The sequence below is a fragment of the Scyliorhinus torazame genome, chromosome 9 (assembly GCF_047496885.1).
Source record: "Scyliorhinus torazame isolate Kashiwa2021f chromosome 9, sScyTor2.1, whole genome shotgun sequence".
Lineage (NCBI taxonomy): Eukaryota > Metazoa > Chordata > Chondrichthyes > Carcharhiniformes > Scyliorhinidae > Scyliorhinus > Scyliorhinus torazame.
Window position 1 is genome coordinate 195,221,689 of NC_092715.1, and position 509,280 is coordinate 195,730,968.

At 50.0% G+C, this 509,280-nt stretch overlaps 1 protein-coding gene and 2 long non-coding RNA genes across 4 annotated transcripts; 2 read left to right on the forward strand and 1 right to left on the reverse strand.

Moving 5' to 3' along the window:
• Positions 1-77,472: 77,472 nt before the first annotated feature.
• LOC140429652 (uncharacterized) lies at positions 77,473-336,466 on the reverse strand. 2 transcript variants are annotated; one of them, XR_011949155.1, is made up of 3 exons: positions 336,275-336,466; positions 95,669-95,908; positions 77,473-77,768 (listed from the first exon to the last, which is right to left on the reverse strand). It is a non-coding gene; the product is annotated as an uncharacterized lncRNA (long non-coding RNA). The 2 variants fall into 2 exon arrangements; XR_011949156.1 differs by lacking the exon at positions 77,473-77,768 and adding an exon at positions 84,431-84,529.
• LOC140429651 (uncharacterized) lies at positions 307,415-353,153 on the forward strand. The gene is made up of 4 exons (XR_011949154.1): positions 307,415-307,510; positions 338,877-339,096; positions 341,936-342,083; positions 352,860-353,153. It is a non-coding gene; the product is annotated as an uncharacterized lncRNA (long non-coding RNA).
• A 3,318-nt stretch (positions 353,154-356,471) lies between these two features.
• Positions 356,472-360,902, forward strand: cdkn2a/b (cyclin-dependent kinase inhibitor 2A/B (p15, inhibits CDK4)). The gene is made up of 2 exons (XM_072516926.1): positions 356,472-356,916; positions 358,790-360,902. Exons 1-2 carry the CDS (start codon positions 356,794-356,796, stop codon positions 359,051-359,053), a joined length of 387 nt encoding a protein of 128 aa, XP_072373027.1. The 5' UTR covers positions 356,472-356,793; the 3' UTR covers positions 359,054-360,902.
• The last annotated feature ends 148,378 nt before the right edge of the window (positions 360,903-509,280 follow it).

Sequence of the window (509,280 nt, forward strand, 5' to 3'; positions counted from 1 at the left end):
GAGTCATAATGTGGCCAAACGCATCGATTATCAACTTGTAAATCCTTTCAACTAAGAGTGGAAGACATTCCTGGTCAACTACCTGATGAAAAGAAAATTGGAGCCTCTGCCTTCACAACAGCTCGAAATAAAAGTGCTCGTCATGACAGCAACTCAGACTCCTTGGGGGCTGCTGATTTGCTGGAAGGCTGTGTGGTCTGGATCAGATTCAACCTCAATAGTTTTTTGCACTTGTCGTTTTGGGCACAGACTCAATGGGCGGAATTCTCCGTTGCCTGACGGCGAAATCAGAAAACGCAATTGGGCGGAGAATAGTTTCCGTTGCTGAAATTGGGGCGGATGCAGATTTTACGCCAAATCACAATTCCCCAGGGGGGAGGGGGTGTGATCAGGAGATGGGCTGAGTGGCCGGGGTGACTCCACCACGGGACTGAGGTGGAGTCCAGGCATGGACACTATTGCCATAGCCTGCAAAGCAGCCATCATGCTGTGCACCCCACCGATCACTCACCTTGGCCCCTGGTTCCGCAGAATGACACTGGCCACATGGGTGCCCCCACCCCACCCTCCGCCATATCTACCCCCCACCCCCGCCGACGGTGCATCAGGCAGCCCACTCAAGGGCAGCACGCACTGTAGCCTCAGCAAGCCATGGAGGGGCAGAGCCCGCAATGCCAACTGGGGCCACCATGTAGCCTGGTGGACCTGGTTGGGCACGGGGGTATGCACCATGCTAACATGGTCGGTCTTTCACCCCCTGCAGACAATGGATATTGGAATTCAACCAGCAATGGTGGCCTTCCTCTTAGTCGCACCAGCCCTGGGGATGCTCTGCAGCTGTACAAGCTGGAGCTCCAGCGGAGCGTGCACCAGTGAAGGAACAGGAAGGCAGTCACCCAGTTTGAAGAGCCAGCCACCAAACAGGCCGAGGAAGAGGAGGTGCAAAGGAGCGCCGCATGAGGCCTTGCATGTACCAGCAGCGCCTGCCATTCGAGGACCTACCGGACCTGGCATGTCGTCGAAGACTCCGGCTAGCAGGGAGACAATGCGACATATCTACCAGATCATGACACACCTGGCACTGCAGGGGTATGGGGGAGGACACCTATTCCTGATGGCCATCAAGGTCATGGTCGCCCTAAACCTTTACATGACGGAGTCCTCCCAGGCGCGAGGGGGAACCTGTCTGGGATCTCACAGGCCTTGGTACACAGGTGCATCCGCGCAGTCACGGAGGATCTCTATGCCCAGGCGGCACAATACACCCATTTCAATGTAGACCAGGCCCACCAGGATGGCATCACTGAGATGCCCCGGGTCTAGGGCGTGATTGACGGGATGCATGTCTCCCTATGAGTACCTGCAGATGACAGGCCTTTCTACACCAACTGAAAGGCGTTCCACTCTATGAAAGTGCAGCTGATATGTGACCATCAGCTGTGCATCATGCACGTCTGCACCAAATACCCAGGCAGTGTGCATGACGTCTTCATCCTGGCACACTTGACAATTCCAAGCATGTTCGAGATGCGCTCCCCGCTCCCCCCCCCCCCCCCCCGCCCCACACCCCGCCTGCAACCCCCTCCATGATACATATCTGCTGTACTACTGGGTGCGGGCCCTGGGTTGGCAGTAGCACTGGATCCGGTCCATGGGATGAAGGATGGTGACAACGCTCTGCGATGAGCTCTGATGCTCCGCATCGTTTGACAATGTCTGACTCCTGCCCATGGGAGCACTTTCCACCGTCCACCTGGGTGATCCCTGCATGCAAGCTGCCCATTCCATCACACGGTCCCATTGAATCCCTGGGGTGGCAGTGGTGGGAATGGTCGGGGAAGTGGGGGGCCCAGGCCACACACAATGTCCGCCCATTCCACACACATCCCCGCACCCTCTCTGTGGCCAGCACAGACCAGACCACTCCTCAGACACATATGACAGAGCACCGAGGCAGGTTGTAACAGTGTGAGCAACATAAATACAGGTTTATGCCCTAGCCCCTGTCACTAAGCTGTGCCCTGCACCCGTGCCAACTTAACTGGTGCCTAACTTTCTGGTCTTATGGGCCTTAACGCTGTGTCTAGGTGGATCCAAAGAAGGCACATCAGGAGTAGACGCAACCTGCTGTGATTCCTGCCCTGCGACCTTAGTCGCCATTGGCGGCCGTCTTCTGGGGCGACAGGGCCTGGATGGGCCTGAATGCTGCTTGGGTGTCCCAGGTTGCGTGGCGCCACTCTATTCTGCCCACTGTCAGAGATGCGTCGGTGGGGGGGGTTGGAGTTCAAGGTGATTTATCCACTTTCAGACCTTTCAGTCTCCCCAGAACCTTCTCCTTAGTAATGGTCACTGCACTCACCTCTGCCCCCTGGTTCTCCTGGAGCTCTGGCATCCCACTGGTGTCTTACACCATGAAGACTGATGCAAAGTTACTATTCAGTTCATCTGCCATTTCTTTGTTTCCTATTAATACTTCTCCAGCCACATTTTCCAGTGACCCAATATCTATTTTAGCCTCTCTCTTACTTTTTATATATTGAAAAAAACTCTTCCTATCTTTCTTTATATTACTAGCAAGTGTGCACTCATACTTCATCTTCTCCCCACTTATTGCATTTTTAGTTGTCCTCTGCTCACTTTTTAAGGCTTCCCAATCTTCTGGCTTCCCACTAATCTTCACCACTTTGTATGCTTTTTTTTTTAGCTTTTATGCTGTCCTTGACTTCACTCATCAGCCATGGATGCCTTGTCCTGCCCTTAGTATGTTTCCTCCTCCTTGGGATGAATTTCTGTTGTGCCTCCCGAATAACCCCCCAAAACTCCTGCCATTGCTGTTCCACTATCTTCCCTGCTAGGCTCCTTTTCCAATCAACTCTAGTCAAGCTCCTCCCTCATATCTTTGTAGTTACCCGTATTTAATTGTAATACCGTTACATCTGATTGCAGCATTCCCTCTCAAACTGCAGGGTAAATTCTATTATATTATGGTCACTGCTCCCTAAGGGTTCCTTCACACTAAGTTCCCTAATCAAGTCTGCCTCATTACACATCACCAAATCTAGAATTGCCTGTTTATAGTAGGCTCTGTCACAAGCTGCTCCAAAAAAGCATCTCTTAGATTCCACAAATTCCTTTTCTTGGGATCTACTACCAACCTGATTTTCCCAGTCCACCTGCATATTGAAGTCGCCCATGATTATTGTTATATTGCATTTTTTACATGCCTTTTTTACTTGGTGCAGTAAGGGTTAAAAGCCTAAGTTAATATTTGACTGCTGTGGTCATGTTTTAAAAGAAATCCTGATTTGAATGACAGCAAAGATTTTGTGAGCCAGGGGTGCAATGAAGCCATCGTAAAAAGCTTGGGCTAATGCAGTTTTGTTTGGATTAAGAGGATTCCCCTGTGGAGTTAATTAGATTTCAGCTTGGTACGGTGATGTGGTTATTGTATGGAGCTAAGCTATCAAGCATTTTGCAGGAAAAGTAGGTCAGTAGTGAGTTAGATGAAACTGTGAACAGACATCAAGATTTTGCTCTCTATAGTTCACTTAAAAATATGGCTAGAGACATATTAGTAGTCTTTCCAAGCAATTCAGACATGTCTGATTGGAAGGTGAGCTGAGAAGCCTCTTCTGAAGAAATGCAGCCAGCGTTTCTGCATAGTTCTGTCAGAATTTAGGTCTTTGCATAAAGCAGTGTCAAAAAATCTCTTTCTCAAAGAACATCTATACACAGAAGGTATTCCTCTGTACTAATGGTATCTAAGTGGATTGAGAGCTTGTTGTTTGAGTGGGAATAAAGGTAGCAGTTAAGCATATTGAATTCTCTGTATTGAGTAGTATTGTTTAAGGGGTAACTGTAAGTTATTTTCTGGTGTGATGTTAAAGTTATTTTAATTCTGTGTTCGTAATAAAGTTTGATTTAATGTACCATATCCCCTTTCTTTATACACTTTCTCCTGGAGTGAAGTATCCTTTCCTGACAGTCTTACAAAATTAAAATAAAATATTGGGGTTTTTGTCCAATATCCTAGCCACTGTTGGGGTCTGGTCTGGGATCTTAATACTCTAAAATACTGTTATTGGAATAAAGTATGTTTCACACCAACTTTGTGTAAGGGAATGACCATCATTAATTCTCATTTCACGATACCAGATACTGCTACAGTCATATCAATGATAAAAATAAGATGTGAATCTCTGAATTTCATTTTTACTGTGGGTACTGGAATTATATTTTCAGCCTTTTTGCTCTGACCCTCAATGTGCTGTCTTCCTTGATCTCTAACTGTAAATGTAACTTGCTGCCTCATGGGCAGACATTATTCGGTGTACGGTTACAAAGTGAGAGAGGGCTTCAATGGATATGTGTGCTGGAGAACGTTATGGAGATACTGCTTGACACTTGCATGTTCCTCAGTTTGTCAGACACCAAGATCATTGAAACATCCCTTAAGTCTTCCACACCACACTCCGGCTTCTCACCTTCGCCCTGACCTTTCGTGTGGCTGGACGGCCACCTCCTGCCATTGTCCGGAAAGAGTACCAGCCTCCTTCCTCCCACAGCTTTTAGTATCACATGTGCTGTGTCCGTCAGTCATGGATATGGCCCTGACATTTCGGCAGCTTCTAAGTGAATAAGACTCTGCCCAGCTCTTTGGAGTGCCGTCCTCCTGAATCTGTACAGTAATGCCCACCGCCGAGTTCCATGAAACTGTGGCAGGATGTGTATCTGCATGAGTTTAAGATTTTCAAATATCTGCATTGTTGGCCCGAGAATGGACGAACTGAGAATAACCAGCCTGTGGCCACAGCAGGCGACAGCCCCAGCTTTAAATGTCACTGTTTCTATAGCTACTGCCATCCCGAGCAGTGAAAACCACCCGTTTGGATGGACCTCAGTTGGAGATATCACAAGCTGGTGGTAAAACAAATGGAGTGCAACGTTCACTTTCAAAATGCTAAATGTCAGCGACACTAAAACACACACAACACTGCCGGCCAGTTTTACCACAGTGTGCGGATTTGAAATTTGAGTCATCAGAATGGGTCTTTCAGCAATAACCACTATTCCCTGAGGGAGGTGGGGGAGAGGCAAGGCTGAAACCTCATCAGCTTCTGGTATTAAACTACCGAGCATCCACTAGGTGGGGCATGAAAACACTCCAGTAAAATTGCTCGTGGCTTTCAAGGGGCTCCTCCAGATTGTCAGGCTGCACCAAAGCTATTTGCTTACGGTGCTACTTGGGTTACGGGCTAATCTGAAATGTTTCCTTCGAAAATGAAAAATATTTGGGCCAATCACTGCCTTGCTTTTAGCTGTCAGTGGGACAGGAGTGGGGACACCGTTTTCATCTCTCCCATGGCCAGCAACATGGGGAGGCAAACATTTTAAACAATATTAGCAGCTGCTCTGAGGTAAAAGAATTTTCGGAGACATTTTGTTTCTATTATGCTATTTGGCTACTTAAATGATTTTAGAGTGTTTGTCTTGGCTTCATCGAATCACAGAGTCACGGAATAATACAGTGCAGAAGAGGCCCCATGGCCCATCGAATCTGCACGGAAACATGAAAAACACCTGACCTGCCTGCCAATCCCATTTTCCAGCACTTGGCTCTTAGCCTTGATTGTTATGACGTGCCAAGTGCTCATCCAGGTCTGCAACAAGACGTACAAATAGCTGCCAGGGCCAACAAGGCATTGTTTGTTGCAGTCAGGAACAGCTGTCCTCAACTTCTTTTCCTCCGACTCCTTCCAGGTTGCCACATTACCATCCATCAGTCTGCAATTTGGAAATGCGTTAAGTAGATGACTGACTCCTTACACCTTTCATGATGCAGAGAAAGGCCAGCAGCATGGGTTCAATTCCTGTGCAGGCTGAGGTTATTCATGAAGGCCCTGCTTTCTCAACCTTACCCCTCGCCTGAGATGTGGTAATCATCAGGTTTAATCACCACCAGTCAGCTCTCCCCTTTAAAGGGGAAAGCAGCCTATGGGCATCTGGGACTATGGTCATCTGGCACAACTTAAGTACGTACCAGATGGACACGAAGAAGCAGCAGGATGGGACTCTGCCGTTTGCTCAAATTTCAGTCTTCTGCCAAGTTCAAGGCCTCATAGACTGTACCCCCATCACCCCTCCATCTCCTCCAGATGAGTCTACTGCCCTCATGAGTTGCCAGGGCTCTGAATCCATTGATGTGCAACAGCTGCATAATCACTGCATAATCATGCAAATTGTCGGCAGGTTTTTCTGGGAATAGCCATAATGCTTCTCTATAATCCAGGATCCTCCATCCCCCACTCTTTGCCCCTGCAACAAGTGAGAGGCTGGCTAGTTAGGGCTGCCCGCTACACACTTGGGTCAAGCCTCCATTTAGAAACCAACAATCAGTGGCTGAACTGTCCTACAATTAGATCCATTTATTTGTTAGAGCCCTCTTTAAGCAGAACACTGGAGTCAATCAAGAAACAATTTCTCTGCGGCAGATCTACTTGCTTCCTGAAATCCCGCCCAAAATCTGTGTCCCATTTGGTGGCGGTTTGCTGTACTTTTCCTGGGCAGCATGATGGTACAATGGTTAGCACTGCTGCCCCACAGCACCGACGGACTGCTTTCGATTCCGGACTTGGATGACTGTCACACAATCACAGAATAATACAGCACAGAAGAGGCCCTTCAGCCCATTGAGTCTACACAGACACAAGAAAAACGCCTGACCTGCCTACCTAATCCCATTTGCAAGCACTTAACCCACAGACTTGAATGTTATGACGTGCCAAGTGCTCATCCAAGTACTTTTTAAAGGATGTGAAGCAACCCGCCTTTTCCACCCTCCCAGACAGTGCATTCCAGACCTTCAACACCATCTGGGTAAAAAAGCTTTTCTGTAAATCCCTAGTAAAACGCCCACCCCTCACCTTGAACTTGGATCCCCTTGTAACTGACCCTTCAACTAAGGGGAACACCTACTCCCTATCCACCCTGTTCATGCCCCTCATAATCTTGTACACCTCAATCAGGTCACCCCTCAATCTTCTCCGCTCCAGCGAAAACAGCCCAAGCCTATCCAACCTCTCTTCATGACTTAAATGTTCCATCCTAGGCAACATCCTGGTGAATCGCCTCTGCACCCCCTCCAGTGCAATCACATCCTTCCTATAATGTGGCGACCAGAATCGCACACAGTACGCCAGCTGTAGCCTCACCAAAGTTCTATACAACTCCAAGACGACCTTCCTGCTTTTGTTATCTAATGCCTCAATTGATAAAGGTAAGTGTCCCATATGCCTTTTTCACCACCCTATTAACCAGCCCTTCTGCCTTCAGAGATCTAGGGACAAACATGTCCCTTTGTTCCCTGGACCTTCCCAGTGTCATGCCATTCACTGGATACTTGTTTGTCATATTACTCCTTCCCAAGTGTATCACCTCACACTTTTCAGGGTTAAATTTCATCAGCCACCTTTCTGCTCATTTGACCATCCCGTCGAATATCGTCCTTTAACCCAAGGCACTCAACCTCATTGGGGTTTTTTTCTTTTCTTTTTTAAAATAAATTTAGTGTACCCAATTCATTTTTTTTCCAATTAAGGGGCAATTTAGCGTGGTCAATCCACCTACCTTGCACATCTTTAGCTTGTGGGGCCAAAACCCACGCAAACACGGGGATAATGTGCAAACTCCACGCGGACAGTGACCCAGAGCCGGGATCGAACCTGGGACCTCGGTGCCGTAAGGCAACAGGGCTAACCCACTGCGCCACTGTGCTGCCCCACTCAACCTCATTATTAACCACCCGGCCAATCTTTGTGTCATCCGTAAACTTATTGATCCTACTCCCCACATAGTCACCTATGTCATTTATAGAAATGACAAACAATAGGACCCAGCACAGATTCCTGAGGTACGCCACTGGACACTAGCTTCCAGTCACCAAAGCAGCCGCCTGTCATCACCCTCTGTCTTCTACGGCTAAGCCAATTTTGAATCCACCTTCTCAAGTTACCTTGTATCCCATGTGCATTTGCCTTCCTTACGGGCGGCACAGTAGTTAGCCCTGCTGCCTCATAGCGCCAAGACCTGGGTTTGATTCCGACCCGTCTTTGTGGAGTTTGCACTTTCTCTCCGTGTCTGCATGGGTTTCCTCTGGGAACTCTTCAGTTCCACAGACCATTTTTCTCACTGAATCTTGTGCTTCTTTCCAAAATAAAAGTGAATGTGCATGATTTATGACGTCATTCTGGTGAGGCAGGGACTCTCAGAGCCGGGAACCGGCTCCACACAGATCATATGCTGCCAGGTTGACACTGTTAAATTTGGCACTGCAAAGCGATGAGAGGGGTCATCGTTAGTGCATTCAACAGCGACGTATGTACTCAGCAATAGCCTGCCCATGGATGCTCAATTTGGGTTCCACTAGGGCCACTCAGCTCCTGACCTCATTACAGCATTTGTTCAATCATGCCCAAAAGAACTGAACTCAAGAAGTTGAGGTCGGAGTGACTACTCTTGATGTCAAGGCAACATTTGACTGAGTGTGACATCAAGGAACCCGAGCAAAACTGGAGTCAATGGAAATCAGAGCAAAAACTCGCCATACCTGGCACAAAGGAAGATGATTGTGGTTGTTGGAGGTGAATCATCTCAGCTCCAGGACATCACTGCGGGAGTTCCTCAGGGTAGTGTCCTAAGCCCAACCATCTTCAGCTGCTTCATCAATGACCTTTCTTCCATCATAAGGTCAGAGGTGGGGATGTTTGTTGATGATTGCACTATGTTCAGTGCCATTCACAAGACTTTAGATGCTGAGGCAAGCTGTGCCCATATGCAGCAAGACCTAGACATAATTTTGGCTTGGGCTAATAAGTGGCAAATAACATTCATGTCAGACAAGTACCAGGCAATTACCATATCCAAAAAGACATAATCTAATCATCCTTCCTCCACAATCAATGGCAGTACTACACTACTATCACTGAACCCACCACAGGGGTTACCACCGACCAAAAACTGAACTGGACCAGTCACACAAATACTGCGGCACAAGAGCAGGTTGCATAGCAGAGGTTAGGAACTATGCAGTGAACAACTCACCTCCTGAATCCCCAAAACCAGTTCACCATCTACAAGGTGCAATTCAGGAACATGATTGAATACTTTCCACTTGCTTGGATGAGTACAGCTCCAACAGTACTCAATGAGCTCAACACCATCTGGACAAAGCAGCTCACTTGATTGATGCTCCAGTCACCACCATACCTATTCACTTCCTCCACCATCAATGCAAAGTAGCAGCAGTGGATACCATCGACATGATGCAATACAGAAACTCACCCAAGACTCCTTCAACAGCATCGTCTAAACCCATGGGCCGGGATTTTCCGACCCAGTGCTGGGCCGTAGAATCCCGTGCGGGCGCGAGAATCGAGCCTCGCCGCCCCGATGCCGGCTCGCCGATTCTCCGGCGCCCGCTGGATCGCCGCTGCGATGGTCGGGGGCCATTGAAAGCGCCCCCCCCCCCCCCCCCCCCGGCGATTCTCTGGGCCTCGATGGGCCGAGTGCCCGCCGAGTTTGGCCAAGTCCTGCCGGCGTGGATTACTCAGGTCCCACACGACGGGACCTGGAAGGTGTATCTGCGGGGCTGTCCTGGAGGGGGGTCGGGGGGATCCGACCCCGGGGGAGCCTCCAGGGTGGCCTGGCCTGCGATCGGGGCCTACCGAACGGCAGGCGGGCTGGTTCCGTGGGGGCCTATGTCCCTCAGCGCCGGGCCCCACCATATTGCCCGGGGGCCGAAGCGGAGACAGGAAGCCATGCGCATGCGCGGAATCATGCCTGCTGTAGCGCGCATGCGCGAACTCGCGCCGGCCGTGCCACACCGGCTGGAAATGCGGGGACCACTCCAGCGCTGACCTAGCCCCCTAGGAAGGGGGACATACCGGACAATTGAGGACCGTTGACGCCGGAGTGGTTCATGCCGCTTTTCATGCCGGCGTCAGAACTTGGCCGCGGGATTGGGAAATCCTGACCATGACCTCTACACCTGGAAGGACAAGGATAGCAGATGCATGGCAACACCACCACCTGAAAGACCCATCCAAGCCATTAACCATCCTGACTTGGAACTTTCTTTCACTCTCCCCTGGGTCAAAATCCTGGAACTCCCTCCCTCACAGCTCCATGGTTGGACTTACACCACAGGGATTGCAACAGTTCAAGAGGCCGCTCACAATTCACTTCGCAAGGGCAATTAAAAGTGGGCAATAAATCCTGGCCTTGTCAATGATACCCTCATCCCATGAACATATAAATGAAACAAATTCTAACTTATCGGGGGTAGATTTGCATTTTAGATGCAAGGTGTTCCGAATGGCCAGCTGTTATGTGTCTTTCCCAAGTTCCCTTTCCATTAATAAAGGAAGGAGTCTATAAATCAGCCTATCTCCTATCTCCTGCTTTTACTCACTGTCAAAGGTGACAACCTATCTTACTCTATACCAATGGATCACTCTCTTTCTGCACAATCCAAATTGCATTTGAATATCATCCAGACGTCGACACGGTGGCGCAGTGGTTAGCACTGCTGCCTCACAGCGTGAGGACCCAGGTTCGATCCTGACACTGGGTCACTGTCCGTGTGGAGTTTGCACATTCTCCCCATGTCTGTGTGGGTCCCACCCCCACAACACTAAGATGTGCAGCGTAGTTGGTTTGGCCACACTAAATTGCCCCTTAATTGAAAAAAAGAAATCACCCATTTAAATGAAAATCTACTTTAATCTGTCTTTTGATCTTAATAAACCATGGCACATGAAGAAATGCATTATTACATTAATTTGCACATGTTTTCATAAAATAAAATCCTGAATCAATTGCACAGAACAAAGGAATACAGAAAAAAAGTCTTAATTCGCTGATCCATAGAAAAAATACAATGGGATTTAATGTAAATTATTGTTGAGTATGATGTTATTTTGACCTCTTCATGTCCTATTGCTTGTTAGACAGGACACAGTTTCTGTTCCTGCAGAAGGAAGTGTTCCAGTTTCTGCTTCAATCGAGTTTAAGATTAATATCCTGCTTTCTGACATGGGCGTGGCAGGTTTTAAAGACTGTACACGGATGAAGTAGATCATTTTGCATCCTACAAAAACTTCTCTCACTGCAGTGAATAATTATTCTCAACCACACCGTGGCAAACAACATTAAGTGGAAGTCACAAAATGTTTCATTGGGCATGCGGGTGAGGTGTGGATCCTGCACGTCCCTCACATGCCTCAAAGTGCTTGCGTCAGGTGAACATTGTTAGAATTCTGGAGTTAGTCACAGTCACCACCATGAGGAGAAAGAAGCTGCTTCTCCCATCTTCTTTGCATTACTGTGGGACTTTGTTGTCCTGTGCTAACCGCTATGCCCCTCCTGTTGTCACCCCCCCTTCTACCTGAGAGTTTATTAAAACAGGAAATGCTGTAAATGCTCAGCAGCAGGTCGGGTAGCATGTGTTGGAGAGAAAAACCGAGTTAACGGGTGGAATTTACTGGCTGTTCACACCGGTGGGATATTCCGGTCCCACCGACAGCGCAGCCCCACCTCGGGTTTCCCGGTGACGAGGGGTGCATTCAACAGGAAATCCTGTTGGAAACAGCGGGACCAGAAGATTCCGCTGGCAGGCCGTCTCCGGCATCAAAAAACAGGTTGCTTGGTAAATCCCGCCCAACATTTCAAGTCTGTGGGCGGGATTCTCCGACCCCGTGCCGGGTTGGAGAATCGGCGGGGGGGGGTCGCGCGAATCGCACCACGCCGTCCCGTCGCCGGGTCGCAGAGCGGAGAATCGGCACCATTGGGGCCAGCGAGGTTGCCGCGTCGTCGGTCGGGGCCGCTTTATGCGGCACCCCCCGCCCCCCCCCCCCCCCCCCCCCCCCCCGCCCCTGCGATTCTCCGGCCCAGATGGGCCGAGCGGCCATAAAAAAACCCGAATCCCACCGCCGCCGTTCTAACATGCTCTGAGCCGGCGGGCCCTCGGCGGTGAAGGGTCCGGGGGCGGCCTGTGGGGTGGAGGGGTGTCCGACCCCCGGGAGGCCTCCGATGTGCCCTGGCCCGCGATCGGGACCTACCGATTGGCGGGCCGGCCTCTCTGTCTCCCGGCCTCTTTTCTTCCGTGAAGGTGCCTGGCCTCCTGCGCCATGTTGGGTCGGGGCCGGCGCGGCAAGGGAGACACCACGCATGCACAGAAATCGCGCCGGTGGGACTGCGCATGCGCGAGTTTGGGCCGGACTCAGTGCGCATGCACGCAATCCCCGGCGCCATTCCGCAGCCGGATCAGCAGCTGGAGCAGCATGTACCGCTCCAGCGCCCTGCTGGCCCCCTGTAGGAGCCAGAATTGCTGATCCTGGGACTGTGTTGACGCCGTCGAGAAACGCGATGGCATTTCCGACGGCGTCAACACTTAGCCTCAGGATCAGAGAATCCCGCCCCCTTTATGTGTCTTCAGAGTCCACACTTGAGGATGCTCCCAGCAGGCTCAAATTGTACGCTAGTGTTGTACAGTAGTGAACTGTCTCCAGAGGCCAGAAATATGTTGGTGAGTTCCTATGTATAAATTAATAATAATCAGTGTCACAAGTATGCTTACATTAATACTGCAATGAAGTTGCTGTGAAAACCCCCTCGTAATGCCACACTCCGGCACCTGTTCGTGTACACTGAGGGAGAATTCAGAATGTCCAATTCACCTAACCGAGTACGTCTTTCAGGACTTGTGGGGGGGAACCTTCAGATGGGCCTCGGGTCTCTGAATTTTGTTCAGCACCTCCAGCTAACCATTTCAGACCTGAAAATAGGCCTAAACAAATATTTAGGCCAATGGCTCTCAGGTATATTGTGTGCATTCGGACACCCTTTAATTAACTGCACAAAAAAATGTATTTGTTGTTTGTTGATACAGTTTGGATTACAATATTCCACCTTCAGATAATTGTAGATCCTAGTTACTTTGACTGGAGTTGTTCTCTGGGATGCCTCCCCAGTGTCATGGCTGGCACGCCATGAATGGCGATGACACACACGCTGCAGACTGATTTAACTTTACTTCCTGATTTGGAACTAATCACAAGTCTGGAACATTTCAAACACGCAGATTTACAATGAGGAAAACTCTAATAAACTTCTAACACATCAAGGAAGGAAAACATCCACAGAGGGAAGTCTCTGAAATATATATTCCTTTTGGCCCGAGCAGCTGAATATATATTCCAGGCAACAAGCAGGGCACGAGCTTGCAGGCACCTACCATTTTAATTCTTCACCACTCCTACTCTGACCTCTCTGTCCTCAGCTTCCTGCAGTGTTCAAATGAAACTCTGTGTAAACTCAAGGAACAGCATTTTATCTTTCAACTGGGCACTGTGCAGCCTCCTGGACTCAACATTGAGTTTAATACTTTTAGCATAAACCCTGCCCCCATTTTGTTTCCTTTTTCTTTGCTTTTCTTCATTCTCTTAATTATTTCTATTTTCCTTTCCTTTGTTTTCAGTCCATTCATGGTCCCACCATTCGCACCTCCTTCAGACATAATGGGCGGGATTCTCCGATATCGGCGCGATGTCCGCTGACCGGCGCCAAAAACGGCGTGAATCAGTCCGGCATCGCGCCGCCCCAAAGGTGCGGAATTCTCAGCATCTTGAGGGGCCGAGCCCTTACCTTGAGGGGCTAGGCCCGCGTCGGACTGATTTCCGCCCCACCAGTTGGCGGGAAAGGCCTTTGGTGCCCCGCCAGCTGGCGCGAAACTGACTTTGCCGGGCGGCGCATGCGCGGGAGCGTTAGCGGCCGCTCACGGCATCCCCGCGCATGCGCATTGGAGGGGGTCTCTTCCGCCTCCGCCATAGTGGAGACCATGGCGAAAGCGGAAAAAAAAGAGTGCTCCCACGGCACAGGCCCGCCCACGGATCGGTGGGCCCCGATCGCGGGCCAGGCCACCATGGGGTCACCCCCGGGGCCAGATCGGCCCGCGCCCCCCCCCAGGACCCCAGAGCCCACCCGCGCCGCCGTGTCCCGCCGTCCCAAAGGTGGTTCAATCCACGCCGGCTGGCGTGGGTTGACAGCGGCGGGACTTCGGCCCATCGCGGGCCGGAGAATCGCCGGGGGGTAGCCCGCCAACCGGCACGGCGCAATTCCCGCCCCCGCCGAATATCCGGTGCCGGAGAATTCGGCAACCGGCGGGGGCGGCATTCACGCCAGCCCCCGGCGATTCTCCGACCCGGCGGGGGGTAGGAGAATCCCGCCCAATTTGTTTCTTTACGTCCCCCATTACCACTTTCCTTCGCCTTGCACTTTGAACCCTTTTGTTTATAAATTTCTCCTGCCCTCTCCCCAATTAATAATAATAATAATAATAATCTTTATTGTCACAAGTGGGCTTACATTGTTACAGCTTTTTGTTCCCTTTTGTTCTTCATTCCACCTTCCCATCTTTCACTTGCATAAACCTTATTCCATTTCTATCTTTTTCCAGTTTTGAACACTGGGCACGTTAACTCTGGCTGCGATTTTCCAGCCCCAGCCAAAGGCGAGCATCATTGCAGGAATAAAACAATTTGGAGAGCGGCCAGGCTGTCACAATGGCCACTGCCTGCAGGACTGGAGACTCCTGCCCTTTGTTTCTCCCTCCACAGAAGCTACCAGATCTGCTGAATATTTTCAGCATTTTTTGCTTTTATTTCAGATTTCCAGTATCCATTGTATGCTATCTTTGATGAATGGTTGAAACGATAATGTGTTTATAATGGAGTAATATAAAATCCCGATAGTGCAAAAGGAGACCATTCAGCCTTCGAGTCCGCACCGGCCCTTGGAAAGAGCACCCTACCTAGGTCCACGTCCCCACCAAATCCCAGTAGCCCAACCTAACCTTTTGGACACTAGGGGCAATTTATCATAGGCAATTCACCTAACCTGCACGTCTTTGGACTGTGGGAGGAAACCGGAGAACCTGGAGGAAACCCACACAGACAGAGGAAGAAAGTGCAAACTCCACACAGACACCCAATATCGGAATTGGACCCGGGACCCTGTGAGGCAGCAGTGATAACCACTGTGCCACCGTATAATGTGCTTTTGTCCCTACAATAAGCAAAATTCAGTTCCAAGCCTTTATCAAACTGACCATGAGTCCATAGTACTAAATACATCATCTTAAGAGGCTCTTACAGAAATAGAGAGGGGCATATGTTAGAATGAGACCTGTAACGAACAGCAACAAAATCAGTGCAGTGCTGTGCTGCTGACGAATAAGTGTACCAGCATTTTACGAACTGAGTGAAGGTCTTTAAAGAGGAAGTTAAAAAGAATACTTGCTTTGGTATGCTGCATAACGACTGCAGGTTTCCCCTCCCCTAACCCTCAATCGCTTCTTTCCAAACCATTTCCTGAATTACCTCGGGATGATCAGCACATTGTCATGGCAGACCAAGTTCGCCAGCACAGCTTCTCCCAGAGTGGCTGTGCCCAGCCTTCTCCTTTCTGGATTTACATTAAGTACAGGTGTGACTGATATTCATTCAGCTTGTGTGAATGGATAACTACACAGCTTCCAAACAGTTGGATGGATCAGTTGTGCATGATGTTCAAGGCCTTTCTTTTTAACAGTCAGTCAGCTATATGATGGAGCAGCTCAGATATGCAAGATATGGGGGATGGTGACATTGTGTATGATGCATCATGTCAGTGTTACGGTGCTCCCAGAATGCAATACTAGGCATCAATTTGTGTTGAGTCGATCTAGGAGATTGGTTCTCCCACACCAAATCGAAGATCTGGTCCTTCTTCCACCAAAACATTCAATAGCTCTTTATTAAAAGAAACAGTTTTACGATGTGCAACACGTGACACACTATGATACCTGTTGCAATCAAGCAAGCAAATAGCATACCGAGACATTGACCCCACTGTAGTATTAACTGCACTCAAGAAGAATATCAGGGAGCTTAGGTGAGTTATGTTAATTGACTGACAAAGCTAAATCCAACCTATAGTATGTAACTGTGTATTGGGATTGTAAGGCTGATTCTGGTGCTGTACAAACCACCTTGGAGATATTATGGAGCAGCATTTATCAACACACAGGTAGGAGATTAACATTTGAAATAGATGAATAATCGAGCAACAGAGTGAGCAGGGCACTGAGCTTAATTTACAAAGAGCTGGCACAGCCAAGAATAGCTTCTATCTGTGCTGTGAACTTTTAGCATTCTAAATTTCAATAACTAAGTCCACATAGCGGGAGGAGTGGGAGAGATATAGTGCTCTTTTGGAGGGTCAGTGCGGAATCGATGGGCCGAATGGCCTCCTTCTGCACTGTAGGGATTCTATGGATTATTCTGAATCATTAACGAAGATCCAGGCCAATGCCACGTCTTTTGGCACCCGCCACTCACATCGGCTTGATCACTTTACTGCCGATTTTAGAACAACCTCTGTTGTTAACCTCAATCTGATCCAACATAAAAGAGGGCTATCTCATTGCTGGTGTGTTACACTTTTTACACAAGGAACGAAAAACATGGGTTTCTTTTTGGAAGGGAAAGGAAGATTGGAGGGGAGTGTATGCACCATAAAGTACGTTTGGTACACCACCAAAATGTAAGTGATCCCTTCCCATATGCTAATTCAAATGTAGAAATGGAAATTCTTCAACAATTGCAACATCAGGAACAGCTGTTGAAGTTAATGTTTAACTTCCCTCCGCAAGTTTATATCCGATCGCAAGGACTTTAAAAAAATTCCCTGATCAGAATATAAGAACCTTTCTTCTACTAGGACACTAGAAACCACAGAATTCCGATGACTCACCCTGAAAGAGCTTATAAATATACTGGGCTCCGGATGAATTATCTTGTTTTGAACAGTCAGCTTCCTGACATAATAACAGAGGTTAAAACATACATTTTCACACAGAAAAACTAAATGCCAATAATTAAAACGGGTGATCATCGTTAGTGATGTGTTGCGGCTTCTAAAGGCAAAGGAGGTCAGCTCAGCGCCCAGGAACAGTGGCTCCAGAGGCAGCCTGGAAGTGGGACCTTCTTAAAAAGCAAACGGCATCCATCACTGGGCTTGCCGTTGCCTGGTGGAGTGGAGTAGGCAGAGGGCAGGGGGGCAGGGTGCCGCCAGCCTCACAATCCACACAAGTCTCCAAACACTCACACTTCAAGTGCTAAAGCTCGGGACGACGTATTCTTCTCAAACGATGGCAACCGCATGAGCACCTCAGTTTGATCGTTCCTTTTTAAAACATTTTTTACTCCATTCTTAAAGTTACCATGTCCACAAAGACAATGTGCAGAGTGGACAGGGCAAGCCCTTAATCCATCTAATTCTTGGGACCCGGCACAATGGCCACGCTGCGCTGGAAAAGCAGCTCATCGCGGTGCAGCGTGGCCGATGAAAGCCGGGAGACCCTGCTCCCTGGATCCACCCAGCCCGCCGTGCTTCAGCGAGATCCAAAGCGATTGGTGAGGCGTTGCGATGTAAATCATGCCTTTTTGGGAAATGTGCATATTCGAGCAAGACAGTTAGCCTCACTCTAATGTGCAGATTTCCAAAGTACCTGAGAAATTGGGATTCACCTCAGAGACCTTGGGCGAGCGCTGTTCAGCACTGTCCACACAAATGGGGACCAGACTGAATAATAATAATCTTTTATTGTCACAAGTACGAAGTTATTGTGAAAAGCCCCTAGTTGCCACATTCCGGGGCCTGTTTGGGTAAGCTGGTACGGGAATGGCACTCATCGGGGTCTCCTAGGGGATTGGAGACCCCCAGCTGCATGACCAAGGGCAGGGTGGTGCCCTGACATTGCTGGTGTCACCTGGACATCCTGATAGTGCCACCTGGCTGCCAGCCTGGCATTGCCAAGATGCCAAGGTGGCACTGCCAGCTGGCAAATACAGTGCCAGGTTGGCACTACGAAGTTGGCATTTTTGCAAGCATGCGATTGGGCCGGGGACGCCTTGCCGGGCCTCCCATAGTGCGTTTGGGTTGGGGATTTTTAAATGGCGTCCCCACTGTAAAAAACGGGGCACTAGACAGCCTCAGATGCACGTTCCCCATTCAGGTTTCTATGCACTGTGAGCGCCGTAAAACATGTGGCTAAATGCACTCGCTAGGGGGCTTTGTGCATTTTGAGAGAATCGCGCCCATGGTCTCCAAAGAGAGACATACAAGATCTAAGCTGACAAGAAAAGGAACCTCATCTTGGGCTTGATCTAATGCTTGATCTTAGTCAAAAGGCGTACATGATTTTTCATCAGCAGGACTTCCGCTTGTGACCATGGAGTGATTGGTCACATAAAGGGCTGTTCCTGTTCAAAGTCACAGAAAAGGACTCTTTACCCAGATCCGGGTGGAATTTTGATGAAAGGGCGTAGGTGAATGTTAGCGTAGTAGTTTACCCCTGGAATGGTATCGCTTCTGATCACCAGACCCGGCGGAAAACAGTGCGAGGTTTGGCTGGAAAATTGAAGCAGTCTTGTGCTTCACAGACAGTCTCTTCCAGCATGCAGGCGGGGGAGGGGCAAGCTGTAAGGCCCCAGATACAGGAACTGATGACTTTGATCAAGGAGGAATTCCATAAACAGAGGAAAGAAATGCATGAGGATCATGCAAAGCCCATTGCAGAAGCTGTGGCACTCCTGAAGAGTACTTTGGAGCGGATGGAGAGGTGTTTGGAGAAATGAAAATGAAAATCGCTTATTGTCACAAGTAGGCTTCAAATGAAGTTACTGTGAAAAGCCCCTAGTCGCCACATTCCGGTGCCTGTTCAGGGAGGCTGGTACGGGAGATGCAGGGGTCACAGATTCGGGAGATTGAAGGAGTGATCTTGGACCACAGCGAACGTGTGGTGGCTCTGGAGGCGGAGGTGGGGCTCCTAGGAGACCTTTGTAAAACGCTGAGGGCAAAGGTTGAGGAGCAGGAGAATACCTCGAGAAGACAGAACCTGCGAATAGTGGGCCTGCCTGAAGGAATGGAAGGTGTGAGTGCCACGAGGTACGTCTCGAGGATGCTGGCGGGACTGGTGGCAGAAGGGGTGCTAGATAAGGCACCTGAAGTGGACCGAGCGCATAGGTCTCTGAGGCAAAAGCCTAGAGCTGGGGTGCCGCCGCGGGCGGTGATCGTGAGACTCCATAAATTTGTGGAGAAAGAGAAAATTCCACGGTGGGCCAGGGAGAAGCGTAGCTGCGACTGGGAGAGAAATAACGTCGGGATTTATTAGGACATAGGAGCCGAGTTGGCAAAACAGCGGGCAGGTTTCAACAAGGCCAAGGCGGTGCTGTACTGGCGGCAGATCAGGTTTGGGGTGCTTTACCCGGCGAAATTATGGGTGACGTTCGGAGGCCGGGAGTATTATTTCGAGACCCCAGAAGCGGCCGAAGACTTAATTAAGGAGCATAAACTGGGGGAGAACTGAGTGGTCAATGCTTGGGAACCGGGGTGCTGGCACTATGTAATGGCCAGGAGCATGTTTGAAGTGGGTGTAGGGATTGGGGGATTTTCGCCTTTTTTTGTGTGGGGGGGGGGGGGGGGGGGAGGGGTGTTCTGTTCAATGTTGAGATTGGAAGGAGTTGTCGGGTGAAACGTTTATGTGGGGATGGATGTTCCCATCCCCCCCTCCTGTTTTATGGGACTGTTTGTGTTTAACATCTGTTTGTTTGGTTTTGGAGAAGGCTACCTGGAGTTCAGGAGAAGTCCTTGTTTGGGTGGGGGAGGGTAAGGCCAGCAGGAGGCCTTCTTCTTTGAGCTGTGGAGTGGGGGGGGTGGGGGGGGGGGGGTGGGGGGGGGGGGGGTGGGGGGAGAGGGAGGGTGAGGTCGTTAGGATGTGCCTTTGGGCAGGGGCAGCCGCGCTAGCAGGTTATGCTGGTGAACGGAAGTGAGGTGGTGGGGGAGAAGGCCAAGAGGGGTGGCCGGGGGGAGGGGGGAAAGGGGAAGTGGGGGGGGGGAAGAAGGGGAAGGGGAAAAGAGGGGGGGGGTGAGAGATGACATGGTCAAGGGCGAAGAAAGGGGCTATTTGGGATGGGCTAGGTGCAGAGTGGAATTAAAGGGGCAGGAGTTAAGTGGGGAAGATGGCGGACGGTAGAGGGGATTGGAGGCGCAAGCCTCCGGTAAGGTTGGTAACGTAGAACGTCCGGGGACTGAATGAAATGAAAAGAAATGAAAATTGCTTATTGTCACAAGTAGGCTTCACATGAAGTTACTGTGAAAAGCCCCGAGTCGCCACATTCCGGCTCCTGTTCGGGGAGGCTGGAACGGGAATTGAACCGTGCTGCTGGCTTACTTTCAAAGCCAGCAATTTAGCCCTGTGCTAAACCAACCCCTTGGGCCGGTTAAAAGGTCGCGGGTGCTCACGCACCTCAGGAGCTTGAAAGCGGGGGTTGTCTTTTTGCAGGAGACACACCTCCGTGTGAAGGACCAGGTTAGGTTAAGGAAGTGGTGGGTCGGGCAGGTTTTTCACTCAGGATTTGATTTGAAATCGAGGGATGTGGCGATTTTAATGAGCAAAAAAATGGGATTCGTGAGTACAAAGGAGTTGAGGAATCCAGGTGGGAGATATATGATTGTGAGTGGGGTATTGGAAGGTGTGAGTGGGGTATTGGAAGGGGCACCGGTAGTGTTGGTAAATGTGTATGCCCCAAATTGGGATGATGTGGGTTTTATGAGGGGGTTGCTGGCAGCAATCCCGTATTTGGCCACGTACCAGTTGATCATGGGAGGAGATTTTAACTGTCTCCTGGAGCCGAGGGTGGACAGATCGAGCCCCAGGTCGATGGGTAGGGTACAAATGGCAAGGGAGCTGGGGGGGTTTATGGAGAGGATGGGTATGGTGGGTCCATGGCGCTTTCAGAACCCAGGGGGAAGGGAGTATTCCTTCCTTTCACACGTCTATAATGTGTAATCGAGGATTGATTACTTTGTAGTGAGTCGGGAGATTTTGGTTGGGGTGGAGGGGGCAGAGTATGCGGGGATAGTTATCTCGGACCATGCACCCACTGGCTGGATACTCTGTTCAGTATGGGATGAGAGCAGAGGCCGGGGTGGAGGTTTGACTTGGGGTTGTTGGCGGATGGAGGTTTTTGTGATAAGGTGCGGTTGGCGATTCGGGATTCTGTAGAGTTCAATCAGAATGGGGAGGTGTCGGCGGGCATTTTTTGGGAAGCACTGAAGGCAGTGGTCCGGGGAGAAATTATCTCATTTACGGTTCGTGCGAATAAGGAAAGGAGGGCGGAACGTGACCGTCTAGTGAGCGAGATAGTGGAGGTGGACAGGGAATATTCGAGGGTGCCCACTGTGGAGGGATTGGCGAGGACGAAAGGGTTGCGGGGCAATTTGACAGGCTGAGAACGGGGAGGGTGGTAGGGCAACTGCGTAGGGCAAGAGGGGTGCAATACGAGTATGGGGAGAAGGCGAGCCGCATGCTGGCGCACCAGCTGCAGAGGCAGGCTGCGTCCAGGGAAATATTGAAGATCCGGACTGGGGCTGGGGATGTGGTGTCAGAGCCAGGGAAGATAAATGAGGCATTTAGAGAGTATTACCAGAGACTTTATGAGGAAGACCTAGGAGGAGAGGAGGGGGACATGGGGTGGTTTCTGGACGAGCTGGAATTTCCCCAGGTGGAGGAAGCAAAGAGGCAGGCGTTGGAGGAGCCCCTGGAGCTGAGGGAGGTCCTGGATAGTATCAGGGGTATGAAGTCGGGGAAGGCCCCTGGGCCGGATGGGTACCCGGCAGAATTTTATAAGGAATTTACGGCGGACCTGGCACCACATCTGTTGGTGGTGGATAATGAAGCACTGGAGAAGGGGGAGTTGCCGGAGACGATGAAGCAGGCAGTAATCACACTAATCCCCCCAAAACGGGAAGGATCCGGTGGAATGTGGGTCGTATAGACCCATATCACTATTGAACATGGATGTGAAAGTATTGGCTAAGTTGTTGGCGGGGAGGATGGAGGATTGTGTCCTGGGTGTGGTTGCAGAAGATCAAACAGGCTTTGTGAAGGGCAGGCAGCTCGCGAGTAATAAATGACGGCTGTTTAATGTGGTGATGAATCCGTCGAGAGCTCATGGTGTCCATGGACACGGAGAAAGCAATTGATCTGGTGGAGTGACGGTACTTGTTCGAAGTGTTGGGCAGGTTTGTGTTTGGGTTTGGGCCGAGATTTGTGGCATGGGTGGGGTTGCTGTATGTGGCGCCAAGAGCGAGGGTGAGGACGAATGATATGAGCTCACGAAGCTTTGACTTACACGGGGTACGAGGCAGGGCTGCCCGCTGTCGCCGCTGCTGTTTGCGCTGGCCATAGAGCCATTGGCGATGGCTCTCAGGGGGTCGGCAGAGTGGCAGGGGATGATGAGGGGACAGAGGGAGTATCGGGTGTCGCTCTATGCCGATGACCTCTTGCTGTATGTTTCGAATCCGTTGGAGAGTATGGGGAGGATTATGGGATTGTTGGGGAGGTTTGGCGGGTTCTCGGGATACAAGCTGAATGTAGGGGAAAGCGAGGTATTCCCGGTGAATGAACTGGCACAGCGGGCTAATTTAGGGGGGATGCCATTTACGGTAGCGAGGGATAGGTTTAGGTACTTGGGGATTCAGGTAGCGAGGCAATGGACAGGGCTCCATAAGTGGAACTTAACGAAGCTGGTGGAGGAGGCCAGGGAGGATCTTAAGAGGTGGGATACACTGCACTTAACATTGGCGGGGAGGGTCCAACTGATGAAAATCAATATTCTGCCGAGGTTCTTGTTTATCTTTCAGCCTCTCCCGAGAAAAGGTGGAGGATGTTTGTGACCGTGTTTGAGGGGTTGTTCGTCGCAGGGGGGAGGGGGGGGGGGGTGGGGGGTGATGGGGAGGGGGGGGCAGGGGTGAAAAAGAAGAAAAATCTGTACAAACTGTATAGTTGATTGTTGGGAAGAATGTTTCCTGGGGTGTTTATTTGCTGTAACCTACTTTATTACAAGTTTGAATAAAATGCGTTTTAAAAAGAAAAAATAATGATTTTTCATCAGCAGCCATAGTGAATAATAACTCTTGGTTTTGTTCTTGTTTGTGCACTAACATGTCCCTGACCATTATTAACATGTCCCTCTCTAGCCTGTACTAGCTCCTTAACAAGCTGAATGGCAAGGCATGCAGGCTGCCAGTTCTCACCCCCACCCTCCACAGCTCTCCCTGGAAAAATCCCAACATGCCCCAGAGGCATTAGAAGACTAAAACACTATCCAAGTGTCTGCTTGTCAATGTGCACCCACACCCGAATTCACCTTCAGGGCAATTGACAATCCAGCCCATTAATTCAGATGTATCAGGAAAAGTTAAAAACAAAATTTCCTGCTTGAAAAAACAATTGGTTTGGAATTGCCTCTCCCAATCACCATCTGACAGAAGTGATTCTCACCGCAAGTTTGTCAACTTTCAATGTTAAACTCACTCGTGAAGGTTGGCCCCTTGTTTGAGAAGTACAGTTACAGTGCAATTGTACTCCAGCGGTTATCCATTCCTTTGAGAGAAGGAGGGAAAAAGTGGAGATGAATAAAGTACATAGAAATCTTTGTACCTTCATGCATTATCAAAGCCTTCAGATTCTGGAAGCCAAGATGACTTTAATGAGGAACTGCATGTTTTTGAACACTCACTGCCACTTCTAATCTCATGGTGTTGCCCTACCATTTGGTTTGTTTGATTTGTTCACAAGATGCAACTATCCCTGTCTATAGGCCAGCAATTGTTGCCAGTCCTAAATTACCCTAGAGAAGAAGATGGTGAGTGTGGTGGCTCGAGGCATTACAGGGTAGCCCGCAGTAATGAAGAACGAAGGCTTTATTGGCAACTAACCAGGGTAACTTACATACAGGCACAGAGTCTCTCTACATGTCTTCACACTCTGGCTCTTGGGTTCACTCTGACCAGACCCCCAGTCCCTGGGACCCTTGCTTTTTTCCCATTAGTTGGGGTTTGCATGCTCCCGTACAATAGGCCCTGAGCCAGTCACATGGACCATGAGAGTAGGCCCCTTAAAAGGGCCGCGCTACCACAGTGAGCCGCTTCCTTGATCCGCTGCAGTTATCTGGGGCGAAATTCTCCCGAAACGGCGCGATGTCCGCCGACTGGCGCCCAAAACGGCGCCAATCAGACGGGCATCACGCCGCCCCAAAGGTGCGGAATGCTCCGCATCTTTGGGGGCCGAGCCCCAACATTGAGGGGCTAGGCCGGCGCCGGAGGACTTTCCGCCCCGCCATTTGGCGGAAACGGCCTTTGTTGCCCCGCCAGCTGGCGCGGAAATGACATCTCCGGGCGGCGCATGCGCGGGAGCGTCAGCGGCCGCTGACAGTTTCCCACGCATGCGCAGTGGAGGGAGTCTCTTCCGCCTCCGCCATGGTGGAGACCGTGGCGGAGGCGGAAGGGAAAGAGTGCCCCCACGGCACAGGCCCGCCCGCGGATCGGTGGGCCCCGATCACGGGCCAGGCCACCGTGGGGGCACCCCCCGGGGCCAGATCGCCCCGCGCCCCCCCCAGGACCCCGGAGCCCGCCCACGCCGCCTTGTCCCGCCGTTCAAAAGGTGGTTTAATCCACGCCGGCGGGACAGGCAATTTATTGGCGGGACTTCGGCCCATCCGGACCGGAGAATCCAGCGGGGGTGCCCGCCAACCGGCACGGCCCGATTCCCGCCCCCGCCGAATATCCGGTGCCGGAGACTTCGGCAACCAGCGGGGGCGGGATTCACGCCAGCCCCCGACGATTCTCCGACCCGGCGGGGGGTCGGAGAATGACGCCCCTGGTGTCGTGACACATATAGTGCTGTCAGGAAGAGAGTTTCAGGATTCTGACACAGTGACTGTGAAGGAACAGCGATATACTTCCAAGGCAGGTTGATGTGTGACTTGGAGTGTAGTGGTGTCCCCATGCATCTGTTGCCCTCTTCCTTGTAGTTGCTGACTTACATGGACTCCTAGTTAAACAATGCCTTGACTTTAGAATTCTCATCCTTGGGCAGAATTCTCCCTTGCCCCTGCCAGCAAATTCAATGGTGGGCAGGGGTGGAGAATTCAGTGGGAGTCCCACAGTCAGTTTCACACTGGCATGAATTCCCCATGGAATCATCCACTGGTGCCTGACATAACAGGTCGGGAAACCTGCTGGAGGCTGGGATGCAGATGAAGGCCTAACTGGCATGATCCTCCAAATCCCGATTCTCCGTAACGCCAGTCAGAAAACATGCTGGTCCAGAATATGTCTGGAATAACATGGCGTGGCAAAGGAGAACTCATCTGAACAATGGCTGGAGCTGCCTCTGGTGTTTGGGTTGGAGGCTGCCAGTAACCATGGACTCCGGAACTACACAGCAGTGAATGGGAGCAGCATCCACAGTGAGATCTTCCAGATTCAGTGCCATCGAGGAAGTATATCTTCCAGCCTCAGTGTTCTTGGAAGTCCTTCTTTTTTAGGAGGTCTTTCTTCAACGGTGGGTCATTGATGTCGGGCGCCTTTTCAATATGGCATCCACTTATCATGACAGAACTCACGTCAACATGCCCACCCCACAATGAAAAATATGGTGCAAAACACCCAGTTGCATAATTAATGAGATCGGGGCTGGAAGATATGGCGTGGTTTCCCAACAGCCTCCGCAGCGGGAAACACCCCACGTCACCCACCATGCAACTTAGTGTTGGTTTCAGCGAGAAGACCAGAGAGAATCCTGTTGGTGCCGTTGGTGAGAAGAATTGTCATACCTTCAGCCACTTTTTCACAAGTTTCACAGCCTGTCTCTGATTCTCTCGCCTTGGCCTCACTTCATCTCAGCAATCAAGGGTTCCAAGTCCAGTCGGGGGGTTGGCAGCCAGGAAGACATCCCCACATTTCTCAGAGGGAGCCCTCACCAAGATGCTGAATGGGCTGGACAGAGGCGAGACATCCTGTACCCTCACACGGTCAGACGGCCTACCAGCTAGATCATTGGTCCCAAATGTGAGGCAGTGGCAGCGATAGTGAGCACCAGCTCACTGATTAAGAGGAAAGGGACCCAGTGCAGGAAGATGGAAGAACTTTTTCCAGCAGCCAGAGTAACTCACCCTTCGCATGTCTTCATCAGCAGCATTAACATACCCATCACAGTTCCACAATGATCTCACTCCAAGTCACTTCACAGGATCCCGATACCCAACCTGCCACCCTCCATACTCATCCCCGCCACCCTTATCCCCCTAGTGGCTCCTCTTCTCCTCATGTCCCGGCTTCCACTCACCTACCACGGAGGCAAGACATCATTACCATCGGACCTGGCACAAGTCCTGCCTACATTCTCCCCATCTGTCTCATTACAGGACAAACTCAAGCACAATAATCATGAGAGGGCACAGCCGGCCGGTGTGATGCCCAAGCTGAAGACTCTCACTGAGGATTCCTGCCAATGCCCTGACCCATTGCCTCATCAAGTCATGGGACATCCATCCCCGTTGTGAGCACCTTTCCTATGAGCTTCACTCACTTACTCTCTGGCAGAGTGGGCATTTCCCTGCACGAACCTCTGCCAACTCTGTGTGGCAGATGGATATCTATCTTGGATAGCCATAGTGGCCGGCTCACTGAACCCCCGCAAAGGGTGAGGACCAAGGGCACTTATGTTCAATGACTTAACCTTTGTGTTGACGTCCGTGGGGGCTGAAAGACTGCCACAACACATCTCTTTTCAGGACTGCCTGCTGAGCTCTGATACCTTTGCCCCTGTGTTGGGAGCTAAACCTGTCACCTCACTCTTATTGTGAAGTGAGTGCAAGCCATGGAGTTCAATGCTCGACGGGCTCAGCTCCCAAAGGGTTAATGAGTGTGCACTAATCAGTTGCACAATCATGCATTACAATGCTGACTTGATGGGCATAATTGACATGCCAATGCAGGGTCAGGGATGTTATTAGAGAAGTTGCTTCCTTCTATAGCAGACAAAGCTCCCATGATTAATTTCAAGACTCCAAATTGCACTCAACTTCATCCCTAACTTTAACCTTCATTCCTCAAGCTATCATGGGTTGTGGAACATCCATTCTGAACAGTCAGCCACCCATGACAACCTGCCTGATAGCCTGAACTCCAGGACCATTGGCAGTGACCTTCTACACTGCTCATGTCCGACAGCTGTTCTTGCAGCCTGAGGGTGGTAGGATGAATGTGACTGGCTTCTTCATCCCCTCTGTGCCTGGGTCCTCTTGCCCTCATAGAGCTAATCGCCACCTCATGTCCAAGTGCCCCACATTGTCCACCCAAGCTTGCGTTGCACTAAACCTCACTTTGAGATCTCACCTTCTGCGCTGATGCTGTGGATTTTCCCACTCCCACCAACTTCCAGCTGCCATTCCAGAAAGGATGTCCCTCTGAGGAACCATCGCTTAGACACCAGCAAGGGAGACCTGAGATGTACATAGTCCACACCCAGTGACAGACCCCGTGGACACCAAGAGCACCACGATAATGAAGGCAACCTTCCCACCCCCCACTGCCCAGACTCAACCATCCAACCACCCCCAACCCATTCCAAAGAATGACTTAGCACTGGTCCCCCCCCACGTCCATTCCGGTGCCCCTTATCCATTGGACTCCTCAGAGAGTAATGGTGACCTGTGCGCTCATCTCCGTTATCCCCTTCAGAGGTGAGATCGTCAGGGTGATATTTTTATAGAGCTGTTATAAACCACGCGGGCATGGCGTCATGCCTAAGTGGAATGGATATTCAAAGAGGGTAGAACGGATGGCAGGACAGCTCACTAATTATATTACAATATAATAAATAGAGCTTCTTGCTCGCGAGAATCTCTTTTCCCGACTCTTGTGAGACTATGGGCCCGTGTCCCCATTGATGCTGATGGCTAACATAGGCTCAAAAGTCTGCCCAATTACTCCAGTATTGACAATCATGCTTCTAACCACTGAGACCCTATGATCTGGAATCCCCTCCTCAGTCTCTCTGCCTCTCTCCTCCTGTAAGATACTCATCAAAACCTACTTCTTTGATTAAGGCCTTGGTCACTACCCTAATATTTTGTGTGGTTTGGTGTCAAAATGTAATTGACCACACTCCTGCGAAGGGCCTTGGGACACTTTACTACATTAAAGCTGCTACATAAATGCAAGATATTGTTATTGTTTTCAGTGCACCAGAACTAGTCGCAACAAGCAACAGACAGTGGCAAGAAGACAGAAACTCAGCTTTTATCTCAAAAATGTCAAGTTCTTCAAGGTGAATGATGGCAGGATGAGAACATTTTTAACACTCCAGCTTCCTTCATTCAAACCACTGCACAGCTCTGAGAAGCTGCGTCTTTACTTGGCATTCAATGAATAATACAATTGATTGAGAAAGCTGCCCAGAAATGAGCAACAAACTGAAAATTCAGCCATTTTCCACCATACTCTGGAGCATTTGTGATTAATTCTTTCTGCCAAAAACTCAAATACTAAACTCTCATTTTCTTCAGCTTTGACATAAAGTCAATTTTTTTCATGTTTGTTACACAAAGAGTCAAGGCTAGATTGTATTTTGTGGGGAATATCAGGCTCTTTTCAGTAGAATCAAGAGGGCACAACAGCCCAGAGAGGATAAATAGGAGTCAACTTATAACCATAACTCCTTCCACTACAAATTAATTTGAACATATGACTGGTGTCTGTCTCCATGGATACTGTGTTATATGGTCAGTCAAGACTCACAAATATTACTGTCCAACATAGTTATCTCCTGCAGCATAGGGCGTTGTGAATAGTGTTCTTCCAGGGAACAGATCAGTCCAAGGGAGAGTTGTTGAGGAGTCGAGTAGCTGTGGGGAAGAAGCTGTTTCTATGTCTGGATGTGTGGATTTTCAGACTTCTGTACCTTCTGCCTGATGGAAGGGTCTGGAAGAGGGCAAAACCTAGCAATGCTGTCTGCCTTCCTGAGGCAGCGGGAGGTGCAGACAGAATCAATGGGAGGATGGCAAGCTTGTGTGATGCGTTGGGCTGAGTTCACCACACTCTGCAGTTTCTTGCGATCTTAGGCCGAGCAGTTGACATACCAAGTTGTAATGCAGCCAGATAAGATGCTCTCTATGGCACATCTGTAGAAGTTTGTGAGAGTCGATGCAGACATGCTGAATTTCTTTAGCTTCCGTAGGAAGTAGAGACGTTGTTGGGCTTTCTTGACTGTTGCATCAACATGAGTAGACCAGGACAGATTGTTGGTGATGGTGGGTGACCCCCAGGAACTTAAAGCTATCGACCATCTCCGCTTCGGAGCCATTGATGTAGACCGGGGGGGGGGGGGGGGGGGTCATATTACGCTTCCTGAAGTCAATGAGTCAATGATCAATTCCTTGGCCTTTCCAACATTTAATGAGAGGTTGTTTTCGGTACACCGTGCAGCTAAGTGATCGATCTCCCTTCTATAGGCTGATTCATCATTGTTTGAGATACGACCCACCAGAGTCTTATCATCTGCAAACCTATAGATTGAATTGGAGTTAATCTTGCCACACAGTCATGTGTGTATAGGGAGTACAGTAGATGACTGAGCACACATCCTTGTGGGGCTCTGGCGTTGAGGACTATTGTGGAGGAGGTGCTGTTACCAATCCTGACAGATTGCGGTCTGTTGGTGAGGAAGTCGAGGATCCAGCTGCACAGGGAGGGGTCAAGTCCAAGGTTGCAGAGTTTGGTTGTTAGTCTTTTTGGGATAATGTTGTTGAAGTGGGAGCTGTAGCCTATGATCAGCAGTCTGACGTAGGTGCGCTTGCTGTCGAGGTGTTCGAATGTTGATTGTAGGGCCAGAGAGATAACACCTGCTGTGGATCGGTTGCCGCGATAGGCGAACTGCAATGGATCGAAACCATCTGGGAGGCTGGCATTGATTCGTCTCATGACTAGCCGCTCAAAGCATTTCATGATAACAGACATCAGAACCACTGGTCGGTAGTCGTTGAGGCTACTGATTGTACATTGTTTGTAGCTGTTATTATTAGCGATAATTCTACTGAATCCAAATAGTGAATTAGTATCCACAGGAAAATCTAGGCCTCTGGGCTCAACTTCCCCTCCTCATATACAGACAATACTTCATGTAAAGCATCATGTTTGCTATTTTCTCACATCAATTGCTTCATAAATTGTTCACCAATAGAACCCAATTAGATGTAAAAGAAATGAATTAAATGTAGGATAACTGTACAGAATATTTTCTTTATCACCTATATACAACTCACTGCAGTTATAAATAGTCCACAAGTATGTTGCAAATCCACCAGAGAGTATGCAATGAATTATGGACCATTTGGGGAAATTCGGGGCTTTTTCTGGCTCTAAACTGAATTTGTGAAAAAGTGAGGATTTTCCTGTTGAATGCCCAGGGAGAAAGTGTGAACCTTGGTGTCTTGGCATTCAAGGTGGCCAGGGTAAGGCTTCAGTATTTGGGGATTCAGGTGCCTCATGACTAGGCAATAATGCGTAAATGGAATCTGACCAGTCTACCGGGGGGGGGGGGGGGGGGGGTCAAAGGGGTTTGAAGAAGTGGGATGCCCTGCCGCTATCATTGGCAGAGAGGGTACAGACCGTGAAAATGAACGTTTTGCCAAGAGTTTTATTTATCTTTCCATCTCTTCCAATATTCCTACCCAAGGCATTTTTCTGGAAGGTGGATAAATTGATTTCTGAATTTGTTTGGGTAGGCAAGACGCCGAGGATTAGTAGGATACTGTTGCAGAGGGGGAGGTGGGTGGGGAGGTTGAGGCTCCCAAACCTGTTGCACTATTATTGGGCAAATGTCGAGAAGGTGCAACAATGATGGGGAGAGGGGAGATCAGAATGGGTGCAGCTGGAGGAGGTCTCTTGCAAGGGGATGGGTTTGAGAGCCCTGGCGCTGGCTCCGCTCCCATTTTCTTCGGGAACATATACTAGCAGTCCCGTTGTGGTGTCACCGATCAAAATTTGGATCCAGTTGAGGCATTTTAAGCGCGGACATATGTCAGTATTGGGCCCTATATGTGGGAACCATGGGCCGGATTCTCTCAGCCCAGGCCAGGCTGGAGAATCGCCGGGCCAGGCGCGAATCGCGCGACGCTGGTCCGCCGATTCTCCGGAGAGCGGAGAATCGGCGCCATTGGCGCCAGCGCGGCGCCGGTCCGGGGCCGCACTAAACGAACCCACCCCCCCGGCGATTATTTGCCTGGGATGGGTCGGGCGGCCGCACAAAAAATCCGAGTCCCGCCGACGCTGTCCGCATGTGGTCTTACCCGTGGCATGCATGCACCCAGGGGCGGCCTGGTGGGGGGGGGGGGGAGGTTGGAGGAAGAGGGATCCGACCCATGGGGAGGTCTCTGCTGTGGCCTGGCCCGCGATTGGGGCCTACCGATCGGTGGGCCGGCCTCTCGAGCTGGGGGCCTCTTTTGCCCCACACCGGCCCCTGTAGCCCTACGCCATGTTGCGTCGGGGCCGGCACGGAGGAGGGAGCCACTGCGCATGCGCGCATTGGCGCCAGTCGCAGTGCGCATGTGCAGACCCGCGGCGCCCATTTGACACCGGCATCGGCAGCTGGAGCAGCGTGGGCCGCTCCAGTGCCATACTGGTCCCCTGTAGGGGTTAGAATCGCTGCTCCCCAGGGCACGTTGACGCCGTCGTGAAACGTGATGGCATTTACGTCGGCGTCAACACTTAGCCTCAGGATCAGAGAATGCCGCCCCAAAGGTTTATTCCTGGAGGGATGGGTGCAATGTATTGGAGGTGGCGTGGAGAAGGGATAGAGCGGGTAAGGGACCTGTTTGTAGAGGGTGCGATTGCCAGGTGGGAGAAATTGCGGGAGAAGTTCGAGTTTAAATATTTGCAGGGGCAGACTTTGCACGGAAGGAGGTACCCTCGTTTCCTCAGTTACCGAAGGATACGCTGTTAGAAAAGTTGTTGGCTCCAGATGAGTGGGGGAGAGGGAGGACTGGGGATAATTATGGGTGGTTGTGGGGGGGGGGGGGGGGGGGGAGGAGAATAAAAGGGGGAAATTTAACAAGCTGTGTGCTTCATGTTTATTTTGAGGTGTTATGTGCTGTTTGTATTTGACTGTGTTTGGGATAAAATATATATATTGTTTTTAAATGGTCCGCAAGTATAAGGAGATGTAATATTAAGCCTGCAATGTTCACTCTGATGCATCAACTGCAGCTAATCACTGTCATCACAACAAATACTGAGCAAAGACTTGGTTCAATCACAATGTTAATATATTCAAAAATAATGTTTTGCAGTGGTACTCTGGATAGTGATCAGGACAATTATTCCCTAGTGTTAGAACAGCTTTATTGTGTTTGATAATGTAACCATTCAAGCTCCTTTAAAACATAGCTGGAGTCAGGAGGATGAAAGTAAAGCAGTCATTATTTATCGGTGAAGATTTCTTGTACAAATACAAAAATTTATAGTTTTAAAAATAAATTTAGAGTACCCAATTATTTTTTTAAATTAAGTGGCAATGTAACTGAGGAGGTTGTGGAGGCTCTTTAAACTGTGGCTCATACGGGGATGACTCAGCTGTGTGGGAATCAAACATTTCCGCTGGGGGGGGGCGGGACAATAATTATAATAATAATAACTTTATTGTCACAAGTAGGCGTACATTAACACTGCAATGAAGTTACTGTGAGAAGCCCCAAGTCGCCACATTCCGGCATCTGTTCAGGTACATAGAGGGAGAATTCAGAATGTCCAAATTACCCAACAGCACGTCTTTCGGGACTTGTGGGAGGAAACTGGAACACCCGGAGGAAACTCACGCAGACACGGGAAGAACGTGCAGACACCACACAGACAGTGACCCAAGCCGGGAATCAAACCTGGGACCCTGGAGCTGTGAAGCAACAGTGCTACCCACTGTGCTACCGTGCTGATGCGGGTCAGGGACATGTTTGTGGAGGGCAAGTTTGCTGGGCGAGAGGAGGTGGGGGTAAAGTTCGAGCTACCACGGGGGAGAGAGTTCAGATACTGGCAAGTGCGGGGTTTTGCACGCAAGGAGCTGCCCTTATTCCCTCAGGTATCGGAATATACGCTTTTGGGATAATGTTGCTCCTGGATGAAGGGGTTTTGTAGGATTGGAAACATATGTGGATGGTTGGGAGAACAACGCACAACTTAAATGAAAAGGAGCAAGCGGAAGTGGGAGGAGTTGAGGAGGGAGATAGGATGGGGACATTGGTGCGAAGTAATGCATCAAGTGAACTCAACCTCCTCCTGTGCAAGGATGAGTCTTATACAGTTTAAGGTGGTGCATAGGGTCTACATGACTCGGGCCTGAATGAAAGGATTTCCCCCGGAGGTAGTGGATGGATGCAAGAGGTGTAGGAGTGGGCCGGAAAACCATGCCCATATGTTCTGGGTGTGTGTGGAGTTGGAGAACTTTTGGGAGGCAGTGTTTAGGAACCTATCGAGGATTGTAGGGTTTGAGATGAAACCAGACCCTATGGTGGTGATGTTTGGGGTGTCGGCGGTGCCGCAGCTGTTGGACAGGAAGGGACCAATGTCTTGGCCATCGCCTCTCTGATTGCCCAGCGGCAGTTACTCCTGAATTGGAGATTGACTATGCCACTGGGGTTCGGAGTCTTGTACACGTTTCTCAGGTTGGAGAAAATCAAATTTACCCTAAGGGGGTCAGAGGAGGACTTTGAGGTTCGGTGGAGGCCGTTTATGACTATATTTGAGAAGCTGTTTGTCGCGGGGGGAGTAAATGGTGAAATGTACAAACTGTATACGCTGTTGGATGTTAGGTTGTGTTACCAAGTTGAACATATTTGGAATAAAATACTTTAAAAAAAAGTCTTGGGTGAAAAGGCCAAGTGGCAGGAAACGCCAAGTCACACAGGAAGGTTTCTGCTGCCATCATACTTAGAATTACATTATCATTTTATAATTCTGTTTTAGGTTTTGGACCATACTCCTTTGAACTTGCTCATGTGGTGACCTACTGGGGCCCAGCTTTTAGGCCTGATTAAAATTGGCCATTTTAAATTAAAGGATTGGGCACTTTAAAACAAGCCACAATTACTCCAGCACACAGTCCTATGGGAATTCAAACTGACCAAGTTTGAATACACTAAAGATCAGACAGGCTGCCAAGCCATGTCCGGACCTGCCCTGTCAATCGGCCATCAAGAGATAATTGTTCCGATTGATATGCACTAATCTATTGTTGAAAGCTCAGGCCGGACCAGACTCTCGGGTGCTTAGAGTTCCCGCTGTCACCTTATTTACGTTAAGGTGTACGTGCGAATACGCCACTGAAGATGGACACCTGGGGTGGTCCCAGATTACCTGTCTATAAGGCATTAATTGGATCATTGGACACTGAAACCCCCTCTTGATACCCCATTGGCAAAAGGCCACAGAAAGTGGGAAAACGCCATGAGGCCAAGGGGGGATAATCATAGGCACACCAGACCTCTTGGGAGGGAGGGAGGATGGAAGGGAGGGGGGAAGGAAGAAAGGATGGGGAAGGGAGAGGGGAAGGAAGGTGGGAAGGAAGGAAGGAGGGAAGAAAGGAAGGGGAAGGGAGGGAGGAAGGAAGAGGAACAGGGGAAGGAAAAGGAAAAGGAAAGGGAAAGTGATTGAGGGAGGAAGGAAGGACTGACCGACCAACTGACTTGAGTAACTAAACTGGTTGAAAGTATGTGAGGTTTTACAGATACAACACTTATCATTTTCATTCAAACTTCTCACACCGCCATTGTTTTGTGTTATTTTCTCACTACAAGATTTTACACCATCTTTGTGGTGTTGGGTGCTCTGGTGCACAGATGAGCCAACACAGTTGTATGTGGTACAACTCTATTTTATTTTAACTCTTATAATACAGTTCGTTCTGGATACTCTGCACGTGCTGTCTCCCTGAGTGTGTTTGGTGGCAGATGTGTCCTGGTTCTCCTCTGCAGCTAATACTGACCACCGGGGGTCGTGTCTGTGCTTTTATATCTTTCTGTCATTGGTTGTGGTGTTGTGTGTTCTGATTTGTCTGTTGGTGTGTCTATCATGATGTGTGTGTTTGAATATCATGACATCCCCCCTTTTTACAAAGATATGTGCCTACGTGGTTATAAATATAATTGTGTCGTGAGTGCATCTAAGAGTGTGTGTGTGTGTTGTGTACAGCGTGTGTATATGACGTAACTATTTACATGGGGCGATGTCGGGTGCGTCACACTAACAAGGTTGTACCATAACAAAACTTGGATACGAGAGAAAAAAAAACTTGAACATTGGTCTGGTCAGACGATATCTGGAACAATAAACAACAACAGGTTATAATACAGAAGTGTTTGACTTTTTGAACGTATGAACAGCGTTATAAGTCCAGTCTAATGGGTGACCGCCTCAAGAATGGGCTGGTCCTCAAGCCGGTTCAGCTGTGGAGATTTGGGGTCACACTGGTTCACCTTGGACTGTTGGAGGTGATGCTGTTGCCGAAGTCTCTACTTTACCATTTGTTGTACTTCGTGCAGTGCTTGGTTTTTTCATTCGTGCAAATATAACATTCAACATCTTTGTTAGTTTTGCCTTGGCTGTGGTTTGGTTCTGGTGGCGATGGAAGGGGCATGATCCGTGGCATCTCCACAAAGTCATCCTTGGGAACCAGTGGAGGATCCGGCGTGTGCGTACGGTTCAGTTGCGAGCGTGGAAGGCGGCGCAAAGCTCGCTGATTGCGCCTACGCACCAATCCATCCGCCCTGCATGCCAGGAACAAGGTGGAGTCTTTTTTCTTTTTATGTTTGTGATGGACGGCATCTTGTAGCCGATGGGTCGTTGCCATCGAAGTAGCACCATCACTAATATCATGCAAGGCGATGACTGTGCCAGATGTGGAAGTTGGCCGAGACCGTGCACGCTGGTTCCGGCCACCTGCTGTGCCGGAAGGGCGACTCCGCAGAGAAACGTCGAAGCATGTCGCCTTGGAGAGAGAATTGTTGCTCGCATCAACGTCTGGCGATGGCGCGAATTGGTGTGTCCATCTTGGACCGCCGGTGCTGGTTGCCACTGCCGACCCAGTGGGACTGCCACGCGATCCATTCCCTGTCGCCGTGGCATCCGCCGTCACCCTGAGCGTGCCATCACCGATGCCGCGACACCGCCCGTCCGGAGCAAGGTCTGGCGTGCGCAAATCAGAGTCGGCGCTTGGCTGCTCCCCATCTGGAGTCCGGTCTGCCTTCCGTCGATGCCCCCCGTCCGGAGTCCCAACAGGTTCACTGGAGGCAGCCGAGATTCCCTGAAGCTGCACTTCTGGAGTCGGAACATGCAGGAATGCACCAACCAGTGGAGAGGCTCGAGCCATCAAGGGTGGAAGCGGTGCGCCGCCACCGCAGTCGTCAGTGGTCCCACCGTGATCGTCGAGTGCCTCGGTACGCACTAGGCGAGGTCTGTCACCTTGCACCTTTTGCATGGGAAGTGGGATGCTGTCGTCACTCGTCTCACATCCCGTGGATAGATCCTCATTAGCAGCTTGCTGTTCACTAGGGTTGGATAAATTGTCAGAGTTTTCATCTGGTGGTGCACACCATGTCGGTGGACTGTCATTGTCTTGCCGTTGTCCTTCATTTGGGCTTTTCTTCTTTGGAATTTTAAATCTTCCCCCAGACATTGCAGAACCTTGTTTATTACCCCCAAATTCTCCGATATGTATGGTCTCGAATATAGGATCCAATGTTTCTATCGACATTGTACTATTTTCCAAAGAACATTCCGTTTCACTTTTCTTCTCAGGTACCTCATATGTATCTTTGTCTAATGTACATGCCTTCATGGTCTCTGGGTCTGATTTTGCTGGGACTGGCATGGTCACAGTCTCTCTTTTACTGTTCTCAATTGCCCACATTATACTCCCCATACATAACTGCTTAATCACTGGGGTTAGTGTGGTACAATGGATAATCGGGTCGACCTTATCTGCATCTTCACCATTAGTGGAAAGCACACTTGGTTCACTTGAAACTGCTGTGGGTTTTAAATTCGTTATCTGGCTACTCGATGTCGGTGTCCTCAGGATTCTTGCTCCAATGTTCTGCTCATTTATCAGTGGAGTGTGTATAGGTTCAATGCAATTAATGTTCCCCTCAAGGTTTGAAGAGTCATTACTGACTAACTGCTGGTCTCCGAAGTTGGGATTTTGCGGCGTTGTGTTGAAGGGAGACATTTGTCCCTGCTGTAGATATGATTCAGGTTGTGTTATTTCCATTACCTGAGGATCAATGTCTTGTCCATTTTTTCGATCCGTACTAAAACACTGGCAATTCTCAGTCTGCTCCTTGCAAGTTAAACATTCAATAAATTTCTTTAGCAAATCCTCAGCATCCTTCTGTGGCCGTGCAGCATTATTAATCTCTGTTTGGCTATAATGATCCTGAAGGTCAGCGCATAAACCTTTTTTCTTCGGGCTTGGACGAGGCGATTCCTTTGGCTTGTCTTCAGTTGGGCTTGAACAGTCATCAGCGCTGTGCCCTTCATTGTAGCATGAGAGACCTTCATGGTCATGCTGCTGTGTAGTGGAGCATGGTAGGCTGTTATAGCCTTCTTGCTGTTCACGTGAGCATGGCAGACTTGCATCATCTACCGCTGGTTGGTCAGGAGAGGTTGCTAGACCCTCATGGTCTTGTTCCTGCAAGGACTGCACATTGGAGTCTTGCGTTGCTTCTATCGTGGAGGCTGTCCACGAGCTCTCTGTGGAGGCTTGTGACACTGGAGTCACTTCTTGTTCGTGCAAGGACTGCGCTCTGGAGTCTTGCGTTGCTTCTATCGTGGAGGCTGTCCACGAGCTCTCTGTGGAGGCTTGTGACACTGGAGTCACTTCTTGTTCGTGCAAGGACTGCGCTCTGGAGTCTTGCATTTCTGCAATTGTGGAGTCTGTCCACGAGCTTGCTGTGGAGGCTTGTGACACTGGAGTCACTTCTGGTTCATGCGAGGACTGCGCTCTGGAGTCTTGCATGTCTTCTTTCATAGAGTCGGGAACGTTGAGGGGGACGTGGACCACGCTCTGTGTGGCAGCAGGGCGCTCTCCGTGTGCTTGCACCGCTCCCTGTCTGTTAATGTCAGGCTGCAGCATCATCCGGTACTGATAAGTTGGAACGTCATATCTGCTGGATTGAAAATCCTCAAATCCGAAAAATGAATCCGCATCTGCGTCGGATTCAATGTGGGGGCCGCCAATGTGCAACACGAAAGGTTCGTCCGAGTCATAGTCGTATAGGACCACGGAGCTATCATTGGGCTCGCGAGGTCCGGAAACACTGTAAAGATCGTCATCGAAGTATTCGAGGTCGGAATCATCGGCTTGTGCGTAGGTAACTGCTTGTCGGAGGGTTCTTCGGAGGTCAAATTCATCTCCTGGGTCAATTTGCGGCACTGTGCTGTCATTCCAGGTGAGGGAAGGTTGTTTTACAGCTTTAACAGATTTTTGTTTTTTTGATTTGGGACGTTTCCCTTTTAAATTGGATTTGGGACGTTTCCCCTTTAAATTGGTGCAGTCTGGGGCCTCTGACATCCTGACGCTCGGTATGTAGCACGTAGGAAGCGACTGCGCATGCTCAAATCGCTGTTCCTTTACCGATGGCCGTTTTCTTGACTGCGCATGCGCAGCGTCTCGCGCATGCGCAAACGATACTTCCGGTTCTGCGCACTGCTCGCGCAACTGTGCTAGCGTGATACCTTTAGCAAGATGGCCGCCGACCTCGACCCAGCCCTCTCTCAGGCCCGGGATTTCGGCCTCTGGGAATTCGGGCTCCGGGATCCCAGCCACGAGGTGAGTACTGCAGCTTTTCTTACCTTTCTTTGCCGATTGGATTGCGTTTTCTTCACAGTACTTGGAGAATTTGTCCAGGACTGCCTGGTAATCGTACCTTTGCTGCCTCCTGAAGAACCTGAACCTTGTGAATATTTCTCTTGCCCTTGCACCGGCGATGGTGAGGAGAAATTCAATTTTTTCGCTATCATCCAGGTCTTGGAGTTCAGCTGCCACCAGGAACAATTCGAACCATTGCCGGAATCGCCGCCAGTTTTCGCGGAGGTCGCCGTGGCACTGGAGCGGCTGCGGAACCGGGAGCTCTATCATTTTGCCTGGGCACTGCTGGTTGTCTGTGTACACTGAGGTATGCCGGCAGGTATCGATCCATTCCTGTACCATGTGGTGTTGGGTGCTCTGGTGCACAGATGAGCCAACACAGTTGTATGTGGTACAACTCTATTTTATTTTAACTCTTATAATACAGTTCGTTCTGGATACTCTGCACGTGCTGTCTCCCTGAGTGTGTTTGGTGGCAGATGTGTCCTGGTTCTCCTCTGCAGCTAATACTGACCACCGGGGGTCGTGTCTGTGCTTTTATATCTTTCTGTCATTGGTTGTGGTGTTGTGTGTTCTGATTTGTCTGTTGGTGTGTCTATCATGATGTGTGTGTTTGAATATCATGACAATCTTCTGAATGTTGGATTAGCTAAAGGGGATTTTATTTGTTGTGGTTAAAATGAATTCTCTACCAATGAATTAGACCAAGTCACAATTTGGATGTATGCTGAGAATATTGGTCACAATTCCATAATCAAAGTCTACACATCAAAACAAAAATACTGGTTTTGATACTCTTTGTATTGCTTTTTTAAATTGCATTGTAAATAGCTTTCTAAATTACTAATATTTGCATGTATTAGTTGCATCGATTGTCAGCAGCACTTGACTTCCCAACTGACGATCACAAACTCTGCTTCCAGAACTGTTAGCCACTCTGGCTCATCTATTATGATTGACTGAGTTTTATCACTTCTTGATCTTGACCATAAGATAACATTGTCTGCAGGTGAGATATCTGGTCCAGCTGGGTTTGAGAGAATGATTAAAGTAAAAATAGAAAGAAAAGAAAGAAAGGAGGGGAGGAGGAAGAAAACTTGTTCATAATGAAAATAAGAAAACGTACCTATAAGTCTTTTGTTTAAATAGAAACTACAGGGCCAGCTTTATAATTTCCCACTGAGATTCTTTGATTGATTGTCCACATCAGGAAACCACTGGTAGCATCCCCATCATTTCTTAACATGCAAAGTTGCTGTGCAATATTCCCCATTAGAACCACACATTCAGAAATTCAGCCTTATGCTGACAAAGCTACAGTCAACGTGGTTCCTAAGGCATTGCAATAGTTTTTATTTTGCTCTGGTTTTCTCTGCTGTGCCTCTGCTTTATCCTGAGGTCCTTCCATGGACATCGGCCATGTCAGATATCTTTCCCAAGTGGCCATTCACCACATGTGAGCCCAGTCAGTAGGAGGTGGAATTCTGGAGGTATTTGATGCTGGTAGAATCTGCACCACTAACCCCACTTGTCATTCCCGGATCAGGGAAAGGTTCCCTAATTTTACCACAGTAGCAAATTGCAGTTGCTCACCAATCAGAAGAGGCCATAAATGCAACAGAGGCAGCCCAGCCCACCTGGGGTTCTCTCGCCTTCTCCATCATGCCTCCTATCCCTTAGCTCTGAACACATGTCATAAACATCTGAATCAGCTACTTTTAGCAAGCTCTTCAGAGGTCCCATCCAAATCCCACGCCTAGGTGGGCCCTGCTTGCATCCTTGCTAAATCAGAAACTGCGAGCCGACAGGCTTGGGTCGAGAAAATTCCACTCGCTGCCTAGAAGTCCACTTCCCCAGCTAGGGAACGTTTTGGAATACTTAGTCTCACGAGATGGGTGTAGTGACAAGGGCAGATTTAATTGCCTATTTAGGTTTCCCTTAAGGAGAAATGTTTGCCCTTAGTCTGAAACTGTTGAATTAACAGTTACTGCAACTGAGCAGCCGAGGTATCTTCAGAGGGCAATTAAGTTGGTGTGGGACTGAAATCACATGTAAGTCAGACTGGAAAAGGACAGCGCTTTGCTGGGGCATTAACAAAGCTGTTGGGATATTGCAACAATATGCCAGATTCATGATGACTTCTACTTACAACAATTTATTTAATTTTCAGCTTTAAAATAAACTAAACTAAAAAAAAAATATAAACAAAACTTAAATGAATGTCTCAAACTGTGATTTGAATTCACATTGTCGATATTATTGGTCCGAGTGTCAGTCGCACAACAACTACATCATAATACCTTCTTGACACTGGGTCCTTATTAAGTTCTGCCCAAGCAATGCTCTAGAGAAATTAGCAGAGGAGGTTAAAACCATATCGAGGTCCCAAATAAATTCTCCATCCTTCTGCTTCACTCCTACTGGACATATAGCGGGATTACACTGGATCAACTGCAGATTTATAGCTTATGGATGTCAGCAAAGTACTTCACTACAGAGTATCAAAGTTCTGCATGTTCTCGACCAACAGCTGCAAGCAGACTCTTTTCAGTGGGGCGGGTCAGTGGGAGTATGCATCGGAAATCAATATGGGCCAGGAGCCTAGCCCAGGATACGGAAGTCAATTTTAGTGTCCCTATCACACATCCAGCTAACATAAGAGTACAGAATGGGAATCAAATATGAGACCTTTCTCTTCTGTACTGCTCGATCTCACACATGGCACTTAGCAGCAAATTAAATAATTGGGGCCTTACAAGCCACAATTCATCTGTTCTCCATTACGACACTACCTCTGTGAAATGTAAAAGCTATTTTGTTCCCCAAGAGCTGGATAAAGCAAAGTGGAGCCTTTATTCACAACGATAACTTAAGTAAGGCATTGACTCACTGAACTTTTCTCTCGACTGAGCTCACCCTGGGTCACCTTGTTGTATGTTGGCCACTATGCAATTTAACAATAAGAGAGAACCATAGTCGGTGGGTGAGAAAAGGTGCTGGTCAATCTTCAAAGTACGACATGAATATCTGTGTAAGTACATATGAACAAACATGTTGCACACTTATCTACTTTTCCCAACCCACATAATCAGATAACATTTGCCTCACTGTTACACAATGTTCTGTTCAGAAGATGAAATCGATGATAGCAGTTAATTGAAATTTATCACAAGTAATTTTCCATCTGTGTCTAATCCTTTGAAACAACATGCTCAGCATCTTTTTTTAATATATATACACGGGCTCACCCATGTGAAGTGTAACATCCGCAATGGCAACATAGTAATATGATTCAACAACCACCAGCACTTAGAAAAAAAACCTGGCCAGTCTATACTCAAGACTGTCTCTGTGATCTGGAGTGAGCCAGAGTAACATAATGTGTGATAGATGAGAAAGCGTTAATGTGCTTTGTGACTTCTTGTTACAGTAATCCCACCTCATTTTTAGTAAACATCAGAAAAAATTATTGTTACTTTGTTGAATAGCCATTGATGTCTTAATCTTGACCTTTTGCCTCAATGTTTTCTGAATTGCTTGTTACTTTGTACTGTTCTGTGATATAACCATATTTCTTGAGTATCAGCTCGAACGTGTGAGATCACCGAGACCAGTATTGGACTTTTAAACTAGCCTGAAAATCTGATGAGGGAGTGCAGTAGTACCAGAGGTATCTATTTGAAGAACAATGGCTGAAACCTTCCCAGAATTTGGCATAGCGTAATTTTCGGCAGGAAAACCGATGAATCCCACTGGTTCATTTAGCGCGATCTAGACAGGAATTGGAAGATCCATAAAAAAATGTTTTAAATAAACATTTCACGCAAATACGCGGCGGCCGTGGCACTCTGTGTCTGATTCACTCCCCCCCCCACCCCCACCCAATCCTGGGGTCATCTGAGCTGTTCAATCAAGAGGGTGCTGCATTTAAACAGCTCCACAGAACATGTTCACAGTCCAACGAAGAGGATGGCAGCAAGGAAGCCAGCTCCAAGGTTCACGGAGCGTGCCCTGACACTGATGTTGGATGCTGTGGAGGTGAGGAGGGCAACCATTTACGTGTAGGTGGGCAGGAGACCCTTCAGTAAGGTGACCAACCCCACATTGGAGACGATAGCCACGCTGGTGGGTGCCAACACTCTTCAAAGGACGACGGGGCTGCGATGCAGGGTAAAAAACAAATGACCTCCTTTGTACTTCCAGGGTAGGTGCTTCTCATCTTCTCTCATCACACTCCCGTTCATGTGCCCCTCACTATGCTGCCACCTCACTGGACCCCACCACTCTAACTGGTCGGCAAACGTTTTCCTTTTTCACCCTCTCCCCCCTCCTCGCAATGAACTATTCCTCAAACATTGTCATGAACAGTCCCCATCTTGTCTAAAGCCCTCCACTGACCCCCTCAACTCGAACTTGACAGAGAAAACCATGCAGGTCCCCCAGCCAGGCCGCCACCCCCAGTGGCGTTGACGATCGCCATTCCAACAATATCCTTCACCGGGCAATAAGAGAGGCGAAGGCCACAACATCGGCCCTCCTCCCTGCCATCAGTTCCGACATTTCCGATACCTCAAAAACCGCCACCATTGTGTCCGGCCCGACCTCGACCCCCACAATCTTCCATAGTGCCCGATTACCCCCTTCCCAGAAACTCTCTGACTTTTTGCAGCCCCAGAACATATGCACGCGATTTACTGGTCCTTGCCCACACTTCGCACACTCGTCTGCCACCCCCTGGAAGAACCCACTCATTCTCGCCTCAGTCATATGCACCACCTTAAACTGAATCAAACTCATCCTCGTATACGAGGAGGTTGAATTTACCCTGTGCATCGCCTCACTCCACACTCCCCATCCTATCCCAACCCCCCAGCTCCTCCTCCCTTTTATTCTTAATCCTCCCTTGCGCGCTACCCCGTGCTCCCCTAGCCACCCATATATATCATCAATCCTGCCCTTCCACATCCAGGAGTCGCAACAGGGTATACTCCAACACTTTCCATTCCTTCCGCGCAAATACCCTCACTTGCATATACCTAAATTTGCTTCCCTTCTGCAGCTCTACCCTCTCCCGCAGCTCTTCCAGACTTGCAAACCTCTCCTCCAAGTTCAAATCCCTCGCCGTCACCAGCCCCACCTCCCTCCACATCCTATACATGGCATCCGTCTCCCCCGGCTTAAACCCATGGTTCCCACACAACAGTATCAGCATCGACATTTCCTCTATCCTAAAGTGTCTTCTCAACTGGTTCCACACCCTAATCATGGACTGCACCACCGGCTCACCGTGTACCTCCCTGGCGCCAGGGGAAGCGATGCCGTTACCGTGGCCCTCAGGCTGGACCCGTTACAGGACTCCTCCTCCATCCATTTTTTAAAAATTTAGAATACCCAATTAATTTCTTCCAAGTAAGGGCCAATTTAGTGTGACCAATCTGACTAGCCTGCACATATTTTGGGTTGTGAGGATGAAACCCACAAAAACACTGGGAGAATGTGCAAACTCCACACGGACAGTGACCCAGAGCCGGGATCGAACCTGGGACCTCGGCGCCATGAGGCAGCAGTGCTAACCACTGCACCACCTAACCAACCCTAATCCCGCTCCTTCCTACCACCGTCTCACCTTATTCGCATTTGCCGCCCAGTAGTAAAGCAGCAGGTTTGGGAGCACCAACCCCCCTTTCTGCCTCTGCCTCTGTAACAGGGCCCTCTTTACCCTCGGTACCTTCCCCGCCCATATAAACTCCGAAATCGCTGGGTACAGTTTCTGGAAAAAGGTCTTCAGGATGAAGATTGGGGGGGTCTGGAATACAAACAGGAACTTCTTCAGAACTTTAATTTTAACCACCTGGTCTCTCCCAGCCAATTGCAGGTGTAACATATCCTATCTCCTAAAATCCCTCTAACCTCCTGCATGAACATTGTCAGGCTCCACTTGCCAATCACCGACCACTCCTCCATCACCTGGACCCCTAGATACATGAACCTGTCCCTGGCTACCCTAAATGGCTATACCCCCAGATTGGCTCCCCGACCGGTTGTATTCACCGGAAACACCTCACTCTTTCCGACTTTCAACTTATAACCCGAGAAGGCCCAGAAACTCTCCAGTATGTCCTTAATTCTCCCCATACTCTCCAAAGGGTCCAACATGAAGAGTAGCAGGTCTCTGCATATAGCGACACCCGGTGTTCCCTACTCGCCCTCACAATCCCCTGCCACTCTACTGGCCCCCTAAGGGCCATCGCCAAGGGCGCTATCGCCAATGCAAACAACAACGGTGACAATGGACACCCCTACCTCATTCCCCTGTGCAACCTGAAACACTGGGAACCCATCTCATTTGTCCATACACTCACCACCGGGGCCACATGCAACAGACGCACCCACGCCACAAACATCAGGTCAAACCCGAACTTCCCAGAATCTCAAACAGGTGCCACCACTTCACCCGCATCCATAGAGATCACCACTTCCGGTATCCATCCCTTCGACTGTGTCATGATCACGTTTAATAGCCTCCTGATGTTACTGGAAAGCTGCCTGCCCTTTACGAAACTCGTTTGTTCCTTTGCTACCACCCCCGGAACACATCCTTCCACTCTCCCACCAATAACTTGGCCAACACTTTCATGTCCATGTTTAACAGTGAAATGGGCCTATATGACCCACACTCCAGCAGGTCCTTCCCCTTTTCGAGATTAACATGCTCGAAACCTGGGTCAGTCTCTCTGGTAGCTCCTCCTTCTCAAATGCCTCATAAACATCCCCAGCAAATGTGGTGGCAACTCCATCACAAACTCTTTATAGAACTCCGTCGGGTAGCCACCCGTTCCCAGGGCCTCTCCTCACTTCATCACCTTATGCTGTCAATCATCTCTCTCAACCCTAGGGGCTCCTCCAGCGTCTGCCTCGTCTCTTCATCCAGCCTTGGGAATTCCAACTCATCCAAAAACTGCCCAAATCCCCTTCCTGACCACCCAGTTCGGCCCTATATAACTTCTCGTAATACTCTCTAAATGCCTCATTAATCTTCCCCGGCTCCGGCACAACCTCCCCCTTTCCTGTTCACACTCTCAGAATTTCCCTGGAAGCAGCCTGCCTCCTTAGCTGGTGGGCTAGCATACGGCTCGCCTTCTCTTCATATTCATATTGCACCCCCTTTCACTTTCCATAGCTGCCCCACTGCCTTCCCCGTCATCAGCCTGTCAAACTGCCCCATAAACCTTTTCTCTCCGCCAAACCCTTCTTGGTGGGAGCACTCAAATACTTCCTGTCCACCTCAACTATCTCATCCAACAACCGTCTATACTCCTCCCTCCTCCTCCTGTCCCTGTGTGCCTTGAATGAGATAACCTCCTCCCGAACCACCGGCTTCACCGCCTCCCACAACGTGACCGCCAACACCTCTCCAGTCCACATAATCTCTGATCACCGACCACACCTTCTCACAGAACCCCTTGCCCACCAAAAGCACCAAATCCAACCTCCATCCCGGCCTCGAGCTACGTCTAATCTCCAACCAGTGTGGGGCATGATCTGAGATCACGATTCCAGCGTACTCCACCTCCAACACCACTCGGCTCACTATGAAAAAGTCAGTTCTAGAGTTCTTGTACACATGTGAGAATACTCCCTCTCTCCCGGGTTCCTAAACCTCCATGGATCCACCATTCCCATCCATTCCATAAAACCTGCCAAGTCCTTTGCGATCTTCCCATTGACTTAAGGCTCGATCTATCCACCCAAAGCACAATTAAAATCACCCCCACAGTCAACAGATGCGTGTCTAAGTCCGGAATCGTTCCCAGCAGCCCCTTCACAAACCCCACATTGTCCCAATTCGGCATACAAACATTCACTAACACCAACAGTGTCCCCGCCAACATCCTGCTCGCTATTACATGCCGTCCAGCCCAATCCCACATTTCCTTAGCGCATGCAAACCTCGACCTTCAGCTCAGCAAAATGCCCCCTCATGACTTTGAATCAAACCCCGAATGGAATACCTGACCCACCCATCCCTTCTCAATCTAACCTGATCCTTCACCCAGAGCTGCGTCTCCTGCAGAAAGACCACCCCTGCCTTCAAACTCCTCAAGTGCGCGAAGAACCGAGACTTCTTCATCAGCCCCTTCAGTCCCCGTACATTCCATGGTACGAACCTTACTGGAGGCTTACTCCTCCACTCCCCTCTACCGTTCGCCATCATGCCCTTCCAATTCTATCGCCTTTGATTTCATCCTGAACCGGGCCCATCCAAGATGGCCCCCTTCTCCGCCCATGACCATGCTCAGTCTCCAACACTGCCACATCACATTCCCCCTCCCTCCTCCCCACCCTCCCCTCCCCTGACCCCTCCCCTCCCTCCCAGATCCCGCGGCCACCTCCTCCACCTCACTTCCGTTCACCAGCATTACTTGCCAGCATGGCAGCTCTTGCCTAAAGGTTCCTCCAACCTACCCCTCCACCCCTACTCCCGTCCTTCCCTCCTTGGACTGTGCAAATGGCATTGCCCCCTAACATACAACAACGACAAAATCACCCAACCCAAAAAAAGCCGCCACCCTCCAGCCCCCACAATACCCACATCTTCCGATCTCTGTTTGTCCAGCGCCTCCGTCTCCCATTAACTTTCAGTTCTCCCCCAATTTATGGTCTCTGATGAAATCATTGGCCTCCTCTGGGGGTTTCAAAATAGTACTCCCAGCCATCAAAAGTCACCCACAGTTTCACCGGGTACAGTACTCCAAACCGATCTGCCTTCGGTATAGCACCGCTTTGGCCTTGTGAAGCCCGGCAGGCCTCTTTGCCAGCTCCGCTCCAATGCCTTGATAATTTCGGACCTGGTTCCTCTCCCATTTGCAATTCCGCTTTTCCCTGGCCCACCGCAGGATCTTTTCCTTCGCCACAAACGTATGGAGCCTCACAATCACCACCCACGGCTTCTGCTTTAGAGACCTGTCCATCTCTGGGGCCTTCTCCAGGATCCCCTCCGCCCTCAGCCCCACCAGCATCCTTGAAACCTATCTTGTGGCACTTGTACCTTCATACCCTCAGGCAAGCCAACGAAATGCAGGATCTGTCTTCAGGAGCCCCACCTCCCCTTCCAACGCCACGACCCGATCACTGTGATCGGACATCACCTTCTTCATCTCCCGAATCTGAGACCCCTGTGCCTCCAGATATTTCTCAACTCGCTCCATCGATCCTCTCAGGGGTTTTACCGCTCCCTCGATGGCCTTCGATCGATCCTCGAGCATCTCCTTTCACTGTTGGTGGAACTCTTCTCTAATAAACGCCACTAACTGCTCCATCTGGGACTTCCCAACTTGCACCAACCCTTCCCCCTCCGCCATCTTCACAATTGCTATCATGCCACAGGTCTCCTCCAATTCCTTGGCCAGGTCCTTAACCTTTTTCTGCCAAGTCTGGTAACCAACCGACATGCCATTCACAGGGGGGAACTTCTCCTCCACACGTTCAGCTACACTTTCCTGTCAAAATTAACCCACTTTCATGTAAAAAGAGCTCAAACCAACGCCTTTGAGCCAGAGCTGCCCTTTGTGCGACTACTCTCTCCATGGTCGCCACCGGAGGACCAGCCCTCCTACTCATGGGCACACTTGTGCCTGCATGGTTGCCTTCTCTGGATGGTCATCTTCGTGCTATCCGAATCCAAGGAGACATTCCAGTCCACCATATCCTCCTGAGCAAGCTCCTCACCCCGTTGCAGCACCAGGTTGTGGATGCTGCAACTTGCAACCACAATGCAGGAGATTCTCTGGGGGCTATACTGGCGGCTTCCACCTGACCTATCCAGGCAGCAGAAATGCATCTTTAGCATGCCTATTGTCTGCTCGATCACTGCGCGAGTCGCAGTGTGAGCCTCATTGTAATGAGTCTCCGTGGCAGTCTGCGGCCTCCGCACTGGCGTCAGGTGCCATGCCCTCAAGGACATGGCAAAGGTGCCTCACCATCACCCTTGTCAACTGCAGTCTCCGGCATCACAGGGTCTCGGATCCCGAGGAAGGAGAGCGTACGGTAGACTCTTGTGATTCATCAGCAGCAACGAGCACCCACACCATTTGGTGCGACCTCCAGCCGCTGATCGGACTCTGTGGCCCTCTGGTCCTCAGGCTGATGCTCCAGACCAGTACAGCTGCACATTGATGATGGAGTCTTTTGTCCTTCATCACAGCTATCAGTATGACTGCCAGCTCCACAGATTCCATTGCAATATCTGAAATTAAACTGAGAGCGAATAGAGAGGTGAGATTAATTTACCAGTAACGACTCATAACAATGGCCGAACCCATTTGTCATCCTTACCCAAGAGCAGCCAGTCAAGGGACATCACCTGCTGCGCTCGCACGCTCACTGATATCTACTCCCATCCCATCTCCAACACTGAGACGTTCCGACAATGAGCCCTCAACCACTCAGCCTCGCACATGGGCAGCAGTCTAGGGATGTCTTCCACTGTGCATGGAACCACTGAAGGCTCTTTCAGGAGGGACTTGGGTTTTCTGGTCGCATCTGAATGCTGAAATTTGGTTGGTGAGGTGGGCATTGGGAAGAGAGATGGGGGGGGGGGGGGAGAATCCAATGGGACCGCTAATGCTGGGGAGCCTGGGGGGAGGTGAACCCGCTTGGCCCTTGTTTCCAAGGCGCTGGGTCTGCAATCCCTCTCACTGAAAGCTGAGGTACAGCCTTGGAGGTAGTGCTGTGGGGAGAAAATAGTGCAAAGGTTTTATTCCTGAGGGCCCATCAGTGTCACGAGCATAAATCTCTGCTTACTAACTGGGCAGAATTGATTCCTTCTTCAGTACTAAGTAGTGCTAATAGGCGGCCTAGTAACTCAAGCAGCAGCCATCCCTCCAAAGTAAAACTCACTGGATAGTGAATCCCCAGATGCAGCCAGTGGACCCCACCCCCACCCCACCGAACAAGTATCCTCTGTGGGAACCCACCCAGCCCAGCTAGCCAGGCTGCATGATACAGAACAAGACGCAAAGGCCGTCACAGATTTCTCCACCCTCACAGACCCCTGCACCCGACCTCTGAACCCCCCCTCCCGACCTAACAGACCCCTGTGAACAGACTGACAGACCCCCACATACAGACTAACAGACCCCACGAGCGAACGAACAGATCCCCCGTGGATGGGCTAACAGGTCTCCATGAGTCAATGTCAGACCTCCGTGAGGTCAATGATACATCCCCAAAAGCTATCCTCTTCTTGGTTACCACCATCACCCACCCCCGAGAGCTGTCCAGTTGCCCTCTCTCCCCTTGGACTCTCTGGTGGATAGTACTGACAGGTGCACTCACCTCCAACCTCCTCCTCACCCATCATTTCCCAGTTTTTTTACAATTTTGTCACCTGGTTTAAGTACCAAACTTTGTCAGTCAGGGTGCAAAAGGAGTTTGATAATCATGCGTGCCCACCAATAACAATTCCGAAGGTGGTCCTCAGAGCATCAACACCTAACTGCAACACTGAACCATTCCATCTCCTACACAAACTTTCAACCATAATTTTACATTGAGGGATCTTAAAACAGGAATGCGAATTCTAAAATCAAGGTGCAGTTGATACTCCAAGAACAAAAAAAAAAGCCCCAAAATAACCACAAGAATTCAGTCTTTCAATTGGGAAATTCCAGCAAGTTTAACAGTTTGATGATGTGAATACACAATATGTTTAACATTAGCTGACTGTCCACCGACTGAAGTCAGACCAATAGGAACAATTAGATGTTTTCTCAGTGACTGCGAATCCGCTGTTATGAATGTAGCAATGGGCTTTTTTTAAATTTTAAATCTTAATTTTTTAAAACAGATTTGTAACATTTACAGAGAAAAAAAAAGGCCATATACAAAAGCCTTAACATATTGAAAACAAACAGTGGGAAAGAATAAACATATTAATAAGGCACTTCCCCTATCAGCTCTGTTTGCCCATGCCCCACGTGTTCAACTCAACAAATGTGGCTCTTCTCATACTCTCCCTGGTGCCCCCTGACCTACGCTAGCTACGCTGACCCCTGCCCTTGGCGCCCAAGTGCTCGGGCCCTCCCCCCGCACAACAAGGACCCATTAACCTGATTGTATCTCCCCGTGCCCTTTCAAGTCCCTTAACCAGCCCCTAGCCCATCCCTCCATCAGAGGCCCCGATCTCCCGCCAAAAGATACCAAGTGCAGGGCCCCCTTGCAGGGCAACTCTCCCCCCCCCCACCTCGTTGCAATCTCCCAAAATCACCCTAAGCAGTGCGCCCTCCAGCCCCCGCTCTGTCCAGGCTGAAAACAATCTTAGCTAAAACATTACAGTACAGGATAATTTAACAGACCGCCGCCACACAAAAGTTCTGAGAGCCCAGAGTCCTTTAGTTCAAGTCCAGCTTCTTCTTTTAATAAAAGTCCATTCCTAGTCAAAGCTAGTTAGGTTAACAGACCGCCGCCACTGTAGAGCACTGAAAAAACTAAGTGCCCGTTAGTTCAAGTCCAGCTTCTTCTCTTTAATGAAGGCCCAAACCTGTTCTGGTGTCTCGAAGTAGTGATGGAGCTCCTCAAACGTAACCCAAAGCTTCGCAGGATACAGCATTCCAAACCTCACCTGCTTTTTGAAGAGGGCTGCCTTTACCTTGATGAATTCTGCACGCCTCTTGGCCAGCTCCCTTCCCTAGTCCTGGTAGATGCGCACCTCGCAGTTCTCCCATCTGCTGCTCCTCCGCCTTGGCCCATCGCAGCGCACGATCCCTGTCAGCAAGCCAGTGAAAGCGAACCACCAAGGCCCTCGGTCAGTCGCCCGTCCTGGTCTTCCTTGCGGGGGCTCTATGTGCCCCATCCAACTCCAGGGGTCGGGGGAAGGCCTCCGGTCCCATCAGCGCCCCGAGCATACCCATCACGTATGCACCCGCATCCGATCCCTCACAGCCCTCGGGGAGGCCAACGATCCTCAGGTTCTGCCTCCTGGCTCTATTCCCCAGCTCTTCAAGCTGCTCCTGCATCCTCCTCTGGCAGGCGTTCAGCTCCTCCACCTCGTGGTCCAGCTCCGTTACCGTGTCCGCCTGGCTGGAGAGCTTCACCTCGACCTCCCTTAGCGCCTTCTCTTGGACCGCCTGCGCCTCGACCATTCGGTCCATCACCGCCCTCATCGGGTCCAACGTGTCCCTCTTCAGTTCGGTGAAGCAATTCCTAAAAAACGCCATCTGTTGCTCCCTTTGCCAGTGAGCCTCCGCTCCCTGGTCCCTGCCGTCCGCCATCCGGTCTGGGGTCCCCGCTGCTCCCGCTTCGATCTTTGCCGCTCCACTCGACCACTTCTGGTCCAACTGTCCATACCCCGGGGGGAAAACCTCGAGTGATATTCTCCGGTATCGGCGCGATGCCCGCCGACTGGCGCCCAAAATGGCGCAAATCAGTCGGGCATTGCGCCGCCCCAAAGGTGCGGAATGCTCCGCATCTTTGGGGGCCGAGCCCCAACCTTAAGGGGCTAGGTCGGTGCCGGACGAATTTCTGCCCCGCCAGCTGGCGGAAAAGGCCTTTGGTGCCCCGCCAGCTGGCGCGGAAATGACATCTCCGGACGGCACATGCGCGGGAGTGTCAGCGGCCGCTGACGGCATTCCCGCGCATGCGCAGTGGAGGGAGTCTCTTCCGCCTCCGCCATGGTGGAGACCGTGGCGAAGGCGGAAGGGAAAGAGTGCCCCCACGGCACAGGCCCGCCCGCGGATCGGTGGGCCTCTATCGCAGGCCAGGCCACCGTGGGGGCACCCCCCGGGGCCAGATCGCTCCGCGCCCCCCACAGGACCCCGGAGCCCGCCAGCGCCGCCTTGTCCCGCCGGTAAGGTAGGTGGTTTAATTTACGCCGGCGGGACAGGCATTTTAGCGGCGGGACTTCGGCCCATCCGGGCAGGAGAATCGCGGGGAGGTGCCCGCCAACCAGCGCGATTCCCGCCCCCGCCGAATATCCGGTGGTGGATAATTCGGCAACCGGCGGGGGCGGGATTCACGCCAGCCCCTGGCGATTCTCCGACCCGGCGGGGGGTCGGAGAATCTCGCCCCTCTTCCCTTCGTCTCCTCCACCGATTCAGGTCGTCAGGTCCCGAAAAAATCCCGTGAAACAGATCCGTTTGCCCATCGCGGGCGGGAGCGATCCGACCTGCGAACTGCTTCCTCGAGGGCGCCACCGGAAGTCAGCAACGGGCTTTTTAAGAGAAAGAGAGTGAAATAGAGACAAGGCTCACAGTTCAAAGCGGATTTCCTTTTAAGAGTTGTTTCAGCAACCTAGTGAATAAATGTGAAGATTGGTGTAATACTGGGATGAAGAGATAAGTAAATACCAGGTTTGATTCACGTGTCTGTGCTGAACTATCTGAGCTTAAGGAGCGGGGTATGGTGAGGCTGCCACATAGGGGTGGGTGGTTAACTGTTTTCTGACCCAAATACTCCTCCAACCTGTCTATTTCCAGCCTTAACTGAAGCCGGAAGTTGGGTAGACAGCCAACACCCTCCAAGGTCGGAATTCTGAATCGATATCTATGAGACTCAATGTGATTCAAAGGTTTGAAATTTAACAGCTAGAAATCAGCTTCCTCATGGCAGTTCTGCACTCCCTCGTTGAAATACATTTCTGACCATTGAAATGTCCTATAGGAGGGCTTTAATCTCACACCTTTGAGCTGAGAGTGTGACCATAGAGATAAGCTGATACTTACAGGTGGGATTCTCCGGCCGCGTCCGCCCGGCGACCAGAGAATCCCGCCCGAGGTCAATGGAGTTCTCCATGTCCGCCTCTCGCCCGCCGCGTTCGTGCAGCGGACGGGGCGGAAGAAACCTGCACATATTGTTTTCCAGCAAATTCTTCAAGGCAAGGATTTGATGAATTCAGGTGGCAAGTGCCTTCATATTCACCTCCTAGATCCTGGCGTCCAGCTGAGGCGCCCCCACGATTGGGAAATACCCCCACAACCTTCTCCCTGAGGTCTGATTATCCACCGTGAGGTTCTGACCTCTTCCACTTCAAGTTTGGGCCATTTGTATCCCTAATATCGCAGGATTGCAGGACACACATTGGGGTGAATTCTTCGTTTGAGAGACTAGGGCACTATTCTCTGTCTGGGATGTCCAGAATGCATTGCCCAATGGGACGGAGAATTGGGTGTCGAGGTTAATCGGGATTTGTGCTGGGCGCCAATCCGAACGCGATGCTCCAACCCCCTGCTGGCAGCGTGAACGAGATCCACAATGCTCGCCGGCGGGATCTTAATGGCCCATTTGCATTTGTTTAGCGGGCCTGGCACCCTATGCTAAGGCATCCCATATTTCTCCGGTCCCCACGACAGGGAATCACATGGGCGTGGATCACTTGCAGACTCTATCAGTGTGGCCATGCGTGGTGGAGCTTGCGGTGGGCCACTGCAAGATCCACCTCACCAGGGCCATGCTGTTCGAGACCATCCAAGCCCACCAAGGGCCACCACCGCAACCAACAATGCACTGCCTGCCCATGCCTCCACTACCAGACCCCCTCCCCTATGACACCACACAGGGACTTCTCCCCACAGGGACCCCTGTAATAAGGGGACCCCCCACAGGAATCCCCTGTGTTGGGAGGGAGGGGGTCAGTTTGTAGTGAGGGGGGGAGAGGTCTGTGGAGGTGGTCCCTGTGGGGGTCTCCCTATTACAGAGGTTCTTGGGGGGTCCAGTATCAAAGAGGTCCCTGGAGGGGTCCCCTGTTACAGGGGTCCCTGAGTGGGATCCTCCTATTACAGAGAACCTGGGGGGTCCCCTATTACAGGGGTCCCTGAGTGGGATCCTCCTATTACAGAGGTCCTTGGGGGGTACCCTATTGCAGGGATCCCTGAGTGGGATCCTCCTATTACAGCAAACCTGGGGGGTCCCCTATTACAGGGGTCCCTGAGTGGGATCCTCCTATTACAGAGGTCCTTGGGGGGGTCCCCTATTACAGGGATCCCTGAGTGGGATCCTCCTATTACAGAGAACCAGGGGGGTCCCCTATTCCAGGGATCTCTGAGTGGGATCCTCCTATAACAGCAAACCTGGGGGGTCCCCTATTGCAGGGGTCCCTGAGTGGGATCCTCCAATTACAGAGAACCTGGAGGGTCCCCTATTACAGGGGTCCCTGAGTGGGATCCTCCTATTACAGAGGTCCTTGGGGGGTCCCCTATTACAGGGATCCCTAAGTGGGATCCTCCTATTACAGAGGTCCTGGGTGGTCCCCTATTGCAGGGGTCCCTGAGTGGGGTCTTCCTATTACAGGGGTCCCTGGGGAGGGCCCCAATTGCAGGGATCCCTGGGCAGGGGAGCTCAGGTCACGCACATACTTGGGGTAGGGGGGACACCCATTCAATCCGGAGGTAGGGCGCAGCTGTGTGCTGGGGGCAGGGCTGGGGGGGGTGGCTGTTGGCCAGACACGGGACCTTGCTTTTGGGTCATCCGCTCAAGATGGGAAGCTCTCGTATTCCACGCCATGCATAAATTTGCATGGCGTGGAACACTGAATTGCATCTTGCTTTTCGACCGCAAGGGGATTGTAAAACTGGTGCAATTCAGCTCTGGCAGGGGAACATAAGGCGGGTTTCTCTGACCCGCAGCACCCGTTTTCTGGTGCGGCATGCTCCCGATGGCAGTGGGATCCTCCATCCCGGCAGCCGTCCAATGGGGTGTCCCATTTTGCGCACCCTCACGTCGTCGGGAAATCTGCGGGTGTGAGTGCTCTGCCAGCGAAGCGGAGCATCCCGCCAATGGGAAATCAGCTCATAGTCTTCCAAACGGAGAAGCCAGCCCTAGGTGTTGATGCACGATCAATTGCAAAATTTGGGTACAACTGTGGCTTTATTACAGTCAGATGCGTAGCCTCCTGCTGCAGCTGGCGAAATGGCAGGGCACTGGAGGTCATGCATATTTATACAGTTCTCCGTGGGCAGAGCTAGCCGGCTGGAGCTGCCGACGAACCTGTAGTGCAGGTCCGACCTTACATCTCCTATTACAGTGGTTCACCACATTCACCCCCTGTTAAAAATGAGTCCGGCGGGGGTGACGTGAAACTATATACAATTAGTGCAATTATGTACAGTGGTAGGGAACGAAAAGTCCATGTTGACGGTCCGGAGTCTGTCAAAGATTCAGCCGGTTCAGTGCTTTGGTGCTTCGTTGGGAGCGCCGTAATGGTGGCGGCGCAGTCGGTGCTGGCGGTGGTGGAGGTGGCACCGATGGCGGTGGTGGCGGGGCTGATGCTGGCCAGTCATCGGGGAACTCCGGGAGCGTGCAGAAGTCCTCTTCATCCTCTTGTGCGGAAAAGGGGAGGGAGGGGGTGCTCTGGTGGGGTCAATATTGACGGCGCGGTGTGAGGTGGGGGCGCATTGGTGGGGGAGGGGTGTGTTGGGGTGGAACCTGACGGTGCCAGGTCCCTGAGTGAGACAGTATCTTGGCGGCCGTCAGGGAACTCAATGTACGCATATTGAGGGTTGGCATGGAGCAGGTGAACCCTGTCCACCAAGGGGTCCGCCTTGTGGAGTCGGACGTGCCTACGGAGAAGGACCGGTCCTGGCGCAGCGAGCCAAGTCGGGAGCGACACCCCGGATGTGGACTTCCTGGGGAAGGTAAAAACACGTTCATGGGGTGTGTCATTAGTGGCGGTGCACAATAGTGACCGGATGGAGTGTAGAGCGTCAGGGAGGACCTCCTGCCAGTGCGAGGCTGGGAGGTTCCTGGACCGTAGGTCCAGCTGGACGGCCCTCCAAACCGTCCCATTCTCCCGTTCTACTTGCCCGTTTCCCCGTAGCTGGTCGTCCTGCTGGAGGCTATACCCCTGCTGAGCAGGAACTGACGCAGCTCATCGCTCATGGATGAGGATCCCCTGTCTCTGTGGATGTAGGCGGGGAAACCGAACAGAGCGAAGGTGGTGATGAGGGCCTTGATGACGGTGGCAGACATCATATCGGGGCATGGAATGGCGAAGGGGAATCTGAAGTACTCATCGACCATACTGAGAATGTACGTGTTACGGTCGGTGGAGGGGAGGGGCCCTTTGAAATCCACGCCGAGGCATTCAAAAGGGCGGGAAGGCCTTCACCAGGCGCGCATGGTCTGGCCAGTAGAAGTGCGGCTTGCATTCCGCACAGACCTGGCAGTCCCTGGTGACTGTCCTTACTTCCTCAATGGAGTAGGGCAGATTGCGAGCTTTGACCAGATGGTACAATCGAGTGACACCCGGGGGACAAAGGCTGTCGTGTAGGGCCCGGAGTTGGTCCACTTGTGCGCTGGCACATGTACCTCGGGAGAGGGCGTCTGGGGGCTCGTTGAGTTTACCGGGGTGATGCAAGATCTCGTAATTATAGGTGGAGAGCTCGATTCTCCACCGCAAGATTTTATCATTTTTGATCTTGCCCCGCTGTGTGTTATTGAACATGAAGGCTACCGACCGTTGGTCCGTAAGTGAATCTCTTACTGGCCAGATAATGCCTCCAATGCCACACAGCTTCAACGATAGCTTGGGCCTCCTTTTCGACAGATGAGTGTCGTATTTCAGAGGCATGAAGGGTGCGGGAAAAGAATGCCACAGGTCTGCCTGCCTGGTTCAGAGTGGCGGCAAGGGCGACGTCTGAGGCGTCGCTTTCTACTTGGAAAGGCAGTGACTCGTCCACTGCGCGCATCCCGGCCTTGGCGATGTCTGCTCTGATGCGGGCGAAAGCGTGTTGTGCCTCAGCCGCGAGGGGGAATTGGGTGGACTGAATGAGTGGGCGGGCCTTGTCCGCATAGTTTGGGACCCACTGAGCGTAGTAGGAAAAGAACCCCAGGCAGTGTTTGAGGGCTTTGGGGCAGTGGGGGAGGGGAAGTTCCATGAGGGAGCGCATGCGGTCGGGGTCGGGCCCGAGAAGTCCGTTTTGGACTATATAGCCGAGAATGGCTAACCGGGTCGTGCTGAACACACACTTCTCTTTGTTGTAGGTCAGGTTGAGAAGAGTGGCTGTGCGGAGGAATCTATCGAGGTTGGCATCGTAGTCCTGCTGGTCATGGCCGCAGATGGTGACATTATCTAAGTACGGAAAGGTGGCCCGCAAACCTACTGGTCGACCATTCGGTCCATCTCTCTTTGGAAGACTGAGACCCCATTTGTGACACCGAAAGGGACCCCAAGGAAGTGGGAGAGGCGACCGTCCGCCTGGAAGGCAATGTATGGCCGATCCGACTTCCGGATGGGGAGCTGGTGGTAGGCGGATTTCAGGTCAATTGTTGAGAAGACCCGGTACTGCGCAATCTGATTGACCATATCAGATATGCATGGGAGGGGTACGATTGTACGTTACGGGATGCGACCGTCATGGAGAGCGCCAAGGTTTTCGTCTCCGCCAGTACGAGCGTGGCCCCTTCCAGTACTTGTTCTCGGATGCGGTCCGACGCAATCCCCGTCACGAAGGCATCGCGCATGAGGAGATTCGTGTGTTCGGCGGCCGTAACGGCCTGACAGTCACAGTCCGACGAGTGGAATTAGGGCCCGCCAGAAGACTTCGATGGACTCACCAGGTAGTTGCGAGCGGGTGGCGAGTACATGTCTGGCGAAGAGCGTGTTCGCCTTCTGCGCGTAGTGTTCCTTAAGGAGTTCCATTGCTTTTGTGTAATTCGTGGCGTCTTGGATCAACGGTAACACGCTGGAGCTCAGTCTGGAGTACAGGACGTTTACCTTCTGAGCCTCCGTTGGCTCGGGGTCCACAGCCTTGATGTAGGCCTCAAAACATGTTAGCCAGTGAGTGTAGTCTTTTCTGGCGGTGGGCGAGTGAGGATCCAGCTGCAGGCAATCGGGCTTAATTCTGATATCCATTCTGTGTAAAATCTGACTGTAATAAATTGATGCACGATCAATTGCACAAAGACTAAAGTTGGGTACAACTGTGGCTTTATTACAGTCAGATGTGCGGCCTCCTGCTGCAGCTGGCGAAATGGCAGGGCACTGGAGGTCATGCACATTTATACAGTTCTCCGTGGGCGGAGCCAGCCGGCAGGAGCTACTGGTGAACCTGTAGTGCAGGTCCTACCTTACATCCCCTAATATAGTGGATCACCACAGGTGTTGACGCCGCCGGGACTGAATTGCGAGTGCTCCACTGTCCCGATGGGGGTGCAACTGCCGGAGCCATTCAGGACATACTAGTGAACCAGCACTCTGGCCACGTGGAACTAGTGCAATTCCAACTCACGCCTGCATGTGATTCACTGCGGTCGGGATTGGCACGGGAGAGACTGACAATCTGGAACTGTATATAAGCACTCCACTCCTCACATGCTCTCATTCCAGGCACGAAGATGGCTTCAAGAAGAGCGACCCCGAGGATGGCAGACGCAGAGCAGGACACCATGCTGGATGCCGTGTAGGAGAGGGGTGGCACACTTTTCCCTGGGGTCGGAAATAGGCTGCTACCCGCAGTGGTCAACCAGGCCTGGGCGGAGGTGACAGAGGCAGTGAGCGCCAAGGGCGCCTCCTCAAGGACCGGCCAGCAATGCTGAAAGAAGCTGCACAACTTCCTCCAGGGCGGCCTGGACGAGTCACAAACTGCATGCCCTGGTACCACCCACGTCCCGCATAGCCCCACCCCACACGCCGCACATACCCCCCATGCGGCCCCCCCCGCTCCCTCTCCCAGTGGGCAACCGAACTCCAACCACCGGCAGCCCCCTTGCACCCCAGCCTGCACCACACACCAAACCTACACCATCTGCCAGCTGCCACTGTTCGCCATACCTGGACATTGGTGGCAGAGGCTGTAAACGCCGTGCGGGGGCGGACGGTTGTAGGGCAGGCCGACCCCAGAGGTCAGCTGCCGTCCGGACTGGTTTCGGGCTTCTGGAACAGACAGTTCCATTGATCGTTGAGATGCAGTTGCAGAGCCAGGGACTGCATGAGGGGATGTCAGCGACCATCGAGTGCCTGCAGGTGCGGCTGGAGCGTCCAACCGGCTGCAGGAGCAGGAGATATTGCCAACCATGTTTGCCACCCAGACCAACACCCCACGGTCTGTGATGGGGACCTTGGGCCGATGATTTTGGCTGTGGCTAATTAGCTGTCCCCCAGTCATCTGGGAGCTACCCGGTGGCCAGAGAGGAATTAAAAATTTGAGTCAGAGCCCCTGTAATTTCCTCCATTATCTCCCACAACAGCCTGGAATACAACTTATCTGGACCAGGGGATTTGTCCACTTTTAAGCCCGCTAAAACCCCCTGCACTTTCCATACTCCACGAAGGTCTCTATAGGACGGGGCGGTAGCACTGTGGTTAGCAATGTTGTTTCAAACGCTAGGGTCCCAGGTATGATTCCCGGCTTGTGGAGTCTGCACGTTCTGCCTGTGTCTGTGTGGGTTTCCTCCGGGTGCTCCGGTTTCCTCCCACAAGTCACGGAAGATGAGCTATTAGGTAATTTGAACCTTTTGAATTCTCCCTCAGTGTACCCGAACAGGTGCCAGAATGTGGCAGCTGGGGGCTATTCATTGCAGTGTTGATGTAAGCCTACTTGTGACACTAAAGATTCTTATTATTAATCTGGATGTGATTAGACCATCCTGTGCACGTCTGCCCAGGCGTACACATTGTATGGCCTCCCTTGCCTGCCTGGGCCCCGTGTCCGGCCCATCCCTGCCCTCCTCCACATCCTCCTTGTTGGACGAGTTTTGACATTCACCCTCCTTCTCTTCCAGCACTTCACCCCTCTTCTGCGTGATCTTGTGGAGGATGTAGCAGACCACCACGATGTGGGAGACCCTCCTAGCGCTATACTGGACGGCCCCTCCCATCTTCAGGATGCCGAAGCACCGCTCAATCACTCCCCTGATCGCTGCATGAGCGTCACTGTAGCAGGTCTCTGCGTCGGTAATGGCCTCCAGATAAGCGTCATCAGCCATGAAGCAGTGGATAACCCCTGTGTCCAAGAACCAACCCCATAGCCGGGAGGTATGCCTCAAATAGGCCAGGAATCATTGACTGTGCTCGGATGAAGGCACCGTGCACAATGTCCGGGTATGGGATGCAGACGTGCATGATGGGCAACTCATGGTCACACACCAGCTGCATGTTCATCGAGTGGAACCCATTTCGGTTTGTGAAGACCGATCTGTCATTTGCAGGTGCCCATTGGGGGACATGCATTCCGTTGATTATGCCTGGGCCCGGGGCATCTCGGTAATGGCAGCGAACTCCACTGCCCGAGCATTCTGGTGGGCTCGGTGCACATTAAGTTTGATGTATTACGCCGACAGGGCATGTATGGCTTCCATGGCGGCGCACTGAACTCTGAACTGAGCTATGTTGAGATCCCAGATAGGTCCCCACTCGGTGCCTGGAAGGACCCTGTGGTGTAAATGTTCAGGACGACCGTCACCTTGACAGCCACCGGGAGTTGGTGTCCTCCACCATTCCCCCGTGTTGCCAGGTACGCCATGATCTGGCACATATGCCGCACAGTCCCCCTGCTCAGCCAGAGTCTTCGACGGCATGCCCGGTCCGGCAGGTCCTCGAATGACAGGCGCTGCAGGTATACACGAGGCCTCATGTGGTGCCCCCTTCCCATCTCCTCCTGCTCAGCCTCTTGTGTGGCTGACTCTTCATCCTCACCGGCTACCTCCTGCTCCTCTATGGGAGGCTCCACTGCTACAGGGTCCTCCTTCTCGAGCAGCTCCAACTCGCTCAGCCTCAGTGCAGCCCCCAGGGCTGCGGCAACTAGGAGGAAGACCACCATTCTCGGTTAAATTCCAAAATCCATTGTCTGCAGTGGGTGAAAGGCTGACATGTTAGCATGGTGCGTACCCCCATGCCCAACCAGGTCTAATGGGCCACATGATGGCCCAGGTTTGCACTGCGGAGTGGGGTGAATGCAGGGGTGGTGGGGTGCAGCGTGGAGTAAAAGGGTGGTGGGTGGGGGGGGGGCTGGAATGCCTTTAAAGGGTCAAGAGGCTGGCGAACAAGGCCCACTGCAATGGCAAGCATTGGCATGAGCATCACCGACAGTGCTCTTGTCTAGATTTGAACAAAAGGCAATGCTGGAGGCACCTTTGTTTGTCCTTTGATATGGTTTCCCACATCTGCTAGCTTCTCCATTAGGAGCCTTGGCTGTAAGCACTCTGGAGGAGGAAGGCTGAGCCCCTGGTCTGCAGTGAATGAATGCCACAAGATTCGCTGAAACATAATTAATAAGCTGAAAAGCAAAATATTGCATGTGTTCACCCGTTCTGCCATCCAGCAGAAATCATGTCGACTTTCCTGTCTGCCCCAAGACTTCTGTCTCCAGAATAGAAAATTCCGGTCCAACTTGATCATAAATTTGACGTTCCTCACTCTCCGACTTGATTTTTTTGATGTGTTTAAGCCTCACTAGGGTGTGCGGGGTTTAGTGCATGTTTTCTGCTCTCAGCATCGTGGATACACAGGTGGAGCACCAAAAATAGTTACTGAATCTCCAAGAAAGGTCCATGACAGACTTTAGTGACTGCTGAACACTTACTGGCTCGGGATTTGGAATGTGCAGCCAGTGAGTCAATAAATAGTTTAAATGTAGCAGGATGCAAATCGAGTAGATCATCTTAAACGGTGAGGACATTCAGTCCCACCACATGATGGGTGATATAGTGGCCTTGGAAAAAGTACAAATGAAAGCTACAAAAAATGATTCCCAGCTTAAAGAGCCTTAGGTCCTCTGGCAAAAAGACGTTGGGCTATTTACTTTAGAACTGTCTAAATTCGGATGTGACCTGAAAGATGTTTTCGATAATAATAGGGTTGCATATTGCCCCATTTGAAAGATTATTCCAGCTTAACAAACTGGGGCGGATCTGCAGACAATAGTTAAACGATGCAAGAGTAGGAATAGACCGTGGGCGGGATTCTCTACTCCCACGCCGAAGTGGCCGCGCCGTCGTGAACGCCGTCGAGGTTCACGACGGCGCGGAACGGCCCGGGTCCCGACCGATTCAGGCCCTGACAATGGGCCAGGATCGGGGCCACGTCATCTACACGCGCCAGGCCTTGTCGCCCGCGTAAAAGCGCCGCCGCCGGGATGGCGCGGCCGGCGCCGCGTAACGGGCGTCATCCGCGCATGCGCGGGTTGGCCGGCGCCAACCCGCGCATGCGTGGTTGCCGTCCTCTCTAAGTCCGCCCCGCAAGAAGGTGGGGGACGGATCTTGCGGGGCCGCGGAAGGAAGGAGGTCCTCCTTCAGAGAGGACGGCCCGATGATCGGTGGGCACCGATCGCGGGCTACCCCCCATTCCAGGTAAAGCCCGGTGCAGGATCCCCCCTCGCCCCCCCACAGGCCTCCACCCCAGCGTTCACGCACCGCCCACAACGGCAGAGACCAGGTGTGGACGGTGCCGGGGGGAACCCGCCGTTTTGGCCTGGCCGCTCGGCCCATCCGGGCTTCAGAATAGCGGGGGTGCCGGAGAATCGCCATTTTCGGTATCTCCGGCGATTCTCCGGCCTGCGGCCCGCGAAACTCGACCGGGCCGTTCCCGCCGCTTGGGTGAATCGCAGGAGGGCGTCGGACCGGCGTCCCCGGAAATTTTGGCGGCCCGGGCGATTCTCCCAACCGGCGTGGGAGTGGAGAATCGCGCCCCGTATGTTAGGTAATTCTTCTTCTCCCATATAGTAAGCGTCTGGATTGCATTGCCAGTTGCTGTGCTGGATGTTGACTCTCTGTCTGCCACCAAGAAGGAGCTGGACTGGTTCCTAACTAGGACAAAGATTGGATCATGTTGAAGGGAAGTGTCTTTATAGGTGATATTTGATCCATATGATCTTGAAGTGGTCAGAAAGGAGTTTTTCAGAATATTTTTACTCTTATTGACCCAGACGTGTTTTTTTTGCCTCTCCTAGTTGAATACATGACAGGGGCATGCATTCTGCCGCCTGTGTCCTAACCTGCACCAAGTCCCATTCATTTCTTATGCCTGTGCTTGCTGACCACTGCACTGACTCCCGGTTAAGCAATGTCTGAATTTTAAAACTTTCATCCTTGTTTTCAAGGCTCTCCTTGCTCTTGAACCTCTCTATCTTTTCAATCTCCTCCAGTTCCACGACCCTCTGAGACATAGCCTCCAATTCCTACCTCTTGAACATCCTTGATTTTAACCACTACACTATTTGTGGCCATGCTTCCAGCCGTCAAGGTCCAAACTCTGGCATTCCCTTCCTAATCCTCCATACTGCTCTCTCTCTCTTTTCCTTTAAGACACTCCTTGAAACCCAAGTCTTTGGCCAAGCTTTTACTTATCTGCCGTGGCTTGGTGTCAAATTTTGTTTGGTAAGCTTCTGTGACGTGCTTAGGGAGCTCTTACTCCGTTAAAGATATATATAAATAGAAGTTGCCCTTGTTGCTGTTGTTTGTACATGATGACTATTCCACATTGCCCCCATTGTAACATGTTTTAGCCTACTCGACTGCAAAGAACACCATTTGTTGCTCCTTTCATGATGTGGAAAAGCAGTCAAGGATTGCACCTGAATTTGAGGCTCAAACTGATGTTAATCAGCCACAGAGATCAAGGTCACAATGAAGAGTGCTCGAGTCATGTTTCAGCTTGAGAAAGGGGCCACTTTGAACATTAAACCTTGTCTCCTGTGTGAAGAGCCCCACTGATGTTAAATGGCGAAAGTATCCCAAAACTCAGAAGGGTAACTTAGAACCTCAGTTCTTAGTGGCATATATATTCAATTTGGTATACTGTCAGAAAAGATGCAAACCAGGGAGGAATAGTCCAGTTGTTTTGTGATTAAAATTAATAAATATTATTTATCGTATTTATAATATTAAAATAATATTTATTAACTTAAAAGAGAAAGATACCAGGGGCGAAATTCTCCCCCAACGGCGGGATGTCCGCCGACTGGCGCAAAAGACGGCGCCAATCAGACGGGCATCGCGCCGGCCAAAGGTGCGGAATGCTCCGCATCTTTGGGGGCTGAGCCCCAACATTGAGGGGCTAGGCCGACGCCGGAGGGATTTCCGCCCTGCCAGCTGGCGGAAATGGCGTTTGTTGCCCCGCCAGCTGGCGCGGAAATGCGGCGCATGCGCGGGAGCGTCAGCGGCCGCTGTCAGTTTCCCGCGCATGCGCAGTGGGGAGAGTCTCTTCCGCCTCCGCCATGGTGGAGGCCGTAGCGGAGGCGGAAGGGAAAGAGTGCCTCCACGGCACAGGCCCGCCCGTGGATCGGTGGGCCCCGATCGCGGGCCAGGCCACCATGGGGGCACCCCCCGGGGTCAGATCGCCCCGTGCCCCCCCCCAGGACCCCGGAGCCCGCCCACGCCGCCTGGTCCCGCCGGTAAATACCAGGTTTGATTTACGTCGGCGGGACAGGCAATTCCTGGGCGGGACTTCAGCCCATCCGGGCCGGAGAATCCAGCGGGGGGTCCCGCCAACCGGCGCGGCCCGATTCCCGCCCCCGCCCGATCTCCGGTACCGGAGACTTCGGCGGGGGCGGGGGCGGGATTCACGGCGGCGAACGGCCATTCTCCGACCCGGCGGGGGGTCGGAGAATGACGCCCAAGATAGACAATAATGCACTATATGTCATGCACTTAACTACACTGATGGCTATACACACACATTATTACATGAAGATACTCATTTGTTCCCAACTACCTACATTTCCTGAACTCTGTGATGCCCCTTTTTCCCAAACAGCATTCATTATTATATAACTCTATGAGCTAAATCCAACAGATAATTACCACGCACGGGTTATTTGTCATCATTTGGAAAAACCGTCAGCAAGTTTCAACAAAGGTTCTGTTCGAGTTTGGATTTTAACCAGCCACCTTTTGCCAACAACATATTTTTGGGGGAGAGTGTTTTCTGCAGCTTGGTGTGGCTGTGATGGTAGCTGCCTCGACTATGTCCCTTCCTCCCGTTATTCTGCTATGGATAGATCATTCTTTCCCCTTGATGTTACCTACCCTGTGGACCTGGCTTTTAGCATACAAGTGCCAATTCCCTTATCTCTCCTTATGTGAAGTCATCTCTTCTATGCCCCATTGTTCTCCCCTAGTCACATATGTAAACATTTGGGGCGTGATTCTCCGACCCCCAGCCGGGTGGGAGAATCGCCGCGGTGCAGCGCGAATCGCGCCACACCGCCTCAATGCCGGGACGCAATTCTCCCACCCCTGTGAAAACGGGCTCGCGCGAATGGCGCCGGGCCGCACTGAGAATCGCCGCAAACGGCCGTAGCGGGCCAGCGATTCTCTGGACCGTTTGGGCCGAAGTCCCGCCGGCGCGACCGGATGTCACGCCGGCACCGTTCCAACAGGCTATAAAACAGTGTTAGCCAGTCGTGCTGGCTGGCGCTGCGGGAGGAGGTGGGTGACGGCCCCGTGGGGGGGGGGGGGGGCGGTTGGTGCGCAACGGCGTTGGGGGTGGGGACCCCAGGATGGGGAGCGGGACGGCCGTGTCTGAGGGCGGTGTGGGGGAGGCCCGGGGGGGGGGAGGTGGGGTGGCCCCACACATGTGCTGCCGGGGGTGGGAGTGAGGGTGGGAGTGGGGGGTGGCACCAATACATCCGCTGCCGGGGGTGGGAGTGAGGGTGGGAGTGGGGGGTAGCCCCACACATCTGCTGCCGGGGGTGGTGGTGGGGGAAGGTGGGGGTGTGGGTATATCCACACATCTGCTGCCAGGGGTGGGAGTGGGGGCGGCCCCACACATCCGCTGCCGGGGGTGGGAGTGAGGGTGGGAGTGGGGGGTGGCTCCATACATCCGCTGCCGGGGGTGGGAGTGAGGGTGGGAGTGGGGGGTGGCCCCACACATCCGCTGCCGGGGGTAGTGGTGGGGGAAGGTGCGGGTGGGGGTATATCCACACATCTGCTGCCGGGGGTGGGAGTGGGGGCGGCCCCACACATCCGCTGCCAAGGTTGGGTGTAGGGGTGGGGGGAGGTTGGGGTGGCGGTGAGGGTAGTGGAGGCGCGGAAGGCTGCGGGGGGCCATGGCCCACCATGATGGCGGACACGCGGTCGTCCGCCGTCGCGGCCCACGGGGCCCAGCTGTCCTGACGTGTGCCGGACCCCCCTCCCCCCACCAGACCGGCGGCACCCATCGGCGGGTGGCTCCAGGGCAGCACACATGGCAGCTCCCCCGTGAGGGCAGTGCCAGCGGACGGTGGCCCTGGCAGGGGGGACGGCCGACAGGTGCCAGGGCACCGAGGGGGCGGGAGTGGGGCGCATGCTGGCAACCGGGCCTGCCATGCTGCCCATGGCATCTAGTCGTGGAGGGGGGTATACCAATGCTGAAACCCTGTCTACTCCCACCCCCTACAGATCGTACAATGTTTAGCCATCTCCCAGCATTTTTGGCCGCTGTGGCGCGGGCTGCTGCCCTGCATGAGGCCCAGTGGGAGCTGGAGCACGGGCGTGAGAGGGAGGTGGTGGAGCCAGCAGTACAGCAGCGGGCCGCACTGTGGCACGTGCAAGGTGCCCAGGCTGCAGTGCCGCACGCGCGAGAGGCGCAAGAGGGGCACACGCCATGTGTGAGCCACAGCCTGGGGATGCCGAGGGGGAGGAGGAGGGTATGCCACGGCCACAGAGGCGTCCGATGCGACACCGTGTGTACCGGCCCCGCATGGCCTTCGAGGACCTCACGAACAGGGAGTGCAGGAGGAGACTGCGGATGAGCCGCGAGACCGTCGCCCACATCTGCCACATGATGGCACACCTGGCACCACATGGGACCGGGGGTGGACATGCCATCCCGGTGGCCGTCAAGGTGACGGTTGCCCTCAACTTCTTCGCGACGGGGTCGTTCCAGTTGCCGAGTGGGGACCTGTCTGGCATCACGGTGCATCCGGGCCGTCACCGACGCCCTGTACAACATCACGGACGGGTACATACAGTTCCCTGCAGACCGCGCCCACCAGGATGCCCGTGCAGCAGGGTTCGCCACTGTTGCCCGGATATCCATGGTGCAGGGGGCGATCGATGGAGTGCACATCGCCATGCGGCCCACCTCGGAGGAAAGGACCATGTGCCTAAACAAGAAGTCATGATGTGGAGATGCCGGCGTTGGACTGGGGTGAGCACAGTACAAAGTCTTACAACACCAGATTAAAGTCCAACAGGTTTGTTTCGATGTCACTAGCTTTCGGAGCGCTGCTCCTTCCTCAGGTGAACAGGAAGGGCACACATTCAATGAACGTGCAGGTTGTCTGCGACCGCAGGATGACAATCCTGCACTTCTGCGCCAGGTACCCTGGCAGTGTGCATGACTCCTTCATACTGGCCGAATCGTTCATCCCTGCCATGTTCGAGGGAAACCCCCCCGGCTGCGGGGCTGGTTGCTGGGCGACAGGAGTTACCTGTTGCGGTCGTGGCTGATGACGCCTATACGGAGGCCACAGACCGACATGGAGCAACGCTACAACGATGCCCATGCAGCGACCAGGGGTGTGGTCGAGAGGTGCTTTGGGCTGCTCAAGATGCGCTTCAGATGCCTGGACTGCTCTGGAGAGGCCCTCCAGGACCCATCGGAGAGTGTTGGCCGCATCATCGTGGTCTGCTGCATCCTGCACATCATAGCCCAGCAGAGGGGCAATATGCTGGAGGAGGAGGAGGACGGTCAGGATGAGAGGAACTCCTCCCAAGAGGAGGGGGATGGCGAGGGGGGAGCCGTTGCACGGGACTTTGGGGATGAACGTGAACACGAGGCTGCTGGCTGGGCCAGGAGGCACCGGAGGCATTGGTAGCTGCCCATTTCGGCGACCACGGTGGGCGCAGTAGTGATGGGTATGGGCACAGGAAGCGGGTTTGGCACCTCCCCAACGGATGACCACCTTCACCTCCCCACCCCCATCCCCACAACCTTCACAACACCCTCACCTCCCCCATCCCCAACGCCCCCACCGCCACAACACCCGCATGCACACCACCCCTCCATAACACATCCACCTGCGGCACAACGGGGTGGGGGCAAGGTCGATGGTGTACATCGCGGGTCTTGTACAAGGCATGGAGGATGATGGCAGCCTGCTCTGCGATGGGCTCCGAGCCATACATCGTTCGACAATGTCTGACTCATGGCCACACCACGACCCTCCGCCTGGGTGGACTCTGCACACAGCCCTGCACTGCATCTCATGGCCCTGTCGTATGGCCGGGGCGGGCTGGCGTGGCGTGTCCCTCTGTCCCCTGTGTGCTGGTGTCCTGTGTGGTCGTGTTGTCACTGGACTGGGCCGGGGGGCTGTTGTTGGAGCTGCCCTCCTCGTCGCTGCTAGAGTCTCTGTGGGCTGGGTGTCCAGGCGCTGGATGCGGGCGGCGTCTGCCAGGTGCACCCGGTTGGTCTGTGTCGGCTGGCCATCCAGGCGCTGGATGCGGGCGGCGTCTGCCAGGTGTGCCCAGTTGGTCTGTGTCGGCTGGCCGTCCAGGCGCTGGATGCGGGCGGTGTCTGCCAGGTGCACCCGGTTGGTCTGTGTCGGCTGGCCGTCCAGGCGCTGGATGCGGGCGGTGTCTGCCAGGTGTGCCCGGTTGGTCTGTGTCGGCTGGCCATCCAGGCGCTGGATGCGGGCGGCGTCTGCCAGGTGTGCCCAGTTGGTCTGTGTCGGCTGGCCGTCCAGGCGCTGGATGCGGGCGGTGTCTGCCAGGTGTGCCCGGTTGGTCTGTGTCGGCTGGCCATCCAGGCGCTGGATGCGGGCGGCGTCTGCCAGGTGTGCCCGGTTGGTCTGTGACGGCTGGCCATCCAGGCGCTGGATGCGGGCGGCGTCTGCCAGGTGTGCCCGGTTGGTCTGTGACGGCTGGCCGTCCAGTTGCTGGATGCGGGCGGTGTCCACCGGGAGCTCCGGGTCGGTCACCGCGTGGCCCTGCAACACACAATACACCATCATGGTTAGGCAGGTGGAGGGGTGTGTGGGTCACGGTATGGGGTGAGGGGGGAGTGCTGAGGGGAAATGCCTGAGGGGAGAGGCCTGAGGGGAGAGGCCTGAGGGGAAAGGGCTGAGGGAAGAGGCCTGAGGGGAGAGGCCTGAGGGGAGAGGGCTGAGGGGAGAGGGCTGAGGGGAGAGGCCTGAGGGGAGAGGCCTGAGGGGAAAGGGCTGAGGGGAGAGGCCTGAGGGGAGAGGCCTGAGGGGAAAGGGCTGAGGGGAGAGGGCTGAGGGGAGAGGCCTGAGGGGAAAGGGCTGAGGGGAGAGGGCTGAGGGGAAAGGGCTGAGGGGAGAGTGCCGAGGGGAAAGGGCTGAGGGGAGAGGGCTGAGGGGAGACTGCCGAGGGGAAAGGGCTGAGGGGAGAGTGCCGAGGGGAAAAGGCTGAAGGGAGAGTGCCGAGGGGAAAGGGCTGAGGGGAGAGGCCTGAGAGGAAAGGGCTGAGGGGAGAGGCCTGAGGGGAGAGGCCTGAGGGGAAAGGGCTGAGGGGAGAGGGCTGAGGGGAAAGGGCTGAGGGGAGAGTGCCGAGGGGAAAGGGCTGAGGGGAGAGGGCTGAGGGGAGAGGGCTGAGGGGAAAGGGCTGAGGGGAGGGGGCTAAGGGGAGGGGGTTGAAGGGAGAGTGCCGAGGGGAAAGGGATGAGGGGAGAGGGCTGAGGGGGAAGGGCTGAGGGGAAAGGGCTGAGGGGAGAGGGCTGAGGGGAGAGGGCCGAGGGGAGAGGGCTGAGGGGGGAGGGCTGAGGGGAGAGGGCTGAGGGGAAAGGGCTGCGGGGAGAGGGCTGAGGGGAACGGGCTGAGGGGGAGGGCTGAGGGGAAAGGGCTGAGGGGAGAGGGCTGAGGGGAAAGGGCTGAGGGGAAAGGGCTGAGGGGAGAGGGCTGAGGGGAGAGGGCTGAGGGGAGAGGGCTGAGGGGAAAGGGCTGAGGGGAAAGGGCTGAGGGGAGAGGGCTGAGGGGAGAGTGCTGAGGTGAAAGGGCTGAGGGGGAGGGCTGAGGGACAGGGGGCCGGGCAGGGTAGGGATCTCACTTGGTGGCATGCCCCCGACCTCGGCATGGGCAATCACCCGGTCCTTGTGTGCACCGGCAATGTCCAGTGCCCTCTGCTCGTGCACGGTGAGCTGGCGCAGGTCAGGTTCACCCCCTCTGGTTCGGGCTCGCTCCCGTTGGTTATGGCCGCTCTTTTCCTTGAGGGGGTGGGGGGGATAACAGCAATGTTAAGCGGTCCACTGCATGCAGTTGGGTTTATGTTGGCATGGGTGCACAGGGCACTGGGCCAACGCGGCTTGTATGGGTGGCTGCAGCCATGTGCCTCACGGCTGTGGTTGTACCATCCCCCTGGGGAGGGAGTGGGTGTCACACATGTGGGGGGTAGGGGGGTTGGTGCCATGGGCACACTGCTAGGTAGTCATCCTGGCTGCCCTCAGTAGGTCGTGGAGCATTTTGCAGCACTGCTCGCCAGTCCTGGGTGTCACCGCGGTGGCACTCACGGCCACGCCCACCTCCCTCCACAGACACCGGGCCATGTTGGCTGGCACCCTCCGGCCGGGTCTGGGGTACAGGCGCCCCCTCCTCTCCCCGAGGGCGTCCAGCAATGTCTCCAGGTCGTGGTGTGTGAATCTGGGCGCTGCTCGGTGTGGCACCATGGTCCCCCGTCGGCAGCCTGTGCGCTCGCGTCACCTCGTTGTGCGCCACGGCGCCGCTTCGTTTACGTGGCGCCGGGTCTCCAATGCCGCGCCCCTGCACTTCCCGCCATGCCCCTGCTAGTCCCCTTGTAGGCCGGAGAATGCCGTCTCTGAACGGGCGCCCGTTTTCCCGCCGGCGCCCGCACTCTGTCGCCGGAGAGGAGAATCACGGCCTTGATGTTCTCAACTCTCCTTCCGACAGCTGCACTTATCAGTTCCCCTTTTTTATTTTATTTTGTCCAAATTTTACTGTTTAGTCTTCATTTTCCACAACTCTCAGCAATTGATACCTTACTAACCCAAAAGCTGATGCACTCACATGTTTTTGTTTCTGAAAAGGTGGTTCAAAAGAGTCTTTGAATATTTTTAAAGCTGAGGTGGATCGATTCTTGAGACTGGATTCTCCGCTGCCTACCACCAGCAGCCGAGTTCAGGTGTGGCAGTGAATTCAGCATCAGAGGACGGCATCGATCTAATGCTCCGGACCCCCACTTCCTCTTTTCCACTGCAGAAAGTACGTTACTATATTTGATGTGGCCAAGAGCTGTCAATCATAGCTAGATGTTTGTGAACATTGCGTTAGTTACACTGTCATTTTTTTTTTCTCTTTATAAATTTAGAGTACCCAATTCAATTTTTCCAATTAAGGGGCAATTTATTGTGGCCAATCCACCTACCCTGCACATCTTTGGATTGTGGGGGCGAAACCCATGCAAACACAGGGAGAGTTACACAGTCATTTTGACCGGGTGGCCTGATAGCAGGATGCACAATGGAATCCCTTGCAAACCCAACCATGCATAAATTTGCATAACAGGGATAGTGAATCACCTCTGGGTGCCCACTGCCAGCGCGAGCACAAATCAGGGACGATTCATCTCCGGCGGAAGAACATAGGGCGGGATTCACCATTGCCCAATGCTGATATCCTAATCGGCGATCGGGCAGAGAATCCCTTCCGATGCCCAAACTGTGGCGGCGCCGGTTTAACGCCGGTTTTCTAACCTCCGCCCCCTCCGAAATGGTGTCATCGCGTTGCGCGCCGCACGCCTTTGGAACGCCGTTGGTGCGTCACCTGAAGGCCTTCCTTGATGCCCCGCCCCCGATTGGCCGAGTTCCCGACCGCTCAGTCGGCCGAGAGCCACGCTGCTGGCCCGGGGGGAGGGGGGGGGGAACGGGGACACTTCCATGAGGGCTGGGAGGACTGGTGGGGGGTGGCCAGGGAGTGGCCGGCGGGGCAGTATTTGGCAGGTCGCGAATGGCCAGCGCCATATTTTACCGCGCGACAGCTGCAGGTCATCACCGTGCGCATGCACGGCCGCGGACCCAGCCATTCTCCAGCTGCTTTTGTCATGGAGCCGGGAGTTTTGCCCGGCGCGGCTACCAGCCGCAGGATCGGTGAGGGTTCGCTGCCGATTGTGGTGTCATAAACGCCACAGTTCCCACGCCAGCGTCGGCACATGGCCTCAAAAATGGTGAATCCAGCCCATAGTCTCCCAAAAGGAGAATCCAGCCCTTGGAAAGCATGGGGCAGACAGGTGAGTGGGGCTAGGCGGGATGCAGATATGAGGTTACTGTCAAATCAGCCATAATTGTATTAATTGGAAGAGCTGGTTCGAGGGGCTGGATGACCTACCCCTGTTCCTTGTTCATATGTTCGGAACCTCTTTCATATCTCCCCTTCATGTCCATGAGACCCACCTACTGCACCGTTAATCCTGTTCCCAGTAAACTTGAAAATGTTGTGTTCTCCCATTTTCCTGAATTGCAAGTTAACGTTCCCCCCCCTCCCACCACCAAAACACGTTCCTGTCCCTGCCGCAGCACCAAAACTGCTCTTATTGTGATGAATGTAGGAATTTCAGCTATACTGTGTTGTAGGCATTTGGTGCAGTAAGGGTTAAAAGCCTGGATTTCCGTGTGTGTATGACTGCTGCAGTTATCTTTTTAAAAATCCGGGTTTGAAAGGTTTGGAGCTAGGGGTGCAATTAAGGCACTGTAAAAAGCTTGGGCTTATGCAGTTGTGTTTGGATGAAAGGGGGTTCCCTGTGGTGTTAATTAGGTTTCAGCTTGGTGAGACGATGTAGCTACTGGGCAGAGCTCACAGGTATCAGTTATTTTGCAGAAAAGCAGTTCAATTGAGTTTAAATTGAGTTGTGAGCAGAAGTCAAGCATTTTGTTCTCACGACAGTTCAGATGAAGATACATCTATAAACATGTTAGCAGTTTCTTGCCAAGCAGTTCAGAATTGTCTGGTCAGAAGGTAAGCTCCTTCTTCTGAAGGAGTCTCTGCATGGTTCTGACAGGAGTCATATCTTTCTTTAAGGCAGTGTAAAACGATTTCTCTTTCTCAAAGAACATCTCTGTAAAGCAGGTATTCCTGGCATTTAACAGTAAATTGAGAGTTGAGATGGGGTTTTCTGAGTAGGAATAAAGATAGCAGTTAAGGGCTAATGTATTCACTGTATTTGTTTTGAAAAATTTTATAAAGGCATTTATGATTTTATAACAACAATTTCAAATGCGAACATAACTCATTAAATAGCCTCCCCTCAACCAACAACCATACCCAGCCAACCTGGCTTATGCACACAGTTCCTCAGTCCCTCCTCCTCCTCCATTCGCTGGTATTTACTGTATTGATTAGCATTCTTTAAGGGGCGATTCTGAGCCATCCTTTGGTGTGACGTTAAAGATATTTTAATACTGTGTTAGTAATAAAGAATATTGAATATACCGGGGGCGATTCACCGCTCCGCGGACCAAGTGCCCGCGCCGTCGTGAACGCCATCGCGTTTCACGACGGAGCGAACAGGACCCGGGCACAACCTATTCTGGCCCCTACAGGGGGCCAGCACAGTGCTGGAGCGGTTCACGCGGCTTCAGCGTCCTTACGCAGCACCAAATGGGCGCCGCGCCAACCCACGCATGTGCAATTGGGGCAGCTTAATCCTGCGCATGCGCAGTTGGGCTGTGCTATCCTGCGCATGCGCGGGGACCTTCTTACGCGATCCGGCCTCGACGCAATATGGTGTGGGTGTTCAGAAGCCGGCCAAGGTGGAATGTAGGGCCGGGGGGGAGAGGCCGGCCCGCCAATCGGTGGGTCCCGATCGCAGGCCAGACCCCTTCGGAGGCCCCCCCCCCGGTGAAGGAGCCCCCTTTCCCCCCCACAGGCCGCCCCCCCGAGCGTTCCCGCAGAATTCCCACCGGCAGCGACCAGGGGTGGACAGCACTGGCGTGTCGGAGCGGACGCTTGGCCCATTTGGGCCGGAGAATCGCCGCTCGTCGTTTGCGGCGATTCTCCGAGCGACCCGGCCCGATTCGCGCGGCACTGGTTTCTGGGGGGTGGGAGAATCGTGTGTGGGGGTCGGGGTGGCGTGGCGCGATTCGCACAGCGCCCCGGCGATTCTCCCACCCGACGGGGGGAGGGGGAGAATACCGCCCACCATGTCTCTATTTCTTCGTAAAATAACACTTGGAGCGAGGTATCCTTTCCTCACAGTCTTACAAAAAGATATATTGGTGTTTCTGTCCAGTATCCCAGCCAGTGTTAGGATCTGGTTTGGGATCATAATAAAATTGGGGGCCTGTCCAGGATCTTAATGCATTATTTCTTGCTTGGTGTTGGATTATTGAATTTAAACACAGTGGGTGTGTGTGGAATGGTTGCTTTCTTCCAGGTTTGGAAGTTTAAATAGGGAGTGACTGGAGAAGACTCTTTCAGTTGCAAAACTTTTCCTGGGTGTGGAAGAGGACTTTACAAAGGCTAGTTTACAAAAGGTGATTAAAACAAAACTTTTGGTTTAGGCAGAAAAGCTGAACCTGCAGCTAATTGTATCTGAAGGGGTGAGGATGGGTGAAATAATACAAGCAATCGCTCAGCATTTAAATTTGCCAGAGACACAACCTGAATCATTAGAATTAGCTAGAATTCAGTTAAAAATTGAACAATTATAATGCAGGAAAAAGAGAAAAGCAGAGGAAAAACTGAGAGAACTTGAACTTTTGAAACTCGAACTGCAAAGAGAACTCAAATGGAAAATGTTGGAGTTAAAAGCAGAAGTTGAGAAGCATCTGGAGGAAGGAAAAACTCCTCCTCGTCAAAAGCTTAGTATGGATATGTTTAAATATATTCAAGCACTGCTGAGGTTTAACGAGAAAGATGTGGAAGCCATTTTTAAAATCTCATTTGAGGAAGTGACTAAGTAAGTGAATTGGCCAAAGACCAGGTGGATAGTGTTGGTACAAACCAAGTTGGTAGGTAGAGCGAGTGAAGTTTTTGCATCACTATCAGAGATGGTATCTAGGGATTGTAATGAGGTGAGGAAAAACATGTTAAGTGCATATGAACTAGTGCCAGAAGCCAATAGACAGAAATTTAGAAATCCGAAGAATCAGGTCAGACATATATAGAATTTGAAAGACTTCAACAAAATAAGTTTGATAGGTGGATAAGAGCATTAAAAATAGACAAAGCATAATGATGCTCGATAGGAAATCATTATTTTGGAAGAATTTAAAAATTCCCTTCCCGCAGCAGTAAGAACTCATGTGGAAGAGCAAAGGTTTAAAACTGCTAGACTGCCAACAGAAATGGCAGATGATTTTGAATTAGTTCACAAAGCAAAGTTTGGTTTTCAACATCAATTTCAATCTGTGAAGAATAGAAACTGGGGAAATGAGAAATTCACAGGTAGTCAAGGCAAAGCAGGTCTAGTTACTGATATTAAGGAGAGTTTGCCTGAGGTTAAAAAGGAAACCAATGCTAGTGGAAGAGAGATAGGAAAACTTAAGTGTTTCCATTGTAATGAAGTTAGAGACCTGGGGCGAGATTCTCCGACCCCCCGCCGGGTCGGAGAATCGCCGGGGGCTGGCGCGAATCCCGCCCCCGCCGGTTGCCGAAGTCCCCGGCACCGGATATTCAGCGGGGGCGGGAATCGCACCGCGCTAGTTGGCGGGCCCCCTCGCGCGATTCTCCGGCCCGGATGGGCCGAAGTCCCGCCGCTAAAATGCCTGTCCCGCCGGCGTAGATTAAACCACCTACCTTACCGGCGGGATAAGGCGGCGCACCAGCTGGCGGGGCACCAAAGGCCTTTTCCGCCAGCTGGCGGGGCGGAAATTCGTCCGGCGCCGACCTAGCCCCTTAAGGTTGGGGCTCGGCCCCCAAAGATGCGGAGCATTCCGCACCTTTGGGGCGGCGCGATGCCCGACTGATTTGCGCCGTTTTGGGCGCCAGTTGGCAGACATCGCGCCGTTTCCAGAGAATTTCGCCCCAGAAGTCGCAGTGTTGGTGACTTAAGAAAAGTACTGGGAAGACAGACTCATTAAAAAAAGATAAGCCAGTGGCATTTATTAAAATGGGAAGAAATCCCATTGTTCCAGTGGAAGAGGTACAACAGAAGCATATCCTGGGGTGCTTCCTGATCGTGTGGCGCTAAGATCACAAAGCCACAGGTTGAGACAGGAGGAAGAGAACTCGAGGAGAACCGATAAGTTCAGCTATCACAAACAATGTCTGATCAGATGGTTGATAAGGAACAACAGTAGGTGGTAAATGAATCGGATATCTTTAGTTCAAGAAAGTTGGCAGAATTACAGCAGAAAGGTCGTAGAGAAAAAACAGTTGTATCAGAAGGCACATACAGAAATAGAATCTGAGTGTATACAGAGTGTTATTACATTATTAATAATGTTTTAATGAGAAAATGGAGACCGTTACATATTCAGGCAGGTAGATGAGAAATGGAAAGGGGTCCCTCAAGTGGTGTTACCGACGGGTTATATAAAGGAGGTTTTGCGGGTAGCGCATGAGGTTCCAGTAGGGGGTCCAGTAGGAGTAAGGAAAACTCAAGCAAAAATACAAAAGCATTTTTATTGGCCTGGACTGTGTAAGGATGTAGTTGAATTTTGCCATACATGTCACACATGTCAAGTAATAGGGAAACCTCAAGCGGTAATCAAGCCAATCCCCCCCCCCCCCCTCCCACCTCCACCCCCACCCCCATTCCAGCATTTGAGGAACCTTTTACGCGGGTCCTAATTGATTGCAAGGGACCTCGGCCTAAAACAAAAAGTGGGAATCAGTATTTGCTGACCATACTGGATGTGGTTCCCCTTCTTTCAGAGAATTCTCCCTACATATGCCTCCGACAACTGCATGTCCGTTTGTGAAGTTCCCTCACCAAGTCTGTTTCTTACTTTGGTACTGCTGAGGTGGCAGTATCTGTGCTAGTGCAGGGAGATAATGTGACGCTGAGCCCTCCGAGGCTTCCTCTTCTTTCTTGGAGTGTGGGTCCCTCGTGGCTGGGAGTCACAGCAGCTGAGTACTCATCTGCTCTGGAGACAAAAAAAAAGGGTGTTATTTGGCCATTCCCAACCTTCATGGTGTGTGCAGGCCACAATCTTCAACCATGTTAGCAATATATGGAGAATGAGATATTACATTTTGTGAGCAATAAATAACTTCCATAATGTTCATATTGTTTCTCCCCGATCCATGAGAGCCTTTGAATACATGAAATATCCAAGGTGCCATTCATACCAGCATACCAGCCAACATGCTGCCTCCCCCAAACTTCTTTCAACTTTTAATAATTGCAAATTCACCTCTTATCAATTGACCAGCTCATTTCGCTCACTGACAGCTGTAGAACCTCCTCCTCCAATGGGGATGAGGATAGCCAGGATGGGCACACCGCTTCCAGTCCTGCTCCCCTCCCTGGCATTATTGGTCCACCTTTCCTGCAATGTGGTGTGACAGTGCAACTTCACAAATGGACGTGCAGTTGTCGGAGAATGTGTAGAGAGAATTCTCTGGAGGAAGAGCAGCCACATCCATTATGGTCAACAAATACTGATTCCCACTTTTTGTTTTAGGCAGGGGTCTCACGCAATCAATTAGGACCTTAGTAAAAGGTTCTTCAAATGCTGGGTATTTAGGGTGTTGCTTTGATTAGCAGTTGAGGTTTCCCTATTATCTGGCATGTGCAACATGTGTCAGAGCAGGCTGTGGAGGAGTTGGACTGCTTGATCTGATCCAGAGACTGAGCCCAGTCAGATGATAAGCCTCTGAAGTTGTCTGTCAGGTGGCAGATGCTCAACGTCCAGCATGAGGGACACACAGGTTTGGCGGATATACCAGAGGGGCTGTGTGTTCTGGCCTACATGTGGAAGTACCATCCAGGCCATGTGCACTGAGATCACTCTCTCTTCAGAATGTCAAGCTTTCTCTATGAACTGACTGCTGCCTTTCTTGGAGGGGCATACTGAGTGCATTGCAGAAGCAATCATCGGTATGTGCTCTGAGTTGAACGCCCTAGCCTTGGCTCTGAGCCCAGGGTCCCAGAACCAGGCAGGAGGGGGTCAGGAGCCTGGACATTTAGCCAATTCCTGGTATCCTTCAAGAAGGTAGGGAGGCACAAATTGGTACTCATGGTGGAGGTTGACCAGCAGCTGCCGCCAGGTGGGAGCACCGCTCAGGGCATCTCTGATGGAGGAAGCCTCTCCTCCACCCCTCCGCCGTTGGTAGAGTCCACCTCGATTGCCACAGCGACAGAAGGGCCTGCTGCCACTCTGCAGGAGACTTCAATGCAGTGGGGCCCTCAAGGCATGCCATCAAAGTCACCCACGGTCAGAGGGCAAAGAAATCGGCATCCTCCCTCCAGTGCAGTTGGATCTAGGGGGGTGGGGAGCACTCTGCTGCAGCACACATCGGTGATTTAGGAAGACTCCACATTCAACACAAACCAGTCCAAATGGGTGTAAGTAGATTATGTATCCTTCATTTGACCATTGTAAATAAACCATGTACTTCATTGCCATCATGCAGAGGTTGGGTAGATCCTATATGGTTTAAGGAAATGGTGGCAGATATGATGGATACAGATTCTCATGTGAAGGTGTGCCAAGATGCAGCAATGGTTAAGGGATGAAGATGGTAAGAATTTTGACGGGAATTTATAAAAGAGCTTGTTGTGCATGTGGGATGAACTAGAAATGCTGGACGTTTAGACAGCTCAGAGGCCTCGCCTATATGGCCTATTAAGGCCTCTCGTGTCTCATGACCATTCATGTGCTCCCAAGCAGGCCCGAGCACTTCTCCGTCGGGGAGCATCTCACCTTCTCATTGGGGGTGAGGGTAGTGTCGGGGTGAGGGTGGTGTGTAGGGGGGGTTGACACATCTGTCACGGGGAACCGCGACTAAGCGGGGTATCACTTACTCGCCGCCGAGTTCCACCTCGGCTAACTCCCCTTCCCCCGGACTTCCGACCAAGTCCAGGGCCCTCTGCTCTGCCACAGTGAAGGGCCGCAGGTCCAGTGGTCCCCCTCCTGTCTTCTCCCACTCCTGGTGGTTGTGTGCGGCCTTCTCCTGGGGGGAGGGAACAGAAAATGTCAGTGTTAGGCAGTCCGACACATGCGGCCCAGGGGGTGGGTATCTGGTGGCCACAGTGTCCAGGACACCCGGACATGGCGGCTGGTATGGGTGCCAGCATGTGGTGCGGGATGAAGTTTTGCCCGCCCTCCCGGTGGGTGGGTGGGTGGGGGGGGGGGGGGGGGGGGGGCGGGGGGGGGGGGGGGGGGGGAGTAGCGGGCATGTGGGACGGGGGTTGGTGCTGGGGGCACAGTGTTGCCTACTCACCCTGGTCACGCTGAGGGCGCCATGCAGTTCTTTCTGGCACTGCCGGCCGGCCCAGATGTTGTTGCCCACGACGCTCTGCCAGCTGCGCCCAGGCTCGGTGAACGGCAGCGGCTGGCAGCCTTCTTCCCGTGCCGGCGTACAGGGTCATCCTCCTCTCCTCCACCGCATCCAGGAGAGTCTCCAGCTCGGCATCCGTGAATTTTTTATGCCGGAATCGAGGGCGGCACAATCTTTCAGAGGCTCCGCCCCCTCATAAACGGCATACTCGATGAGTACACTACACGTCTTTGGGACGGCCTCAGGACGTCACCCGGGGCCCTCTTCCGACGCTCCGCCCCCAACAGCGCCGGTCGCGTAGCCTCTCAATTTTCAGGCACCTCGCGTGGCGGCTGCGGACTGTGTCCAGCACCACCACGGTCAGGGGGTGGGAAGGGGCTGCTGGCAAGGGGGGCTTCGGCGGGGCTGGGAGGACTGGTGGGAGGTGGTCCGGGAGTGGCGAGGGAGGTTACTGTGGGGCACTATCTGACAGGCTGGGTCCACGCGCGGCCAGTGACATGTTGTACGGCCCGGACGCTGCCATGCGCATGTGCAGCCATAGAACCCTACCAGTCTCTGTCTGCTGTATCTGCCGCAAAATAGGAGAATCCAGCGCTTAGTCTCAGAAACGGAGAATCCTCTTCTCCGAGGCAATGCCCAAGGTTGTGGGGGTGAGGGTGAAGCCATGCCCAATAGTGGCAATCTTCGAGGTATTGGAGCATCCAGAGTTACACATGGGGAAGGGGGCCAATGCCATTGTTTTCGCTTCCCTAATCGCACGCCGGAGAATCCTGCTCGGCTGGTGATCGGCAGCACCCACAGCTGCAGACTGGCTCGCTGACCTCTCGGAATTTCTCCACCTGGAGAAGATTAAGTACGCCACCCGAGGGTCAGAGGAAGGCTTCCTGGATACTTGGGGGCAGTTCATCAGCCTGTTCCAAAACCTGTTCGAGGCCAACAATGAGGAGTAACCTAATAAGAATTTTTTTGCGGGGGGGAAGAGGCGGAAGGAAGGCAGGGAAACCACGAGAGATGATTCCACTCTGTCCAGAAAGTAAAAGAAAGAGGGGGGGGGGGTGAATGGGTAAGGGGGAGGAACCATAGACCGACCAGAGGGCAATGAAAGGCACGTAGGGTCAGTTAAACGAAGGACAAACTAAACCTCTGTATAATAAAGGAACTTAGCGCAGGTGAGAAAAATGTGTTGTGTATATATACAACTGTTTATAAATATGAGAAATGCCAATAAAAAGATTATATTAAAAAAAAGAAACGGAGAATCCGACACTTGGTCTTCTCCCTCCCTTTCTCAATAATTTTCTCCTTCTCCTCCGGACTGGAAGATGTGTCTCCCATGGAGACCACTATCCCTATGTTACTTGAACCAAACAGGCTGGCATTTAGATGAGGCACTCAGTGCACAAGTCTGCAGGCTAATTCTAGCCCTAAAATACCAAAATAATCCATTCAAAACACACCTACTAATAATGACTGCTGACACCACTCAAGCAGCCTGCACTGCTGAAGTCAAAAAAACTGTCGTCTTTAAACCCACCCTGACATCCAATCACTGAAAAAAAAACAATTTCTCCACCTGGCATTCTCCCCAGTCTCTGGTTGTATTATTGCAGACAGCACATATTGTGGCAGTCAATTGAACTGTTAATAAGCTTATCTAACCAATAATTTACAATTAGAATATAGAGAGCAGGCTCCTCATTTCTGAGGCCTGTTTAGCATATTATCGCATTCCGATATGATGACATTGGGAATGCGACCCAACATCATTGCACCTGATAATACATTGGCCCCTAACTTCCTCTCAGGTCAGTGACTTAAGTCGCTGGTGTTCAGCACATATGTCGCGTGACGACCCGGAGGTGCGGGCGCACGAGTATGTGCGCTGGAAACGCACGCCGTTCAAACTCCTGGTTGATTTTTTTCCCCTGCTTGAAGTCATGCGTTGCGCTGGAGTGCTAATGTAAAATCCAGGGACAGCGCTAACTTGGACAATGTGCTCTGATGTTGTGTAAGTTTTTACTTATTTAAATAAATTTGGAGTACCCAATTCTTTTTCTCCAATTGAGGGACAATTTAGTGTGTTCAATTCATCTACCTGCACATCTTTGGCTTGTGGGGGTGAGACCCACGCAGACACTGGGGGAATGTGCAAACTCCACACGGACAGTGACCTGGGGCCGGGATCGAACACCTTTTTATTTGCACTTTTATTTTTTGGTCCAGGTTAATTGAGCAGAGGCAGGAGACATTGGGGGACATTTATTTGGTCGGTTATTATTAGTGTTTAGCATTTATAAATACGTATAAACCACAATTAAAGTGAAAGTAATATATATTTTAATTTTGTTAAAAAGGTACTTTACTGTATAAAGTGAGTTTGGAGTCACAGAAAATGAAAGGAAGACTTTTTTTACTTTGGTTTGTCATGAGGATATTAATTCGATTGAAGAAACTACAATGGATAGAATGCGGTGATCACTCATTAATGAGTATGATTGCCAACCAAAAATACTCCGTGTTACTGGTCATAGGTTCTGTAGGTGCTTCCGTGGCTGATGAGCTCGATCCTAGAGCCGCATCTTCAATCACCCACTTGGCATGAATTTCCAAAAGCTGTGGGTCCTCGGACACTACGTCGAGGGTATTCCTTTCTCAGGCTTCATTTCCGGGCCTCCTCTTGCCGTCGGGTGTTGTTGAAGAATCTTGTCCCTTCAATCAGGAAGTTCCTCCAAGTAGGTCTTTTCTGAGCAACGGTCTCCCAGACATTGATGACTAAGTTCAATTTTTGAGCTAAGCCTTCTAAGTGTCTTTGAAAAGCTTCCTTTGTCCTCCTCTTGTTCGAGATTCTTCCTTGAGCTGGGTGAAGAAGATTTGCTTTGGCAGTCAGGATTCTGACACCCTAAGCATATGGCCGGCCCAGAGGAGTTGGGTTTGGGTGATCATGGCCTTGATACTGGTGCTATTGATTCCTTCAAGGACACTAATGTTAGCACGCCTATCCTCCCAGCTGATTCACAGTTAAAGGTACATTTGAATTTTGCAATGTATTTTAAGCTGTGTAGTTTAAGAGTCTCCCTGATGTATTGTTCATCCTTACAAGCCTCAGTGATGACTTCAAATGCTTTAACAAAATGTAATGCCTTGGTTGACATATGCAAGCCTCGTGTAAGCTAATGTGAACTATCTCTCTGACAGGTATAGCAAAGAATCAATTACCCACCCCGAAGACTGTACTGCCAAAGGACATCCCAAAATGAAGTCAGAGGAGATGTGTGCCAGGACACTGTGCTTCCGCAGCTGCTGCTTTCAGACTTTGAACTTGTAAAATTAATAATTGATATATCAAAACCCTCCCATTCCCCCCTCTTCCCTTCCTCCCCTCTTCCATCCCTCCCCCTCCCCAGTTCCCTCCCCTTTACAAAGAGACAGAACCGTTATGTTTATGTGGAAAAATATATTTTATCGACCGTTGTTTTTAAATGAGAAAATATATTTTACTGCACGAAATTTGTAAAAGTTGAGTTTGTTTTATGTCATTGTACAGCTGAGAAAGTTAAACGTTAAGTTAAATATTAACTGGTCTCAAAGTTTTAAAATTATTTTTGTGAATATATGTTTTGTGTTAAACTTTAAAAGCTTCTACAAATGTCTTATTGAAGCAACAAAACACAACATTTAATTATGAAATAATTATAAATGAATAAGATAATTGAAGTCAACAAGGCAGAAACATAATAACACGGGTACCAAGGTGGCACACTGGTTAGCACTGCTACATCAGAACGCATGGGACGCGTGTTCAATTCAGACCTTGGGTGACGGTGTGGTGTTTGCACATTCTCACCGTGTCTTCAAGGGTTTCCGAGAACCATGGAAATCCTACAGTGCAGAAGGTGGCTATTTGGCCCATCAAGTCTGCACCGCCCCTCTGAAAGAGTACCGTATGTAGGCCCACTCCGCCGCCCTATCCCCGTAACCTAACCTGAAAATCCCTGGACTCGAAGGGGCAACTTAGCATGGCCAATCCACTAACCTGTACATCTTTGGACTGTGGGAGAAAAACAGAGCACCCGGAGGAAACCCATGCATGACATGGGGAGAACAAACTCCACACAGTTACCCAGGGCCAAAATTGAACCCAGCTCCCTGAAATTGTGAGGCAGCAGTGCTAACCACTTTGGCACCATGCTGCTGCAGTTTTCTTCGGGTGCTTTTGTTTCCTCCCATAGTCAAAAGGTGTGGAGGTTAGGTGGATTGACCTTGCAGAATTGCCCTTCGTGTCCAATTATTACCTGGGGTTACGGAGGTAGGACGGGGGCCTGAGTAGTGTGCTCTTTCGGAGCGTCGGTGCAGACTCAATGTGCTGAATGGCTTTCTTCTGCACTGTAGTGATTCTATGATTCTATAAACACAAATCGAAAAAAAAATCAGATGGTACAAGGACAGTGACAGCAAAAAGCCAGAGGGCGCTTTTAAAATCTTATGACCGTGATCGAAATTAAAACATACAAACACTCTTAAACATGCCACATGTACAGTTATGTAACAATATAGTGCAGATTTTAAAAGTTTCACAGATTTAAAACAAATAACCAAATTTATGTTCGCTTATAAATAATCACCTTTAATCATAAAAAATATTTAAAATTATTTTAAAAGAACCAATAACAACAGCAATCCCTGTACAAAAGGAAGAGCAAAAAGAAAACTGTTAATAACAACTTCAACATACCTTTAAAACACTTGTTAAATATGTTGCCTGTTGTGTTCAATATAAATCTGCAGTTTAAGTGCCTGGCCTACAGGGGCAGCACTGCTGCCTCATGGCGTCGAGGTCCCAGGTTCGATCCCGGGCCCGGGTCATTGTCCGTGTGGAGTTTACACATTCTCCCCGTGCCTGCTTGGGTCTCACCAATCACAAACCCAAAGATGTGTAGCATTGTTTAGATTGGCAGCTACAAAATGGAGGAATCTCTTCTCCATGATTTTGCATCCACAGCACGGACGTACAGGGTGCCTGGCATCAGTGTATATGCCGGGCGCATGACCTTCTCTCTGCCACTGCCTCTGGTAGAAAGGCTACATTGTTCATATTTAAAGGCCGGTGGATGCCACGTGTGTACAGTGACCAGCACATAGCCCAGCCTCATGCTACCCCCTCAAACGCTGAAACCAATTGGAGACTGCCCGCGGCCAGCATTCTTAAAAGCCGGTCGCGACCATTAGGGTCTTCTTCCCGCTATCAGAGACACCACAACCAATCACCCTGCGACACTCCCGACACCCAGCAGCTGGCCAAGATCCTGAGTTTGAAAACCCCTGTCTTAAATCGATACCCTTTTTTATCAACTTCTCTCCTAATGGAAAAAGTACCTTCCTATATCCACCCTTTCTATGCCCCTCATAATCTTATACACCTCTATCAGATCCCCTTTCAACCTTCGCTGATTATTTGAGATACACTTTGCATTTGTGTATTTGTAGATGCAAATGTAGGGGGTTAGAGTGGGACGAGTATTATGACCATGCTGACCCGCAGTATTGCAGAATAGTCAGAAAGCAAGCTTCCTGGTTCATAAGAACTAGGAGCAGGAGTAGGCCATCTGGCCCCTCGAGCCTGCTCCGCCATTCAATGAGATCATGGCTGATCTTTTGTGGACTCAGCTCCACTTTCCGGCCCGAACACCATAACCCTTAATCCCTTTATTCTTCAAAAAACTATCTATTTTTATCTTTAAAACATTTAATGAAGGAGCCTCAACTGCTTCACTGGGCAAGGAATTCCATAGATTCACAACCCTTTGGGTGAAGAAGTTCCTCTTAAACTAGGTCCTCAATCATGCTACAGCTTGCACTATGCACCCAGCCAACTGCTGTCCTGTTGTGTTCGTGACCACCCATCTTGGCTGATACAGCCCACACTGCCTGTTCGCTTGAAGGTTACAATAATTCTGCAGTTCTGAAGGGGTTATTTCATTTGCTTTTTCTCTGTATTGGTGTTACTTCGATATACAATTTCTTGTTTTTCTTTAATAGCCTTATTATTTCCTCAGTTTCCTGTTTTCATTTCTGCCAGTAATGAGCTGGCTCTGAAACAATGCCCAGCTAACATGTGTGCAGGAATTCAGAGCTTCTAAGATTAATGAGGTAAGCGGATGTTGTCCACCCACACTCTCATTTCTGATAGCCAATCTCATTTCAGTCTTGTCAAAAAAATGTTTGAGCCTCCACTTGTTACATGACTTTAATTGATTCATTCATAAATTGGTTCAATCTCGTGGTTATGACATAAGCGGAAATGCTGTGCCCTTCCCCCTCAACCATGCTACAGCTTGCACTACGCACCCAGCCAACTGCTGTCCTGTTGTGTTCAAATGAGCTGTGACATACAACTAACATTTGAGACTACTTTGAAAAATACAATAGACAGTAGGAAATAAATTGCATCAAGTGGCCTCCTGATTGTATGTAACATGTAGTCAGTAATGATTACATTAGAAATAGCAAACATGTATAGTTTCTTTTTAAACTTCAAACCTTTGAGGTTATCGTATAGATGCCATGCAAGCAATGCGTTTAAAATAACCAAGGCGCTCCAGTGGAAGAGCAAGAATTAGTCTCTGAAATAATGTCTTAAAAATGCATTTTATGGGTGTAGTTTTGACTTTTGCTGATAGTGTAAAATGTGCAATATTGATTTGGCCTGCTATTAATATCTTCCCAATCATCGTTTCCATTGACGCCATGGAAAACAAATCTCGGGAGAGGTGTGAAAGGGGCAACTGAGCTAATATCATAGGTTTTGCATTACTGGCAAAATATAAAATTACTCTCCTGCAATGTGAAGGATCCATGGTTTGCATGCTTCCCAATATCACGGCAAAGTTGATTGTTTTTGAATGAGTAAAAATTGCATCTATTTTTCTCAAGTCAATTATTTGATATCATGCATGAATGTGTGCAAAAGGCAAAACAAATCACGTTGCAGACTGTTCCTCCTCCCTAGCTCTCATTTTTCCCGAAGGTGCTGATTATGTGCTGGGTGCCCTCCTATCTTTCATCCAGGGTGGTGACAATTAGTTATGTATGAGTTTAAACAGGAAATCCACTTCTTTTTTTTATTTGAAATTTCTTATTTAAAACAAATTTGTAACATTTCCAGAGAAAAATCAGGCGCTATGCAAAGAGCCTTAACATAGTGAAAACAAACAGTGGGAAAGAATAAACATGTTAATAAAGCACTTCCCTGTCAACCCTGTTTGCCCTGCCCCACGTGTTCAACTAAACTAACGTGGCTCTAACCCTTCCCCCACCCCTCTCCCTCGGGTGCCGCTGCTGTCGGTTTCCTGCGCTGTTCCCTGAGAGTCTGCACGCTACCTTCTCCCCGGGGGATCCCTAGACACCGCCCCCCCCCCCCCCTTGCCCACTTAAGTCTTCTCTGCTCTCCTTCCCGGCTGCCCGCCCCCCGAGGCCTGACCTGCCAGGCCAGCCCTGTGCTTGGCCCTAGCCCGCCCCTCCTCCTACTCTCCCTGGGGCCTCCTGACCTACGCTAACTACGCTGGCCCCTGCCCTTGGCGCCTGTCTGTCTCCCACCCGAGTGCTCGGGCCCTCCCCCCACACACCAAGGACCCATTAACCTGATTGTATCTCACCATGCCTTCAAGTCCCTTAACCAGCCCCTAGCCCATCCCCCTCTCTGAGGCCCCGATCTCCCACCAAAATGTACTAAGTGCAGGGCCCCCCTTGCAGGGCCCCTTTCTCTACTACCCCCCCCCCCCCCCTCGATGCTTTCCCCCCAAAACACCCTACACAATGCGCCCTCCAGACCCTGCTCTCTGTCCTGGCTGAAAACAATCTTAGATAGAACATTACAGTACAGGATAATTTAACAAACCGCCGCCACACAAAAGCTCTGAGAGCCCAGAGTCCTTTAGTTCAAGTCCAGCTTCTTCTTTTAATAAAAGTCCACACCTAGTCAGAACAAATTAAGTTAACAGACCGCCGCCACTGTACAGCACTGAGAAAATTAAGTGCCCGTTAGTTCAAATCCAGCTTATTTTCTTTAATAAAAGTCCAAACCTGTTCTGGTGTCTCGAAGTAGTGATGGAGCTCCTCAGACGTAACCCAAAGCTTCGCAGGATACAGCATTCCAAACCTCACCTGCTTTTTGTAGAGGGCTGCCTTTACCTTGATGAATTCTGCACGCCTCTTGGCCAGCTCCCTTCCCTAGTCCTGGTAGATGCGCACCTCACAATTCTCCCATCTGCTGCTCCTCTCCGCCTTGGCCCATCGCAGCGCACGATCCCTGTCAGCAAGCCGGTGAAAGCGAACCACCAAGGCCCTCGGTCGGTCGCCCGTCCTGGGCTTCCTTGCGGGGGCTCTATGCGCCCCATCCAACTCCAGGGGTCGGGGGAAGGCCTCCGGCCCCATCAGCACCTCGAGCATACCTTTCACGTATGCACCCACATCCGACCCCTCGCAGCCCTCGGGGAGGCCAACGAAGCTCAAATTCTGCCTCCTGGCTCTGTTCCCAGCTCTTCAAGCTGCTCCTGCATCCTCCTCTGGCAGGAGTTCAGCTCCTCCACCTCATGCTCCAGCTCCGCCACTGTGTCCGCCTGGCTGGAGAGCTTCACCTCGACCTCCCTGAGCGCCTTCTCCTGGACCGCCTGCGCTTCGACCATTCGGTCCATTACTGCCCTCATCGGGTCCAACGTGTCCCTCTTCAATTCGGTGAAGCAGTTCTTAATAAACTCCATCTGCTGCTCCCTTGGCCAGTGAGCCTCCGCTCCCCGGTCCCTGCCGTCCGCCATGTTTCGCTGCCTGGCCTGGGGTCCCCGCTGCTCCCGCTTCGAGCCCTGCCGCTCCACCCGACCACTTCTGGTCCAGCTGCTCATACCCTGGGGGGGGGGGGAAGCCTCTTCCCTATCGTCCCCCCAACCTAACCAGGTCGCCAGGTCCCGCAAAAGTCCATTTAAAAGGTCCGTTTGCCCATCGCGGGCGGGAGCGATCCGACCTGCAACCTGCTTCCTCGAGGGCGCCAACAACCTAGGAAATCCACTTCTATCCTGATGCACACTACATTCTCGCTGGACAACATTCAGAAGCCAACATTCTCCTTCATATTTGAGAAGTACTGAGGTCAATTGGAACAAGTTGCGCCACCGGTAAGGGAGTCTGGTTAGGATCAGTGATTCCAGGGGACCAAGAACAAACATCCCTAGCCTGTTTTGAGCACAACTCAGAGGCGCTTAACTTGCAAAATCTGGGGCATCATAAGTGGGAGGTACCCCAAACATGCGCTGTGGGGACCCCATTCCCCCTCCAACATCCACAGGGTAGGATTGCATGGAAATTGCCCAGAAAGTTCAAACTTCCATTGGACAACTGCCCTGCAATGGGAGCCATCTGAAACTCCAATTTATTTATTTAAAAAAAATATTTTTATTCGGGTATTTGCAAGTTTTTATAATAATATCAATAACAGCGACATAAACATGGTACAATAAAAATTTCCACCCCCATCACAATCTTCACACACCCCAACCATAAAACAACAATCCGGCCCTCTCCCTCCACCTTTGGGATTCTGCTTCTGCTGACATTTTAATTGTTCCCGTGAAAGTCGACGAACGGCTGCCACCTGCGGGTGAACCCAACCATTGACCCTCTTAAGGCGAACTTTATTATCTCGAGGCTGAGAAGCCCAGCCATGTCAGTAGCCCAGGTCTCTACACTCGGGGGCTTCGAGTCACTCCACATTAATAAGATCTGTCTCCGGGCTATCAGGGAGGCAAAGGCCAAGACGTCGGCCTCTTTCGCCCCCTGAACTCCCGCTCTTGCGACACTCCAAAGATCGCCACCTCCGGACTCGTCACCACCCGTGTTTTGAGTACCGTGGGCATTGCCTTAACGAAACCCTGCCAAAACCCGCTGAGCTTTGGGCATGGCCAAAACATGTGGACATGATTTGCTGGGCTTCCTCCGCACCTCGCACACCTGTCCTCTACCCCAAAAAACTTGCTCATCCGGGCCACCGTCATGTGTGCCCAGTGGACTACCTTGAATTGTATCAGGCTAAGCCTGGCACACGATGAGGATGTATTAACCCTGCTTAGGGCATCCGCGCACAGACCCACCTCTATCTCTCCTCGTCTTCCCACTTGCTCTTAAGCTCCTCCACCGGAGTTTCCTCCGATTCCAAAAGTTCCTGGTAAATATCTGATACCTTCCCCTCTCCCACCCTGGTACTGGAGACCACTCTGTCCTGTATCCCCCGTGGCGGCAGCAGCAGGAAGGCCGGAATCTGCCTTCTCAAGAAGTCTCGCACTTGCAGATACCCAAACCCATCCCCTGCTGGCAATTCAAATTTATCCTCCAAGGCTTTCAAGCTGGGGAAGCTCCCGTCTGTAAATAGATCCCCCATCCTTCTAATTCCTGCCCTTTGCCATCTCCGGAACCCACCATCCAGCCTACCCGGTACAAACCAATGTTTATTACATATCGGGGTCCAAACCGATGCTCCCTCCACTCTCTTATATCTCCTGCACTGCCCCCAGATTCTCAGAGCCGCCACCACCACCGGACTTGTGGAGTATCGGGCCGGCGAGAACGGAAGAGGGGCCGCTATCAGTGCTCCCAAACTGGTGTCTTTACATGACGCCGCCTCCATCTGCTCCCACACCGAGCCTCCCCCACTACCCACTTCCTAACCATGGCTATATTAGCCGCCCAGTAGTAATTGCAAAGGTTCGGCAGCGCCAACCCACCCACCCGCCGACTACGCTCCAGCAACACTTTCTTCACTCGCGGGTTATTACAAAGCCCAAAATAACCTTATTCACCCGCTTGAAAAAGGTCCTCGGGACGAAGATGGGGAGGCACTGAAAGACAAACAGAAATCTGGGGAGGACCGTCATTTTCACGGTCTGTACTCTCCCCGCCAGTGATAGCGGGGGCATGTCCCAACTCTTAAAGTCCTCTTTCATTTGTTCTACGAGCCGGGTAGGTTTAACTTGTGCGGTGCCTCCCATTCCTGGGCCACCTGGATTCCCAGATATCGAAAGCTCCTTCCTACCATTCTAAACGGCAGCTCTCCCAGTCTCTTCTCCAGTCCTCTTGCCTGGATCGCAAACATCTCGCTTTTCCCCCATGTTCAATTTATACTCCGAAAAATGACCAAATTCCCCAAGGATCCGCATAACTTCCCCCATTCCCTCTAACGGGTCTGAAATATACAAGAGCATCTCCGTAAAACGAAACCCGGTGCTCCAAGCCCCCCGTGCCCCCCCCTCCCCCCCCCCCCAGTGCCCCCCCCCCCCCCCCCCCAGCGCCCCCCCCCCCCCCCCCGCCCCCCAAACCAGCCCTTCCCAGTTCCTAGAGGCACTTAACGCCATGGCCTATGACTTATGGACAGTAGCGGGGAGAGGGGGCACCCTTGCCTTGTCCCTCGGTGTAGTTTAAAATATCCCGACCTCAGTCGGTTCGTACGCACACTCGCTACTGGTGCCTGATTGGTTCAACTGCACCCAGTCAATGAAGCCCTCACCAAACTCAAACCTACCCCAGCATCTCCCACAGGTAATCCCACTCCACCCGATCCATCGTTACCATCTCCCCTCCTTCTGAGGGCATCATAATAACATTTAAAAGCCTTCGAACATTGGCCGTGAGTTGCCTGCCCTTTACAAATCCCATCTGGTCTTTCCCTATTACCTTCGGGACACAATGTCTATCCTTGTGGCCAGTATCTTAGCCAGCAGTTTGGCGTCCACAGACAGTAGAGAAATTGGCCTGTATGACCCGCATTGCTCTGGATCCTTCTCCCGTTTCAGGATCAATGAAATTGAGGCCTGCAACATTGTTGGGGGGAGAACCCCCATCTCTCTTGCTTCATTAAATGTCCTCACCATCAGTGGGCTCAATATCTCTGAAAACGTCTTATAGAATTCCACCGGGTAGCCGTCCGGCCCTGGGGCCTTGCCCGACTGCATGCCCTCCAGCCTCTCAATTATTTCCTCAGTCTCAATTGGGGCTCCCAGCCCTTCCACTAGATTCTCATCCACCCTCGGGAACCTCAACTGACCCAAAAACTGCCTCATCCCCTACACCCCAGCCGGGGATTCCGACTCATATAATTTGCTGTAAAAGTCCTTAAACACCTCATTCACCCCCACTCGGTCCAGGACTGTGATCCCACCTCTACTCTTTACTCTCCCTATCTCCCTGGCTGCCTCCCTTTTTCTGAGCTGGTGCGCTAACATTCTGCTTGCCTTTTCCCCTTACTCATAGACCGCTCCCCTTGCCTTCCTCAGCTGTTCCACCGCTTTCCCAGAGGCCAACAGCCCAAACTCCACCAGTAACCTCCGGCACTCCCTTAGCAGCCCCGCCTCCGGGGCCTCCGAGAATCTTCTCTTCCTCAGCTGTTCCACCGCTTTCCCAGTGGCCAACAGCCCAAACTCCACCAGTAACCTCCGCCACTCCCTTAGCAGCCCCGCCTCCGGGGCCTCCGAGAATCTCCTATCCACCTGGAGTATCTCCTCAGCTAACCTTTCCCTTTCAGCCCATTCCGTCTTATCTCTGTGGGCCCATATCGAGATTAATTCCCCTCTGACTACTGCCTTCAAAGCTTCCCAAATCATTGCTACAGAGACCTCCCCCGAATCATTTGTTTCCAGGTAGTTTTGGATGGCCTTGTTCACCCGCCCAAAGATCGCTTCGTCCGCTAACAACCCCACATCCAGCCTCCATATCGGGCGTTGTCCTCTTTCCAAACTAACCCGTAGATCCACCCAATGTGGGGCATGATTCGACACTGCGATTGCCGAGTACTCAGTATCCGCCACCCCCCGGTATTAGAGCCCTGCTCAGAACAAAAAGGTTGATGCGAGAGTATACCTTGTGGACATGGGAGAAAAAAGAAAGCTCCTTCACCCTTGGCCGTGCAAACCTCCATGGGCCTACTCCCCCCATCTATTCCATAAACCCCTTCAATTCCTTTGCCGTGGCTGGCACCCTCCCTGTCCTGGATTTTGACCGGTCCAATTCCGGATCAATGACTGTATTAAAATCTCACCCCATAATCAAGTTATGTGACTCTAAGTCTGGGAAATTACCTAACACTCGCCTCATAAATTCCACATCATCCCAATTCGGAGCATATTCATTCACGAGTGCGACCCGCATCCCCTCAAGCTTCCCACTCTCCATTATGTACCTACCCCCCAGTGTCTGACACGATTCTCCCTGCCTCGAATGCCACTCGTTTATTGATCAAGATCGCTACCTCCCTGGTCTTTTGAGTCCAGCCCTGAGTGGAATACTTGGCCAACCCACCCCTTTCTCAAACTAGTCTGGTCAACTAGCCATCACCCTTTTTAGGCCAGCCTCCAGCTCATGCCCCCGGCCTCCTCGAGCACCCCCCCCCCCCTCGGGCATTCGTCGTCCCCGCCCTCCCATTTGTCCCCAAGTAACAGTTCTTCCCCTGTCAGCAAAGCAGCTCCCCCAATCCCGCTCCCTTCGCCTGGCAACAGCACTAGAAACCCAACCCCTCATATCAAGCTCCAGCTTAACACCTGCTCGCCCCCCCACTGTGCTTCCGTGAGTCAGCTGACCTCGCTGACATGACAACTCCCACCCATGGCACCAAACAGTCTGTCTCCCCATTGTTCTCCCCCCGCTTGGACAAACAAATTCAAAGTATCACATTCCCCAGTAAACAAACATCAGAAAAAAGTGAAAAAACCCCAGAACAAACAACCACAGAAACTACCCCCCCTCCAACCAGCTCCCAGTAAGACAAAGTTTACTTCAGCCATCGAAACAGTCCCTTATTGCATATAACACTACTTACTCAAACCAGTGATTGTCAACAAATCGCCACTACAATACTCTCCAAGGATTCAGTGTCTTTAGTTCACATCCAGTCTTTTTTCCTTGATGAAAGTCCATACATCATCTCGTGTTTCGAAGTAAAAATCCCGTTCCTCATATGTGACCCAAAGGCGGACTGGGTACAACATCCGGAACTTCACCCCCTTCTTAAAGAGGGCCATTTTTGCCCGATTAAACCCAGCTTGCCTCTTGGCCAAATCCGCGCCCAGGTCTTGATAAATGCGCAGCTCACAATTCTCCCACCTGCTGCTCTGTACTTTTGTGGCCCACCGCAGAACTTGTTCCTTGACCAGGATTCGGTGCAAATGTACCACCATAGCCCTCGGCGGATCGGGGCTTCTTTGTGAGGGCTCTGTGCACTTTATCCACTTGCAGGGGCCGAGGGAATGACACAGCCCCCATCAACTTCTCCAGCATGTTCATCACATCGGCCCTCGCATCCGATCCCTCACTGTCTTAAGGATGGTCGACAATTCTCAGGTTCTGTCTCCTGGATATGTTCTCCAGGTCCTCCCGCTTCTCCTGCATTCTTTTCTGTCAGTCATTCATCATCTCCACCTTGGTCTCCAGCACGGTTTTGTATTCCTTGTGCTCGGACACCTTTTTCTCCACCTCTTGGATTGCACGTCCGTGGGTTTCTTGATTCTGCACCACCTGATCAATCGAAGCCTTGATCGGGTCCAGCGTGTCCTTCTTAAGCTTGGCGAAGCATTCTTCAAAAAACTTCACCAGCTGCTGCGTCGACCACTGTGCCATCTCCCCGCGGCCCTGCTTCTCCGCCATGCTTTCCCGCGTTGCCAGCTCTGCTCGGGTCTTCCTTGTAGAACTTTGTCTTCTCACACGGCCACTTCTGGCCCAATTCTCCATACACTGGAGGAGGATTTCTCCTCATTGTCTCACTCTTCACCGATTTATCCAATAAAATCCGGAAAAAAACAGGAGAAAAAGGTCCAAACGTCCGTCACAGGCGGGAGCTACTAAATGTGCGACCTACTCCTCCATGGCCATCACCGGAAGTCCTGAAACCCCAATTTAAAACTTCAGATGATTCTGACTGTCTTACTCCGATAGTTACCCAGGAAAAGTCAGAAGAATTAAAACAACATCTATCTACTGGATAACTATTGTACTGACTGGTGTCCAAAAGGCCACCCTTACGTCCGTCCCCTCCCATGGGATTCTCGCCACACTCCTGACCCCTCACAGGACACCCAACGAGCCGTCACCTCCCAAGGGACCCCCCCCCCCCACCACACTGACCCCTCACAGAACCCCCTGATCACCCTATGGGACTCATCCCACACCCATGACCCCCACAGAACTTCCCAACCCACCCACACTCTAACCCCCCCCCCCCCAACTATTCCCTCAATGACCTCACCTGAACCCTCACAGGATTCTTCCATCACGCCAAACCCTCCATGGGAACCCCGCTGACAGCTCCCCCATTCACCATGGCATTCTCCCAAACCACCCAGGATATTTCCAACTCCCTTCCCCTCGACTACTCTCCCCATCCCCCCACTGACCATCCAAACCCCCCCCCCACTGAGCAACTTCCCTCCCCACCATAACACCCACCCCCCTCCCCACCCAACTTGCTACCCACTTACAAACGTGTTCTCAAAGGTGGCTCGACCTTTAAACATACCTGCTTTACAGCAGTTAGTGCTGTAAAAAAGGGGCATGGCTTCCTTAGCATTGACTCTCCTTCCTTCAATACAAGGCCTTGGCCGTCTGTTTGACTGCACAGGTGTCACCCAGCCTGGGTCAGAGGTTGGGTGAGAAAGAAGCGGCTTCATTCTCATGGAAGTAAGTCAGCAGAGTGGCAATCCATGGAAGTTATGGTCAGTTTCTTTTCACGCCAATGCTGTCTATAGGATCCCTGGTGCTGCAAAAGTTAGGTTCAATCATAAATAACTGAAAATTAGAAAAAAAGGTTCAAATGTGATAGAAAGCAAACGTGAATAACAGTCTTTGAGAACATTGCGTCAATGTTTTAAAAGCAACCAAAGTGGTTAACTACATAAACAGTTTGTAGTTAGGTAGTTAGTTACTCAATGGCTTGCCCTCAAGGGAACAACACCGGAATCTGTCTTCCGTCACCCATCAAATTATATTGAAGAACAGTGATGTGCAGTATTTAATATTTTATTGAAGAACAGTGATGTGCAGTATTTAATATTTTGCAGTGCACGCTATCAGTATTGCAAATATTTCTTTTTGTTGGAAACTTAGGAACAATAATGTGGTTTCAATTTAAAAATAATTATCTAGATTGAGTACAGTGATTAAGCAGCCACAAAATATTTTATTGGTAAAGCATAATCAAGTGCTTTAACCCTCCTTTACTGTAATAGGCTGCAATCTTATTTTCTCTGGACTTCACAACTGATATTTATTTTATTTGACCATACAGTAAAGTCATGATTTCTGACATAAAAGTTGTAAGCTTACTACAAAGCTGCAATTCCCTTGATAGCTCCGAGGGTGAATGTGTGGCAAGGATTAATACAGCCTAGAAAATCCCAGGTTCAAGCCTGTAGAAGAAGGATCTGGCACATATAGGGTTAACATGGGACTGAGTTCAGTACCGCCCACACAGTGATGTAAGAAAACACATGACCTGTACCAAGAGGTCAACCTAGTATTGGACAGAGCCGTGTGCACAAGCCAGCATGAAAACAGCTGCCAGCTTGAATCCTTTATTGTATATAGGTACTGTTATAACCTGCCTACTTACCATTGGCTGGGGACTAATGACAATCCCACAATCCTGTGGGAGTATGAGCTTGCCCAATGAGGGGGGGCGGAGAAACCATTAGTGAACTCCTAGTATAAATAAAGCTGGCCAGTTTAGGAACCAGCAGGAAGGAGTGTGCAGCAAGGGAAGTTGCTGCTGCTGTTATATATATATATATATGTTATTGTAAATAAATGTTATTACTTTTGTATCCTTAAAACTCGTGCTGGATTCTTCGTGGCCCTCACAAAAGGTACATAGTTCTTGTGGTTAATAAAGCCAAACTACTGGAGACTACAAAGGTGTTGTTAAGTCCTAGTGAATGGCATCCAATGCCCTACAGAATGGTGATAGCAAATGGAAAAACCACGAACCTTGCAAAATTTGCAGAGAAAAACTAAAATCCTGCAAAACTAAATAAAAATTCTAAGAAGAATGCTGACCTGAAGAAAAGCTCGAGAAGCAGCAATGTGGAGGAACATTTCCAGCAACAAAAAAAAACTCCTTGGGTTCTGAAGGCTTAAAATTCCTTATTGCTGCAGAGGACTCCGTGGAGTCTCTAGAAAGTCCAGCTTCAATTCCCAGAGTGCTGAGTGAGTGGACCGAGCAGCAGTGAGCTAAAACTGGTAAATTCAAGGATACAGCAAATCCTAAGAAACCTTTAAATAGTCATTGGACAGAAATTGTCATTTGGGAGAGTTTGGCGGCAGAAGCAGGAAATCTCACGAGAACTCCAAAATCGGGTTTCAGGTCGGCATAAACGTGTGACGTAACTGTCCTCTCCTCCCTCAGTGACGTAGCGCGTTTCCCGAGTTTCAAATTCAGAAACATCATTTGATTAAAAATCATCCCCCTCCCTCCACCCTCACCCTGTCAGAAAGTCATCCACATGTGTGTGAGGGCAGAGCTGCGCGAATCCCAACTGGTCTCCCAAGGCATGCACCTGGCGAGCAGATCTTCGAGGACTGCTCAGGTGAGTGCTGTGCTCGTGGGGGGGAGAGGGTCATTACCCAGGCACTGCTTCTGCTCCTGGGAGTGCTATGGGCAATACCCAGGCAGCACTGGGGCAGCTTCCAAAAGTGACGCCCCAATTTTCAAGTGACTGAGTTGCTGGCAGGGTGGGTGAATCAGAGCCGCTCCGCCAGCAATACATCATGGAACCCACGCCTTGAGTTATTTTTCTATGTCCAGCACTATATGGCAGAGAAAGCTGCCACGGTAGTCGGTGGCATAAATGTTGCCTTTCCCACCCGCTATCGGCTTTTGCTAAATTCCGGGAAAATTCCGCCCATGGTGTCTGAGCTCACACCGGAAAGGGGGGAATAATTAATTAATTCTGAAGAATCGTGACTAATGAATTTGCTTTAAAGACCAGCAAAGACCAGGATTCAATGTTTTCGCGACCCTGAAGCATGACGCTGAAGCTGAGGTCTGGAGCCAGTCAATCCAAGTAGCATTGTTTAAAATTTGTTCAAAGCTGAGCATGTGGGAGCCCGCAAAAACGGACAAGCGCAGGTAAACGTTTTGTCTTCAAACAAATGGCAGCGCCAACTTCAATTTTAGTAACTTCTTAAAGCTGAACCTGCACTTTAAACATTTTTAACCATGGATCAGAAATCCACTCTTCCAGATCAAATTGGACTTGCCCAAGGCCCAGATCATACACATAAGAACATAAGACATAAGAACTAGGAACAGGAGTAGGCCATCTGGCCCCTCGGGCCTGCTCCGCCATTTAATGAGATCATGGCTGATCTTTGTGGACTCAGCTCCACTCTCCGGCCCGTACACCATATCCCCGAATCCCTTTATTCTTTAGAAAGGTATCTATCTTTTTCTTAACAACGTTTAAAGAAGGAGCCTCAACTGCTTCACTGGGCAAGGAATTCCAGAAATTCACAACCCTTTGGGTGAAGAACTTCCTCCTACACTCCGTCCTAAATCTACTTCCCCTTATTTTGAGGCTATGCCCCCTAGTTCTGCTTTCCCCGACCAGTGGAAACAACCTGCCCGTATCTATCCTATCTATTCCCTTCATAATTTTATATGTCTCAATAAGATCCCCCCGCATCCTTCTAAACTCCAATGAGTACAGTCCCAGTCTACTCAACCTCTCCTCATAATCTAATCCCTTCAACTCTGGGATCAACCTAGTGAATCTCCTCTGCACTCCCTCCAGTGCCAATATGTCCTTTCTCAGGTAAGGAGACCAAAACTGAACACAATACTCCAGATGCGACCTCACCAACACCCTATACAATTGCAGCATAACCTCCCTAGTCTTGAACTCCATCCCTCTAGCAACGAAAGACAAAACTCGATTAGCCTTCTTAATCACCTGTTGCACCTGCACACCAACTTTTTGCGACTCGTGCACCAGCACACCCAGGTCCCTCTGCACAGCAGCATGTTTTAACATCTTACCGTTTAAATAATAATCCATTCTGCTGTTATTCCTCCCAAAATGGATAGCCTCACACTTGGCAACATTGAATTCCATCTGCCAGACCCTAGCCCATTCACCTAACCTATCCAAATCCTTCTGCAGACTTCTGGTATCCTCTGCACTTTTTGCTTTACCACTCATCTTAGTGTCGTCTGCAAACTTTGACACATTGCACTTGGTCCCCAACTCCAAATCGTCTATGTAAATTGTGAACAACTGCGGGCCCAACACTGATCCTTGAGGGACCCCATTAGTTACAGGTTGCCAACCAGAGAAACACCCATTTATCCCCACTCTCTGCTTTCTGTTAGTTAACCAATCCTCTACCCATGCTACCACTTTACCCTCAATGCCATGCATCTTTAGTTTATGCAGCAACCTTTTGTGTGGCACCTTGTCAAAAGCTTTCTGGAAATCCAGATATACCACATCCATTGGCTCCCCGTATCTATTGCACTGGTAACGTCCTCAAAACATTCTACCAAATTAGTCAGACACGACCTACCCTTTGTGAACCCATGCTGCGTCTGCCCAATGGGACAATTTCCCTCCAGGTGCCCCGCTATTTCCGCCTTAATGATAGATTCCAGCATTTTCCCTACAACCAAAGTTAAGCTTACCGGCCTATAATTACCCGCTTTCTGCCGACCTCCTTTTTTAAACAGTGGTGTCACGTTTGCTACTTTCCAATCCTCTGGGACCACCCCAGAGTCTAGTGAATTTTGATAAATTATCACTAGTGCGTTTACAATTTCCCTAGCCATCTCTTTTAACACTCTGGGATGCATCCCATCAGGGCCAGGAGACTTGTCTACCTTTAGCCCCATTAGCTTGCCCAATACTGCCTCCTTAGTGATTACAATCATCTCAAGGTCCTCACCTATCATATCTTTATTTCCATCAGTCACTGGCATGTTATTTGTGTCCTCCACTGTGAAGACTGACCCAAAAAACCTGTTCAGCTCCTCAGCCATTTCCCCGTCTCCTATTATTAAATCTCCCTTCTCATCTTCCAAAGGACCAATATTTACCTTAGCCACTCTTTTTTTGTCTTATATATTTGTAGAAGCTTTTACTATCTGCTTTTATGTTCTGAGCCAGTTTACTTTCATAGTCTACCTTACTCTTCTTTATGGCTTTTTTAGTAGCTTTCTGTTGTCCCCTAAAGACTTCCCAGTCCTCTAGTCTCCCACTAATTTTTGCCACTTTGTATGTTTTTTCCTTCAATTTGATACTCTTCCTCACCTCCTTAGATATCCACGGTCGATTTTTCCCCTTTCTACTGTCTTTCTTTTTTGTCGGTATGAACCTTTTCTGAACACTGTGAAAGATCGCTCGGAAGGTTCTCCACTGTTCCTCAACTGCTTCACCATGAAGTCTTTGCTCCCAGTCTACCTTAGCTAGTTCTTCTCTCATCCCATTGTTATCGCCTTTGTTTAAGCACAAAACACTAGTGTTTGATTTTACCTTGTCATCCTCCAACTGTATTTTAAATTCCACCATATTGTGGTCGCTCCTTCCAAGAGGATCCCGAACTATGAGATCATTAATCAATCCTGCCTCATTACACAGGACCAGATCTAGGACCGCTTGTTCCCTTGTAGGTTCCATTACATACTGTTCCAGGAAATTATCCCGGGCACATTCTATAAACATAATTCATGACTGTAGAAAAATAACCCTTAGATAAATGATTGCTTCATGACTGGATAAAAACAAAACCTCAAAAAGCTAGCACATTGTTTTATTCAGTAGGCATGCTGGAGAAGACATTGTTGATAGGCAAGGAATCTCAAATCATCTGCTAAATTTGAAGTAATAAAACCATTTGATGTTTATTTTAACTGCAACAAAATCCTTGAAAGGGCTAAATTTGATAAGCATTTGAGGCAGCTAGAAGAACCTGTCGACTCATTGACTCATTCATTAACAATCTGTAAAGGATTGCTCAAGGCTGTGAATAAGGAGACCTAAAATCTGAACTGCTCAGGGATAGAATAGTTGTCAGAGCAGTGGACGACACACTCTCAAAAATGCTGCAAGCTATGGAAGAACTAACCTCAAGAAAGCTATCCATATTGTAAAGCAGTCTGAACTCTTCTGTGCAGCACATGCCCATTTTAAGAGGAGCAAATAAACAATGGTAGAAAGGAAACACCCCACCGTTTGCTTAGTTAGCTTTGACAAAGAGCCATCCAGACTCAAAACATTAGCTCTCTTTTCTCTCCACAGATGCTGTCAGACTTGCTGAAATTGTCCAGTATTTTCTGTTATAGTTTCAGATTCCAGCATTTGCAGTATTGCTTTTATCAGTAGAATGACTATGCCAGTGCTGTGGTGCAAAGGGCCCCTACAGGCGATATGAATGTCCTGCAATTTCAGCTCAAATATTCCAGTGGTACAGAATTGGACACTTGGGCAAACTGTGCAAAGCCAAAACATCTAAATGCACAGAAGACCCAAAGATGAATCATGAGATGGAGACTGCACATCAAGAGGGCACACAGGCATGCTTCTTAGGTGAAGCCAAAGTCCTAGATTTTCGTATTGGAATGCAAACACTTCATTAACAGCCATCTCACAAACTTTAAATTGAACACGGAAACCAGTGTTATGGTCCTATCAGATAAAGAACCGTATCTGAGAGACCCCTGGCCACAAACAACAGACACATCACTCCATGTGTCTGGAGGAATCTGACTTCCAGTCGTAGGCATAAATCTGGAACTATTCAGGTACAGCACCGAACAAATCTTCAACCTTATGTACATCATCCAAAACCAGTCTTTATCACTTTTAAGCTGAGATGCATGTGTAGCCCTGAACCTCCTCAAAATGGCAAAAAAATGTTAAGACAACCACTGTCATAAATTATACAGAACTGCAAGTTCCCGTGAGCTTAACAGGAAAGGATATTCTGGCTGGGACTTCAGCTCTGTACGGTCTTCTCTCTTCACAGAGCAGGTTTGTCCATTTTCACTACAGGTGCTGGAAAGCCCTCATTGGTCAGGGCAGGCAACCACTCAGATGGTTACCATGATGCCTCCAGAGGAGGATAGACAAGAGAGCAGCCATTAACCAGAAAACCCACAACCCCTGGTCCAACGACTGTTGTTGATGTCAACACTGCGACCACAGTGCAACAGTGCAACACTGCCAGGCAGCATGCCACATACGATGTTGGAACCATTTATTGCCGACAGCACATCATACAGCTAAAAGCAAAGACATACTACTATAAAAGCATATCCTCAGAGCAGGAAGGGCCATATTCCATCAAAGAGTACATCACAATGACCCACACAATGAAAGAAGAAGAGAAAAAAATGATACGGAGACAAGCTCAAATTTGTCCACCTTGCAAGAAACAGGTTGGAACAACAACCACCCATTACTGTAACTGCCAGATCGACAAAGGGACAAGAAAAGGAACAAGACAAGGAACAAGAAAAAGGAAGACACCCAGATGCCAGAATAACAACCAAATCAACAACGTTTACCTGCAACAACAGAACCTACCGAAGGGGGTAGTGTCAGCAGTTTACAGAGCTATTTTGGAAGAGGAGAAGGCACCACTGGAAGGGATCAAAGCAAAATGGTAGGAAGAGTTGGGAGAGGATATGGAGGGAGGGTTCTGGTGTGAGGTGCTCCAGAGAGTGAATGCCTCCACCTCGTGTGCGAGGTTGGGGCTGATACAGCTGAAGGTGGTATACAGAGTACACCTCACGAGGGCGAGGATGAGCCGATTCTTTGAAGGAGTAGAAGATGTGTGTGAGCGTTGCGGGGGAGGGAGCAGTTTTTGGAGACGAAGACCGTGCCCATTTGTCCCCAGACAACATGGCCAAATGGACCCGCACCCTTATCTCCCATGCCGCAGAAACAGGACAAAAAGCTTGTGCGAATTATGATCCCTCAGAGGAGGCTCATAATGAGAAATGGGCCGTAAAAAGATTGTCCCGCGCCTGGGAGCATTCTGTACAAAACAAACCCGCAGTTCAAAATCCCGAAGAACAGCAGGCAGAAGCAGACATACACGCAGTTAAAACACACCAAAACCCCGCATGGGTGAATGAAGGCAAGAATAGCCCCCCACCAAAGTCACAGGAGTGTTACAACTGTGGACAGTTGGGACACTTTGCAAGAGAGTGCAATGCCCCACGAAAGCCACAGAGAGCCCAGCAGACGGGCACTCTAAGTAAGAATAAGACAGAGCCCATACATAGTGTGAGCACCCGTTCAGATCAGACGGACCTGAACGGAACGGACTGACGGTGTTCGGGCTCCCCCAGTTGGGTCTACGACACCCTTTGGGATAGGCCCGGACGACCGGTAGTTGCAGCAAAAATATGGGGACAGCCCATCGAGTTTCTCAGAGACACAGGAGGGTCCCGCGCCACAATAAACTCCTCCACCATGTTCCAAAAGGACACGTGACCCACTTCAGCCACTTTCACCCTCAGCGGCTTTACAGGCCACTCACAGCAGGGACACATCACAGCCCCTGTACCCATTCAAATCGGTACCATCACCACCAAGCACCCCGTAGTTTTAGTTGATCTGCCCCACACAGCAGAACACATTTTGGGCATAGACTTTATGAATTCCCACAACCTGTCCTTCGATCCAGTCAACCAATATGTCTGGAAAATGGCAAAATCTGCAAGAGCCCCCGCAACGCTCACAATCGGTGAATACGCCAACAAAATTAGCGCAGTAGGCAAATTTTGGTTTAACCCGACCACGCTTAGCACGGACAAGCAGGTAAGGGCAGTGTTACAAAAGAACAGGGCAGCATTCGTGACCCACAAACACGACTGTGGCCGGATGACTGGTTCAGTACAAATCACAGGACCTGACCCGAGACCCCAAAAACAATATGGATTTCCCCAAGAGGCAGAGGGAGAAATCTCAAAGGTCTAAGACAGCTTATTAGAGCAGGACGTACTCAGATCAGTAGCCTCCACTAATAATGTCCCGATTTGGCCAGTGAGAAAGCCCGATGGATCATGGCGACTGACCATCGATTACCGGAAACTCAACAAAATCCCCCCCGCAGCAGACCCCACAGTAGCAACAAGTCCTGAGACCATGCTCAAGCAGGGTCTCAATTCCCGATACTTTACGGTTTTGGAAGTCAGTAATGGATTCTGGTCCATTCCATTGGCAAAGGCATGCCAGTACAAATTTGCCTTCACATTTAAAAATCAACAGTTCACGTGGACATGCCTTCCACAAGAATTCCACAACTCCCCCTCCATTTTCCACCGACAGTTGGCAAATGGTTTAGCCACATTTTCACGCCCCGAATGTCTGGTCCAGTACGTAGACGACTTACTACTGCAGACAGACACCAAGGAAGAGCACATTGAGCTTCTGTCCGAACTCCTGGAACTCCTACAAGCAATTGGATGTAAAGTAAACCCCTAAAAGGCCCAGAATTTGGAAAACAAGGTGATATATTTGGGAACAATTATCACGCACGGTAAACGCGAGATCGAGCATAAAAGGATTGACTCGATTGCTAAATTGCCCCTTCCTCTTCCCCAGAACGTTTCAGCCCTCCAGTAGTAGGACTGGTTGACTACTGCCGAAACCACATCGACGGTTTCGCCAGCAAGGCAGCATCCCTCTCAGACCTCCTAAGGAAAGGAGCCTCCTGGGAATGGCTTCCGCAGCATACGGATGCTATGGATGCGTTGAAAACAGCACTCATAGCAGCCCCCGCACTACAAGTTCCAGACCCGCTTTCCCCCTACGCGATAGAGGTAGCAAGCACAGACTGCACCCTTTCGGCCGTGCTCCTCCAGGAACGGCACCAACAGTTAAGGCCCGTGGCTTACGCCTCCAGAGTTTTAGATGCTGTGGAGCAGGGATTTTCAGCCTGTGAAAGGCACCTGCTCGCAGTTTTTTGGGCAGTACAGTATTTTTCTTACATAACCGGACTAAACTCCATCACAATCCTCACAGAACACACCCCCACCCAATTTTTACTGGGCGGACGACTCAAGGACGGTACAGTTAGTCAGATAAGAGCAGCTAGATGGACCCTTTTGCAGGGACGGGACATCACTGTTAAAAGGACAAAGACCCACACTTTTTTAGCCGACAACCTACAGTACCCCAGAACCCCCCATGAATGCGAAATTATCTCTCCACACCACAACACAGGCCCCTTTATTGCTAAAACGCCCCCCAGAAAGATAGGTAGTTCAACCCAGAGCCCCAAGCACACAGACACGTGCGAACCCATTAGAATATATGTGGATGGATCTTCCACAATATTAGAAGGGAAGCGCATAACAGGATGCGGCATTTACGTCGAGGACGCACAAGGACGCGCCCTAGAAGAAATAGCAATAAAACTTCCAGGACACTTAGGCGCACAGGCGGCAGAACTTGCGGCCATCGCATACATAGTGGAACACCCAGATTCCTTCACCAGCCCAGCAGACATATATTCAGACAGCCTCTATGTCTGCAACAGCCTTATGGAATTCCTACCCCTGTGGAAATCAAGAGGATTTGTTTCCGCAGACGGAAAACCCCTCCCCTCAGCCCCATTGCTCCGTCACATTTTAGAGCGAGCACAGAACAGAACTTTTGGGATAATCAAAGTTCGAAGTCACTATCGTTCCTCCCCCTCTGGAAATGTAAAAGCCGATGCACTGGCTAAAGCAGGTTCCAGGCATGGATATCTTTGCACATCCCCCGAAAGCGCACCAGTGAATGCAGTTCAGGTCTCGCAGACTAAGATCAAGGATTTAGTGCAGGCCCAGAAGCAGGACAGCAATCTCAGGGAGATTTTGAAAGGAAACTATCCAGCCCCCAAGAGAGGTTTAAAAATGCTCTGACCACACATGATGGTGTGGTGTTAAAAGACACCCTTTATGTGGTTCCTGAACAGGACAGGAATCAACTGGTTTGTTTATTCCATGACGGTCATGGGCATCAGGGAATCGATCCCACTACAACCCACCTCAGGCAGCTCTGCTGGTGGCCGAGTTTAAAGGACGATGTAAATCACTACATTGAGAATTGCCTTATCTGTGCCCAGAACAACCCGGACAGATACGCCAAAAAGGCTCAGCTCAGTCACACCCGACCTGTTAATGGCCCCTGGACTAACCTCCAGATTGATTATATAGGACCATTGCCCCCTTGCAGGAATGGTTATAAATATGTACTCGTGGTGATAGACACGTTTACAAAATGGTTGGAAGCATTCCCATCCAGAATGAACACTGCAAAGACCACAGCCAAGATTTTAACCCACCACATCTTCACGAGATGGGGACTCCCCCGCAGCATTGAATCCGACCAAGGTTCCCATTTTACGGGACGTGTCATGAAGAACGCCCTCACGATATTTGGCATTACCCCAAAATTCCACATTGCATACCACCCCCAGTCGAGTGGTATCGTGGAGCGCATGAATCGGACCCTAAAATCAACCCTCAGAAAAATGGTACAGTAAAATAACACCACTTGGGACTCAGTCCTCGCTTTTGCGCTGATATTTTTGCGAAACACGGTTTCCACATCCGCAGTTTACACTCCACACACCCTCATGACCGGACGCCCTATGAAAGGCACAGAATTTTTATTAGGCTTAGACTTGACCAGCCCCGAGGTGACGGCCCTCACACACGAGAAAGCAGTAGAACAATTAGTGGAGAATGTTAAAACGGCTCAGCTGGCAGCCGCAGTGAATTTGGGCACAAGAAAGAAACAGAGCAAGGCCTGTTTCGATAAGGCAGTGCATGCGACTGAGTTCAGTGTAGGACAGCAAGTCATGCTCTCCGTATACAACCCCAGCACATTCCTGTCACCAAAGTACTCGGGTCCGTACTCCATTGCGGACAAAGTAAGCCCTTCCGTCTACAAAATAAAGTACCCCACTGGAAAGACTGCGTGGTTCCATATCAACCAGCTGAAGGCATATGGAACACAGTCTGACCATGCACACCATATCATGCTCGACGCAGCAGACCACGCCCCGCCCACAGCCAACGTAACCCTACCCTCCCCCAACACGTCCAGCCCAGCCACGGATTCAACCTCGACTCCACCCCCGAAACATACACACCGCCCCGGAACGCCCACAGACTGCAGCAGCAGCGGCAGCGACTGTGACTCAGACAATACCACAGCACGCCACCCTACTTTCCCCATGCATCAGGCCCCACACCCATCAAATCTGACCACGATTCGAGTGATCCCTTCACGATCACTTTCCTAACCAAACCCCACCACCGACCACCGACCTACAATGACGACCCCGACTCCGTCCCCACAGAACTAGACACCACCTATTGGCACAGAGATAATTCGTACAGACTCGTCCGGAACGACGAGAGCGATCCAAAATCAAACCATGCAGCCCTATCAGCCCTGATACACTCGAGAGTTTGGCACCCAGGAGAAGATGATGACTTTGAGTCTGACTCCCAAAATGAGAACCCCTTTGCGACCCTGTTCGCAACCAATAACTGAGGTGTCCAGATGATGTTTTAAAAGGAACCGCTTGGGAGAAACGGTGTCCTTTCTGATGGAACCTGCAGCATGTTTTATGTTGTGTGTAGTGTTTTGTTAAATGTTGTATGTCAGACCGGAAAAAAAAAATGTCCACGGCCCCACGCCTTTTCGGCCAAAACCTCTGAGAATTTGTCCACAAAGACTTGTTAAGGTCCCAGACGCCAGTTCAGAGGAACTCGTCTGTCGACGGAAACACAGACCCCCGTTCGTAACAGCTCTTCTGGTTCGAGGAAGGAACCAATACGGCAGCCCCCCACGATGACTACATTCTTGTCGGTTGCTCAGGCAGTGGAGAAATGGCATTGGTACCCGCCCTGCCTGGGAACCCCCCGCTCTGGTCAGCTACGCTCGGGTAGGGGACACACGGCATTGGTCGCCGTCCTACCCGGGGACTCCATCCAAATCGTACCCGTCACGGCCCATACACACCTCATTTCGGAAATGTTTGGTTCAAAAAGTTTTGTTTTGATTCAGGTAACCCTTAGGTTGCCAACCTTATGCTATTTACATCCTCAAACATTTGGATGGTAAATCGCACAGTCTGCGAGACGGCTCGCACTGGTTCATTATTTGTGAGTGTGTCTGTCCTCAAAATCGGTTTTTGAAAAAAAAAATGAGGGAGTCACACATAGTGACCAATTATAAAGGGAGTAATTGGCACTATAGGACAGAGAGGCTATCATACAAGATATTAAACCAAGATAGTAACAGACACTATGCTTGATTCCACAGAACTCCAGAAGCTCCAGGACCAGAAGAGAAGAGAAGAGAAGAGAGAGAACTATGAGGACATCCTCCGATTGCTCATAACCCTAATGGGCATTTGGTTGCGCGCGAACGCGAACCCCCTGACCTCAACTCCCCCAGCCGTTAATGATTCACTTCCCCACAGTACCCAGAGCCCAGTCACAAGCGACACCACATCATCTTGGTGTGACAGGTTTATAACCAGGTACTCCCTGTCCTACGTGATAGAATTCCTAATGGTATTGGCGATACTCTGCTGCATCGTACAGACTATTCGTCTGAGAAAATGGAGAAGGAGAGCCTACCGCACTTGCACCCCGGTATATAGAATAAGATCCCCTATTTTCGGATACGACCAGACCCCCGACCCCCACGATCTATAATAAAGAGCATTCGTTTGCGATTTGTTGTAAATAAAGAAATGTCCATGAGCAATTGTACAATCCTGAGCTTGACTTCCAAGCCAGAAAATGTGTATAAAACTGCTATGATTTTGTTTGTATGGTTTAGGAAGTTAGTGTGATGAAATGTTTGAGTGAGTGTAGTGTATTCAGGATAGTTAGAGGTTCCCATTTTCTTGTTTTGTAATGCATGTCCCTGTTTGATATAGCGCCCCTCAGAATTGTCAGTTAAAAATATTTTGCATAGTTATGGTCAGTGTAGAGGCCATAGAAGAGTGCTCGCCAGGTTAGGGAATGAAAACCAACACAGTTATGTGATCCTTCACGCTTCGTGTTAGGATCACAAGGAGGGTGTGTAGCCACCTGGGTTGGCCAACTCCCGATGTAAAATCGAGAACAGCAAGGGCTGCCGGGAAATTCAACCAACACAGGCAGAAACCAGCAGGTGCAAGTTTACTGTGTATTAAACTCTGCAAAAGCCCAGATAGCATCGATACAAGCAGCCATCTACATAATAATGTAGCAGCCATCTACATACTAATAAGCAATCCCCAGGAACAATCACAACATTTGGGACAAACAAAGCTAAGCCAGACTCCCCGGCGCCATCAGGAGCCAACACAAAAGAGGTTAACGGACACCTCAAGACCGCCCATCGATCAGGGAACCGCTCCAGTATTGGAGAAATCGAACCAAGCGATTGGAACAAAGTCCAATCATCTGGAACCAGGTACAGGGTCCGCCCCGAAAGGCGGGAAGCCCCTGAGGACTATAAAGTTAAGCCCCCAAGCTCAAATCGTTCTTCTTGACCGGGTCACCCAGCAACGCGAACCAACCTTGACCGTGACCGGTTCAACTGCCGCCGAGATCCAGTAAGTCTTAAGTCAACGCACGCTACGAGATAGGCGCTCCTAGCTACCAATCCGTACCAACTTCGAATCCCGCAGACTCAGAACCCGAACGAAAGGCCATTTGTTCCCCTGACCTGGTGGGCCAGTCCGAAGCTAAGTATAGGCCTGTTAAAACTGGAAGTAGCTTAGACGTAGAATTTGTGCATGAGTAGCGATTACTGTGTATAATAAATGTGCTTTGATTTGAATCTTACTAATCGGTGTATTGAGTTATTGATCATTACTTGGACTTGAACCTCGTGGCGGTATCATAAAGATACCTGGCAACTCGATAGCAAAGGTTCTAAAACAGAGCCTATTGAACCAACCAAAAGTTAGCAACATCACGTTCATATGTTTTGGTCCTGTCCAAAGCTAGAGGATTACTGGAAGGAGATTTTTAGTGTAATTTCTAAAGTGGTGCACGTGAAACTGGACCCAGGCCCCCGGGAGGCCATATTCGGGGTGTCGGACCAGCCAGGGTTGGAAACGGGTGCGGAGGCAGATGTTGTAGCCTTCGCCTCGTTGATCGCCCGAAGACGGATCCTGATGGGTTGGAGAGCAACCTCTCCACCCTGTGCCCTGGCGTGGCGGGGGGGATCTGTTGGAATTCTTGACTCTTGAGAAGGTTAATTTTGAACTGAGGGGAAGGATAGAAGGGTTCTAAATTCATGGGCATTATTCATTATGTACTTTCAAGAACTGGATAACATCGAACATTAGTTGGGGGGGGGGGCGGGGTGGGAGGGTTGGGGGGAGGGGGGCGGTGTGTGTTAATGGTGGCTATGGGTGATTCCTGATTCCTTTTTATCACTTGTTTATGTGAACATGCGGGCTAATGTTTGGGGTTTGGTGGGAGGGTGGGATCGTTGTTATTGATTTGGGGATTGACATATTTGTTACTGATTATTGTTTATTATTGGTGGGTGTAAATTTGGGAGAAAATGTGAAAAAGGAGGAGAATAAAGAAATATTTTTTTAAAAAACAGAACCTACCAATCCTCCGACAGTAGTGTGAACAAGATAAAAGTTATAAGGCTTCCAGATTGTCTGAACCTATAAGCTCAGAGATTTAAAGGGGGAGATGGGGTAGTAATAACAATGTGAATACATGGGGTAAACTAGAACAATTTGAAATAGATGGATAAAGACATGGGGGAAGATGTAGTAAAGGGTCTGACACATATAGGATTAACATGGGACTGAGTACAGTGCCACTCACACATGTAGTGTTGGACAGAGCTATGTGCACAAGAAAGCATGGAGCCATCTTCTAGCTTGAACCCTTTACTGTAAATGTGCAAATAGTTCTGGTAGTTAATAAAGCTAACCCTACTAGACTTCCGTTGACGGCAGGCGGGAGGCAGCCGCACATTGGAGGGCTCCCGTTCGGGAACGGCATTTTCGGGGTTTAATGCCCGGTCCCAGGGGCAATGGAGGCGGCAAAAGCAGGGAAAAGGCACAGTGAAGGGAAATGTTGAAAATAAGTTAAAAAACGGCCGTGGAAAAAGCAGCTGAAAGTACGTCAGGGAGTGGAAAGGTCACCGCGGGGGCGGCAAGAAAAGTGGAGGCTGGGGCACCAGGGGAGGCCGCATTGCCCACGACTGAAGAAATGACTAAGGTGATGGCCACGGAACTCGAAAGGCAGTTCACAAAACACATGGAGGCGATGAGGAAGGAGATGGGGGCGGTAGTAAATGTGCTGGTGGAGGAGGCGATTGCCGCGGTGAGGGCGGCGGTATTGAGCGCAGTGGCGGAGGTGCGGGAGCAAGGTGAGCCGCTGAAGGAAGTGGAAGAGACATTATTGCAGCACAGTGATCAACTTACCTCGATGGGGAAGGAGAAGCGGAAGGTGATAGAGATCAACAAGGGTCTGCGAGCCAAAATGGATGACTTGGAAAACAGATCCAGGCGACAGAATCTGAGGATTGTGGGTCTGCCCGAAGGGGTGGAAGGCCCGAGGCCAACTGACTATTTTGCCACGATGTTGGCGAAGCTATTGGGGGAGGGTGATGATCCCTCCCGATATGAACTGGATCGGGCTCATCGGTCGTGGAGGCCTATACCAAAGGCGAGTGAGCCGCCAAGAGTAGTGACTGTTTTTTCGTAGGTACAGCGTGAAGGAGAAGGTCCTGTGCTGGGCAAAGCAGAAGCGGGTGGTGCAGTGGGCTGGAGTTGGTATACGCATATATCAGGACTTGCGGAGGAGCTGGCGAGGAGGCGGGCTGCCTTCAGCCGGGTGAAGAAGACGCTGTACATCAGCAAGGTGCAGTGCGGCATAGTATACCCAGCTAAGTTGTAGGTGACCTACAAATCCAAGGACTTTTATTTTGGGATGGCAGAAGGAGCGGAGGAGTTTGCGAAGGCAGAAGGACTGTGGCTGAATTGAGAAATGGTCATGTACCGATGTAGCCTCATGTAACTGTAATTTTTCACTGCGTGCTGGTGTATGTGCTAAATGAGCCAACGTTGTATATATTTTGACAAGGGAAGAGATGGGACTTTTACTTGAAATTATGGTTCTTTGGGGCTTGGGTGTGTATGTGGGGTTTGTGTGCTAAAGGAGATTTCTTGGTTTTCCTGGGACCGGGCATGGGGCAAAAAGATCCAGGCGAAGGCCTTCACGCTGGCCGAATGGGAGTGAGGTGGGGGGAGGGGCTGCGGCCATTGGAGCCTTGCAGAACAGTTTCCGATGAGTCTAGCCGAGGTGGAAAGTTGGGGGGAAGGAACAGAGGTTGGGGAGGAGTTTTATAAGAGGAAGTGGAGGGGAGGAGTTGGGGAGGGGTGTCATTTACGGTACTCTTTCAGGGATGGATGGCATTGAATGTTACGGGGAGGGGGGAGTGAACTCTGTAGGTCAATGGTGATCATAGGTGATTCCTGTTTCCTTTTTCTTTTTTTCCTTTGTTTTTCCCACCGTGGGAGGGTTTGGTTTATTTGATGCTTATATTGTCAGATGGGCCGTTGTTTGGGGTGGTGGGAGGATGGGATCGTTGTTGTTGTTTAGGGGATTGACTTTGTATTTGTTACCGTTTACTGCTTGTTGATGGGGTATAAATTCTGAAGAAAATGTGAAAATGGAGAACAAAAATATTTTACAAAAAAAAAGCTACTAAGGACTACAACTACTTAATTAAAACCAATCAAACTGCATCGAACACCCTACAACAAACTCTATGCTCAATTAGCTGGTCTTAGTCAAAAAAAATAGTGGGCATACAATTATTCACCTCAGCAATCCTGGCCTTGGGAATGAAAATTGTATTAAAATTACCCCTGCTGCAAATGGGCAAGTCGGAACATCAGGTAAAACAAGACTGGCATTTTAAAGTGGGTGTAACCAGTTTTGGATCACTCACCATTGACTTTGATGGAAATAAACATGGTGAGAGATGCAAAATTAGTTGCTGATTTGCTATCACACAAAACAATGGTCTGGTTTGCACATTCTTATCAGACGTGAATGGCGACAGGAGCAGAAAATACGATGAGAGGAACGTAAAGGTGTGACGCAATTGTCCCCACCTCCTGCCAGTGAAGTAACGGGATTCTCAATATTCAATGCCGGGGATCACATGATCATAAATTTGAATCTAATTTTCAGGCCACTATGCCTGATAATCTGTTCTAACCCAACTGGAGGCCATGGGGTCTGCAACATCAGAGTACCTGTGGCCTCACCTGAATATGATCTCCCCAGATGAGGGGGCGGAGCTACACCCGAAGCCAGGGTCCCATGGGGCATAAATAACCCGGCCCAAGTGTAGGCCAGGTGCGGGAGACCCTTCGGCGAGTAGAAGTTGTATTACAGTAACTAAAATAAATATTGAATTTTCTTAGTCATTGACCTGAAACTTAATAATAATACTCTTCATTAGTGTCACAAGTAGGCTTACATTAACACTGCAATGAAGGTACAGACATCTTGTGACAGAGCACGATATATATTGGGTGGTGTTTTGTCTTTTTAATGCCGAGTGTGGCAACAGGCGGGAAAAGGCGGCTTTCTCCACTGTATCGTTAGGAACTTATAGAAGAAAAATATCCAAGGGCGGGTCCCTTGACTTCACCACCGGCAACTTTATTTTTTGAAGGTTGGGGCTCCATTTTTAAATGGTACATTTGGTGCACAAAAGTAGAAACACCCCCTCCCCCAACGCAACATCCCCAGCTTAACCCTAACCCTAATGCCCTCGGAACTGTTAGGGAACTGCTGCCTGGGCAGTGCCAGGTGGCAGAAGCTGGGCTTCACCTTTCCCGAGTGGTGCACTCAACTCAGCTCATCAGGCGGGTCTGCTGGCCAGGTGCATGCCATGGGGGACCAGTCATAATTCACACCAACGTCAATGGATAATGTAACGGGGAAGGATTATGTAAAGCATGGTAGCACAGTGGTTAGCACTGTTGCTCCACAGCGTCAGAGGCCCAGGTCGATTTCCGGCTTGTCTGTGCAGAGTCTGCACATTCTCTCCATGTATGCGTGGATTTTCTCCGGGTGCTCCGGTTTTCTCCCACAAAGACGTGCTTTTTAGATGAATTGGACATTCTGAATTCACTCTCAGTGTACAGGTGCCGTAATGTCATGACTAGGGGATTCTCACAGTAACTTCATTCAGTGTTAATGAAAGCCTAATTGTGATACTGATAAAGATTATTGTATTATTATTATGGCTGATCCTCCGGGACCCTCGGGGAATAGGACATCCCTCCTGGCCTCCACTGCATCTAGCAGCCTCCCCAGATCTGCATCCCCGAATCTTGGGGCAAGTCTCCTCGGCGCCATTGTTGCGAGCTGGCTGGGGTTGGCTGAACAAGGGCTGTTTGCTGCTCAACCTTGTTAGCGGCGTGCTGGCAAGCGCAGTGCCGGCGAATCAGCTGGCGAGCCTTCATTTGTGGCGAGAAGCCCGTGGGACCTCATTAAGTGGACCAATTAACTTTGAATAGCGCTGCCGGACTCGCCAGGCCGAGCGCTGGGAAGCTCACGGCAATTCCCGCTCGCTACCACACTTAGAAATTTTTAGGGAGAATCGCGCCCAATATGTTAAGACCAACATGCATTGGCTTCAGAATACATCACTCCTCCACAGTGTTGAGGATGTTGATTTCACTCCAAGGGTTAGCAATGAAGGCAGAAACTGTGTCAAACATTCAAGATTAATTTGGATATGTCAATACATGCAAATTTGTTCAACGGATATGCGAACGGGGCGGGTAAATGTGTGTGGATGAAAACCATCAACATGGACTAGTGGAACACATAGCCTGTTTTTGTGTATGTACTCCACGCAAACGTTTCTGTAGACTGTATGCAGGCACATATGTGTATATTTATTTCAGATGGCATTGGAAAATTTTGCGAGATCTGAGAGTTGCAGCCTATTTTTCCAGTATATTTCAATAAACGTAACCAGGTCAGAATTTATACCGTCTCGTCCCCCTCCACATGGGGACATGTACAGAGGCGGGCAGGCCTGAAAATTAATGTTTTCTAGCTGACCTGTCAACTTACCAGCATTGTCCTGCCCTTGGCCATTTTCCCTATCAGAACATTTCCCAGATCCGATGAAAGGTCATTGATCTGGGAGGTTAACTCTCGTTCTATCGCCACAGGCCTGACCTGTGATGTATTCACATCGTTTTGATTTTGATTTCACACTTCCAGCATCCGTGGTATTTTGTTTTTTATATCACTACTCGGCTGCATTGCAACATAGAATTTACAGTAGAGAAGGAGGCCCTTCGAGTCTGCACTGGCCCTTGGAAAGAGCACCCTACTCAAGCCCATGCCTCCACCCTATCCCCGTAACCCAGTAACCGCACTTAACCTTTTTTTTGGACACTAAGGCCAATCCACCTAACCCGCACATCTTTGGGCTGTGGGAGGAAAGAGGAGCACCCAGAGGAAACCCATGCAGATACGGGGAGAACGTGCAGAGTCGACACAGACCGTGACCCAAGCCGGGAACCGAGCCTGGGACCCTGGAGCTGTGAAGCAACTGTGCTACCGTGCTGCCCTTGGTGAGGCACGCTTCAAAATCAGTTCCATTCTGTGTGAAGCACTTTCTGAAAAACTCCTGGGATGTTCGCGGCTCTACATAAATTAAAGTTATTTTCTCAACTTGCATTGAGAAAGGGGGGGGTGGGTCAGCGAGTCTGTATTTTTCAAAGCAAAAGTATTACCGAATGGGACCCCCCAAAACTCGGGTGCGAATCCTGAAATGTGATTATTCAGTCAACATTAACCAATGAGCCGAGCAACGGTCCGTGGATTTTTGTTTTAAGTGAGGTGCTGCAGAATTGCGGGGCAGTCTGCAGCCGGAGATAGCAGCAGCTTCGGGAAAGGACAACTAACTGTGAGGGCGAGGAGGGGAGTTTTAACAGCCGTCAAACCAAAACATAGTGGCCATATCGTTGGTGTAGCTATTCCTGATCTCTCAATTTGGTCCTGATGCTGGCGTCCCGTGACCCTCCTGCATTAAAAAAAAATGTTGACCCTGTGTAGTGCAAGAGAAGGTTAAGTGTCACTTACATGTTATCAAATTTACTCATTTAGTGGTGATGCAATTATGGGCAGCAACCTCCCCACCGGCGGAGGACTGAGTTTCCTGTTTTGCTCTTGGGCCAGCAGTGGGACTTGGCTCTCTCTCTCAGTGCATTGCAGAACGGGTGAGAGAGACCACAGAGGAAGGAACAAAATGAGTAACACGGCAGGGTCCGCGTTCCCCACGCACTTCGAATGGATACATTAATCTTTGCATGTATATCTGCCTGATGTTTGCCTCACCAAAGAAAAAGCACTCTAAAGACAGCATTTGGCAGTCACATCGTTCTGCTGAAATTACGACGGCAGGAAATACATCCGAATTATGTTGTGTCACAATTAAGGAGCGATCTTAAATCATTTTATGGAAAATAATACTTTTTTTTTTGTACTTCAGGAATATGGAGTCCGTTATGTCTTGCAGACGTTGGAGGCGATTCATTGTGGTAGCATGTTGATTTATTAGCACGGTCAACTGCGTTTCCGGCCCGTCATTTCTGTAAAAGATTTGGAGAACTTCAAAAGGTGTGATATCACGTCAGTGCTCCAAGATGAAAAACCACACAGTGATATTGACAATATTGCGTCCGGTTAACCACCCTTTAACATCGTATGTTCAGATGTAGGAACTTTTGCAAAGAGACGAATTCAAGCAACCCTTCCCGCATATTCATCACTAAAATCGAGTTTACTGTGAATGTCTGAGCCAACAGCCTTTCTTTCCTTCAATTAAATAGTAAATTACAGTGAAAGCAACTTTTGATCTCACTTGTGTAGTCTGCAAAGAAGCAAATCCGCGTGTTTCCCAACCGGAAACCTTGGATGAACAGGGATATCCACTGCTTGCTGAAGTCTAGATCTGAGGCATTCAAATCAGGCGACCCTGACCTATTCAAGAAAGCCAGATATGATCCAAAGAAATCCATCAAAGATGCCAAAAGACAGTACCGGACCAATCTCGAGTCCCAGGCTAGCCACACGGATCCCCGCCATCCACGGCAACGTCTGCAAGACATAACGGACTCCAACGCACCCCTCCCTGATGAGCTCAACGCATTCTATGCCCGCTTTAAGCAAGAGGTCAGCGAGAGCGAGCCCTCCACCCTAGAAGCCTCGGATGAACTTGTATCTGAGATCACCACTGCAGACGTCAGAGCAGCCTTCTCGAAGGTCAACCCACGGAAAGCCACTGGCCCGGATGGGCTACCCGGACGAGCACTCAGGTCTTGCGCGGATCAGCTGGCGGGGGTATTTGCAGACATCTTCAACCTCTCTTTACAACAATCTGAGGTCCCCATCTGCTTCAAGAAGACGACCATCATCCCTGTACCAAAAAAAAGTCAAGCAGCGTGCCTTAATGACTATCGTCCAGTGGCTCTGACATCCATCATCATGAAGTGCTTCGAAAAGTTAGTCATGGCACGAATCAACTCCAACCTCCCGGATTACCTTGATCCACAACAGTTCGCCTACCGCTGCAACAGGTCCACAGCAGACGCCATCTCCATGGCCCTGCACTCTACCCTGGAACAGCTAGATAACAAAGACACCTATGTCAGACTCCTATTTATCGACTACAGCTCAGCCTTCAACACATCATTCCTATGAAACTCATCTCCAAACTCCGTGGCCTTGGCCTTGGCTCCTCCCTATGCGACTGGATCCTGAACTTTAGCCCACAGGCTGCAATCAGTAAAGATAGGCAACAACACCTCATCCACGATCATCCTCAACACCAGTGCCCCACACGGCTGTGTCCTCAGCCCCCTACTATACTCCTTATACACCTATGACTATGACAAATTCCCCTCCAACTCGATTTTCAAGCTTGCTGATGACACCACCGTAGTGGGTCGGATTTCAAACAATGATGAGACAGAGTACAGGAATGAGGTAGAGAATCTGGTGAACTTGTGCGACGACAATAATCTCTCCCTCAATGTCAACAAAATGAAGGAGATTGTCATCGACTTCAGGAAGCGTAGTGGAGAACATGCCCCTGTCTACATCAATGGGAATGAAGTAGAAAGGGTTGAGAGCTTTCAGTTTTTAGGTGTACAGATCACCTACAGCCTGTCCTGGTCCCCTCATGCCGACAATATAGTTAAGAAAGCCCACCAATGACTCTACTTTCTCAGAAGACTAAGGAAATTTGGCATGTCAGCTACGACCCTCACCAACTTCTACAGATGCACCTAGAAAGCATTCTTTCTGGTTGTATCACAGCTTGGTATGGAGCCTGTTCTGCCCAAGACCGCAGGAAACTGCAAAAGGTTGTGAATGTAGCCCAGCCCATCACGCAAACCAACCTCCCATCCATTGACTCTATCTATAATTCCCGCTGTCTCAGAAAGGCAGCCAGCATAATTAAGGACCTCACGCAACCCGGACATACTCTCTTCCACCTTCTTCCGTCAAGAAAAAGATACCAAAGTGCAAGGTCACGTACCAACCGACTCAATAACAGCTTCTTCCCTACAGCCATCAGACTTTTGAATGGACCTACCTTGTATTAAGTTGATCTTTTCTCTACACCTTGCTATAACTGTAACATATGTACGGTATGCATTGTTTGTACAGCATGCAAGAAACACTTTATACTAATACATGTGACAATAATAAATCAAATTCAATGTATTGGCATGGTAGGTGGGGCGGGGGGGCGGGGCGGGGGGGGGCGGGGCGGGGGGGGGGCGGGGTGGGGGGTGGGGGTGTGGGGGGGGTAGGGGGGTGGGGCGTGGGGGGGTGGGGCGGGGGTGGGTGGGGGGGGTGGGGTGGGGTGGGGTGGGGGGGGCGGGGGGGTGGGGGGGGGTGGGTGCGGGGGGGGGGGCAGGGGGGGAGAGACTATCCAATCCGGGTGAGTCTCATGGTGCAGCAGACAAGGTCACATTGTTGCTGGATGCTGCTGCCTTGACCTGAATGTAAGTGAGAGCAAAACAAAGTATCTGAGATAAAGAGCTCCAGTCAGGTTAAACAAATCCGGACAAAACTTCAGAACAATGAATAATACACCGGAGTCTGTAAAATATTTTGAGCTGACCATTAAAACATGAAGGGCTGGATTCTCCGATTCTGAGACGAAGTGCTGACGCTGGCGTGGGAACGGTGGCGTTTTACGAACAAATAAATGGCGCAAAACGGCCACCGATCTTCCGTCTGGTGGGGGGTTAGGAGGCACACAGCATAGAGCTGCCAGCTCTAGCTGCGGATACGGCCGGAGAATTGCCGGGGCTGTGGCTGCACAAGTGCACGGCGGCAGCCTACAGTGGCCAGCCGCACACGGACCAGGCCAACCAAATAGTGACCTTTGGCCAGGCTAGCCACTCCAGGACCACCTCCCACCAGTACCCCCAGCCTCTGTCAATGCCCCCCTGCCCACAGATCACTTCCTCTTCCTCCCCCCCCACGTGACCGATGCCATCAGGGACTCAGCCCATTGGGGGTGGAGTATCGGGGGAGGGCCTCAGGTAACGTCCTGAGGCCGTTTGGAAGGGGCGGAGCATCACAAAAGCACCGCCGCCCTCGATTTCGGCGCTAACAGGGATTCTCCGGCCAATCAGCGTACGCGATTTCAGCATCAGAGACCGGAGAATCCTGCCCGAAGTCTGTGCTAAGTTTCCTGACAGTGTCTCCTAAAGTAAGACTAATTAATCCAATAGCCATTCTTCCAAAGGGATGTCATAGATAAAGTCATAGATGTTTACAGTTGTTCCGACCACTTTTCCACAGGAAAGATTTGAAAATAAATTATATTGGACTGTTTTAACCAAAATGCACTCTTACAAGTTTGAAAGCACAACATATTGGCAAAAGGTGGTTAAGCTATTAAATGGAAGTGCCTTCTCCAGAGATTAAAAGCAATAAAGCATTTGTTAAAGTTACTATGATTGCCTAAAGGTTTCCCAACCCCCCATCTTGTTTCATGGGCATGGCCTCCCTTGCCCCCAACCCTTGGCAGTGCCACCCTTGCACTCGGGCACCTTTGCATGGTCAGCCTGGCACCCAGGCTTGGCAGTACCATCTAGGCACCTTGGCAATGCCAGGTTGACAGTGCCAAGGTGCCCACGTTCCAGGGGGAGGGCCAGGAATCCACACTGAACCTACCCTGATCACCCAGGGCTTTCCGATGGCCTGGGAGGCCCCGCGGGTACCGTTCCGCCTGGCCCACGTTTATGGGGACCAGCACTGACAGGCAGCTGGCTGCAGCCTCCCTGGGGAGGCCGGAGAATCGAAGGAGGCTAGTGGTGTTGCTCTCTTTGGTTGGCTCTGAATATGGCGGTCAATATGATCGCCTTCCTTAATCCTAATTATGTTTACTCTAGAATCGCCAGGTATCTTTCGATACCGCCACAAGGTTCAAACCCGAATACTGATCAAAGAGCCAATACACCAGTTAGTTAGTTCAAAGTCAATACTATTTATTTACACACACAGTAATATCTACTCATGCACAAAATACAGCAGACTAAACTATCACTACTGCTAAAGCCTATACTTAACTTCGGGTGCCAACTCAGTCAGAGGAACAATGGCCGTTGTTTGGTTCTGAGGCTGCTGAGGTCAAAGTGGTGAAGGGGAAACAGCTAAGGTCGTCCATCTGGTAGCGAGCGTTGACCTTGGACTTACTTGCTTCTGGTGCAGCTGGTGGACGGGTCTCTCCGCTGTGAGAGCCGATTCTCTCTTGGGGCCTTCTTCTTATACCAAAAGGGGGCTTTGTGCACTTTTGGGCAGGCCTTGAACTTGGCCCCAATTAATTGGACCGCATCATGATCATTCACATTGATCCTGACCAATAAAGGGATGGGTGCCCTGATGGCTGAGCGTGTCCTAGGTGGCTGCTGGCCTGCTTTGTTTTCTGCTTTCGGTTTGCAGAACTGGCGCCGCAAGGTCTGGAGCCAGATCGGTTACTTACGTATCTCTCTTTGTTCCCGGAGATGGGCCATCCAAATGCTAATGGGCCTACAGTTGCGGTCTTGTCTGGGAACTGTGGTTCCAATATGCAAATAGGCTCTGTGCATGCTTGCTTTCTTAACATTGTCCATTTTTCCCTGCAATCTTTGCAAATGTCCATTTTGTATTCTGGAAGTGGCTATCTCAGATGGCTACACACCCTCCTTGTGATCCTCGATGCGAAGCATGAAGGATCAAATAACCGCATCGTCTTCATTCTCCTCCCAAGTTGGGCACCTGTAAGCACTTCATAGGCTCTACACTGCTCTGTCCTATGAATTGCAACTTTTACCTAAATTATTTATGTACATACATCATTATAAAATTCTACGGGACGCTATGACATTCAGGCATGCATTAGAAAATTTTAAAAACTGGAACCTCTAACTATCCTTAACTAAACTATCCTCACTCAAACAATCAAAAGAATTTACAACATTTTAAATTGTACAAATAGCAGCAACACAGGTCTCTCTGGTTTGGCAGTCAAGAACAGAGTTTTACATTTCTTTTTATTGGAATGAACAAAACACAAACAAAAAAACAGATGCACTTTAATTAATTAATTAATTAATTGGGGAGTTTGTTGACGTCCGAAAATAGGGGATTTGAGGGTGTATATCGGAGTGCGAGTGCGGGAGGCTTTCCTCCGCAATTTCCTCAGTCTTAGAGTCTGATCGACACTGCAGAGTATCGCAAGTACTAATAGTAATTCCACAACGTAGGATAGGGAATACCTGGTGATGAACTTGTCACACCAGGTTGTGTATCGTAACTATCTCAGGGTTTAGTGTATGGCAGGGGTGGGAAACATTAACGGCCTGCGTGGTAGGGTTCAGGGAGGTAGCGTCCGTGCGCAACTGGAGGGATCCCGCTAAGATCCAACTGTAGAGCATGATGGTTGTCTTCATCTTTCCTTCTTTCTGTCTTCTTTTCTTCTTCTGAGTTTCCTGAGGTTCCAAAGTTCTATGGACACAAGCATAATATCTGTTATTATCTTGCTTAAGATCTAGTATGTCTGTCTGTCTGTCCTCTTATTGCCAATTACCCATCATAATTGGTCACCATCTGTGACTCCCTCATTTTTTTTTTAAACCAAATATTTTGGACAAGTCATACCAGAAAAAACTGACAGAGTGCGAGCCGTCTCGCAGCATGTGCGATCTACCATCCCAGTGTTCGAGGATGTAAATAGCATTTGGAAGCAACCTAAGGGTTGCCATAAAACAAACAAAGTTTTGAACTAAAGTGCCGAAATGGGGTGCGTATGGGTAAGAATGGGTGGAATCCCCGGGTAGGACAGTGACCAGTGCCGTGTGTGCTCTACCCGAGCGTAGCTGACCAGAGGGGGGTCCTCAGGCAGGGCGGGGACCAGTGCCGTTTCTCCACTGCCTGAGCGACCGGCAAGAACGATAAGAATTTGTGGTCGTCGTGGGGGCTGCCTCTTATGATTACCTTCGAATCAGAAGAGTAGCTATGATTGGTTGTCTGCTGACAGCCTAGTTTCTCTGAACAGTTGTCTGTCGACAAACTTGTTCCATTAACTGCCAGTGGGCATTAAAAGAGTGGTGGCGTGGGACCATTAAAACCTTTAAATGAACAAACAACATTGAACATTCACAATAACAAACACACATACATTACAAACATGGTGCAGGTTCCATCAGAAAGGACACCGTGTCTCTCCATCGGTTCCTTTTTACCATCATCTGGACACCTCATTGCTCAGTAGCGATCAAAGTCGCAAAGGGATTCGTTTGGTGGGAGGCAGACTCTATGTCATCCTCTTCTCCCGGCTGCCATACTAAATTGGTTTGCTAAAGCTGCGTGGGGCGAATTGGGGTCCATCTCATCATTCCGGATGAGCCTGAACGAATTGTCTTGGTGCCAGAATCTTGTGTCGAGGTTGGAGCTGCTAAGTTTTAATCCATAATCTTCGGGAGGTGGGTCTGGGTCAGGGGCTTTAATGTACGTTATCTCGAAGGGGTCGCTGGAATCATGCTCGGAATCGCAGGGATGTAATCGTAGCGTGGTGTGCTGGGGCTGTCGCTATCGCTGTCACTGCTGGTTGAAGGAAGGGAGAGGCAGAGTAGTGCCTCTGGGGGTGGAGTCAAAGTCATTTCTGAGGACGGGCTGGACGGGTTGGGGGAGGGTACGAATAAGTCATTCGTGGGCGGGGCATGCTCATCTGCTGCTGCAAGCGAGATGTGGTGTGCATGGTTGTTCTGCGAGCCATTAGCCTTAAGCTGGTTTATGTGAAACCATGCAGACTTGCCATTGGGATATGTGATCTTGTATACAGAGGGGCTGACTTTGTCAGAGATGGAGTATGGTCCGGAAAATTTGAGGGAAAGGAATGAACTAGGGTTGTATAGGGATAGCATCACTTGCTGCCCGACTGCAAACTCCATGGCGTGTACTGTTTTATCAAAGCAAGCCTTGTTCTTCCGTGTCCCAAGTCTAACAGCTGCTGCGAGCTGGACTGCCTTTACATTATCAATAATCTGCTGTACTGCTTTTTCATGCATGACAGCGGTGACTGTGGGACTGGCCAAATCCAGTCCTAATAAATACTCTGTCCCTTTCATGGGGCGTCCGGTCATGAGGGTGTGGGGGGTGTATCCTGTGGACGTGGATACCGTGTTTCGTATGAACATTAAAGCAAATGGGAGAACGGTGTTCCAGGTGCTATTGTGCTGTTGTACCATTTTTCTGAGGGAGGCTTTTAGAGTTCTGTTCAACCTCTCTACAATGCCGCTTGATTGGGGGTGGTATGCAATATGGAACTTTTGCTTGATGCCGAAAATTGTGAGGATGTTTCTCATCCCTCGTCCTGTAAAATGGGAGCCTTGATCAGACTCTATACTGCGTGGGAATCCCCATCTTGTAAAGATGTGCTGTGTTAGGATTTTAGCTGTCGTTTTGGCCGTGTTTGTTCTGGATGGAAAAGCTTCCACGCATTTTGTGATGGTGTCGATGACCACCAACACATACTTAAAACCATTTCTGCAGGGGTGTAGGGGTCCTATGTAATCTATCTGCAAATTCGCCCAGGGGCCATTAACGGTGTGGGTGTGACTTAGCTGGGTTTTCTTGCAGATCTGTCCGGATTGTTCTGGGCACAGATTAAGCAATTCTCGATGTAATGAGTAACATTGGCTTTTAAGTCAGGCCACCAGCAGAGAGGTCTGAGGTGGGCTAGGGTGGTTCAATGCCCTGGTGTCCATGATTGTCATGGAACTGACAAATAATTTGGTTCCTGTCTTGGCTGGGGACTACATAAATGCTGTCTTTTAAAATCACACCGTGATGTGTGGTTATCACGTTTTTAAAATTATCATAAGGGGCTGGGAAGTTGCCTTTTAAAACCTTCCCGAGTCTCTCATTTTTTGAGCCTTTGCCAAATCTTGAATGTTGGTCTGTGAGACCTGAACCGCGTGTACTGGGGCGCTTTCGGGGGCTTCCAAAAGTGACCATGCCTGGAATCTGCCTTCGCTAGGCATCTGCTTTAACGTTACCGGGGGGGGAAGAACGATGATGACTACGAACTTTAATAATGCCATATTTCCTATCTTTATTTGTCTCTAGGATGTGCCGGAGTAATGGGGCTGAGGGTAGGGGCTTTCCGTCTGCGGAAACAAATCCTCTAGTTTCTCACAGGGGTAGGAATTTGGTTAAACTGTTGCAGACATATAAGCTGTCCGAATATATGTCGGCTGGGGTCGGAAACGAGTCGGGGTGATCTACAATGTACGCTATGGCTGCCAGTTCTGCTGCCTGCGAGCCTAAGTGTCCTGGCAATTTTAACAAATTCTCTTCTAGGGCGCGTCCCTGCGCGTCCTCTACATATATACCGCAACCGGTAATTCTTTTCCCATTTAAAACTGTGGAGGAGCCATCCACATAGATTCTAAGGGGTGCGTATGTGTCTGCAGGCTGGGGTCTCTGGGGTGTAGTACCTGCTTTCCTGGGGGCTGACCTAGGTATAAAGGGTCCTGTATTATGTTTAGTGGAGATGATCTCACACTCATGTGGGGTACCTGCATATTGTAAATTATCAGCTAGGAAGGTGTGGGTCTTGGTTCTCTTAACTGTGATGTCCCATCCCTGTAAAAGAAGGGTCCAACGGGCGGCGCGGATTTGGCTGACTGTGCCACCCTTAAGTCTACCATCTAGTAGTAGCTGTGTTGGGGTTGTGTTCAGTGAGAATGGTGATGGGGTTGAGTCCTGTAATGTAGGCAAAGTATTGTACTGCCCAAAAAACTGCGAGCAGGTATCTTTCTCAGGCAGAAAATCCTTGCTCGACAGGATCTAACACGCATGAGGTGTATGCCACGGGGCCTAATCGATCATGTCGTTCTTGGAGGAGCACGGCCGAAAGGGTTCGGTCAGTGCTTGCAACCTCAATTGCGTATGGGGAAAGTGGATCTTGGACCTGTAGTGCGGGGGCTGTGCTGAGGGCTCTTTTTAAAGCATCCACGGCATGCATGTGCTGTGGAAGCCATTCCCACGGTGCTTGTTTCTTGAGAAGTTCGGATAGAGGCGCTGCTTTTGTGGTGAAATCATCAATGTGGTTTCGGCAGTAGCCAACCAGTCCTAGAAATGACCGGAGAGCTGTGACATTATGGGGAAGGGGCAATTTGACGATCGAGTCAATTCACTTTTGCTCGATCTCGCGTTTACCATGTGTGATTACTGTACCCAAGTAAATCACTTTTTCCTGCAAAATCTGGGCCTTCTTGGAGTTCACTTTACATCCAATCTGTTGTAGGAGTCCTAAAAGTTCATCGAGAAGTGAAATGTGCTCTCCCTTTGTGTCCGTCTGTAGTAGCAGATCATCTACATATTGGACCAGACAATCAGATCGTGAAAATTTTGCTAATCCATTTGCCAGCTGTCGGTGGAAAATGGAGGGGGAGTTGTGGAAGCCTTGTGGAAGGCAGGTCCATGTATATTGTTGTCCCTGGAATGTGAATGCGAATTTATATTGGCACCCTTTATCCAATGGAATGGACCAAAAGCCGTTGCTAATGTCCAAAACCAACATTTTTTTTGACTGTAGTCCCTGTTTGAGCATGGTTTCGACTCGTGGCTACGGTGGGGGCTGCTACTGGGGTTATTTTGTTCAGTTCCCGGTAATCAATGGTCAGTCGCCATGATTCATTGGGTTTCCTGACGGGCCAAATTGGTGCGTAATTCGTGGAGGTTACTGATCAGAGTACGCCTTTATCAAGCAAATTCTGTATTACCTTTGAGATTTCTCCCTCTGTTTCTTGGGGAAAACAGTACTGCTTTTGTGGTCTGTGGTCGGGACCTGTAATATTCACTAAGCCAGCGATCTTGCCACAGTCGTGCTTGTGCTGGTCAAATGCTGCCTTGTGTAGCTGCAGGACTTCCCTAACTTCTTCGTCCTGACTAATGGCTCGAGGGTCGAACCAGAAGTCTCCTCCTGCGCTGGTTCTATTTTCATACTCTCCAACTGTGAGCATGGCGGGGGCTCGTGCTGCCTTTGCCATTATCCACACACATTTATTTACCGGATCAAATGATAGATTGTGGGAGCTCATGAAGTCAATTCCTAAGATGTGTTCGGCTGCTGTCTGGGGTAGATCGACCAGAACTACGGGGTGTTTAGTTTTAATGTTCCCTATCTGGATTGCTACAGGGGCTGTGATGTGTCCTCCCTGTAAATGACCTGTAAAACCGTTGAGTGTAATGGTGTCTGTCGTGGGCCACGTGTCTCGCTGAAACATTGTGGAGGAATTGAGCGTGGTGCGGGACCCTCCTGTGTCCCAAAGGAATTCTACGGGGTGTCCCTGGACTGTGCCTGCCACTACCGGTCTACTGGACTTGTCCCAAAGGGTGTCGCAGATCCAAGTTGGGGAGCCCGAACACCGTCAGTCGGTGCCGTTCATATCTGCATTCTCAGAACGGGGGCTAACGCTTTGCCCTATTCTTATTTAGGGTGCCTGACTGTTGGTTTCTCTGCTGCTCCTGGGGCACATTGCACTTTCGTGCGTAGTGTCCTAATTGTCCACAATTGGAACACTCCTGGGATTTGGGTTGCTGTGGGCTGTTCCTGCCCTCATTTACCCATGCGGGGTTCTGGTGCGTCCTAACTGGATGCATGTCTGCCTGTTCTTCCTCTGCTCTACCAAATACAGTTTTGCCTTGGATGGACTGTTCCCAAGCACGTGACAATCTCTTCAAAACCCATTTCTCATTGTGGGCATCGTCTGAGGGGTCATAATTTGCGCAAGCTCTGCCTACATTTGTTTCGGCCTTCTACGGGGTCTCCTTTGTTATAGCCGATCGCATCTAGGATCGCTGTGTGCATTTCTTGGAGTATGCCTCCTTCTACATCCTCTGGGTCGGGAAGGGCTGCCACGACTGAAGGGTCGAGGCTTAAAACTGTGAGCTTCATTTGCTCCTTTTCATCCAGGCCGTACATGGTCGCCTGCTGTTTTACTCGAGCAAAGAACTGGTGGGGGTCCAATGTGGGTAGGAACGGTGCAATTTTATCACACGCGTTCCGTAATTGGGTTATGGTTAACAGGGTTGTATATAGGAAATCTGGGTCTCCTTCTGTTGTGGCCCTGCGCTGTGAGGTTACAGGGTTCATAGGGGTGTGTTCTGCCTTTGCAGTCGGGGGTTGGGGTGCTTTTTGTTTCTGGGGTTTTTCCTGTGTACATGTCACATGCCCATAGCTGTGAGCAGTCTCATTTAACTCCTGCCAATCAGGGCCATTTTCCTGGTCTAACTGGGGTCCAAACGTGCTCTGAAACCCATACTGAACGGAAAGCAGAGATTGCAATTCTGCCATTTGCTTCCGGCACTTTACTTGATCTACCGAGCTCTGCCTTTGTTCCGTTGTGGAAGTGTGGAGCGCTCGTAGGGCTGTTTTTAAGTCGTTACACTGTTTCTGCAACTGCTCAACCTGTTGTTAAGTTTCCTGTCTTACCAAGACCGCATGTTGCGTGTCTTGGTAGGCCTTATCACATTGGGTCTGAAAACTACTCAATTGGGCGAGACAAGACTCGTGTGCCAGCTTGGCATCAGCCACCTCCTTGTCCCTCGCCATTAACTGCTCTCTCAATTCCCTGTTCTCCTTCTCAAATTCGCTCACATCGCCTTCATTATTCCTGTCTCTCTCTTCAATCTCTCTACGGAGTGTCCTAACGACCTCCTCTGTGCCTCGCAATTGTGCCAAGCAGGACACGATTGCCATCGGCTTGCGTGCTTTCCCTAAGCTCTTCTTATGGATCTCTGTCAGGTTCTCCCACCAAGTATGCCCTATACTTCCGGGACCTATTTCATCATTGGCACAGAATTCACTCCAAAGGGGCCATCCTTTCCCTTTGAGATATTTTCTGATCTCTTCTTCCCATATGGGACACTGTCCTACTCCTACTCTACTGGTCACTGCGACCTCGAATTCCTGGGGGGCTTTAAAGCATTCCATTGCCTTCATTGCCATTTTCTCTATCTCTGGGTTCTCTACTGAATTTGGAACAGGGGGTGATAAAGTGCTGATATAAACACGGGTACGGCTTACCCTAATTTCCGACATACAAAACTCCCGACAGTTTTACGCAACACAATTTCTCAGGTTTACCTTATATCCCTGTTAGTATGCATGCATTAACGCACTTCCGAATCTTGGAGGTTTGATCAGTATCATTCTTACACTTGTGATTTTTCTGTTTCCAATTGGATTCCAATTCCAATTTGGGTTCTCTCGGAGTGACTAGTCCACTTCTAGGTCGAGTCCCACCAGAGTCGCCATAAATGTTGCTCTCTTTGGTTGGCTCTGAATATGTCGGTCAATATGATCGCTTTCCTTAATCCTAATTATGTTTGCTCTAGATCCGCCAGGTATCTTTCGATACCGCCACAAGGTTCAAACCCGAATACTGATCAAAGAGCCAATACACCAGTTAGTTAGTTCAAAGTCAATACTATTTATTTACACACACAGTAATATCTACTCATGCACATAATACTACAGACTAAACTATCACTACTGCTAAGGCCTACACTTAGCTTCGGGCGCCCACTCAGTCAGAGGAACAATGGCCGTTGTTCGGATCTGAGGCTGCTGGGGTCGAAGTGATAGAGGGGGAAACAGCTAAAGTCGTCCGTCTGGTAGCGAGCGTTGACCTTGGACTTACTTGCTTCTGGTGCAGCTGGTGGATGGGTCTCTCCGCTGTGAGAGCCAAGTCCAAGAGAGCGATTCTCTCTTGGGGCCTTCTTCTTATACCTGAAGGGGGCTTCGCTCACTTTTGGGCGGGCCTTGAACTTTGTCCCAATTAATTGGGCCGCATCTTGATCATTCGCATTGATTCTGACCAATAAAGGGGTGGGTTTCCTGATGGCTGAGCGTGTCCTAGGGGGCCGCTGGCCTGCTTTGTTTTCTGCTTTCGGTTTGGGGAACTGGTGCCGCGAGGTCTGGAGCCAGATTGGTTACTTAAGTATCTCCCTTTGTTCCCGGAGATGGGCCATCCATATGCTAACTGGCCTACAGTTTCGGTCTTGTCTGGGAGCTGCGGCTCCAATATGCAGACAGGCTCTGTGCCTGCTTGCTTTCTTAACATTGTCCATTTTTCCCTGCAATCTTTGCAAATGCCCATTTTGTATTCTGGAAGTGGCCATCCCAGATGGCTACAGTGGATGGCAGGTAGGTCGTAAGTAGGTTTATGGCCTACTTCGGCAAGCGTCATACGGTCCTGCCCATTTGGGGTGGAGTTCTGACTCCAACGTCTCGAGAAGCTTAGATGAATCTTGCGAGGCACGGAGGCTGTCAGGCTCGCGAGAGGGCTCTACCAGGGGTTTCTGGCCACATTGTGCTCTTGCTTGAGCGCAACAAGGCTGGAGAACCGCACCCAAAAGGTTTGCCATGAAATCAAGCTACTTCATGATTTCTATGAAGCTTCTCCTTGCCAGGGTTTGCTCAGTCTGCCTTCAGATATATTGATGATATATACATCTGAAATATCTTCTTACCTCTAGATCTGATCATTTCAATGCATGCCTGGCCAATCTCCCACATTCCACCATCCGCAAAATATGAGATCATCCAAAAGCCTGCTGCCCATGATCAAACTCCTATTCACCATCCAGTGTGCTCTCTGACCAACCTACCTCCTTTCAAGCAATATTTTGATCTTATATTCTCATCCTTGTTTACAAATCCCTCCATGTGCCTTCCCCATCCCTGTCTCTTCAGGCCTACAACCTCAACCTCACCCCGCCCCCCCACCCCCCGCCCCCACCCCTTGCCCTCCGAGGTATCTGCATGCCTCTAATTCTGGCCTCTTGCACAACGTTAATTACATTGTTCAATGAATCGTGGCCAGGACTTCAATTGGCTAGGCCCGAAAATCTGAATTTCCCTCATGAAACCCTTCTGCTTCACTTTTTTCTTTAGGAAAACCAAGGCTCCTTGACCAAGCATTTGGTCACCTGCCCTAATATCTCTGTCAAATCTTTTTTCATAGTTCTCCTGTCAAGTGCTGAGGGATGTTTTATTATGCGTTCTGTAATACAGGTTATTGTTGCTGAAATACATGAACATTATCTAAACTACAGGGATATGCTAATTTTATATCATTAGGTTGCACTATCAAGTGAGTACATTGAGACATTAAACTAAGATGCTCAGCACACTTACGGAAGTGACTGAAACTGAGAGAGCTCAACAGCATTCATGACTACGTTATGACCAGCAGCACCATTCGAATTCAATAACTCAATGAAAGTGGAGATTAAGGCTTGGCACGATAAATTAACACTTCATCACATGAACATGCTAAAACCCAGTGGAAAGAATTAATGAAAGCCAAATTAGTCAGATCAGGTCCAGGGGGCAGCCTAAGAGTGCCACTCTCCCAAATTTATAATGTGGTGACTCTATCAGTCTTACCCTGAGCTGGTGGCAAAGTTCATTCTGGGGTTGCATGTGTGCAGAGCAGCAATGTCTAATTTGTCATGGTTACGCGCCCAACTAATTCCATTCTGATCTCATCATTGATGTTCTGCCACCTGAAGGGTGATTTTTGTGGTCAGTTAGACATTCAGACCAAATTGTCCTGGTGGTCAGTCTAACAAAATCTGTCAGCTTTACCTTCATCGCGCCATCACTTTGTTTCCCCAGCACAGTACGATGCAGACGGCCCCAAGACCATACATGGGCCCCACAAAGCAGACGACCTGTTGCTGTATGTGACGGATCCAGTGGAGGGGATGCAGATCCTATGGGAGTTTGGAGACTTTTCGGGCTATCAGCTCAATGTGGGAAAGAGTGAGCTCTTTGTGATCCATCCGGGGGACCAGCGAAGAGGGATAGAGGACCTGCCGTTGAGGAGGGCGGAAAGGAGCTTTCGATATTTGGGGATTCAGGTAGCTAGGAGTTGGGGGGCACTGCATGAACTCAATTTGACGCGATTGGTGAAACAGATGGAGGAGGATTTTAAAAGGTGGGACATGTTGCCACTCTCGCTGGCGGGTAGGGTACAGTCGGTTAAAATGGTGGTCCTCCCGAGATTTCTTTTTGCATTCCAATGCCTCCCAATTGTGATTACTAAGGCCTTTTTTAAGAGGGTAAGCAGGAGCATGATGGGTTTTGTGTGGGCGAGCAAGACCCCGCGGGTAAGGAACGTAGCAGAGATAGAGGAGGGTTGGCATTGCTGAATCTGGGTGGTTATTATTGGATAGCCAACGTGGCAATGATCCGTAAGTGGGTGATGGAGGGAGAGGGGGCAGCGTGGAAGAAGTTGGAGATGGCGTCCTGCAAAGGAACGAGCCTGGGGGCGCTGGTGACGGCACCGCTGCCGCTCTCGCCGACAAGGTATACCACGAGCCCGGTGGTGGCGGCAACGCTAAAGATCTGGGGCAGTGGAGACGGCACGGGGTGCGACGGGAGCCTCGGTGTGGTCCCCGATCAGAGACAACCATCGGTTTGTCCCACAAAGGATGGACGGGGGATTTCAGAGCTGGCATCGGGTAGGGATTAGAAGAATGGGGGACCTGTTCATTGACGTGACGTTTGCGAGCTTAGGGGCACTGTAGGAGAAGTTTGGGCTACCCCCGGGAAACGCTTTCAGGTACATGCAAGTTAGGGCGTTTGTGAGGCGGCAGGTGAGGGAATTTCCGCTACTCCCGGCACAGGGGATTCAAGACCGGGTGATCTCGGGCTTTTGGGTCGGGGAGGGCAAGGTGTCGGCGATATACCAGGAGATGAAAGAAGAGGGGGAGGCTTTGGTACAGGAGCTGAAGGGTAAATGGGAGGAGGAGTTGGGGGAGGAGATTGAGGAGGGGCTATGGGCTGATGCCCTAAGTAGGGTTAATTCCTCTTCCTCGTGTGCCAGGCTTAGCCTGATACAATTTAAGGTGGTTCATAGAGCACATATGACGGGGGCGAGGCTGAGTAGATTCTTTGGGGTGGAGGACAGATGTGGGAGGTGCTCAGGAAGTCCGGCGAACCATGTCCATATGTTTTGGTCATGCCCGGCACTGGAGGGGTTCTGGAGGGGAGTGGCGGGAACAATATCTAAGGTGGTGAAATTCCGGGTCAAGCCAAGCTGGGGGCTAGTACTATTTGGAGTAATGGACGAGCCGGGAGTGCAGGAGGCGAAAGAGGCCGGTATTCTGGCCTTTGCGTCCCTAGTAGCCCGGCGAAGGATCTTGCTAATGTGGAAGGAGGCGAAGTCCCCCAGCATGGAGGCCTGGATAAATGATATGGCTGGGGGTTTATCAAGTTGGAAAGGATAAAGTTTGCCTTGAGAGGGGTTCTACAGGCGGTGGCAACCGTTCCTAGATCATCTCGCGGAGCGTTAGATGAAGGTCAGTCAGCAGCAGCAGCAACCCAGAGGGGGGGGGGCATCGTTCGTGGGGGGTGGGGGGGGGAGGGGGGGAAGGGGGGTTCCTGTGGGGGGCATGTGAGCAAGAAAGCACATGAATGATCCGGAAACTGACATGTACGGGAATAATCCAATGTACAAAGTTCTGTATTTTATTGACTTGCCATGTTCATGTCTTGCCACGCGAGTTCTTTTTCTTTTCTTTGTTACGAGGTGGGGCGAGGGGAGGTTGTTTGTAAGGTGGAAAATATTGTTATTGAAAAATTCTTAATGAAGATATATTTTTTTAAAAAGAGAAAATATGAAATAAAACTAAAACTATTTACATATAGATCGGCTTCAACTATTCACATAAATAAATCACAGTTTCCCCTTTTTTTGTTCCCTCCTTCCAGTGTTTGCAGTGGTGATTGTGGTTCCCTACGTTTCGCTTCCCACTGGTTGTCCCTTAGCTTTTCTTCCGTTTGGTTCAGGTTGTTGCCCCCCCCTTGTGTCTCCTGCTTCTCTTGTTGGGCTTGGTTGTGTTCCATGTTCCCCCGACCACCCCCCCCGGAACAACCGAGTGAATGGCTCCTACCTTTTGTGGAAGCCTTCTTCTGACCCTCGGATGGTGAATTTAATTTTCTCCATTTGGAGAAATTCCGATAGGTCGGACAATCAATCTGCAGCTGTGGGTGGTGCTGCTGACCGCCAGCCGAGCAGGATTCTCCGGCGGGCGATTAGGTAGGCAAAGGCAAGAGCGTCGGCCCTCCTCTCCATGAGTAGATCTGGGTGTTCTGATACCACAATGACTGCCACTCTCGGGCATGGCTCCACCCTCATTCCCACCACTTTGGACATTGCCTTGAAGAAGGCTGTCCAGAACCCAGCGGGTCTCAAACAAGACCAGAACATGTGGGCGTAGTTGGCCAGGTCTACTTGACACCATTCGGACCTATCCTCACCTTCCGGGATGAACCTGCTCATAAGGGTTCTGGATAAGTGGACTCTTTCAAACCCCAAGTCCTCCTCCCACTTCTCCCTTATGTCGTCCAGTTGGGTGTTGGCCCCCCTTAGCAGTCGCCCGTACATGTTCCTTTCCCTAAGATGTCCGTGTCCAACAGGTCCTCTAGCAGAGATTGTTGTGCTGGTCGTGGGTACATCCTTGTTTCCCTTTGCAGGAAGTTTTTGATTTGCAGATACCTAAGATTGCTTCCCCCCATCAGCTGGAATCTTTCTGTCAACTCTTCGAGCGATGTTAACCTATTGTTGGTGTAGAAATCCCTAACTATAAGCGTCCCCCTGTCCTGTCTCCACCTTTTGAAGGTGGCGTCCATAGTCGCCGGTGTGAACCTGTGGTTGCAGCAGATGGGGGCTTTATCGGACATTTTGGTTAACCCAAAATGCTGTTGCAGTTGATTCCATGACCGGAGTGTTGCTACCACCACTGGGCTCGTTGAATACTTATTAGGTGGGGATGGGAGTGCCGCGTGGCTAGGGCCCAGAGGGAATTCCCTCTGCAGGAGCCCTCCTCCACAAGCACCCACTCGGCTTCTGGCTCCTTTATCCACCCCTTTACTCTCTCTGTGGCCGCTGCCCAGTGGTAATATTGCAGGTTTGGGAGGGCTAGGCCACCAATGGATCACGTTCACTGCAGTACTCTTTTTGGGATCCTTGCATTCTTCCCCTCCCATGCAAACACCATAATCAGTTTGTCCAGTGAGTTGAAAAAGGTCTTGGGGATGTAGATCAGGATGGATCTCAACAGGAAGAGGAACCTGGGCAGTACGTTCATTTTGATCATCTACACCCTCTCCCACAGGGAGAGTGGGAGTGTGTTCCATCTCTGCAGGTCCTTCTTAAAGATCCTCTGTCAGGCTGGTCAGGTTCCATTTGTTTCGATAGCAGCTCCTCCAGCTTGCGGGTTCACGGGAGGAGATCCACCTGATGTGCGACTTCTCAGCACACCCCCATCATCGGAAGTCCTTAACTTTTTTCAGTACTATGCATCAGCCACTATACTTGGGGAAATAGGAACATTATCGGGACTGGAAAAACCTTTTTACCACATTCAATCATGCATTTGTGTCAGATGGGTAACCCCAGCCTATCTCATGAAAATATGATGCCCTCCCACTGACTCCACAATTCTCAGAAGGGTTGGATTAGATTTGTTTACTGGCATGTGTACCGAGGTGCAGATCATTTAGTACATGAAAATAAAAGAAAAGGAAAAGAAAATACATAACAGGGCAACACAAGACACACTATGTAAATTTATAGACATCGGCATCGGGTGAAGCAGACAGAAGTGTCGTATTAATGAGGTCAGTCCATAAGAGGGTCATTTAGGAGTCTGGCACCAGCGGGGAAGAAGCTGTTTTTGAGTCTGTTTGTGCATGTTCTCAGATTTTTGTATCTCTTGCCCGATGGAAGACGTTGGAAGAGTGAGTAAGCTGGGTGGGAGGGGTCTTTGATTATGCTGCCCACTTTCCCAAGGCAGCAGGAAGTGTGCAGAGTCAATGGATAGGGGGCAAGTTTGTGTGATGGATGGGCTGTGTTCACGACTCTCTGAAGTTTCTTGCGGTCTTGGGCCGAACAGTTTCCATACCAGGCTGTGATGCAGCCAGAGAGGATGCTTTCTATGGTGCATCTGTGAAAGTTGGTAAGAGTCAGTGTCGACATGCCAAATTTCCCTTAGTTTCCTGAGGAAGTATAGGTGCTGTTGTGCTTTCTTGGTGGTAGCCTCAATGTGGGTGGACCAGGTCAGATTTTTGGTGATGCGCATGATGTGTTGGGTGTTCTGGATCACACACAGGTCACCAACACTTGAAGTAGTGCAACACTATTTTATTAAAAGGTTAACTATTTAAACATACTTGAACTGTGGGTAAATACGATACCAGCTTTAACTAAAGACCTTTGCCTTGTCCTAACCAGTTGATGCACTCAGCACATGGTGAATGTCTGTGTTGCAGGCTGTGAGCTCTGTGCTCCTAGCTAGCTGCTACTCGAATGAGCGGGAACTCTGATGCCCCCTGTCTTTATAGTGTGTGTGCTCTCACTGGTGATTGGCTGCGGTGTTGTGTATGTTGATTGGTCCCACTGTGTGTCCATCAGTGTGTGTCTGCACCATGATATACTGGTATATATTATGACATCCCCCCATTTATATTTTAAAAATGTGCCTGCGTGACAATAAATAGTGTGTGGTGAATGTTCCTGACTACGTGTGTGCGAAATATTTAAAGGACTATGTACATAAAACTAAGCTATTTACATGGGAAGGTGCCTGGTGCAGAAAAAACAGTGTGTCACACAAATAACGAGACAAACACTATATACAAACCACTTGAACGATTAAACGTAAGAACAGAACAGACCAGAGAGTCCATTGGTGCATAAAGTTCACAAATTAAGTCTCTGAGGTGAATTCTGGTTGACCGCCTAAAGGGTGGGTCAGGAGCCACCAGCTGAGGAGGGGGCTGGACTGCGTCAGATTGAGGAGGATGCAGAGTAACCAGAATCTCTGCATGAGCAGTTGGGCTGGCAACAGGCCAGTGGACAGTGGGGCCGAGCGATAGGCCAGCAGGGCGAGGTAGAAATTGGACCCAGCATCGGCAGCCTTGCAGAGGAGCCATTTGACTATGTGGACACCCTTCTCCGCTTTGCCATTAGATTGGGGGTACAGGGGACTGGATGTCACATGCACAAAGTTGTACCTCCTGGCAAAGTTGGACCATTCCTGGCTTGCGAAGCAGGGGCCATTGTCCGACATCACAGTGAGTGGGATGCCGTGACGAGCAAAGGTGTCTTTACAGGCACGGATGACTGCAGACGATGTGATGTTGTGCAAACGTACCACCTCTGGGTAGTTTAAAAAATAGTTTACAATCAGAACATAGTCCCTGCCCAGCGCGTGGAACAGGTTGATGCCGACCTTGGACCAAGGGGACATGACCAACTCATGGGGCATTAGGGTCTCACGTGGTTAGGCCGGCTGGAACCGCTGACAGGTGGGGCAGTTGAGCACTGTGTTGGCTATATCGTCATTGATACCGACCAGTACACTGCCTCTCGGGCCCATCGGCGGCACTTCTCCACGCCAAGATGGCCCTCATGTAGCTGTTCCAAGACAAGCTGGCGCATGCTGTGCGGGATAACAATGCAGTCCAGCTTCAGGAGGACACCATCGACTACCGCCAGATCATCTCTGATTTGTAGAACTGCGGGCATTGGCCCTTGAGCCACCCGTCTGTTAGGTGGCGCATGACATGCTGTAGCAGGTGGTCAGCCGCAGTCTCGCGGCGCATTTGGACGAGGCGTTCATCCCTGGCCGGTAGATTGGAGGCCACGAAGGCCACATGGGCATCAACCTGGCAGACGAATCTTGCTGGGTCACACGGGGTGTTGACTGCCCTGGACAGAGCGTCGGCTATGATCAGGTCTTTGCCTGGGTTGTATACCAGCTGGAAGCCGTATCGCCGGAGTTTGAGCAGAATGCACTGGAGGCGAGGCGTCATGTCGTTCAAGTCTTTTTGTATTATATTGACCAGCGGGCGATGGTCGGTCTCGACGGTGAATTGGGGAAGGCCGTACACATAATCATGAAATTTGACGACACCGTCAACAGGCCCAGGCACTCCTTTTCTATCTGCGCGTAGCGCTGTTCCGTGGGGGTCATGGCGCATGACGCATATGCAACGGGGGCCCATGATGAGGCCTCATCGCGTTGCAGGAGCACTGCCCCAATGCCAGATTGGCTGGCATCGGTCGAAATTTTTGTCTCTTTCGCTGCATCAAAAAAGGCCAATATCGGGGCCGTGGTAAGTTTGGTTTGAAGTGCTCTCCATTCGCGCTCGTGGGCAGGAAGCCATTGGAAGTCTGTCGTCTTCCTGACCAGATTCCTGAGAGCTGTGGTATGAGAGGCGAGGCTAGGGATGAACTTCTCTAGGAAGTTGACCATGCCCAGAAATCGGAGGACCGCCTTCTTGTCCTCTGGATTTTTCATGGCTGTGATGGCAGCCACCTTGTCCGCATCCGGCCGCACACCCAACTGGGAGATGTGGTTCCCCTAGGAACTTGAGTTCCGTCTGGCCGAAGGAGCATTTGGCTCTGTTGAGGCGTAGGCCCTTCTCCCGTACGCGTTTGAACACGCGCTGGAGGTGACTGATATGCTCCTGCTGGACCAAATGATTATGTCGTCAACATAGACGCAAACACCTTCAATGCCTTCCAATATTTGTTCCATGATCCTGTGAGATACTTCTGACGCCAATATGATCCCAAACGGCATCCTGTTGTAACAATATCTGCCAAAAGGGGTGTTAAAGGTACACAGTTTCCTGCTGGATCTGTCTAGTTGAATTTGCCAGAATCCTTTCGAGGCGTCAAGTTTGGTGAAGAGCTTGGCCCGAGCCATCTCGCATGTGATCTCTTCGCGCTTGGGGATTGGGTAATGCTCCTTCATTATGTTGCGATTCAGATCCTTTGGATCAATGCAGATTCTGAGCTCGCCGGAAGACTTCTTTACGCACACCATGGAACTGACCCAGTCGGTTGGTTCCGTAACTCTGGAGATCACTCCTTGGTCTTGGAGGTCCTGCAGCTGATGCTTGAGGCGGTCCTTGAGGGGTGCTGGGACTCTGCGAGCTGCATGCACCAGAGGCGTGTCGTTCTGTTTGAGTATGAACTTGTATGTATATGGGAGCGTGCCCGTGCCTTCGAAGACGTCGCGCTGCTGGTCGATGATGGCGTTGAGTTGCGCCCTGAAGTCAGCATCCTGGAAGGCAGACGTGTCATCAGGGGAGAGAGAGTGAACTCTTTGAACGAGGTTTAGCATTTTGCACGCCTGTGCGCCAAGCAGACAGTCCTTTGAGGGGCCCACGATCTCGAAAGGAAGGATGGCTTTTCGTGACTTGTGCATCACTTCGAGTTGGCATGAGCCGGTAGCAGGAATGATGTTGCCATTGTAGTCCAATAGCTGGCAGGCCGATGGGAGAATGGTTGGTTTGCCACGGAGGCTTTGGAAAGCAGACCACGCCATGAGATTGGCGGATGCACCAGTGTCCAGGCGGAATCGTATTTGGGACCGGTTGACCGTCAGGGTGGCACACCACTCATCGTCTGGATCAATGCTGTACACCGACAGCGGCTGGTATCTTTGCTTCGGGGACAGCCTGTTTCTCGTTACGACACCGACTCGAAAAGGCGCCTTCGGGTCCTCGGTGTCACTGCTGTGTGGGAGGTCGGAATCGGACTCGGTGACCGTGGGTTGAATTGCCCGAACATTCCTGCGAGGCTGGCTGAAGCGATATGAATTGGAAGGCTGAGCTGCTCGACAGCAGGCAGCATAGTGGCCAGGTTTTCCACATCGTAGGCATTGTCGAGATTTTGCGGGGCATTGCCGCTTTAAATGGGCGGAGCCACAGTTGCCGCACATCGTGACGTCAGCTCGTTCGCTGCGCCACCGCGCATGCGCGGTGCGGTCCTGCATGGTGCGCGCCTGCGTATTACATTCCTCCATGTCGCCGTCCCCTCGTTTGGTGCGTACAAGTGCGGGAGTCTGCAAAAAGCGCGCAAAATGGTCGCCCTCATCCAGGCTGAGGCCCTGGAGGTGTTCAATCACTTGGACCCGTTCTGCCTTGTGGGGACCTTGCCATGCCATTTCAGCCGCTTGTACATGGGAGTACCGACTGGTGGCATTTTCATGTAGGACACAGGTCCCGATGGCGGTCGCTAGGGTGAGTTGCTTTACTTTGAGGAGCTGCTGACGTAGGGGGTCCGACTGAACACCGAAAACGATCTGGTCGCGTATCATGGAGTCGGAGGTGGGCCTGTAGCTGCAAGATTGTGCAAGGATGCGGAGGTGCATTAAAAAGGATTGGAAAGGCTCGTCCTTACCCTGCAAACGCTGCTGGAACACGTAGCATTCAAAACTTTCATTTACCTCTACGCTGCAGTGAGTGTCAAATTTGAGGAGAACCGTCTTGCACTTCGTCTTGTCTTCGTCATCTGCAAAGGTGAGAGAGTTGAAAATATGGATGGCATGGTCCCCGGCCGTGGAGAGGAGAAGAGAAATCTTTCTGGTGTCCGAGGCGCCCTCCCTGTCTGTGGCTTCGAGATAGAGCTGGAAGCGCTGTTTGAAAATCTTCCAGTTGGCCCCGAGGTTGCCGGCGATGCGGAGCGGCGGCGGCGGGCTGATGTTGTCCATGTTGCAGAATGACGGAATGCTGGCGGAAGGCAGATCACTTGCAGGAAGGTCTAAGAAGTGCTAGTATGCAACCACTCCTGGTATCATGATGTGTTGGGTGTTCTGGATCACATACAGGTCACCAACACTTGAAGTAGTGCAACACTATTTTATTAAAAGGTTAACTATTTAAACATACTTGAACTGTGGGTAAATACAATACCAGCTTTAACTAAAGACCTTTGCCTTGTCCTAACCAGTCGATGCACTCAGCACATGGTGAATGTCTGTGTTGCAGGCTGTGAGCTCTGTGCTCCTAGCTAGCTGCTACTCGAATGAGCGGGAACTCTGATGTCCCCTGTCTTTATAGTGCGTGTGCTCTCACTGGTGATTGGCTGCGGTGTTGTGTATGTTGATTGGTCCCACTGTGTGTCCATCAGTGTGTGTCTGCACCATGATATACTGGTGTATATTATGACAGTGCACACCTAGGAATTTGAAACTGTCAACCATCTATCTCAATCTTGGCCCAGTTGGTGCTGACAGGGGTGTGTACAGTACTTTGCTTCCTGAAGTCAATGGCCAGCTCTTTAGTTTTGCTGGCATTATCTCTTTCCTGTATTCTGACTCATCGTTGTTCGAGATCCGATCCACAATGGTTGTGTCATCAGCAAACTTGTAGATGGGGTTGGAACCAAATTTTGCCATGCAGTCATGTGTGTATAGGGAGTATAGCAGGGGGCTAAGTATGCAGCCTTGCGGGGCCCCAATATTGAGGACCATCGTGGAGGAGGTGTTGTTGTTTATTCTTACTGATTGTGGTCTGTGGGTCAGAAAGTTGAGGCTCCAGTTGCAGAGTGATGAGCCAAGTCCTAGATTTTGGAGCTTTTACATGAGCTTGGCTGGGATTATGGTGTTGAAGGCGGAGCTGTAGTCAATAAATAGGAGTCTGATGTAGGAGTCCTTGTTGTCGTGATGTTCCAAGGATGAGTGTAGGGCCAGGGAGACGGCGTCTGCTGTGGGCCGGTTGCAGAGGTATGTGAATTGCAGTGGATCTAGGTATTTTGGGAGTGTGGAGTTGATGCACTTCATGACCAACTTCTCGAAGTCATTGAGGCAGTAATCATTGAGGCAGGTTGCCTGGTTCGTCTTTGGCATCAGTATGATGGTGGTCTTCTTGAAGCAAGTGGGGACCTCGGAGTGGAGTACGGACAGGTTGAAGACGTCCGCGAACACATCTGGCAGCTGGTCCGCACAGGCTCTGAGTGCATGACCAGGGATCCTGTCCGGACCCGTCGCCTTCCGAGGGTTCACTGTGAGTGGTTGAGGGCAGCAGTGTGCACAGGTCCGGCATATATAATGACATTTCCATTGATTTTCACGTTTTGGGGGGATTTTTTTCCTACCTTTCCTTTATTCTGAATTATTTCAACTCTTATATTTGATCACTCTCATGGGTGAAGTCCAAATTTCACATACGTTTGAGAATTTTTTATCTTATCCACATGACCCAGATAAAGCTGCTGTAATGTGCCCAGAAAAAATGAAACAGAAAAGGCCTGCCTGTTGATTGCCTTTCAATTACTTTCAAGGCATCTAGATCACCTTCGATCACAGAACTGAGTACAGGTACCACAACTTCAGAGCTTATTTTAAGTTTGAAAACATTAACTAAATGCACCTGACAAAAGCTGTGCAAGCAAAAAATGATAAAAAGTTCAAAACTTTGGTAAATCATTTTCAAACACATGTTTTGCTCTTTGTGTTTGAATTTCTTATCACTGTGATTGATCAGAAGATATAAATATTCTGCGAAATTTCAAACTGATTTTTTTCTCTTTCAAAAGTTTCCAGTTGAGTGTTTGTTTATTTTGATCCTCTGGTTCATTGAAGTTGAACACCCTTTTCTAATATCTCAGAGCTGCGTTTTCAATATTTCAAATTTAAAAAATGAACTGCTAGTGACATACAAACTAAAGCAGCTACACAGCAATGGCTATGTTTGTTTCGTCACTCTGGCTAGTAATGATAACATTTGCAATGTTCCAGTAACATAAGCTTGTTAACGGACCTGAACTGCAGTTGGCTATTAAACTGCTCATGACTCATGCTCATGAAGGGCAGCAAGGTGCCACCGTGGTTAGCACTTCTGCCCATAGTGCCAGGGACCCAGGTTCAATTCTGGCCTTAGGTCACTGTCTGTGTGGAATTTGCACTTGGGTTTTCTCCTGGTGCTCCAATTTCCTCCCACAGTCCAAAGATGTGCAGGTTAGGTTGATTGACCATGCTAAATTGCCCCTTAATGTTCAGGGATGTGTGGTTAGTTTATGGGGTTACAAGAATAGGGGGGAGTGAGCTTGAATGGAATGCTCATTCGAATGGTCGATGATGAGGCAAATGGCCTCCTTCTACACTGTAGAGATCCGATGATGTTCTATGACTGGATTTATAGGAATAGCCACTAAATCAAAATTAAACAAAACTACCTATTGTTTGTGACCATGATATTTTAGTAATCTCAGGCCAGCCAGAACATCACTTCCCCAAAAATCACACTTCCCAGTTCACATGGGCAAACTTCTCCTTCCAACCCTCCACTGCCTATTTTTTGCATATTGGCAAACACACAGGGCTGGATTTCAACTGTGTGACATGCTGATGATAGGGAGGGCCAGTCACATGGAGATAACCCAGAAGTAAATACAACATGTCTGGTAGTGGCCTTTTTAACCCAACCACTCCTTTAACCTATCATTTTTGGATTCCCGAAGCAATTAAAGTTAGCGAGTGTGACGATGACCAGTATGACCAGCAGCACGATAGCACAAGTGGATAGCACTGTGGCTTCATAGCGCCCGGGTCCCAGGTTTGATTCCCTGCTGGGTCACTGGTCTGTGAGGAGTCTACACGTTCTCCCCGTGTCTGCGTGGGTTTCCTCCGGGTGCTCCGGTTTCCTCCCACAGTCCAAAGACGTGCAGGTTAGGTGGATTGGCCGTGATAAATTGCCCTTAGTGACCAAAAAGGTTAGGAGGGGTTATTGGGTTTGTTGCTCTGTTTATCTGGTTATAAATATGGCGGTCAATATGGTCGCCTTTCTTAATCCTAATTATGTTTCTATTTTCAGAGTCGCCAGGTATCTCTCAATACTGCCACAAGGTTCAACCCGAATACCGATCAAAGAGCCAATACACCAGTTAGTTATTTCAAAGTCAATACTCTTTATTTACACACACAATAAGATCATGCACAACAGTACTACAAACTAAACAATCTCTAACGCTAACGCCTATACTTAACTTCGGGTGCCCACTTAGTCAGAGGAACAATGGCCGTTGTTCGGATCTGAGGCTGTTGGGTTCGAAGAGATACAGGAGAACAGCTAAGGTCGTCCGTCTGGTAGTGAGCGTTGACTTTGAACTGACTTGCTTCTGGTGATGCTGGTGGATGGGTCTCTCCGCCTGAGAGCCAAATCCAAGAGAGCGAATCTCTCGTGGGGGTTCCTTCTTATACTTGGAGGGGCTTCGCGTGCTTTTAGGTGGGTCTTAAACTTGGTCCCAATTAATTGGGCTGCTTCTCGATCATTGTTGTTGATCTTAACCAATAAAGGGGTGGGTGCCCTGATGGCTGGGCGTGTCCTAGGTGGCCGTTGGCCTTGCTTTGTTTGTGTCTTTCTGGTGCCGGGATGTCTGCGACAGTATCGGCTACCTGAGTCTTAGTCCTTTGTTCCTCGGAGATGGGCCATCAATATGCTAATCGACCCAGAGTTTCGATTCTGTCTGGTAACTGCTTCCCAAATATACATTCAAGCAATGTGCCTGCATGTTGTCTAGTATTGTCCACATTTCCCTACATTCTTTGTGAACGTCCATTTTGTATTCTGGGAGTGGCCATCCCAGATGGCTGCAGGTTACAGGGATAGGGTGGATGGGGAGGCTTAAGTGGGTCAGTGCACCCGATGGTCTGAATGGCCTCCTTCTGCCCTGTATATTCTATGTTCTATGATGTGATTTCAACTCCAGTATTTAAAGGAATACTCAAAAACATTGAATTTATTGGAGTTAGGCAATGGCCAGGTGCAGGCCGGCAAGGCACAGACACAGAGGGAGGTGATCTAGGCTGATGTGGCCCACACCCTGAGGGACGTGGCCCACTCACTGGCTGATGTGGCACAGACGCTCAGGGTGGTGGCACAGTCGCAGAGCAATGTGGTGCAGTTCCAGACGGAGATGGGCCATTCCCTGTGCTCCATGGCCGCGAATGTTTAGATCTTTGTCAATACCAGAGAAGGCCTCCAGGACTGGCAGCGCCAGGTGTCGGGGGGGGCCTCAGGAGATGGCTCCGCTTGCACCCCTGTCTCGTGGAGAAGCCCGGGGGCCATCGGGCACACCGAGGGAGGTGGTGATGCTGGGGCCCGTGCCAGTGGCTCCCGCAGGAGAGGTGCCGGAACACCGCAGCACCTCGGAGTCACAGGTGTCCGCCTCCACTGCTGCTGTACCGTCTGGGGAACCACAAAGACGTAGTGGTAGGGCCCATAAGGCCAGAAAGTTAGATACCAGTTAAATTGGCACGGGTACAGGGCACAGTTTTGTTATAGGGGCACAGGCACAGGCTGTATATATTTGTTCACAATAAACACCTTTTAACACTGTTGATACCTGCCTTGGTGCTCTGTCTGATGGGGGTGGGGATGGGGCGGTCAGTGCTGGCCAGTGGTAGTGGGGGACCAGTGAAGGCCCCGTGGCTTGTCTGTGCTCCTCACCCTCCCTCCCTCCCCTCTGCCCCGCCCTGCCCCGACCATCCCCAGCACCCCCACCCCAGGGATTCGATGGGACTGTGTGATGGACTGGCCAGCTTGCATGCAGGGATCACCCAGATGGAAGGTGCTACTGTAGGCATGAGTCAGACATTGTCAAACGATGTGGAGCACGGAGCTCATCACAGAGCGAGTTGTCATCATCCTCCATCCCATGGACCAGGTCTACTGTCACTGCCAACCCACTGTCCCCAGCTCGTATGGGGGCAGGTATGTTTAACGGAGGGGGGGTGTGTGGTAGTATGCATTAGGGGTCATGTGGGACTGTGAAGCCGTGATGTCATTGGCTGACAGATCCCGGGTCCTGGTTGGACGTTGACCTCTAGCTCCGCCCTGAAGGCGGAGTATAAGTACCAGGAGTCCTCCCCCGCAGGCAGTCTACGACTGAACTGCGGGGGAACAGTCACGCTTAATAAAGCCTCATCGACTTCACTCTATTCGTCCCTCGGAGTCTTTGTGCGCTACAATTTATTAAGCGTGACTAAAGGACTATGGAGCTCAGGATCATCCCGGAATGCCTGAGGATCAGCCCCCACGCAGTGAACGCAGCAGCAGCTTTCAAACACTGGCAGACTTGTTTTGAGGCCTACCTCAGAACGGCCACCGGCCGGGTCACAGAAGACCAAAAACTACAGGTCCTGCACTCGAGGTTAAGCACGGAGATTTTCTCCCTCATCAAAGACGCAGAGGATTTCCAGACGGCGTTCGCAGCACTAAAAAGTCTCTATGTTCGCCCAGTAAACCAGATCTACGCTCGCTATCAACTCGCAACGAGACGGCAAAGTCCCGGAGAATCGATAGATGAATTCTACGCCGCGCTACTAATTTTGGGACGGGCCTGTAGCTGCCCGCTGGTGAACGCAAACGAACACACGGACATGTTAATGCGCGATGCTTTTGTGGCAGGTATGAACTCCTCCCAAATCCGCCAAAGAATTCTAGAAAAAGAGTCGCTAGGACTCTCAGAGGCACGGGCCCTAGCAGCCTCCCTAGACGTGGCCGCGCGAAATACCCGCGCCTACGGCCCCGACCGCGCGGCAGCCCATTAGGCTCCGTACGCACCCGTCGCGACAAATCCACCTCCCCCCCCCCCCCCCGGACACCCCACAGGTTTGCGCGGTTCAAACGCCAAGCCGCTCCGGGGGAGCCCGCTGCTATTTCTGCGGCCAAGCGAAACACCCCCGGCAGCGCTGCCCGGCCCGCACAGCGATCTGTAAGAGCTGCGGGAAAAAGGGCCATTTCGCGGCTGTGTGCCGGTCCCGCGAGGTCGCCGCTGTCCCGGGAGAACAGGGAGCCCTGCACGCCGTTTACGCTCCCCAACCCCCCCAGCGCCCCATGTATGACCCGCCGGCGCTACCACTCTGGGTCCCGGCCACCGCTCTCCCCGGAGAACAGGGAGCCCTGCACGCCGTTTACGCTCCACAACCCCCCCCCCCCGCGCCCATGTATGACCCGCCGGCGCTACCACTTTGGGTCCTGACCACCGCTGTCCCCAGAGAAGAGGGAGCCCCGCGCGTTCCTAACACTCCCCAACCCCCCAGCGCCCCATGTGCGGCCCGCAGGCGCCGCCATTTTGGGTCCCGGCCACCACGAGGGGAAGAAGGGCGCCGCCATCTTGGACCACCCCAGACCTGTGCGACGCATGGGGCGGCCATTTTGTCCACCCCCGCCGCCATCTTGTGACCCCCCAGCCATGTGCGATGTATGGGGGCAGCCATCTTGTTCATCCCCGACGCAATCTTGGACGGCAACAACGGACCCCAGTGTCGACGGCTCCACGGGGTTCGAAGAAGACGCTCAACCATTACAACCACGTCTGGCTTCAATGACGCTGGACCAAGCACGGCCCCGGACGCTCCAGACGATGACGACAACGGTGCTGATAAACGGGCACGAGACACCATGCCTGGTCGACTCCGGGAGCACAGAGAGCTTTATCCACCCCGACACGGTAAGACGCTGTTCTTTGACCATCCATCCCAGCGCACAAAAGATTTCCCTAGCTGCAGGATCCCACTCCGTACAGATCAAAGGCTTCTGCATAGTTACCCTAACGGTGCAAGGGAGGGAGTTCAAAAACTACAGGCTCTACGTCCTTCCCCAACTCTGCGCCCCAACATTACTGGGATTAGACTTCCAGTGCAATCTACAGAGCCTAACCTTCAAATTCGGCGGCCCAATACCCCCACTCACTATCTGCGGCCTTGCAACCCTCAAGGTGCAACCCCCATCCTTGTTCGCAAACCTCACCCCGGATTGCAAACCCGTCGCCACTAGGAGCAGACGGTACAGCGCCCAGGACCGGACCTTCATTCGGCCCGAAGTCCAGCGGCTACTAAAGGAAGGCATAATCCAGGCCAGCAATAGTCCCTGGAGAGCACAGGTGGTAGTAGTAAAGACAGGGGAGAAGCAAAGGATGGTCATAGACTATAGCCAGATCATCAACAGGTACACACAACTAGACGCATACCCTCTCCCCGCATATCCGACATGGTCAATCGGATTGCCCAATATAAGGTCTTCTCCACCGTGGACCTCAAGTCCGCCTACCATCAGCTCCCCATCCGCCCAAGTGACCGCAAGTACACAGCCTTCGAGGCAGACGGGCGATTATACCATTTCCTAAGGGTCCCATTTGGCGTCACAAACGGGGTCTCGGTCTTCCAATGAGAGATGGACCGAATGGTTGATGAACACGGGTTACGGGCCACGTTCCCGTATCTCGACAATGTAACCACCTGCGGCCACGATCAGCAGGACCACGACGCCAACCTCCAAAAATTCCTCCAGACCGCTAAAGCCTTGAACCTCACGTACAACGAGGACAAGTGCGTTTTTAGCACAAACCGGCTAGCCATCCTGGGCTACGTAGTGCGCAATGGGATAATAGGCCCCGACCCCGAACGTATGCGTGCCCTCATGGAATTTCCCCTCCCGCACTGCTCAAAAGCCCTAAAACGCTGCCTGGGGTTCTTTTCATACTACGCCCACTGGGTCCCCCAGTACGCAGACAAGGCCCGCCCCCTAATACAGACCACGACCTTCCCTCTGTCGACAGAGGCTTGCCAGGCCTTCAGCCGCATCAAAGCGGATATCGCAAAGGCCACGATGCACGCCATCGATGAGTCCCTCCCCTTCCAGGTCGAGAGCGACGCCTCCGATGTTGCTCTAGCGGCCACCCTTAACCAAGCGGGCAGACCCGTGGCCTTTTTCTCCCGAACCCTCCACGCTTCAGAAATCCGCCACTCCTCAGTGGAAAAGGAAGCCCAAGCCATAGTGGAAGCGGTGCGACATTGGAGGCATTACCTGGCCGGCAGAAGATTCACTCTCCTCACGGACCAACGGTCAGTAGCCTTCATGTTCAATAATGCACAGCGGGGCAAAATCAAAAACGACAAGATCTTAAGGTGGAGGATCGAGCTCTCCACCTTCAACTACGAGATCTTGTATCGTCCCGGAAAGCTGAACGAGCCGTCCGATGCCCTATCCCGCGGCACATGTGCCAACGCACAAATTAACCGCCTCCAAACCCTCCACGAGGACCTCTGCCACCCGGGGGTCACTCGGTTCTACCACTTTATTAAGTCCCGCAACCTCCCATACTCTTTAGAGGAGGTCCATACAGTCACAAGGAACTGCCACATCTGCGCAGAGTGCAAACCGCATTTTTTCAGGCCGGATGGTGCGCACCTGATTAAGGCTTCCCGCCCTTTTGAACGCCTTAGTCTGGATTTCAAAGGACCCCTCCCCTCCACCGACCGCAACATATACTTCCTTAATGTGGTGGACGAGTACTCCCGCTTCCCATTCGCCATCCCCTGCTCTGACATGACCGCGGCCACAGTCATTAAAGCCCTGAACACCATATTCACACTGTTCGGTTGCCCCACATACGTCCACAGTGACAGGGGGTCCTCCTTCATGAGCGACGAGCTGCGCCAGTTCCTGCTCAGCAACGGTATAGCCTCGAGCAGGACGACCAGCTACAACCCCCGGGGGAACGGGCAAGTAGAGAGGGAGAACGGCACGGTCTGGAAGACCGTCCTACTGGCCCTACGGTCCAGGGACCTCCCAGTTTCACGGTGGCAGGAGATCCTCCCGGACGCCCTCCACTCCATCCGGTCACTACTCTGTACTAGCACTAACCAAACGCCTCATGAGCGCCTCCTTGTCTTCCCCAGGAAGTCCTCCTCTGGAACGTCTCTGCCGACCTGGCTGGCGGCCCCAGGACCCATCTTGCTCCGAAAACATGTGCGGGCGCACAAGTCGGACTCGTTGGTCGAAAGGGTTCACCTCCTTCACGCGAACGCAGTACGCTTACGTGGAGTACCCCGACGGCCGACAGGACACGGTCTCCCTGCGAGATCTGGCGCCCGCCGGCAACACACACACCCCCCCGACACCAATCACCCCGTTCCTGCCACCGCCGCACCCCGCGACCGCCCCCTTCCCAGGAGGATCGGTCCTCCTCCCAGGCCCGACCAGGAGTGAAGCCCAAGCTGAAACCGTAAGGCTCCCGGAGACGACAACACCGGAACAAGCACCACCACCACCACCGGGGACAACCAGACCGCCCGACCGACTCGTGGCGTCGATCTAACATTACAATATGTGGACTTTTAACGAGAACATTTTGTCTTTTTTCCTGACGATTACTGTAAATAGTTCGAAACAAAAAAAACCTTGTACATACTGTAATAATATGCGAAAGTTTTCCTCCCAGGACCAGCCTTGTAAACCCTTACCACGATGCGAAGCATCACCCCGCCGGGTTCATTTTTAACAATGGGTGAATGTGGTGGTATGCATTAGGGGTCATGTGGGACTGTGAAGCCGTGATGTCATTGGCTGACAGATCCCGGGTCCTGGTTGGACGTTGACCTCTAGCTCCGCCCTGAAGGCGGAGTATAAGTACCAGGAGTCCTCCCCCGCAGGCAGTCTACTACTGAACTGCGGGGGAACAGTCACGCTTAATAAAGCCTCATCGACTTCACTCTATTCGTCTCTCGGAGTCTTTGTTCGCTACAGGGTGCATGCGGGTGGTTTGGTGGTGTGGGAGATGAAGGTGTCCAGTGGTGTGGGAGGAGAAGGGGTGTGGGGTGGCGGTGGTCGTACCCCTGGCCAGCGACCCCCCTCCACTCCAGTCTGTGAAACATGTCTCGACAAGGGCGACCCCTGCGCACTGGCCCTGGCGATAGTGTTGTGCGGCCTCCCGTGCCTGGCCAGGCCCCATGTCCCACTCATTGTCCTCCTCTTTCCCGTCTGACGAGGCCTGCCCTTCCTCTTCATCCTCCTCCAGCACATCGCCCCTCTGCTGCGTGATGCTGTGGAGGATGCAGCAGAGCACAACGATGCAGGCGACCCTCCTGGCCTCGTACTGGAGGGCCCCTCCAAAGCGGCGCTTCAGGACCCCGAAGCACCTCTCGACCACACCCCTGGTCGCACAATGTGCATCATTGTAACAGTTCTCCACATCGTTCTGGGGCCTCCGTATAGGCGTCATCAGCCATGGCCACAACGGGTAACCCCTGTCGCCCAGCAACCAGCCCAGCAACCGGGGGTGGGGGCGGGGTCCCTTGAACATGTCGGGGATCACCGAGTGCGGCAAGATGAAGGCTCATGTACACTGCCCGGGAATCGGGCGCAGTTGATCCACATCTGATGGTCACAGACCACCTGAATGTTCATTGAGTGGTACCCCTTCCTGTTGGTGAACAGCGGCCTGTTATCTGCCGGTGGCCATAGGGCAACATGAACCCCATCGATGACCCTCTGCACCCCGGGTATCCCAGCGATGGCAGCGAACAGCTGTGCCCAGGCATCCTTGTGGGCGCAGTCCACAGGGTACTGGATGAACCGATCCACCTGGGCATACGGGGCATCAGTGACGGCACTGATGCATCTGTGCACCGATGCCTGGGAGATGCTGGAAAGGTCCCCACTCAGCGACTGGAAAGACCCCGTCGCGTAAAAGTTAAGCGCGACCATCACCTGGACAGCCACCGGTAGCGGGTGTCCTCCCCCATTCCCAGAGTGGCATCACGTGGCACATGTTCCGCACTGTCACCCTGCTCAACCGCTGTCTCCTTCTGCATGCCCGGTCCTCAAAAGGACATGCAATCTCGGTAAACGCGTGGCCTCATCCGACGCCTCCTTGGAACCTCCTCCTCCTCGGACTGCCGGGTGGGAGGCCCTCCATCCTGAGCGGCTGCCACCTGCCCCTCTGAAGCACGCTCCTCTGCTGCAGCCTCGGCCTTCTCTCTGAGCTGGCCCTGCCCACGCTGCCACAGGGCTGCATGCAGGGCAGCGGCCATCGCCACAGCGGCCAGCATCACGGGTTGATGTCCAAATGACATTATTTTCTGCAGGGGGTGAAAGGCAAACATGTTATCATGGCACATCACCCGTGCCCAATCAGGTACCATGGGCTACACGGTGGACCCGGTTGTCACTGCGCGCCCCAACCACGCATGCCCCCTGCACCCCGGTCCCATTGGTGCTCACGGTCCTGGCACCAATCCCTGCTGCCAGGGGCCCCGTTGGATGGCACGGCCCTCACTTGGGGCTGCTGTGGGTGTTGCCCTGGGTGGCCCCCCAGTCGATGGCTGCCAGTTAGGTGGGGTGATGGGGGGGTGGGGGGGTGATGGGTGGGGGGGGTGATGGGGAGGGGGGGTGAGCCCATCCATACGGCCGCTGTAACTGTGAGCACCCAGGGGCTGGGGTGGGTGGCAAGCAAGATGGCAGCCTGTGCCCGGCTGCTCGGCCTGCCCCCCCCCCCCTTCTTCCCCGACCCTGGCAGGCCGCCCCCCACCGCAGAAAGCACGGCCGGTGTCTAAGCCAGAAGCCCGCAGTCACCCCCCACCGCTTCCTACTTCCTCTCTCTGCCGCCACAGCCAGCACGCAGGTTCGTGAAATTTTATAGCACATTAAATAAATAAATAATCTTTATTGCCACAAGTAGGCTTACATTAACATTGCAATGAAGTTACTGTGAAAAGACCCTAGTCGCCACATTCCGGCCCCTGTTCAGGTACACAGAGGGAGAATTCAGTATTCTCAGCTGGCTTGGGAATTGAACCCGTGCTGCTGGCCTTGTTCTGCATCACAAACCAGCTGTCCAGGCCACTGAGCTAAACCAGCTCCCCGGCTAAACCACGCCATCGAGAATTCAAGCTGCCATCTGAACCTAATTTAAAATTGGTTCGAAGACCGTTTACCAGGATTGCGGCATTCTAAAATAAAGAACTGCATTCTCTGATATCCTCCAGGTAGAATGGCTGCGCATCTTCTGTGTCTTTGGTCTCAACCCCATGGATGACCTTTCAGTTGTCCATGCATTGCTAGGGTTTTCACTTGCACATTTTACCAAAGTGTCCCTGTCCAGTGCAAGCTTTGGGCTGTACTCGCAGGTCACTGGGTGAAAGCAAATTACTGCGGATGCTGGAATCTGAAACCAAAAAGAAAATGCTGGAAAATCTCAGCAGGTCTCGCAGCCTCTGTAAGGACAGAAAAGAGCTAACGTTTCGAGTCCGATGACTCTTTGTCAAAGGGTCACTCGCAGGTCACTGATCGTCCCTGGTGCTTCACATGCCAGCGCTGGCAAGGTCGCCCTGCTGAGCGGTTCAGGGGTTGCGTTCCCTGACTTGGGTGACTTCTACATTTCTGTGACCTAATATGGTGGACCGAGGGTTGGTCTGCCCCATTAAGTATTTTCTCCCCCTTAGGATGGTCCTGCGTTGTTCAGAGAGTGCAGACAGTCTAGCTAGCTGCGTAGCCTTTTCAAGGTTAAGATCATCTTTAACTTGTTGTAGGTCAAGGAGTGAATCACCTGCACCATCCATCACAATTCTGACTCAGATGAGTCAGACTTTAAATCGCATATTCACATCATTTTGCCATCTAATAGAGAAGGTTAATGAAATAATCAACAGATTACCCAAGGAGATGGACTCTCTTATTAAATTTAGCTCTCACCAGCATTTTCTTGGATATCAAGTTGAAATAAACTTCGAAAGATTTTGAAACATCATCAAATTTAACAGATTTCCCATCAATAGATTGTCCTGCAATGAAGTTGTCTGCTATTGGCCCAATTGAGTCTTTGTATCTCTGTATCTCTGGAGCTTTTCCTTTCTGGTAAGTTTTCTCATAATAATAATAATATTTATTAGTGCCACAAGTAGGCTTACGATCTAGATGACGGGACTGGGGGCATTCTGGCTAAGTTTGCCGATGATACAAAGATAGGTGGAGGGGCAGGTAGTATGGAGGAGGTGGGGAGGCTGCAGAAAGATTTAGACAGTTTAGGAGAGTGGTCCAAGAAATGGCTGATGAAATTCAACGTGGGCAAGTGCGAGGTCTTGCACTTTGGAAAAAAGTACGAAGTCTTACAACACCAGGTTAAAGTCCAACAGGTTTGTTTCGATGTCACTAGCTTTCGGAGCGCTGCTCCTTCCTCAGGTGAATGAAGAGGTCTGTTCCAGAAACACACATATAGACAAATTCAAAGATGCCAAACAATGCTAGGAATGCGAGCATTAGCAGGTGATTAAATCTTTACAGATCCAGAGATGGGGTAACCCCAGGTTAAAGAGGTGTGAATTGTCTCAAGCCAGGACAGTTGGTAGGATTTCGCAGGCCAGATGGTGGGGGATGAATGTAATGCGACATGAATCCCAGGTCCCGGTTGAGGCCGCACTCATGTGTGCGGAACTCACACTCTCCAGCTTCCACCCTAAACACATTAAAGAAGCCATCCCCTATGGACAAGCGCTCCGTATACACAGGATCTGCTCAGACGAGGAGGAGCGTAACAGACATCTACAGACGTTGAAAGATGCCCTCGTACGAACGGGATATGGCACGCGACTCATCGATCGACAGTTCCAACGTGCCACAGCGAAAAACCGGACCGACCTCCTCAGAAGACAAACATGGGACACAACCAACAGAATACCCTTCGTCGTCCAGTACTTCCCCGGAGCGGAGAAACTACGTCATCTTCTTCACAGCCTTCAACACGTCATTGATGACGATGAACATCTTGCCAAGGTCATCCCCACACCCCCACTACTTGCCTTCAAACAACCGCGCAACCTCAAACGAACCATTGTTTGCAGGAAACTACCCAGTCTTCAGAACAGTGACCACGACACCACACAACCCTGTCATGGTAATCTCTGCAAGACGTGCCAGATCATCGACATGGATACCACTATTACACGTGAGAACACCACGTGAGAACAACAATTTGCCGTATTTATCCTTCTTCCGCACAGGGACATGTCGGTACTGAATTCCTTTCACCTGACATTTGAAAGCCTCCCACATGTCAGATGTTGATTTACCCTCAAACATCCGCCCCCAATCTAGGTTCTTCAGTTCCTGCCTAATATTGTTATAATTAGCCTACCCCCAATTTAGCACATTCACCCTAGGACCACTCTTATCCTTGTCCACCAGCACTTTAAAACTTACTGAATTGTGGTCACTGTTCCCGAAATGCTCCCCTACTGAAACTTCTACCACCTGGCCGGGCTCATTCACCAATACCAGGTCCAGTATAGCCCCTTCCCTCGTTGGATTATCTACATATTGTTTTAAGAAGCCCTCCGGGATGCTCCTTACAAACTCTGTCCCGTCCAAACCCTAGCACTAAGTGAGTCCCAGTCAATATTGAGGTAGCCTGAACTGCTCCACTGGGCAGGGAATTTCACAGATGTACAACCCTTTGGGTGAAGAAGTTCCTCCTCAACTCAGTCCTAAATCTGCTCCCCAGTATTTTTTTTGCCATGTTTTCTCTGCCAGTTATGAACAAGTCCTGCCGAATAGCCCTGTGCGAGGTGGGCAATTCTGGGAAGTGGCAGCTCTAGAGCCGGTTGACAGAAGAGAAAGCTCAACCTTGCACTCGCTGCCCGAGCAATTTTAATTAGATAATTCTTTTCCTGAAGCTGAGATATCATAACCGGGAACACGGTGGGTGTGTTACAGTACTCCAATACAGCCTTAGCAATGCGACAGAGAAATTAAAGCGGAGGTTTCTGCTTTGGAAACAAACAGGGCACAAGATTTCTAAAATCAAAAGTTCACTTGCATGATCACACAACTTTCATGAACCAGCAGAATTGGCAGCTCAATACGGTAACCTGCACTCAAAAGCATCCTTGATATTTTTAAATGTGGTAAGCTGGTGTATTCTGTTCATATAGCAGAAAATGGTTTATCATAAAAAAGTAAGCATTTGTCTAGTCCACCACCTTTGTGTAATCTGATTTTAAGATCACTAAAAACAACTTTAAAAAACATATAGGGTGTAATTTAATTGCCGCGTTGCGCTTAAGCGAGAGTGCAGCGAGGCCTTTAAATCGAGGGAGATGCCAAAATCGAGAATCGCGCCGGGCATCAATCTCTTTACGATCTAACCGAGCCCGCTCCTGTTGGCGAAACAAGGACTTCAACTCAATCTTCATACAATGAATGGGAGTGACCCCCGATCTATCGGCCCCCATGATTTAACGCGGGCGCTGGTTAGTACTCCCTTTTAAAAACATGAAGCTGGCGGAATGGCTGCTGCGGGGGCCCGAGGAGGTGAGTAGACATCTTCGCTCCCAGGCAATGAGCATGGGGGCAATGGGGTTGCTGAAGGCTCTTGCTATTTGGGAATTGGCATTCGTAGTTCTCAATTCCTTTGGGTCAGTGTGCCATGTAGCATATGGTGGTTATTGCTCAGCATCCCAATCCGTGATGCCTGGACACTGTGCCTGAACACCGCAGGAGGTAACACCACGGACGCAGCGACCAACATCCGAACACCCAAGGGCTGGGCCCAGCACTGGGGACATGTCCGCAACCAGAGGGTGGGTATGTGCACCGGAAGGGGACCAGCGTCTGGTTCAGATAACGTTATGTGCGGGTATCTGGGTAACAGGGTTTGGGGTGTGGTGCGGCCAGTGGTGCGTGGGCAGGGCATGCCAGGTTGGGAAGGGAGCAATGGGAGGACTGGAGGGTCCGGGATGGACGAAACTGCTGGCTGTCAGTCCCTCATCCTCTCCAATTCCTTCCAGATATTATACAAGGTGGACAATATCTTGCACCTCACGGAGGCTGCCCTCGTGGTGCTGCTGGCAGGCCAGGCAGCAGATGCAAGAGGAGGTGGAGGCAGCAGTGCCAACAGAGACTCAAGGCGATGGCCCATGTGCAGGGCACAGTCCCACACCCTGAAGACCTGGCCATCCATCAGGCCAGGGAGGAACCCAGAGGGGGAGGCTAGCGAAGGCCCAAGCTGTACAGGCGTCGCTGGTCTTTCGAGGAGATGACTGACAGCGTGCGCCGCAGGAGGCTCTGCCTCAAAAAGGCGATTGTGTGGCACCTGTGGATTTGGCGGCACCACGTAGATGAGGAGAATACCTGCTCCCGGTGGCTGTCAAGGTCATCGCAGACCTGAGCTTCTATGCCTCAGGATCATTCCCGGGCTCGAGGGGGATCTTTGGAACATCTCACAAGCTACAGCACACGGATGCATCCTTGAGGTCATGGATGCCCTGTTTGCCCGGGCAGCGAACTATATAAATTTTGACATGGACTAATCCCAAAAGAATGCCCGGGCAGCTGGTTTCTCTGCCATCGATGGGATATCCCAGGTCCAGGGTGATAATAAATTTCACGCATGTCGCCTTGCACTCACTGGGCCGTCAGGGAGTGCCTTACATCAACAGGAAGGGGCTCCACTCTTGAACATCCAGTTCATGTGCGACCACCACATGAAGATCATGCACGTGTGTGCATGCTTCCCAGGGAATTGCTCATCCCCGGTGTCTTCGAGGACCACCCCAGAGAGGCTGGTTGGCTGTTGGGGATAAGGGGTAACTGCTGAGGACCTGGCTAATGACGCCAGTACAGAAGTCAGTGACCAATGTGGAGGCCCGATACAACGATGCCAGTGAGGCCACCCGCCCGGTCTGTCATTGAGCGGTTCATCGGCCTCCTCAAAATGCAGTTCCGATGCCTCGACTGCTCTGATGGTGCCCTGCTATACACTTCCCAGAGGGTCACCCACTTTGTGGTGGTCTGCTGTGTCATCCACAACCAGGCACAGCAGCGGGGCAACGTGCTGGAGGTGGAGGGGGAGGAATATGTGGCCATCTCCAAGGAGGAGGACAAGGGTGATGAGGTGCCAGACCAGCAGGGGCTAGAGGACAAGTCCAGGGAGGACCCACAGGACCAGCCACAGGGTGGAGGACAGGTTGCAGTGGCGAGGGTCCAGCAGGCCCGGAAGGCAAGGGAGGCCCTCATACTCGCCCGCTTCACATTGGACGTGGCCTCATCAGTCATTCTTCCTCTCTCCAACCCTCCTCTCTTCCTGCCCCCCTTCCCCCATCCCTCAGCCTCCCCCTCCCTCCCCCTTTACTTGTCCCACTCCCCCCCCACACCACCATTCCCCATTCTCCCAGGGTCTGTGTAACATCACTCCAGGGTGGTGGGACTGTGTGAGTACTGTCAGCGGGTCACTGTCGAAGGCATGGGGTGATGATAACCCACTGAGAGCTGAATGCCGGGACACCTCATTCCATGCCGTAGTCTGACCTCTACCTGTCCGCTGAGTGCTCGCCCACACCCATCACCAGTCCTGGCGGCTCCCCAATGTCTGCAGCATAGTGACAACGTCCTTGGCAATGGTCCTCAGTGACGGGGACATCCTGTGGACCGGCAATGCCCACCGCCGACTGGGACATCACCCCAGGTTCAGCATCTGGTTGGGACTCAGCTGGGTCCTGGGATCCAGCAGACCTCTGACTGCTGTCTCGCCTGTGCGAATCCTGCCTCCACCTGATGTACATCAGCAGCTGTGTGGTGCTCGCCAGAATTTGCGCTAGAAGCCTGATCACTAACGTTATGTTGCCCTCCGAGGTGTGCGTCTCTGCGCTGGTGGAGAGTGGGGATGACACTGTGATGCTGCGACGCTGGCATCCTCGATGCTCTCTGCCGAGCTGGTCTGATGGGAGGCGGGGATCGGGGGGTGAAACTACGCCAGATGGGCCGGCAGCATCGGATGGAGATCCTGCGGGAGAATGGACATGTGGTCATTGGGAGGAATATGTAAGTCTGTATGGCATTAACAATTCATATGTGGCAGGTCATCTGGGTAGGGCCAGTGGATCCTCATCTCTGTGCCTTACACTAACATCTACGTTGGTTACAGATCTGTCCTTGGCCACCCCCGCGACCTCCAGGGCCCGTTCCTCATACAGGATGAGGACTCTGACATCCGGCACCCCACTGCCCGCCTGGGCCCTCTCCCAACTGTTGTTGGCCAACTTCTCCTGTGGGGACACCTCGTTAGCCGTACACGATGTTCCTTGTGGGGGTGCAGAGGGGGAATCACGGAGGGGGGGGGGGAGATTCGGAGCATGGGGGGGTTTGGGAAGATGGCCCGAATGAGGGGATGGTGGAATGGGGAGTGTGCGGGGGAGGGGGATGGCGTGGTGGGCCGCACTGCTGGACATGGGTGGGCTGAGGCACAGAATGGTCCTGGGTGGGGGCGGTGCCAGGTGCATACTTGGGGGAAGGGGGGGGGGAGTTTGTAGTCGGGCGTCAGCTCACCCATGCACCTCGGTGGAGGTCGGTGATCTTCTTATGGCACTCGGTGCCACTCGTCCTGGTCACACTCCCTGACCTTCCGCAACCCGAGTCCAGCAATTTGCCCAGGTCGGCCCCCGAATCGTGGGGCTGGTCTTCTCGGTGGCATGGCTGTGAGCTGAGTGGGTTGACCATGCTGGAGCGGTTTAAATGCTGCTCTCCTTTGTTGTGGTTGTCGGTATTAGGGGTATTACGGTACCCTGAATAATGCTGTAAGACCATTGGTGTTGGGGGTACCTGAGACTGCTATTTTCATTGGTGAAGCCTGCCTGCTGGTTCTGCCCAGTAAGGCGGAGTATAAGAGCCTGTGTCTCCCCAGCAGCTGCATTCTGTACCTGCGCTGCTGGGGGAAACATCTAGTACAATATAGCCTTCAATTGTCTCCTGTCTCATCTCAGGAGTTATTGATCGAGCATCAATTTATTGCACTAGATTTTAAAGAATGGAGCTCCGAATCAAGCCGGAGTGTCTGCAACTCAGCCCCCACGCGGCAAACTCAGCGGCAATCTTCAAACACTGGCTGGCATGCTTCAAAGGGTACCTCGGGATGGCCACGGCTGAACCTACGGAGGACCAGATGATGCAAGTTCTCCACTCGAGGGTGAGCCCAGAAATTTACACCCTCATCAAGGATGTGGAGGATTTTGAGGCCGCAATGACCCTGCTGAAAGGACACTATATTCGCACTGTAAACCAGGTCTACGCCCGACATCTGCTAGCGATGAGGCGACAAATCCGCGGGGTATGGCTGGAGGAGTTCTACCGTGCGCTCCTGGTGTTAGGGAGGAACTGTGACTGCCCGCAAGTTTCGGCCAGCGACCACACAGAACTTTTGACCCGGGATGTTTTCGTTGCAGGTATGCTGTCCACCCAAATCCGCCAGCGATTGCTGGAGAAAGAGACACTAGGCCTCAAGGAGGCACGGGCTCTTCTTGCTCCCTGGATGTGGCCTCCCGAAACGCCCGCGCTTACGTCCCTGACCGCGCGGCGGCCCCTTGGGCAGCGTGGAATCCCCCCACGGCTGACTCCGATGCATCCCACATCCCCCCACAAGCTTGCGTTGCGAGACTGCCAGGCAACCCTGGGGGGGCCCGCTGCTATTTTTGCGGGCAAGCCAAGCACCCCCGGCAGCATTGCCCGGCCCTCTCATCTATCTGCAAAGCATGCGGCAAAAAGGGCCATTTCGTGGCAGTATGCCAGGTCCAGGCGGTCGCCGCAGTCTCTGGGGGCGAATCGGGACCGCCACCACAACTCTCTCCACGAGCCGCGTGCGGCCAGCGGGCGCCGCCATCTTCTCCAGGGCCACGCGCGGCCTCCGGGTGCCGCCATCTTGTCCCCAGGGGACCACGTGCGACGGATGGGTGCAGCCATCTTGTACACCTCCAGCCATGTGCGACTCGTGGCCGCCGCCACCTTGGCTGGTCTCTCAGGACCTCGACTCGGATGACCAAACACTGCCTGAGGAAAACTTCCAAATTTTGCCACGACTTGCCTCATTGACCCTGGACCAGTCTCGGCCCCGAACACTCTCGACTGCGACGATGACCATGCTCATCAACGGGCATAAAACATCCTGCCTGAAATCATAGACCCCAATATGGTAAGGCGCTGTTCTCTTCCCTTCCACCCAGTCAACCAAAAAATCTCCCTGGCCTCCGGGTCTCACTCAGTAGAGATCAAAGGGTTCTGCATAGCGAACCTCACGGTCCAGGAAAGGGAGTTTAAAAATTACCGGCTCTACGTCCTTCCTCACCTCTGTGCTGCCACGTTCCTAGGGTTGGACTCCCAATGTAACCTCCAGAGCTTAACTTTTAAATTCAGTGGCCCTATACCCCCCCTAACTGTCTGCAGCCTCGTGACCCTCAAAGTCGATCCGCCTTCCCTGTTTGCGAACCTCACCCTGGATTGCAAACCCGTCGCCACCAGGAGCAGACGGTACAGTGCCCAGGACCGGACCTTCATTAGGTCGGAAGTCCAGCGGCTACAGAAGGAAGGTATTATTGAGGCTAGCAACAGTCCCTGGAGAGCTCAAGTAGTGGTTGTAAAGACCGGGGAGAAGCACAGGATGGTCATCGATTATAGTCAGACCATCAACAGGTATACGCAGCTCAATGCGTACCCTCTCCCCCGCATATCTGATCTGGTCAATCAGATTGCACAATACAAGGTCTTTTCCACGGTGGACCTAAAATCCACCTACCACCAACTCCCCATCTGCCCGGGCAACCGCAAATACACTGCATTCGAAGCAGATGGGCGGCTCTACCACTTCCTAAGGGTTCCGTTCGGTGTCACAAATGGAGTCTCAGCCTTCCAACGGGAGATGGACCGAATGGTTGACCAGTACGGTTTGCGGGCCACATTTCCGTACCTCGATAACATCACCATCTGCGGCCATGACCAGCAGGACCACGACACCAACCTCCGAAGATTCCTCCATAACCCAAAAATCCTTAACCTGACATCTAACTAGGACAAATGTGTGTTCAGCACTGACCGTCTAGCCATCCTCGGCTACGTAGTGCATGATGGAGTTATAGGCCAAGATCCCGAATGCATGCGCCCCCTCAAGGAGTTTCCCCTCCCCAACTGCTCCAAGGCCCTGAAACGCTGCCTGGGATTTTTTTCATATTATGCCCAGTGGGTCCCCAACTATGCGGACAAGGCCCACCCACTCATCCAATCCACAGTTTCCCCCCTGTCGGCAGAGGCTCGCCAGGCCTTCAGCCGCATCAAAGCGGACATCGCAAAGGCCACGATGCACGCAATCGACGAATCCCTCCCCTTCCAGGTCGAGAGCGATGCATCCGACGTGGCCCTGGCGGCTACCCTCAACCAAACGGGCAGGCCCGTGGCTTTCTTCTCACGTACCCTCCATGCCTCAGAAATCCGCCATTCCTCAGTTGAAAAGGAGGCCCAGGCCATAGTAGAAGCTGTGTGGCACTGGAGGCATTATCTGGCCGGCAGGAGATTCACTCTCCTCACTGACCAACGGTCGGCAGCTTTCATGTTCGATAATGCACAGCGGGGCAAGATAAAGAACGATAAGATCTTACGGTGGAGGATCGAGCTCTCCACCTACAACTATGAGATCTTGTATCGCCCCGGGAAGCTAAATGAGCCTCCTGATGCCCTATCCCATGGCACATGTGCCAACGCACAAGTGGACCGCCTCCGGGCCCTCCACAAGGACCTCTGCCACGCGGAGGTCACTCGATTCTTCCATTTCATTAAGATCCAAAACCTGCTCTATTCCATCGAGGAGGTCAGGACCACCACCAGGAATTGCCAAATCTGCGCGGTGTGCAAGCCGCACTACTAGAGACCAGAGAAAGCGCACCTGATAAAGGCTTCCCGTCCCTTTGAACGTCTCAGTATGGACTTCAAAGGGCCCCTCCCCTCCACTGACCGCAACACGTACTTCCTGAACGTGATTGACGAGTACTCCCGGTTCCCATTCGCCATCCCCTGCCCCGACATGACCGCAGCCACCATCATAAAAGCCCTCCACAGTATCTTTACGCTGTTCGGTTTCCCCGCCTTCATACACAGCGATAGGGGGTCCGCCTTCATGAGCGACGAGCAAGGGCATCGTCTCGAGCAGGACGACCGGCTACAACCCCCGGGTAAACGGGCAGGTGAAGAGGGAGAACGGAACGGTCTGGAAGTCCGTCCTACTGGCCCTACTGTCCAGGAATCTCCCAGTCTCCCACTGGCAGGAAGTCCCCTCGGATGCTCTCCACTCCATCCGATCACTACTGTGTACCACAACCAACCAAACCCCTCAAGAACACCTCCTTGTCTTCCCTAGGAAGTCCTCCTCCGGGACCTCGCTCCCAACCTGGCTGACAGCTCCTGGACCCATCCTGCTCCACAAACACGTGCGGGCGCACAAGTCGGACCCATTGGTCGAGAGGGTCCACCTCCTGCATGCTAACCCTCAATACGCCTACGTGGCGTACCCCGACGGCCGACAGGATACCGTCTCCCTACATGACCTGGCGCCCGCTGGATCCCCACACACACTTCCACTACCGACCCCATCCTCCCTCCCACCGGCGCACCCCACAGCTGCCCCCTTCCCAGGTGGATCGGTCCTTCCACTGGTCTCATCTAGGGGTGATGAAGCTGCTGAAGAAGCTGAAGCCATGCTCCCGGAGCCACAGATGCCCGAGCCGGCGCCTGCATCATCGCTGAAGCTACAACGATCGCAGAGGACGACCAGGGCCCCCGATTGATTAATTGCTTCACTCTGACTGTAAAAATTATTGTAAATAGTTGCGACATGTAACAAGGCAAAACACTGTGCTAATGTATACCGGGTACCACCATAACCTACACTCTACCACTGTATAACGCAAGACCACCACCCCGCCGGACACTTTTTTTTAAACAGGGGGTGAATGTGGTAGTTGGTATTAGGGGTATTACGGTACCCTGAATAATGCTGTAAGACCATTGGTGTGGGAGGTACCTGAGACTGCTATTTTCATTGGTGAAGCCTGCCTGCTGGTTCTGCCCAGTAAGGTGGAGTATAAGAGCCTGAGTCTCCCCAGCAGCCGCGTTCTGTACCTGCGCTGCTGGGGGAAACATCTAGTGCAATAAAGCCTTCAATTGTCTCCAATCTCGTCTCATTATTGATCGAGCATCACTTGTTAGCGGGGGGCTGGCAAATGCGTCCCGGTGAATCAGCCGGCGGGACTATCATTTAAGGTATAAAGCCCGTGGGGCCTCATCAACTGGACTAATTCACATTTTATAGCGATGATGGCCGAGTGTCGGGAAATTTACGACAGTTCCCGCTCGCTACCACACTTGGAAACATTTCCATTAAACCGCGCTCACAGAATCATGTACTGTACTAGTTTCAATGGTGTACATTAATCAGTTTATTTGTAATTATTTTTATTATTTAAAGTGGCTTTGTTTAATGCGAAAAGCCTCCTCAAAAAGTTACAAAGAGTGCTGGGTGGGGGCAGCTGGGGGTGCGGCAGCGATGGGTGGTGAGGAAGGGATTAGTGGGCATATTTGTAGGGGGTGGTGGCAACCTTCAGAACAACACATTTTTTAAAATAAATTTAGAGTACCCCAATTATTTTTTTCCAATTAAGGGGCAATTTAATGTGGTCAATCCACCTAACCTGCATACCTTTGGGTTGCGGGGATGAAACCCACGCAGACACGGGGAGAGTGTGCAAACTCCAGACGCACAGTGACCCGGAGCCGGGATCAAGTCCGGGTCCCCAGTGCCGTAGACAGCAGTGCTAACCACTGCGCCACCGTGCCGCCCTATAGAACAACACATTTTTAAACAACATTAAAGATCATAGAAATTCAATTTGACGATTTTTATGCTGGATTGGACGATATTGTCAAATTGCGTTGATTAGCAGGCATTCACGGCCAAAGCTCTTAATAAAACCATGTGGACCCAATGCCATAAATCTAACCTTCGCCCCCTCCACAAGATCAGCAGGAATTGACTGTTAGCAATTAAGCTTTCTATTGTTATAATTACTTTCATTTACTTAAAGGCCAAAAGTAAAAATCAGCCACTTAATCATGAATCAACACAGTGGAAATCACGAGCACCGACATCTGAATGTGAAACAGTCCAAAGTAGACTCGACCAAATTTGAATGTTCGTGATGAGAGTCAAGGGCCAAATTGGAAATCACTTCAATGTTCCAAGTATTCATTCTCATTATAAATATCATATTAGTGCCAAAGTGACTTTTCAGGAAGATTAAATCTCACGAAGATGCCGATTCATTTCTTCAACTTTCTATGACCTTAGTCCTCATCTAACCGTCAGCACTGACCACATTCCTGTGGCTCCATCCCTTACTCCTCATTGCCCCTGTGAGACTATTTATGGAGGTTGTTTAACAATGCACCCCCAACATCGTTTAAACATTTAGGTCATATGCTATTTTAAGTTCTTTCTTCTCCATTCCTATTGTCCTAGACTTGAAAACATCAAAATTATTGAAATGTTTTAGATTCTCTAACAGTCTTGGTATGTAGACAGATCCTTTCACTTTTCTTTGATCCTTTCTACATGGTCTCATAGAAAAATAAACTAAAGGCAAAATGAGTATGAACTGGAAAGGAGATGCAATAGGAGCTCCTTGCGGCTGACAAATCTCAACTGTGTTTTAGCATCTCCTAATGCTGTGAAGACCTTGGCCGCTCAGTTTCATCAGGGTATAATGACCCAAAGTGCTTCACAACAGCGTGATCCAAGTTGACACCAAGCTATGTACAGATATCAAGACAGAAAATAGCCAGAGAGAGGGTCCTGAAATGGGCCAAGAAGGAGCGGAGCAGCAAGTGGGACAATGCGGAGATCAGAATATACCCGGACTGGAGCACGGAGGTCGCAAAGCGGAGAGCGGGTTTCAACCGGGCCAAAGCGGTGCTGCATCGGGAAGGAGTGAAATTTGGAATGTTGCAGCCAGCGCGACTGTGGGTTACACATAATGGCCAACACCACTACTTCGAAACGTCCGAAGAGGCGTGGACCTTTATATTAGCTGAAGAATTGGACTCTAATTGAGGGTTTGTGTGGGAGGGGGGTGTTTGAGGGTTGAAGTATGATGGTTGTTGTACATAGGGGGTCAACCACGCGCAGGAAATGCTATATGGGCTGGGGGAGAGGGACAAGGCCATGACAGGAGCGGCGCCATGGGGGGCGGGGCAGGCTTTGGAAAGCGCGGGGTTTTCTTTCCCGCGCGCGGCAAGAAAGGCGGGAAGGGGAACGAAGGAATGTACATTGATTGGGGGATTCACACACGGGGGGGGTCAAAGGGATGGCGGGGGAAGCCGGGGTCAGCAGGTGTCAGCTGACTTACAGGAGGGATATGGGGGGAGCAAAAAACTAGAGGGGGATCTAGCGGGGGGAGGGGGGGAGAGGGGGGAGGGGGGGAGAGGAGGGAGGGGGGGAAGGAGGGGGGAAAAGGGTTGCTGCTGCACTGGCCGAAAGAGAACGGGACACAGAAGAGGTGGCTGGGACGGGGGTCCCCCGGCTGGGGGACTGGAGAGTGAGGGAGACGCGGACAAGGGACTGGCCCAGAAAAGGAGATGGCTAGTCGGCGGGGGTGGGGGGTGAGATTCCCTCCAATCCGGCTGATAACGTGGAACGTGAGGGGCCTGAATGGGCCGGTGAAGCGGGCTCGAGTGTTCGCGCACTTGAAGGGACTGAAGGCAGACGTGGCCATGCTCCAAGAGACACACCTGAAGGTGGCAGACCAGGTCAGGTTAAGAAAGGGATGGGTAGGACAGGTATTTCATTCGGAATTGGATGTGAAAAATAGAGGGGTGGCAATTCTGGTGGGAAAGCATGTGTCATTTGAGGCCAAGACTATCGTAGTGGATAATGGAGGGAGATATGTGATGGTGAGTGGTAGGTTGCAAGGGACGTGGGTGGTGTTGGTAAATGTATACGCCCCGAACTGGGATGATGCTGGATTTATGAAGCGCATGTTGGGGCGCATTCCGGACCTGGAGATAGGAGGCCTGATAATGGGAGGGGACTTCAATACGGTGCTGGACCCAGCACTGGACCGCTCCAGATCAAGGACGGGAAGGAGGCCGGCGGCGGCCAAGGTGCTCAGGGGTTTTATGGATCAGATGGGGGGAGTGGACCCATGGAGGTTTGCAAGACCGCAGGCCAGGGAATTTTCTTTTTTCTCTCACGTACATAAGGCTTACTCCCGGATAGATTTCTTTGTTCTGGGCAGGGCGCTCATCCCGAGGGTGGAGGGGACGGAGTATTCGGCCAGAGCTATTTCGGACCATGCCCCGCACTGGGTGGAACTGGAGCTGGGAGAGGAGAGGGACCAATGCCCACTGTGGCGGCTGGATGTGGGACTGCTGGCTGATGAGGTGGTGTGTGGGAAGGTGAGGGAGTGTATTGAAAGGTACTTGGAGGCCAACGACAACTGGGAGGTGCGAGTGGGGGTGGTATGGGAGGCGTTGAAGGCGGTGATCAGGGGAGAGCTGATCTCCATCAGGGCTCATCGGGAGAAGACAGAGGGAATGGAAAGGGAGAGGTTAGTGGGGGAGATCTTGCGAGTGGACAGGAGATACGCAGAGGCCCCGGAGGAAAGATTACTTGGGGAAAGGCGACGGCTCCAGACGGAGTTTGACCTGCTGACCAAGGGCAAGGCGGAGGCACAGTGGAGGAAGGCGCAGGGGGCGACCTACGAGTACGGGGAAAAGGCTAGTCGGATGCTGGCGCACCAGCTCCGTAAGAGGGCGGCAGCGAGGGAAATAGGGGGAATCAAAGATGGAAGGGGAGCCACGGTTCGAAGTGCAACGAAAATAAATAAGGTATTCAAGGCCTTCTATGAAGAGCTGTACATATCCCAGCCCCCAGGGGGGGAAGGGGGGCTGAGGCAATTCCTGGACCAGCTGGGGCTCCCGAGGGTGGAGGAGCAGGAGGCGGTTGGTTTGGGGGCACCAATTGGGTTGGAGGAGTTGAGTAAGGGTTTGGGGAGCATGCAGGCGGGGAAGGCCCCGGGGCCGGACGGGTTCCCAGTGGAGTTCGATAGAAAATATGTGGACCTGCTGGCCCCGCTACTAGTGAGGACCTTTAACGAGGCAAGAGAGGAGGGAACCCTGCCCCAGACAATGTCGGAGGCGACAATCTCCTTGATTCTAAAGCGAGACAAGGATCCACTGCAATGTGGATCGTACAGGCCGATTTCGCTCCTCAATGTGGATGCTAAGCTATTGGCGAAGGTACTGGCCACTAGGATTGAGGACTGTGTCCCGGGGGTGATTCACGAGGACCAAACGGGATTCGTAAAGGGCAGGTAGTTAAATACCAATGTGCGGCGGCTCTTAAACGTGATAATGATGACATCGGAGGAGGGAGAGGCAGAGATAGTGGCAGCTATGGACGCGGAAAAAGCCTTTGACCGAGTAGAGTGGGAGTACCTCTGGGAGGTATTGCGCAGGTTTAGGTTCGGGGGAGGGTTTATTAGATGGGTTAAGCTCCTTTACAGCGCCCCGGTGGCGAGTGTAGTGACGAACCGGCGGAGGCCGGAGTACTTTCGGCTGTACCGAGGGACGAGGCAGTGGTGCCCCCTGTCCCCCCTGTTGTTTGCATTGGCGATCGAACCCTTGGCCATATCACTTAGGCAGTCTAAGAAATGGAGGGGGATAGTCCGCGGGGGAGAGGAGCATCGGGTATCGCTATATGCGGATGACCTGCTGCTATACATGGCGGACCCAATGGAGGGGATGGTGGAGGTCATGCAGACTCTGAAGGAGTTTGGAGAGTCCTCGGGCTACAAGCTTAATGTAGGGAAGAGTGAGTTTTTTGTATTACAGGCAGGGGACCAAGAAAGAGGGATAGGGGACCTACCGCTGAGGAGGGCGGAGAGGAGTTTTCGGTATCTGGGGATCCAGATAGCCAGAAGTTGGGGGGCCCTACATAAACTGAATTTGACGAGGGTGGTGGAGCAAATGGAGGAGTATTTTAAAAGATGGGACATGCTCCCGCTCTCGTTGGCGGGTAGGGTGCAGTCGGTCAAAATGTTGGTCCTTCCGAGGTTTTTGTTCGTGTTTCAGTGCCTCCCCATCGTGATCACCAAGGGCTTTTTCAAGAGAGTAGGTAGGAGTATTATGGGGTATGTGTGGGCAAATAAGACCCCGAGGGTTAGGAGAGGGTTCTTGGAACGCAATAGGGACCGAGGAGGGTTGGCTTTGCCAAACCTAGGGAGTTACTACTGGGCAGCAAACGTGGCGATGATCCGCAAGTGGGTCATGGATGGAGAGGGGGCGGCATGGAAGAGGATGGAGATGGCGTCCTGTAAAGGAACGAGCCTGGGGCGTTGGTAACGGCACCGCTGCCGCTCTCGCCGACAAAATACACCACAAGCCCGGTGGTGGCGGCAACACTAAGGATCTGGGGCCAGTGGATAAGGCATAGGGGTGCAATGGGAGCATCAGTGTGGTCCCCGATCAGGGGTAACCACCGGTTTGTCCCGGGGAAGTTGGACGGGGGGTTCCAAGGCTGGCATCGGGCGGGGATAAGAAGAATGGGGGACCTGTTCATTGATGGGACATTTGCGAGCCTAGGGGCACTGGAGGAGAAATTTGAGTTACCCCCGGGAAATGCATTTAGATATATGCAGGTGAGGGCTTTTGTGAGGCGACAGGTGAGGGAATTTCCATTGCTCCCGGCACAAGAAGTTCAAGATAGGGTGATCTCGGGGGTATGGGTCGGGGAGGGCAAGGTGTCGGAAATATACCAAGAGATGAAAGAAGAGGGGGAAGCGCTAGTAGAAGAATTGAAAGGTAAATGGGAGGAGGAGCTGGGGGAGGAGATTGAGGAAGGGCTATGGGCTGATGCCCTGGGTAGGGTTAATACCTCCTCCTCGTGTGCCAGGCTCAGTCTGATACAATTTAAGGTGGTTCACAGAGCGCATTTGACGAGGGCGAGGCTGAGTAGGTTCTTTGGGGTAGAGGATAGATATGAAAGATGTTCAGGGAGCCTGGCGAACCATGTCCATATGTTTTGGTCATGCCCGGCATTGGAGGGGTTCTGGAGAGGTGTGGCGGGAGTAATATCCCAGGTGGTGAAAGTCAGGGTCAAGCCAAGCTGGGGACTAGCAATATTTGGAGTAATGGATGAGCCGGAGTGCAGGAGGCGGAAGAGGCCGGAATTCTGGCCTTTGCGTCCCTAGTAGCCGGGCGAAGGGTCTTGCTATTGTGGAAGGAGGCGAAGCCCCCTAGCCTGGAGGCCTGGATTAATGACATGGCGGGGTTCATAAAATTGGAGAGAATTAAGTTTGCTTTGAGAGGGTCTGCGCAGGGGTTTTACAGGTGGTGGCAACCATTCCTAGAATATCTCGCGGAGCGTTAGAAGAAGGTCGGTCAGCAGCAGCAGCAACCCTGGTGGGGGGGGGATTAATAAAGGCACGGGTGAGGATTTCAACTTTATATGAGCTGTGGTATGTAAGGAGATGGGTGATGTTAAGGAGGTGGAAGTAAGCCATCTTCGCGATGGTACAAATCTGTGGTCAGATGCTCATGTCCGGATCAAATAGAGCGGCAAGCCTGTGAACAGTCTTGTTCAACCTCATAAAGTGACCGGGAATAAGGATGGAATCGGTGGACATGGAATGGATTTAAAAAAATATATTTTTATTCTCCTTTTTCACAATTTCGTCCAAATTTACACCCACCAACAAACAATCAACAGTAACAAATACAACCCTCAACATTTTAAATACAAACATCAAAGAAAATGAATCAGGAATCCACCATCACCCCATACATAATCACCATCAACATATACAATCCAAACACCCCCAACCCCCACCCCCCCCAATGTTCGATGCTATCCAATTCGTGAAAAAACATAATGAAGAAAACCCATGAATTGTAGAACCCTTCCATTCTTCCCCTCAACTCGAACTTCACTTTCTCGAATGTTAAGAACTCCAGCAGATCCCCCCGCCACGCCAGGGCACAGGGAGGAGAAGCTGACCTCCACCCCAACAGGACCCGCCTTTGGGCGATCAACAAGGCGAAGGCTAAGACATCTGACTCCGCACCCACTTCCAACCCCAGTCGTTCTGATACCTCGACTATGGCTTCCAAGAGACCCGGTTTATGCACCACCTTCGAGATTACCCTGAAGACTTCCCTCCCATACCCCTCCAGTTTTGGGCAGGACCAAAACATGAAAGTGATTTGCGGGGCTTCCCACGCATCGCTCACAAGCATCCTATACCCCTTCAAAGAGTCGGCCCATCCTCGCCTTTGTGAGGTGCGCCCTATTCACCACCTTCAGCTGTATCAGCTCCAACCTCCTGCACAAAATTGAAACATTCACCCTCCGGGTAACCTCACACCAGAGCCCCTCCTTCATGCCCTCCCCCAACTTTTCCTCCCACTTTGTCTTAATCCCCTCCAGTGATGCCTTCTATTCTCCCAGAATCACCCCATAAATCGCCGACACCACCCCCTCTCCACTCCCCCTGTCGTGAACACCTCTTCCAACAATGTGGGGGCCAACGCCACCGGAAAGCTCTGTATCTCCTTCCTAGCGAAATTTCGGACCTGCATATACCTAATCCTGAGATTATATTCATTGGAGTTTAGGAGGTTGAGGGGAGATCTAATAGAAACTTACAAGATAATGAATGGCTTAGGTAGGGTGGATGTAGGGAAGTTGTTTCCATTAGCAGGGGAGACTAGGACCTGGGGGCACAGCCTTAGAATAAAAGGGAGTCACTTTAGAACAGAGATGAGGAGAAATTTCTTCAGCCAGAGAGTGATGGGTCTGTGGAATTCATTGCCACAGAGGGCGGTGGAGGCCGGGACGTTGAGTGTCTTTAAGACAGAAGTTGATAAATTCTTGATTTCTCAAGGAATTAAGGGCTATGGAGAGAGAGCGGGTAAATGGAGTTGAAATCAGCCATGATTGAATGGTGGAGTGGACTCGATGGGGCGAATGGCCTTACTTCCACTCCTATGTCTTCTGGCCTTATGGTAAACATCTCCCCCTGCCCCAACCCATATTTCGTCCCTAGCTCCTTCAGTCCCGCAAACTGACCCCCCAAAAATAAATCCTTTAATGCCCTGACTCCCCTCTCCGCCCACCTCAGAAAACTCCCATCCCATTTCCCTGCCTCAAATCTATAATTCCCACGAATCGGCATTTCCCTTGACCCCGCCTCCAGCCTAAAGTGCTGGCGCAACTGCCTCCAGATTTTCAATGTCGCTACTACCACCGGAATCCCCAGATAATTCCCCGGGGACATCAGGAGCGGCACTGTTGCCATCGCCCTCAGCCCCGGCCCCGAGGGAACGGAACTTAATTGGAGGAAATTTCTACTAACCGCAGAGTGAATTGCAGGGGAATGGTGTATTGGGTCAGAGAGAGTGCAGAGGTACGGACAGGTAATGGTGAGATAAAGGGCGGGATCTTACCAGAATTTGGCTATGTGTCAGGTTCAGACTAAAAACTGACATGAAACTCTCAAGCTTCACGTTTCTCACCAGACCTTGAGCCTCTTGCAGAAAACAAAATGAGTGACGTGGTTTATGCCAGCACCCTGGCAGGACAAGGCCAGATAGAGTTGGCAATCGGCTCCACAGAGATTCAGGCGCCATCTTTAAAGGGCACCCCAATCAGCACTGCCACCTAATGGCCCTCAGCCCCTATCGCGGAGGAATCAGGGGCTCTCCTCTCCCCGTCCTCCCCTCTGACAATCCTCGCCAACATTCTACCCCCTCACATTCCTCTCCCCCCCCCCCCCCCCCCCCCCCCGCCCCCGAAAATCCTCGCAGGCATTCCACCACCCCCACACCAACATCTACGGAAGTATCACCAGCATTTCCTTCCCGCATCCCCATCAGTGTCCGCTCTCCCCCACCATGATACATAAATGCTTTGTTTGGGTTCTGCCGGCTTCTGACCTCATTACAGCCTTGGTTGAAACAGGGACTAAAGAGTTGAATGCCAGAGGTGAGGTGAGAGTGATTGCCCTTGACATTAAGGCAGCATTTGACCTAGTAAGGCATCAAGGAGCCCTAGCTAAACTGGAGTCAATGGGAAAACCCTCCGCTGGTTTGAGTCATACCTGGCACAAAGGAAGATGGTTGTGGTGGTTGGAAGTTAATCATCTCAACTCCAGGACATCACTGTAGAGTCCTAGGCCCAACCATCTTCACTTCCATCATTAAGTCAGAAGAGGGAAGATTTGCGGATGACTGCACAATGTTCAGCACCATTCGCGACTCCTCAGATAATGAAGCAGTCCATTACCAAATGCAGCAAGACATGAACAATATCCAGGCTTGGGCTGAGGAGGGGCAAGTTACATTTGCGCCACACAAGTGCCATGCAATGACTATCTCCTACAAGAGAGGACCTAACCACCGCCCCTTGCCATTCAATGGCGTTACCATCACTGAATCCCCCACAAACAAGGTCCTGGAGGTTACCATTGATCAGAAACTGATCAGAAACTGAACTGGACTAGCCACATCAATACTGTGGCTACCAGGGCAGGTCAAAGGCTAGGAAACCTACGGCGAGTAACTCACCTCCTGACCCCCCAAAGTCTGTCCACCATCTACAAGGCACAAGTCAGGGGTGTAATAGAATACCCTCCACTTGCCTGGACGGGTGCAGTTCCAACAACACTCTAGAAGCTCAACACCATCCAGGACAAAGCAGCCCGCTTGATTGCTCCCCCTTCCACAAACATTCAAACTCTCCACCCTCGATGAACAGTGGCAGCAATGTGTACCATCTACAGGATGCACTGCAGTAACTCACCAAGTTTCCTTCAACAGCACCTTCCAAACCCACGACCACTACCATCTGGAAGGACGAGAGCAGCAGATACCTGGGAACCCCACCACCTGGAGGTTCCCCTCCAAGTCACTCACCGCCCTGACTTGGAAATATATCGCCGCTCCTTCACTGTCACTGGGGCAACATCCTGGAGCTCCCTCCCTAACAGCACAGTGGGTGTACCTACCCCTCCGGGACTGCAGTGGTTCAAGAAGGCAACTCGCCACCACTTTCTGAAGGGCAGCTAGGGCTGGGCAATAAATGCTGGCTTAACCAGCGCCATACAGATCCGGTAAATGAATACATTTTTGAAAAAATACGTTTCTTAGATCTGCATTATTATTGGAATGGAATAGTGGAAAATGTGCTCTAAATTTAAACAGTGCTATTTACGGCTTGGGCCTGGGTACAAAATTCTAAAATTAAGTCAATTATACTTTTAGTCACTTGGTAGTCCAGAGCTTGAATCACAGAATCATAGAATTCCAGTAGTGCAGAAGGAGGCCATTTGGCCCATCAAGTCTGCACTGACCCTCTGAAAGAGCACACACCTAGGTCCAATCTCCTGCCCTATCCCATAACCCCACCTAATCTCTGGACACTAAGGGACAATTTAGCATGGCCAATCCACCAAGCCAGCACACCTTTGGACTTGAATATTGCTGAAAAAAAAGAGACACGCTATCAAGGTTTTTCATCTTGTACCAATCAGGACAGAATATGTAAGAATAATCGAAGGCTATCAATTCAAGAACAATTGAAGGATATCGATTCAAGCTGTACTTCAGGGCCTGAATCTTCAGGATGGCGGGTGCTCGGCATCCTGGGAAGTGCAACCTCGCAGACTCCAGCAAGGCCGACGCCATTTCAGACTCGAACCAGTGTTGATTGGCGAAGGCAGAACATCCGCCCGTCACGGAGAGAAAGTCCGACCTTGTAGAGCAGCAGGCCAATCAGATTGGTTGGCAGCTCTCCAGTAATTTGGAAAGGAGTGCTGCAGTGGCCGGAAGACTGTAGCTAGCTGCCTGGAACTAAGTGCTGATATGAAGATTCTCCCTCACAATCTATTATCGGTCCACCAGCCTAAAAATTGAAGCCGGGATGGAAATGATCCTTCCTTAATTGGGGCAAGCATGGGTTTCCTGTCTGAGGCCTACCTGCCTCGATGTAAAATTGTAGCCAGGTCAGGGCAGACCGGATCGTGGGGGAATCCCATCCATGCAATTTCATGGGGGTGGGAGCATAAAATTCTGGCCCAGGACTTGATCACATAATCTAGACTGACACCGCAGCATAATATTACAGCGTCAGTGTTGCTATCCTTTGAGTAACCCATTTTACCAAGACTGCATCTCCCTGTTCTGGTATTTAAGTCTTAAGGCACGATTCAAACATGAGTGTCATGTTTCTTTGCTGCCCTGACCAACATTTCTTCTTCAACCCTCAAAACAAGCCAATTGGCTATTAAATTCATTGATATTTTGGGGATTTTGTTCTGTACAAAGTGACTGCTCGGATTATCTACGTGACTGGATTGCAAAGAAAGTCATGGTATTGGAAGTTATGAAAGATGTGATTGAATATTATATGAATGCAAATCCTTCCTTCCCAATAAGGCAAGATGCAGAATGGGGAAAGCATATTAAACAATGTCACTTCAGTAACCCAGACAATATGATTGCATGTAATGGAATCCCACTCTGTTCCATAAATCAGAGAGTACCACTGAGTGTATATAAGTATGTACCTGTACTTACATGTCTGGTATTCCATATTTTTGGAGCAAATTGAAGTGCATTTTGAGTATGGCCCAATTTACCAACCATACGCGGAACATTGAAGTGAACTTACCAAATCAAAAGGCTCATTTCAGTTATTGATATGATGGGTTTTATAACTTGACAGGAGGCCCAGGAATCGGCAACATCAGAAGCCCTGTGGCCTCACCCGAGTACGATTTACCCAGGTGAGGGGGCGGAGCTCCCCCTTTTCCTAGGGACTGCTGGGATATAAATACCCTGACTCGGGTGTGGGCCGGATCCGGGAGACCCTTCGGGGAGTTGGAGCAGTGTATAGTGAGGAGAATAAAACCAAACTTTTCTACAGTCATTGCTTCCAAGTAGTCGCTTGCCTGAGACTTTTCACTGGCGACAAGGGTTAGTGAAGCTGCAGGAGGCACCATTTTCCTCCAGACCGGGCCTACCTTGATTAGGCCTCAGGAGGCCTCCGCTCAGGCAGCAGATATGCCACTTATCGATAAGCTTGATGTGTTTGACGCCGCGACTGGGGATTGGGCCCAATGCATAGAGCAAATTAAATTATGTTTTTGTCTGAAAAACATAGTCGGGACAACAGACAGGCGGTCATCTTCCTCGCAGTTTGCAGTGCGAAGACTTACATCATTATCAAAAGTTTAACTTTACCCGACTCACCTGACAACCGCCAGTTCACGGAACTCGTTATGCTGGTCGGCAATCATTTCAACCCAAAACCGCCACTAATCGTTTGCTGTTTACATGGCTTCCCAACACCAGGACAAACCCATAGCGGAATTCCTGGGTTGGTGCGCATACTCGTCGAGTTCTGAGAGTTCGAGCCAGCATTATCAGAAGCGCTCCAAGAGCAGTTGGTTTGTGGGATCAGAGACAGAGCAACACAGGAATACTTATTGAGTGAAACTGATCTGGACCTGAAAAAAGTGACCGTAGATAGCTTTATCCTGGGAGGGTGCAGAATGCAGGGTCCAGGAGCTCCAAAGGATGGCCATCCTGAACCTCGATCTCCCAGCAGAGCACCCCTCTCCCATGTGGCAATTCCGGACTCCTGCTCTCCAGGGGATCAGGACTGACGACACCATTTCCCAATCAACGGATGCCGTGTATCCCACACACCGGACATCCCTGGCAAGTTGAATGATCGCGCCGGCACCAGAGGAAGGTTGGTGGGGCAGGGGCCAGCAGGAAACCTCACCGGCACGGACCACCCATCATTCTCCCCGGCATGGACCCCCCATCCTCCTCCCCGGCACGGACCCCCCATCCTCCTCCCCGGCACGGGCCCCACCCCCCATCCTCCTTCCTGGCACGGACCCCCCCCATCCTCCTCCCCGGCACGGACCCCCCCACCCATCCTCCTCCCCGGCACGGACCCCACATCCCCCTCCCCGGCACGGGCCCCACCCCCCATCCTCCTTCCTGGCACGGACCCCCCCCCCCATCCTCCTCCCCGGCACGGACCCCCCCACCCATCCTCCTCCCCGGCACGGACCCCACACCCCCCTCCCCGGCACGGGCCCCCCCCCATCCTCCTCCCCGGCACGGACCCCCCCCATCCTCCTCCCCGGCACGGACCCCCCTCCCATCCTACTCCCCGGCACTCCATAGCCTTCAGCAAGGTCTCGAGCTCAGTGACTGCGAACCGAGTGCCGCTCTTCATACTGCCATCCTGTTGACTGGGATGAGTGTGTGTGGGGAATGGAGTGCTAATATGTGCCTGCAGCTTGTCCGCCTCTCGAGTGCCAATCCCAACCCTGTTGAATTGGACACCATTTTTCATTGGAATAACTCATGTCCCGCATGTTGTCAGTACTAGCCCATTAAAAGATCATGAATTGCTCCGGGACCAGCGCCACTTTAGAAGTCCACCGATTCAGTCCTGGCGACAAGACTTAGTCTATGAAACGGAAAATTCCGCCCAAGGTTTATTTCCTATAAGAGTGTGTTTACTAGTAGCAGCCCAGAACCAGTCAGGAGTGCTCTGCAGCTTGGTTCCTACCTGGGCCAGCTTTTATGGTACTGAGTTAATTAGCCCGCTAATGGGCCCCCACCCCTCAGCGGAGGTGCTCATTCCCATGTGGCCCGCGGGAAGATTAATGGGGTCATCCCCCTGGGTCCAGTGGGAGTTATAACACCGTTGGATAGGACAATAACCACAAGCGCTCTTCCTCACTTTGTGTTTTAAAGTTGACAGTTGACACCATCAATTGAGTAATTAATTTTCTGGTGTGTAACAAATGTATTGAAGGTTGTGGTCTCAGAGAGATAAAGTCATACAGAACCAACCAAAGAGAGAAATTAAGAAAAACAAGAATTGATAACCATTCAAAACCACATCCATTGGGCAAGTTGGATCTGGTTTACATCAGCACTATCTTTCATCGCTGTATTTGTTTCTCATTTTAAGCTTTGGAGTGTTAACATTTCCTGATAGAAAGGGGTTTGCATTTGAAGCATGGAAGTGGGACCTACCAGGTTGTTGAACATAAGGTTATGAGGTGGATGATATGTGCCTGGCCAGGATAATTGTTCTGACAATGGAAATGGGGAACCAAGGAGTAGCTGGTGTGAACTTTAATGAAGGTCGGGGGGTAGTGGCGGGGCGGGGGGGAGCGGGCAGCGGGTTATGATGACTGGGTCCCTTGACCAGTCCTCAAAAAGATGGCCAGCTGTTGAGATGCATGCATGATGGCACTAACACCTGCTGACCCTGCTGCAAATGAGGTGCCCTTCTACTGACCCCACCAACTAAGGTGGTGCCATCAAAAGAGCACATCCTAATTGCATCCTGTTTTGTATCATTTTAGCCTTACTTTAATCATGTCTTTTATGGTACATAAGTATGTTAATTGATTGATTCCATTCTCATTCCTGGGACATGTATTAGTTTCCCCACTGTTTACTCAAACATTTTTGGAATATTTTTCAAGGTCATGTTCTCTTCTCTGGAATGTATTTTTCCACTACAAACCTTCATGATTGTACTTCCATGCAATTTTAATCCCTATCTAAACTTTCCCTCCCTTCTGCCGAGCAGGTTACACTGTTTTACACTTAAATTCCCACTTGACCTAATGGTTCACTTGGCGAAGAATTTGGGTCACCTTGGAGAACTCACCCTTGAGCTAATCTGCTTATAACTTTTCAAATTTTCACTCCAGTCATTGCTTGATGCAACCTCAAATAAAAGACTCAGAATACAATACCATCTGATGCGGTTAAACCTCTGCCTTTAGTGTGAAATAAGTATAATGCCGTCATTCCCACTTAACATCCATATTGACTTCTAAATAAGAACTGATGACAGTAGGAATTGCGGCAATGAAACATCCTTGAAGGACTTTACACCTTCACGTCTGACAAGAGAATTCATAAGCAATGTTTAAGGGTGGCATAGCGCCAACAAAAACTGAAGATTCAATATATTGTGTCATATTTGGAACACCACCAGGGGAGTTCCCAACACAATATTTCATGTGGAGGTGCTGAGTGTAGGCCAGGTGCTTCCCTATAGAAGGGAAGAAAGTAGATGGAAACACATTCAGATCCACTTGTTAGTAGTAAATTATACACAAAATTCCAAGATGTGAATGCAAATCCCTAAACTATCACCTGATGTGAAAATGCTCCCTATTATAGGGAGCTGCCAATGTGAATAAAAATACATTAAAATGAATATTGATATAACATGAATAACTTGAAGGCGATATATAAATGCCACTCATTAAGAAGTTATTCTATAGACTTCTGGTGGGGCCATGAGTTGAGTGGTCATGCATAACGTGGCCCTGACGAATGTGATATAAAATAGTTACTTTAGAGATATTAGTTACTGTAATGTAGAGATAGGCCAGTCTCATCCTGGTGAGTTCACAGACAAAGGATTTCAGACCGCATGGCAAAGCAAGGAGGAGCTGTGTCCATATACGGAGGGGAAAAGGATGCTGGGTAATAGGGGGCCAGAGGAAGGGATTGGAAGTGAGCCAATTAGGATGGATGGCCAGGTCAGGAGGGGTATAGGATGACCTATGGGAATCGTGTATGTGAAACTTGATGCCATTTGTGTTATTAGTAGAGATCCCTTTGTCCTACAGACTCACTTGATTCCGGAGGTGTACAAAGCAAGATGTGCTTTGTACCGCTGTGAATTAAGAAAGACTTGCAAGTCAAATAAAATAACTAATGCTGTACCTGCAAATCCATCTCGACTTTTATTGAGGCCAGACTGACGGGTAAAGAAATTTGGGATTTGTCAGCACTTGATTTTTGGCCCTTTTTACCCAGAAAACGGGCATTGTGATGGAAAGAAAGTTGAAATAATTGAAGTTTGTTGGTTTCTCCTTCTCTGTGGAATCACCTACGACTCTCACCAATTTCTACAGATGCACCATAGAAAGCATTCTTTCTGGTTGTCTCACAGCTTGGTATGGATCCTGCTCTGCCCAAGACAGCAGGAAACTGCAAAAGGTTGTGAATGTAGCCCAGCCCATCATGCAAACCAGCCTCCCATCCAATGACTCTGTTCTACACTTCCCGTTGCCTCAGAAAGGCAGCCAGCATAATTAAGGACCCCACGCACCCCGGACATACTCTCTTCCACCTTCTTCCGTCAGGAAAAAGATACCAAAGTCTGAGGTCACGTACCAACCGACTCAAGAATAGCTTCTTCCCTACAGCCATCAGATTTTTCAATGGACCTACCTCGTATTAAGTTGATCTTTTCTCTACACCTTGCTATAACTGTAACATTATATTCTGCAGTCTCTCCTTCCTTCCCTATGTACGGTATGCATTGTTTGTACAGCATGCAAGAAACAATACTTTTCACTGTATACTAATACATGCGACAATAATAATTCAAATCAAAATATAGCATGAGGCAAAAATCAAATAAAACCCCTGCTGCAGATTCAGAGGAACCTCGTGGCGGAGTGAAAGAGAATATGGCGGACCTCGCCGTGCAGTCCCGCCCTCTCAATTGCTGACAGAGAAGTTAATGGAATTAATCGTGGGAGAATTCCAGAAGCATAGGCAGGCATGTGGGAAGACCTGCCTAAGGTGATTGATGTGGCAGTACCTCCCCTTCATGTGGCGATGGAAAGGGTAGAGCAGCGGTTGGAGTCAGAGGACGCGACGATTCGGGAGGTGGAGACGGCGGTCTCGGACCACAGCGACTGATTGTATCTTTAGAGCTAAAAGTATCAATGTTGGCTGAGGCCCACCAAGTCTTGAAGGTCAGGGTGGTCGATCAGGAGAACCAGTCCAGGCGTCAGAACCTGAGGATAGTCGGGTTACCAGAGGGAATTGAAGGTACGAGCACCACCGAGTAAATGGCGAAGATGTCTGGGAAGTTGGTCGGGGAGGGCGTCTTCGTGAAACCCCTGAGGTGGACCGGGCCCACCAGTCACTGCGCCAGAAGCCGAGGTCCGGGGATCTGCCGTGGGCGGTAATCGTCCGTCTACACAAGCATTTGGACAAGGAGCAAATTTTAAATTGATGAAGGCCACATGAGACTGTAGCTGGGAGGGACACTCCATTCGACTTTATCAGGATATTGGGGCTGATCTGGCTAAATTTCGAGCTTTGTTGAACAAAGACAAGACAGCACTCTTCAAGAGCAAAGAATGGTTTGGAATGCTGTACCTGATGAAATTGTGGGTCACATTTAAGGACAGAGACCATTATTTCAATACGCCAGAGGAGGTGAATGCCTCCATGAGGAAGAATGGTCTGGAGAGAGATCTGATTGTGGCTATGCGCAGTAATGGAGGTTTTTTTTAATGTTTGCAGGTTCAAATGTCTGTTTCTTACCAGGTTTGATGTTTTTGTTATTCTGAGTTTCATTTTTCTTTCTTATGGGGGTTTGGTCAGTTGTCTTGTCAAGGGGGGTTAGGGTTCATTCTTCCTAGTATGTATATGTTGGATGGGGAAGTGGGATAAGGGACTGCTTGGGCTTGTTCTGGGAGGGTTCTTTTCTTTGTTTTCCAAGTGGGGGTAACCATTTTTGCAGTTATGCTAGTTAATGGGAGCAATGTGAGAGGGGGGCTGTGGCTGGTAGCTGGGGGTGGGGGGGGTTCTGTCTGGTTGGTGGGGCAAGATAGCATGCTTAGGTTAACTGGGTTTTCTTTGTTTGGGGGGGTTAGGGGGAAAGGTGTTTTTTGGAGTTAGGTGGGTTGGCTGACCGATCGAAGGGGAGAGGGGTGGTGGATAGAAAGCCAAGGGAGAGTGGGGGTGGTGGGCAGAATGCTGGTGATGCAGGTTTCTTTACTGAGGGATTTGGGAGTGGGCAGTGATGGCAGCCATCTTGGGTGGGCCTGGAACCGAGACAGGCCTGGATCCGGCTTGATCTCCTCACGAGGTGAATGTGGCAGCTACTAATAGAGAGGGAGTTCAGAGGCCCCTTGTCAGGATGGTCACGTGGAATGTGAAGGGGTTAAATGGGCCGGTTAAAAGAGCCCGAGTGCTTGTTCACTTGAAGAGCTTGAAAGCCGATGTAATCTTTTGGAGGAGACGCATTTGAGAGTTAGGGTCCAGTCAAGACTAATAAGGGATAGGTGGGGCACGCGTTCCATTCAAATTTTGATACGAGGTTGAAGGGGGTGACGATTTTGTTTAACAGGAGGGCGGCCTTTATAGCTGCCAGTATTTTGACGGACCATGGGGGGGCGATATGTGATGGTGAGTGGGGTTTTCTCAGGTGTGCCGGTGGTTTTATTGGGATGACGCAGACTTTATTGAGGCAGTTGGTGGCCATTCCCGACCTTGACTCTCATCCGTTGATCATGGGGGGAAGACTTCAACTGTATACTGGATCGAGGATGGACAGATCAGGTCCCAAGTCTTTTGTAACTTCGGGGATGGCGAAAGAGTTGGCAGTGTTCATGGACCAGATGAGGGGAGGGTGGACCCCTGGAGGTTCAGTCACATGAGGGAGAAGGAGTTCCCATTCTTCTTGCACGTACATCGGGTGTGCTCCCGAATAGACTGTTTTGTGGTGGGGAAATCGGTTCTCCTGGGGTAGTGGGGATTGTAATATCAGACCATGCTCCACATTATGTGGATGTGAGGCTTGAGGTGGGTCGAGCCTCGTGTCTCCCCCCCCCCCCTCCCTTCCCCCAGAGGTTAGATACAGTGCTCCTTGTGGACAAGGGGTTCTGTGAGAAAGTGGCCTGAGTCATTGGGAACTATGTGGATTTCAATCAGGACGGGGAAGTTTAACCCTCCACGTTCTGGGAAGCATTGAATGTGGTGATCAGAGGGGAAGTAATCTCATACAAGACTGTCATGGATAAGGTTGGGAGGCTGGACAGGCAGAGATTGGTCAACTCAATTCTAGGGTACTCCACAGCCCCCACAACAGAACTGCCAGTGGAGAGAAAGAGCAGGAGCGCGCCGTGGCCGATAGATGCCGGTGAGGCCTCTCGCAGGCTTCCCGGCAGCCACGATGCCTTGCGGGATCTACCAAAGTCCTGCAAGGCGGCTCAACCAGAATCCCCCCCACAATGGGGATGACCAGGCCACAGGCGCTTAAGTAGTTGCAAGCATACCCAGGATCTACCGCACTCCCCAGGGAGGCCTCAGCCGGATGCTGTTCGGTACTGGTCTACACATGTGGACCAGGCGGAACGGCACCCAGGGGGTTTCCTGGGCCACCGGAGGCCTTTGGGCTATCAGGGATAGTGCAGGGTGGCCTCCTGGCCCACCCCTCCTCTTCTTAGAACATCTTGGCACTGCCCAGCTGGCACCTTGGCACTGCCACCCTGGCACTGTCAAGGTACCATGGTGGCACCGCAAAGCCATCTGGAGCACTCCCAGGGTGGCAGTGCCAGGGAGCCCAGATGTCAGGTGGCACTGCCAAGGGTCAGGACCTGAGGGGGCCATGTCCATGAAAGTAACGTGGACGGGGGTATGAGGAGTGGGGGTGGGGGGGCTGAGGGCAGGTATGTAGGGGCCTGTAAGGGAGTGTGTGGGGCATGAAGAGATGGGCTTCTATAATCCATATAGGAATTTTCCAAAAAATTGGATACTTTACATTGAAAGCCATCCATCAATTGCTCAGTTTCTTTGTCTGGATTTCTTTTTTTAAAAACACATCCATTCCTTACAAATCTCAAATTTGCCTGTAAGCAATTCAGGGCTGTAATCTACTTTTCATGACACCTTTTCTCAGAAACAGGGTTGGATCCTCCGTCGTTGGGATCCTCCGCTTCGCCAGCAGCGCACCCACGCCCACGGATTTCCGGATGGCGGCGAGGTGCCCAAAATGGGAAACCCCCGTTGGCTGGCTACCGGACGAAAGATCCCGCTGCCGGCGGGGGCGTGCCACACCCGAAAGCGGGTGCGGCGGGATAGAGAATCCCGTCCACAATCTCTGCCTCAGCTAAGAGCAACGTGAGGTGGAATCAGGTTACTTTCGGAAACCTCGGCCAGAGCAACTTTAGATATGTTTTGAAGAACAAAACTTGACATTTCCCTTTTAATTTTATTTATTTAATGCCCAACTTTAACTGTTACTGTTACCTTTTTTCCCTTTTCTGGCTCTCTTCTATTTTCGCCAGTCTCAACTGCTGATTTTTTTTCATCATTCCCCACTCAGAGAAGGTAATCACCGATGCAGCTCATCAAGCCACGGCATTGCCTGTGCCTGATCATCCAATGCACAAACTCCCAAAGATGGAAATTGTAATTCTTGTTGCTATGGCTTCTCTCTAGGTCAGAACCTTTATCTAAAATCGACAACAAGGTGGATTTTTTTTTTAAGCTACCCAACTTGGTGGTCAGATTCTTACTGTCCAAGAGAAGCTACTGACCTCCAGTCAATGCTGTTTGTACTTCACAAGGGGAGTGTCTTGCCAGTCTTGAGCACGATGCCAAAGAGTACTTGGACAAAATGGTGCAGCTTGAGAATGAAGTGGTCTTACTCTTATCTGTATTCAATGAATTGACGGCTAAAACCTTGAAGCAAGATTGGGGAGATCCAATCTGAGGATTTTGGGGGTGGGGACTCTCGTCCGACTGAATTTGTGGCACAGCTACTGAAAGACGTGTTGGACTTTCCCCGAGATGCCGTTGCCAGACAGAGCACGCCACAGCCTGAGGCCCAAGCTAAAAACCAGGCCGAGGCCAGGACCTTTCATTGTTAAATTCCATTCCTATCATGTCAAGGGGGAGATTCTGCGGCTGGCTAGACAAAAGATACCCTGTTCGATGGGGACAGAATTTTTGTTTTTCTGAGTTTCGCTGTGGCGGTAGCCAAGAAAAGAGCTGCCTTTGTGGACGTTAAGGGTCTCCTACGGCAATGTCCAGGGGCTAAATACAGTCTGTTCTACCCGGCCAGGTTAAGAGTCACAGATAGTAATGGCACTCAGAAAATATTCCTTGATCCAGAATCAGCGAAAGGCTATATCATGTGAAACATGGCTCCTGGTTGACTGTCTGCTCTGTTTGATAGGCTCTCATGATTATCGACATTCTGTCGGTTTTCAGCTGTAAGAAGTTTGTTCTCTTTTTGAGTATTTTGTTCTCTTTTCTATAGCCGCCCACAGCGTGTTGCTCATGTTGAACACTTTATGGTTTTACAACATTAACAGTAACCGCAAATACTGAAGAACTCTGGTTATGACGAAAGAGAAAATGCTGGAAAATCTCAGCAAGTCTGGCAGCATCTGTAGGGAGAGAAAAGAGCTAACGTTTCGAGTCCGATGACTCTTTGTCAGAGCTAACAGTCAGAGAAAGTGGGAAATATTTATACTGTGGAGTGAGAATGAAAGGTGAGTCACAGCCACAGAAACCCAGGGAAACCAGATGCTAATGGCCACAGAAACCAAGGAGAAAGAGTGCTAATGGCAGTCCCCAGAGAGAACAAAAGATGTGAAAGGTCAAACAGCAGGGAAACTAACATCAGAGGACGAACTGTAGATGTGGGGGGAGGGGAAGGGGGAAGCAAAGAGGAGAAAGATGAAGGAAAGGTGGATAAGCTTTGGGGGGGGGGGGGAATTAAATATATATTAAGAAAGAAAGAAATGGTAAAAGACCGTTAAAATGAAATGAAAATAAATGGGTCGAGGTGGGGAGAGCTGATCATCTGAAGTTGTTGAATTCGATGTTCAGGCCAGACGGCTGTAGCATGCCTAACCGGATGATGAGATGTTGTTCCTCCAGTTTGCGTCGCGCTTCACTGAAACATTGCAGCAGGCCAAGAACAGACATGTGGGCATGGGAGCAGGGTCTTTTGTTAAAATGGCAAGCAACAAGAAGGTCAGGGTCCTGAATGCGCACAGACCAAAGATGCTCCGCAAAGCGATCACCCAGTCTGCGTTTGGTCTCTCCGATATAGAGGAGACCACATCAGGAACAGCGAATGCAGTAGACCAAATTGACAGAGATGCAAGTTGAATGCTGCTTAACCTGGAATGAGTGTTTTGGGCCTGGGATGTTAAGCATGGAAGAGGTAAAGGGGCAGGTGTTACATCTTCTGCGATTGCATGGGAAGGTGCCATGGGTGATGGGAGAGGTACTGAGTATGGTGGAGGAGTGGACTAGATTGTCTCGGAGGGAATGGTCTCAGCGGAATGCTGACAGAGGGAGTGAAGGAAAGATGTGTTTGGTGGTGGCATCATGCTGGAGTTGGCGAAAATGGCGGAGGATTATGCTTTGCATACGGAGGCTGGTGGGATGAAATGTGAGAACAAGGGGGACTCTATCCTTGTTCTGGGAGGGAATGGAGGGGGCGAGGGTAGTGGCGTGGGAGATGGACCGCAAACTGTTGAGGGCCCTGTCCACAACTGTAGGTGGAAAATCACGGTTGAGGAAGAAGGAACATATTTTCTTTTTTTTTAAATATGTTTATTCAAGGTTTTCAATAAATTTTTACAAAACACTCCAAAAGGAAGAAGGAATGCATTTTCGAAGCACCATTTTGGAAAGCGGCATCATCGGAACAAATGCGATGAAGGTGAAGGAGTTGAGAGAAAGGGATGGAGTACTTACAGGGTGTAGGGTGCGAAGAGCTGTAGTCCAGATAGCTGTGGGAGTCAGAAGCTTGTAGTGGAAATTTCAATGCTCTTGTGGTTTATTTGCTATCAGTAGCCAGGGATGACACATGTTTTATTTTGCAATGGGTGGGGTTTTAGAGCTAAATTCACTTGGATTATCCTTAAGACGGCTATGTTTGCATCTAGCTTTGCAGGGGCGGGGGGTGGCGGGGAGAGTGGCAACATTTTGTTTTGTGGCAGGGCTGGCTTCCGAGTCTTTTAACTATTTATGTTCTTTTCCTCTTATCTCTCTGATCTTTTTAGCTATTTGCTTGCTCTTTACGTGGAAATTGTCAGCTTGGCATTTGTTTCAACTTCGTTGCCTCAATTTGGTCAGTTGAACATTTTCCTTTTTTGTGTACTGACACCTAAGAATGTTTTGTCTAGTATGTCCAAAGGTCCGACAAATTTTGTTAGTTGGGGTGTAAAATGGCTGAATCACCCTGTGAAATACAGTCAGGTATTTTCTCACTTGCAGAAGTTTAAGACTGATATAATGTTTCTTCAAGAGACCCATTTGCGCACTAAAAATAATTTTAGACTCAGAAAAGGGTGAGTGTGGCAGGTCTTTCACTCCCAATTTAACTCTAAATCACGGGCTGCTGCAGTTTTTGATTGATTAAAAATACTTTCTCTGAGGGTGTGTTTGCTTTCTTTGATTACTTAGTTGGGGAACATAGTTGTTGTACCATCAATTCACTGCAAGACGATGAGAACGAGTGAACAGAGGCTTTATTAACCAAGAACTTGCCTGCCTGTGAGTTCAGTAACAATGAGTGCCGCCCACAGACGGCCAGGTCTATAAAGCGCCCCAGGGGGGGGGGGGGGGGGGAGCCAGAGGTGGAGCCCACCGGGGCTCCTGTACAATACATGGTGGTACATCGTATTACCATTTCCTGGTCATAGGCCACAAAACGATACAGACAGGGCAGATCGTATTACCATTTCCTGGCCATAGGCCACAGTGCTAAACAGACAGTTTATACTATGGTGAATACATTCACCACAATAGTGTTCACAAATCTCATTTTTCAGGTACCTACAGGTTAGCAGTTTACTTCAGTTCTTCCTTTATTCCGTGGCAATTCCATTGATCTTTGTTTAGGTGTGAATCCCATTTTAAAGGGCTCACACATTTATAACATTGTTCAAAAATGCTTTTGATGCATCTTTAGCTAACATGAAGGCATCTTGGAGCAAGACTTGAATATCGAGCTTTCTGGCGGTCTATGGAATCGATTTTTTTCAGAGTGCATTTTTAATCACTGTGTATTAGACATGGTCTGTTTCAGTTTAATGTTCTTCATTGGCTCTATCTAGAGCTAGATTTTCGAGGATGTACTCTGGATTAGATCCTACCTTTGCAAGATGTCTAGCACAATTTAATAGAATAGGTTGTAAGTGTGGTAGCAAGCAGTAACTATAGAATCATAGAATTTACAGTTTAGAAGGAGGCAATTCGGCTCATCGAGTCTGCACCAGCCCTTGGAAAGAGCACCCCACCCAAGCCCACACCTCCACCCTATCCCCATAACCCAGTAACCCCACCCAACCTTTTTGGACACTAAGGGAAATTTAGCATGGCCAATCCACCTAACCTGCACATCTTTGGACTGTGGGAGGAAACCGGAGCACCCGGAGGAAACCCACGCAGACACGGGGAGAACGTGCAGACTCCGCACAGACAGTGACCCAAGCCGGGAATCGAACCTGGGACCCTGGAGCTGTGAAGCAACTGTGCTAATCACGAAGCATTTGGAGGGAAGGGGATCAAAGGATATGGGGGGAAAGCAGGATTAGGCTGTTGAGTTGGATGATCAGCCATGATCATAATGAATGGCGGAGCAGGCTTGACAGGCTGAATGGCCTCCTTCTGCTCCTATTTTCTACGTCGCTCCATCTTCTGCTTTTCCTAGTGCCTGAAAAGGTTACCAAGAGAAAAGGTTTATGGGCAGAAGCCTTTCCACAAGACCATAAGACATGGGTGCAGAATTAGACCACTCAGCCCATCGAGTCTGCTCCGCCATTCGCTTTTCTCTTGCCTTGTACACCTTTGGCTTATTTGATCAGATTTTCACTTCCTTTTCAACATGACCATGGTGAGGAGTTGTTCATGTGAGTGAGCTCAAACCTTTTTTTAAAACATTCAGAGTATACTAACAGTAGAAGATATTTGTGTGTGAGACAGTCCCACATGTGGCAGCAAAAGGATAGGATGGAATGCTGCCTCAGCAGAGACGGGCAGTCATGCCGTGCCAACCAACCAGATGTGCAGAGCCAAGTGGCTCAGCCAATTGAGCAGTGGGAGCAGCCATGAAGTCATCAGCCAAAACATTACCTCACAGCGAAGGTCCATGTGCCGCATTTAAATGGCACCCAGACAGGTATCCATTCCTTGCAAATCAGCACTATCTTTCTGCCTGTCTGTGAGGAGGGATTTGAACTGGAACTGCTGCCATCCCTTACCCCACCTGCCATATCTGATCTCTGATTTTTGGAGCTGCTGCCACCCCTTCTCCACCAGCTGATCTCGATCATCTGCAGTGACCACATTCAAAGGTGGATACACATCTCAGCGTGGAGAACGAGTGGCCCCATGGTTTAGCAAGGCCTCCCTGAAGGTTCTCCTCTCCACCACCCAGGAAAAGCGAAAAGTCCCGTTTCCCAGTGATGGCAGCTGGTGGTTCTCCAGCCTGATCCTGCCTGATCCAAGTGGCCTGGATGGAGATTGCAGCAAAGCTGAGCAATCATGGGGTCCACATGCGAAAATGGGTCCAGTGCTGCAAAAAAGGTCCATGACCATCTGTGCTCAGCAAAGGTAAGTGGCATGGTCACTGCAAAAATGTCACTCATGATGACATCAAGAAACATAAATGTCCAAGTGAACGGATATGCCAGGTTGAGCTCCACACCTCAACACAAACTGGAAAATGTGGACTGAGTGTATGAGGACATTGTGCCACTTGCAGGAGAGTACATGTGTGGAACATTTACTGGGGAGGTGAGATTAGCTAGACTCGTCCTAAAGGTCTCAAGGGGTTTTCTTTCCATTGAGATGATACTCAATCCTTCCGTCTGCCCATAGTCGAAAAAAAAAGAGTGCACAATGTCAGGGAGAGCTCGATGATTAGTGGCGGTAACACAGAATATTGACCCCTTTGGTGACGATATTTGGGGTTTCAGAGAAGCCAGAGCTCATGCAGAGGAGGAAGGGCGATGTCCTGGCATTCGCCTCTCCAATTGCACGGTGGCAAATTTTGTTGGAGTGGCAGTCGGTATCGCCACCGGGGGTAGCGGCTTGGTTGGGTGACATGTGCGACTTCCTGCAGTTAGAGAAGATACAGTATGAGTTTAAGTTCCACACATGTACTCTCCTGCAACTGGTACAACTTCCTCACACATTCAGTCCACAAGTATGTAACCTGTTTTGATACATGTTTTTGATCAAATATATTTTTTAAAAACATAGCATATTGACCTCTATGGTCACCCCGCAGCTAGGCCCCTTTTGATAGGGGACAGGATTTATGACACGTCAGATGTTGTGAACTAGTGAGGGAGCAGAGTTTGGAGTCAGGATATTTTGCCAAGTGAATTCAAAAGGTATTGACAACTTCATGGCTGGGATGCCCCAATATGGAGCCTAAGTGCTCCCGCCGGTGGAGAATCGGGACTAGTCTTCGCCTGCACTAGGAGCGGGATCCAGGATGTGAGTCTCTCCCCTTTACCATACAATGTTATGCATGGGGGAAGAGCCTGCCAGATTATGTCGGAATCCCAGTATCGGGCCATCATTTTGAGTGGGCAACCCAATCCAGAAGTCCGGCAGCAGGCTGTCTCCCCCCTCCCCACCATATCACAAATCCTGCCCCACCACCCGCCACCACGGGAATAACGGGTAACGGGTCACTCTGTACAGCTTGCATGTATGAGGGTGACCCATTCCCCGCCCAATTGACCCACATCAGTCACCCTCACCATCAGTCAGTCACACACCCCCAATCAGAGACTCGTGCCTGGAAGCTGAAGAGCAGTCCAGGAAAAAACAGTGAAAGATCACTGCATTTTCACCTACCCTTCCCTAACATCTGCTGCCTCAGACAAAAGCGATTAAAGCAGCAGCTATTACAGGTGTCACATGCTTCCTCGAAAGCCAAGTGCACTTCAAATGGCTTCAAATCCCCTGACAGCCTTTGAAATGCAAAACCCCCATTCAATTTCACACAGTAATACATTTCACTAGCCAGTGATTGACGATTTGATTAGTCCAGAGACAGGTACTTGATGAATTGTTTATCTATCTTTCCCTTCTTGCTTGAATGCCTCTTATGTACCCTGCTTTGACGCTAACCACAATGTTTATAAACACTCTTGTATTACCATCCAAAATTGGACCATAGCATTTGCAGATACCGGACAGGATCCCCAACCCCTTATTTTTATTTGTAAAACTATGAGGAAAGGGTACTTCGCTCCAGGAGTGAATCTACGTACAAATAGGGATATGGTATATTAAAATAAACTTTATTGTTAACACAGTATTAAACCACCTTTAATGGCACAGGAATGCAGCTTACACTTAACAGTTGAACAATGCTGAACAATAAAATGAAATATGTTAACTCTTAACCGCTGCGTTCTTTATCTCCAATCAAACAGAACCCATCACAGGTCAAAACCTGTGGTCAGCAGCTTTTAACTAGAGGTAGCAAATAGAAGACTACTTGCCAATCTTTGGATAGATAATTTGTTTTTTATAAAATACTGCTCAAATAGAAAGAAATCCTGTAAAGAAACAGCCTGCAGATTATTTTCTCTGTCAGACTACTGCTTAACCTCTGACAGCCTTCTGCAGAAGCTGTTCAGCTCACAGCCAAAACTAACTGACTGCTTCATCCCTGCTACAGACCCTGCATCTCCCATTAATGACATCATCTTCGTCCCACTCAAATCTCATGACCCAATTACTTCAGTTTAAACACAGTGGATGAGATTCTCTGCCGGCAGGATCCTTCGCTTCGCTGGCAGCACACTCACGCCCGCGGATGTCCCGACTGTATGGGTATGGCCACAATGGGAAACCCCATTGGCCGGCTGCCGGGACGGAGGATCTCGCTGCTGGTGGGGCGCACCGCGCTAGAAAATGGGTCCGGCAGGACGGAGAATCCCACCCAATGTCTCTAATTATCTACTCCCCATAAATCACCACAAAAAACTACCACAAAAAACCATTAGGCTTTCCTTTGTAAATGTAAGCATGGTATGAAATAATGACGATCTCACTTTTATGACATCTTAATTTCACCTTCTGCAGCCACAGTCTTGAGGAGTGTAGCCATCTGGCATGGCCACTTCCAGAATACAAAATGGATGCTCGCAATGAATGGAGGGAACTATGGACAATGTTAGGAAAGCAAGCAGGCACAGAGCCTATATGAATATTGGGACGGCAGCTCACCAGACGAGTCGGAAACTGTAGGTCAATGAACATATTGATGGCCCATCTCCGGGAACAAAGGAAAGACACTCAAGCAACCGATCCAGCTCCAGACACCCCGGCACCAGTTCCCCAAACCGAAAGCGCAAAAAAAAAAGGCCAACGGCCACCTAAGACATGCCCAGCCATCAGGGCACCCACCCCTTTATTGGTCAAGATCAATACCAGTGATCAAGATGCGGCCCAATTAATTGCGGCCAAGTTTAAGGCCCGCCCCAAAGCGCGTGGAGCCCCTCCGGGTATGAGAAACCCCCGAGAGAGAATCACTCTCTTGGACTTGGCTCTCAAAGCGGAGCGACCCGTCCACCAGCTGCACAGAATCAAGTAAGTCCAAGGTCAACGCTCGCTACCAGACGGACGACCTTAGCTGCTCTCCTGTGAACCCAACAGCCTCAGATCTGAACAACGGCCATTGTTCCTCTGACTGAGTGGGCACCCGAAGCTAAGTATAGGCGTTAGCATTAGAGGTTTGTAGTATTTTGTGCATGAGTAGATATTACTGTGTGTGTAAATAAATAGTATTGACTTCGAACTAACTAACTGGTGTATTGGCTCTTTGATCAGTATTCGGGATTGAACCTTGTGGCTGTATCAAAAGATACCTGGCAAGTCTAAAGCAAACATAATTAGGATTAAGGAAGGCGACCATATTGATCGCCATATTTAGAACCAGAGAAACAGAGCAACATTACTGGCGACCCAGATGGGACTTGACCTAGAAGTGGCCTAGTCACTCCGAGAGAACCCAAAATTTGAATTAGAATCCAATTGGAAACAGAAAAGAAAACCACAAGCGAAGAACAATACTGATCAAACCACCAAGATTCAGAAGTGTGTTATTGCATGCGTACTAACAGGGATATAAGGTAAACCTGAGAGATTTTGTTGCATAAAACTGTCGGGAGATTTGTAGGCCGGAAATTAGCGTAAGCTGTACCCGTGTTTACATCACCACTTTATCACCCCCTGTTCCAAATTCAGTAGAGACCCCAGAGATAGCGATAAAAATGGCAATGAAGGCAATGGAACGCCTTATGAACACCCAGGAATTTGAGGTCGCAGCGACCAGTAGAGTAGGACAGTGTCCCATATGGGAAGAGGAGATCGGAAAGTACCTCAAAGGGAAAGGATGGCCCCTTTGGAGCAAATTCTTCGCGAATGATGAAACAGGTCCCGGAAGTATAGGGCATACTTGGTGGGAGAACCTGACAGAGATCCATAGGAAGAGCTTAGGGAAAGCTCGCAAGCCGATGGCAATTGTGTCCTGCTTGGAACAATTGCGAGGCACAGAGGAGGTTGTTAGGATGCTCCGTGTAGAGTCTCCGTTTTGCCGGCGCCCGGGGGTTTCCCGACGGCGTGGGGCTGCCCCACAATGGGAAACCCCATTGACCGGCCGGTGTTACGGAGACTCCCGCCGGCCGGTCGGAGCAGAAATGTGGCGGGGCGGGTAGGAGAATTTCGCCCCAGAATAGTGACGGGGACGTGAGTGAATATGAGAAAAAGAACAGGGAACTGAGAGCAGTTAGCGTAAAAAATGGTGCGAATCACTCCGGCGTCAGGCCGACCGGAAGTTGCAGAATCTTCCGCAGTTCCGGGGTCTAGGCCGGCACCGGAGGGGTTGGCGCCGCGCCAGCCAGTGCTGAAGTGCCAGCGCGAGTTAGCGCATGCGCAGAACTGCCGCGCGGTTCCATTCATGCGCAGACCGGCCGGCGTATTCTGGCGCATGCGCAGGGGGTTGTCTTCTCCATGCCGGCCATGGTGGAGCCCTACAGGAGCCGGCGCAGAAGGAAGGAGTGCCCCCACGGCACATGCCTGCCCGTAGATCGGTGGGCCCCGATCGCCGGCCAGGCCACTGTGGCCCCCCCCCCCACCCCCCCGGGGGCCAGATCCCCCCGCATCCCCCCCACCACCCCCCCCCCACCCCCCCCCGAGGACCGCACCAGCCGGCCTACCAGCCAGGTCCCGGCATGTGAGACCACGTCCGTTCACGCCGGCGGGACTGGCCAGAAACCGACGGCCGCTCGGCCCATCGGGGCCCGGAGAATTGCTGGGGCGGCAACCGGCATTGGAGCGGCAGCCAGCGTTGGAGCAGCGGGGCAGGATTCACGCCACCCCTCAGGGATTCTCCGACCCGGCAGGGGGTCAGAGAATCCCGCCCTCGCTCTTTCTTTTAAAACCAGTATTTTTTTAAAATATTACTGCAGCAGATATATACACACTTTAATCCAGACTTCGGGGACATTACTGCACTAGATGCATGAATACATATACCAATTTCTTGCATTCTTCACACTTGCTATGATTGACAGCTGGCTGGCCACATTAAAAGGAGCCAAGTGGTTTTGCTTCCTCTTATTCACAGCAGAAAGCATTGATGGCAGTGACTAATGGGGGGGTCTGATGTGTGAGTCAATGGGGGAGGGGGCTAGGTCGCCCTCAACCGTGCAAGCTGTAGGGGGACCTGAATAACAGTGACCTGTTATTCCTTTGAGGGGTGGGGGGAGAGGATGCCCCTACTTGTCAATGGGGTGGCAGGATTAATATTATGGGATGGAGTGGTGTCTTCTGATGGACTTTGGGTGGCTCCTCAGTTATGCACCAACTCCCTTGATCCATCTCAGCGTCCATGTCAGGGCCATGCTTGGGCAAACTTGCACCAAAGCACATCCAGTCGATTTCCCATTGTGGGGATTGGTGTCTAACCGGGTTGTGAGATGGGGGGGGGGGGGGGGGGTGGAGAAAGAGCAAGCTGAGGCTACTGGCAGGCGATCAAAACATTGGTGGATGCTCTGTTCTGTGCCTGATGGGGGTTCCTTTAAAAAAAAATTTTTTTTTTAAGAGTACCCAACTCATTTTGTCCAATTAAGGGGCAGTTTAGCATGGCTAATCCACCTAGCGTGCACATCTTTGGGTTGTGGGGGCGAAACCCACAGAGAGGGGAGAATGTGCAAACTCCACACGGACAGTGACCCAGAGCCGAGATCGAACATGGGACCTCAGCGCCGTGAGGCAGCAATGCTAACCACTGTGTCACCGTGCTGCCCCTTTGATGGGGAATCCTGATCGTGGTATTCGGTAATGGAGAATCCACCGCCACATGTTATATGTGATGAGTTTAATAAAATTTAATAATGTTGTAATAATAAAGCCAAGTGATCACTAGCTTGAGCAAATATATTCAAACACTTTACCAGTAGATAACTTGCTCTTCTGCACTAAAAATCATTGACAGTTAGGTTTCAATATGTAAATTTGCCCCCGTGATTTAATCTTTTCTTTGATCGACAGGCAAGCCACGAGTTAAGTAAGCCTTTGAAATAGATGACTGACTTATTTGGTTGACAGTCCAGCTATATGTTGAGCCTTTGAAATAGACGAAAGGATAATGATCTGTTTCATTACTTCAAAGGTTTCAATGTGTTCAGTTCCAGGGGTATGGTAGTGCAGATATACAATGGAAATTTATTACGAATGCTTGGCTGTGCTCTAAACCACACTTTTGCATTCAACTCAGCAGTGGTTGTTGATGCAGCTGCCGATGAACTTTGCCTTGATAGTTCTGTTTTGAACGTTTTTTAAATGGCTGTTTGTTTACTTTGATGACTTAGAATTATTTCAAGTGGAATTTGAATGGCGCTGTGCTTAATAGTTTTATTAGTACTGAAGAGAATTAGCATACTTAAATAAACAAACCACCATTCAACTATTACAACAGTTTCACAAGCAACTCAAAGACTTTCCCATCTATTATAGGGCTTGAGTTCTTTCCATTGTTTATATTAGTTGAGTAGGCATGGGGGTATGTAGGGTAAATGTGGGCATACAAAGGTATTGGGGTAGGTAGAGGCAAGTGGGATCAGGGGTAAGGGCCAAAATGCCTAACAGTCATGTCTTGAGCTGGACCAATGTGCCAGTAAATTAAGGCTGTCTTTTTAAACTGTCCACCTCAACATCAACCCACCTCAGGCGTGCTTCAGCCAGTGCCTGCCAACTGCTGATGAAGAAAGTGCGAGTGGACAGGGCAGCACGGTAACATTGTGGTTAGCACAATTGCTTCACAGCTCCAGGGTCCCAGGTTCGATTCCCGGCTTGGGTCACTGTCTGTGCGGAGTCTGCACATCCTCCCCGTGTGTGCGTGGGTTTCCTCCGGGTGCTCCGGTTTCCTCCCACAGTCCAAAGATGTGCAGGTTAGGTGGATTGGCCATGCTAAATTGCCCTTAGTGTCCGAAATTGCCCTTAGTGTTGGGTGGGCTTACTGTGTAATGGGGATAGGTGGGGTTACTGGGTAATGGGGATAGGGTGGAGGTGTGGGCTGGGTAGGGTGCTCTTTCCAAGAGCAAGTGCAGACTTGATGGGCCGAATGGCCTCCTTCTGCACTGTAAATTCTATGATTCTAAAATCTATGAAGCGGAATCGCAATTTTGACAAGTGGGCGCACTTGTGATTCCCAACTCGAAGATGGAAATCTCGATCTCCTGCCATGGTAACATCATCAATTGCATATAGGGCCACAGATCAAATGGTGGAAACATGAGAAATTTGAGGTTGGAAGTCATATGATGAAATACCAGTGATTTTGCCAATCAAAGAACAAAGAACAAAGAACAAAGAAATGTACAGCACAGGAACAGGCCCTTCGGCCCTCCAAGCCCGTGCCGACCATGCTGCCCGACTAAACTACAATCTTCTACACTTCCTGGGTCCGTATACTTCTATTCCCATCCTATTCATATATTTGTCAAGATGCTCCTTAAATGTCCCTATCGTCCCTGCTTCCACTACCTCCTCCGGTAGCGAGTTCCAGGCACCCACTACCCTCTGCGTAAAAAACTTGCCTCGTACATCTACTCTAAACCTTGCCCCTCTCACCTTAAACCTATGCCCCCTAGTAATTGACCCCTCTACCCTGGGGAAAAGCCTCTGACTATCCACTCTGTCTATGCCCCTCATAATTTTGTATACCTCTATCAGGTCGCCCCTCAACCTCCTTCGTTCCAGTGAGAACAAACCGAGTTTATTCAATCGCTCCTCATAGCTAATGCCCTCCATACCAGGCAACATTCTGGTAAATCTCTTCTGCACCCTCTCTAAAGCCTCCACATCCTTCCGGTAGTGTGGCGACCAGAATTGAACACTATACTCCAAGTGTGGCCTAACTAAGGTTCTATACAGCTGCAACATGACTTGCCAATTCTTATACTCAATGCCCCGGCCAATGAAGGCAAGCATGCCATATGCCTTCTTGACTACCTTCTCCACCTGTGTTGCCCCTTTCAATGACCTGTGGACCTGTACTCCTAGATCTCTTTGACTTTCAATACTCTTGAGGGTTCTACCATTCACTGTATATTCCCTACCTGCATTAGACCTTCCAAAATGCATTACCTCACATTTGTCCGGATTAAACTCCATCTGCCATCTCTCCGCCCAAGTCTTCAGACAATCTAAATCCTGCTGTATCCTCCGACAGTCCTCATCGCTATCCGCAATTCCACCAACCTTTCTGTCGTCTGCAAACTTACTAATCAGACCAGTTACATTTTCCTCCAAATCATTTATATATACTACAAAGAGCAAAGGTCCCAGCACTGATCCCTGTAGAACACCACTGGTCACAGCCCTCCAATTAGAAAAGCATCCCTCCATTGCTACTCTCTGCCTTCTATGGCCTAGCCAGTTCTGTATCCACCTTGCCAGCTCACCCCTGATCCCGTGTGACTTCACCTTTTGTATTAGTCTGCCATGAGGGACCTTGTCAAACGCCTTACTGAAGTCAATATAGACAACATCTACTGCCCTACCTGCATCAATCAACTTAGTGACCTCCTCGAAAAACTCTATCAAGTTAGTGAGACACGACCTCCCCTTCACAAAACCGTGCTGCCTCTCACTAATACGTCCATTTGCTTCCAAATGGGAGTAGATCCTGTCTCGAAGAATTCTCTCCAGTAATTTCCCTACCACTGAAGTGAGGCTCACCGGCCTGTAGTTCCCGGGATTATCCTTGCTACCCTTCTTAAACAGAGGAACAACATTGGCTATCCTCCAGTCCTCCGGGACATCCCCTGAAGACAGCGAGGATCCAAAGATTTCTGTCAAGGCCTCAGCAATTTCCTCTCCAGCCTCCTTCAGTATTCTGGGGTAGATCCCATCAGGCCCTGGGGACTTATCTACCTTAATATTTTTTAAGACACCCAACACCTCGTCTTTTTGGATCACAATGTGACCCAGGCTATCTACACCCCCTTCTCCAGACTCAACATCTACCAATTCCTTCTCTTTGGTGAATACTGATGCAAAGTATTCATTTAGTACCTCACCCATTTCCTCTGGCTCCACACATAGATTCCCTTGCCTATCCTTCAGTGGGCCAACCCTTTCCCTGGCTACCCTCTTGCTTTTTATGTACGTGTAAAAAGCCTTGGGATTTTCCTTAACCCTATTTGCCAATGACTTTTCGTGACCCCTTCTAGCCCTCCTGACTCCTTGCTTAAGTTCCTTCCTACTTTCCTTATATTCCACGCAGGCTTCGTCTGTTCCCAGCCTTTTAGCCCTGACAAATGCCTCCTTTTTCTTTTTGACGAGGCCTACAATATCACTCGTCATCTAAGGTTCCCGAAAATTGCCGTATTTATCTTTCTTCCTCACAGGAACATGCCGGTCCTGTATTCCTTTCAACTGCCACTTGAAAGCCTCCCACATGTCAGATGTTGATTTGCCCTCAAACATCCGCCCCCAATCTATGTTCTTCAGTTCCCGCCTAATATTGTTATAATTAGCCTTCCCCCAATTTAGCACATTCATCCTCGGACCACTCTTATCCTTGTCCACCAGTACTTTAAAACTTACTGAATTGTGGTCACTGTTACCGAAATGCTCCCCTACTGAAACATCTACCACCTGGCCGGGCTCATTCCCCAATACCAGGTCCAGTACCGCCCCTTCCCTAGTTGGACTGTCTACATATTGTTTGAAGAAGCCCTCCTGGATGCTCCTTACAAACTCTGCCCCGTCTAAGCCCCTGGCACTAAGTGAGTCCCAGTCAATATTGGGGAAGTTGAAGTCTCCCATCACCACAACCCTGTTGCTTTTACTCTTTTCCAAAATCTGTCTACCTATCTGCTCCTCTATCTCCCGCTGGCTGTTGGGAGGCCTGTAGTATACCCCCAACATTGTGACTGCACCCTTCTTATTCCTGATCTCTACCCATATAGCCTCACTGCCCTCTGAGGTGTCCTCTCGCAGTACAGCTGTGATATTCTCCCGAACAAGTAGCGCAACTCCGCCTCCCCTTTTACATCCCCCTCTATCCCGCCTGAAACATCTAAACCCTGGAACGTTTAGCTGCCAATCCTGCCCTTCCCTCAACCAGGTCTCTGTAATGGCAACAACATCATAGTTCCAAGTACTAATCCAAGCTCTAAGTTCATCTGCCTTACCCGTAATGCTCCTTGCATTAAAACATATGCACTTCAGGCCACCAGACCCGCTGTGTTCAGCAACTTCTCCCCGTCTGCTCTGCCTCAGAGCCACACTGTCCCTATTCCCTAGTTCTCCCTCAATGCTCTCACCTTCTGACCTATTGCTCCCGTGCCCACCCCCCTGCCATACTAGTTTAAACCCTCCCGTGTGACACTAGCAAACCTCGCGGCCAGGATATTTATGCCTCTCCGGTTTAGATGCAACCCGTCCTTCTTATACAGGTCACACCTGCCCCAGAAGAGCTCCCAGTGGTCCAGATAATGGAAACCCTCCCTCCTACACCAGCTGTTTAGCCACGTGTTTATCTGCTCTATCTTCCTATTTCTAGCCTCACTGGCACGTGGCACAGGGAGTAATCCCGAGATTACAACCCTCGAGGTCCTGTCTTTTAACTTTCTGCCTAGCTCCCTGAACTCCTGCTGCAGGACCTCATGTCCCTTCCTGCCTATGTCGTTAGTACCAATATGTACAACGACCTCTGCCTGTTTGCCCTCCCCCTTCAGGATTCCCTCTACCCGTTTGGAGACATCCTGGACCCTGGCACCAGGGAGGCAACATACCATCCTGGAGTCTCTTTCACGTCCACAGAAGCGCCTATCTGTGCCCCTGACTATAGAGTCCCCTGTTACTATTACTCTTATGCGCTTTGACCCTCCCTTCTGAACATCAGAGCCAGTCGTGGTGCCACTGCTCTGGCTGCTGCTGTTTTCCCCTGATAGGCTATCCCCCCCCGACAGTATCCAAAGGGGTATATCTGTTCGAGAGGGGGACAACCACAGGGGATTCCTGCACTGACTGCCTGCCCTTTCTGGTGGTCACCCATTTCTCTGCCTGCACCTTGGGTGTGACCACATTTACATAACTGCGATCTATGACGCTTTCCGCCACCTGCATGCTCCTAAGTGCATCCAATTGCTGCTCCAAACGAACCATGCGGTCTGTGAGGAGCTCCAGTTGGGTGCACTTTCTGCAGATGAAGCCATCCGGGACGCTGGAAGCCTCCCGGACCTGCCACATCTCACAGTCAGAGCACAGCATCCCTCTAACTGACATTGCGTCAATTAATTAAAATTAAAATTAAAATTTGTCTTTTTTTTTAATCAAGTTGGAAACCCGAGGGTCAGACCAATACTACTACAATCATGGTATTATTCTCAGGATTATTCATTGGCTAAAATTGACAAAACATATCAAAGACATTAGAAATTAAATAAATGTCTCTTAAACAATGGCCAGAGTTGACATTCATATCCTGAATTTGAGGTTTTATGAGATGGTGATTACAGTTGCTGATGTTATTGATAAATACTTAACATGCCTGTGTGGCATTTCCATTTTACAAGATACTTTAAATGTTTAATTCAAAGTTTTGATCAAAGCAGAATATAAAGGAATGTCCGAGGAATGGAAGAGCTCATTTGCCAATTTTGTATTGTTCTTATTATTTAAACTGTAAAAACCAAACATTAACTCTCTCTAAACCAGACTAACCGCAGTTTTAAACCGGTGTTAATATTCATCCACTGAAGTCAATTAAAAGTTCCCAATCCTCAAATTATTATTTTTACCAATGTTAGCCATCTCCTTTCTCTCTCTATTGCACCCCTCTTTCAATAACACGGGGCACGATTTAGTGGGCCTGTTAGCTGTCGGCGCAAATCCTATCATGACCGCTAAATATCGAGAGAGGTCAAAATACGGGATTTGCGCCAGCTAGATATGCACCCGTTGGGCCAGTGAATGGACAGCCTGTGCAGTGTGAGTGGGCAGTGGAAAAATTGGAGGTGGGAGAGGGGCAGAGGTGGAGAGCTGGAGGAGAGGAGGCAAAAGGGTGGGATCACTTCAAACTGTGCATCCTATGTCCAGGAGTCTTTTAAATGTTATTAGAACTTTTCATTTTATACAATACAAAATAAACAAATCTGTGCAAAGCAAGTATCATTTATAGAAGCCAAACCTTAGAAATAAGCCCCCAAACCCAAACTCTCTTTCATTATTTTTGGAATTTTGCAGTTTTATACGGATTATCGTACATTTACTATGTATAGTTCTCTTCCCCTCCCCCCCCCCCCCCGTCCCGTCCCCCCCCCCGTCCCCCCGTCCCCCGTCGATTAGCCCAGCCTTCCCTCTCCTCCCACCCTTGATTCAGGTGTTCCCTTGGTATTTTGGACTATTTTGTCTTATAATAATAATCTTCTTTATTTTCACAAATAAGCTTACATTAACACTGCAATGAAGTTACCGTGAAAATATTTGCTTGTACCAGCCTCGGCAGGGCTTTGGGCCCTTTAATGATTGTTATTCTGCTGGTTGGTATGGACTTTTCTGCCCAGGGAGTGGGGGTTGGTGCCCCTCCTCATACTAGGCGGTTTGGCCTTGGCTTGCCCCGTTTTGTCCTGTTGACCTGTCTTTGTGGCCTCATTCTTGCCCCACCCCCCACCACCGTTGTCTATTCCAACTGTTCCTATTCCCCTGCTCTCCCACACCCACCCTGTTCTCTGGTGTCTTGTTGGCCCATGCGCGGCCCATGCGCAGCCCACCCCCCCCTTGCTCTATTGGCTTCAAACAAGTGCTAGAACAAATCGCGGGGTCGGTCCTTGCAGAGGAAGTTCTTTACCTGTAGGTGTCGCAGTTCGTTCCTATTGGGTAGTTGTAGTTTCAGTTTCTCCAAAGTCGCTAGCCTGTCCTCTGTATTGAAGTCCCTAACAGTCTCTAACCCCCCCCCCCCCACTTCCTGTGTCCGTCTCCACCATGGCTGGCTCGAACCTGTGGTTGCTGCAGATGGGGGCCATAGTGGACCTTTCAGATAGGTCGAAGTGCTGTATCATTTGATTCCAGGTTCGGAGTGTGGCTTGTTGAGCGTTTGGCTGGCAGATATGGTAGTGCCGCTATGGCGAGATCTCCGAGGGTTATCCCTGTACAGGAGCACTCCTCTATCCTCACCCATTCCATTTCCGGTTCTTTTACCATCCCCTCACACTTTCTGCTGTGGCTGCCCAGTGGTAGTATTGTAGGTTTGGGAGGGCCAGGTCCCCCATGTTTCTTTTTCTTTGTCGCACCTTTATGGGGATCATTGGGTTCCTCACACGAATGCCATAATCATTTTGTCGACTGAGGTTAAGAAGGCCTCGGGGTGTGGATCGTTCTGGATCTGAACAGGAAGAGGAGCGTGGGCAGAGTGATCAAGCCGTTCATCTTGATCGTCTGCACCCTCCCTGTGGAGTGAGCCCCATCTCTGTAGACTGGCCAGCTTCCACTTGTGGATCAGTGTCCAGTCGTGGGCAATCTGGATCCCTAGATAGAGGATTTACATTGGGCTTGCTTGAATGCTAGTCCTCCCAGCTCTGCCCCTCATCAACTACCTGCTGTTGTGGGCTTTTGGCCCCCAAAGGCCTTCAGCCCATCAATCAAGTGGACCGGAAACCCATTAGAAAAAAATAATTCAAGGAGCTCAGCAGTCAAAATTCACCTCACAATTGGCATCCCCAAAACCCTCGACCTGTTTCCCCCCATCTCACCTCAGGCCAAATTTAGGTTAAAATGTCAGCTAAAACATACAAGTGCAGTTCAAGTTTGTATACCACAGTCCATAAGTGCCAGTAGTCACCATCTATTACTTTTATCACTATCACGTACACATTATGAAAGTGTGGTTAACTTGTTGGATTCTGTTTTTATTCTCGTATGGTATTGTTTGCTACAAGTAAGCAGATGTACATTAGTCATGACATATTTGTGATGCTTTCCCTGCCAGCTAAACAAACAACAAACAGAATTTGAGCATGGAATGGGGGACATCTTATGTGCTTGTTTGCAGAATGCAGAAGACAGGTAATGTGTATTCTCTCTCCATAAAACAAACCCATCGAGACAGCAGGCCAGATATCAATCTTTGTGATGCTGCTTGTCCTTCTTATTATCAGACATCAAAGAATCCATGCATTAGTGAACTCTATTGCTTCAAAATGTATGCAGAACAGAAGACTGGCCCAGAATTTGTTGGAACAACACCACCGAGTTTAATATGCACATTGTTGTTGTGTAAATTAGCAGACATTTGTTGGAAGGATGCAGCGAATTGGGAATTGCTGGACAATTGGTGCTCTACTGATGATTATTGCATAAATGACAACATCCCAGTGGTTTTGTAATTTTAACTTGTCAGTGATAGGTTTGCTACTTAATCACATAAAGACCCTTTGAATGACAAGGTTATGTTTATGCAATTAAGTCACCCCTTCAAGTCTAGAAAAAGAACAGTTGAGGCAACAGAGTTTCATTCCAACACAAGGAAATGTTTAGAGATTAAGATTTATTTATTTTTCTAATTTTGCCTTTGTCTTTTTCTTTACTCTTAAATCTTCCTTTCCCTCTCTATATTCCTCTTTTTATACCCAATTTTACTGATTCATCCTCCCTCTCCATTTCTTTTCCAATCATTAAATCGCATTGGTAATGAGATAGGCTGTTGGGACCATCATCCACCAAGGTCCACAGATATCCAGTTATCATTGCCATCCCATTATCAACTCACATCCAGCGCAAACATTTTTTTGATGTGAAGGACGAGGGAACAGTCTGAGTAATAGAGCAAGCATTAACATGTCCCTGTCCAGTAAAATGTGGGTCAACGTGATGGACACATATCGCTCGGTAAAATACTTTTAAAGATGCTCCGCCAAGGTGGTATTGTTGCTCGCATGGTGAAGATTCTTGCATGCACATTTCCAGCAACAGATTAAGGACAGCTTCAACGACGTTCCTAACCATGATGGGATAAGTTTCCACAGGGATTTCCCCATAGTTTACTGTGCAATTCCCAGGGAAATCCCCCAGAAAGAAGATGTGAATGTCACTGGGCAGTTTCTTCAGGGCTATTCATGAGTCTTTGTCCCAAGATACAGCAGAATAAGCATGATTTAGGTGAAACCCCACCTGCAATGTGTCATTTCTTACCATCAAGATGGGAGGAGTGCACAGTTGGTCTAGCCCCACTGCTCCACAGATCGCATCATTCATTTGCGAGTTTATTTCACTCATTAAATTGGGCAATTATTTACCTTTGCTGATTTTAGTCCCAGAATAAACAGACTGCTTTCAATATACTCAGATGATTAATTTGTTATAAAACTGATCTACTCCTTTTAAAAATGCCCTAGCCCACATACATGTAGACAAACAGAGAGGATTTCTGCAGGTTCAGAGATGAGCTTTCTAACATAAAAGAAAGTTGGCAGGGTTTCAAAGTTGTCAATCTGGAGCTCTCTTGTGTGAAAATGGGCCGCTGGATCCGATAGATGCCTGAAGGTTCTCACCAATTGTTCTTCAGCACGGACAATAGAAACATATCAAATAGAAGCTGGAGGAGGCCATTTGGCCCTTTGAGCCAGCTCCACCATTCTACACCCCAGGGTTCTAAAGAGCTAGCTGAGGCAATTGTGGAGGCATTGGTGGTGATCTTTCAGGAATCACTGGAGGTAGGAAGGGTCCCAGAGGACTGGAAAGTAGCTAATGTAACACCGCTGTTTAAGAAGGGAGGGAGGCAGAAGAGAGGAAATTATAGGCCGGTTAGCCTGACTTCAGTCATTGGTAAGATTTCAGAGTCCATTATTAAAGATGAGATTGTGGGGTACTTGGAAGTATACGATAAAATAGGACTGAGTCAACACGGCTTTGTCAAAGGGAGGTCATGTCTGACAAATCTGTTAGAAGAAAAGGAGAACCAGTGGATGTGATTTATTTAGATTTCCAGAAGGCCTTTGACAAGGTGCTGCATGGGAGATTTAAATAAGTTAAGAGCCCATGGTGTTAAGGGCAAGTTCCTGGCATGGATAGAGGATTGGCTGCCTGGCAGGAGGCAGAGAGCGGGGATAAAGGGGACTTTTTCAGGATGGCTGCCGGTGACTAGTGGCCGGTGATTAATGGTGTGCCTCAGGGGTCTGTGCTGGGACCACAATGTTTTCACAATATACATTAATGATCTGGAAGAAGGAACGGAAGGCACTGTTGCTAAGTTTGCAGATGAAGTTTGTGGAGGGACAGGTAATATTGAGGAAGCAGGGGGGCTGCAGAAGGATTTGGTCAGGCTAGGAGAGTGGGCAAAGTGGCGGCTGATGGAATACAATCTGGAAAAGAGAGAGGTAATGCACTTTGGAAGGAGGAATGGAGGGATAGACTATTTTCTAAACAGGGATATGCTTAGGAAATCACAAGCACAAAGGGACTTGGCAGTCCTTGTTCACGATTCTCTTAAGGTTAACGTGCAGATTCAGTCGGCAGTTAGGAAGGCAAATGCAACGTTAGCATTCATGTTGAGGGGGCTGGAATACAAGAGCAGGGATGTACAAGACTTTGGTTAGATCCCATTTGGAGTATTGTGAGCAGTTTTGGACCTCCTCCCTAAGGGAGGATGTGCTGGCCTTGGTAAGGGTCCATGGGAGGTTCACAAGAATGATCCCTGGAGTGAAGAACTTGTCGTATGAGGAACAGTTTGCGTCTGTACTCGTTGGGGTTTAGAAGGACAAGGGGGGATCTTATTAAATCTTATAGGATACTGCAAGGCCTGGATAGAGTGGCTGTGGAGAGGATGTTTCCACTGGTTGGAAAAACTAGAACCAGAAGGCACAATTCAGTTTAAAGGGACGATCCTTTAAATCAGAGAGGAGAAGGAATTTCTTCAGCCAGAGAGTGATGAATCTGTGGAACTTGCCACAGAAGGCTGTGGAGACCCAATCACTGAGTGTCTTTAAGGCAGATAGGCTCGTGCTTAATAAGGAGATCAGGGGTTACATAGAACATAGAAAAATAAGCACAGAACAGGCCCTTCGGCCCACGATGTTGTGCCGAACCTTTGTCCTAGATTATCATAGAATTTACAGTGCAGAAGGTGGCCATTCGGCCCATTGAGTCTGCACTGGCTCTTGGCAAGAGCACCCTACCCAAGGTCAACACCTACACACTATCCCCATAACCCAGAACCCCACCTAACACTAAGGGCAATTTTGGACACTAAGGGCAATTTATCATGGCCAATCTACCTAACCTGTACATCTTTGGACTGTGGGAGGAAACCGAGGCACCCGGAGGAAACCCACGCACACACGGGAGGATGTGCAGACTCCGCACAGACAGTCACCCGAGCCGGAATCAAACCTGGGACCCTGGAGCTGTGAAGTAATTGTGCTATCCACAAGGCTATCGTGATGCCCTTAAGAACAAATTAATCTACACTATATCATTCTACCGTAAACCATGTACCTATCCAATAGCTGCTTGAAGGTCCCTAATGTTTCCGACTCAATTACTTCCACAGGCAGTGCATTCCATGACCCCACTACTCTCTGGGTAAAGAACCTACCTCTGACATCCCCCCTATATCTTCCACCATTCACCTTAAATTTATGTCCCCTTGTAATGGTTTGTTCCACCCGGGGAAAAAGTCTCTGACTGTCTTCTCTATCTATTCCCCTGATCATCTTATAAACCACTATCAAGTCGCCCTCATCTTTCTCCGTTCTAATGAGAAAAGGCCTAGCACCCTCAACCTTTCCTCGTAAGACCTACTCTCCATTCCAGGAAACATCCTGGTAAATCTCCTTTGCACCTTTTCCAAAGCTTCCACATCCTTCCTAAAATGAGGCAACCAGAACTGTACACAGTACTCCAAATATGGCCTTACCAAGGTTTTGTACAGCTGCATCATCACCTCGTGGCTCTTAAATTCAATCCCTCTGTTAATGAACGCTAGCACACCATAGGCCTTCTTCACAGCTCTATCCACTTGAGTGGCAACTTTCAAAGATGTATGAACATAGACCCCAAGATCTTTCTGCTCCTCCACATTGCCAAGAACCCTACCGTTAACCCTGTATTCCGCATTCATATTTGTCCTTCCAAAATGGACAACCTCACACTTTTCAGGGTTAAACTCCATCTGCCACTTCTCAGCCCAGCTCTGCATCCTATCTATGTCTCTTTGCAGTTGATAACAGCCTCACTATCCACAACTCCACCAATCTTCATATCGTCTGCAAATTTACTGACCCACCCTTCAACTCCCTCATCCAAGTCATTAATGAAAATCACAAACAGCAGAGGACCCAGAACTGATCCCTGTGGTACGCTACTGGTAACTGGGATCCAGGCTGAATATTTGCCATCCACCACCATTCTCTGACTTCTATCGGTTAGCCAGTTCGTTATCCAACTGGCCAGATTTCCCACTATCCCATGCCTCCTTACTTTCTGCATAAGCCTACCATGGGGAACCTTATCAAATGCCTTACTAAAATCCATATGCACTACATCCACTGCTTTACCTTCATCCACATGCTTGGCCACCTCCTCAAAGAATTTAATAAGACTTGTAAGGCAAGACCTACCCCTCACAAATCCGGCTGACTATCCCTAATCAAACAGTGTCTTTCCAGATGTTCAGAAATCCTATCCCTCAGTACCCTTTCCATTACTTTGCCTACCACCGAAGTAAGACTAACTGGCCTGTAATTCCCAGGGTTATCCCTATTTCCTTTTTTGAACAGGGGCATAACATTCGCCACTCCACAATCCCCTGGTAACACCCCTGTTGACAGTGAGGACGAAAAGATCATTGCCAATGGCTCTGCAATTTCATCTCTTGCTTCCCATAGAATCCTTGGATATATCCCGTCAGGCCCGGGGGACTTGTCTATCCTCAAGTTTTTCAAAATGCCCAACACATCTTCCTTCCTAACAAGTATTTCCTCGAGCTTACCAGTCTGTTTCACACTGTCCTCTCCAACAATATGGCCCCGCTCATTTGTAAATACTGAAGAAAAGTACTCATTCAAGACCTCTCCTATCTCTTTATACTCAATACACAATCTCCCGCTACTGTCCTTGATCGGACCTACCCTCGCTCTAGTCATTCTCATATTTCTCACATATGAATTTCGGCGGGAGCGATGCGCAGGGGCCTTCTGGGAGGTGAGTATTTACTTTAAAAACCCTTACCTTTGCAGGAGCAGCCCTTTGAATTTCGGCGGGAGCGGTGCGCTGGGGCCTTCTGGGAGGTGAGTATTTACTTTAAAAACCCTTACCCTTACAGGAGCAGCCCTTTGAATTTTGGCGGGAGCGGTGCGCAGGGGCCTTCTGGGAGGTGAGTATTTACTTTAAAAACCCTTACCTTTGCAGGAGCAGCCCTTTGAATTTCGGCAGGAGAGGTGCGCAGGGGCCTTCTGGGAGGTGAGTATTTACTTTAAAAACCCTTACCTGGTCCCGTGTCTGTTCTTCTTTTCTGTTTTATTTTGTATTTTTTTATATAAGGAGGGAACCGGAAGTTCGACCCGTGGACTTCTGGGAAGGCCCCCCCCCCCCCCTCCCCCCCATCCAATAAATTCTGGTGGAGAGGAAACCCGAAACACTACCCGCCCTCCTCCTCTAACCTCATAATAAGACCCATTGGTGTGAGGTAAGTGCCATATTATATTATAATTATATATATTTTTATTTTTTATTTATTTATTTATTAACCAGATCTTGGTTGGAGGTTAGAGGGATGGCAGGGAAGGGAGTGTAATGTTCCTCCTGCAGGATGTTTGAGGTGAGGGATGCCATTAGTGTCCCTGCTGATTTCACCTGCAGGAAGTGCAGCCATCTCCAGCTCCTTCAAGACCGAGTTAGGGAACTGGAGCTGGAGTTGGATGAACTTCGGATCATTCGGGAGGCAGAGGGGGTCATAGATAGCAGCTTCAGGGAATTAGTTACACCAAAGTTTGGAGATAGATGGGTAACTGTAAGAGGGACTGGGAAGAAGCAGTCAGTGCAGGGATCCCCTGCGGTCGTTCCCCTGAGTAACAAGTATACCGCTTTGGATACTTGTGGGGGGGACGACTTACCCAGGGGTAAGCCACGGGGTACGGGCCTCTGGCACGGAGTCTGTCCTTGTTGCTCAGAAGGGAAGGGGGGAGAGGAGCAGAGCATTAGTAATTGGGGACTCGATAGTCAGGGGCACAGATAGGAGATTTTGTGGGAGCGAGAGAGACTCACGTTTGGTATGTTGCCTCCCAGGTGCAAGGGTATGTGATGTCTCGGATCATGTTTTCCGGGTCCTTAAGGGGGAGGGGGAGCAGCCCCAAGTCGTGGTCCACATTGGCACGAACGACATAGGTAGGAAAGGGGACAAGGATGTCAGGCAGGCTTTCAGGGAGCTAGGATGAAAGCTCAGAACGAGAACAAACAGAGTTGTTATCTCTGGGTTGTTGCCCATGCCACATGATAATGAGATGAGAAATAGGGAGAGAGAGCAATTAAACACATGGCTACAGGGATGGTGCAGGCAGGAGGGATTCAGATTTCTGGATAACTGGAGCTCTTTCTGGGGACGGTGGGACCTCTACAGACAGGATGGTCTACATCTGAACCTGAGGGGCACAAATATCCTTGGGGGGGGGGGAGATTTGTTAGTGCTCTTTGGGGGGGTTTAAACTAATGCAGCAGGGGCATGGGAACCTGGATTGTAGTTTTAGGGTATGAGAGATTGAGCGTATTGAGGTCAGGAGCACAGATTTGACTTTGCAGGAGGGGGCCAGCGTTCAGGTAGGTGGTTTGAAGTGTGTCTACTTCAATGCCAGGAGTATACGAAATAAGGTAGGGGAACTGGCAGCATGGGTTGGTACCTGGGACTTCAATGCTGTGGCCATTTCGGAGACATGGATAGAGCAGGGACATTAATGGTTGTTGCAGGTTCCGGGGTTTAGGTGTTTTAGTAAGCTCAGAGAAGGAGGCAAAAGAGGGGGAGGTGTGGCACTGCTAGTCAAAAACAGTATTACGGTGGCGGAGAGGATGCTAGATGGGGACTCTTCTTCCGAGGTAGTATGGGCTGAGGTTAGAAACAGGAAAGGAGAGGTCACCCTGTTGGGAGTTTTCTATAGGCCTCCAAATAGTTCTAGGGATGTAGAGGAAAGGATGGCGAAGATGATTCTGGATAGGAGCGAAAGTAACAGGGTAGTTATTATGGGAGACTTTAACTTTCCAAATATTGACTGGAAAAGATATAGTTCGAGTACATTAGATGGGTCGTTTTTTGTACAATGTGTGCAGGAGGGTTTCCTGACACAATATGTTGACAGGCCAACAAGAGGAGAGGCCACATTGGATTTGGTTTTGGGTAATGAACCAGGCCAGGTGTTAGATTTGGAGGTAGGTGAGCACTTTGGGGACAGTGACCACAATTCGGTGATGTTTACGTTAGTGATGGAAAGGGATGAGTATACCCCGCAGGGCAAGTGTTATAGCTGGGGGAAGGGCAATTATGATGCCATTAGACATGACTTGGGGGGGATAGGTTGGAGAAGTAGGCTGCAAGTGTTGGGCACACTGGATATGTGGAGCTTGTTCAAGGAACAGCTACTGCGTGTTCTTGATAAGTACGTACCGGTCAGGCAGAGAGGAAGGCATCGAGCGAGGGAATCGTGGTTTACCAAACAAGTGGAATCGCTTGTTAAGAGGAAGAAGGAGGCTTCTGTGAAGATGAGGTGTGAAGTTTCAGTTGGGGCGCTTGATAGTTACAAGGTAGCGAGGAAGGATCTAAAGAGAGAGCTAAGACGAGCAAGGAGGGGACATGAGAAGTATTTGGCAGGTAGGATCAAGGAAAACCCAAAAGCTTTCTATAGGTATGTCAGGAATAAAAGAATGACTAGGGTAAGAGTAAGACCAGTCAAGGACAGGGATGGGAAGTTGTGTGTGGAGTCTGAAGAGATAGGCGAGATACTAAATGAATATTTTTCGTCAGTATTCACTCAGGAAAAAGAGAATGTTGTGGAGGAGAATGCTGAGACCCAGGCTATTAGAATAGATGGCATTGAGGTACGAAGGGAAGAGGTGTTGGCAATTCTGGACAGGCTGAAAATAGATAAGTCCCCGGGGCCTGATGGGATTTATCCTAGGATTCTCTGGGAAGCCAGGGAAGAGATTGCTGAGCCTTTGGCCTTGATTTTTATGTCATCATTGGCTAAAGGAATAGTGCCAGAGGACTGGAGGATAGCAAATGTGGTCCCTTTGTTCAAGAAGGGCAGTAGAGACAACCCCGGCAACTATAGACCGGTGAGCCTCACGTCTGTTGTGGGTAAAGTCTTGGAGGGGATTATAAGAGACAAGATTTATAATCATCTAGATAGGAATAATATGATTAGGGATAGTCAGCATGGCTTTGTGAAGGGTAGGCCATGCCTCACAAACCTTATCGAGTTCTTTGAGAAGGTGACTGAACAGGTAGACGAAGGTAGAGCAGTTGATGTGGTGTATATGGATTTCAGTAAAGCGTTTGATAAGGTTCCCCACGGTAGGCTATTGCAGAAAATACGGAGGCTGGGGATTGAGGGTGATTTAGAGATGTGGATCAGAAATTGGCTAGATGAAAGAAGACAGAGGGTGGTGGTTGATGGGAAATGTTCAGAATGGAGTTCAGTTACAAGTGGCGTACCACAAGGATCTGTTCTGGGGCCGTTGCTGTTTGTCATTTTTATAAATGACCTAGAGGAGGGCGCAGAAGGGTGGGTGAGTAAATTTGCAGACGACACTAAAGTCGGTGGTGTTGTCGACAGTGCGGAAGGATGTTGCAGGTTACAGAGGGACATAGATAAGCTGCAGAGCTGGGCTGAGAGGTGGCAAATGGAGTTTAATGTAGAGAAGTGTGAGGTGACTCACTGTGGAAGGAATAACAGGAATGCGGAATATTTGGCTAATGGTAAAATTCTTGGAAGTGTGGATGAGCAGAGGGATCTCGGTGTCCATGTACATAGATCCCTGAAAGTTGCCACCCAGGTTGATAGGGTTGTGAAGAAGGCCTATGGAGTGTTGGCCTTTATTGGTAGAGGGATTGAGTTTCGGAGTCATGAGGTCATGTTGCAGCTATACAAAACTCTGGTACGGCCGCATTTGGAGTATTGCGTACAGTTCTGGTCTCCTCATTATAGGAAGGACGTGGAAGCTTTGGAGCAGGTGCAGAGGAGATTTACCAGGATGTTGCCTGGTATGGAGCGAAAATCTTATGAGGAAAGGCTGATGGACTTGAGGTTGTTTTCGTTAGAGAGAAGAAGGTTAAGAGGAGACCTAATAGAGGCATACAAAATGATCAGGGGGTTAGATAGGGTGGACAGTGAGAGCCTTCTCCCGCAGATGGAAATGGCTAGCACGAGGGAACATAGCCTTAAACTGAGGGGTAATAGATATAGGACAGAGGTCAGAGGTAGGTTCTTTACGCAAAGAGTGGTGAGGCCGTGGAATGCCCTACCTGCAACAGTAGTGAACTCGCCAACATTGAGGGCATTTAAAAGTTTATTGGATAAGCATATGGATGCTAATGGCATAGTGTAGGTTAGATGGCTTTTGTTTTTTGACTTCCCATGTCGGTGCAACATCATGGGCCGAAGGGCCTGTACTGCGCTGCATCGTTCTATGTTCTATGTTCTATGTGTAAAAGGCCTTGGGGTTTTCCTTGATCCTACCCGCCAAAGATTTTTCATGCCCTCTCTTAGTTCTCCTAATCCCTTTCTTCAGTTCCCTCCTGACTATCTTGTATCCCTCCAGCGTCCTGTCTGAACCTTGTTTCCTCAACCTTACATAAGTCTACTTCTTCCTCTTAACAAAACATTCAACCTCTCTTGTCAACCATGGTTCCCTCACTCAACCATCTCTTCCCTGCCTGACAGGGACATACATATCAAGGACACGTATTACCTGTTCCTTGAACAAGTTCCACATTTCAATTGTGTCCTTCCCTGACAGCCTATGTTCCCAACTTATGCACTTCAATTCTTGTCTGACAACATCGTATTTACCCTTCCCCCAATTGTAAACCTTGCCCTGTTGCACGCACCTATCCCTCTCCATTACTAAAGTGAAAGCCACAGAATTGTGATCACTATCTCCAAAATGCTCCCCCACTAACAAATCTATCACTTGCCCTGGTTCATTACCAAGTACCAAATCCAATATGGCCTCCCCTCTGGTAGGACAATCTACATACTGTGTTAGAAAAGCTTCCTGGACACACTGCACAAACACCACCCCATCCAAACTATTTGATCTAAAGAGTTTTCACTCAGTGTTTGGGTAGTTGAAGTCATCCATGACTACTACCCTATGACTTCTGCACCTTTCCAAAATCTGTTTCCCAATCTGTTCCTCCACATCTCTGCTACTATTGGGGGACCGAAAGAAAACTTCCAACAAGGTGACTGGTCCTTTTCTATTTCTGACTTCAAACCATACTACCTCAGTAGGCAGATACTGTTCGAACTGCCTTTCTGTAGCTGTTATACTATCTCTAATTAACAATGCCAACCCCCCACCTCTTTTACCCCCCTCCCTAATCTTATTGAAACATCTATAACCAGGGACCTCCAACAACCATTTCTGCCCCTCTTCTATCCAAGTTTCCGTGATGGCCACCACATCGTAGTCCCAAGTACCGATCCATGCCTTAAGTTCACCCACCTTATTCCTGATGCTTCTTGCGTTGAAGTATACACACTTCAACCCATCTCCGTGCCTGCAAGTACTCTCCTTTGTCAGTGTTCCCTACCCCACTGCCTCACTACATGCTTTGGCATCCTGAATATCGGCTACCTTAGTTGCTGGACTACAAATCGAGTTCCCCATTCCCCTGCCAAATTAGTTTAAACCCTCCCAAAGAGTACTAGAAAACCTCCCTCCTAGGATATTGGCGCCCCTCTGGTTCAGGTGCAACCCATCCTGCTTATGGGGAGAAGACAGGAGAATGGGAATGAGAAAAATATAAGCTATGATTGAATGGCAGAGCAGACTCGGGTGGGCCAAGTGGCTAAATTCTGCTCCTATGTCTTCTGGTCTTATTCATTATGATCCTGCCTTCCCCCATAGCACTTTAGCCCCAAGAGCAGTATCTAATTCCTTCTTTACCCCTTACCCTCAAGGTATGATCTCTAGTTCTGTACTCTCCCACCATCAGCAACATTCTATAGAATTATACTGCTGGATGAATTCTTCTTGTCTCAATTTTGCATGTTTCTAAATGTAGACTCTGGAGGATTCTCTGGCAGGTGATGGTGAGAAGTTCAAGTCCAAAAACTTAAGAGCTTGCCTCAGTCACATGATTTCCAATAAATCACTAGCCTTTGCCAGTTTTTTCACCATCAAAACAAACAAACCGCTCTTCCCTCTCAAGTACTATATTAATCAGGTGGCTTCTTAGAAAAGGCGTGCTTGTTCGCAACCAAAGGTGAACTTGACCTACTTTTAAAAAGTGTCAAAATAATTCTGTATCCATCCATTTTTTAAATAAACATGGTTTTGAAAGATATAATTCCAAGTTTATATGGAAGGTATTATAAACTGCAAGGCCATGGCCTGAACGGTTACTCTTTTACTCCATTTGGAACTCAAACCTTCCCTAAGCACCATGTGGCATTGAGCAAATTTACACTGAAACCCCTGGACTGGAGGTTTGATGGTTTCAGTGGAAGTCAGCACCATTGTTTGTTCAAACAGGAGTGGCTCTTTATTTCAGCTGTATCTGTATCACCTCAGAATGAAAAACATATTGATGCAATCGCATTAAATAGACCCATTGGGAGGGCCCTCTGACTAGGCTTGTGCACAGTTTTCTGCCAAGAAATCCCGTTCTAATTCCAGCTTGGCAACATGAACATGGTTAGTATCTGAACTGTAGCTCGGACAAGTACCTTCTGCAGATTAGGCACTCAAAACAGCATAGAAATTAAGAGCTTTGTTTAGATGTTGCTAGTTGGAGGAGATCGTTCTATTTCATACAATGGCCAGATAACTGCCCTCCTATTCTGAACAGAACTAATGATCACACCCACTCCCACAGCTGCATTTCTTTCCCTATGGTGGCACGGTAGCACAGTGGTTAGCACTGTTGCTTCACAGCTCCAGGGACCCAGGTTCAATTCCCGGCTTGGGTCACTGTCTGTGCGGAGTCGACACGTTCTCCCAGTGCCTGCGTGGGTTTCCTGCGGGTGCTGCGGTTTCCTCCCACAGTCCAAAGATGTGCAGGTTAGGCAGATTGGCCATGATAAATTGCCCTGTGTCCAAAAAGGTTAGGTGGGGTTACTGGGATAGGGTGGACTTATGTCAGGTGCTCTTTCCAAGGGCCAGCGCTGACTCGATGGGCCGAATGGCCCCCCTTCTGCACTGTAAATTCTATGATTCTATGTTGCTGAGCAGTGTTTTTTCACTCCTTCCCCACTTAAGGTCTCAGGTCTCCCTCCTCTCGCATCAACAGAGACTTCAGGCTGGATTTTCCATTGAGTAAAGAGATGAGAGTTGGGCTCCTTTCTGATATTGCACTCCAAGCTTCTGAGACCATTTATCTAGAATGTGTGTCCCCTGGAGTCAGGGGTGGGCTGAGTCATGGCTGCTGCCTTCCAATGCAGGCCCAGGGTGGGAACAAAGGCAGGCAGATGCCCAAATTGTCAGGATATAAAACCTAATTCTCTACATTGTTAGACTCAGCCCCTTGCTCTCTCCCCACATATCCACCATCATGCGCCCTCCATGTCCTCTCATATGCATCCTCCATGCCCCCTTATATCTCTTATGCCCCTCCATGCCCATTCGGCTTGTATCCACTATGTTTAGAATCAGGAGCCATAGATGAATACCGGGAGTATTTTTTTTAAATTTCCAGTGCAGCATTTGAATCAACTCATCTTCCAAAAAAAAACACCAGCATTGAAACACCCCTAGATTAAACACTCATCTCAAAGTTCTCATTAGTGTTCAAAAACCTCTTCAAAACATTTAACCCTATGAAAGCAAATTACTGTGGATGCTGAAATCTGCAACAAAAACAAAAAATATTGGACAAACTCAGCAGGTCTGACAGCATCTATGGAGAGAGAAGGGGCTTTGACAAAATCATCCAGACTAGAAACATTAGTTCCCTCCCTTCTCTCTCCAAAGGTTTAATCCTACTATCTGCTCATAAAACAGTCAACGAAAACACACAGTCCCCATCCCATTCCCAAAACTACGCAACCAACTCCCTAGATCCATTATTGCCTCTTGGATCTCAAGTCATGTGTTTATAATGAGATTACATCACAGTCAAATAAACAGATCCCACAAAGAACTTCTTTGAAGGGCCCTGGCCAAACATTCAGCAATCTGTTCCATCCCCCCCCCCAAAAAAACGGAATTTCAACCAGAGAAGTCTGGCAACTGTCAGGGTTTCTGTGGTTTGAGAAACTTGCCAGTGAAAAGGAAATGTGGCTAAGGTGCACTTCGTGGGGATATGTCGACTTCCGATCACCTAAATTTAATAAAAGCTCAGCTGCTTTGTAAGTTCTCTCTCAGCAAATATTTAGCAGAGTTTTTCTTACCACACAGGTATTGGAGAACATTGGAGATTTTCAAGCAGACAGTCCACTGCACACAAGGCATATTTGCCAGAGTTATGTAAATTTCTCCTGTATTGGCAATCGCCAGAATGAGTGGGTTCCATCAAGTGCACACATATGATAGTTCAAGCATCGCCACAACCGGGAGCTTTTTATCATCTCCAAGGGATATTGTTCAATCAGTGCCCAGCTGGTGTGGAACTGTAAGAAGAGGTTCCTGATTCCTTGGGAGCTGTCACAATGCAGCAGATCCTTTTTCTTTCAGAAATCAGAGTAAATCAGGGGGAGACAGCCCCGGCTGGGGTTGGGCCGCCATTGGGGGAGGGCGGGGGGGAGCGTGCCCACACCTCCATTCTATCCCCACACCTCCACCCTATCCCCGTAACCTGAAGAGTGGCAGTCATTCCGCTGATGCGGAGCTCGAGACCCTGCTGGATGCCATGGGGTGGGAAGGAGGCTGCCACCCACCGCTGTGCACCAGGCCTGGGTGCAGATGGCAGTGGCCATGAGCGCCGTGCGCCCCTCAACCGGGACAGGCCAGCATTGCCGTAAAAAGCTGCGGCCAGGATGAGTAACCAGCACCGTGTCCCTGGCACAACCCCCGTCCCACACATCTGTACCTCCAGCCCACCCAGAGACCGAACCCCACCTGCCAGCAGTCTGCTCACACCACAACCTGCGCCACATGCCAACACCCATGCCGCCCACCATGGCCGGCTGCCCTGCACACACAGGCCACTACCTGCCCATCCGCTGTGCTGCCAGCATACGACTGCTTTACACTGTGCATTTTCTGACCCACCCCCGCCCCCACCAGTCCATTCTCAAACATCAGCTAATGGTTGGAAGATGCCATTGACAGTGCTTTTAAGCATTCAGTCACAAATAACCTGCTTACAGATCAGTTTGGATTCTGCTGGGAGTATTTAGCTCCAGAACTCATTATAACCTTGGTCTGAACCTGGATGAAAAGCTGAATTCCAGAGGTGAGGTAAGAGTGGCTTTGACATCAAGGCACTGTGTGACTGATGGAAATCAACGGGAATTGGGAGAACTCTCCAAAGGTTGAACTCATACCAGACACAAAAGAAGATGGCTGTGGTTTTTTTGAGGACAATCATCTCTGATCCTGCACATCACTGCAGCAGTTCCTCAGGGTAGTGCCTTAGGCCAACTACCTTCAACTGCTTCACAAGCTGCTTCACTTATCCTCCATCACCAGGTCAGAAATGGCAATGCTGGTTGACATATTCATGGTGTCCAGTCCTGTTCACAATTCCTCAGATCAGGAAGATATTCATTCCTGCATGCAAGACCTGGACAATATTCTGGCTTAGGCTGATAAGTCGCAAGTAACATTCATGCCAGACAAGTGCCAGGCAATGACCATCTCCTACAATAATGAGTCTAAATACCTCCCCCAACATTCAGTGGCATTACCAACATCAAAGACCCAACCACCAACATCCTGGGGGATACCACTGACCAGCAACTTAACTGGGCCAGCCACATAAATGGAGCGGGCACAAAAGCAGGTCAAAAGCTTTTCCCACATGAGTGACTCAGCTCAATATCTTTTCACCATCTGTAAGGAACAAGTCCGGAATGTGACAGAATGTTCTCCACTTGCCCAGATTAAGAAAACGCCAAGAATGACCAAGAAGCTTGCCACCATTCAGGACAAAGCAGTCGCTTGACAGGCATCCATGCGCCATCTTACATATTTACTCCTTCCACCATCAGCACACAGTGGTTGCAGTGTACACCATCAGCAAGTAACATTCAAGCAACACAAGTACCAGGCAATGACCATCTCCAACGTGAGGGAATTTGGTATTATTATGATCCTAGACCAGATCCCGAGCAGTTGCTAGGATACCAGACAGAACCTACAAGTCCCGAAAGACATGCTGTTCAGTAATTTGGACATTTTGAATTCTCCCTCAGTGTACCCAAACAGGTGCCAGAATGTGGTGACTAGGAGATTTTCATGTAAGCCTATTTGTGACGCTAATAAATATTATTATTATATTTATTTAATTTGTAAGACGATGAGGAAAGGATACTTCGCTCCAGGAGTGAATCCACACACAAATGGGGATATTGTATACAAAAACAAACTTTATACTAAGACAGTATTACTAACTTAACATCATAAAGAAAATAACTTACAAACCATGTTGACCAATGACAATAAAACACTAATTCAGAACTGCTATCTTTTACCTCCCCTGAAGAAAAATCCATCTCAGGTCAAAATCCATTTTTAAATACTGTGGAAGGGAAATTAATGAGTTGCCCACTTAGAAGCATGCTGGGAAATAGTTTAACATTGCTTTTGAACAAAAATAAGTAGGTCAGGTAACGTAAACAAAATACCGCTTAATATTTTGGACTCAGCCTTATTATGAGAACACATTGTCCTCCGAAAGATAACAAAATGCTCACTCGAGTTGTTTTTAGTCAAGGGTAAGAACATACGTACTACGTATTTAATCTTATGTACTTTCCAAGGTCTATTTAATATAAACATGGCTGTTTACTTCTAGCTGTTATTTCAGGCTATAAAGATACATTTTCTTCGGTCGAATCTCAGAGTGCTGTGGAATGGCTATGCAGCCAGACCACCCCTCTCTCCTCTAATATTTGTGTAAATAAATTTCCTTAAATTGAACCTCGAAGAATTTGGCTTTATTATAATTTCCACAACAAAAATACTTGCTATAAAGAGGTGTCTTGGACAAACCACTTTGAGGGAGACAGATCCTTCAGGAATCAGTTGCAGATTCTTGCCTATCTCAGCGACTGCTTAACATGCCCGCTTTTTCAGAAACCTCTGTTCCATTCAGAGGCAATTTTAAAAACTAAACTGCTTTGAAAGCAGCTGCTAGTCTGTTCACAGAGAGATCTTTAACTGAACTGAAACCCAAAACTGAAACTCAATACCTGCATGCTTCAACCCTTGCCTCTTCCTATTAAATACACCATCGAACTAAGGCCAAACGTCTCTAATTATCTACTTCCCAGGGAATCCTCCTTCTATCAACAAACTCCATTGGCCCAACTTTTACAATGCTTTAATTACACATCTTGCAGCTACAAAGCCTGGCTGCCTTGCAAACCACAATTTTTAAACACACCACTGCAGCAGTCACAACCTTGACTTTTAGCCCTTACTGCACCAAATACATATAATAGAATATATCTCTGAAATTCCTACATTCATCACAATATTCAATGGAATTACCATCGCTGAATTCCCCAGCCTCATCACCCTAGGAGTTACCATTGTCCAGAAACATAGCTGAACCAGCCACATAAATACTATGGTGACAAGAGTAGATCAGAGGCTGGGAATTCTGTGGCAAGTAACTCACCTCCTTACACCTCAAAGCCTGCGGCCATCTACACACATCAAGAGTTCAGTAGAATACTCTCCACTTGACTGGATGAATGCAACTCCAACACTGAAAACAACTGGACACTATCCAGTCCTCTTGATTGGCACCCCGTCCACCACATAAAAAATTCTCTCCCTCCACCACCCAAAGTTGTATACTATCTCCAAGACGCACTGCCGAAGCTCATCAAGTCTCCTTCAACAGCATTTTTCCCAACCTGTGACCACTGCCATCTAAAATGACATGGTGCATGGGAGCAGCACCGTCACTCGGTCAAAATCCTGAAACGCCCTTCCTAACACCGCTGTGGATGTACCAACACCACATGGACTGCAGCTGTTCAAGAAAGCAGCTTATGACCACCAACATCTTAAGGACGATTAGGGATGGGAAATAAATGTTGGCTTTGTTACCAATGCCCACACCAAAGAAAAAAAGTGACTGCACTTATGTAGCACTTTCCAGCGGGCATCTCAAAGCACTTTATTCAATGAAGTATTTTTGAAGTGTAATCCACAGCAGCCAGGATGAGCACAGTAGGATCCACAGCAGCCAGGATGAGCACAGTAAACACCTATAAACAGCATAGTGATAACGGACAGATAAATTGTTTTTATAATGTTGATTGACAGATAAATATTGACCAGGTCATGAGGAATTACTCCCCTACTCTTCTTCAAAATGGTGCCACGCCAAATAGGACCTTGCTTTAATATCACATCCGAAAGCCGGCACCCCCAACAGTGCTGCACTCCCTCACTGCTGTAAGCTCGTAAGTCCATAGGTTCAAAAGGTATAGGAGCAGAATTAGGCCATTCGGCCCATCGAGTCTGTTCCGCCATTTTATCATGGCTGATATGTTCCTCATCTGCTACCTACAATGTTACAGGCCAAGAGCTGGCTTGCAAAATCAGCCAGAGCATCTCCCCCCTAGAATATATGACCTAGGAGCAGGAGTAGGCAATTTAGCCTCCCGAGCCTAAACATCCTCAATGTGATCATTGGGGGAAGGCTAATTATAACAATATTAGGCGGGAACTGAAGAACATAGATTGGGGGCGGATGTTTGAGGGCAAATCAACATCTGACATGTGGGAGGCTTTCAAGTGGCAGTTGAAAGGAATACAGGACCGGCATGTTCCTGTGAGGAAGAAAGATAAATACGGCAATTTTCGGGAACCTTGGATGACGAGTGATATTGTAGGCCTCGTCAAAAAGAAAAAGGAGGCATTTGTCAGGGCTAAAAGGCTGGGAACAGACAAAGCCTGCGTGGAATATAAGGAAAGTAGGAAGGAACTTAAGCAATGAGTCAGGAGGGCTAGAAGGGGTCACGAAACGTCATTGGCAAATAGGGTTAAGGAAAATCCCAAGGCTTTTTACACGTACATAAAAAGCAAGAGGGTAGCCAGGGAAAGGGTTGGCCCACTGAAGGATAGGCAAGGGAATCTATGTGTGGAGCCAGAGGAAATGGGCGTGGTACTAAATGAATACTTTGCATCAGTATTCACCAAAGAGAAGGAATTGGTAGATGTTGAGTCTGGAGAAGGGGGTGTAGATAGCCTGGGTCACATTGTGATCCAAAAAGACGAGGTGTTGGGTGTCTTAAAAAATATTAAGGTAGATAAGTCCCCAGGGCCTGATGGGATCTACCCCAGAATACTGAAGGAGGCTGGAGAGGAAATTGCTGAGGCCTTGACAGAAATCTTTGGATCCTCGCTGTCTTCAGGGGATGTCCCGGAGGACTGGAGAATAGCCAATGTTGTTCCTCTGTTTAAGAAGGGTAGCAAGGATAATCCCGGGAACTACAGGCCGGTGAGCCTTACTTCAGTGGTAGGGAAATTACTGGAGAGAATTCTTCGAGACAGGATCTACTCCCATTTGGAAGCAAATGGACGTATTAGTGAGAGGCAGCACGGTTTTGTGAAGGGGAGGTCGTGTCTCACTAACTTGATAGAGTTTTTTGAGGAGGTCACTAAGATGATTGATGCAGGTAGGGCAGTAGATGTTGTCTATATGGACTTCAGTAAGGCCTTGGACAAGGTCCCTCATGGTAGACTAGTACAAAAGGTGAAGTCACACGGGATCAGGGGTGAGCTGGCAAGGTGGATACAGAACTGGCTAGGCCATAGAAGGCAGAGAGTAGCAATGGAGGGATGCTTTTCTAATTGGAGGGCTGTGACCAGTGGTGTTCCACAGGGATCAGTGCTGGGACCTTTGCTCTTTGTAGTATATATAAATGATTTGGAGGAAAATGTAACTGGTCTGATTAGTAAGTTTGCAGATGACACAAAGGTTGGTGGAATTGCGGATAGCGATGAGGACTGTCGGAGGATACAGCAGGATTTAGATTGTCTGGAGACTTGGGCGGAGAGATGGCAGATGGAGTTTAATCCGGACAAATGTGAGGTAATGCATTTTGGAAGGTCTAATGCAGGTAGGGATTATACAGTGAATGGTAGAACCCTCAAGAGTATTGAAAGTCAAAGAGATCTAGGAGTACAGGTCCACAGGTCATTGAAAGGGGCAACACAGGTGGAGAAGGTAGTCAAGAAGGCATATGGCATGCTTGCCTTCATTGGCCGGGGCATTGAGTATAAGAATTGGCAAGTCATGTTGCAGCTGTATAGAACCTTAGTTAGGCCACACTTGGAGTATAGTGTTCAATTCTGGTCGCCACACTACCAGAAGGATGTGGAGGCTTTAGAGAGGGTGCAGAAGAGATTTACCAGAATGTTGCCTGGTATGGAGGGCATTAGCTATGAGGTTGAATAAACTCGGTTTGTTCTCACTGGAATGAAAGAGGTTGAGGGGAGACCTGATAGAGATATACAAAATTATGAGGGGCATAGACAGAGTGGATAGTCAGAGGCTTTTCCCCAGGGTAGAGGGGTCAATTACTAGGGGGCATAGGTTTAAGGTGAGAGGGGCAAGGTTTAGAGTAGATGTACGAGGCAAGTTTTTTACGCAGAGGGTAGTGGGTGCCTGGAACTCGCTACCGGAGGAGGTAGTGGAAGCAGGGACGATAGGGACATTTAAGGGGCATCTTGACAAATATATGAATAGGATGGGAATAGAAGGATACGGACCCAGGAAGTGTAGAAGATTGTAGTTTAGTCGGGCAGCATGGTCGGCACGGGCTTGGAGGGCCGAAGGGCCTGTTCCTGTGCTGTACATTTCTTTGTTCTTTGTTCTTTGTTCTTTGGCCTCAACCCCACCATCCTGCCTGTTCACCATAACCCTTCAACCCATTACTAATTGAAAATCTGTCTAACTCCTCCTTAAATTTATTCACTGTCCCCGCATCCACTGCACTCTGGGATAGTGAATTCCACAGATTCACAACCCTTTGGGAGAAGTAATATTTCCTCAAATCTGTTTTAAATTTGCTACCTCTTATTCTAAGATTATGACCTCTCATTTTAGAATGCCCCACAAGTTGAAGAATCAGCTCTGCGCCTACTTTATCCGTACTGTACTGGAGAGGCAGGCTTCATTTTCTGCACTCCAGTCAAGACGCAGTGATTATGAAGTGAGAGTTCTATCCACTGAGTCACACTCTTGGGCTAACTTGAAAATATGTCATTGTTCCTGTATGAACTGCATCAGTTCAAAAAGGAGGCTCACCACCACCGTGTCAAGGGTAATAAATGCTGGCAGCAACGTCTGTATCCCATGAATGGATAAGTACATTTAAAAATCACGCGGATTTATCTCGTACTGACAGGACCCTGGATTTTCGTACATTTCTCCTGCCATAACTTTGATGGAGGATCGCAGAAACCATGTAAGTCGCTTGGTTTTAATCATTTGCATCACATCTTCTAGTCTGCCATTAATCTCCCACTCGGGAAACACCTGTAGCCATTCCAGCCACAGGTGATTTACAAAACTTTGTTCCAAAGGTAATTCATGCAATGACTCAACCAGATACCCCAACCATCACACAATCGTCTCCTATTGTGGATAATGACACACACGCTCAGCTTATCTTCATATTTCTGCAATACTTTTAATTAGCCTTGATTCTCAGACATGATCTCACCATCCTTGTTGTCTGCGGTCATCACCTGCACAGACTTCATGCAACTGATCAAAGAATTGCACACAGGCACCCAACTTTTATTGTATGTGTCAGCAATGATCCACCTGGACAGAATTGCATTGCAATGATTAGCTTTTCTTCAGTTTCCTACGACATCAACCATTTAAAAAGCTTCCAGGCATAAATAGGGTTAAATCCTCTTGTCAATTCCAACCCCCAACTGTACTTGCAACTGTGATGAGTGAATAATGTGGTAGAGTTTAGGAACTGATTTCTCTGTTCAACGAAACCAAATGAACTGGAAGGCTATGCTGAACTTCTGGGAATTTGTTTCTGCATGTTTTAATTGGAAAAACATGGGCTGGATTCTCCGGTCACCGATGCCGAAATCACGTTCGGCGAACGGCCGGAGAAGCCAAATTTTTGACCAAATCAGGGGCGGCGCCGCTTTCGCAATGCTTCGCCCCCTCCAAAGAGGTATACTTGCAGAGTACGCCGTGCCATGTATGACGGCCTCAGGATATTGCCTAAGGCCCGTCCCCCGATACTTCGCCCCCGACCGGCCGAGTTCCCGACGGCATAGGACACGTGTGGTCTCACCCGTCGGGAACTCGGCGTGGCGGCTGCGGACTCAGTCCAGCGCCGCCACAGTCGGGGGGAGGGACAATCCGCTGGCAGGGGAGGCATCATTCGGGGCTGGAGGCACTGTGGTGGCGTGGCCCGGGGCGCGCGAGACAGCCGAAGGGGGGACTATTTCACGGGCCGGGTCCACGGGCTGCGGCCACCATGAAGCATGGCGCGGCCACTGTAGGCCGCCGCTGTGAGCATGCACGGTCACGGATCCGGCAATTCTCCGGGCCGTATCGGCAGCTGGAGCCGGGCGCTCTCCGCTACCGGCATGCTATCCCCCAACAAAACGGGGAATCGGTGGCCGTTTTGCACCAGTTTTCCCGTTCCCACGCCTGTGAGGACATAGCCCCAGAATTGGAGCATCAAGCTATGTTTTGACGCTGAAAATCAATGGCGGTTCCTGTTCGTTCCTGACACAACCTGAGGGCAGTCAGGAAGGACCTGAACTGACGAGGTCACCGAGAGGATATTGGAAGGAATGGAGGTCCCACTTGCCTTTTATAAGGCTAATAGCATCAGACGATGTCCAGGACTGGACACTCCTGAAGATTTCGGATAAGGAATCACTTTTCAGAATTGTTAAAGTAGTCCCTTTATAAAAAAGTGACCAGAGACAGCAGGTATTTCTGATTTCCCAGAAGGGGCACTAACAGCACACCCTCCCCATTCCCCATCCCCACCCAATCCATTACAAAAACTCTGCATTATGTCATCTGGGGAAAAAGGCGTGCCTGAGATTCTCTCATGGAGCTACAGTTGTCCCCCATCCCAGAACGTCTTCCAAGGTCAGTGATAAACATTTCCACAGACATGATCCTCGCATAATCACCAAGATCGCAGGTCAATAGGTTTTCAGGGCCAGTGGTCTGAATTTTTGCTCCTTTTGTGAGTCCCAAACCCATTCAGAGGGGGAAACAGTCAAGCCTTTGTATTTTAACTGGGGTGCCCTTAATTGGCTTGGAGACAGGTTCCCCGGGGAAGCCTTTGAAGTTGGAATCAGAGGCCTTCAAGCTTGACAGGAGCAGCAGCCTCAGCCTGCAGTTGAGGCTAAGTAACTGAGAGAGTACTTCATGGTGGCGCAGAGGTTAGCACTGCTGCCTCACAGCACCAATGACCTGGGTTCAATTCCAGCCTTGGGTGACTGTCTGCACATTCTTCCTGTGTCTGCATGGTCTTGCCCCAGGTACTCCGGTTTCCTCCCATTGTCCAAAGATGTGCAAGCTAGGTGGATTGGCCATTCTAAATTGCCATTTAGTGTCCAAAAGGTTAGGTGGGGTGACTGGATTACAAGGATATGATGGGGGCATAGACCAAGGCATGGTGCTATTTCAGAAGGTTGATACAGACTCGATGGGCCGAAAGGCCTCCTTCTGAACTGTAGGGATTCTATGATCGTGCCCTCTTGTCAAAATCTTTTTTTTTTTAAATCTTTCTATTGGCATTCTCAAAATTATATACATTGCTGTTCGTTTTCATTTATTGTACAGTCACAAAGGTTCCTTCGTAGGTTTCTCTATTTACAGTCTGTTGCCGTCTGGCAGGCTCAGCCTACAATCCTCCCTATCCACCCCCCTCCAGCTCCTCTCTCCTTGACACCCCCCTGCCCTCCCTTCCCCTCTTTTTCACTGCTGTTCTCCATTTTTTCTTGCTGGGTTTTGCTACCTCGCCTTGCTTCCCCCCCCCCCCCCCACCCCCCGCCACTCCTCGGTCTTCCCTCGCTTTCCTCTTTCTATCTTGTCCTGGCTATTTCCCCCTGGCTCCCATGTTTTGTGGAAGCCATCTTTCGACCCACGGATGGTGAATTTGATTTTCTCCATTTGGAGATATTCTGATAGGTCGGACATCCAGTCTGCTGATGGTGGTGCTGCTGACCGCCAGCCGAGCAGGATTCTACAGCGGGCGACCAGGGAGGCAAAGGCAAGGGTGTCCGCCCTCCACCCCAATAAGAGATCTGGCTGGTCTGATACCCCGAAGACCGCCACTTTTGGGCATGGCTCCACCCTCAGCCCCATCACTTTGGACATTGCCTCGAAGAAGGCTGTCCAGTACCCAGCAAGTCTGGGGCAAGACCAGAACATGTGGGCATGGTTGGCCGGAACTCATTGGCACCGTTCGCATCTATCTTCCACCTCCGGGAAGAACCTGCTCATTCGGGTTCTGGTCAAGTGGGCCCTATTACCCACTTTTAGCTGCGTTAGGTTGAGCCTGGCTGCAGGTATCTGAGTTTGTTGCATTTAGCTAGTTGGAATCTCTGCATCAGCTCTTCCAGTGACCCTACCGTTGGTGTATAGGTCTCTGACTGTCAATGTCCCCCTGTCCTGTGTCCACCTTTTGAAGATGGCGTCGGTGAGCGCTGGTGTGAATCTGTGGTTATTGCAGATGGGGGTTTTATCGGACATTTCGGTCAGTCCGAATTGCTGCCATAGTTGGTTCCACGTCTGGAGGGTGGCTATCACCACAGGGCTACTGGAGTGTTTCTTGAGCGGGGATGGGAGTGCCACCGTGGCGAGGGCCCGGAGGGAGGTCCCCTTGCAGGATGCCTCCTCCGCACACACCCACTCGGCCTCTGGCTCTTTTATCCATCCCATCACTGTTTTCGACGTCGCTGCCCAGTTGTAGAATTATAAGCTTGGGAGAGCTAGCCCTCTCCTGGATTTTGTTTTCTGTAGGACCTTCTTTGTGATCCTTGCATTCTATCCCCCCACCCCCCACCCCAACCTCATGCAAACGCCATGCTTAATTTGCCCAGTGCATTGAAAAGGGCCTTGGGGATGTAGATCGGGATGGATCTGAGAAGAAATAGGTATCTGGGCAGTACATTCATTTTGACCATCTGTACTCTCCCTGCCAGGGAGAGTGGGAGTTTGTTCCACTTCTGCAGGTCCTTTTTGACTTCCTCTGTCAGACTGGTCAGGTTCCATATGTGGAACCCCGTCCAATCATAAGTGATTTGGATCCCCAGGTAGCGGAATTTGTGTCGGGCTTGTTTAAACGGCAGTCCCACCAGTGCTGCCCCTTCCCCTTGCGGGAAGACCTCACTTTTGCTCATATTGAGTTTGTAGCCCGAGAAGGCACCAAACTCTTCCAGGAGCTCTTGTCAACATTTTTAACAGTTTCAGTAAAAAACAGAAACAGCTTCCAGGCCACCACAATGCTGGGGTTCCACAGTGGGGTGCAGGGGCTGGAATCTCTTTACAGGGCAATCTTTGGCTGCCACAGTGACAAGAGAGAAGCATCGGTAGACCTGACTGAATTGCTGCCCATCCCATTCCCGCTAGGGGCGAGCCTCAAAGCAGTTACGTCAGGAGACTGGAGGTTGCTTGAAAAAATCTCTTTAACTCTGGTTAACAAGGAACTTAAAAAGCCTGATTGGCTCCATGTCTCATGGACCAAGAGGACACTGTGATGATCAGCAACAGAGGGACGATAAGGAGCATGGGACTGTTGATCAATGTGGAATGGGGTTGCAGTTATTGGCACTGAATTCAAATAAATTCCTTAAGTATGACCAAAATGGGGCTGTCTTCTAGATTGCTGGCGTGGCGGAGGCGGACGGGAAAGAGTGCCCCCACGGCACAGCCCCGTCCGCGGATCGGTGGGCCCCGATCGCGGGCCAGGCCACCGTGGGGGCACCCCCTGGGGCCAGATCGCCCCGCGGGCCCCCAGGACCCCGGAGCCCGCCCGCGCTGCCTTGTTCCGCCGGTAAGGTAGGTGGTTTAATTTACGCCGGCGGGACAGGCATTTTAGCGGCGGGATTTCGGCCCATCCAGGCCGGAGAATCGAGTGGGGGGGCTCGCCAACCGGCGCGGCGCGATTCCCGCCCCTGCCGAATATCCGGTGCCGGAGACTTCGGCAACCGGCAGGGGCGGGATTCACGCCAGCCCCCGGCGATTCTCCGACCCGGCGGGGGGTCGGAGAATCTCGCCCCAGGTTCCTGACTTTTGGCAGGGCTGGAGCTCTTGGAGGTAGTCGGTGTTCTGTTTTCATCCTTCGATGGATGTCGTGGGTCCTTGAACGTGGCTCGTGTTGATAGTTGTGCAGCAATCGAAGATCAGTCAGAAAAGATCAGTCGAAAGAGCAAGAGTGCAGGCCTGCGCTGCCTTTTAACTGGCTTGAGTTTTCCCTTTCCCTTTTGTGAGCTGTCTCTGGGTCGCTGTCAATCAATTGATCAGGGTACCACCCCCAGCCACCCCGGAGTGCTGCCGTGGCGAGGGCTTGGAGGGTCGTTCCCTTGCATGAGGACTGCTCCAGCCTTACGCATTCTGTGTTTGGCTCTCGTATCCATCCCCTCACCCTCTTGGCTGTGGCCTACCAGCGGTAACACTGTAGGTTCGGCAGGGCCAGACCGCCCAGAGAAAGTTGTTAGCTGCGCCAACATTGACTTTTCAACAGGCCATTCAAATAGTATTGTCCCGAGAGAGCGCAGAATGAGGAGTGCAGGAGCTACAGGGAATGGAAGTGCATGCCTTGGGGCACAACCCCTTCCGTCCGAAAACGTCCCTCCACACTCTTGCGGTACCTTGGGCGAGGCGACGTCCGGATCAACGTAAGTGACCGTCGGTCATTCCTCCCCGAAGGGAGCCTTCTCCAGAACCAATGGATGAGGAGCCATGTCCGTGTCAGACTTGTAGTAGCCGACCCCGTCACGGACGCCGGTCCTGGGGGCGCCAGAGGCGCCATCGTTCTGACCGAAACTGGGACCAGCCCAGGGGCCGTACCTTCCGTGTGGATAAACCTGCGGTGACTACTCCTGAGGACGTGGAGATGGAGGACGACTGCATGCAGCTGCATTGTGTGGCAACTCCCCGTGTGGCCCCCATTAAGGTGACACTACGGGTCAATGGTCACCTGCTTGAAATGGAGTTGGACACTGGCGCAGCGGTCTCTGTGATCGCCCAGAGGACATTCAACCGCATCAAGCAGGGTAGACAGACCCTTACATTAACCAACACACAGGCCAGGTTGGCCACCGACACGGGGGAACCATTGGACATTGCAGGAACTACGATGACCCCTGCTTTTATGGATGCCAGGAGGGGCGTTTCCCATTTATCGTGGTGCGCGGCCATGGGCCCAGCCTGTTGGGTCGGGTCTGGTTGCGCCATTTGCGGTTGCAGTGGCAGCACATCCTCCAAACAGTTTCTGGAAGGTTGACTGAGGTGCGAGGACGATACCCAGATGTATTCCAGCCCGGTTTGGGGAAAATAAAAGGGGCCGTAGCCCGTATCCAAGTCGAACCAGGAGCCACGCCGCGTTATTTCCGGGCGCGCCCGGTGCCTTACGCCTTGCTCGAGAAAGTAGAAGGGGAGCTCACTCGTTTGGAAACTTTGGGTATTATCAGGCCCATCCGTTTCGCTGACTGGGCAGCACCAATTGTACCTGTAATGAAGCCAGATGCCACAGTTCGCTTGTGCGGCGACTATAAGCTTACAGTGAATACGGCTTCCCGACTCGACCGATATCCAATGCCTCGCATAGAGGACCTCTACGCGAAGCTTGCAGGCGGACTCTCGTACACAAAATTAGATATGAGTCACGCCTACCTACAGTTGGAGCTGGACCCTGACTCCCGACCATATGTAATGATTAATACACACCGGGGCCTGTATGAATATACACGTTTGCCCTTTGGAGTATCCTCTGCCTGCGCTATTTTTCAACACATTATGGAGGGCATTTTGAGAGGTTGACTGCATTTCGCTGTCTACTTAGATGACGTTTTGATTACAGGGATGTCGGAGCAGGAACATTTGGAAAATCTGGAGGCTGTCCTTAGACGCTTTTTGGAGGCTGGAGTCCATTTACATCGCACAAAGTGCATCTTTCAGGCGAAGGAAGTACTCTACCTAGGTTATCGGGTGAACCGCGAAGGTTTGCATCCCATCGCAGAGAAGGTGCGCGCGATTCAACAGGCCCCGCCCCGACTGACACTTCGCATCTTTGTTCTTTTCTCGGCCTCGTAAACTAATACGGGAAGTTCCTCCCCAATCTGGCAACTACACTGGCCCCGTTGCACCTCCTGCTAAAGAAAAATCACACCTGGGTTTGGGGTCAGCCGCAAGAAATCACTTTCCGGCGGGTAAAACAACAATTGTCGTCGTCTAGGTTACTAACCCACTATGATCCTGGAAAGCCTTTGCTCGTCACATGTGATGCATTACCATATGGTATTGGGGCCGTCCTGTCCCACAAGATGGAGAATGGGCCAATAGCTTTCGCCTCCCGCACATTGACTGCAGCGGAAAAAAAGTACGCGCAGATCGAGAAGGAGGGCCTGGCAGTGGTCTTTGCGATTAAATGTTTCCACCAGTACATGTATGGCCGCCACTTCACTATCGTGACTGATCATAAGCCTCTACTGGGACTTTTCAGAGAGGATAAGCCAATACCGTCCATTGCTTCCGCACGGATCCAGCGCTGGGCTTTGTTACTCGCTGCTTACGAGTATTCTCTGGATCACAAACCAGGAACTCAGATAGCGAATGCCGATGCACTGAGCCGATTGCCTTTATCGACCGGCCCCATGTCGACCCCCACGACCGGTGAGGTGGTTGCAACCCTAAATTTTATGGACACCTTGCCTGTCACGGCATCACAGATCCGTGAGTGGACCCAGGCGGAGCCAGTCCTGTCAAAGGTTCGGCACATAGTCCTGTATGGTGGGCAGCATAGACAGCTCCCAGGCGAGTTGCGGGCATTTTCCTCCAAGCTCTCAGAATTCAGCGTGGAAGACAGCATCCTCTTGTGGGGGACGCGTGTGATTGTCCCGGAAAAAGGACAGGAGCTGATACTAAGAGACTTGCACAATGGACATCCAGGCGGGACCAAAATGAAAATGTTGGCCTGGAGTTATGTCTGGTGGCCAGGCCTCGACACCGACATTGAGTAGGTGGCCCAAAACTGCTCCATTTGACAGGAGCATCAGAAGCATCCACCGGCCGCGCCCCTACATTACTGGGAATGGCCAGGGCGGCCTTGGGCACGCTTGCATGCAGATTTCGCAGGCCCTTTTCAAGGATCCATGGGCGTCATTCTCCGACCCCCCGCCGGGTTGGAGAATGGCCGTTGGCCGCAGTGAATCCCGACCCCGCCCCCACCGAAGTCTCTGCTCCCGGAGATTGGGCGGGGGCGGGAATCCGGCCGCGCCGGTTGGCGGGACCCCCCGCTGGATTCTCTGGCCCGGATGGGCCGAAGTCCCGCCCAGGAATTGCCTGTCCCGCCGACGTAAATCAAACCTGGTATTTACCGGCGGGACCAGGCGGCATGGGCGGGCTCCGGGGTCCTGGGGGGGGGCGCGGGGCGATCTGACCCCGGGGGGTGCCCCCACGGTGGCCTGGCCCGCGATCAGGGCCCACCGATCTGCGGGCGGGCTTGTGCTGTGGGGGCACTCTTTCCCTTCCGCCTCCGCTGCGGCCTCCACCATGGCGGAGGCGGAAGAGACTCTCTCCACTGCACATGCGCGGGAAACTGACAGCGGCCGCTGACTCTCCCGCGCATGCGCTGGGAAACTGACAGCGGCTGCTGACGCTCCCGCGCATGCGCGCATTTCCGCGCCAGCTGGCGGGGAAACAAACGCCATTTCCGCCAGCTGGCGGGGCGGAAATCCCTCCGGCGTCGGCCTAGCCCCTCAATGTTGGGGCTAGGCCGCCAAAGATGCGGAGCCTTCCGCACCTTTGGGCCGGCGCGATGCCCGTCTGATTGGCGCCGGCTTTGGCGCCAGTCGGCGGACATCCCGCCGTTGGGGGAGAATTTCGCCCCATGTTCCTTCTACTAATTGACGCCCAGTCCAAGTGGCTAGAGGTGCATAAGATTCAGGGGACAACGTCCTGCGCAACAATTGAGAAGATGCGTTTGTCTTTTAGTACGCATAGCCTCCCTGAGGTGCTGGTCACGGATAACGGCACTCCATTCACAAGTGAGCAGTTTGCGAAGTTCATGAAGATGAACGGCATACGCCATATCCGCACCGCCCCTTACCACCCGGCTTCAAATGGGTTGGCAGAGCGCGCAATGCAGACATTCAAACGAGGCCTAAAGAAGCAGTCTTCCGGGTCAATGGACATGAGACTGGCTCACTTTTTGTTTTCGTATAGGACCACCCCGCATGCGGTGACTGGGGTAGCTCCCGCAGAACTCCTAATGGGCCGGAGACTTCGCACCCGCCTTAGCATGGTTTTCCCGGACATTGGCGCAAAGGTACGCCGCACACAAGAACGGCAGGGACATGGTTTTTCTCGGCATTGGCCGATTCAGCAGTTTGCACCCGGTGACCCAGTGTTCGTTCGGAATTTTGCTGGTGGTGCCCAGTGGGTCCCTGGCACAATCTTTCACCAAACGGGCCCAAATCTTACCAGGTGAAAACCCAGGGTCGTCTCCAGCGCAAACATGTAGACCACGTTTGGTCCAGAAGACTATTCCTTCCGAAGATTCCCCGTCCCCGGAGCTCATTTCTGCAACTACAGAGACCAGAGACAATGGAAAGTAGTCCTCACAATCTTCCTCTAGTACCTCACTCAAAGCTTGCGCAGGTCGTTACAGAACCGCGTGGAGATAGAGACGCTGAGATGACAGAGGCAGCAGACTCTGACTCCGAGATGGAGACACAGGACGCATTAGAGGGGGAATCCTCGGGTCCACGGGCCATGGATGTACAACCGTTACGCCGTTCATCACGGAAGCGCCGGTCTCCATCTCGTTACACCCCGCCCGATCCAGCGCCTCATGCAAATGGTGTCCGGCCTGCGGCAAAACGAGTCCGACGCCCTCCTTCGCCAGGGTCTTCTGTGAATTCCTTGGACTTTGGGGAGGAGGGATGTTATAATGTGCCTGCTTACCATTGGCTGGGGACGAATGACAATCCCACAATCCTATGGGAGTATGATCTTCCCCAATGAGGACGGTGGAGAAATCATTAGCAGACTCCCTGTCTAAATAAAGCTGGCCAGTTTTGAACCAGCAGGAAGGAGTGAGCAGCAAGCGAAGTTGCTGCTGTTGTATATATATGTTATTGTAAATAAATGTTATTTCTTTGTATCCTTAAAACTCATGCTGGATTCTTCGTGGCCCTCACAAAAGTTAGTGGCAGAACCAGAATGCTGCATCAAAACGTAATTATTTTATTTTAAATATATATATACCATACCAATGTATACAATATTTATAGCTTTGCACCTGCGCTCGCTTCCTGTTCATCACATTTCCTGTTATCATATTCTACAATCAGAATTGTTTTTTAAAATTTTATTGCAGGCATTTTCAATATGTACATAACCAAGAAATACAAAAGCCAATTGCACAGCAACAGGAAACAGACCACTGCCTCCCTGCATGCCCTCCAACAAACACCCCCACTCACCCCGCCGCCACCCCAGCACCCGCACCCCCTTTCCAGTTTTTCACCCTCCCCCAACCCAAACATAAAATAAAACAACCCCCCCCCCAACTCCCCCCACCCGATGGCTCAATACTCTTTAAAGAAGTCGATGAGCAGCTTCCACCTCGAGGGGACCCCTTCCTCCGCGCCTTGAATGATGAACTTGATCTTTTCCAAATGCAGGAACTCTGCCAGATCGATCACCCATACATTAGCCTTGGCGGCTCCGAGTCCCGGCAACACAACAAAATCCATCTCCAGGCTATCAGGGAGGCAAAGGCCAACACGTCGGCTCCTCTCTCCACCTGTGCTCCCGGATCCTCTGACACTCCAAATATCACCACCTCTGGACTTGGGGCGACTTCTACCCCACATTCTTTGACATTATGTCTGAAAATCCCTTCTAAAACCCCCTCAACCTCGGACAAACCTAAAACATATGCACATGTTTCACCGACACCCCCCCCCCCCCCCCCCCCCCCCACGCCCACACACCATTGCACCTATCCTCCACCTCTGGAAAGAACGGAGTCATCCAATACTTCCCACCTTAAAAGCCACCTTCTATTGATCAGCAGCACCACCCCCCTCATCTGCAAATCCAACCCCGAATAGAACACCTGCCCCACCCAATCCTTCCTCAGCCTCATCTGGTCCCCCAGCTTTAGGTGCATCTCCTGAAGAAACAAACCATCCGCCTTCAAACCACTTAAATGTGCAAAAGTACGAGACCTTTTAACCGGGCCATTCAAACCCCAAACATTCCACATAATCAATCGGGTCGGGGGGGATGGGGGGCTACTCCACTCCTCGCTGATCAGCTTTCGCCCCTACTTCACCAGCTCCCCCAGGTCCATGCCTCGCTCTCCCTCGGGCCCTCCCAAAGATATCCGCTGCCATCACCCCTTAACCAACTGCGCCACACCAACTCCACTCCACCCATGTCAGCATCGCCACTCCTCCAACCCTCTCCACCCATCAACAAAAAATAAATAAATCCAACCACCCCCTCCTCCCCCATCCCTCCACAGATTGACCCCACCCCACTTCACTCCCGTTAGCTAGCCAACCAGCTAGCATGGTGCCCCCCACTCGAGACCGTCACCTACCCCCTTTCACTTCCAGTTCCTTAAAAACAATAAAACACACTTACCCACCCGCACCCAGACATATTAAATACACCAAGGCACTGGGTATGGAGACCCAGATTCCCTACATTAAGATCACCAAAGCTCAATATCCTCACATACCTCTCAGTCCATAGTCTCTCATAAATTGACTCGCCTCCCCGGCATGTCGAAATAAAACTCTCGATTCGGGTGCGTGACCCTCAGACGAGCAAGATAAAACACCCCAAACTTCATTCCTCCCTTGTAGAGGCAGCCTTGATCCAATTGACACCGGCCCACCGCTTGGCCAACTCTGCACCCACGTCCTCGTAGACCCTCAGCAAGTTTCATTTCCAGGTGCACTTACTCATTTCCTTCACCCACTTTCGTATCTTCTCCTTGTCGAGGAAATGATGCAGCTGCACCACCATCACCCTCAGTGGTTCCCCCACCTTCGGCCTCCTCCTCCATGCCCTGTGCGCTCGATCCATCTCAGGGGGACTGTCAAATAGTCCCTCCCCACCAACCCTCTCAAACATATTCGCCACATACTTTGTGGCCTGTATTCCCTCAATCCCTTCTTTTTTAAAAAAAGTATTTTATTACAAACGTATATGAAAAGTTACAACACGTAAATAATTCGGGAAACAAGCTTCCTAACAAACAACAACTGTACAGTTTTACAAATTTTTCCCCTCTTCCCCACCCACACTTCTCGCACTCATCTGCAACCCCCTGAAAGAATCCACTCATTCTTGGCCGAGTCATATGTACCCTGTGTACGACCTTGAACTGCATCAGGCTCGTCCTTGCGCACAAGGAGATCACATTTACCCTTTGCAGAACCTCACTCCGTACTCCCCAGTTTAACTCCTCTCCCAGCTCCCTTTCCCACTTCTCCTTAATCTTCAACACCCGCTCACCTTCCTGTTCTCCCAGCCACCTGTACACGTCTCCGATCTTACCCTCCCCTTCCACATCCGGAAGCAACAGCCGCTCCAGCAAGGTGTATCTTGGCAACCTGGGTGTACCTTTCCAAACCTTCCGCATGAAGTCCCTGACTTGTAGGTACCTAAATTCACTTCCTCTCAGGAGCTCTGCCTTCTCCTTCAATTCATCGATACTGGAAAACTCTTCTTCCAGATACAAATCCCTCACCTTAACCAGCCCCACTTCTCTCCAATTCCCATACCTGCAATCTATCCCCTCCTAGCTCAAACCCAGGCTCATGTCCTCTATTCCAAAGTGCCTCCTCAACTGGTTCCAAATCTTCACTGTGGACTGCACCAGCGGGCTGCCTCAGTATCTGCTCAGCACCATTGGCACCGCTGCCGTCACTACAGCCCTTAAACTGGACCCCTTACAGGATGCCTCCTCCATCCTAACCCATTCTACCCCCTCAGCTTCCACCATCGCCTCACCTTCTCCTTTGCCACCTAATAATAATATAGCAGGTTTGGCAACGTCAACCCTCCCTGCTGCTTCTGCCTCTGTAACAGAGTCTCACCTTACCTGCCTATAATTGTGTCCAGTTTCCGAAAGAAGGCCTTCAGTATAAAAATCGGGAATGTCTGGAAAATGAACAGGGACCTCGGCAGAATGTTCATCTTCACCACTTGGACCTTTCCTGCCAGAGTCAAGTGCAGCATGTCCCACCTCTTCAGATCCTCACTAGCCTCCTCCACCAGTTTTGTTAATTCCATTTGTGCAGCATCTCCCATTCCCTCGCTACCTGCATCCCCAGGTATCTGAACCTGTCTCTAGCCACTTTAAATGGCATCACCCTAAATTGGCTTGCCGACCCAACTCATTCACTTTTCTCTGCATTTGACTTATATCCCGAGGGCGCCCCAAACTTCCCCAACAGGCCCATGATCCTCTCCATGCTTTCCAGCGGGTCTGAAACATACAATAGTAGGTCGTCAGCATAGAGCGACACCCGATGCTCCTTCCGCCCCCTCGTAATCCCTCGCCACTCTGCTGACCCTCTAAGAGCCATTGCCAGAGGCTCTGTAGCCAGTGTAAACAGTAGCGGTGACAGCAGGCACCCCTGCCTTGTTCCCCCGAGTAGTTCAAAGTTCGGTGAGCCCATGTCATTGGTCCGCAGACTTGCTCTTGATGCCACATATAACAGGCGCACCCATACCACAAACTTCGACCCAAATCCCAACCTTCCCAGGTCCTCAAACAGGTACCACCACTCCACCCAGTTGAATGCCTTCTCCGCATCCAAGGACGCCACTACCTCCGGTACCTGAGCTCCCGACGGGGTCATAATCACATTTAACAGCCTCCTTATTGCTAGAAAACTGCGTGCCCCTTACGAAGCCTGTTTGGTCCTCTGCAACCACCACCAGGACACAACCTTCCATCCTTCCCACCACCAACTTAACCAGCACTTTCACCTCTGTAGTTAACAGTGGTGTGGGCCTATATGACCCACAGTCCAACAGGTCCTTCCCCTTTTTTGGTATTAACGTGACCGTTGCCTGCGTCATCGTTTCCGGCAGCTCCCCCTTCTCCAATGCCTCATTAAACTCCCTGAAGAGATGTGGTCCCAGGTCCATCGCAATCTCCTTATAAAATTCCACCGGATAGCATCGGGCCCCTGTGCCTTCCCTGACGTCATACCCTTTATGCTGTCCAATACCTCCCTCAGTCCCAGGGACTCCTCTAGTGCCTGCCTCTTCTCTTCCTCTGATTTAGGAAACTCCACTCTGTCTAAAAACCCACCCCATGTGCCCCTCTTCATCCCCCGGGTCCGCCCTGTACAGCTTGTTATAATAATTCCTAAATGTCTCATTTATCTTCCCCGGCTCCAACACCACATCCCCTGCTCCAGTCCGTATCTTCAATATTTCCCTGGACGCGACCTGCCTCCCCAGCTGATGCGCTAACATTTGATTTTGATTTGATTTATTGTCACATGTACCGAAGTACAGTGAAAAGTATTTTTCTGCAGCCAAGGGAACGTACACAGTACATACATAGTAGACACAAGAATAATCAACATGGAACATTGACAAATGGTACATCGACAAAACAGTGATTGGTTACAGTGTAGAACAAGGGGCCAAACCAAGCAAATACATGAGCAAGAGCAGCATAGGGCGTCGTGAATAGTGTTCTTACAGGGAACAGATCAGTCCGAGGGGGCGTCGTTGAGGAGTCTTGTAGCTGTGGGGAAGAAGCTGTTCCTATGTCTGGATGTGCGAGTCTTCAGACTTCTGTACCTTCTGCCTGATGGAAGGGTCTGGAAGAAGGCAATGCCTAGGTGGGAGGGGTCTCTGATAATGCTGTCTGCCTTCCTGAGGCAGCGAGAAGTGTATACAGAATCAATATGGGGGTGGCAAGCTTGTGTGATGTGTTGGGCTGAGTACACCACAGTCTGCAATTTCTTGCGATCTTGGGCCAAGCAGTTGCCATACCAAACTGTGATGCAGCCGGATAGGATGCTCTCTATGGCACATCTGTAGAAGTTTGTGAGAGTCGATGCAGACATGCCAAATTTCTTTATCTTCCGCAGGAAGTAGAGACGTTGTTGGGCTTTCTTGACTGTTGCATCAACGTGAGTGGACCAGGACAGACTGTTGGTGATGGTGACCCCCAGGAACTTAAAGCTTTCTCCACTTCGGAGCCATTGATGCAGACGGGAGTGTCGTGCTGCGCTTCCTGAAGTCGATGATAAGTTCCTTGGTCTTTCCAACATTTAGAGAGAGGTTGTTTTCGGTACACCATGCAACCAAATGATTTATCTCCCTCCTGTAGTCCGATTCGTCGTTGTTTGAGATGTTGCCCACCACAGTCGTATCAGCCGCAAACTTATAGATTGAGTTGGAGTTAAATCTTGCCACACAGTCATGGGTGTATAGGGTGTACAGTAGAGGACTTAGCACACATCCTTGCGGGGCTCCGGTGTTGAGGAATATTCTGGAGGAGGTGCAGTTGCCTATCCTGACAGATTGCGCTCTGTAGGTGAGGAAGTCGAGGATCCAGCTGCACAGGGAGGGATCGAGTCCAAGATTGCAGAGTTTGGTTATTAGTCTTGTTGAGATAACGGTGTTGAAGGCGTAACTGTAGTCTATGAACAGCTGTCTTACATAGGTATCCTTGTTGTCGAGGTGTTCGAGTGTTGATTGCAGAGCCAGTGTGTGTCATAATATACACCAGTATATCATGGTGCAGACACACACTGATGGACACACAGTGGGACCAATCAACACACACAACACCGCAGCCAATCACCAGTTAGAGCACACGCACTATAAAGACAGGGGGCATCAGAGTTCCCGCTCATTCGAGCTGCAGCTAGCTAGGAGGACAGAGCTCACAGCCTGCAGCACAGATATTCACCATGTGCTGAGTGCATCGACTGGTTAGGACAAGGCAAAGGTCTTTAGTTAAAGCTAGTATCATGTTAACCCACAGTCAGAGTATGTTAAACAGTTAATGATTCAATAAAATAGTGTTGCACTATTTCAAGTGTTGGTGACCTGTATGTGTTCCACGGATCTTGAACACCCAACACATCAGTGAGATAGCATCTGCTGTGGACCGTTTGCGGTGATAGGCAAACTGCAGTGGATCGTGACCGTCTGGGAGGCTGGCAGTGATCCGTCTCATGACTAGCCGCTCAAAGCATTTCATAATAACATTCGACTTGCCTTCTACCTGTATTCATACTGCACCTCTCTTGCCCTATTAAGCTGTCCTACTGCCCTCCCTGTTGTCAGCCTATCAAATTGCCCCTGTAATGTTTTCCTCCTCGCCAATCGCTCTGTGGTGGGCACCCTCGAGTACTCCTTATTGTGGCCATCCAAAATGGCCACCCGCAAAGGATAAAGGGAATTGTGGTCATGTCAGGACACAGACAGTGCACAGCCTCTGTGTATTGAGCAAAGGAAAACCAGACCGAACTGAAACTTGCACCTGTTAAAGGTCAATCACCGATTTCCCCAGGACAATGGACTCAAATTAAGGAATAGCAACAGTAGCAGACTTCCCGGCGCCACCTCCCCTTATTTGGAAAGGCCTACACACTTGGAACAAGAATGCATCGGACCCGCCCAGCCATCAAGATCGATCAGAGTGATCGAGACCCTATTGATCCATTGGATCCTGAGTTAACCCCGCCCAAAAGGGAGGGAAAGAGAAGAAGGATAAGAAGGCTGGTGCACTGGGGATCGGCCGCTTTTGGGACCGGCCTGTGCCCACTCCAACTGCAGCATAACGACCAGCCAAGTTCAGGACCGCGATCGCTACCTGAGAGAGATGAGCCGCAGCCGAGACGAACCTGACGATTTCCAGCCAACACACGGGGGGACTCAGATAAAGGCCTTACCTACCCGCAGAGATCCAGTAATCCAGAAGTTAAGTAAAGGTCACCTTAGTTGATAGGTGTAGTTTAATACATAGCCGCATGTATCATTGCACATAGAGATAAGTCTTGTGTTTAATAATAAACTGTCTTTTGAACTAACATCCGGCCACCCGGATACTGAGATAACAAAAGTTAGATCTGGCAAGGCGAAAAGGTAACATTTCAGATCGGTTCCCCTTCCCAGGGTGTTAACCGGGAAATATTCGCTCTTATCCAAATTTAACATATACCCAGAGAAGTCGCTTCATTATCTGATCCGTAGTGGATACTGGGCCTGTAATATAAAGAAGCAGATCATCTAGTTACAAGGACACCCTATGCTCCCTCCCTCCCCGATTTATCCCCCTCTACTTGCTGGAAGACCTCAGCACTATAGCAAATGGGTCAATTGCTAAAGCAAATAGCAGAGGAGACAACAGACAATTCTGTCTCGTGCCCCTGTTCAGCAGAAAATAGCATCAGTTCAAAGTTTTGTGCGAACACTAGCAGTGGGCACCCTATACAGTAAACAAATCCAGGATATAAACTTTTGCCCAAACCCAAACATCCCAAGAATCTCTCTCCACCCTATCAAATGCTTTTTCAGTGTCCAGGGAAACAACCACCTCCAACGCAGGAACGAAAGAGGAGGAGAGGGCAACATTTAATAGCCGTCCCATATTGGCCGACAATTGCCAACACTTGACGAAGCCTGTCTAGTCTCCCGAGATTACCTCTGGGAGGAAGGATACAAACCTCATTGCCAGCAATTTTGCAAGAAACTTAGCCTCCCCATTTAGAAGTGTAATAGGTCGTCACGATCCACAGTCCATAGGGTCCTTATCCTTCTTAAGGATCAGGGAAATAGAGGACTGCACAAGTGTAACGGGCAATAAATTCCAGAACAAGGAATCATTAAATGTATCTAAGGTTAGAGGGATCAATAGTTCCGCAAACACCTTATAAAACTCAATGGGGAATCCATCAGGGGCAGGAGCTTTACCTAACTGCATCAACGCAATACAATTCTGAATTTCTTCTGGGCCCAATGGGGATTCCAATTCTTCCTGCCTCTCTCTCTACCACTGGGATGGATAATCCATCCAAAAATCCGTCATGGCCGCACGCTCCACCAGGGGCTCCGATCTATAGAGGTCTGGATAAAATGTTTCAAAAGTCGCATTGATCTTACGCGGGGCAGTAATCAGATTGCCTCATGAGTCCCTTAACTGCACAATCTCCCTGGAAGCTGTGGTGACTAGGGGGTTTTCACAGTGACTATAGTGGAGGTGGTGGATAATGGTATTGTCACTGGACTTGTAATCCAGAGACCCAGAGCAATGCTCTGGTGCCCCAAGTTTAAAACCCACCACTGCAGCTGGTGAAATTTGAATTCAATAAAAGTCTAATGATGACCATGAATCCATTGTGAATTGTCGTAAAAAACCATCTGTTTCACTAATGTCCTTTAGGGAAGGAAATCTGCCGTCCTTACCTGGTTTGGCATACATATGACTCCAGACCCACAGCAATAGTTGACTCTTAACTGCCCCCTCAAGGGTAATTAGGGATGGGCAATAAATGCTGGCACAGCCTGTGATGCCCACGGGAACGAATAAAAAAAAACTTCAAAAAAGATCCAACCGTTTTAATTTTAAAACAGTGTACTCTATTTCCTGATGAGCACACTGTTTCCTGTCACACTGCTATGTTCCACACACCATTCCCCATTTTAAATTAGCCACCAGTGATCCGAGAAAAAACATGTGGCATTTACCACTTTATAAAACTGTTTATTCATTTGAAATACAGGCAATGCTGAGCTCTGCAAACATAAAATGGCTCCACATATTACATTAACCGTGCGGATGTGTTGCTGTTTAAAAAACAACTTTGCATTACCCACTGCTGTCAAAAGATGGTGGATAATAAATTGGTGTAAAACCATGTGTTCAAATAACATTAGTATGTGGTTATTATGCTGACACGTAATAGCATTAAAATACCAAACTTGTGCCTAATTTTAGGACAAAATATCATGAACAATAAATTTTTTAATGTATCATAAAGTCTTACAGGAAATAAAAGCATTTTTAAAAATTTAAACAGGACTTGAAGAAGGGGATTTTTCTTTTTGCCAGGTGCTTGCGAAATGAGTCAGCACTGCGAGGCTGATTGTGTGACTGGACACGGTTGCCCTGGAAACAGGTGAACCTTCCAAAGGACACTGCACCAAGCTCGTATTTTCTTTCTACGCATAAACCTGCATTTATGTAACACCTTCAACAAAACAACTCAAAGTTCACAGGAATGAATAACAAACAAAACGTTGGCTCTCAGCCCGATAAGGAGATATTAGGAGAGGACAGAGGTAGATTTCAAGTAGCATCTTAAGGATGATTCAAAGGTAGAGAAATACAGAAGTTTTAAGGAGTACATTACAGAACTCCGGAGTTAGTCTCTTAAAGTCACTGTCACTGTCACTGCCAACAGTGCTGTGATTAAAATGAGGGGTGTGTTCGAAGCCAGAAGTGAAAGAGTGCAGAGAACACTGAGGATTGTGGGGCTGGAGGAGGTTACAGGGATAGGGGAGGCAAGGCCCTGGAGCGATTGTTAACAGGAATGAAAAGTCTTAAAATAAAGTTGGTGCTTAATCAGAAGCCAAAGTAGATCAGCATGCACAGGGGTGATGGCTGAACTAGACTTGTGAGTTATGATACATGTACCAGAGATTTCATGAGTTCAGGTTTATGGAGGATGCAAGGAGGATGGCTAACTAGTTGGGTCTAGAGGATAATAAAGGCATGGATAAGGATTTCAGCTTCTTATAAGCTAAGGCAGGTCGGGAGATGGACAATATTAAGGGGTTGACTTAATGATGGAAGGGATACATGGTCAGAAATGTAACTCTGACTGTGGCAAACTATTTCCCTTCATCCTTCTCAGTCTGTGAGCAGCCTTTGATATGGTATTCACACTATCAAATGTGTCACTGAAGTTGTAAACACTCTGATTCAGACACTTTCCAGGGAATGGGATGGAGTCGATGGCTGGGAAACAGAGCTTATGGGGACTGAAGAAAATGGCTTCAGTCTTCTGACTATTTAGGTGGAGGGAATCCCTGCTCATCCAGGATTGAATGTTGGACAAATCAGAGACAGCAGAGAGGTGGCAGTGAGGTAGAGCTGGGTGCCATTGGCATACATATGGATCCTGATGTTTTGGTTTCAAATGATCTTACCACAGAGCAGCACGCTGATTAAATTGGATAAGATCTTTGGGGTTGCCAGAGGTAACAATGCAGGAGCAGGAAAAGTGGTGATTACAGATGACTCTCTGGTATGGTTGATTAGGTAAGAATGGAAGCAGATAAATGCTGTCACACTCAGCTGGCCAACTAGAGGAGGAGGTGCAGTCTACCATATCAAAGGCTGCTCACAGATTGAGAAGGATGAAGAGAAATAGTTTGCCACAATCAGAGATACATTTGTGACTTTGATATGGGTCACTTCAGTATTGTGGTGGGGCAGAACCAGATTAGAGCAGTTCAAACATGGAGTTATGAGAAAAGATGGCATAGACATGGAAGGCGTGTGACTGATGGTCTGAGTGGTGTTATCTTCAACAGAATACCTTATCCAACTTAAACTGCATGACTTATTGTGCTTCTTAAATGTTACCATTTATCATTATAAAAATAACAATAATGACAAGCTTCATGACAATAACAAAAAACATGCCAATCTTTGCTTTTATGATCAATATTAGATTGTCATTATCCATGAAATTGGGGAGGATTGCTTTAAGTTGTAAAAATTGCGAAATAGAATAAGAAGGTCACCAGTCTATTATAGAACCTGTCTGAAATCCATTTCATTGGAGTTAATGGACTAATAACAATAAATAAATTTAGTAGTTGAATAAAGCCTTTAACCAATCAGAGCATAGGAAGGATAACATTTTAAGGAACCAACAGCTTTTAAAAATTAGTTTTTGTGATGGGGGCATCGCTGGCAAAGCCTTATTTGTGCTGCATTCTTCAACTGATCTAGTCTGTGTGATGAAGATATTCCTAAAGAGTTATTAAGGAGGGAGTTCCAGGATTTTCACCTCGAAGCAATTAAGTGATTTATTTCCAAATTTGTATAACATGCTGGGGAATTAGTAGGTTGCGATGTTCCCATGCAGCTGCTACACTTGTCCTTTGAGTGGTAGAGGTCATGGGTTTATAAGGTGCTGTAGAAGTAGCCTTGATGAGTTGCTGCATTGTACCTTGTATATAGTACACACTGCAGCCATGATGTACCAATGGTGGAGGGAATGAATATTTAAGATGGTGGTTGAGAAACCAGTCGAGGAAGCTGCTTTGTTCTGGATGATGTTGGGCCTCTTGAGTGTTGTTGGAGCTGCACTCATCCAGGCAGGGGGAGTGTATTACACCACAAGCCTGACTTGTGCCTTGTAATTGGTGCAGAACACATAAGGAGGTGAGTTATTTGCCACATAATACCCAGTCTCTTGCAACTACAGTTTTCATGTGGCTGGTCCAGTTGGTGCAATTACCAGCAAACATCCCCATTTCAGACTTAAAGGTGGAGGGAAGGTCATTGATCAACCAGCTGAATGGAATTGTGCACCTCTTGCGGCAATGCCCTGCAGAGATGATTAGCCTCCAACAGCCACAATTATTTTTGTGCTAGACATGGCTCCACCAAGTCCTCGACCGAGTGTTGCAGACTGGCACATTCCAAGGTCCAGGACTACGTGCTGAGGGACGCACTCAAGCTTGGGGCAGCTGCAGCCAAGGCGCAATGGGGAAAGACCACTGTGTAAGGTCATTCCAGCAAATTAACACCGAGGGGCAGGTAACAGTGTAAACCCCCCTCGGTCTGGGTCATTAACACTCCAATGTATAAAAGAAACATGACAATGTAAATATTTAAGAAGGAATTGTAACCTAAAGAGTGATATGTGTGCAATATTATCAAAATTGAATTGAATGGAAGAAAGTCACGGGAATGTGTAACTCTGATGGAAATGTACAGTCAAGACAATTCGAAATGTTCTGTAATGTTTATGATAGATTTTATGAATAAAGTATATTTTTTGGAAAAAAAAAAGTAGAACGTTTTTCCCAATTTCCTTCTCTTGGGTTGGGGCAGCACAATTGCACAGTCGTTAGCACTGTTGCTTCATAGCGCCAGGGACCCGGGTTCAATTTCCGGCTTGGGTCACTGTCTGTGCGGCGTCTGTACATACTCCCCATGTCTGTATGGTTTTCCGCCAGGTGCTCCGGTTTCCTCCCACAATAGCCAAAAAGACATGCTTGTTCGGTGAATTGGTCATTCTGAATTCTCCCTCAGTGTACCCAAACAGGTGCCGGAGTGTGGCGACTAGGGGATTTTCACAGTAACTTCATTGCAATGTTAATGTAAGCCTACTCGTGACACTAATGAGGATTATTCATCATTATAATCATTGACTTCAATTTTAACAGAGCTCCGTGATGCAACTCTAAGACAATTGCTCTCTTTATATCAAAGATGGCCACTCCTACCTCAGCAATTCAGCTCTTTGGACCAAGACTGTATTGATGTTTCGAATCAAGGGGCAAAATTCTCCATTATCGGCGGAAAGTCCGCCGATCGGCGCAAAAAACGGCGCAAATCCCACTTGCGTCACGTCATAAAAATGGGCCGATAGTCTGCGGCCCGAAATGGGCTAGCAGCGACGTAACGGGATCCGCGCTTGCGCAGTGGTTCACGCCGTGCAGCGTCATACGCGCTGCACGGCGTGACGGCTCATAAGGCCGCGCAGCTCCCCCCCACCCGACCGGAACAGCCGACCGCAACACCCGACTTGATGGCTGGCCGTCGCTCAGCCCCGAGGTTCGAGTCACGCGATGTGGAGGCGCTCCTGGACGCGGTGGAGCAGAGGAGGGACACCCTGTATCCCGGGCACGGCCGCAGAGTTGCCCCACGCCACAGCCGACGTCTGTGGAGGGAGGTGGCAGAGGCCGTCACCGCTGTGGCCCTAACACCACGGACAGGCACCCAGTGCCACAAGAAGGTGAACGACCTCGTCAGAGCAGGCAGGGTGAGCCTCCCCAAATCCCCCCTCCCCCAAATCCCCCCCTCCCCCAAATCCCCCCCTCCCCCATATCCCCCCTCCCCCATATCCCCCATATCCCCCCTCCCCCATATCCCCCATATCCCCCCTCCCCCATATCCCCCCTCCCCCATATTCCCCCCTCCCCCATCTCCCCCATATCCCCCATATCCCCCCTCCCCCATATCCCCCCTCCCCCATATTCCCCATATCCCCCCCTCCCCCATATCCCCCCTCCCCCATATCCCCCCTCCCCCATATCCCCCCTCCCCCATATCCCCCCTCCCCCATATCCCCCCCTCCCCCATATCCCCCCCTCCCCCATATCCCCCATATCCCCATATCCCCCATATCCCCCCCTCCCCCATATCCCCCATATCCCCAAGTGAATCCAGCCCTAACCTTAACCTCTGCAATGCACGCGCAACCGATGGCGTGCATTCATATACCTGCCTAACACTGTTGCCTTTTACCCCTGCCACCAGCCCCCCCCCCCCCCCCAGGAGAAGCGCGCACACAACAATAGGGAGCATGTGAGGACTGGAGGAGGGCCCGCTGATGAGAGGCCACTGACCGTACACGAGGAAAGGGCCCTGGAACTGGCTGGCGGACCTGAGGACCGGGAGGTTGCTGATGCAGAGGTCGGGGCCCCACGAGCAAGTGAGCCACCAACAGCCCGTCCCCATATCCCCCCTCCCCTATATCCCCCTCCCCCGTATCACCTGATCACTGCCTGATGTCTAACCATGCATGCTTCATTGTGTATCGCAGGACCAAACGTCCAGGCACCCATCCCCGCAGATGCAGACCGCCCGCAGGATGCCCCTCGGAGACCACAGGAGACGGAGAGACCCGCACCCTCCAGCATGCGACGCCCGCAGGATGCCCCTCGGAGACCACAGGAGACGGGGAGACCCGCACCCTCCAGCATGCGACGCCCGTAGGATGCCCCTCGGAGACCACGGGAGACGGAGAGACCCGAACCCTCCAGCATGCGACGTCCGCAGGATGCCCCTCGGAGACCACGGGAGACGGAGAGACCCGAACCCTCCAGCATGCGACGCCCGCAGGATGCCCCTCGGAGACCACGGGAGACGGAGAGACCCGCACCCTCCAGCATGCGACGCCCGCAGGATGCCCCTCGGAGACCACGGGAGACGGAGAGACCCGAACCCTTCAGCATGCGACGCCCGCAGGGTGCCCCTCGGAGACCACGGGAGACGGAGAGTCCCGGACCCTCCAGCATGCGACGCCCGCAGGATGCCCCTCGCACACCACGGGAGACGGAGAGACCTGGAGCAACAGGGAGACGACACCCCCGTCACGTGGGGGAGCGACCACCCAGCGATGAGGGGGGCAGCCACAGGCCCCCGTCACATCCGAGCCAGGACACCACTACCCGGGACAGCACTACCCGGGATAGCACTACCCGGGACAGCACTACCCGGGACAGCACTACCTGGGACAGCACTACCCAGGACACCCCTACCCGGGAAGACGAAATACCGGACAGTGACTCAGAGTGGATGGGTGGAGACGAACCCCCACCCCAAAGTGCCATGGACTCAGAGTGGGACGAAGAGCACGACACAACGCCACTGCTGTCACCAACACCCTCCACTATCGCAGAAACACTCACCACGGTTGGGCACTTTAGTGATGAGGCGTCTGGTACACTCACTGGTGCGCACAACACAGCCGTCCCGGTACAGCAGGTGGAGGTAGGAGCAGCAGAGGGACCGGGCGGTCGGAGGGCAGCCCAGGCCAAGCGAACATCTGCCGCCCAGATGGATCCCGGGTTCCTGCAGTTACCACACCCACACATAGATCCGATGCAACCACCGACACGGAGACGAGCGAATAGGGTGACGGGTGGCTTGCGGCGGCTGCGGTCGCAGGTGGAGGAGTCCACCCGCGTCCAGGAGCTGGGAGTGGTCCCGGTCATGCGTGCCACCCAGGCTGACACCGCACGGGTGGCGTCCGCGGTGGAGGCAATGGGTGCGACGGTGTCAGACATGGGGAACGGTTTGCGAGGCCTGGGGCCTTCCGTGCAGGCGGCGTCTGTGGCCCAGGAAATGGCTGCCCTCTCACAGGAGGCCATGAGCCAGTGCCAGCGCCAGATGGCAGAGGCGCTCAACGCCATAGCCCAGTCTCAGCAGGCCATGGCCCAGTCTCAGCAGGCCATGGCCCAGTCTCAGCAGGCCATGGCCCAGTCTCTGCAGGCCATGGCCCAGTCTCTGCAGGCCATGGCCCAGTCTCTGCAGGCCATGGCCCAGTCTCAGCAGGCCATCGCTGAGGGCATCGGCGCCAGTGGCCATGTGCGAGCTGGCGTCGCACTGTCGCAGACAGGGTTCGACAACCCCCTGGGCTCCATGGCTGCAAACCTGCAGACCCCTGTCGATACCAGCACGGGCCTCCAGGACTGGCAGCGCCAGATGTCGGGGGCGCGTCGGATGGCCAGTCCGTTCGCATCCCCCACCCATGTAGAGGCCTGGGGGCCATCGGGCACCCCGAGGGAGGAGGAGGTGGTGTGGTCCGTCCCGGCTCCCTCTGTAGGGGAGGTCCCGGTACACCGCGACACCTCGGACTCCACCCCCTTCCGTCCCAGGTGCATCGGGTGGGCAACGGGCAGGACAGGCTGGCAGCTCGCCATCCCAGTCGCCCGGGCCGCAGCCTGGCCCATCTAGGCCAGGACGCCCCAGGAAACGGCCGCCAAAGGGATCCAGTGTCAGAGGGCAGGAATCACAGGAGTCCACCTCCAGTTCTGCTGTACCGTCTGGGGAACCACGTAGACGTAGTCCAAGGGCCCGTAAGGCCAAACAATTAGACACTGAGTAAGTTGGCACGGGTGCAGGGCACAGATGAGTTTTAGGGGCTAGGGCACGTGCATGAACTCCTTTGGTTATTAAAGTCAATGTTACACCTACCGAAGCTGCCTTTGTGCTCTGTCCAAAGTGTGCGGGGGTGTCATGTACGTTGAGCGCAAGTGTGTGTGTGAGGGGTGGTCTTACCCAGGTGAGTCTGCCCCCTTCCCCCTGGGCCGCCATCAACATCCCCCGGGCAGAGGACGGGACCGTGCGCTGCAGTGTCACAGCCGCATGCAGGGATGGTCCGGGTGGATGGTGGTACTGTGGCCATGGGTCAGACATAGTCCAACGATGTAGAGCCAGGAGCTCCTCGGAGGCGGGTTGTCATCATTCTCCATGGCCTGCGATAGACACGCGTCCACCCGCAACTGGGTGAGCCCGGCCCGTTGTGCCGCCGGTGGATCGGCAATTGGGGGTGGGGGGGTGGTGTGCATGCGGGTGGGGTGTGTGGGGTTGGGGAGGGGGGTGAGGGTGCTGGGTGGGTGGATGGGTGGGGGGTGTGGGTGGTCGGCTGTTGTCATGGTGTGCGGTCTGTGGCCATACTACCCGATTCCCACGCCCATCTAGTCAGTGAAGCGGGCGTCTATCAGTCTGTCCCGTGCCCGCTGGGCCAGCCGGTAACGGTGGACAGCCACCCGCCTGTGTCTACCCCGTCTGCCCTGACCATTGCCCCCATCCCCCTCATTTGGGGAGGACTGGGCCTCTTCCTGCTGCTCCTCCACTCCGCCCTCCTCTGCCTGCGGCACATCGCCCCTCTGCTGGGCTATGTTGTGCAGGACGCAGCACACCACAATGATGCGGCCGACCCTATCTGACCGATACTGGAGGGCGCCCCCAGAGAGGTCCAGGCACCTGAAACGCATCTTCAGCACGCCAAAGCACCTCTCGATCACTCCCCTTGTCGCTACATGGGCATCATTGTAGCGGTTCTCCGCCTCATTGCGTGGCCTCCGTATAGGCGTCATCAGCCACGATCGCAATGGGTAGCCCCTGTCGCCCAGCAACCAGCCCCTCAGCCGGGGATGGCGTCCCTCGTACATGCCGGGGATGGATGACCGCGACAACACGAATGAGTCGTGTACACTGCCTGGGTGACGGGCGCAGACGTGCAGGATCATCATGCGGTGGTCGCAGACCACCTGTACGTTCATTGAATAGGTCCCCTTCCTATTAGTGAACACGGCCCTGTTCTCTGCAGGTGGCCGCACGGCGACGTGCATCCCATCGATCGCGCCCTGGACCATGGGGAACCCGGCAACGGCAGAGAAGCCCATGGCCCGGGCATCTTGGCTGGCCCGGTCCACGGGGAAGCGGATGTAGCGGTGCGCCATGGCATAAAGGGCATCTGTCACTGCCCGGATGCACCGATGCACCGATGTCTGCGATATGCCGGACAGGTCCCCACTCGGTGCCTGGAATGACCCCGTTGCATAAAAGTTCAGGGCCACCGTAACCTTGACGGACACGGGGAGAGGGTGTCCCCCGCCAGTGCCACGCGGTGACAGGTGTGCCAGCAAGTGGCAGATGTGTGCCACGGTTTCCCGGCTCATCCGGAGTCTCCTCCTGCATTCCCGGTCCGTGAGGTCCTGGTATGACTGCCGGGGCCGGTACACACGGGGCGCCCTCGGGTGCCTCCGTTGCCGTGGGGCCGCGACGTCCTCCTCCCCCTCCTCGTCCTGTCGGTCAGGTGTCCCTCCAGCCTGGGCGGCTGCCGCCTGCCCCTCTGCGGCAGCCTGCGCCGCCTCTCTGGCACGCTCCTCCTCCTCCTCCTCCTCCTCCTCCTCCTCCTCATCCAGGGCAACATAGACATGAGCGGCTGCCACCACGGCGGCCAACATCGCTGGATGGTCTGAAAACATGACGGCCTGGTGGGGGGGAGGGGAACGACGACATGTCATCATTGCCCATTCCCCTCCTCCCCCCAGCCAGGTGGCATGGACCGCATGGGTCCAACTGTTGGAGGCTGGCACCTGGCCAGGTGGACCAACTCATTTGCCCTCCCATCACCCACCCCGGCACGGACCCCCCCCCCCAACCTCCACCCCGGCACGGACCCCCCCCCCCCCCAACCTCCACCCCGGCACGGACCCCCCCCCCCCAACCTCCACCCCGGCACGGACCCCCCCCCAACCTCCACCCCGGCACGGACCCCCCCCCAACCTCCACCCCGGCACGGACCCCCCCCCAACCTCCACCCCGGCACGGACCGCCCCCCAACCTCCACCCCGGCACGGACCCCCTCCCCAACCCCCAACCTCCACCCCGGCACGGACCCCCTCCCCAACCCCCAACCTCCACCCCGGCACGGACCCCCCCCCAACCTCCACCCCGGCACGGACCCCCCCCCCCCAACCTCCACCCCGGCACGGACCCCCCCCCCCAACCTCCACCCCGGCACGGACCCCCTCCCGGCACTCCCCCGGAGCCCAGCCTACTCTAACCACCCCCCCCCCCCACCCCCGCCGCACACACACACACACAAGCCGAGACACATCTCTCCTCACGCAATCAGTCTGCGGCCACGCCATTTCCTGCCCAGAGCCAACCCCCCAGGCCGTCACTCACCTCCTCGCTGGTCGGCGTGAGCCTGGAGCACCGGGTCACGCCGATGAAAAGGAGGTTTGATTGACGTCGACGTGAACGGTCATCACGTCGACGGGACTTCGGCCCATCCGGAAGGGAGAATATCGGCAGGCCGAAAATCGGCTGCCTTGCGCAGACCCGTGACATTCTCCGCGGCAGCGGCGCCATTAACGCCCCGCCGACTTTTCTCCCTTCGGAGACTTCGGCGGGGGCGGGGGCGGGATTCACGGCGGCCAACGGCCATTCTCCGACCCGGCGGGGGGTCGGAGAATGACGCCCAAGTTCTCCTGACACAACCTTAACTGTGCATTGTGAGCATGTTAATAGTAAGAGTGCTTATAGTGCTACTGAAAACATCTTCTGTCATTTCACTGAGCATTGAGTTGACTAATGATGGGTGTAGTTTTGTAGTGACGACGGGGGTGAGCTGATGAGTACTTGGCCAGATTGGATTTGTTTTGTTACTATAAACAGGATAAAGTTGAGCAATTTTTCACTTTGTAGAATAGATGACAGTCTTGTAGCTGTGCTGAAACAGCCTGGCTGGAGCCATGTTTAGAGCGCACATCTTCAGCACTACAGCCATGATGTTGGTGGCCCTATATCATTTTTATAATATGACAACCAATACTCCAAACTTGGGGCGCTATTCTCCGCTCCCGCGCCGGTTGGGAGAATTGCCTGGGTCGCCAAATTTTCCCACGACGCGGGTCCCACGCCCTCCCGCGATTCTTCCAAGCGGCGAGAACGGCCCCGTCGAGTTCAGCGCGGCGCAGGCCGGAGAATCGAACGGGACACCCGAAATGGCGATTCTCCGGCACCCCTGCTATTCTCAGGCCTGGATGGGCCGAGCGGCCAGCCCAAAACGGCGGGTTCCCCCCGGCGCCGTCCACACCTGGGGCGAAATTCTCCCGAAACGGCGCGATGTCCGCCGACTGCCGCCCAAAACGGCGCCAATCGGACGGGCATCGCGCCGCCCCAAAGGCGCAGAATGCTCCGCATCTTTGGGGGCCGAGCCCCAACATTGAGGGGCGAGGCCGACGCCGGAGGAATTTCCGCCCCGCCAGCTGGCGGAAACGGCCTTTGTTGCCCCGCCAGCTGGCGCGGAAATGACATGTCGGGGCGGCGCATGCGCGGGAGCGTCAGCGGCCGCTGAAAGTTTCCCGCGCATGCGCAGTGGAGGGAGTCACTTCCGCCTCCGCCATGGTGGACCCCCCGGGGTCAGATCGCCCCGCGCCCCCCCCAGGACCCCGGAGCCCACCCACGCCGCCTTGTCCCACCGTTCAAAAGGTGGTTTAATCCGCGCCGGCGGGACAGGCAATTTATCGGCGGGACTTCGGTCCATCCGGGCCGGAGAATCCAGCAGGGGGGCCCGCCAACCGGCGCGGCCCGATTCCCGCCCCCGCCGAATATCCGGTACCGGAGACTTCGGCAACCGGCGGGGGCGGGGTTCACAGCAGCCCCCGGCGATTCTCCAACCCGGCGGGGGGGTCGGAGAATGACGCCCCTGGTCGCTGCCGGCGGGAACAGCGCGGGAACGCTGGGGGGGCCGCCTGCGGGGGGGGGATCCTGCACTGGGGGGGGGCTCAAATAGGGTGTGGCCCGCGATCATGCCCACCGGTCGTCGGGCCGTCCTCTCTGAAGGAGGGCCTCCTTTCTTCCGCAGCCCCGCAAGATCCGTCTGATATCTTCTTGCGGGGCGGACTCGGAGAGGACGGCAACCACGCATGCGCGGGTGATGCCAGTTATGCGGCGCCGGCCGCGTCATGTATGTGGCGCCGCCTTTACGCGGCGACAAGGCCTGGCGCATGGAAATGACGCGGCCCCACTCCCAGACCATTATCGGGCCCTGAATCGGTCGGGATAGGGGCCATTTCGGGCCGTCGTGAACCTCGACGGCGTTCACGACGGCGCGAACACTCTGCCTCCATTTCAGAGTACACCGCCCTTGATCTATACAAAGGTTGATATAAGTTTAGCATAATTTCCCTACTTTTCATTTCTGTTTCTCTCAAATCAAACTAGCGCTCCGTTTGCTTTTTTATAATGAACTTATTAACTTGCAATGCTACTATTAATCCCTTTGCACTTTTACCCCATTTAGATTCTTATTTTCCAAGGAATATGCGGCATCATTATTTTTCCTAGCAAAATACATTAGCTCTCAATTACCTGTGTTTATATTAATTTGATAATTATATGCTTATTCTACAAATTTATAAATTTGTTGCATCACTTCTCAATCTTGAGATACCCATCAATTTATGGTGTCATCCTCAAATTCAGAAAATGGTGTTTTTGTTCCAAAGTCTAAATCTTTAATATTATTATGAATGGGGGTTCCATCTTGATTGCTGTGGGACTCCACCTTCTGCAATCTGAGTAATGACCTTTTGCCCCTAATCTTTTCTTTCTTTCTTACAGTCAGCTGACTATCTCTTCCCCTGACTTCACACGTTATTTGTTAATCTATTACGTGGTACCTTATTGAAAATAATTTGGAAGTCTAAATATATTGCATCCACTACACTTCTTCAAAGAATTCAATGAGGGTTGGTCAAGCAAAATGTTGTCCTTTTAAAATCCATGCAGACCAATTCTTACTATATTCTAGGTTTTTGATGTTGTTCTATTTTCCCATTTAGTAGAGATTCAATTTTCTTTCCTGCCTTTCAAATTTGGACTGGCTGATCTGGAATTCCCTGGGCATGTTCTATCTCCCTCCTTTAACACTGGTAAACCTTACAACAGACAAACTTTAAGCAAGCTAGGAAGCTGCCCACCTCCTCATATAATAAGCATGCAACAACTCATTTATCAATAAATTGACGTGTAGGCGACTCGTCTATTTAGTTTGAAGTCTCCTGAGAAGAGGAAATCCATTCAATTTAAAGGGGAGAGGGGACAAAGAATATATGTGTTCACCTCCTATTTAGAACATCTATTATTTTTCTCCTTCAGCTCTTTACTTCATCAATATTATGCGATTCCTCCTGAAGTTTTGACAAATGTGTAAAAAGGAAGAGGGTAGCTCAAGAAAGCATTGGTTTCTAAGTGGGTGAGGCTGGGGAATCAGTAATGAAAAACAGGGAAATATCAGAGACTTTAAAAAAGTATTTTGTATCTGTCTTCACAGTAGATGGCACAGACAACATGCTAAGAATAATAGAAAATCAAAAGGCAAAAGGGAATGAAAAGAGCTTAAAACAATCACAATCACGAGAGGAAAAGTGCTAGGAAAATTAATGGGACTGAAGACGGACAAGTCCCCTGGATTTAGGATACTAGGGTCTTAGAGGAATCGGCTGCAGAGATAATAGGTGCATGAGTTGCAATCTTCTAAAAGACCCTGGGTTTGTAGAATCCTTACAGTACAGAAGGAGGCCATTCGGCCCATCAGGTCTTCACCACTATCCAATAGAGACCCCAACCAAGGTCCACTCCCCCACCCTATCCCCATAACTCCATATAACCTTTGGACACTAAGGGGTCATTTAGCATGGCCAATCCACCTAACCTGAACATGTTTGGACTGTGGGGGGAAACTGGAGCACCCAGAAAAAACTCATACAGATACAAGGAGAATGTGCAAACTCCACACAGTTACCCAAAGCCAGAATTGAACCCGGGTCCCCGGTGCTGTGAGGCAGCGGTGCTAACCACTGTACCACATGCTGCCTGTGAAACATTCTAGAAAGGTCCCCCCAGCAAATTGGAAAATCACAAATGTAACAACACTATTCAAGAAAGGAGGGAGACAGAAAGCAGGAAATAAAGGCCAGTTAGCCTACACCTCAGACTGGGAAAGTGCTAGATTCCATTATGAAGGAGGTTGTAGCAGGACATTTAAGATATTATAATACAATCAGGCAGAGTCAACATTGTTTTGTGAAAGGGAAATCAGATTTGACAAGTTTATTAGAATTCTTTGAGGATGTAATACATAAGGAGGATCAAGAGGGAATCAGTATATCTAGTATATTTTGGTTTTCCAAAATATACCACATAAAAGATTTACAACAGAAGATAAGAGCTCATGGTGATTTATTTGCATGGATAGAGGATTGGCTAACTAGCGGAAAACAGAGAGTTAGGATGGATGAGTTAATTTCAGGTTGGCAAACTGTAACTAGTGGAGTGCTGCAGGGATCAATGCTGGGCCCTCAACTGTTTATGATCCAAATTAATGGCTGGGAAGATGCAGCATTCTGTATTGATACAAAGATAGGTAGGAAAGCAAGTTGTGAGGAGGATACGAAGAGTCTGAAAAGGGATAAGTTAAATGAATGGGTAAAATATTTGCATATGCAGTACAATGTGAGAAAATGTGAGCTTGTTCCCTTTGGCAGGAAGAATAGAAAAGCAGATTATTTAAATGGAGAATGACTGCAGCACGCTGCAGTACAGTGAGATTGAGGTGTCCTTGAATCCCAAAATGTCAGCTTCCAGGTACAGGTAATTGAGAAGGCAAATGGAATGTTGCCTTTTATTGCAAGGGCAATGGAGTATAAAAGTAGGAAGTCTTGTTATAACTCTACAGGGCATTGTTGAAACTGCACCTGAAGTACTGTGCATAGTTTTGGTCTCCCTATTTAAGGAAACATATACTTACTTTGGAAGCAGTTCAGAAAAGAAATCATTACTCCAGGGTTTCTCAAACTTTTCGAGACACACAACCCCCGGTGACCTCACAAATTCATCAGGGAACTTCAAGCATTCTCATGATATCGACTACTCTTTTTGCCATTTAATAGATATGGGGCGTCATTCTCCGACCCCCCGCCGGGTCGGAGAATGGCCGTTGGCCGCCGTGAATCCCGCCCCCGCCCCCGCCGAAGTCTCCGCTCCCGGAGATTGGGCGGGGGCGGGAATCGGGCCGCGCCGGTTGGCGGGACCCCCCGCTGGATTCTCCGGCCCGGATGGGCCGAAGTCCTGCCCAGGAATTGCCTGTCCCGCCGACGTAAATCAAACCTGGTATTTACCGGCGGGACCAGGCAGCGTGGGCGGGCTCCGGGGTCCTGGGGGGGGGGGGCGCGGGGCGATCTGACCCCAGGGGGTGCCCCCACGGTGGCCTGGCCCGCGATCGGGGCCCACCGATCCGCGGGCGGGCCTGTGCCGTGGGGGCACTCTTTCCCTTCCGCCTCCGCTACGGCCTCCACCATGGCGGAGGCGGAAGAGACTCTCTCCACTGCGCATGCGCGGGAAACTGACAGCGGCCGCTGACGCTCCCGCGCATGCGCTGGGAAACTTTCAGCGGCCGCTGACGCTCCCGCGCATGCTCCGCATTTCCGCGCCAGCTGGCGGTGAAACAAACGCCATTTCCGCCAGCTGGCGGGGCGGAAATCCCTCCGGCGTCGGCCTAGCCCCTCAATGTTGGGGCTAGGCCGCCAAAGATGCGGAGCCTTCGGCACCTTTGGGCCGGCGCGATGCCCGTCTGATTGGCGCCGGCTTTGGCGCCAGTCGGCGGACATCCCGCCGTTGGGGGAGAATTTCGCCCATGAACACAGAAATCAAATGTAAACTCGTCTTTTCTAGCTGTATCTATGCATAGATTAGGAATTAGGAAGAGGCACAACGTCATAAAGACGTGCGCCAGCAATGTGGCCCCCTCACATTAAGCTGTAGCAAACCATACTCCCACTGCCCCTTAACATCAACCGCTGGAAGTTGTACCCCCTTCATGAATGCGTAATCTAGAATGTTCTCGTACTCTAAGATATTTAAATCTTATCTTTTCTCATTTTTAATGGGAGGGGTTTTGCAACCCACCAGATGTAGCTCCAATTATCGAAATGAAAATAAATGTGGATGGGTTCCTTTTTTTTGGAAAAATAATTTATCGGAGGTATTTTCAAATATATATGGACAAACATCAACAGCCACAATTAACCAAGCACAATAGCCCCTATTCCCCATACCACCCCATCCTACCCCACCCCCCTCCCCAGTGATGTGCTACTGTCCCTTAAAGAAGTCAATAAACAGCCTCCACCTCCTGGAGAACACCTCCTTTGCCGCTCTCATGGCAAACTTGATTTTTTTTTCTCAGTTGGGAAACTGCCAAGTCGCTCACCCATTCATTCCCCCACTTCTGGCAGCTCCAGTCGCACCAGAACAGCAAGATCCACCTCCAGGTTATCAGGGAGGCAAAGGCTACCATGTCAGCCTCTCTCCCCACTTGCAGTTCTGGAATCTTCCAAAACACCAAACATCGCCACCCACGGGCTTGGCGCCACCTCCACTCCCAATATCTTCGGCATTATGTTCACAAACTCTGTCCAGAACCCTTCCAACTTTGGACATGCCCAAAACATATGGACATGGTTCACCGGACTCCTGCACGCCGGCCACAGCTATCCTCCACCCCTGGAAAAAAATGACTTACCCTAGCCCCATCATAAGCCCTATGCACTGGGCAGCAGTGAACTTCCAAACCAAGCTTACAATTGCCCCATGACTAACATGATGGGGAAGTTATTACCCCAACAGATATTGAGCTCAATTGAACATTTCCTTCAACAGTTCTCCGGAAATATACATACTTGTGGCTGAGGATTAATTTGACTGATTAGAAAGTGGAAACAAAACTGACCACCAGGTACTTGAGAACACTGGCCCTGACACTTTCATATGGGCTTTGGATGGAAGTGAGTTCTCTATTCAACAAAAAGACCACAAAGACCTTGGCTACTGTGTTTATCACATATAAAGGGCAAATTATGTTAACATTGCTGGAAAACTGATACTCATATCAGACACACACACGTCTCTCCCTCACATACACACACATGCACACATCTCTCTCACACACATACACACACGTCTCTCTCTCTCTCTCTCTCTCACACACACACATCTCCCTCTCTCTCACACACACACCTCTTTCTCATACACATGCATTTCCCTCTCCAACACACATATCTCCCTTTCTCACAAACACATCTCTCTCTCATACACATGCACCTCCATCTTTCACACAAACACACACACATCTCCTTCTCTTACAGACGCACATCTCCCTCTCACACACACACACATCCTCCTCTCTCACATACACACTACCCTCCCTCTCTCACACACTTATCACCAGTCTCACACACTCACCACCTCTCTCACACACACTCTATCGCCTTCTCTCACACGTACTCTTCCCCTTCTTTCCTTATCTGGTCTGGCCTACAAGTGACTTCAGATGCAATGTGGTTAACTTACATGCCCTCAGGTTTGGGCTATAAATGCTGGCCCTAACCAAAGTGAAAAACAAGAATGCACCAGTCAATGCACGCTCAGGGCTACACTGGGGAGTACAGCAGAGGCAGATTGGCCATAGATGGACCATTGCCACAGAGGATGGGGAGACTAGTATATATAGATATAGATGATGACCTTTTTTTGTTCCTGTTGTCTATTTCTTTATGTGGTTTTTCTCCCTGACAGTGCCCATGCCGGCTGGCAATACTACATGGGCACCTTGGCCGTGCCAGGCTGGCACCCAGGTGGCACAGCCCAGGTGTCCAGGTGGCATCAGCAGTGCCAGGGCACCACCCCACCCAAAGGGCATGCAGCTGGGGGCATCCGATCCCCCCACGATCACTGTTTCTGGGGACCAGTGCTAAACGGCGCTCATCCGAGGTCTCCACGGCAAATGGGATGAATCCCAAAGCCTCAGGTGCCTCAGGAATTTGCACAATAGTGTGAGATTTGCTGTCTCACTCTAAAATGCAGATTTGCCAAAAAGTGATCCCGCCCTCAATGGGGGTGATTTACTTTGCAACGTCTCGCGAGACCGCGTTGGATCACGCGTGGCGTGGCGAGCCGGGTAGATCCCGGGAGCGGAGCTCTCGGCTTTTATTGGCCACGCTGCGCCACAGCGAGCTGTTTTTTGGATGCAGCGTGACTATTGGACCGCGCCCAAAATATGAAAACCAATAAAAACATTTTTAAAATAAATAAATAAATGCTGGCTCAGCCGGCAATGCCCACATCCCACAAACAAATACATTTTTTAAAAGGGTTGCAGAACCAGTTTTGGAGGAGGTGATGAACTGTGATAGCCACTTCTTGTAGTGATCATTTTTAATGCAGGAATTAATCTACTTCCCAATGTGCTTTCACACACCCTAAAAAGTCTTCAGTCATCAGACTCTAATCTGATTTGTACTCCAAACAAAAGCAGTAATGCTAACCAGACATTCTCATGATCATTTTTATTGAAGGGTTACACCTTGAAGGGTAAATGGTTCTTTCAAGCATTTGTTTTGAGATCTTTCATTGACACTTCAAAAGATTTGGCACAAGAATGACCAAATAAATACACAGGTGACGAACAAACAGATTAGATATACCATATGAGCAATGACACATTATTATTGGGAGCCATGTTAAAGGCCACATTGTTCCCTTGGTATCTCAGCTAACTGAGGCAGTGATGCGGATTTAAAGAAGGCAATAAAGTGCAAAGTCCTGCGTTAACTGATCTCAACCTAGTTGGCGGTAGAAGTGCCACAGTTCACCTGAGCCGAGGTGGTGATACGGACCAGGGTTCTGTTCACCTCTAATGAAACTCGGCGTTTCTGGTCTGAACAGCAGATGAGGATATTACGGTATGACACCTTTTAATTTTACTATTTGTTCTTGAGATGTGGGTACTGACACCAAAGCCACATTATTTCACAACCCTAGTGATGCTGAGAAGATGGTAATGGGGCTCACAGAATGATAAAATTGTTACGGTGCAGAAGGAGGTGTGTATCTGACAGGGGCACGCGGCTTCCATTCCGACAGGGAATCAGGTGCCGGGTCAACTCTTTTTATTGGCATTTTCAAAATTATATACATTGCCGTTCGTCTTCATTTATTGTACAGTACACAAAGGCTTCTTCTTAGGTTTCACTATTTACAGTCTGTCACCGTCTGGCTCAGTGTACAATCCTACTCCCCAACCCCCGCCTCCCCCACCCCCCTCCAGCACCCCACTACCTCCCTTCCCCCCTTCTTCACTGCTGCCCCCATTCGTTCTTGCTGGGTTTTGTTACCTCGCCTTGCAACCCCCCGTTCCCCCCCCCCCCCCCCCCCCCACACCCCGTCCCACACTGGCCCTCCCTCGCTTTCCTCTTTCTGTCTTGTCCTGGCTATTTCTCCCTGGCTACTGGCTATTTGCTTATTTATGTGTTGGCCACAAACAGGTCTCGGAACAGTTGGGTGAATGGCTCCCATGTTTTGTGGAAGCCCTCTTCCAACTCACGGATGGTGAATTTGATTTTCTCCATTTGGAGAAATTCCGATAGGTCGGACAACCAGTCTGCAGCTTTAGGTGTTCTGCTGATCGCCAACCAAGCAGGATTCTATGGTGGGCGATCAAGGAGGCAAAGGCAAGGGCGTCCGCCCTCTTCCCCATGAAGAGATCTGGCTGGCCTGATACCCCAAAGACCGCCTTTTTCGGGGATGGCTCCACCCTCATCCCCACTACTTTGGACATTGCCTCAACGAAGGCTGTCCACTGCCCAGCAAGTCTGGGGCAAGACCAGAACATGTGGGCGTGGTTAGCCTGGCCTCCTTGGCACCATTCACATCTATCCTCCACCTCCGGGAAGAGCCTGCTCATTCGGGTTCTGGTCAAGTGGGCTCTTTGTACCAATTTTAGCTGCATTAAGTTGAAAGGGTTCAACTCTTTTGGTGCATCGTTTCTGCACTGGCTCTCCAAATGAGCATTTTGACTTTGTGCCGTTCGTCTGCCTTTTCCTCGTACCCTTGCATATTTCTATTCAAATTATCATCTAGTGCCTTCTTGAATGCCTCGATTGAATCTGCCTCCACCACACTTCCAGACAGTGCATTCCACACCCGAACCACTTGTATGCAAACATTTTTTGCTTCTTTAGCAAATCACTTAAAATCTGTGCCCTCTCGTTCTTGATTCAGAGGGATGTACGAGTCCAGAAGGCAATCCGGTTTGAAGCAAGAAGACGCTGCGGGACCTGCTGCGTGACTTGATCCAAATGGGCCACCTGATAATGGCATTGAAGAAATGCTTTCGCAGATTGCTAATTTTTTTTGTTGGTACGGTGAGTGCTGCATGTTACTGGCACATCACCACTGGTGGTAAAGGATGTTCAACTGCACCTTGAGCGCCAGTGGACTATGTGGATGCCAGGATTTGGTTCCGGTCAGATTGGGTCATATGGGATGGCCTGCACAGCTGCGGTTCCTGGACAGTGAATATGTGTCTGATACGTGGAACAAGTCACATTGATGGACAGATTTCTACAACAACGTTCTGGATATGAGAACACATTCTCAGGCTTCTCCTCCATTACTGTTGAGGAATCTGCGAGGGGTAATAGCGTGTGTTTTTTTAATGAAAATTAGCTGATATAGCTTTGCATGGTACCAATATGGAATGGTGATGTTTTCTTGTTATTTCATGGTTAGTGCGATATATGGAATGTTACGTAGTTAATTTTCAAATCTACATTACTGTTCACCATTTAATAAACAACATATTCTCAAGTGGCTTCTTGTGGGTACACGTGCCATGTCTCAGATGATGATTATTGTATTGAATTTGAATCAAACTTTGAAGCCTCAACACTAGAAGTGTCAGCACCATAGAGGCAGCAGCCAACAATCAAACCTCAAGAGCTGGGCTTCAGCGCTGGGAATATCCTCATTACCATAGAGTGAGTGTGTGAATCAGGGGAGGGTCTCCCTAATGTTCCTGGCTGCAGTCTGGGGTCTAGGGGCTCCTGCTGTGGCTGGGGGTGAATTTGAAGAGGAAGGTTTGCCAGCACAACTGGCTCGGTGGATGGCACACTGAAAGAAGGTGGGACATGTAAGGGTGAGGGAGGCTTGGTGGATTTGAGGGTCCTGGGGTGGGAGCCTTAACTGATTGTCGGTCCCTCTCATTCTCATTCCTTGCAGATATAAAATTGTGGCTGAGAATGCCCTCACAGTGCTGGTGGCAGCCCCGGTAGCCAGATGGTGGAGAAGGCAACAGCATCCTCACAGGCTGGAGGTGACACCCCATGTGCTGGGGACCACCACACACCCTGAAGACCTGGCCCCCCATCAGGTTAAACAGGAACCCCGAGGGGGGGCACCAGTGACGGCCCAAGGTGTACAGGCATCGGTGGTCTTTCGAGGAGATGATATGGACAGCATGTGCCTCAGGAGACTCCATCTCAGCAAAGAGACAGTGGGCAGGACAAAGTTTTCATCAACCTGCCACATTTAACTGATAATAAAATTGATCAACTTTAGTGCTGTTCTTTTGCTCTGTCTGCTGCTTCGGTGGCCTCTCTCTTTTTCGCTCCCTTAAAGGCAGGTTATATCTCTTAAAGGTAAAATGTACCTAAATATTGCTGCAATGTAAATTATTGCTAAGTGAACATGGGCAGTCGGAGGGCTTTCGAATGATGAATGCGGTGCTGGAGACATTGGGCGTCATTCTCCGACCCCCCGCCGGGTCGGAGAATGGCCGTTGGCCGCCGTGAATCCCGCCCCCGCCGAAGTCTCCGCTCCCGGAGATTGGGCGGGGGCGGGAATCCGGCCGCGCCAGTTGGCGGGACCCCCCGCTGGATTCTCCGGCCCGGATGTGCCGAAGTCCCGCCCAGGAATTGCCTGTCCCGCCGACGTAAATCAAACCTGGTATTTACCGGCGGGACCAGGCGGCGTGGGCGGGCTCCGGGGTCCTGGGGGGGGGCGCGGGGCGATTTGACCTCGGGGGGTGCCCCCACGGTGGCCTGGCCCGCGATCGGGGCCCACCGATCCGCGGGCGGGCCTGTGCCGTGGGGGCACTCTTTCCCTTCCGCCTCCGCCACGGTCTCCACCATGGCGGAGGCGGAAGTGACTCTCCCCACTGCGCATGCGCTGGGAAACTGACAGCGGCCGCTGACGCTCCCGCGCATGCGCCGCATTTCCGCGCCAGCTGGCGGGGCAACAAACGCCATTTTCGCCAGCTGGCGGGGCGGAAATCCCCCGGCGTCGGCCTAGCCCCTCAATGTTGGGGCTAGGCCGCCAAAGATGCGGAGACTTCCGCACCTTTTTGCCGGCGCGATGCCCATCTGATTTGCGCCGGCTTTGGCGCCAGTCGGCGGGCATCCCGCCGTTGGGGGAGAATTTCGCCCATTAATAGTACAGATGTTCATGAGGAGAGGTGGCATCGTCCCCCAAGGGACCAGGCGGTCTTCAAGGGCCAGCCTCAGGAAGAAGGTAGAGCAGATAGCCAGCAGAAAGGTCAAGTCCTCGGGTGGAACTCTCCCATCCCGTCCAGGGCAGGTTCGGTGGCGCGCAGGAGTGGAGAATCTGGTGGGAGACACAAAGGCCGGGGCGTCATTCTCCGACCCCCCGCCGGGTCGGAGAATGGCCGTTGGCCGCCGTGAATCCCGCCCCCGCCCCCGCCGAAGTCTCCGGTACCGGAGATTGGGCGGGGGCGGGAATCGGGCCGCGCCGGTTGGCGGGACCCCCCGTTCAATTCTCCGGCCCGGATGGGCCGAAGTCCCGCCCAGAAATTGCCTGTTCCGCCGGCGTAAATCAAACCTGGTATTTACCGGCGGGACCAGGCAGCGTGGGCGGGCTCCGGGGTCCTGGGGGGGGCGCGGGGCGATCTGACCCCGGGGGGTGCCCCCAATGTGGCCTGGCCCGCGATCGGGGCCCACCGATCCGCGGGCGGGCCTGTGCCGTGGGGGCACTCTTTCCCTTCCGCCTCCGCCACGGCCTCCACCATGTCGGAGGCGGAAGAGACTCTCCCCACTGCGCATGCGCGGGAAACTGTCAGCGGCCGCTGACGCTCCCGCGCATGTGCCGCATTTCCGCGCCAGCTGGCAGGGCAACAAAGGCCATTTCCGCCAGCTGGCGGGGCGGAAGTCCCTCCGGCGTCGGCCTAGCCCCTCAATGTTGGGGCTAGGCTGCCAAAGATGCGGAGCATTCCGCACCTTTGGGCCGGCGCGATGCCCGTCTGATTGGCGCCGTCTTTTACGCCAGTCGGCGGACATCGCACCGTTGGGGGAGAATTTCGCCCCAGGATTCTCCGATCCCGCACCGGGTCGGAAAATCGCCAGGGGGGCATGTGAATCCCGCCATGCCGCTCCAACGTGGGCCGCCGATTCTCCGGTGACCGGAGAATCGGCACCAATCACGCCGGCACAGTCGCTGCGGCGCCGGTCGGGTGCCATTGAAATGCCCCGCCCCCCCGGCGATTCTCCGCGCTCAACGGGCCGAGTGCCCGCCGAGTTCCAAGTCCCGCCGGCGTCGTTTGCGTATGGTCCTACCCGGCAGGACCTCGGCGATCTGGCTGCGGGGACCGTCCTGGTAGGCTGCAGGGGGGAGTCGACTCCGGAGGGGGCCTCCATGGTGGCCAGGCCCGCGATCGGGGGCAACCGATCGGTGGGCGGGCTCAGTTCGGGAGGGACCTATGTTCCTCCGCGCCGGGCCCCTGTAGTGCTCTGCCATATTGCCCGCGGGCCGGTGCGGAGTCGGCCGAGGCACTCATGCGTGGACCCGCGCCGACCGTGGTGGGACGGCTTTCGGTGCCAGAGCAGCGGACGGCACACTGGCACCGTTCTAGCCCCCTAGGAAGGGGTGAATGCCTGGGCCTGGAGGCCCGTTGACGCCGGCATCGCTCACGCCGGTTTTGACGCCTGCATCAACATTTGGCCGGCATTTTGGAGAATCACTGCCAAAGTCATAAACCCATCAGCATAAAATCATGTCGCAATTCTCCCAGTGGTGGATTAAAAGCGGGTCGGTCTTCCCACTGGCTGGTGGCGTGAACGCCATTTGCCTTAATTTGCATCTCATGAAAGCTAATTAAAACAGCTGCCCATCGGGCCTTTCAATCTTGAGTCACACCAGTGGAAAACTACGTCGGTCTAAAACTAAATTGATAAAGAATGGCTTGCACAAGGTTTCACAAGAGACTTCGAAGTGAGTGCAAAAAAAGCCTTTTTGCCATGGGGCTGCGCTGCTCCTGATGCACTGTACACCATGTGGTAGTATGCATTAGGGGTCATGTGGGACTGTGAAGCTGTGATGGCATTGGCTGACAGATCCTGGGTCCTGGTTGGCTGTTGACCTCTAGCTCCGCCCTGAAGGCGGAGTATAAGAACCAGGAGTTCTCCCCCGCAGGCCAGTCTGCTACTGAACTGCGGGGAACAAGTCATGCTTAATAAAGCCTCATCGACTTCATCTCTATTCGTCTCTCGTGAGTCTTTGTGCGCTACAATTTATTAAGCGTGCTTAAAGGACTATGGAGCTCAGGATCATCCCGGAATGCCTGAGGATCAGCGCCAACGCAGTGAACTCAGCAGCAGTTTTCAAACACTGGCAGACTTGTTTCGAGGCCTACCTCAGAACGGCCCCCGGCCGGGTCACAGAAGACCAAAAACTACAGGTCCTGCACTCGAGGGTAAGCCCGGAAATTTTTCCTCTCATCGAAGACGCAGAGGATTTCCAGACGGCGTTCGCAGCACTAAAAAGCATCTATGTTCGCCCAGTGAACCAGATCTACGCACGCTACCAACTCGCAACGAGACGGCAAAGTCCCCGAGAATCGCTGGACGAATTCTACGCCGCACTGCTAATTTTGGGACAGGTGCCCGCCGGTAAACGCGATTGAACACATGGACATGTTGATGCGCGATGCTTTTGTCGCAGGTATGAACTCTCCCCAAATCCGCCAAAGACTTTTGGAAAAAGAGTCGCTGGGACTCTCAGAGGCACGGGCCCTTGCAGCCTCCCTGGATGTAGCCGCGCGAAACGCCCGTGCGTACGGCCCCGACCGCGCGGCAGCCCCTTGGGCTCCATGGACCCCCGTCACGACAAAACCCCCCCACCCCACAGGCTTGCGCGGTTCAGACTCCAAGTCGTCCCGGGGGAGCCCGCTGCTATTTCTGCGGCCAGGCGAAACACCCCCGGCAGCGCTGCCCGGCCCGCGCAGCGATTTGCAAAAGCTGCGGGAAAAAGGGCCATTTCGCGGCTGTGTGCCGGTCCCGGGAGGTCGCCGCTATCCCAGGAGAAGAAGCAGTCCTGCGCGTTTCTACCGCTCCCCAACCCCCCCAGTGCCCTATGTACGACCCGCAAGCGCAGCAATTTTGGGTCCCGGCCACCGCTGTCCCCGGAGAACAAGGAGTCCTGCGCATTTCAAACGCTCCCCAACCCCCCCAGCGCTCCATGTGCGACCCGCAGGCGCCGCCATTTTGGGTCCCGGCCACCACGAGGGGAGGATGGGCACCGCCATCTTGGGACCCCCCAGCCCTGTGCGACGCATGGGGGCGGCCATTTTGTCCACCCCCGCCGCCATCTTGGACGGCAACAACGGACCCCAGTGTCGACGCCTCCACGGGGTTCGAGGAAGACGCTCAAGCACTACGATCACGTCTGGCCTCAATGATGCTGGACCAAGCACGGCCCCGGACGCTCCAGACGACGACAACAACGGTGCTGATAAACGGCCACGAGACACCATGCCTGCTCGACTCCGGGAGCATAGAAAGCTTCATCCACCCCAACACGGTAAGACGCTGTTTTTTGACCATCCGTCCCAGTGCGCAAAAGATCTCCCTAGCTGCAGGATCCCACTCCGTACAGATTAAAGGCTTCTGCATAGTAACCCTAATGGTGCAAGGGAGGGAGTTTAAAAACTACAGGCTCTACGTCCTTCCCCAAATCTGCGCGCCCACATTACTGGGATTAGACTTCCAGTGCAATCTGCAGAGCCTAACCTTCCAATTCGGCGGCCCAATACCCCCACTCACTATCTGCGGCCTCGCAACCCTCAAGGTTGAGCCCCCATCCTTGTTTGCAAACCTCACCCCGGATTGCAAACCCGTCGCCACTAGGAGCAGACGGTACAGCGCCCAGGACCAGACATTCATTCGGTCCGAAGTCCAGCGGCTACTGAAGGAAGGCATAATCCAGGCCAGCAATAGTCCCTGGAGAGCACAGGTGGTAGTAGTAAAGACAGGGGAGAAACAAAGGATGGTCATAGACTATAGCCAGACCATCAACAGGTACACACAACTAGATGCGTACCCTCTCCCCCGCATATCCGACATGGTCAATCGGATTGCCCAATATAAGGTCTTCTCCACCGTGGACCTCAAGTCCGCCTACCATCAGCTCCCCATCCGCCCAAGTGACCGCAAGCACACAGCCTTCGAGGCAGACGGGCGATTATACCACTTCCTAAGGGTCCCATTTGGCGTCACAAACGGGGTCTCGGTCTTCCAACGAGAGATGGACCGAATGGTTGATCAACACGGTTTGCAGGCCACGTTCCCGTATCTAGACAACGTAACCATCTGCGGCCACGATCAGCAGGACCACGACGCCAACCTCCAAAAATTCCTCCAGACCGCTAAAGCCTTGAACGTCACATACAACGAGGACAAGTGCGTTTTCAGCACAAACCGGCTAGCCATCTTGGGATACGTAGTGCGCAATGGGATAATAGGCCCCGACCCGAACGCATGCGCCCCCTCATGAAATTTCCCCTCCCTCACTGCTCAAAAGCCCTAAAACACTGCCTGGGGTTCTTTTCATATTACGCCCAGTGGGTCCCCCAGTACGCTGACAAGGCCCGCCCCCTAATACAGACCACAACTTTCCCTCTGTCGACAGAGGCTTGCCAGGCCTTCAGCCGCATCAAAGCGGATATCGCAAAGGCCACGATGCGCGCCATCGATGAGTCCTTCCCCTTCCAGGTCGAGAGCGACGCCTCCGATGTAGCTCTAGCGGCCACCCTTAACCAAGCGGGCAGACCCGTGGCCTTTTTCTCCCGAACCCTCCATGCTTCAGAAATCCGCCACTCCTCAGTGGAAAAGGAAGCCCAAGCCATAGTGGAAGCTGTGCGACATTGGAGGCATTACCTGGCCGGCAGGAGATTCACTCTCCTCACGGACCAACGGTCGGTAGCCTTCATGTTCGATAATGCACAGCGGGGCAAAATTAAAAATGACAAGATCTTAAGGTGGAGGATCGAGCTCTCCACCTTCAACTGTGAGATCCTGTACCGTCCCGGAAAGCTAAACGAGCCGTCCGATGCCCTATCCCGCGGCACATGTGCCAACGCACAAATTAACCGCCTCCAAACCCTCCACGAGGACCTCTGCCACCCGGGGGTCACTCGGTTCTACCACTTTATAAAGTCCCGCAACCTCCCCTACTCCGTGGAGGAGGTCCGTACAGTCACAAGGAACTGCCACATCTGCGCAGAGTGCAAACCGCACTTTTTCAGGCCGGATGGTGCGCACCTGATCAAGGCTTCCCGTCCCTTTGAACGCCTTAGTCTGGATTTCAAAGGGCCACTCCCCTCCACCGACCGCAACACATACTTCCTGAATGTGGTGGACGAGTACTCCCGTTTCCCCTTCGCCATCCCCTGCCCTGACATGACAGCGGCCACAGTCATTAAAGCCCTTAACACCATATTCACACTGTTCGGTTGCCCCGCATACGTCCACAGCGACAGGGGGTCCTCCTTCATGAGTGACGAGCTGCGCCAGTTCCTGCTCAGCAATGGTATAGCCTCGAGCAGGACGACCAGCTACAACCCCCGGGGGAACGGGCAAGTAGAGAGGGAGAACGGCACGGTCTGGAAGACCGTCCTACTGGCCCTACGGTCCAGGGACCTCCCAGTTTCACGGTGGCAGGAGGTCCTCCCAGACGCTCTCCACTCCATCCGGTCGCTACTATGTACTAGCACTAACCAAACGCCTCATGAGCGCCTCCTTGTCTTCCCCAGGAAGTCCTCCTCTGGAACGTCGCTGCCGACCTGGCTGGCGGCCCCAGGACCCATCTTGCTCCGAAAACATGTGCGGGCGCACAAGTCGGACCCGTTTGTCGCGAGGGTTCACCTCCTCCACGCGAACCCGCAGTACGCTTATGTGGAGTACCCCGACGGCCGACAGGACACGGTCTCCCTGCAAGATCTGGCGCCCGCCGGCAACATGCACACACCCCCGACACCAATCACCCCCTCCCTGCCACCGGCGCACCCCGCCACCGCCCCCTTCCCGGGAGGATCGGTCCTCCTCCCAGGTCCGACCAGAAGTGAAGCTGAAGCAGAAACCGTAAGGCTCCCAGAGACGACAACACGGGAACAAGCACCACCACCGGGGCCGAGGCGATCGACAAGAACGACCATACCGCCCGACCGACTCGTGGCACGGATGTAACACTACAATGTTGTGGACTTTAACGAGAACTTTTTTCCCCCTTACGACCACTGTAAATAGTGCAAAACAAAAAAAAAATCCCTGTACATACTGTGATGACATGCAAAAGTTTTCCTCCCAGGACCAGCCTTGTGAACCCTTACCACCATGCGAAGCACCACCCCGCCGGGTTCATTTTTAACAAGGGGTGAATGTGGTAGTATGCATTAGGGGTCATGTGGGACTGTGAAGCCGTGATGTCATTGGCTGACAGATCCCGGGTCCTGGTTGGCTGTTGACCTCTAGCTCCGCCCTGAAGGCGGAGTATAAGAACCAGGAGTTCTCCCCCGCAGGCCAGTCTGCTACTGAACTGCGGGGAACAAGTCACGCTTAATAAAGCCTCATCGACTTCATCTCTATTCGTCTCTCGTGAGTCTTTGTGCGCTACACACCATTCTGCCAGGGAAGACTGGTTCCTGCTCTCCAGCTCTCCAGCTCCATGCCGAGCTGGTCCTTATCGGTAGCACCATGCTACTGGGCTCATAGACCCTCCTGTGTTACCAAGTCAGATCAGTACAGCGCCTGGGGTTCGGCAGTACAGGTGTCTCCTTCCTCCTGGTGTCACATACCAGTGTCTATGTGGACAGCACTGTGCTGCAGAACTCATGAAGCCACCCATTGCTGACATCCTGCACGGTCTGGTGAAGACAGGTGGGCTGGAGACAGTGATAGGAGTATGCAGGACTTGTATTTAAATATGGCACCAGGACCTTTGACCTGTCAGCTGATTGCAGGTGGACAAATCTTGTGGCATCAATGCTATAAAAAGGGTAATAAACTCACACTGGTGAGCGAGGTCAGTGAATTCAGCAGCAATGAGGAATCCCAGAGTGGTTATGAAATCAAGCCTGTGAGTTGTGACAAGATAGGCCTCTATGTGATTGGGGTTTGTTGGTAGCTATTGTTGACGCCTACTGGTCACGAGAGGAAAGGCACAACCCAGCTGGCCAATGTATTGGGCCCGTCAGGGAGAATTAAAATAACCGACGGAAATGATTGAATGCTGCACATCTGGATGAAAACAAACAGAAAATTCAAATCTTATAAATAGGGGGCTTGGATCAAAGGGAGCACCTTGTGTCTTAAAGGGTAGGCTCCAAGTGCACTTGTTATTGTGCTGTAAGCATGCTGAGGTTAACCAACATTAGCTGCTTTAGGGAAACCTTGTAGTACAGGCATAAGGCACTTTATTTGAAAATGCAAAAGAATGAATGCCTGCTTCAGGAAAAAGGGCTCTGGGCAACAATTCCTTTAGCTATAAAAATATGGCAAGTGGCTCATTTCAGCTCCCACTGAATGTGTGCATCCAGCACAGAATATGGGAGGTTTAGGAGGCCTTTTGACACCTAATTAGTTTCTTTTTAAAAAATATTTTTTATTCTCTGCCTTTTTCACATTTTCTTCCAAATTTACACCCAATAATAAACAATAATCAGGAACGAATTTGATGTCAATGCACATATCAATAACAACGATCCCATCCTCCCACCAAACCCCAGACATTAGCCCGCATGTTAACATAAACAAATGACAAGGAATCAGGAATCACCCATAGTCACCATTAACACACACAGTCCCTCTCCCCCAACCCTCCCGCCCTCCCCCCCACACTAATGTTCGATGTGATTCAAATCTCGAAAGTGCATAATGAATAACGCCCATGAATTGTAGAACCCCCTTCATCCTTCTCCTCAGTTCAAATTTGACCTTTTGAAGCGTCAAGAATTCCAGCAGGTCCCCCCGCACCGCCAGGGCAAAGGGTGGAGGAGTTGATCTCCATCCTAACAGGATCCGCCTTCGGGCGATCAACGAGGCGAAGGCTACAACATCTGCCTCCGCACCCGTTTCCAACCCCGGCTGATCCGGCACCCCGAATATGGCCTCACGAGGGCCCAGGTCCAGTTTCACGTGCACCACTTTAGAGATTACCCTAAACACTTCCTTCCAGCAATCCTCCAGCTTTGGACAGGACCAAAACATATGAACGCAACACTCATACACATCTTCCACCCCCTCAACAGCCGGCTCATCCTCGCCTTGTAAGGTGTGCTCTATACACCACCTTCAGCTGTATCAGCCCCAACCTCACACAGGAGGCGTTCACCCTCCAGAGCACCTCACACCAGAACCCCTCCTCCATACCGTCTCACAACTCTTCCTCCCACTTTGCCTTGATCCCTTCTAGCGGCACCTTCTCCTCCTCCAAAATAGCCCAGTAAACTGCCGATGCTACCCCTTTCTCAAGTCCCCCTGTCGTCAGCACCTCCTCCAGCAATGAGGCTCTACTGGGAAGCTCTGTATCTCCTTTCTGGCAAAGTCTTGAACCTGCATGTATCTAAATATTCCCACTGCTCCAGCCTATCATAATATACACCAGTATATCATGGTGCAGATACACACACACTGATGGACACACAGCAAGACCAATCAACACACACAACACCGCAGCCAATCACCAGTTAGAGCACACTCACTATAAAGACAGAGGGCATCAGAGTTCCCGTTCATTCGGGATGCAGCCTCCTACAAGAACAGAGCTTACAGCTTACAGCACAGATCCTCGCCATGTGCTGAGTGCATAGACTGGTTCGGACAGGCATAGGTCTTTAGTTTAAGCTAACATCGTGTTAACCCACAGTGAAAGTATGTTCAACAGTTTCTAACTTAACAAAATAGTGTTGTACTATTTTAAGTGTTGGTGGCCTGTATGTGTTCCACGGATCCAGAGCACCCAACACATCACAGCCCATACTTCGCTCCCAGCTCCTTCAATCCTGCATAACGACCCCCAAGAAACAAATCTTTTAGCGTACTAATTCCTTTCTCCTCCCATCTCCAAAAATTTCCATCCCACTTCCCTGGCTCAAATCTAAGGTTCGCCCGAATCGGCATTTCCCTTGACCCTGCCCCCAATCCGAAGTGCTGACGCAACTGCCTCCCAATTCTTAACAAAGCTATTACTACCAGACTCCCTGAGTATCTCCTCGGAGCCTTCGGGAGCGGCGCTGTCGCTAGCGCCTTCAATCCCGACCCCCTACCCAAACTCCCCTCCATTCTGACCCATTGGGAGTCAACCCCTCTGACCCAGCTCCGCACCTTCTCCACATTCGCTGCCCAGTACATAGAACATAGAACATAGAAAATACAGCACAGAACAGGCCCTTCGGCCCACGATGTTGTGCCGAACCTTTGTCCTAGATTAATCATAGATTATCATTGAATTTACAGTGCAGAAGGAGGCCATTCGGCCCTTTGAGTCTGCACCAGCTCTTGGAAAGAGCACCCTACCCAAACTCAACACCTCCACCCAACACCAAGGGCAATTTGGACATTAAGGGCAATTTATCATTGGCCAATTCACCTAACCCGCACATCTTTGGACTGTGGGAGGAAACCGGAGCACCCGGAGGAAACCCACGCAGACACGGGGAGGACGTGCAGACTCCGCACAGACAATGACCCAAGCCGGAATCGAACCTGGGACCATGGATCTGTGAAGCAATTGTGCTATCCACAATGCTACCGTGCTGCCCTTAAGAACAAATAAATCTACACTATATCATTTTCCCGTAATCCATGTACCTATCCAACAGCTGCTTGAAGGTCCCTAATGTTTCTGACTCAACTACTTCCACAGGCAGTGCATTCCATGCCCCCACTACTCTCTGGGTAAAGAACCTACCTCTGATATCCCTCCTATATCTTCCACCTTTCACCTTAAATTTATGTCCCCTTGTAATGGTGTGTTCCACCTGGGGAAAAAGTCTCTGTCTACTCTATCTATTCCCCTGATCATCTTATAAACCTCTATCAAGTTGCCCCTCATCCTTCTCCGCTCTAATGAGAAAAGGCCTAGCACCCTCAACCTTTCCTCGTAAGACCTACTCTCCATTCCAGGCAACATCCTGGTAAATCTTCTTTGCACTTTTTCCAGAGCTTCCACATCCTTCCTAAAATGAGGCGACCAGAACTGTACACAGTACTCCAAATGTGGCCTTACCAAAGTTTTGTACAGCTGCATCATCACCTCACGGCTCTTAAATTCAATCCCTCTGTTAATGAACGCGAGCACACCATAGGCCTTCTTCACAGCTCTATCCACTTGAGTGGCAACTTTCAAAGATGTATGAACATAGACCCCAAGGTCTCTCTGCTCCTCCACAATGCCAAGAACTCTACCGTTAACCCTGTATTCCGCATTCATATTTGTCCTTCCAAAATGGACAACCTCACACTTTTCAAGGTTAAACTCCATCTGCCACTTCTCAGCCCAGCTCTGCATCCTATCTATGTCTCTTTGCAGCCGACAACAGCCCTCCTTACTATCCACAACTCCACCAATCTTCGTATCGTCTGCAAATTTACTGACCCACCCTTCAACTCCCTCATCCAAGTCATTAATGAAAATCACAAACAGCAGAGGACCCAGAACTGATCCCTGCGGTACACCACTGGTAACGGGGATCCAGGCTGAATATTTGCCATCCACCACCACTCTCTGACTTCTATCGGTTAGCCAGTTCGTTATCCAACTGGCCAAATTTCCCACTATCCCATGCCTCCTTACTTTGTGCAGAAGCCTACCATGGGGAACTTTATCAAATGCCTTACTAAAATCCATGTACACTACATCCACTGCTTTACCTTCATCCACATGCTTGGTCACCTCCTCAAAGAATTCAATAAGATTTGTAAGGCAAGACCTACCCCTCACAAATCCGTGCTGACTATCCCTAATCAAGCAGTGTCTTTCCATGTAATAATACATTAGGGGCGAAATTCTCCGGTATCGGCGCGATGTCCGCCGATTGGCGCCAAAAACGGTGCAAATCAGTCCGGCATCGCACCGCCCCAAAGATGCGGAGTCCTCCGCATCTTGGAGGGCCGAGCCCTAACCTTGAGGGGCTAGGCCCGCGCCGGACTGATTTCCGCCCCACCAGCTGGCGGAAAAGGCCTTTGGTGCCCCGCCAGCTGGCGCAGAAATGACATTGCCATGCGGCGCATGCGTGGGAGCGTTAGCGGCCGCTCACGGCATTCCCGCGCATGCGCTGTGGAGGGAGTCTCTTCCGCCTCCGCCATGGTGGAGACCGTGGCGAAGGCGGAAGGAAAAGAGTGCCCCCACGGCACAGGCCCGCCCGCGGATCGGTGGGCCCCGATCGCGGGCCAGGCTACCGTGGGGGCACCCCCCGGGGGCAGATCGCCCCGCGCCCCGCCCAGGACCCCGGAGCTCGCCCACGCCGCCATGTCCCGCCGGTAAGAGAGGTGGTTTAATCCACGCCGGCGGGACAGGCATTCTAGCAGCGGGACTTCGGCCCATCCGGGCCTGAGAATCGCGGGGGGCGGCCCGCCAACCGGCGCGGCCCGATTCCCGCCCCCGCCGAATCGCGCCGGTGCCGGAGAATTCGGCAACCGGCGGGGGCGGGATTCACGCCAGCCCCCGGTGATTCTCCGACCTGGCGGGGGGTCGGAGAATCTCGCCCCAGGTTCTGAAGACCCAAACCCCCTGCCTGCCTTCCTCTCTGTAGTAGCACCTTTTTAATTCTGGCCACCTTCACTCCCCATATGAACGAGGTAATCATCCCTTCAATCTCTCTAAAAAATGCCTTTGGCAGGAAAATCAGCAGGCATTGAAAAATAACCAGGTATCGCGGCAGCACATTCATTTTAACCACCTGTATCTACTCCGCCAGTGACAGAGGGGGTCCATCCCACCTTGCCAAATCAGCTTTCACCCTCCCCACCAAACTAGAAATGTTGTACCTACAGAACCCCCCTCAATCTCGAGCAACCTGCATCCCCAGGTATCTAAACTGAGTCCCTGCCTTACGGAATGACAACCCCCTCACCCCTGCCCCCACCCCTGGCCGAGACAATACAAAATATTCACTCTTGTCTAGATTTAATTTGTACCCCGAAAAAGACCTAAACACCCGAAGCAGCTCCAGTTTTCCCCCTATTGACACACTTGGTTCTGACACGCATAATAACAAGTCAGCGGCATATAATGACGCTCTATTCCCCCCCCGCACACTATCCCTTTCCATACCCCCGAACTTCTTAATGCGATGGCCAATGGCTCAATCGTGAGTGCAAACAGCAGGGGGGACATAGGTTATCCCTGCCTAGTTCCACGGTGGAGAGGATAGTATTTTGAGCTGATGTTATTTGTGCGGACACTGGCCCTCGGCTCCTTACATAATAGCTTTGCCCAGTCCACAAATCTGGGTCCAATTCCAATTCTAGAACTGCCATCAAGTATCCCCATTCTACCCGGTCAAACGGTTTCTCAGCGTCCAATGCCACAACCACCTCTATTTCCTTCCCCTTCACTGGTACCATAACCACGTTCAATACCCTCCTAATGTTCGAAAAGAGCTGCCTCCCTCTCACAAGCCCCATCTGATCTTCACCTATCACCTTCGGGAGGCACTCCTCTAGCCTACCTGCCAGTACCGTCGCCAATATCTTTGCGTCCCCGTTTAAAAGTGATATGGGCCTATACGACCCACAGTCCGTCGGATCCTTATCCTTCTTAAGTAACAAGGAAATCGATGCCTGCCCCAACGTTTGTGGTAACACCCCCTTCCCTATCGCCTCCTCAAATTTCCCCACCATCAGCGGTACCAGCTTATTTTTGAATTTTGTTAAATATTCCACCGGAAACCCATCCAGCCTGCCACCTTCTCCGACTGCATCCTCCCAATTGCATCTTTTATCTCCTGCTCCATTATCGCCCCCTATAATGTAGCCCTGTCCCCCTCCCCTAACCTCAGGTACTCCAGCCTATCTAGAAATTCCTGCATCTCCCGGCCTCCCCCAGGTGGCTCTGACCTGTCCAATCTCTCATAGAATTCCTTAAAGACCTTGTTAATCTGATCTGGAGCTACCACCAACTTCCCTGCCCTGTCCCACACCTGGACAATTTCCCTTGCCGCAGCCTCCCTATGGAGCTGACCCACCAACATACGGCCCACCTTCTCTTCATGCTCGTTAACTTGCCCCCTTTACTCGCCTCAATTGGCGTACCGCCTTCCTGGTAGATTGTCGGTCAAAGCTCGTCTGGAGTTACCTGATTGGTTTCTGAAAAGTGTGCAGAGAAGATTTACCAGAATGGTTACAGGGATAAGGAACGTTGGCTATAAGATTAGGTTAAAGAAGTTGGGGTTGTTCTCCTTGGAGCAAAAGAAGGTTGTGGGCAGACGTTTTATTCTTCCATGGGATATGGACTTCACTGACAAGGCTAGGATTTGCTGCCCATCTGTAAGTGCCTTGAACTGACTGGCTTATTAGGCCATTTCAGAGGCAACCACATTGCTGGGGTCAGGAATCACATGACCTGGTAAAGATGACAAATTTCCTTCCCGAACTAGATGGGTTTTTACAACAATCAATTATAGTTTCTGAGACTAGCTTTAATAACTGAATTAAAATTCCACCAGCTGCCATGAACCTCTGTACCCAGAGCATTCTGGGCTTCTGGATTAACAGTCCAATAACATTACCACTGCACCACCATCTCCCTGCAATCTGATGGAGGTGCACAAGGTTATGACAGGTTTCCATAGGTAGGCAGAGGAAAGCTCTTCCCATTAGCGGATGGTCCAAGACTAGAGGACACAGATTTAGGGCTGGATTTTCCATTTCAGCGGCTAAGTACCGGCTCGAACGGAGAATCCGCGGGAGGTTTTTGAGGGAAAGATCGGCACCGACCCCTCACCGATTCTGGGACTGGTGAGGGGCTAGCAGCGGCGCCGGGTGAAACTCCCGGCTCCCGTGCCGAAAACGGCCGGAGAATGGCCGGATCCGTGGCCACGCATGCGCACGGCTGACGACCTGCAGCAGTCGTGCCGTATAACATGGCGCCGGCCAAGTGCGGACCCGACCCACCATCTGCGATCCTTCAAGCCACTCCCTGGCCATCCTGGCCACCCCCCACCAGTCCCCCCAGCCCTCGCGGAAGCCCCCCCCGGCCAGCGGCACGGATCCCGGATGAACGTGGCGGCGCTGGACACAGTCCGCAGCCACCACACTAGGTTCCCAACTGCTGAGACCACACGTGTCCAGCAGCGTCGGGAACTCAGCCCATCGGGGGTGGAGTATCACAGGAGGGCCGGCCGATGACGTGCCAACGCCATTGCAATGGCACACAGCGTGCAACGTGCAACGCGCAACGCGCTGATGCCATTTCCAAGGGGGCGGAGCATGGCTGACCAGCGTCAAACCGGCGCCGGCCCCAATTTGGGCGTCGCAGTCGATTCTACGCCCGATTGCCGATTATGATATCGGCGTCGGCAACAGACAATCCTGCCCATAACATTTTGGGCAAGAGATTCAGGGGGTAATGTGAGGAAGAATTTTATTACGCAGCGAGTTTCATTAAGCACCCGGAATTTGCTGTCCAAAATGGTTGTGGAATTGGAGACAATCAATTACTTCAAATGGAATTTGGATGGACACTTGTGGGAAATAAACCTGCATAGAACAGGGGACTGGGACTGACTGGATTGCGCTACAGAGAGCCAGCATGGACTCGATGGGAGGAATGGTCTCCTTCTGTGCACAATGATTCTATGATTCGGGAGCTGCCGATAATTTATTTTAGGTTAGTAAATCTGGACAATAACTTCAGAATCCCTTGATAACATATTTTAAAGACCCCCAAGCAATTTTGGTTCATGCAGCAATGTGTGGTATATATGTATTACCAGAGATAGCCAGGCAGGAAAAATTATTTTTTAAAGCAACTATAACAAGGCATGATCAACATTCAACATTACGGGATGTTAAAAGTTGAATTTCTCAATAGTTGATTAATCTTTGAATATGTACACTGAGCTTGAAATGACCCCATGTGTTCTTATGAAAAGAATTGCAAATTTGGAGAAACACTAAATCGTATACTTTATCCACTCTTGTTCACTAGCTTGCTTTAATGTTTGTTTCTGCAGGAAGTAAGTTAGGATTGTTATAATTTAAATTCATTAGATATTTTGGCAGTTGTTGGACCTGACTGGAACAGCAACGCTGCAGAGAAAACGATTATTGTTCTGAGTAAACTATGTGCCGTACTTCTTTGAAAATGAGCAAGGTTATTCATAGCCTTTCTTAATTGTAATGTTTATAAATGGAACGGAAACTCTACCGGTAGTAAGTCATAAAGTTATGAATTTGAAAACAATTCAGGCAAGTGTGACATCAAAAGCTAATATTGAAAATAAATGGGGAAGATCAATCGAGAACAGTTAGATAAAACCTGAACCTGGGGCGTCATTCTCCGCCGGCGGGAGTCTCCGTTCTGCCGGCGCCCGGGGGTTTCCCGACGGCGTGGGGGTGCCCCACAATGGGAAACCCCATTGACCGGCCGGTGTTACGGAGACTGCCGCCGGCCGGTCGGCGCAGGAATATGGCGGGGCGGGTAGGAGAATTTCGCCCCTGTTCTCGAAACAGTCTGACTCTGCCATGTTTACAATGAGGTTAGTCTGCTCCATTGCAAACTGTAACTGTATGTGAAGGGAGGAGCTTTAATATTTGTATTAAAGCAAAATACTGCGGATGTTGGTAATCTGAAATAACAACAGAAAATGCTGGATAAATTCAGCAAGGGAACCACATTCCAGGGGAAGGACAGGGAGCCACACTGCACTTACCCTGACTACCCAGGGGTCTCCTATGGCCCGCAAGACCCATCTCGTGTTCCATCTGGTCCACGTTTGTGTGGACCCGCACTGATCGGCGCTCAGCTGCAGCCTCCCTGGGGAGGCCGAAGAATCGAGGGAGGCTGGTATATCCCGGGTCAGTAGGTTGTCAGTAGGTTTCCGACCTACTTCCGGAGGCGCAGTTCGGTCACGCCCATTTGGGGTGGAGTTCAGACTCCGGAGCCTCGCAGGACATCGGAGAATCCCACGAGGCACGGAGCCTGTCGGGAGGCTCGCAGCAGGCCTTTCCTGGCATTCCCCAGCAGGATCATACTCCAGCTTGAGCGCAACACAGCCGGAGAATTGCACCCCTTTGCAGTTCTCGCCACATTCACGAAGTTTAGATTGTTTAAATTCGATTCGGAAGGACATAAAGAGGATCCTGCAATTATCCTACAGAATACCGAAGAAATATGATCCCCTCTTAAAAAAATAACTTTAGACCGCTACATTTTCCATTCTACTAATCGCACACTAAAGGACTTCACAGAAAAATGTGCATTTGGAGCGGTTACCGACGAATTCATAAGAGATCGGTTGGTGGGGGGATAGAAAATTATGTATTCCCAAACCAGCTACTGAAACAGGATGACGTGACTTTACAGCCTGTTTTAGAAAGGTGCAATTTAATCTATCAGTCCGAAGATTGAACAGAATTCAGGCAAGAAATAGCATGGTTTAGGAAGGAAATAGGGGGCTGGATTCTCCATTCTGGAGACTAAGTCCCCATGCCAGCGTGAAAACAGTGGCGTTTTACGCCAGAAAAACTGGAACAAAATGGTCACTGATTCCCCGTTTTGCTGGGGGATAGCAGGATGGCAGCGTAGAACACCTGACTCAAGCTGCCGATACGCACCGGAGAATTGGCAGGTTCGTGGCCGCGTATGCGCACGGTGGCAGCCTGCAGCGGCCAAGCCGTCCTTCATGGCGGACGCAGTCCACGGACCTGGCCCGGACGGCAAAATAGACCCCACTTCGGCCAGCCCGCGCGCCCTGGACCGCCCCACCACAGTTTCCCCAGGAATAATATCCACCCTACCCGCGGATCGGCCCTCCCCCGACTATGGTGGCGCTTGACTGAGTCCGCAGCCGCCACGCCGAGTTTCCGATGGGTGAGTCCATGAGAGACCCACGCCGTCGTGAACCCGGCCGGTCGGGGGCGGAGCATCGGGGGGTGGGCCTCAGACAATGTCCTGAGGCCGTCGATACATGGCGCGGCGTACTTTGGAGGGGGGCATGACATCGCGAAAGCGGCGGTGCCCCCGATTTCGTTGGGAATTTGGATTCTCCGGCTGTTCTCCGAATGTGACTTTGGCACCGCTGACCATGGCTGTGGAGATAAGGTTGATGAGAGATCAACAGAAGAGGCTGCAGGACAAGGTGGAGGACTTAGAGAATAGATCACGCAGGCAGAACTTGAGGATCGTGAGCCTGCCGGAGGACAATGAGGGAGCGGAACCCGGTGCAAATGTGGCACGGGATGTTCGAGAAGCTGCTGGGTGAAGGAGCGTTTGCTTGGCCTTTGGAGGTGGACCAGGCACACGGGGCACTTATGAGGAAGCCGCAGAGAAACGAACCGCCGAGGGTGATGGTTGTGCGATTGCACCGGTTCCTGGATAAGGAACGGATTTTGAGATGGGCCAGGCAGACGAGGCGCCGTACATACCAGGACCTGGGTACGGGGCTGGCCAAAGGAGGGCGAGCTTCAACAAGGTGAAGTTGGCCTCTTTAAGAAGGGGGTGAAGCTGGCATATTATACCCAGCGCGTCTGTGGGTAACGTACGAAGGCCAGGAACTCTACTTTGGGTCGCCAGAGGAGACGATGGAATTTATGAGAGACAATGGACTGGCAGGAGAATGAGGACATTGAATTCTGGAGGGGATGTTCCTATCCTATATTTTAGTTTTCTTCTGGTTTGTATGAACCACTTTTGCACTGTACTTGGGGTTTTAGCTCTGTTTTGAGCTTTGGGTCTCTTTGTTTGTTTTTGATGGGGGGTGGTGGGTTGCTTTTATCTTTCTGTTTGATGGAGATTGTAAAGTTTGCACTGAGAGGATGGGTGAGCGGCAGAGAGGGGAATCAGCAGGAGGTAGGATGCTGGGCGCCATGGGCAAGGGCTATCGGGCTAGCTGGGCGGGCTAGCTCACGTAAGCGCAGTGGGGCGCGGGCAGGTGGCAAGCGTGTTGATGGGGGTTGATGGGAGATGCGGGTTGATGGGGTTGGGATTGTTATTTTGTTATGGGGTGGGGGGGGTTAGGGAGGGGTTTAGAAGTCTGCTGACAGGGGAGGGACTGGTGAAAGGTGACATGATGAGGATCGATGACGGTGGGCGCCCGACAGCAGGCCTGAGGAGGTGCGGGACGCGGGCTGGAGGCTGGCCTAGAAAGGGCTATGGTTGATGGGCAGGGGTGGGGGGTGCCCCCCCCGACCAGGCTGATCACATGTAATGTGAGAGGGCTGAATGGGCCAGTCAAGAGGGCCTGTGTGTTCGCACATCTGAAAAGGTTAAAGGCGGACGTGGCAATGATACAGGAGACATACCTGAGGGTGGTAGATCAGACCAGGGACGAGTAGGGCAGGTATTCCATTCGGGACTTGATTCCAAAACAAGGGGAGTAGCGATTCTGATTAATAAGCGGGTGGCATTTGAAGTGGGAAGTATAGTGGCGGACTTGGGAGGCAGATACGTTATGGTGAGCGAGAAGTTGGATGGGATGCCGGTGGTACTGGTGAATATTTATGCGCTGAACTGGGATGACGTTGGGTTTATGAGGCGGGTATTGGGGGAGAATCCGGATCTGGATTCACATCGGCTGATTATGGGGGGGGGAGCTTTAATACGATTATGGATCTACGGTTGGAACAGTCGAGTTTGAAAACTGGGACGGTGCCAGCGGCTGCGAAGGAACTAAAGGGGTTTATGGAACAGATGGGAGGGGTAGATCCGTGGAGGTTTGGGCTGCCGAGAGCAAACAGTACTCATTTTTTTCCCATGTACACAAAGTGTACTCCCGAATTGACTTGTCATGGATAGGACGTTGTTGGCGGAGGTGGTACATGTTGAATACTCGGCGATAGGAGTGTCGGATCATGCCCCGAACTGGGTGGATTTAAGGTGAGCAAGGAGGGGGGCCCAGCACTCTCACTGGAGGTCAGGGGCGTCATTCTCCGACCCCCCGCCGGATCGGAGAATCGCCGGGGGCTGCCGTGAATCCCGCCCCCGCCGGTTGCCGAAGACTCCGGCACCGGAGATTCGGCGGGGGCGGGAATCGCGACGCGCCGGTTGGCAGGCCCCCCCGCTCGATTCTCCGGCCCGAATGGGCCGAAGTCCCGCCGATAAATTGCCTGTCCCGCCGGCGTAAATTAAAGCACCTATTTACCGGCGGGATAAGGCGGCGTGAGCGGGCTCCGGGGTCCTGGGGGGGGCGCGGGGCGATCTGAGGCTTCGGAGCGAGGGGTACTCCCTCCAACGATGTCACAGGCCTCGATCTCTCTTATCCTGAAGCGAGATGGGGACCTCGAACAATGTGGTTCGTACAGGCCAATCTCCTTTCTAAATGTAGACGCCAAGATGCTGGCCAAGACCTTGGCCTCGAGGATCGAGCATTGTGTGCCAGGGGTGATAGGGGTGGATCAGACGGGGTTTGTGAAAGGGAGGCAGTTAATGGGTAACATCAGAAGGCTGTTAAATGTGATTATGATGCCCTCCAAGGGAAGGGAGGTGGAGGTGGTGGTCATCATGGATGCGGAGAATGCCTTTGATTGGGTGAATGGGAGTACCTGTGGGAGGTCCTGGGTGGTTTGAGTTTGGCAGGGATTTGTGGACTGGGTCCGGCTGCTGTACCAGTCACCGGTGGTGAGCGTGCGGACAAACCAAGTGAGCTCGGATTATTTTAGGCTGCACCGGGGGTCGAGGCAGGGATGTCCACTCTCCCCACTTTTGTCTGCCTTGGCTATAGAGCCTCTGGCGATGGCGCTGAGAGCGTCAAATGACTGGCAGGAGATAGTACAGGGGGCATGGAGCACTGGTCTCGTTATATGCGAACAACCTACTTTTGTATATTTCTGACCCGCTGCCGGAGGACGGAATTGAAGAGGTTATGGGGATCCTAGGGGAATTCGGCCGGTTTTCGGGCTACAAATCGAATATGGGCAAAAGTGAGGTCTTTGCGATTCAGGCGAGGGGGCAGTGGAGGAGATTGGGGGAGATGCTGTTCAAGGTGAAGGGAGGGAGTTTTCAGTATTTGGGTATCCAGGTGGCGCGGGAGTGGGAGCAACTACACAAGCTGAATTTGGTTTGGTTAGTGGAGGAGATGAAGGAGGACTTTAGAAGGTGGGATATGCTCCTGTTGTCACTGGCGGAGGAGGGTTCAGGTGGTAAAGGTGACAGTTCTCCCAAGGTTTTTTTTTGTATTTGAGTGCTTCCTTTTTTTATCCCAAAGGCTTTTTTTAAGAGGGTGAACACGATGATCTCTGGGTTCATAGGGTGGGTAAAACCCCGCGGGCAAAAGAGGTGCTGCTGTTTGTGTCGAAAACGGGAGTGGGAGAGGGGAAGGCCTCAGAAATTTATAAAGAGCTCATGGAATGGGAGGGAGCCTCGATAGGGGAGGTAAAGCGAAAATGGGAGGAAGAGTTGGGCAAGAAATTAGAGGCGGGATTGTGGGAGGATGCCTTGAGTAGGGTTAACGCGTCCTCATCATATGCCAGGCTTAGCCTGATACAATTCAAGGTGGTCCAAAGGGTGCATATGACTGTGGCCTGTATGAGCAGGTTCTTTGAAGGGGTGGAGGATAGGTGTGGGCCGTGTGTGGGAAGGCTCACAAATCATGTGCACATGTTTTGGGCATGTCCGAAGTTTAGGGGATTCTGGCAAGAGTTTGCCGATGTCATGTCCACGGGTGGTTCCGGAGTCCAGGGGCGTCATTCTCCGACCCCCCAGAGGGTCGGAGAATGGCCGTTGGCCGCCGTGAATCCCGCCCCCGCCCCCGCCGAAGTCTCCGAAGGGAGAAAAGTCGGCGGGGCGTTAATGGCGCCGCTGCCACGGAGAATGTCACGGGTCTGCGCAAGGCAGCCGATTTTCGGCCTGCCGATATTCTCCCTTCCGGATGGGCCAAAGTCCCGTCGACGTGATGACCGTTCAAGTCGACGTGAATCAAACCTCCTTTTCATTGGCGTGACCCGGTGCTCCAGGCTCACGCCGACCAGCGTGGAGGTGAGTGACGGCCTGGGGGGTTGGCTCTGGGCAGGAAATGGCGTGGCCGCAGTCTGATTGCGTGAGGAGAGGTGTGTCTCGGGTTGTGTGTGTGTGTGTGCGGCGGGGGGGGGGTGGTTAGAGTAGGCTGGGCTCCGGGGAAGTGCCGGGAGGGGGGTCCGTGCCGGGGAGGGGGATGGGGGGGGGTCCGTGCCGGGGTGGAGGTTGGGGGGGGGTCCGTGCTGGGGTGGAGGTTGGGGGTTGGGGGGGTTCCGTGCTGGGGTGGAGGTTGGGGGGGGTCCGTGCCGGGGTGGAGGTTGGGGGGGGTCCGTGCCAGGGTGGAGGTTGGGGGGGGGTCCGTGCTGGGGTGGAGGTTGGGGGTTGGGGGGGGGGGTCCGTGCTGGGGTGGAGGTTGGGGGTTGGGGGGGGTCCGTGCTGGGGTGGAGGTTGGGGGGGGTCCGTGCTGGGGTGGAGGTTGGGGGGGGTCCGTGCCGGGGTGGAGGTTGGGGGGGGGTCCGTGCCGGGGTGGAGGTTGGGGGGGGTCCGTGCTGGGGTGGAGGTTGGGGGGGGTCCGTGCTGGGGTGGAGGTTGGGGGGGGTCCGTGCTGGGGTGGAGGTTGGGGGTTGGGGGGGGGTCCGTGCTGGGGTGGAGGTTGGGGGGGGTCCGTGCTGGGGTGGAGGTTGGGGGTTGGGGGGGGTCCGTGCTGAGGTGGAGGTTGGGGGGGGGGTCCGTGCCGAGGAGGGGGATGGGAGGGCAAGTGAGTTGGTCCACCTGGCCAGGTGCCAGCCTCCAACAGTTGGACCCATGCGGTCCATGCCACCTGGCTGGGGGGAGGAGGGGATATGGGCAATGATGACATGTCGTCGTTCCCCTCCCCCCCACCAGGCCGTCATGTTTTCAGATCATCCAGCGATGTTGGCCGCCGTGGTGGCAGCCGATCATTTCTATGTTGCCCTGGATGAGGAGGAGGAGGAGGAGCGTGCCAGAGAGGCGGCGCAGGCTGCCGCAGAGGGGCAGGCGGCAGCCGCCCAGGCTGGAGGGACACCTGACCGACAGGACGAGAAGGGGGAGGAGGACGTCGCGGCCCCACGGCAACGGAGGCACCCGAGGGCGCCCCGTGTGTACCGGCCCCGGCAGTCATACCAGGACCTCACGGACCGGGAATGCAGGAGGAGACTCCGGATGAGCCGGGAAACCGTGGCACACATCAGCCACCTGCTGGCACACCTGTCACCGCGTGGCACTGGCGGGGGACACCCTCTCCCCGTGTCCGTCAAGGTTACGGTGGCCCTGAACTTTTATGCAACGGGGTCATTCCAGGCACCGAGTGGGGACCTGTCCGGCATATCGCAGACATCGGTGCATCCGGGCAGTGACAGATGCCCCATATGCCATGGCGCACCGCTACATCCGCTTCCCCGTGGACCGGGCCAGCCAAGATGCCCGGGCCGTGGGCTTCTCTGCCGTGGCCGGGTTCCCCATGGTCCAGGGCGCGATCGATGGGATGCACGTCGCTGTGCGGCCACCTGCAGATAACAGGGCCGTGTTCACTAATAGGAAGGAGACCTATTCAATGAACGTACAGGTGGTCTGCGACCACCGCATGATGATCCTGCACGTCTGCGCCCGTCACCCAGGCAGTGTACACGACTCATTCGTGTTGTCGCGGTCATCCATCCCCGGCATGTACGAGGGACGCCATCCCCGGCTGAGGGGCTGGTTGCTGGGCGACAGGGACTACCCATTGCGATCATGGCTGATGACGCCTATACGGAGGCCACGCAATGAGGCGGAGAACCGTTACAATGATGCCCATGTAGCGACAAGGGGAGTGATCGAGAGGTGCTTTGGCGTGCTGAAGATGCGTTTCAGGTGCCTGGACCTCTCTGGGGGCGCCCTCCAGTATCGGTCAGATAGGGTCGGCCGCATCATTGTGGTGTGCTGCGTCCTGCACAACATAGCCCAGCAGAGGGGCGATGTGCCGCAGGCAGAGGAGGGCGGAGTGGAGGAGCAGCAGGAAGAGGCGCAATCCTCCCCAGATGAGGGGGATGGGGGCAATGGTCAGGGCAGACGGGGTAGACACAGGCGGGTGGCTGTCCACCGTTACCGGCTGGCCCAGCGGGCACGGGACAGACTGATAGACGCCCGCTTCACTGACTAGATGGGCGTGGGAATCGGGTAGTATGGCCACAGACCGCACACCATGGCAACAGCCGACCACCCACACCCCCCACCCATCCACCCACCCAGCACCCTCACCCCCCTCCCCAACCCCACCCACCCCACCCGCATGCACACCACCCCCCCCCCCCCCCATTGCCGATCCACCTGCGGCACAACGGGCCGGGCTCACACAGTTGCGGGTGGACGCGTGTCTATCGCAGGCCATGGAGGATGATGACAACCCGCCCTGCGATGAGCTCCTGGCTCTACATCGTTGTACTATGTCTGACCCATGGCCACAGTACCACCATCCACCCGGACCATCCCTGCATGCGGCTGTGACACTGCAGCGCACGGTCCCGTCCTCTGCCCGGGGGATGTTGATGGCGGCCCAGGGGGAAGAGGGCAGACTCACCTGGGGCTGAGGTAAGACCACCCCTCACACACACACTTGCGCTCAATGTACATGACACCCCCGCACACTTTGGACAGAGCACAAAGGCAGCTTCGGTAGGTGTAACATTGACTTTAATAATGAAAGGAGTTCATGCACGTGCCCTAGCCCCTAAAACTCATCTGTGCCCTGCACCCGTGCCAACTTACTCAGTGTCTAATTGTTTGGCCTTACGGGCCCTTTGACTACGTCTACGTGGTTCCCCAGACGGTACAGCAGAACTGGAGGCGGACTCCTGTGATTCCTGCCCTCTGACACTGGATCCCTTTGACGGCCGTTTCCTGGGGCGTCCTGGCCTAGATGGGCCAGGCTGCGGCCCGGGCAACTGGGATGGCGAGCTGCCAGAGCTGCCAGCCTGTCCTGCCCGTTGCCCACCCGATGCACCTGGGACGGAAGGGGGGGAGTCCGAGGTGTCGCGGTGTACCGGGACCTCCCCTACAGAGGGAGCCGGGACGGAACACACCACCTCCTCCTCCCTCGGGGTGCCCGATGGCCCCCAGGCCTCTACATGGGTGGGGGATGCGAACGGACTGGCCAACCGACGCCCCCCCGACATCTGGCGCTGCCAGTCCTGGAGGCCCGTGGTGGTATCGACAGGGGTCTGCAGGTTTGCAGCCATGGAGCCCAGGGGGTAGGCAAACCCTGTCTGTGACAGTGCGACGCCGGCTCGCACATGGCCACTGGCGCCGATGCCCTCAGCGATGGCCTGCAGAGACTGGGCCATGGCCTGCTGAGACTGGGCCATGGCCTGCTGAGACTGGGCCATGGCCTGCTGAGACTGGGCCATGGCCTGCAGAGACTGGGCTATGGCGTTGAGCGCCTCTGCCATCTGGCGCTGGCACTGGCTCATGGCCTCCTGTGAGAGGGCAGCCATTTCCTGGGCCACAGACGCCGCCTGCACGGAAGGCCCCAGGCCTCGCAAACCGTTCCCCATGTCTGACACCGTCGCACCCATTGCCTCCACCGCGGACGCCACCCGTGCGGTGTCAGCCTGTGTGGCACGCATGACCGGCACCACTCCCAGCTCCTGGACGCGGGTGGACTCCTCCACCTGCGACCGCAGCCGCCGCAAGCCGCCCGTCACCCTCTTCGCTCGTCTCCGGGTCGGTGGTTGCATCGGATCTATGTGTGGGTGTGGTAACTGCAGGAACCCGGGATCCATCTGGGCGGCAGATGTTCGCTTGGGCTGGGCTGCCCTCCGACCGCCCGGCTCCTCTGCTGCTCCTACCTCCACCTGCTGTACCGGGACGGCTGTGTTGTGCGCACCAGTGAGTGTACCAGACGCCTCATCACTAAAGTGCCCAACCGTGGTGAGTGTTTCTGCGATGGTGGAGGGTGTTGGTGACAGCAGTGGCGTTGTGTCGTGCTCTTCGTCCCACTCTGAGTCCATGGCACTTTGGGGTGGGGGTTCGTCTCCACCCATCCACTCTGACTCACTGTCCGGTATTTCGTCTTCCTGGGTAGTGCTGTCCCGGGTAGTGCTGTCCTGGGTAGTGGTGTCCTGGGTAGTGGTGTCCTGGGTAGTGGTGTCCTGGGTAGTGGTGTCCTGGGTAGTGGTGTCCTGGCTCGGATGTGACGGGGGCCTGTGGCTGCCCCCCTCATCGCTGGGTGGTCGCTCCCGCACGTGACGGGGGTGTCGTCTCCCTGTTGCTCCAGGTCTCTCCGTCTCCCGTGGTCTCCGAGGGGCATCCTGCGGGCGTCGCATGCTGGAGGGTCCGGGTCTCTCCGTCTCCCATGGTCTCCGAGGGGCATCCTGCGGGCGTCGCATGCTGGAGGGTTCGGGTATCTCCGTCTCCCGTGGTCTCCGAGGGGCATCCTGCGGGCGTCGCATGCTGGAGGGTGCGGGTCTCTCCGTCTCCTGTGGTCTCCGAGGGGCATCCTGCGGGCGGTCTGCATCTGCGGGGATGGGTGCCTGGACGTTTGGTCCTGCGATACACAATGAAGCATGCATGGTTAGACATCAGGCAGTGATCAGGTGATACGGGGGAGGGGGATATAGGGGAGGGGGGATATGGGGACGGGCTGTCGGTGGCTCACTTGCTACTAAGCCCCCGACCTCTGCATCAGCAACCTCCCGGTCCTCAGGTCCACCAGCCAGTTCCAGGGCCCTTTCCTCGTGTACGGTCAGTGGCCTCTCATCAACGGGGCCTACTCCAGTCCTCACATGCTCCCTATTGTTGTGTGCGCGCTTCTCCTGTGGGTGGGGGGGGGGCGTGGCAGGGGTAAAAGGCAACACTGTTAGGCAGGTATATGAATGCACGCCATCGGTTGCACGTGCATTGCAGAGGTTAAGGTTAGGGCTATATTCACTTGGGGATATGGGGGAGGGGGGATATGGGGGAGGGGGGGATATGGGGGAGGGGGGATATGGGGGAGGGGGGATATGGGGGATATGGGGGAGGGGGGATATGGGGGAGGGGGGATATGGGGGATATGATGGAGGGGGGATATGGGGGAGGAGGGGATATGGGGGAGGAGGGGGTATGGGGGAGGGGGGATATGGGGGAGGGGGGATATGGGGGAGGGGGGATATGGGGGAGGGGGAATATGGGGGAGGGGGGATATGGGGGAGGGGGGATATGGGGGAGGGGGATATGGGGGAGGGGGGATATGGGGGAGGGGGGATATGGGGAGGGGGGATATGGGGGAGGGGGGATATGGGGGAGGGGGGATATGGGGGAGGGGGGATATGGGGGAGGGGGGATATGGGAGAGGGGGGATATGGGGGAGGGGGGATATGGGGGAGGGGGGGATATGGGGAGGGGGAATATGGGGAGGGGGGATATGGGGAAGGGGGGGATATGGGGAGGGGGGGATATGGGGAGGCTCACCCTGCCTGCTCTGACGAGGTCGTTCACCTTCTTGTGGCACTGGGTGCCTGTCCGTGGTGTCAGGGCCACAGCGGTGACGGCCTCTGCCACTTCCCTCCACAGACGCCGGCTGTGGCGTGGGGCAACTCTGCGGCCGTGCCCGGGATACAGGGCGTCCCTCCTCTGCTCCACCGCGTCCAGGAGCGCCTCCACATCGCATGACTCGAACCTCGGGGCTGAGCGACGGCCAGCCATCCAGTCGGGTGTTGCGGTCGGGTGTTGCGGTCGGGTGGGGGGGAGCAGCGCGGCCTTATGAGCCGTCACGCCGTGCAGCGCGTATGACGCTGCACGGCGTGAACCACTGCGCAAGCGCGGATCCCGTTACGTCGCTGCTAGCCCATTTCGGGCCGGAGACTATCGACCCATTTTCCGACGTGACGTAAGTCGGATTTGCGCCGTTTTTTGCGCCGATCGGCGGACCTTCCGCCGATAACGGAGAATTTCGCCCCAGAGGTGGCGATTTTTGGGTGTGCCGGAAGACCCGGGAGTCCAATGGGCGAGAGAGGCTGATGTGTTGGCCTTTGCCTCCCTGGTCACCCGGAGATGGATCTTATTGGCGTGGAAGGACTCAAACCACTGAAATCGGGTCAGTGACATGGCTGGTTTCTCAGGCTTGAGAAGATCAAGTTCACCCTGAGGGGATCGATGTTAGCGTTCGCCCGGAGATGGCAGTCGTTCATTGACTTTTTTGGGGGAAAATTAAGCTGTCAGCAGACAAAAATAAGGGAGGGGCGGGTCAAGGGAAAGAGGGAGGTAGGGGGGTTGGTTGATGCAGGAAATATTAGTGGGAAAGCGGGACTGGAGAACTGTGTATGTAAGCCATGATGGCTGGGTCCGGTTGTTTGTTGGGTGGGTGTTATTTACTTTGTTGTTTTTCCTCTTGAAAATTGTTGTTAAAAATTATAAATGCTTTAATAAAATATTTTTTTTTAAGGAATAGATTTTTGAAATGGTAGCCTTGATGAAATAGAATGGTACAGTCAGAATATATATGGAGCCTGTACATTTAAATAAAGCACCATCCAGGCCACAGCACTCCATGAAGACAGTTGAACAGATTATCTCAGTCATGCCACAGCAAGAATGTTTAGCGTGTTGGGTGTAAATTCAGATTTTGGTAAATCCACTGGATCTGGCATCCTCGAGATTAACCACATTCATGGCTGCAGTAGGCAGACACCATTTTCCCCACTGCAATGTACTATCTCGACCAGCAAAGAGGTTTTTCAAGGCTGTATGGAACAGCTCTTTCTGATCAACCATGTGAAATCATAGTTGACGACATCCTGATCTGGGGTCGTACTGTAGCTGAACATTTTGAGCGTCTTCATCGAGCCCTTAATAAAGTCTGGATCTCAGTTTGAAACTCAACCTGTAAAGAGCCAATTCAGGGTCAGTCAGGTGCAGTATGTGGGCCACCTACTTACAGCTGGTGTAAAACCTGATCCAGAGAAGACTGTGGCCATACCCGATACGGACATTGCAGTCAATAAGCACACTTTACTGCATTTCTTGGATATGACACGCTATCTCTCAAAATGTATTCCATGCTACAGTAAAATCACTGGACCACTTTGTCAACTCCTACATCAGGAGGTCGAATGGTGTTGACAAGAACACTTGCGTCATTCAACAGACTGAAATGATCATTGGTGTCTCCACCAGTTTTGCAATACTTCAATGTCCACACTCCTGTCCTAATCACAGCAGATACGTCACAGCATGGACTTGGTGCAGCATGCATACAAAACGGCAGACCAATAACTTTCACCTTGAGGGCACTCACTAACACAGAAGCTTGGTATATGCGCAGATTGAAAAAGAGCTCCTTGCCCTGGGTTTTGCAGGTCAAACATTCCACGACTTCGCCTACAGGAGTCCAGCAACAGTGAAAACTGTCAATCAACTGCTCATAACCATCTTGAAGAAGCCACTTCACACTGCATCTGCACGACCTTGACGCATGATGTTAAAGCTCCAGCGTTACATCAGTGTGGTGTATAAGTGCGGCAAGGAACTCCACTGAGCTGATGCCCTTCCAGAGCCTTCCTACCCCCACAGACCAGGCTAATCGTCAGGCAGATATCGATATCATGGAATTAGATGTGTTTTCCGCCCACTGCATCCAGGAGTTGAAGCAGGCGCTTCAGCAAGGTGTCACGTACACTCGACTGCATGATGTCATTCTGAAAGTCTGGCCAAAGTCTTCCAGAGAGCTTCCTCATGACCTCCATGGGTTATTTACTTTTGAGAGGAACTAACCATTCAAGATGGCCTAATCCTGTGAGGTCAGCAATTCATCATTCCACCTGTTTTCCAGTTGTACACCTAACAAGTCCATCAAGGGCATCCTGAATTGGATACAACTGAGACCAGATCCAAAGTGTCATTGGACTGGCTTTCTATGCAAGCTGGCATTGAGAGTTCGAGGTCTCCACTTGCTCTCCCTGCAACGCACTGAAGCCACGCCAAGCAAAAGAGCCCCGACACTTGCATGAGGTCCCAGATCTACCATCGGTGTTCACGGCAGCAGATAGTTTGAATGGGACAGTAAGCAACACCTGGTAATGGTGGGTTCGTACTCTGGATGGTTCGAACTGGACTATTTGCCGAGTACAACCCGCAGATCGGTCATCATGAAACGAAAGAGACACTTTGCCACGCATAACATACCACAAAAGCTCATGACCGACAATGCCCGCCAGTATTTCTCTGCGAGTTCCATACTTTTCCTTACACTTGGGATTTTCATCACACAACAAGCAGCCCTTTATATCCACAGTCCAATGGGCTCGCTAAGAGTGCTGTACGCTCTGCCGAACATCTTCTGGAAAAGTGTGTGCAGTACAACACTGAATTCTATACTGCACTTCTAAGCCAGTGTCAACTTCCCCAACAGGGACTGCTCTGGTCAGCTCAACGGCTCTGCGCCAGATGCACCAGGGCCATGATTCCGACCGGCAGGCCATGTTGCAACCAGAACTTGTACGCAACCAGCATCAAGCACTGCTAGAAAGCAGACTAAACAACAAGGTGCACTATGACAAACATGACCACATCAATGTCCTCTCGCACTGGACCAATCAGTCCATTGCAGATCACACGCGGCCACGACCAGTGGTCAACAACAAGGCCCTGCAGCCCAATAGCTATGTGGTGGATGTCAATGGTGGCTAGTATATGTGCAATTGCCACCATCTGTTCCAGTAGCCAAGCCACCACTGGCAGCTGATTACTCAGATTGACCACTTTTCCTGGACCTCAGGCCCCACAAGCCTCCCTCAGCCCAGATGCAATTGGAGTCCTACTTTACAATTCCAAAGCCTTTACACTGCATGAACGATGTGCCTTGCATGTCCACCACATTGCACACAGCCAATAGGACAGTCCCACCTGCACCTGTTGGTGGATATACATATTTTGGATGCTTGAGCAGGCCGAGCACGGAATTTCAGGACTTTGTCATGTCTTAAACTGTTTGGACTGACTGGGGTCATTCTGTCCATTTTACTTTTGACATTCCTCCCAACTTATTCGGAGTGCACACTGTCATAATATACATACAAGTATATGATGGTGCACAGACAGACAGTGAGTGACACAAAGGATGACCAATGAACATACAGAACACAGCAGCCAATCACCAGACAGGACACGGCCACTATGTAACCAGGGGACACTAGTTTTCCCGCTCTCTTGGGATGCAGCCTCTGAGACAGTCAGAGCCTGTGAGCAACAACTAGAACATCCACCATGTGGTAGTAAGATAGTCTGGTCAGGTTAGCCTCAGGTCTCCAGTCAACTCAGCATAGTGTCAACCCACAGTTCAAGCATGTTTAATAGTTAAGAGTTTAATAAAATAGAGTTGCATTTCTTCAAGTGTTGGAAGCCTGCCTCTCTCTCTGCTACAGTAAACACAGTCCTTGCAGACCCAGCTTACCCAACACATCACACACAATGGGCACACAACAGACTATGCACCAAATGCAAGAGCCAAATTGGTGTTTCAATGTTTGCACAGACTGTTGTACCCGTCTGTAAATTAATTGTTCTGTTTGCACATACTTAGTTGTGCATAGTTATTTGCGTACACTGTTACATATCAGACAGACTGGGGCCCAAACTAAATGTGGGGGATGTAGACCGAGTCGTCATGTGATGACACATTCACATGGAGCATCACAGGGGTGGAGCTTGGCAGAATTACCAGGAACCTCAGGCAGAGTAGGCGTGTTAATAAGAGTTTGTATGCTTAGTTAATAAATCTTCAATCTGTGAAAATCCCTTGTGCAGTTGTTGATTTGACAGACCACGCAGAACTACACTGACCCTATATGGCGGAACCCCATTATGTCATTGGCGGGGAGGGATGGGGACTATCACAATGGGAAATTGTATGTGCGTAAATGCCATTTTGGGATTCCTGTTAGATTCTCCGCTTCCTCCAACTTTCCCGCCTGACGAAAATCCCCCCCCCCCCCCCCCCCCCCCCCCCCCCACTTTATACACACAAGGGCATCTTCCTGTGGTGAATCCTTGTGCATTCCTGAGCAGTGACTCCCAGGTGCCACTCTTGATGTGAAAGAGCTGCAGCGAGAGGCAACCTTGTTGCAGACCCTGATCAGTCCCTGGTAAAAGACTGGCAACTCCTGGAAGGAGACATGGAAACCCCTCAATCCCCTCAGGTCAATGTTATTTCCCAAATATGAAACATTAGATGGGAAGATAATATTAAGTGTTAGCCTCTTGTATACTCTTTCCTCTGATACACTACTGAAATGTTGTTAATGATTTGTCATGTTCTATTCAAATGTAACTGTTCTGCTTTCAAACCACCACAGCTGTTACTGCCTGGATACCCTGGGCAAAAGTGAGCTATCTCAGCACTGAATTATCATTGGCTGAAACAGCAGACCAATGGGACTTCAGTAGGTGGGGCTAATCTGGAACAGACATCATAGAGCAGCTCCGAAAATACAGAACAGAAAAGAAAGACATTTGGAAGTATTTGCATGGCCAAATTCAGGATCTACAATGTTAAATGAATTCAAGTCCAAATTCTCTGGCTCAATGGATTTTCTATTTGCAGATCCAATATACATTTGTTTCAGAAAATTGTATCAATCAGTTTGTGTGTTCTTCATTTACCTTCATTATTTAATTTTACAAAGGCACATGAGACCTTAATTTCCTTTGTGCGCTATTGTTAGTACATTTGTTATCTTGTTTCCTTTACTGCCCAGTCTGTACTATTTTAATCCAAGTCATTCAAAAGAATTATAATGACTATATTAAAATAGTGCGGACAGAAATTTACAATGAATACACCTATTTATCGTGAGTGAACTAAAACCACACAATTTGAAGTCTGTGGAGATTTTAACCTCTGCATTGAAAGCATCTTGAATACATTCTTCTGAGCATTGTGCAGCATTAAGACACACATCCAATGGACAACAGGGATCCAAGAATTGTTACTTTCAATATGGAGATAGGTACTTCCAAACTGCAGTGCATTTTTGTTTGTCTGTTTATGGAAGCTTCAGTAGGTCATGCATTGCATGGGCAAATGAACAGTAACATTCTCCTTGTGTCATCCCTTATTTCACGTGCTAATCATCCTTTTCTTTCACAAATGCATGAGACCAGTTTGATGCCAATTAGCTCAAGAGAATTCTGAACGATCAACTGGAGCAAAATGGATCGAGCCTGTGCAAAAGACCGAGGAATTGTAAATGTGAGTGAGTTATCACCAAAACCACCTACATGTGGCGTTTTCAGCAATTGTCCACATGGGCCCAAGTTTCAATTTGCCCAGACTCAGGTTCTGCCCACAGGACTGCCCTCAGGTTTCAAATTGTGACACTGCCATTTTGGGGCAAGTCTCGGCAAATTGCATTCATTTTATTAGGCACTCGCAGATGTGGCGATATGCGTATGGGCCATATCACAGTTAGTTGGTGTGAGACCTCCAACCAGCAGGTGGCGGTACAAACCACGGTCATGTGACCTGGGGACCTACATATAAAGAGAGGCTCATCTGGCCACCTCCAGAAGAACACGAGCTAGAGGGTAATAAGACATACATGTAACAGGTCAGCAGAAGTTGTAAGTTCCAGAGGAGTAGCAAGACTCCATGATAACATGCTCTTTATCAGATTGCCATTCTACAGCATGAGACACAATAAAAGGATCTTGGTTGGACAGATCAAAGTGTTTGGTGGGTTCATCTTAAAGTGCAAGGGACCAAACACAACATGGCACCAGATGTGCTGAAGATTTGAAGTTGGCAACGGCAGTGATAACATCAGGCATTTGGCTTGAAGACCAGTCTGGTCAACCTCAACCTGAGGCGACCCAACGTAATATGTTGAAGCTCGAGATGGATGGACTGAGGGCCCCCCATCAGTTTCAGATATCCAGGAACATAGGTGAGAACTGGTGGCTGTTCAAACAGCAGTTCGAACTTTATGTTTCAGCCATGGCCCTACAGGCCCAGCGAGATGAAAGGCAAATCGCATTGCTGCTAACATTAGCCGGTTCGTGATGTGGGGATGCCAGCATTGGACTGGGGTGGGCACAGTAAGACGTCTTACAACGCCAGGTTAAAGTCCAACAGGTTTGTTTCGAATCACTAGCTTTTGGAGTGCAGCTCCGAGGATTCACCTGAGGAAGTAGCTGTGCTCTGAAAGCTAGTGATTCAAAACAAACCTGTTGGACTTTAACCTGGTGTTGTAAGACTTCTTAGTATTGGCAGGTTCACAAGCGCTCAAATTATATAACTCATTTGTCTTTTAAAGTGAGGGGAATCAGAAGAATTTTGATGAAGTAATGAAACGCTTTGATAAGCACTGTTCCCCCGAGAAGAATGAAACATTTGAGCGCCTTATGTTTCGTACGCGTCCCCAGAGACCTGCCGAATCGTTTGATAGTTTTGTCACAGACCTGAGGCTGAAGGCCCAGTTGCGTAACAAGGTGAAATAAAATCCTCGTTAATTTGCGGCCAAATTGTCTATGGTGTGCTTGATGATCAGCTTTGGGCGATACTATTCCAGGAGGAAGATTTAGTACTGGAAAAGGCAGTAAAGATTTGTCAGGCAAGCGAGATTGCTGCGCAAAGAATAGGTGCACTCTGCTCAAAAGGTTTTGGCGTCAATGTGGATGAAGAAACCAGCGCCATTAGTGCTGTGATGCACGTAATGAAGAAACGTGGTCCCTGTGCGGGCAACCATTTTACACGACCAACAGGAGCTGCCACCGCCATGTTGTGCCAGAAATGTGGCACTAGACACCCTCCCCCCCCACAGCAATGTCCGGCCTACAACAAGGCCTGTTCCAAGTTGGGCACTTTGCAAAGCGATGCTTTGCGCGTTCCACAGATCATGCACCAACTGTGCTGCGATAGATAAAATCAATGTAGAACAACAATTTTACATCGATTTTATTGCGCCGAGAAACCATGCTGTGCACAGAAACAAAGATGGAAGCACAATCAGAATAAAGCATGAAGACGAGCAGACGGTTCTGTGCAATTTCCCGACCGTACTTAAGTCAAACGTAATGCTCAATATTACCTTCATTATGTGTGTCTTTGACCCTAAAGCGTCAGCGAACCCAGTAAATCGGCATATTTTGCAGCAGCTAAATGTGATACAAGACTCTTTGAATCAGTCAGGAATCATGATGGACTTCAGCAACAGAACGCTAGAGACTTTTGATGTTTGTGAATTAGTGCTCTCAGTAGCAGCTGTAAAACACATAATACTTTTTCATATAGTAGATTTGGATATGGACTCAGTAATTGGTTTCAAAATGTGTGAATTATTAAATCTAGTTGAGCAGTTAAATCTCCTAGGAGATAGCTGGTCACCTTAACGCAGTGGATCACTGCAAAGCATTATGGTATGCACGGTGTGTGAGGATTTAGAAGAAACATTTTTTTTAAAAATATTTTTATTAGGGTATTTGCAATTTTTATAATAATAATAACGACATAAACATGGCACAATAAACATTTCCACCCCCATCACAGTCATCACACCCCCAAACAATAAAACAACAGTCTGGCCCTCCTCCCCCCCCCACCTTTTGAATTCTGCTGCTGCTGACATTTTAATTTTCCCCGAGAAAGTCGCCGAACGGCTGCCACCTCCGGGTGAACCCTAACATTGACCCTCTTAAGGCAAACTGTATTTTCTCGAGACTGAGAAACCCAGCCATGTCACTAACCCAGGTCTGTACACTTGGGGGCTTCGAGTCCCTCCACATTAATAAGATTCGTCTCCGGGCTACCAGTGAGGCAAAGGCCAAGGTCTCTTTCGCCCCCTGAACTCCCGGCTCTTCTGACACTCCAAAGATCAACACCTCCGGACTCAGCACTACCGGTGTTTTGAGTACCGAGGACATAGCCTTAGCGAAACCCTCTAAGTTTCGGGCATGCCCAAATGATGTGGACATGATTTGCTAGACTACCCGCGCACCTCGCACACCTGTCCTCTACCCCGAAAAACTTGCTCATCTGGGCCACCGTCATGTGTGCCCAGTGGACTACCTTGAATTGTATCAGGCTAAGCCTGGCGCATGATGAGGATGTATTAACCCTGCTTAAGGGATCCGCCCACAGTCCCGCCTCTATCTCTTCCCCCAGCTCGTCTTCCCACTTGCTCTTTAGCTCCTCCACAGGAGTTTCCTCCGATTCCATAAGTTCTTGGCAGGTGCCTGATACCCTCCCCTCTCCCACTCATGTACTGCATACTACTCTGTCCTGTATCCCCCGTGGCAGCAGCAGTGGAAAGGCCGGAACCTGCCTTCTCAAGAAATCTCGTACCTGCAGATACCCAAACCCATTCCCTGCTGTCAATTCAAATTTATCTTCCAAGGTTTCAAGCTGGGGAAGCTCCCATCTGTAAATAGATCCCCCATCCTCCTAATTCCTGCCCTTTGCCATCTCCGGAACCCACCATCCAGCCTACCCGGTACAAACCAATGTTTATTACAAATCGGGGTCCAAACCGATGCTCCCTCCACTCTCTTATATCTCCTCCACTGCCCCCAGATCCTCAGAGCCGCCACCACCAGCGGACTTGTGGAGTATCGGGCCGGCGAGAACGGAAGAGGGGCCGCTATCAGTGCTCCCAATCTTGTGTCTTTACATGACGCCGCCTCCATCTGCTCCCACACCGAGCCTCCCCCACTACCCACTTCCTAACCATGGCTATATTTGCCACCCAGTAGCAATGACAAAAGTTCAGCAGCGCCAACCTACCCTCCCCCCGACTGCGCTCCAGCAACACTTTCTTCACTCACGGGGTTTTACCCACCCACACAAAGCCCAAAATAACCTTATTCACCCATTTATAAAAGGCCCTTGTGATGAAGATTGGGAGGTACTGAAAGACAAACAGAAATCTGGGGAGGACCGTCATTTTCACGGTCTGTACCCTCCCCGCCAGTGATAGCGGGAGTATGTCCCATCTCTTAAGTCCCCTTTCATTTGTTCCACGAGCCGGGATAGGTTTAACTTGTGGAGTGCCTCCCATTCCTGAGCCACCTGGATTCCCAGATATCGAAAGCTCCTTCCTACCATTCGAAAACGGCTGCTCTCCCAGTCTTTTCTCCTGCCCTCTCGTCTGGATCACGAACATCTCGCTTTTCCCCATGTTCAATTTATACCCCGAAAAATGACCAAATTCCCCAAGGATCCGCATAACTTCCCCCATCCCCTCCAACGGCTGTGAGATATACAAGAGCAACTCAATTGTGTAAAGCGAAACCCGATGCTCCACCCCACCCGCGAACCAGCCCCTTCCAGTATCTAGAGGCCATTAATGGCATGGCCAGTGGCTCTATGGCCAGAGCAAACAGTAGTGGGGAGAGGGGACACCATTGTCTCGTCCCTTGATGTAGTTTAAAATAACCCGACCTCAACCAGTTTGTAAGCACACTAGCTACTGGTGCCTGATAGAGCAACCACACCCAGTCAATGAAGACCTCACCAAACCCAAACCTTCCCATCACTTCCCACAGGTAATCCCACTCCACCCGATCAAAAGCCTTCTCCACATCCATCGCGACCACCACCTCCATCGCCCCTCTTCTGAGGGCATCATCATAACATTTAAGAGCCTTCGAGCATTGGCTGTGAGTTGCCTGCCTTTACAAATCCCGTCTGGTCTTCCCCTATCACCCCCGGGACACAGTCCTCTATTCTTCTGGCCAATATCTTTGCCAGCAGTTTGGCGTCCACAGACAGTCAAGAAATTGGCCTGTATGATCCGCATTGCTCCGGATCCTTCTCCCGTTTCAGGATCAATGAAATAGAGGCCTGCGACATCGTTGGTGGGAGGACTCCCTTCTCTCTTGCTTCATTAAATGCCCTCAACAGCAGTAGGCTCAATATCTCCGCAAACTTCTTATAGAATTCCACCGGGTAGCCGTCCAGCCCCGGGGCCTTGCCAGATTGCTTGCCCTCCAATCTCTCCATTATTTCTTCAATTTCAAGTGGGGCTCCCAGCCCTTCCACCAGATCCTCATCCACACTTGGGAACCTCAACTGACCCAAGAACTGCCTCATCCCCTCCACCCCAGCCGGGGATTCCGACTCATATAATGTGCTGTAAAAGTCCTGAAACACCTCATTCACCCCCACTGGGTCCAGGACCGTGATCACACCTCGACTCTTTTACTCTCCCTATTTCCCTGGCCACATCCCTTTTTCTGAGCTGGTGTGCTAACATTCTGCTTGCCTTTTCCCCATACTCATAGGCCGCTCCCCTTGCCTTCCTGAATTGTTCCACCGCCTTCCCTGTAGACAACAGCCCAAATTCCACCAGTAACCTCCGCCGTTCCTTCAGTAACCCCACGTCTGGGGCTTCTGGGTATCTCCTATCCACCTGGAATATCTCCCCAACTAGCCTATCCCTCTCAGCTCGTTCCATCTTTTCTCTGTGGGCCCATATCGAGATTAATTCCCCTCTAACCACTGCCTTCAAAGCTTCCCACACCGTTGCTCCATAAATCTCCCCCGTATCATTTGTTTCCAGGTAGTTCTATATGGACTTGTTCACCCGACCACAGACCGCTTCGTCTGCTAACAACCCCACATCCACCCTCCATAGTGGGCATTGTCTTCTCTCCAAACTAACCCGTAGATCCACCCAATGTGGGAAATGATCCGACACTGCGATTGCCGAGTACTCAGTATCCGCCACCCCCGGTAGTAGGGCCCTGCTCAGAACAAAAAAGTCGATCCGCGAGTATACTTTGTGGACATGCAAGAAAAAAAAAAACTCCCTTGTTCTTGGCCGTCCAAACCTCCATGGGTCTACTCCCCCCCCCCCCCCCCCCCATCTGTTCCATAAACCCCTTCAATTACTTTGACGCGGCTGGCGCCCTCCCTGTCCTGGATTTTGAGCGGTCCAATTCCGGATCAATGACTGTGTTAAAATCACCCCTCATGATCAAGTTATGTGACTCTAAGTCTGGGATCTTACCTAACACTCGCCTCATAAATTCCACATCGTCCCAATTCGGAGCATATACATTCATGAGTACTACCCGCACCCTCTCCAGCTTCCCACTCGCCATTATGTACCTGCCCCCCAGTGTCTGACACGATTCTCCCTGCCTCAAATGCTACCCGTTCATTCATTCAAAATCGCTACCCCCCTGGTCTTTGAGTCCAGCCCTGAGTGGAATACTTGGCCAACCCACCCCTTCCTCAATCAGCTTCCATCCCCTCAGATGCACGAACACGCAAGCCCTCTTGAGCGGCCCATTCAGCCCTCTAATGTTCCATGTAATCAGTCTGGTCGGGGGACTCGACACCCCCCGCCCCTTTGCCCCTGCGGATTAGCCAGCACCCTTTTTAGGCCAGCCTCCAGCTCACGTCCCCGGCCTCCTCGAGCCCGCTCTCGGGCATCCGCCGTCCCCAATCTCCCATTTGTCCCCTAGTAGCAGGTCCCCCCTGTCAGCAGAGCAGCACCCCCCGCCCCCCCCCCCCCCCCCCGGTACCAGCACCAGAAACTCAACACCCCATATCAAGCTCAAGCTTGTCACTTGCTCGCCCCCCACTGTGCTTCCATGAGCCAACTGACCTAGCTGACCTGATAGCTCCTGCCCATGGCACCAAACTGACTGTCTCCCCATTGTTCTCTCTCCTCCCCCCCCCCAACTTGGACATACATATTCAAAGCATCACATTCCCCAGGAAACAAAGAGTAGAAAAAACAGTGGAAAAATAACCACAGAAACAGCACCCCCTCCACCCAGCTCCCAGTAAAAACAAAGTTAACCTTAGACCTCGAAACAGCCCCCTATTGCACATGACACTACTTATTCAAACCAGCACAAAGTAAATATCAACAAATTGCTATTGCAATACTCTCCCCAAGGTTCCCGTGGCTTTAGTTCACATCCAACCTTTTTTCCTTTATGAAAGTCAACGCATCGTCCGGTGTTTCAAAGTAGAATTCCCGGTCCTCATATGTGACCCACAGGTGCGCTGAGTACAGCACCCCGAACTTCACCCTTTCTTAAAGAGGGCCGATTTTGCCCGATTAAACCTGGCTCGCCTCTTGGCCAAATCCGCGCCCAGGTCTTGATAAATACGCAGCTCACAATTCTCCTTCCTGCTGCTCCGTTCTTTCTTGGCCCACTGCAGAATATGTTCCGTGGCCAGGAACCGGTGCATATGTACCACCATCGCCCTCGGCGGCCCATTCGGTCGGCGCTGCTTTGCAAGGGCTCTATGCGCTCTATCCAGTTCCAGGGGCTGAGGGAACGCCTCAGCCCCCATCAATTTCTCCAACATGTTTGTCATATAGGCCCTCGCATCTGATCCCTCACTGCCCTCAGGGAGGCCGATGATTCTCAGGTTCTGCCTTCTGGACCTGTTCTCCAGGTCCTCCAGCTTCTCCTGCATTATTTTCTGGTGGTCATTCATCATGTCCACCTTGGTCTCCAACATGGTTATGTATTCCTCGTGCTTTTTCACCACCTCCTGTGTCGCACGTCCATGGATTTCTTGACTCTGCACCACCTGATCAATCGAAGCCTTGATCGGGTCCAGTGTGTCCTTCTTAAGCTTGGCGAAGCATTCTTCAAAACACTTCACCATCTGCTCCGTCGACCACTGTGCCATGTCCCCGCGGCCCTGCTTCTCTGCCATGCTTTCCCACGTTGCCTGCTCTGCTCGTGTCTTTCTTGTAAAACGTTGTCTTCTCACACGGCCACTTCTGGTCCAATTCTCCATGCAGTGGCAAGGGACTTCTCACCATCTCACCCTCCACCGCTTCATCCAATAAAATCCAGAAAGAAATGGGAGAAAAAGGTCCAAAAGTCCGTCACAGGCGGGAGCTATCAAATGTGCGACATACTCCTCCATGGCCGCCACCGGAAGTCCATTTGGAAGAAATTGTAGTGGAAGACAACAAACCAGACAAAGGGACGGAACTGCCGGCGAGCATTCCGCAATTCTGACTGATAGCCTTGAAGAATGTGCATCGACCCAATGGTCCATACGAGGATATGATGAGCCCGTATTACAGCATCTACGTGATGTGAGTGTTAAATGGACAGAGATTGAAAAGCCGCGGAGCTTCACGCTGGAGTTTACATTCGGGCCTAATGAGTATTTCACGAACGAGGAGATTACCAAAGTGTATCAGTTGGACTCACAGCCGCTGAAATCATGCGTAGATGAGCCGCAGATCATTGGCTCCACAGACTACACAATCAACTGGACAGAAAGCAAGAACGTCACAGATTAAGAAACTCGAATGAAACCAAACCACGGGGGTCGAAGCGATCCACAAACAGCGACATGAACGGCATCCAAGGGATCGTTCTTCAACTTTTTCAGTGACGCTCCAGTACCACGGAGTGGAATTTTAAGCCCAGCAATGGCGGCCAAACAAAAGGCTGATTTTGAAATTGGCGTCCTATTTCTAAAGTATGTAATTCCGTGTGCATTGTTATATTTTTCAGGTGAACAGACTGAGGATCATTCTGATTCCAAGGCCGAATACCATGAGAAGCTGTTTAAGGTTACAGACGATGATGAAGGTGAGACGGATGATGAGCACTATGAGCTGCTTGCACATCTCTTCTCCAGCAGCACAGATGAGGCTCAAAGACAAACCTCTGGTTGTCTTCAAGCAATCATGAGGTGGTCACGGGGGATGCCCGGACGACGCTGGACTCTGTGGAGACCAGGAGTTCAGAGAAGGTGCAGCCAGAATTGAAGGCTGCTGATACCACTGACGATCGTACATTGAGAGAACTAGAAGTACAAGAAATTGTACCGATTCTAGAAAAGCTGGCCTCCGAGATAGAAGATATCCTGTTGCAAGTTCTGGAAATGGCTCCAATGATGTACTCCCAAGCAGTCGGCGACACAGAGGACAAGTGGGAGGACATTGAGGAAGATGCTGAGTGCGATGATGTGGAGGTTGAATTATTCGATGACTCTGATACTGAGTCTGAAGGCGACCTAATGACCATGTCATTATGCAGCTCCACTGACCACAAATTTGATCTAGACAACCCAGGGCTTGGATCGACTCAACCACAAGTCATAATCATCTCCAGTGATGATGACCAAGCCACTGATGCTCCAACAAACCGAGATGAGGTGAGACAGCCAAACGTGGTTTCATCTTCCATGCCGGAACCAGAGCTCGAGGTGATCCAGCATGCTGATGAGGCTGCAGAAATGGACGTGCTCACACCAATCAGAGATGGAGATGCCTACACCTTTTTGGACACCTCACCACACAGCAACGACCAGCGCCAATAAAGAGGCCGCAAAAAGGAAAACAACCAAGGAACACACCTGACCACTCCACCGTGTCCAGAAAAAGAGAAAGAAAAGGGAGAAAAGGTAGGGAGAACCACTGCATCTCACCAGCCAACCAGTATCAAAAGCACGTAACAGATAACAAGCAACAACGTGCCAGGAAACAAAAGCGAAAACGACTGCTGACACAGATCCGGTGGTCTTGGACCAAATCCTTTCAATGACAAAGGGCAATGAACAAGACAAGCAACAGGCTGGCAAGTGAGCCAGACTCTGCAGAAGTAGACACCGGATGGAAACACTGATTTCTGCACAGAATACAAAAGGACACTTTTTGTAAAACATACATGCCATATCTGCATAAAATGGAATGTTACCTGTAACAAGCACTTTATATTGATGGTTTGCATGGAAGGGGGATGTGTGATGTGCCTATGGGCCATACCAAATTTGGATTTTGTGAGACCTCCAACCAGCAGGTGGCAGCACAGCCACACCATGTGGCCTCAAGACCACGGTCATGTGACCTGGGGACCTATATATAAAGAGAGGCTTATCCAGCCACCTCCAGAAGAACACGAGTTAGAGGGTAATAAGACGTACATGTAACAGGTCAGCAGAAGTTGTAAGCTCCAGAGGAGTAGCAAGACTCCACAATAACGTGCTCTGTATCAGATTGCCACCCTACTGTGCGAGACACAATAAAAGGATCTTGGTTGGACAGATTGAAGTGTTTGTAAAAGTCTTAAAGTACAAGGGACCAAACACACAATAGACACATTTTAAAGTTTTTACTTCTGAAAATATATAATTTATTAAGACACTGACTAATGCACACCGATGAAGCAATTATATGATTGAGCATAGTTTTTTTTCGTTTTTACCTACAGATGGGAGCTGGCCACGTTTTTCTGGTGATAAATTCATTTTCAGCTGTATTAATAAAAATGCACTACATAACATTCTTAAATACATAAAAGAATACTTTTTAATGGAAAAAAAAATAATTATGTTCTATTACACTGGCCCTTTTGGACTAGTTTGTAGAAAAGTTTATGTTCGGGATCATGCAAATCAATTTTAGTGGTAACTTGAGAGCTGTAATCCTAATCAGTTTCAATAGCATTTGATTTCAATTTCCTGATGACACCCAGAGTCTTTATTTCTGTGAATCATAGAATTCCGATAGTGCAGAAAGAGACCACTCAGCCCGTCAGGCCTGCACTGACCCTCTGAAAGAGCACCTACCTGAATCTCATGTCGCATTCCCGTAACCCTATCAAGGGGCAACTGACCACGGCCAATCCACCTAACATGCGCATCTTTGGACGGAGGGAGGAAACCGGAGCACCCGGAGGAAACCCACGCAGACATGAGGAGAACATGCAAACTCCACACAGACAGTCACCCGAGGCCGGAATTGAACCCGGGACCCTCGCGCTAAGAGGCAGCAGTGCTAACCACTGAGCCACTGTGCTGCCTTATAAATAAAGTGAAATGTTGTACATGTGTTACTGTTTTTTACTTTATGTTGCAAATATACCATCATTAATCCCAAAAGGTTAAGGAAGAATGATTTTCAATGATAAGCTTGAAGTACCCAGAGCTTGAAAAATGGGAACGTTTGATCAGAAGAATCTGGTGACCTGTGCAAATTTTTGGCTTCATGTTCCACATCACCTGCCTTTGACTCAAGCTGCTTGGCAGAACCTCACATTACCACCCTTGTGTTGACTTATTCTGTGTTCCACAGTGTGGATACCGAGTCACCTCATTCACCGAACACGTATATGTTGTTTCGACATTGTGTGCAATGGGAACTAATATTGCATTCTGAATCGAGGAGGAGATGACAGGAGAAAACGGGGTCGCCCACCTCCCACACAAACCCACAATGCAGACTCACACACACAAACATATTTAAATAGATACACGCACACGCACACAAATATTCCTTCTCTATGTGTTTTCTTTTAATGTGAAGAATTAAAGATGAAAGGAAAGGAACACTACATTGTCGGCAGAATGTAACCTAATCCAGTCCAGTGTTTCCCTGCATCCCAGTCAATTGCTTTTGAATTCTGTGCAGGTAGCGTATGATTTTATTTTCAGTTTGTGGACTGCTGCTGTCATTATTAAACCGTGCCTTATATTTATGTCAACTGGTTTGCATCTTGCTTGAACTTGGCAAGCGCTAATGGATTAATCAGCAAAAAAGAACGCTTGTTTCCTTTCAATTTGAACTGATCACATGGTCCCAACTGTCATTTCACTGGTTGTGCTGCTGCTGCTGCTGCTGCTGATTCACTGCTGCTGACTGGTGCCCAGTGCAAGCTCTCTCCTCTCGTGACTGAACATTTTTTTGTTGCGAAAAATGTCTTGAAGAGAAGCTGAGGTTTTGTGACCAAGATGCAAAGGTAGAGATACCACTATTTGAAATGTTGTAATCTTTTCAATGTTTCTAAACAGCTGAATAATGTTTCTACTGTTTTTACTGTGATCATTTATTCCAGTCTCTGTCAGAGGCTGAAAGTGGCAAACTGCTTCCTCTTCTAGCATCCGAATTTCATGCTGTCTAACCATCTGTGATACTAGGGAATTTTGGTAATGAAGTAAGGATTTCTATTTTTCTCAATACGTTGCTGAGAGAGGCGGATGTGGTTTCTAGCCAAGGTATCTCTCAGACATGTTGGCATTAAGTGTATGCAACCACGCAATCCAAATAAGCTGCAACTGGGCTAAAGAACTGAGAATACCAGATATAGACAACCTCAAGAAGCAATAAGCATCTTAGTTACATCAATTGATTTTAGTCCTGATGGTTATTGATGAGAGCCATTAAAGATGACTGCCAGATGGGCTTCATACCGAAACAGTCCAGTGTGTTTCTGGCAGTGTGTTGGTGTAGGCTCCTTAAGGATCAAAAGGGAAAAGATGATGAGAAGTATAAACTATCTTGAGGGTTGCTTTAGCGACCATTGTCATCTACAGTCCTAATAACAGTAAACATTAGCAGCAGCCAATGCGAGTCCCCTCTATTTCAACTGCTTTCCATGCAGCCACTGAGAGTGGCACAAAAGACAACCAATCGGCAAACATCGCTCAGGATGCTTTGGCATCTCTCTTTTGACATCTCTCAGGAGCGTTGACCATCATGAACAACAACATCAAAGAGGATGTTGGATCCTTGCAGTACCTTTGTGAATAGAAGTATTGGGCATTGAATTCACAGGAAAGCTCTGTCAGAGTTTGTGTACATGCTGCTAGATTGCTAGCAGGCAATTGCCTGAAAGCAAAAAATGCTGAATGCTGAAAATCTAAAACGAAAACCTGAAACTGCTAAAATAGTGGTCTGTCCCTGGATCATTACCAAGAGGGCCAGCAACTCAGGCAGCATCTGTAGAGAGAGAAAAACAGAGTACCTCAGATTCTATGCCTGATCTACATTTTCAGTGTTTATTCCAGAATTCCAGCACCAATACTGTTGGTAATTGCTGAGTTGGCAGGTCATGCAGTCATTCTGGCCACCCCAGACACTTTTACAGTAAAGTGGGTCTAATATGCTCTAGTGGGTGGCACAGTAGCACAACGGTTAGCACTGTTGCTTCACAGCACCAGGGTCCCAGGTTTGATTCCCGGCTTGGGTCACTGTCTGTCTGGAGTCTGCACATTCTCCCCGTGTCTGCGTGGGTATTCCACCGGGTGCTCCGGTTTCCTCCCATAAGTCCCGAAAGACAATAGGCGGGATTCTCCACTCACGTGTCAAAGTGCCCACGCCGTTGTGAACGCCGTCGAGGTTCACGATGGTGCGAAACGGCCCCTATCGCGACCGATTCAGGGTCCGATAATGGGCTAGGATCGGGGCCGTGTCATCTACACGCGCCAGGCCTTGTCGCCGCGTAAAGGCGGCGCCGCATAGATGACGCGGCCGGCGCCGCATAACTGCCATCACCCACGCATGCGCGGGTTGCCGTCCTCTCTGAGTCCGCCCCGCAAGAAGCTGGTGGACGGATCTTGCGGGGCCGCAGAAGGAAGAAGGTCCTCCTTCAGAGAGGACAGCCCGCCGATCGGTGGGTACCGATCGCGGGCCATGCCACATTTGAGGTACCCCTGGGTGCAGGATCCCCCCCCCCCGCAGGCCACCCCCCAGCGTTCCCGCGCTGTTCCCGATGGCAGCGACCAGGTGTGGACGGCGCCGGGGGGAACCCGCCGTTTTGGCCTGGCCGCTCGGCCCATCCGGGCCTGAGTATAGCGGGGTTGCCGGAGAATTGCCATTTTGGGTGTCTCCGGCGATTCTCCGGCCTGCGGCCCGCGGAACTCGACGGGGCCGTTCCCGCCACTTGGGAGGGCGTCGGACCGGCGTCCCGGGAAATTTTGGCGGCCCAGGCGATTCTCCCAACCGGTGCGGGAGTGGAGAATCTCGCCCATGCTGTTGGGTAATTTGGATATTCTGAATTCAACCACAGTGTACCCGAACAGGCTGCAATGTGGTGGCTAGGGAATTTTCACAGTAACACCATTGCAGTGTTAATGTAAGCCTACTTGTGACAATAATAAAAAAATATTATTATTATAACTAACAACAACAGCAAAATTGTTGTTTAAGACTTCATAATACAACTTAATGTATTTTGGCATGAGCTTCATTGTCATACTGTTCTTTCCTGTAGGTTGTCATGACAATATTTCACAAAGAAGATAGCCAATTTAGCCCGATAGCACCTCATCACACTTCTATTGCTGTGAATGAAGCCTCTCTTTGATTGCCATAGGATGCCAGTTTCCTTGGATACCGGGTCGCAATCTTCCTTAAAGGTAACAAAGTTCCAAGCGAGCACATTTAGCCGTGTGTTTCCCGGGACTCGCAGTGCCAAGAAACACATAGCTATTCAATGCAACTCGCTTTGACTTAGGGGCCTAAACAGGGAATGTGTGGTCGAGGCCGCACTTAGCCCAGTTGTAACGAGATTGGGATGCCATTTTTAAATGGTGTCCCGATCTCAGAGGCCCACAAAAAAAATCCCCAACCTCCTCCCCCCCCCAGCCTGAACACAACATGGGATCTCCCCCACAGCCCAAACGCAACCCCCCACCACTCCCAAGCCCCCAACACCCAAGCCAGGTAACCCCAGCCCAATAACGAGCATGCAAAAAATGCCAACTTTAAAAAGGCGTTCCAGTTTCTTGGGCACCTGACACAGGCCCCAACCCTTTCCCCCAGGCCACAACTCACTGTAAGGGAGTTCCCAGACATCCCTGCACCTCTCCCCCACCCACTCAGGGCATCTCCCAGCCTGAACACCGCCACACAAACAATGCCAGCTTGGTAGCCTGAAAGTGACCCTGGGTGCCAGCATGGCACTGTCACGTTGGCCAGATGGCATTGCCAGGGTGCCAGGCTGGCATTGCCAGGGTACCCAGGTGGCACCAGCAGTGCCAGGGCACCACACTACCCAAAGGGTATGCTGCCAGGGGCTCCGATCCCCTTGGAGATCCCCACAAGTGCCAGTCCATCAGGTCCCCATTTGTGGGGACCTGTACCAAATAGCACTTACCCGAGGTCCCTGAGGCAAAGGATTGAACTCCAAAGTCTCAGGTACCTTGGGAATCTGCACATTAGAGTGAGGCTTACTGCCTCGCTCTAAAATGCAGATATTCTAAAAGGTGATTCTACCTATTGTGGGCGGGATTGTCCTTGCAACATCTCACGAGATTGTGTTGAATCTCGCAAGGCATTGCGAGCCAGGTAGATTCCTGGAGCAGCGTCTCTCGGCTTTCACCAACCACACTGTGCCGTGGCGAGCTGCTTTTCTGGCGAAGTTAGGCTGGAAGATTGCGGCCCAGGTTATGCATTCAGTACACTGCAGTATTATTGAAATATTTTTTAACTAGACAGTAAATATGCTCAAATCATTGTTTCATGACCAGTCTTGTAAAGCTGTGTTGTTCACAGCCTATTGGGCTGATCTTTCTGACACTTCCCACCTTCAAGTACGCATTTTCCTCGGTCCAAAGATCAGGATAAAGGGGCAGAGTTTCTTGTTACTTGGAGTCTCCCCCTGTTACATTCTTCTGGGATTTTGTAAGGCTTTATGGAGGTGTGTGGGGGAATGGAGGTGGTGGCAAATGGAGCTGGCCCTACATCTAGAGAAGGCACAGGCCCAACAATGCCATGAGGTAAATGATACTTGACAGGAGCATTCCTGGCCCTCTGTCTCATTTTTCTGAAAGACTATTTACTGAGGACAGAAGGGCTGAGACATCCAAGGAAATGTAGCACCATTGTCTGTCCCCGAATCATTACCAAGAGAACCATAAGCCCAAGGAAAGGAAAGTGGTTATTTTAATTTCTAGCCCTGTGCAGGATTGTTGGAGGTAATTGGGATCTTCTGGAGAGTTTGCACCAATCTTGGATGGCCAACAATATATTTCCCCTCTTCCTGCAGGCACTAGACCTTAACATGTGATAGGTCGATACTAGGGTCCTTGGACAGGAAATCACATCTCTCCTATCCAGCACCAGGATGCAGGCAAAGGGAGAATCTACTCTCATATCACCTGCATATATGCGTTGAATTCAGAAAATATTTCATATATTGCTCACACTGAAAACTGTAGCTGTAAAAGCTTAGGTGCCCCAAGAAGGTAAACCCAAAATAAGTTTAATTCAACAACAAAAGCAAAGACAGCAAATGGCTTACAGTGGCAATCGGGACTCCCATTCTCGCTGGTCTAGTCCAGGCCAGCTTTTATGAGACAACGTTTAGGAGCCCCAGCTGATGGGCCTCTGCCCACTAACGGGGCAACTCGTATTCCATAAGTTCCACGGGGAGATCAATTTGGGTGACACCATGATTTACGTGAGGGTTATTACAAATTGTGTTTGCAGCATTGCTGTTTCTCCAGTCAAAACTGAGAGTAGGGATCCAATCAAGTAGTTTAGTACAGGAATCTGTATGGCAGGACTGCAAGAATGATTTGGCATTGAGTCTGCTGCAACAAATAGAACACCAAAGATTTGTGTTCCAAAGCACATCTGTTATAGGCAACCCATGCACAGTGGTAGGTGTTGTGGGTAAGCCAAAGCCCACTGTTCCCTGCTGTGCTTCATGCTAACAACAGTGGTTGGTGGACTGGCATTACAGACTCACTGGAAGTACTTTTAATTCCACTGCTGTGTCGTGCTTACCTATGTAATTATAGCTCACTGCACTTCAAAATGAAGCATTTGGATTGGACTTGGATTTGTTTTATTGTCACGCGTACCGAGGTACAGTGAAAAGTATTGTTCTGTTCACTTTGGGCATGATCATACCAATTGGGAACAATGTCCCACAGCCAACACATTTAGCCACGGTGTTTCCCGGTGTTCACAGCGTCAAGAAACACACTATCTAACGTGGCTCCGGTTAGTTTTGGGGCATCAGTGGAGAAGCGTGGCTCAGGCCGGACTTAGTCCCGTTGCCTGCACTGAGGAGACCCGAACGCCAAAACTCCTCAGTGCCATTTAAAAATGGCATTCCAATCTCTTGGGCACTTGACGCGAGCACCAAACCTTCCCCTCCAGGCCCCAACTCACTGCGAGGGAGACCCCGGGCCTCCCTGCACCTCTCCCTCACCCACTCGGGGCATCTCCCGGCCTGAACACCACCACACACAAAAAATGCCAGCTTGGCACCCTGACAATGACCATGGGTGCCAGCCTGGCACTGTCAAGTTGCCCAGGTGGCACTGTCAGGGTGTTAGGCTGAAATTGCCAGTGTGCCAGGATGGCACTGCCAAGGTGCCCAGGTAACACAGCAGTTTCAGAGCTCCACCCTGCCCAGAGACATGCACCTGGGGCTTCCAATTCCCTGGAAGATCTCCACAAGTGCCATTCCATCTGGTCCCTTTTTATGGAGACCAGTACTGATCGGCACTTGCCCGAGGTCTCCACGGTGAAGGGGATGGATCCCAATGCCTTCGTTACCTCAGGGAACTGAAATTGGACTGAGACTAGCTGCCTCGCTCTAATATGCAGATTTGCCAAAAAGTGATCCGCCTACAATGGGTGGCTTCACATTGCGACGTTTCGCGCGATCGCATTAGATCTCATGAGGCGTGGCGAGTCAGGTAGATCAAGGGAGCGGGGCCTCCTGGCAGTTACCGGCCACATTACATCACGGTGCGAGCGGGCCAGCAGATTGTGCCCTTTATATCCATTGACCTCTCTTTCTCTTCTTTTGAATAACGTCTGTAGAGGTTACAGTACATTGATACTACTTCATAGTTCGTGGAATAAAATTAGATGAACGTTACATACTGATCAATGAAAACATCACTTTCTGAGGTTACCCAGTGATTTAATTGATCAGTGGGCTGCATGGTATAAAACTGAACCTTGCAGACCTGCAAGATCCTGTACTGAATTCTTAGGCACTACCAGTATTGCTGGGCTTGAGAAGGGAAGTTCAGCCATGAAATGGGATTTTCCGGTACTGGCTGTGGTTTTTGCTCCTGACAATTATCTAGTTACCCATTCTAGGTGACAATCAGGTTTGACTTGGCTATAAGGCGAGCTATAGTCAAATACCGTGCCAGCATTCACTGGAGCAAATCGCGACACAGAGAAATGGTACACCTGTAATTATTCTCGGTTACATATTATATTAGTTACACCGCCCTCTAGTTTTCAGAACACCAAATTGAAACTGATTTTAATCTCTTGGCCTATACAAATCAGCCTACTGCAGGCCCCTCATCAAAGGTTGAGGTGTTTAAGGACATGTGATCAATTCTATCAGATGCAGAGCATATTAAAGGGAGTTCTACATGCTGCCACCAAAAATGTACATTAAAATACCTACCTGCATATGAAACCAGAAGACACAGGAGAGCCTCTCCAGGCTTCAAGTTACAACTGCAGGGTACTGCCAACCTCTGCTTGCCTTGTCCTGATCTCATCCCTTCTCCCTCCTCGCCTCACTAGTTTCTCTGTTGCAGTATCCATGATGGCTGACGATTACCTTCTTCTAGCTGATTCTTGCGGACAATTGTCGACTCGCGCAAGCCCATCGTGTCTTGGTGACACAAGCGGATCAATTTTGCCTGCTTCTCTTACTCAACAGTTTTGGCACAGCATTTCAACTTTGCCACTGGGTTTATGCTGGAAGCTTGACACAAACCAATTTCTAGGCAACTATCCAAGCTGGCATGTTGAATGGCACTCGGTGAGGGGCTGATATTGTCCATTAAACATCACGCAAGTAGAAGTCATTGGCTTCAGGAGAAAACTGGAGGTGAAATAAGCATCAAACTTAAAATATTAGTAAGCTAACTAATGCAAAGCGGCTATTTCCAATTCTCAAATCATTGGGTGGAATTTTCCACTCCAGAGATGGAACATTTGGTGCAGTTCCCACCGCCTGGTGTGGCTGGTTGCAGACCAGATCGTCCACTTTTCATTTCATTATGTATGAATGAATGGTGGGGCAGACTTGGATTAATTGGATCATTGGATTCATTACCTCACCAGATTGTATTTCCGGGTGCCATATTTAAACGGCACCCGTGCACACATTCACTCTCTGTACTCCAGGATTTGTCGTGACAAGCACCAGAATTGCCTCCAGAAGAGTCAACCCATGCATGCCACGATTCAGCGACAAGGGTCTCCACCAGTTGAGGACCTGGGGAAGATCCTTTACCCCCGTGATGGGAGCCGCTGGTCCACCAATCTTACGACCAAGGCTGGAAGAAGGTCCCCAGGGCGGTCAGCACCGCAGCTATCAGGAGAGAGCTGCTATCGGGGTGCCGAAAAAGGATGAATAATCTCATCCACTTCATCAGGATAAATCAACCTTCTCCTCACTCAACACATGAGGCAAAATCTTCCCTTAATTTCTCAGAGTGTCAGTTTCAGCAGGAAAACCAGCGTGTAGCTCACCAACAGGATTTTCTCTCCAGATTCTTGCAGAGAATCTGGGGTGTCAGAGTGTTTGAGCAGAACTCCCCTCGCCCCCCCCCCCCCATGGACATGGGGGACCCCCTCACAAGCATTAGGGCAATACCCCACCCCCACATAAGCATTTGGGCAACCACCCACCCCACCCTCACCCCCTCTACACAGTGCTGTGGGCAGTGCCAGTAGAACAGCGTAAAGTGCCAGCACAGTACCAGGGAACTACCTGGGCATGTGCTCCTCACCCCCCCTCCTCCCCCCACCCCCAGGACTATGCTTAGTTTTGCGCCCCTGACAGATTCCCCCCGAATGCTTCAAGTTCATAAATACCTGTTCTAAACATCATGTTGGCAAGATGTATGAATACTCGGTGAAGGGGGGGTGGGGGGGGGGGGGAACATATAACATCTACCAGCTGGATCTTCTAGCTTTTCAGTGTCTTTGAGGAGGTCTATCTTCCAGCCTTAGCATTGTCCTGAATGTCCATCTTCCTTTTCAGAAGGTCAGTCTTTCTTCAATGGTGGATCAGTCATGTTGGATGACTTCCAAATATGGCACCCGGATATGACAGTGGAATGTGTGCAATCAACCAACTTCTGCACAGAATACGGCGCTAAATCCCAGGTGCATAATTAACTTGGGCGGGGCCAGAAGATAAGGCACTGTTTCCCGTGAGCCTCCGCAGTGGGAAATATTCCCCAGTCACCACCCTGCCATGAGACTTAATCCCAAATGAGAAAATTCCGCCCATACTTTCATGAGGCCATCAGGCTTTCACAGGGCTATGGTCCAAAGAGATCTCATGCACTACCAGCACAAGGGACATCATCACTGATTCTCTCACTCACACTTTAACATCTTCATCTCTTGTCACATCCTGCACAGGTCACATCTTTAGGACTTGCATAAATCCACTCAGCACACACAAAAGATAGGCAAGCATATAATCTGCTTTGGCATCCATCCAGATCACAGTCTGTCCATCGGTCTTTATGCAAGACAAGGTCACCCGCATAACAGGGAGAGATTTCACACCAGAGTGGGAATGCCGGAGCTCAGGCTACTCATCCGCTTTGAGGAGCAGGCAGCAGAGCTAGCTGTGGAGGACAGGGACCGTTCCTGTACTGAACGCGAGATCAGCATCTCCCAACAAGCCGATGAGGCCCAACCCACTAGTCTTCGCCCACTCGCCAAAACAGTGAGTGCTCTTTCAGATAAGAGACTATCCAGCCAATCATTAATGATCTCTTCTTTCTATTACACCTGCCAACAAGAAAACAAGGCGGTACAACGCCAGTCAGCCAATCGGCCCCCCAGGTGACGTTGGATGATGCTCTTGAGGATCCACACGATGTAGAGTCGTCACTACATTCCCCTGTATTCCCCACCAGGGCAGACACACACACTTTGGTATGACCTAGTTTTAGCGCAAGCTCAGGGTTACCGTCCACAGTAGGTGGAGGTATTGACAGCCAAGATCATCAAAAGTAGGAGGACTACTGAAGACCAGGCTCCTGCTGAGTCTGAGGACGGCAACCACGCATGCGCGGGTTGGCGCCGGTCAACCTGCGCATGCGCGGATGACGTCATTTACGTGGCGCCAGCTGTGTCATTTATGCGGCGCCGCTTTTACGCGGCGCCAAGGCCCGGCATGCGTAAATGACGCAGCGCCGCTCCTAGCCCCCTGGGGGCGGGTGAATAGGGGGCTGGGAACGGCTTCCGACGCCAGAGTGAAACACTCCGGTTTTCACTCCGGCGTCGGCACTTAGTTTCCCGATGGGAGAATTCGCCCAGAGAATCCTGCCACCAGCGAACGGTGCACTGCCGAGAAACTCATGGCTGGGAGGTCACAGAATCCCGCCCAGGCAGGGGAATAGCAGGCAGAGTTGTCAGAGGCTGTCAGCAGATTAGAAGAGGATGAAGGAGTCTGCCCATGCTCTGTCTGATGCTGTGGCACCAACATCACCATTGGAAGGGTGGTGACTGCCATGGAGACTTTGGGCCAGCGTTTTGTGCTAGATATGCACTCGGACCTGCATACCATCGCTATCGCCATGAGTGGGATCCATCAATAGCTATGCAAGAAGGGGATGGGCAATTTGATCCGCCATGAAATTCTATTGCGGAAAATTGCAGCCTGTTTTTATGCCAACGGGAAGCTGACTTTTGGCCATACTCCAGTTTTCCAGTTCTGCCCCCCATGATGCTCGCCACTGGCAGGACTGGAAAATCCCACCCATTATGGGGAGTACCACTTCAAACTAGAGAGTTTGCTACCAGAATTTTAAATGACACTGAGATCAGACCTTCATTTAATGTTATGAGTGAAAAGTTAATGTAAAGAGAGGGGATTTACATTTTGCAGTGAGAAAGAGTGGCCACTAGCATGCATCAGCACAGATAATTGTTGAACACTGCTTTATATGCAATGCATTTAATTTTTGCATATTACAATAATGTATTGTTTGAATGTGCTCTCAGTGAAAGGTGTAATTATGCTCTTTGAATCGTCATCAGCACACCTCGCAGATAATTATCCGACCAACCCTGCAATGTTGTCCAGGCCATAATAGAACGATGGTGCAAATGAGACTGAATATTCAAACAGTCAGACCTCCACCCAGAGCCACTGTTCTGGAATGGATTCTAACTTGTCTGAAAACTTGGTTTGGAAGATAATCTAAGAGGAAGCAGAGAGGACTCTGAAAGTAAAGAACAATGAGCCCATTTTATATCACCATCTAGAAAAATGGTGCAGGTAAAACAATCTCATTGGGTACAAAAGTAATAAATAGTTAACGGCAGTTACCTCGAGTGTAATCTAAGATACTTTGTGCGACCGAATATGTATGTGCAAAAATGTGCAAAGGTCTCTCATTCAGTGTCTGATTAAACTTTAGGAAGATAAATTTAACTTTGGGTAATGTTGTGGAAAGGGTAATATTTGTTTCGCTGCCTGTTATATAACTAGATGGTCTTCCTCCCCATCGACTTTAGTGAAAAGGAACATCATTTATATGTTGTGTAATCAACAGCCCCATCATTTTAATCCCTTTCACATTGCAGCCCAACCAAATTTAAAAATAACTCCCAGATTTCTGTGCAAAGCTAAATAACAAAAGTCAAAACTATAGAACACAAATAAGACAATAAAATCCCTAAAGTATGGTTTCTCTTTTTATTTTAGATGAATATAAAATCTGACTATGGAACTTAATTAAGGACGCATTCATCAAATGGCATTTCACAGGTTGGGATAACCACAGGAGAAATGGTACTGCTGCATATTCCCCTGGAAAGGCCTTCAGATGCCTCTAAAGAGCTCTGAACAGCTACATCCTAAAGCAACATAAAGTAGGTTTGGCATAGGCATGTTGAGCAGATTGAGTCAATAGTCCATCTGCCCAGCTAACAACACCTAGTCCACGTGCATGATGTAATGCAGGCAACCTGCCCCAGCTCCTGCTCCAATTCATTCCCTCTAATCCTGTGCTTCTGGAATTTCCAATATATTGCCTTCACTTGGCTTTTGTTCATTGCTACTTCTGCTGGTACATAGGCTCTTCTGCAGGGTACTGGGATAGAAGAATATTTTGAGGGATTAGATAAAAAGGGGTGGGAGGAAACTCATTTGGAGCATAAATGCTGGCATTGACCAGTTGGACTGGATATTCTGTTTCTGTGGTGTGGACTCAGTGTGATTCTATGCAATATTGGAAGGATGATGAGTCTGAAAGGTTGTCACCTACCACTTGTGACCAAAATTGTTCTCAGCTGTCAATTTAGGATTTACCAAAAGCTTGAGGTACCTGGAGGCAGATCCTGTGAGGGATCCAGCAATATTGTTGGACCCTGAAGTCACTGGGATTCCTCCCCTATTTGCATGGATACAGGTTGCAAGCTGTAGATTTTCTGCTGTTTTATCCAAAATAATCAGGTTTCTTCAACTTATGTAATGGAACTAAAAGATAACAATTAATTTTAAGACCAAAAGTTAGGTGCAAATTGTTACTAATGAGCATACCTGCTTTACAATTGGAGACAGACAAATTCAGATACAATTTTGGAGATTCTAGGTACACAAGTGATATGTAGCTATGGATTTATTGTACAAAGGCATTTCAGTATGTCTATTTACTAACAGACTGCTAAGCTGCATTTACACGCTTTGTTTCTTGGCTAATTTACTGTGCCATAATAATATTTGCATTCCATACTACTGACTACATCAAAACTGCTGAAAGTAGATTCACACGGTTAAATATTTTTCTATGACCAAAATTGATATTGTGTACTTGAAAATTTTATGGAAGGACCAGATGTAACTTATTTTATCAGCAAACTGGGATTCTTGGATAGATATTTGCCTTCAAAATAATTTTCAAGGCCTTTACAATCTGGCCCACCAGCTGAGTTAGACGTTGCTTGCATGACAACTGCTTCAATAGTGCCTTTTTGATCTTTGGGCACTGAAATTCATTTTTGGCCATTGTTTTCACAACTTTAGATCTCAACCTGGAAGGTTCAACTAAATTTAGCAGCCTCATTTACTTTGTTTAGCCTGATTGTTCATGAATATGACAGTCCTTTAAACATTGGTAGTATTGTTGGCATTTCAGAAAATGAGCCCTGATATTTTCAAATGCGATTTACAGAATAGACAATCCGGCCTGAATTAAACTTGGATATTTTGATCTCTATCTTGTACATTGAGCACTGACAGTAAGTTATTTCCCACTCATTTGGATATACTAGCAATTTATACTGAGATTTGTTGAAGCCGTACCTTAAAAAATGCCCGCTAATAACTGACAAAGTGCCTTAGCTAGTCACCAATAATTTGTGTACTTATTTGCAAAAATCTAATGTGCAGGGAGCTGTCATATGTCTGTGACACTAAGGCCCTAATAACTACTGGAGCCGGATTTGTGAGCAGGGGAGAAGAGTTCTTTTCGACCATGTTAGGTTTTGCCTCCACAGCATTGGCTTTTAGTCTCTCTCAGGTTCACTGCCCAAAATCTACCAATTGATCCCCCCTCCCCCACACCCGGAATGCCTTGCCCATGCACCCCCAGCCGCAGCAGTCTCCTGAACAGACCCTATCCCCCAGACACCTGAACATAACTTCACCTGGTCCGCTCCCCATTGCTCTCACCCCTCCTCTGGCTGTGGACATGTCCCAGGAACAGTGTCCCATCTTCTGGGTGTTCGGATGTTGGCTGCTGCAAGTGTGGTGTTGCCTCCCGCTCAGGCACAGTGTCCAGACATCAAGATGTGATTGGGATGCTAGGCAATGACTCCCACATGCCACAAGACCCGCCCACCCCCAGGAATCCACTTGGGTTGTGCGAAGTGCTCACTTAAACCACGATTGCCAAATCCCTATTATCAATAGCCCCCGGGTAGGGCCGAGCGGCCACACAAAAAAAGCTGAGTCCCGCCGGCGGCGTTCACACCTGCTCTTCCCAGCGGGACCTCGGCGTGGATGCATCCGGGGGCGATTTGGTGGTGGGGGGGATGGGGGTCCGAGCCCGGGGGGGGCCTCCACTGTGGCCTGGCCCGCGATCGGGGCCTACCGATCGGCAGGCCGGCCTCTCGGGCTGGGGGCCTCTTTTGTTCCGCGCCGGCCCCTGTAGCCCTACGCCATGTTGCGTCGGGGCCAGTGCAGAGAAGGGAGCCACTGCACATGCACGTATTGGCGCCGGTCCCACTGCACATGCGCAGGCGCGCAGCACCCATCTGCGCCGGGTGCTGTTGACGACGTTTACGACGGCGTCAACAGTTAGCCTCAGGATCAGAGAATCCAGCCCATGGTACATGTCAAGGCATTGCCTAACAGACTGAATTCAGTCATTCATTGGGAGTTTGCAAGGCTACAGGTCAGATTTCCTTCTGTTGCTCTCGCCATATAAAGAAGTGCAGCATCCATTTATACATTAATTACTATTGGAAGGCAAAGTATACATTAATTCAGCAGAGGCTCTGCATAACTGACAGAAAGTGACAGCAAACAAAGGGCTGAAGATTTAGAGATTAAAATGGTGATGATGATGTTGGACCTGGACCTGTGCACCTGACACCCTGGGCCCCTCCTCTCTTTGGGACAATGCTCTGGAGAGTAAAGGGGAGACACCATCCCCACTTTAACATCCCCGACTGCTGCATCTGTAATTCTTCCTGAGCATTGCTCTATAATGTACAGCAGAATCATGGACCCAAATTTTCTCCGGACGTCCACCAAACTCCTGTTGTAACTCGGACAGGAATATAAATGAAAGGTGAAGACCAGTTTATGGCACATCCCATTAATTCCAGAATTTTCCAGTTGACCTTGTAAAGTGGGATCTCTGTCCATCCCTTACAAGCTTTATGACACCAAAGAGGAAGAGCCAGGACTGGAGACTTTCTATGGTGGAAGTTCCCACTTACCTAGCATAACACAATTTCCGCAAGGCAAGATTAGGTGAACTGGCCTCTAGATGGGGGTAACCAGGCCACACAAAGCAATGGGGAATCCAGATCTGGGAAGTAGATTAGATGGTTAAGGAAATTATAGGCTTTTAAAATCGACTGCCCCTTATATAGAGAACCAGGTGTTGCGTGCAGTAAACCTGTGCAACAAATGCCTCAGGTGACTCACAGACTCCATAGTCTCTTGTCTTTTCTGTAGCATTGAGGCGTCCATATTCCACATTTACATAGGTTGTGTGAGGTTGCAACCCCTTTTTGATTATTTAAAGGAGCTGCTACTCAAACTTTGATTGCACTTCAGCCCCATACTGCTGGATTCTCCGATTTTGGGACTATGTCCGGAGGATCCGTGGAGTTTTACATGGGAAAAATCGGTGAGGCCCCAGCACCGATCCTCCGACCGGTGAGGGGCTAGCAGCCGCGCCACATAAAACGCATGGGCTTCCCGATATAAATGCCTGGAGAATTGCTGGGTCCATGGCCGCGCATGCGCCCGGTGATGACCTGCAGCGGTCACGCCATACAACATGGTGCCTGCCGCGCACGGACCCAAACTGCCAAATAGTACCACTATGGTCACCCCCGAGCCACCCCCACCAGTCCCCAGCCCTCACCGAAGCCCCCCTGGCCAGCAGCACGGCTCCCACCTGACTGTAGAGGTGCTGGACACAATCTGCAGCCGCTGAAGTGTTGGGTGCTCTGAGATACAGACGAACCAACACGGTTGTGATTGGTACAACGCAGTTTTATTCCTTTAAACTATTTATACAACAAACTTGGTACTCAACACATGGTGACTGTGTGAGTGTCTGGCTTTGAGGTCCTTGCCCTGTGCCGTCTCCTGTTGGACTGCCCAGGAAGTGTCGTGTTTCTTGTTTTGTACTGTGTATGCTCTTGTCTGTGATTGGCTGTCGTGTTATGTGTGCTAATTGGTCCGTTGCTCTGTCTATCATTATGTATGTGTGTATGTGCTGTGATGTTCACTTGAATATCATGACAGAAGGAACCCAGCATTACAGCAGTGTAATGATACTGTCACTGGACTAGTAATCCAAAGATCCAGGGTAATGCTTTGGGGACATGGGTTCAAATCACACTATGGAAAGATTATTATTAAATGATAGAATTTGAATACAATAAAAATCTCAAACTAAAAATCAAATGAGTGTTAAAAAAAAAATTTGGTTCACTAATGTCCTTTAGGGGAGGAAATCTGTGCTCACCTGGCCTGGCCTACATGGGTTTCTAGACCAACAGCACATGCCCTCTGAACCGGCCTTGTAAGCCACTCAGTTCAAGGTCAATTAGGGACGGGCAACAAATTTTGTCTTTGCTAGCAATGCCCACATTCTGGAAATTTTTTTTTTAAATTAAACAATAGGCACTGCAGCAAAATTAGACTGCTTTCATCTTCAACAGTATGTACCAGTGTGTGAACTAATGAGTTTATATTACGCATAGAAGTGTGCTCAACAATATTTCAAGACAGTAAAATCATAGGAACTCGGATGATACTCTAAATGATGAATATTGACTGAGTTTGTAACCCTTATTTGACCTCCAAGGTTTGTATGACTATGGTTTTGGAATTGCTCCAATTCAGCTGTTTGTTTTTACATACGTTTCCTCTCCTCTGCTGTTGCCATTGGTTCATACTAGACTATGATTCCACAGACAGGAAATGTCCTTCAGCACTTCACTCAAATGGCCTTTCTTCATGGCTAAGCCCAGTCAGACTATTCCACCACAGGGGCATCACATTCAAATCTGAACCTGCTCTTGTCCAATGCTCACATAGTCGCACTTTCGAGCAAAGCTTATTGGACAGCAATCAGAAGTGGAAGCCCTGATTTTTTCTCTCTCTAACCTAGGATGCCTAGGCAAATAGCATCATCATTGCTGATGGCCTGATTGAGATCAGCTAACACCACACATACCAGGAAATACTTGTGATCTTTAACTCAGTTGTGCACTGTGCAGTCGATTCAACAGTTGAGCCATGGGGGAGGGAATTTTTAAAATCGTAATCTGTACAGTAAATTGAGTATTTTTTAATATGATCCTTTTTGTTTCACTGCCTGTTATAAGGTGAGCATGTCATTGATGTGGAATAATTTCATAGCTAATGAATTAACAACTGTGATATAATCATTGCAAATTTGTCAGAAAATAATTTGTAGTAAATTACTAGGAAGTTCAACATCAATAAAAATGTTTGAAACAAATTTAAAATGAATCCAAAGTTCAGCTTTGATCACTGGTAATGCATTAGGAGATTGTGTATTCAGGTACTCCTTCAGAGATTGTGCACTGTTGGAGGGGCCATCTCTTGGATAACATGTTAACTGAGACATGGGTCTTCCCTCTGTGATGGATGTGAAAAATCCTATGGCAAAAATGAAAGAGGAATTCTCCTGCTATATGGTTATACCCAAATTATTAAAGCAGGTTATCTGGTTATTCATTGGTATTTGAAGGACCTTGTGTACGCAAATTGGCTACATTTCAACAAGTACTTCATTGACTGTTATACACCTTGACATGTCCCACAAAGTGACATAGAAATATAAATGTGTGCTTTCTTGACACTGAAATTAATGGATGATGCTGTTATAAAATTGCCTATTCCTACTGCTCCAGAGGTGGCGCTGCAATCCTTTTTATTTGTTTGCCAGCCTTTCCTGCTGCTGTCTCCTGTCTCAATCCTCAATCACTACAGGATCTCTCATCCACTCTGCTGTTGTTGTCTGCTTTGCTCTGTATCCACTTGTTCCTCTGCTTGATTAACTGAAACCAACACCACGGGAAGTTCACTAATATAACATGTTTTAAACATCTCCAGGGAAATCGTTCAATGTAGTGCAGCACTTGCATCCATTTCCTAATGGATCTACACATCTTGCAAACTCTAGATATCCTACATGGATCCTGTACAATGTATAATCAAGTAGTCCCTGGTCTCTACAGTTTTCTATAAATTCTCAGTAAAGCTGATTCAAAATTATAAGCATAATTTGGAGGTTCCAGTGACAACTTCCAAATTCTGGATATGTATAATAATTATAAAGCACATGATCTATACCTGTAAAGCTATAAGTTGTAAAAAGAAAAATTGGGAAAGACATGAGATGTGTTTTTATTTATAGCCACTCTTAATCAATAGAAACATTGCAAACATGTCCCATTTTTATTCTTTCCATTAACCAGCCCTGCAGAGATGTTCACTTGTTTGAGTACTGTCAGATCAGACAGTGGTTGCTGCTGATGAGTACATCCTTGTTTGATGCACTTTGCTATATCTTATATTGATTTGGCCACAGTTGAAATGTGACCATATCAGTCATAGGATTTAAATCTTACATTTCTGTAGCTCCCCCATCCACGTAATGGAGCTGAAAAGATACGCTGTTAAGTAGGGATAAAAAAAATTATCTTATCTGTTCATGGGATGTGGATCTTTCTGCTAAAACCAGCATTTACTGGCCATTCCAATTTGTTTTTAAGTAAATGGTAGTGAGCTGCTGCCATGAACCCATACAGTATGTGGGGTTTCAAGATTTTAATTCAGCAAGCGTGAAGGAATGATGATTTTAGTTCCAAGTCAGGATGGTAAGTGACTTGGAGGGGAAAGTGGAGAATATTCCATCACATTCCTAACTTGTGCCTTGGAGATTTTGGACAGGATTTGGGGAATCAAGAGGTGAATTACTCACTGCAAAATCCCAAGTCTTGTAGCCACAGCATTTATAAGGCTGTTCCAGTTCAGTTTCTGGTCAATGGTAATCTCCAGAATTTTGATAGTGGGAGATTCAGTGAAGATAATGTCATTGAATGTCAAGGGAGCTAGTTGGAACTCCCTTGTTGGAGATTGGCATTACTGACACTTGTGTGGGGTGAAGATAATTTCCACTTACCAGTCCAAGCCCGAATATTGTCCAAATCTTGCTGCATATGGATATTGTCTACTAAAGTATCTGAGGGGTAGGAACAGTGCAGAGCATGGTGCAATCATCAGCAAACATCCACTTCTGGCATTATGATGGAGGGCAGGTCATTGATGTAGCAGCTGAAGACGGTTTAGCCTAGGACACTGTCCTGAGGATCTCACCCAATGATGTCCTGAGACTGACATGATTGACCTCCAACAACCACAACCATCTTCCTTTGTGCTAGGCATGACTCCAATTCATGGAAAATATGTCCTCTGATTCCCATTGACTCCAGTTTTTCCAGGGCTTCTTGATGCCACACTTGGTTAAATGCTGCCTTGATGTCAAAGGCTGTCACTTTCATCCCGCCACTTGAGATCGATCATTTTATCCATGATTGGGCCAAAGCTGTAATGTGGGCAGGAGCTAGGTGACCCTGGGAGAACCCAGACTGAGTGTAAATGAGCAGGTTTTTATGAGTAATTCCTGCTTGTAAGATTGGCAACAACAACTGCCATCACTTTGCCGATTGAGAGTAGGCTGATAGGCAGTAATTGATTGAAATAGATTTGTCCTGCTTTTTGTGGGCAGGATATACCAGGACAATTGTCCACAATATCAGGTAGTTGCTAGTGTTGGGTGTACTGGAACAACTTGGCTAGGTACAAGGTTACCTGGAGAGCAGGGTTACAGCTGGGGTATTATCAGGGCCTTTGCATGCTTCCAGTGCCTTTAGCACGTTTCTTGATATCACATGAAAGTGAATCAAATTTACCAAAGACTGGCACCTCTGATACTGGGGAGCTGTGGAGGAAATGGAAAGAGATCACCCACTTGCCGATCTCCTTTATCATTCAAGGTAGGGATATGGATGGAACCCCCTCCTCCCGTTGTTTAATCATCCTCCACCAATTGTAACATTATGTGGCAGGACTGCAGAGCTTTGATCGAGCTCATTGGCAGTGGGATTACTTAGCTCTGTCTAATGCATGCTGCTTCCACGGTTTAGCATGCACATTGTCCTGTGTTGTACCTTCAGCAGGTTGACACCTCATTTCTTTTTTTTTCTTTTGTTTAATGTAAATTTAGAGTAGCCAATTATTTTTTTCCAATTGAGGGGCAATTTAACTTGGCCAATCCACCTACCCTGCACATTTTTGTGTTGTGGGGGCGAAACACACGCAAACATGGGAGAATGTGCAAACTCCACACGGTCAGTGACACAGAGCCGGGATCGAACCTGGGACCTTCACGCCGTGAGGCAGCAGGGCTAACCCACTGCGCCACTGTGCTGCCCGACACCTCATTTCTACCTATGCTGCTCTTGTCATGCTCTCCTACACTTTCATTGAATCAGGATTGGACTCCTCAATTCATGGTAATGGGGGAGTGAGGAATGTGCTGCGCATTGAGGTTTCAGATGCATAATGGATGCGCAGCTTCAAGCAGCTTGATTTGTTCTGAATCCATCCGATATTGCATTTTGCACAGTTATACTGCCAAACAGCAAAGCAGAGGATATCTCAATGTGAACATGGGACATTGTCTACACAAGGACTGTGCAGTGATCACTCCTACCAACACTGGCATAGACAGATGCTTGTGCAACAGGTAAATTGGTAAGGATGAGGTCAAGTAGGCTTTTCACCGGTGTTGTTTTACCACCCGCTTTAAGCTCAGTCTGTCAGATATGTCCTTGAGGAGTCGGCCAGCTGGTTCAGCAGTGATGTGACCAAGCGTCTCTTAATGGTGGACATTGAAGACCCCAATCCAAAGCATATTTTGTATTTTTGCTTCCCTCGCTGCTTTTTCCAGATGCTTCTCAGCATGGAGAAGTACTGATTCATCAGGGTGGGCAGTAGGTAGTAATCAGCAGGAGGTTCCCTTGCCCATGTTTGGTCAGATGCCATGACACTTCATGAGGCCCTATGTTAATGTTGAGGTTCCCAGTGCCACTGTCTCCCAGCTGCACCACTATCTCCAGCTGGTCAGTCCTGCTTGGGGAACGATTTGCTGAGGGTTAGCTGACGAGGCAGCCTAGACTGTAGGTTATCAGGTATGAATTTGAGAGTGTGATTATGTCAGTCTGCTGGGAAAACTCTCCCAATTTTGACCTAAGTCTCCAGATGCTAATGCGGAGGACATCTAAGGGTTGACTGGCCAGGATATGCCATTATCCTATCCAAAACCGAGGTGGTCTGTCCTGCTTTATTCTTATCAGACTTATCCATAGTAGTTTGATACAACTGAGTTGCTTGCTGAGCCATTTCAAAGGGGAGTTGAGAGTCATCCATTTTGCTGTGGGTCTGGAGTCTCATTTCGTCCAGACTGAGTATAGACAGCAGATTTCCTTCTCTGAAAGGCGTGAGTGAATGAATGTTTCTAACACCAATCCGGTAGCTTCAGCCCCAGTTAGAGATACTCATTTTCTTAAATTCCAGATTTACTAAGCTAATTGAATTTAAACTCCCTTAGCTACCATGATGGGGTTTAATTAATATCTCCAGATCAATAGTTACAGTTAAAAGTATTAAGCTAAAAAGGTGGGACCTGTAAGGGAGGAAGACGGCTTTGCACTATGTTTATATATTCATGTATATTGTTTATTTTGTTGTCGCTGTAAAACCAAAAAATACCTCAATAAAATGTTTATTAAAAAAAATATTAAGTTAAGAAAGATTAGAATAGATTTAGTTTCAATCGAAAGAAAGAAAAAACAATATTAATGTTGAAATAATGAAAAAAGAAAATAGTGATATAGAAAGGTGAGCAAGCAGGTACATTAAATTTTGAATTGTGATTTAAAATTGCACTTGACAAGCTTTTTCTGCTTTAGAATTAATATGGCTCTAACAAAATGACTCTTAACATTTAAATAACTTTGTCCCTGCTGTAATGTTTGAGCATTACAGTGCATAAACTAAAAATTTCCAGAATACAATAATTTCTCCAGACCTTTGTATTAGGATTCTAGTTTAATTATACTCTGCCAGAATAATGCTACAAATCACAAGATTATAGCATATCTTCCTTGCAGGAACAGAATAAAATATTTATGAGTCACAACAAAGGAAACTGGTTGGATGCAACCAATGTCAGACCTAAATAATTTTGTCAACTATCCAATTTTCCCAGGAACAAAAGGATAATTCATCGAGTCATTTTTTTAACCCTTCAGAGTGTTTAATCCCAGCGTACTGAAATTCAGCTAAGTAACCTACACCTGCCCAGACACACAACAAAATGCAGATGAGGAATGTCAGTCTGCCCATCTAACTAATTACCACAGAAACCGACTGTCTTCCACTATTCATATCAGCACGGCAGTACAGTGGTTAGCACAGTTGCTTCACAGTTCCAGGGTTCCAGGTTCGATTCCTGGCTTGGGTCACTGTCTGTGCGGAGTCTGCACGTTCTCCCCGTGTCTGCATGGGTTTCCTCCGTGAGCTCTGGTTTCCTCCCACTGTTCAAAGATGTGCACGTTGGGTGGATTGGCCATGATAAATTGCCCTTAGTGTCCAAAAAGATTAGATGGGGTTACTCGGTTATGGGGATAGGGTGGAGGCGTAAGCTTAAGTAGGGTGCTCTTTCTAAGAGCCGGTGCAGACTCGTTGGGCTGAGTGCCTTCCTTCTGTAAATTCTATGATATCTCCCTCCCACTCTCACCCTAAACCCCATTCATTACTTTTGACTATGTCTTGAATTAGAGGATTTATAAAAGCATTCTTGCATTATTTGCTTTGTATTGAGGGGGAAAATGCTTCGCAGAATATTTGTGATCTGAATTGAGACACAGAGTGCGACCCACCGACGGCGTTGCACTCTCGCTTGAGGGCTGTGCGGCCGGTGAATGCTGGGAGAGCCCTCTCACGGGCTTCTGGGCAGTCTTCTAGCCTTATGGGATTCGGCTCGTGCCGAAGCCATTTTTAAACCGACTTCGGCAAACCTACCAGTATCCACCGGCATTGTGGGATCTACCGGCCTCCCCAGTGAGGCCACAGACGGGCGCCGTTCAGCACTGGTCCACACAAACCACGCGTAACGGCATCCAGGGTGTTTCCCGGGCTATTGGAGACCAGTGGGTGGTTAGGGTTAGTGCAGGGTGGCACCCTGGCCCACCCCCTGAAACGTGGGCACCTTGGTGCTGCCCAGCTCGCACCTTGGCACTTCCACCCTGGCCGTGCTATTGAAAGGAGGATGATGGGGAGTTTCAAGGGTGGGGGGTACAGGGCAGGTAAGTAGGGGCCTCTGGGAGGTTGGGGGTGATGGGTGGGGGTCCTACAAGTGAGGGGGTGCTGTAAGGCGGCTTGGGGGACCTGAAGAAGGGGGACCCCCAGGGACCGCATAGCGGGATGTCCTCACTTGGGGGGGCGTGGGGTAGTGCCCATGTGTGTGGGGTGGCATTGCCCATGGGTGGAGAGTGTGGGGGACCCACAAGCTCACTTAGAGATCAGGGCACCCTTTCAAAATGGCGGCCCTATCTCTGAGTTCAGCTCCCCAGTGCTAAAAATAATTCTAAGGGCGGGATTCTCCAGCCTCGTCCGCCTGCCGACCGGATATCCCACCGAGGTCAATGGACTTGACCATTGTCCGCATCTCGCCCATGGCATTCTTGCGGTGGGCGGGGCAGAGAATCATGCTCTCAGTGTGGGCTAAACTTGTGAAAAACTCCCCAGGGTCCAAAAAAGTGACTAAGGGCGCAATATTCGCAAAAGAGAACACATTCCGCAAGCAAACGCGTTTAGCCGCATGTTTGATGATAAGTAGCATGAGGACAATTGTCAATAGGTGCAGGTAGTACAAACAAATGTCAAATCAAATAGTGTATCTATACTAATGGCAAGGTACTGATGAAACCTAAGCTCCTGCCCTGCCCGCCACAGGAATGCCTGGGGCTGGTTTAGCACAGGGCTAAATCGCTGGCTTTGAAAGCAGACCAAGGCAGACCAGCAGCAGAGTTCAATTCCCATACTAGCCTCCCCGAACAGGTGCTGGAATGTGGCGACTAGGGGCTTTTCACAGTAACTTCATTTGAAGCCTACTTGTGACAATAAGTGAAAAGAAAGAAAAGATAGTCGAGCCGCGGGCAATGGAGAACTCCATTGACCTTGGGCAGGATTCTCCGGTTGCCGGGCAGACACGGCTGGAGAATCTCACCCCACATCTCTAAAGCATTACGGCTATTTGAGTGACTGGCTAGTGCATAATATTTCTTTAAAATAAAAGAATTGGGGCGTGATTCTCTGCCTTCATTTCGCTCGAGCAAAAGTGCAATGAGGCCAGTGAATAGCGGGAGAGACCAAAAAAGAGAGCCGCTCCTGGCACCAAACTATTTGCAATACAACCAGCCTACTCCCGTAGGCGAAATCAGGATCTCGCCGTAGCGTGGCGAGAAACCAATTATCCTTATTTCCATACAATTAATGGGAGCCACCATATACCCAACAGCTGCCCATGATCCAGCGGCCCCCCAGCAAGTGTTCACGCTGGCACCGATTGAAAAACGTGAACCTCGCGGAAGAGCTTCTGTGGGTAGCCGAGGAGGGGAGTGAGTAGCCATCTTTGCTCACAGGCAAAGAGCACTGGGGTGCTGGACTTGCCGCCCCAGTACTCGGTGGGGGGGGTGGGGGAACCTCGGCTGGGGGTGGGGAACCCTCCGCAGGGGTGGGCCACCATAGGAGTGTGCGGGGCGCTGGGGGGACAAACCTTGTCCCTGCCCGTCTGCCCCAATGACTGCCCATTACTCCTGCTGAGGCTTCAGGTTGTGAGGCTGAGGGCTATTGCTAATAGGGAATTGTCAATCGTGGTTAAGTGAGCACTTCACACATCCCAATTGGATTCCTGTGGGTGCGCGGGCCATGTAGCATGTGAGAGTCATTGCCTAGCATCCCAATCACATCTTGATGCCTGGACACTGTGCCTGAGCGGGAGGCAACACCACACACGCAGCAGCCAACATCCGAACACTCAGGGGATGGGACACAGCTCCGGGAACCTGTCCATGGCAGGAGGGTGGGTGAGTGCCACGAGGAGGGGGAGATGATTGGAGAGATGGACCAAGGGATCAGAGGTCAGTCCCCATTGCAGAGCCAAGTGACAGAGGCATCATAATGGTTGTGCTTATAATGGTGTTTAATGTGTAATACAAATCCCCACTCTCCCGATGGTGCCACCAGCCTCCCCCCCCCCCCCCCTCCCACCTTCGTCTGGTGCCCTCAGTGATTCTCAGTGTACTTGGCCCTCCTAGCTCTACCAGAATGCACATCAGAGGTGGAGGCAGCCAGCTGCTTACCACTTCCCATGGCCTTTGATCCCCTGGCAGGCATCCTCTGGGGCTCTGATGCCGGAGGGCCCCGTTGCACTTGTTGGCACCACATGCACAGCTGTGCCGCCCTGTCCCATGTGCTGACTTAGAGACGTGGCCTCATCAGACGGATAGAACTCAGGGGAGCTGATGGCCACCATCGCCATTCCATAGGACGGGTTGGCATCCAGCCCCAGCTCCTCCCGGTTGATGCCCATAGGGCCCTGGTGTTCACCTTGGGAAGGAGGGCAACTGGTTCAAGTCCCAGTTGCCCCTGCATCATCTGGCTCTGCCAGCCTTGGACCTGAGAGTGGGACATGTCCCGCAGAACCTCATCAAGGTCAGCCTGGTATTGGGTGACATTCCCCAGCAAGTCAGACATTCTGTAGAGACCCTCAGCTATGGCCATCACCGACTGCGCAACACCTTGGACACCTTTACTTATGGTGCCGACGCCATGCACCAGACTTTGTACCGCGGTCGCCACCCTAGCAGTGTTGGTCTCAGTGCCACATATTGCCAGCAACATCTCCTGCGCTCGTAGCCTCTGGGATTCTTCAAAGCAGCTATGAATCTGCTGGAGTGATGCTGACATCTCCCTCTGAATGTCCTGGCTGCTCCCTATCATCTCTATCATCTCTGGGTACCTCTGTCATACAGCTCAGCATCAGGCTGAGACCCAGCTGGGTTCTGGGATCCAGCAGCGCTCCGACTGCTATCGCGTCTGGGAGTTCCTGCGTTCACCTGAAGTGCACCAGCAGCAGTGTGGTGCTCACCAGATTGGAGGCCAGTGTATCCTGGGCAGGTAGGTCTTAAGTAGGTTTGAGAACTACTTCCAGGAGCGCTGTTTGGTTATGCCCCTTTGGGGCAGAGTTCCAACTCCAACGCCTTGCGGGACTTTGGTGAATCCCGCGAGGCACAGAGGCTGCCGCAAGGTCCATGAGAGCGCTCTCCCGAGATTCTCTTGCCATGTTGTGCTCTCGCTTGAGCGCAACGCAACCAGAGAATCGTGCCCTTAGACTTTTTTTCAACACTGTGGAGCTGAACTCAGAGATCGTGCCACCATTTTGAAAGGGTGCCTAATCTATAAGTGATCTTGCACCTCCACCCATGGGCAATGTCACCCTCCACACACATGGGCACTATCCCACATGCCCCCAAGTGAGGACACCGTGTTATGGAGTCCCTGGGGGTCCCTCTTCTTCAGATCCCCTTACAGGCCCCCCCTTCCAGGACCCCATCTATCACCCCCCAGCCTCCCAGACGCTACTACTTACCTGCCCTGCAACCCATTCACCCTTGAAACTCCACCTTCCTTTCATGGGCATGGCCTCCTCAACCCCTGACGCTTGACAGTGCCACCCTGGCACCCTTGCACTAGCACCTGGGCAGTGCCCCTGCCAGGGCATCAGTGCCAAGGTGCCAGCTGGGTACAGCCAAGGTGCATACATTCCGGTGGAGGGTGGGGTAGCCACTCTGCACAGTCCCTGACCACCCAGGGGTCTCTGATAGCCCAGGAGACCCGTTGGGTGCCTTACTGTCTGGTTCATGTTTGAGGGGAACAGTACTGAACGGCGCCAAGCTGCATTCTCACTGGGGAGGCCGATAGCTCCTCAGAGGATGGTAGGTCCCAGGTTAGCTCGCTGAACTCAATTTAAAACCGTCTTCTGCTAGCGCCATCTGATTCCAGCACCTTGTAGGACTTGGAGGTGAAAAGGCTGCCCGGAAACCAACGAGAGGCTTGTCCCGGCATCCACAGGCTGCACCGCACTCGAGCAAGAGCACAATGCAGCCAGTGGTTCTCACCCCAAATATACCAAAAGCAGGTCGGTGGGAGGGTTCTGCTCGAGTTCCCTTTTCAGGCAACTGATTACTGTCAGGGGGGCGGGCGGTTTGTGTTTTTATTTTTATTAATGTTTTACTTTCTTTATGAGGGTGAGGGAGAAGAGGCGAGGGGGACTGGTGGATTGGGTGGGTGTACTTTGGGTACACCCGGCACAGTGGCACAATGGTTAGCATCTGCCTCACAGCACCAGGGACCCCTGTTCAATTCCAGTCTTGGGTCGCTCTCTGTGTGAAGTTTACACTTTCTCCCCGTGGCTGCATGGGTTTTCTCCGGGTGCTCCTGTTTTCTCCCATAGTCTACAGATGTATGGGGTAGGTGAATTGGCCATGATAAATTGCCCTTTAGTGTCCAGGGATGTGCAGGTTAGGTTCTGGGGTTATAGGAATAGGGTGGAGTGGACGGGGGAGAGATTGGACATGGGCGGAGTGCTCATTTGGAGCATCGGTGCAGACTCAATGGCCTCCTTCTGCCCTGTAGGGATTCTATAATATAAGGCTGGGATTTGCTGTAATTGTTGCTTTTGTGATGATTAAAATCTTGAATATTTTATTTTAAGTATTTGGAGGAAACTTCAGTTTCGCAATGAACTGGCTGTGCAGGGCCTGTAACAGGGGCAGTGCTCAGAGTGACCATTTATCTGTTTTTTAAAGGAACACTCTCCCATTTAAGACCTGTCAAAGGTGTCCTAAATGCTTCTTAAAAAGGTAGCAAATTATCCCACATTTTCTGCTACCTGATGTCTATTGTATTTTGTTTCGCAATGAACTGGTTGTGCAGGGCCTGTAACAGGGGCAGTGCTCAGAGTGACCATTTATCTGTTTTCTAAAGGAACACTCTCCCATTTAAGACCTGTCAAAGGTGTCCTAAATGCTTCTTAAAAAGGTAGCAAATTATCCCACATTTTCTGCTACCTGATGTCTATTGTATTTTGTAACGTCTGATGTCACCAAAAGGCTTTGGTTCCTGAAAAAAGCCTGAGGGGGCAGTATTATATTTTTATATTATTCCAACTTAAAGAAAGAAAGACGACAAAATTGATGCACGGACTACAAAAGTGATGCATTATCAGTGGCAGGTCAATGATGAAATAGGATTGAAAGAAAAGGTGCACAATGCTGTGAAGATTAGCTGTAAGGTAGAATATTGGGGGCATTCTAGAAACCAGCAAAGGAGGGAGAATGAGAATAAACTAGCCAGAAATATAAAAGCAGACTGGAAAAGCTACTATAAAAAGGAAGAGGGTAGCTAAATTAGAGGTTGGTCCCTGAAATGAGGAGATGATGGAATTGATGATGGGAAATAAGGAGATTGCAAAGACTGAACAAATGGTCACCCTGACAGTGCAGCGAGTGGTTGCATGAATGCAATATACAAAGGTTTATTTTATCTTTTCGAATTGGTGTAAACGATTAGAACTGCGAGCTGTGAATATAAACATGCATTTTCCAGAAGCATTCATCATTGCATTTCGACATGTTTTTTCTTAACCTTAGACTATCGGCCTTTGACTGGATGATGAACGGTGACAGCCAACGTTGCAATATTCCGTTTCATGGCTCCCAAATAGTTTGACATGTGTACAAGATTGACTTTTGCAGCCAGTGCTGCAGGTAGTTTGTGCAGTAGGAGAGATGGCGAGACCATTTAGATAAGGTCGCATCCCCTTATGTGATTGTGGGGAGTCATGGTTGGGGCCGCCATGTAGAACAAGGCGTGTTTCAATCGCACTAATCTTCCGTTAGAAATTGGAATCAGTATGGAAGATATGTGATAACTGTCAGGCTTGGCTATTTGGCTCGCTTTTATACAGTTGACTGAAATAGATTCTTGAAAAACCCATCAACAAATAAAGAGAAATATAGAAATAAAATATTTTCTCAAATGTAAGAGAACGGCAACTTAAAACGTAGTAAATAGCTAGTTTTCATTACTCTGACATACTGCGATAATTTAGTCTGGAAACTTTAGTCAATGACTGACATAGAATCACAATAATTCAGCGCTGGAGACCCTTCGGCCCATCGGCTCTTTGATACTGGATCTCACTGATGGTCAGCACCCATCTGCCTAACCGCCTCGCTACCCCTATTTCCAGCACATGTTCACGACTGCTCCCATGCCGTGCTTCTGAAAACCTCATTTCAAAAATCTTGTCAACCTGCCCCGCTCAAAACATGAAACGGCCCGTGTGAGAGGAAGGATGAAGCTTCTTTCATCGAGACTGCAATCAAATCAAACGACCGTGTTATGAATCATATTACATTGTTACATGTCACAAGAGGCTGGCGGCAGGGGAGAGTTATGGGGTGAAGTGGTCGACTCGAAAGATTTTAAATTGAGAAAATGACACCTCGTCATAACTATTATTTAAAACCATTTCTTATTCAACCCCAAGTGGGAGGGGCCACAATGCGAGCTGTGTGGTCAACATTGATATTAAAATACTGCATTAACACTAAAAATTCAACCCATAAAATGCTGCATTGTTGGTTAATACAAATAATTAAATGTAATTCCTGCAAACAAAAAGCCATCGGAATATACTGCGTAACAATTTATATAAGAGAATTTGGAAACATCAATCTCTTTATAGTATGTTACCCATTGAGATTTGCATCAATTACTATAATCCCCCGCACAAACTCGCTGCATACATTCGATCTGTATTGCAATCAGTCGGGGGCTGCTTACCTCAGTTGGTTGGACGGCTGGTTTTAGGGACGCGTGGTTCAAGTCCCGCACTGCTGAGGTTATCCAGAAAGGACCCATCATCTTAACAGGTTACATTACCCCCTCTCTCTCAAATGGCTGAGGATTTATGTACCGAAATTAACTCCGCTGAATTGAAAATTGTGCTGCACAATATCGATGGCGTAGCAAAGGGATACGTCTACAAACCTGTGTGGACGAGATTATTGAGATAATAGGCAGTTTACCAGAATTATTTTTGAGCTGCAGGGGTTAAATTACACAAACTGGGATGATCTGACCAAAGTTTACGAGATATTAAGAGGAACAGATGGGGCGGATCGTGCGAAGTTGTTGGAAAGTCCCGGACGAGGGAGCAAAGTCAAAAATAAGCCAGAGCTTTGAGCAGTTGAAATTGGGAAGCAACTTCTCCAAGCCAAGGATATACATTTGGAACTCTAATCCATAAAGGAGGCACGACCAATTGTTGATGTTAAAACACGGTTTTAGTCGGTTGAGGTAATCAAAGGGAAATGCGAGAAAAGCCAGTGTGTGGAGCTAAAGTGCAGATCAACCATGATCTGGCTGAATGGCGGAACGGGCTGCAGGAGCTGAATGGCCTGGCACTGTGTCCATGTCCCCACTACCGTGCAAATGTGCGATTTTTAAAGCCTTTGGGGAGGAACAGATGGAGTCACTAATATTATCATGAAAGCGCTCATAGAGTCAGCCGTGCTTTATTACAATACTGTGCACTCAGAAAGGGAAAAGGACGGGGCAACCTTTACACATATTATAGTAACACTTCCAAGAAACTGACTTTGAAATTGCGCCTGACCGCAATGGAACGCTTGCTCAAACTGAGAGCTAGCCTCACCGGCGGACTGGCCTCCCCCCCTCCCCCCACCCTTCGATATTCGCCATCGTTTTTTTTCCTAAACATGGTGCGAAATTGTTAGTGAGCATTTCTTTTTTGTTTAAATGCAAGCACTATCGCATTGTTCTGTCAGTAAACATGACTGAATCCCCGAACTACCCAACAGGTGATTTTTGACAGGATTCTCAAAGTTAGGAGTTTTCTTTTCTTTAAGTCTGTACCCACGTTTACAGAGGTCATCCGGCCAGTTTTTTCAGAGGTGCAACTAAATATACGCGGGATTTAAGTCTTCCATCTTGTTGAACTCGCGCGGGAGTCATTTTGAAGAGGAAGTGTCAGGTCAAAAGGAAGGTCCGATCATATTTCAATCTTCCATCATTTTCTTCCAATATGATTTCACTGTATCGCATAAAATACACAGAATGAGAGGGAACCCGGTGTCTGCACTGACTGATGGATCGCCATTAAAACTACAAAAATAAGCAATAGGTTTCGCCTTTTAAATTCTTAAACTATGGATGGACAGTCAAAATACAATCAAACCAGGCAGTAAAATCTAGTTGATCACTCTCAGACTTTCTGACACTATTTTAAAATAGTTAAATTGCTGTGTTTTTTTCCCCTGGTTGGAAACGAAGTTCCGGTGAATTATTATTAAGAACGGAAAAAAGAACCTCTGCATAAAATGTATTTGTATTTTGCATCTTTGAATAAAACTATCAGAACATAGGCGTTACAGTAAGTGTGAACTGGGTACAGATAAAGAAAAACTCTGCAGGCGCCCCTTTGCCTCTAGATTCACCCTAGTTTCCTGTTGGGTGAACTGATACTGAACCGTCTGTGCCTTAGCCTGAGGAATAAATGTTACAGCTCATAGGCGGCCAGGGAGCGGGGATTTTTTTTTCTTCATTGTGTTGATTTTTTGTACTGCGAACACGCCCAATTCAGGCGTGTTTTTAATGGACCAGGATTTGTGAAAGATATTTGTATACCTGCCTGTTGGTTGGAAATGTAATGCGAAAGGGCAAATTAATGACTGCTTTTGGTTGGCCGCGTTTGATTGGAACAGTGAGGTGGATCTGAGCAGAAAGTTACCCCCTTTAACCAGGGGAGCCAGAAATGTTAGAAACAGTTAGCGACCACCCCAGACCCAGGGTGTGAATGTAATCGTTCTTTTCTCAATAAACATTTCCGTTGTAGTTTGAGCAACATTTTATTTCGGTTCATGACATATTAATTAGTTAAACTCGAGAAACGGTATTTAAGAGCGAATATGATTTTTTTTGGGAATCACGGTTAAGGCAACCATAATTTTAAAAAGGTTATTTGTTTAAATCTTCTATTTAAATCACCAAATTTGAATTCGATGACAAACTATGAAAGCGGCAGAGACTTTCGAAATGAACGTCTGCTGCTGATAATGTGGCGTTCCCTCTTGTTGGGTTAGTAGTGAGAGAAAGGTATTTGTGCATGGGTATTATTAAAGTCATTTTTTATTGCTGCGTCCATAGTCTCAATTGGAGAGCTTTCCAATTTCAACACCTTTTAGCACAGCAGAAAACCAGGAGCAAAAAGGAACCAGGATAAATCCGGAGAGTATCAGTAATATCAATTGGAATAGCAAGAAAGCTCAAAACCCTGTGGCGGGAAAGGGTTTCAGATCTGTGACCTTTCATCAGAATGTGTCTTTGAGTGTGTCCAGATTTTCTGTTTTGTTTTTAATTTCAGGTTTCTAGCCACCGCAGTCTTCTAGTTTCGAAACACAAAAGACTCATTCGGAAATAAAGTGCAGCCCACCTTAAATTGAATTTGGAGGGGATGGAAACAGTGATGGAGGTCGGACCAGTAAAGGATTGCCGGAAAAACCTGAGCAGATAGAGAGGAGAGAGAAACAGAATTCATCTTTCAAAGTCTGTGACCATTAACGGAAGTGGAGTTTTCATAAAAGGTGGCCCGACCTGGAACTTTGACTATATTTCTGTCTCCGCAGATACTGCCAGACCTGCCGAGTACTCCCAACATGTTCTGTTTGTTTAAATTCAGATTTCCGGCCTCAGCAGTAATTTGCTTTTGCAGTAATTAAGATTGTGTTCTTTCTCCCTGTATTTAGCTGGCTCCAGATCAGGCCGATTTACAGGTTTGCACACCCAAAAAATTCAGTAAAAATTCATTTTATTCTTTCTTTCGGACAACCACTTTCTGTTAAAGATTCTCTATCTTACATCACAGATTTTTCTTTTGTTTTTTTACAGCGAGATATAATGCCAGTTAAATTCAGAACACCCAGAGATTGAGCCCCAGTCCAGTCTGAGCTAGGAATGTGACTTAGCCAGTTGAGTATGTATCTATGATTTTGGCTGCTTACTCAATAAACTAGAAAGCCAGCCTCTGTGCATTGTGCAATGCACTCACATGCTGCAATGCACCTGCAGCTTTTGGCAAAAATATCGTGACAGTCGCACACACACACCTCTGCGCTTCTTTTAACCTTACATCGAAGACAATCATAACTTAGAAATCCAAGTCAATTTGAATAGCATTGTTCAGCAGGTATTCCTTGGGCTGCTGGGGGCCAGAGACATCTTCACTCAGACATGCATAAATGCGACATGTCAAACAGGTCGTTCATATGTTATAGGACCCATGAAGACGAAGGATAATTAAGCATTTTTTCAGGTCAGAATCGGAATCTCTCCAAACAAAATCAATTGAAAATGATTTCTTAAAACTTACTTAATTATCCCGATCCACGATTTTATAAAAGCACGTTAAAGTGTATAATTGCAATCAAATTATGGTGTCTTCGCTGTACTTCGCTACATGCGACATTAAATAACAATCAAATCATCAGCGTATTTTATGAAATTGAATCTATCAATTTATGTTAAAGTCTAACATGCATCTATCGGAACACTGACTGGGACTGAGGCATTTCTCCATGTATTCCGAGAAATAAACAACGACAAGGCAGAGAAATGTGGCACTTCACCCGAGGAGAGAGTGATAGGGCAATAACGAAACGCACAAAACCTAGGAAAGATGGAGGGAGAGATGCCAATTGCATTTATAATCCATCTGATGTGGGCAACTACAGATTAAATTTAAACCTGGTAGCAAATTAACAAGGCATTTCAAAAATAAACTTCCGCATACGCCTGCAATTGCTCAGGATAGATCATCCCCCTGGTGTAAATTACCTTTGGAAGGTCTTTCTGATATCAACTGAACTAGTTACTCGATACAGTAGCTGTCCTATAACATTTGAGAAAGTCTCTTTCAGAACAACATCAATTAGGAGGAAATGAGTCAAATATCATAACAGCAGCAAAATAATTCTGGGAACGAGAGGCAGAGAGAGAGAGATGAGTAGAATACAATCAGAAACAAAGGCACAGTTGGGAAGAAGCAATGAGCAGAGACATGGTTGCAGGAAAAGCGAGAGAGAGCGTGTTGGCCCAACAGAAATGCACCGCATAACATCAGCCTATATATTGACATGAAATGAAAATCGCTTATTGTCACAAGTAGGCTTCAAATGAAGTTACTGTGAAAAGCCCCTAGTCGCCACATTCTGGCGCTTGTTCAGGGAGGCTGATACGGGAATAGAACCATGCTGCTGGCCTGCCTTGGTCTGCTTTCAAAGCCAGCGATTAAGTCCTGTGCTAAACCAGCCCCTCATAATAATAAAAGCAACATACTGAGGGTTCTGGAAATCTGAAATTAAAACAAAAAATGTTGAATATGCTCAGCAGGTCTGGCATCATCTTTGGAGAGAGAAGCAGAGGTAACTTTCCAAGTCTGTTTGACCTTCCACAGAAATATATGTTGACATGTGTGTTATTTGGCATAACCAACACAGATAGCTCATATTAAAAAATAATATATTGTGCTGCAGAGGGGAAATCGAAATCCGTGTCTGCATGTAATACACGGTTAGGCAGGAGGATATTTGCATCAAGGCGGGAGAAAGGGAGAGAGGAAGAATAGGAGAAGGTAGAGGAAAGGAGATGGGAGGAAAGAGATAGAAAGAGGAGAGGAGCACAATGCGAATGAAACGGGAGAGGAGAAAATCTGGGTACGGGTGTGAGGTAGGATGGGTACAGACCCAAGAAAGGTGCGGGTGGGAGGGGGGAGGTACGAGGTAATCAAGTGGGAAATTTGGTAAAGTCCAGTGAGGGTTGGGGGAGGGCGGACTGCTTTGTACTCAGTGGGGAGAATCCACCAATACAAGAAAGTGACCTCAGTGGGAGAGAGGGCAGTGGTAAAGTGATACATTTGTTGTTGAGGACCCATGTTTTTCTGACACTGGAGAAGTTCTTGTACAGTTAAAGCTGCTTGCATCTTAATTGTATTACTTTCCGCAATGTCCTTTTGAAAACAAATTTTCAAATACCAAAGCAATTCCGAAATTTCAAATTTGAAGAAACCCTTCTTTAAATAAAAACATTCCCACTTGGTAGCAGCAACTCATTTCCGCAGATGAGTTCTGGAGATAAAACGTTATGGTATTTCTGTCTAGATGTATAAAGGGAATTTCAGATTAATCTGGACAATTTTAGAATGAGATATTTCCATAGGATCAGAATGGTTTAGGAAATTTCCATTCATGTTCAAATAAAATAGCTACCATCTGTAATATTCAAAACGTACCCCTATTGCACTGTGCATGGCATTGTGAAGTTCCATGGGAAATTTGTGTAAATATTAAATGGAAGCTTCCTTGCAACTAAAATCTGGAAATGTTGATGGGTTAATTTTTAAAGAGTTGTATTTTCTGTAACAAATAGAACAGAAGTTCAATATAGCGAAGACATGAAAAGGCTTCTTTCTCATCTCTCTCTCTCTGCTGAAAGTATGAAGGAACCAAACTGCACACTGATGGTGGCAAACTTCCCCTCAGGAAAATGATAGCAATACTCTACTCACAATGAAACGGTAAGACCCGCCACAGAGATTTAAAATATAGTTGCACTATCTTTCATAATATCACACAAATTAATACAGGTTCAAATGTATGTACCAGAGGACATTAACAAATTTGCAGAGTGGACATATAATTGGCAAACCAATTTCAATACAGGTAAGTGTGAGGTTTTACATGTTTGCAAGAGGGTGAAGGAGCTCCCCATTACTTGGGAAATAAGAACTTGAGAAGGGGCCATTAATACGAGATAGCCACTGAAAAATCAAATTGAGAATTCAGAAGAAATGTCTTGGCCCAGGGACACCTGGGAAAGTTGAATGCGCTACCACAGGGAAATCCTCACTCATATATACCATGTCGGGGGAAGCTAGATAAACAGAGAAGGTGAGAGAGAAGGGAATACAAAGTTAGGCTATTGGAAGAGATGAGAAAGGGTGAGACCAGATTGAACTGGAATGTAAGTGCTGGCAGTGTTTGGTTGGGCCCTGAGGCCTGTTTCTGTGCTTTATTTGTATGTAATTCTGTTTCAGCGATTCAAATATCTCATGACTCAAATTATCTTAGAACTTTTGAAGCCATTTGAACGGCCCACGTGTTATTTCTTGGCAATGCACTCTAGCATGTGTCATATCCTATCTGTTACACATCCCAACATCTGTGTTACAAACATTTGGAATGAGAAGGCGACAACTGGTGAATCAATACTGTTCTTCCATAACATGGTGTTAAATCCCACAATTAATGTACATTCCCCCCTCCCTCAAAGTTATACTTTCAGTCCCCAGCTTCATGTGATCTATTACAGCTGAGCAAACTCTCTCGGGTCATCTTCTCTCAACTGGTAGCCCTTACAGTTTTGAATCAGAGGGTGTGCCTCAAATTTCCTTCTAAGACATTTTCTCTTACTCATCCATATGGTGCATCTTGACAATCTTTTTCATTGCATGTAACAAGGTAATAGTTTTACATTCCAATGCATCAATTTGAAAATGGTTGCTCTCCTCTATTAGTCCCTTCGTAGGCATCCTGCTCCTTAGCTCTGCAGGCTCCTACAGTTGTACATGGGCTTACTCTCTGCATTCTCCACTTCAGAGTCAGGCATTTTGTCAGTCACACGCCTTTCCTGATGGCAGAAGTATGTACCACTTCTGCTGTCTTGCATTTTTCCCATTTTCCATGCAATTACAATTAAAATGTAAAGTTCCAGCAGTGTGCACAAAAGACACGTGTGCTTTTGCTGAGAGGATGCTTTTCAGTAGAGACCCTTGCCATCAGCTGTCAATGCTGCAGCTACAGCTGGGCTAGAAAAGAGCCTCCCAGTCATACAAGGAAGCTCTGATTCACAACCAAAATTTTCATGCCCAACTCCATTGCCATGAACATATGGGTTGAGTCCACAAAAGCAGCATGGGTATTTTTCAAAATAAAATTTCATATTATATTGGTTTTACTTTATTCATGTGTGCATCACTATTATTTGTTTTGATGAGCTTTGTCAGAGAGCTAAATGTACTGGCATGCCTCATGGTTAGCACACATTGATGGTTACAGAGTAGTTGGGGACATTTCCTTTATTGCAGAAGAAACATGTTTTTTGCTCAGCTTAGTGTCCAATACTCGCCACTCTGTGGGACATGGCTGAACTTGCAGGCTCAGATGGCTCTCCCTCCTATGCTTTGTCAAGGACATTCTCACTCTCAGTGGGGATAATTGAAATGTTGTGAACTCAATACTCTGTAAGGACTCTGCCAGCCACATGCTAAGATGGGCAAGCACGTGGACAGTGCTGACATCGCCTTTTATGCCCCTCATTTTCTTACCATGAATGACTGTCTCCACTAACTGACACACCACACCAAGGATGCCCTTCCCATTTCATTCCTGTATGCCCCCAACTACACTCTCTGTCCTCCCTTAGATCTATCTTTCACTCTTCCATGTTCAGGACCCCATGCCACACCCTCCCTCACCACTAACTCACCTTTGCCAGTCCCGAGCCTCCATGCAAGCTTCCATTCTACTTCCCTCTCCTTGTGCATTAAAGTTAAACAAGGAAAATCATTACACACAACTGCACAAAGCCAACTGGTGCACGGCACCTTTAAACAAATGTGGACTGGTGCCATGAGATGTGGCATTGACTTCATCTTGAAGATAGGACGTCATTTTAAGAAGGTTTTATGCCAATGAATGTTCATGGAATACAAATATTACCCAGTCACCAACTGGTGTGAGGCCCGACACATGCCGTTGGCTTTATCTCTGCATCTCAACCCACCATTGGAAAATCAAGATGTTTCCCCCCCTCCTAATTAAGTCACCCACACACCACATTTGCCACTCTTGCAGGCTCCATTAAATTCCTTTGCTTGTCTTCACTCCATCATCGGTCACAGAACTTTAAGCTGTCGTAGCTTCACACTGTCGAATGCTTTCCTAAACCACCCATATTGCCACCCCTTTTCCCTTCTACAAAATCTTTCTGAAACCCTCTCACCTTCCTACATGTCACACTCCAATAAAAGCCTTTGAAACATCTCTTTGACTGTACTTTTGTTAAAGGTAACATCCTGGCATGGATAGAGGATTGGCTGACTGGCAGAAGGCAGAGAGTCTTTTTCAAAGGGGTCTTTTTCAGGATGGCAGCCGGTGACTAATGGTGTACCACAGAGGTTTGTGCTGGGACCACAACTTTTCACAATATACATCAATGATCTGGAAGAAGGAACTGAAGGCACTGTTGCTAAGTTTGCAGATGATATCGGGCAGCACGGTGGCACAGTGGTTAGCATTGCTGCCTCACGGCGCCGAGGTCCCAGGTTCGATCCTGGCTCTGGGTCACTGTCCGTGTGGTGTTTGCACATTCTACACGTGTTTGCGTGGGTTTCGCCCCCACAACCCAAAAGATGTGCAGGGTAGGTGGATTGGCCACACTAAATTGCCCCTTAATTGGAAAAAACGAATTGGGTTCTCTAAATTTAAAAAAGAAAAAAAAAGTTTGCAGATGATACAAAGATCTGTGGAGGGACAGGTAATATTGAGGAAGCAGGTGGGCTGCAGAAGGACTTGCACAGACTAGGAGAGTGGGTGAAAAATTGGCAGATGCAATACAATGTGAAAAAGTGTGAGGTTATGCACTTTGGAAGGCGAAATGGAGGGATAGACTATTTACTAAATGGGAAGATGCTTAGGAAATCAGGAGCACAAAGGGATTTGGGAGTCCTTATTCATGATACGCTTAAGGTTAACGTGCAGGTTCAGTCGGCAGTTAAGAATGCAAATGCAATGTTTGCATTCATGTCAAGAAGGCTAGAATACAAGACCAGGGATGTACTTCTGAGGCTGTATAAGGCTCTGGTCAGACCCCATTTGGAGTACTATGAACAGTTTTGGGCCCCGTATCTAAGGAAGGAAGTGCTGGCCTTGGAAAGGGTCCAGAGGAGGTTCACAAGAATGATCCCTGGAATGAAGAACTTGTCGTATGAGGAACGGTTGAGGTCTCTGGGTCTGTATTCATTGGAGTTTAGAAGGATATGGGGGGATCTTATTGAAACTTACAGGATACTGCGAAGCCTGGGTAGAATGGACGTGGAGGGGACGTTTCCACTTGTAGGAAAAACTAGAACCAGAGGACACCATCTCAGACTAAAGGGACGATCCTTTAAAACAGAGATGAGGAGAAATTTCTTCAGCCAGAGGGTGGTGAATCTGTGGAACTCTTTGCCGCAGAAGGCTGTGGAGGCCAAATCACTGAGTGTCTTTAAGACAGAGATAGATAGGTTCTTGATTAATAAGGGGATCAGGGGTTATGGGGAGAAGGCAGGAGAATGGGGATGAGACAATATCAGCCATGATTGAATGGCGGAGCAGACTCGATAGGCCGGGTGGCCTAATTCTGCTCCTCTGTCTCATGGTCTTATGGTCTAACTCCCTCTTTAAAGTTCTTCAAAGTCCTTTGCTTTGTTTGATGGTTCTGTGAAGGATTGAGATGTCTTATTACTTTGATGCTCTGTTGCTAAATGTATTGTTATTATTGTGCATGTGTGGTCAAAGATGTCATGTTCCAATAGGGTCTAGTGTAGTCTCTGTCTCTGGTGCAATTTCTGGGCTGTACCTGAGGCAGAGGCGACCAGAAATTATCGCAATTGATCAACTGAGCATTAAAGAATGCACAATTGTTTTATAATTAATACTCACAGTGTGGCCCCGGGTCATTGTCTGTGTGGAGTTTACACATTCTCCCCGTGTCTGGGAGTCACCCCCACAACTCAAAGTTGTGCAGGTTAGGTGGATTGGCCATGCTAAATTGCCCCTTAATTGGAAAAACATAATTGGGTACTCTAAATTAAAAAATAATAATAATATTCACAATTTTTTATTTGCTTCATGAAAAGTAGGGGAGAGCAATGCAGACACTGGATTGTAAAATCATTCATTTGTTCTGACATGGAAACAAGTAGAAACAGTTCAGCTGCTCAACACAATAGAAAGTATATTTTTCATTGCCTCCACTTGCTCTGTCTTCTGCAAAACACACAACAAACTGATTGATTTGATGAGCAAAGTGTGAACAGGAAATTCCAAATGGCAGGACCTCCAACATAAAAATGCTTCACTCTAACAAAATTGAAACAAATAGACAAATTGCCTTTAGCAATTTCATACTACATTTAAGTTCCCAGAAAAGCTTTACTGAAAAGGATACCCCACCTCTGTGCACCCATCCAATTTACTTTTTGAATTGCTGCTGCTCTTTACTCACTCCCATCTCAATTGTTTCCCCCACAAATTTGTCACTTTCATTTCCTTAAGTAATCCAAAGGCCCGGGCTAGCGTTCAGAGGCATTATGCCACCATGGCAGCTGGTGTAATTTAAATTCAATTCTAGTCTCAATAATGGTGACCGCCAGCCATTGTTGATTGTTGTAAATAATGCGGGGGAGGGAGGGGGGGGGGGGGCTGCAGTTGACTCCAGATCCACAGCAATGTGGTTGACATTTAACTGCCGTCTGAAATGACTGAGTAAGTCACTCAGTTCAAGGGCAATTAGGGACAGGCTATGAATGCTGGCCTTGCCAAAGATGTTCACAGCCCCCAAAATAATAAATAAATAAAGTCCAAAAGATAAAGGCCTGAATGTCTGGTGCACAGCTAGCTTAGCCATCCATCACCTCAGCTGCCTCCAACATAACAAGGACTGTTGGGTTTCACCCTACTCTGCAATAATTACCCAATACGGTAGATGAAACCATAAGACATAGGAGCAGAATTCGGCCACTCAGCCCATCGAGTCTGCTCCGTCATTCAATCATGGCTGATATTTTTCTCATCCCCATTCTCCTGCCTTCTCCCCATAACCCCTGATCCACTTACTAATCAAGAACCTATCTATCTCTGTCTATATTGCCTAGATTGTCCTAGAAAACAAATGTGACCTCCAGCTTATTTTCTGTGATATTCGTTATGTCCTTGAAACCTTTACCTCTGTTCCCTCCGTCCCCACCTCTAACAAGTGCAAGACGTTCATTGTCATCTTTGTCATCAAGTTGAAACCTTCTAATTAGTTGGGTTCAGCTGCCTCTACTGCTTCCTCTTGACCACGAAGCTAATTCTCACCCATAAGTGATTCATCATGTGCTAACGAAGGAAAAAAATATAGTAACCCAACACTACACTAACACATGCCTTACATGCAGGCATAATGAAAACAGATATGGTTTAATGCACTTCATTCCAAAACAGTGTTTTGCTTTAAAAAAAATCCAAATTAACATGTGAGCGTGGTTCTACTTTTAGCATGTACAGTGAAGGTTAGATGTGATAAGCAGTCCTTTCTATTTTTAAGGTAGCCTGTGGAGGTATAGATTTACAACAATTCACAGGATTTACAATATGTGGGTCTCTAATGTTGTTAACCTGGCGGTCAAGCCCATTTTACTTGATGAGTGTTATCAATGGTAGGGTATCATGGCTTGCTGTTATGATACTCATTTGATGGGAAAAATGACTTTTAAACAAACATAATTTTCAGGCATAAGGATCCTAATAGTTTACTGGTGCAAATGAACAGTGCACAGAAAGCTATTTCTTCCACCCTGTCCTTACATGTGGCCTTGGATTTGCAGATTTATTTAGTAAGCAGTTCATTTTTCAGAAAACTGACACCTTCACTAATTAGTTTGCCTGTGCAATTTTTTCCTGCATCAAGTGAAATTTGGTTAGCATACTGCTCTTACTCAAGGCCTTACACATGGGCTTCCTAGCACAGAACTCAAAATGAATAAGGTATGAAATTTACTAAGTTTTTTATATTTAATTAGAAAGAGCGTGCATGAATGAATTAGAGAAAGTCATTCTGTGTCTGTACCAATATTACCATATTTTCCTCAAAGAAGTACAAAGAATATTACAGCATAGGAACAGGCCCTTCGGCCTACCAAGCCTGCGACAATCCAGATTCCTTATTTAGACCTACTACTTATTGCTAAAAATATCTGTATCCCTCCATTCCCCGCCCATTCATGTACCTATCAAGTAACATCTTAAGCGCAATACAAATGCAAATCATTTCTCCCTCGAAACATACACCCGTTGTAATTGTTTCATAAAAAGTCAGATCAGAGTAGCTGTCTCTTCCAAATGCATTTTATACAAACAGCTAAAAGTTTACTGCAACATTATAACACTTAGTATTCACTACAAAACAATACGAGGTCAATGTTTACACAAAGTCTTCAGCTGATGATCAAGTTTTAAGGAATTTTAGATACTGACTAATATCCTCACCAATATACACATTATATTTTTGTTACAGTGTGTACCATGAGGATAACATGCCATTTTTAAAAATTCATTTGTGGGATGTGGGTGTCGCTGATTAAGCCAGCATTTATTGCCCATCCCTGGTTGCCCTTCAGAAGGTGGTGGTGAGCTGCCTTCTTGAACCGCTGCAGTCCTTGAGTTGTAGGGACACCCATTGTGCTATTAGGGAGGGGGTTCCAGGATGTTGCCCCAGCGACAGTGAAGGAGCAGCAATATATTTCCAAGCCAGGATGGTGAGTGACTTGGAGGGGAACCTCCAGGTGGTGGGCTTCCCAGGTATCTGCTGCTCTTGTCCTTCTAGATGGTAGTGGGTGTGGGTTTGGAAGATGCTGACTAAGGAACATTGGTGAGTTACTGCAGTCCATCTTGTAGATGGTACACATGGCTGTCACTGTTTGACGGTGGTGGAGGGTATGAATGTTTCTGGAATGGGGGAGCAATCTATCGGCTGCTTTGTCCTGGATGGTGCTGAGTTTCTAGTGTGTTGTTGGAACTGCACTCATCCAGGCAAGTGGAGAGTATTCCATTACACTCATGACTTATGCCTTGTAGATGGAGGACAGGCATTGGGGGGGTCAGGAGGTGAGTTACTTGCCCTAGGATTCCTAGCCTTTCACTTGCCCTGGTAGCCACAGTGTTAATGTGGCTAGTCCAGTTCAGTTTCTGATCAGTGGCAACCCCCCGGGATGTTGATTGTGGGGGATTCAGCAATGGTAACGCCATTGAATGTCAGGGAGTGGTGGTTAGATCCTCTCTTGTAGGAGATGGTCATTGCCTGTCACTTGTGTGGCGCAAATGTAACTTGCCATTTGTCAGCCCAAGCCTGGATATTGTCCAGGTCTTGCTACATTTGGACATGGACTGCTTCATGATCTGAGGAGTCGAGTGGTACTGAACATAGTCAATCATCCGCAAACACCCCACTTCTGATCAATGAGGTACTTGAAGCAACTGAAGATAGTTGTGCGGAGGACACTACCCTGAGGAACTCCTGCAGTGAAGTCCTGGAGCTAAGATGATTGATCTCCAACCACCACAACCATCTTCCTTTGTGCCAGGTATGACTCCAACCAGTGGAATGTTTTCCCTCTGATTCCCATTGACTCCAGTTTAGCTGGGGCTCCTTGATGCCATACTCGGTCAAAGCTGCCCTGATGCTGAATCATAATTGACGTCTGTGGTTTAACATATTGAACGTTGGTGTCACAGTGCGTTCCAGTTTCACGTGTCGTTGCAAATAAAACAAAATCACTCAGTGACAGTCATTTATAGGAATGAGATATAAACTGCCGTCGATCGTCCCAAAGTGATTCACAACGCGCATACATGGTCGTCATTTCTGTGCTAATTCGAAGGAAAGACGAAGATTATGTGTATATGTTTCCGGAATAGTAAATACATTTGTAATGATTTCCTCTTTGGTATTTATCACACAATCAGCACACAAGAGACCATTCAGCCCATCATGCATGTGCTAGATCTTTCAATGAGCTGTCTAACTAATCCTAATCCTCCTGATTTTAGTTGCACAAATGTTTCCTTTAAAAGTATTTTTTCCAATTTCCTTTGGCAGTTACTGTTCAATCTGCTTCCATCACCGTTCTCCACAGTTCAAAGCAGATCACAACTCCTGCAACAAACAACCCTCTTCATCCATCCCCCCACCCCCGTTCTTTCTAGCTGAATGGAATTAAACAAGTTCGAAAATAAATATCGAACGAAAGATCCCCCACGGTCCCTACGTAAAGCGACGAAAGAAATCCTTCGTTTGCCAATTTTGTTAAACTTAGTCAAGACCACACCTCCAGCATTTTACTCCCTTAATTTATCGGGTTATATATAATTCGATAGTGCAGTGTATGCAAGAGCTCAAGTTTAACGTATCAGATGTAGATCCTGCAAAGCTTCATGACAGGAATTCAACCTAACTACTTATTTATGCAATACTGCCGAAGATTATGCTCGCTATATTTTAGAAATATATATTTAAGAGCAGAATATGCATAAAACCTAGACGAAACATTTTAAATTAGACGTCAATTAATACCCTCTAAGATATCGAAGCTCTGTACTTCAGCCACGCATTACTGAATTTGTTGTTCGTAAAGTCTCTGACAATGGTGTGAATTATTTCTAATTCTTGCACTAGTCTATTGAACCCCACGTGTATTTATTCGTCTGATATATAAGCATGTCTCTTTTCAGTATTTAAACAACCTCATATTTTGTACTAGTTCCTAAATCAGCTCGAAGCACCAGAACGTCATATATTTTACTTAAGCGAGTTTATGGTTTAAAGAAACTGGCAGCAAGGTCTCAGACAAACAACAGAGCCCACTCACAAACAACGCTCAAAGCAGGTTGGTGGTAGGAGTCGGATGGTGTCGCAGAAAAGAGGAATCAAAGAGGCAAAGGACCACAGATTCACCATATGCATTTATTTCCACGTGTGACCAGACAGGCTTCCCAATCATTATTCTACATTAATGCACAAAACCATAAAATACTACCTTTTATGACTTAAAATTACATACATTTATATAACTCGTGTCCATTTGGGAGAGGCCTGCTGGTTTAATTAAATTAATTAGTTATTAACTGTAAGCACTCAGAATAACTCGCCAGGCGTCCCATTATAATAGTTCTACAATAGTTGAGTGGATAGTAATATATAGCAATCAAAGGCTTCAGATTATAAACTACTTTACTGGAGATTCTTGGACATCAGGCTGCTCAGATGCAGGCAATACAGAGATATGATTTAGGAACAGGAGTAGGCCACTCGACCCCTCCAGCCCCCTCTGCCATTCAGTAAGATCACGGCTGATCCGATCACGGCTCAGCCCCTCCTACCCCCATAACCTTCCACCGCCCCCACTCCATCAAAAATCTATCTAGTCTGCCTTAAAAACACTCAAAACTCTTCTTCCACTGCCTTTTGAGGGAGAGAGTTCCAAAGACCAGCCACCCTCGGAGAGATAAATAAATCTCCTTGCCCCCGTCTTAAACGGGGGAATCCTTTATTTTTAAACACTGAACTTTCTCCCACAGGAGGAAACATTCTTCCCACATCCACCCCATTAAGACTTCCCAGGAACTTATAAGTTTCAATCAAGTCGTCTCTTTCTGGGCTAATTCTCAGCGGATGCAGGCTAGCTTGTCCACTTGTCCAAGCTTTCCTCATAAGACAACCCGCACATTTCAATGTTTTGTTATGAATTGGCGAATCCCCACATAGTTAAGAAATTAAAAATAAATATAGGGGAAAATTATACTGAAAGTCCAAAAGTATGAGTGTGTGTGTATATGTGAGTGAGAGATAAACTAGAAAATGCGAATTATTCACCCATACTGTGTAGATGATCATTCTATTAGAAATTCCAGCATTCAGACTTGGGACATGGCTCTATGTTGTTCCCTTCATATAATCTCACCGTGAATATGCCAAAATATACTTCAAAATAATTTAGTTGTGTATCTGCTTGTAGAAATTTGTACTAGAACGGTGGCGTAAATACTACAAATGTGATTTTAATTCCCATCCAATGTTAAAAGTTGTTTCAACAATCTTACTAGAGATCACGCAATCAAGCATGTATAGGATAATTTGAACGACCTGATTTCAGGGAACCTGTGGAACAGAATTGTATTTTAGTGTAATATAAACATTTGGCTCCAAATCTCGTAAAGGGAACTAAATGTTAAACAACTAAGGGAATATAACTCGAAATGTGACTTCATAGTTAGGCCATGTTTACATTCTATGTGTCTATTATTGTGACAGATATCACTGAGACAACTGTTGAAACATATGTATCATAAAACCAACTGATGTTCATGGTGTAGTAGCTATTAAGGAATACTGTATTTATTGATATATGCACAACTGTCACATGATGATGCCATTCTAGAAGCATAAAGTGTACGTGCATTCATCTCAATAGCTTGAATATGATTATTTACAGCTCTCCATAACGTACGAATCTATAAAGGAAAAACATCCAAACTACAGAGGGAAATCTGAACACTAGTTACCTTTCTAAAAGTACTGCCTCACAGTTCCAGGAACCCAGGTTCGATTCCGGCCTTGAGTGGCTGTGTGGAGTTTGCACTTTCTCTTCCTGTCTGTGTGAATTTCCTCTGGGTGCTCCAGTTTCCTCCCAGTCCAAAGATGTGCAGGTTAGGTGGATTGGCCATGATAAATTGCCCCTTAGTGTCAGCAGATGTGCAGGTTAGGTAGGGTTCTAGGGTTATGGGGATAGGGCGGGGGAGAGGGCCTTGGTAGGGTCCTTTTTCGGAAGATCGGTGCAGACTCGATGGGTTGAATGAGTCTAATGTCTAAAAATACTTGTACTAATTCTAACTCAGTACATAACAACAGGGTCGAACAACCTCCTGCCTTGCCAAAATATCATATTTAAGAGAGCTTTTTATTTTCAAGTGACTTCTAGACATTACTTATGTCTATTATACAAATCATGTATGATGATTAATTTCATCTATAACAACTTGCACATATACAGCATAATCAATTGAGAAAAACCTTGACAGGCTTTTCTCAGAGACAACATGGTCGCCATGTGTATTCACATTCGGCAAGTGTCGATTTATTTATTTCCTAAAACAACTTTCAAATGTCTTCCCCGAGTCTATAATTTCCTATCTAATGTAGCCAAGCGATCTCACAGCGATTGGCCTGTGATAGCTGATTACGAGCCCGTACTGTCTTTTAACTTGTTTATTGAGCTGATGCCGCTGACAATTATTCCTCAGATCTTCGATGAGAAACGTGATCGGATGAGCAATACATAGTTTCTATCGTTGATCTTAGTCCGATTTGCAAAATATAAAGCGTAAGGATAAAATCATATCTACCACAAGCCGAGATCGAGACCAAAGGCCTTTTGGTCTCGCTTTTTTGGGGGCTGTGCAATAAATCATAGAATCTCTACATTGCAGAAGGAGGCCATTCGGCCCATCAAGTCTGCACCGGCCCTCTGAAAGAGCAACCCACTTCGCCCCTATCCCTATAACTCCATCGAGGGGCAATTTACCATGGCCAATCCGCCTAACCTGCACATCTTTGGGATGAAACCCGAGCATCCAGAGGAAACCCACGCAGACACGGGGTAATGAAAAGGTAAATAAAGCTAGCATGTTACTAAATCAGACCACAGCCTGAAACTAGTGAAAGAAAACATTGTTCTTAATTATTCATACAACTGTTGCCTCTTTGCAAAGTTTGCGTTCATATCAATGTAATTTTAAATATATATGTGTGTATTGAAAGTAATCGCAAAGAGGGAAGTTGCGATCCAAAAACGAATTTGCTTGGAATAATATGGTCCCACTTTTGCCATAAATATGTTTGTTTAAAATATTCAGCTAGAAATAATTACATTTGGCAGCTATCACTGTTCAATTATCAATGAACAGACTATCACGTGTGACGGTGGGAATTGAGATAAAGTCAATATAGGTGCTCATCCTTATTATTAAACGATTTAAAATATACCAGAGAAGGGAGCCATTTTGAAAACAAATGTAGGGAATGGTGCAGTGCCAGTGAAAAAACAAAGCTAACAGTGGCAGTCAATCATTGCACACATCATTGGATATATATTCTCTTTGAACATTAAAAGAGATATCTAATTTCCATATTCGATTCGGGACCCCGATAATTTCTTATATTAGGAGAAATCATCTCCATTGGATAAAACAGCATCAATTCAATAGAAAGTCTCATTTTATGCTGAGGGGGAAGGAGATATTCACTTTGGATTGCAGAGTGATGGTGGGTGGTGATCGCGTACTTTCAAAGGAAATGCCTTTATGTATGATGATTAACGGGCAGGGACTATAGGTGGGATTCACACCAGCCCTGCGGATGGCAGGTAAAGTGGTGATCGTGAAAGCCCCGCAGAGGGTGGGTTTGGGAACCCGGAATTAAGAAACCAGCAGAATATCCACATACACAAGTCAGTGGAACGGACACCTCACCAGAGGAACAAATTCCTTGCGGCAACCAAGCTGAAAAGGTAAAATGCTCGCTCACACTAAGACCATGTAGCAATAATGTGAATGATACATTCTCTCAGTATCAATGCATTGATGTTATGAGCCACATAGAATATTTCAGGTTTATTTCAACCACCGCTTTTTAAACAAAAAACAACAACAACAAAAATCCCCACTTGGTGATTGTCGATTATCGCGAGTTTAAAAAAAATTAATGTTCTTCCTGGAATGGCACAGACCAACAGAAACTGTACGGCCTCAGTAAACTCACAGCAATGGGGATTTGATCTTTTTTGTTCAAATCTGCGAGGAACGTTTGCCTCGGCGGCGGTTGCAATATATGTGTTTGTTCTGATTATTGCATTAAATGATTGTATCACGCCACCGGCAGTTTACACCATCACTTATAATTCATAGATATACACATGCAGGCGTTATAACATCTGCACAGTATTACTATTAAAACGAAATACTCTACGTGGTCCCAGTTATCGGATGAGTTCCAAATGATAAACCTTCTGACACCCCTTCCTTCCACTTTGGCACTTTTTCAGTGAATATTTATATTTTTTCACTGCGGCAGGATTTATGTGTGACGGGTCTAAACCTTTCTCTAATTTATTCGTATTATACTTATCTTTCTGGCCTATATTTTCCGGTTATTGAAACATTCTTATATGATCCTGGCATTTATTGAGCGATTTTCGGGACCTCCAGACATCTAAACGTGCTTCATAGAGCCGAAAGGGTGCTGAACTGGAGGAAACGTTACTTTATACAGTAACAATGGGAGCACGTGTTAACATTTCACAACCTAACCGACATGATAGTTTATTCAGAAGGTATGGGTTCCGGGTTTTCCAATAAATGTACGGTCATTATTCCAGATTGCGAACTTGACAGAAAAGCTAATGTCAGCCCGAGCCTGGCCTCGCCGTTATCTCTAATAATAAACGCAACAGCACAAGAACACCAATTTAAACAAAAACCAGTTAGATTATCCGTATGCATTTAAATTACATCAGTGCAAAAATGATCAAACTGCTCTGTGCTTGCAAAAGGCGCTGACCGGAAGCTGCTGCAGACGGCGGCAGTGATGCCCTTCCAGCGGGCGCAGAGTTGAGCCCGGGGTCCTCGGCGGAATCTGGACTCGAACTCAGGACGAAGATGTTCCCTTTCTTAACTCTCGCGCCCTCCACCGCGCACGCGCCCCCAAGGTTGCCTCTCCGCAGGGAACCTGTTGGGGTTGCAGGCAGTGAGGCCAGTCTATCTGTGAATCCTGTTAAATCTGGGGGAGGGGAGGGGGTCGGCTTCTTTTTGTGTTGAACTTGATCATTAGTCAACACTCTTGCTCCCCCCCATCCCCCACAAAATCCGGCACCCATTCCTGACCGGCTGATCTGCTCAGCGCAGGCGCGGTGGGCGGCTGCCGACCTGCGCATGCGCATAATTGTCGCTATCAGTTGGGTGGCTTCCTTCTGTCGCGCCTGCGCATTGTGGCGCCGTAACGTCAGACCTCCGCCCCCTACCCTCCTCCCAGTCATGCGCACAGGCAAGTCTGGACATATCTCAGCAAGCGGCTTGTCCGCCAAGGAGCAGCGCCCCTCGCCGGGCCCCCCGCTGTCGTCGATGCGCAGAGTGAGCCTGCCAGCAGTTACTCCCACCTCATCTATGTATCTTTGTCACTCAAAAAAAAAACGGCCAGAGAATGGTTTTCTGAAATCACTCCACCTTCTGAAACTATTTAAATACTCTCACACAAAGGGACCTGTCACTCAGTGCGATAACAGGTTGGAGGCTGAAAAAGTAGCCAGCTTGAATTCATTATTGTTACTGTTATTTTCTGAACAGTGCAGAAGGAAAACAAATTAACCGGGCACCATGGCCCATAACGACGAACTTGCAAATGCAGCAGCTCAAGGGAACATTGGCACGGTAGAACAATTGTTGAATAATGGAGCAGACCCAAATGGTATCAATAGTTTTGGCAGGACTCCTATACAGGTACATATTTTTATTTAATATTCTATTATTGCGTTTCGCTCATCATAAAAATGCATTTCCTCCTTTTGATTTACGCAACTTGACTGTTAATCTTTGCACGGCTAAGCAATTGCCAACCGATATCTCTGTGTCGAGCACTTTCCTCAGTCTCTATTACCTGTTCAATTAATTCGCTGATTCAAATTTTCGGATTATTTTGGAGATGGGAATATAATTTTGCGGCAGGAGATGTTCCAATTTTAAAGCATTGGCAGTTTTAAATACCGGAAGTATTTTAAACCGACCCGCACTTTTATAGAGGAATCCAAAACACACGAAGAAGATCTAACTGTAAAATTATTTTTAATAGATTACAAAAGAAACGTTATTTTTGGTGTCATTTGATGCCTACATTACAAGGAAACTATCAATATCGATCAATTTAAATTGAGTATGTATTTAATGGAGTGTGTATGTATTTTATTAATATCAACGGCAGATAAAACTAACGAAATGGGTATGTATCCAGAACTGAAAATGCTACCAATATGAAACAAAACAAGGAACAAGAATCGCTCAATAAACTGTAGATAAATTAACGACTCCGAGGCAGTCCAAATAGGAGAACTTAATCTTCCACTCCTGATCAAGGATATTAATCCGTACTGATTGATGTCGCATAATTCGCAATAAATTATTTTAACGGTGGACTCCGGGCATTGAACTAATTGAGATTTGTCATTTTAAAATTTAACTGGGAAACGACGTCAACCCAAATGAATCGCACTAAAAGCGGGCCTTAAAAGTAAAGACCGAGCCCAAGGAGTTTTTGTGACGAAAATTGAATGTGCAGCCAGAAATAGAAGCTAGAAAAGGAAATAAAGGCTTAACCATGTGTTGTAGAAGATTTTTCTGCATTTTAAAAATCTTAAGCTATTATCATTTATTTTAATCCTTATCGTATGCAAATTGACTGTAAATAAATGCCAAAAAGCGTCATTGTAAATATTTTATTTGCTTTTTATATATCCATGTCTAAAATATCTTTGTACATTTGTAGTATTTTTATTTGGAATTTGCAGATATAAAAGCTTCATCTAATTATATTTTCTAATATTTATATTTGAAATGTGTTGTCCAAACCTCTACCAGAGGTTTTTGAAGAAACGTTAAATTTTGTTGTCGATTTCTCCCTTTCAATTTGACAGACAATCCAGGCACCCCGGGAAATGCAATTTCAACTGGGTTTAGACATTATGTTAAAAATTGAAAGTTTTAACCTTTGTTCTGTTCCTCCAGTGCCATAACTATCTGAGGCTAGCTGTAATTGTTGCCTTTTTTTACATATAGCGTTAATTCTTCTTGAGGAATTGAATCATTTTAGAACAACATTAAATCCCAGAACTAACAACGATGGGGAGCGGAGAATTCAATTATGCGAACATTTAAATCAAGGCAGGAAATAGAATTAAGAAAACAATACATTTGCTGACAGATTTATCTACACGCCAGCATTTATCCACCTAGTCCATTGATATAGACGAATATTAAAACGTTGTGAACAAGGGCCATCGGGATGGTCCAAAGGTGTGCAGGTTAGGTGGATTGGCCACGCTAAATTGTCCCTTAGTGTCCGCAAGTTTAGGTGGGCTGACAAGGATAAGGATGGGGCCTGGGTAGGGTGCTCCTTTGGAAGGTCGGTGCAGACTCGACGGGCCCAATGGCTTTCTTCTGTGCTGTAGGGATACTATGGCTATTAACTGGAAGGAAGAAAACGAATGCAAATTTAGGTGTGGTAAGTTCAGCCCCGTGTCCTGCTATACACGGAATCTTAATTATTTAGCAGCAATTTTGAGGCACATGTCTTTCATTCTCCATCTCCCTCCTGTTTCAGGTGATGAAAATGGGCTGTCCGTCACTCTGTCAGCTCCTCTTGAGACACGGAGCAGATCCCAACCGGCAGGATAATCAACAAATCGCAATCATCCACGATGTAGCCAGAGAGGGTTTCTTGGACACGCTGCAAGTTCTGGTAGAAATTGGGATGGCTGACACTAATCTCCGGGACAGAAACAATCGTCTACCCATCGATCTGGCAATGCAAAATAACCACGGGGATGTGGTGACATATCTAAGTAATTTAGCACAAGGCGATTGAGTGGCTGTCTTTTTCCAGAGAGACACCCCGCCTCCCTTTTCCCTTTTGGTACTAAAAGATATAGTGGATGGCAGGGATATTAAAAAAGAAGTTTGATATTGCTGTTAAATGTACAGATTTCAAATAAAATATACTGTAAATACAACAAAGATGTCGTAGGAATTAATATGTAAAGGCTCAAATGAAATATTTAGCCGAACATCTTTCGACACTTAATTTATAGAAAAATCACTACATTAACAGCAATTACATGCTTACAGTTCATGATTTCTAAAAAAAAAAAGAAAAATTCTCCACATGACTCAACCCAACTCAGGTCACTTTCTGCCCATTTACTAATACCGGGCCTATTGTGTCTTTTTAAAAAACTTTTAAGGCACGCTTTTATGTTGTTTAATCCAAAATCTAGTAATTCCAAATAAACCTGTTGGACTTTAGCCTGGTGTTAATGACTGCAGTAACCAGTCTAGAACAGGCGGACTGTTCGGCTGTCTATGTTTTTATTCATTTCCATTTTAGAAATAATTCATTTCTGTAATTTATTTACATTGTCTTTTGGGGGCTCAGTTAAAATTCAGATCGTTGTTTGATTTATTCCGCACTTAATGGCATCTTTAGAAATAATTGAAGACAGAATTGGAAGAGTTTAAGTAAATTAATTCTGTAAACCATGTAGCTTATGTAGAAGGATCCGGAGCACAATGTTATTGTTTCATTGGGGGGGGGGGGTGCATACTCCAACAGTATCGCTCATCTTCCGATGTCCTCCCAGTAGTACGGCTTAACTTCCTTCAGTAGATTTGCCTCCTAACTCATTCGACCTGATGTGTCCGCTGACTCTGACCGTGGGCCAAACAGCGGGCTACCTAGCCGGGTTTATTCGCTGCATGTCTGTCGATCGCCTCAACTCACTGCTGATCTTCCCCGTCCATACACCGCTTTTTCAGACACTTTACATGGAGGTGCTGGTTTTAAATATATATTCAACGCACCGTGGACAAATCTCCGTCCAGCAAGCTGCCGTCTGATCCATTTGCAATTGCGAGATCCATTTCGTCTTGTCGCCTTGAAACAGAAAAATATGCTGGATTCGCAAAAAGGCAATACAATCTCAGCGGTCCCAGAGCATCTGGATGACTCGTCCAGGCACAATACCACTACGCCACTGCCTCCCCGTATACACTGATTTTAATGCGAGTTCTCTCATCATGGGGAAGAACATGGGGTGTTCTTTCTGTTTGATTCGGTCACTCGGGGTATATGTTTCCTGAAGGCTATCATCATTGATCTGAGAAGCTGTCGTTGAGCCTTATCACTTTATTTTATTTTTAAAATAATTCTTTAAGAAAGCCCGAGTAAAGAATTATCTTTTAACTTTGCGATCCAGGCTGTTTCGTTGAGTATTTAGAAGCGTTTTTAATGTGTGGAAAGTATCGGGTGGAATCATTTCCTAAGGGAATGATGGGGTCCGTTTTCTTCTATAGTAACACGCTAGACATTAAATATGACTCACGAAGTCTAAATGTCACAAATCCAGGCCCAAATCTCAATGACTGTCCTCTAGAATGAAGAGCGATGCCAATGTGCACCCCCCCCCCAAAAAAAAGCATTTGAATAAAATTCTGAAATATGTCTTATCGACGAAAAGTATATAATTTAGACTATTATTAATTCATTTTTATGTAATTGCAATACTTATTTGTAAATGCCACTGGTTTATAATGTGCCCGATTCTGCATATATTCTATCATAAACTGTATATTTCCATCCTTAATATATCTTAATGCCTGTCGCTAATATAAACAAAGGAAAACTGCAAATATTGGAATCGAAATAAAAACAGAAAGCACTAGAAGTATATTTATTAAGAGAAAATCTAGTTCGTGTCATTTAGAGAAAAGGCGGGTTCTGTAATTACTAATTAATCTCACTATACTGGGCGAGTTATGAGAGGGTTTCTGTATTGCCGAGAATGACTGAGCCGTCATATTCTCCATTTATTTATGCCTTGTGACTTTAACTAACACTTCATAAGTTTTGCCTTGTTAGACCTCCGTTTTGAACTATTTTTACAACACAGTCACAATCAAACTTTTCTTTCACAAACACTTTTATGTAGATAAAACCTCCCCATGTTTCGCACCGTCTAATACCACATTCAACATGCATGTTCCTCATATCTTTTGTTTTGAAAATGAAAGGTTCCCATTCCCTGTTCTATTTAACTGAACAACCCTTCCGGATTTCTTATCAACAGTTCACAAGTGAATGATATCGGCGGCCGTAGCAAAGAGGCTCCCGCATGTCCACGAAATCGCGCCTTTTTCGGGGTGTTTCCCGGCGGGTTTGAGAGACTGGTCCTGGTGGACTGCACGTGGAGGAAGAGTGGGGATCGCGACCAAGAAGCAGCCTGAAAGTCCGAGGGCTAGGAGAGCACGGAGAGGATAAGACAATTTTTTTATTTTCCCCCTCTCCTGAAAAGATTTTAAAACTTTTTTTAAAAATTCCCTTTTTTTAATAGGGGAATTTAAAAAAAACCTTTGGGCTTTGAGAATTTCTTTTCGCACCGAAACCCAGCAAAAAGAGAAAGGCACATAACTGAAATATGCCTGCAAATAATAATAAATCGGGGGGATGGCGAGATGCAAGAAGGAGTAGCGGTGAAGGCGAAGGAAAAAGGCATGAGCTGCGGCCGCGCAGGCAGACGACCCCACGAGGCAAGGCCGAGGTTCGGGCGAACCAGGAAGCGGAAAAGCTGGTGAGCCGAGCCGAGCGGCAACCTCCCCCCCCCCCCCCGCCAGAGGAATGGAGAAGCGTGCTGAAAACGGACATAAACGCCATAAAGGAGGAGATAAAAACGAAGATAAATGCCGTGAAGGAGACACTTAGGATGGAGCTCCACACAATAATGAAGGAGATGCTGGCGGAGACAATGGGCAAAATGCAGAGAACCATCGATGGCCTGGGAAGGAAGGTGGAGGCGTTGGAGGAAACGATTCTGGAGTTGGTGAGGGCCGCCTCAGACCAGAGCGACAGGATGGTAACCCAGGAAACCGCGGTGAAAAGGCTGGTAATGACCCAGGGGAGCCTAAGTGGGAAAGTGGAGGATCAAGATACAGGTCCAGATGGCAGAATGTTAAAATAGTGGGTCTGCCAGAGGGGATGGAGGGCAAAGACCCAGCAGGCTACATCTCCCAAATGCTGGGCAGACTAATGGGAAGGGTGAAATTTCCAAACCCCCCCAGAAATAGACAGGGCGCTCAGGTCACTTCTACCCAGGCCCAAAGCCGGGGAGCAACCCAGAGCGATTATCGTGAAGCTGCACAGGTTCCAAGACAGGGAAAAAATCCTAAAGTGGGCCCGGCAGACGAGATTGAACACTTGGGAAGGGAAGATCATGATGGTGTACCAGGGCATTGGGGCGGACCTGGCCAAAAGTGGGCAGCACGGTAGCACAAGTGGCTAGCACTGTGGCTTCACAGTGCCAGGATCCCAAGTTCGATTTCCCCACTGGGTCACTGTCTGTGCGGAATCTGCACGTTCTCCCCGTGTCTGCGTGGGTTTCCTCCGGGTGCTCCGGTTTCCTCCCACAGTCAAAAGACGTGCAGGTTTGATGGATTGGCCATGATCAATTGCTCAGTGTGGCCAAAAAGGTTAGGAGGGGTTATTGGGTTATGGGTATAGGGTGAAAGTGAGGTCTTAAGTGGTTCAGTGCAGACTCGATGGGCTGAAAGGAGCTGTATTTTGACACCCCAGCAGAGGCTGAGGAGTTCGTTAGATCAAACAAACTGGGGGAAAATAGCTGCAACAGCCATCATGAAAGCGACGGGGATGAAAAAGGAAGGAAAAATCGGAACAAAGAGCAGAGGACAGACCGCAAACAGAGACAATAAGATCATGAACTACACTCGTGTTTGGTATATTGCCCGGGACTGTGCTGACTCTTTTCCGGGCTCATTTCTTCTCTCAATGCAAGGGAAATGAGGGTGAGAAAAGCGGAAAGGAGGGCTAGCAAGAGGAAGGAGGGCTAGCAAGAGGAAGGTAAAACAGGGCCAGAGCAAGGCAAGTACTGAGAGGGGGGCCACCGTGCTAGCGAGGAGGGCCAACACGGGAGGGGAGGAAGAAAGGAGGGCTGTGGCGTGCCTCTCAGGGGAGAGGGAGCGCCTGGCACAAAGAAGGGGGGGGGACAGGGCAGAAGGGGGGGAGGGGAAGAACACGGGGGGGGGGGGGTGGGGAGAAGAGTGACAGGGACTATGGGGGGAGGAGAGGAATCGGGGGGGGGGAGCACAGAACAAAAGAGAAGCAAAGAGATGGGTGAGGTAGATAAGCAGCACAAACACAAGACTCGGCGGGCATGGAGCAGGGCGAGGAACCAAGATGGCGCCACAAACAGCCACTTGGGAGGGCGAAGGGAGATCCCATAGTGCAGGAGCGCAGCCACGTGGTGTACACATAGCTGGCGGCCATGTTGGGTGCCCCTGGACAAAGGGAGACCCTGGAGCGCTGGGACCCGACTTAAGGTGAGAGCGGCGACTGTGGCCATTTTGGACAGCTCCCTAACAAAGGGAAATCCCGGAGTGCAGGGGCGCGTCCACCAGGTAAGTATGGGTGATCCCGCAGCACCGGGGGGGGGGGGGGGGGGGGGGGGTCGATAACCTCCCACCAGGATTGTTACCTGGAACGTAAGGGGACTCAACGGCCCAGTGAAAATTCTTCGCCCACCTAAGAAGTCTAAAAATAGACACAATCTTCCTACAAGAGATGCACCTGAGGGAGAAGGACTGACTGCTGGTAAGGAAGGGCTGGGTGGGACAGACTTACAATTCATGCTATGGGACCAGGGCTAGGGGGGGTAGCAATATTAATTAGCAAGCGGATGAGGTTTACGGAAATCAAGACAGTTACGGACCCACGGGGGGCGGTACGTCATGGTCAGCGGTGACCTGGAAGGGGCACCGGTCATACTGGGAAATGTGTACGCTCCTAACTGGGACGACTCAGAATTCATAAAGAAGACCATGGCAGAAATCCCCAACCTGGATACACACCAACTGATCGTGGGGGACGACTGTGTACAGTACCCACTGACCGACCGATCAAACCCCAGAGCAGGGAAAAAGACTGGCATGGCTAGCGAATGAGGAGCATTTATGGAGCAGATGGGGGCGGTGGACCCATGGAGGTTTCTGCACCCGGAGGAGAAGGAATTCTCACACTTTTCACAAGTACACACTGTATACACCCGTATCGACTTCTTTGCTGTGGGGAAATTGGTGCTTCCAGGGATCACGGGAACGGAGTATTCCGCGATCGTTATCTCTGACCACACTATATGGCTGCAGGCTGGAGACAGGCTGGGACCAATGCCCCACATGGAGGCTGGACACGGACCTCCTGGCCGACAAGGCTTTCTGCCAAAAAACATCACGGGCCATAGTGACAACCAAAACGGGGAGGTCACATGCTCCACATTCTGGGAGGCACTGAAGGCCATGATTAGAGGAGCGATCATAGCCTACAAGGCAAGCAGAGATAGGGAAGAGAGAGTGGCCAGGCAACAACTGGTGAACCCCATCCTGGAAGTCGATAGAAAATGCACCGAGGCCCCGACCGTAGAGGTGCTGGTGGAGAGGAAAAAGCTGCAAATGGACTTTAACCTGCTACCCACAAGGAAAGCAGTGTACCAACTCTGCCAAACATGGGGGACCTTCTACGAACAAGGAGATGAGGCTGGCCGCCTATTGGCTCACCAGCTGAGAAAGCAGGTAGCCACGAGGGAAATAGCGCAGGTAAAGGATAGCAGAGGTAGACTGGTAATAGAACCAAAGGAGGTCAATTGGGCATTTGAGACCTTCTACCGGGGACTGTACACCTCCGAGCCCCCCAACGGGGGAGCGGGGATGAAACAGACTAGATAGACTGGAACTACCAGTTGTGGGGGGGAGACAGAAGGGGGGAGCTGGAAGCATCAATAGATCTGGGAGAAACCATGGAGAGCATCAGCTCCATGCAGGCGGGGAAGGCACCGGGACCCGACAGGTTCCCGGCGGACTTCTACAAAAACCTTGCACCAGTCCTGGCCACACACCTAAGGGACATGTTTGCAGACTCACTGCCAGGGGGCACCCTGCCCCCCATGCTAGCACAGGCCACAATTTTGCTGATACCCCAAAAAGATAAAGACTTGACGGAATGTGGATCATACCGACCCATTTCACTGCTGAATGTGGATGCAAAAATACTCACAAAGGTCCTGGCCAAAAGGCTGGAGGGCTGTGTACCAGAGGTGGTCGCAGAGGACCAAACGGGCTTTGTCAAGGGTAGGCAGCTCACAGCAAACATCAGGCTGCTGCTGAACGTGATAATGACCCCCTCCGGACCAGAGGAAGGCTTCCTGGATTCTTGGGGGCAGTTCACCGGCCTGTTCCAAAACCTGTTGGAGGCCAGCAACAAGGAGTAAGCTAGGAAAAAAAAAAATGAGGAACCAAAGGGCTGTGCAACGGGGGTGGTGGTGCGCGGAAGGAAGGTGGGGAAATCACAAGAGAAGAGGAAGGGTGCTGAAGCCAATGGGGGGGGGGGGGAGGAAGGGGGGGGGAACATAAACCAATCCAGAGGGCAACAAAATTGTACATAGAGCTAGTTAAATGAAGGACAAAACAAACCACTCTGTAAAATAAAGTACATTTGCATGGGCAAGAAAAATGTAATGTATATGCACAACTGTTTATAAATATGAGAAAAGCCAATAAAAAAAAATTTCCCAAAAAAACCAAGTGATTGATATCCCTGTGAATATTGTTAGTCTTACTACATTGTTCGTATGGTAGCACAGTGGTTAGCACAGTTGCTTCACAGCTCCAGGGTCCCAGATTCTATTCCGTCTTGGGTCACTGTCGGTGCAGAGTCTGCATGCTCTCATTGTGTCTGTGTGGGTTTCCTCCGGGTGCTCCGGTTTCCTCCCACAGTCCAAAGATGGGCAGGTTAGGTGGATTGGCCATGCTAAATTGCCCTTAGTGTCCAAAAAAGTTTAGATGGGATTATGGGGATAGGGTGAAGGTGTGGGAATAGGGTGGCTTGGGCAAGATGCTCTTTACAAAGGCCGGTGCAGACACGATGGGCCAAATGGCCTCCTTCTGCACTGTAAATTAAATGACCTATGATCTGGTATCCCAGAAGCATTGTTGAAGACATTAGAATATTTACAGAATTTTCAGTTTTAAATGGATATTATCTTCTAAGACAAATGCTAGCCAATATATTGAAAGACTGTAGGGTTGAATTTGGAGAAAATTGGTGTATTTGTGTATGGCTTTGAAATATTGCGGAACATTACATTTGAGTTGAAGGGCCGCCTTAAATGTGTGTTCTCTAAACCTATTTCTTATATTTTCAATTTTAATGCACTGTCTGAATTCTTCACTGACAGGAATGATGGGCATTCTGACATAATGTAAAAAACACACATGAACGCATTTCATTTGGATTGAACGAAGTTATCTTCCAGGAAATGTGATTTTCTTTGGCATAGATGTGAGGAAGTTCTATCAGTCAATAGCCCAGCTTTTCAATTGTAGCACTGATATTTTGATTTGATTTATTATTGTCACATGTATTAGGTATACAGTGAAAAGTATTGTTTCTTGCATGCTACACAGGCAGCGCATACCGTGCATAGGGAAGGAAGGAGAGACTGCAGAATGTAATGTTAATGAGAGTAAAAAATAGAGTTAGAGGGTATGCTAGGCACAGTTTGCAAGATGTCGCCTCGCTCCGGCGCCATCTTGGATTTGTAATCAATTAAAACAAAATGGGTCAGTGTTGCGATCAGATAATCTTGCTCAACGACTCAAAATCTTATTGATACGGCCATGACTCGTTAATTTAGCGGAAAAACTAAGATTTTTATTTGTAAAGATTTCCAAAACACGCATCAAGCGATAAGCTGTCGAGGGTTAGTGATCTGAAAACCTATGGGAGCATTGCCAATGGCAGGTTCATCCAATGTTTAGGAAATTTTCAGAACAGCTGAAAAAAAAGTATTATTTGAAAAAGTATTTTCATCAAACATTAATTCACGTTGGAATTACTAAAAGATTTTGAATGGATTTAAACAAACCTATGCGTTGAAACAACAAAGAGATGAATGCTAGAACCCTACTTTCAAACTGAAGCTAATCAGGATTAGCCTGTTCATTTTGCCGTGAGATTGTGAAACGGGCAGCTAACAGTGATTAGCACAGTTGCTTCACAGCTCCAGGGTCCCAGGTTCGATTCCAGGCTTGGGTCACTGTCTGTGTGGAGTCTGTACGTTCTCCCCGTGTGTGCGGGGGATTCCTCCGGGTGCTCCGGTTTCCTCCCACAGTCCAAAGATGTGCAGGTTAGATGGATTGGCCATGATAAATTGCCCTTCGTGTCCAAAAAGGTTGGGTGGGGGTTACTGGGAAGTGTGGGCTTAAATGGGGTGCTCTTTCCAAGGGCCGGTGCAGACTCGATGGACCAAATGGCCTCCTTCTGCACTGTAAATTCTATGATTCTATGAGAGACCCAGGCTAATTCTCTGGGGGCTGTGGTTCAAATCCCAACACCGGTTTAAATTTAGTGAATAAATCTGGGATTATAAAATTAGTCTCAGCAATGGTGATGATGAAACTATCATTGATTGTTGTTAAAAAAAACACATCTCGTTCACCCATGTTCTTCAGGGAAGGAAATCTGCCGTCCTTATCTGGTCGGCATGTGACAGCAATGTGGTTGACTCTAAAATGCTCTCAGTTCAAGGGCAATTCGAAATGGACATGCATTGTTGTGACGTCCACACACCTCATGTAAGAATTTATTTTAAATGCTCGTTAGGGAAGAAAGGGTAAACAGTAAAAAAAAAGTTGCATTTCAGACGCTAGATTACAAATAATTGTAATGACGTAACTGACATCAGGGATGCAAATACATTTTCAAATCTCTCCTGGGAAGGAGATAGTGACAGCAACCAGTACAAAATGGGTTCTTTACACAAGTCGAATATTTTCGACTGCTGAAAACGGTTTCGTTCTCCGCTGTTAGCAAGTTCGAATGGCATATACAGTTACAGAATAGTTGACCTGAACACACACAAAAAAAGTGCAAAGGGAAAAGAAACCGGGGCAACAGTTTGTTCAAAAAATGTCCATCCCCCGTTAAAGAAATGAAGTCAGCGAGTCTCTGAGGAGAGAACGATGTTTGACAGGTTGGATTTTTAAAAATGCCTCACTGACCTCGTGGTGAAGGCGGCTTCAGTCGCACCTAATGTTGCCTTTGCTGTTAGGAAACATTTGTAAACCTCGTCTTGATTAAATGTAGTGAATAGTTTTGCAAGAGGAGCCAATCCAGGTTTCTGGCGCGCTTTTAAAATTATATTTATTTAATGTTTTAATGCTGAGCAAACGTTTCTTTATTTCACAGGTACTAGCTTCACCCCCCCCAAACAAATTATCAAAGAGAGCCCCATATCGGTTTGAAATCTACCATTTCCCGCGTTTGCTTTTTTCAACCATGTATCTGCGATTGTTAATAGTAGCAAGGGGTTACTGATGCTGTCATTTCAGTGTTCGGCTGCTTGTAACCGCTTCCAGGTCGCCACACACAACTTGTGACTGTTTCCAAATTTATGCCAAATTCACTGCCAGACACCACAATCTGGAACCTTTCCAAACTGCTGCTTTGCCGCTAATGGTTCGGAAAGGGTAAAACGATCTGAGCAACCCTTCAATTTTTAAAGCATGGACATGCTTCTGATAATTATGTCCTGAGGAATGAGCTCGGTGTGCGAGTAAGAACAATTGATGCTATTCCTGTTCTCGGCTGTAATATCTTACACCACTTGCGATTGGTTTTAATTCAGCAACACCCCAATTCAAAATGACTCATTTCAATTCCTTTGGCTTTTTTGGGGTTAATTTTCAGTAATTTCTAACATTGTGGCCGCCAGTTGTATTTTCAAATCATCCCAGAGCGAATATCACCACTGTCCCCATTTAAAATTTCGATCAGACGCGATCGACGGCCTTCCTTCCATCAGAACTGCCAGGCCTGCAGGGTATTTCCCAACGTTCCCAGTTTTTATTTCGGGTTTCCCGCATCCACGGCGTTTTTGATCCTGTTGCCAATCACCTACTCATTGATACAGATGCAAGCGGATTAGATCGAGTGGTTACAAAAACAGATTGAAATTCCAACCTTAAGAGACGTTGTAATATATTTATTAAAAGAACAAGGGGACCCTTTCATCAAACTGTAACAGGAAAATAGGAAAGAACGCAGAAAAAAATGGAAGTACTGGAGCAGGTCGGGCTGGGTCTGTGGAGGAACTGTTAATGTTTCAGGCCAATGAACTCCACAAGATATCATTAAAACAAGGGAGATGTTTTGGACATAACCCAACTAATATTTGCAAATAGCTCCAATTGTTTAAAAAAAAATAACATTCTCATCCTGTATTCTCTTACAGCACTTCCTTTTTTTTTTAGAAAATATTTTATTAAGGCATTTATAATTTTAACATGTTCAACCACCAGGTAGCAAAAGGAACAGAACAAGATAAACAACAAACCCATCCAATACCAAACCCCAGCCAACATAGCTTACACAAACAGGACCTCCTTCCCCAGCGCCCCTTTCCACTGGACTACCTAGCCTGACTCAATGCCCCATGCCCCCCCCACCACTCCCGAGAGCTTAATTTTTCTCGAAGACATTGCTGAACGGCTTCCACCTCCGAGTAAACCCCTGCAGTGATCCCCTCAAGGCAAATTTGATTTTCACAAGTCTGAGAAACCCCACCATGTCGCCAATCCATACCCTCGACTTCAGGGGTCCGAGTCCCTCCATCCTAGTCGGATCCATCTCCGGGCCACCAGAGAGGTAAAGGACAGGACATCGACCTCTCTCACCACTTAGGCTCCCGGTCTTCCGACACGCCAAAGATCGCCACCTCTGGACTCGGTGCCAAACTCACCTTTAATACTTCCGACACGACGTCAGCAAACCCCTGCCAGAAACCCCTCAGCCTCGGACATGTCCAAAACATATGGTCATGGCTCGCAGGACACCCCGCACAGCACCTACACCTATCTCCCCCCGCCAAAGAACCTGTTCATCTGGGCCACAGTCATGTGTGCCCTGTGGACGACCTTGAATTGTATCAGGCTGAGCCTGGCACACAACGAGGATGCATTTATTCATCTCAGGGCCTCCTCCCATAATCCAGCCTCCAACTCCTCACCCAGCTCTTCTTCCCACTTTCGCTTCACCTCCCCTCCCCCTCCCATTCCATGAGGCCCTTGTAGATCTCTGAAACCTTCCCCTCCCCTACTCCTCTCCACACCACCTTATCCTGCAGCCCCTGGGGTGGCAGCTGGGGGAAGGTCGAAACCTGCCTCCGCACAAAGTCCCTCACCTGTAGATACCGGAACCCATTCCCACCTGGCAGTTCAAACTCCTCCTCCAACTCCTCCAAGCTCAAGAAGCCCTCATCGATAAAGAGATCTCCAAATCTTTCAATCCCTGCCCACTGCCACCTCTGGAACCCCCCATCCAGCCCCCACCGGAGTGAACTGTCCCCACACCCTCAAGGCAACTACTACTGCCGGGTTTGTGGTGTACCTGGCCGGCAGAAATGGCAGAGGTGCCGTTTGGTGCTACCAAACCCGTGCCACTACATGAGGCTGCCTCCACCCACCCCCAAACTGACCCCTCCCCCACTACCCACTTCCTGACCATCGCTACGTTTGTCACCCAATAATAATTTATAAAGTTCGGAAGGGCCAGCCCTTCCCCCCTTGACCCCGCACCAGCAGCACCTTCTTTACCCGCCCACACAAACGGTAAGATCACTGCATTCATTTTTTTAAAGAATGCCTTGGGGATAAAAATTGGAAAGCTCTGAAAGACGAACAGGACCCTCGGAAGCACCGTCATCTTCACTGTCTGCACCCTCCCCGCCAATGACAGCAGGAGCGCATCCCACCTCCAAAAGTCCCCCTTCATCTGTTCTACCAACCGACCCAGATTCAGTTTATGCAGCTGCTCGCACTCCCACACCACCTGGATACCCAAGTACCGAAAGCTCCCCCTATAACATTGAATGGCGCCTCACCCAGTCTCTTCTCCTGCCCCCTTGCCTGAATTGCGAAGACCTCGCTCTTGCCCATATTCAATGTATACCCAAAAACCGATCAAATTCCTCTAATATCCCCATAATCTCTGCAATCCCCCCCAGCGGGTCTGAAATACACAGAACTAGATCATCCGCGTATAGCGAGACCCTGTGCTCCACCACCCACGCGCACTATCCCCTGCCAGACCCCCTACGCTCTCAGTGCTATCGCCAACGACTCTATAGCTAGGGCAACAGCAGTGGGGAAAGTTGCCACCACTGCCTCGTCCCCCGGTGCAGCCTGAAATAATCTGAACTCACCCGGTTCGTCTGTACACTCCACTCGCTACTGGTGCCTGGTCTAACAATCGGACCCATTCCACAAATCCCTGTCCGAACCCAAACCGCCCCAGGACCTCCCATCAATATTCTCATTCCACCTGACCAAAGGCCTTCTCTGCATCCATGGCCACCACCTCCTCTACCTCTTGTCCCTCTGGAGGCAACATGATCACATTGAGTAGCCACCTGATATTGGCAGCCAGATGCCACCCCTTCATGAACCCCGTCTGGTCCTCCCCTATCTCCCTTGGCACGCAATCCTCTCTTCTCGAGGCCAAGATCTTAGCCAATAGTTTGGCATCTACATTTATCAGGGAGATCGGTCTGTATGACCCACATTGTTCCGGGTCCTTTTCCCACTTCAAAATGAAGGAGTCTAAAGCCTACGACAACGTTGGGGGGAGCACTCCCAGCTCCCTTGCCTCATTAAAAGCCCTTACCAGCAACAGCCCCAATACCCCCACAAACTTCTTATAGAATTCCACCGGGTACCCATCCTGACCCAGGGCCTTACCCGATTGCATCGCCTCCAGCCCCTCTAACACTTCTATCAGCCCAATTGGGGCCCCCAGACACTCCACCTTCCATTGCTACTCTCTGTCTTCTATGACCTAGCCAGTTCTGTATCCACCTTGCCAGCTCACCCCTGATCCCGTGTGACTTCACCTTTTGTACCAGTCTACCATGAGGGACCTTGTCAAAGGTCTTACTGAAGTCCATATAGACAACATCCACTGCCCTACCTGCATCAATCATCTTTGTGACCTCTTCGAAAAACTCTATCAAGTTAGTGAGACACGACCTCCCCTTCACAAAACCATGCTGCCTCTCGCTAATACGTCCATTTGCTTCCAAATGGGAGTAGATCCTGTCTCAAAGAATTCACATTAGGAATATTAGGAGCCTAACGTCTGTAGTAGGTAAGTTGCTAGAAGGTATTCTGAGAGACAGGATCTACAAGCATTTAGAGAGGCAAGGACTGATTCGGGGCAGTCAGCATGGCTTTGTGCGTGGAAAATCATGTCTCACAAATTTGATTGAGTTTTTTGAGGGGGTGACCAAGAAGGTAGATGAGGGCAGTGCAGTAGACGTTGTCTACATGGACTTTAGCAAAGCCTTTGACAAGGTACCGGATGGTAGGTTGTTGCAGAAGGTTAAAGCTCACGGGATCCAGGGTGAGGTTGCCAATTGGATTCAAAATTGGCTGGACGACAGAAGACAGAGGGTGGTTGTCGAGGGTTGTTTTTCAAACTGGAGGCCTGTGACCAGTGGTGTGCCTCAGGGATCGGTGCTGGGTCCACTGTTACTTGTGATTTATATTAATGATTTGGATGAGAATTTAGGAGGCATAGTTAGTAAGTTTGCAGATGACACCAAGATTGGTGGCACAGTGGATAGTGAAGAAGGTTATCTAGGATTGCAACGGGATCTTGATCAATTAGGCCAGTGGGCCGACGAATGGCAGATGGAGTTTAATTTAGATAAATGTGAGGTGATGCATTTTGGCAGATTGAATCAGGCCAGGACCTACTCAGTTAATGGTATGGCGTTGGGGAGAGTTATAGAACAAAGAGATCTAGGAGTACAGGTTCATAGCTCCTTGAAGGTGGAGTCGCAGGTGGACAGGGTGGTGAAGAAGGCATTCGGCATGCTTGGTTTCATTGGTCAGAACATTGAATACAGGAGTTGGGACGTCTTGTTGAAGTTGTACAAGACATTGGTACGGCCACATTTGGAATACTGTGTGCAGTTCTGTTCACCCTATTATAGAAAGGATATTATTAAACTAGAAAGAGGGCAGAAAAGATTTACTAGGATGTTACCGGGACTTGATGGTTTGAGTTATAAGGAGAGGCTGGATAGACTGGGACTTTTTTCCCTGGAGCGTAGGAGGCTTAGGGGTGATCTTATAGAGGTCTATAAAATAATGAGGGGCATAGATAAGGTAGATAGTCAACATCTTTTCCCAAAGGTAGGGGAGTCTAAAACTAGAGGGCATAGGTTTAAGGTGAGAGGGGAGAGATTCAGAAGGGCCCAGAGGGGCAATTTCTTCACTCAGAGGGTAGTGAGTGTCTGGAATGTGCTGCCAGAGGTAGTAGTAGAGGCGGGTACAATTGTGTCTTTTAAAAAACATTTAGATAGTTACATGGGTAAGATGGGTATAGAGGGTTATGGGCCAAGTGCGGGCAACTGGGACTAGCTTAATGGTAAAAACTGGGCGGCATGGACTGATTGGGCCGAAGAGCCTGTTTCCATGCTGTAAACCTCTATGATTCTATGATTCTAATATCATTCCCAAGGCTTGACCCTGAGCAGAACAGATCTGTATTAAGCAAGGCAGATTATACAAGTAAACATGTTCAACTTGTTAGAATGCATTAAATTTCACATTCCCATTCTAGTGTCCCAAGTACTCCATGGTCTTTTTATCTCTGTAACATCCTTCTCTGAGATCCGTCTTCCTCTAATTGTGGCTTCTTTCAGTTTCCCATTTCCATCTTCTCACCAATGATGGCCATGGTAGCTAACTAAGCGCTAAGCTTTGAAATTTCCTCCCTAACCTTCTCTGTCTCTCGACTGCTTTCTTCTCCTTTAAGTATTAATTGAAACCAAACTTTTGATCACCTGACTAATACCTCTTTCAAATGGCCGTGTTTGACACTTGTGGTAAAGCACTGTGTTCTGATATTAGAGGTTGTACAGTAGAACCTGCACTACAGGTTAACCTGTGGCCCCTGCATGCTAGCTCCGCCCAGGAGGCGGGTTATAAATATGCGTGGCCTCCAGCTCGCAGCCATTTCTTCAGCTGCTGTGGGAGACCACACATCTGATACTAATAAAGCCTCAGTTTGAATTCAACTTTGTCTCCAGTCAAATTGATCGTGCCTCAATTTATTAGTATCAGATTCAGAAGATGGACCTCGGATTAAACCAGATCGCCTGCAGCTGGATCCACAGAAAGGACTTCCAGCACTGGCTAGCTTGTTTTGAAGCGTATATCAATGTGGCGCCGACCCCTGTCCATGAGGCTCAGAAGATCCAAATATTGTACTCCAGACTCAGCTCCAAAGTCTTCCCACTGATCCAGGATGCACCCAATTACGCTGATGCCATGACTCAAATTATGAACAGCAGACGAACACGCTCTTCACCAGACACGCACTCGCAACGCGTACTCAACTACCTGGTGAGTCAATCGAGGACGTCTGAAGGGCCCTGATCCCACTAGTTTGGGACTGTGACTGCCAGGACGTTACAGCTAAGGAGCGCTCGGATATCCTTATGCGGGATGCTTTTGAAACTGGGATTGTTTCTGATGTTATCAGGCAGCGGTTCTTAGAAGGGGCCATGCGCGACTTTGCAGAGACTAAAACACTAGCGCTCTCCATGATGGTCGCCCTGCGCAATGTCCAGTCCTACGCCCCCAACCGCGCGGCCACTCCTCCTACGCTTCATGGACCCCACATGCAGCCGCCCCAGCGTGGGCGCTACCCACCCAATACGCCGGCTCTACGCGCCAGCCAGTGATCTCCGGGGGGCCCCGATGCTATTTTTGCGGCCAGCAAGAACACCCCCGCCAACGCTGCCCGGACCGCGCTGCCCTTTGTAAGGCCTGCGGGAAGAAGGGCCACTTCACTGCGGTGTGCCAGGCCCGCTCAGCGGCCGTGGTCGCCCCCCCCCCCGCGGTCAAGGACAATGGGCGCCGCCATCCTCCTCTCCTCCCCAGGCCATGTGCAACCAACGGGTGCCGCCATCTACTCCCCTCATTACACGTGCGTTTCATGGGCGCCGCCATCTTGCTCCATTCCCGCAACGTGCTTTCCATGGGTGCCGCCATTTTGTAATCCCCAGGATGTCCGGGCGCCGCCATCTTGTCCACCCCGCAGCACATGACACCATCGGCGTCCCAGGACCTCAACTCAATGGCTGCCTTACTACCCGACGATCAACCTCGGCTCGCCACCATGGCAATCGACCAGTCCCGACCACATAATCTGACCAACGCATCCACCAGCATGAAAGTCAATGACCATGTGACCTCCTGTCTACTGGACTCCGGGAGCACCGAGAGCTTTGTACACCCGAATACGGTAAGGCGCTGCTCCCTTAAGGGACACCCTACCAATCAAAGTATCTCCTGGCCTCAGGATCCCATCGCGTAGTAATCCGGGGGTACTGCACGGTCACGCTCACAGTCCAAGGTGTAGAGTTCCACGGCTTTCGCCTCTACGTCCTCCCTAACCTCTGCGCTGCACTTATCCTTGGCCTGGACTTCCAGTGCAACCTCCAGTGCCTGACCCTTAAATTCGGCGGACCCTTACCACCCCTCACTGTGTGCGGCCTCGCGACCTTAAAGATCGCTCCTCCTTCCCTCTTTGCCAATTTAACTCTAGATTGCAAACCCGTCGCCACCAGAAGCAGACGGTACAGCACCCAGGATAAGGCCTTCATCAGGTCCGAGGTCCAGCGGTTGCTTTGGGAGAGCTCAAATGGTAGTGGTTAAGTCTGGTGAGAAAAGCCGAATGGTCGTGGACTACAGCCATACCATCAACAGGTACACACAGCTTGATGCGTACCCCCTCCCACGCATATCTGACATGGTTAACCAGATTGCACAGTACCGGGTCTTCTCAACGGTGGACCTGAAATCCGCTGACCACCAGCTCCCCATCCGTAAATCGGACCGGCCATACACCGTCTTCGAGGCAGACAGCCGGCTATATCACTTCCTTATGGTCCCCTTCGGCGTCACCAATGGGGTTTCGGTCTTCCAAAGGGAGATGGACCGAATGGTCGACCGGTACGGCTTGCGGGCCACGTTTCCGTACCTAGACAATTTGACCATCTGCGGCCATGATCAGCAGGACCACAATGCCAACCTCGCTAAATTTCTCCGCACCGCCATCTTCTCAACCTCACGTATAACAAGGAGAAGCATGTGTTCCGTACAAACCGCTTAGCCATCCTCAGCTACGTGGTCCAGAATGGAGTTCTGGGGCCCGATCCCGACCGCATGCACCCCCTCATGGAGCTCCCCTCCCCCACTGCCCCAAGGCCCTCAAACGCTGCCTGGCGTTCTTCTCATATTACGCGCAGTGGGTCCCAAACTATGCGGACAAGGCCCGCCCACTCATACAGTCCACTCATTTCCCCCTGACGGCCGAGGCCCAACAGGCTTTCGCCCGGATTAGAGCTGATATTGCCAAAGCTGGAATGCACGCTGTAGACGAAACCAAGTAGAAACCGACGCATCGGACGCGCCTTGCCGCTACCCTCAACCAGGCAGGCAGGCCCGTGGCATTCTTTTCCGGCACCCTCCATGCCTCCGAAATTTGGCACTCCTCCGTCGAAAAAGAGGCCCAGGCTATCGTTGAGGCTGTGCGACATTGGGGGCATTACCTGGCCGGCAGGAGATTCATTCTCCTCACTGACCAACGGTCGGTAGCCTTCATGTTCAACAACACACAACGGGGCAAGATCAATAATGATAAAATCTTGCGGTGGGGAATCGAGCTCTCCACCTATAATTACGAGATTAAGTATCGCCCTGGCGAATTCAACGAGCCACCAGATGCCCTATCCAGAGGTACTTGTGTCAGCGCACAAGTAGACCGACTTCGGGCCCTGCACGACAGCCTTTGTCACCCAGGGATCATTCGGTTGTACCATTTCATTAAGGCACGAAATTTGCCCGACTCCGTCGAGGAAGTGAGGACAATCACCAAGGACTACCAGGTCTGTGCGGAGTGCAAGCCGCACTTCTAACGACCGGACCGCGCGCACCTGGTGAAGGCCTCCCGCCCCTTTGAATGCCTCAGCGTAGATTTCAAAGGCCCCCTCCCCTCCTCCGATCGACACACATATTTCCTCAGTGTGATCGATGAATACTCCCGGTTTCCCTTCGCCCATGCTGCGACATGACGTCTGCCACCGTCATTAAAACCCTTAATTCTAACTTCACTCTGTCCCCGCTTACATCCACAGTGACAGGGGATCCTCATTCATGAGTGATGAACTACGTCAGTTCCTGCTCAGCAGGAGTATCGCCTCCAGCAGAACGATGAGCTACAACCCCCGGGGAAACGGACAGGTAGAAAGGGAGAATGGGACGGTATGGAGGGCCGTCCAACTGGCCTTGCGGTCCAGAAATCTCCCGGCCTCCTGCTGGCAAGAGGTGCTCCCTGATGCACTACATTTCATTCGCTCATTACTCTGCACTGCTACTAACAGTACACCACACAAATGACTTTTAGCCTTCCCCAGGAAGTCCACATCGCTTCCAACTTGGCACACAGCTCCGGGAACCGTGCTTCTCCGTAAACATGTGCGGCTCCACAAGGCGGATCCGTTGGTGGAAAGGGTGCACCGACTCCACGCAAACCCACAGTACGCCTATGTGGCATTCCCTAACGGCTGCCAGGATACCGTCTCCCTCAGGAACCTGGCACCAGCAGGTACCACCCCCATACCACTCCTGTTGCCCCTGGTGCCACCCTCCCCTCTCCCGCCACCCCCATCATCCCCCCTAGGACCGTCCGTCTTCCCCCTGCCCACCCCGTTGATGAAGAGGATTTTGGCACGCTCCCGGAGTCAACTTCGACCACGACAGCGCCAACATCGCTGTCACCACTTCGTCGATCTCAAAGGACCATCAAGGCGCCGGACTGGCTGAACCTCTGACCGGCCCACCGGATGACCAGAGACATTTTTTTACTGCTCTGTAAATATTAAAAATTGCTAATTGTATGTAGTTATCCACCACCCCCGCCGGACTCAATTTTAACAGGTGGTGAATGTGGTAAACCACTGTCTTCTGATATTAGAGGTTATACGGTAGAACCTGCACTATAGGTTCACCTGGGCCCCTGCATGCTAGCTCCGCCCAGGAGGCAGGTTATAAATATGCGTGGCCTCCAGCTCACAGCCATTTCGTCAGCTGCTGTGGGAGGCCACACATCTGATACTAATAAAGCCTCAGTTTGGATTCAACTTCGTCTCCAGCCAAATTGATCGTGCCTCAAACTGCTCCAGTGAAGCCTTTGGGTTTCATGCTATGTGAAAAGTGCTCTAAAAATGCAAGTTGTTGTGCGTAATCAGTTAGTTGATCCCCGCTGCAGAAGCAGTCAGAGAATGATGTCTGAACTCAATGCCCCTTGGCTGACAAGGGGAAACAAATCAGCCATGTGTGACACTCCTCACAAATATCCAGTAACAACTGCTCGAAACTATACATGTGCAGAAAACAGGAAGCCTTAATACAGCCCAAGTACTGCATGTGCCTATGTGCAGAGAGGTGGAATTTGCCAATATTATCTAATTTGTTGGTTAGGATGCACCTCCCATAACGCAGTGGTAGGCCGCAACTCTCCCAATCCAGGGCTAAGTGCTCCCGCCAGCAGGAAAACCAGAGTGATTCACGCTGGCGCTTGGAGTGACCCCGAAGTGCCATGCAATGACACTTTCCCCCTCAAACGTTTTTTCAGTGCGATTCCATGGCACACCGAGGTCCGCGCTGGAACTGAGTGGGGCGGGACCCAAAACTGAGTGGGGCGGGACCCAATCCCTCTGACAGGTTCTGAGCACCCTTCCAATCTCAAATAGCTGCTGCAAACCCGCCCCCTCTAACTGCAGTTTTGTTTTACAAGGCTGTCTCTTTGGTCTCCAGTGCTTTGTAGAAAGAGCAGGGGTTCCCCCACAGCAATCATGCAGCGACTGCAACTCTGATGAAAGCTCATGGACCTGAAAGTCAGATACTGCTGCTGAGTACTTTCAGCATTTTCTGTTTTTGTTTCAAACAGCGGTGCATTATTTGCACTGCAACGATTTGGTGCTTGTTTCGCCACTTTGGTCAAAATAAGTCCTCCTGATGTATTTTGAAAAACACTTATCTAATTCTGGGGAGGAAAAATCTGGAAATTCCCATCCAATCCCTAAAGACAATGAAAATGACTAACATTTCACGTAGCTTCTGAATGGAGTGATATTAGCCATAGCAAGGAAATCATTCAGTTCCTTTCTGAACGCCAGGGAAGCCCCTGTATTATAACATAAATACTTCTTTGATGTCAAAATTTGTTACACAATTAAACATTTTGATTTATTACTAGTTCTACTTTACGTACCAAATGTGAAACTTGTAGCTGACGCTGAGCAACAATTCTTTCAAGGTGTGAGGTATCTTTGAGCACACATGCACATGTAATGGCCATTGTTAATCCTGGCTCAGTACTTGGTCTTCATTGATGTAAATGTTGAAAATCCAGCTTTGCATAAGTAGGTTGCACCTAATTGGTGCAATATTCAGTGCTGTAGAAGAAACAGTGCTGAATTCATCAGAATATTCATACCAAAATATCTCACCTGGCATTTCAGTGAATATGGTTCTGTTGGAGTTGTCTGAGGAAATGTCAATGAACTCTTCTGATAGCTTTTCTGGGTCGAAGGGTAAATTAGCTTTAATATTTCTGTGATGGGATTTGGAGGCCACAGGTATGCAGCAAATTGTTCCACCAAGATCTGAAGAATAAGTACTAAATTTATTGTGCAGACCAGAAATGTATCGCTATCTGCGGGTTTGGTTACGCCAACATTTTCAAAGAGCTCGGCTGCACGGTGGCACAATGGTTAGCACTGCTGTTTACCATTGTGTTCAATGCTGACCTTGGGTGACTGTGTGGAGGTGCACCATGTCCCCCTGCCTGCGTGGGTTTCCTCCGGGTGCTCCGGTTTCCTCCCACAGTCCAAAGATGTGCAGGTTAGGTGGATTGGCCATTATCAATTGACCCTTAGTGTCCAGGGATGTGCATGTTAGTTGGCCATGGTTAGGTGTCCAAAGGTTAGGTGGAATTATAGCGGGGGAATGAGTCTGGTCGGGATGCTCTTTCAGAGGGGAGGTGCAGAGCTCATGGGCCAAATGGCCTCCTTCTTCACTGCAGGGATTCTATGATTCCATTACTGTAGATCCCCCACAAACAAGAACTTCCCAGTTTCCCTTTGAATGCCTCAATATGTTCACGCTGAACCAAAAAAAGAGTTCTCATTCCTTGAATAGATTTATTTAACATATTCATTTCACAGCTAAGTTAGTGTGCACCTCTTCTCTCAAATGAAATGTCCAGGTAAGCATCCTCCCTCAAGATAGTCTTCTCACCTCTGTACGCATGAGCGTGGAATTTTTCTCTCCATCATGGTGAAAATAACAGAACTGCCTGTTATTGCCCAAATGGGACAGCACAGTAGCACAAGTGACTGGCAATGTGACTTCACAGCGCCAGGGTCCCAGGTTCGATTCCCTGCTGGGTCACTGTCTGTGAGGAGTCTGCACATTCTCCCCGTGGCTGTGCGGTTTTCCTCTGGGTGCTCCGGTTTCCTCCCAATCCAAAGACGTGCAGGTTAGATGGATTGGCCATGCTAAATTGCTCTTAGTGTCCAAAAAGGTTAGGAGGGGTTATTGGGTTACAGGAATAGCGTGGAAGTGAGGCTTAAGTGGGTCGATGCAGACTCGATAGGCCGAATGGACTCCTTCCGCACTGTATGTTCTATGTTCTAATACCTGAAAACAATAAGTCCTGTCCCTAAATATGGCACTTCCCATATTCACCGGAGAGGGAATGGGGGTGTTTCACATATGCATGTTTCATGGATGTAGCTAGATATTTCAATCTGCAGTTGCTTCCACTAGGATCTTGGTAGCCTAGCAGTGCGAAATTCAAAGCATGTAAAGTAGATGTGGTAACAGCAGGTCTGAATTTGGGTATTCCTTTCAATAGCCAGGGGGCCCATATGGGTACACCTGTAGGATTTGCCTTAAAATGTTATTCACAGTCCCAGAAGTGGCACAAAACAAATTCCAACATAGAACATTACAGCGCAGTACAGGCCCTTCGGCCCTCGATGTTGCGCTGACCTGTGAAACCACTCTAAAGCCCATCGTCACTATTCCCTTATCGTCCATATGTCTGTCCAATGACCATTTGAATGCCCTTCGTGTTGGCGAGTCCATGACTGTTGCAGGCAGGGCATTCCATGCCCTTACTACTCTTTGAGTAAAGAATCTACCTCTGACATCTGTCTTACATCTATCTCCCCTCAATTTAAAGCTATGTCCCCTCATGCGTGACATCACCATCTGAAGAAAAAGGCTCTCACTGTCCAGCCTATTCAATCCTCTGATCATCTTGTATGCCTCAATTAAGTCACCTCTTAACCTTCTTCTCTCTAACGAAAACAGGCTCAAGTCACTCAGCCTTTCCTCATAAGATCTTCCCTCCATACCAGGCAACATTCTGGTAAATCTCCTCTGCACCCTTTCCAATGCTTCCACATCCTTCCTATAATGCGGCGACCAGAATTGCATGCAACATGACCTCATGGCTCCGAAACTCAATCCCTCTACCAATAAAAGCTAACACACCGTACGCCTTCTTAACAACCCTCTCAACCCGAGTGGCAACTTTCAGGGATCTATGTACATGGACACCGAGATCTCTCTGCTCATCCACACTGCCAAGAATCTTACCATTAGCCCAGTACTCTGTCTTCCTGTTATTCCTTCTAAAATGAATCACCTCACACTTTTCTGCATTAAACTCCACTTGCCACCTCTCAGCCCAGCGCTGCAGCTTATCTATGTCCCTCTGTAACTTGTAACATCCTTCCACACTTTCCCCAACGCCACCGACTTTAGTGTCATCTGCAAATTTACTCACCCATCCTTCTACGCCCTCATTTATAAAAATGACAAACAGCAATGGCCACAAAACAGATCCTTGTGGCACACCACTAGTAACTGGACTCCAGTCTGAACACTTCCCATCAACCACCGCCCTTTGTCTTCTTCCAGCTAGCCAATTTCTGATCCAAACTGCTAAATCTCCCTGAATCCCATGCTTCCGTATATTCTGCAGTAGCCTACTGTGGGGAACCTTATCAAACGCTTTACTGAAATCCATATACACCACATCAACTGCTTTACCCTCATCCACCTGTTTGGTCACCTTCTCAAAGAACTCAATAAGGTTTGTGAGGCACAACCTACCCTTCACAAAACCGTGTTGACTATCTCTAATCAAATTATTCCTTTCCAGATGATTATACACCCTATCTCTTATAAACCTTTCTTCAATTAACCCAATGGAGTGAAAGGGTGGGGCTCCAGGTTTTGCAGATCAATTCCTTTCGCCCCTATTGACTCGTGCACCCTGGTACCAGGAAGTATTTTGTGTTAGAGAAGGGCGCATCCTACTTTGTGTGAAAAAAGACCTAGGGCGAATGTCTCCGGAAACGGCGCGATGTCCGCCGACTGGCGCCCAAAACGGCGCAAATCAGTCGGGCATCGCGCCGCCCCAAAGGTGCGGAATGCTCCGCATCTTTGGGGGCCGAGCCCCAACCTTAAGGGGCTAGGTCGGCGTCGGACGAATTTCCGCCCCGCCAGCTGGCGGAAAAGGCCTTTGGTGCCCCGTCAGCTGGCGCGGAAATGACATCTCCGGGCGGCGCATGCGCGGGAGCATTAGCGGCCGCTGACGGCATTCCCGCGCATGCGCAGTGGAGTGAGTCTCTTCCGCCTCAGCCATGGTGGAGACCGTGGCGAAGGCGGAAGGGAAAGAGTGCCCCCACGGCACAGGCCCGCCAGCGGATCGGTGGGCCCCGATCGCGGGCCAGGCCATCGTGGGTGTACCCCCCAGGGCCAGATCGCCCCGCGCCCCACCCCAGGACCGCGGAGCCCGCCCGCGCCGCCATGTCCTGCCGACTGAGGTTAAGCCATGAGATGATGACAGTCACATGTCACATGGTCCAGTAGCAACTCTAGCCACATTCCACCGACCCCCATGCCCTGCCTCTGCCTATAGCCAATCTCAATACCTCAGGATCTTTCCAGGGATCATCAGGAGACCTGTCTGATATGTCCCAGTCAGCAGCACACAGCTACATTAAGGTTGTAAGTAATATCCTGTTTGCTCATTGGGGGTAAGGGGGTTACATTAATTTCCTTGTAGATTTGACATCTCAGACACAGAGAGCCATGGCATTTGCCCAATGAGAAGGCTTCCCTCAGGGTATTATTGATTGATTTGATGGAAAATTTGGTGACATAATCAAATAATGACCCCAGTCCTAAGAGTGACACAATATCAGAATTCAAACCCTATACATTATGATAGGATTGTATGTTGTAGTATACATGAAGCTAAGGCATCGCATACATGAGGAACACATAACTGTGCAACAACAATTCTTTGAAAGAATTTGCAGAACATCCATTCTGCGTAATGGTCCAATATCTGAAGTAGGTGTGACATGAAACTTTCCTGACTTCCATATACCTCTGCTTACTGATCAGAGCACATCCTGTGACACCTGGAATGCAAATGTATTCCGCGGATGTCAGCGCTCATACTCTGAGCAGACTGATCCAGGTTACTAAGGGAGGCTTGCACCCTTTCCTCACCAAGAAGCTGCTCTTGCATCCACTCCAAAGGTTGCTGCATATGTCTCTCAATGAGATTGGACAATCTCTCATGGTCAGAGCTCACACGATTAAGCCCCTGGAACAATGTGGAACTCATGATGGTGATGGATTCCTCCATTCGTCGTCCTGGAGCTCCCATTACCTCGAGGGAACTTTGCCAGATGTCCACAAATCTGCTGCTGATTATCTAAATACTGTTCCCCAAAAGGTTGTTCCTGATGTTCCACATTCTTGCCCACTGGAGCATCGTCATAACTTTCCTCCCTTCTCCAAGTGGGACTGTGCACAAATGTCTCTGACTCTGACACCCCCCACCCCACGCTTCTCCCTGTAGTTCCCCTGAGTTTCCTCCTCTCTTCTCCCCCCTTCCCATTGTACCTCCTACACTCTGGTCCAATGACTTTCACCCTGTGCCAATGGCTCTACACTTGTGCTGCATCCCTCTGATGTACTTGTATCGGAGTTGGCAGAGTGTGGGTTAGTATGATGTGACACTGTCTCCTTGGATATCTCTCTCTCTCCTCTTTCTGCCTGAAGGATGATCTGGCCTGTTTGGGTGAGGGACCTGTGTGGAAGGAGTCATTTAGATATAGCCCTTCTCATTGTGTAATCACACTCTGATGCACGTCATTGCCATAACCATACTCATAGTGTATTTATGATGTAACCCCATCATTGCACTCTTATGCTAATGTCTCATTGGGCTCAGTGAACTGAAGTCATGACCTCCACCATTACCACCATTTGCCAAGGTGGTTTCAATGGCACAGAGAAGGTGGATTGGCCACGCTAAATTGTCTCTTAATTGGAAAAAAATAATTGGCTACACTAAACTTAAAAAACAAAAACAAAAGGTGGTTTCAATGGCACCTTTATCAATGGCTAATGGTAATGCACCACCACCAACAGACAACCTCTCAGGCAGCCTGGCAACCTCCTTGGCCATCTGTTCTATGAGACACCTGAGTCTCAGACAGGCTGACTCATTCCTAGTCGACAATCGCCATGGCATTCTTCACCATTTTTGACTGCAGCAACAACATCAGTTTATGTCAGCCTGATAATTCAGGATATTTCTGTTCACAATGACGTGCATCACGTTGCCCATTCGCATCTATTGTGTGTGCATCTACATGAGCTCTGCACACATACAAACCTCAATGCTGAAGCAGGGCTATGTGCCAGAGCTCCTTAGCTGCATGCAGATATGACCCTTCCCTTGGAGATTGTGTGGATGAACCATTCACAATGTCAAAATGCAGCAAGTCATTGAACCTTTCCCTGTACTGAATCCATAAACGTTCATGGTCTCTTGCTGCGCTCACCATAGCGGGTATTTGAATCCAGGTCAACTCATTTGCTGAAGGGTATTACCCCAGCCAGCAGGGTAGAGGGCTGGTCTCGTCTTCTGGATCTCTTCCACCAAAACCTGAAGGCCCTGGTTAGAAGGCCCTGGCAGCTTTCTCCCCATTACCTCTGTATAAGATTTTATAATAAAATGTGAGGTTAAAAGGGTCATGAGCCATTCAGATTACAATGTTCTCGTTCACTTTTGTGCTTACATGCACTGATAATTTGCATCTTACCATCAATGATTATTAGTAAAATTTCCTCCTTAGTCACACTGTTATGCCTTGACATGGGTTAATGGTGTGGGTGCATCATCATTGTTGTGTGGGAAGAGGGACAATGAGCATGGCACTGGTCATCATTCATTACCCACTGAGTCTTGGCAGCTAACTACATGACTGCACGGTATCTGTACCAGGTACTGACTGCAGGATAATGGCATCTCCATGGCTGTGTTGTGAGAATCCACTCCATGCTTTCAGTCAGTTCAGTAGAGTACACTGTGATTAAACAGCAACAATGACAATTCTACCACAGGGAAAGCCTATGATCGGCCATCTGTTCCAGGGTCAGCTAACAGTTGGACAACATTTAGAGCTTTGACACTCACCTAACAATGCAACAACATCTCCTCGGAGGCGCAGGGCCTTTACTATTTATTTTTTTTAAATCTTTTTATTGGCATTATCAATTTTACATAATAAGACTTTGCATCCAATATTTACAGTTCATGTAGTTTTTATGTACATACAATTGTTTTTGATGTTTCCTCTAACTCACCCCCACTTCCTCTCTGTCTCTCATTTTCCCTACTCGCCGTTGGCCTTGAACAGTTCTTGGAGCAGGCCGACGGATTGTCCCCATGCTTTAAGGAAGCTTTCTTCCGACCTTCGGATGGTGAACTTGATCTTCTCCAGATGGAGAAATTCTGCCAGGTCTGCCAGCCAACCTGCAGCTGTGGGTGGTGCTGCTGATCGCCAGCCAAGCAGGATTCTCTCATGTACGATTAGGGAAGCGAAAGCAAGGGCGTCGGCCCTCTTTCCCATGTGTAGTTCTGGCTGTTCTTATACCCCGAAGATTGCCACTCTCGGGCACGGCTCCATTCTCACCCCTACAACCTTGGACATTGCCTCAAAGAAGGTTGTTCAGAACCCTACAAGTCTGGGGCAAACCCAGAACATGTAGGTGTGGTTGGCCAGGCCTCCCTGGCACCATTCACATTTATCTTACACCTCTGGGAAGAACCTGTTCATTTGGGTTCTGGTTAGGTGCGCTCTGTGCACCACTTTAAACTGCATGAGGCTGAGCCTTGCGCAGGAGGAGATGGAGTTGACTCTGCTCAGTGCTTCGCTCCAGATTTCCCAGCCCACTTGTGTACCCAGTTTGTTTCCCCATTTTCATCTGGCTTTGTCCAGTGGCAGTCTCGCTCTACCCAGTAGCTGTCGGTAGATTTTCCCACAGTGCCCCATTCCTTACTGTCCGTGTTTATCAGGTCCTCTAGTAATGTGGTCCTTGGGGCCCTGGGCTATCCTACCGTCTCCTTGCGGAGGAAGTGCTTTACCTGGAGGTGCCTCAGTTCCTGCCCTGTTAGTAGTTCCAGATCCTGTGTCAGTATGCTCAGTGTCATTAGTCTGTCTCCCATATAAAAGTCCCTGACTGTTAGCGGCCCCCCCATCCTGTCTCCATTTTTTGAAAGTGGTGTCGAGCATGGCTGGTGGGAACTTATGGTTTCCGCAGATGGGGGCCATGGGGGACATCTTGGTCAAACCTCATCTGGTCCCATGTCTTTAGTGTAGCTACTACCACTGGGCAGGATGTGGGTTTCGCCGGGAGGGATGTACTTGTGCACAATCAGACCCTGCAGTGGAGGAAGTTCTGTATCTCACCCTGTAGCTTTATTTCTTTTGAGGCTGGTAGTTGCATTCAAAAACGGATATTAACTGTGCGGTGTCAACAATTTCTCCAGTTCTTTCTAATTTTTCTTGCTCCTGCTGAAATATTTATATTGCACCTTAGATAAAGAAGAATTTATTAAGTCCTACAGTTACATTAAAGCCTTTTGCAGTATGAGATCCACTCCACATCATTAACCATTTGCTTAAAATGAAATAAATCGGACGGATTCATTTTGTATACTCTAGGTTGGACTGAACTAAAGTTCTGGGACCACACTCTCCACTTTGGAAACAGAAATTCCTTCTTATTTAGATATCAAATCCCAAAATGGCCATGAAAGTCTCGAACTCATATTAACCATACCAGTAATGGTCGGTGGTGAATGGCAAATGAGAGATCTAGAAATATAAATGGGATACTGAGTGATTTTACTCACATAACCTCATCGCCATGAATTCTTGTGAAAAAGGCAACTTTTGCGATCTGGGAATCTGTAAACCAAAATAATCAAATTTACCAATCAACCTCCAATTTCAAGAAATTACCAGGCAAGAATTCACTTTTTCTAACATTTACTTTAATGTGAGTCAGGAAAACATGCAAATTAAACCTGAATTAACACACAAATGATAGTGCTTCACTTGAAAAGATGAATTCCACGTTAAACCGTTGATACTACAAAGATATACCTAACACAATTACAAGCACTTGCATCATTCTCCACACATATATGGTACCATGTGCAATCTCACAGTCTTTCGAACTTGACCACTGACACATAGGGGGCTGGATTCTGCGATCGCTGATGCCGAAATTGCACCTGCCGATCGGCCGGAGAATCTACTTTTACGCTGGAATCGGGGGTGGCGCAGTTTTTGCGATGCTCCGCCCCCTCAAAAACAGCATACTTGAGGAGTATGCTGCACACTGTCGGGGTGGCCTCAGGACCTCACTTGAGGCCCACACCCGATGCTCTGCCCCCAATGGGCCGAGTCCCCGACGCCGCGGGGTGCGTGTCCTCACAACTTTCGGGGACCTCGCATGGCGGCTGCGGACTGTGTCCAGTGCCGCCACAGTCGGGGGGGGGGCAGTTTTTGCAGGCCGGGTCCGCGCACGGCTGACGCCATGTAGAACGGTGCCGCCGTGCGCATGCGCGGCCATTCCATGGCCGTATCCACTGGGGGCTTTACGCAGCACGGCTGCTAGCCCCCCATTCGGGTTGAGGATCGATGTGGGGGCGGCGCCGACAATCTGGTCGTAAGACCAGACGGATCCTCGGGCATAGCCGCAGAATCGGAGAATCCAGCCCAGGATCTCTCACTTTTCCCAGTCAATGGATTTGGCATTTGAGTCATTTTCACCAGCAGCCCTATTCCACCCGAGTTCCCGGGATATGATTAATACTGACAATGCGCAGTTCTACAAATTCTTTTCCACTCGGTCATGACTGTCTTGATGGCATAGCTTTCCAGAGCTTTTTATCTAGCCGACCAACAATACCTGTGTCATGATATTCAGGTGAACATCACAGCACATACATACACACATGATGATGGACAGATCAACGGACCAATCAACACACAAAACACGACAGCCAATCACAGACAAGAGCATACACAGTACAAAGCAGGGAACACAACACTTCCTGGGCACTCGAGCAGGAGAGGGCTCAGGGCACAGACCTCATTGTCAGCCACTCAGAGGTTCACCATGTGCTGAATACCAGAGTTTAATATGTTAATAGTTGATTGAAATAAAACTGCGTTGTACCATTCGCAACCGTGTTGGTTCGTCTGTGTATCAGAGTACCCAACACTTCATGGTACCAGTAGTAATTTGACACCTACCCACAAATCTGCCATCCTGCGCCATGGACACCGACAACACACCGCAGCCGCTGCAAGTTGCTGGGAACCTTGGCGTAAATTGGAAGCTGTTCAAGCAGCGCGCACCTCGGACACCAGAAAGATCACCATCCTCCTCACCACCGCAGTGCAGCACGCCATCCATGTCTACAACTCCCTGGTGTTCGCGGAAGGCGAGGACAAATCCAAATACAAGACGGTCCTTCTCAAGCTCGACCAACACTTCAACGTCGAGGTCAACGGAAGCTTTGAGAGATATGTCTTCCAGCAGCGCCTGCAAGGTTAGGATGAGCTCTTTCAGTCATTCCTTACCCATCTCCGCATCCTCGCGCAGTCCTGCGGTTACTACACCACCTCAGATTCCATGGTTCGGGACCAGATCGTTTTTGGGGTCGCCTCGGGCACCCTACGCCAGCAGCTTTTAAAAATAAAAGGCCTCACCTTAGCCTCCGCAATCGAAGCCTGTGCCCTGCACGAAAACGCGACTAGTCACTATGCACAATTTCAGGTGACCAAATTGGCGCGGTGGGGGTCCTACGCGGCCGGATCGGCGAGCCAGGTGCCCCACGAGGCCGAACGGGTATTGGCGATCGAGTTCCTCCCGGCCCACGGCCCGGACGTCGTTGGCCATTTTGTGCGCTTTTCGGGGCCTTGTGCGCGCCAAAACCTACGGCAACACTGAGGGACATGATGCGCAGGCGCGCCCGACGCAAGACCGAACTGCTTGCAGTGGCGCAACGAACGTCATGACGTCACGACGTGCGGCAACTGTGGAGCTGCACATTTAAAGCGGCAATGTCCCGCAAGAACCCGACAATGCCTACGCTGTGGCAAGGTGGGCCACTACGCTGCTTACTGTCGAGCAGCTCAACCTGTCAATCTTCCACAACTCCGACAACCTCGCAGGGACGTGCGGACCATTCAGCCTCCCCATTACGAATCTTGCCCAGACGACATCCAGACCGGCGACACAGATGACCGAGACGCTTTCCGTGTTGCGGTCATTGATGGGAACCGAGTTAACATGATCAATCCGGGTGATGAATGGTGTGCCACCCTGACGGTCAACCAATCGCCGATAACTTTCCGCCTGGACACTGGCGCCTCCGCCAACCTCATAGCATGGTCAGCCTTCTACGCCATTAAGGTCAGACCACCAATTTGGCCATCCCGGTGCAGGATGGTCGACTACAACGGGAACGTTATCCCGGCTATGGGATCCTGCCAGCTCCAGGTGACACACAACACACACACAGCCACACTCTCATTCGAGATAGTCGGCTCATCGAAGGACTCCCTGCTAGGCGCACAGGCATGCAAGGCTCTCCACCTCGTGCAACGAGTCCACTCTCTCCAGACGGAACATCTGACTTCCCGGATGCAGAGTTTAACGCACAGCTCCAATCGCTCCTCGCCCACAACCAGGAGGCATTCGAGGGCATGGGAACACTGCCATACACCTATAAAATTCGGCTCAAACCAGACGCCACCCCGGTCATTCACGCACCTCTCAGGGTCCCTGCGCCACTCAAAAACCGCCTCAAGCAGCAGCTGCAGGATCTCCAGGACCAAGGGATCCTATCCAGGGTCACGGACCCCACGCCGTGGGTCAGCTCCGTGGTGTGTGTCAAGAAACCCTCCGGCGAGCTCCGGATCTGTATTGATCCGAAAGACCTCAATAACAATATTATGAGGGAACATTACCCCATACCCAAATGAGAAGAGATCACGAGTGAAATGGCCCAGGCAAAAATATTTACCAAGCTGGATGCCTCTAAAGGCTTTTGGCAGATCCAACTGGATCCGTCCAGTCGAAAGCTGTGCACTTTCAACACCCCTTTCGGCAGGTTCTGCTACAACCGAATGCCACTTGGCATCATCTCGGCATCCGAGGTCTTTCATAGGATCATGGAGCAGATGATGGAAGGCATCAAAGGAGTGCGCGTCTACGTGGACGACATCATCATCTTGTCCACCACACCACAGGAGCACATCTATCGTCTCCAACGCGTCTTTGCGCAGATACGGGAACACGGCCTGCGCCTCAACTGAGCCAAGTGTTCTTTCGGCCAAACCGAGCTGAAGTTCCTGGGGGACCACATTTCCTGGTCAGGGGTCCGTCCGGATGCAGACAAGGTGAGCGCCATCACAGCCATGCCGCAGCCAGCAGACAGGAAAGCAGTACTACGCTTCCTAGGCATGGTCAACTTCCTGGGGAAGTTCATTCCCAACCTTGCCTCCCACACGACAGCTCTGCGCCACCTCGTCAAAAAGTCCACGGAGTTCCAGTGGCAGCACACACACCAGCAGGAATGGGAGGAGCTCAAACTCAAGCTCACCACTGCACCGGTACTGGCGTTTTTCGACACGTCTCGTGCCACTAAAATCTTGACTGATGCCAGCCAGTCCGGCATTGGGGCAGTGCTCCTGCAGCGGGATGACACTGTGTCATGGGCCCCGATCGCCTATGCCTCGCGGGCCATGACCCCCACAGAGCAGCGCTACGCGCAGATCAAAAAGGAGTGCCTGGGCTTGCTAACCGGTTTAGACAAGTTCCATGATTACGTGTATGGTCTTCCCCGGTTCACTGTTGAAACTGACCACCGCCCCCTGGTCAGCATCATAAACAAGGACCTGAACGAGATGACCCCTCGCCTCCAGCGCATCCTACTTAAACCTACTCAGGAGGTATGACTTCCAACTGGTCTACACCCCAGGGAAGGACCTTATTGCAGATGCCCTATCCAGAGCAGTGAGCACGCCGTCAGATTCGGAGGGGTTCGTCTGTCAGGTCGAGGCGCAGGTGGCCTTCACATCGGCAAATCTGCCAGCTGACGACTCCAGTCTGTCCCGTATTCGCCGAGAGACTGCGGCCGACCCCCTTCTACAACGTGTGATGCGCCACATGACGGGAGGGTGCCTCAAAGGGCAGTGCCCGCAGTTCTACAATGTCCGAGACGACTTGGCCGTCATTGATGGTGTCCTTCTGAAGCTGGACCAGATTGTGATTCCGCACAGCATGCACAAACTGGTTCTCGACCAACTACACGAAGGCCACCTGGGGGTCGAGAAGTGCAGAAGCAGGGTCCGAGAGGCGGTATACTGGCCGGGCATCAGTGATGATATTGCCAATATGGTGCTCAACTGCCCAACCTGCCAAAGGTTTCAGCCGGCGCAACCTCCTGAAACGTTCCTGCCCCATGAGCTGGTGATGTCCCCCTGGCCGAAGGTGGGTGTGGACCTCTTTCACATGCTCGGCAGGGACTATGTCATCGTCGTTGACTACTTCTCCAACTACCCAGAGGTCATACGCCTGCACGATTTGACATCGTCCGCTGTCATAAGGGCCTGCAAAGACACCTTCGCTCGCCACGGCATTCCGATGAGGGTCATGTCGGACAATGGGCCCTGTTTCGCCAGCCAGGAATGGTCATCGTTTGCTGCCTTGTATGGCTTCACACACGTGACGTCTAGCCCTCTGCACCCACAGTCCAATGGAAAGGCGGAAAAGGGCGTTCACATTGTCAAGCGGCTCCTCTGTAAGGCTGCTGCTGCCGGATCGGATTTCTGCCTCGCCCTGCTGGCCTATCGCTCGGCCCCACTAGCCACTGGTCTCTCACCAGCCCAGCTGTTGATGGGTTGCGCCATCAGGACTACTGTGCCTTCCATTCTGGCGCCCACAATCGACCATGCTCCGGTACTGCACAGGATAAAACTGCAGCGCGGTCGCCAGAAGAGGTCATATGACACACGGGCAACTGATCTTCCCGCCCTGGCCCCTGGAGATGAAGTCCGCATCCACGTACCAGCAGGTGGCTGGTCAGCACCTGCCGAAGTTCTCCGATGCGTGGCTCCCCGCTCGTTCCTGGTTCGCATGTCTGATGGATCCGTTCATAGGCGGGCTCTTCGTCTGCTTCCAGGCTCGCTACGAGACCTTACACCGACACCGTGCCCTCCTGTTGTTCCTGATTTCGACTTCATGGAGCTGCCTGCTACCATGCCCCTTCCGTCGTCGCCCATGGCCAGGCCCGTTCCTCAGCCGGTGGTTCCAGACCTACCCTTGAGGCGGTCAACCCGAATTCGTCACCCACCTACTAGACTGGACTTATGAGACTGTTTATACATTGAACTCATGCAACCACTTTGTTAATATGTTTATGTTCTTATCGTTACAGGAATTCATTTTATCGTTCAACATTTCCCCGTTCTTTGTTATGGTACAACCTCGTATTGTCACACCCGACATCGCCCCTTGTATATAGTTAAGCCCCATGTACATGCTGTAAATATTGCACACACACACATTCAGCTGCACTCAGTACACATCTCTATTTATAAACACGTAGGCACATAATCCTGTAAAAAAGAGGGATATCATGATATTCAGATGAACATCACAGCACATACGTACACACATAATGATGGACAGATCAACGGACCAATCAACACACACAACACGGCAGCCAATCACGGACAAGAGCATACACAGTACAAAGCAGGGAACACAACACTTCCTGGGCACTCGAGCAGGAGAGGGCTCAGGGCACAGACCTCATTGCCAGCCACTCAGAGGTTCACCATGTGCTGAATACCAGAGCTTAATATGTTAATAGTTCATTGAAATAAAACTGCGTTGTACCATTCGCAACCGTGTTGGTTCGTCTGTGTCTCAGAGTACCCAACACTTCAACCTGGTTAACAATCTGGTCACTTCTGATACGCTAAGCTCTTTATCATGTCTTAGATATTCACACTTTAAGATTAAGTCCCTTTTAGCTCACATGTAAGTCCCCTCTGTTACTGCCAAAGAGAAAAATGACCGTTTTGTAGAGAGCTCTACTTACTCCTAAACACATCAGGAATCCTATAACGGTGTCCTAGCTCCATTGATCTTGGTTAAACTGGATGCTTATGTCTTTTGAAGCATCTGTTGTGCATTCGGCAGCATTTAATGCTGATTGTCCACCTGTCATGTGCCTTATTTCATTGAATTTATTTGAAAACATTTATAACAGCATCCTACTGCAACACTGAACGACTCTAGCTCCATATTTTAACTTCCTTCCTGTTAGTACTGCTTACAGGTCAAGGGTCATCAAGTCACACATCAATTTTCGTATTATCCAACAAAATAACATTTGATTCTTGTACAATTGATACAAATGCTCAAAACTCCTTTAAAAATACTTTTTTTGAAAGAATTACAGATTTTACAGGCATTTTAAAACAATTATAAATTATCTAACTGTTTCTGCTTCTGCGAGGTCAAAGGCCTTCACAACAGCTGGTCTCAGATATTCCTGTCCATCGATTGGAAAAGCACCTGGCCACATTAAGCTCCATGTCAGATCTTTCAGAAAAATCATGGTATCGCCTTCAGCTACTATATTAACTCAAGGTGAAGACATTTAAGGAGAGAGTCACATTGGATCCACAGCCACAGACCCCATAAACTAGAAAATGTGTTTCTTTCCACTTCACCACCCCTTTCCTCTCCTTCAAGGCCTTATGGCACATGCACTCTCTCCAGTGACAGCATCCCTCTCTGTCTCTAATGGATAATGAATGCCAAGCTTGTCAGTTGTAGAGGGAAGGGAAGACTAAAGGACTTAAGGGGCGTCATTCTCCGACCCCCCGCCGGGTCGGAGAATGGCCGTTGGCCACCGTGAATCCCGCCCCCGACCCCGCCAAAGTCTCCGGTACCGGAGATTGGGCGGGGGCGGGAACCGGGCCGCGCCGGTTGGCGGGACCCCCCGCTCAATTCTCCGGCCCGGATGGGCCGAAGTCCCGCCCAGAAATTGCCTGTCCCACCGGCGTAAATCAAAGCTGGTATTTACCGGCGGGACCAGGTGGCGTGGGCAGGCTCCGGGGTCCTGGGGGGGGCACGGGGCGATCTGACCCCGGGGGGTGCCCCCACGGTGGCCTGGCCCGCGATCGGGGCCCACCGATCCGCGGGCGGGCCTGTGCCGTGGGGGCACTCTTTCCCTTCCGCCTCCGCCACGGCCTCCACCATGGCGGAGGCGGAAGAGACTATCCCCACTGCGTATGTGCGGGAAACTGTCGGCGGCCGCTGACGCTCCCGCGCATGCGCCGCATTTCCGCGCCAGCTGGCGGGGCAACAAACGCCATTTCCGCCAGCTGGCGGGGCGGAAATCCCTCCGGCGTCGGCCTAGCCCCTCAATGTTGGGGCTCGGCCCCCAAAGATGCGGAGCATTCCGCACCTTTGGGCCAGGGCGATGCCCGTCTGATTGGCGCCGTTTTTGGTGCCAGTCGGCGGACATCGCGCCGTTGGGGGAGAATTTCACCCAACGAGTCATATACTTTTTAACCCCCGAGTAAATGCGAGTTAGATTAAGAAGCAGTATGATGTGAGTGCAAAGAACAAAGAACAATACAGCACAGGAACAGGCCCTTCGGCTCTCTAAGACTGCGTCGACCATGGTACCTGCCTAAACTAAAACTGTCTGCACTTCCGGAGTCCGTATCCTTCCATTCCCATCCTATTCTTATAAATGCCGCTATCGTACCTGCTCCCACCACCTCCCCAGGCAGCATGTTCCATACATTTACCACCCTGTGTAAAAAGCTTGCCTCGCATATCTGTTCTAAACTTCTCCCCATGCACTTTAAATCTATGTCCCCTACTCCTTGACTCTCCTGCCCTGGGAAAGAACATCTGACTATCCACTCTGCCCATGCCACTCATAATCTTGTAGACCTCTATCAGGTCGCCTCTCAACCTCCGTCGTTCCAGTGAGAACAGACCGAGTTTATCTATGTTCTCAGCGCATTAGTTTGAGAATGTTAAAAATACAGTTACCGAAAAATGGTGTTTTACATTTGTAGCGCACAAAGACTCCGTGAGACGAATAGAGTGAAGTCGATGAGGCTTTATTCAGCGTGTCTGTTCCCCAGCAGCCCGATAGTAAACTGGCCTGCGGGGGAAGGCACCGGCTTCTTATACTCCGCCTTCAGGGCGGAGCATGAGGTCAACGGCCAACCAAGACCCGGGATCTGTCAGCCAATGACATTAGGGCTTCCAATCCCACATGACCCCCAATACATACTACCACATTCACCCCTTGTCAAAAATGAACCCGGCGGGGTGATGCTTCGTATGGTGGTAAGGGTTTACAGGGCTGGGCCTGGGAGGATAGAACAGTTACATGGTAGTACAGTATTGGACAGTATCGTCCTGTTACAACTATTTACAGAGGGTATAGGAAAAACAAAATGTTCATTGGACAGTCCATCTTTGTTTTACATCGACGCCACGAGTCGGTCGGGCGGTCTGGTCGTCCGTGTCGATCGCCTCGGCCCTGGCGGTGGTGGTGGTGCTTGTACCAGTGTTGTCGCCTCCGGGAGCCGCACGGTTTCAGCTGTCGGTGCAAAGGGGAGGGGGACTGATCCTCCTGGGAAGGGGGCGGTCGCGGGGTGCGGCGGTGGCAGGAAGGGGGGCGGTTGGGTTGATCGTGTCGGGGGGGTGTGCGTGGTGCCGGCGGGCGCCAGATCCCGCAGGGAGACCGTGTCCTGTCGGCCGTCGGGGTACTCCACGTAGGCGTACTGGGGGTTTGCGTGGAGGAGGTGAACCCTTTCGACCAACGGGTCCGCCTTATGTGCCCGCACGTGCTTTTGGAGCAGGATGGGTCCTGGGGCCGCCAGCCAGGTCGGCAGCGACGTTCCAGAGGAGGACCTCCTAGGGAAGACCAGGAGACGCTCGTGAGGCGTTTGATTAGTGCTTGTACATAATAACGACCGGATGGAATGGAGAGCGTCCGGGAGGACCTCCTGCCACCGTGAAACTGGGAGATCCCTGGACCGTAGGGCCAGTAGGACGGCCTTCCAGACCGTGCCGTTCTCCCTTTCTACTTGCCCGTTCCCCCGGGGGTTGTAGCTGGTCGTCCTGCTTGAAGCTATGCCCTTGCTGAGCAGGAACTGGCGCAGCTCGTCACTCATGAAAGAGGACCCCCTGTCGCTGTGGACGTATGCGGGGTAACCGAACAGCGTGAAGATGCTGTTCAGGGCTTTAATGACTGTGGCCGCGGTCATGTCGGAGCAGGGAATGGCAAAAGGGAAGCGGGAGTATTCGTCCACTACATTAAGGAAATACGCGTTGCGGTCGGTGGAGTGGAGGGGCCCTTTGAAATCGAGACTGAGGCGTTCAAAGGGGCGGGAAGCCTTAATCAGGTGCGCTCCACCTGGCCTGAAAAAATGCGGTTTGCATTCTGCGCAGATGTGGCAGTCCCTTGTGACTGTACGGACCTCCTCTAAAGAGTATGGGAGATTGCGGGACTTGATGAAGTGGTAAAACCGAGTGACCCGCGGGTGGCAGAGGTCCTCGTGGAGGGCTTGGAGGCGGTCAATTTGTGCGTTGGCACATGTGCCGCGGGATATGGCATCGGACGGCTCGTTCAGCTTTCCGGGCCGGTACAAGATCTCATAGTTGAAGGTGGAGAGCTCGATCCTCCACCTTAAGATCGTGTCATTTTTAATCTTGCCCCGCTGTGCATTATCGAACATGAAGGCTACCGACCGTTGGTCAGTGAGGAGAGTGAATCTCCTGCCGGCCAGGTAATGCCTCCAATGTCGCACAGCTTCCACTATGGCTTGGGCTTCCTTTTCCACTGAGGAGTGGCGGATTTCTGAGGCGTGGAGGGTTCGGGAGAAGAAGGCCACGGGTCTGCCCGCTTGGTTAAGGGTAGCCGCTAGAGCTACGTCAGAGGCGTCGCTCTCGACCTGGAAGGGGAGGGACTCGTCGATGGTGCGCATCGTGGCCTTTGCGATGTCCGCTTTGATGCGGCTGAAGGCCTGGCAAGCCTCTGTCGACAGAGGGAAAGTCGTGGTCTGTATTAGGGGGCGGGCCTTGTCTGCGTACTGGGGGACCCACTGGGCGTAGTACGAAAAGAACCCCAGGCAGCGTTTCAGGGCTTTTGGGCAGTGCGGGAGGGGAAATTCCATGAGTGCGCGCATACGTTCGGGGTCGGGGCCTATTATCCCATTGCGCACTATGTAGCCCAGAATGGCTAGCCGATCGGTGCTAAAAACGCACTTGTCCTCGTTGTACATGAGGTTCAAGGCTTTGGCGGTCTGGAGGAATTTTTGGAGGTTGGCGTCGTGGTCCTGCTGATCGTGGCCGCAGATGGTTACATTGTCGAGGTACGGGAACGTGGCCCGTAACCCATGTTGATCAACCATTCGGTCCATCTCCCGTTGGAAGACCGAGACCCCGTTTGTGACGGCAAAAGGGACCCGTAGGAAATGGTATAATCGCCCGTCTGCCTCGAAGGCTGTGTACTTGCGGTCACTTGGGCGGATGGGGAGCTGATGGTAGGCAGACTTGAGGTCCACGGTGGAGAAGACTTTATACTGGGCAATCCGATTGACCATGTCGGATATGCGGGGGAGAGGGTACGCGTGTGGTTGTGTGTACCTGTTGATGGTCTGGCTATAGTCAATGACCATCCTTTGTTTCTCCCCTGTCTTCACTACTACCACCTGCGCTCTCCAGGGACTATTGCTGGCCTGGATTATGCCCTCCTTTAGTAGCCGCTGGACTTCGGAGCGAATGAAGGTCCGGTCCTGGGCGCTGTACCGTCTGCTCCTAGTGGCGACGGGTTTGCAATCCGGGGTGAGGTTCGCAAACAAGGACGGGGGTTGCACCTTGAGGGTGGCGAGGCCGCAGATAGTGAGTGGCGGTATGGGGCCGCCGAATTTAAACGTAAGGCTCTGTAGGTTACATTGAAAATCTAAGCCCAGCAAGGTGGGGGCACAGAGTTGGGGAAGGACGTTAAGTTTGTAGTTTTTGAATTCCCTCCCCTGTACCGTTAGGGTAACTATGCAGAATCCCTGGATCTGTACGGAGTGGGATCCTGCAGCTAGGCAAATCTTTTGTGCGCTGGGGTAGGTAGTTAAGGAACAGCGTCTTACCGTGTTGGGATGTATAAAACTTTCCGTGCTCCCGGAGTCGACTAGGCATGGCGTCTCGTGGCCGTTAATTAGGACCGTTGTCGTCGTCGTCTGGAGAGTCCGGGGCCGAGCCTGATCGAGCGTAACCGAAGCGAGCTGTGGTTGTAGTAGTGGGGTGGGGTCCGTTGTTGCCATCCAAGATGGCGTCGGGGATGGACAAAATGGCCGCCCCCACACATCGCACGTGGCTGAGGGGTCACAAGATGGCGTCGGGGGTGGACAAAATGGCCGCCCCCATGCGTCGTACAGGTCGGGGGCGGTCCAAGATGGTGGCGCGCCTCCTCCCCTCGTGGTGGTCGGGACCCAAAATGGCGGCGTCTGCGGGTCGTACATGGTGTGCTCGGGGGTCTGGGGAGCGCTAGGACCGCGCAGAGTTCCTGCACTGCGAGCGCCAGGGCCGCGGGCGCTAGGACCGCGCGGAGTTCCTTCACTGCGAGCGCCAGGGCCGCGGGCGCTAGGACCGCGCGGAGCTCCCTCGCCGGGGACAGCGGTGGTCGGGGCCCAGGTCGGCGGTGCCGGCGGGTCAGTCATGGGGCCGCGAGCGCTGGGACCGTGCGGAGCTCCCTCGCCGGGGACAGCGGTGGTCGGGGTCCAGGTAGGTTGCGCCGGCGGGTCAGCCATGGGGCCGCGAGCGCTGGGACCGCGCGGAGCTCCCTCGCCGGGGACAGCGGTGGTCGGGGCCCAGGTCGGCGGCGCCGGCGGGTCAGTCGTGGGGCCGCGAGCGCTGGGACCGTGCGGAGCTCCCTCGCCGGGGACAGCGGTGGTCGGGGTCCAGGTAGGTTGCGCCGGCGGGTCAGGCGTGGGGCGCGGGACGGGGGTGAGGGTGGCGTTCGGGACGCGAAAAACCCCTTCCTCTCTGTGGAGAGTGTTGGCCGGCACCCAAATCGTGAGCGCCGGCGGCGGGTTGTACATGGACTGCGGGGAGGGGGGTTGGGGAGCGTAGGCGGCGTGCAGGGCTCCCAGTTCTCCCGGGACCGCGGTGGTCGGGACCCAAAATGGCGGCGTCTGCGGGTCGCACATGGCGTGCTGGGGGTTTGGGAGGCATAGACTGCCTGTAGGGCTCCCTGTGGCCCCGGGACGGCGGCGACCTCGCGGGATTGGCACACCACCGCATAGTGGCCCTTTTTCCCGCAGCTTTTGCAGATGGCTGCGCGGGCCGGACAGCGTTGTCGGGGGTGCTTCGCCTGGCCGCAGAAATAACAGCGGGCGCCCCCGGTGCGACTCGGCGTTTGGACTGCGCAAGCCTGTGGGGTGTCCGGGGGGGGGGGGGGTAGGGGGTTTGCCACGACGGGTACGTACGGGGCCCAATGGCCTGCCGCGCGGTCGGGGCCGTAGGCGCGGGTATTACGCGCGGCTACGTCCAGGGAGGCTGCCAGGGCCCGTGCCTCTGAGAGTCCTAGCGACTCTTTTTCTTGAAGTCTTTGGCGGATTTGGGAGGATTGCATACCTGCCACAAAAGCGTCGCGCATTAACATGTCCGTATGTTCGTTTGCATTCACCGACGGGCAGCTGCAGGCTCGTCCCAAAATCAGCAGCGCGGCGTAGAACTCGTCCATCGATTCTCCGGGAGCTTGCCGTCTTGTCGCGAGCTGGTAGCGAGCGTAGATTTGGTTAACTGGGCGAACGTAGAGACTTCTCAGTGCTGTGAACGCCGTCTGGAAATCGTCGGTGTCTTCAATGAGGGTGAAAATCTCCGTGCTCACCCTCGAGTGCAGGACATATAGTTTTTGTTCGTCTTAGACTCGGCCTGTGGTCGATCTGATTTAGGCCTCGAAGCAAGTCTGCCAGTGTTTGAAGGCTGCTGCCGCATTCACTGCGTGGGGGCTGATTCTCAGGCATTCTGGAATGATCCTGAGCTCCGTAGTCCTTTTTAGGCACGCTTAATAAATTGTAGCGCACAAAGACTCCGTGAGACGAATAGAGTGAAGTCGATGAGGCTTTATTAAGCGTGTCTGTTCCCCAGCAGCCCGATAGTAAACTGGCCTGCGGGGGAAGGCACCGACTTCTTATACTCCGCCTTCAGGGCGGAGCATGAGGTCAAGGCCAACCAGGACCCGGGATCTGTCAGCCAATGACATTAGGGCTTCCAGTCCCACATGACCCCCAATACATACTACCACAACATTACGGCATCACACTTTTAAAATACTGCCAGATACACTGTGCAGTGAATGGGTATGTAAGCTGCTGATTTTTTAAAAATGAAATTATTTTCGACTGCAAATTACTCAGTTATTAGATGTACCTTTCAACGTGGCTCTGAACCTGATGGAACAGTAAGGTGCATCTTGTGGTGATCCACTGTAATAGGAGATGTAAGGTAGGACCTGCATTACAGGTTCGCCGGTAGCTCCTGCCGGCTGGCTCCGCCCACGGAGAACTGTATAAATATGCATGACCTCCAGTGCCCTGCCATTTCGTCAGCTGCAGCAGGAGGCCACGCATCTGACTGTAATAAAGCCACAGTTGTACACAACTTTAGTCTTTGTGCAATTGATCGTGCATCACATCTGTTTAATCCCTGTCTGTGTAGAGTTAGATCTGAGCTACAATATGTGATAGTGGTGATTCGACAATTGATGCAAACTCCTGTTTCTTCTCATGTCAAACTCCAACATGGGTGGAGGCCCAGCGAATGGAAAGTCTCTTTCTTTCTGCAGCCCTTTACCCACGTCTAAAATCACTGTGCACGCACTTCCTCCATGTGCCGTCTCCCATCTCAAACATCAGTTTAATCAGGAAAATACAGTCTCTTTTCAAATGCATGAATGGCTTCTAAGCAACACAGGACAGTTCCATACAAGTGGGGGGGAAAAAGTGTTGAAAGGAAATTTTGTGTTACCTTAGCCTACACAATACCAGACTAACTTACAGACTTTCCCATTCCCAACTCCGGCTTTATGAGAAGTTATACCTCCCACACATTTATTTAATGTTAAAACTAATGAGTGGGTTATGAATGTGGAAATGAATAGGGTTGAATCAAAAAAAAAACTTGCTAATTTAAATGCTGTTGTGGAGCCTCAAAGGACCTTGTCTAACCACATATAAACAGTGTCCAAGAATAAGAAACTGAGGAGACTGAAGATACACTGGCCCAATATTCACAGAGTTCAGCCAACTCTGGAGGCAAATTGCAGATGGGACCAATTCTGGAATTCCTACCCCCATTCCCAGCACCAGCAATTTTCACCAGGCCAGGATAAGAGTGGTAGCATGCCCATGCCCTGCATTCTCTACTTGGCCAGCTCCATTGCAGGGTAGGCATTCCATAGCCCCTCACAATTTTCATGGCGGTGGCCCACCATGACTTCTCTATGACTGGTGGTTCATGGCCCTTCGGCGAAACCATGCATCATAGTCTGGATTTGGGAACCTTTTGGAAGTTGTTAAACTTTTGGAAGTTTAAAACATATTCCCCATGTCCCCAACTCCCTTCCATGCCCCCATGCCCATTCGCCCAGTATGCACTATGTACAGAGCCAATTGCCATATAAGAATAACAAGTGTTGAAAAGCTGAGAGAAAAAATGTGCAGAAATCTGTTTTGGAAAAAGAAACTAATGTCCTGACAACCCTATAAGAGTGTCAATCAATGAGGGTCATTATTGTATCAGTAACAGAAGCTTAACCTCTTTCATAACTTCTAATCTATTTCATAACTTCAAGTAGACATACAGACATTGACAAAAGAGAAAGAATAACCTATAACTCATAAAGATGTCAAACAAGCAAATCAAACACTCCATTCAATTCTCCAAACAGGCTGAGCTAATGCATTTGTGAATCTTGGGGCTATGTCAAGCAGTCATCATAAACTCCTCTGGGAACCATATCAAGAAATGGCCAGACATTTGATTCTCCACCTGGGCCCATTGATTGATTTACATCTTGACTGTTATTATATGCCTCGTTGGTTCCATACAAACTGCATACTGGGTGAATGCCTGTGCTAGTGGTGGGGTAGAGTTACGATGGGATGACATGGAGGCCATGAAGTTGGTAATGAAGGGGCATGGGGAGTAGATGGGGACTGAGAGAGTTCGAGGGGTGAGAGCTAGAGGGCTATAAAAAAATAAAACTGGGACAAAGTCCCTGAGAGTTGAGGCAGACCTTCTAATCAACTCACCTTGGCAATCGCCTGTCCTATGACCACCTACTATCTGGATCAAGGGTTGGCAGGCGCGACTCTCTCCCACCTCCCAAGAGCAATAATTGTGTGTTATGGGACTCTATAAGCAAAAGTGGATTTGTCAAGTTGATAAATTTCCTAGTAGAACTCCCCTGTTCTTCCTCAATGTGGACCACATCCATCCAGGCATATGGAGTCTTTGTTTAACTTTTCGTCTAAAAGACAGCACCTCTGACAGGGCAGGATTCCCTCAGTACTGCACTGAAGTGTCAGTCGTGACCTTTATGCTCAAGCCCTGGAGTGGGACTTGAATGAAGAAGCTCATGAATCAGAGCTTGTGTCTCAAAGACCAGAGGGTTACCAACTGAGATGGGACAAGCCAACTAGTGAACTCCTGAAATCTTCCAACAAATCCAGTGGTGGGAGGAGGAGACAGGGGGGTGGTGGGGTGATCTCCCTTTTGAGAAACACGGCTGGAACCCCTGCTTTAGATTACTTGGAGTGATGTGTATAATTCTAGTCGCCTTGTTATAAAAACGATAAAAGGACACTGGAGAAGGTGCGCAATAGATTCACATGGATGATACTAGAATTGAGAAGATATACTTCTGAGAAAAGATGGAACAAAGTAGTCCTGTTTTCTGTAGAAAAGAAAAAGCTCAGCGGTGATATCTAAAAGTCTTTAAGAAAATGAGGGAGTTTGACTGGGTTAATGCAGAGCAAATGGGGTAGTTTCTGCTTTGAGCTCAAACAACAATTGAGCTTTTTTTCTGAAGCAAAGCTGCCACAGAAACATATTTGCAAAACCACAAATGAACAAACTTCTATGAAATAGCTCATGTGGGCAGCATAATTTTTTATTTATAGTTCCTTGCATAAAACAACTCATTGATGTATTTAAGACTGGTAATTTAGATCAATTTTCTTAAAATAGCCGAAAGTAGTTTTACTACTAACCGGCTCTGAGGGACCAGCTGTTAAATCATTTATTATTTTAATTGGGGTAACCTATTCAGTTTCTTGGCAAATTAAATAATTTTAACACGCAAGAACTTTCAAAATATGTCTATCTGTGCCTGTGCACCTAAAAAATTAAAGCTTAATTTTAACAGCCTTCGCAAATGGGCGCAATCATCAGAGGCTCTCCAACCTCATTATTTTGATCAGTGGGTGGCTGGTTTTGTGGACAGGGTCAGAGTCCAGTGAAATGTTTTCCAAACCAGCTTTAAAGAGCGCAGAAACGGGGCAGCACGGTGGCGCAGTGGGTTAACCCTGCTGCCTGACGGCGCCAAGGTCCCAGTTTCGATCCCGGCTCTGGGTCACTGTCCGTGTGGCGTTTGCACATCCTCCCCGTGTTTGCGTGGGTTTCACCCCCACAACCCAAAAGAGGTGCATGCTAGGTGGATTGGCCATGTTAAATTGCCCCTTAATTGGAAAAATGAATTGGGTATCAAGGAACGGCTGCCACCGCCTGGAGAACCCCAGCAAGGACCCTCTCAAAGCAAACTTTATCCTCTCAAGACTGAGAAAGCCAGCCATGACACTAACCCAGGTCTCTGCATTCGGGGGCTTCATGTCCCTCCACATTAACAAGATCCGTCTCTGGGCTACCAGGGAGGCAAAGGCCAGGACGTCGGCCTCCTTCGCTTCTTGCACTCCCAGATCTTCCGACACCCCAAATATTGCTATCTCCGGACTCGGCTTTACCCGAGCGTCCAAGACCTTGGATATAGCCTTTGATGTGTTAGGCAGGTAGGCTCGATGTGGACTGCACTCGAAGCAGGGAAGCTAGAAACAGACGCTAACACTGGAGAAGATCCAACAATGTTTTATTCAACGATAGAACTGATATACATATTCAGCTGTGGGTTGACACTATACTGAACTGACTGGAGACCTTGTAGTAGCCTGACCAGACTTACTAGCTACCGCATGGTGTTTGCACTTACTAGCTTGTGGACTCTGACTGTCTCAGTGGCTGGGTCCCGAGAGAGTGGGAAATCTAGTGCCCTCTGGCTTTATAGTGGTAGTGTCCTGTCTGGTGATTGGCTGCACTGTGTTGTGTGCTTATTGGTCATCCTGTGTGTCAACCACTGCCTGTCTGCATCTCATTATATACATGAGTGGATATTATGACATCACCCTTTTTTTTAGATAAATAAATACTAAGGTGTGCGTGCGTATATATATATGCCTGACGATATACAAAAGATGTCTAAATGAACGTATATACATAGGAAGGTGTCGATAGTGCAGATACATGGCAAACAAAACAATATTTACAGAGATTAAATCGATGAAGTCACAAAATGTACAAAAGTTCAGTCTACAGATTCAGTCTTAGTGGTGGGCGACGAATTCTTGTCGATCGCCGCAGAGGTGGATCAGGATCCGCCTGCACGTGGATAGGCGGGATCGCTGCCATCGCGGTGGTCGCATGGGCCGGCAAGATTGCTGGTAGATCGGTGGCCTCGTGGCAGGGTACATCCGGAGGAAGCATCGTAGGCGGAGGGGCACTTCGGTCAGGTAGCAGGCGTGGAACTCTTCGCAGTGCCCGTCTGTTGCGCCGTAGCAGGGAGCCATCAGCCATGCGGACAAGGAACGATCTTGTGGCCACTTGTTTGATCACAACAGCTGTGGCTGACCAGCTGCCCTCAGGCAACTGGACACGAACATGATCAGTTGGGACCAGCTCGGGTAGATCCGTGGCATGAGCATTGTATGTGGCCTTCTGTTGGGCACGTGACTGCTGCATTTTCTGTAAGACTACGAGGTGGCCAAGGTCTGGAACATGGATGGCTGGAACTGTGGTCCTCAGAGTGCAATTCATGAGCATCTGCGCTGGAGACAACCCAGTGGACAGTGGGGTTGCCCTGTATGCCAGCATCACCAGGTTGAAATCGGAGCCTGAGTCTGCAGCTTTACACAGCAACCGCTTTACAATATGGACCCCTTTCTCTTCCTTCCTGTTTGACTGTGGGTAGTGGGGATTGGAGGTTACGTGATGGAAGTTGTAAGACTGTGCAAAATCAGACCATTCCTGGCTGTAAAAGCAAGGACCGTTGTCGCTCATTACCGTGAGCAGAATCCCATGCCTGGCGAACGGTTCTTTGCAGGCTTTGATTACCGCCTTCGACGTGAGGTCGGACAGTTTCACCACTTCTGGGTAACTGGAGAAGTAGTCGGCCAGGAGTACATAGTCACGCCCCTTGGCGTGGAAAAGGTCTACACCTACTATGGACCACGGAGAGGTCACGATCTGTTGCTGTTGCAGCATTTTCTTGGGTTGAGCTGGTTGAAATCTCTGACAGGTAGTGCAGTTGAGGACTGTGTAGGCAATGTCCTGGCTGATGCCCGGCCAATAGACCACCTCCTGAGCTCTGCGTCGGCATTTCTCAACCCCAAGGTGACCCTCATGGAGTTGGCCCAGCACCATAGCCCGCATGCTCTGAGGAATTACGATCCTGTCGAGTTTCAGAAGGATTCCCTCCACCACTGTCAGGTCGTCTTTTACGTTATAGAACTGGGGACATTGTCCCTTCTGCCAGCCATTGCTGAGGTACTGCATCACACGCTGCAGCAGAGGATCCTTGGCCATCTCCTCACGAATTTGGACCACCCATTCATCAGAGGCCGGAAGGTTGGTGGCACACAACTGCACTTGCACTTCTATGTGGCAGATGAAATCACTTTGTTCACACGGTGTGGTAATGGATCTGGATAGGGCATCTGCAACGATCAGCTCTTTGCCTGGTGTGTAGACAAGTTCGAAGTCGTAGTGGCGTAGCTTAAGAAGAATTTGCTGTAACCGAGGTGTCACGTCATTTAAATCCTCTGGATTATATGGACTAGAGGCCTGTGGTCCGTTTCTACCGTGAATTTTGGCAGGCCGTAAACGTAGTCGTCAAACTTGACTATCCCTGTCAGGAGGCCCAGGCACTCCTCCTCAATCTGAGCGTACCATTGCTCAGTGGGCGTCATGGCCCTGGAGGCATACGCCACTGGAGCCCAGGACGAGGAGTCATCTCACTGAAGGAACACCGCCCCAATGCCGTTCTGGCTTGCATCAGTCGATATCTTGGTTTCCTTGGTTGGGTCGAAGAACGATAGAACCGTGGCTATGGTGACCTTTGCTTTCAGCTCACGCCATTCCTCTTCATGCGTGGGCAGCCACTGGAATCCGTCGACTTCTTGATGAGATGGCGGAGGGCCATGGTGTGGGATGCCATATTGGGAATGAATTTCCCGAGGAAGTTGACCATCCCGAGGAAGCGGAGGACCGCCTTCTTGTCCTCCGGGGTCTTCATGGCGTTGATTGCCGATACCTTGTCGGCATCTGGCCGCACGCCCTGCTGCGAGATGTGGTCACCCAGGAACTTAATATCCGATTGACCAAATGGGCACTTGGCCCTGTTGAGCTGGAGACCATGTTCATGAATTCTCTGGAATACCTTCTTGAGGCGAGCGATGTGTTCCTGGGGCGTTGTGGACCAGATAATTACGTCGTCAACGTGTACTCGCACCCCCTCGATGCACTCCATCATCTGCTCCTTGATGCGGTGAAATACTTTGGAGGCAGATATGATCCCAAAAGGCATCCGGTTGTAGCAGATGTGACCGAACAGGGTGTTGAACGTGCACAGCTTGCGACTGGACGCATCCAGCTGTATTTGCCAAAAACCCTTGGAGGCGTCCAGCTTAGTAAAGAATCTGGCATGAGCCATCTCACTGGTCAACAATTCACGTTTTGGTATCGGGTAATGCACCCGCATGATGTTGTGGTTTAGATCCTTAGGGTCAATACAAATGCGAAGCTCCCCTGACGGCTTCTTAACGCAGACCATGGAGCTGACCCAGTCTGTTGGCTCTGTGACCTTCGATATGATGCTCTGGTCTTGGAGGTCCTGGAATTGCTTAATGTCATCGATGTCGGCTTGCAAGTTTCCATCAGGTGAGGCCGTCGCCGGTGATGATGACATGGTGTGGACTCACTGAACCAGGTTCAGGAGCTTGCAGGCTCAAGCACCGAGCAGGGATGCTCTGTCAGGCCCGACGATTTCAAACCGCAGTGTTGCCTTGATCGCCTTGTTGGATACCCCTAGTTGACAGGAGCCACTGGCAGCTATGGCATTGCCATTGTAGTCAAGGAGCTGGCAGGCGGTGGAAGAATGCATGGTCTGGCGCAGATGGTGTCGAGGTCGGATTTTGAGATGAGGTTCGCTGATGCGCCGGTGTCCAGTTTAAATCGGATGCGAGCCTTGTTAACTGTGAGGACAGCACACCACTCGTCGTCGGGATCCACACTGAGGATTGAGAGGCGTTTCGCCATTGTGGTGGAAGGCAGCGCATGTGTAGTTATGATGCCCACCTGGTATGGGGACTTGAGGCACTCAGCATCAGGGTCTGTTGGGCTGTCGGGATCGGAATCTGGCATGCCTTGTTGTATTGCGCGGACACGTCTGCGCCGCAGCTGGGATTGCTGGCTGCTGAGCGGTGGAGCAGATCTGCAAAGGGCTGCGTAGTGGCCAAGCTTGCCACACTGTAGACACCGGAGTCCTTTTGCCGGACATTGCCGCTTTAAATGGGCGGAGCCACAATTTGGACACGTCATGACGCCGACGTCAGCGCGTTCCGTGCATCATCGCGCATGCGCAGTGCGGTCGGTCGACGTACGCACCTGCGCAGTCGGGTTGTCGGGCTCGTCGTCCACTCGGTCGTGGCGCGCATGCGCAGGGATCCGAGAAAAGCGCGTGAAACGGCCACTCTCCTCGATGCTTAGGCCCTGCATTTGTGCAATGACCTGCACCCGTTCCGCCTCGTGGGAGGCCAGCTTTGCAGTTTCTGCCGCCCTGATGTGGGAGTAACGATTCTTAGCATACTCATGGACAACGCACGTCTCGATAGCGACAGAGAGGGTCATCTGTTTGAATTTCAGGAGCTGCCGCCGAAGGGAGTTGGAGTGGACCCCGAAAACGATCTGATCCCGGATCATGAATCAGCCATCGAGTCATAGTTACATGACTGCGCTAGGATGCGGAGATGGGTCACGAAGGACTGAAAAGGTTCATCCTTACCCTGAAGCCTCTGCTGGAAAATGTACCGTTCAAAGCTCTCATTCACCTCAATGTCGCAGTGGCTGTCAAACTTCAGCAGGACTGTTTTGAATTTTGTTTTGTCTTCACCGTCAGCGAACGTAAGGGAGTTGTAGATGTGAATGGCATGGTCCCCCGCGGTGGAGAGAAATAGCGTGATCTCCCTGGCATCCGATGCTGCTTCGAGGTCGGAGGCCTCGATGTACAAGAGGAACCTTTGCTTGAAGATTTTCCAATTGGCGCCGAGGTTGCCGGAGATGCGGAGCTGCGGAGGAGGCTGGGTGTTTCCATTTCACCGGATGGCTGCTTGCTGGTCAATGCTGATTCACTCGAGGTAGGTCCATCAAGATCAGTATCAGTCTGGTACCATGGTGTGTTAGGCAGGTAGGTTCGATGTTGACTGCTCTCGTTGCAGGGAAGCTAGAAACAGACCTCTAACACTGGAGAAGATCCAACACGGTTTTATTGAACGATAGAACTAACATGCATATTTAACTGTGGGTCGACACTATACTGAACTGACTGGAGACCTTGTACTAGCCTGACCAGACTCACTAGCTACCGCATGGTGTTTGCACTTGCTAGCTCGTGGACTCTGACTGTCGCAGTGGCTGGGTCCCGAGAGAGCGGGAAACCTAGTACCCTCTGGCTTTATAGTGGTAGTGTCCTGTCTGGTGATTGGCTGCACTGTGTTGTGTGCTTACTGGTCATCCGGTGTGTCAATCACTGCCTGTCTGCATCTCATTATATACATGAGTGGATATTATGACAGCCTTTGCAAAGCTCTGCCAGAATTCTTTAAGCGCCGTGTATGCGCAGAACATATGGACATGGTTTGCTGGGCTCCCTGAGCATCTCGCACACCTGTCCTCCACCCCAAAGAACTTGCTCATTCTCGCTGTGGTCATGTATGCCCGGTGGACCACCTTAAACTGAATTAGGCTAAGCCTGGCACAAGATGAACACAACATCGAACCTACTCTGCCTAGGGCACAGCCCACAGGCCCTCATCCAGCTCCTCGCGCAGCTCCTCCTCCCACTTGCCCTTCAGCTCCTCCGCCAAGACTTCCTCTGCCTCCTGAAGTTCTTGGTATATGCCCGACACCTTCCCCTCCCCTACCCAGATGCCAGAGACCACCCTGACCTGTATCCTGTAAAGGGGGGGGGTTAGTAGCGGGAATGCCACCACCTGTTTCTTCAGAAAAGCGCAGACTTGGAGGTATCTAAAGGCATTTCCTGGGGGCATACTAAATTTCCCCTCTAGCGCCTTCAGGCTAGGAAAAGTCCCAACTATAAACAGGTCCCCCATCCTTTTGATACCCGCCCTATGCCAACTTTGAAACCCTCCGTCTATCTTAACCCCGATTAAATCTATAATTATGCCGTATTGGGGTCCAGACTGAGGCCCCTTCCCCCCATCCTGTGCCTTCTCCACTGATGCCAGATCCTTAGTACCACTGTCACCACCGGGCTTGTGGTGTATCGTGCCAGCGAGAACGGCAGCGGTGCCGTTATCAGTGCCCCTAAGCTCTAGCTGCTTCCATGCCGCCCCCTCGTCCATTACCCATTCCCTAATCATCGCTATATTAGCCGCCCAGTAATAACTGCAGAAGTTCGGCAGCGCCAGCCCTCCTCCCCCCCCCCGGCTGCGCTCCAAGAACAGCCTTTTAACTCACGGGGTCTTGTTTGCCCACACAAATCCCGTGATAATCCTGTTCACCCGCTTGAAGAAGGATTTGGAGATGAAGGTGGGAAGGCACTGGAAGACGAACAGAAACCTGGGAAGGACCGTCATTTTCACGGACTGAACCCTACCCGCCAGGGAAAGCGGGAGCATGTCCCACATTTTGAAGTCTCCCTCCATCTGCTCAACACAATGTTAATTGGTCCACAGAACAAGGACCCATGGCATCACACCGCAAATGAAGGAACGGCAGCCGATTTGCCGGGACTGCGTTCACCAGCCCTCCACTAACAAGGTCTTGTTAGGCCGGTCTTGTTAAACAGCACTTGCACAGCTGACAGCAACTCAGTTTGTAGCCATGGCGCCGAGACACCCGGCCCCAAGGTTTGCAGACACAGACCTGGGGAGGCTCCTAGATACGGCCGAGGCCAGGAGGGATGTCCTGTTCCCTCGAGGGTCTTGGAAGTTGAGCCACAGGCCAGCCAGTGCCGCCTGGGATGAAGTGACAGCTCGGGAAGCGTGAGCAGGAGGACTGGCCTCCTCTGCCGCAAGAAGGTCAATGACCTATACTGGGCTGCACCAGTGAATTGACACCGCGCTCCCGAGACCTACGAGACCTATCCCGCCCCCACGCGAACAGCACTCCCCCAACCCTCCATGTGCTCCCAATCCTCCCATCAACCCCTCCCTTCAACCCCCCCCTCCCCAACCCTTCCTTCAACCCCCCCCCCCCCCCCCCCCGCACCACCACCACCCCCACTATGAAACGGCCCAGACAGGCAGAGGGGTGCTAGGTATAAGAATCCTCATGACCTTTGAGGAACAGACCCTGTAGATTACGGGGTTGGCCGAGGACAGAGCGGTCACCAATGCAAGGCGCACACTGCAGAGGTGAGGATCCCCCGGGTCCCATCCGGAGAACCTGTCAAACGGGAGTTGTTATTGCCTTACAGACTGACCCATCTCTCCCACTGACCATGTGTTCATTCTCCCGCAGCACCTCCAGTCGACAGAGCCGCAAATCCGGGGTGGCCCAATTCCCCATCTCTCATGAGGCCACCTCGGAGGAGAGCTCGGAGGATGCCACCATCGACCCGTCAAAACTGTTGACCCCACCCTCCACCAACGCACACACCTCAGTTAGCAACGTGAGTGGTCAGACTTCTGGGTCACATTCTGGTGAGCATCACACAGTCGCTGATACACATCCGGTGGAGGCAGTAATGCCCAAGCGAAACAGCAGTCAGAGGGCTGCTGGACCCCAGGTCCCAGACAGATGCTGAGCCTATGGACCAGGCTATCACAGAGCAGATGGAGACATTTGGGAGCGGCCCGGACATTCAGAGGGAGATATCAGCGAAACTCCAGCAGGTTCATAGCCGCTTAAAAATAATAATAATAATAATCTTAATTGTTACAAGTAGGCTTACTGCAGCGATGTTACTGTGAAAAGCCCCTAGTCATCACACTCCGGCGCCTGTTCGGGTACACAGAGGAAGAATTCAGAATGTCCAAATTATCTAACAGCACGTCTTTCGGAACTTGTGGGAGGAAACTTAAGCACCCGGAGGAAACCCACACAGACACAGGGAGAGCGTGCAGACTCCGCACAGTGACCCAAATCGGGAATCGAACCTGGGACCCTGGAGCTGTGAAGCAACAGTGCTACCCACTGTGTGGAGGAGTCCCAGAGGTTACGGGCGCAAGAGATGTCACCGGCAATGCGTGTTACTGAGGCCAGCACTGCTAATGTGCAACGTGGGCTGACCTCCAAACCCTTGGCCCATCTCTCCAGGCGTCCTCCAGCCCCTGCTGGTCCGGCTCCTCCACATCATCCTCATCCTCAGAGGTGGCCACATGCTCCTCATCCCTGACCTCCAGCACGTCGGCCTGGTACATGCAAGGCGACATGCATGCAGTCTATCAGCCCCTGGAACTGGGTAATCCTGGCTCTGGAGAAAACTCCTGCTGCCCGTGCATCTTGTTGGGCTTGGTCCATGTCAAAGTTGATATAGTTTTCTGCCCGGGCAAACAGGGCATCCATGACCTGTTGGATACGCTGGACAGTGAGGGCCTTTTTCCTCGGATGGTGATGTCTAGCACGAGGGGACATACCTTTAAATTGAGGGGAGATAGATATAAGACAGATGTCAGAGGTAGGTTCTTTACTCAGAGAGTAGTAAGGGTGTGGAATGCCCTGCCTGCAACAGTAGTGGACTCGCCAACTCTAAGGGCATTCAAATGGTCATTGGATAGACATATGGACGATAAAGGAATAGTGTAGATGGACTTTAGAGTGGTTTCACAGGTCGGCGCAACATCGAGGGCCGAAGGGCCTGTACTGCGCTGTAATGTTCTATGTTCTATGACCTGTCAGATGACCTGTCCTTCTTCTCCACATGCTACCAAGTCCGTGAGGACGTGACACAGGTGTTGCTTCATCTCCTTGTTGAGGCGGAGCCTGCTGTGGCACACACTGTATGTCATCTGTTCAAACAACCAGCGACGCTTGTATACCTTGGGTGGACACGGGCCTTCCCCTCTGAGTTTCACCCTAGCCTGATGGGCGGCCGGGTCCTCAGGGTGAGGGGCAGGGTCCGGCACTTGGGTCGCCATCTCGAGCCTCTGAAGACGCTGTTGCCACCATCTCTGGCATTTGGCCGCCCGGCTTACCAGCAGCACCACTAGGGCCTGTTGTGCAGGGTCCAGCAATGTTGGGAGGCCGTTGGGTATGGTGTGGTTCCCGTTAATCTTATGGAAATAGGGCTTAAGTGATGATTATTGGCTTTTCGCCATGCTACGGCGGGATCCTGATTTCACCTTCGGGAGTGGGCCGGTTGCATTGCAAAGGGTTTGGCGCCCGGCCCGATTCTCGTTCTTCGCCTCTCCCACTATTCACCGGCCACGCCGCGCTGTCGCTCAAGTGAAATAAGGCCAGAGGATTGCACCCTAGGCCTCCTCTTCCACTTGCAGCCTAATTCACTTCTAGAGGTTATTGATACAAGACGGTCTCTCATGACCAATAGTGAATTCAGGAGTGTCAGGGACTAGTTGAGGTGTAGAGCACAGTTGCATTTGAAAGGAAGCTAGGTAAGTACATGAGTGAGAAAGAAGTAGAAGGATAGCTGGTCAGGGGTTAGATAAAGAGTCGTAGAGTCACTACAGCTCAGATGGAGGCCATTCAACCGTTTAAGATCTCTGTAAATCCATTGAGTCCCGTTCCACCATCCTATTCCCTGTAGCCCTGCAGGTTTACTCTCTAAAACGCCCATCCAACTTCCTTTTGAAATCATCGATCATTTCTGTTTCCACCACCATCGTAGGCAACATAGGAGGAGGCTTACGTGGAGCATGAATGGCAGCAAAGACCTGTTGAATTGAATGTCTGTTTCTGTGCTGTATGTTGGATGTAACTAGGTTTATCACGTGGTGTTTTAAGTGGAATTCTTGCAGAAGCCCAAGAATATCCCCAGATATGGTCCCACAGTTCTCCCATGTAATAGAGGCAAACCCAACATGTGGTTGCCTCCACAGAACACAGTTTTTCACAGTACTTTAAATGAGGAAACCTGGAGATCTTGTTCATCATAGTATGGTTCCCAGTCAAGATGTCCCTACAAACTACAGATTGAGTGTCCTATAGTTGGATAGACTAACGAGCATGCAAGGATCAAACAGCAAATAACTGAAAAACAATTAAGTCTACTGATGCTAGACATCTGATGGCCGCTACCGCTCCCGCGCATGCGCCGCCCGGAGATGTCATTTCCGCGCCAGCCGGTTGGCGGGCCCCCCCCGCGATTCTCCAGCCCGGATGGGCCGAAGTCCCGCCGCTAAAATGCCCTGTCCCGCAGGCGTAGATTAAACCACCTACCTTACCGGCGGGACAAGGCGGCGCGGGCGGGCTCCGGGGTCCTGGGGGGGGCGCGGGGCGATCTGGCCCCGGGGGGTGCCCCCACAGTGACCTGGCCCGCGATCGGGGCCCACCGATCCGCGGGCTGGCCTGTGCCGTGGGGGCACTCTTTCCGTTCCGCCTTCACCACGGTCTCCACCATGGCGGAGGCGGAAGAGACTCCCTCCACTGCGCATGCGCGGGAATGCCGTCAGTGGCCGCTACCACTCCCGCGCATGCGCCGCCCGGAGATGTCATTTCCGCGTCAGCTGGCGGGGCACCAAAGGCCTTTTCCGCCAGCTGGCGGGGCGGAAATTCGTCCGGCGCGGGTCTAGCCCCTTAAGGTTGGGGCTCGGCCCCCCAAGATGCGGAGCATTCCGCACCTTTGGGGCGGCGCGATGCCCGACTGATTTGCGCCATTTTGGGCGCCAGTCGGCGGACATCGCGCCGATACCGGAGAATTACGCCCCTGGGGCGAGATTCTCCGACCTCCCACCGGGTCGGAGAATCGCCGGGGGGCTGGGGTGAATCCCGCCCCCGCTGGTTGCCGAATTCTCCGGCACCGGATATTCGGCAGTGGCGGGAATCGCGTCGCGCCGGTTGGCGCCCCCCCCCTCCCCCCCCCCCCCCCCCCCCGGCGCGATTCTCCCGCCCGGATGGGCCGAAGTACCGCCGCTAAAATGCCCTGTCCCGCAGGCGTAGATTAAACCACCTACCTTACCGGCGGGACAAGGCGGTGCGGGGGGGCTCCGGGGTCCTGGGGGGGGGGGGGCGCGGGGCGATCTGGCCCCGGGGGGTGCCCCCACGGTGACCTGGCCTGCGATCGGGGCCCACCGATCCGCGGGCTGGCCTGTGCCGTGGGGGCACTCTTTCCGTTCCGCCTTCACCACGGTCTCCACCATGGCGGAGGCGGAAGAGACTCCCTCCACTGCGCATGCGCGGGAATGCCATCAGCGGCCGCTACCGCTCCCGCGCATGCGCCGCCCGAAGATGTAATTCCGCGCCAGCTGGCGGGGCACCAAAGGCCTTTTCCGCCAGCTGGCGGGGCGGAAATTCGTCCGGCGCGGGCCTAGCCCCTTAAGGTTGGGGCTCGGCCCCCCCAAGATGTGGAGCATTCCGCAACTTTGGGGCGGCGCGATGCCTGACTGATTTACGCCATTTTGGGCGCCAGTCGGCGGACATCGCGCCGGTACCGGAGAATTTCGCCCCTGAAATTAAAGCAGAAAGTGCTCATAAAACACAGTAGGCAGTCAGCATTTGTAGCAATAAAGGGTAGCCTATAATGTTTGGATGTGTCCAACAGTGACTGTTTTTAGCATAACTGAAAATGGGCAAATGCAGGATTTCACTCATCAATTCATGAATGCGGCTGCACTGAGATGTTTAGAACAGCTGTAGTAACAAAAAATAAGTCTCTTGGTTCACAAGAAGCAGTATTTGGAAGTATCAACACAAGTTGTGATGCATGCGTAAGGAAGCATACAACATTCATATATAACTCCAAAACAGAATTTGTTTAATTAAATGCTGCAGTACAAAATCTTAATATCTCTTTTCCTTTTATTCATCACTTCAAGAGAAATGTAGCAACAATATATTTCTTACCATGATACTGCAGAGGCTATGGGCCCTGACAATATTCGGGCAAATTCTGAAGATTTGTGCTCCAGAACTGGCTGTGCCCGTAACTAAGCTGTTCCAGTGAAGTTACGACACTGGCACCCATCCAGCAATGTAGAAAATTGCACAGTCATGTCCTATCCATGTAAAACAGGACAAATCCAACCAGCCAATTGCAGTACTGCACCCTCAGTCTACTCTCGATCATCAGCAAAGTGATGGAAGGGGTCGTTGACAGTTCTATCAAATTGTGCTTATTCAAACTCAGTTCTGGTTCCACCAGGGTCACTCAGCTCTCGATCTCATTTAATCCCTGATCCAGACATGGACAAAAGAGCTGAACTCTAGAGGCGAGGTGAGAGTGACTGCCCTTGACATCAAGGTAGCTGCTGTTTGTGTTTTATGTTGGTACAATTCTTGGTAATTGTCATCAAAGGACTTGGAAAAATGGTCTGCTTGAGCCGAAAGATTTAAGCTACAGTAACTAGCTTACTTGTCTTGAAGTTTTTTTTGTATCTTTGGCACAGTGGTTAGCACTGCTGCCTCACAGCGCCAGGGACCGAGTTCAATTCCGAACTTGGGTGACTGGGTGGAGTTTGCACTTTCTCCCCATGTCTGCCTGGGTTTCCTCCCACAGTCCAAAGATGTGCAGGTTTAAAAAATAATAATTTACGGGATGTGGACATCGCTGGTTATGCCAGCATTTATTGCCCATCCCTAGATGCCCTTCAGAAGGTGGTGGTGAGTTGCCTTCTTGAACTGCTGCAGTCCCTGAGGACAATGGAATTTTGTTTGCAGCAGGCACAAGCCTGCTGTTAGTATAACATTTTAACCCTACAAAAGGACTATCCCCGTAACACCACCTAACCTGCACATCTTTGGAAACTAAGGGGCAATTTAGCTTGGCCAGTCCACCCATCCTGCAAATCTTTGGACACTACGAGGTTAGGATGGGGAAGTGGGCCGAGGTAGGATGGTCTTTCAGAAGTTTGGTGCAGACTCAATGGGGTGAATGGTCTCTTTCTAGGAATTCAAGAGTTCTGTTCTATGGTTCTAAAATTAGCACATGCTGAGAATGTACTTTACCACAAATGATTATGAATGCAACAAGGCTAGTTAAGGATCAATATCTGTGAATTTTAATTAATTGAAATTAAAACAATGCCTTTCCTTCCGAGGTTTTCCCTGCAAAATATTTTGTACAGTCTTAGTTTTGTAAAACTACTTTGGTAGAGAAATGTTTGTCGGTTGTAGATTGCATTAATGAAAGTGCTGCATAACATAACATACAGCAGAGTGCCCACAGAACACTCTGAGATAGGGCTTATAAACAAACTTGCACCAAACAAGAGTAACTACAATTGGCCAACATTAGTAACTACAATTGGCCAACATTAAATTAATGGTACAGATTGATTGTATCTCTCACATAAAAGCAGATGTTTACTCTACTCAGTTCTCAGATTGGCAGTCACTACCACTTGGCTATGAAACAAAACTACTAATCCAGAGACCTGGACTAATGATACAGAAACAATACAGGTTGGATGCCCCAAACTCTAGTTGCCTGAAACCGGAATTGTCCAAAACCAGACCTTTTGAAAATATTCCATTTAGGTATTGTTATGACACCCTGGGCCAGTAGGCGATCAATTCCAGCCCTACGTGCCCCGGAGTCACAATACAAATTAATTAACTAATAATTCTTGTAAAAATGCTTGAAGACTTTGGCCCTTGTCTATTCAATAATTACAGTCACCAGGGGCGAAATTCTCCCCCAGCGGCGCGATGTCCGCCAACTGGCGCCAAAAACGGCGCCAATCAGACGGGCATCGCGCCGGCCCAAAGGTGCGGAATGCTCCGCATCTTTGGGGGCCGAGCCCCAACATTGAGGGGCTAGGCCAGCGCCGGAGGGATTTTCGCCCCGCCAGCTGGCGGAAATGACGTTTGTTGCCCCGCCAGCTGGCGCGGAAATGCGGCGCATGCGCGGGAGCGTCAGCGGCCGCCGACAGTTTCCCACGCATGCGCAGTGGGGAGAGTCTCTTCCGCCTCCGCCATGGTGGAGGCCGTTGCGGAGGCGGAAGGGAAAGAGCGCCCCCACGGCACAGGCCCGCCCGCGGATCGGTGGGCCCCGATCGCGGGCCAGGCCACCGTGGGGGCACCCCCCGGAGTCAGATCGCCCCGCGCCCCCCCCAGGACCCTGGAGCCCGCCCACGCCGCCTGGTCCCGCCGGTAAATACCATCTTTGATTTACGCCGGCGGGACAGGCAATTTCTGGGCGGGATCTCGGCCCATCCGGGCCGGAGAATTGAGCGGGGGGTCCTGCCAACCAGCACGGCCCGATTCCCGCCCCCGCCCAATCTCCAGTACCGGAGACTTCGGCGGGGGCGGGAGTCACAGCGGCCAACGGCCATTCTCCGACCCGGCGGGGGGTCAGAGAATGACGTCCCAGGTTTGTAAATGTAAACATGATTACTTTTTATTTATAACAAGAACTATAATGAAATATGCAGCAAATACAATTGGTTAAATCATAGATTATCATAGAATTTACAGTGCAGGAGGAGGCTATTTGGCCCATCGAGTCTGCACCGGCTCTTGGAAAGAGCACCCTACCCAAGGTCAACACCTCCATCCTATCCCCATAACCCATAAATCTGAGATCATTCCTAATCCCCACTTAACCTGCCCCACCCTCTACACGTACGCACAAGACAGACAAACACAGTGGGGTGGAAAGGGGTAAAAATAATAAAGGAATGGAAGAAAGTCTTTGTTTCAGATGATGGTTATTAGCACACTTTTCTTCACAGCAAGCTTGCAGATTAACGTCTTTATTTATATCCTGGAATGGTCTTCTCTGTGAATTCATTGATTCATTCAGGTTCTCTGTAGTTTAGAAATGCAGTAAAAATGCTTTTCTGGAGAGTCATCTTACTTTTCTTCAGACTTCTGCTTTCAGTTTGTGGTTTGTTTTCAGGCCTCTACCTTTCTGGAGAGAGAGTTGGTCGGTTCACATCAGCCTTTTCTGGAGAGAGTTATCAAAATCTTGGACTTTGCTTGCACAGCCTGTATTGGTCCTCCCATAAATAGATTAATCCAGGCCCTCTGCCAGTTCAGACACACAGCCTTTCTGGAGCGAACAGAGAAGTTCTTGTCTTTCTGCTGCCAGGAGTCAAACTCTGAAAAGCATTCCAGTGGGATCAGATCGAATCTCCACCTGTCACCGGGCAGAACACATTCTTTTGGGCCAAATCATTAGTACATCAGCCAGTCAATCAAACCGAGTCCCAATCTTTCACTTTGGTGCTGGCAAGTTTGCAGCTTCTGTTTAAACTAGCACAGCCTTCTAGATTCTTCTGTTTAAATTAAAGATCCAGGCTGCTTGCCTTAAAGACACATGTCCATTAATCATCCATGGAGAACAATTGTAACAGAAAAAATAAAAGAAATGGGGAATAAGGGAATTAGCAGGAAGGACCCTTACAATATTCAGTATAAACAAAATTCCAACTTGTACAAATATTGGGACAAAATCGGCTAGGTGCTACTTTGTGGTGGCAGACTGGTGCAGTTATTGGCTTCATTGCTTTGTTTACAGTGGGGCACCAGTCTAGTTCCCGTGCTCTGAGGTGCCCTCTATTAAAGAAAATAATAATTTGTTATTTTTAAAACTATACATCATTATTTATTCTTTTTCACACTTCATTTAACATATCCCTTATTCATTGAATTTGGCTTAGTTTAGGCTACCTCATAGGGACTGGTTTAGCACAGGGCTAAATCGCTGGCTTTTAAAGCAGACCAAGGCAGGCCAGCAGCACGGTTCAATTCCCGTAACAGCCTCCCCGAATAGGCGCCGGAATGTGGTGACTAGGGGCTTTTCACAGTAACTTCATTTGAAGCCTACTTGTGACAATAAGCGATTTTCATTTCATATTATTGTCCAAAATCCAGGAAAATCCAAAATCCAGCAACGTCACGGTCCTGAGGATGGTGGATTTTGGACATGGAACCTGTAGTTGGAATTCCACTCTGACAGCGGACAAAGTTAAATTAAATTAATTAAATAAATCTTTAATAAACAGCTACAATCAGTAATGGTGACAATGAAACAACCAGATTATCATTAAGACCCACCTGGTTCTCTAATGCCCTCTGTGATAGGAATTCTGCTGGTCTGGCCGACAAGTGACTCCAGATGCACAACAATATGATTGACTTTTAACTTCTATCTGAAATGGTCGAGCAAGCCACTCAAAGCCTTACAAAGATGTATAATAACAATAAAGCCAGATGGATGAGGAGTGTTAACCTAGGCACTGAATATGACAAAGGCTTGCCTAGACCAATCAATCCTGCAAAGTCCTCCACATTAATATCACATTAGCAGACTTGTGTCAGCATTGAGAGAGCTGTTCCACAGACTAGTTAAGCAACATAGTCATACTCACTGAATTGTGCCCTACAGCCAATGTTCCATTATCATGATTAGGTAAGTCCGGCTCCACCAGTGGGACAGACCCACCAGAGGTGGCTGCAGCTCAGTTGGGAGGACATGGCCCTGGAAGACCTCAACATTCATTCCATACCCCATAAAATCTGTTGGCAACAGGTTGAACATGGTGGTTATCATCCACCACCCTCCCTCAACTGGTGAATCAGTGCTCTTCCATGTTGATCACCTCCTGAAAGAAGCACCGAGGGGCAATGAATGTATTCTGGGTGGGGGAAACCTCAATCACCAACACAAAAAGTGACCTGGTAGCATAACCACTGGCCAAGTCCTGAAGGACAGATTTATCAGTCTAGGTTTGCATCATGTGTGAGAGAATCAATATGAGGGAAACACTTACTTGGCCTTATAATAACCAACCAAGAGAAAATATGTCTACCCATGACAGTATTAGTATAAGTGACCACCACACAGTCCTTGTGGAGTCAAATTCCTATCTTCAAATTGAACTATTGTGCTAAATGGAATAAATTCAGAACAGATCGAGCAGCTCAAAACTGAGCATCTATGAGGCACTCTGGGCCATCAGCTGCTGCTTGCCATAGACAATGTGATTTCACAACCAAAAGATTAGATCAAAGTCCTTCACTCCTGCCATCTGTGAATAGTAGTGGACAATTTAAAAAACGAGTGGAAGAAGAAGGCTGCATGAACATCCCCATCCTCAATGATCGTGGAGCCCAGTGTTTGAATGCAAAATCCAAGGCTGAAGAGTTTGCAACCATCATCAGACAGAAGTTTCGAGTGGATGTTCTATCTTGGCCTATTTGCTTCACTCCACACGACAGCAGGAAACCGAGCACATAGCTAAGGCTATCATCCCCCAAAATATCCTGGCTCTTGGTGCTGAAAATTTGGACTCCAGAAATGGGAGCGTGGTGAGGGGGAGGGGCCCGGCCAGTGGAACTTGGTCAAACAGGTTTTGATGGGCCTGGGAGGCATGAAAGGTAGGGGGATGGGATCGATACTGGGAGAGGCGTTTTCAAAAGGAAGTGGATGGGGGGGATTCTGGGGGGGCTCGACGGCAACAAAGGGATGGGCCAGGTCAGGCCTGGGGCTGATATGATGGCAGATAAGAGGGGATGGGGGGCTGAGAGAATATGTGGGGGTTAATTGCATGGGGGAGGTTTTGCAGTCGGTGGTTTGGGAGGCTCCGAAGGCAGTAGTGAGGGGGGAGGTGATTTCGTTCAAGGCTAACGTGGACAAGAAGGAGAGAGAGGAGCCCCAAAAATAGATAGAGGAAATGCTGGAGGTGGATAGGAGTTATGCGGGCGACCCAGGCCCAGTACTCGCTTTCCTTGCTGTTATAGAAGGATAAGGACTTGGTGGAGTATAGGCCCATATCTCTGTTGAAAGATTTTGGTGGCAAGGCTCGAGGGGTGTCTCCCAAAGGTGATAGGGGAGGATCAGATGGGGTTCGTGAAGGGAGGGCAGCTGTTTTAGAAAGTGAGGAGGTTGCCAAATGTGATACTGTCTCCCATGGAGGGAAATGAGACGGAGGTGCTGGTGGCACTGGATACAGAGAAAGTATTTGATCGGGTAGAGTGGGGTTATTTGATGATGGTATTGGAATGATTTGGAATCACACTGAGGTTCGCAGTGTGGGTTCGGCTGTTGTACAAGGAGTCGTTGGCGAGCATTCGCACTAATAATAAGAATTTGGGGTACTTACTCTGCACAGGGGTATGAGGCAGGGGGGTCCTATGTCCCCCCTGTTGTTTGCATTGGCTATAGAGCCTTTGGCCATCGCGCTAAGGAGCTTGGGGTTATGGAAGGGGATAGTGAGGGGGCGTGGCGCATAGGGTGTCCTTATATGCCGATGATCTGTTATTGTACATCTTGGAACTGAGCACGTCAGTGGGGAGTATAATGGAGCTGTTCCAAAGATTTGGGTCATTCTCGGGTATAAATTGAACCTAGGCAAGAGCGAGTATTTCATGGTCTCCCAGCCGGGAGTAGGGCCGGGAGTGGGGGGGTGGGAACTGCTATTTCATCTAGCGGCAACCCACTTTAGGTACTTGGGGGTGCAAGTGGCTTGGGACTGGGGTGGACCGAAAATATAATTTTACTAGTTTGGTGGGGAAGGTGAAGGCCAATTTGTCAAGGTGGGGCAATCTCCCTTTGTCGTTGGCAGTCCTGGTGTGGGCAGTTAAAATGAATGTGTCACCGTGATTTTTGTTCCTATTGCAGTGCCTGCCGGTCTTTTTACTGAAATCCTCTTCAAGGGGGTGGACAAATTGGTCTCCTTGTTTATTTGCAGGGGGGAAGGTGACCAGGATCAGGAGGGTTGTCTTGCAGAGAGGGCGACAAGTGGGGGGGGGGGGGTTGCTGGGCCTCCCAAACGTACAGTACTACTATTGGGCAGGGAATGCGGAGAAGGTGCGGGGCTGGACCAAGGAGGGGGAGGCCCGATGGATTAAGGTGGAGGAGGGCTCGTCTAGGGTGTCGGGGTTGCAGGCGCTGGCAATGACGGCACTCCCAATGGCTCCAGGAAAGTACTCGGTGAGTCCGATGGTAGTGGCCATTTTTAGGATCTGGAGGCAGTTTAGGTAACATTTTAAGATGGGGGCGGGGGTGGGGGGGTGGCGTTGCTGATTAGGGTGAATCATGGGTCCGAGCCTGGGAGGATGGATGCGAGGTTGGAGGAGCTGGGGGAGAAGTACGGGTTAGTGCGAAGGAAGGGTTTAGGTACCTGCAGATTCAAGATTCTGCAAGGAAGGTTTTCCCGGCCTTCCCGATAGCACCGACCTCTTCGTTGCTGGAAGCGGTGCTATCAGCGGAGGGATGGAGCGAGGGGTGTTTCGATGATCTATGGGAGGATCCTAGAGGAGGATAGGGTGGCTGTGGAGGGGGTTAAGGTGAAGTGGGTGAAGGAGCTGGCGGGGGGGGGGGGGCAATGGAAGAGGGACTGTGGTGTGAGCTGCTGTGGAAATAAATGCCTCAACCTCCTGTGCGAGGGTGGGGCTGATACAGTTGAAAGTCGGGCATAGGGTGCACCTCACAAAATCAAAATTGAACCGGTTCATGTGTTTTGGTCCTGCTCGAAGCTGGAAAGGTTTTGGCGAGAGGCATTTAGCACAATCTCAAGGGTCTTGCATATGGATGTGGAGCCGGGTTCTCTTAGAAGCCATTTTGGGTTGTTGGACCAGCCTGAGTTGCAGGCAGGTGCATGGGCAGACGTTATAGCCTTTGCCTTGCTGATCGCTCGTAGGAAGGTCCTGGAGCACAGCAGTTAGCACCGTTGCTTCACAGCGCCAGGGACCCAGGCTCGATTCCCGGCTTGGGTCACTATCTGTGCGGAGTCTGCACATTCTCCCCGTGCCAGCATGGGTTTCCTCCAGGCGTTCCGGTTTCCTTCCCCAAGTCCCGAAAGGCGTGCTAGTTAGGTGAATTGGACATTCTGAATTCTCTCTCAATGTATAGGCGCCGGAATGTGGCGACCAGGGGATTTTCACAGTAACTTCATTGCAGTGTTAATGTAAGCCTACTTGTGATAATAAAGATTATTATTATTATTGGGGTCGAGATCAGTCTCTTCACCCTGTGCCTCGGCCTGGTGAAGGGACCTGCTGGAGAAGGTGAAGCTTGAGCTGAGGGGGGGGGGGGCGAAGGAGGGGTTCTACAATTCTTGGGTTTGTTTATTATGCACTTTCGGGTGTTGGTTGCCATTGAATGTTGAGGGGGGAGGGAGGGAAGGTAGGTGGGGGGGGGGGGGTACTACTTTCTGTTCCTCTTTGTATGGCGAGAAATGATGAAAATATGGCAAATAAAAATATATATATTTTTTAATTGCCTTCCAGAATTAGACATACCTCTAAAGCTATTTCAGTTTAGCCACAATGCTGGCATCTACCTGACATAGTGTGTGTAAACTTTCTCAGCTATATTCACTCCTCATAACAGTGGGAAAATCCAATCTGACTAATTACCACTCCGTCAGTCTACCCACAATCATCAAAGTGATGGTAGGTGTCAACAGTGCTTTTAAGGGCAGAAAGAAAATTCTGTTCATTGATGGTCAGTTTGGGTTCCAGGCCTCAGACCTCAGCTCCAGACCTCACTTCTGCATGGACAAAAGAGTTTTATGAACCCTGCCATATCGTTTATCCAGGCCTCCACGCCGGGGGGGTTTCGCTTCCTTCCACATGAGTAAAATCCTACGCTGGGCTACTAGGGACGCAAAGGCCACAATATCGGCCTCTTTCGCCTTCTGCACTCCCGGCTCATCCGCTACCCCAAATATAGCTAACTCCCAGCTTGGCTTGACCCGGACCTTCACCACCTTCGAGATCACTCCCGCCACACCCCTCCAATACCCCTCCAGTGCCGGACACAACCAAAACATATGGGTGTGGTTCGCTGGGCTTCCCCCGCACCTCCCGCACTTGTCCTCCACTCCGAAGAACCTGCTCAACCTCGCTCCCGTTATGTGTGCTCTATGTACCACCTTAAATTGGACCAGGCTAAGCCTGGCACACGAGGAAGAGGAATTTACCCTACTTAGGGCATCAGCCCACAAACCCTCCTCAATCTCCTCCCCGAGCTCTTCTTCCCATTTTCCCTTCAGTTCTTCTACCAGCTCCTCCCCCTCTTCTCTCACCTCCCGGTATATTTCGGACACTTTGCCCTTCCCGACCCACACCCCCGAAAGCACTCTATCCTGGATCCCTTGTGTCGGGAGCAGCGGAAATTCCCTCACCTGTTGTCTTGTGAACGCCCTCACCTGCATATACCTAAAGATATTCCCCGGGGGCAGTTCATACTTTTCCTCTAGTGCTCCCAAGTTCGCAAATGTCCCATCTATAAATAAGTCTCCCACTCTCCTAATTCCTGCCCGGTGCCAGCTCTGGAACCCTCCGTCCAACCTCCCTGGGGCAAACCTATGGTAGTTCCTGATCGGGGACCACACCGAGGCTCCAAACACACCCCTCTGTCGCCTCCATTGCCCCCAGATACTTAATGTTGCCGCCACCACTGGGTTCGTGGTAAACCTTTTCGGGGAGAGCGGTAGTGGCGCCAGCACCAGCGCTTTTAAGCTCGTTCCTTTACAGGACACCATCTCCAGCCTTTTCCACGCCACCCCCTCTCCCTCTATCATCCACTTACGGGTCATCGCCACGTTGGCGGCCCAGTAATAGTCGCCCAAATTCGGCAACGCCAGTCCCCCTCTGTCCCTGCTACGTTGCAGGAACCGCCTCCTTACCCTCGGGGCCTTCCCTGCCCACACGAAGCTCATGATGCTCCTATCTATTTTTTTGAAAAAGGCCTTAGTGATCAATATAGGGAGACATTGAAACACAAATAGGAACCTCGGGAGGACCATCATCTTAATCGCCTGCACTCCACCCGCCAGTGACAGCGGCTGCATATCCCACCTTTTGAAATCCTCTTCCATTTGCTCCACCAGCCGAGTCAGATTGAGTCTGTGTAAGGTACCCCAGCTCCTGGCTATCTGAATCCCCAGGTATCGGACGTTTCTTTCCACTCTCCTTAGCGGCAGGCCATCTATCCCTCTACTCTGGTCCCCAGGGTGTATCACGAAAAGCTCACTCTTCCCCATGTTAAGCCTATATCCCAAGAAATCTCCAAACTCCCTCAATATCTGCATAACCTCTATCATCCCCCCCATTGGATCCGCCACATATAGCAGTCGGTCATCTGCGTAGAGTGATACTCGGTGTTCCTCTCCCCCTCTAACCACCCCTCTCCATTTCCTGGAGTCTCTCAGCGCTATGGCCAGTGGTTCAATTGCCAGCGCGAACAGTGATGGGGACAGCGGGCATCCCTGTCTTGTTCCCCTATGTAGTCGAAAATACTCCGACTTTTGCCGATTTGTGACTACACTTGCCATTGGGGCCCCATAGAGGAGTTTAACCCAGCTAACAAACCCCTCCCCGAACCCGAACCTCCTCAGCACCTCCCATAGATACTCCCACTCTACCCTAGCAAATGCCTTCTCTGCATCCATTGCCGCCACTATCTCTGCCTCCCCCTCTGCTGGGGGCAACATTATCACCCCCAATAGCCGTCGTACGTTGACATTCAATTGTCTCCCCTTTACGAACCCTGTCTCATCTTCGTGCATCACCCCCGGGACACAATCCTCTATCCTCATTGTCAGCACTTTTGCCAGCAACTTGGCGTCCACATTTAGGAGTGAGATAGGCCTTTAAGAACCGCATTGCAGCGGGTCTTTATCTCGCTTCAGGATTAGTGATATCGTCGCCTCCGACATTGTCGGGGGTAGGGTCCCCCCTTCTCTGGCCTCGTTTAAGGTTCTTACCAGCAGCGGGGCCAACAAGTCCACATGTTTCCGATAAAATTCCACCGGGAACCCGTCAGGTCCCGGGGCCTTCCCTGCCTGCACATTCCCCAGCCCTTTGGTCACCTCATCCACCCCAATTGGCGCCCCCAGGCATGCCACCTCCTGCTCCTCCACCCTCGGGAACCTTAGTTGGTCCAGAAACTGCTGCATCCCCTCTTTTCCCTCTGGGGGTTGGGACCTATATAACCTCTCATAAAAGGTCTTGAACACCTCATTTACCTTCCCTGCTCTCCGCACCGTGGTTCCCATTTCATCCCTAACTCCCCCTATTTCCCTCGCCGCTGTCCTCTTTTGAAGCTGGTGGGCCAACAGGCGACTCGCCTTTTCCCCATATTCATATCTCATCCCCTGTGCCTTCCTCCACTGTGCCTCTGTCCTCCCTGTGGTCAGCAGGTCGAACTCCGTCTGGAGTCGTCGCCTCTCCCTGTATAGTCCTTCGTCCGGGGCCTCCGCATATTTTTTATCCACACTCAAAATCTCCCCCAGTAATCTTTCCCTTTCTTTGGCCTCTGTTTTCCCCTTGTGAGCCCTGATGGAGATCAACTCTCCCCTAACCACCGCCTTCAGCGCTTCCCATACTACCCCCCACTCGGACCTCCCCATCATCGTTGGCCTCCAGGTACCTTTCGATACATCCCCGCACTCTTCCGCAGACTCCCTCATCCGCCAATAATCCCACATCCAGTCGCCAGAGTGGACGCTGCTCGCTCTCCTCTCCTAATCCAGATCCACCCAATGTGGGGCATGGTCTGAAACAGCTATGGCCGAGTACTCCGTTCCTTCCACCCTCGAAATCAGTGACCTACCCAAAACAAAGAAATCTATCCGGGAGTATACCTTATGGACATGGGAGAAAAAGGAGAACTCTTTGGCCAGCGGCCTAGCAAATCTCCACGGATCCACTCCCCCCATTTGGTCCATAAACCCCCTAAGCACCTTGGCCGCTGCTGGCCTTCTTCCGGTCCTGGATCTAGATCTATCTAACCCTGGGTCTAGCACGGTGTTGAAGTCCCCCCCATTACCAGGTTTCCTACCTCCAGGCCCGGGATGCGTCCCAGAATCCGCTTCATAAATCCCGCATCATCCCAGATCGGGGCATATACGTTGACCAGCACGACCTCCATTCCCTGCAGTCTGCCACTCACCATCACATATCTACCCCCGTTGTCCGCTACAATGTTCCTAGCCTCGAACGACACCCGTTTCCCCACCAATATGGCCACCCCTCTATTCTTTGCGTCCAGCCCGGAGTGGAACACCTGTCCCACCCATCCTTTCCTTAACCTAACCTGGTCCGCCATCTTCAGATGCGTCACTTGAAGCATGGCCACGTCTGCCTTCAGTCCCTTTAAGTGCGCGAACACTTGGGCCCTCTTAATCGGCCCATTTCGGCATCTCACGTTCCACGTGATCAGCCGGACTGGGGGGCTGCCCACCCCCCTCCCCTGTCGACTAGCCATCACCCTGTCTGGGCCAGTCCCACGTCCCGGTTCCGCGCATCCACCCGTCCCCCAGGCGGCGCATTCCCGCCTCGACCACCTTTTCTCTTACCAGCTCCCTTTCGATCTCCGCAGCAGCAACCCAGTTGTCCCCCTCTGCGGTCATTTGTGGCGTTAAAAAAATTATGTTTACGGTCGAGGCTTTACAATCGTCTTGGACCATAAACCTTTACTTGCCACTTTTCGTGAAGGTAAGCCCATCCCACCAATAGCTTCAGCCCATGTACAGACATGACCACTGCTCTTGGCTGCACATTCATATAACTTTCATTATAGAACCCAGATATCAAATGTAGATGCTTTGAGCACCATTGCCACAAGAAATTTCTGAACCTTCTGCTCTGCAGGAGATCACCTTGGCTCTAAATCTTCTTGGTGCCATATCTATTTCATTCAGCCACATTAAAGCGTGGACCAACAGAGATCCTCTGTTGTCAAGAGTCAAGAGGATGGTTCTTAAGGGCTGGCATTTTGAGAAGTCGGAACAGCTTAGACCCTATATGCAATGTAGGGACAAATTCACTTGTGAGGATGGGGTCCTCCTGTGGGGTTGCAGAGTGGTAGTGCCACCCCTGGAGCAGCAACTTCTTCTTCAAGAATTGCACAGCGGTCACCATGGCAATCTAAAATGAAGGTACTGGCCAGGTGTCATGTATGGTGGTCAAGGATCAAGAACATAGAAAGCATGGTCAATCGGTGTGGCAACTGACAGTCTCAACATAACCTTCAGCCTTCAGTAAGTTTGCATCCTTGGGAGTACCCAGAGCGTCCATGAACGAGAATCCACATAAACTTTGCGGGTCCCTTTTTGGGAATGATGTTTTTGATTGTCATAGATGCTCACTCGATTTGGCTAGATGCCCATGCATTCGACCATCACAGCAGCCACAGTGGACAAGTTGCGCCAAATCTTTGCCATTCATGGCCTGCCTGAGATGATCGTCTCAGACAAGCATACTGCCTTTTCAGCCGCAGAGTTTCAACTCTTCATGAAGTCCAATGGGACCCAACACGTAAGACAGCCCCCCACCGCCCCACATCAAATGGGCTGGCTCAGAGACCTGTTCAAACTTTCAAAGCATCAATGAAGAAACAAACTCATGGGCTACTACTTTTTCACTAAGCAGACTTCTTGCTCTCGTACAATTCAACCCCGCATACCATGAGTGGAGTAACCCTGGCTGAGTTGTTAATGGGCCAGCTTCCCAGCACCTGACTCAATCTTATTTTTCAAATTTGTCAGGGAGGGTGAAGGCTGAGCAAGCCTCACAGGAAAGCCACAATGATGCAGCCAAGAAGGACAGGTTGTTTCAAGCAGACAACTTAGTGTACATGGGGAACTTTGGTGGAGGACCAGAATGGTTAACTGGAAGAGTTGTGAACAGGATTGGGCCAGTACTATGTCATAGATCTACAGGACCATGAGGCTAGAATGCACATTGATCATTTGAAAAGGAGAGAAGCCGGCACCCTGGAAAAGGGGCAGGTGGACCCAATCCCAGTTACCGGTACATCACTTTCCAAGGCAGTGCTGTTAGAACTGAAATCTTCCCAATCAGATTCATCAAGAGTCACAGAAGGAGCTGAAGTGGTAGTCAGCACACACCTGTTTTTAACCAATCTGATTGCCCTTGCTGGAGACTCGGAGGCCCCTAATCTGGAAGAGCCAGTGGTCAAATTGTAAGTTGAGATGTTCGGCAAGAGTTAGGAAGTCATCTGATAGACTCACCTTATGAGCTTTATTTTGACCTCCCTTACTGCAGCTATTTCTCTCTGTATAATTGTAAACAAGAGTTTTTCTGTATTTGTATTTCAGGGATTTGTAAGGGAACTTAAGGGGGGAGGAATGTGATAGCGTGGCTCCCTTAAAGAACGAAAAACAAAGAAGATTACAGCATAGGAACAGGTCCTTTGGCACTCCAAGCCTGTCCCGGTCATGATACCAACCTTTGTCAAAACCCACAGCACTTCCTTGTGCCGTATCCCACTATACCCATCCTATCCATGTGTTTGTCAAGATGTCTTTTGAACGCCGGTAATGTATCTGCATCCCCAACCTCCCCTGGCAACGCGTTCCAGGCACTCACAACCCTCTGCGTAAAAAACCTGCCTCGCGCATCTCCTCTCGACTTTGCCCCACGCACCTTAAACTTATGCCTCCTGGTGACTGACCCCTCCACCCTGGGAAAAAGTGCCTGCCCATCCACTCTATCCATGCCCATCATAATCTTGTAGACCTCTCAACCTCCGTCTTTCTAATGAAAACAGTCCGAATCTATTCAGCCTCTCCACATAGCTAACACCCTCCAGACCAGGCAACATCCTATTAAACCTCCTCTGCACCCTCTCCAAAGCCTCCACATCCTTCTGGTAGTGTGGCGACCAGAATTGTGCGCAATATTCCAAGTGCGGCCTTACCAAGGTTCTATACAACTGTAGCATGACTGCCAGTTTTTATACTCGATGCCCCGTCCAATGAAGGCAAGCATTCCCTATGCTTTCTTGACTACCTTGTCCACTTGTGTTGCCACCTTCAAAGATATGTGGACCTGCACGTCCAGATCTCTCTGACTTTCTATATTCCTAAGAGTTTTATTATTTACGGTATATTTCCCCTCTATGTTAGACCTACCAAAATGCATTACCTCACATTTGTCCGGATTAAACTCCATTTGCCATTTTTCTGCACAAGTCTCCAACCTATCTATATCCTGTTGTATTTCCTGACAATCCTCAACACTATCTGCCACTCCACCAACCTTGGTATAATCTGTAAATTTACTAATAAGATCTTGCCGACTTAAAACTGCTGACGTTTTGGAGGAATATCGGGAAAGTAGGACAAATCTCAAATGCGCAATAAAGAGGGCTAAAAGGGGTCATGAAATATCTTTGGCTAACAGGGTTAAGGAAAATCCCAAAGCCTTTTATTCGTATATAAGGAGCAAGACGGTAACTAGAGAAAGGATTGGCCCACTCAAAGACAAAAGAGGGAATTTATGCGTGGAGTCAGAGGAAATAGGTGAGATTCTTAATGAGTACTTTGCATCGGTATTCACCAAGGAGAGGGACATGACGGATGTTGAGGCTAGGGATGGATGTTTAAATACTCTAGGTCAAGTCGGCATAAGGAAGGGGGAAGTTTTCTAAAAGGCATTAAGGTGGACAAGTCCCCAGGTCCGGATGGGATCTATCCCAGGTTACTGAGGGAAGCGAGGGACGAAATAGCTGGGGCCTTAACAGGTATCTTTGCAGCATCCTTGAGCACGGATGAGGTCCCGGAGGACTGGAGAATTGCTAATGTTGTCCCTTTGTTTAAGAAGGGTAGCAGGGATAATCCAGGGAATTATAGACCTGTGATCTTGACGTCAGTGGTAGGCAAACTGTTGGAGAACATACTGGATAGGATCTATTCACATTTGGAAGAAAATAGACTTATCAGTGATAGGCAGCATGGTTTTGTGCAGGGAAGGTCATGTCTTACAAACCTAATAGAATTCTTTGAGGAAGTGACCAAGTTAATTGATGAGGGAAGGGCTGTAGATGTCATATACATGGACTTCAGTGAGGCGTTTGATAAAGTTTCCCATGGCAGGTTGATGGAAAAAGTGAAGTCGTATGGGGTTCAGGGTGTACTAGCTAGATGGATAAAGAACTGGCTGGGCAACAGGAGACAGAGAGTAGTGGTGGAAGAGAGTGTCCCAAAATGGAGAAAGGTGACTAGTGGTGTTCCACAGGGATCCGTGCTCGGACCACTGTTGTTTGTGATATACATAAATGATCTGGACGAAGGTATAGGTGGTCTGATTAGCAAGTTTGCAGATGATACTAAGATTGGTGGAGTTGCAGATAGCGAGGAGGACTGTCAGAGAATACAACAAAATATAGATAGATTGGAGAGTTGGGCAGAGAAATGGCAGATGGAGTTCAATCCAGGCAAATGCGAGGTGATGCATTTTGGAAGATCAAATTCAAGAACGGACTATACGGTCAATGGAAGGGTCCTGGGGAAAATTGATGTACAGAGAGATATGGGAGTTCAGGTCCATTGTACCCTGAAGGTGGCAACGCAGGTCGATAGAGTGGTCAAGAAGGCATACAGCATGCTTGCCTTCATCGGACGGGGTATTCAGTACAAGTGTCGGCAGATCATGTTACAGTTGTATAGGACTTTGGTGAGGCCACATTTGGAATACTGCGTGCAGTTCTGGTCGCCACATTACCAGAAGGATGTGGATGCTTTAGAGAGGGTGCAGAGGAGGTTCACCAGGATGTTGCCTGGTATGGAGGGTGCTAGCTATGAAGAAAGGTTGTGTAGATTAGGATTGTTTTCGTTGAAAAGACAGAGATTGAGGGGGGACCTGATTGAGGTCTACAAAATTATGAGAGGTATGGACAGGGTGGATAGCAACAAGCTTTTTCCAAGAGTGGGGGTGTCAATTACAAGGGGTCACGATTTCAAGGTGAGAGGGGGAAAGTTTAAGGGAGATGTGCGTGGAAAGTTTTTTACGCAGAGGGTGGTGGGTGCCTGGAACACTTTGCCAGCGGAGATGGTAGAGGCGGGCACGATAGCATCATTTAAAATGCACCTAGACAGATATATGAACGGGTGGGGAGCAGAGGGAAGTAGATCCTTGGAAAATAGAAGACAGGTTTAAATAAAGGATCTGGATCGGCGCAGGCTGGGAGGGCAGAAGGGCCTGTTCCTGTGATGTAATTTTCTTTGTTCATTGTTCTTTGTACTCAGACCGGCTACATTTTCCTCCAAATCGTTTATGTACACCACAAACAACAGAGGCCAAGCACAGATCCCTGTGGAACACCACTAGTCACAACCTTCCATTCAGAAAAATCCCTTCTACTGCTATCCTTTGCCTTCTGTGACCGAAAAAGTTCTGTATCCATCTTACCACCTCATCTCTGATCCCGTGTGACATCTTCTTTTGTACCAGTCTGCCATGAGGCACCTTGTCAAAGGCTTTACTGAAGTCCATGTAAACAACATCCACCGCCCTCCCCTCATCAATCATCTTTGTTACCTCCTCAAACAACTCGGTCAAGTTAGTGAGGCACGACCTTCCCTTCACAAATCCATGCTGTTTATCGTTACTGAGTCCATTTGTTTCTAAATAGGTATAAACCCTGTCCCTGAGAATTCTCTCCAATAATTTACCTACATGAGGTTCACCGGCCTATAGTTTCCAGGATTATCCCTGCTACCTTTCTTAAATAGCGGTATCAGATTAGTTATTCTCTAGTCCTCTGGGATCTCACCTGTAGCCAATGAGGATACAAAGATGTCAGTGAAGGCTCAACAATTTCCTCCCTTGCTTCCCTCAGTATTCTGGGATAAAACCCACCTGGCCAAGGAGACTTATCCACCTTAATATCTTTTAAAAGACCCAATACCTCCTCCTTTTCGATGTTAACCTGATCCAGACTTTCCACACACCCTACCCAAGAATCATCTTCCATAAAGTCCCTTTCTTTAGTGAACACTGATGCAAAGTATTCATTTAGTACCGCGCCCATTTCCTCTTGCTCAACACATAGATTCCCCAACTGTCCTGAAGTGGTCCAATCCTTTTCCTGGCCACCCTCTAGTTTTTTACAAAAGAATAAAAAACTTTGGGATTCACCTTAATCCTACTTGCCAAGGACTTTTCATGACCCCTCCTAGCCCAGCTAATTTCCCGCTTCAGTACTTTCCTACTTTCTTTATATTCCTCAAGGGTTTCGACTGACCCACCCTTCTAGATCGTACAAAAGCCTAATTTTTCTTTTGACGAGGTTCACCATATCCCTCATTATCCAAGGCTCCCTAAACTTCCCATACTTATCCTTCATTCTCTCAGGAATGTGACTTTCCTGAATCCTAATCAACTGTCGCTTGAAAGACTCCCACATGTCCGATGTTGATTTACTATCCAACATCCGCACCCAATCCAAATTCTTCAATACCTGTCTAATGTTATCCTAATTTGCCTTTCCCCAGTTTAGCACCTTAACGTGAGGGTTACCCTCATCCCTGTCCAAAAGTATCCTAAAATTTATGGAATTGTGGTCACTATTCCTAAAATGTTCCCCTACTGAAACCTCAAACACCTGTCCAGGTTTATTCCCCAATACTAGATACAGTACTGCCCCCTCCCTAGTTGGACTATCTACATACTGCATCAAGAAGGCTTCCTGGATACACCTTACAAACGCTGCCCCATCCAAACCCCTAGCACTAAGTGAGTCCCAGTCAATATAGGGGAAATTAAAATCCCTTACCACAACAACCCTGTTACTTTTGCACCTATCCAAACTCTCTACCTATCTGCTCCTCTATCTCTCGCTGGCAGTTGGGGGCCTGTAATAAACACCCAACATTGTGATTGATCTCTCCTGAGGCATCTATATCCTCCAATGTTCAGCTGCCAATCCTGCCCTTCCTTTATCCAGGTTTCTGTTACAGCCACAACATCGTAATTCCAAGTACTAATAAGTGCTCTAAGTTCCTCTGCCTTACCCGCTAGTGTTAAGTAATGGGTTAAGAGACATTGCAATTAGTTGTCTCATTTATGTTAAGTATCGATTAATTGACACTGATATGTAAAGGGGCTTCAGGTGGCCTCTGTCAGATGGTGTGTTGTTAAGAGCTTTGTGCAGAGGCTGTGGAAGTGAAATAAATGGTGTTTGATGAAAAGGAACAAGAACTTTAGACTCTTCATGTCACAGCAACTAAAAGGTCTAACAATGGTAGCAGAGGATAGTTGCTGTGCAAATGTGAAGGTTTGAAAGATACAACTTTTCCTGATCAAACCAAGGAGTGAGTGAGAAGGAAAAAAAAAAAGATACATGGCTGAACCCAGGATAAAGATGGCTGGATATGACTATCCTCCCTTATTTTCTGAAAGGGAGTCGTATGACCAATGGAGAAGTGCAGTAGTTATGTGGACTAAAGTAACTGCTTTGGGAAAGAGAAAACAAGGTATGGCATTGGCTCTTTCTCTACCATATGGCAGTAAAATCCGAAACAAAGTGCTTTCTGAGCTGGAATTGGAAGAGTCAGACTCAGAAGAAGGTCTGGAGACTTTATTACATTATATGGATAAGATTTATAAGAAAGATGAGTTGTTAAGTGCGTATGAAGCATGGTCGGATTTTGATAAGTTCCAGAAAATGGAGGATATCTCCATGGAAGGCTATATAATGGAATTTAGCAGACTATATAAAAGGCTGCAGATTACAATTTTTCAAATTTAGACATAGCAGACAGACATGACGAGGAACCAGAGTCATCTGGTACGCATGTGTTACAGAACTATGAGGCCCAATTAACTGATATAGACAGGGTTTCTGTGGAGGAATACAACTCTTCTGGTGAATTAAAACAGGCCATTTTTCCGAAAGGGCAACTGCCAAAAGTTGGTACAAAAGTGACATACTGGCCTGAAGGGTCTAGTCAATGGAAGGATGCAACTATTATTAGTAGAGCAGGGAAGGCCACTGGAAAGTATAAACATTGGTTGAATGTACAGCATTCAGGGGAAGGAGTCAAGACAATGGATTGGGAAAACGAAGTTCAAAAATGGAGGGCACAGAAACGCAGTGCCAATTCAGATAGTACATCGGATAGTGAACAGGTCCGCAGGAAAAGGTCGAGAACTATTGAAAGGACATCCCACAGCAGAAGGGAAAGATCAAGCAGTAGCAGTACAGAACGAGATACCAGGCGGGAGAGGGGACGTAGTTTGTCAAGATCTCGGAACATGAGTAAGACTACGAATACTAATCGGAGTAGAAGCCCACATGTACGTGAGATTTTGGTGGCTTCAAATAAATTAGATGAAAAAGTTATTAAAGAAGCTAAACAGCAAGAATTGCATAGTTGGAGTGAATTTGGGGTATACACGGAAGTACCGGATAGGGGACAAAGAACTCTATCCCACAGATGGATTTGCACGGAAAAGGTTCTTCCGGATGGAACTTATAAGGCAAAGGCCAGGCTCGTGGCAAGGGGATTTGAAGAAAACTTAGAAGATCAGGATTTAGGGGTAGATTCACTTACAGCAGGAAAGGTTATTTTAAAGATCTTCTTGGCTCTATTAGCCTCAAAGGCATGGGAATGCAAATCTATAGATATAAAAGCTGCCTTTTTGCAGGGCCATCAGCTCCAGAGAGACATTTTTCTCCGTCCTCCTAAAGAAGCAGCTAACACAGAAGGGGTACTCTGGAGTTGAACAAATGTGTATATGGATTAAATGATGCATCTAGAGTCTGGTATTTTTCGGTAAGGTCAGTTTTGTTAAAGTTAGGCTGTTGCCAGTTGAAAGCAGATCCTGCAATGTTTTATTGGCACTATAAAGGAAATCTTTCTGGCATTTTTATGATGCATCTCGATGATTTTTTGTGGGGTGGGACTAGTGATTTTGAAGCTATTGTAATCTCTGGTTCGAGGAAAGAATTCAGGGTTGGAAGTCAGGCTTCCGGTGCATTTAAATATATTGGACTGGAAATTGGACAGACTAAGTTAGGGGCAACTTTACGTCAGCAATCTTATTTGGAAAGCGCATCACCCCAATAGCAATTAGTCATGGTCGAGTTTCACAAAAAGACGCAATGGTTTCAAAGATAGAAAAAGGGCAACTGCGAAGTTTAATTGGCCAACTGAACTGGTTAGGTAGACAGACTGGACCGGATGTGAGTTTTGATGTCTTAGAGTTGAGTACAAAAATGAATGATCCCAAAATGGAAGACATAATAAGAGCAAATAAAGCGTTGGCCAAACTAAAAATGCAGGAGTGTGTTTTGAATTTCCCAGTTTTAGGTGACCTTAAGCACTTGAAACTCATAGTTTATAGTGATGCGTCCTACGCAAATTTATGTGATGGCGTTTCAAGCGCAGGAGGTTTTATAATTTTCCTTTTGGGTAACAATGGTAAATGTTGCCCACTTGTGTGGGAAACAAAGAAAATAAGGAGAGTGGTAAAAAGCACTTTGGCTGCTGAGACGTTACGCCTTGTAGAGGTGGTGGATATGGCTTTTTATATAAGTATGATATTGACAGAACTTTTGGGATTAGGAGATTTGGGTAATATACCTATTGACTGTCACATTGACAATAAATCCCTGTGGGAAAATGTGCATTCTACAAAAAGTGTCAATGAAAAGAGGTTACGGATAGACATCGCAAGTTTGAAGCAGATGTTGGACAGAGGGGAAATAACAAAAATTAAATGGGTCGACAGGAGCTACCAACTGTCAGACTGTTTTACGAAAAGAGGGGCGAGTTTAAAGAAACTTTGGGATATTGTTAATGAAGGGCACGTGCTTCTGTGACTTTTTTTTCTTTCTCGTCCAAACCAACAAAAACAAAAGGTGTGTGTTTTTGAGTTTCTTGAAATTTTGTTTTCACCTAATTATTATTTTTTTCTCCAAGGAAGGAGAGACTGTTAAGTAATGGGTTAAGAGGCATTGCAATTAGTTTATGTTAAGTATCCATTAATTGACACTGATATGTAAAGGGGCTTCAGGTGGCCTCTATCAGGTGGTGTGTTGTTAAGAGCTTTGTGTAGAGGCTGTGGAAGTGAAATAAATGGTGTTTGGTGAAAAGGAACAAGAACTTTAGACTCTTCACTTCACAGCAACTAAAACGTCTAACAGCTAGGGGCTATACTTCACGGGCCACGCGATGGGCCCTGAGCCAATGAGCTAAACAGCTGGCTTGTACAGAGCAATGCCAGCAGCACGGGTTCAATTACCATACCAGCCTCCCCGAACAGGCACCGGAAAAGACTAGAGGCTTTTCACAGTATCTTCATTGAAGCCTACTTGTGACAATAAGCTATTGTTATTATTATTATTCCCGCTTTTTCAAAGAGCAATCCAATTAATCCTACTCTTCTGGTCTTTCCCCATATCAGTGCATTTCTTTCTCCTGTAAATATTGACCCAATTCATTTTGAAGCCAACTATGGGATCTGTATCCAGGCAACGCATTCTAAATCCTAACCACTTGCTGTGTAAAAATAATTTTCCTCATATTACCTCAGGTTCTTTTCCAATGGGCTTAAACCTGTCCCCTCTGGGTGTTGACATGCTAACCATTGAGAATTGTTTCCCTTTAATTATCTAAATCATTGATGATTTTAAGTTTCCCTATTTAATCTCTTCTCAGTCTTCTCTGCTTTATGCAGAATAACCCCAGCATCTCCAGTCTGCCCATGTAACTAATCCCTTATCCACGGAACAATTCTAGTATATCTCTTCTATAACAATGGACATTTTGCCCCAATAAATCTACCAGATTGTATCCTATTGTTATCTGGAAGTCAAAGCATATAATAATAATCTTTATTGTCACAAGTAGGCTTACATTAACACTGCAATGAAGTTATTGTGAAAAGCCCCTAGTCGCCACATTCCAGCGCCTGTTCGGGTACACAGAGGGAGAATTCAGAATGTCCAAATTACCTAATAGCACGCCTCATGGGAATTGTGGGAGGAAACCCACGCAGACATGGGGAGAACGTACAGATTCTGCACAGACAGTGACCCAAGCCAGGACTCTAACCTGGGACCCTGGCACTGTGAAGCAACAGTGCGAACCGCTGTGCTACCATGCCACTCCATACAATCTACTGGATAGGAATATTCTCAAAACATTCCAGCACTTATATGAGGATTGATCGGGTTGCGCATAATAATATATTAGCTAGGGTCATATATGATTCCTTTGGAATATCAAGATTAATTTGCCATTTTCCTGTTCACAGATGCAATTCTAATATTTGTGCAACTCCCAAAAACTAATAATAAGAGCTCTTGCCTATCCCATCTCTCTTTTCCTTTAGAATTTACTGATCTGGCCCAGATGTGTTGTAAATTTGTAGCTCATGTTGCTCTTCATGACTTATAATTCTCTCGTGTCAAAGTTGTCAGAACTAGAATTTGACCACAGCTTACGTCTGCAAAGATTGATGTGAAGAATCTAATTTAAAAATCTGAAATTAAGGGCGACATGGTGGTGCAGTGGTTAGCACTGCTGCCTCATGGCACCAAGGACCTGGGTCGATCCCACCTCGAGCCACTGTCCGTGTGGAGTTTGCACATTCTCCCCATGTCTACACTGGTCTCACCCTCACAACTCAAAAAGATGTGCAGACTAGGTGGATTTGACACACGAAATATAGGGGAGGCAATGGCATAGTGGTATTGGCGCTGGACAAGTAATCCAGAGACCCAGACTAATGATCTGGGGACCTGGGTTCGAATCCCACCACGGCAGATGATGGAATTCAAACTTAATAAAATATCTGGAATTAAAAAGTCTAATCATGACCATGAAACCATTGTCAATTGTCGTAAAAACCAATCTTCCCTTTAGGGAAGGAAATCTGTCATCCTTACCTGGTCTGGCCTATATGTGACTCCAGACCCATAGCAATGTGGTTGACTCTTAACTGCCCTCTCAAGGGCAATTAGCGATGGGCAATAAACGCTGGCATAGCTTGTGGTGCCCACGTCACATGAGCAAATATTTTTTTTAAATTGGGGAAAAAAAAGAATTGGGTACTCTAAAAAAAATCTGAAATTTTGTGATTATAATCATGTGTTTGAAACCATATGTTAAAGAAGCGATCCATTCTTCAATTCTTCAATTTACTAACTAAGCTGAAATATCTCAATCTGCCTTACTATTGTCTCCAAACAGTTTTCCTTTGCCTCTCCACATTTGCTGCTTTTTTATCAGAATTGTGTCCTAGACCTCAAGGAATTTTGAAGACAACATTTGTACAATTTTACTGCAGTTAAGCCTTGCATGGTTCTACACCAAATGGAGATTGTTACAGTATGCCTGCTTATATATTTGTCAAGAATTAACCTGGCATCAAGAGGCCTGTTGTGCTCTTAACATGATTCTACATCTTAACAAACTGCTTTACTGAACCACGTCCAGAGTTTCATTCAGGTTTAGGAAAGAAAAGAGGGTCAGGTTGTGCTTTAAAAATCAGGCCATGGAGCCTCTTGTTACAAACATACTGAAAGCCTAAAATAGTTGGTCGGAAAACATGTACAGCCAATCCAGTTTGCAAATTGCATTGAAGATCAAGAAGATAAAATGGCCACTCATGAAAAGATGTGGGGCTGGATTCTCTGATTCTGGGGCTATGTCCCCATGCCGGCGCGGGAACAGTGGCGTTTTATGCCAAAATAACTGGTGCAAAACGGCCACCGATTCTCCGTTTTGCAGGAGGCTAGCAGGAAGGCAGTGTAGAGCACCCGGCTCTAGCAGCCGATACGTCCCGGAGAATTGCCGGGTCCATGGTCACGCACGCGCACGGTGGCGGCCTGCCATGCTGTGCTAGATGGCGGTGGCCGCTCGCGGACCCGACCCGCGAAATAGTCCCCACCTTTGCCGGCTCGTGTGCCCCGGACCACACCCCCACAGTGCCTGCAGCCCCTGATAAAGTCCCCCCCCCCCCCACCTCCCCGCAGATCGGCCCTCCCCTGACTGTGGCGGCGCTGGACTGAGTCCGCAGCCATCACACCAATTTCCCGACGGGTGAGACCATGAGAGGCCCATGCTGTCGGGAACTCGGCCGGTCCAGGGCGGAGCATCGGGGGTGGGCCTCAGGCAATGTCCTGAGGCGTCAATACGTGGCACGGTGTACTCCTAGAGTGCACTGCTTTGGAGGGACCAGAACACCGCAAAAGCGGAACCACCCACAATTTCGTCGGAAACTTGCATTCTCCGGCCCGTCACCGAACGTGATTTCAGCATCGGTGACCAGAGAATCCAGCCTGTGGTTTCCGTTTCAGAAAGCACACAGCTTTAAACAGAAGGTGCTCTTTTCTTCCACTACCAAGTTGTACCATGTTTCATGCTGAATCTTGAACATCAATCAGAACAGACATTTCAGCACTCTATTGCAACACTTCAAAGTTATTCTTAACTTAAACTCTGCTATCGTCTGGCTAAAATGAGCAATACAGCCTCTTTTCCACTGTGTGATGTTGTTGCTTCATGCAGAAAGGGTACTGAAAACAGTGAATCTTGGCAATGATTCTGCTAAAGTTAAAATAAAGTCCATAATTGCTCTTACTGATGGTTAGCAATGCCATAATGTTTATCTTCATCATCTCGAAAGACGTCTCTTATTTCAGGGTTGCACAGTGGTTAGCACTGCTGCCTCACAGCGCCAGGGACACTGGTTTGATTCCGGCCTTAGATGACTGTGTGGAGTCTGCATGTTCTCCTCGTGTTTGCATGGGTTTCCTCCCACAGTCTAAAGATGTGCAGGTTAGGTGGATTGGCCATGATCATTGTGCGAGGTTATGGGGATGGGGCGGAGGAGTGGTCCTCAATAGAGTGCTCTTTCAGAGGGTTGGTGCAGACCTGATGGGCCGAGTGGCCTCCTTCTGCACTGTAGGGATTCTATGGTTGATTTGTTGGAGACTTGCTAGCGGCCTTGTTGAATCACTTTTTCTAGCAGCCTGACACACTGATGTCTCTGAAGTTCGGGATATCATTCACCTTGAACCAGGGTAATGCCACACATGTGTACATAATGAATAAGTACTATTTTGTTGTTGTCCATTAGCAAAAATGGAAATAGAAAGGGATTTCATTCATTTATTTTATGTTTGCTACGGAAGATAAAGTTCAACAAAATATGATAGGTTTTAGAAGGGACACTTGACCACTAATTTTAAATAAACTATTCTAATCTTATATAGGTCGCTGTGGAAGCATTGAATGAAATTTGCCGCTCCTGCCAGTGGTGGGAAACATGGCGAGCAGGCGCAGAAAATTTGGAGTGATGAGAAAAATCAGTTTCCCATCATCAGGACATCAGTTTGGAATTTTGTTCTCTGACTACGTTTGATGCTGGGCTAAAGGCGGATCGAGCTTCCCACTGATCTATGTCAAGAACCATATTTGCATTCATTTGCATCTCATGGATGCTCATTAAAAGGCAAACTCACCAGAATCAGATTCCTCTCCCAAATTCAGCGCCCTGCCTACAGATAATCTGAACAGCCTGTTTCGTGTCTGGCGTGAACCTTACGAGATTCAGTTCATTGACACCTTGGAGGTGTATTGTTGCTGCTTTGGCCTACTTTTGAATGGGTGTCAATTCACAGGCAGCTCGAAGGTTGGATAGGGGAGTCAGGATTACAGGGAAAGGAAGCAGAGTGTGCAGAGAAGATAGGCGGGTTGTCTGGGTAAGAGGGAGAGTGCCTTGAATAGCGGGGTCGATGGAGTCGACGGTGGGGGCTTCGTGGGGGAGGGGTGAGCTCAGCGTCCTGGTGGTAGGGAATAGTTGCAGTCAGAGGGGGAAGTGGGCACTTTCGGCTATGCCTGGGTAGGTCGCACGTTCGGCAGCTCCCGCCAAGAACGGACTTTTGGACCCTTTTGAGGAGCCCCAGCGGCACTTGGACGACGATTCCTGGTGTGGGAAGGCAGCAGTAAGGTTCCCCCAGCATTATATGGAATGGACCAGGAGTGGAGCGATTAAAAAAAGTGGTTTAGGAGCAGAGAGGAGAGCGGGTGCGGAAAGGTAAGATGGCGGCGGGTGGAGACCAGGCAGCGTGGGCGCAATGGTCACGGGAGCAGCAGGAGTTCCTGAAAAGCTGCTTTGCGGAGCTGAAAGCAGAAATGCTGGCCCAAATGAAGGCGTCGATAGAAAAGCTGGTGAAGACCCAGAAGGCCCAAGGGGCGGCGATTCGAGAGGTGCAGCAGAACGCCTCTGAAAACGAGGATGAGATTCTGGGCCTGGCGGTGAAAGTGGAGGCGCATGAGAGGCTGCACAAGAAGTGCCAGGAAAAGTTCAAGGACCTGGAGAATAGGTCGAGGAGGAAGAATCTCCGGATTGTAGGTCTCCCTGAAGGGGTGGAGGGGTCCGACATGGGGGCATATGTAACCACAATGCTGAACACGCTAATGGGCACAGGAGCCTTCCCGCGGCCCTTGGAGCTGGATGGGGCTCACAGAGTCCTGGCAAGGAGGCCTAAAGCCAATGAGCCACCAACGGCTGTAGTGGTGAGGTTTCACCGCTTCATGGACAGGGAGTCCGTCCTGAGATGGGCGAAGAAGGAATGGAGCAGCAGGTGGGAGAATACGGAGATCCGTATTTATCAAGACTGGAGTGCAGAGCTGGCTAAGAAGAGGGCTGGATTCAACCGGGCCAAGGCGGTGCTCCACCGAAAGGGGGTGAAGTTCATGCTGTTGCAGCTAGCGCGACTGTGGGTCACTTTTCAAGATCGCACCCATTATTTTGATACGCCGGATGAGGCGTGGACCTTTATACAAAACGAGAAGTTGGACTCGAATTAAGGGTTTGATGTGGAGTTGGGTTTGTTTATTCGTTGTGTGGGAAAGCTGGGGAGTGGGAAGGAGTGAGTGGGTGTGATATGTGGGTTTTGTATGTCTGTGGGCATCGGTACTGTTTTGCAGGGGCCGGTCCCCGTGTGCGAGGGGGGCAGGAGGCCCTGGGTCGTGGGGAACTGGGGTGAGGTTGTAGGAGAAAGGAGCTGCGCCATAGGGGGCGGGGCCGGCCAAGGTGGAAAACGCAGGCTTTTTCCCACGCTCAGGAAGGGGGAGTGTGGGGCCTGAGGGGAGGGGCGGTGCTGGAGGGGTGCTCACATCGGCCTGAAGGGGGGGATGGGATGGGGATTCCACTCGGGGGGCCGTTGGCAAAGGCGGAAGCGGCCGGGGTCAGCAGGAGTCAGCTGACATACGGGAGTGCAATGGAGGGAGCAAGGGGGATAGACGCGGGTCTAGTTGGAGGCGGCGGGGGGGGGGGGGGGGGGGGACTGGGTTGCTGCTGTACTGACCGATGGGGAGCTGGAGGTAAAAGGGAGAGTCGGGGCGGGGGTTCGCCGCCTGGGGGACTGAAGTGTGCGGGAGGCATGGGCACATGGCTGGCCTAAGAAAGGGGATGGCTAGTTGGCAGGGGGGGTGCGAGTAGCCCCCTGATCCGGCTGATAAAATGGAATGTGAGGGGCCTAAATGGGCCGTTCAAGAGGGCCCAGATGTTCACGCACTTAAAGGGACTGAAGGCAGACGTTGTTATGCTTTAGGAGATGCACTTGAAGGTGGCAGATCAGATCAGGCTGAGAAAGGGATGGGTAGGGCAGGTCTTTCATTCAGGGCTGGATGCGAAGAACAGAGGGGTTGCAATACTGGTGGGGAAGCGGGTGTCGTTCGAGGCGCTGAATATTGTGGCAGATAATGGGGGTCGATACGTGATGGTGAGTGGTAGGTTGCAGGGGACCTGGGCGGTACTGGTGAATGTGTCTGCCCTGAATTGGGACGATGCAGGGTTTATGAAGCGCATGTTGAGTCGGATCCCGGATCTGGAAGCGGGGAGCTTGATAATGGGGTGGGGGGGACTTTAGTATGGTACTGGACCCAGCATTGGACCGATCCAGGTCAAGGGCGGGTAAGAGGCCAGCTGCGGCCAAGGTGCTAAGGGGTTTTATGGGCCAGATGGGGGGAGTGGATCCGTGGCCAGGCCGGGGGCCAGAGAGTTCTTTTTTTTCTCCCATGTACATGAGACCTATTCACGGATAGACTTCTTTGTGATGAGTAGGGTACTGAGCCCAAGAGTGGAGGGAACGGAATATTCGGCTGTAGCGATTTCGGACCATGCCCCGCACTGGGTGGAGTTGGGGTTGGGAGGAGAGGGACCAGCGCCCGCTGTGGCGCCTGGATGTGGGACTGTTGGCGGATGGGGAGGTTTGTGGGCGGGTCCAGGGGTGCATTCACAGATACATAGAGGCCAATAATAATGGGGAGGTGCAGGTGGGTGTGGTTTGGGAGGCTCTGAAGGTGGTGGTTAGGGGAGAGCTAATTTCAATTAGGGCTCACAGGGAGAAGAGAGAGAGGATGGAAAGGGAGAGGTTGGTGGGGGAGATAGTAAGGGTGGACAGGAGCTATGTAGAGGCCCCCAAAGAGGTGCTGCTGAGGGAGCGACGGAACCTCCAAACGGAATTTGATTTATTGACCACGGGGAAGGCAGAGGCTCAGTGGAGGAAAATGCAGGGGGCAGTGTATGAGTATGGGGAGAAGGCGAGTCGGATGCTGGCACATCAGCTTCGTAAGAGGGAGGCGGCAAGGGAGATTGGAGGAATCAGGGATAGGGGGGGGAATACGGTGCGGAGTGCGGTTAAAATAAATGATTTCTATGGCGACCTGTACAAGTCAGAGCCCCCGGAGAGGGGAGAGGGGATGCGGCAGTTCTTAGATCAACTGAGGTTCCCAAGGGTAGAGGAAGAGCAGGTGGCTGGCCTGGGGGCCCCGATGGGGCTGGAGGAGCTGGTTAAGGGATTGGGGAGCATGCAGGCGGGCAAGGCCCCGGGACCAGATGGTTTCCCGGTTGAATTTTATAGGAAGTATGTGGATCTGTTGGGCCCGTTGCTGTTGTGAACCTTCAATGAGGCGAGGGAGGAAGGGACTCTGCCCCCAACAATGTCTCGGGCGCTGATCTCGCTGATTCTCAAGCGGGATAAGGACCCACTGCAATGCGATTCGTATAGGCTGATCTCGCTCCTTAACGTAGATGCCAAGTTGCTGGCGAAGGTCCTCGCTACGAGGATTGAGGACTGTGTCCCGGGAGTGACACATGAGGACCAGACGGGGTTCGTGAAGGGCAGGCAGTTAAATGCGAATGTGCGGAGGCTCCTGAACATGAATATGATGCCCTCGGTGGGACGGGAAGCGGAGGTGGTGGCGGCTATGGACGTGGAGAAGGCCATTGATCGGGTAGAGTGGGAGTACCTATGGGAAGTGTTTAGCAGGTTTGGGTTCAGGGAAGGGTTCATAGGGTGGGTCAGGTTGTTATACAGGGCCCCGGTGGCGAGCGTGTCTACGAACCGGCGGAGATCGGAATATTTCAGATTGTACCGGGGGACGAGACAGGGGTGTCCCATGTCCCCTTTGCTGTTCGCGCTGGCAATTGAGCCGCTGGCCATGGCATTAAGTGAGTCTAGGAACTGGAGGGGGTTGGTCCGTGGAGGGAAGGAACACCGGGTGTCGTTGTATGCTGATGACCTGTTGTTTTTTATTGCAGATCCAGTGGAGGGGATGGTGGAGGTCATGCGGATCCTTAGAGAGTTTGGGGACTTCTCGGGCTACAAGCTCAACGTGGGGAAGAGTGAGCTCTTTGTTGCATGCGGGGGGCCAGGAGAGGGGGCTAGAGGAGCTGCCATTGAAGAGGGCGGAGAGGAGCTTTCGATACCTGAGTATCCAGGTAGCTAGGAGCTGGGGGGCCCTGCATAAGCTCAATTTGACACGGTTGGTGGACCAGATGGAGGACTTTAGGAGATGGGATGTGTTGCCACTTTCCCTGGCGGGTAGGGTGCAGTCGGTCAAGATGACGGTCCTCCCGAGGTTCTTGTTCGTGTTCCAGTGCCTGCCCATCCTAATCCCCAAGGCTTTTTTTAAGCGGGTAAGAAGGAGTATAATGGGGTTTGTATGGGCGAGCAAGACCCCGAGGGTGAAGAGGGTGTTTTTGGAGCGCACTCGAGACAGGGGCAGGCTGGTGCAGCCGAATCTGTGTGGTTATTATTGGGCAGCTAATGTGGCGATGATCCGTAAATGGGTAATGGAGGGAGAGGGTGGCAGCATGGAAGAGGCTAGAGGCAGCGTCTTGTGTGGGTACTAGCCTGGGGGCGCTGGTGACGGCACCGTTGCCGCTACCGCCGACACGGTACACCACAAGCCCGGTGGTGGCGGCGACATTGAAGATCTGGGGGCAGTGGAGGCGACATAGGGGTGAGGTGGGGGCCTCAATTTGATCCCCGATACGGGGTAATCAAAGGTTTGCGCCGGGCAGGATGGATGGAGGGTTCCTAAGTTGGCATCGGGCAGGAATTAAAAGGATGGGGACCTGTTTATTGATGGGACTTTTGCTAGCCTGGGGGCGCTGGAGGAGAAATTTGGGTTGCCTCCCAGAAACGCTTTTAGATGTATGCAAGTGAGGGCTTTTGTGAGACGGCATGTGAGGGAATCTCCGCTACTTCCAGCACGAAGGATTCAGGACAGGGTGATTTCGGGTTTATGGGTTGGAGAAGGCAAGGTCTCGGCAATTTATCGGGAGCTGCAGGAAGCAGAGGAGGCCTCGGTGGAGGAGTTGAAGGGCAAGTGGGAGGAGGAGCTCGGGGAGGAGCTGGATGAAGGTCTGTGGGCTGATGCCCTGGGCAGGGTCAATTCCTCCTCCTCATGTGCCAGGCTCAGTCTAATACAGTTCAAAGTAATACATAGGGCGCATATGACAGGGGCGAGGATGAGTAGGTTTTTTGGGGCGGAGGACAGATGTGTGAGATGTTCGGGGAGCCTAGCGAATCACGCCCATATGTTCTGGACGTGCTCGGTGCTGGAGGGGTTCTGGACGGGCTTTGCGAGGGCTATGTCCAAAGTTGTGAACACCCGGGTCAAGCTGAGCTGGGGGATAGCACTATTTGGGGTATCGGACGGGCCGGGAGTGTAGGAGCCGAAAGAGGCCGGAGTTCTGGCCTTTGCGTCCCTGGTAGCCCGGCCGAGAATCCTACTAATGTGGACAGATGCAAAGCCCCCAAGCGTGGAAGTTTGGATCAATGACATGGCAGGGTTCATTAAGTTGGAGAGGATAAAGTTCGCCTTGAAGGGTCTGTGCAGGGGTTCTCCAGGCGGTGGCAACCGTTCCTAGACTTTCTTGCGGAACAATAGGTGGAGGTCGAAACAGCAGCAACCCAGGGGGTGGGGTTTGGTTTATGTTTTTGTTAAAGGGGGGCGTTTTCCCCACTTTTGTATTTATTGGTTAAATGGGGTTAATGTATCCTTGTTTGATTTCCTATGTACAATTTTGTTTTTCTTTCTTTCTTTCTGAAGTGTTTGGTTGAAAACTGTTGAAAATTTTGAATAAACATATTTTAAGAAAAAAGAGGGGGAAGTGGGATGCAGTAGGGTGGAAGATTCAGGGTGAGGTCTCATTGGGTGCGTCACGGAGGGAGACCAAACAGATGGCACGGATAATGGGAGGGGCAAGATCAGGGTGGACATGGAGGCTGTAACGGGTCCCGGCTCTGAGGGCAGGAAAGGCATGTGGAGGTGGATGGTGATGGACTCCACAGTAATGGGGTAGTTCAAGGGTGACAGAGAAGAAAGGAATGGTGATATTGGGTGGGTCTATGGTAATGAGGGAATGTTGGCGAATGACAGGGGAGGGTGGAAACTAGTGCAGCGAGTCCGAAAACTAACAGGCCTAATTTTTTCAGTCACAACAATGCATTCGATGTAATCTGTGATACCTCAAAATGGGAGGAGGGTCTTTTCTGGTGGGTCAGCATATGTAGCTGACTAAAGGGACCCTCTAATAATTTTGATGTAACTGGATGTCAAAGATGCTCGCTTGTGTTCTCCACCCTATGGTGAAGGCTGCATTGCAGCAGGTGTCTTCTTGACCCATGGGTCTCATAACATCGAATCCCAGCAAGGTGTGGAGCAGCCATTCATTCTGTACCATTTGCCATTGGCTGCAGTTAGAGGTACGGGAGGAAGGAGGTGGATGTGTCCAAGGGGCACGGCTGATGGAGGGTAGCCAACTCGCAACTCCAAACCTCCATCTTCCTGAGTAAATGGTCATGGCTAATAAGGAATCTTGTGGTTAGTCGTTCAATGCTGCCGAAGCGAAGGACTCTCTATAGAATTCCAAGAGCGGTGGAGACAAATGGAGAAGTGTCCATGTGAGGCTTCTTGCACCTGGCTCTCATCACCCCAGGTTAAAGTATAATGTCTCCATATGCATTCATGTGAATGGGACAAACACAATCTATGGACCTCCATGTCCTTTACCTGGAAGTGGTGGGGTGGAAATGCCATGTCAAGATGGAAGTCAATAAATGGCTTAGCACTTAGCTGCTGGCTTTGAGATAGAGCGAAAGCTGTAAAAAAAAAACATGCTCCCTTAATGTATCACTTCAATTCATCCACTGAGACATCGATGATACAGACAGCTCTGCCTTGATAATGGCTCTCATCCGGATCAGGAGAAGAAGACCCATTGCCGTTTGAAACAGGGTCATGAGGAGCAAGTGCCTGAGCATCAAGAGGCACAAGGGCCTCTATAAGGTCAAGAGGCTGGTGACCATGGACCACTGCAACGGCAACCATGGGTGTACCACCACCGGCTATGCTCTTGTCTTTCGATGAGCAAAAAGCAATGCTGGAGGCACCCTTGTATGTTTCGGGCTGTGGTTGGTCACACCTGCAAGCTTCACCAGTATGGGTTGTAGCTGCAAAGCCTCTAGAGGGGTAGTGAGGAGCCCCTGGCCTGCAGTGAGTGAATGTGTGTCTGGATGCCCTTTAAATGTGGCACCAGGACCTTCGACCATGACATAATGGTGGGGCAGTTGACCTGCTGCCCACCCTGCCACAAAATCTGCCAAGGTCCTTGCTCATGTAATTACTGAGCTGAAACGTAGACGATTGCGTGTGTTCACCTGCCCTGCAGCTGAGCGGCAATCAGACCAAATTCATCGCTTGTCATTGCACTTGTTCTCCAGAACAGAAAACTCTGACCATAGACCTTGCACTCAATGTGGGATTGGGGCACTGGAGGTTGTGGTGGTATCTATTAGGGGTCATGTGGGACTGTGAAGCCGTGATGCTATTGGCTGACAGATCCCGGGTCCTGGTTGGCTGTCGACTCCTGGCTCTGCCCTGAAGGCGGAGTATAAGAACCCGAGCTTCTCCCCGCCGCTTCATTCTGTTGCTGAACTGCTGGGGACAAGTCTCGCTTAATAAAGCCTCATCGACTTCATCACTACTCGTCTCTCTCGTAAGTCATTGTGCGCTACAATTTATTAAGCGAGCTTAAAGGACTATGGAGCTCCGGATCGCCCCGGAATGCCTGTGGATCAGCCCCCACGCAGCGAACTCGGCAGCAGTTTTTAAACACTGGCAAGCTTGTTTTGAAGGCTACCTCCGAACGGCCCCCGGCCGGATCACAGAAGACCAGAAAATGCAGGTCCTGCATTCGAGGGTAAGCCCGGAAATTTACCCTCTCATAGAAGACGCAGAGGATTTCCCGACGGCGCTCGCAGCACTGAAGAGCATCTACGTTCGCCCCGTGAACCAGGTCTACGCACGCTACCAACTCGCAACGAGACGGCAAAGTCCTGGAGAATCGTTAGAAGAATTCTATGCCGCGCTGCTAATTTTGGGACGGGGCTGCAGCTGCCCGCCGGTGAACGCGATCGAACACACGGACATGCTAATTTGCGATGCGTTTGTGGCAGGTATGAACTCTCCCCAAATCCGCCAAAGACTTTTAGAAAGAGAGTCGCTAGGATTCTCAGAGGCACGGGCCATTGCAGCTTCCCTAGATGTGGCCTCGCAAAACGCCCGCGCCTACGGCCCCGACCGCGCGGCAGCCCCTTGGGCTCCGTGGACCCCCGTCGCGACAAGCCCCCCCCCCTCCCTCACAGGCTTGCGCGGTTAAAGTGCCAGACCATCCCGGGGGGGCCCGCTGCTATTTCTGCGGGCAAGCGAAACACCCCCGGCAGCGCTGCCCGGCCCGCGCAGCTATTTGCAAAAGCTGCGGCAAGAAGGGCCATTACGCGGCTGTGTGCCGGTCCCGGGGGGTCGCCGCAATCCCCGAGAAGAACGAGCCCAGCGCATCCCAAACGCTCCCCAACCCCCCCAGCGCCCCATGTGCGACCCGCGGGCGCCGCCATTTTGGGTCCCGGGCACCACGAGGGGAGGATGGGCGCCGCCATCTTGTGACCCCCCAGCCACGTGCGATTCATGGGGTCGGCCATTTTGTCCACCCCCGACCACGTGCGATCCATGCGGGCGGCCATTTTGTCCACCCCCGGCCGCGTGTGATTCATGGACGCCGCCATCTTGGATGGCAACAAAGGACCCCAGCATCGACGGCTCCACGGGGTCCGAAGAAGACGCCGAGACACTACGACCACGACTGGCTTCGGTGACGCTGGATCAATCACGGCCCCGGACGCTCCAGACGACGACAACAATGGTGCTGATCAACGGACACGAGACATCATGCCTGATCAACTCCAGGAGCACCAAAAGTTTCATTCACCCAGACACGGTAAGACGCTGTTTTCTGACCATCCATCCAAGTACCCAAAAGATTTCCCTCGCTGCAGGATCCCACTCCGTAGAGATCAAAGGGTTCTGCATCGCGAACCTAACGGTGCAAGGGAGGGAGTTTAAAAACTACAGGCTCTACGTCCTTCCCCAACTCTGCGCGCCCACATTACTGGGATTAGATTTCCAGTGTAACCTGCAGAGCCTAACATTTCAATTCGGCGGCCGAATACCCCCACTCACTATCTGCGGCCTCGCAACTCTCAAGGTTGAACCGCCGTCCTTGTTTGCAAACCTCACCCCGGATTGCAAACCCGTCGCCACTAGGAGCAGACGGTACAGCGCCCAGGACCGGATATTTATTCGGTCTGAAGTCCAGCGGTTGCTGAAGGAAGGCATAATCCAGGCCAGCAATAGTCCCTGGAGAGCCCAGGTGGTAGGAGTAAAGACCGGGGAGAAGCAAAGGATGGTCATAGACTATAGCCAGACCATCAACAGGTACACACAGCTAGATGCGTACCTTCTCCCCCGCATATCCAACATGGTAAATCGGATTGCCCAGTATAAGGTTTTCTCCACCGTGGACCTCAAGTCCGCCTACCACCAGCTCCCCATCCGCCCAGGTGACCGCAAGTACACAGCCTTCGAGGCAGACGGACGTCTATACCACTTCCTAAGGGTCCCATTTGGTGTCACGAACGGGGTCTCGGTCTTCCAACGGGAGATGGACCGAATGGTTGACCAGCACGGGTTGCAGGCCACGTTCCCGTATCTCGACAACGTAACCATCTGTGGCCACGATCAGCAGGACCACAACGCCAACCTCCAAAAATTCCTCCAGACCGCTAACGCCTTGAACCTCACATACAACGAGGAAAAGTGTGTTTTTAGCACAAACCGGTTGGACATCCTGGGATACGTAGTGCGCAATGGGATAATAGGCCCCGACCCCGAACGCATGCGCCCCCTTATGGAATTTCCCCTCCCCCACTGCTCCAAAGCCCTGAAACGTTGCCTGGGGTTCTTTTCATATTACGCCCAGTGGGTCCCCCAGTATGCAGACAAGGCCCGCCCGCTAATACAGACCACTACCTTCCACCTGTCGACAGAGGCTCGCCAGGCCTTCAGCCGCATCAAAGCGGATATCGCAAAGGCCACGATGCGCGCCATCGACGAGTCCCTCCCCTTCCAGGTCGAGAGCGACGCCTCTGACGTAGCTCTAGCGGCCACCCTTAACCAAGCAGGCAGACCCGTGGCCTTTTTCTCCCGAACCCTCCACGCCTCAGAAATCCGCCACTCCTCAGTGGAAAAGGAAGCCCAAGCCATAGTGGAAGCTGTGCGACATTGGAGGCATTACCTGGCCGGCAGGAGATTCACTCTCCTCACCGACCAACGGTCGGTAGCCTTCATGTTCGATAATGCACAGCGGGGCAAAATTAAAAATGACAAGATCTTAAGGTGGAGGATCGAGCTCTCCACCTTCAACTACGAGATCTTGTACCGTCCCGGAAAGCTGAACGAGCCGTCCGATGCCCTATCCCGCAGCACATGTGCCAACGCACAAATAGACCGTCTCCAAACCCTCCACGAGGACCTCTGCCACCCGGGGGTCACTCGGTTCTACCATTTTATAAAGTCCCGCAACCTTCCCTACTCTGTGGAGGAGGTCCGTACAGTCACCAGGAACTGCCACATCTGCGCGGAGTGCAAACCGCACTTTTTCAGGCCGGATAGAGTGCACCTGATCAAGGCTTCCCGCCCCTTTGAACGCCTCAGTCTGGATTTCAAAGGGCCCCTCCTCTCCACCGACCGCAACACATACTTCCTGAACGTGGTGGACGAGTACTCCCGTTTCCCCTTCGCCATCCCCTGCCCCGACATGACAGCGGCCACAGTCATTAAAGCCCTTGGCACCATATTCACACTGTTCGGTTGCCCCGCATATATCCATAGCGACAGGGGGTCCTCCTTCATGAGTGACGAGCTGCGCCAGTTCCTGCCCAGCAAGGGCATAGCCTCGAGCAGGACGACCAGCTACAACCCCCGGGGGAACGGGCAAGTAGAGAGGGAGAACGGCACGGTCTGGAAGACCATTCTTCTGGCCCTACGGTCCAGGGATCTCCCAGTTTCCCGGTGGCAGGAGGTCCTCCCGGACGCTCTCCACTCCATCCAGTCGCTGCTGTGTACCACCACTAACCAAACGCCCCATGAGCGCCTCCTTGTCTTCCCCAGGAAGTCCTCCCCCGGAACGTCGCTTAATAAAGCCTCATCGACTTCATCACTACTCACCTCTCTCGTAAGTCATTGTGCGCTACAGAGGTATTCTAGTGAAGATAGTCAAAATGATTTTCAGATTAGAGGACAAAAATATGATGACAAACATCATGATTCGCAAAGCTGAAATTGTTTTTGATTGTAGAAAAAGATAAAAGGCAGACATGAAGCAGGGTTTTTAGTTCTGAGACATAGATAATCAAGACATAATTAGACAACTTGACTTGGACTGTGAGAATAGACCAGAGGGAAAAGATATAAAATTGACAAAACTCAAGGGAGATGGGAAATTGCACAAAATGTTATTTTCTATTTCCACAAAATAGTGTATGTGTGTAGGTTTCTAGCTGTCTGAGTTACTGGAGCGAGTGAATGGGGTGATGAAAGAAGAGGGTGTTTTATGAAATTGACACTGAGCAGTTTTGGAGATGGATAGACATTCTATTTTGCCTGAATGTCTTTACGAACAGAGTCCAATTTACCTGGAGCGTCCCATCAGGAAGTGGGCTTTGTCCCCCAAGTATCATTTCTTTTGTCACAGATGGTGCAAAATGATTGATGGGATTATTTGTCGTTTCTCATTTCATGGTTTATTATGTTCTTGTGCCTGAGATTGTGTTCAGTTAATTCCAATATGGCCAAGAACAGAAATCGGGGGCGGGACTTTCCGCTGCGCAGATTAAGTGTGACGGTGGGTGGGAAAAGAGGCATTGTTCCTGCGGGTCGCAATGGCGGGTTTTCATTTCTGGTTATTAGCGTCTGACCTCATTAAATATGCATTAACAGGAAACACGTCGTATCACGGGTGGCTGACCTGTGATTCACACGCCTCTCTGTGACCTAAGAGGATCATTCCTGCTCAACCTTCTCAATGTCAGCAGTCCAGGACTGCTACTGCAGACAGAAGACCCTCAGTGGGGTGAAGACTGCAACCCCAAGTTCAGTGACGTGTCACCGGGTCACCTTCTTAACGCTGTCATCTTCAGGCAACCCCCTGCCCCATAGACCCTCTTGATTTTCTCCCGCGTAAGGAACTCTGCAAGGTCACTCACCCACACCATTTGGCATCGGCGACCCTATGTCCCTCCACTCCAACAAAATACATCTCTGGGCTACCAAGGAGGCAAAAGTCAAAACATTGGCTTCTCTCGCTTCCTGGATTCCAGGGCCTGACGACACTCCAAACATCGCCACGTCTCATAATAATAATCTTTATTGTCACAAGTAGGTTTACATTAACACTGCAATGAAGTTACTGTGAAAGTCCCCTAGCCGCCACCCCCCGGCACCTGTTCGGGTACACAGAAGGAGAATTCAGCATGTGTCTATGGGGCTTGTGGGAGGAAATCGGAGCACCCGGAGGAAACCCATGCAGACACGGGGAGAACGTGCAGACTCCGCACACACAGTGACCCAAGCCAGGCTTTGAACCCGGGTCATGAGGCACGATCAATTTGACTTAAAGACGAAAGTTGAATCCAAACTGAGGCTTTATTGGTATCAGATGTGTGGCCTCCCACAGCAGCTGGCGAAATGGCTACGAGCTGGAGGACACGCATATTTATACCCCGCCTCCTGGGCGGAGCAGTCAGGCAGGGGCCACAGGCGAACCTGTAGTGCAGGTTCTACCGTACAACCTCTAATATAAGTACAACAGTGGTTTACCACATTCACCCCCTGTTTAAATTGAGTCCAGTGGGGGTGGTGGATAACTATATACAATCATGATTTTAATATCTACAGAGCAAAACAAATGTCTCTTGGCGTCCGGTCTGGGGCCTTGATAGTCCTTTGAGAGCGACGAAGTGGTGACGGCGATATTGGTGCTGACCTGGTCGAGGGTGACTCCGGGCGCGTGCCGAAATCCTCTTCATCGACGGGCATGGGCAGGGTAGGACGGACGGTCCTGGGGGGGGGGTGTTGCAAGCGATGGGGGAGGGGAGGGTGGCGCCGGGGGTGCCGGGGGTGGTGTGGGGGTGGAACATGCTGGTGCCAGGTCCCTGAGGGAGACAGTATCCTGGCGGCCATCGGGGAACGCCACGTAGGCGTACTGGGGGTTTGCGTGGAGCAAGTGTACCCACTCCACCAACGGGTCCGCCTTGTGGAGTCACACATGTTTACGGAGAAGCACGGTCCCCAGAGCTGTGAGCCAAGTCGGGTGCGACACCCCGGATGTGGACTTCCTCGGGAAGGCAAAAAGACGTTCATGGGGTGTATTGTTAGTGGCAGTGCAGAGTAACGATCGAATGGAATGTAGTGCATCAGGGAGGACCTCCTGCCAGCGGGAGGCTGGGAGATTTCAGGACCGTAGGGCCAGCTGGACGGCCCTCCATACCGTCCCATTCTCCCTTTCTACCTGTCCGTTTCCCCGGGGGTTACAGCTGGTCGTTCTGCTGGAGGCGAAACCCCTGCTGAGCAGGAACTGACGCAGCTCATCACTCATGAATGAGGATCCCCTGTCACTGTGGATGTAGGCGGGGAAACCGAACAGAGTGAAGATCGAATTGAGGGCGTTAATGACGGTGGCAGACGTCATGTCGGGGCAAAGGATGGCGAAGGGGAACCGGGAGTATTCATCGATCTCAGTGAGGAAATATGTGTGACGATCGGTGGAGGGGAGGGAGCCTTTGAAGTCCATGCTGAGGCGTCCAAAGGGGCGGGAGGCCTTTACCAGACACGCGCGGTCCAGCCGGTAGAAGTGGCAGTCCCTGGTGATTGTCCTTACTTCCTCGACGGAGTAGGGCAAATTTTGTGCCTTAATGAAGTAGTATAACCGTGTGACCCCTGGGTGACAAAGGCTGCAGTGCAGGGTCCGGAGTCGGTCTACCTGTGCGCTGGCACATGTACCTCGGGATAGGGCGTCTGGGGGCTCGTTGAGTTTGCCAGGGCGATACCTAATCTCGTAATTATAGGAGGAGAGCTCGATTCTCCACCGCAAGATTTTATCATTTTTGATCTTGCCCCGCTGTGTGTTGTTGAACATGAAGGCTACCGACCATTGGTCAGTGAGGAGAGTGAATCTCCTGCCGGCCAGGTAATGCCTCCAATACAGTATAACTTCAACGATAGCCTGGGCCTCCTTTTCGACGGATGAGTGTCAAATTTCAGAGGCATGAAGGGTGCGGGAAAAGAATGCCATGGGCCTGCCTGCCTGATTGAGGGTGGCGGCTAGGGCGACGTCTGATGCGTCGCTTTCTACTTGGAAGAGCAGTGTTTCATCTACAGTGTGCATTGTGGCCTTGGCAATATCAGGTCTGATCTGGGCGAAAGTCTGTTGGGCCTCGGCCGTCAGGGGAAACTGGGTGGACTGTATGAGTGGGCGGGCCTTGTCCGCATAGTTTGGGACCCACTGCGTGTAATATGAAAAGAACCCCAGGCAGCGTTTGAGGGCCTTGGGGCAATGGGGGAGGAGGAGCTCCATGAGGGGGCGCATGCGGTCGGGATCGGGCCCCAGAACTCCATTCTGGACCACATAGCCGAGGGTGGCTAAGTGGTTTGTGCTGAACACACACTTCTCCTTGTTGTAAGTGAGGTTTAGGAGAGTAGAGGTGCGGAGAAATTTAACATGGCTGGCGCCGTGGTCCTGCTGATCATGGCCGCAGATGGTGACATTGTCTAGGTACGGAAAAGTGGCCCACAAACCGTACCGGTCGACCATTCGGTCCATCTCCCTTTGGAAGACCGAGACCCCATTAGTGACGCCGAAGGGGACTCTAAGGAAGTGATATAGACGGCCGTCTGCCTCGAAGGCGGTGTATGGCCGGTCCGATTTACGGATGGGGAGCTGGTGGTAAGCGGATTTCAGGTCCACCGTTGAGAAGACCCGGTACTGCGCAATCTGGTTAACCATGTCAGATATGCGTGGGAGGGGGTATGCGTCGAGCTGCGTGTACCTGTTGATGGTCTGGCTGTAGTCCACGACCATTCGGTGTTTCTCCCCATATTTAACCACTACCACTTGAGCTCACCAGGGGCTGTTGCAGGCCTCGATAATGCCTTCCCGAAGCAACCACTGGACTTCGGACCTGATGAAGGTCTTATCCTGGGTGCTATACCGCCTGCTCCAGGTGGCGACGGGTTTGCAATCTGGAGTTAGATTAGCAAAGAGGGAAGGTGGGTCGACTTTAAGGTGGCGAGACCGCACACAGTAAGGGGTGGTAAGGGTCCGCCAAATTTAAGGGTTAGGCTCTGGAGGTTGCACTGGAAATCCAGGCCGAGGATAAGTGCAGTGCAGAGATTAGGGAGAACGTAGAGGCGGAAGCCGTGGAATTCTACGCCCTGGACCGTGAGCGTGACCGTACAGTACCCCCAGATCGCTACGCAATGGGATCTGGAGGCCAGGGAGATTTTTTATTTGGCGGGGTGTATCGTGAGGGAGCAGCGCCTTACCGTATCCGGGTGTATAAAGCTCTCGGTGCTCCCGGAGTCGAGCAAGAGGTCACATGGCCGTCGACTTTCACGCTGGTGGATGCGTTGAACAGGTTGTGGGGCGAGATTGGTCGAGTGACATGGAGGCGAGCCTTGTTTGGTCGTCGGGTAATGGGGCGGCCGTTGAGTTCTGATCTTGGAACACTGGTGGTGTCCATGTGCTGAGGGGTAGACAAGATGGCGGCGCCCGGAGATCTTGGGGGTTACAAAATGGCAGCGCCCATGGAACGCAGATTGCGGGGGTGGAGCAAGATGGCGGCGCCCATGAAACGCACGTGTTGCGTGGAGGGGAAGATGGTGGCACCCACTGATCGCACATGGTCTGGGGGGAGAAGAAGATGGCGACGCTCATTGTCCGTGACTGGGGGGGGGGTGGGGGCGATCGCGGACACTGAGCGGGCCTGGCACACCGCGGTGAAGTGGTCCTTCTGCCCGCAGGCTTTACAAAGCGCAGCGCGGGCCGGGCAGCGTTGGTGGTGGTGCTTTTGCTGGCCGCAAAAGTATCATCGGGGCCCCCCCGGGGTTTGCTGGCTGGCGTGTAACGCAGGCATATCGGGTGGGCAGTGCCCCCACTGGGGCGGCTGCCTGTGAAGTCCATGGAGGGTAGGAGGGGTGGGCCACGTGGCTGGGGGCGTACGACTGGACGTTGCGCAAGGCGACCGTCATGGAGAGCGCTAGCGTTTTAGTCTCTGCGAGGTCGCGCGTGGCCCCTTCTAAGAGCCGCTGACATAGGGGGCGTCATTCTCCGACCCCCCGCCCGGTCGGAGAATGGCCGTTGGCCGCCGTGAATCCCGCCCCCGCCCCCGCCGAAGTCTCCGGTACCGGAGATTGGGCGGGGGCGGGAATCGGGCCACGCCGGTTGGCGGGACCCCCCGCTCAATTCTCCGGCCTGGATGGGCCGAAGTCCCGCCCAGAAATTGCCTGTCCCGCCGGCGTAAATCAAACCTGGTATTTACCGGCGGGACCAGGCGGCGTGGGCGGGCTCCGGGGTCCTGGGGGGGGGGGGGCGCGGGGCGATCTGACCCCGGGGGGTGCCCCCACGGTGGCCTGGCCCGCGATCGGGGCCCACCGATCTGCGGGCGGGCCTGTGCCGTGGGGGCACTCTTTCCCTTCCGCCTCCGCGACGGCCTCCACCATGGCGGAGGCGGAAGAGACTCTCCCCACTGCGCATGCGCGGGAAACTGACAGCGGCCGCTGACGCTCCCGCGCATGCGCCGGGAAACTGACAGCGGCCGCTGACGCTCCCGCGCATGCGCCGCATTTCCGCGCCAGCTGGCGGGGAAACAAACGCCATTTCCGCCAGCTGGCGGGGCGGAAATCCCTCCGGCGTCGGCCTAGCCCCTCAATGTTGGGGCTAGGCCGCCAAAGATGCGGAGCATTCCGCACCTTTGGGCCAGCGCGATGCCCGTCTGATTGGCGCCGTCTTTGGCGCCAGTCGGCGGACATCCCGCCGTTGGGGGAGAATTTCGCCCATGATGTCTGACCCAATTCCGGTCACAAAGGCGTCCCTCATAAGGAGGTCTGAGTGTTCCTTAGCTGTAACATCCTGACAGTCACAGTCCCGGACTAGTGGGCTTAGGGCCCTCCAGAAGTCTTCTATGGACTCACCCGGTAGTTGAGAATGAGTTGCGAGCGCGTGCCTGGCGAAGAGCGTGTTTGTCTTCTGCTCGGAATTGTCCTTGAGTCGAGTCATGGCTTCGGCATAGTTTGGCGCATCCTGGATCAGCGGGAAGACTTTGGAGCTGAGCCTGGAATATAAGATCTGGATCTTCTGAGCCTCTGGAACAGGGGTCGGCGGCGCGTTGATATACGCTTCAAAGCAAGCTAGCCAGTCCTTTCTGGCATTGCTTGAGTGCGGATCCAGCTGCAGGCGATCTGGTTTAATACAGAGGTCCATCCTTCGAAACTGATACCAATAAATTGAGGCACGATCAATTTGACTTAAAGACGAAAGTTGAATCCAAACTGAGGCTTTATTGGTATCAGATGTGTGGCCCCCCACAGCAGCTGGCAAAATGGCTGCGAGCTGGAGGACACGCATATTTATACCCCGCCTCCTAGGCGGAGCCAGCAGGCAGGGGCCACAGGCGAACCTTTAGTGTACAACCTCTAATATAACTAAAACAGTGGTTTACCACAGGTCCCTAGCACTGTGAAGCTACAGTGCTAACCACTGTGCTACCGTGACGCTGGACTGAGGCAACCTTCTGTATAACGTCAGCGAACTCCTGCCAGAATCCTTTCAGCTTCGGACAAGCCCAAAACATGTGGACATGGTTCGCGGGCCTCCCTGGGCACCGTCCATACCTATCCTCCACCCCCTCGAAGAACTTGCTCATTCTGGCCACCATCATATGCGCCCTATGAACTACTTTGAATTGAATAGGACTAATCCTAGCACACAAAGAGGATGCATTTACTCACCTCAGAGCCGCCTCCCATAACCCAGCCTCCACCTCCCTTCCCAGCTCTTCCTCCCACTTCCGTTTAACCTCTCCTATCGGGGCTCCCTCCCAATCCATTAATTCCATGTAAACCTCCGACACCCTACCCTTGCCAACCCCTGATTTCAACACCACCTTGTCCTGCAACCCCAGGGGCGGCAGGTCGGGAAAGGATGGCACTTCCTTCCTGACATAATCACTCCTGACATAATCACGTACCTGTAAGTACCGAAACCCATTCCCGCTGGGCAGCTCATACTCCTCTTACAATTCCTCTGAGCTCGAAAAGCTTCCCCCCATAAATAGGTCCCCAAACCATTCCAATCCACCCATCATCACCCCCGGGACCCCGCATCCAACCACCCCCCCCCCCCCCCCATGGAAATCTATGATTCCCGCAAATCGGTGCCCAGACCGAGGCACCCTCCAACCCTCCAACCTCTGGTGCTGTCGCCACTGTCACATTTAGTCTAAATAATTAATACGTAGAAACATACATGGACAATACATTCAACAAACAGGAAGGACTCCAACACTGAGCCCTGCGAATCACCACTGGAAACTGCTTTCCATTCCCAAAAATATCCATCTACCGTTACACTTTGTTTTCTGTCGCTGAGCCAATTTTGGATCCAACCTTCTATCTTCCACTGTGTCCCACGAGATCGCGTTTTTCTGACCAGTTTGCCATGTGGGAACTTGTAAATGCCTCAGTGAAATCATGTAAACAATATCCACTACACGACCCTCATGAACACTCCTGTTACTTTCTCAAAAAATGACCAGCCTGTAGTTTTCTAGCGCACCTTTTTTAGATAATGGTACAACCTTTGGACCTCACCTGGAACTAGTGAGGATTGGAAAATGATCCTCAGAGCATCTACTATTTCCTCCGTGGCTTCCTTCAACAGCCTGGGATACAATCTATCTGGCCCTGGTGATTTACCCACTTTCAAGGATTCCAGTCCTTTCCTCTCTCACTCTGCTTATTGTATCTACTATTTCACACTCCTCATTAATTAAAATGTTTGAATAATTCCTCTCCTTCGTGAAGTCAGAGACAAAGTACCTACTGAGAACGTGCTCACATCAACCAGGAAATCAAAAGAACGGATTGGGTGAGTGCATTTATAAATTCTATAATAACAACGAGTAGAGAAAAAGGAGTAAGAGTGAGTGGAGCAGGGTATTTGAAAAGGCGAGAGGTGCGGGGAATTTGAAAGAGCAAGAGAGGAGAAGGATAAATGCAAATGCTGGTTCAGAAAGTGGCGTGGGGCCAACTAAAGCAGCTGATTTGTCTGCAGGTCCAGGTGAGCATTTTAAATCTTGCAATCAATTAATTGCTTATTATTTAGTTGGGACATAAAAATAAATAAATAATTAAAATGGAGTATAGATTAGTACCATAGAATTACACTAGACGTGTTAAGTAAGAAACAAGGTGCTCAGCTAACGTAAATAAGGCCCCTAACTAACGTAATTTTTCTTTTCAGAGAGCAACCAGCTTATTCAAGAGGGGCATCTTGGCAGGAGACCTCAGGCCTATGATATATTCATCCTGCACAATGTGGGAAATGAGGGATGCTTCCAGTATCCCTGGTAATCATGTGTGCAGAAGATGTCTCAAAATGCAGCTTCCAGATAACCGGATTTTGGAGCTGGAGTTGCAGGTGGACCCACTGTGGAGCATCGGCGATGCTGCGGAAGTCATGGATAGCACGTGTTGTAAGGTAGTCACACCGCAAGTGAGAATTGTACAGGCAGAAAGTGACCATCAGGAACAGTAAAAGACTCAAAAAGGCAGTGCAGAAGTCCCTTGTGGTCATCCCCCTCTCAAACCGATATTCCGCTTTGGATACTGTTGAGGGGATGGTCTTTCAAGGGAAAGCAGCAGCAGCCAAATGCACGGCACCGTGGCTGGCTCTGCTGTTCGGATGGGTGGGAGAAAGACAAGTGTTAGGGCTATAGTGATAGGGAATTCAGTAGTCAGTGGCGCAGATAAATGCTTCTGTGGCCGCAAACATGAATCAAGGATGGTATGTAGTCTCCCTGGTGCCAGGGTCTGGGCATGGAGCGGCTGCAGGGCATTCTGGGGAGGGAAGGTGAACAGCCAGTGGTAATGGTATACATTGGTATCAATGACATAGGTAAACTAAGGGATGAGGACCTGCAAGCCTAATAGGAAGTTAGGAGATAAACTAAAATGCAGGATCTCAAATGTAGTAATCTCAGGGTTACTCCCAGTTCCACGCATTGGAGAAAGCAGGAATAGGAGGATAGATCAGATGAATGTGTGGCTGGAGAGATTGTATAGCTGGGATGGTTTCAGATTCTTGAGGCACTGGGGCTGTTTCTAGGACAGGTGGGACCTGTACAAACCGCCTGGGTTGCACCCAAGCAGAACTGTCCTTGTGGGGGCCTTTTGCTAGTTCTGTTGGGGAGTGTTTAAACGAGTGTGGCAGGGGATGAGATCCCAGGGGTAGGATCAGATAGGTCAAATTCACATCAGGAAAATGGAGGTAGAACATTAGCTAGTGATGTAGAAGATGCACAATAGACTTGGAATTACAGGAGAAGCAAAGTTTTTAAAGTGTCCTGCAAGGAAAAATGATGGATTAAACTTCAATGCAAGGAGTATTACAAACAAAGTAATAAAATTAAGAGCACAGGTAGATGTAGTGATCTGCAGATCTGTGTGTATGTAAAGGGTTAATATACAGAAGTAACAACTAGATAACCACTAGATGGCAGCACTACAGATGGGTATAAAAGATAAACTCAGATAGAGTTCCCAGCTCTTCGTGTTTGGAGTGACTAGTGTCCAGAGGTAGAGAGAGAAAGCTTAGTGTGCAGGTATCATTAATCATAGTTAATATATATTTAGTCATGTTAATTCAACCTATAGTTTAGTTGTTGAAGAGAGAACAAACTCATGGTTAAATTGTTATTGTTACTCAACAAACAGTATTTGCTTTATTTGAAGACTTTGAGTGTTAATGAACATCGAGTGTGTGACCATCTTGGCAGAAAGCAAATGAGTAATAAGATATTACACAATGTAATATAACAGTAGACACATGGCCGAAGGGTGTCATTGCATAACAGAAACCTGGCTAAAGGAGGGGAAAAATTGGAAGCTGAATATCCCTGGATATAGAGATTTCAGGCAGGAAATAAAAAAGGAGGGTGAGTAGCACTAATGGTTAAAGAATTAATTCCAGTTGTGAGAAGGGATGATATACTAAACAGGTCAACAAACGAGGCTTTATGGATTGAATTTAGAAATAAAAAAGGGGCAGTCACTACTGGGAGTATGCTACAGACCCCCAAATTGTGAAAGGGCGTTAAAAGAGCAAATATGTGGGCAATTGTCTGCCTGAAGAACAAGAGGGCAATAATAGTAAGAGGCTTTAACTATCCCAATATCAACTGGGAATCAAACAGTATAAGGGGAACTAAGGGAGAAAGATTCATGCAGTGTGACCAGGACCAAATCTTTTCAACCTTTCAATCTTTTAGTGACCAAATCTTTTCAACCAATTAGTGTCAAACCCAACGAGAGGAGCTGCAATCCTAGACCTAGTCCTGGGGAACGAAGAAGGGCAAGTGGCAGTTGGCGACCATATCGGGGATAGTGATCACAATTCAGTTAGATTCAGTATTACCGTGGAAAAGGACAGAGATAAAGCAGGAGTAAAGATTTTGAACTGGGGGAAGGCAAATTTTGTAGAAATGAGAAGGGGCTTGGCTGAGGTGGAGTGGCCAGCCTGGCTACAGGATAAACCTGTGGAGAACGCAGTGGAAGCACTAAAAGGAGAGATCCTAAATGTACAAAGTAGACATGTCCCCTCCAAAAATAAGAGTGGTACTGCCAAATCTAGACCCTCCTCGTTGTCTAGAGGAATACAGGAGAAGATAAAACAGAAAAAGAAAGCGTTTGAGGAGCATAAAGAACTAAGCACTGTCGATAGCCTAGACGAGTATAGGAAGTGCAGGGACAAAGTTAAAAAGAAAATAAGGAAATCAAAGAGTGGGCAAAAAAAAGATTAGCAAGTAAAGTTGAAGAAAACCTAAAGATATTTTACCTATACATTAATGGTAAAAGGTTAGTTAAGGAAGATGTGGAACCTATCAGAGATAAAGAAGGAACCTTGCGTGTAGATGCAGAAGCTGTGGGTTTTAAACTAATATTTTGTCTCCTTGTTTACAAAGAAAATGGATGATGCAGATATAGTAGTGCAGGGACTTCCGGTGGCGGCATGTAGATGGAAGCCGCACATTGGGAACCAAAGCAAAGCTATATTAACTGAAGGGGAACCAGACAGCAGGGCCAGTAAGACTCAGAGGAAGAGCAGGCAGGGTGTGGTTTCTGATCAAAGAGGATCTAGTGGACTGAAGTGCATTTGTTTCGATGCTGGAAGTGTAACTGGTAAGGCAGATGAACCTAGTGCGTGGATTAGTACTGGGAACTATGATGTTGTTGCCATTACAGAGACTTGGTTAAGAGAAGGACTGGATTGGCAGCTTAACGTTCCACGATACAGATGTTTCAGGCGGGATAGAGGAGGGTGTAAAAGGGATGGGGGAGTTGCACTACTGGTTAAGGAGAATATCACAGCTGTACTGCGGGAGGACACCTCGGAGTGCTCATACAGCAAGGCAATATGGGTAGAGCTGAGGAATAGGAAGGGTGTAGTCACAATGTTGGGGGATGACTATAGGCCTCCCAACAGCCAGCGGGAGATAGAGGAACAGATATATTGGCAGAACCACTTAGCCATCCTCGGCTATGTGGTCCAGCAGGGTGTAAAAGTGACAGGGTTGTTGTGGTGCGTCATTTTAACTTCCCCTATATTGACTGGACTCACTTAGTAATAGGGACGTGGATGGGGCAGAGTTTGAAAGGAACATCCAGGAGGGCTTCTTGAAACAGTATGTCGATAGTCCAACTAGGGAAGGGGCCGAACTGAACCTGGTATTGGTGAATGAGCCAGGTGGTCGATGTTTCAGTTGGGGAGCAGTTCGGGGACAGTGACAACGACTCAGTAATCTTTAAAGTACTGATGGATAAAGATAAGTGTAGTCCTCAGGTGAAGGTGCTGAGGCTAATTACAAAAATATTAGGGAGGAACTGAAGAATGTAGATTGGGGGCAGATGTTTGAGGGCAAATCAACATCTGGCATGTGGGATGCTTTCAATTGTAAGTTGATAGGAATTCTGGACCGGCATGTTTCTGTAAGGAAGAAGGATAAGTATGGCAAGTTTCGGGAACCTTAAATAACGAGAAGTATTGTGAGCCGAGTCAAAAAGAAAAAGGAAGCATTTGTCAAGGCTAGGAGGCTGGGAACACACAAAGCAAATATGGAATACAAGGAAAGTAGGAAGAAACTTAAGCAAGGAGTCAGGAGGGCTAAAAGGGGTCACGAACGTCATTGGCCAACAGGATTAAGGAAAATCCCCAGGCTTTTTACACATATGTAAAGAGCAAATGGGTAGCCAGGGAGGGTTGGCCCACTCAAGGACATGGGAGAGAATCTGCGTGTGGAGCCAGAGGAAATGGGCGAGGTATTAAATGAGTACTTTGCGTCAGTATTCACCAAAGAAAAGGACTTGGTGGATGATGCGTCTGGGGAAGGATGTGTAGATAGATTGGGCCATGTTGAGATCAAAGAGGAGGATGTATTGGGGGTCTTGAAAAACATTAAGATTGACAAATCTCCAGGGCCTGATGGGATTTACCCCAGAATACTGAAGGCGGCAAGGGGGGTAATTATTGGGGCCTTGACATAAATCTTTGTATTCTCATTGGCTACAGGGGAGGTCCCAGAGGATTGGAGAATAGCCAATGTTGTTCCTTTGTTTAAGAAGAGTAGCAAGGATAATCCAGGTAATTATAGGCCGGTGAGCCTTACGTCAGTGGTAGGGAAATTATTGGATTTGGAAATAAATGGACGGATTAGCGAAAGGTAACATGGTTTTGTGAAGGGGAGGTCATGTCTCACTAACTTGATTTGGGTTTTTCAAGGAAGTGGCGAAGATGATTGATGAGGGTAGGGCAGTGGATGTTGTCTACATGGACTTCAGTAAGGCTTTTGACAAGGTCCCTCATGGCAGACTGGTACAGAAAGTGAAGTCACACGGAATCAGAGGTGAGCTGGTAAAATGGATACAGGACTGGCTCAGAAGACAGAGAGTAGCAGTGGAAGGGTGCCTTTCTGAATGGAGAGCTGTGACTAGTGGCATTTCTCAGGTATCAGTGCAGGGATCTTGCTGTTTGTAATATATATATAAATGATTTGGAGGAAAATATAACTGGTTTGATTAGTGCATTTGCGGGTAACACAAAGTTTGGTGGAATTGTGGATAGCGATGAGGACCATCAGAGGATACAGCAGGATATAGATTGGTTGGAGACTTGGGCAGAGAGGTGGCAGATGGAATTTAATCTGGACAAATGTGAGGTAATGCATTTTGGAAGGTCTAATACAGATGGGAAATATACAGTAAGTGGCATTGATAAGCGGTATTGATAGGTGGAGGGATCTGGGTGTGCAGGTACACAGGTCACTTAAAGTCACAATGCAGGCGGAGAAGGTAGTCAAGAAGGCATGCAGCATGCTTGCCTTCATTGGCCAGGGCATTGAATTTAAAAATTGGCAAGTCATGTTGCAGCTTTATAGAACCTTAGTTAGGCCACACTTGGAGTATAGTGTTAAATTCTGGTCGCCACACTACCAGAAGGATCTGGAGGCTTTGGAGAGGGTACAGAAAAGATTTACCAGGATGTTGCCTGGTATGGAGGGCATTAGCTATGAGGAAAGGTTGGATAAACTTGGTTTGTTTTCACTGGAATGACAGAGGTTCAGGGGAGACTTGTTAGAAGTGTACAAGGTTATGAGGGGCATGGACAGAGTGGATAGTCAGTCATTGGTTTTGGCCTCAGTGACTGATGAGCCCTGTCCAGTTCATACCTGGAGGGTTGTTCCCTCTCCCCCAGCAACTCTGCTGACATCTTCGCAAAGTACTCAGTCAGCCTTGGGCTCTCCACCCCCTCGGGCAGACCCACAATTTTTAAATTCTGACACCTAGGTCTGTTCTCCAGGTCCTCCATCTTGGCTCTGAGTCCATTGTTGGCCTCCACCATCCTCACACATTGAGGTGAACTGGTTGCTGTACTGAATCAGAGCTTCCTCCATCCTCTTCAACTTCTCTCCTTGCTCCCACACCTTGGCTGATGTCTTCGACACCACCGCCTTCACTGGGGCTATTGCCTCCTTCAGCAATACCTTCATAGCTACCATCATTTCTTTCCTCATCACCTCCACGTGCTTGGCAAACTGCTTTTCAAACTCCCCGGCCATCACCTTGGTCATCTTCTCAGCTGTGAAGGGCATGGCCCCGCTCAGCAACCCAGCCTCCACCATCTTTTCTGCTGCCAGGCTGACCCGTTCACTCAATGGCGAACCTTTGCTTGCCCCCCTTCCTCCTTATGTCTTCCTGCACCTGTTGATCCAAAAACTGCCCCTGGGACCGGGCATTAAATTCCGAAAAACTGAGCCTCGAACAGGTGCCACCCAACAAAACAAAGAACAAAGAAAATTACAGCACAGGAACAGGCCCTTCGGCCCTCCAAGCCTGCACCGGCCATACTGCCTGACTGAACTAAAAAAAAACACCCTTCCGAGGACCATATCCCTCTTTTCCTATCCTATTCATGTATTTGTCAAGACACCTCTTAAAAGTCACTATCGCATCTGCTCCCATTACCTCTCCTGGCAGCCAGTTCCAGGCACTCAACACCCTTTGTGTAAAAAACTTGCCTCGAACATCTCCTTTAAACTTTGCCCCCCACACCTTAAACCTATGGCACTAGTAATCCACTCTTCCACCCTGGGAAAAAGCTTCTGAAAGTAGAAACACCACGCCGAACCTCACACCACTGCTGTTAAGTGTTGCCTTCACCCAACCGAAGGTCGCCCGCCTTCTCACCAGCTCCACGGTTAGGTCCTGGTATAAACGTACACCAGCTCCTGCTCACCGTACCCCTCGCCTTCTTCTTAACATGATACCTATGAAAGGAAATCATTACTGCCCTTAGCAGCTCCTGAGTTGGGTGAAGGCACTGCCAGGGCTTATGAGGGAGATGGGGGAGGGTGGGGGGCGGGGGGGGGGGGGACCTGTGGAGGTTTTCGCATCCAAGGTAGAGGGAGAATTTGTTTTATTCCCCAGTGCACTAAGTGTATTTGAGGATCGACTGATTTGTAGTAGGGAAGGCGTTATTAGCTGGAGTCAAGGGATCAGATTATTCTGCGATAGCGTCTCTGATCATGCACCGCATTGGGTGGATGGGGTCCTGGAGAGGGAGGTAGCCCAGAAGTCGGGGTGGAAAACGGATGTGGGGTTGTTGGGGGACCGAAGTTTCTGTCGGAAAGATCGGGAAGGTGGTTGAGGAGTATGTGGGATTTAATTGTATCGGGGAAATATCGCAGGCGGTGGTGTGGGAGGCCCTGAAAGCAGCAGTGAGGGGAGAGATGATCTCGTTTAAGGCCATGTTGGACCAAGAGGAGAGGGAGGAGTGCCAAAAGTTGATAGAGGAGATGCTGGAGGTGGACAGGAGGTACACGGGAGTTGCAGATCCGACCCTTTTGGACAAGAGGAAGGAGCTTCAAGCTAAGTTTGACCGGTTGTCTACAGGGAAGGTGGTGCGCCAACTGTGGTGGGTGAGGGAAGCAGTTTATGAATATGGGAAGAAGGCAGGGCGTGTATCGGTTGGCCAACTCCAGAGGGAGGCGGTGGCGAGGGAGATAGTCCAGGTGTGGGATAGGACGGGGAAATTGGTGGTGACTCTGGTGCAGATTAATAACGTTTTTGAAGAGTTTTATGAGAAGCTGCATGGGTCGGAGCCATCGGGAGAGGAGCAAGAGATGAGGGAGTTTCTAGACGGGTTGGAGCACCCGAGGTTGGGGGAGGAGGATAGGGCTGGGTTGGAGGGGCCGGTGGGTGAACAGGAGGTAAAGGAGGCAATAGGGAGGATGCAATCAGGGAAGGCGGCAAGATCAGGTGGGTCCCAATGGATTATTATAAGAAGTTTAAAGAGAAGTTGGCACCGCTGATGGTGGGAATGTTTGAGGAGGCGATAGGAAGGGGGTATTACCACAAACATTGGCACAGGCTTTGATTTCCCTGCCGCTGAAAAAATACAAGGACCAGACGAAGTGTGGGTCGTACAGGCCCATATCCTTATTGAATGTGGATGCCAAGATATTGGCGAAGGTACTGGTGGCAAGGCTGGAGGGGTGCCTCCCGAAGGTGATAGGAGAGGATCAGACAGGGTTTGTGAAAGAAAGGCAGATGTTTTCGAATGTTAGGAGGTTGCTAAATGTGATCATGACGCCGGCGGAGGGAAAGGAGACAGAGATAGTGGTGGTGCTAGATACGGAGAAGGCGTTCGACCGAGTAGAGTGGGGGTATCTGATGGCGGTCCAAGAGAGATTTTGGAGTAGGCCGAGGTTTATGGCGTGGATATGGCTACTCTATAGCTATATAGAGCTGATGGCGAGTGTCCACATGAGCAACATGAGTTCGGAGTACTTTGCTCTGCATCGGGGTACCAAGCAGGGGTGTCCTATGTTCACCCTGCTATTTGCATTAGTGATAGAGCCGCTGGCCATTGCTCTAAGGAGTTTGGGGCTGTGGAAGGGGATAGCGAGAGGGGGGAATGGAACATAGTATGCAGTGCCTGCCGGCCTTTTTACCTGTGGTAGTCATCACTGATGTATATATTAGGTGATTTGTGGTAAGGCATTGTACTACAGGTACGGGGGTGGTTCCCTGCCTGCTGGCTCCGCCCAGTAGGCGGAGTATAAATACGTGTGCTCCCTATACAGCAGCCATTTCGTCAGCTGCTGTAGGAGGCCACACATCTTAGTGTAATAAAGCCTCAGTTGCATTCAACTCTCGTCTTTGTGTAATTGATCGTGCATCAATTTATTACACTAAAGTTTTCAGAAGATGGACCTCCACATCAAGCCGGATCGCTTGCAGCTGGATCCGCAATCAGGCAACGCCAAAAAGTACTTTGAACATTGGCTAGCCTGTTTCGAAGCTTACATAAGGTCTGCACCAGACCCAAGAAGTTCAGAAGATTCAGATCCTCAACACGCGGCTGAGCTCCAACGTCTTTCCGCTTATCCAGGACGCGCCAAACTACGACAAAGCCATGGCGCTACTGAAAGAAAACTACGCTCAGCGGACTAACACGCTTCACGCCAGACACATCCTCTCCACGCGCATTCAACTCCCTGGTGAGTCAGTAGAAGACTTCTGGTGTGCTCTAATTTCCCTAGTCAGAGACTGTGACTGTCAGGCCGTCACGGCCACAGAACACTCAAACTTGCTTATGAGGGACGCTTTTGTTACGGGGATAGGGTCAGATTACATCTGCCAACGCCTTTTAGAAGGGGCCACGCTCGACCTCGCGGCAATCAAAAAGCTTGCGCTCTCGCTGAAGGTCGCCTCGCGCAACATCCAGGCCTGCGGCTGGAAGGGGACTTTGCGGCGGTGTGCCAGGCCCGTTCAGTCGCCGCTATTGTTCAAACCCCCTGCCCCCCGTACGGCCAGTGGGCGCCACCATCTTCCCCTCCTCGGACCACGCATGGCCAGTGGGCGCTGCGATCTTCCCCTCCTTGGACCACGTGCGGCCCGTGGGCTCCGCCATCTTGTTCAGCCCCCACCACGTGCGGCCCGTGAGCGCCGCCATCTTGTCCTCCCCAGGAACATCAAGCGCCACCATCTTGTCTCCCCCATGGCACGTGTGGCCCGTGGGCGCCGCCATCTTACCAGGACCCATGCCCCCCCGGGCACCCCATCTTCTGCCACCATCGACGATCAGCCGCGTCTCGTCTCGGTCACGATTGACCAGTCTCGCCCACACAACCTAGCAACAGCCTCTACAAACGTGAAAATCGATGGGCACGAGATCTCCTGCCTGCTGGACTCCGGGAGCACCGAGAGCTTCATTCATCCCGATACGGTAAGGCGCTGCTCCCTCGCGGTCCACCCTGCCAATCAGAGAATCTCCCTGGCCTCCGGGTCCCACTCTGTGGCGATCCGGGGGTACTGCATAGCCACTCTCACTGTCCAGGGAGTGGAGTTTACCGGCTTCCGCCCCTACGTCCTCCCCAACCTCTGCGCTGCCTTACTACTCGGCCTGGACTTCCAGTGCAACCTCCAGAGCCTAACATTGAAATTCGGCGGGCCCCTACCACCCCTTACTGTGTGCGGCCTCGCGACCCAAAAGATCGACCCATCTTCCCTATTTGCAAACTTAACCCCAGATTGCAAACCCGTCGCCACCAGGAGCAGACGGTACAGCGCCCAGGACAGGACCTTCATCAGGTCCGAAGTCCAGCGACTGCTTCGGGAAGGCATCATCGAGGCCAGCAACAGCCCCTGGAGTGCCCAAGTGGTAGTGGTGAAAACTGGGGAGAAACACAGAATGGTCGTGGACTACAGCCAGACCATCAATAGGTACATGCAGCTCGACGCGTACCCCCTCCCACGCAGATCTGATATGGTCAATCAGATTGCACAGTACCGGGTCTTCTCAACTGTGGACCTTAAATCCGCCTACCACCAGCTCCTCATCCGCAAGGCAGACCGCCCAGACACTGCCTTCGAGGCAGATGGCCGCCTTTACCACTTTCTCAGGGTTCCTTTTGGCATCACCAACGGGTCTCGGTTTTCCAACGGGAAATGGACCGAATGGTCGACCGGTACGGGCTGCGGGCCACTTTTCTGTACCTTGACAATGTCACCATCTGCGGCCATGATCAGCAGGAACATGACGCCAACCTTGCCAAATTTCTCCACACCGCAACTCTCCTCAACCTCACCTACAACAAGGAGAAGTGTGTGTTCAGCACGAATCGTTTAGCCATCCTCGGCTATGTGGTCTAGAACGGAGTTCTGGGGCTCGATCCCGACCGCATGCGCCCCCTCATGAAACTCCCCCTCCCCCAAGGCCCTCAAACGTTGCCTGGGGTTCTTTTCTTACTACGCCCAGTGGGTCCCAAATTATGCCGACCCCGCCCACTCATCCAATCCACTCTTTTTCCCCTAACGGCCGAGGCTCACCAGGCCTTCAACCGTATTATGGCCGACATGCAGTAGACGAGACACTCCCCTTCCAAGTCGAGAGGGATGCATCAGACGTCGCTCTGGCCGCCACCCTCAACCAGGCAGGCAGCCCCGTGGCATTCTTTTCACAAACCCTACATGCCTCCGAAATTCGGCACCCCTCCGTTGAAAAAGAGGCCCAAGCCATCGTTGAAGCTGTGCGGCATTGGAGGCATTACCTGGCCGGCAGGAGATTCACTCTCCTCACTGACCAGTGGTCGGTAGCTTTCATGTTTAACAACACACAGCGGGGCAAGATCAAAAACGATAAAATCTTGAGGTGGAGGTTCGAGCTCTCCACCTACAACTACGAGATTTTGTATCACCCCGGTAAGTTCAACAAGCCCCCCGATGCCCTATCCCAAGGTACACATGCCAGTGCACAGGTGGACTGACTCTGGACTCTGCACGACAACCTTTGTCACCCGGGAGTCACACGTTTGTACCACTTCATCAAGGCCCGCAATCTGCCCTACTCCAACGAGGAAGTCAGGGCAATCACCAGAGACTGCCAGGTCTGTGCGGAGTGCAAACCGCACTTCTACCAGCCAGACCGTGCACGCCTTGTGAAGGCCTCCCGCCCTTTGAACGCCTCAGCGTGGACTTCAAAGGGCCCCTCCCCTTCACTGACTGTAACAAATACTTCTTCAGTGTGGTCGATGAGTACTCCAGATTCCCCTTCGCCATCGCATGCCCTGATATGATGTCTGCCACCGTCATCAAAGCCCTCAACACCATCTTCGCTCTGTTCGGTTTCCCCGCCTACGTCCACAGTGACAGGGGATCCTCATTCATGAGCAGTGAGCTGCGTCAGTTCCTGCTCAACAAGGGTATCGCCTCGAGCAGGATGACCAGCTATAACCCCCGGGGAAACGGACAGGTGGAGAGGGAGAATGGGACGGTCTGGAGAGCCGTCCAGTTGGCCCTGCGGTCCAGAAACCTCCTGGCCTCCCGCTGGCAGGAGGCCCTCCCCGACGCACTGCACTGCACTCCATTCGGTCGCTCCTATGCACTGCGACTAATGACACACCCCATGAATGTCTCTTTGCCTTCGCCAGGAAGTCCATCTCCGGGGTGTCGCTCCTGACTTGGCTTGCAGCTCCAGGACCCGTACTCCTCCGTAAGCACGTACGACTCCACAAGGCGGACCCGTTGGTTGAAAGGCTACAGCTACTCCACGCCAACCTGTAGTACGCCAACGTAGCGTACCCCGACGGCCGCCAAGATACTGTCTCCCTCAGGGACCTGGCACCAGCTGGTTCCACACACACACACACCCCTCTGACCCAGCGCCACCCTCCCCTTCCCTGCCCCCCCCCCCCCCGGCCCCGCCCCATGACAATCCGTCCTCCCCCTGCCCACACCCGAGGATGACGAGGATTTTGGCATACTCCCGGAGTCACCGAGGACCAGACCGACACCGGAATCGCCGCCACCACTGCGGCGCTCCCAACGGCAGATCAAGGCTTCGGACCGACTGAACCTGTAACTTGATCGGGTCTCCATTTTTTCTCTGTAGTTAAAACATGTACTTGTATATAGTTCTCCACCACCCCCGCCGGACTCAATTTTAACAGGGGATGAATGTGGTAGTTAGCACTGATATATATATTAGGTGATTTGTGGTAAGGCCCTGTACTACAGGTACGGGGGTAATTCCCTGTCTGCTGGCTCCGCCCAGTAGGTGGAGTATAAATATGTGTGCTCCCAATACAGCAACAATCTGCCAGCTGCTGTAGGAGGCCACACATCTTAGTGTAATAAAGCCTCAGTTGCATTCAACTCTCGTCTTTGTATAATTGATTGTGCATCATTACCCAAGTCATTTTTTAAGGTTGTGGACAAGGTGGTCGTCTCGTTTATTTGGGGGAAAAGGTAGTCAGGGTTAGGAAGGTGGTCCTGCAGAGAGGGTGACTGGCGGGGCCTGGGCCTCCCAAATCTATTATATTATCACTGGGCAGTGAATGTGGCGAAGGTGCGGGGTTGGGTTGTATTGGGGAGGGGGGGGGGTCCCGGTGGGTCAAGGTGGAGGAAGGCTCCAGGGCGGCATGGTAGCATAGTGGTTAGCACAATTGCTTCACAGCTCCAGGGTCCCAGGTTCGATTCCCGGCTTGGGTCACTGTCTGTGCGGAGTCTGCATGTTCTCCCCGTGTGTGCGCGGGTTTCCTCCAGGTGCTCCGGTTTCCTCCCAAAGTCCAAAGCTGTTCAATTTAGGTGGATTGGCCATGCTAAACTGGCCTTAGTGACCAAAATAGCCCTTAGTGTTGGGTGGGGGTCCTGGGTTACGGGGATAGGGTGGCGGTGTGGGCTTGGGTAGGGTGCTCTTTCCAAGAGCCGGTGCAGACTTGATGGGCTGAATTGCCTCCTTCTGCACTGTGAATTCTATGATTCTATGACTCTATGAAGGTCGTGCAGGGAGTCGGGATTGAGGGCACTGGCAACAGCACCGCTCCCAATGGCTCCAGGCAAGTACCCTGGGAGCCCAGTGGTGGTGGCAATGTTGAAGGCCTGCAGGGAGTTGAGACAGCACTTTAAATTGGGGGCTGGGTCAGGAAGGATGCCGATTAGGTGAAACCATAGATTCGAGCTGGGGAGGTTGGTTGGGAGGTTTCAGAGATGGGAGGAGAGGGGGATTAAGGTAATAAAAGATTTGTTCCTGGGGGAACGGTTTGCGAGGCTGCAGGGGTTGGGGGAGGAGATTGGTGCAAGAGCAAGGGCTTAGGTACCTGCAAATACCTGTAAGGAAGGAGTTCCGAGCTTCCCGATAGCACTAGCCCCCTCGTTGTTGGAGGAGGTACTATCGGCAGGGGGTTTGGAAAAGGGTCAGTGATTTATGGGAAGATTTCAGAGGAGGACAGGGATTAAGGCCAAGTGGGAAGAAGGGTTGGGGGAGGTAATGGAAGAAGTTTTGTGAGGTGAATGCCTCAACCTCGTGCGCGAGGTTGGGGCTGATACAATTGAAGGTCACGTATAGGGCGCACCTCACAAAGGCAAGGATGAGCCAGCTCTTTGAGGGGTGGACGATGTTTGCGAGTGATGTGGGAGAGACCCCACAAACAATATACATATGTTTTGGTCCTGCCCGAAGCTGGTGAGGTATTGGAGGGAGGTTTTTAACATCATATCGGGGGTGTTACATGTGGACTTGGAGCCAGGACCCATAGAGACCTTTTTTGGGATGTCGAACCAGCCCAAGCTAGAGGCCGGTGTGGGACAAATGTTTTAGCCTTTGCCTCGCTGATTGCTTGGAGGCGGGTCTTGCTGGGGTAGAGGTCAGCTTCTCCGCCCTGTGCCTCGGCAAGGCGGTGGGACCTGCTGGAATTTTTGACCCTGGAGAAGGTGAAATTTGAGCTAAGGGGCAGTGAAGGAATGGTTCTACAATCATGGGATTTGTTTATCATACGGTTTAGGGATCTTGTTGCCATTGAACACAGTTGTTTTACTTTTTCTGTTTTTTAAAACTTATTTTGGGAATTTGCGGATTGATGTTTCAGACTGTATATTGATGGAGCTGTTTCTTTTTTTTAAAAAATATTTTTTATTCTCCTTTTTCACATTTTCTCCCAATTTACACCCACCAACAATAAACAATAATCAGTAACAAATATGTCAATCCCCATATCAATAACAACAATCCCATCCTCCCACCAAACCCCAAACATTAACCCGCATGTTCACACAAACAAATGCCAAAAAGGAATTAGGGATCACCCATAGTCGGCATTAACACACACAGCCCCCCTCCCCCAGCCCTCCCATCCACTCACCCCAACTAATGTTCGGTGTTATCACATTCTTGAAAGTGCATCATGAATAACGCCCATGTATTGTAGAACCCCTCCATCCTTCCCCTCAGTTCAAACTTAACCTTCTCAAGAGTCAAGAATTCCAACACCAGGGCACAGGGTGGAGAGGTTGCTCTCCAACCTATCAGGATCCGCCTTTGGGCGATCAACGAGGCGAAGGGTACAACATCTGCCTCCGCACCCGTTTCCAACCCTGGCTGGTCTGACACCCCGAATATGGCCTCCCGGGGGCCCGGGTCCAGTTTCACGTACACCACTTTAGAAATTACCCTAAAAAACCTCCTTCCAGTCATCCTCTAGCTTTTGACAGGACCAAAGCATATGAACATGTTTAGTGGGGTCCCCCCCCCCCCCACCCCCCCCACCCCCCCCCCCCACCCCCACCCCCACCCCCCCCCCCACCCCCACCCCCACCCCCCCCCCCACCCCCCCACCCCCCCCCCCCCCCCCCCCCGGCAACGTTCACACACATCTTCCACTCCCTCAAAGAATCGACTCATCCTCGTCCTCGTGAGGTGTGCTCTGTATACCACCCTCAGCTGTATCAGCCCCAACCTCGCGCATGAGGTGGAGGCATTCACTCTCTGGAGCACCTCACACCAGAACCCCTCCTCCATATCCTCTCCCAACTCTTCCTCCCACTTTGCTTTGATCCCTTCCAGTGGTGCCTTCTCCTCTTCCAAAATAGCTCCGTAAACCGCCGACACTACCCCCTTCTCCAGTCCCCCTGTCGTCAGCACCTCCTCCAGCAATGTGGAGGCCGGCTCCTCCGGGAAGCTCTGCATCTCCTTTCTGGCAAAATCTCGAACCTGCATGTATCTAAACATTTCAAACAAAGAACAAAGAACAAAGAAATGTACAGCACAGGAACAGGCCCTTCGGCCCTCCAAGCCCGTGCCGACCATGCTGCCCGACTAAACTACAATCTTCTACACTTCCTGGGTCCGTATCCTTCTATTCCCATCCTATTCATATATTTGTCACGATGCCCCTTAAATGTCCCTATCGTCCCTGCTTCCACTACCTCCTCCGGTAGCGAGTTCCAGGCACCCACTACCCTCTGCGTAAAAAACTTGCGTCGTACATCTACTCTAAACCTTGCCCCTCTCACCTGAAACCTATGCCCCCTAGTAATTGACCCCTCTACCCTGGGGAAAAGCCTCTGTCTATGCCCCTCATAATTTTGTATACCTCTATCAGGTCTCCCCTCAACCTCCTTCGTTCCAGTGAGAACAAACCGAGTTTATTCAATCGCTCCTCATAGCTAATGCCCTCCATACCAGGCAACATTCTGGTAAATCTCTTCTGCACCCTCTCTAAAGCCTCCACATCCTTCTGGTAGTGTGGCGACCAGAATTGAACACTATACTCCAAGTGTGGCCTAACTAAGGTTCTATACAGCTGCAACATGACTTGCCAATTCTTATACTCAATGCCCCGGCCAATGAAGGCAAGCATGCCGTATGCCTTCTTGACTACCTTCTCCACCTGTGTTGCCCCTTTCAATGACCTGTGGACCTGTACTCCTAGATCTCTTTGACTTTCAATACTCTTGAGGGTTCTACCATTCACTGTATATTCCCTACCTGCATTAGACCTTCCAAAATGCATTACCTCACATTTGTCCGGATTAAACTCCATCTGCCATCTCTCCGCCCAAGTCTTCAGACAATCTAAATCCTGCTGTATCCTCCGACAGTCCTCATCGCTATCCGCAATTCCACCAACCTTTGTGTCGTCTGCAAACTTACTAATCAGACCAGTTACATTTTCCTCCAAATCATTTGTATATACTATATTTCCCCCTGCTCCAACCCATACTTCGCTTCCAGCTGCTTCAATCCTGCAAACCGACCCTTAAGAAACAAATCTTTTAGTGTCTTAATCCCCTTCTCCTCCCATTTCCGAAAATTTCCATCCCACTTCCCTGGCTCAAATCTGTGGTTCCCCCGAATCGGCATTTCCCTTGACCCTGCCCCCAACTCGAAATGTTGGCGAAACTGCGTCCAAATTCTCAATGAAGCTACAATTACCGGACTCCCTGAGTACTTCCCCGCGGCTATCGGGAGCGGCGCTGTTGCTAGTGCTTTCAATCCCGATCCCCTGCACAAACTCTCCTCCATTCTGACCCACTGGGAATCAACCCCTCTGACCCAGCTCCGCACCTTCTCCACATTCGCCGCCCAGTAGTAGTACACCAGGTTCGGAAGACCCAAACCCCCTGCCTGCCTTCCCCTCTGTAGTAGCACCTTTCTCACTCTGGCCACCTTCCCTCCCCATATGAACGAAGGATGGAGCCGTTTCTTTGTTTGTTTTATTTTATTGTTTAAATGATGAAAATGTTGTGAATAAAATGATTTAAAATACAGATATAGTAATCCAGGAGGAACACCGAGGGATACTGGATACGATAATCATAAAGAGAGAGGAAGCACTCGAAGGATTTGAATCCTTGAAAGTTGATAAGTCGCCAGGGCCAGATGGATTGTTTCCAAGGCTACTGAAAGAAGTCAGGGAGGAGAAAGCAGATGCTCTAACACAGAGGAGATACCGGAAGACTGGAGAAAAGCAAACGTGGTACCATTGATTAAAAAGGGATCAAGGGAAATGCTGAAGAATTATAGACCAGTTAGTCTACATAAGTGGTGGGCAAATTAATAGAATCAATCTTGAGAGATAGGATTAACTGTCACATAGAAAGGCATGGACTAGTCAGGTTTAGTCAGCATGGATTTGGTAAAGGAAGATCTTGCTCACAAATTTTGAGGAAGTGACAAAAAGGGTTGATGAAGATAGTGCAGTGGATGTGGTGTACATGATTTTAGCAAGGCATTTGACAAAGTCCAACATGGCACTTTGGTCAAGAAAGTGAAAGCCCATAAGATCTGGGTAATGTGGCAAACTGGATAAAAAGTTGGCTTAGTAACAGGAAGCAAAGTGTAATGATCGATGCCTGCCCTTGCAATTGGAAAGTTGCTTCAAGTGGTGTCCCACAGGCCTCAGTGTTGGGACCCTTACGTGTGTGTTATATATTAATGATTTGGATGAGAACGTGGGAATGTGAGCTGTAGGAGACAGAGGGTGATGACAGATGACTGCTTTACTGACTGGAAACCAGTGTCCAGCGGTGTACCACAGGGACCGGTGCTGGGTCTGCTAGTCTTCGTCATTTATGTAAATGACTTAGATGACTATATGGCGGGGGGGGGGGTTTGAGTCCCAATCCTAGTTCTTAGTTTTATTGTACTTTGTATACTTAAATAATAAAAATAAATAATCTTCATTGTCACAAGTAGGCTTACATTAACACTGCAATGAAGTTACTTAGTCGCCACATTCCATCGCCTGTTCGGGTACACGGAGGGAGATTTCAGAATTCTCAACTGGTATGGGAATTGAACCCATGCTGCTGGCCTTGTTCTGCATTACAAACCAGCTATCTAGCCCACTGAGCTAAACCAGCCCCTCTTAAAACAATGGGGTGCGATTCACCGTTAGATGCCAAAATATGGAAAGGCGATTGGGTGGGGAATCGGTTCAGATGCCGAAATCGCGGCAGGTGCCGATTTGACACCAAATCATAATGCTCCAGCACCTCAACAGTACAGTGGACACCGTTTGCATATCATTAGCAGGCCCGACCCAGTTTTCTCCAGGGCCTCCACGACTCTCCACCTCCGATGGGCCGTGTTTCCGACACTGTGGTTCATTTGTGCCTTTAAAAATCGTGAAAGCAGCGTGGCAGCTGCTAAGGAAGAGAGAGGGGGTATAGAAGGTATCCAACATCCCCATAATTTGCAGACAGTTGTGCCGCTGGCCGGGGGACTACTGCCAGGGCTGGGGTGGGGGGAAGAGTGGGGGTTGGCCAGGAGGTGGGCTGTGGGGTCGGGGTGGACGGGCATGGAACACAATTTGCCAGAGTCGGCAACCATGCAGCTATGCACACAGCTAACAGCCCACTTTGAACCTAGTGCCAAGGGTCATATAGGTGTCCTCCCTGGGCTCCCCCCTGGGTATCCTCTGGCTCTAGCTGACCCATCAGCTGTGAGGGCACGCTCCAGCACAACCAATGCCATATTTTTTGCTGGGATAAGTGTGAGTGGGAAGTGTGAGTGGGGAGTGTAGTGTATGTGCGGCTGCAGCCTCTCAGTGTCCAGGAACGTTTTTCAATGGAATCGATTCTGCTAGCCCCTCAATGGTAGCAGAATCAGTCCAGGTGCTGCGCTGGTCTTTCTGTCGTAAAAGTTCACAGGTTCCGCGTTGACGTCGACATTTAGTCTCAGAAACTGAGACTCCCGCCCACGGTATTTGAAGTAGAAGGTGTACGAATTCTTTGAAGATGTGACTAGTAGAATTGACCAGGGAGAACTAATGGATGTTGTTTATTTAGACTTTTAGAAGGCTTTCAACAACATCTCGCATAGCAGATTACTATGTAAAGTTAAAGCTAATGGGATTAAGTGTAGTGTCCTGAGATGGATAGGAACCTGGTAAACAGGAAGCAAAAGTTGGAATACATTTTCTGATTGGCAGGTAGTGTCTAGTGGGATCCCGTTGGTACCTGTGCTAGGACGCCAGCTGTTCACATTATATATTAATGAGTTGGACGAGGGAACTAAATGGATTATCTTCAAATTTGCAGGTGACAAGGCAGGGTGAGCTGTGAGGATGCAGAGATGTTTCAGCAGGATTTGGACAGGCTGATGTATAATGTGGATACATGTGAGGTAATCTACTTTGGTAGCAAAAATAGGAAGGCAGATTATTATTTGAATGGGTGTAAATTGAGAGAGGTGGATACTCAATGAGACCTTGGTGTCCTTGTGCATCAGTCGCTGAAAGTAAGCACACAGGTACAGGAGGCAGTAAAGAAGGAAAATGGTATGTTGGACTTCATAGTGAGAGGATTTGAGTATAGGAATAGAGATGTTTTACTGTAATTGTATAGGTCATTGGTGAGGCCACACCTGGAGTACTGTGTGCAGTTTTGGTGTCCTTAACTGAGGAAGGATATTTTTGCTATGGAGGGAGTTCAGCAAAGGTTTACCAGGCTGATTCCTTGGGTGGCGGACCTGTCATTTGAGGAGAGACTAAATAAGTTAGGATTATATTCATTGGAGCTCAGGAGAGTAAGAGGGGATTTCATAGAAACTTACAAAATCCTAACAGAATTAGACAGAATAGATTCAGAAGGAGTGTTCCTGATGGTGGGAAGTCCAGAACTAGGGGTCATAGTTTGAGGATAAGGGGAAAGGAGAAATTTTAGGACTGAGGAAAGGAGAAATGTCTTCACCCAGAGAGTGGTGAATCTGTGGAATTCACGACCACAGACAGTAGTTGAGGCCAAACCGTTGTGTAATTTCAAGGAGGAATTAAATATAGCTCTTGGGGCTGAAGGGATCAAGGGATATGGGGGGAAGGCAGGTTCAGGGCATTGAACTTGATGATTAGCCATGATCATAATGATTGGTGGAACAGGCGCAAAGTGTTGAATGGCCTCCTCCTGCTTCTATTTTCCAAGTATGTTTCTATGTATGTTTACCCAGTCTAAATGTAGATGGGTGTCTCCGTAAAATCATGACACACATGCCTCAGAGAGAGAAATGTTACAACAAATAAATTGTATGGTTAGAGCAGGAAGAAAGAAATGTGTCATTTTGATGTGCAAGTTTCCATCTGGATACAACTACCAGAGATAAATCTATCTCTAAGAATGGGCAGTAAGAAGTCTTACAACACCAGGTTAATGTCCATCAGGTTTGTTTTGAATCGCTAACTTTTGGAGCACAGCTACTTCCTCAGGTGAATGAAGAGGTGAGTTCCAGAAACACATATATAGACAGTCAATGATTCAAGATGACACTTTGAATGCAAATCTTTGCAGGCAATTAAGTCTTTACAGGTCCAGGCTGAGCAACTGGAGAGAGGGATAATCACAGGTTAAAGAGGTGTGAATTGTCTCAAGCCACATCTAAGAATGGAGTTCACCATTGTTAAATCTCAAAAGGCAAACATAGGTTAATGAACAACAAATTTGCTATCTGATTTCCATTTGATAATTGATAAGGGTTAATTCATTCACGCGGTAGCTTCGGCAAATCTTGATGGCAATGTAAATGCTATTATAACTCAAGTGGTTGGTATAAGACATTCCAGCGAGCTGTATTTGGACATCATTCACTCCTAGGCACAGACTGGACGATGAACCCCAAATGGCTCCTTGATGAAGAGTTGAGATGAAGAGGTTAGGGATTCATCTAGTGTCCTTCATGAACATCTAGTCTCAGTGTCCTTACTGTTCAAATTCAGGAGTGGGGTTTAAATGAAGAAGTTTCTAACCCAACGGCATTGAGCCAAACTGATATTTGTGAATAGTGAAATTCTGCGGCAAACCTTTGTCGCATCATACCGCAGCGCACCACCTACTAATCAAGGTACACAAATCACCACTTCAAAACCCAAATTTGCTTCATTACAGAGAAAAAGTAAACCATTTGAATGTTTCAGGTTACAGGGTCTTGCTACTGCACACACTCTCTCACACACACCCTCTCTCACACACACTCTCTCTCACACACACATTCTCTCTCCAATTATGGGAAAACATGTGACTTCTGATAAAAGTGATTTTCAAGTTAGATCAGGGTGGCACGGTAGCATAGTGGTTAGCACAGTTGTTTCACAGCACCAGGGACCTGGGTTCGATTCCCGGCTTAGGTCACTGACTGTGCAGAGTCTGCACTTTCTCCCTGTGTCTGCGTGGGTTTCCTCCGGGTGCTCCGGTTTCCTCCCACAGTCCAAAGATGTGCGGGTTAGATGGATTGGTCATACTAAATTTCCTCGTAGTGTCCAAACGTTAGGTGGAATTGCTGGGTTACGGGGATAGGGTAGAGGTGTGGGCTTAGGTCGGGTGCTCTTTCAGGGGCTGGTGTGGACACGATATGGTCTCCTTCTGCACTGTAAATTCTATGATTTCTATGATCAGTTTTCTTTGTTAAGTGGTTTTATTAGTTTTAGGTTAGATCAGTTTTCATTTTCGAATCTACTAAAATGTTACTTTTTAACTTCAAATGCAAAATGTACTTGTTTTCTCAACAAAAGTCCTGCGAAAACCTTAGAGTTACTTAATAAAGAAGACTGATCTAACCTGAAAATCACATTTACCATAAATCACGTGTTTTCCCATAATTTGAAAGCAGATTAAAGCAGAAGAAATGTTAACAGGAAGTATTTCGCCACAGAAATATAACACATGCATCATAAAATTGCTCAAGGTTGATGAAAATACTACAGAAGCTAAGATCCTGCAATTGGAACAATTATTGAATCATATCGCATAGAGGGAGACCTTTCATCCCATCGTGTCTGAGCTAGCTCCTTGAAAAAGCAATCCAATCAGTCCCACTTGCACTCCACTGTGTTACCTTTCTAAGTGTTGATCCAATTTTGCTTTTGAAAATGACTATTGAACCTGTTTCCACCACCCTTTCAGGCAGGTACATCCCAGATCATTACAAAGTGCTGAGCTAAAACAGAAGCAAAACCAGGAATGAAACATCAGAGCACTGAATGAAATTCGGGGCCTCAAAGTTGCCAGGTGTTGAAATTCCAATGAAAGGTATTGCAAGCCTAATCCACCTGTAATGTGTGTTAGACAAAACCTGAGGCATAAAAGAAATGAAGTCGAACTAGGTTGGGATATTTTCTGTTCCTCCCCCTGCTCTGGTGTTTAGAAATTCTCATCTGATGTGTTGAAGCCGTAAATGTTTCATATCTTGGAAGTGATTAGTTTGCACAGGGAATGATGCCCAAGTTGGAGGCCGTGAAGCTGTACCTTTTGGAGGGTGGAGTGGTGTTTGTGGGGAATTAGCGGTTCAAAGGAGACCAAGAGTTCCAGAGAGAACACCATAGAAGTTGATAAATTCTTGATTTCTCAAGGAATTAAGGGCTATGGAGAGAGAACGGGTAAATGGAGTTGAAATCAGCCATGATTGAATGGTGGAGTGGACTCGATGAGCCAAATGGCCTTACTTCCGCTCCTATGTTTTATAGTCTTATGGTCTAACACATCAACACTTGTATGAACCAAACTGTAGGGGAGAAGAGTTTTGTGATGCACGGACACTAAAACAGAAATTATTGGAAGCTCTCAATAACTCGGTCAGCATCTGTGGCGAGAACAGGAATGTTATTGCCCCAGTCAAAGTAGTTTCCAATAAGTTCTGCTTTTATGTTTCATATTCCCAGAATCTGCACTCTTTTTGCTTTTCATTTGCAGAGCATAGATTGTGGTAGTGTGGAACTTGGCAACATGTGCAGGGAGCCATTCAAGTGGGGGTAGTAAAAAGGAATGTAGTAGTAGTAAGGGACAGTATTTTTAGAGGGATCGACACTGCTTTCTGCATCCTAGAACATAGAACATTACAGCGCAGTACAGGCCCTTCGGCCCTCGATGTTGCGCTGACCTGTGAAACCACTCTAAAGCCCATCGACACTATTCCCTTATCGTCCATATGTCTATCCAATGACCATTTGAATGCCCTTAGTGTTGGCGTGTCCACTACTGTTGCAGGCACGGCATTCTACGCCCTTACTACTCTCTGAGTAAAGAACCTACCTCTGACATCTGTCCTATATCTATCTCCCCACAATTTAAAGCTATGTCCCCTCGTGCTAGACATCACCATCAGAGGAAAAAGGCTCTCACTGTCCACCCTATCTAATCCTCTGATCATCTTGTATGCCTCAATTAAGTCACCGCTTAACCTTCTTCTCTCTAACGAAAACAGGCTCAAGTCCCTCAGCCTTTCCTCATAAGATCTTCCCTCCATACCAGGCAACATTCTGGTAAATCTCCTCTGCACCCTTTCCAATGCTTCCACATCCTTCCTATAATGCGGTGACCAGAATTGCACGCAATACTCCAAATGCGGCTGCACCAGAGTTTTGTACAGCTGCAACATGACCTCATGGCTCTGAAACTCAATGCCTCTACCAATAAAAGCTAACACACCGTACGCCTTCTTAACAACCCTCTCAACCTGGGTGGCAACTTTCAGGGATCTATGTACATGGACATCGAGATCTCTCTGCTCATCTACACTACCAAGAATCTTACCATTAGCCCAGTACTCTGTCTTCCTGTTATTCCTTCCAAAATGAATCACCTCACACTTTTCTGCATTAAACTCCATTTGCCACCTCTCAGCCCAGCGTTGCAGCTTATCTATGTCCCTCTGTAACTTGTAACATCCTTCCGCACTGTCCACAACTCCACCGACTTTAGTGTCATCTGCAAATTTACTCACCCATCCTTCTACACCCTCCTACAGGTCATTTATAAAAATGACAAACAGCAGTGGCCCCAAAACAAATCCTTGTGGTACACCACTAGTTGCTGGACTCCAGTCTGAACATTTCCCATCAACCACCACCCTTTGTCTTCTTGCAGCCAGCCAATTTCTGATCCAAACTGCTAAATCACCCTGAATCCCATGCCTCTGTATTTTCTGCAGTAGCCTACCGTGGGAACCTTATCAAACACTTTACTGAAATCCATATACACCACATCAACTGCTTTACCCTCATCCACCTGTTTGGTCACCTTCTCAAAGAACTCAATAAGGTTTGTGAGGCACGACCTACCCTTCACAAAACCTTGTTGACTATCTCTAATCAAATTATTCCTTTCCAGATGATTATACATCCTATCTCTTATAAACCTTTCCAAGACTTTGCCCACAACAGAAGTAAAGTTCACTGGTCTATAGTTACCGGGGTTGTCTCTCCTCCCCTTCTTGAACAAGGGGACAACATTTGCTATCCTCCAGTCTTCTGGCAATATTCCTGAAGACAAAGATGACTTAAAGATCAAAGCCAAAGGCTCAGCAATCTCCTCCCTAGCTTCCCAGAGAATCCTAGGATAAATCCCATCCGGCCCAGGGGACTTATCTAGTTTCAAACTTTCCAGAATTGCTAACACCTCCTCCTTATGAACCTCAAGTCCTTCTAGTCTAGTAGCTTGAATCTCAGTATTCTCCTCGACAACATTGTCTTTTTCCTGTGTGAATACTGACGGAAAATATTCATTTAGCACCTCTCCTATCTCCTCGGACTCCCCTCACAACTTCCCACTACTGTCCTTGACTGGCCCTACTCTTACCTATTCTTTTATTCCTGACATATCTACAGAAAGCTTTAGGGTTATCCTTGATCCTACCTGCCAAAGACTTCTCATGTCCCCTCCTGGCTCTTCTTAGCTTTCTCTTTAGGTCCTTCCTAGCTAACTTGTAACTCTCGAGCGCCCGAACTGAATCTTCATGTCTCATCATTACATAAGCCTTCTTCTTCCTCTTGACAAGTGTTTCGACTGCTTTAGTAAACCATGGTTCCCTCGCTTGACCACTTCCTCCCTGCCTGACAGGTACATACTTATCAAGGACACGCAGTAGCTGTTCCTTGAACAAGCTCCACATTTCCATTGTGCCCATCCCCTGCAGTTTTCCTCTCCATCCGATGCATCCTAAGTCTTGCCTCACCGCATCATAATTGCTTTTCCCCCAGATATAACTCTTGCCCTGCAGTATATACCTATCCCTTTCCATCACTAAAGTAAATGTAATCGAATTGTGGTCACTATCACCAAAGTGCTCACCTACCTCCAAATCTAAAACCTGTTCTGGTTCATTACCCAGTTCCAAATCCAATACGGCCTCGCATCTCGTTGGCCTATCTACATATTGTGTCAGGAAACCCTCCTGCACACATTGGACAAAAACGGACCCATCTAAAGTACTCGAACTATAGCGTTTCCAGTCAATATTTGGAAAGTTAAAGTCCCCCATAACAACTACCCTGTTGCTTTCGCTCCTATCCAGAATCATCTTTGCAATCCTTTCCTCTACATCTCTGGAACTTTTCGGAGGCCTATAGAATACCCCTAACAGGTTGACCTCTCCTTTCCTGTTTCTAACCTCAGCCCATACTACCTCAGTAGACGTGTCCTCATCAAATGTCCTTTCTGCCACGGTAATACAGTCCTTGACTAACAATGCTATCCCTCCCCCTCTTTTACCACCTTCCCTGAGCTTACTGAAATATCTAAACCCCGGCACCTGCAACAACCATTCCTGTCCCTGCTCTATCCATGTCTCCGAAATGGCCACAACATCAAAGTCCCAGGTACCAACCCATGCCGCAAGTTCACCCACCTTATTCCGGATGCTCCTGGCATTGAAGAAGACACACTTTAAACCATCTTCCTGCCTGCCGGTACACTCCTGCAACTTTGAAACCTTACTCATGACCTCACTACTCTCAACCTCCCATATACTGGAGCTACAATTCAGGTTCCCAAGCCCCTGCTGAACGAGTTTAAACCCTCCCGAAGAGCATTAGCAAATTCCTCCCCCCCCCCCGGATATTGGTACCCCTCTGGTCCAGGTGTAGACCATCCTGTTTGTAGAGGTCCCACCGACCCCAGAATGATCCCCAATTATCCAGAAATCTGAAACCCTCCCTCCCGCACCATCCCTGTAGCCACATGTTCACCTCCTCTCTCTCCCTATTCCTCGTCTCACTAGCACGTGGCACGGGTAACAACCCAGAGATAATAACTCTGTTTGTCCTAGATCTAAGTTTTCACCTTAGCTCCCTGAATTCCTGCCTTACATCCCTATCCCTTTTCCTACCTATGTCGTTGGTACCTATGTGGACCATGACTTGGGGCTGCTCCCCCTCCCCTTAGGGATCCCGAAAACACGATCCGAGACATCACGGACCCTGGCACCTGGGAGACAATACACCAACCGCGAGTTTCTCTCGTTCCCACAGAATCTCCTATCTATCCCCCTAACTATGGAGTCTCCAATGACTAATGCTCTACACCTCTCCCCACTTCCCTTCTGAGCAACAGGGACAGAATGAATCCCAAAGACTGTATTGCCTGCCTCATGCCAGGATTAAGGATACCTCCTCACAGCTTGAGGAACTTGGGAGTTGGAGAAAGAGGATCCAGTTATTGTAGCTCACATGAGTACCAAAGACATGGACAGGGCTAAGGAAGATGTTGCACTGTGGGAATATGAGCAACTGGGAATTAAATTAAAAAGCAGAACCACAGAGGCAATAATTTCTGTGTTACTAACTGAGTTACAAGGAGATTGGCACAGTGCAATCAGGATCAGAGAATTGAATGTGTGGCTCAAATATTGATGTGAAGGAATAGGCTTCAATTCATGGGGCAGTGGTACAGGGGAAAGGGGAAGCTGTACCATTGGGATGGTCTTCGCCTCAACTGCTTTGGGACTAATGAATCATTTGACTACGGTTATAGAGAGGCCTTTGCACTCATTTAACTGAGTGCTATATGGAACGTTAAAGAGAAAGGGTGCAGGAAATGATAATAATAGTGTGACAGGAAGGGACAGAATGTAGGAACACAAGAGTGCATCAGCAAATAAAGGTCAGACTGAAGAAAAATGGTTTAAAAAAGGACAGAATTAAAGGCTCTTTATCCAAATGCATGCAGCATTCATAGAAATTGATAGCACAAATAGAAATAAATGATAAATTTCAGGCAAGTAAACTGTCGCCATGAAGTAGCAAAATAATACTTTGGCATTTAGATTCTGTCACGAACCACAAAGAATTTGTGATCAGAACCCGAAGATTATATTACACACTGCGAATCATATGCAGATAATATATTATTTGAACGTTCTGGTCCTTCCTTGCTGGTGCACAACAGAAACAAATTGAAGGTTGGATGGCATAGAATAATTGAATAGATAAACAAAGAAGGAGGACATTCAGCCTGTCGAGTTTGTGACAGTTCTCTGCGAGGGCAACTCAGTTAGTTCCAATTCCCCTTTGAAAGTCATAATTGAATCTGCCTCCACCACAGTCTCAGGCAGAGCATTCCAGATCTGAACCACTCGCTGCATAAGGAACATTTTGTCCATATTGCCAATGTTTTTTTTTGCAGTTCACCTTCTCTTGATGTCCTCTGATTCTTGATCCTTCCAGCAATGGTTTTGACCATGACTATAAAATCTCCTCTCAATCTTTTTCTCTAAGAAGAGCAACAATAGCATCTGCATAGCTAAAGCCCCTCATATGTGGAATCATTCTCATAAACCTTTTCGGTATCCGCTCTAAGGCCCTCACAACCTTCCTTAAATGTGGTGCCCTGGGATGTATACAATATTCCAGAAGACTTGAAAGGATATGGCAGCAACATTTTAAACTATCCACCACCAGACCTGGTGCGACCAAAATTGGGTCCGCCTGTAACCTCCTAAAATTGCTCACAATTCCAGGGATCATATGTAAAAGCAAAAATAACCCCAACATCTTGGCTTGACTGCAAGCCGTCTTCCTAACCCTCTCTCCCCTAGCCCCTTCACCTTTTCCTCCAACATTATGTGGGAGAAGTTTATGGACTTTTTTCATCCAGCCCAGCACCATATGATCAGCTACTTTAAAAAAAATTATAGTACCCAATTCTATTCTTTTCCAATTAAGGGGCAATTTGGCGTGGTCAATTCACCTACCCTGCACATCTTTGGATTGTGGGGGTGAGACCCATGCAGACACGAGGAGAATGTGCATATTCCACACGGACAGTGACCCGGGGCCGGGATCGAACCCGGGTCGTCAGCGCTGTGAGGCAGCAGTGCTAATCATTGCACCACCTTGCCGCTCCTGTAGCCACCTAAGTTGGCTAACTCCCGATTTAAAATGGCGAACGCAAAGGCTGAAGGGAAATTCAGCCAACACAGGCAGAAACCAGCAGGTGCAGGTTTGCTGTGTATTAAAACTCTGCAAAAGCCCAGACAGCATCGATACCAGCGACCATCAGCATAATAATGTAGCAGCCATCTACATACTAATGCGCAATCCCCGGGTGCAATTGAAACATTTGGGATAAACAAAGCAAATCCAGACTCCCCGGCGCCAGCAGGAGCCAACACAAAAGAGGTTAACGGACACCTCAAGACCGCCCATTGATCAGGGAACCGCTCCAGTATTGGAGAAATCGAACCAAGCGATTGGAACGAAGTCCAATCACCTAGAACCAGGTACAGGGTCCGCCCCGAAAGGCAGGAAGCCACTGGGGACTATAACGATAAGCCACCAAGTTCAACTCGCTCTCTTCTTCCTGCCCGGGTCACCCAGCAACGCGAACCAACCTTGACTGTGACCGGTGCAGTGAACGCCGAAAGACCGTAAGTCTTAATTCAACGCTCGCTACGAGATAGGCGCTCCTAGCTACCAATCCGTACCAACTTCGAATCCCGCAGACTCAGAACCCGAATGAAAGGCCATTTGTTCCCCTGACCTGGTGGGCCAGTCCAAAGTTAAGTATAGGCCCGTTAGTTGTAGAAGTAGCTTAGACGTAGAATTTGTGCATGAGTAGCGATTACTGTGTATAATAAATGTGCTTTGATTTGAATCTTACTAATCAGTGTATTGAGTTATTGATCATTACTTGGACTTGAACCTCGTGGCGGTATCACAAAGATACCTGGTGACTCGAGAGCAAAGGCAATAAAACAGAGCAATTGAACCAACCAAAAAGTTAGCAACATTATTTGTCGACTCCACCGGGACCCAATCTAGAAGTGGCATTACCACTCCGGCAGAACCCAGAATTTGAATTAGAGATCCAATTGGGAACAGAAAACCACAAGCGTTCAAGCAGTTCTGATCAATCCTCATAATTCGGAAGTGTGTGTATGCATGCGTAACTAACAGGGTGATAAGGTAAAACTGATAGATTTTTTTTGTTGCGACAAAACTGTCAGGAGTAGCGAAAGCCGTACCCGTATTTACAACACCGCCTTAATACCCCTGTCTCAAATTTGAAGAGCAGCATTCGGATAGGAAAGATGGCAATGCAGGCAATGCAACGCCTCATGAACCCCGAGGAATTTGCAGTTGAAGCGATCAGCAGCAGTAGAGTGGGACAATGTCCCATTTGGGAAGAGGAGATCAGGAAATATCTCAAAGGGAAGGGATGGCCCCTTTGGAGTGAATTCTGTGACAATGAGGAATCAGGCCCCGGGAGTATAGGACATACTTGGTGGGAGACCCTGAGCGAGATCCACAAGAAGAGCTTAGGAAAAACTTGCAAGCCGATGGCAATAGTGTCCTGCTTGGCACAATTGCGAGGCACAGAGGAGGTCTTTAGGATGCTCCGGAAAGAGATAGAAGGCATACTTCGAATGAGTAAGGTCGATGTAAGCGAGGTAGAAAGAGAGAACTTAGAGTTAAGGAGGAAGTTGGCAGCAAAAGATGGAGAGGTGGATGACGGCAAAAGGTCACACCAGTCTTGTCTGGCGCACTTAAGCAGCTTCCAGTCCCAGTATGAAAAGGACACACAACGTGCAGTCCTGGTACGAGATGAAACCGAGAAGCAGGTAGAAGCATTGCAGAGGCAGTGTAGTGACCTGAAGGCAGCGTTAAGAGCTCTCCATGCTGCCACCACAGAGCAAAGACAAAGCTCACTAGACCACGCAAAGTGACGGAAGCAGATTGCAGAGCTGCAATCGCTGCTTTCAGTCCAAAAAGGATTCCAGGAAACCTTTGGGGCAAAATTAGATAAGGAAGATGGCCCTGATTGGGAAGAATTAAATGAAACAGCGCAGAGATATGTTCAGGGAACATGTGCGCAGGGAAAGTCACAGAAGAGGAAAGCGCCCCAACCCCCCACAGTGCAGATAGTTCAGGCTCCAATGAACCCAGTAACCACCCACCGCACAGCCATATCGGACGACACGGAATTTCTATACACCACCCCCTTAACGGTGACCCAATTACGGGACGCATGCGATAAGATCACACCGTTCCTCCCCAGCTCAGACTCCCACCATTTCTTTGCCAGAGTAAAACATCAGGCAACCATGTACGGCTTGGATGAGCGAGAGCATGTAAAGCTCACAGTTTTAAGTTTAGACCCTTCAGTCGTAGCAGCCCTTCCCGACCCACAGAATGTAGGAGGAGGCACCCTTGCAGAAATGCATACCGCGGTCCTAAATGCAATCGGGTATAACCGGGGTGACCCCGTAGATGGCCTCAACAAATGCAGGCAAAAGAAAACCGAGCACCCCACAAAACCGAGTTTGCTGGACACCTGTGGATCCACTTTGCAGCAGTCTTTGGAGACGTAGACCGCGCCCATTTGTCCACAGACAACATGGCCAAATGGACCCGCACCCTTATCTCCCATGCCACAGAAAGAGGACAAAAAGCTTGCGCGAATTATGATCCCTCAGAGGAGGCTCATAATTAAAAATGGGTAGTAAAAAGATTGTCACACACCTGGGAGCAATCTGTACAAAACAAACCCGCAGTTAAAAATCCCGAAGAAAAGCAGGTCGATGCAGATATACAGGCAGTTACAACATACCAGAACCCCGCATGGGTGAATGAAGGAAAGAACAGCCCCCAACCCAAGTCACAGGAGTGTTACAACTGTGGACAGTTGGGACACTTCGCAAGAGAGTGCAATGCCCCACGAAAGCCACAGAGAACCCAGCAGACGGGCACTCTAAGTAAGAATAAGACAGAGCCCATTCATAGTGTTAGCGCCCATTCAGATCAGACGGACCTGACCGGAACGGACTGACGGTGTTCGGGCTCCCCCAGTTGGGTCTGCGACACCCTTTGGGATAGGTCCGGACGACCGGTAGTTGCAGCGAAAATTCGGGGACAGCCCATCGAATTTCTATGGAACACAGGAGGGTCCCGCACCACAATAAATTCCTCCACCCTGTTTCAAAAAGACACGTGGCCCACTACAGCCACTATCACCCTCAGCGGCTTTACAGGCCACTCACAGCAGGGACACAACACAGCCCCTGTACCCATTCAAATCGGCAACATCACCACCAAGCACCCCGTGGTTTTAGTTGACCTGCCCCACACAGCAGAACATATTCTAGGAATAGACTTCATGAATTCCCACAATCTTTCATTTGATCCACTCAACCAGTATGTCTGGAAAATGGCAAAATCCGCAAGAGCCCACGCAACGCTCAACATAGGAGAGTACGCGGACAAAATTAGCGCAGTAGGCGAATTATGGTTCAACCCGACCACGCTTAGCACAGACAAGCAGGTTAGGGCAGTTCTGCAAAAGAACAGGGCAGCATTCGCGACCCACAAACACGACTGTGGCCGAATGACTGGCTCCGTACAAATCACAGGACCTGACCCTAGTCCCCAAAAACAATATGGATTTCCCCAAGAGGCAGAGGGAGAAATCGCAAAGGTAATAGAAAGCTTATTAGAGCAGGGCGTACTTAGATCAGTAGCCTCCACTAATAATGCCCCGATTTGGCCAGTGAGAAAGCCCGATGTATCATGGCGACTGACCATCGATTACCAGGAACTCAACAAAATCACCCCCGCAGCAGCCCCCACAGTAGGCGCAAGTCCCGAGACCATGCTCAAGCAGGGACTCAATTCCCGATATTTTACGGTTTTGGATATCAGTAATGGATTCTGGTCCATTCCATTGGCAAAGGCGTGCCAGTACAAATTTGCCGTCACCTTTAAAAAATCAGCAGTACACGTGGACATGCCTGCCACAAGGATTCCACAACTCCCCCTCCATTTTCCACCGACAGCTGGCAAATGGTTTAGCCAAATTCTCTCGCCCCGAATGTCTCGTCCAGTACGTAGACGACATACTACTGCAGACAGACACCAAGGAAGAGCACATCGAGCTTCTGTCCGAACTCCTGGAACTCTTACACTCAATTGGTTATAAAGTTAACCCCAAAAAGGCCCAGATTTTGGAAGACAATGCGATATATTTGGGAACAATTATCACGCACGGTAAACGTGAGATCGAGCATAAAAGGATTGACTCGATTGCTAAATTGCCCCTTCTCCAGAACGTTTCAGCCCTCCGGTCGTTTTTAGGACTGGTTGGCTACTGCCGAAATCACATTGACGGTTTCGCCAGCAAAGCAGCACCCCTCTCAGACCTCCTAAAGAGAGGAGCCCCCTGGGAATGGCTTCCGCAGCATACGGATGCTGTGGACTCTTTAAAACAGGCACTCATAGCAGCCCCCGCACTACAAGTTCCAGACACGCTTTCCCCTTACGCTATAGAGGTAGCAAGCACAGACCGCACCCTTTCGGCCGTGCTCCTCCAGGAACGGCACGAACAATTAAGGCCCGTAGCTTACACCTCCAGAATTTTAGATGCTGTGGAGCAGGGATTTTCAGCCTGTGTGAGGCACCTGATCGCAGTCTTTTGGGTAGTTCAGTATTTTTCGTACATTACTGGACTGAACCCCATCACAATCCTCACAGAACACCCCCCCACCCAACTTTTACTGGACGGACGACTCAAGGACAGTACAGTCAGTCAAATAAGAGCAGCCAGATGGACCCTTCTCTTGCAGGGATGGGACATCACTGTGAAAGACCCACACTTTTTTAGCCGACAACCCGGAACCCACCATGAATGTGAAATTATCTCTCCACACCACAACACAGGCCCTTTTATTGCGAAACCCCCCCCCAGAAAGATGGATAGTTCAACCCAGAGCTCCAAGCACACAGACACGTGCGAGCCCATAAAGATATATGTGGATGGATCTTCCACAGTATTGGAAGGGAAGCGCATAACAGGATGCGGTATTTACATCGAGGACGCACAGGGACGCGCCCTAGAAGAAATAGCATTAAAACTTCTCGGACACTTAGGCGGGCAGGCGGCAGAACTTGCGGCCATCGCGTATATAGTGGAACACACAGATTCCTTCCCCAGCCCAGCAGACATATACTTGGTCAGCCTCTATGTCTGCAACAGCCTTACGGAATTCCTACCCCTGTGGAAAGCAAGAGGATTTGTTTCCGCAGACGGAAAACCCCTCCCTTCAGCGCCATTGCTCCGTCACATCTTAGAGAGAGCACAGAACAGGACTTTTGGGATAGTCAAAGTTCGTAGTCACCATCATTCATCCCCCCCTGGAAATATAAAAGCCGACGCACTGGCTAATGCAGGTTCCAGGCATGGATATTTTTGGACACCCCCCGAAAGCGCACCAGTGAATGCAGTTCAGGTCTCGCAGGCTAAGATCGAGGATTTAGTGCAGGCCCAGAAGCAGGACAGCAATCTCTAGGAGATTTTAAAAGGAAACTATCCAGCACCCTGCGAGAGGTTTAAAAATGCTCTGACCACACAAGACGGTGTGGTGTTAAAAGACGCCCTTTATATGGTTCCTGAACAGGACAGGAATCAACTAATTTGTTTGTTCCATGACGGTCATGGACATCAGGGAATCAATCCCACTACAGCACACCTCAGGCAGCTTTGTTGGTGGCTGAATTTAAAGGACGATGTAAATCACTACATCGAGAATTGCCTTATCTGTGCCCAGAATAATCTGGACAGATATGCCAAAAAGGCTGAGCTTAGTCACACCCGACCCATTAATGGCCCCTGGACTAACCTCCAGATTGATTTTATAGGACCATTGCCCCCTTGCAGGAATGGTTATAAATATGTACTCGTGGTGATAGACACGTTTACAAAATGGGTGGAAGTATTCCCATCCAGAATTAACACGGCAAAGGCCACAGCCAAGATTTTGACCCACCACATCTTTACCAGATGGGCACTCCCCCGCAGCATTGAATCTGACCAAGGTTCCCATTTTACGGGACGCGTCATGAAGAACGTCCTCACGATATTTGGCATTACCCAAAAATTCCACATTGCATACCACCCCCAGTCGAGTGGTATTGTGGAGCGCATGAATCGGACCCTAAAATTCACCCTCAGAAAAATGGTCCAGCAGAACAACACCACTTGGGATTCAGTCCTCCCTTTTGCGCTGATGTTTTTGAGCAATACAGTTTCAACTTCCACAGCTTACACCCCACACACCCTCATGACCGGATGCCCCATGAAAGGCACAGAATTTTTATTAGGTTTAGACTTGACCAGCCCCGAAGTGACGGCCCTCACACACGAGAACGCAGTCAAACAATTAGTGGATAATGTTCAAACGGCTCAGCTAGCAGCCGCACTGAAATTGGGCACAAGGAAGAAACAGAGCAAGACCTGTTTCGACAAGACAGTGCATGCGACTGAGTTCAGTGTAGGACAGCAAGTCATGCTCTCCGTATACAACCCCAGCACATTCCTGTCACCAAAGTACTCGGGTCCGTACTCCATTGCGGACAAAGTAAGCCCTTCCGTCTACAAAATAAAGTACCCCAATGGAAAGACTGCGTGGTTCCATATCAACCAGCTGAAGGCATATGGAACACAGTCTAACCACGCACACCACGTCATGCTCGACGCAGCAGACCACACCCCGCCCACAGCCAACGTACCCTTCCCCAACACGTCCAGCCCAGCCACGGACTCAACCTCAACTCCACCCCCGAAATATACACTCCGCACCGGAACACCCACAGACTGCAGCAGCAGAGACAGCGACTGTGACTCGGACGATAGCCACAGCACGCCTCCCTACTATCCCCATGCAACAGGACCCACACCCAGCGAATCTGACCACGATTCGAGTGATCCCTTCATGATCACTTTCCTAAACAAACCCCACCACTGACCTACAATGACGACCCCGATTCCGTCCCCACACAACGAGACACCACCTATTGGCACCGAGATTATTCATATAGACTCGTCCGGAATGACGAGAGCGATCCGAAATCATACCAAGCAGCCTTTCAGCCCTGATACACTCGAGAGTTTGGCATCCGGGAGAAGATGATGACCTTGAGTCTGACTCCCAAAATGAGAACACCTTTGCGACCCTGTTCGCAACCGATAACTGAGGTGTCCAGATGATGTTTTAAAAGGAAACGCTTGGGAGAAAACGGTGTCCTTTCTGATGGAACCTGCAGCATGTTTTATGTTGTTTGTAGTGTTTTGTTACATGTTGTATGTTAGACCGGAAAAATGTTCTTCACGGCCCCACGCCTTTTCAGCCAAAACCTCTGAGGACTTGCCCACAGAGACTTGCTACTGTCCCAGACGCCAGTTCAGAGGAACTCGTCTGTCGACAGACGCCCGTTCGTAACTGCCCTTCTGGTTCGAAGGTAGAACCAATACGGCAACCCCCACGCTGACTACATTTCTTGCCTGTTCTTGTCGGTTGCTCAGGCAGTGGAGAAATGGCTTGGGACCTGCCCTGCCTGGGAACCCCCCTCTGGTCAGCTACGCTCGGGTAGGGGACACACGGCATTGGTCGCCGTCCTACCCGGGGACTCCATCCAAATCTTACCCGTCGTGGCCCATACGCACCTCATTTTGGAAAGTTTTAGTTCAAAAAGTTTTGTTTTGTTTCAGGTAACCCTTAGGTTGCCAACCATATGCTATTTACATCCTGAAACATTTGGATGGTAAACTGCACAGTCTGCGAGACGGCTCGCACTGGTTCATTATTTGTAAGTGTGTCTTGTCCTCAAATTCGGTTTTTGAAGAAAAAGAAAAATGAGGGAGTCACACATAGTGACCAATTATAAAGGGAGTAATTGGCACTAAAGGACAGACAGGCTATCATACGAGATGTTAAACCAAGATAGTAACAGACACTATGCTTCGTCCCACAGAACTCCAGAAGCTCCAGGACCAGAGAAGAGAAGAGAAGAGAAATAAAAGAAGAACCATGAGGACATCCTCCGCGTGGTTCATCATTATAATGGACATTTGGTTGCGCGCGAACGCGAACCCCATGACCTCAAGCCCCTCAGCCGTTAATGATTCACTTCCCCACAGTACCCAGAGCCCAGTCACAAGCGACACCACATCATCTTGGTGTGCCAGGTTTATAACCTGGTACTCCCTGTCCTGCTTGATAGAATCCGAATTGGTATTGGCGATACTCTGCTGCATCGTGCAGACTATTCATCTGAGAAAATGGAGAAGGAGAGCGTACTGCGCTCGCACCCTGGTATATAGAATAAGATCCCCTATTTTCGGATACGACCAGACCCCTGACCCCCGCGATCTATAATAAAGAGCATTCATTTGCGATTTGTTGTAAATAAAGAAATATTCATGAGCAATTGTACGATCCTGAGCTTGACTGCCAAGCCAGGAAAAATGTGTATAAATTGCTATGATTTTGTTTGTATGGCTGAGGAAGTTAGAGTGATGAAATGTTTAAGTGAGTGTAGTGTATTAAGGATAGTTAGAGGTTCCCATTTTCTTGTTTTGTAATGCATGTCCCTGTTTGACATAGCGCCCCTTAGAATTGTCAGTTAAAATTTTTTTGCATAATTACGGTCAGTGTAGAGGCCATGAAAGAAGTGCTCATCGGGTCAGGGAATGAAGACAACGCAGTTATGTGATCCTTCACGCTTCGCGTTAGGATCACAAGGAGGGTATGGAGCCACCTAAGTTGGCCAACTCCCGATTTAAAATGGCGAACGGCAAAGGCTGAAGGGAAATTCAGCCAACACAGGCAGAAACCTGCAGGTGCAGGTTTGCTGCGTATCAAAACTCTGCAAAAGCCCAGACAACATTGATACCAGCGACCATCAGCATAATGATGTAGCAGCCATCTACATACTAATGCGCAATCCCCGAGGGCAATTGAAACATTTGGGATAAACAAAGCAAAGCCAGACTCCCCGGCGCCAGCAGGAGCCAACACAAAAGAGGTTAACGGACACCTCAAGACCGCCCATCGATCAGGGAACCGCTCCAGTATTGGAGAAATCGAACCAAATGATTGGAACGAAGTCCAATCACCTAGAACCAGGTACAGGGTCCGCCCCGAAAGGCGGGAAGCCCTTGGGGACTATAAAGTTAAGCCACCAAGTTCAACTCGCTCTCTTCTTCCTGCCCGGGTCACCCAGCAACGCGAACCAACCTTGACTGTGACCGGTGCAGTGAACGCCGAAAGACCGTAAGTCTTAATTCAACGCTCGCTACGAGATAGGCGCTCCTAGCTACCAATCCGTACCAACTTCGAATCCCGCAGACTCAGAACCCGAATGAAAGGCCATTTGTTCCCCTGACCTGGTGGGCCAGTCCGAAGTTAAGTATAGGCCTGTTAGTTGTAGAAGTAGCTTAGACATAGAATCTGTGCATGAGTAGCGATTACTGTGTATAATAAATGTGCTTTGATTTGAATCTTACTAATTGGTGTATTGAGTTATTGATCATTACTTGGACTTGAGCCTCGTGGCCGTATCATAAAGATACCTGGCGACTCGAGAGCAAAGGTAATAAAACAGAGCAATTGAACCAACCAAAAAGTTAGCAACACCCCTATGATCAGTTACTTCTGCTGCATTCCTGCCTTCCATTAGCCCATTAGATAATAAGAAATAGGAACAAGAGTGGACCATTCGACCCATTGAGCCTGCACCATTACTAGATAAGATCATGGCTGATCTGATTGTGGGCTTAACTCCACTTTCCACAGCCCCCATAACCATTGACTCCCTTGTCAAACAAAAATACACAGCCTTGAATATATTCAATGGCCCATCTTCACTGCTGTCTGTGTAAGAAAATTCCGAAGACTAATCATAGTCAGGTTAGCATTTGAAGTTGCATTTCCTCCTGCTCCTGCACACTTACTCTGGTAATCCTCATGGATCTATTCTTGGCCCCCTTCTACATCTCCTCTAAATACTGCCCCTTTGGTGACAAATCTGAAAATACAGAATTAGTTTCCACATGTACACTGACAACACTCAGCAATACCTCACCTCCTGACTCCTCCATTATTTCTAAATTACCAGACTTCTTATTCAAATTTCTGTTCTGTGCTCACTGCCCTACATTGCTCCCAGTCAAGTAAGGCTTTGATTTTAAAATTCTCTTCCTTGCTTTTAAGTATATCCATGGTCTCATGATTTCTTATCTCTGTAAGTTCCTCCAGCGCTCAAATGCTCCAAAACATCAGTGCTCAACCAATTCTGGCCTCCTGAGCATCCCTAATGTAATTACTCTACCACTGGTGGATATGTCTTTTGTTGCCTAGACCCTAAACTCTGGAATTTTCTCCCGAAACCTCCACAAATCTTTACCATGGTTTATCTTTTAAGGTAGTCATTAAAACCTACCTCATTTGGCGAAGCATTTGGTCATCTGACCAATTTCTTATTATTGTCATGTGAGTGTCCCTTTAAGAAAGGTTTAGTCTCTTATCATGTGATTTGTAGACATTGGGCTGTGGCTGTGAGGTGAGAGGGGGTTTCGGTTTCAGTTTGACTGCTTTGGACTGCAGGAGGAAGAAGAAATGTTGGCCTTGCTTTTCTCTGTTTTCATTTTAAAAAGCTGTTCCCGTGAAAAGCACATTGTTTGTGGCTAACTGCCTTGGTAATTTTAAAGATAAAGTTGTCTTCTGGAAGGAGTTTGAAACTGCTGGTTAAAACTGGATCAGAATCTCAGGGACAGGACCAGTCCCATTCAAGTGAGCATACAGTGTGCTGGGCCATGCCCTTGAAAGGGGTTTTGGTATTGGATTTTGTTATTGAAATGAAACAGCTAAAGGGGGAATTTGTTAAGAGTTATATACATAAATTACTGTAGCTGTGTGCTGTCTTTATGTTTGTAATTGATAAAAAATCTTGCTGTGTTTATATGTATATATGTATTATAATATATATATTGTCATGCGAGTGTCTTTAAGAACTGGATGTTTAAGCAATGTACCTTTAAGAAAACAGTGATGTCATAGAGTGGGTGGAGCTCAGCTCAGGTCAGCCATTTTGCAGGTTTTTAGTTTCAGTTTAAAAAGCAGTGGGTGTGTGTCTGTGTGTGTCCAGAGAGCTGCAAGAAGAAAGCAAGGTGCTGGAGCTGAAATCAACCAAGCTAATATATCTCTGCCATTCTACAGAAAATATATATATCCTTTAACCTGATGTGATATTATTTAAAGGTGTTAAGTCTCTTGGAAGTTTGAAGGAACATTTTAAGGAGTTATTTACTGTTGCAATATTTTCTGAGTTATCTTTGAAGTAAGGGGTGTTAAGAGATCCAATGTTTATTTAAGATGTTAAGTTGAGTTCATGGAATAAACATTGTTTTGTGTTTAAAAACCCTCGTGTCCATAATTGTAATCCCACACCTAAGGAAAAAGCTGTGTGCTCGGAAAAGCAACAAATCCATTAAAGGGAGAGGTTGGTTGAACTCCATGATACATTTTGGGGTTCTAAAAACGCCACGCCCATAACAATATATGTATGTGTGTGTTAACTACATTCTTAGAATAAACTTTGCTTTGATTAAAGTGTCTAGGAAGTCTGATGAATCACACCTGCAGTGAAGGCTTTTGTGCTCAGCCTAGCCAAATTCAACATAAAGGTTGTAGGTCAGGTGAACTTCATAATACTCTTTGGAGTTTCTATGTCCTGGCCCATAACATTGTATCTCAGTGTTATATTTTATTCTGTACTGCTCCTAACAAGGATCTCAAGGCTTTTTAATTATGTTAAAGGTGTTGTATAAAAATAAGGGCCTGAATACCGTGCTCATCAGGCACACATCATAGGTAGGCCCAGAAGCGATATGCCCTTCCAGCCATGATTGGCCGCCAACTGCGATTTCATGCTGGCTGACCAATTCACTGGCAGGCTGCGTGAGAAAGGCTGAGCTCTGCCAGGCCGGGGTGGGGCTGGGGAAGGGGTGTGGGGAGTGGTGTGTGATGAAAGAAGCGAGGGTGCATGCAGACACTCCCTGAAGACTAACAGCTGCTGTGGAGCTGCCTCAGGGAGCTGCACTTCTGTAGAAATGAAATCAGATCAAATAAATGCTGAAAAATTATGTCTCAACTGCAAATTCAAGCACCTGACAGCAGACCTCAGCATTTCATTCCTAAGTCATCTTTTATTTTGTTTAACCCCACACATTTTATCCTGACCTCGGAGGAGTTTGCACCAAACATTTGGCCTGATTGGTCCACCTGCGATCTGTAAAAGTGGATGGGCCAAGTAAAAATCACTGACAATTGGATCCTGAATGGACTTAATTGTCATGGCCCGTCATCGTTTTGCATGAAACGCTGGTCAAATGTGCTCCCAGGTGTTTAACGTAAAATTCTGGCCAAGTTGTTTTAGTTGCTGTTGTTGAGGCCAGTCCAGTGTTTTATTCAGGTTCATCATATCGTCTTTGCTTTTGTTTATGCTTCACAAACCCAGGATCGCATGTGCTTTTTTAACCATTTTCTAAACCTGCCCTACCCCTTGACTGATTTGTGGACACGTCTCGCTGTTCCTGCATTAATTTTAGAATTGTATCCTTTTTATTTATTACGGTCTCTCCTCATCCTTCCTTTCAAAATGGATCACTTCACACTTCCCTGATTAAATTTCCACATGTCCACCCATCCACCAGCCTATCTCTGACCTCTTCACTCCCATCGTCATAGTTTGCGTCATCTGAAATTGTGTCCTGTATGCCCAAGTCCGGCCATTAAAATATGCCAAGAAAATCAGTCATCTTAGTACTGAACCCTGGGAAATCTCACTGTATACCTTCCTCCAGTCCGAAAAACAGCTGCTCAACACTATTCTACATTTCCTATTATTAATCTAACTTCAGATCCATGTTGTCACTGTCCCTTATATTCCATGGGTTTCAATTTTGCTGGCAAGTCTCTTATCAGGCACTTTATCAAACACTTTTGGAAGTCCATATGCACCACGTCATGATGATCCCTATCAGCCCCCTCTGTAATCTCATCAATATGCACCACGTCATGATGATCCCCATCAGCCCTCTCTGTAATCTCATCAAAAAATTCAATCAAGTTAGTTAACATGATTTTGCCTTTAACAAATCCATGCTGGCTTTCCTTAATTAATGTACACTGTCCAAATGACTGTTAATTTTGTTCCAGATTATCATTTCTAAAAGTGTTTCCATCACAAAGGTTAAACTGATTGGCATCTGGTTGCTGAATTTATTCTTACACCCTTTCTTGAATGAGAATGCAATATTTCCAATTCTCCAATCCTCTGGCACCACCCTGGTCCCATGGAGGATTGGAAGATTATGGCCAGTCACTCCACAATTCCACCCTTACTTTTCTCAGTATCCTCAGATGCATCCTATCTGGTCCTGGTGATGTATCACACTTGCGTGCACCCCACTTCCAGTACTTACCTATTATTAATTTTTAAACCTTAACTACCTCTTCTTTCACTATGACTTCAGCCGCATCTTTTCCTCGGTAAAGACAGATTCAAAGTATTCATTTAGTACCTCAGCCATAGCTCTGCTTTCATGCACACATCCCCTTTTTGGTCCCTAATTGTCCCTCCTACAACCCTTTTGCTGGGTATCTGCTTCGAGAATTTTGGAATCCATTTTATTGTTAGTTGCCAGCCTCTTCCCATAATCTCCATTGTCACTTTGCCACTATATTCAGCCTGGCTTTCACTTGTATTATCAATCTGACACCGTCTTTCTTATTATTTACTCATCTTACTCTCTATCTCTTTCATCATCCAGGTGCTCTGGCTTTGCTTGTCATATCTTTCCATATCATGAATCTTATCTGTGCTTGAACCATCTCCTCTTTACAGGCAGTCCATTGTTCTGTTAAGGAGGAGGTGGTGGAAGCAGGGATGATAGTGACGTTTAAGGGCCATCTTGACAAATACATGAATCGGATGGAAATAGAGGGATATGGATCCCGGAAGTGTAGAAGATTTTAGTTTAGACGGGCAGCATGGTCGGCGCAGGCTTGGAGGGCCAAAGGGCCTGTTCCTGTGCTGTACTTTTCTTTGTTCTTTATTGTCATGATATTCAAACACATACATCATGATGGACACACTAACAGGCAAATCAGAGTACACAACACCACAACCAATCACAGACAAGAACACCAACCACATAAAAAGCACGAGCACGACACCTGGTGGTCAGTAGGTCTGGGGAGAAGGGAACAAGAAAGAGCTGTTAAAACATCACAAGCAGGGAACCCCCCACGTGCAGAGTGCAAAGACCAAACTGTAAATAGTAAGTTTAAATAAAGTAGCGTTGTACCATATGCAACCGTGTTGGCTCATCTGTGTGTCAGAACACCCAACACCACATGGTACAGGAGTGGATCGATACCTGCCTACTAACCTGCCATTCTGGACATGGACCACACCGGCAAACCGCAGCCGATGCAAGTCGCGGGGAACCTAGGTACCAACTGGAAGCTCTACAGGCAGCGATTTGACCTGTACATCCGTGCCACCGAAAAACAGAATGTCTCGGATGACACGAAGATTGCAATGCTCCTCTTCTACGCAGGTCCGCACGCCACCGACGTCTTCAACTCACTGGTGTTCGAAGAAGGCGAAAACCAAGCCAAATATGACACGGTCATCCTCAAACTGGACCAGCACTTTCAAGTTGAAGTAAATGAAAGTTTTGAAAGATACCTCTTTCAGCAACGCCTGCAAGGTAAGGAGGAGCTTTTTCAACCCTTTTTGACGCACCTCCGGATTCTAGCGCAGTCCTGCGGTTACGGCACCACCACAGAGTCCATGATCAGGGACCAGATTGTTTTTGGCGTTGCCTCTAGTGGCCTACGCCAGCAGCTTCTTAAAATGAAAAGCCTCACCTTAGCGTCTGCTGTGGAAGCCTGTGTCCTCCACGAAAATGCTACCTGCCGTTTTGCCCGATTTCAGGCGTCCGAGTTGGCACGGAGGGGGTCCCCAGCCGTCGAATCGGCAAGCCAGGCCACCCACGACGTCGAACGCATCCAGGCCGTCGATTACTTCCCGACCCACGGCCCGGACGACAGCGGCCGCTTCCCGCGGTCTCCCGCGCAGGTGCGCGCCAAAAATAACGGCCACAACGAGGGACGCACTGCGCAGGCGCGCCCACCGCAAGATCGCACTGCGCATGCGCAGTGGCGCAACGAACGCCGTGACGTCATGACGTGCGGCAATTGTGGAGCTCTACATTTAAAAGGGCAATGTCCTGCAAAAAACCGACAGTGCCACAGATGTGGCACGATGGGCCACTACGCAGCCCACTGTCGTTCGGCTCAACCCATGGATCCGGCGCATCCTCGACAACCTCGCAGACGAGTCAGGACCGTCCAGCCCACGCATCAAGACTTCCAGTTAAGTGATGCAGATGACCAGGATGCCTTCCGAGTTTCCGTCTTTGATGTCAACAAGGTCAATGCCATCAATCCAGCCGATGAGTGGTGTGCCACCCTGACGGTCAACCGATCGCGCGTCGCCTTCCGTCTGGACACCGGCGCATCCGCCAACCTGATTGCTTACTCTGCAGTCCAGGCCATGAAGGTCAAACCACCCATCACGCCATCCCGGCTCAAGATGGTTGACTATAACGGGAACGTCATCCCGTCCATAGGATCTTGCCAGCTACAGGTGACTCACAAGAGGTACACGGCCACACTCCCCTTCGAAGTTGTCGGCTCATCAAAGGACTCGTTACTGGGCGCACAGGCGTGTAAGGTCCTTCACCTGGTACAGCGCATTATGTCTCTCTCTCCAGATGAGATATCCGACTTCCCGGATGCTGAGTTCCACGCAAATCTCCATTCCCTCCTTGCTCACAACCAGGAGGTTTTTGAAGGCATGGGGACATTGCCATACACGTACAAGATTCGACTCAGACCGGACGCCATCCCTGTCGTTCACGCACCTCGCAGGGTTCCTGCGCCACTCAAAGACCGCCTCAAGGCACAACTGCAGATTCTTCAGGACCAAGGGGTCCTATCCAGGGTCACGGAGCCCACGCCATGGGTCAGCTCCATGGTCTGTGTAAAGAAGCCCTCTGGCGAGCTCCGTATATGTATAGATCCAAAAGATCTGAATAACAACATCATGCGGGAACACTATCCCATCCCGAAACGAGAAGACCTCACCAGCGAGATGGCGCGAGCCAAAATATTCACTAAATTGGATGCGTCCAAAGGATTCTGGCAGATCCAACTGGACCCGGCCAGCCGAAGACTATGCACATTCAACACCCCTTTTGGCAGATTCTGCTACAACCGGATGCCATTCGGCATCATTTCGGCATCTGAAGTTTTCCACCGCATTATGGAGCAGATGATGGAAGGCATCGAAGGGGTACGTGTATATGTGGACGATATCATCATTTGGTCCACCACTCCGCAGGAACACATGCATCGTCTACGACGTGTCTTTACCCGCATACGACAGAATGGCCTGCGTCTCAACCGTGCGAAGTGTGCCTTCGGCCAGACGGAGCTGAAATTCCTCGGGGACCACATCTCAAGGTCAGGGGTCCGTCCCGATGCAGACAAGGTTAGCGCCATCACAGCCATGCCACGACCGGCTGACAAGAAGGCTGTCTTAAGATTCCTGGGCATGGTCAACTTCCTTGGGAAGTTCATTCCCAACCTGGCTTCTCATACAACAAATATGCGCCATCTCGTAAAAAAATCGACAGAATTCAACTGGCACCAATCGCATCAGCGGGAATGGGAGGAGCTCAAGCACAAACTGGTCACGGCACCAGTGCTGGCCTTCTTTGACACGACTCGCCCTACAAAGATCTCAACAGACGCCAGCCAATCTGGTATTGGAGCGGTACTCCTGCAAAAAGACAGCACGTCGTCATGGGCCCCGGTTGCATATGCCTCACGAGCCATGACCCCTACCGAACAGCGCTACGCGCAAATCGAAAAAGAATGCCTGGGCTTGTTAACTGGACTGGACAAGTTCCACGACTATGTGTATGGCCTGCCACGATTTACGGTCGAAACTGACCACCGCCCCCTGGTCAACATCATTAACAAAGACCTGAACGACATGACTCCTCGCCTCCAGCGCATCTTACTTAAACTCAGGAGGTACGATTTTGAACTGATCTACACTCCGGGGAAGGAACTCATCGTGGCGGACACTCTTTCCCGAGCAGTGAGCACACCACCAGATGCGGAGGGGTTCGTGCGTCAAATTGAGGCACACGTAACTCTGACAGCAGCAAATCTGCCAGCTGATGATCCTAGTCTGGCCCACATACGCGCAGAGACGGCGACTGACCCCCTTCTGCAGCGAGTGATGCGCCACATGACGGAAGGGTAGCTAAAAGGGCAGTGCCCCCAGTTTTATAATGTGCGAGATGATCTCACCAACATAGACGGGGTCCTTATGAAATCACACAGGATCGTTATTCCGCACAGCGTGCGCCAGATGATTCTTCATCAACTACACGAAGGCCACTTGGGCGTCGAAAAATGCAGACGAAGGGCCCGGGAGGCGGTATATTGGCCGGGTATTAATGAAGACATAGCCAACATGGTGCTCAACTGCACAACCTGTCAGAGGTTTCAGCCGGCGCAACCTCCGGAAACACTTCTACCACACGAGATGGTGACGTCCCCCTGGGCGAAGGTGGGTGTTGACCTATTTCACGCGCTCGGCAGAGATTACATTGTTATTATAGACTACTTCTCAAACTACCCGGAAGTCATGCCTCTCCATGATCTGACGTCGTCCGCAGTCATTGGGGCCTGCAAGGAAACATTTGCTCGCTATGGCATTCCAAGGACTGTCATGTCAGACAATGGACCTTGTTTTGCCAGCCGTGAATGGTCGTCCTTTGCCGCAGCATATGGTTTCACTCATGTGACATCCAGCCCTCTGCATCCACAATCGAACGGGAAGGCTGAAAAGGGTGTCCACATCGCCAAGCGGCTCCTGTGCAAGGCGGCTGCTGCCGGATCGGACTTTAACCTTGCCTTGCTGGCCTATCGATCGGCCCCGCTATCCACGGGTCTCTCGCCAGCGCAGCTACTAATGGGTCGCTCCCTCAGGACGATGGTACCTTCCATCCTGGCACCAACAACAGACCATGAGGCGGTTCTTCGGAACATGCAACTGCAGCGTGATCGCCAGAAAAGTCGGTACGACACACGAGCGACGGACCTGCCCCCCCTGTCCTCCGGAGACAAAGTACGCGTCCATCAACCGTATGGTGGCTGGTCAGCACCGGCCGAAGTCCTCCGACAAGTGGCTCCCCGCTCGTTCCTGGTTCGCATGCCGGATGGTTCCGTGCGTCGCCGCAATCGGCGCGCCCTTCGCCGACTTCCACGCTCACAGCCACACAGCACGCACACGCCAGATCCTCAACAGGCTTCCGAGGATGACTTTGTGGAGCTGCCGCACATCACGCCCTTTCCATCGCCACCCATGGCCATGCCTGCACAGCAGCCGGTGGTTCTTGATCCACCCTTGAGGCGGTCAACCCGAACTCGTCGCAAGCCCATTAGACTGGA

Bases quoted from the DNA above. Each gene is read 5' to 3' on its own strand.
- cdkn2a/b (XM_072516926.1), top strand. From the start codon at position 356,794: ATGGCCCATAACGACGAACTTGCAAATGCAGCAGCTCAAGGGAACATT. The intron at 356,917-358,789 runs GTACATATTTTT...CTCCTGTTTCAG, and splicing joins TTGGCAGGACTCCTATACAG to GTGATGAAAATGGGCTGTCC.